Source organism: Apodemus sylvaticus, chromosome 7, assembly GCF_947179515.1.
Source record: "Apodemus sylvaticus chromosome 7, mApoSyl1.1, whole genome shotgun sequence".
In the NCBI taxonomy this organism is placed as follows: domain Eukaryota; kingdom Metazoa; phylum Chordata; class Mammalia; order Rodentia; family Muridae; genus Apodemus; species Apodemus sylvaticus.
Window position 1 is genome coordinate 62,232,850 of NC_067478.1, and position 576,716 is coordinate 62,809,565.

Genomic DNA, 576,716 nt, shown 5'->3' on the forward strand with positions numbered 1-576,716 from the left:
CCGAACTCCGCCCAGCAGGCCGCTTTTACAGACCGTGGAGCGGCTCAGGCCCCAACTCTCGAGTTCTGCCTTGTCCCGTGTGACTAGAGGCCCCCGAGGTCATGCATGCCAAGCCCGCTCTGCCGTCCGCTCGGACAGGCTATGGAACTCTTCGAGGACCGGTCTCCCGAAGCTCCCTCGGTTACCTCTTAGACTAGGGCACCGAAGGCTCCGCCTCTCGAGCGCCGCCCCGCCCTCGGCTCCTACAGGCTTTGGAGCATCTCCAGGCCCCGCCTCACGAGCTCCGCCTCCTCCGCTGCATTGACAGCACGAGCCTCGCAGCCCAGCCCCGCCCCGTATCCCCGGACCGGCTGTCCACGGGGCACTGCAGGGACTTCGGGCCCCCGGGACTGGCTTCTGCGGTCGTCATGACGGCTGCTGTGTTCTTTGGTTGCGCTTTCATCGCCTTCGGGCCCGCGCTCGCTCTTTACATCTTCACCATCGCCACCGACCCTTTGCGCGTCATCTTCCTCATCGCCGGGTGAGGCTGCGCTGTGTCCCGGACACCGCGGGTCCCTCCCATTCCTGAGTTCCCACGACCCCGGGATCCCCATCTCCCAGTGGCTCCAGCTTGTGGGACAGTCCAGGACGGAGAGGACCGGAGGCTCTTCTGTTCCTGGGAGGGTCTGAAACGAGCAGGCCCGTAGGCTAAGCAGGTGCCCCTTGACTTCAGTGGACTACTTGGGAACACATAGATACAATTGTGTATGAAGCCTTTGTCTTTCTGTAGGGATCTCTCATTTCACCCAGTGCTCAGTGGCATCGATGAGTCGTTCTCACTCTCTGCCATTAAATCACCTGAGGATCAGATACTTATTCCCTGCCCCCTACCCCCACATCTGAGCATGCTATTCAGGCTCAGATTTTCTTTGTAGGCGTCTGGCTAATGGTTAGGGGTGCAGTTAAGGAGAAAAGGAGAAAACACAGTAACACCTGACCAGGTATATCCTCCTGGGAGCTTGGTAAATACTGAACTCTGCTAGTGAATGTGGTCTCGGTCTCTGCACTTGCCAGAAGTTTGCAGCGTCTGAACTTTCCATGATATTAATGCAGGCTTTAGGTATTTGTTTTCTTTCAGAAAAAGACACTTAACAATATCTAACCATTAAATTTATATTTTCTGGTGAATTTTGAGGATATGAAATTTGCAACCGTTACTGGTTGTATATTTCTATGGCACACAAAACATCTCTTAGGAAAAATAGTCTGCAGCCAAGTTCCTCTTGTCAGTCCTTGACAGATCATGTCCTAGTGTGCAGAGGACAGGGTCACTGAATCAGTCTTGTTAAGCACATCTGACATTGCTCTTGGACTACTTGTCTCACTGGAGAAGAAATTCTGATCTAAAACACCACTTATGAGGATTGTAGTAAAAGTGGTCTGTAACTCAAGCAGGTTTTGATTTAGTCATGATTAAGCCTGTGCTTCTGTTAACTTGGGAGTTTTTTCTTCTACGTTCCAGTGCTTTCTTCTGGTTGGTGTCTCTTCTGCTTTCATCCGTTTTTTGGTTCCTAGTGAGAGTCCTTACTGACAACAGAGATGGACCAGTACAGAATTACCTGCTCATCTTCGGAGTGTTGCTCTCTGTCTGTATCCAAGAGCTGTTCAGGTTCGCATATTATAGGCTGTTAAAGTAAGTTAAGTGTTTGCTTTATTTCCCAGTTAGACTTGAATTATAATTTGGTGATTGCTACATGTTTAGCCTGAAACTATCGAGTATTTCATTTTATAATCTGGCTTGCTTGCATGCCCTCCTGATCCTCCTTATCTTCCTTTCTCATTCCTCCTAAAAGTGTTTCTTGAGAATTTTCCCAATGCCAGACACTTTGTGAAAGCTGAGGTACAAAGGTGGTTAAGAGACGAAGCTCTGGCCTGGTGGAGCTTAGAATGGGAGGAAACAGGCAAGATATGAATGAACAAAAAATCCTCTATTGAAGAAAAATAACCCAGGGAAATAATTACTGAAACAATAAGGAGCCTTTCCATTTGAACTTCCTGCTTCCCTCCTACTGCCTCAAGAAAATTATTCTTATGGAAATTATGCCTTCCATTATTTTGACTATTGTGAGAAACAGAAGCACATTTAAAAATATATTCTATAGTTTCAAGTCTGCAAATGAAAAATACATTTAAAAAAAGCCTGAGCCATGAGCTCTCCTTTTGGGGTTAGGGTGTAGTGAATATATTTAAATTGATTTCTTATGCTATACTTTATTTATTTATGCATTTATTTATTTATTTGACTAAAACACAACTGTCATTGCCTAACATTTATCTTCTATAACTGCTGTGCTGTCTAAAACTGCTGAATGACACCTGAAATATATGGATAGTTTTGCAACCTAATTCAGTTTTTATATAACATTGGCACAATAACTATTTTGTGATAAAAGGCTAAGATAATCACTGCTACAGGGTTTTTGTTTGTTTGTTTTACCCCCGCCCCACCACACCAGCTTCTCCATGGAAGCTAGGGGAGAGTTCTACCACTGACCTACACCCTCAGCCCTACTATGGGGTGTTTGTTTTTGTTTAAAGAAGAGTTTCTCTGTTTTTAAAATATTCTGAAATGGTGCATTTAGGGGGCTAGAGATGTAGCCTTTGGTTCATAGCTTCATAGTGATTTTGAAGCTAGCCTAGTTACATAAACCATCTCAAAAACCCAAACAAGAAGAAAAAAAAACAAATATCTTAAATGCATAATTTCAAGAATTGAGAAAACTTGCCTCATGTTACAGAGTTCCTGAGGAAATGTTGCGGCACTGACAGTTCCCTGTTAATATTAGGAAGTGAGAAAGCACGAAACAATGAGTTTCTGTGTTCCAATGAACAGAGTAGATGACTGACTGTGCAGGATGTCTCATTCTGTCTTCTGAAATTCCCTTGTTATATTTGTTTCCAGATTCTAAGAACAAAACTTAAAAGTTCCAAGTATTAAGCCTTCTAAAACTACTTATAAATCACTTTCTTATCTATCATCTATCTATCTATCTATCTATCTATCTATCTATCTATCTATCTATTTATCTAGCACTGTCCTAGAACTTGGTCTCAAACTCTAATTTAGAGATGGACCTGCCCTGCTTCTTCTTCTTCTTCTTCTTCTTCTTTTTTTTTTTTTTTTTCTGATTTGGTTTTATCGAGACAGGGTTTCTCTGTGTAGCCCTGGCTGTCCTGGAACTCACTCTGTAGACCAGGCTGGCCTCAAACTCAGAAATCTGCCTGCCTCTGCCTCCCAAGTGCTGGGATTATAGGTGTGCGCCACCACCACCCAGCTCACTGCTTCTTAAATGCTGGGATTGAAGGCATGCACTGTCACATCTGACTTATAACATATATATGTATATGTATATATGTTATATATATGTATATGTGTAATATATATATGTATATGTGTAATATATAAGTATGTGTGTAAGTATATATATATATATATGGAGATTAAAAATATATTCACTGGGCAATGGTGGTGCATGCCTTTAATCCCAGCACCTGGGAGGCAGAAGCAGGCAGATTTCTAAGTTCGAGGCCAGCCTAGTCTACAGAGTGAGTTCCAGGACAGCCAGGGCTACACAGAGAAACCCTGTCTCAAAAAAAAAAAACAAAAAAAAAAGAAAGAAAGAAAATATATTCAATATTTATATATATGGCATATTATCAAGGGATCTCTATACAAAATAAACACAAATTTTTAGTTTTACAGTTATTGTTATTTTGTTATTGTTTGCTTTATTTCAAAACATGATCTCTCATAGCCCTAAATGGCTTCCAAATCAGTATGGATCTGAGAATGACCTTGAATTTCTGACCATCTTGCCTCCACCTCACAAGTGTTAGGATTTCAGTCACTGGCCACCATGCCTAGGAACTTAATATATTCCTGATTGCAAGAAAGATGTGACCCAGATATTAGTGTGGCTCTCTTTATATTTCTCTGGAGCAGCAACCAACTACACTGTCCAATTTTTCCCAATAAAACAAATCTACCTACTAGAGGAATGCTGTTAATGATGAATTCATCCCTATGAGTTATATTTAATGCTAATAATCTATATCAACAAACATATAATTTAATCATTAAATTGGGGAATATTCTGTGCTTTCAAATAGGCAACACTGAAATAGCTGTTCTTATAGTTCATCTCACCTGCTTTTGTTTCAACAATGACTGATAACAAAGTGCTTTAGTAAACATACTGTACAGTAAATATAATTTAAGTATCCTTTCAGGGTTTCTCTGTGTAGCCCTGGCTATCTTTTAAATGGATGCAGAAGTTTTGGGCAGTAGGTTTTACTAACAAGAGACAGTAATATAACAAGCCCCACATAGCGTTCCTAATATATGTCTGTAGCATGATGGTTGGGGACGGAGGCAGATTCTTGGTACATTTGTGACCTGGCAGTAACTGAAGTGTGGATATGATCACTCTGAATTGATTTCGTATATTCTAATGACAACATTTTATCATATAGAATATTATAAAAATATTCTGCTTTCCATCCTGAGTCATATTTGGGAATATGAAACAGAAATATAAAATATTTTTAAATCAGAAAACTATATGATTAAGAAGCAACATGAAAATTTGACCTCTCAGTATATCTATCATCTTGCTGCTTTAAGAAATTTTATGGGAGTAGGAGGGGGGCAGCCTATCGGTGTCACTCAGTGACACATGTCACTTGTGCTTGCATGTTTAAGATGTGCTTGCATGTTCCTGAATCTAAAGAAAAAATATGTTACTAGAGGGGTGAGAACACTCTTGGTTCTTCATGAGAAAGAGGGAAGGAGGAATGAGAGTAAGGACAGTGCAGAGGAAACTGTGACAGAATGCCAGTACAGTGGAGAGCAAGACTGAAGACTCTGGGAAGTACAAAAGTCAAAGAGGTAGATCCCTCAGGATGATGAAATAAATACTCCTTGGGCTCAGAAATTAGATCATTGATCTTATTCCTATGAACTCAATCCATATTGGCTTGCCTCTATTATTTTTAATTTTTTCCTTTTATGGAAACATCAGCTAGATGGAGTTGGCAGAAATCTCACTTGACTTCAGTCATTAAAAATGTCCTGGATCAGGTTTGGAGGAACTCACTTTTAATCCCAGTCTTTGGGAGGCAGAGGAAGGCAGACCTTTGTGAGTTTGAGGCCAGCCTGGTCTACATATTGTGTTTTGGGACATCCAGGCCTATGTAGAGAGACCCAGTCTCAAACAAACAAAAAACCCAAAACAAACAACAACAATAACAAAGGAATATTGGGCTTGACTAAAATGGACCCTGGACTGAGCAGCCTGATGTAAAACTTTGTTGATATCTAGTTTTGAAGAGTCCTGTGACCTCCTTCATATACTGCCTTTTAAAAAGTAAAAACAACAAAATATTTGTATGTTTCTTTTAGAAAAGCCAATGAGGGTTTGAAAAGCATAAACCCTGAGGAGACAGCTCCATCGATGCGACTGTTGGCCTATGGTAAGTTAGACCCTGTGATGTCATGAAGAAAAATCATAGAAGTGCTGGAGAATGTCTCAGCAGTTAAGAGCACCTACTGCTCTTGCAGAGGACTTGAGTTCAGTTCCCAGCACCCACATAGTAGCTCACAACCACCTCTAACTCTAGCTGTAGGGCATCCAACACTTGCAGAACCTACATATGGTGCATAAACTCAAGCATGCCTAAACACACACACACACACACACACACACACACACACACACACACACACACACGCACGCACGCACGCACGCACGCACGCACGCACACACACACACACTAGATCTAGGTCTCTATGTAGATTTAGCTCAGTCTGGTCTGGGCATCTCCCCTTGCAGCAAGTTACTCCCTCACAGTTTGGCTACAATAAACCAAGGCCAGGGCCTTCAGCACACAGCCCTCCTCTTCCTCTGCTCCCCTGTGCCCCTCCCTTGTTCATTTATCCACTCATCCTGCTCTGCACTTCCTTACTCCTCCACTTTCTCCCAGCCTTCCAGAGCTGGCTGGCCGCTGCTTCAGCAACAGCAGGTTTGTTTCCTTCCCTTCTTCCTTCCAGGCCAAAGAACCAAACCCTCCTCACCCTTGCAGCAACACTTTCTCTTCTGCTGTAGTAACTAAGCCATGCCTTACACATGCTGAGAACGCTGACCCTGCCCTGCAGTGAAACAGTATTCCCCAGTCCTTGCGAATGAGATTTGAAGGATCTCATAACAGGAAAAGGCTTACCGGTGTTTTTCTTCCTCTTTAGTTTCTGGCTTGGGCTTTGGAATCATGAGTGGAGTGTTTTCCTTTGTGAACACCCTGTCTAACTCCTTGGGGCCAGGCACAGTGGGCATTCATGGTGATTCTCCTCAGTTCTTTCTTAATTCAGGTATGTGTCGTAGCTGTGCATGTGCAGGGTTCTGCTCTAAAGGGCCATCTGTATTACATTCAATGCTTCAGAATTCAAGTGAATGACATTTATGCTAAGCCTTTTCTTACAAAAAGATTTCTTTCTTTCTTTCTTTCTTTCTTTCTTTCTTTCTTTCTTTCTTTCTTTCTTTCTTTCTTTCTTTCTTTCTTTCTTTCTTTCTTTCTTTCTTTCTTTCTTTCATGTCTATGAGTACACTATTGCTTCCTACAGACTCACCAGAAGAGGGCACCGGATCCCAGATGGTTGTGAGCCACCAGGTGGTTGCTGGGAATTGAATTCAGGACCTCTGGAAGAGCAGTCATCTCTCCAGCCCTATGTTAAGCCTTTTAAAGGCAAGATATTCTTAGGCACCATAAGTGAAGGACCTGGGAGTGGGGGCGGGGCTTTGATTGGGGTCCTTTGGAATGTTACAGGAATTTTTCTTGCATAAGAATTATAAATATATTTTATAGTTGAAACATTAGCAGTTAACTTTTATGAGATATCTTCTCTTTATTTTGGGATTTTATATTTATTTTTAACATAAGCCTGTAAGCCCCTGTTTTTCTTCTTGTTTAGTGCTAGCGACTCAGTATAAGACCCCCTAGCCCTAAATTCCAATCTTTGATTTATCTATAACTTATTGCTGTTTATGATAGGCAGTATGATATGGTCTTTCAATTCAGAGTGAAAAATAGTAAGCAAATTGATCTTTCTGTGCAACAATGCAGTAAAAAAAAGGACCAACTCTTTTCACATTGCGTTTCTGTCTCTAGCTTTAAGTTATAGTACAATGATAACAAGTTTGTTTTATAATCAGAATATTAGTTAGGTTCAGATCAATAGCAGTTTTATCATTGAAATAAGGGAATTCATATACCCATATTTTTCAATTAAACCAATGTTCACACCCAGGCTAAAGCTCATTAGGGAGGTTACCATCTTTAGGGAAATACCACCAAAAAAATAGTTTTACAGTAGCTTTTAATTGAATAAAAAGGTTAGAGAAATGATCAAGTTTAAAAGCTGCAGTAGCTTAGAGCCATCTGTTGTTCATCATGCCGTCCCCGAGCAAGGTGAAGGTCCTCTACCATTCTGCTTCCTTGTTAGTTCAAATCTTAGCCTCTCCTGTGGACATCAGTGCTGTCAGTCTCTCAAGTGAATCCATTCTCTGTGTAGCCAGCAAGTTATTAATCTTCTCTGTTTGAAAAGTCTTTGACTTTCTGAGGCCTACACCATACAGTTCAGACCATTTAACTCCAGCTCTGAGTTAAGAGAAAGTATGTTAATAGGTCATACTTGATGCTGCCTCCAACAGAGCAGATTACCTTCTAAACTGGAATATTTCTGACATATAATTTAAATGGTAATAATATTACATTTTTAAAAACAATGAATGCAGTTTTTTAATGAATGCAGTTTTAATGGCTAATTCTGTTAGAATTTAATAGAAATTAGTAAGATACCTTCTGTGTTTCTTGTAAATTTTCTTATAGTTTACATTGTTGCAGGAGCCTGTTCCCTTACATCCTCTATTGCCACAGGTTTTTGTCCTCTAGATGGTGCTAATTCCCTTCAGAAAACCAACTGTTTTCAAGGCCAGCTTAAAATGAATCCCTTGGAAAAGTAGATTTGTTCCTAAAATGGTAATTAGAATAAGTAAGGAGTATGGGGTTGTTAATTAGCATCTCTGTGTGTGTCAGTTGTGTTAATAATGCACATACTATATGATACCTGTATATACATGAATGTTTATGTTGCAGACAGGCATAGTTTATGAGGTACACATATAGTGTACTTACATATAACTTACACATAAGTGTAAGTTAGTTCTTTGTTATCTGTGGTTGTGGAGCAGGACAACAGTAATTAGACTCATTGCTGTTTCTTGGAAATGTTTGGTAGAGAAGAAAGTATGGGATTATGGTCCCAAGTTCAGGTTATATCCTGTATCATTAATTTAATATTTGGGGAGAAGTTCTTTTAATTATTTAAGTATGCAGTCTACAAATAATTATTAAAAATTTCTCCATACCTTTTGACTATAAGAACAAAGACCTAACTACACAAAGCATAAAATAAATGTTACAGAGGAAGAGTAGTGTAACACACACAGACACTGTGCAGTTCTTTGCCTATGTCCTATGTATCTTTGATTAGTGTCATTAAGAAATAAGTAAAACTAAACCCAGTATTATAAAATATAGCAAGATCTCTTATCATTGAGCTATCTCTTCAGCCCCATGTTTTTCTTGATAAGAATAGAATAAAGTAAATGTTAGCAGCAGAGTGCCTGAAGGACTTTTAGGATTTTATATGTTGGGTTTAATGAGAAAGGTTTAGCAATGGAAAGGAAGAACTCTACAGATGCTGTTAACACATTTTCATTTCTAGCTGGAATTCATTCTATCTGTTAATAAGTGTCAAAGCAGCATGCATGGAGTGTAACTGTATGCATCAGCATAGTTTAGATATTCAGGTCTCAGTTTCTTACCAGTTGTAGATGGAATAAACACTTCACATTTTGCTGTAGTAAAATTTAGTTCATGGTCAGTATTGGAATTTTGAGACAAAAGTCCCATTTCTCAAAGTCCCAACAGCTTAGGATTGGACACTGGTCTACTATATACCCAGATGAGATGAGCAATGTGAAAAGTTTGAAAGAGCTCACGAGGGAGAGGATCAGTCATGGAGGTCCAGGGACCCCCAAGTCTATCCTGAGAGCACTGACAAGAGCCTTGGGTTTGAGGAGAAGAAGGCTTGAGATGTGAGGGCAAAGCTGTGCATAGATGAACTGTCAGTGTGTAGTCCTGATTGGTCAGGGTCTCAGTCCTGGTCCTGCAAGATGGTCTAAAGATGTCCTATGGCTTGAGGGGATAAACAAGTTCTCATGAGATACTTGCCCCTGATTCAGGAGAGCACGGGAATCTCCCCAGTCTGGGGCGTGCTCTCGCCAGTCAGCTCTTCTATTTCTAGAATCCCAGATGAGTGCATGCTTAGGATGATGACTGGAGACGGTTTGGTCCTTTGGGGTCTGCAACAGGACACGAAAAAGCAGAAAGTAACTTGCCTCAGTTACTCTTATCTTTACCTTGAAGAGGAATCTCCAGTTTTTAAGACAGACTCTCCTTGAATGATTATCATGCCTACTACAGAGGTAAACAGGTATCCAGCAAGAAAGGAAACACACAAAAATAAAGGCAGCCATGCCATGCTACTGCCTGCATTCAGTTATCTGAGTAAGGAATCAGTATTTTTTAGCAAAAAAACAATTTCTCACTGTCTGTTATATGGTGATATCAAAGCCAGCCAGAATGTAGGGATGTTAGTAACATTAGTAACTAATATGCAGAAAGCTGAAGGTGGAGTAGCTTCTTGGAGAGTGTTCCTAACATTGAAAGAGCCTCAGGGCTCAGACTAGTGTCTCACCCATGTGAAAAGGGCACTGAGAAAATCCTTGTTGGATAATGAAGGACCAAAGGAAGAAAATCAATGTGATAATAAGATAGGGTCAGAGGAAGGAAAAATCTACAAGAGTCGAGGAATGGGTTTTATTCCATAGCCAAATACTCAGGAATCTTGGATAAACATGGTGACCCATGTTTACTTTTTCACCTGACACTCTACCTAAGGACCCGAGTCTGTAGAGCGGAGTGGGCTATTTTAGAAATGAAGGAGGTAGAGGCCCAGAGAGTTAAACAACTTGTATAAATTCACTCACATGGGATTCTAATTCAGAATTGCCTGACTTTAAAGGTACATACCCAGAATAGTCGTACATGGCTGCCTCCATACTCAGCAGATGTGTATCAAGTGTAATGGAATTGGAGGCCAGATGAGTGGTTTATACCTGTAATTCCCATACTTGGGAGACTGGGGCAAGCAGGATGCCAGTTGGTCTAGGGAACAGGACTCTCAACAACAAATTTATGGAAACTATGGAGAAGAAAATGTATCAGAGCAATACTTACTGAAAAAGTGACATTGTGCTGGGTTTATGTGTGTGTGTGTGCATGTATGGATGTTTGAGGACAACTTATGAAAATTAGTTCTTTCCTTTAAAAAAGTATACCTAGGTATTAAACATATATCATTAGATTTGGCAGCAAATACCTTTACCTGTTGAGTCATATTCTTGGCCCTATGTTTTGTCTTAAAACAAGAAGTAGGTGTGGTAGAATGGGGAGGGATGAATATTCAGGCAAAAAGGACAATCTGTATACATATATGTATGTGTGTATGTATACATATGTATGTGTGCACACATACATACACACACATACATAGAGGGAAAGGAAGGAGATGGAAGGATAGGGGGAAGGAAGGAGAGGAAAATGTTCTGTTTTTTGTTTGTTTGTTTGTTTTTGAGGGTGTCGTGTATCCCAGGCTAGTCTCGAACTTAATACGAACCTAAGGATGACTTTAAATGTCTGAGGCCCCTACTTCTGGCTCTACTCCCCCAGTTGCCGCACAATTATCCCTGGCTAGAGTTCTGTGATTCTGACATGAGGATGCAGTTGAAGATTTGTAGAGAATCTGCTTGGTCTTTTTGACCCAGGTATATTAAAGACCTAAACTTAGCCTCTGGGCATCTTAAGTAGCCTCAGTGTCACACCATTGGCATCTGTCCTTAGGAACTGTCCTCTTCAGACTGATGGCTGGACCTGAACTGAATCCTTCTAGTGTGGTCTGTCAGAGCCTGACATGAAGACATTGTCACAGAGATGTGACAGCTTACTGTCCTGAAGCTACACAGTTATACCTTTAAATATTGTTTTGAGGGTTTCTTACTTCATGTGAATAACACGCATGTTCACAGTATGTTTGTTCTCAGTCAGCACCATGGTCTTGAGATGGTCCATGTGGTGGGTCGGTCATATACAGCAGCTCACTTTGTGAATAAATTGTATTTTACTTCTCCATTTGTGGTAAGGGTGGGCATTCTTTTTTTGGGGGGGGTGTCATAATGAAGCCCTTTCTTTTTCTTTTTTTGGGGGAGTGTCATAATGAAGCCCTTTCTTTTTCTTTTTTTCTTCTTGTTTTTTTTTTTAATATTTTTATTAAAAAAACCCGCCGGGGCCTGCTGGACTCACCAGAGCACACTGGCTCCTCCAAGACGGCCTCCCAGGTGCCCCTCTGGCCTCTTGCAGGACCTGGAGATGTGGTGTTGTAGCCCAGGCTGTTCTGGATCCCGAAACGGATATCTGAAGGCTCCCTCCAGAGGCCTCAGGATCAAAACTAAATCAGGATCAAATAGATCATCTAAACAGTCCCATAACACCTGAAGAAATAAAAAGGGTCATAGAAAGTCTCCCAACCTAAAAAAGCACGGGACCAGATGGCTTCAGTGCAGAATTCTATCAGACCTTCATAGAAGACCTACCACCAATACTCTTCAAACTATTCCACAAAATAGAAACAGAAGGAACTCTACCCAACTCGTTCTATGAAGCCACAATTACGCTGATACCAAAACCACACAAAGATCCAACAAAGAAAGAGAACTTCAGGGCAATTTCTCTTATGAATATTGATGCAAAAATACTTAATAAAATTCTTGCTAACCGAATCCAAGAACACATCAAAATGATCATCCACCATGATCAAGTAGGCTTCATCCCAGGGATGCAGGGATGGTTCAATATAAGGAAATCCATCAATGCTATCCACTACATAAACAAACTCAAAGAAAAAAACCATATGATCATCTCATTAGATGCAGAAAAAGCATTTGACAAAATTCAGCATCCTTTTATGCTAAAAGTCTTGGAAAGAACAGGAATTCAAGGCCCATACCTAAACATCGTTAAAGCAATATACAGCAAACCGGTAGCCAACATCAAACTAAACAGAGAGAAACTTGAAGCAATCCCACTAAAATCAGGACTAGACAAGGCTGTCCTCTCTCTTCATATCTTTTCAATATATGTTCTATATTGAAAGTTCTAGCTAGAGCAATTAGACAACATAAGGAGGTCAAGGGGATACAAATTGGAAAGGAAGAAGTCAAATTATCACTATTTGCAGATGACATGATAGTCTACTTAAGTGACCCGAAAACCTCCACCAGAGAACTCCTACAGCTGATAAACAACTTCAGCAAAGTGGCTGGTTATAAAATCAACTCAAGCAAATTAGTTGCCTTCCTATACTCAAAGGATAAGCAGGCTGAGAAAGAAGTTAGGGAAATGACACCCTTCACAATAGCCACAAACAATACAAAGTATCTTGGTGTGACTCTAACCAAACAAGTGAAAGATCTATATGACAAGAACTTCAGGTCTCTGAAGAAGGAAATCGAAGGGTGGGCATTCTTTGTTTTTGCAGCAGTGCTGGTATAAATATTCTTGTATCTCCTTGTGCACATTTATAAGAATGCCTGCTTGCCAGGATTCTGAAACTTGACCATTCATCAATTATCTCGGAAGGCTGTTGAAACTGGCTTCTGCCCCCTGCTTCTGATTCATGGGTGAGATGGGCACCAGTAAGTTGCACTGATAACAAGTCCCCAGGCTCGTGATGCCTTGATCTGAGAACTAACTGGGTTGGGGTATAGACTGAGTACGTACTGTAGCTTAAATTTCTTGCTGGATTGACATAGACACAACTATTCTCCTTTGCTTGGCAATGCCAGGTGATTTTTCCTTCAATCAGGGTAGAATGGAACTCTAGCCTGGTGTTTTTCTGTCTGGTGGGTTAAAGTTCTTGGTCTCTTTATTATGTGGCAGGAAAAGGAAATCTATGTGCCCTTTTCATGTTAAAGTCAACAGAATATATAGGGCTTGCCTGATTTAAAGAAAAAAAGAATGTTATTTCAGGACACAAGACACAGGGCACAAGAAGAATCTTAGATAATTATAGTGATTTCTAATTGTACTCTTTTTAAATTTTTTATTACATTATTTTCTAAAAAGTTCTAAAGAAAATGCCCCCTTCAGTGCAGAGGTGTTTTTAGATAGGAGATGTTTTGTTCAGTTGAGAAAATTCTGTTTTCATGGGGCTGCAGGCTAGTTCAAAATAAGCTGTGTTGGAGCTGGAGATAGAGCTCAGGGGTTAAGAGTACTTGCTGTTCTTCTGGAGGACCCAGGTTCAATTCCCAGGACCCACAAAGTAGCTCACAACTGTCTTTAATTCCATTCCCAGGAGATCCTGTGCCTTCTTCAGACCTCTTCCATCACTAGGCATATTTGCAGACATATCTGCAAGCAAACCACCTATGCATATAAAAATGAATGTGTTTTAAGCAAATAGTTGTATAGATTTTATACTAATCTCATTGCATACCTCGGAGAACCTTTTTTGAAAGCCAAATCCAAGTTGGGATTTGTCAACCAGGCCCATGTTCTAGAGGAATAGCTGCTACAAAGGCTGGACTCCACTTCCAGGAAGATATGCTTCTTCAACAGTCAACTCAGAGTTCCCCTCAAAGCCAGTTCTGGGCACTGGTGGTCAGGTTCTGGGACTGCAGCCAGGGGACCCTCAGAGCTGGTGGACAGTCATGGGGTCTACTGGATTTGGTGTCTGTTGTCTGCAGGCCCGGCCACTAACTGCTGCCTTGTCTTTCAGCTTTCATGACGCTGGTTATCATAATGCTGCACGTGTTCTGGGGCGTGGTGTTTTTTGATGGCTGTGAGAAGAATAAGTGGTACATCCTCCTCACAGTTCTCCTGACGCATCTGGTGGTGTCCACCCAGGTGAGTGCTGGCCCTGTGCTCTTGGTGCTTGTGGAGCTCAGGTGCAGACATCTGAGTGGTGGATTCCACCCCAGATGAGGGACAGGCTCATGGGGACATGAGTTCAAGCTAGGGAAGCCCTGTAAGTGGACATGGGTCCTGCCATTCTTAGTAGAGTGACAGTCACTGTCAATATGGGGTCTGTCTCAGAAGAGATCTTTCCCATATGGTAGCTGCATTGTGCTTGTGTTATGAAGCGTATTGTGTCTGAAGCAATTTTCCTTCATTACAAATCCCTTAGGATGCACATTTTAGTAAGTTTAAATCGCTACATGAAAATTACTTTCATCTGACTGGTTAATCACTTCCCTTTGTTGTTGTCTGGCTGTTGTCAAGCTTTCTTAACCGTTTATGTGCATGGAACTTTTACCCTGTGTTTAAGTTTTGAGGCAGGGAACTGTGAAGTCAATTGGTGTGAGTATTTTGAGGGCTTGACACAGATTGCTGAAGCATGCTCTGTAAGCTGGTGACCCCTTCACTTTCTGACCAGTCGCAGAAGTGTTGGATCTGCTCCTTACTGACATTGTAACAGTGCCAGTTCACAAAGTAAAGTGTAAGACACTTGTCAGATTTATTTTTAGAGCAGTGTGCAATGATTTGGATTTAACTGGTAAATTGTCATTCAAATACACGACAATTATCAAAATGACCCTGCCATGGCCCTGGCTAGATGCTTTCCACATTTTACACACAATACTGAAAAGGTTTCTCCTGTGCCAGGGAGGTGGATCAGCAAGTAGAAGAAGGGCTGTCTAAGCAAGCTTGATGACTCGAGTTTGAGCCACAGAGTCCATTATGGAAAGACAGAACCAACTTCCACAAGTTGTCCTCTGATCTCCACAGCTGCATCTTGACCTGTGCATTACACATATACACAAATGATAATAATAATAATAAAATGATATTTTAAAATGTCTCTACTGATGGAACCTTCCTTCTGATTATTTAGAGCTTGTATTATATTTTCTCCCCTGGGCTTCTTGCCCTTTAATCCAACTAAAATGCAATTTTTTTTTTTGCCTCTTACATGGTTAATCAGGTAGTATCTGTGGATACTAAAGTCATCTTTAATGTGATGGCATCTTTGTAAAGCCAAACAAGGATTTGTGTTTCTAGCCGAGTCTGGGCTACAGAGTAAGATCCTATCTTAAAATATAAAAAGAGGGAAAAGTTATGTGTGTGGGGGGTATTCTGACACACACCTGGAAAGGACTGCTTTGACCCACTGCCCTAAGAGCAGCCTAGCTGGGAGAGGTCACCTCAGTAAGAGAAAGGCAGGGAGGACTGGGATGAAAAGCAGTGAGGCATGAGGAATGGCTGGGTTCAGGAATCAGGTGCCAACAGTGGAGCCAGGAGTGCCTCCTCAGAGCAGATGAGATGTGACAGGAAGAGGAGCCAAGACACAGTGTGTTCAAGGCTTTTGGCCTGGACAACTGAGAGGATAGAGTTGTCACCAACTGAGACGGAGGGCTTGAGAAGGGCGTTCACGGGTTCTGTCCGGAGCGATTACTGTGGAGGTGTTAACTATCCAAGAGCAGGTAAAAGACGGGAAAAGATTAACCTTCGGGGATGAGTTTGGTTGAGAAAAGGTAATTCAAAGGATTTTGGATAAACAGATGCTCAAACCTGAGTCCCGTGATCTCCATCATTGAGATTAGGCTACAGAGGAGGGACCAACAAAGAAGTGCAGGGAGTAACTGAAAACTGGGGGGACATGGGGAAACCCAGGGAGCTGGGTGTCCTCAGTGAGGAGGGGAGACCGGCTTGAGAAGCTTCAGAGGAGAGCCCAAAGTCTTGTTTGCTGTAAAGTGGACTCTTACTCCTAATTATGGCATCTTTGGATCTGACGTGTACCATTCACAGTAAGTTTGTTCCTGCCCACTGCTACCAGTCTCTTTCCAAGGCTGGTGCTTTTCAAGCATTCACCTACCATCAAGCCAGAAATACAAGAGCCAGTCTTGGCATCTTCCTCACATTGAGTCCATCAGTGAGCCCTGTGAGCTTACCTTATCCACTTTCTGTGTGCACCATACCTCCCTAAATCACCACACCATACTCTCCTCACCAGTGCAGTCTCATCTCCTGACTCACCAGTCCCTCTAATCCATTTCATGGAGGCTAACAATCAAAACCAGTCATTATCATCCCAATCCAAACCTTCTATAGACCATGCATCACACAGAGGAACATTCATATCACTTAGCCTTCACAGTTGCCTGACCTCATCTGCTCCTCCATTCCTAAACTGTATTCCTACTGCTCTAGTTCTCATCTGTATCCAGCTCTGTTCTCACCTTTGCTCCTCCCATGCCAGCCAGCACAGGGCTAGTTCATTCCTCTTCTTTTCTGTCTCAGGTTAAGTGCCACTTTCTCAGCACCTCCAGAAGCCCTTAGCGTAGATTACCTTGTTCTCATCCTAGCATTTGTCACATCTGTGCTATTCTATCTTTTTTTTTTGTGTTTCCTTTTTTTCTTGGTTATTAGAGACAGGGTTTCTCTGTATAGCCCTGGCTGTCTTGGAACTTACTCTGTAGACCAGGCTAGCCTCGAACTCAGAAACCTGCCTGCCTCTGCCTCCCAAGTGCTGGGATTAAAGGCGTGCGCCACCACTGCCCAGCGTCACTATTCTATCTTAACATCAATCACAATTTCTAATTCATTTGTTTCTTCATTATCTGATACTTATTAGTCTAAAAGTTCCATCAGGATGAAGTCTTGTCCTTAGTAATGTCAAAGCACCTTTTAGCCCTCTGTATCATGCTTTGGTGTTGGGGATTGAATCCAAGGCTTCATGCATAATAAACAAGTGCTCTGCCGTTGAGTTATGTTGCTGTTAGTGTTTTATAATGAATAAACTTTTGGAATCCATAGAAATTGCACAGCCAAAAACTAACTCCGTTTCCTCATGTTATTTTGAATACTAATGGTTCATATTAAAGTAATCTAGATGTACCTGACTTCCTTGTAAATTCTTAAAGCCAACTTAACACAGAAATGGGTATAAATTAGGCATATGCTCCGTGTGTTTTCTGTTAAGTATCACGTTAGGTCCGGATTGCCATTTGAGTCGAGCAAAGTTCAAGTTCACAGACCACTGTCTGCTGAGGGGATTATTCTCTGTGCCTTCCAGACACAGATATGACATTCATCTCATGTATGTGAGACAGTCCACCTGTTGGAAGCATTGTGTATTTTCCCCTATCTCTATTCTGCATGTTTAATAAGTTTGTGCTTTTACCCAAACTGATTTATTTTTCCCTTGCAGACCTTCCTAAGTCCTCACTATGAAGTGAATCTGGTGGCAGCATATATAATCATGGTGCTCATGGGCATCTGGGCATTTTATGTTGCTGGAGGAAGCTGCCGGAGCTTGAAGCTCTGCCTGCTCTGCCAAGACAAGGACTTTCTTCTTTACAACCAACGCTCCAGATAACCTCTGACAGTTGGCACCTCCAAACAGCAGCCTGCGTCTTTAGAGGAAGCACAACTGAGCCCTGTTCTAAAAAGCTCCTTCGTCTTGGAACTTTGAAGCAGCAGAACTGTCTAGCCTGGAACTGTCCTGTGCTTTCACACAGCAGCCTCTGGAAGAGCTGCAGTGTGGCCTGCAGCCTGGCTGCACATCTGAGGCATCTGGGAAAACAAAGACTGATGCTTCTGGGCTTCTCCTCCAGACTCGATTATCCTGGATGTGTGGTACAGCTGAGAGTCACTGGAGTCCAATGGAAAGTCCCAGAGAACACCCAAAGGTTGTTCAGTATTGGTCTCCTGAGCCAACTTCAGCTGAGCAAGTAAATTTCTGAATGTGGTAACCTGGGTGGCCCTTGTCTTTTTATGTACTGATGCCACAGACTACAGGGCTGTTCTGTCTGTGGATGGGTTTGCTAGCCTTCAGCAGCACCATAGGCTGTGCCTTTAAATGTAGTAGCCCACACTGACATTATATCTTAGCCAAGGTGAGGTCTATACATAACCTGTATTTTTCTCGTTATTTCTTCCATTTTAAGTTATTCTTCCTCAGGCACTAAATTATTTATTTGAGTATAAATCCAGGTTCTTTAGGATTAATTATAAGCTGACTTATTAATTATAAGACTTGGTAGAGTCTAAAATTATATTCCTTGAAAGAAATCGGCAGTACAATTTGTGTGGATTCCAAAAGTTTATTCATTATAAAATACTAACAGCAACCATAGATTCCTCAGTTGACAGCTGCTGTGTGTGCTGTTTGAAGGTGGGCTTTTCAAGGTAAAGGTCACCATTTTTATCACTGAGAATCTGGGCAGGGAGATGAACAACGTACTATTAGCAGATCTTCTCTGGATTTTGGGAGAAACCAAAACTGTAGCTAAACCACAAAGTAGTGTGACATTGGAACTTCTCATTTGCTACTGTGACACCAAACAGCGCCATCACCCTAATGGTACAGGGTAAAATTGGAGATAGACATGAAGCTGCCAGATTTCAAGCTGGCGTGTCACTTTTCATCTTCAGCAGTTTGCCTGGGTTCTGGCTACTGTGACATAAACAGCAGTCCTTTTATAGGACTTCCCAGGGGCTTCCTTAGCCTGCCAGACAAGTCCTCTGCGTCCTCTGGAAATGCTACTGCACTGTGAGTCTACCGTGGAAACTGTTCCCAGTCCAAGTCTTTTAGGAGCTTAGGTTGTAAAGTAGAAATGACCTCTTCATGTAAGTGATGCCTTGGTGAACCCAGCATACATGTGCACTATCTGTAAGAACCAGGGACAGCACCGAGAGGGCTTGACAGTGACATTGAAGATGAGCATGATAGCACCATGGCGACAAGAAGAATGGACAAGTTTGAAACAAAGATGCAGCCAGTGTTTCGAGATCACTAGAATCTTACCCAGGAACTAAACCTTAATTGATGAACTCCCACCACACTTAAAATATTTGAGTGTCTGTGTAGAGATGCAAGAGTTATAAAGCTTCTAGCAAGACTACGTGACTATACACCATTTTTATCTCCTGAAAGGTTACTTCAGCTCTAAGTCATGTGGGTGCCTCTGCTGGACTTTGTTGGTTTATACATTCATATAAGATTTTCCCTGGACTAGAAAGACAAAGGCATAGAAAACAAACATCAAACTTGACTTTACAGAGCCAAGAACAAGAAGCCCTCAGGACTGGGATGTGTTCCTCGCTGCACATGTTATTCCTGCTGTCTTATGCACCTTGTATGTAGATAGTTTGATAAAATGTTTCTTGTTTGAGGCATGGAGAACCTGAGGATTTGACTGTCATTATACTTGAGCTCTAAGCAAGTTCTCTAAGTTTACCATGTTATTAGAAATGAGCAATTAAAAAATCTCAATTAATAAAAATTCAGATGCTGACCTCCAGTTGAACCAGCACTACTTGTTGAAAAGGCTATCTTTTTTCCACTGGATGGTTATAGCTCCTTTGTCAAAGATAAAAGTAGCCATAGGTGTGTGGGTTCATTTCTGGGTCTTCAGTTCTATTCCATTGATCTACCTGCCTGTCACTGTACCAATACCATGCAGTTTTTAATACTATTGCTCTATAGTACTGCTTGAGGTCAGGGAAACTGATTCCCCCAGAAGTTCTTTTACTGTTGAGAATAGTTTTAGCTATCCTGGGTTTTTTGTTATTCCAGATGAATTGGAGAATTTCTCTTTCTAACTCTATGAAGAATTGAGTTGGGATTTTTGATGGGGATTGCATTGAATCTGTATATTGCTTTTGGCAAGGTGGCCATTTTTACTATATTAATCCTGCCAATCCAAGAGCATGGTCGATTTTTCCATCTTCTGAGGTCTTCTTTGATTTCTTTCTTCAAAGACTTAAAGTTCCTGTCATATAGATCTTTCACTTGTTTGGTTAGAGCCACACTAAGATACTTTATATTGTTTGTGGCTATTGTGAAGAGTGTCATTTCCCTAATTTCTTTCTCAGCCTGTTTGTCCTTTGAGTATAGGAAGGCTACTGATTTGCTTGAGTTAATTTTATATCCAGCCACTTTGCTGAAGGTATTTATCAGCTGTAGGAGTTCTCTGGTGGAGTTTTTTGGATCGCTTAAGTATAGTATCATATCATTTGCAAATAGTGATAATTTGACTTCTTCCTTTCCAATTTGTATTCCTTTGACCTCCTTTTGTTGCCTAATTGCTCTAGCTAGAACTTCAAGTACTATATTGAATAAATATGGGGAGAGAGGGTAGCCTTGTCTAGTCCCTGATTTCAGTGGGATTGCTTCAAGTTTCTCTCCATTTAGTTTGATGTTGGCTACTGGTTTGCTGTATACTGCTTTTATTATGTTTAGGTATGGGCCTTGAATTCTTGTTCTTTCCAAGACCTTTAACATGAAAGGATGCTGAATTTTGTCAAATGTGTTTTCAGCATCTAATGAAATGACCATGTGGTTTTATTCTTTGAGTTTGTTTATGTAGTGGATTACATTGGAGATCAGCATGCAGAAGAATGCAAATCGATCCATTCTTATCTCCTTGTGTTAAGCTCAAACCCAAGTGGATCAAGGACCTACACATAAAACCAGACACACTGAAACTAATAGAAAAGAAACTGGGGAAGAGCCTTGAGCACATGGGAACAGGGGAAAAGTTCCTGAACAGAACACCAATAGCTTATGCTCTGAGATCAAGAATTGACAAATGGGACCTCATAAAATTACAAAATTTCTGTAAGGCAAAGGACACTGTCAAAAGGACAAAACATCAACCAACAAATTGGGAAAAGATCTTTACCAATCCTACATCCAACAGAGGGCTAATATCCAAGATATATAAAGAACTCAAGAAGGTAGACTCCAGAGAGCCAAATAACCCTATTAAAAATGGGGTACAGAGCTAAAGAATTTTCACCTCAGGAATATCGAATGGCTGAGAAGCACCTAAAGAAATGTTCAACATCCTTAGTCATCAGGGAACTGCAAATTAAAACAACCCTGAGATTTCACCTCACACCAGTCAGAGTGGCTAAGATCAAAAACTCAGGAGAAAACAGGTGCTGGCGAGGATGTGGAAAAGAGGAACACTCTTCCACTGCTGGTGGGGTTGCAAGCTGGTACAACCATTCTGGAAATCAGTCTGGCAATTCCTCAGAAAACTGGGCATGATACTACCGAAGGACCCTACTATACCACTCCTGGGTATATACCCAGAGGACTCCCCAGCATGTAATAAGGACACATGCTAGACTCCCTAGCATGTAATAAGGACACATGCTCTACTATGTTCATAGTAGCCCTATTTATAATAGCCAGAAGCTGGAAAGAACTCAGATGTTCCTCAACAGAGGAATGGATACAGAAAATATGGTATATTTACGCTATGGAATACTACTCAGCTATTAAAAACAATGAATTCATGAAATTCTTAGGCAAGTGGGTGGAACTGGAGAATGTCATCCTGAATGAGGTGACCCAATCACAAGAGAACACACATGGTATACACTCACTGATAAGCGGATATTAGTCCAGAAGCTCGGAATACCCAAGAAACAATTCACATGTCAAATGATGCCCAAGAAGAAGGAAGGAGAGACCCCTGGTCCTGGAGAGGCTCAGTGCAGCAGTGTAGGGGTATACCAGGACAGGGAAGCAGGAAGGGGCGGATTGGGGAACAGGGGGAGGGAAGAGGGCTTATGGGACTTTTGGGGAGGGGGCAATCCTGGAAAGAGGAAATAATTTGAAATGTAAATAAAGAATATATCCAATAAAAAAAGAAAAAAATGCAAAAAATCAACAACAACAACAACAAAAACCCTCAGATGAATGGCTGGGAAGATGGCTCACTGGTTAAGCACACATACTGTTCTTTCACACGACCCAAGTTCAGTTCCCAGACCTCCTTTGAGCAGCTCACAACCACTTCTAACTACAGCTCCAGGAGGTCCAAGGCATCTGGCCTTCAACTACAGCTGTAGACGTATGTCCACCCAGGCAGGAACATACATATTCAACAACAGAACCAACACACATAAGAAGGAAATTTGCCTAGCACAACTTAGTTGGATTATTGAATAGTCCTTGGTTGTCTGTGGTTGTTCTTATACTGTGAGTGTTGCTGTAGCTCAGGCAGAACTGTCTCAAGAGCCTGCTTTGCACCTTCCCTAGGAAGCCTGAGGCGGGTCGAGCCTTACATACACATTGAAATGCTGCTCTTCTTAGTAATTAAAAAGGGGTAGCCTGGATGTTGTGCACTGTGTTTCACACAGGTTTTCTGTGAAGAGAGAAAAGTGCGTATAAAATTGACCTTGGATTTTTGAATATTGTTTTAGTGCTTGAGTAACAGATTCATTGGCCATGTGACTAGCAGGGATAGATTCAGTTGCGGTCTAATATAAGCCACGTTTATCTTTAGTTTGTTTGAACCAGTGCTCTTTACTGGAGGTGTGTGCCACCTGTCTGTTCTAGCCTGTTCATGCCTGACTAGCATGGAAGTAGCAGTGACCTCTTCAGAGCGTCCTGATGAAATGTGCTCAGAGGAAGTGAGGACAATGTCTTCAGACTGCTCAGAAGATAGCGTTTGTTCCCAGTAAACATTAATACTGCGAGAGAGGTTTTTCTATACCTAATTCTTGTTTCATTAGCTTCAGCCCTGTATCAAAACAGGTGTTAACAGTAGATGTGAGCACTGAAGCCTTGCTGGGGATCATAGGCATGTGCCACCAGGCCTAGCTGAAGGATCTCATTATGATTACAGTATTTATCTTTTTAGTTTAATAATAGGCTTACTTTAGTCTTTTCAAATGCTTAGGGGAAATGGACAGTATCTCTCTAATCATCTATAACATTTTTATATGTTAAACCTTTATGACCTTTATTCTGTAGCAGCAGACTTTCCAGGCCTTTGTTTTTTCCAATGAACAGTAAAAACATCATTTAACATTTCATTCTCTATATCTCCCTCATTTGGAGTAGTCCATCCTTCAGCATCTGTTACTATAGTTTTTGCCTTGTTTGAAACTTGGCTGTACATTCTGTTGTTTGTTACTGATTAGTTATGAGCCTTTCAAAGTGAAGTTCATTAGCAAATTTGCAACTCACAAAGCATGTCTCATTTCTCCGTATTCAGAATCATTTTGGCACAGAGATGTTCCTTGAGACTTCTTAAGCCAAGTAGAGAAAAATCCTCAAAGATCTTGGAGCTTTAAACCTCAAAGAGCTTGGACTTTGAGAAATCTCTAAGCAATTGTGAAAGAGTAAACTTACAAAACCTCACAGAGCAGTAGCTGAAGTCAGAGGCAGGTGAAAACAAGCAAGCTTTAGCTTCTACTTGGCAGCTTCTAATAGCTTGGTCTTGTCACTTCTCCCGCTGTCCCCTAGTGAGGCCATGAAGCAGCTGAGAGGTTGTGTATGGCCTCTACCCTCAGTCAGGAGGTTAGAAAACTGGAGGACCTCTCATTGGAATCCATCTGGTGGCAGATGACTCTGTTTGAAATGAGGCTGTTTCAGGTTCATAGGATCATCTTCCTGGATGATCCAGCCTCAGGCCCAATAGCTCTGAGCTACTAGCTTGTAATATAGGTGAGGAGGTACTCATTCCTCAGGTCATCCCAGGGTTGGCTACAGTTTCATTGGCCCTTTCTCAAGAAAGTCGTGAGTCTTGCTAGATGTCATTTATTTGGGGATTAGTTCGAATGGAGATTTCCTGATGACTACCCTCAGATGTAAGAATCCTCTATTAGAAAAATATAAAATCCCAGCACTCTTGGAGGGAGAGGCAGGTGGATTTCAGAGTTCGAGGCCAGCCTGGTCTACCGAGTGAGTTCCAGGACAGCCAGGGCTATACAGAGAAACCCTGTCTCGAAAAAAACAAATCCAAGAAACCAAAAAAAAAAAAAAAAAAAAAAAAAAAAGAAAAAGAAAAATATAAATATTTTGTCTTCAATTCATCAAAAATTAGAATAGAACTGCTAAGCTGGTTAACGGTCCACATTTGAGGAGAACACTTGTATTCCATTCAACAGAGATTTTAACATGTGAGTCTCAAGACTTTAAGGCTTAGTGACTTGTATATGATATTTGTTATTTAAGTGTAAATCATGGTAAATCTTGTAAAACTAGACTTTAAAAAACTATTTGGATAAAATAAAAAGGGGAGCACATAGTGCTTTCTTGGGGGTTGCCTTTCACACAGACTGTTTAGACAGGTTTAAAGGATGGAAGAAACAATATACCACAAAGGCTTTTGTCACTAGAGAACTTAGTTAACCACATAGATTAACCATAGTTTTAACCAGTCATAAAACTCAGACCTGTAATCCCAGGGCCTATGATGGTGAGTCACTTCAAACAAGCTTGAGCTACAGTGAGACCCTGCCTCAAAAATCAGTAACTATTGTTAAGGAAATTATAACATAGGCTACTAATTATGAGTAATATAAAAGGCTTGAATACATACGGTTTTAGATTTTAGAAGGATGACGGGCACTGGGCAGTTTATATAGATACAAAATAACAGGTGCTGGCTGAGAACCATGGGTCAGGAACCCACGGGAGAGCTGGAAAGGGGAGGAGTTAGGAGGGAGGGAAGGATGGAGGGAGGGAGGAGGAAACCCCATGGAGGGTGGTATGCTGGGAACAAGAGCAGAAGCTGACAAATACTGCTGACTGATGAGTAAGCAGAGCAGGAGTGGATGGCAATGTGAAGAGGTGAAACTTGCTCATGACCTTTATGGAAACAATTTCATTGTGGAGAAAATGCTGATCACTTAAATGGAGTGGGTTCTAGAGAATGAGGACATGCCAGTCTCCTGGGTACAGTATTGTAGAGGGTGGGAGGAGAGTCTGGGGAGGGCAAGGAGCCACAGAGGCTGTAGCTATGTTAGAAATGTATTATGATGGGAATGAGTCAGTAGAAAGAAAAAAAAAGTTGATGTAGAAGTGAGGAAAACAGTTACCACATCCAAGTCCCCGGGACTTGCGAGAGAGGGATATATTTAGCATCAAAGGCTTATTAGATAAATACAGATGTTCACAATCAAAAATTAGGAAAAGCTAAAGCTAAAGGAAGACAAAACAACATAGCTAAGAACAAAAATGAAAATGGAGCATTACCAGAGATCTCATATTAATAAGAAGGGAATACTGAGGTCAACTTAATGTCAGTAAATTAAATTTTTAGTTGAGGGGCTGTCTAGAGATGGCTCCGCCATTAAGAACAGTGTACTGTTCTTCCAAAGGGACTAAGTTTTGTCCCCAGCAACTACATCTGGCAGCTCAGAGTCAGATGGAACTCCAACTTCAAAGGGATCCAGCCTTGCTGGCCTCCATGGGCATCTGTGCTCACATGCGTATGTAGCTCACATACTACATATAGGCATATATGCATGTGCATAACTACAAATAATATTTTTAAATTTTAGATTAAATGAATTAGGTTTAAGAAATACTCATAAAGCTTATTAAAAAAAACGGAAAATCTGGGTTTGGAGATGTGGCTTATTGTTTAAAAGCACCTGCTCTCTTGCAGAGGACACAGGTGCAGTTCCCAGCATCCACATATCGGCTCACAATTTTCTGTGACTCCAATTCCAGGGGTTCTGACACCCTCTTCTTTCTTCTGAATTCATGTGGTACACATACATATATGCAAGCAAGCACTCATACATATTGAATTAATATATATATTATAATATATAATATATATTTAAAAAAAGAAAAACATAAAAATCCATGTCTTTTTAGACAGATTTTTTTGCCTCTTTTTCTATTTCCATGTGTGTGTTTGGTAGGCTCATGTATTTCTGTGTGTGCACATGCTCGCATATTTGTATGTGAGACTCATCCATGTGAATGCTGAAGTTGATGTCAGGAATTAGCCTTGGTTAGGTTGTTCTTCCATCTGACTTATTGAGACAAGGTCTCTCGATCAACCCAATATTTGCTAATATGGCAACTCTTCCTATCCAGCTTGCTGTGGGAGTCCCCTGTCTGCCTCCTGACGCTGGAATTACAAGCAGGCCACCATGTCCACCCAGCATTTACATGAGTTCTGGGAATCTGAACACCTGTCCCCACTCTTAGTCACCTCTATCTTGCTTCTTAATATTACTTTTCATTTTCTGTCAAGAGCTAGAGTCACCTAGTAAGTAAGACAACTCTCAGGATGAATTTCATGTTAAACTGCATTGGATTAGTCTATGTCAATGTTTTCTGGTTATTTGTAGAAACAGGGTTCCTTAGGTTTGTTGTCTGTTTGAGCCAGAAACTTGGGGTCCTTTTGGGGTACTCTTGTTTTCTTGTCCCCTGACTAAGACCTCCCTTAGTACTTATTTTAGAGACTGTCTTACACCTTCTTCTGCAACACACCAATACTGGAGTTCTGTTGTTGCAGCAATATGGGGGTCATATCTTATAACAGTGGTTTTCAATCTTCCTAATGCTTTGACAGTTCTTCATGTTGTGGTGACTTCCAATCATACAATTATCTAATTGCTGCTTCATAACTGTAATTTAGTTACTGTTATGAATCATATCTGATATGCAGGTGATATGCAACCTCCCAACAAGGGGTCAGGATCCATATGTTAAGAACCACTGTCCCATAATCTTAAAATTATCAGCTTTTCACTGAAATTCATCTTGGGCTTTCTCTTAGTTTTTCCTTAGTGGATAAGACAGGAAGACTTACAGAGGCAATTGGAGAAAGCCCCTTATATTTAGGTAATATGAGACTCTGAGAAACATTTTTTTCCTAAAATCAGTAATGAGGACAGAAGTATACACTTGTTCTACTCTTACATAATATAGTACTTGAAGTTGAGCTTCTTTATCTTAGCCATTCTGATGGGTATAAGATGGAACCTCAGAGTTGTTTGATCTGCATTTCCCTGATGACTAAGGACTTTGAGTATTCCTTATACTGTTCACTCGTAGCCACAGAAGCTGCATGACACTGGCATCAGAACAGACATGCGCACTAATAGAGTAGAAGAAAGAGCACCAAGAAAGAAGCCCAGAGCTGAGCCAGTTAATTTCTGACAAAGATGTTTTGAAAAACAAACACTGGAGAAAAGAAGCCCCTTCAAATAAAGCTGAGAAAACACAGTATCCACATACAGAAGGGAATCAGGATATCTCACTCTATAAAAATCAGTTCAAAGTGAGTCAAAGACCTGCTCTCCATTCTTGTATTCCAACTACATCCTTGGGACTTCCTTTAGCTAGTTGTACCATGAATGCCTCTGCATTTTTATTTTTTTTTTAGCTTCAACTGGGAAGCATCTGACTTCAAGGTCTTTCTCAAGTATCCTTTCCTGTGTGAAGCCTTACCTGACTTTATTAGATTTAGTAAGGTAAGTAAGTGGCTTTCTCCACTACAATCCCTCACATGGTTTATTCTTAAATTGGGACATAATTTACAGTCAATAAAATGATTTGTGATGGAATATATACATGTTGGCCCCTGTGTACTCTTATACTCCTCTCCTGCCAAGACATAGAACATATCCTTTCCCTAATGGTTGTTCTTCTTCCTTCAAGCCCCTCCACACAGACACAACTCGTGGCTCTCATGTCTATCAACAGAGATAAATTGTGCTTGTTTGGGGCCATCAAGATGGCTCAGTGGATGGAGGTGCTTGCCGCACAAACATGGCAACTTGGATTCAGTCCCTGGAACCCATGTCAAAAAGTAGGAGAAGTGACTCCACAGACTTGTTCTCCGAACTCCATGCGCACACCATGCCTTATGTACCTCTTCCCCATATACACTCAAATATATATAATTTTTTAATTTTCAAAAATGTCCTGTTCTTTTTAAACTTTATATAACTAGAATAACATGAACTATTTTACTTCTGGATTCTTTTGCCCAACGATTTCCCAGGATTCATTTGTTCTAGTGAATATCAATATTTGCAACTTTTTATTGCTGAATAGAATTTAGTTTTGTGTATATGCCATTATTTGGTTAGTCATTCTTCTGTTAATGGACAACATAGCATTTTGTTCTGGTTACTATATGTTATCGTCAGTGGCCTTTGTCTTATGCTGGAATCCTCACCACTTATTCAACACTTAGCAGACAATTCATTAAAGCTTTGCTTTCAAACGAGATGGTATGTGAGTTAGTCAGTTGAAAACCGCTTTCTTTAGTTGATAGGAGGAATACTATCTTCAATTTACTGGTGGTTAAAGGGAGTGTTCAGCTCCGGAACTGTGTTTGTTAATGGCTCCATGGCCCTCCAAGGAAAGGATTCAAATGGTTCTATGTTAGTCACAAGAAGAAACACTAAGACATGTGAGACCTGGTTTAATCAGATAAGCTACCTGGTTGTGTTATATGTTTCACTAGAAAAGTCTTTGCTTCTCCAAGTTGGTTATGTCATCACTGAGCTGCTGTAGGGGCGTCAGCATGCCCTTGAGCCCAGGAATCCTATGTTTGTGGTGCACATTGTGGGCCATTAAAAGAGTTAATGTTTGAAAGGGGTGAACTCAAGTGGAAATGATGAGTTTGACTTACAGTCTTGGGAGGTCATAGCTGGCCACGTGAAGAGAGAGCTCATTCCTTCCCATAGTGGGAGGCTAAGGGAAGGTGATACAGCCCTGGCCAAGCCTCTCCTACTTGGTGGCCAAGAGGAGATAAGATGGCTTGCCCTCTGTGGGTCCCCTTTCCCCCATATTTATTGAATTATATATAATTGCTATAATAAGGCTTCTATTTAAAGTGTAAAATGTGTGCATTCTTGACATGCATGGAGAAACCAAGATAATGAGCATGTTCACTAGGTCAGCCACTTCTCATATACTTGTGTAATCCTTACACACACACACACACACACACACACACACACCATTCTGCCTCCCCAGGCTACCATCGACCTATTGTCTGTCACTATGTTTATATTCTTTAGAATTCTCTCATATGAAATGATATCCAAGTATTGACGGGGAAGCACACACTCACACTATATGTGTTTACTGTTTTTCTCTAGACTAGGAAAAGAGACAGGCCAATAAACACGGCCTTGGGAATTTAGTTTTACTTAAATAAGAGGTCAAGAAAATACCCTAGGAGCTGAGTCAGCTCCTCTGCCCACTGCCGCTGGTAATGCTGGCTCAGACTGTACCTGAGTAGAAGTCAAAGTTTAATGCCACCAAACACACTGGAGGCAGGAAGTTGTTACCTTTCTAGAAATCATTTAGTGCCTCCAATCTCTGGGATCATTGCATGATTGAGGCAAGGATGATGAGTTCTATTACAAAAAAGTACTTCTAGACCATAAAGACAAATCCGGGTAAAAGTACCTGCTGGTGAGCCTGAAGGCCTAAGTTGGACCAACTGGATTAACATGGTTCGAAGGAGAAAACTGACTCGTGCAAGTTGTCCTCTGATATCCGCATGTGCTCTATGTCAACTTTCTGAGCACACATGTACACACGCCCTCACATACATACATGTATACATACACAATACATACATATATACATGCATGCTTGCATACATAATACAGACAGACAGACAGACAGAGGCAGAGACATAGAGCCATGGAAACAGAGTCAGAGAGGTAGAGACAAAGACAAAGATAGCCTGAGGAGGGACCCCTAGTTCTGCTGATGGAGACCGCGATGGTCTATAGCTAGCCAGATACTTGTTTCCCACTTAGGAGATGGAAGCAGTGCTTAAGGTTTCCCTGGGTGATTGCATCACGGAGTGAAAGCACACAGAAACAGTCAAGGCTGTTTAAGGCACTACCAAACTGCTGGTTGACCTACAGTCATACTGACACAATACAGTCAAATGCATGACATACAATCATATGTATGTCACCTGGTGGCAAACATTTTTACGGTGAATCATTCAGTGCAGCCAGGAATTTGGCCCTTGTTTGTGCCGAGTCATTAAGTAATGAAGAAGCGTAAGTGGAGCAGGAGGTTCTCCTCATGGCACCTTGCCTCATATCTCCCTGAAACCTTGTGCAACAGTCAAATCTGAGCCGCCAAAGCACTAGGAACCCCTGGCTGGGTGACCTTCATAGAGGATGGCAGCTCAGTGTGGCCAGACCCAGATAGACCCTGCAGACGGTGATAAGGACTGTACCTCTGCTTCTTGCAGATGTCCCGGAGGTCTCTCTTCCTCGTGGGAGTGAACCTCGTGGGGTTTGTGACACCCTAAAAGAACACCACTCTCTAACGTAGGGTGGATCCACAGTGAACACTGCAATCCACAGAGCTCGTGTGTGCATCACTCTGCTAGAACCTAGCCTCTCCAGCTGCCTGGCACCTAGAAATACCTTGTAGGAGAGAGGGCCCAACAACTTTAAAGAAAAGGGAGGAGTGATGGAGGGAGGGAGGGAAGAAGAAAGAGACACTGTGTTCTATTGAGGATAATTAGGTACCATCTACAGTAGAAGGCAGGAGGAAGCACTGGGGCACCCCAGGTCCAAGTCACTCCACAACACCTGAACCCTCCAGGCAGTGTCCAGGGTCAGGAGGGCTGTGAAGCTGCTGATGTTACAGGGAAGAAATAGGAGGAGAGGAGGAACCAAGTCCAGGCTTCCTAACCTGCTCACCTTGGCTTGGTTTTCCTCTTCCTGTCTCCTTCCCTCTATGATGGCCTCTAAAATCTGTCTCCCATTTCCATCCTTCTAACCCCAGGTTGATCCTCTAGACCTAATGCCCCCTGTGCAATAAATATGGCACACATGTAAAATATACAACAGATTTTTAAGTCATATGATGGTATAATTGAAATATCTCATTACAAATGCTGATTACATAGTAAGATGACACTATCTTAGGTCCTTTGGATTATAGATTATTATTAAAATGTCACTGGTTTCTTTATCCCCCTTTTTGTATGGATACTACAAAGATTACAGCAGTGATTCTTAACCTTCCTAATATTAAGACCCTAAACTTCAGTTCCATATGTTGTACTGACCCCAAACACAAATTATTTTGTTACTACTTCATAACTAATTTTGCTGTTAGGAATTATAATGTAAATATCTGATAATACAAATCCCAAGTGGGGTCACAACCTATATGTTAAAAACCAGTGGCAATTATATAAATCGTGCTGTGTAGCAATTATATTTTATCTCCATTGGACGGTATACTCAATACATTCATAGTCTTTCTTCTCCATCTGTTCAAATCCTTTTTTTTTTTTTTTGAAGACCGGGTCTCACTATGTAGATGAGACTGGTCTTGAACTCTTGATCCTCCTTACCTCAGCCTCCCCAGGTCTGGGAACACAAGTATCCTGTGACTTTTTCTTCAAGGCGCAGCTTAGGTCGTTTTAACTGTATTTAAATGAGGGCATGATCAAGATGAGGGCTTGAAGGCATGCTGGCATAGGTAGCTTCCACCTGAATGCTTTCCTGGCTTAACCTAGGTGAGTCTTGATTTTACAGAATGTGGATAAAGGCTGCAGAGAGAGGAGATACTGCCTGATTCAGGAAGTGTCCTCAGCCTCCTGCCTAGAGGGATAGGAGCAAGTCCAAAGCATGGACGTTTCAGGAAGCTCTGCCTCACTCCCAACCTCTTTGCATCCCTGAAAATGCCATGACACCCAAAGGATGCCAAAGCTTGGGTTCTTGGTAAAGCAACTGTCAACATTTCTAGTCCAAAGCTGGGGCAGCTGCTGTGTCACCTCCAAGAGCATACTACCCATGGGTAGTTCTCTAAATAACTCAAAAAAAAAAAAAAAAGGTGGGACCTACTATAACCCGAATGGTATGCCTCATCAGCAAAGTAGTATGTGAAATCTGGATTTAGGCAAAAGGCTATTTGGGGATGATAGTATGTTTTGCAAAGAATCCAAATAATGAAATAGGCAGCCAAGAGAGGCTATCTACCTACTGCATATAGTATTGTCAGGGGTAAGAAGAGACAGGCCTGTTTCCTATAGTTATAACCCTTTGGTTTAAGCTACTTCCTCTTTTCCCATTCATCTCTCCAAATCTGGTGTGGGTATGGGTAAGAGGGTGTTGATTCACCTGGAACTGGAGTCACAGGTGATTGTGAGTTGCTGGACATGGCCGGTGGTAACCAAACCAGCTCTCTGCAAGAGCACCTGATGCTTGGCCTCCTGATGCTTCTGTCTCAGACTTGCAACTCCTAGGCAATCTGTGTCTTGTTCTTCAAGACTCTGTTTATACTGTTTCCCTCCTAAACTCTCCCCTAATTACCCTGGCTTCCCCAGCCTCACTAATAAACAGCAATATGACTCAGAGATGTGCACATCATATACCTCCATACTCCTCCATCCTAAGTGATTAAGTCCATCTGTGTTTTCGTTTGGAGCCAGATTCAAAGAGCTGGGTGCAGATGACAAGCCCCACTGCTCTCACTAGATACTCATCCCCAGTGGTAATGCTTCATCCATTCTTGCCTCAGAAAAAAATCAGTCTGATGTGAAAAATGTTTTTATTATAATCTCTTTAACTTTCAGTGTATGTTTTTATTACAATCATTGGTACAATAAATATGAAAATGCTAAACAGACAATTATTACAGTGGCCTATGGGCTAAGGGACAGGGACCCAGGGATATTGTTACCCTGGGTACTTCCTCAGGGCCAATCAGGAGGTCTTCAACAAGTATTGAGAGGGAGAGGAATAGAAATATTATTTAGACTGTCAGTGCAGCAAATTTTAGAATGCCTATTAAAGCCGTGGAAACAGAATTTACTCTAATACTAAAAAGGAAGAGAGAGACTCAGGTTCTCCTGTTAGGACTAGAGGAAAGATTGCAGAAGCCAGTGCCTTCCTTGGGTCCCCAGTGCGTGCCCCCATCCACCCATGCATTGTGCTGGTCATCTCCACGTGCCATGTGCCCAGCCCTGTGCCCAGCCAGGCTCTCCTAGGCACCCACCTTGCACCTCGCACAGCAGAGTTAAGGAGCGCAAGGCAAGCTGTGCCTCATATACCACAGCACCACTTTCCCTCCGTGGTGGCCAGGTGTCCACAGAATGATTCTGAATTTGAAGAAAGCTCCATCTTCAAGAGTTAAAGGTTGACAGCGCTGATCCTTGGAGCGCTCTTTCTGCCTCCATGGCTTTGTCTCATCTCAGCCATGAGGATTGAGCGAGGACTGAATGACTGGACCATGCTGAAGGGGAAGAGGGAAGGAGAAATGCCACTGTTTTCACCTCCTAGCATTTCTCCTTTAATGACCTGTCCTCATGCCAGCTATGACGACCACGCTGCACTCTCACATAACTTGTCAGTGTATACTTCTTTAAGACAGTCTTGCTGCCCTGGACTGCTTTATGAGAGCTTCTGGCTGACAATCCTGGACCAAGGTCAGGAAGCCACCTAAATTGTGTTGCTTCTTATTGAGGTTTGTCCTTACTGTGGTGATACCATCAGACATGTTGGCCCCAAGGCTAGGGCGGCACTAGACTCCAAGGCTGTCAGAGGTTTTGTGTGCATGCACATATACTACACACACAGCTGAACCCCCATCCAATCACCTGTAACCTTGCCCAGTGAATTATGCTACAAAGACACAGGGCTGCCACTGTGAAACATTGTGATAGCAGAAAATATTTTTATCAAGTCAGGAGGGAGGGATAGAAGAAGAAGAAATATATATATATATATCTTGTTCTTTAAGAGGACATTCCATGCTGTCAAAATGAGACTAAATCAGAGAACTCCCTATGAACTACAAGGAACTACCAATTAGGGCCTGGTGACTTCTTTTGAGCCCTGGCACTGACTGCTCTCCATAGGGTTCTCACCTCTATGGAAAGAACATGAAGAAGGGATTAAGCATTCCCAGAAACCATGGCACTGAGGGGGGAAGAACAGGGAGATTCTTAGAAACATTCTTTTGGTTTCAGTACTTAAATACCAGGACCTGGTTTAGCTCTACACAGATGGCTTCCTGCTTTGATAGTATGAAAATACATTTTACCTAGACATTATTTAGACTTCTTCACAGCCAGTGGAGTAGACAGTCCTGACAATGAGTAGGCAGTAGGAAGATCAGACAAGGTAGAACTGACATTTGAGCAAAGGAAGCAAAGCTGTCCAGTAGTCTGCTTCTGTCTGTTTCTCAAGGGTTCAAAACAGGACTCACATCTACTACAGGACAGAGGAACTAATTCATTTTCAAGTAATGGAGTGGAATCTGAAGGGTAATTGTCCTCCCGAGACTAAGTAAGTGATAATGTAGATACCCCCCATACACACACACAGACACACACACACACACACACATTGTGTCTTGATTCCAGTTCTGAGTACAAAGGAAGACTCCTGGACAAACAACCTACGCCTTCCTGCTCTCTGTTTCCCCTCTTTGTTTGTCTCCCTTTCATCCCCACCAAGGAATAAAACTTGAGCCTGCCTTGCTGTGAGGCTCGGTCAATGTCTGTAACCCAAAAGATGGGACTATAAAAATGCCGCAGTATATTATAGTTTTCCTTTCTTTCTGATAATCTGATTCTTCCTGTCTCAGTTCTTCCCCATAGCTGTGAGGTCAGGCTTGGGGGCAGTCTGTCAGAGCATAAGGAAATCCAAGGAAGACAAACTGCTCCCTGAGGAACGAAGCTGAGTTTCAAAAGTGTCACCTAAGCAAAGGTTATAGTCTGGAAGATTGGAGAATAGCTAGAATGTTCAGGGCCCTGGAAATGGACCAGGAAGAACCCAAGATGGAAGTGTTTTCCAAACCATAATGGCCTACCAGCAGGTTAGGTTTGTGACCCAGAATTCAGAATCATTAGCCATCTCACACAGCTGGAAAATCCACTCAAAACTCCTGCCCCCTAGTTCAGTTCATCCCACTCACTGGCCACCCCGGGGTGGTCGTAACAGCAGAGCAGGGGAGGCCCAGCTGGAACCTCCAAGAGTCTGGGGGAAGGGGATACAGGTGAGCTCAAGAGAACACCTTGAGGTATTTCAAGTGTCCAGAGAGCCAAAGTATGTAGTGTCCAAAGCAAAGTCCTTCCTTGGATGTCTGAGACTGCCAGGGACCTCAGGCGTGGACCTCAGCCTCCTTCTTGATGGCTGGTTTATAAATGACTCCCTTGTTGTCACTTTTTTTGCTATAGGAACAATAAGAACACAAGTCTTGTTAGTCAAAAGAGAGCACGCACCAGAGAGCAGCCTGGCTCAGGTGTAAGATGAAGGAGTTTTAGAAGTCTGGATTCCTCTCTTGAGGACTTTTTCCAGGTCCTTTGGTCTTAAGAGAGAATGGTATCATGCTAAGCATTAACTAAACCTGAACCTATTTGTTTTCTGTTTTCAAGGCCTGGTCATACTAGATCTGCATTCCAAAGAAGGTCTCATTATTACCCCCACTCCACTTCAAAGTTCTGATGCCATAATTCCTAGAAACCTTATTTTCCGTACCAGAAGAAATAAAGTATGTCTTAGGAAAATACAAGCACGGCAATAAAACTATGGACAAAAGACATGTATAGCTGGTATGAGTGAGAGAGCAGGGCTTTCTTCATTTTTCTTTATTGATTCATAGAAGAAAACCCACATGTACAGATATTAGTGCAAAGACAAATACAAACTTGCCTAAGGTCACATGGCTAGTTAGGAATAGAGGCTAATTAGGCAGGGTCACCTTCACACCTGAGCACAATAACCCTCAAATGACCAACAGTGTTTGGAGAGCAACACTCCTAGGATAGTGTCGGGTTACACAACAGGGGCTTGCTCTTCTGCCAAGTTGTCTTGCCAGATAGATCAATCATCACGGACACATAAGACATACATTCAGAATGGGGAGTCTGAATCCAAGCCAACTCACCTCTTCTTCCTTTTGAAGAGCCAAATAGACACTGCCAGAACAATGGAGATCCCAAGAACGCCAGCCAGGACCACGGAAAGGATGATGCCTGGGGAAGAGGCAGGAGCATGTCACCCTCCTCCCGTTGCCTCATCTCATCTTCATCAGAGCACTCGGATGGGAAACTATGTCCTAGCTACATGGTTGTCCTCAAAACATTATCATCTCCTCACCTCTGTTCTCAGAGTCTAGCCTCTGGTTCGGTGGCTTAAAGGGCCACTGGCTGCTGTACTTAAAGTATCTTATGCAAATTGCATGGTTTCTAGCAGGGGTTCTCAAACTTGCCCAAGGATCATGTTCACAATGTAGAGTTTCCAAAAGGTCATCCCTCAGAGACGTGGTTTGAGCTACTGGACCTGGAACTCAGGAATCTGCATTTTATTTTCAACTATCTCCAGCTGATGCTGATGTTGATGCTTGTGGTCTGTGAACCACACTGTGAGAAACTCTGTGCTACAAAGTAAGATCTGTGTTTGTTTCCTGGCTGTAAGTTCCCTTGGAATGACTCTGTCACTGTTGTCCCCAATTTCCATTGCAGTCCTAAACAACCAACCCCACGGTGAAGGTCATGTGGCCAGCCACCTGACCTTAACACTGGCCTTGGGTATGTTTTTACACAGTGCCTTCCAATGTTAACCAACAGACTGACTTTAAGTGGAATTTTTGCATACACATTACAGTGTGATTGGTCTTTCATTAGAGAAGCATTTGATTGGCATGTTCATTTTTTTAATTAGAGCAGCTTGAGGGGCACCAGAAGCCAAAGCGACAGCAGAGAAGCAGAGAAGATGGGCTGAAAGTTGCACAGGCCCAGATCACACTGAAAATCATGGGGTCACCCAGTTGTAGCATGCACACTCAGGAAGCCACATACCCAAACTCAGTCTTGTGTCGGTAAGCAGTCCTACTTAAAAGGGGGAGAGAAGATTGGAAGTTAATCTAGAGCCAGACCATGATGGATCTGACCAGTGCATAGCAAAAAAACTCTACCTTTTAATTTTGGTTGGTATTCCAGAACTTATTCATATTAGCGGATGGTTATCTTGGGCTTAGGTTGATGGGGGAGGGGAACTTCCCACCTAGGGATCCATACTTTTTCCTTTCCATCCTGTATTCCTTTACCATGGTCACTTTCTTTGCTAGGACAAGACTTCAGTTTTTAATCATGGTGGCCAAAGAGGAAAAGTAAAGATGCGTAAGAACCAACCTTCCTTGGCAGGTTGTTGCCTGCTTCTCTGGTACTTGAATTAATTCCCCAGTGTAGAACCTGCCATGAGCCTTCTACTCCCACCTACTCTATCATCATGGTGTGGCTCTTTCTTTTCCATTTCTGCTTGGTCCTACTGGACAAACGCCTCCACATACCAACCTATCTTCTCTACTTCAAGAGACTGGAGTATTACAACTTCCCCCAAGGGATCACTGTTAGGAATAAGTAGGGTGAATTTAGAGTTCTGAGTGGGGCCAGCCATTGAAGGTAAAATCTCACAGCATAGTAGGGATCTCAGAAGACATAGTCCCCTGTAACTGCATCTTCTGAATAAATGGGAGAACCTAGTCACAACAACTTTCCCGGGAAGCCCGGAGTCTGCCTCCTACAGGTTCTCACTACTCTTCCTCTTTCTCTCAGCCAGGACTTTCATCTAAAGAAGTCTCTGTTTACAGACATCCTCTTTTCTCCTGGTTTTCTGAAACTTATAGAGCGAGTGTGTGTTCACCCCTGCTTGCTTCCATGCCTCTCTGCCTTTGTGGTGTTTGTTCTAACACTAGAATCCTGAGTGTGACAACACAGTGGTAACTCAGTCTGACACCCAGAGATAGCCTACACCAGTAAAGTACAGCATAAAGACCAAGACTCTAGGTGAGCACTAGTGTGAGGTGCCAGCAGAGGTAAGAAGAATTCACCCTTGAGGCTTTCAAACTACCGAAGCTTTCACAAGACCAGAGGCCGCAAGGTGAGGATTCACTTACTTGCCTTCTCCTATCCTGTGGCCGGGGCCTGACTGACTCAACAGGAGCTAGGATACCTTTATCTCTTCTCCACCACTCTACAATTTCACACCAAGCCTGCCAAGCCTCAGAGATGAGCCTGACCTGGAGATTCCTTGGTTACTATCAGAGTAACCTGAGTCATAAGGAGAGTGCCCCAAGGATAGGTGGACTGTTTCTGTTCTGGCTGGCAACCACCAGTCGTTAGTTCTTAAGTAGCTCCCCTGTTCGGATAGCCTGCTGGGGCCTCCCTGGTAAACTGAACATGGGTAGCAATGTATGGCATGATATGTACAGAGGGCAGGTTCCCTGGGAGGCGGGGGAGAATCTTCTACAGCACCTACTGTGTGCTCCCCCTAGCCTGAAGGTCAAGCACAGTACAACTTAGTATTTGAGTTTTCTGGGGTTTGTTTTTCTCATAGCACCTAGAGACCTTGTTCATGTCTATCTTAAGCTCTAGCTGTTTCTTCTCTAGCCCTGTGATGAAACACTTTTGTTCCTCAAGCTCCAGAAGCTAGTGCTGGTCCAGCCACATAAGACTCACCAGCAACCCACCTCACTAGGTTGTTCAAGCTAGACCATCTATTTCATAGTCACCATAAACATGTGAAAGCCACACAGACCCTAAGAGCTGAATGCTCCTACTACATGGCTGAAGGAGGTACCTGTGTGCTGTGGTCTTGGGTTGCTAAGCAAAGCCTGTGGAGAGCTAGGCCCTAGAGTGGAACTTTCCTCCAGAGTGGCCAAGCTTGGTGGACTCTCTGCAGCCACAGTTCACCTTTGCTTGCTCTGGCGTATTTTGACAATGGCATAATTTAGCCCAGTACTCCAGCCCATGTCTCACTCCTGGGTGGCCTCTTGTCAGGGACTAAATTGCCTCTCCTTGGAAACAATGATGTAACCTTAAAGAGCGATGAAGACAAAGAAAGTTCCAGAGACTGGGATAGGTGAATTTTCAGCTAAGACCTTTATGTTGCAAAAAACAAAGAAGCTTGGCCATGCAGGCAGAGAACCTAAGTGTCAAGGAAGAAAAACTCAGGTAGCAGTGTCACCCTAACAATTCTACTTCCCATGATGCCCAAGACAGAAAGATGTGCTTAGAACGCCGTCCTACCAATTTAGGCAGGACCAACCAAGGTCTACGGAGAAAGATCTTTCTTAGTGGGTTTGAGGTCCACCAAAGATAGAGCCAAAGCACCTGCTAGTTAAGAGTCAGGGGTTAGCAATTTCGGGGAGAAATGCTGAGATGACAAGAACTAGAGCCAGAGAGAGAAGACAAGGTGTTTCTCAGCAGAGGCTCAGCCAGGTGAGGCCAACCTGTGGCTAAGTACAGTACAGGTATCAAAGATGGTGTGGGATAGACAGAGCTAGAGAAGGTCATGTTCCGCTTAACAACGAAACGGGTTGTTTCCAAACAGTCCCTAAAGAAGAACAAGGAGTCAGATGGGGAAAACAGAGAGGCTTGCTCTCAGAGGTGGCCCCTAAGAGCCAGCTGCTGAGAACCTAGCAGGAAAGACTCTGAGATAGTTTCTAAGAGGATTGATTCATGCTGAGAATATAAGGGAGTGCTGCCTGCCCGGGGCCTCCACTGAGCACTGGGGCATCCAGCCAGAGTGAGCAGAGACAGGGCAATATGACACACAAAAGGAAACAGCACACAGATACGGACAGCTGCATTGTCCAGGACACCTGGAGAAGGTTGGGAACAGCTTGACACAAAGGCCTTGCTACCTGGACTGGCTGGCTCAGGAGCTGCATCTTCCGCTGGCATCTGGCTGCACCGAGGATGCTGGTTAACTGCTTTTGAGGTGTTCTGAAGCCTCAAGTACAAACACAGACAAGTCCAGCCCGAAGAGCAAGTGCTCATTTACACATCTTGGCGTACCTGGAAGAACAGTCTAGTATTTTCTAGCTTTAAAAAAAAATCTTTTGGATTGCAGGATGCAATCTCTTCTTATTTCAAAGTCCAGTCAAAGCATGGACTGTTTTCATGGACAGCATGATATGTAGGGATGATAAATACATAAACCAGTCTTCAGTGGTCTCCAGTCTTATGAGATAAGCCAGGAGAGTTTAGGTTTACCAGGGGTTCAAATACTTAAGAACATGACATTGGCTTAGAATGGTAACAGGTGACTCTTACTGAATGATGTTGTAAGCCACAAGTCAAGTGACTGCCTTGGTAGCATTCCCTTCAAATTGTACTTGACTAAGGAAAATGCCCTCGGTAGCCAAGCACACATTACTGTCTTTGAAGGGTGTATCTAACTGGGAACTATTTTTTAATCAACCATATACAATCTAGTCAGAGAATAACGTCTACAAAGAAATCTGCTCAGAAGGCATCAGCAGACAGATCATGCAGTGGCTGGGTTATAGAACTGGGATAGGAATGGAGGACTTGGCCTCCCAGTTTGCAAGCATGCATGCTGCACTGCTCTGAGCCAGGTGTCGTGCCAGCTCTTGTACTACGAGCGGGATCCAGTGGCCCCGGCTGTCAGCGCTTAAGTGGTGATGGATAATAGGATGGGGAGCTTATATCCCTGTCATTACAGAGCAACAAAAAGTATGACATCAGTTGGCAACTTCCTCTAGGCCTTTAAACGTTGATTGCAAGTTCTAGTCTTGAATTTCCTTTACACGTGGTTTTAATATTGTTGGCAGATTGAGAATAGAGCGAAGTTAAGACTTGAAATTCAACAACTGGCTTGGTTTATGTGTAAGCCATTTTAGAAAGAAGATATACTGGGGAGGAAAGAGGAAAGGAAATGGTCAGTTATATTCATTCAGCAAGCTTATAACATGCACCGGGCACGGTGCCAGGAATAAAGAATGAATGAGCCAACAGGCAGCCTTTCCTTAAGGAGTCCATCAGGTTATAAAATATTCTCGCTCTCTGGTTTTTACTGTAGTGTAATAGGTAACTATTCAGTTATATGCCACCTACTTCAACAGAGATGAATAAATCAGACGAAAGCGGCTGATAAGCCACCTCCAGGGCAGTGAGCAGTGCTTCTGAGAAGGTATGATTAAAACTTGGTCTTAAAAGAACTTTGAGAATGAGGGAGTCAGCTCAGACAGGAGAAATTGTGTATGCACCTGTCCTGCTTTAGGAGGCCCTGCAGTTTGGGGATACTGAGGCTGAGAGGACAGGGATGGGGGCTCCAGAAAGCCAACATGGAGGATCAGCCAGGGTCCTTTCCCAGCTATTGTTCCTGAACTATGCCCGCTCTGTGTCAGGGACAGGGTGGAAAGCTCAATGGGTTTGTTTTGTTCTGTTTTGTTTTGTTCCTGATTCCACCACAGTTCACAACTCAGGCTGTACTAGGGAAACCCTGGGTGTGCTGGGAGGACCAGCTGGGGCTTCACTTCTGAGCACATCTGATGATTGCTGCTGACAGTTCGGACCCCTGATCCAGGTCTTAGGAATCTGAAGGTAGGAACATCTCTGATTTTTCACTGAATACCTTGGAAGAATCGATGATACTTTTACATCTAATACCTTTTATTTATAAATAGAAACTTGAAGAAACAGAAGGTCAATAACCATATCACACAACGTCTAGTCTCCAAAAAAATTAATTAGCCATCTTTGCTGGGTATGATTTCTCTCTTTTGAAAGTTTTTCTAAAACTATGCAGGTCTCTCTAGGTCAAGCAAATTCTAATCAAGTTACTCTGCAAATGGCCATTGGTTAGGACCCTCCCCTAGGTGTCCAGCCAGCTCGATAGCTCAGTACACTCACCCCCCTAAATGCCCCTCCGCTGGCTCTAGATCCCTAGTGAGTGGCATGCAGTTCCTCAGAGCAGGCCTACTAAAGACATGATTATAGAAACTTTGGCCTCCTTTTGTGTCTCCAGTTTCCTTGCCCTTAACATGCTTAAAAATGAGCTAGACAATATTAGTATTTGGGTCTCTTACTATCTATCACCACTTGGATTCAGAGTTGGTGTCACTGACCAGGAAGAAATTAGCCCACGTCTGGGTCCTGGCCTGTGCTCTTTCCTGCACCCTCACTTAGGGTACCTGGCTCTCAGAAACCTGAAGAGGCTTCAGGCGAGTCTTCTCTCTAGCACTCACCTTGAGGGCAAGCACAAGTCTTCCTTGGAAGAGGTGATTTTCCAGAGCTAATTAACAGTCCCATGGCAGGGTCTGCTGCTTCCCATCTAGAATAGGGACTTTAAGAAGTCAAGAGAACCACCAGGCAAGAAAGCCTCATACAAATGGGAAAGAGACAAGGTGCCGAGGGTCCTGCAGAAAGGTGCAGGTGAAGGGGCCTGTGGATTTCCCAAAGGAAGACCAGTTCTCCTTCTTGCCACTTCCAGCCTTACCCAACTATATAAGAAGGATATTTACCTATGGGAGCAAGGCTTCTCTTGGGTTGGTTTGTCCAGGACTATCATCCAATACTCAGGTTTTCATGACATAATGCACTAGAGACTAGAGATGGCTCTATAGTTGATCTTCCAGGAGTTGCATTTCCAATACCCACACAGTGGCCCACAACCATCTGTAATTATAGTTCCATGGACTCCAACACCCTACTCTCATCTCCTGGAGCACAAGGCATGTACATAGTACACAAACACACATGCCAGGCAAAATACCCATATAATATAAAATAAAAATAAAATTTAATTAAAAATAAATAAATATCAGAGCATATGATAGTCAACTTAAGAATCCTATACTAATAGGGAGAAATCCAGTCCTAAACCTACAAAGTCATTGACCAATTCCTGGGAGATAGTGTTTCTCAATGGGGCCATTTTGCTCCATCTCCCCTAGAGAACCGGACAATGTCTAGAGATTTTTTTTATTTAATCTCACAAATGGGAATATGCCCCTGGCATCTAGTAGGGGGCACAGGGAGGCACCCACTATAAGAATTATCCTGTCCTGTGTATCAATAGTGCCAGGGTTCAGAAACCCCACCCTAGAGCTGTATTATAGCTACAGTACAAGCCCCTTGCAGAGTCTAGGCTTTTTTTTATAAGCATATTCTAGGAAAATAGCAGGGGTGAGTTAAATGGGCCAGTCCTATTTGTTTCAATTTGATTAAATCTCAGAAAACACACACACACACACACACACACACACTTTCCTAGAGATTTTCTTTACATTGCTTTCCTGGGAAAATGTTTGGATTCCTTAGCTCTCATTAACTTCCAAAGGAAATTCTGAATCTAATAGACACTAGTTGTGAACAGCCTACATGGAAAAGTCTGCAAGGATTGAACCCAAATCACTGTCATGTGCTTACACAGGTTCACACTAGAAACTAGAAACTGCATGCTAGGCAGACCTGTCCTGGTTGGTTGTGAGAGGCCCTGTGAATCCAGGCACCCGTGGGCAGAGGGCCGGGAGGGGAGCCTCCCAGGGGCTGCTTCTTTGTCTAGCCTCAGGAAGTAACCTTGGCTGCCTATGTTTTGGAGGATGAGCTCGGGGAGCATTTTGGCCAAGTTTCTATAACCAGTGTCTAAGTGAACAAGTCTGCCTTGAACAGCCACAGATTCTCTAAGGAGAAAGCTGAGTCTAACCTCACAGAAGCAGCAGCTCTGGCCAAGCCGTGCGCTAGGGTCTGTGGCAAAGCTGCGTTTGGGCTTTGATCTTGATGTCTGAAGCCAGGAGTTAGTTTTCAAGCTTCTGTCTAGAGCCTTCTCAATCTATGCCAGCCAGATCTTGCAGGATACCAAAGCACTCAGCTACAAAACTGCCTGTATGGTCCAGTCTACAAGCAGCTACTTAGACCTGAGCCCATCTAGGAAGATGGCTAATTAGCTCCAATGCCACAGTCCGTTGATACAAGTAGGGATTACTTATAGTTGTCATAATCAAATTCCTGCACGGTTTCTTCTGATCCTCTGTAACCGCCCCCAAACTCTGACCCTGCAATGTAAAGTTAGGATTGGCAGTTATTAGTTTCCATATTTAGTATCTTGGTACTAAAAGGATGTCAGAGCAAGTCTCCAGCCCAGCATCCTGTGACCGAGGAAGGGTATGTTTTGTTCACATCATACAGTCAGGAGAAGAAAAAGCAAGTCCTTAAATGGAGGTCTCCTGACTTCAGGGAAAGCATATATTACCCCTTTTCTAAGAATATATACAGACTACCTCAGAAAACAGCTCTTACAGCCCTTTAGCCACAAGCAAAATCTCACCTGGTCTGTGTGGACAATGGTCATCATCTCCAGGCTATTAAAGTTAAGAACTGAAGTAGTTTCATACCAGGTATGGTGCCTCGTGACTGAAACTGCAGCCTCTTGAGAGGCTGAGGCAAGAGAACCACAAGGCCAAGGCCAGCCTGGACTTTCACATCGAGTTGGGAGGCAGCCTGAGATACACAAGACCTTGTCTCAAGAATACAGAGAACTGAAGTAGGTTTTGTTCAACCCTAAGTATTACATACTCCACTAAGAAGAATGGGAAAGGAGAATGTTGTGCCCAGAATGGAGAGCAAATGAAAACACCCCAGGCATCTAAGTCATTCCTTAGGAAACAAGAGGGTTGTCACTGTCTTATGCATACTCAGGTTATAGGAAGGGCCACCCTATTACCAGATTGTGTTTCAGACTCAGGAACTGGAGAAAAGGGAGTGACCTGAAGCAAGTGGTATCTGGAGAGGAGAACATGAGGCACAAATCTTAGGGCATGAGGGTAACCCACAGACACAGCCTACAGACACAATGCTGGCCGTATCGATGGGTCAGTTCAGAAGGGCAGATTTCTAATACCTTCTGGCAAGGGCTTTGAAACAGTCTTCACTGGTTCGTGTCTAAACTGATCAGGCAACAGTTATAATCTCACATAGTAAAGCAATAATAATAAGCATCAGGTGAGGTGAGGGTGTGGCTCCTCTCACAGGTGAGCCCATGGGTTGCTTTAAAATACTAACATCTGGCCCTAGTGACCATGAGGAGATAATGGGGCGCTTCTACAGACTTGCACTGCTTCTGACCATCCAAGATGCCCAAATTTGGTGAAGCTCAGGAAGGCGTGGCGAGAAAGTGACCTCAGAGGTTTGAAGATGGGTGTGGACAGCAACAGCTCTCCTCATCCCCACCCCCACCCCGCGCTTTCAGTGTTCTGATGGAAGCTCTGAGCAAGTGAAATGTTCATTTTCTCCTAATAGCTACAGTTACAGACTTAGGAGGAATAATGAGTCCCTAGCAGTTGAAATAAATGAAACTATTAAGCTTTATTCAACTTGGAATGTGTGTGTTAATGCAAGCTCAAGATTAGATTTAAAAAAAAAATGCTGTGAAGCAGAGCGCTTGCTTGCCTAATGCTACATTAGATTTTGAGGTGCTGTGGCCGTGAATACGGCTCATATCCTTGATCTTATAAAGGAGCATATATGGATGTGTATAGTGTAGTATGTAATCACTTTGCTAGGCTGAGGGCAGATTGTGTGTAGCCCTTGATGCAACAGAATCTAGGATGGGAAATTAGAAGTCTCTCCTCAGACAAAGGATTCCATGTATCTTAGGATAAGGAATTGTTCTTAGAGCAGAGAAATCCCCCAAACATCTCATCTTCACCTGTGGGTGACTCCCAGACTTAATAAGGGCTCTGGTCCATGTACCTCAAGGTCATGGTCTGAACTCTCCAAAGTCTTGAGGACTTGGAAAACACTGAAGAGAAACTACAATAACTATACACCAAAGCTCTTGGATGTGTTCTGGTTCCTTGGCAGCCAGGGGACTCAGCCAGTCTCCAAAAGACACTGCTTCCTTGGAAGGAAACAGACATCTGGTAGCCCACTGCCTCCCCCTTCCCCCAGCACCTTCCTCACCTTGTCGGAAGGAGATGTATACCAGCCTCTCATCGAACTTCTGGACCTGCCGGAAGTTGTTGACCATTTCTCTGGGGGTAGGATCATCCATGTGTGTGAAATACAGAGCTGTCTCCAAAGCCAGCAGCTGAGGGGGAAGTGGAAACAGGTCCTCATGAGCACATGATGCTCACTGGACTGGCCTACTGGAGAAAGAACTTGGGGGAACCCTCTGGAATCAGCCCTTGAGGTGCTTGGCAGAAAGTATTTGAAAACAAAGGGAAAGCCAGAGAAGTACTTCTCCATCCTGAGGGTCTCACTAGGGACTGCTGGGTTGGGCTGGGTACTTCCCTGCTGTCAAGGTTCCTAATGACCCCAGAATGACCCCAGGGAAAGAGAAGGGGGCTCCTTAGCGTCCCACAAGACCACATCCCTTTTATGACGCTGAATTGGAACCTAACTCTTAAAGCAGTTGGGAGGTGGGAGGGCTTGTTTTTATCGTCAAATCAGAAGAAAACGGCAGAGGAAAGAGGTCCTAGTGATCCGGCTGCTGGCTCCCTGGCATTTTCACACCCCCGTGAATATGATACAATCTGTTTCTATGGCAGCCCCTGGGTTGGCTATTGCTGCTTCCCCGCACATTTCACCTCTGATTCAGCTCATCTCCTCTCCTGTCCACCCACTGGCTGCCATTTACCGAGGTTTAGCAGCTCAGAAGTTCACAGTAAAGAGGAGATGTTTGACAGTGAGGGCTGGCTAGGAAGGCTCGGGTGGGTGATGACTCTGCAGCACCGTCCACCTCCTCTACGCTCTTTGTCTTGCTTTCAAGCTGTGGGGTAGCAGGATGAGCCGTGACTCAGCTCGGAAGTCAGGTGATCCTGAGACCTTCTAACCCTGCCTTCCAACATGAGCAGCTTAGAGATGGTAGCTAATGGCCTGGCTCCCTGGCTTGCATGGCTAGATTGTGAGCCTAAAGACAGTGAGCCTCTTACCACTGCAACCCATGTGTAAGCCCACATGTGAGTCTGCTATGGTCTCTGTTCTGCCCCACAAAAGGAGCCAGGCTCTCTCCTACGAGGACAGCAAATGCCGTCCAGCCACCGAGAGGTATATTAGCAAACACAGCCTCGCAACTCTCTTTAAAAAGCTGTGGAAAGTGTGCTCATTTTCCTAGCTCAATGTTTGGCTCCTCTTACAGCATAGTCTGTAATTTCTACAGCATTTCAGTAGCGGGTCCAATCTGGAGAGCTTCTGAGGAGCTGCTAATGGAACTCTGAGGAAATCAAGTCTTTGATTAGAACAGCTTATGGCAGGGAACAAGATGCCATACACATTCTGGCTGGTTACCTGTTCCTGGGAAATCTGCACAGGGTTTCGGAAAACTGTCCAGAGCACGGTAGGGTAACAAGGAGGTGTAGTCAGGGACCCCTCATAGCGGTAATATTCACCAGGGCTCTCGGGCAGAAGTTCTTCAATGTTGAAGCCTGGGATGAGCACTTGTTGGCCTGGAGAGACATACTGGGTGTGAGCACGTCAGCCTAACTCCTAATAGGAGAAGCATAGCTAGGCACAGTAACCGAGCATAAGCATTCAGAGTAGGGGCAGTGAATGTGCTCTCTTCAGGACCACCTGACCCAGTGTCACATTGCCCAGCAACTTGCTGTTCTCCATGTGGTGAACTCAGACAGCACCTACCCCTTTTCTGTTATTCTTAAGGTGACCCAGGTATGATCACATTCTGTAACAGTGAATGAATAGTAGCCAAGTGCCCCTCACCTTTATACTTGACGTGTTGAAGGTGACTGAAGATCTTGTCATATGATGGATTGACGGAGCCTATCTGCAACAGAGATCAGGCCGGTTGAGCTGGGACCAAATAAGATAGGCTCAGCCCGCATTGACAGTTGCCATCAGATGGCTGGGCTGCACACCTTCCCTGAGGATCTGCTTTACAAAGAGAATCTGACCCATCACCAGATTGTTGAAAGTTAATATAATGTTCTTGACCTTTGGCATCAAATGATAGCTAGTTTTAGCCTAAGACACCAGGCTTGAGCGTCCCAGTATATAAGGTGCGTTCCCAGTTATCTGATATGTACCTGGAAGACTACAACTGTCCATTTAACCTGAAACTCAGAAGCACTCTGAGTTAACAAAAGCCAAGCCAAATAAACAAGCACGTAGGGAAATGGGAACACATTGCCTCTTTGGGGGAAAACAAAGCAAGCTGATTAAAAGTCATTCCTTTCTCAACTCCCCACCCCCACCAAATTTTTGAGATGTAGCCCATGCTGACCCCAAATTCTCAGCCATCGGCCTGCCTTGACCTCTAACCTGCTGGGACTACAGGCATGCATCACCATGCCAGGTTCAACTCTTGTCTTCCGAGATTAAATAATTCATTCCCGAATGGAGTTTGGATGCTAGGTGTTGTATCTGTATAAATAGATACATCTGATGGTGCAGAATGACTCCCTATACCCACAGGCCCTCCCCAGCTGGTGGCCCCATACAACGCAACAGGACTAGAGACGGGGGCTCATATTTCTAATGTCACCAAAAACATGTCTTCTTCAGCTGCATAGATACAGAAAAAGTTTCCTTTGAGAAAAGAGAGAAGAAGCCTTATGAGGAATATACCCTGCTCCACAGGCAACACAGGGCCATCCAGGAGCAGCTTACTGCAGACAGATGTGCACAGAGCACATGCCTAGTCCTGATACCGTCTCTGCTACAGATTTTATGTAAGAAGCCTTTAAAACACATCATACCTCAATAAGAACAGCAAGGACAGCGAGGCCTTCTGACTTGTCACTGGCAGTGCTGAAGTCAGGGTACAGGTCTGAGTTATAATGAACAATGTGCAGCTGCAATAGGAGAGAAGGTACCCGTGAGGGAACAAGTGACTCACAGGAACCTTTTGTTTCTGCAGAAGACGTGAACCAACCAGAAAGATGAACATCTGTCTCTCTTATCCCCCAAAAGAACTGATCCCCTCCCCTTACCATCCCTTCCCAGTTTTCTCTTTTCCCCCAGTCCTCTCTAACCTGCAAACCAGGGCACATCCTAGCTTATTCACTGGACCCCTCTTGTTTGATAAGGCCCCTGGAAAGTAGCAGAAGTACAGTAGGCATGAATGGGTGGATGGATGGATGGAAGGATGGATCTTTATATTACTGTGAAAACGCTTGGGTACTTTGGAACTCTTCTCCCCTCAGGTTTTTTTTTTTTTTTAATCCTGGGGCCAAGTGGTCTCCTATATAATTTGGTATTTCTGTAGTTGATCTGGAAGCAGTAGGGGTGGGGAAGGAAACCAGTTGCCAGTTACACCTTAATCATAATTAATAATACACAAACACTGGTGTTTATCCCTCAGGCACACGAAATCATAACATGGCCATTTACCAACTTAGGTTTGTTTGTTTGTTTGCTTGCTTGCTTGTTTTTGTTTTTTGAGACAAGGTTTCCCTGTGTAGCTTTGACTGTCCTGGAACTCACTTTGTAGATCAGGCTAGCCTCCAACTTGAAGAGATCTGCCTGTCTCTGCCTCCAGAGTGCTGGGAGTAAAGGGGTTCAGGGGTTAGCCACAATTGCTTGGCCTTATCAGCCAGATTTTAAGACCCTTTTTTTCAATCTTCTCAAAATAAAATTCTAAACATTGGCATTTTTAATCAGATTAGAGTCTAATTACTAAGGTGAAGAGAAGTCCTAGATTTAGAAAACCTAAGCACATATTATAACCATTATTATAAATTCTGGTGATGTTTAAATCTGACTTTTAATCCTGAAGATAGTATCACCTAGCCTTCAGAAGATTCTTGCTTCACTATCTTTCCATACAAAGGATGGCCTATCACACAGCCCACACCAGTTTGGAATGCATTGGAGAAACAATTTATTTGCATTTATTTGTCTAAATTATCCAAGATTCATTCTTTCTTTCTTTCTTTCTTTCTTTCTTTCTTTCTTTCTTTCTTTCTTTCTTTCTTTCTTTCTTTCTTTCTTTCTTTCTTTCTTTCTTTCTTTCTTTATGTTGTTTTTGGTTTTTTTCAAGACAGGGTTTCTCTGTATAGCCCTGGCTGTCCTGGAACTCACTCTGTAGACCAGGCTAGCCTCGAACTCAGAAATCGACCTGCCTCTGCCTCCCAGAGTGCTGGGATTACAGGCGTGTGCCAACACCGCCCGGCTATTATAGCTTGACTTTTGACCCTGTGGTCTGCATCTATTTTTAATATATTCAGACGAAATAAAAAAGAGGTAAAAACAAATCCAGGACTGTGGGAGTTCTCTGGTGAGATGCTTCAGAAAGATTCTTCTGTATTCCCCAGGCCTTAGAACCACTACTTCAAAGAGATCCCATATACAAAATATGCCAGTTAGGAGCACCCTGATGCCTTTTCTTGAGTATTAGCAATCATGACCATCAGCCTTGGTCTGATGGTTGTCTGTAAGAGCAGTACACTCTCTTGATTTCTGAGCCATCTCTCCAGCACCCTGGAAATAGTTTTAAATGCACAAACTCTCCAAGCCTGCATCCTAGCTGCCACTTTGTTCTCCCAGGGGAAAGCAGAAGCCTCAACGTTGCAATTAACTTGCAAGAAATTGCAGTTCTTGAGCTCCAAGGAAGGAAGGGTCTGCTCCGAAATGCGTGTGCCTCCAGTCATACCATCCTACTGGGCCAGAATCACAGCCCCTCCACACTTGTAACAGACCTATAATTAGCTTGAGACGTTAAGCAGCTCAGCAGTTGGGAATGGAGGAGAGAAGAATTGTATCGTTCGTTACTTACCATGGGATCTGCTGGCTGATCAGCAGCGCTCATCTCTTCCTATTCATTTCCCTGTATGCACTCAGAGCCACACCCCCAACTCAGACCTTGAGGTGGAAGAACTCAGGACTCACCATCCCACCCTGTCACCTGCCATCGAGAACATTCTGCCTCTCATTCTCTTTTGGCATTTTAGGTTAGAATCTCACGGTGACACTGTGCTGCGTGCACAGCCCAAACCATTTTCAGAGAATCTCTAATCATCATGATATTCTCCACAGTTTAATGCCAGTCACCCCTTAACCTATGGCAAACTGCAAGAGTGGTCCCGGTTCAGTGCAGGGTCCTCGTGTTCCCAAGTCCAATGATGTGGGAAAGGCTTTTGTAAGCAAGCATGACGTGTGAAGACTGAGAAACATGGAGAAGCAGATGTGATTAAACAGTGAGCTGTGGCAGCCAGGCAAGCTGTGAGGCCTTCATCTGCACAAAGCAGGGGGCTGTCTAGATGCATCCCACCATGCCATCTGCAAGGCCAGCCTTTGCAGCAGCATCATACTATAAAGGAGACCGGCAAACTCAGCATGGTCCAGCAAAGGAAGGGACAAGGACCTGGGTAAGTGCAGGGTGGCGAGACCTTCTTGTGCTGTGGACAGAATAGCGGAGACAAAGACTATGATGACTTCGCCATCCCAGTGGCCGTGGAAGGGGACTCAGTGCCAGGTCCTCTCTATTATATTGGTCACTCACTCACCTCAGCAGCAAAGTGCTTCCCACTCACGGTGTGTTCGGAGCCATGGGGGTTGTTGCGGTTCCCCCAGTGCAGATGCAGCTGCTCCGCTCTGTATTGGTGAGGCTGGAGGCCCTGGATGTACATGTCCGAGTTCAGATTCAGTCTCACTGTGAGGAATGGAGAAGCAGCCTTCAGAGCCCTGACCAGATGAACTCTGCCAGAAAGCAGGCCTGCAGGAAGCCACTGCACAGGTACAGGTGGCTGCAGGAACATGGAGCAGACCAGAGCAGTGACGCCTGCAGGTGAGGCACCTGGCCTCTTTCCCTACTGCAACTCTAGTGGCACCAACACCTTCATGGGTCTCCCTACAAAGCACCAACTCTAAGCCAGTGATGGATGTTCCTTTCCTTATCAGTGTATCAGGCTTCTATCTATGATACTAGAACCTTCAGTGAAGAACTTTTCAAATTGGAGAATTACAATGGCAATTGCTATTTAAGAAGCACTTACTGTACAACAGATGCTAAGATACTCAATCTGTAGATTGGGTATATCAATAGGCCCCTCTTCCAAATGACAACTCAAGGTAGCTAAAAGTCATACCCAGTCTAATAACTCGTTAGTATCTGTGATGGCTAATCTTGATTGTTAACTACATCTGGAATCAACTAAAGTGGGAGCAACTGAGCACTCTCATGAGGATATTCTTGGCTGGATTATTAGATTGGAAAGACTTCACCCTAAACCTGGGACGTGTGTGTGTGTGTGTGTGTGTGTGTGTGTGTGTGTGTGTGTAGCCAATTCATGATTCAACTCCACTCTATCTGACTCTCAGCAACTGAATTGCTGGTGCCTTGAATAGTTTGTGATAACCCAGAATTCACCCTAGAAACTTAGCCAATGAGCTATTAGGATCAGACCTATCTGCTCCCTCTCCCTCCCACAAGAGATGTGGTTTTGAGATGTGCTGCCCACAAAGAATCACTAGAGCCACAGCTTCCAACAAACTCCCCCGTCTCTCCGTCCCACCCCTTAGTATCTAGTAGGCCAGGCATGCCTTACAGCCTCTTCCTTGCCCCTTCTCCTGGGTGCTTCAGATGAGCCCCTCCTAGCCAGATGTCCAGGGAGTCAAAGGAGACTCAGAACTGCCTCTCCCTTACCTGAATGACCATCATTGGTCAGGTTCAACAGCTTTTCAACAGACACATTGTAACCTTGGAACTGGAGGGGTGTGAGGCTGGCATCATATTGAAGGATGTCGCTGTGTAGGTCTATTGGGGACTGCAGGAGGCCCCCACACGATGGGTACTTCTTGGACCAGTTCTTTTCCCCAGCAGGACCTAGAAGAGACTCAAGTTCAGTTTTCCATAAGGAATTTTCCTCATCTTCTAATGGTTGGACTATTAGATTGGAAAGATTTCCCCCTAAACCTGGGCTGTGTGTGTGTGTGTGTGTGTTCCTTATTATTCTGTTTGCACAATGGTTCCTTACTACTTCTCTCCTTTATCTTGCCATAGACAACTGCATCATTCTCTAAGAGGCACAGTACCTGTACTGCCCGTGGCATCCTTGTGGATCTCATTTAAGAGTGGTGAGAGTCTTAAGAAATAATACCTTTGCTCATTGTAACCACTATGAGAAAGAATGGTCAGTCCTAGTATTAGAGAGAAACTATTCAAGACCTGGAGATAGCAGCCTACAGAATCAGGTCTAGCAAACATCTCAAAATCATCTGCCATTAAAGTGCTGTGGAGCTCTGGAAATCAGTTTAGCGATTCCTCAGAAAATTAGACATAGTACTACCTGAGGACCCAGCTATACCACTCCTGGGCATGAAGGTGCTCCTACATGTAATAAGGACACATGCTCCACTATGCTCATAGCTGTCTTATTTATAATAGCCAGAAGCTGGAAAGAACCTAGATGTCCTTCAACAGAGGAATGGATAAAGAAACTGTGGTGTATATATACACAATGGAGTACTATTCAGCTATTAAAAACAATTAATTTATGAAATTCTTAGGCAAATGGATGGAACTAGAAAGTGTCATCCTGAGCGAGGTAACCCAATCACAAAAGAACATACATGCACTCACTAATAAGTGGATGTTAGCCCAAAAGCTCAAAATAAACAAGTTACAATTCACCCAGTACAGGAAGCTCAAGAAGAAGGAGGACTTAAGTGAGGGTGCTTTGGTTCCTCTGAGAAAGGGAACAAAATACTCACAGGAGCAATAAGGGAGAAAATGTGTGGAACAGAGACTGAGATAAAGGCCACCCAGAGACTGCCCTACCTGGCGATTCATCCTATAAACAGTCATCAAACCCTAACACTACTATGGACGACAAGAAGTATATACCAAAAGGAGCATGCCATGGTTGTCTCCAGAGGGGCCCTGCCAGAGCCTTACAAATACAGAGGCAGATACTAGTAGTCAATCATTGGAGCTGGAGCGGGCATGGGGTCCCCAATGGAGGATCTGGAGGGTGGTCTGGAGGAGCTGAAGGGGTTTACAGCCCCATGGAAAAGAACAATGATCTTGGCCACCCAGAAGCCCCAGGATGCCCAGGGACTAAACCTTCAACCAAGAGGTATGCATGGTTCCAGCCAAAAATGTGGCAGAGGAATGCCTTGTTGGGCATCAGTGAAAGGAGTGGTCCTTGGCTCAATAGAAGTCCCAACAAAGGGAAATCAAGGAGGGGAGAGGTGGAAGTGGGTCAGGTGGAGGGGCATATAGGTGGAGGCAGGGGGTGGGAGGAGGGGTTGGGGTCTTTGGGGAGGGGAGGAAATCGGGAAAGGTTTTACCACTGGCAATGTAAATGAAGATGATATTCAATAAAAAAAAAAGAAAAAAGAAAGTGCTGTGGAAGATGAAAGACTAGAATAGCTTAGCACAGAAACTCGAGCCCCCACCCAACCTCCACTTTCTTCCCATGTTGACACAATACACATCCTCCCTACATGAAAACTAGTGGCGTCTAACAATACACCATCTGATTGTTGAACATCTATTATGATCCAGGAATTACTCTAGGTCTTGAGGCCCCAGGTTGAACACTAAAGGGACATTATCCTAGTGGGGAAAATTTGATGAATTTGATGAAAATCTGATGAACCTGATGGGCCAGATTGGTGAAATTGGTATCTGACTGACCATAGCTCTTGTAGGTCTTTGAGGCTGATCGATTCACAGTGTGAGGTTCCTGAGAGGGAACCCTGTAGATACAGACTCCTGATATCTACATCTAGAGTACAGGATGCAATCCCAAAGGGATCATTGAAAGTCATTGAGTAATTATAGGCCTGAGACCACAGAGCCAAACACAGCAAGGTTTTTACTGCAGGGAAGCCTGATAATACTACAATCGAATTATTGTAATAACATTGACAAGTTCTCAGTGAGGAGAAACAGGCTTAAAACTAAAAAGCATCAAGGCTCATGCTCCTTGCTAAATATGGGCTAGAAGTTGCTCCTCTGTGAATGGAAACAAACATTCCATAGTCAGATAAACCAGTGGTTCTCAACCTATGGGACAAGACACCTTTAGGATCACCTAAGACCATCAGAAAATAAATATTTACATTACTATTCATACCAGTAGCAAAATTACAGTTATGAAGTAGCAATGAAACCAATTTTATGGTTGGGGTCACCACAACATGAGGAACTCTACTAAGGGATCTCAGCATTAGGAAGGTTGAGAACCACTGAAAACTGCTGCTCCCACAGGGAAAAATCTTGAAAGAATGTAAATCTGTGTTTAAAAGATTATCTCCCATGGAAATTAAATGGATTTTCAGTCTACTGGCAGACATTTCCCTACAAGAACTGAGGTCCTGGGAGGCTATAAGGAGGAAATTGTCTAAACTGTGTCCCATGTAGACCCTATTAAAAGTTAATACCCAAGCCACATTGGGTATTTGAGGGCAAGAAAAGTAATTATGTCAAAGAGAGCAGGGCCAGTGTGGACAAAGCCTTCAGGGAAAACTGAAGTGAGAACACTGGACCAGGAAGGCCCAGAGAGCAAGACTGTAGTACCAAGTGTCTCACTGCCTTGGCGAGTGGCCCCAGCCAGGTCACGTTCCCTACTGGAGCTGCCACCCACCTAGGTAGGAATGGCAGTGTTGGACACTGCATTCTGGAAGGTCCCTTCTGGCTCCTGAGATCCGAGATGTAAGCACCTTCCCCCTCTGCACCAGGCAAGTTGGAGGGGCTCACTGAGGCTGTGTCCAAGCAGCTCCGATGCATCTGCTAAGATGCCCAGTGGGAGCCAGCTTCAGAAGTGAAGGCACAGGCCGCTGGTGTCCCTGGGCTGGCTGGGGTGTAGACAGCACCTGCCGCAGTCCTGGCCTCTGTCGGTGTCACCAGCCACAGGCCCGTATGGCAGCAGGGTCTAAAAGAACCCTCTCCATCACCCTCCCCCCATTCTTCCAGCAGCAGCAGCATGGTTTGCTCCTTTTAGTAGTTTTGATCCTTTTAAAATCTATATTGTTGACACAGCCAAGGGAGAAGATGAAGGTATCTTGTAGATGAAATGCTGAGATGAATGACGTGCCCCAGGGTAGACTAAGGCTTAGCATCAGTTACCTGCTGTGGATCGAGAGGCTTTGGTGTCCTCTCTCTGGCGTTTCTCTGGGAGGTTTTGTGCATCTGTTTCCTCCTCTTCTCCCCCACATTGTCCTTGCAGGCAAGGAGTGCCTCACTCATCCCCACATTTCCTACGGTGCCTGGCACATGGCAGGTCCTCACATGTTCACTAATTCTCCCACCTGTTTCCGGCTTATTTTTCTCTAAGGGCACTTGATTACTCGTTTGAAGTCTCCACATGCTGTTTATCCTTCAAAGAGGATTTAGAGCCAGTTATGCTGGTACATATCCAGATCCTTGGTGCTGCTTCGTATTTCCTCCTCCTCTGCTGTGTGCGTGTGCGCACACGCACATGTGCAGGTGCAAACATACTCTAGGCTAGCTGGTCTGTGAGCTTCTGGGGGGGATCTCCTTCCTCTGCCTTCCATCTCAGGATAGGAGGGCTGGGATTACAGATGTGTGCCACCATATCATGCTTTTTACATGGGTCCCAGGATGTGAACTTGGGTCCTCAGGCTTTCAGAGTTAACACATTTACCCACTGGGCCATTTTGCTGGTCCTCTGCGATTCTAGTACTTGTAAGGTAGATGCAAGAGGATCAGAAACTCAAAGCCAGTCCTGGCTACAGAGTGGGTTGGCCCTAGACACATCGGCAGCAGAGGATGATCTTGTTGGATACCAAATGGGGGAGAGGTGCTTGGTCCTGGAAAGACTTGATACCGTAGTGTAGAGGAATACCAGGTGAGGAAAGCAGGGTGGGGGGGATGAGAAGTGGGGGGGTGGGGTAGTGGAGGGGTGGTGGGGGTGGGTTGATTGGGGAAGGGGAGATGGCTTATGGGATTTTCAGGGGAAGGGGGGGATCCAGGAAAGGGGACAACACTTGAAGTGTAAATAAAGACTAACTTGGCTAATGAGATCCTGTCTTTAAAAAGAAAAAAAAAGAACATTTGAAAATGAGCTCACATGTTCAGGTTCAGAATCTCTCTTCTTAGCTTTCAAGTTCACCTGCATGGGGATTGGTTCTGGATGGCTGGGACTTCTTGCTAAAAAGGAGACCTGCTTTCCATCCTATCCTGCGGGACGTGGCCTGGTAACTGTGATGTCATAGAGTCCATAGACAGCACCACCGCCGCACTGCACAGCTGGGGACACTGTCACACAGCCTCATGACTCTCCAGCTTAAGAGAGAGGTACATGGCTAGGTAGCTACCCAACCAATATCAAATATGACAGTAAAGACTCTGTCATTGTCCTCCAGTTTCTGTCCAGCCCATGTGACCTGCAGCCACAGTAATCCTGGGAGGGTCACTGAAGGCTATAATTTCTCAACCGAGTTTCAGCTTTCACAATCTTTTCTTTTTTTTCTTTTTAAACCTGAGACAATGTCTCATGTGTCTCAGGATGACCTTGTACCTCAGGTCCTCTGCCCCCATCTCTCCAGTGCTGGGATTACAGGCGTGCTCCATCATGCCTAGTTTATGTGGTACTGTGGATCAACCATTCTACCGACTGAGCTACACACCCAGCACGAGCTTCTAGACTCTTGCCAAGTGCTCTCTGCCAGAGAGCCTGTGTCCTACAAAGCAGCTCCTCTGAACACTTTGCTTTAGGTTTCCATGGTTCCTCTTCCCTGGGTGGGACTTCCATCCCCATCCCCCACCCCATGATCACGAAGGAGACATATATAACCCAAAGATCATTTTCCCAAGTAAAAGCAAGGCATTGTTTCTTTCTAGTTCATGAATTTCCTTCCCTACTGGTGGCAAAAGAGTGGACAGATCTTTGTCTTGAAATATAACATGGCACAGCTCAAAATGTTTCTTATGACTTCTGACTGGGAATTTTGAGGCCCAGGGTCCAGGACCCACATTATCTGAGGGTGTAGGGAAATTTTCAAATATATCCAACAGGAGAGAGCGATAAGCAAGGTGAACTCCACATCACCCAGCTGTGAAGCTGTGACAGTTTATGAGTTACAGCCAGTCCGGTTTCATCTTCACCATCTGCCTGGATAACTCCGAAACAAACCAGATTGAGCTCATCTGCACATGTCTTTGTAAGCTTTCCTAAACCATGAGAGCTCAAAGCAGAAGCTCAATACCACTGTCGCTCCTGCAGGGTTAAGTTAGAATTTCATATTACCAAACCCAGTCAGCATTCAGTTTTACAACCAGATCATTACTTTCTTTTTTCAAGAAAGTAAAGTTGGGATTTATGAAGAAATGGTGCTAACAGATTTATGTGTGGGTGTTAGGGGACAGAGAAGGGCACTTGGGAAAAGAACCTGGAAGTCTACAGGTGCAGACTTCCAGAGTGACTTGTATTTAACTGTCTTAACATCAGCCCCAGATACCTCATTGGTGGCTTCTGAAGTTACATTGTTTAAAGGGTTTCTAAGAGATTTTTCTTTCTTTTAGTAAATGTGATCATTGAGTGAGTATTATAAACTGATAGGATGAAACACAGAGGTCATAAGGGACTATGGAATCTTTCCTAGGTCTAAGCAACAAAGAAGTCCAGACATGGCTTCACTATAGGCAGGGTTCACACTCGTGCTTGTAAGAGTCTTATGAGAAAGCTTATAAGGAAGTTACAGCTGGGAAGGGTAAAGCCAAAGGTCACGAACCCGTGAGTTGGCTCTGTGGGGAAAGAGCTTGATGCAAGTCTGATGCCCCGAGTTTGATTCCTGGAACTCACATAAAAATGGAAGCAGAGAACTGATTCTACAGTTTCCCATAGAATCACACACACACACACACACACACACACACATCATACAACATGATATTTTTTTAAATCCAAAGGTCGTATATGCTTAGGCTTTAAGGGTAATTTATTGCTTTTTAAGTATTATACATCATACATGTATGTACACCTGCTTGTGCATATGTGCATGAACACGTGCACACCACTGAGTGCATGTGGAGTCAGTTCTCTCCTTCCACCATGTGGGTCCCAGGGACTGCACTCAGGTCAGTAGGCTTGTTAGCAAGTGCCTTTACCCACTGAGCCATCTCACAAGTTCTTCATTGCTTCTTAGCAGCCTCTTAAATTATTATTATTTGCAGTACTGGTGATTAAACCTGTGGCCACGTGCATGCAGGTCAAGTTCACTTACGACGGAGCTATTCACTTAAGACTTTGCTGGGTTTTTTTACATTTTTAAAATGCCCCAGCCTGTCAAGGTCTTCAAAGCCAATGCCTTTTCCAGGGACACACTTCTTTCTCCTGTATGCAATCTTCCTTCCCCCATCTCTCTTACCACCTGCATGGAAGTATATTCAAGTCTCCCCAGTAAGGAGCAGAACACCTTGCTTGTAACCACTCTTCTTTTGGGCTGAATTTCTAAAATGAGCTTGAGAGACTGTTCACTATATCTATGATTTGTAACTACCATTACACACGCATTCATAGGAAATGGCCTTCAAAGGTCTGAGACTGTGGAGAGAACTGTAGTCTGGAGATAGCCTCGGGCTACTCAGGTGCAGAAAGGATTGAGTCACTGCCCTTATGGGAACCTCTAAGCTGGCTGAGTTGTTCAGCCATGGAAAGGCAGACACTAGCTTGGGCAAACTTTGAACTGGGCTTTGAAACACTGATAGGCTTTGAAAGGGTAAGGATTTCCAGCACAGGACATTTGTGATGTCTGTGGGTGCAGCATTTTCAGAAGTTGGAAAAGAAGACCTGACTGGGAGTCAGAAAGGGGGGCAGGGCAAGCTCCAGCCTGTAAGATCAGAGTTCATCCTGAGCTGCAGAAGGCATCCACTGGGAGATTGCTGAATGCTGCAGACCAGAACACAGCAGCCTGGGAAAGGCACCTAGATAATGAAAACCCCGACCAGATATTCTGAGATTCTGTAGCTGCAAAGATGATGGGAGAGGAGGATCAGCTATTAGAAACAACAGCCTGAATGTCTAGTGCTCTGAGAGGGACCCAGCCAGAGCAAGCCAGCCATCCTAAAAACAAAGATGATTTCTAACCCTGTACTCCCCCCTAACTATTAAAAAAAAACACACACACACACACACACAGACATTGTATCTTTGCTTTCCCCTCCTTTGTTTAGTTTTGTTTGTTTTATTTGAGACAGGGTTTCACTAACCTTGGCTGGCCTGGAACTCAAAATTTCCACCAGGCTGGTCTCAAACTTGGGGTAGGCCTCCAGTGTCTGACTCCATTGCTGGTTTACACGCCATGCATAACCACATTCAACTCACGTGTCTTATTTTGAATTTTAATTACAGAAAACTTTAAGCATTAACACAGTATGGACTGGAGATGAAGCAATATAGGAGATGGTTTGGCTCAGTCCTCAGCACTGCATAGACCCAGGCATAAACACATGCCTGTAATATTAGGACTCAGGAAGTAAAGCAAGAGTTCAAGGCCAGCCTAAGTCACACGAAGCTGTTTGTGTGTGTGTGTGTGAGAGAGAGAGAGAGAGAGGAAGGGGGTATATAGTGTAAAGTAAAAAGATCATGACTTTAGTCTTTAAAGTCCTCATCTTTAATGATACATAAATATCAGCCATGTTTTAGTCAAATTGTCTATTTCTGTGATAAAATACTGTAACTAAAAAGCACTTGGAGAGGAAAGGGTTTGCTTCAGCTTAGAACTCCCAGGTTATACTCCGCCACTGAGGGAATCGGGGCCAGAACTCAAGACAGGAACCACTGGCAGGAACTGACAAAGAGGTCATGGTATTCCACTTGCTGGTTTGCTCCCCAATGGCTTGTTCTGCCTACTTTCTTATACAAATCAGGACCACCATTGACCTTGGGTGGCACCACCCAAGTAAGCCAGACAGGCCCTCCCATATCAGTCAATAATCAAGAAAGTGCCCCACAGGTCAATCTGGTGGGAGCATTTTCTCTCTTGAAGGTCCCTCTTCCCAAAGGACTGTAGCTTCTGTCAAGTTGACACAAAAGTAACCAGGATTCATAGATTCCCGTCTGTAGTCAGGGGAAGAAATGGAGGAAGTTGGGTACAGATCAAACTATTGAAGTCACGGAAAGTCTTTAGTTTCTGCCAGTGGTTCCTGTCTTGAGTTCTGGCCCTGATTCCCTCAGTGGCAGAGTGATAAGGATTCTTTAAACCATAAGCTCATTTCCATGTAAAACCTGTTTATAATTCATTAGTATAACTAAACACCTGGCAAATTTTCAGCTTCCCCTGTTCATCTCAGAGTGGTATTAAGAGATTTTTTTTGTAGCCTCAGTGCTCACAGGCGTCTAGGCACATAGTGTGTAGATGCACCATTGCTCCAGGCAAATAATTCATGCAAGGGATTGAAGGATAATTTTATAACCTGTTTGCAGACATGATGTCTGGGTAAAAAAAATGTCTGGGCTAAGTAATTTCTTATGTTTATATACCTGATAGATCCACATTATAGCATATATCATAATAATAAAAGCATGAACCTTGTAATTAACCATAAGGCTTGTTTATGGTTTCTCACTGGCTGTCCTATGTGCTCAAGATTAATAACAATTTTTTTATGATTTTTAATTGTGTGTCTGTGCGTGGGGGTGTGGGTATGTACATGTGAGTGCAGTGCCCACAGAGACCAGAGGAAGACCCTAGATCCCTTGGCACTGGAGCTAAAGGCTATTGTGAGATATGTGTCCTGGTTGCTGGGAATCAAACTAGAATACCCTGTAAGGGCCTCTAACCACGTATCCAATCCCCAAGCCCCACAGGTTTAAAGGAAATATATTTTGTTTGTGACCTGACAGGACCTAATGGAGTTTGGATTGACAACAATGATAAAAAATAAAAGATATATTCATTGTCTCTAATTTGGAGGATGGTCTCTGGGGTCTTTTGTTAAAAATTGATTTTTTTTTTTCAGTTTTGCCTTCTGTCTCCGATTTTTGGTCACACTATCTGAGGTCAATGCCCTGTGTGCCAGTGTGAATGCTTAAGGCAGGCAGCTGCCTGGCAACTGGCTCCCAGCCATGTTTCTTCATAAAAAAACAGATCAGAACTTGCCTATGTGGCAAAGTTGATGTTCTAGATGTTGGTGAGACGTTTGCCAACCAACAGTCATATCTCCCGCACAGCGGAATGTGCGGGTTTGGTTAGTCCCTCAAGGCTTTGGCTAGTTTGTTGCATCTGGTGATCTAGGGAGAATAAAACTGTGCCCAGTACTAGTACAGACATGTGCGTGCAAATGACCAGCGACTGTGGACCCACCACAAATTTACAGATTGTGGTGACAATTAAAAAGAGAGGACTCGGACACTGGGATGGAAGCTCACTTGGTAAAGCGCTTGTCTGCAAGCGTGAGGACGTGAGTTTGATCCTCAGCACCCACGTAAATAGCTAGAGAGGCTGAGACAGGAAGACCCCTAGGGCACATTAGCCAACTAGCCTCGCCTTAAACTGGCGAGTCCTGGGTCCTAGTGATATAAGATGAACAGCTCTTGAGGAACATCACTCAAGGTCAACCTCTGGCCTACACACACACACACACACACACACACATGCGTGCACACAAGTGCGCAGATACATACACATGCACACCTGAGTAGCCATACTCAATGAAGGAGAAATTTCACATACTGAATGAAGGAGAAAAATCTCTAATTAATATCCTTTTGAACTGCTATTTAATTTTGAAGTTAATTTGTTATTTCTTCACAAAGATGCCTTCCGTGTGCCAGGCACTGTACCCAGTGTTGATGTGAAAGCAGGTCTACATTCTGTCCTTGTAGAGTTACATTCCAGGGATCAAGACCAATAATAAGTCACAAATAAGCAACCTCTACACAGGTCAGATCTCCACAGTCTGCAGTTGGTGCTGTGAAGGAACTGTGAGGGAGGAAATTGAGAGACCTCACTCCATTTCTGGTACAGGCATACTTCCTGAAGGAGATGCCATCAAAGTTGAGACTTAAAAGATGAGATAAAATGACCCATAAACAAAGATGGAGGAACAAAATTCAAGATGGGGAGCCCGAGGCTCCTATAGGCCTGCTAAAGCTGATGTACAGGAGACCTGCACTCAGAGAGAACCTGGGCCCACTAGACTTCTTGCCAAGGAAGAAGCTGCTCTGTGGTGAGGCTGAGCAGGAGTTATTTGACACCAACTAGTATGTGGTCCTTCACAGGTTGAAGAAGCCTTCCCCTCGGGCAGCTGGTACCCACCTCTATATGTAGAGGCGATCCATTACTCCCAAGTCTGTGGCTGGAACCACAGAAAATGCAGCTAAGCCCCCAGAATCTTATTCAGAAAGGAAGAATCCCTCTAAAACCAACTCAAAACCACATATCTCCAGGATGTAGTTTGAATATAGAAGCACATTTTAAAAATATATTTAAAGTACATTTCAGTTTCTGGAGTTCACTTCAGAAGTTATTAAGAAAATATGGCTTCTCGCAACAAATCTAGGAACACCTTGGCTGGCTTGGCCTGCTTCCCTGTCTATCAAGTGGTCAGACACAAGCAGAAAGGCAAGACCCAGCAGAGGGAAGGAAGCTGCCAGGAACACAGTTAATGATTGATGACTGAGGCCTTCTGGTTGGGTTATTTACTAACAGAGGTCAAGGAATCACACTGGCCTGGAAACTTTCCCTTTGTTAATGTTACAGATGAATCAGGCCTTGGCTGGGACAGAGAGCAAAGGCTGGAGGGCCAGGGTGGCTCCTGACTTCTAAATGTTGAAGGGAGCTACCCCAACAGGCCACTCTTTCCCTTGCGGTTTTACATTATAGACCAATCAAAATAGACAGAATTTTCTAAAGATGCCTAAGTATCATCCTTAGTATCAAGATGTTATCTTTATTGTGTCAGTCTTAAGAGGCAGACTTAAGAGGCAGAATCAGCCTGAACCTTGTAAACTGCGCTGCAGGCCTTTCTGCCATCAGTTCTGTTCCTACCATGGTGGGAGGGGATGATGGTGCAGAGTGGGAGGGTGAGGCTGGGGTTGTCAATCAACTCTGCTAGCCACTGCAAGCCTCTTCCTCCTGCTCTTCCCCCACCCTCCCACCCACCTATAATCCTCTCCAAAATTCCCTTCCAGTATTGCTAGGGTACAGGACAAAGGGCTCCATAATACTCACACTCTGACCTTAAGGCTCTTGTCAGGTTCTTTCTGGAAGGAAGCGCCTTCTAGTGAGGAGGGTAGGGTTTCCAAGATGCCAAAGGTAAATTATCCATTTGCCTTTGCTTCTCTGTCTTAGCCACCTCTTAGCAGGCCCTCAGGAGCTGCTGTCTTAAAGTCTTTTGATCACAGAGAAGCCACAGCAACTCCCTGCTCTTACCTTTCCTTCTTATTCCAGCGGGCTAAACTTCTTGTCCCTCCCCAAAACATCTACTCACTCACACTCTAAGGCTGCCCTCCTCTGTGCTAAGCAGGGCCCTCTGTACTGGTCATTCCTGCAGCAACTATACTTAGCAAAAGAATGCTGGTCTTTCTACCCCAATAGTCAAGTGGTACTTAAATCATTCCTCAGAGAAACATCATCTTCTTCAAGGTGACTGTCATCATCGTTATTGCAACCACCACCACCATCATCATCATCATCATCATCATCATCTCCCTAGAGCTCCTTCAAAAATGTATATTCTAACTGGGGATGTAGCGCAGTTGGCAGAGCAGTTGCCTAGCATGCAATATTCCATTCTCAGCACCAAATAAAGTATAGCAGAGCATATTAGTAATTCCAGTTCTTAGGAGGTAGAGACAAGAAGATCTAAAGTTCAAGGTCACCTTGAGCTAAAAGGCAAGGATACAAGAAAAGCAAGCAAACGATGCAGGCTCTCAGGCCCCATGCTAGACATACTGAGCCAGACTCTGGAGGTGGGCTTAGGGCCTGTACTCCCCAAATGATCCTGGTGCTTGCCAAGGACTAAGACAAGCTTCACTAGGTGGCAGCTAGCTTTACGCATGTAATGTGTGATTCCTGCAAAAGAGCCCGGACATTCTGAAGTGTTCAAATAGTTCTTGAGTATAGAAACTACAGTAACTACAAACTAGTGCAAGTTGCTAATATGGCACAAGCCTAGCCTGATAATGAAAACCAGCAGCTGCCTGTGCAAGCCCAATGCACGATGTTCTTGCTGGTTTTCTTTGACTCACTGACATGGGAACTGTACTATGAGGGAAACTGCTGAATCCACAGCAGACTGTGGCCACCAGCCTGACCAGACAACAATATTATTCATAAAACCAAAGGATGGAAATAACCCATATCTATCAACAGAGACATGAATAAGCAAAACAGAGGCATAGACATACAATGGAATATTACCCAGCCATAAAAGACCCATCTTATTCCAAGAACCTAACCCACAGGATGCCCGAGGGCTTGGGTATGCCTCTGTCTTTTCACAATAGCTATCACAGAGCCAAACACACAACAGAGGCTTCTAGACTTTTACTCAAAGACTGAAGAAAGTGCTTTCTGAAACTCAGTGTTTTTGATACTGTAGTTTAGAGATGGAACCGTGAACTCTGCATGTCCAACACATCCCCCTGAAGTGCTGATGTTGCTGGGCTGGGACCCACATCTGCCAACCACTGGCCTGAAGCAGTGTTTCACAACCTTTGCCACACACAGGAACCTCTGTGAGCTTACAATCTTGCCTGGTCCTGGCTGTGAGGTGTTGCCTAACTGGTCTTGAGCTGCCCCCGTGATGCTAATATTTAGGATATTTAATAAAGTTGAGAAGAGCTTGGTAGAGGTCCTCAACTGACCAAAGGCCCTGTGGTTGGAGCCAGGGCTGTGTTTTTTTTTTTTTTTTTAACCTTTGGTCAAGGCAAGTTTGCTGTTCTGTTTTGTAGCAACAACCAAAAAATTTTTGAGACAAGGTCTTATATAGCCCAGGCTTGCTTCAAACTCCCATGAAGTTTAAGAATGACCTCGAGGGCTGGAGAGATGGCTCAGCCGTTGAGAGCACTGGACTCAGATTGAATTCCCAGCACCCACGTGGCAGTTCACTGCTGTCTGTAACTCCAACTCTAGAGAATCCAACACCCCCATGCAGGCAAAACACCAAGGCAATAAAAATAAATAAAGTAAAAAAAAAATGACCTTGAATTTCTGGATCAGAGTCCACAGTGCTCACAGTCACATAGAACCCATTGACTTTGAACTGATGATTCTGCCTTTGCCTCCAGAGTGCTGGATTATAGACACATAAAACTACATTGGGTTTCAAGTGATGCTGGGGATTGAACCCAGGACTTCATGCTTGCTAGGCAAGCACTCCACCAAGCGCCCCCCCCCTTTAAACATTCTTAACATTACATTTACTAATTTGCTTGTGTGTTGGGGGAGTCAGAGCACAACTTGCAAGAATCAGTTCTCTCCTGCTTGGTGTGGTCAGGCTTGCTGGCAAGCACCTTTGTCTGCTGGCCCGTCTCACCAGCCCCCTCAGCCCCACTTTGTAACTATTCTTTTTTAGTGTGGCATAATGGACAAAGAACAAAATATTCACAGAGGTGTGAAACCAGTCACAGTTTTCCAGAACATTTTGCTCATCCCCCAAGAAGGCCTCCTAGTTGCTACCCATCCTCCCTCCTTCCAGCCACTGGTGACCACGAATCTACTTTCTCTGCGGAGTTGCCTGTTCTGTGTTTAAAGTAAATACAGTCACACGGTCGACGGTCCCGGAGTGGCTCCTTTCACCTAGCACCATGCTTTCAAGGCTTGTCCCTGAGCATGCATTCACTCTGTATTCCTTTTTACAGCTGAGTGCTACGTCACTCTGTGTACACGCTACAGTTTACTTATCCCTTCATAAGGTTGATCTTACTGTAATCTAAGTATTTGACTCCAGTTAAGTTGCTTTTGCCCTTTCATGTGAAGTAGTTGTTGGCTAAAGGGAAACCTCGTGGTTTCTCCCTCTTGCATTTCAGGAGACAAGCTGTGAATGGACCTGGAAACGGTTCGTAGGAGAAGGCTAGGGGGTCAAGAAGGCTATTATTCACAACAAGCTCCTGGGTAGAAAGAGAAAACCTGAAATATCAGGAGCTACAAGAGGATCTAACAATGTTCCTGGCACAGAGAGGAGACCCGTGGGAGAGTAAACACAGGGAGGAGCAGCCTCCCTGGCAGGCTGCGTCCCTGGCAGAGAGACACTTGTAAATGTCGCAGGTGCTTCTCTTCAGTGGTGCAGCTGCCTGCCTGCTGACTGTTCTCCCTCCCTCTCATTTTCCCCCTTCTCGGGGCTCATCTGTTATATACCAGAGGCTGGGGGTGGGGCCACAGCTTGACTGGCATTAGACAGGAGTTCAAGGAAAGTTGGACTATCTACATTGATTGTCACTCTGGACTGGTGACTAGTTGCGGGTTTTCCATGTCTGTCCACTGGGTGAATGCCTCACCCTTGCTCTGCTCTGAACGTGTTACAGGAATCGCCCACCCACTGCCTTCTGCATCTTCCCCCGCTGTTCATCCCTTGGATGCCCACTCTGCCCAGTCCCATGTTCACGGACCACTGAATGCAAATGCCATTTTCTTAATGAGCACTTGGGTGGCTTTTTCCTTGGCTTTTCTTCTTATGCTCCTCTCTGAGATGACCTAGACTCTTCTTATACCATGTTTCTCCCGGGGATCAAATTCAGGCTGAGACATCTTGCTGCAATATCCGTTTCCATGTCTACTTCTCCTTAACTATCAACACACTTTGGGCAAGGCTCTGGCTCTGATCCCCCCTATATGCCATCAAATGGTCAGCTACTCCCCCCACCAAGCAAATTGGTAACAGTTGGGGGAAGAATAAATGAGTCAGTGAACATACACATATCCAAATACTCCCTCTGAAGCGGAGTTGGGTATGAAAATGAAGAAGCTGACAAGCTGGCACAGGGTGTTGATTCGTAAGCATGTTCATGTCCTAGGGCAGCCTAGGTATGGTATTATGGGAGGGGGACCTTTTGAAAACCCTTCTGGGCTAGGGCATTGGCTCAACCAGCAAAGTGCTGGCCATTTGATCATAAGGACCTGAGTTCAGATCCCTAAGGCCAACATAAATGTCAGGCTCACTGATGCCCCAGTCCTGAGTTGGGGCAGACAGGCAGCACCCTGGAACTCCTTGGCCAGCCAGGCTAGCTGAATCTATGAGCTCCAAGTTTAGTAAGAGATTCTGTCTTAGATAGATAGATAGATAGTAGATAGATAAATAGATAGATAGATTACATAGATAGATGGATGAATGGATACATACATACATATATACATAGAAAGTGATGGAGGAAAACACCTAGTGTTAACCTCTGACTTCTACACATGCATACTCATACAGGTAGGTCAACACACACACGCTAAACTCTTCTCTTAGCTAAAGCTGTAGCTCATGAAAGAATGCTTATATAGGATACACAAGGCATTGAGGCCAATCCCTTGCCTAAGAGAAGAGAAGGAAGGAAAGAGGAAGGAAAGGAAGGGGGAGAAGCATTTTAGTAACACAGGGCAGAAGCTATCCAGGTTCTCCGGCAATGTGCAGCACCTGCTGTAGAGTCCAGCCGAGCCCGAGTACTCTATTGAATGAAGCAACAGGACCGATCAGACACACGCACAGTGTCTACGTGCCCTTGCACAGAACCCTGCTTTCCTAAACATGAACTTAATCTGCTCTGGGCCCAGTTTTGTTGCCTTACCTGTGGAGTTGTTTTAGACTAAGCCAAGTGATTTTCAGTTGGAGCAATTTGCCCCTCAGGGAACATTTGGCAATGTGTAGAGATATTGTTGGCTAACACAAGTAGGGGCATGCTGTCAGCATCTGCTGGACAGAAGCCAGGCGTGCTGGGAAGCATCCTGCAAGGCACAGGACCACTCCATGACAGAACTATCCCACCGCAAAGCTCAGTCATGCAGAATCTCAGAAGCCCTGGTCTAGAGGATTGTTCTTGTCCCATCAGGGGACAGGGAAGAAGGGACCAAATAACACCCACAGAGAACATTTTCTTGAAGGGAGTGGTTGCTCTCACTGTCAGTCATCATGGGCAGAAATGTGGAATAGGGGCCTGGCTTCAAGGATGGGAGGACATAGACACAGGGACTACAGCCCACGAAGGCAAGGCCAATACTTATAAGAGGATGACACTGTCCCTGCCATCTGAAAAGACAGGACACAGTGGTCATCCTCAGGGAACACGGACAACGTGTGTCTATTCTGGATTCCCCTCCACACCTTTTCTTTTGAGCGAGAGCGAGATCACATATATGCATACCATAGTTTGAGTAGGGATATCAGAAACAATTTGCAGGAGTTAGTTTTCTATTTAAATTTTCTTAAACTCCAAGATCTACTGGGTTTAGAGTTCTTTCAACAAGCCATGATTCACTGAGCACTGACTATGCCCCAGGCAACTCTTTGATAAGGCATTGACTAAGTCTTCCTACAAAAAAAAGCTAGATCAGAAGGATTTCCAGCTTTACGGGTTACACAGTCTCTGTCGAAACTCAGTTCTGCTGCTGTGGCATAAAAGTAACTGCGGGGAATATTCAGGCAAAAGGCCAAGGCACACTCTTGTGCAACTTAATTCACAAGAATAGTGGAGGGCTGGATCACAGTTCTGAGTTACTTATTTGCATAGCTACCCTATGACATAAGTACCATGCTCTCATTTAGTAGACAAGGTAAATGAGCTCAGAAAGATGAATAGCGTGGTTTGCTGGATAGTTTTATGTCAAGACGACCCAAGCTAAAGTCATTTAGAGTAGAGAACTTCCATCAAGAAGATTCTGTAAGACCCAGCTGTATGGCATTTTCTTAATTACTGATTAGTGGGAGAGGGTGGTGTCATTGCTGGACTGCTGGTTCTGGGAGTTATAAAAAAGAAGACAGAGCAAGCCATGAGAAGCAAGACAGTGTAGAGAGAAAGCCCCCTGACTTTCTTCAATGGTAAACAGTAGTATGGAAGTGTAAGCCAAAGAAACCCTTTCCTCCCCAGCTTGCTTTTGGGTGATGATGTTTCACCCCAGCAATAAGGCCTTAACTGAGACATATGGCTACTCACATGGCCAGTTACTAGCCAAGGCTGAGCTGGGAACTGTGGAAGCCCTTGTTATCACCATAGCAACCTCTCAACACATGGCACAGTGGCTAGGAGGTAAAGCCTATGGGAATCGGTGAAAGCAGGAGTGGAGGGGGGTGTGACATCATAAAACATCCCCTTAAGCAGTCCCTGGGGAACCCAGAAGTGAGAAGAAGTGGAGATTGCATCAGAAGACATCAGCTTGGGCTGGGATGCAGCTAGGTTAGTAGAGTGCTATCTAACTCACAGGAAGCTCTGAGTTCAGTCCCCAGCACCACAGAAAACCAGATGTAATGCCACACACCTGTGATTTCAAGACTTAGGAAGTCAAGACAGGAGGATCAGGAGTTCAAGGTCATCCTTGACAGCTTAGCATGTTAGAGGACCTGGACTACTACTTCAGACCCTATCTCAAACAAACAAACAAAAACAAACACAGAGAACTTTCTGCCCATCCCTAGAGTGGAATTGGAGCTAAGGTGAAGTTGGATTGGCCTCTGAATGCTGATCCAGAGCTTAGTAGCTTTCACAATAAGAAAGTCCTTTCTGGCCGGACGGTGGTGGCGCATGCCTGTAATCCCAGCACTCTGGGAGGCAGAGGCAGGTGGATTTCTGAGTTTGAGGCCAGCCTGGTCTACAGAGTGAGTTCCAGGATAGCCAGGGCTATACAGAGAAACCCTGTCTCGAAAAAACCAAAATCCAAAAATCCAAAAAAAAAAAAAAAAAAAGGAAAAGAAAAAAGAAAAAAAAAAAACAACAAAGTCCTTTCTGATAGATAACCTATGTGGGAGTGTGTGTGTGTGTGTGTGTGTGTGTGTGTGTGTAACTACTCCCTCCATTTTCCCTTTATGGAAAAAAAATGGCATTTTGCCAGTTCTCATCCTTAGTAATGCTCCTTTATAGACTACTTCTAACAGTCTCTTCAAAAGGTGGAAATGCATGGAGGAAACCAAAGGCTTTGAAACCATCTCCCCAAGCTGTGAGGCCTTGGGTTTCTCCTCCCCCATGGGGGCTGCTCCAGAGGTGGGAATTCAGGAATCATCCATCTATGGACACAGCTCTGAGATTCAGAAAAGGCACTAAGGAGGCCATGACACTTGATCGAGGGTGGTAGGGTTACAAAGGAGACATCAGTCTGAGTGAAACACAACACCACTGTGCACTCAGCATAAAACAAGACGTGTTTTAGGTGAAGTAAAAGCGAGAAGCTACTGCAAAAGGATGGAAAGCAGGCCCTAAATCTGGGAGGAACTGAGCTGCTTCAGCTCTGAATGACCTGAGTTCCTGAGCTCACCTTGTTTAGACCGTCCAGAAATGACACCATCGCCTCCCAGCTGCCCTGAGAGATGGCCGCTGCCCCCTGCATCCTGCAAGTGAAGCTCTGAGAATCAAAGCAAGGTACCCAAGGTCTCAGAGCTACTACGGCTGTGAGTGGCCGCTCCGGGAGATGTTTCAGGAAGCAGGGACCTGTGCCTCCTGAGGCACTGAGGTACAAGGACCATGCTCAACCCCTGTGCTTCTCAAGTCTTCTACCAGATATCCATTTAGAAATGAGACCCTTCTCTGCCTCCTCCTTGCTAATGAACCCATTACACCATCACGTCTCTCAAAAGTGGGGAACTCTCAGGAAACTTGCTGTGGAGGAGTGGCTTCAAGACAGGGCCAAGCAATATGTGAAGGCACAAACACGCAACTCAGTCACAACCTGCGAGGCCCCCTCTGAGGAGACGAAGGTGGCAGGAGAGGGGCATATCTAGGAGCAGAGGACATGTGTGCCGAGTCCCTCTTCCCACCTTTCTGCATGAAGTTCTTCTCACGTCCTGCAGGACCTGCTCCTCCATCCCTTTCGAGGCCCACAGGCCAGTCCCGGCCCTGGCTGCCTCCTTCACTCAAGCACATCCTCCGCTCTGCGCTCGACCGGGCCACAGTATTCTTACCACCATCTGTGGCCGTCTTAAGACCTCAGAAAAGGGCCCTGGCTCCGGATGGCTCCTAGGGAAAGCTGCATCTCTCATCTCTTCCTCAGATGCTGAGAGTGACAGTGGTGGTGACTTAGAGGCCGCCAAATTCTCCTCCGAGCAATCACACCAGTCTGACCCGCGTTTCCCATGAGCATGCCGCAATGAGCTCTAACTAATGTTTGTTTATATCAACAGGCATTAGTCTATTGTGTTTCCCTTCACCACCAAGCCTTTAATCCCGTGGAGGGGAGGAAAAGCAAGCTAATTTGGCGTGATGTGTCTCTGACACGTCTACACTGTCTACTTTATTCTTTCTTTCAGTCCCCACGTTTCCTCTATGGCATGATGTGTCACGTCGGAGCACAATCTCTGGCATAAAGCAAGCGTTGCCAGATGCCTGGGGAAGTGTTTCAGGAGAGTCAGGAGGCCCAGGCCTTTTGCTCTGCTTACCCGCTTGCCAACTCTGTTTCCTTGGCCTTGTTTGTTGTAAGTGGGGATGAGGCGTGGATGGCTCCACCCACACCCCCTCTTCCCCCGTTACCTTAGGGCCCCTCCAGGCAACAGTGACAGTCAGCCTGCCTGAGTACTCAGTGGAGCTGAGCTGAGCAGGCAGTGCCCACAGGCAGGCTCCACTGTGAGCTGTCCTGGAAGGTCTAAACCATTCCAGCCGCTCCATGGCCCTGTCGCCGGCCCTTGATCTGGAACCACTCCAGTTCCTCATATCCTCAGCTCTCCCTTCCCAGTGTTTCCCACCCAATCCATTCTCCCCTCAGCCAAGATGATCCTCCTCAAAGCTTCCCCTCACATGAGTCTTCTCCTCAGAGCATTCTGGTAGCAGCTTCCTGCTGCCTCCCTACAGGCTGAAGGCTCCTCTCTCTCCAAGTTCCTTCTTTCCTCACTGAGGTTCTGGGACGTTTTCATAACAAACCAGCCTCCTAGCTGACCATCGTGCAGGTTGTCTCTCTGTCCCCCATGCCCTTCCCCGGCTCTTACACGACCTTCAGGTCTCAGCTCCTGCTGCCTCAATGGGCTGCCCCTAACTCAGTGGTTCTCAACTTGGTGGGTCATGACCCCTGGGGCGGGATCAAATGACCCATTCACAGGAGTCACATATCAGATATTCTGCATATCAGATATCTACATCATGATTCGTAACAGTAGAAAAACTACAGTTATAAAGTAGCAGGTCATTTTATGGTTGGGAGTCACCATAACAGGAGGAACTGTACTAAAGGATTTCTGCATTAGCAAGGTTGGGAACCACTGCCTCAGTCCTTCCCTCAAGACTCAGAGTGGGAGCTTTCTGCTCCGTACTTTGAGAACCAGTTACTTGCTGAATCTCCAGACTGCCAGTCCCATAATGGAGCTCAGCCCCAATGCCTGTTTCCTCAGCCCGATGTTTGGCATTTACCATTCACTCAGTAAATATTTGTGGTATGATGTAAACAGATCCTCTGGTCTCTGATTATGACATGGTAGCCAGCTATTTAATGTAGTAATTTCTTAAAACCAAGCAAAAATTGGCTGGGGGCATAGCTCAACTGCTCTCTTCTTGGCTTTAGCTACCAGGAAGACCAGTAGACAACCTGCATGATGGTCAGCTAGGAGGCTGGTTTGTTATGAAAATGTCCCAGAACTGCTCAGTGCTCACCCAGCATGAATGGAGTCCTAGGTTCAATCCCCAGTACTGTGTAAAACTAGGCGTGGTGGCACACACCTGTGATCCCAGCACTTGGAAGGCGGAAACAAGAAGATCAGAAGTTCAAGGTCATTCTCAAGTATAAAGTGAATTTAAGGCTAGCCTGGGATATTAGTCCCTATCTCAAATAAAATAAAATAAAATAAAATAAAATAAAATAAAATAAAATAAAATAAAATAAAATAAAATAAAATAAAATAAGGGCCGGAGAAATGGCTCAGCAGTTAAGAACACTTCTTAACTTGGACTGCTCTTCCAAAGGTCCTGAGTTCAAATCCCAGCAACCACATGGTGGCTCACAACCATCCGTAATGAGATCTGACCCCCTCTTCTGGAGTGTCTGAAGACAGCTACAGTGTACTTACATATAATAATAAATAAATCTTTTAAAAAAATAAAATAAAAATAGACATTTATTCAAGTTGGAGCTACTGGTCTTCCTGGTAGCTAAAGCCAAGAAGAGAAACAGTGACTTACATAACTGCTTCAGATCTGCCACAAAACATCTCTGTCACACAAGCTTAAGTATCACCTCTTTCTTTCTCCAGTTCTGGTGCAGTTTCCAAGGAGGGGCTACTCCAAGAGAGCACTGGAACTCATTGGTTAATGCATGAGTACCCTTGGGTACAATAATCAAAGCCCACTCTCATTATGACCGAGGCACCTCTGCAGGCCCGTCTTGTATGGAATCTGCACGTGTCCCTACGAGAACTGCATGGGTCTTCCCCATTCCACCCAGAGGTCCCCCAGCAGACTGAGTCATTCGTTAAGGATTGCAAAAGCATTGTAAAAGGTAAGGCGAGCTAAACAGAACCATCTGACCTAGAGTTATGCCAATCCTGAGTCAACCTTTATAGACTCAAGGAGGTGACAGCCAAGATTTGTTCCTTCCTGGTTGGCACAAATCAAGTAACTGGCAGGGACTCAGAAGGCTTGCTCTGTAAAGGGATACTTCTGTAAACTAAAAGGACACATGAGTTATATTGCTAAAACTTTTCCTTACTCACCCAGCACTGCCTGAGCGTGTGAACTATGAATGGATGGAAAACTGGGTAGAGCTATATCAAAACTGAATGATTCCCTTCCTTCCTAGATGCTGGAGCAGAACATGCACAGCCATTGCTTTTCCCATCCTATGACTCCCCTGCCCCTTGCTTTCACCACTTATTGAAACTAATCATTTCTTCCCCTTTCTCCATGTTCCTGGCATCCAGAGCATGGTCTCTCGGTGAAGCTTTGTGCAACAGCTACCATCCTTTCAGAGTTCTAGATGTCACTGGTGACGGGAGCTTTTTTTACCAGAGGCTCACTGGGTTGTGCAAGCCTCTCAGTCCAGCACTCAGCAGGCTGAAGCAGAAGACCTACACACTTCCAGATAATCTGGGACACAAAGTGTGACTTTTGTCTCAAAGAGATCTATCTACCTTGGTTTCAGAAAGGCAAAGATGTGGGGAAGGTAGATGGTGAGGAAACAAATAAAATTGGGTCTTTGACCATGGCAGGCGCACCAACACTTCTGCATCCCACAATGCTGCCCTGGAAAGACCTGGCTGCTTGGCTCCTTCACTGCAGGGTGACCTGGCAGAGGAAGGTTAGCAAATGATCAGGAGAGGCCTGTCTCCTTCAGGGCCTGTCTGTTTCCCTAAAGCCTTCTGTGAACCATTTTCTTCAGCACTCTTGTGCTCTGGATTTGACATGTCTCCCAAAGACTCTGTGTCTTGAAGGGCTGGTCCCAGTTGCTATGTGTTGCTATGGAGAAGTGATTGGCTCACAAGGACAATAATTTCATAAATCCAGGAATCCCTGAGGGTGTTCATAGCTTAATGGGCCATCAGGAGGTGGGAATGACTGGTGGAAGAAGGCTACTAGGGAAGGGTCTGTGAAGGAGCTGTGTGGATGTTCCTGCCTCTCTGCTCCCTGGCTGCAATGAGTTGAGTGGCCCTGCCTCAGCCCACCCTCCCTACCATGTTACCTTGATGACCAGAGCAATGAAGACAGCTGGTGAAAGCTGTGTAACCGTGAGGGGGAAAAAACCCACTCTTCTCCTTACCAGGTTTAGTACTATGTGCCCTTAACCTTAATGCTCAAGAGGAAGAAGCAAGGGTATCCTTAGGAGCCCAAGACCAGCCTGGTCTAAATAGAAAATTCAATGCCAACCAGGGAGACCCTTTCTTTTAAAAAATTTTTTTCTTAGGCATTTTGTCATAGTGACACACATCATATGAACCAGACCTACTAGTGCCTTCCAGGAGCTAGCTCTCACACACACACACACACACACACACACACACACAGAGAGAGAGAGAGAGAGAGAGAGAGAGAGAGAGACATACACACAGACACACACAAACATACACACACACACACACACAAAGCTTTGAATTCAGCTTGTTTGCCTGTTTTGGTCTTTTTTGGTCAAGAGCACAGAGAATCATACACGTTCCCTAGCCATGAAAGTCCCGCACGGATCTAGCCATATGCAGCTCAGAGTCCCAGCAGCCCAATGCCAAGTTCACTTTCCTTCTTAGGCTGAGGCTTCCACAACAGGCCTGATTCCTGGGAAATTGGTGCTTGGCTGAAGCGACCTTGGCTGTGTGGACAGATACGTGGTGTCTAAGTGCCAAGAAAGAACCAGGAAATTCGATCCACCGTCACGCTGGTCTGAAGGACAAGGCCAGAAAAAGCACCACTGGGCTGGGGGTAGGGGAGGGAACTCTTGTGTGTTTTGTCTATTTCTTCCCTTCTCAAAAAGAAATATCCTTTGTTTAATCAGAATATAAAAGGATATCTACTGGCCATAAAACCAGTTCCAAGAGAGAAACCACGTGGGGTGCATTGGCTGCTCAAGTGTCATCAAGTATTGGCACAGGCAAGGGCGTGGCTTTCAGTTTTGAGCCCTCCTCTTTCCTTGGACTATCTTCTTTGATCCTCACCACAGTCCTCTGAAGCCCAGAGTAGTTCTCAAACTTGAGTAGACTCTAGACTCATGCAAAAGGCTTGCTAAAATGATGGCTACTTAGAAGATTTCCTGATTGGTGGATAGGCAGAGGCAGGGCCAAGAATCTGCATATCTAACAGTCTCACCGATGCTAATAGTGTTGGCCCAAGGAGCATACTTTGAGACACACCAAGCTAGATGTTGTCACTCCCAGTTTTATAGTTACAGGCTGAGCAGTCAAGTTACGTCCTAACGCCAGTCATTCAGAAAGTGGCCTAGTGGGTATGCCCAATGTCTGTCAGCTTCTGGGCTCTCCATATTTCTACATCCCAGTTTTCTGCCAAACTGCCCACCCACAGTCATCACACCCAACTGTAAAAATGAATACTGCCACCTCTGTCCTCTCACTTGGCTGGTAAGGCCAGCGGTAGTCACTAAGACACAGGAATCCGGGGAGCTTCAGACCTCCAGGACACCGTTAAACCCCGCTTTTGCAGCCCAGGAAAGATGAGGACCATTGCAAGTGGGCAGACCACACCACATCCCAACAGACCCTGCATGTCACAGCTTTAATTAGCAGTAACTGGGACTGGAGCCCAGGTTTAATAAATGAGAGCGGGTCAGATTGCTGGCCCCAGGAAAATCCCCCGACACAGGGACAAGGTTCAGTTCTCTAATAGGAAAAACATGCCTGGCCTTTTCCAGCTCTCTGAAGGGTACTTTGGGCCTCTTATTCATGATCAGGATGGCAGCTGTGGGACACTGGAGAAAGACATGCACCCCCTTAATTAAATCTGCCTTGTAATTGCGTGTGCCCCCAGCTGCCTTTTTCGGCCCTTCCGTTTTGACTTCAACAGGCCTGCTTTCATTACTGCAGTTTGGTGGTGGGGCCACGTGGGTCTCCATCTCTGCTTTAGGGTAGAAAGTAACATTGGCTTCCCAGCCTCTTTTCCTGTGTTCTGTTTCTGGGTTTTAAAGTCTAAGAAGGGCTTAAAGAGCGTGCAGGGCTCCGGGGCATGTGTGTCAGCAGCAGCTTTGTATTTCAGCAGAGACAGGCAGAGGGCAGGTAGAGGCAGGGCCGGAAACGTGAGGGATGTGAATGTGATGTCTGCGGCTATGGAGGATCCCATGTGATTTCCTTGTGTGTGTGTGTGTGTGTGTGTGTGTGTATGTGTGTGTGTGTGTGTATGCCGTGCTCATACACATACTATACTGCATGTGTCGAGGTCTTAAGACAACTTACAGGAGTAGAGTCTCTCGTTCCACCATATGGGTCCCACCTGGGCAATGTAGGTTGTCAGACTTGGCCATAGGCACCTTTGCCCCCTGAGACATCTCTCTGGCCCACAGTGGGATTTTTGTTGTTGTTGTTTTTAACATAAGGCTAGCAAAACCTGCCTACCAGAGAAAAATGGCTCTACCAGTTAGCTGTAAGTTTTCACCTTTTGCATTGAATCTAATGTATATACAAGCAAGTGCATGTATCATAAGCCAGCAGCTTGGTGGATGTTCATCCTGGAAGCGGTACCCATGCCAAGGAACTGAGTATACCCAGTGACTCCGAGGCCACTTTCCGGTCACCCTCCTCTCTGCCCACAGGACACCCACTCTTTTGACTTGCAGCCCCAGATCTGCTTTAGCAGGCTGGAGTTTGTCCCCTGCTCACATGACAGCCTGACTTGTAGGTCAGTCACTCAGCAGTTGAGCAGGTAAAGTACCCAGCTTGACTGGGCAGTGGCTTAAAGTGGAGGTGGGCAGGGGCTCCATCACCTTTCCTCTCTCATGAAAAAAGGCTCGAAAATTCTAAAGCCATCCCAGGAACAGAGAAAGGGCAGGACCTGGGCCATCTTGGTGGAAAATGAGCCTGTGTCTGGAGATTCACCATGAGGTCAGCATGGTGGCTCAGTGCCAGAGACAGCAATAAAAGGAAAAAGCCCATACACTTCTAGAAGTTCCACCATGTGCCACAGGCAGCGGGAAACCTGGAACAAGGTGGTCGGTGTAGCTGTGTGCTGGGTTCTGGACCCTGGAGAAACCAGCACACGGCACTGGCTGGGCTTGTCATGTTCTGTTCAGCCCTTACTGCCGGGGAAACCACTTCCTTCCAATACCAGTGCTGAGCCTGCTGCCAACGTGTGTGACTCTGGGTACAGGTACCAACTGCCAGCAGCCGGCCTGGACCTGTTGCCTCCTGAGCTGTCCTCATTCTGTCCCCCAGCTCACATCTCCACTGAGGGATGACTGTGCACCCCTATTGGAAACCAGCCTTGGGCTGGGCTTGTAGCCCAGGAGTAGAGTACAAACACAAAGCCCCAGGTTTAATCCCAACAACATATAAATTGGGTGTGGTAGCACAAGCCTGTAATCCCACCTTTCAGGGGGTGGAGGCAGGAGAATCAGAATTCAAAGTCATCCTGGGCTACATAGTGAGTTTTGGGGGCCAGCCTGGGCTAAGAAGAGACCCTGTCTCAAAACACCAAAAGCAAAAACTGAGTCTAGGTTTTCCAATGTTCTCACCATGTGTCATCAGATTCGTCATCCCAGAGCCCTTCTAACTGCTCCGTGCAGACGGCAGGGGTCTGCCCAGGGCTAATGGAGGCTCAGCCCTGGGCTGGGCCTCATGGCTACTCAAAGAAGCCTTCCTGGAACAGCTGTTGTGACTGTTCCCTCTTTCCTCCTCGTTCTGCCTGAAGGCTTGGGGACCGTAGCAGAGACCCAGAGAGTCCTGTAGAGACTTGACTTGTATGTGAGATGCCAGCAGAAGTGGTGGGGGCAAGTTAACACTAACTCTCTGGAGAGAAGGATCTTGGGAAGTGTCTGCTTATGGTCCTTTCAGGGTGTGCATGAGACTCCGAAGCTTGGAGTAGAGCTCAGTAGGGAGTACTCATCTATCTTCTAGACCAGTGGCTTTCAACCTTCCTGATGCTGTGACTTTTAATACTGTTCCTCATGTTGTGGTGACCCCCAACCATAAAATTATTTTCATTGCTGCTTCCTAACTTAATTTTGCTACTGTTATGAATCTAATGCAAATATCTGATATCCACAATATCCGATATGCAACCCCTGTAAAAGTTGTTTGAACCCCCAAGGGGTTGTGTCCCACAGGCTTTGCATTAAATTCTCAGCACAGCAAAAGTACATAAATAAATAAATAAATAAATAAATAAATAAATAAATCTATACCTTGGGAAATGTTTTTGAAAATACAGGTTTCTCAGGTCTCTACATTCAGGCTGAACCCAGAAACCTGCATTTTCAGAAAGCACTTCAGAAGATTTTAATGTAGCTGATGCCAAGACACAGTCTGAGGAACTGGAGTCTATACAACTCCATCCTCAGGTTGCAGATGGGGAAATGAAGCCTGCAGGGGCCCAAATGGCTTACTGAGAGCCATAGAATTCATGTACGCATGCTCCATTGTGCTATACCCAAACACACACACACACACAGGCACACTTACGGGCACTCACAGAACCTGTCTGAGGGACTCTTCCTTTGACAGACTCTCACCCTGCCCTTTTTAAGGTAAGTGTGAAGACAGGGAACAGAGCAGAGGTTTCACAAAAGCCCAGCACTTTCCTACCTCCTTTCTATATCGGCTCAAGTGTCCTCTTCCTAAAACTCAGGTGTGCTCCCTCCCCTGCCCACCACGTGCAGAACAAGGCAGAACTTCTGGGCCTCCTCTGCTTGATGCATTCGTTCTGACCTCCAAACCCTTGACTCTTCTATAAAGCCTTCTTCCTGTACTTCCTTCTGATTCCAGTTGCTTGGCCTCCCATCTCTGCCCATGTGATGCCCTTGGCACCTGGGCCAACAGCACCTTGCCCAGTCCTCCCATTCTGTTCTTTTAAGGCCAGTGTAGAGATGCGGTTCCTTCGGGAAGTCTCTTCACCTTCCAGGTGTCTCCTCTGACAATCAGAGCACTGGGCCATTCATTTGCAATCTGCTGTTACTACCTGTTACGTTCTGCTTTGAATTATGAACTTTAGTAATTCCCAGCTACAGAGCTCAGCATACCCTTCTAATTACCCATCCACCTAGTAACGTTCCTTGCACGTAATAAGTACATAAAGGATGTTAGTAATAGTGGAGCTATGCAGTGCTGGGGGGCGGGGTGCCAAGGGCCTGGAGGCTTGGCCTGGGAGAACGTGGCTTTTGGTTCAGTGACTTTCCTATGCTTCTTGGCTACCCAAACATTCCAGATCTAATCTTCACACACCAAGGTCAGACTTCCATACAGTATGCATTTACTCTCATAGTCAACGTTATGAGACCATAGCCATTGAGTCTCCTGGCTTCAACATTGGCAGAACACCTCTGCTTTTTTCACCTGCCGGGGTCAGTGAGGTCACTTCTATGCTGTACCTTGTGCAGTGGAATCCACCTATATCAACATATCACCAACTCTCCTACACTGGCCAGAAGTCCAGGTGCCTGTCTGCCTGTCCCCACTCCAGCCCATGGTGAGGTTGCCATTTCACTGCAACAACAATGTAGCCCTGCCAACTGTCTTCCAAGCTGGCCAAAGCTCTTGACCCAGCCCCCCAGAAGCCCTGGACCACATTCCACACAGGACAAGCCTCACAGAAGGCTGACATCCACAACTCTGCATCCACAACTTGCTTATAACATGGCCACAGGAAGTTAATTTCAGAATCACTGACAGCTTAAGTTCTAGGGCCTGAGCCAAGCTTTCAAGAAAAGAGCCTTTTCTTCTCTGTTGAAGTATACATGTCCTATGAAGAGGAAGGGCTCCCTCCTGCCAGGGCCCCTGCAGCTTGAATTCTGAGAGAAATCCTTACTGGAATTTGGAAGTATTAATCCTGAGTCTCACAGTTCAAGTGCCTAGTGCAGGTTTTCTACTCAGGGAAAATTCAGAATATAACTCCCGTAAGGAGCTCTCTCTATTGATGCCTCTTCCAACAACCGCCAGCCCAGCTTCTCCCAACCACCCCATGCCCCAAATAACCTCCTTCAAGCTTCTAGTTTTCTTATTAAGACATTCATCTCCAGAGAGAGAGAGAGAGAGAGAGAGAGAGAGAGAGAGAGAGAGAAGAAGAAGAAGAAGAAGAAGAAGAAGAAGAAGAAGAAGAAGAAGAAGAAGAAAAAGAAGAAGAAGGAGGAGGAGGAGGAGGAGGAGGAGGAAGAGGAGGAAGAGAAGGAGAGGAGAGGAGAGGAGAGGAGAGAAAGAGAAAGAAAAAGAGAGAGGCCTTGTGTTAGATCCTCGGCACAGCAAAAGTACATAAATAAATAAATCTACATTTTGGGGAATGTCTTTAAAAATGTAGGTTTCTCAGGTCTCTCCTTACAATTCAGGCTGAATGAAGCCTGAATTTTCAGAAAGCATTCTAGAAGATTCTAATGTAGCTGATGCCAAGACATAGTCTGAGACATAGTCTGGAGATCTATACAACTCCATCCTTGGGTTGCAGATGGGGAAAATGAAGCCTACAGGGACCCAAAAAGCACAGAATCTGTGTACGCAGCCTCCACTGTGCTATACACAGATGCACACATGCATGCACATATAGAGAAATATTTAGAATCTCTACTTACCAACATAGGTCCACTTGGATCCTGTAAAGAACAGAGGGAAGCAGATAAGTACAGTACAACAGAGCTGAAGGAGGCGAAGAAGAAACTCCACATCTAGCTTTCAAATGGGTGAGACTGAAAAGGAAGTCAGTGCCCCAGATAAGAACTTCTGACTTAGAAACAGCACCATGTCTCCTCGGAGCTGTGCTCCACGCAGAGCTCAGGATGGGGAGTTTATGGAGGTGGTTGTGAACTGGGGCTTCTGGAATAGATGCTATCCCCAGACAGGGGATGTTAGAAAGCCAAACATTATTAACTGGACAGGGAATTCCAAGTGCAACGTGTTGGTTCAGTGGAATTTTCTCTCTCTCTCTCTCCCCCCCCCCTCTTCAGTGGGCTCCTCACAATGGACCAGACACTCGTGTGTTCTATCCCCTCCCCTGCTGGAGGCACTATTTAGCATCTTGCTTTTTTCCATTCAACAAGGTATCCTGGAGAACTTCTCACATCGGCACCCAGAGAACAGCAACGGAAGATGCTTTCCCCCAAGGGAGCTGCCGTCCTCATCTGAGTTTCAATGCCAGCCCTGGCAGGAATGTGGAGGAGAAATTCTGCCAGGAATATAACCCAAGCCACCCACCACCTCCCACTCCCACCTTCACAGCGCACAGGCCCCTCATTCCCACATCAAGGGTATTTTTAAGCAGTTGCAGGACTCTGCTCTTGCCTCCCAGCCTGCCCACCCTCACCCTCCCTCAGGAGGAACACTGAGCCCCCAAGCTGAGGGGTGTCTCCCCGTACACTGGGGGACTCCTGAGCACCTTTGTCTATTGACTCCGAGTGTCTCTGACTGGGAGGAATAGCTGGAAGAGTAAGGACCTGGCTCCCCTTTGTTTCTCAATAAAAATGTAGTGTCAAGGGCCTGGCCACTCGCCATGAGCAGGGACGTCCTACTCAAGCCAATAGTGGTTTCTAAAAACTGAAAAAGAACCTTACTTTTCCATTTCTTTCTTTCTAGTGTTGATATCAACTGTTCTCCCCCTCCATTGTTGCTATTACTGCCGTTTCATTGCTTTGCCTCTGTATTAATTTAGTTTTTAATTTTCAAAGTTAATTGATGATTTTGATAAAACGAGACATCTGGGCACAGTTTGGAGTCAGATGGCTCTGCGAAGCTCCTTGACAGACCTCGCCCCGCCCCCAGTCACTTGCCGTTTACTTACTTCTCAGGATGATTTTGGATTCTTTTAAATGATTCTTTGAGTATTTTCCCCATACCTTTTGAAAATCTATTTATATTGTCCGCCTTTGGGTCTTATAGACTCAAGCACTATTTACTGACATTCTACCTTGGAAGAAGAGTGTAGTTTTCACAGGTGATATATAGCAACCTGTCATAGATAGACCATGTGCCTGCTACAAGTCTTAGCATGGTTATCATTCATGTACCATGTTCCCACGAATTTCAGGAGTTTCCTAAGGGGGTGGAGGTCGAGCTCTTCCTAGAATAGAACCATTACCTTTTCAAAAAAAAAATGTTGAATTTGGGCAGCTCAGCCATGCCTGTTGGAACCTGCAAACCTGGTTGGCACTGGGCAGGGAGATGCCCTGAGGAAAGGCATTTAGCAAGGTTAGGCCAGGGGTCCTGCTCTGCCTGCTCCCTGCCTTGGGTACTAGCAGCTTCCAGGAGCTGATGACACCACATCCAGGCAGTGTGACCTTGCCTGGCTCTCTACTTCAGTGCAGGCAGAGCAGGCTCAACCAAGTTCACTAAACCAGCCCTCAGCCACAGCGACAAAGAACACCACGCTGTCTCCAGAACCTTCAGCTTCACCTTGTGCTCCTCCCACCCTGGACTGAGGCCTTTCTTAGGCATTTACTAATGTCAGCTTTGACAAATTTCAACCCCCAAGTATCAGGCAGAGCACACTTTGACCCCCTTACTCAGCTAACCCTCCAGCCCCAACCTTGTATTAACTGGCCTTCTGTCCACCTCAGTGAGCTTTGTTTGACTTTATATCCTGAGGCAGTCAAGAAACCTGCCCAATAAATATCAGTATAAAAGCTTAGAACTTAGGGGTAGCTGAGACTGCTCAGTGTGAGGTAAAAGTGGAGCTTCACTGCAAGCTCCCTCTAACACAGTTTGGAAAATGAGGAGGACATGAAGGGGTGGGGGTGGGGAGCAGGGGCAACAAGGAGAAGAATGGGGAGCCCCAAACTTGCAAAAAAGAGAGCAATAGAGAGTCCTTCTCTCCTTTGCATGAGGTGCTTGGTGTTAAAACGACTTCTGGTGAACTTCAGTCTCCATAGATTACTTGAGAGTTAGCAGTTAGCCAAAGTTAGCAGTTTTCAAAATTGATCCCCACTTTGTGGGACTTCTCCCACATTCTGCTTCTTCCCACCTGCATGGGGAAGGTGGCAGTAGGCAGAGCCTGGCAGCCAGTAGATGAAGATTCAGTAAGCAAGGAGTAGCTTGTTGCCCACGGACAGAATGTCGTCCTCCAAGGAGAAGGCGGCCAGGGCTCCCACTTGCTCCGCAGAAGTACTCTCTCCCTGCTGCCTAGCAGGGGGAACCATTTTTCAGCCATTGTGGTCACTCTTGTTCCCTTCTATTGCGACCCAAGAACTGTACACCCACAAGTACCACCACAGTGCGGGGGCCATTGGCACAAGCAGGACCAGTCCCCACCTCCTCCCTGAGGAAAGGAGCAGAGGGAGAGGCAGGCTAAAGCTTGCTTTCCTTTCCTTACTCCAAAGGAGTTAATTATCCAGGCTTTGGACATGAGCCCACAATTCAGGCTCCTCTTCCCACCTCAACCTGACACCCTACTCAGCACCCTTGCCCTTCGATTTCAGCCCCTTATTACAATTAGAAATAAGGCACGTGCACATACATGTAGATTCGGTGTAGCAGAGTTCTCTAAGGGAAAGACAATGATTAATGGTGGGCTATAATATCCCCTTGTCCCGGAGGTGAAGCTTATTGGTTAACTGCCTGGGGCTCTGAAGATCAGCCTGGCTCCCCTTCTTGCGGATCACAGCATGCAGGAAGACAGCCCTTTCTCAGCGCTCTGCACGCTCTGCACGTGGTTCCGGGATCCTGGCTAGCAAGTTTCCAAGCCCCATCCCCAGAGGTACTTAGTAGTGCTCAGAAAAGAGGCAAATGAGTAACTACAGCTGTGCACCAAGCACCATCAAAAAGGCAACGTGCCTCCAACTAGCCTCAGCACACAGTGCATCCCAAACGATCCCAAAGCTAGCATCCTTTCTTGAAAATGTGCTAGGCACACAGCAACTTCCCTGCTCGCTCAGTAGTGATTTTACTTTATCTTGCAAGAGCCTGGCAGAAATCGTCTGCCCGGGCAAGGCTGAGTGCACAGGGCTCTTTTTTTTTTTTTTTTTTTTTTTTTTTAAAGCAAGCAGAAACTTTACCATTGAGCGGGGCTGAGCTGGAAGGCTGCTCCTTAAGGATCACCAACAGGAGGACGACAGTCGCGCGCAGGCTGCGGTGGGGCATCTTTGTTCCAGCGACTCAAAACTGCCACTCGGCTCTGAGCTGTGAGGCGCTCAGAGCTGGCAGCCGCGCACAGGCACAGCGTGCACGTAGCCTGGGACCAAAACGTGCACGTCGGTTGTGTAGACTCGTGGCTGCCTCTAGGCTGCTTTTTATGCGGCGACTCAACCCTAAACATGATGTCATCATGCAGGAGGGCGGGGCAGAACGCCCAGCCTACCCGAGGGCAGGAGCCCCAGGTCCTAGGCGATTTGAGGTTCTGACTTAAGTGGTCCTCAGTGGCCCACAGCATTGCCTGAGTTGCCTGGGGGAGCCAGTTGTCTCAGGGAGGTATGGGAAGTCAGAGACCCATGCAGCACTCACTTTCCTAGATGTGACTGGTCTGTCACTGCCCTTACTTGAAAGCCCCAGCATAGGATGCTGTGAGCCCAAACCTCATTCGGGGCCTGAATGTTTCTGCCTGGTCTGGACCGGTTAGCCAAATAGCTGCGAAGTGCACAGCGCATCCAGGTTAAGCTTTTCTCAGAGAAACCACAAAGAGACTGGGAATGGGAAACTAAGATAAAGAGATTCACAAGAATGAGTTGGCTTTACTTGGCGATTAGCATTTTCCCTAGGAGGAAGCATGTAGACAAGGTTCGCTCCTTGTGCAAATTCACAGGATCAGTCCATCCTCTTCCGTAGGACGCGGATGGAGAAGATGCCCTCTCTGAAGCAGCGGTGAAAGAAAAGGACTTGCTTCGTTACTGAGTGTCTAAAAGCACCAGAGACCAGCCAGGCTAGGTGTCCTGTGGGTCCGTGGCCGGGCTGTTCCGCTGTTCCGTGGGTCCGTGGCCGGGCTGTTCCCAGTGCTGTTTACTACCTGTTGCTACGCCCGCCCACTTTCTCCCATCCCTGCCTGCTTCGCAGTGTGCAGCACTTATGCTCTAGACAAGAGCACGCCGTTTGATCTCTTTCGTGTCTAGCCCATGTGAAGCTCAGTCGTACCTAGTCCTGCCCCTAGTAGCCCTGCTCTCCACTGCCTACATAATGGAAGAGTACATGACCCCTAGTTTGTGACCTGGACCACCCTCCCCTTCCCTTGTCGCTTCTGACACTTAGCTTATATAGACGCAGTTGGCCTTGGTGACCAAAGAAGTCATTTGCTCTCCTACAACTTGGAGAGACTGAGCAGCCGAGAACCACCGGGAGGCAGGTGCCGCCTGTACATCAAGGGGTGTTACTGTTCTGTCCCTAACAGCTCAGCTATTGTGTGAGTAATACAGGGGTGGAAATCGCCTCAAGGAAGTTGTTACAATGACAATTTTGTCACAAGCATTTCCAGATCACAATAAAGCTTAAGAGTGACCTTTTCTCCAAGATAAATGGCCTTGAGTGAGCTCTGGGGCAGCCTAGAAGCAGTATCAAAGCTGAGGTGGACCGGGGAGCAGAAGGCCCAGAGAGACCCTGCATGAGCGGAGATGCAGATTCCGGGCCCAGTCATCGCAAAGCCTTGACGAATTTAAGGCAACTGGACCACACGCGACACCAGCTGTGCCACTCCCAGGACAGGAGCTTTTCAGCATGTCAGAAAGGGCTTAGTTCAACTTCTCCTCAAACATCCACCTTAAAAGGATGCCTAAAGATGAAGAGATGAAAGAAGGAAATGGTGGATTTAGTAAAACAGTAAGACCAGATCATAAAGAAGGAGTCACAGAGAGAAAACTTGTGCTGGTTATCACACGTCTGTCAGAGAGCTGGCTAGTTAGTAAAGAATGGCTAACAAAAGGGGGTCAAGAATAGAAGCTGAAGCCTGAAGTGGGGGGTTACACCTGAAGTCCCAGCACATGGGAAGCTGAGGCAGGGGGATCTCTGAGCCACATAGTGAGACCTCGTGTTAACAAGAAAAGGGCAGAATAACATGGGGGGAGATAAGAGATGGCTCAGCGGGTGAAGCTGCTTGCTGGGGAAACCTAATCTCCTGAGCTGACCCTTAGATCCCACAGTGAAGTTTAAGGAAGGGAAGAACTGACTCTTTCAAGTTGTCCTCTAACCTCAACATGTATGATGATGATGGTGATGATGAAGATGATGATGATGATGACGATGTTTTTAAAAAGAAAGGGCCAGGTGTGGTGGTACGTGCCTTTAATCCTTGCACTCATGAAGCAGGGGAAGGTGGATCTCTGTGAGTTTAAGCCTAGCCTTGTCTACATAGTGCGCTCCAGACCAGCCAAAGCTGAGACCCTGGAGAGCGGGGAGAGGGGGGAAGAATACTTGTAAAGCATCAGAAACGGGGGCAGTAAATTGAAGTGGGTAGAAGGCCCAGATTTCAGCAGCCAGTCCGGCTGAGCAACGCACCCCTCACCAGTCTGCAATCCCAACTCTGCGTCTCTTGTCCCTGTTTTCTGAAACTTTCCAGAGCTTTACAAGTGCAGACCAGCTTTGACATCTTGTTGCCAGCCAAAGAACAGCCCACTGCTCATCGACTTGGGGTAGAGCTTCTATGCACAGAACATGGCACCTGGCCATCAAACAGATCCAGGGAACAGTGCTTGGTTAGAATGTAGCAGCTAAACAGACACAAAGGCCAGGCTAGAGAGGGAAAGTGCCAAGGAGAGCGAGACAGCTATGGCCCACTTCAATGGTCAATCACTGGTCCTGTCTATATGAGGGGTAAGCCCTGCCCCTGGGCTCCTAACAGAACCCATATACAGCTCTAAGGAGGAGCAAGCCAGTAAAATGGGTTTTGTTCACTCATTCATTCACCCATTCATTCATTCAGTGGGAATATTTTGTCCATTCATTCTATGTGTCAGGGACTGTATTAGGTAAGTGTGGTCTTGCTCTTGAGGGCACACAGCAGAAGACAAAGACCCCACACGCATGACATGGGATTTTAATTGGAGTGGTGCCGTGGAAGGTAGGCACGTGACCCAGAGGCCTCGTTCTGTCTTGGGTGCTGACAGAAGACATCCTGGGGTGAAATCAGATCCCTTGACTTAATAAACTGGTGGAAATAACAACAACTGTCAGGGTCCTCTTGGCCAGGGCAGCTGCCACTGGGCCTTTGCCTGCTCCACACACCTTTCAGGGGGAATTGCTGGATGTTGAGCACTTTGTTTCTTCTATTAAACGTGAGCGTAGGAGTCCGAGAGGAGGATGTGCACATACATGTGCAGGTGCCCAGGGAAGTCAGAAGAGGGTGATCGAGGCTCGTGTGGGGGCTGGGACCGTCCTCCTTGAGAGCAGCACATGATTTTAACCTCTCTCCAGCCCCAAGGATCTCAGTTGCTAAGGAAGAGGTGAGCCCCATAAGCAGTGTCACTCAGTTGGGGAACTCACCTTTGTATGGACAAAGAAAGAGCTACGTGGAGGAAAACTGACATCGATTGATTGTCTGCCGTTTGTGCAAGGAGCAATGTGGTTCTTTATTCTTTAAAAAAAAATCACCTGAGGGGTGGCATTAGGTTTTAGGAATCGGAGGCTTGAAGAAGATCAGTCCTTTCTTAACACAGATTCACAAGACTATACTGTTGACCCAGATAATTCTATCTCAAGACCAAGGCAGGCTTTTCTATGGCTATTCCACCGATGCTTCAGATGGAGTTGTTTTACTTTTGGATTCCTCTGAGATGTGGATTCTCTGATTTTCTAGATGGTGCAGTTCTGTATTTTCTGATTAGAGGCAAGGTGTGTCCATTCCAACCATCCATTCTCAGTAGAGGACGAGGCTGTGTCTCCCTCCCCAAGCCCCACAGGCAGAGCTGGAGATGGGGTGCCCCTTGATGGAATCGGATGGAATGGGACCAAGGGAACTCGGGCCTCTGACTCCACTGTTCTCCAGCTGAGGAGGACATGAGCCCTCTGCACAGCGCCTTGTTCTGTTCGTGAGCTGTGCTTCAACCGGAGAAGAAGTGGGGAGGGCAGCAAAGGAGAGGGCAGGAGGGAAGAAGAAGGAAAAGAAGGACAAGCTGGGACTGGGCAGACCTCTGTGTGCAAGCTTGTGCAGGCTCATTGACATGAATGTGCAAATGCAGTGAGTGTCACAGCTTTGTTCACACCGTGCAGCGGGGGCATGGATTCATAACCTCTGTGTAAAATGTAGCTACTCTGCTCAGTTTCAGGCAGGATTGGCAAGAGGACAGTGTGACCTGGAGGAAATAGTGCCAAACTCCTGGCTCTGCCAGGAACCAGCCCTAGAACCTTCACAAACCTCTCACCCTGTGTATGCCTCAGTTTTCTGATCTCTTAGCTGCAACAAGAATATCTAATCCCATACAGGTTTGGGCCCATATGTGTGAAAGAAAAAAAGCAAATCTCTCTCTCTCTCTCTCTCTCTCTCTCCTCTCCTCTCCTCTCCTCCCTCCCTCCCTTCTTTCCCCCTCCCTCCCCCCCAGGCATCGCATCGCTCCTAAGAGCGAACTTGAAACAAAAGGAAGTTTGCAGAATCTCAGCCTTAATTTTCTAATCTCAGAAAATAAAGACTGGATTCCTGGATTCCACTGTGGAAACTCTTAGCGCATTACTGCCGCCAGTCACCATGGTGAGGCTGGCTCAGTTACTGGCCATGGAATCCTTCAGCTGCTACTTCTGTTGAATGTGAAATGATGTCTGTTAATCAGTCTTTATAAAATAACTGTATAATTAATTTAAAAACCATAAAAGTTCACAATTTTACACACAAGATAATTTATGATTTTAAGAGAATGAACCTTACCTCTTTCCAGGTAGCTAGGAAATCGTGGTTAGTTGACACGAAACCAGCTTGGGAGATGGAATTAAACCATAGTGGCTTGAGTTTCTTGCAGCCACCTCTCCCCGCACACTTGCTGGCTGGATCCACTCTCCTCTAACCTCAGGAGTCTCAGATCCTGTCCTTGGAATTGGTCCAAAGCATGTCCTCTCTTCCCAGCGCGGGGACAGCTCACGTTCCATGAAGCTCATAGTGAAACACAAATCAGACAGTCCTAATGTCAAACCTGGCAGCTCCCACTGAGTCAACAGACAGAAGGGCACAGGGAGAAAGAGCTTGGGTTTGCATCTTAACCCTATTCACTGTCCTACATGAACTTGGGTGAGCGACCTTCTATCTGAGGAGTGGGGAGAGCATCCCCGTAATCCCAGCACTCAGGAGTCTGCAGCAGGAAGAGCACACGTTCACAGCAAGTCTGGGCATTACAGAAAAACACCACTTCAAAAATTCAAAATGATAACAATAATTTAAAATATCAAAGACACAAGGGCTATAATAGAAGCCATATGAGCCACAGAGCCACAAAGAAGTAATATAATAAACTAGGCATATTTAAATGTGGCACCGGGGCATGCTTAACACTGCATAGATGTAGTTCTCTTAAAAGGTCTTGCATGGCTAAAGGAGGAAGAGGCCAGCCCTTTTGTCCCATAATTCCATACTTGGTGTGGGCAACCTCTCGAACTTCCATGGGCCCTCATGGATGAACAGGCAAAAACTTCCAGATACAGTTTCCCCCATGGTTCTACACATTGGCCCCTCCAAAAATGTAGCAGACATCATCACAGACCTAATCATCCTCCTGACATAAGATGCCTTCTAAACCAGTTGGCTCACGGGCACTGTATCACAGGAAAGTCTGATGTGGGGGAACTCAGAGCTGCTGCCACAAAGGCTCAAAAGAAGCTGGAAATTTCCTCTACGCTCTAGTGTACAAGTTCCCTCTTCCACACTAGTTGTCTACAACTTCAGGAGTTCATGATCAGCCCCCTCATTTTGGGTATTTCCAAAGAAAACTGGCAAGTAACTCCCAGTTGCCAGCATGTCTGTGTACACCCATCCCTACTAGCGGGTTGGAGGAGCATGCCTGTGATTCTTCTTCTCTTTTGACTGGAGTTCATGCAGTAAGGTGGGCCACCTCACTTAGGCACTGACCTAACAGTGCTCAGGGCTCAGAGTCTGGGCAGCAGTTTATACAGCTAGCTTTGTGGCATAGACAGTCAAAGATGAGCAGAGAGAGCTTTCCCTGGACCCATCAAATCGAGGCGCCTCTCTGGAGCCTTGCTGGATCTAATGTCCTCCCAAGCCCTGTGTTGGCTAAAGATTTGGCTGGTAGCTGGTAGGGCATCATAGTTCTCCTGTGTGAGATGTCTTGACCAGTAAACTGAGATACCTCCCAAGGAGACGTGGCATATTGAGATCATTGGGATGGCTAAACGCATCATGAAGTAACTGCTCTACACCACTCTACTTGAAGATTTGGGAGTTCTGTGGAAGTAATTAAATGACTAGAATAGGATCACTGGCTAAGCATTATGGCTTGGATCTGTAGCCTCAGTACATGAGAGAGAGAGGCAGGAGAAGTAGGAGTTCAAGGCCAGGGCTGGCTACACAGAGAACTTGAGTCCAACCTGGGCGCCACGGAATCTCGTCTCAAAGACAAACAGCAAACAGATGGCCTATTACCAATGTCTACACTGTTTTTACAGTGATGTACAAAGCATGGTTCTGATATTGTACGTCTCTGCTAACTACCCAGGATTTTGTGAGTGGCAGAAATGATGACACACTACAGCCAGAGTTCCAAAAGAATGTTAAAAGAATCAGAAATTTTGAGTCCTACAAACTTGGACTCTCTCTGCAAATTTTATTTTCTCTAGGGACTGGAGTGACCTCAATCATACCATCTTTATGATAGGGACTTAATCCCACTTAATCCCAGTGAAAATGTGTAAACATTCTTTTCTAATACTTAGGAAGGAAGACCACCATAATCCCTAATTACAAAGTTGATTGACACTTGCAACCAGGGTTGCGAGTGGAAGCCTCGGGTCTGCTTTGGGAACAAGATGGCCTTGGACCCATCTCACCTCTGAAAACCAAATTAAACCAGATTAACACAGCCCCAACTCAGGGACTAAATCAGTCAGACATAGTGAAGGATAGAAATACCAACATAATAGTTTGTTGTTTTCTTGTTGCTGTTTGCATACACAGACTGAATGAGCCTTGAGAGAATCAGTTTCCTGCTTCCTGAGTACTAGATTGCAGGCACACATCATTGTGCCCGGCTCATAACAGACTTATGTGACTCACTGGCCCTAGAAGGGAAGTGGCAGAGGAAGACAGCAGAGAGGTTGTGGAAGGAGCTACCCTCATTTGTAGCCTTGTCTAAACAAAAGAGGAGGTGCAATGAAAGGTAATTCCAGAGTCATCCACTGGAGGGGAGTGGTGAGCAACATGAGGCTGGGCAAAGTCATAGGACAGACAGGAAACAACTTTGTATGTTGACCTGCAACAATGAAATAACTCAGCCATGTGAGTTTTAGAAACAAAGTTATTTACATGTAACGTTTTAAAGGAAGAGAAAGCCCAATAATTTATCATCCTTGTTCTCTTTATTGTCCATGTCAATAAAAAACTCTCCTGATAACTTTGGGGCAAATATGTTTACATGCTGCAAGAACAAACAATGAGGAACTGGAGATGTGCTTTCAGTGGTGAAGAGCATTTACTATTCCTACAAAGTACCCATTTTGGTTCACCTCACCCACATGACTGTTCACAACTCCCTATAATTCCAGCTACAGGAGATCCAATGCACTCAAGTGCCTTCAAGGGCACTGCATGCATATGGTATACATATACCCATACCAAACACTCGTACACATAAAAATAAATATCACTTGAAAGGCAGGGGCAGTTTGGAATAGCAAAAAACCCAGGATAGCTAAAACTATTCTCAACACTAAAAGATCTTCTGGGGGAATCAGTATCCCAGACCTCAAACATTACTATAGAACAATATGTATGGTATTGGTACAGAGTCATCCCCTGGAGGTAATGGATGGTATTGGTACAGTGACAGACAAGTGGATCAATGCAATAGGATTGAAGACCCAGAAATGAACCCACACACCTATGGTCACTTGATCTTCGACAAAGGAGTAGAAAACATCCAGTGGAAAAAAGATAGCCTTTTCAACAAATGGTGCTGGTTCAACTGGAGGTCAGCAAGCAGAAGACTGAATTGATCCATTCTTATCTCCTTGTACTAAGCTCAACTCCAAGTGGATCAAGGACCTCCATGTAAAACCAGACACACTGAAACTAATAGAAAAGAAACTGGGAAAACCCTTGAGGACATGGGCACAAGGAAAAAGTTCCTGAACAGGAATAGCTTATGCTCTAAGATCGAGAATTGACAAATGGGACCTCATAAAATGACAAAGTTTCTGTAAGGCAAAGGACACTGTCAAAAGGACAAAACGTCAACCAACAGATTGGGAAAGGATCTTCACCAACCCTAAATCCAACAGAGGGCTAATATCTAATATATACAAAGAACTCAAGAAGGTAGACCCCAGAGAACCAAATAACACTATTAAAAAGTGGGGTACGGAGCTAAACAAAGAATTTTCACATCAAGAACTTCGGATGGCTGAGAAGCACCTTAAGAAATGTTCAACATCATTAGTCATTAGGGAAATGTAAATCAAAACAACCCTGAGCTTTCACCTCACACCAGTCAGAATGGCTAAGGTTAAAAACTCAGGAGACAGCAGGTGTTGGCGAGGATGTGGAGAAAGAGGAACACTCCTCCACTGCTGGTGGGATTGCAAGATGGTACAATCACTCTGGAAATCAGTCTGGTGGTTCCTCAGAAATCTGGGCATTACAGGTCCTTCCAGAGGACCCTGCTATACCACTCCTGGGCATATACCCAGAGGATTCCTCGGCATGCAATAAGGACACATGCTTCACTATGTTCATAGCAGCCCTGTTTGTAATAGCCAGAAGCTGGAAAGAACCCAGGTGTCCCTCAACAGAGGAATGGATACAAAAAAATGTGATATATTTACACAATGGAGTACTATTCAGCCATCAGAAACAATGAATTCATGCAATTCTTAGGCAAATGGATGGAGCTGGAGAACATCATACTAAGTGAGGCAACCCAGTCTCAAAAGATCAGTCATGGTATGCACTCACTGATAAGTGGATATTAGCCTAGAAACGTGGAACACATATTAAATGATGTCCAAGAGGAACAGAGGAGTGGGCCTTGGTTCTGGAAAGACTCAGTGCAGCAGTATAGGGGAAAACCAGAACAGGGAAGTGGGAAGGGGTGGATGAGGGAATAGGGGGAGGGAAGAGGGCTTATGGGACTTTCGGGGAGTGGGGAGCCAGAAAAGGGGAAATCATTTGAAATGTAAATAAAAAATATATCGAATAAAAAAAGAAAGGCAGGGGCAGGTAAATCTCTGTTAGTAGCCAGGCTGCTCAAATTCCAGGCCACCCAGGGTTTCATAGTGAGATCTCACACACACACACACACACACACACACACAGGATTCTTTAATTTGTCTGAAGTTCGTATTTGTTTATGGTGGTATTAGGAGTGAGGGATCAACTATAATTGTTCTCTGCAGTGAGCCAGTCCCTACACTATCTGTGCAGCAGCTATCCCTTCCTCTTGATTTGTTTGCTACACGTCAGTTGCATGCACACACTCCTGTGCATTTTTAGCACTTTCTGACCTTTGCTCTAAGTAAATGTTTTATTATGCAGCTGTGCCAGTTGACCCTTCATGTCCCTCTTTCTCAACTGTATGTCTGCAATCATCAATATCACGGAAAAAGTGGCTTCCTTGTTCTTTATAGTTAGCAGGGGGTGTGGATCATGGACTCACACACAATAGCACAGACCACGTGGTCTCTGGTGTTGACATGGTCTCCTGTGGCAGTACATGGACATCAGCATGACCCTCTGCGACTGCACAGGCATGGACACCATCCTAGCCCTTGACAACAGCACGGGTCAAAGCTATTAATATGGCCTCAGGTGGCAGCGCAGGATACTCACATCAACATGGCCCTCTGCAGCAGCACAGACCACAGACATCTGGACACCCAGATGTCCCTCATTGGCAGTACTGGCCACAGACATCAACACAGACCCCAGCTGCAGTAAGACTGGGGACCCAGACATGGCCCTCAGCAGTGGCATGGGCTATAGACAAAAACATGGGCTATAGACATCAACATGCCTTAGATGGTTACCTAGGCCACTTACAGTAGAATGGCCCTCAGCAGCGTCCACAAACATCATCATCTGTATGGCCTTTACTGGTAACTTGTACAAGGGACATCAGCATAGATCCTGGCTGCTGTAGCAGCACTGCCATGCCCATGAGCCTCAGGCTTTAACATTGCCAAGGGCACCAGACCACAGATACCAAGTGGCTTCCAGGGGCAGCATGTGTGGGGGGCTGAGCTGGAGTGCGAGCCCAGGCTGCTGCTCACCACCACGTTGGCCTAACTCAGCAACTCCGTGTTCCCCTGTCCACAGCAGGTTTCTCTCACACCTAGCACTTCCACCATGTCTCCATCAAAGATTCACAAATATTCATTTATCCTAGAGCATTGGAAACTGCAGTGTCACATAACTGGTTTGGTTTGGTATGGGTTTTTATTGTTTTATGGGGTTTTTTTTTTTTTTGTCTTTTGTTTTTTGTGGTTTTTTCTTTGCTTTTTGTTTGTTTGTTTGATTGTTTTGCGCAGATAGTTTTGCATGCTGTGGTAGTTTAAATATTCTCGGCACAGAGAGTGGCACTATTAGGAGGTGTGGCCTTGTTGAAGTAGGTGTGGCCATTGAAGGAAGTATGTCACTGTGGCCATGGGTTTTAAAACCCTCATCCTAGCTCCCTGGAAGCCAGTCTTCTCCTGTTTGCCTTTGGAACAGGATGCTGAACTCTCAGCTCCTCCTGCACCATGCCTGCCTGGACATGTCAGTTGCATGCACACACTCATGTGCATTTTTAGCACTTTCCCATCTTGATGATAAGGAACTGAACCTCTGAACCTTATGCCAGCCCCAATTAATGTTGTTCTTATAAGAGTTGCCTTGGTCATGATATCTGTTCACAGCAGCAAAACCCTAACTAAGGCACATGCAAATATTCAAGTCATTACACTATATCAAGGTTCCTGGTTTCTGAAGCACCATCAATATTACAGGAGCTCCAGGGAGCTGCACACCTCCCTACCAGAGGCCTCATCAGGAAGGACTTTGTTGTCTGCAGCCTGCTGACTGATAGGGGACAGCAAAGGGCATAGATTTGTCATTCTGAGTCCGGCTCTGTTCGGTTGTTTTCCTTCTAGTTTTTTGAGTCCACATTTTAAAAGCATCTTCCCATAAGACTTACTTTTTTCCCCTCTTACTTGTTCCAGAGCTAATGGAAACCACACAGACTCCTTTTCTGTCACTGTCACCCTCGGACGCAGTGTCACACATATACTCACACAGGCAACTATATAAATATAATCTTTTGGGTCCATGTTTATTGTTTGATAGGATTTCAGGTCTCTTAGACTCCTGTTTTTCTCCTTTTCTAGAACTTATTTAGTTATTTTTGATTTTATCAAGACAGGGTTTCTCTGTGTAGCCCTGGTTGTCCTGGAACTTGCTCTGTAGACCAGGCTGGCCTCTGCCTCCTGAGTGCTAGGATCAAAGGCGGTCAACACCACTGCCTGGCCTTTCTGGAATTTTTAATTGAGCTGATTTTATGTATGTTATGGTTCTGTTGCTCATGTGAAAGTTGTCTTATTTTCTGTTGTGCTTTTTTTGTTGTTGTTGTTGTTAAAGATTGCTGGTAAAGAAGAGTATAACTGATTTCGCCCTCCCATTTTTAGTTAAAATATTACTACATTACTCCCATTCTTCCTTTTCCTCCCTCCAATCCCTCCCATGCCCCATTCTCAAACTGATAGCCTCTTTTTCTTTATTATTGTTTTACACACACACACACACACACACACACACACACACTCTCTCTCTCTCTCTCTCTCACCTCATTCACAGACAATTATATAAATAGAACCTGCTGGGTCCGTTCTTCTTGTCTGATATGGGTTCTGGGCTGACCACTTTGTACTGGATAACTGTCAGGGGCTCGTGCCTGGGAGAAGTTAATACGTCTTCTCTGGGCAGCCGTCACCTGTCTGTGGCTCTTTCTCTAGGATGGGGACCCCATGAGATCTCCCCTCCTCCACATTGGCATGTCTATTGATCCTGTCTTGTTCAAGTCTTGTTTGTGCAGCTGTATCCAAGAGAGACAACCTTACAAGAGACTTCCTGCTATTCTGTCTGTTACCATCTGTCTTTCTGCCCCTTTTTCTGTGATGTTTCCAGAGCCATCGATGTAGGAGCTGTGCTACAGATGTATACATGGGCCTGGCTCCCAGACTCATGGATCTTTGCCCATGTCTAGCTGTAGTTTTCTCAGTGGTCCCGTTTGTTGTTGAGAGAAGCTGTTTCGGAGAAGAGTAATAGAGCTCTCTGGCTTTCTGTGAGCAGATCTGTTCCTGACATCCTTGTTGAACATGAATAGTCAAACATTTCCCTGTTTCTTCTGTGGTCTGCATAGTGTTCAATCTCAAACCCTGGACACATGGCTTATTGAGATGTGTCTATCAAAGCTGGCATGTTAATAGATTATTAGATTATTAGAATACCCATAAAATGAAAGTTTGTCATTTCCTTTTAAATTCATATGCCTGTTGCCTCTTTTTCTTGTTTTATAACACTGTCCAGGACCTCCAGTGCTACACTGAATAGAATCAGTTTCCACTTCTCTAGTGGTTCCAAAGTCATGTGACCCAGCCAGGAGACCACTTTATGCTGAGCCAGCTGCACACTTGAACCTTTATTTCTTTATTGCTCAGGTCCCCTTGTTGAGGTTTGGGCTGCTGCTATCTATACCAGAAAGTCTAGGCCAACGAGTGACTTCTCCTGTTTATAAGCTTTTGTTGTGCAAACCTTGTTCCTTGATTTAAAACTATTGATTAAATAAAATTGGCTCCAGCCAATTACTGGAGGGATTAGAGGCAGGTAGGGTTGGAGTCACCTGGTTGGGGGAGAGAGAGGAGGAGGAGAAGAAGAAGAAAGTGGAGAGGGGAAACCACCATGAAGGGGGGCAGACGCGTGCACATGGCCAGGAGAAACAGCAAGTATCTGGGGGACACCGCTAGGGAGGCGGCCAGGCCGGCAGTTAGAAGAGTAGATAGGGGTGACCCCAGTAACTGTCAAGGCCAAATAAAATAGCCATACTCTGAATCTCATTTATTTGTTAGCTAGTTGGGGATAAGCTTAAAGTGGTTATGCTATATCCCCTCCCTTGGGAATTTTTCCCTTTTAAGTTTTATTTTTAGGTTTATGACATTTTGCTTATATGTATGTCTGTATGTTTACCACATGTGTACCTGGTACTTCCAGAGGTCACACCAAGCATGTTAGATCCCCTGGAACTGGAGTTTCAGATGGTTGTGAGCCATCATGTGGGTGCTGGGAACCAAACCAAGGTTTTCTGCAAGAGCTCTTAACAGGCCGTCTGCCCAACCCCCAACATTTCATTGTTTCAGATGTTTTATTTAAGACAGGGTCTCAGTATGTAGCCCCAATTGGCCTAGAACTCTCCACGGAAACCAGTTCGGCCTCAAACTCACAGAGACCCACAAGCCTCTGCCTTCCAAGCACTTTGTCACCTTGTGCTCGACCCTATGGTGTTTTCCTTCCCTCTATTCACCAACTCATCTTCAAGCTCAGAGCTATGACGCCTCCTCAGACTCATCTGCCTCTCAGAGCCCAGACCTGTCAGGTCTCCTTATTGTCTGCTGTTAACTGTTTATCTGGCCAGTCACATGGCAACCTCCAGAAGAGCAAACACTGCTTGATTAGTGTCTCTAATCTCTACTTCAGTTAACATATAATAGTTGCTCAATAAATGTTTGCTCATCACAGAAAATGGTAAAGCTCGCCAATCATGAGAAAAAGAAGTTACAAGTAAAGATAAATTCATCCCTGGGCTAATCCTGGTTTCAGGATGACTGAGTGGAATTTATAAAACCGGTGTTCCAGTTAACATTTAGCAATACACGCAATCAGGAGTGAGAACACACACTGAACCTCTCTAATCACTCTTATCTGATTAGGTTCTTCAGCTGCCATGGCAACAGCCGTTTAGCTGGGGCAACACAGAACAATGTTGTCAGTAATGCATCTGAGTAGTCTGACACACAGGTGCAGTTATTAGAAGTTAGCCAGCAGCCAGACACGCCTGGGCCTCTAGTCTTAAATATCTTTCTGAGCTACACCCTTAGTGTCTTCGCACACGGCCCACCTGGTGAAAAACTGTGAAACAAATGGACATGCCTTTTGAAATTCTTACCTTTAATTTGTTTTTCCATGTTTTGTGGGGGTGGAGGCCTGCATGTGCCAAGCATGCATTTTGTGGGCTTGGAGACCTGCGTATGGTGGCCAGAGGTCAGCTTTCAGAGGCTATTCATCCCCTTTCACCGTGTGGGTCCTGAGTATCAGGTCTTCATGCTTGGTGGCAAGTGCTTTTATCCACTAAGTCATCTTGCCTCTCCAGCCTGAATCAAAACTGTTAATGAAAGCCACTGGGCCACAGGCTGGTTTGTTACACAGTGAGACCTAACTGGCATTTTCCATCCCCTCAGGAAACCTAGTCGAGTCTGACTCTAGGATCCTGGTCCCCAAGTTCTTGCAGTTACTGTCCTTTGCCCCTCTTCAAAGGTCAGATTTAGATATGCAAAATTTAAGGCTAGTACTTTGGATTTTAGATCTGCTCAAACAACACCTTGAATTTCTCAGGGGCAAAGATGTCAACAAGAATTCCTGGAAGGAAGCTGGGTAGACTAGCTGATTAGAACTGCAGGAATGTGGCAGGGTTGGAATGTTACAGATGGGGGGGGGGGGCAATTACCCTTATCTCTGCAGAGATTACCAGAGTGAACAGCCTTTCCTTCCCTACCTCTGGGTCAGAGCTAGCATCCTAGGGCTGATAGATTGAAAGAAGAACCTTTGGAGTCTTTTAACTTAGCAGACCCCTAGCTTCCACTGCCAAGAATGCCATCAGATAGTATCTAGGGCTAAGGAGAGCTTCCCGTCTTGCCCTGAATAGCTTTCGGATGTTCCCACCCACATATTTTTAAATTGTCTAGATTTATGACTCTCTTCGTTCTGCTACTGTAAAACTTCATGAACCTGCTTCCAAGTTGAGAACACAGAACCTGGGGCAGCCTGTCTCCATGGTTCTGGGTCTTGGTCACTCAGATTTAGTTCCAGAATAAACTATTTTTACTCGCTTTCAGGTGAAAAGCTGTGTTTTGTTTTTGTTTTTTGGGGTTTTTTTTTTGTTTGGTTTTCTTTTGTTTGTTTGTTTGTTTTTGTTTGTTTGTTTTGTTTGTGCGTTGTCCAATGTCATGACTTAATTTTTCTAGCTAGCCAAGTAAATTGCTTTTTATTTTTAGATTTATGCTCAGTGAGGGTTATTTTCTGAAAAGAACTAAAATGTAGTGTTTCTTACAAAAATGGAAGGGAAACGTACACTGTGGTCTATGAACCTCTCAAAAAGAGTATAGGGCAAGGGTATTCCTAGTCAGAAGGTTTTAGACAAACAAACTTTCCCAAGAGAGGGAGCACAGCAGGCCGGAATGTAGCTCGGTTGGTAGAGTGCTTCCTAGCCTGCCTGAAGCCGCCGAGGCCAGCCAGCACCCCTTAAACTGGGCATGCTGGCTCATGCCAGTCATCCCAAGGCACCGGTACAGGTAGGCTAGTGCAGGAGCAAATAAGGCAAATGAAGCAGAGGGGAGAGAAGGAGGAAGAGGAGGGAGGGGGGGAGAGAGAGAAAGAGAGAGAGGGAGAGGGAGAGAGAGAGGAAGAGAGAGAGATGGGAGAGAGAGAGAAAGAGAAAGAGAGAGATGGGAGGAGGGAGAAACAGAGAGAGAAAGAGAGAGAGGGGAGGAGGGAGAGAGAGAGAGAGAAGATGGACTGTACTTTAAGCTTTGGCCCCCAATCCCAGAGCCTTGCAGAGTTATCCAGGAGCTGTGCTTGCAGGTATATCAGTCACACAGAGGTTCATGTGATCAGGGGCCTCCTGCAGTTGTGCAATGTGTAACTCCTGCACTCTGGGTGTGGCCAGGGCCTGGCCCATGGTAGGCAGTTAATAATGAATGAGTGTATGTGTCTGAACCAGCAGAGTTCTAACTGGAAACAACCGCATGAAGCAAACTCTACTGTCTCCATGGAGTGGGCTCCTAGAGCACAAACCACCTTGCTTTCAATGAGACAAAATGAGAAAAATACCTCAAGTCAGTATTTAGATGAAACAACCAACTCAAAGAGATCCTCACCATGTTTTGCAAGCAAAAAAGCAATACAAATAAATTAAATTAAATAAATAAATAAATACTCGTTTTGGTTAATGGTGACACCTAGTGGTATGTAACACTGTGGGGTTTCCTTGCCGTAAATGATTTTTTTTTACATGTTAAGCACAGGTGTGTTTTGTTTCAGTGATGGGTGCTGCTCCCATAACAGGATTGGTAGTTGAGGCCAGAGACCGTTGAGGCTCAGGAGGAACCTGAGGAAGAGCCCAGCATAGTACTACAGGCAGAAGCCCTTCCCTGCCAGTGATACCTGGATCACCCGAAATAGATGCTCTTGGTCGTCAACATTGTCTCACCACACACACACACACACACACACACACACACACACACTCCTTTCCTTTCCCATTCTCACATCCTCCTCCTCTGCTTGTGTTCACGATGCTTCCTCAGAGAACGTGGCAAGCACACAACTGCACTACCCAGCATGGGAACCACTATCGCACACACAGCTAGATAAAAATTAGAAATAAGTTTAGCGGATAAGATGTAGAAATAATTTAAGCTGGTAAGATGTAGAACCCAGTCCCTCGGCCTCGTTAGGCAGACCTCAGGTTCACATGTAATAGCACACACCCTTGGAGTGCAGACAGGACGGCCGTGTCTGGCAGGTCCTCACTGTACTAGCTCCCCTGGGAAGCACCATCTCCTGATCTCTTCCTTCACAGCTCTTGTCCTCTTCAGTCCGCCTGACTCCTCCACGCCTTCCCTGCCTGCCTGCCTGCTCTTCTCTCCAGTTTATTGAGTAGTTTTCTCCTTGCTGTATATTATTATGTAAACTCATTAAGGTGACCTTGCCACCGCGGGCACAAACTGTATAATCATATTGGACGGTTTATCCAGGACTGTGATTCACAGCATCTTGTTTTCCAAGCATCAGAACACATCAAAATATTTTTAAACTCAACACATCAACACAGCATTTAAAACAATTATACCACAGACTTTTTCTTTCTTTCTTTCTTTCTTTCTTTTTTTTTTTTTTTTTTTTTTTTTTGGTTTTTTCGAGACAGGGTTTCTCTGTGTAGCCCTGGCTGTCCTGGAACTCATTCTGTAGACCACGCTGGCCTCGAACTCAGAAATCCACCTGCCTCTGCCTCCCAGAGTGCTAGGATTACAGGCGTGCACCACCACCGCCCGGCCAGACTTTTTCTTTTTAATCCATAGGTTTCTGCCATTTTATGTTGTCTTGCACTAAAGTAACTTTAAGAATGAGACAATACCCCTTTTTGTTTAAAAGGTCTGAAATAGTTTCATAGTTTAGCTACAGAATAGCTTTGAAATGATACATGAAAACCCATAAGAGATTAGTGTATAACTAGAACAGATAGTCATTTGGGGTTTTTGTTGAGCAACTTTTAATAGTATTTGAGTTTGTACTGGATGTGAGTAACTTCTTTTTTTAAAACAAGATTTATTTGTTTATTTATTTATCATGTATACAGTATTCTGTCTGCCTGCATGTCTTGCAGAAGAGGGCATTGAATCTCATTACAGATGGTGGTGAGCCATGTGGTTGCTGGGAATTGAACTCAGGACCTCCAGAAAAACAGCCTGTGCTCTCAACCTCTGAGTCATCTCTCCAGCCCAAATGTGTATAACTTCTTAAATTAAAATAAATTATAAATTAATTTCAAATTTAAGAGGAATACATGAAAATTAAACTCACAACTCTGAAAGGATCAAACAAAAAAAAATTCTAGGAAGTTGAACTCTCGTGGGGAAGGTGTTTTTTTTTTTTTGCATTTGCTTCTTGTTTGTTTGTTTGTTTGTTTGTTTGTTTTGGAATCTTACTTATATTGCCCAGTCTAGCATCCAGCTCTGGTACTCAGTGAGATATCCCATTTCAACTCCAAACAACTGCAAGTGCAGAGGAGTCTGCTTATTGTGGGAGGTGATGTCTTAAGATACACAGGGACGTGTGGCACCACACGAACTTTACCTGTGATTCTGATGACATTTGCCAAGGATGAAAAACCTGGAATAGCCCCACCTGACTGTTCATAGAAAGTGTGTTAGGAAGAGAGCCTACCTGTGAGCCCCTCAAAGATGGTCCTCACTTCTGACAGGGCCTTGGAAGACAACAAGAGCTCAGTAGATCTTCCCTTTGAAGGACATACAAAGCCCCCTCTCTTTGGACAAGGACTTAAGGAACAAAACTTTTCCTAAGTGCTCCAGTTATGCCTCAAGAATCTTCAGGGATCTGGGCATCAGCGGCACACATCTTTGCTCACAGCACTAGAGAGGTAGAGGTAGGAGCATCTCTGAGGTCAAGGACAGCCTGGTCTACAGAGCAAGTTCTAGGACAGTCAAAGCTGCACAGAAAAGCCCTGTCTCAGAGAAAAAAGGAAAGGAAAGAACAGGGAAGAGAAAAAAGGAAAAGGAAAAGAAATGAAAAGAAAAGAAAGAAAAGAAAGAAAAGAAAAGGAAGGAAAAGAAAAGAAAAGAAAAAAGAAAAGAAAGAAGAGAAGAGAAAAGAGAAATAAATTCAGAGATAACAATAGAACAAACTGGAACCTTTTGGAGTTCATATCAGTTCAAAGGCACTTAAACTTTTGAATTATATATTCCTAGAAGTATTTAAGAAGGGTTTGGGGCCTGGATAGAATCATCATATAAGGGAAGTACTAGTTGTCCTGCTGGATTGATGAAAAGAGAAACTGAGTCAGGGAACAATAAATTTTGTGTGGTCTAGCATTTACTGACAGTGTTCCTGACTTCTCGTAAGGCTGCATGGCATGAAAACCATATAATCATATGTCCAGACCAAACTGTAGCATCTCTGTGTGGATTCATCTAAATAAAGAGCTGCCTGGACCGTGCAGGGAGTTGGCTTGTGGTTCTTCCCACTGTGGACTTCAATGGTGCCAGTCTGGCCTTGGGTGGAATTCTGCTCCTCCTCAAAGAACAAAGAAAAGTTTACACTCAGTCTCCTTGGACTACATAGGAGTCAGCTCCTAATGAAAGGCTCTCTGGAGTTCTATGTTGGGAAGGCAAACAGTAGTTCATTCCTTGACAAGGCACCAGCCATTGTCCTTGATCCCAAAGGAGTCTGGCCCTGGATGATGGAGCAGTCAGTACTGTTAGTACTGTAAGGGTTCTTAAAATATATGTAGCCAACATGTACCAGACTCACTGTAGTAGATGTGTCTGCTGGGAAGGGAAACCGGATGTACATATTCCTCTAGCCTCAGAAGAATAAGAAGACCTCACAATGTTTGCTTATCAATTTGGTGATGGGTTTGCCAATGACTGTTCTGCATGTGGCTTTAAATTGTAGCTGCTTGTTGCAGGTGGCTACTGAGCTCTTGAAATAGGGATAATTCAAATTAACTTGTGCTGTAACTGTAAAATGTACATCTAATGTTGAATACATCACATGAAAAACTTTATACCAATTATATATTAAACCTACAAGTATATATGAATAGCAGTATAGACATGCCTAGGTTAAGAGAAACATATTATTAAATTTAATTTATCTAAAGTTGGGCATAATAACACACATCAGCACTCTGGAGGCTAAGGCGGGAAGGTCTCAAGTTTGAGGCCCATCTGGGCTGTAAAATGAATTCTGTCTCAACAAACAAATTCCCTTTTGTCTGTCTTTTTTTTTTTTTAATGTGACTAGTATAGCATTTAATATGACCGGTATTGAATGGTAAGAGTAGATCCTGCCTTCAGATTTTAAGTCTCCAACATTAATGAAACTGATGCCATGCCTACTGTGCTAAAGAGGCTCCTGGAAACATTAGTAAAGCCAAGTCATAGGTACACATTAAGAGTTAAGGTATCAGCAGAGCAGGCGAGTTTGTTCTGCCCTGGGTAAAGACACAGTGGCTTTGCTGTCCGTTCAGTTGTCCTGACATAGCCAAGGCTAACGTTGGACTCACTGTGTGCCAGGGATGACCTGACTTCTGATCCTCCTCCCTTTGTCTTCTGAGGGCCACCATGGCCTGATTTACACTGTGCTGTGATAGAACCCAGGGCTCCATTCCTGTTAGGCAAGCACTCCAGCAGCAGGGCTTCATTCCCAACCCAACGTTTCCCTCTTCAGAGAGTTCATTCTTCTTCCACCTCTGGTACAGTGAGTAAACCTCAAAGATCTGATATTAAATAAAGAAAGCAAATCATTGATACAGGCAGTGACTCTCTTCATATCACTGTAAAACTGCATAGCCAGATGTGCATGGGAGTGAGGAATGATATGTTGGGCAGTGGCTCCCTTGGGGGAGGGAGGGAGGAGCAAGTGAGGTAGATGGGGGAGGGGTAGCCACAGTCCTCCTTTGCCTAGGTAGGGTATGCTATTTGATATTCATTTGCTCTTTTGTGTATCCTAGATATGTTTCATAATAAAAGTGATTTAGATATATTGTGTCATATGCTGATTAGGAACCAAAAGAGGCCACGTACACTTTTGGCATTGGAATTTTACTTGCAACTTCCTAGACTGACTGTGTGCTATTTGTTCGGTGTCTTACCACACATTGACCTGTCATTTCTCCTAAGGCAGTGGCTGCCTGACAGTGGCGGTCCTGTTGGTCTCCCGTGGATGCACCCTCTGCTGCTTTCCTCTGGAGCTCAGCTGAGCTGGCAGTTTGTGCTGAGTGTCTGCTGGACCAACTTGATTCCTGTCTCACTCTCCCTCCCATGGGCGTCCTTCTATTTAGTCTGCAGACAGCATTCCATCGGAACAAAGGCAGGGTCAGCCATATATCATCATGGGTCAAAGCAAGCTAACGCTAATATAGATTCAAAGGGCAGGAAAGCAGATTACGCCTTTTGGTGAAATGGACTGTTAAAAACAAACAAACAAACATAAAATACCCATGATCATATATAACAGGCATACATTAAAATAGTCATTTAATGTTTTAAAATATGTACAATACACAGCAAACTCAGAAAAGGCACTCTCAAGTTCCACAATTTCCCCACAAATAGTTGAAAAAATGTGAGGTAGATAAAATGGCCTAGTGTGAAAGGATCTGCACCTAAGCCTAAGGACCAGAGTCTGAGACTGGGACCTCAAAGCTGAGGGGAAGAACCACTCCTCTCCCACCAAGCTGTTCTCTGAGCTTCACACACATATGCCGTGGCATGTTCATGCCCACACACTTGTATGGAAAGAAAGAAAGAGGGGAGGGGAGGGAGGAAGGAAGGAAAATGTAATTCTTAAGAATAGATATATCACTAAGATCTATCACAAAACTATTCTCCCCTCCCAGAATTTTAAATTCTATTTAAGCCTAGATAAAATTTCTTTTTTGTGTGTGCAAAATAAAAGAGGGAGAAAAATGGTGTCAATTAGAAGGAATAATGAGACATGGCCTAGAAACAGAGTCCCCACCGGGGAGACTTGGATACCACTTAATGTATAAGCTCCAGACAAGAAAGATGTGGGATTCTGTAGCCGAAGCAGCAACTGTTTCCTAAATGAACTGTGAATAGATGTGAAGTTCGTTTTTAGGAAGGCAACTTAAAGGTCATGAGTAAAACTGAAGTACCAGAAATGAGAGGCCCCTTCAGCAGGGCAGCAGATGGCAGTGTAGCTGGAGGTTAATTAGATACTACTGTCATGGAAGAAAGGGGGGCATGGGGGTCTGAATAAGAGTGGCCCCTGTAGGCTCCTGTATTTGAGACAGTTGGGAGAGCTTACCCCAGGGTTATGAAAGGAGTGAGCTGCCTCCCAGAGGTCGTAGCACTCCAGAGAGCAGGTCCTGCACCTTACCTGGGCTGCACAGTAGTATTGGCCCTGGTTGAGGAGGAGTGGGCGAGACAGTCCTGAGGACAGCAGAGGGAGAGCTGGCTCCACAACCCCTCTGCTGTGGATGGTGTGGGTGAGGGGGTGATGCCTTCCTCACCTCCCTTGTCCCCACTACAGATGGTAGTCGGGAGAACTGGTGCTGGGATCATGCAAATGGATGAGCTGGCCTTACCCCTCAAGGGTTGCAGGACTCAGGAGAGCAGGCCCTGTTCCTCCCCTGACCTGGTGACAAAGGCATGGGTGAGCCAGCCCAGGGTATGAGAGCAGGAGAGCTGGCCCAGCCCCTCACAGGCAGCAGCACTTGCAGAGTAGACCCAGTGCCTTGACGGGGCAGCACAGTGGAGCTGGCTCTGGAGGCATGGGTGACGGTGAGTCTGCCCTGAAGGTATGAGAGCAGAGAGCTGACCCTGCCTCCTGCAGATGGTGGCATTGGGTGCCCAAGCTGGAGCAGTGCACGAGAGCTTGCCCTAGCAGGGCGGATAAGGAAGAGCCAGCAGCTGACTAGCTCAGCTCCACCCAGGCCCAGATCCAGGGCTCTGAATTGGCCTACCCCAAAATCTCTATCATTTGCTAAAGGTTGAGATGCAGGGAAGGGCCAGTCCTGCTGTTGCAAAGCTGCATGATCTCCATGACACAGGGTAACAACAGGATGACCGGGAGGAGTCCTGATGAGGTCCAACATTGATGATGTCACAGAAACCAGAGATGTCCAACCAGACCAATGACTCACTGCAATGAACCTTTGCAAGTGAAGATGTGTAGACAAAGGGATTACTATGGGACATGGTGTGACACACCACAGCTTCCACAAGAAAGTGTTCTGTGCTTTGTTTTTTGTTGTTTGTGTGTATGGTTGTTTTTGGAAGGTGGGAGGCTGCAAGAGTTGAGCAGATATGAGGGAACAGGGAGATGAGTAGGATTAGGGAGCACGAGGTGACACTCACACCAAATCAATAACAAGTTAAAACAGAGCCAGGCATGGTGGCACACGCCTGTAATCCCAGCACTTGGGAGGCAGAGGCAGGCGGATTTCTGCGTTCGAGACCAGTCTGGTCTACAAAGTGAATTCCAGGACAGCCAGGGCTACACAGAGAAACCCTGTCTCAAAAAACCAAAAAATACAAACAAACAAAAAGTTAAAACAGACAACGTACAGTCTGTGGGAAAGTTTCACTTCTAAGGAAAACTTAGCATACTTTTAGAAGAAAAGTCTCTTTTGGTCCCCATCATGGCCATTCATGGTGCTGTGACCAAGAGAACACCATAGCATGTAAAAGAATAAAAACGTGTTTTTTTACAGTTCATGAGTCTACAAGTGCAATCAGTCTGGTTCCAAGATGGTGACTTAAATAGTACATCCTCCAAGGGGGAAGAAAGCAGAGCCTCCTGCGATAGAAAATGGACAAAAGGAATCCCTGGGTCAGGTGCTCTTATATGTTGTCAATAAGAAGGCAGACTACCTGGCTGACTGGAACTGGAGGGGTGTGAGAAGGGTGGGACACTGCAGACTCACCAGCTTCGGTCAACCCGGAAGCCAAAGATGTCACAGAGAGCATGTGCGGGCTTCATGGCTTCATGGAGTGCTCCCCCGTCTCGCTATAACTGCCTTTCTCCTGCTCCCACCATGGTATTTTTAAATTGCCTTGATTTATGACTTTGTTCTGTTACTATAAAAACTTCATGGAACTGCTTCCACGTCGGAATGTGGAATTTGGGACAACCTAAGTCTGTGTTCCTGGGCCATGGTCATTCAAATTTGGCTCTAGAGTAAACTGTCTCTTATTCACTTTAAGGTGAGGACTGTGTTTTTGTGGTGGTGGTGGTGGTGTGCATGCGTGCGTGCGTGCGTGCGTGCGTGCGTGCGTGCGTGTGTGTGTGTGTGTGTGTGTGTGTGTGTGTGTGTGTGTGTGTTTGTGTGTGTATTTTGCTTTGACAAATCTCCTACCCTGAAGCTTTCTTTGACAAAGTTCCCCAACCCTGCTGGCCAGAGCAGAGCCTTCCTTACTCAGTCTTTAAAGTCCTTAGCCGTGCTCTCACGTTGGCACTGCTCGGAGTTTGGAGGGAACACATACAAGGTGCGGCAATCCAGGCCTGATCCTCACAGCCGAGGAGGCCATTTTCAGTTAAAGAGAACCTGCCCTGGTCTAGATCTGTACTCCGGGATCTCAGAAATGGCTGCAGGTGAAAGGGGTTAGTGGAAGTGAACCTAAAGATCATTGAATAAAGTCATGAGCTTGGTGGTCCAGGCTGAAAACAAGAGGGGGCTCGAACCAGGGCCAGGTGGAGTTAAGGAAGGGCTCAAGACTTCATTCTCCTGAACCAACAGGCCTCTTGGCAGTGAGGCCTAAGAACCCAGGGCTGCCTTGCATCCTGCCCTGCCCTCCGCAGCTAGCTGACCTTGAGTGAGTCACAGCCTCTCTTTGAATTTTGAGTTCTCCTCTGTAAAGCAGGAGCATGGGTTAGTACGCGTAGTAAGGCCTCCATGCTAAAATCAGAATTTGGCATTGTGTTTGGGCGGCACAAGGGGCATTATCATATTTCTTGGCTCCTCAAATCCCTGACATTTGAGCCCATAAAAGCGCAGGCCCTGACTTAGGAAACATCAGATTTGGGCTGCCAGTCAGAGTGGTGGCAAAGACCCAGTTAGTCTGAGTGACAAACAGTAGCCTGACTTTAATTTTTGAGCATTTTACTGTCTTAGAGGATAAACAAACAAACAAACAAACCCGAGGGCCTCAGCCAACTCCGAGAGCTCCTGCAGTATGCATCTGGGTTTCATTTAGATGGAAACCGCCAGCTTTCTTAATGTGATTTTTTTTCCCTCCGTGAAAGCCTTTAAAGATCCTTTTGATATTCGTTTATGTGAGTGTCTTTGCCAGGAGATAAGAGAGTCCAGACAATAATCCATTGAGTTTTATTTTTAGGTGCAACGCGATCCTCAGCAGTGGTTAGCTCACCTACAGGCAACCTCCAAATATGCTCCGTGTCCCGGGCAAATCTAAGGGCTGGGTTGAGACAAAGGAAGATAAAACATAGTCCTCGCTCTTGAAGAGGTATGGTCCAAAGGAGGCTCAAACTGATATACAAGGCGTTATGAAGGGCAATGTCACAAGGCTGTAGGCCAGGCAGGGACAAGGTGAGTCAGAGACTCAAAAGAACATATAGACACAAAAAATAAAAATCTAAAAGTATTTAAAATAAAACACCCCAGTAAGTCATCTGTTTCCTTTCTCTGAGCTTTCTTAAAACAACCTGTACCTTTATGTGATTTTACAGTACCGTCACAGTAAAGCATGTGTTCTCCTAAACGCTGTGTTTTAAGCAGGTGCTTCAGCTAAATACTTCCCACCACCATCATTTCCATGTGCTGGTGTCATTTCTCTTAGGGCCCCCATTGTGAAGCTGCTAAGCTATTTCTAGTTCCTTCACAGTTGTGATGTAAGAGGACTCTGTATGTCTATAGCTTGGAGGGGTTCTTTTTTTTCTTCACTTTGTTTAGCACTGCTCTGCAAATACAGTTGTTGAGATCAAAGAACATTTTTATTTTGAAAGAAATATATTATTCCACTCTTCCTCCTAAAAATTGGGTCTGTGTACTATGCAGGGTTCACCACACAGACCAACAGAATATAGGCAGGTGGATAGAAAAAATGCTTATTATTATGAGGACCTGAGTATCTGGAAGCTAAGAATTTCCACCATCATTCATCTACAATCTAGAGGCCCAGGAAAACTTGTTATAGTTACAGTGCAAGCTGTTAGTCCGGCGTGTCAAAGGACTGGTGACTGTGAACAGATGATGGCCCTGCTCAAGCAGAGGGCAAGCCCACCTTCTTCTGTCTCTCTCACCGATGTGGGCCCTGGACAGAATGGGCCATGCTCCTCTGCGGCAGTAAGAAGGGTCCTTCTCACACAGGCTATCCGTTCAAAGGTTATTTCTCTGGGAAGCAGAAGCGCCCGAAATATATGTATATTTTCTCAGTTATCTAGGAATCTCTTGGCCATGTCAAGCCAATGCATAAAATTATCCATACAGGACCATTTATAATGTCACCAGCAAAAAACATTCATGTTCCACCAGAAGACTGAGCACAGGTTAGTGGGTTTCCTCTTAACTTGCTGTAATGTCACAGTTGGGCCACGATACCCATTGTTATTTGAACTCAGTTTCTCTACTGAATTTCCATACCCTTACCACCTAGGTAACTTTGCTGTTCATGAGAGTTGAGTGAGATTCCCACTGATAGAGTGTTGGCATCTTGGAGCAGCAAATGACCTTTTCTGGCATAGAGATAGGTAACAAGTTCAAGGAAACACAAGGGGATTTGGCTAGGGTGTGGGTAAGACAGCTCAATCAGTAAAGTGCTTGTCCTGCAAGCATGGAGACCTGAGTTTGATCCCAGAACCTATGTATAAATGCCAGGAATGGTGTGACATATCTGTCATTATACTAGAGAGGCAGAGACAGGCTGTCCCATAGGCTCTCTGGACAGCCAGCCTAACTTAAATTGTGGGTTCTAGGCCAAGTGAGAAATCTTGTCTCAAAAAATACAAGATGATAGCTGAGGAATGACTTCTAACTTCTATTTGTATAGTCATACATAGGCACATGTGTACACACACATACATATATGCACACCTGTACACACGCACTCAAAGAGAACTGACAGCTCTCTGCCAAAAAGGGAGATGATGGCACTGGATGGGGGAATTCCTTTCAATCCTAGAGGGTGTCTTATTGTTTAGTTTTTGTTTGTTTTTGCAATATTATTATGGACCATTAGGGTAGCCTGTCTGTCTCTTTTGACTCTGATGACTTTATGGAGCCCGCAATCGGGAAGGGTCAACTCCATATGTCCTTGTCACATCTAGTCAAAGTCCTGAGACCTGAGTCCCATGGCTTGCTGGCTCCTGCCCACCTGCTCTTTTACCTGTCACTGCACATCCCTGAAACCCTATCCCCGGGTGTCAACTGACACTCACTCTCCACTGATGTGTATTCTGCCCACCAGGGGACCTCCGGTTCTGCAGTCATCAGCATCCTGTCTCTCTTGGGTAGTTATCACCAGGCCTGAGAAGGAAGCTTTCTCTTCTCCTCTCTCAGGAAAGACAATGTGCAGCCTGAAACAAGCCACCAAGGAGAGGAAAGTGGCACTCCTGAGACATGTCCCCCAGCTCACAGGTCTACTAGCCAGGCAGTCCCTGATCCACAGTGCTGATAGATTCTTTTGGAGAATCTTTCTTCTAGCTTTTCCCTAGCCAGAGGCCCATGGCTGCTGACACAGCACTTCTCCTTCCCCATGGTTGAGGGCACCTGGCTCTGAACTCTCAGGAGTACATACCCCTGCGCTCTATCTACGCAGATCTACAGACCAGCGATCCTTTCAGACATCTGTGGCTCAAATGACAAGTCTCCTAATGCCCACCCGCATGAGCAACTGCTTTTCTATAGCACTCAGAGAACAGGAAACCCCTAATTCATGGAGTACAAGCACACCACAGTCTTCCCATTAGCAGGGTCATAGTGGGAAGGGCCTCACCCAAGGGGCTCAGGGGTGGAGGGTGAGCTGGTCAGATTTAACTTCCCTGAAGCACCTGTGGCTTCCACCTGGTTAGAGGTCTTTCTAGGGCAGCATCACTGAACTCTACTAGCCACTGATGAGCTGCTTCCTGACGACACAGTGCTCTGCCCAAGCCACAGAGCCAATATCATTCTCTCTAAAGAATAGGAGTTGGGGATATGTGGAGGTGTCTCTAGGGAAGGATGGTGTGAAATCACGTCTGTGGCAGCCCTATGTAAAGTGCTACCCAAGGGTAAAGGCTGATGACTGTGATTCCCAACACCAGCCACATCCCTTAGGCCTGACTGGCATGGAAAGACCCCGCAGAGAGAGTGTTTTGACCTGGGCAGATTGCCTGGCTCATTGAGGTGGTTTTACAACCCTTTCTTACTTTTCAGACAAGGCTTGGTTAAATCACATCCTCACAAAACCGGGCCTGACATGGGCTGTGACCATGACATCATTCAGATTCTGAGCTTGTCCACACACTGACCTGGTACACACCCTTAAGAGAATTTTGGCAGTACCAAAAAGTGAGAAACAACTGGCTTTGATCCTGGACTATCAAGCTTGCTCTCAAATCATAAGAGAACAATTATTAACTTGTCTTAACTTGGCATTTAAAAGCACCTTAGTGTCTGCTTGTTATTGAGTTTCTTTAATTAATTCTATCACACCAGAAAGTTTAGGTTAAATGAAGAAAAAAAAAAAAAAGAAATGCTTTGAAATTTAGGGACAAGCTAAGAATACAAGAACAGGACAATCCCATTAGCATGTATGGACCTTGCCTCCATTGGGGACCGAGGAATAGCATGCAGTCCTCACAGTAATGTAGGTACTATTTTTTTTAAAGTGTTATTGTTATTGAGATAATCAATACATTGTCTGAATTTTAAAACAAAAATAAACTAAACTTTATGTCCAGGTTCATCAGTGTGACCATTTGAGGAACACCTCTCACCCCAAATAGGAAATCTCTAGATTGTGTTGTTTCCCAGGCCATTTCTCATCAGATTTTCCCAGGGCAGACTCAGCCTTAACATCTGCAGGATCGAGCTAAGAGTTGTTATTTTATCTGTGTGTAGGTGTGTTTGGGCAGAGGGTACACATGTGTGTGCCAATGTGTGTGAGGAGACCCAAGGTAAACCTCAGGCCTCATTTCCTAGGAGATGCTTACCTTGTTTTTTGAGGCAAGGTCTCTCCTGGCTCTCCCTTATCTGTCTACCCATGTTGGGGTTACAAGTGTATGCCGCCATGTCTGCCTTTATTACATGGGTGCTGGGGATCAAACTTGGTCCTCACGCTTGCACACCCAACTATACCAACGGAGATGTCTTCCAGGCCTCCTCCCCTGGGAGTTTAAATAGGGTTTTCTGGGTTCACAGCTCATGCTCTCTCTCTGTAGGTATCTCTAGTTCTCATCTTTACTCCTGAGGACATTGCATTGATATGTGCAGATAACACTCTCCAAGCTTTATCTATGTGCTTAACCAGCAAAGGACTTGCTCACCATGACCACCTCTTGGGCACATTACATCATATGTACTGTTTACCTTTTGGGGGGTAGCTTTAAGGGAAAGTTCATCAAATGCCCTGACAGAGAATTTGCAATTGATTGTTTCAGCCGAGAGTTCCATGCTCCCAGGTACCCAAAGGTCTGGCTCCCCTTGCTGCTGCTTCACACTTCAGTGGAGAGGCCCCGCTAGAGGAAGGCCTTGTAAGAGAGTCTTGTAAAGGAAGGCCATCAACTTCCCTGGCCTGAAGTGCTGCCTTCGTATTTAGTCTTGTTTGCCAATGCTAGCCCATGTAGACTGAGGAACCAAAGGCAGAAGGCCTGGTTATCTGAAACTTAGGGAACCAGTCAAGACACCCATGGGCCCAATAAAGGAAGGGCGTTAGTAGGAACTCAAAAAACCTGAGGGCCTTCTCTATCTCAAAATTCTTCCTCCAATACTGTCAAGGGTCCCCATAGACTCATCTATTTGCTACTTGGTCCCTAGTTGGTGAACCATTTAGGAAGGATCAAGAGGTATGGCCTTGTTGGGCGAGGTGTGCCACATTGGGTGGACTTTAAGGTATCAAATCCCGTGACATTCCTAGTGCACACTACCTCTTACTAGCCAGTCAGCATCTAACCCCTCAGCTACTCTCCAGTGCAGTGTCTGCCTGCCTGCTGCCATGCTCCCTGCCGTGATAGTCATGGACTCACTGAAACTGTGAGCCCCCATTGACTGGTTCTGGTGTCCCTTCACAGCAATTAAAAAGAAAACAGATCTGATCAAAATCTGATCTGTTCTACATCTGCTTAAGGGGGAGGGGGACTTCCCTAAAACTGAAGTGCCTCCATTTTAAGTTCACAGCAATCATCTGGAAAATATCAAAATCTCAAACTTGGAACAATGTCACAAAAAGACAACTTGGCAAGAAGAGGGACTCTACCAGCACAGGAGCTGGGGACTCTCCCAGGAAAGAAATGCTGAGCCTTTAATCCCAGGACTTGGAAGGACAAGGCAAGGGTCATCTGTGTGTTCAAAGCCAGATCTACATAGTGATCATCCCTGTTTCATAAATACATACATACATACATACATACATACATACATACATAAATCTTCACTCGAGTAGAAGGCTCTAGAGCAGTGGTTCTCAATCTATGGGTCATGACCCCTTACGGTTGAAAGACTCTTTCATAGGGGTCACATATCAGATATTTACATTACAATTCATAACCCCGGAATTGGCTATGTAGACCAGGCTGGCCTCCAACTCACAGAACTCTGCCTGCCTCTCCAACTGGAGTGCTGGGATTAAAGGCACACATCACCATACTGCTATCAAATCTCTTTTTTTTAATAATTAAGTGGCTGGAAGATGGCTCATCAAGTCTAATAACCTGAATTTAATCCCCATGACATACAAGGTAGGAGAACCTACAATCACACAAGGGGAAGGAGGAGGAAGAAAGGGGAGGAATGGGAAGGAGGGACACACTATGTGACAGTAGGGACAGTGAAAATCATGATGCCTCAAGAATGGTACCACTAGAAAAGCAGAAAAAAAATAAAGGTCTTCCCTGAGAAGCCAGTAAGGAAGAAGCCTAGCCCTTTGAGCTTAGACTTCTGGTTACTTCATTGTCTGTATTAGTTACGTTTTTGTGGCTGGACCAAACACCGTGACCAAATTTAAGAAAGAAAGCAGCTCACAGTTCCAAAAGGAGAGCCTATAATGGTGAGACAGCTTGTCAACAGGCAGGCATGGTGGCCAAAACAGGAACCTGAGTGGTCGCCTCTTAACCACACACAGGAACCAGAGAGAGCAAGCAGAAGCGGCAAGGCTATACACCCTCAAAGTCCAGGCCAGTGACTTACTTCCTCTAGCAAGGCTATGCCTCCTAAAGGGTTTGCAATCACCCCATGCAGTCAGTAACAGACTGGGGAGCGAGTGTCTAAACACATGAGCCCTTGGGGAGCATTTCTCATTCAAACCACCACAGCCTTTCCTTTCCTTTCCTCTCCTCCTCTTCCCCTCTCCTCCCTTCCCCTCTTCCTCTCCTCTCTTTTCCTTTCCTCCCCTCTCCTCCCCTCTCCTCCACTATCTCCTTTGAGAACACATTCTCAAACACAAAGGGCTGCCCACTAAGATCCTCTTCTTCAAGGTTCTTAGAACCTCCAGGGGACCAAATCTATACCAGGGAACACTCAGGGTGGGAGGGTATCTAAGCTGTAGTTCTAGGAGGCACTGGGGCTCTAAGAAGGGGCAGGATTGGGTAGAGGAACTTGGGTAGATGTAGACTTATGACAAGAGGCTTAGTAAGGGATGTGAATATTCTAGAAAATGCCAGCCTATTGCAGACCAAAGCCTAGCCTAGATGAGTTAGATTTCAGGAAATAAAAAGGGCCAGTGTCTGATGTGCTGGCGGTCCTTTAACAGCCACAAAACAGGCTCCTGGAGAAGATGCTGCCTCAGGGGAGACCAAAACTGGAACTGACAAATATATTCAAGTAACTGAATTTGCAATGAATTATTTCCTTTTAGTTGTTGTTGTTGTTGTTGTTTTTAATCTAACCAGGAATCAAAAGGCATCTTAGGATGGTGTTGAAGGGGTCCCTGCAGGTATAGGACAGGGAAGCAAACCTCACCAAGAGATGAGAATGAAAACTGAGTGCAGATTGACATCACCTGGATCAGGCTTTGGGGAGTCTAAAGCCAGGGGATTCATTTGTCAGCATATTTAAAACACAGTGCAATCTGAGAGAAGGTTTCCGAGCAACAGTCATTCCAATTCTAGATGTACAATAAAGCTTATGGTGTGACTACATACGGTCTGTTCTACAGCTAAAAGGCCTAGAATCTAGTATGGTCTGTCTCTGACCAATAGCATAGAGGTCAGCAAGCCATAAAGTATATCTGACATTTCTAAGGATGGATAATGTTCTAGGAAGGGAAGAGTCTGGGATAATTCTTCTGGGGAATTTGGGTGTGGTCTGCCTCTAGAGTAAAAGGTGGGTTGAGGTCTCTCTCCACAGACAGCCAAAATGTCACCAGGTCATAAGCAAAATCTACTCTCAGCTTTCTGGTTGGAATTCGGGCATTTGATTTTTTTATCTCCTCCCTTGAGGAGACATCCCAGTGTGATTGACATTACTGGTTCTCTTGGTGCTTCGCTGTGAGTACAAGGACCTCTGTGCCCACAACAGTGTACAACAAATTGTAGAAAAAATAAATTCAGACTTTTCAGGGAATCTCCAAGGTTGTATGTAGCCTGAGGACATCTGGCAATTGGTTTAGTCCTCTCTGCCACCCTCCTGTATAGAGTTGGCAGATGGGAAAACCACTATGGGGGAATCCTGGTAACTTACTGTAGATCATCTAATGTCTAAGCATTCGAGCTGAGGTTTGCATGTAGGTGTCTAGCCTCAACGCCTGTGTTCTCCTAAGAACCCCACGTTGCCTGTGAACCAGGTTCACTCCAGCATTTCTAGAGAGGTCCACACATCTATCATCCAAGAAGCTAACAGTTCCTCAAGACCACACCATGCTCTGGGGCTGGAGATAGGAGAGAGCAAAAGAAGAGAAATGGGAGAAACAGGGAAGGAGTGAACTCCCACCCCGACCCGTTTCTGCTTCCTGATTAGAAGGGCCTCTTGTCTAGCTTGCTCAGGTTCCCTGCCACACAATCTGGTTCATATGTATCTCCCTCTCTGCCCAAATTCCTGTTTAGATGCCTTGGCTGGGACTATTGTCAGAGCCAAACTGTCACCAGCTTCATGAGTTCAGCTGTGCCTGCTAAGAGATCATCTCTCAAGAGCTGGGCTTGCTGGCTTCTTTTTGTTATAGAAGTGTGTGTGTGGGGGGGGGGAGGTCACAGGGTCCTCACTTGAGTAAGCAGCCACTCTTCCAACTAGTTGTGTGCAACTCTTCCATAAGTGGTCTCGGGGAGGGGCTGTATAGTCCAGAAAGGGCTAGGGGAGGGGCTCCGTCTGCAGCCCCGAGGAAGTGGTTCTTTCTGCTGGGAGCTGGCCTTTCAGCTCAGCTGCTTTAGAGTCAGCCATGCCCCATACACAACCCTGAAAACTCACCGCTTCCTCAGGATGAACTTTGATGGAACCAAACTATGGTTTGTCACTGAGACTCTCAAGGTATATTTTGCCCTGTTCCTCCCCGCCTCAGGGTGAACATTCTCACGACAGGGTTCCCGATTTGAAATGGCTTGAGAAGACAGGGAAGGGGAGAGATAACTAGAGAGCCCTTGCCATGCACGTGTGAGATGTGTGAGGCCCTAGATTCAACCTCAGAGAGTGGTTGTGTACAATAGAGGTGGGAAGAGAGAGAAAGGGGTCAGGGATGGGGTTGCACAATGAAATGCCTATTATCACCAGGGTATCCAGGAGAATCATTAGATGGAGGGTTCCTGGATGGAACTGTCCCTGAAGGCCAAGTAAGGATGGGGTCTTAGTTACTTCATGGCGTGTCACATCATTTCCTTACAAGACAGACTTTTATGCTCAGTCACTCAGAAGATCAAGAATTGGATCAAGCCAGTCTCCTCTCCATTGTAAACTGCTCTCTGCTTGACTGTAGAATCCCAAAGGGATTCTCTGTGAAACTAAGGAGCAGCAATGCCCTGTGGTGATTGATGTGTGGATTGTTTATACAAAAACAAAAAGGAGCCAGAGTTTGTGGACCTGAAAATCCTTTGACTTGACTACAGTTGGTAATGGGAGAGCTTCGTGTTTACCAAACACTTGGGTTTCCTTGGCCAGAGTTACTGTGCTCATCTCCTCTCTGCTTTTGCGTTTGGGCCCAGGGACTGCTCCTCTGGGCCCCTCACCCGTTCCTGCACTTCTTTCCCACTAAACCATTTGGTCTGGTTCTCTGTCTTTTTGTTCTGTCAGTTCTTGAGAGGTAGAATTTTAAATTACAAATGATAATTGTAGGGTTTTTTTTAACTACTATGGTCCTCTTGGCTTTCACTTCACATAATTTTAAGGCCTGTCATGACACATAGAAATGCCTAGAATTATTATGTTATCTTTATGATTGGCTCCCTTGTTATTAACTTACTCTCTTGATTTCTAGAAATATCTTTTGTCCTTTAGTCAATTATTTCTTAAAGACACTTAGCTAAGGGAAGCATCCCTATATAGTTATCATTCCTTTGTGTAAGAATATGCATGTGTAGTGTATGTGCATGTGTGTGCATGTGCATATTGAGGCCAAAAGTTGACAGCTATCTTTCTCTCTCGAGTTCTATCTTATTTTTTGAGACAGTACTTCTCCACTGAACTAAAGCTGACAGGTTGACTAGACTGCTTGTCAGGCTAGCAAACTTGAGGGATCTGCATGGCTCCGTCCCCCCTCCCCTCTAGCACTAGCATTACAGATGTGCACAACCACACCGAGCTGCCCTGTGGTTGCCAGGAACCAAAACTTAGGTCTTCACTTAATGGTTATGTAGCAGGCACTTTACCAACTGAGCCATCTCCTCAGCCCCGGGACTCTCATTTCTTATATTTTTAATAACGTAGTTTTGTTCATCTTTTGAGAATTCCATATGGTGTGTTTTGATTATATTCATCCCCTCCCCCAGTTCTTCCCATATCCTCCCTACCACCCTATTTCATGTTCATTCTCTCTCTCTCTCTCCCCTCCCGTGTGTGTGTGTGTGTGTGTGTGTGTGTATGTATAGCCTCAAGTCCAATTTGTGTTGGCCAATTAGTGCAGGGCATGCCCTCTGATTGGTCTACCAGGCGTCACTACTTTGAACTGACTTTCCCTCTTCCAGCTGAATTGCTAATAGCCCCTCAGAGAGGAGTGGGACTTCATCTCCACTCCCCTTCCACCACTACCCCCACTTCATCTTGAGATTTTTGTCTGGTTTGAATTTGTGAAGGTCTTGCACACACTGTGAGAGTTCTGTGGGTGTATATGCACATTTGTCCCATGGACTGGAAAACACTGTTTCCTTGAGGTCATCTACCACCTCTCACTCTTACAATCTTCCCACTCCCCTTCTGCATGGATCCTCTGAGCCTTGAGGAGAAAGGTGTGGACATAGATGTTCCACTTAGGGCTGAGCAGCCTCTGAACACTGACCAGTTGTATCCATTGTGTTAAATGCTATCTATTGTGAGAAAAAGCTTCTCTGATTAGGGTTGAACAATGCATTGGTCTATGAACATAGCTGTGTGGTTTGAATAGGATTGACCCCCATAGATTCATGTGTTTGAATGCTGGGCCATAGGGAGTGGCACTATTAGGAAGTGTGGCCTTATTGGATGAGGTATGACCTTTTAGAGGAAGTATGTCACTGTGGAGGTGGGGCTTTGAGGTCATGTATGCTCAAGATATACCACTGTAGCACACAGTCTCCTGCTGCCTGCAGATTAAGATGTAGAACTCTCAAACTCCTACTCTAGCACCATGTCTGCCTGCATGCCACGATGCTTCCTCCCATGACAATGATGGACTAAATCTCTGAAACTGTAAGCCAGCCCCAATTAAATGTTTTCCTTTATAGAGTTGCCTTGGTCATGGTATCTCTTCACAGCAATAAAACCCTAACTAAGACAATAGCAATAGGTCATTGGAGTCATTTTAACACTATATCCATTTAGCAGAATAGTAGTAATAAGTTTTCCCCTACAGCCCATGACATGTCTAGTCACAGGTTCTTGTCCTCACTGATAGGGACTCAGTGGTAAGCCCTTGACTTGCCTGGCATGGATTTGATCCCCTCACCACCCCGACCTACAAAGTAAAGCCATTCAACTGTCTTTTAACATATTTTGCCTCTGTCTTAGCTAGTTTTTTTTTTTTTTTGTCATCCCAATATAAGCTAGAATCATCTAGAAAGAGGAATCTCAATTGAGAAAATGCTTCCCTCAGATTGCCCTGTAGGCAAGTCTGTGGAACATTTTCTTGATTAATGATTGATGTGAAAGGGCCCAGCCACTGTGAATAGTGTCACCCTGGGCAGATGGTCCTGGGAATATAAGAAAAATTGCTGATGACTGTGAGCCTAAAGAGCAAGCTAGTAAGCAGCACTCCCCATACCTTCTGCTTTGGTTTCTGACTCCATTTCCTGCCCTGAGTTCCTGCCCTGACTTCTCTTCATGATGGAAATCCCTTATAAGATAAAACAAACCCTTTCCTCTCCAAGTGGCTTTTGCTCATGGTGTTTTGTCACAGCAATAGAAAGCAAATGGAGACAACTTCCAGTAAGAGGCCTTCCATCAGCTGGAAGAAGGTGGCACACCAATGTAATCTCAGCACTTGGGAGGTTGGGGCAGAAGGGTCAAGAGTTCAAGACTAGCCTCAACCACATATACATTGACTTTGAAGTTGGCCTGGGATACATACCACCCTGTTAGGAGGGAGGGAAGTAGGAAAGGAGGGAGGGAAAATAGAAGAAAAGAAAGAAGGAAGGAAATTAGAGAAAGCATGGGAGAAAAGAGGAAGTAGGGAATCCCTACCAGCCTGTCTTTGCTTCTCTGTGCATATCACGTCTGTTTCCACAACTTGCTATTGATTTTCTCTCTTTGGCTTTACACAGTTTGATTGTGCCAGGCCTTGGTGCTGTTTGCTTGATGTTCCTGTATGTGAGAGTTTTTGGGATTACTAAATTCTGTTTGGCTTATAGTTTGGGGCAGGTTTAGAGACTTTGGGCCATTTCCTGACATCATTCTTGTCCCAGTGGCCTGGGACCCCAGCCTCTAATCACAGGTGCCTCAGGCCACCGAAAGCTTCCATATAGTCACCGTGCTCCTCATTTCTCCCGTCTTTTCCCTTCTGATCACCTCTAACAGCCTTATTCTACCCTCCTCCTGCCATGGAGAATCTCTCATAAACCCTTCCAGGTGTCAGACCCTGGAGCTGTCCCCTCTGACGGCCCTCTTGGCTCTGTATGCAGTCCTGGCGTGTCCACTTCTCAAGTTTAGCATCCTCCGGCTTCTCGGCGTGTCACCTGGCTGTGCTCCTTTATACCACAGGGTCATTTCTATTATTTCTTAGTGTTGAAGATTTTCCTGCTCACGCTTGATTATATTCTCTTTCCTTTTGAGTGTCTGGTCCTTATTGTCTGAATGTCAAACACTGTCGATTATGCCATGTTGAGTGTTGAAAACTTTCTTATTCATAGAAATACTCTTCGTTCTCTTAAAGGATACACTCCAGATACCTGAGAAGCATCTCAAACCCCCACCCCAAGAAGAAGAAGAGGCGGAGGAGGAGGAAGTTGTCCTAGGTCTTTTTGTCTTAATGTACAAATATTTCCTAACCAGACACCTCCAGAGTTGGTGCAGTTAAGAAACATAGTTAAAAACAAATTAGGAAACACAGAAATTCAGGTTCCACAGGACACCTGTGGGCCCATAAGCTAAAATCAAGAAGATCCCTTGTGGGCACAGTAAAGTGGGAAAGCTCTGCTCTGGAGCATAGGTTCGGATGGCTAGGCCATGGTGGGCTCCGTCCGGCATAAGTCCCTCCTCCGCCTGAGGCTGCCTCCACAGCAGATCCAGACACTTGGTCATAAGCCCAGCCACCAAGCCTCCTCTCAACCCTGACTTGAAAAGCCAGCTTGTTGTATTAATGGCAGAGAGGACCAGGCAGAGCCAGGAAACAGAAGTAGATCTCAGCGAGGCTGGAAGGATGTGCTATGCAGGAACAAACCTGGTCTAATATGCTTCTTGTCCCCCAAGCCCTCTGAGGATTGTTTAGTCTGCTTTCTATAAGGCCACTGTCTTGAGACTGAAGAGACAAAGGAGAAAACAGTATTTGTCACAAAGAGCCAGAAGCATCATCAAACAGAGCTTCCCTGGGCTTCACACCCGTTCACCTGCCACAGACCCATGTAAGTCTAGGGGAGAGGGCTGGGGAGAGAGCTGAGGTGGTGAGTGTTTGCCTAAATGCATGAGGCTCTGAAGTGTTTCCTCTACAGAACTGGAAGGAGGCAAAAAGGGAGAAAGACAGGAAGTACAGAAGGACATTCCCCAAAGAGTGTGTTGGAATAAACTTTCTGTGAGTGAGCTGCCTATCACATGATGCATCCTTTGTTGTGGCTACTGTTGAGTACAGTTAGCCAACAAGGAAACACTCTAGCTGAGATACCATCTTACTGCATGACTGGCAGGTGACCAGGAGATCTGGAACATGCCAGTCTCCATCAAGAGATAAGAGACTGACTAGTATCAGTTCCCAGTATGACATTAACACAAGCGTGTGTATCTTTCAGTAAATATTTATGGTATGTCTATTGCCTCAACACTAGGAGTAAAAGGCCCAGACACTGCTCTCAAGGAATTCTGTGTATTGAGATGACAGACAATTACACAGAACTTCTGTGTGTGTGTGTGTGTGTATGTGTGTATGTATAGTATAGTATAGTATAGTATAGTATAGTATAGTATAGTATAGGTGTGTATGTGTGTATGTGTGTGCTGTGTTGATGTGGTATGTGTGGTATATATGTGTGTGTATATGGTATATTTGAGTAGTATATGTGTACATATGTGTGTAGTATATGTGTGGTGTTTGTATGTATGCAGTGTATGTATATGTATATGTATATGTATATGTATATGTATATGTATATGTATATGTATATGTATATGTATATGTATATGTGTGGAGTGTGGGTGTGTGGCATGTGTATGTATGGTATATGTCTGTGTATGTTGTATATGGTGTGTGTGTGGTGTGTGTATAAGGGGGATTACAAGGTCCTGACAGAAGCTCCTTCCAGGGAGAAGTAATTATGGAAAAGGAGGGAGGTGGCTTTTGCCTTTCATTCTGTATTCATATTACTTATAGGTTTTAAAGATGTATTTTATTATTTGCTATTATGTGTGTGTCTATGTGTGGGTATATGCATGTGATATAGGTACCTTCAGAGGCCAGAAGATGGTGTCAGATTACCCTGAAACTGTAGAACTGTAGCTATGGTGATTGGGAGACACCCAATGTGGATTCTGGAACCCAAACTCAGGTTCTCTGAAAGAGCAGAAAGTGCTTTTAGCCACTGAGCTATCTCTCCAGGCATACACACACACACACACACACACACACCCTGATGGGAGGCCGTGGAGGATAACTGGGTAGTAGTAAGCAGTTTATGTTAGTTCAAGCAGGAAACTATGAAGGTCTGAATTGGGGTAAGGGAACTCATCGTGCAGAGAACTTAGACACAACATAAGTCCTTCCACTTCAGTTTTAGACTTGCCAGTTCTAAGAAAGTCCACCCTGCCTTTTCTTCTAACTTGAATTTTTCCAACTTGCCTAGCTTTCCCATATCCTTCCCTATTTTCTTCTCTGCTGTTTCTCCTGGCCCAGATGCTCACTATGCCCATTGCAGTGCCTTTTAGATTTATTTTACTGTCCAGTTGCTACCTTCCCCAGTGAGCCTATCAAAATATTCCCTTAGGAACTGGAGAACTGTCACTGCTGTTAAGAATGCTTCTTGCTCTTAGAGACCCAAGTTCAGCTTCCAGAATCTATGTTGGGCAACTCACAACCACCTGCAACTCCAGCTCAAATCTGAGATGCCCCCTTTTGGTGTCCGTGGATACAAGTGTACAAGAGTGCATGAGTACATGTTTTCTCTCTCTCTCTCTCTTTCTCTCTGTGTGTGTGTGTGTGTGTGTCTTTTTCTCTGTCTCTGTCTGTCTGTCTGTCTGTCTCTCTCTCTCTCTCTCTCTCACACACACACACACACACACAAACAATACTAATGTAGGATTGTTAGCCTAGAGATATTAAACTGGGCTGTTCCTAGTCTGAACATACAGTGGGGATTATCTTGTCAGCTTGTGCTTGCAGTATTAGTCTCCTACTGCTACTGTAACAAATCAACCCTGTCTTGGTGACTTAAAACAACAAGTTTGAGCCGGGCGGTGGTGGTGGCGGCGAATGCCTGTAATCCCAGCACTCTAGGAGGCAGAGGTGGGTGGATTTCTGAGTTCAAGGCCAGCCTGGTCTACAAAGTGAGCTCCAGGACAGCCAGGGCTATACAGAGAAAACCTGTCTCGAAAAAACCAAAAATCCAAACAAACAAACAAACAAACAAACAAAACAAAACAAAACAAAAACAAGCTCATTTAATCTAAAATCAGAGAATCCACAAGGCTATTCCTCTGGGACCCCGGGGGTAATCTGTTTCCTTCCTTTCTAGAGATTGACTTGTCTCATGTTCCCTTTCTTCATATATAAGAGCAGTGACAAGGATCTCTCTCTCTCTCTCTCTCTCTCTCTCTCTCTCTCTCTCCTTTTCTTCGGTCTCTGCCACATCACTTTCTTTGTTCTTACAAAGACTTCTATGGTTCCATTGGTCCTCCCAGCAAAATCAAGGATAACCTCCCATCTCATTGTGCTTAGCTTAATCATGTGTGTGAAGTCCCTTTGGCCTTGTAGGAGAACCTATTTGCAAGTCTAGACTTTAGGGCACAGCTGTGCTCTATAAAGCCAACAAGATGACACAGCCTATTAGCTGTTTTCTTTCTTTCTTTCTTTCTTTCTTTCTTTCTTTCTTTCTTTCTTTCTTTCTTTCTTTCTTTCTTTCTTTCTTTCTTTTGGTGGTTTTATTCATCACAGCACTAAGGAAATCTTTTGAACAGCAAATGGTGCTCCTCTCCTGTGGTACACGCCATCAGGGAGAGATAGTGATTCCTTCGGACTGTGTACCGTTGAGTGCTCATGCATGTCCATGACAGCAAGCAATCACTGTGGAGACTGATTTGACAACATCTGGTAAAACTGGAGACATCTGTATCCTGTAACCCAAGAACTCTGTTCTAAGAATTGGCTTTTAAAACCCCAAGAATGTGTCTAAAGAATTTGGCTTAGTGGATGAGAATGCTTGCTGTCCAAGTATGAGGACCTGAGTTGCAATCCCTGGCATCCGTGTAAAAAGCCAGGTGTGGCCTCACACACCTGTAATACCAGCACTGTTAGCGTGGAAATAAGAGTTGTCAGGGGTCTTCAGACTGCCAACCTAGCTCCATGTTCAGTGAGAGACCCTGTCTCAAGGGAATAAGGTAGAAAGAAATGGATCAGGACACCTGACATCCTTCCCTGGCCTTTAGACATGTATACCTGCCCACACATACACCACACAGATATGCATATAAGCACATACACTTACAAACACACATGCATACACACAGAGAGACTCTACTACACCCACATGCATATATACACATGCATACACACATGCACACATACATGCACCTACAGACTCTAGTATATACACATGAAGACATACACATACATATAGACATATGCACACACACACACACAAAGAAACCAGCCACCCAGGTACTGGAAATTTCCATAAGAAGTTACACTACAGAATATTTGTAGCACAAAAACTTGGCGAAAGTCTAGGTGTCTGGTAATGGGTGAGTAGAAAAATAAATTGAGGAAAGATCTGCTGTCTTAGTCGGAGTCCCCCACATGGATGCTGAGATAAAGCTTTATCTGAGTGCTTTAAATCCAAGTGGTAGGAAATCATGTCTGCAGATGAAGAAGCTGACAGAATGTGTCCTTGTGGTGGACATGCCCACCCGTCAGGCCTTGCTGCCCAACGGCAGGTGGGGGGTCCATGGATAGTCTCCTTCAATGCCTGTTGAAGAAAGGGAGAAAGAGCAACCTTGCCTTGGGCCAGGCACTGAGCATGGTGTGGTGTGGTATCGTGTACTGACTCACTCTTGGGGCCACTCAGTCCTCAGCCCCTGAGGGCTGGCTGTGGCTTCCTAGACCTGCATCAAGATTCCTAACCCTACATCCGAAGCTTCCTCAGATCTGCATGTCTGTTCTGCCTCTCCTTCTACCCGGGCTTTTTCTGTCCTTCCTCTGCAAGCCGTAGTTCCTAATAAAATACCTTCTACCAGACACTACCTCAGCATCTGTTCAAGACAGGATAGCGAGATGGTTGTCATGGGAGTTAGCACTGTGGTGGCTCTCTGTAGCTTCTCCCCACTGGAAGGCTCTCAGAGGCAGTGCAGTGCTGTGCCTCAGTCATCCTTCCAGAGAAGGCCGCAGGGGAGTTTAGTCGCCAGCTCCCTTCAGCTGCTGAGGGCTGTTGAGGCGTGGGCCTGCCTCGTGTAGCCCTGGAAGTTTTCCAGCTGTCACTGTCAGTGTCAGTCCCCAGGACCCATGATGTCTCACAATTGCCTATAACTACAGTTCAGGGGAGTGAGGACCCTTCACCCTCTCTGACCACTTGCACTCACATACATACACCTAAACACACATGCTATCTATCTATCTATCTATCTATCTATCTATCTATCTATCAATCATCTATCTATCTATCTATCTATCTCTCATAATTAAAAAGAATAAAAATGGCTTGGGGTTTGAGGCCAGCTTGGGCTACAAAGAAAGACTCTTATCTTATAAAAGAATGTCTTCAATCATCAGTTTCCAATCTTCCTCATGCAACGCCACTTTTCTATTGCTTATGTCATTTACACATTTGATTCTTGTGTGTGTGTGTGTGTGTGTGTCTGTGTGTGTGTGTGTTTTGTCCGCATGTATTTCTATGCACCATGTTCGCGTAATGCCTACAGAAGTCAAAAGAGGAACCCCTGGAACTGGAATTACAGACAGTTGTGAGCCTCCGTGCAGGTTCTAAGAAAGGAATCCTGAGCTGCCTCTCCCGCCCGATACCCTGGTTTTTTTTTGTTTGTTTGTTTGTTTGTTTGTTTTTACATGTACTCACATGTATGTCCTTAAATGTTTCTCTGTGTCTCCATAGTCCCCACAACCATCATTTTTATGGCTACCTAATATTCTTTACAGTTGTCCACCAACCATTTCCTTCTTTGGGACATTCATGCTGCTTCTAAGCTTTAGATATTCAAATAACTTTACAGTAAATATACTTGTGGAGGCTTTGTTTACGTTAAATACAGCCTTAGAGAAATTGCAGGGGTACAATTACTCAGTTGGAGGGTATGACTGTCTCTATAGCCCTCACTGTGTAACACAGAGAACTCGCCTTTTGACTGGGGCTGTTTACTTAAAGCCCCAATGTCTCATGAATGCCTAGGAATCTTCATTCTAAAATAAACTTACTTTGGGCTTGTATTTGTTTTGCTAGGTTTCCCTGAGAGTAAAGAAGACTGCTAAGAACAGATTGGAAAATTCCAGTTTTCCCAACAAGATTTCTTGTCCCCTTCCCCCAAGGCACATAAAGAAGTTAGGAGCCAGGCTGACCTGATTTCTAATCCCAACTTGTGCACCAGTGAACTGTGTAGCCTTAGGAACATGGCTGGCTCTGGCTAAGATGGTTTCCCCATTCTCAGTGTGTCTTCCTCCAGGGCTAGCTCCAAGGATAAAGTGAGAATATTCAGACCCAGCACTGGGTGGGACAAGCTCAGCAGACAGGGGATTCCTTAAGTCAGCAGGAAGTTTCACACAGATAGCACATGCTAGGTAAAACTTAGAGCCTCAGCCCAGGGAGGGGAAGACCCAGGCATGCAGCTTCCTGGAGCAAAGTAGACGCTTAAGATGGAGGGCAAGCAGTAAAAATATTTGAAGAAGCCAAATATGGTGGCACATGCCTTTAATCCCAGTGCTTGGGTAGAGACAAGCAGATCTCTGAGTCTGGGGCCATCCTGGTCTTCCTAGTGAGCTCCAGGACAGCCAGGACTGCGTAGTAAAATCCTGTCTAAAAATAAAAATAAATTTAAAAGAAAAGATTCGAAAGAAAGCAGAAGAGAGAAAGAATTGAAAGATTTCCGCTTTAGTCAGGAAACTGTTTCTTGAGCACCTCTTAGGTCTCAGGTGTGTCCTTGCTTTCACTACCTAGAGAGAATGTTAGGGGTTAAGATTAGACCTACAGGACAGGGACCTCAAAGCTCATTTTCTGAATCACTGGTGTTTGAATCCCAGACCTGCTACTTACCTAGCTGGGGCCTGCTTGAAGTCTTGATCTGTAAGGTGAACGTGGTTATCTTCCTGGGGAGGAATCATTTGTGTGAGTCTACCTGGCTCAGGGCAGGGACCTGATGTGGCAGTAGGTGGTCACGTGTGTAGAAAGTGGCAGAACCATGTCTTTTACTTCCAAAGTCTTCTTTCTTCCAGCCACATTATACTTTATGTCCACCCGAATGCCTGTGACAGCTGTAACACAAACAGGTATGAAATACATTTACCATGATTGCAGTAAGGGATTCCCCTGGGCCTTTGTGTTCCAGGGTATGATCATTCAACTTGTCACTGCAGTGACTTCTGGAAGCTTCCCCTTCTATTTAGGAGTAGCCTCAAAATATAGACAAGATTTGCTGCAGAGGAAATTTGCTTAGAGAAATTGCAGGGGTACGAGAAAGGGTAACAGAAATCCTAATACCCTTGACTGGAACTCTCCACTCCTTAAAAAGAAATTGTTTCTTATTTCATGTATACATTTATTTATTGTCACAATGAGGGGCACACACCAGAACAGGTGTGTAAAGGTCAGAGAACAAGTTAATGGAGTTGGTTCTCTCCTTACAACATGGGTCCTGGGGATTAAACTCAGATCATCAGTGTTGGTGGCAAGCACTTTTCCCTCCTGAGACATCTCAATGACCCCTGTACTCCTTGTCTCATATCCTCCCCAGGGATTGCTGGGCATCTGCACACGATGAAGCAAATTTGGGAACAAGCAAAGGGTCGTTTTGGAGCTGCAGGGATGTCCATAGCTCATCGAACCCATTCAGTTAACAGAGAAGGAAACTGAGGCCCAGTCAGTCAAGTTGGTCACAACTGTTCTCGCCGTCATCTATGTCTGAGACAAAATTACCAGGCACCCTTGTGTTTCTGGTAAACAGTGTTTGAGGTTTCATGTCAATGTGAGAGCATCGTATATGAGAACATCTCTGGCTATGCAGGGAAATTACCACCTTGCTGGAATGATCGCTGCCCGGAGTGCACTGTGGCTGAGCAGGTCAGCTCCCCACTGAAGGAGATGGCCAAGGCCCTGGAGGCACGCAAAGGTCCGACCTGGGAGAAAGTCATTTCTCTCACCAGCAGGGGAGGAACCTCACACACCAGCTTCTTGCTGGGCCAGTTGTAATTCGGGGCTTGACTCCCGTGTACCTCTTCTTGCAATGTCTCTAGGTGAGGAGTCTGCCCTGCCACTGGTGACTTCAGGCCTGGGAAGAGCACAGCATCACTACCAGCAGTGCCCAGCATGCTGCGCCTCGATGTTCCATGCCAGTCTTTAGCTCGACATGGGAGCAGCTATATCTCCACACCAGTCCCACGGCTTCCAACACAGTATGTAAACCAATGCTTACAAAACTCTCCAGCCTCAGTCCCTTCCCAGAGCCTAGATTCATACATTTGGCCATCTGTTGAACCTGGCCTCAGTTCTCAGGGCTGCTGCTTGCTGAGTGACATGGGACTAGTTATTGGTTACAGGTGCCTACTTCTTGTCAGGGGCTCTGTGGCAATGCTTTCTTTCCAGAGCTGTAACCATTCCTCCATTTATCCCTAACCAATGCCTCAAATAGAATTCCTATCCACGTGCTCAGGTCAAAGACTCGGGGCCTCCACTCCTCCTTTCTCCCACTCCACACTTCAGCCATCAGCTAGTCCTGACAGCTTAACTTGCAAAATGCAGCCAGAATTTGATCACAATACATACATGGTTTCCATATAATTGCTAGCAACTCCAGGAGTGTGTGTTTGTGTGTGGGGGTGGGGGTGTGTGTGTGTTCCAGAACCAGTGGGCTCCTTTATCAGAATAGTGTTCTTAAGTGCATAAAATAAAATATGGAGAACTATCAAGAACACTGATCATTCTGAAATACAGAGCCCACAGTAACATAGAAAGCAAATCTATGGTCTGTGGATGGATATGCTGCATGGCTAGAGCATTAGATGAGAAGACCTGGCCGCAAGCCTACACTCCTGTAACTGGGCGATGCAGCTCGTGACCGCATTTTCAGACACCTGCAGGCACTCTCTGTAGCATCAAACCACCTGCCTAGGCACGGCGCTGCCCACAGTGGCCTGGGCCCTCTCATATCAGTTATTAATGAAGACAGTTCTCAGAGGCACGTCCACAGACCAGCCTGATAAAAACTGTGACTGAATTGAGGCTCTTGTTTCAGTTGACTCTAGACTGAGTCAAGTTAATGCTAACTAGGGCAGTGGCCTACATTTATCATTGAAGGGGATCTAAAATTAAGGTAGAGGACTGGGACCACTGCGCCGAGGTACAATGCCTGTCTGAAATTGAGGGAGCAATAAAATCAAGACACACACACACACACACACACAGTTAAGGAACTCTCTGGGTCCCGGCTGGGGACACCTGGCTGAGTCCACTCAGCTGGTGCCTCGGGCCTGGGTTTCGCCTCAGCCTCCCTCCATGCACATCCTCAGGCCTCTAAACGACCTCCCTGAGGCCATCCTCTGAGCAGCTATCCAGTGTCTGCCTTTCTATCTCAGTCACCATTCAGCTTCTAAGCCTTTAACAACAAGCCACTGACATCAGTGAAGTATAAAATCCTCCCCACAGCCAACAAGTCCCTGTGTGGTCTGAGCCCTGTCTACTGTCTGCCCCCTTCCGCCAGGCCCCCACTCACTGCATTCTGGTCTGTGCCATGGGACCTTTACCCAGTATGTGTGGCTTTTTTCCTTCCCGTAAAGCCTCGCGGCCTCCCTCTGTTCAAATGCCATCACCTCAGGAAGGGTCGCTCCTGAGTTCTCCTCCCCCACCCACCTAACAGCCCTTCCTCAGTCACTCTTGGTCCTCAGGGCCAGCTCTGTGTCCTACCTAAAATGCCCCCATGCATCTGCGCCCGTCCTGGTGGCATCTTTGCCACCAAAATCCAAAGCCTATTCACCACTACTGGACGACAACACAGAGGGGCCGCTGTACCCAGTGGCTGGGCACACCGCTGTGAGGTCTGGCCTGGTGATCCCTGGTGAAGGAAAGGGAAGCCAGGATGGGAGGAGCTGGCATGTCCTTGAGGCCTGCCAAGTCAAGTGTGTCTTCTGCTATGCCTTACTCCAGGAAGTCCTTATCACTCACAATGCCAGTAGACTCCCGCCCAGAGCCTGCGGTGAGTCCAGAAAAGAGAAGGACACTAAGCAACCCCAGTGCCTAGAAGGGACTGTATGAAGTCTCCCGCTACCCGTGGCCAGCCCAGGGGGCAAGGCCCGTGTATGGGGCCAGGCTGTCCTTTACAGATCAGAGCCAGCAGCCTTCTGCCGTACCCCACCCTAGACTTCATACATTCTTGCCTCCAAATGAGCCCTTTCCTCTCCTGTGGTCCCTGGCTACTTTCTCTCAGTAGGACTCCAGCTGCTGTCTCCTCCCTGTAGGCATCAGGCTGCCTGACCCAGAGCTTGCAGAGTCACCTGGTACGGGTCTTCAGCTTGCAGAAGAAACCAGCCCTCCACTTCCACAGCTTATCACATCTCCAATCAGACAAAAGCAAAGAGTTAGCTTCAACTCCAGCCTGATCCTTTGAATCTGGGTTCCAGTTGGGATCCCGTTGCCATCTTGGGAACCAGGATGAAGTAGCAAGACACCAAGTATTAGCAAAACACTGTGATCTGGAGTGATGAGGGACCATGGAGACTTCTATCAGGACTGGGCTGAGAGACAGATCCCAGGCCAGCACATCAGGCCTGCCCCAGCTCGGACCGGCTCTAGCATAGACAGGGGGATGAGTACAAACAGCCATTATCAAATGAAAAATAAATGTCCTGTGTTCTTACCTCGGTACATTCGCCTTCGGGATGCAGTGCCAGGTCTAGACTGAGAAGTATCACACTTCTCAAAGTCCCAAGTCTGAATGTGGCAACTGAGGAGAGTCCTCAACTATTGGTGCTCCCTGTGGGTGCTCCCCTCTCATTTTGTCTTCACTCCCAGCTCTGTCTTATATGTACATCCACTCACAGGCAGCTGTCCTGGGTACTCCAGGACCTAAGCCAAACACAGCAGCAAAGCAGTCTGGCCTTGACTAGAGAGATGGTGGGAGAGGCCCCTGAAGCCTGCTAGTGCATCAGAGACTATCTTGGCAGAAATTGAGGAGTTTCTAGAACCCCAAGTCCAGCAGGAGTACTCAACCACTTGGTCCAGGAACATCTCGACCAGGGGGACAAGGCAGGGCCGTGGGAGGAGCAGAGCAGGCCCTGGGAAGCAAACAGCCTGATAAGACCTGTTGCCCAGGTCTAGGGGTGACACCTTCACAGACAAATGTGGAGACATTGAGGGGAGCCAAGGAGCTGGCCCAAAGTACCAGGAGAGGGAACTAGAGCCCCTGTGAAAGGGGGCTGGAGATAGCTGGTAAGGGATCCCATTCTGTTTTATCTCAAAGCCTGACCTCAAAGGAAGATGGTGATGATTGTGATCATCACTACCACCACTACCACCACCACCACCATCTCAGTAATTTGTGCATTTTGCCTGGGTGTTCATCTGTGCACTGGGTGCATGCAGTGACTCTGGAGGCCAGAAGAGGGCATCCGATCCCTTAGAACTGGCTGTGAGCTGGGATGTGACGCTGAGAACTCAATCCTCTGGGAAGAACAAGTGATCTTAACCTTGAGTCTTCTCTCCAGCTCCTCAAAGGAAGACCTTTGTTCTCCTTGAGGATCTGGGACTTTGCAAGTGGTTCTGCTGCTTTCTATTGTAAAATAGAAAAGTTTGGTCAAAAATAAACTCTGTTGCTTAAAGGCTTCACCATTCACAAAATAGAGTATCCAGTTTTAGAACAAGAGCAGGGTATTTACATCCCTTTCAGTAAACACAGGTGAACCAGTCAACCCTGGCCTGTTGATTTAAACGTTTTAAAAATCCTGACCCCATTAAGGAAGAGACACACTGGGGGTGGGGTGAGAATTATAAGACAAAGCTATGGTGGAACAGACATAGAGGAAAGCAGACAGATGTCCTTATGCTGGGCATGGTGGTGCACACTTTTGATACCAGCTCTCAAAAGGCAGAGGCAGGTAGATCTCTGAGTTTAAAGCCAACTTGGTCTACAGAGTGAGTTCCAGGACAGCCAGGGCTACACAGAGAAACCCAGTCTCAAAAAACAAAACAAACAAACAAAACAAAGAAAGCTCCAAAACAAATATTCTCTTGAGTGCCTTGTGCCTTAAGGATTTTGAGAGTGTGGTGTTTTTTCCCCCACAACCGTTGGCACAGCTTATATAAAAATGTGTTGTGTGACACTCTAGAGCCATCTGGACACGAACCTCCAGCCCCGGATGATCGTCACCTGACAGCACAAGTGATCAGAACCAGGGATCTATATCTCCTGGTTGTTGTGGTTTATTATTATTATTATTTGGTTTCTTTCTTTCTTTCATCTCTATATCAATCAATCAACCATGACTAATTTTTATTTTCTTTTTCTCTATTTTATTTACTTCTTTATTCCTCAGAACTTTTTGTTTTTGTTAATTTGTTTGTTTTCTCTTCTTTGTTCTCTCTCTCTCTCTCTCTCTCTCTCTCTCTCTCTCTCTCTCTCTCTGATATGGTTTCACTTTGTATCTCAGACTGGCCACTAACTCACATCCTCCCGTCTCCCCCTTTGGGAGTATTGGGATTATAAGTATGTATTATCACACCCAGCTACATAAAAGTCAAGAACTTCTGAAGTATATTATACACACTGTTCCCAGCTGGCCCCAGCCCTATAGCCCAGGGCAATGTCCATCCCCACATACAGATAGGGAAATAGAGGAAATGAGGATGGAGCCGCTTGCCTGGGCCCTTAGTGCAAGGTACTTAGTTTGCCCTAGCACCGGGATAAGAACCTGGAAAGCTCAGGTCTGCTCCCTCACCTCAGATTGCTGTGTGGCCTCCAAAACTGGGCTCTGTTGCTGGCAGTTTTACCATGTGTAACATATTCTCTGTAGCGTTCAGCAGTGTGACTCAGGTAGTGTAGGCAACTGACAGGGAGAAGGCTTTCTGAAGGGCTCTACTGATGAGGGAAACTGAACATGACAAGCTGTGTACAACAGAGGAGAGACCAGAGAGGCAGCTAGAAGAGGACTCCGTTCTGAAAAACAGGAAAAGCGGGAACCACTGGCGTCTCAGCAGCTAAATGCATGGTCTCCAGGTGGGCTGCATTTGGAGACATAATAATAGCGTTATGTTGAGAGAGCTACATCCTTGCAGTGTCTTTTCGACAATGGCTGAAAGGAAAGAAGAGGAAACCCAAAGGGCCAGACAGCCACTGTCATCCAGGGCTGCCTAAGAGCAGGTGTATTCCTAAGTATATAAGCACAAGTAGCTCTCACATGGGTGTCCTGGAGAGTCGGAGACAAATCCTCGCTGGCTGGCTGGGCAGGTGGAAGGTCGGAAGGGCTGGAGCAGACTGAATGAAGGAGCCAGCTGTGGCTCTGTGTCCAGAGAGAGCTGGCATCTGGATGCACTTGGCTCTCTGGGTCTGGAGCTGGGCTGCAGTTTGGAAGAGTGGAGTCTGACTTTAGCCAGACTTTTGATTATTTTTAATTTGAAACAGACATTGAACCAGAGCAGCTAAACTCTGACATAGAAACTCACTTATACAGCTGGCTGGAAGAGATCAAAGAGCAGTCATTACTCAGTGGTAGAGTGTTTGCCTTGCATGTGCAAGGCCCTGGGTCCAAAGGACCAGCGCTGCAAGAACAGCAGCAGCAGCAGCAGCAGCAGCAGCAGCAGCAGCAGCAGCAGCAGGAGCAGGAGCAGCAGCAGGAGCAGCAGCAGCAGCAGCAGCAGCAGGAGCAGGAGCAGCAGCAGCAGCAGCAGCAGCAGGAGCAGGAGCAGCAGCAGGAGCAGCAGCAGGAGCAGGAGCAGCAGCAGGAGCAGCAGCAGCAGCAGCAGCAGGAGCAGGAGCAGCAGCAGCAGCAGCAGCAGGAGCAGCACATCTTATAACCACATCTGAGTCTTTGCTTGCTTGTACCCTGTCCCGGACAAAAATTTGTCGGCATTGACGTATGACTTAACTGGGATACCGTGGCTTTCAAATCTGAGGACTGATTTTGGTGGCTGGGGAGATGACCCAGTGGATAAAGCTTTTTATTCTCACAAGCTCAAAGTCCAAAATTCAGATCCCTGGAGCCAGATCCCATGTAAAAGCAGGGGAAGGTGTGATGACCTCTTGAAATCCCAATACTTGGTGGCAGAAACAGGGGGTCCACAGGAAACTTGGTTATTAGCTACACTAGTGGGAACTGGCAAACTCCAGGTTCAGTGAGGAACCTGTATCAATAGAGAGAAGAGAAGCCAGGAAAGGTACTAAGATACTCAGGACCAACCTCTGCCCCCACACCCACATTCACACATACACATGCACACACACACACACACAGAGAGAGAGAGAGAGAGAGAGAGAGATACAGACAGACAGACCAACAGACAGAGACAGAGAGAGAGACAGAGACAGAAAGAGAGAGAGAATAGAAAAGTACTTTCATCTCTGCAGCAAGAGGAAGAGAAAGGTCACTAGTCTCTGAGTCAGGAATCCTAGGCCCAGTGTTCAGGAGAGGACAGAGTCCCTCTGTATCTGAGGTCCCTTGTTGGTAAAGTGACACAGTTCTCCGCCTCCCTCAGCACATTGTAGAAACTAAGCTCATGCCAGATGGCAGGTCTGAAAATTCTTTGCAAAGATAAAGCAGTTGTGAAACCATTTAATGACTGCCTGCCCGCTTGATGCCAAACACCATTTAGAATGCTTCACGAGTCTTCGTAAGAGCGCCGTGGATGGCCATTGCTAGTATCCTCATTTCTAGACAAGGAAACTAAGTCCAGGACCATTCATCCCAGAAAAGCCCTCAGCTATGTGGCTGAGTCTGACCTCAGAGCCCATATGGTAAACACTACACACACTCTTCAGAGGATAACTGCATCTGCATTTCCTGACGGCAGCTCCATCAAGCTTGTCTGTGGTGGGGGAGATGCTATGGTGGTATGGATATTGACATGTCCATCAAAGACTTTACTGTTTGTATTTGCCTGAAGCTCTTCATAAAGGCTTTGCCTGCGGCTTTGACTGCCACAGAAAAGCAAAGTGATGCTTAGAATGATTAGGAGATTCAGATCAAGGCCACTTAGCCTTGGGTGCTAGGACAACATGGGTGCTATCTAAACCCAGGACCCCCAAACCCACACATCTATCCTGTCCCCAGGGAAGTCCTTATTTGTTATTCAGCTTAGGAGCTAAGTTCAGGCAGATGGGGTACTGAGACAAAATAGCTAATGTACCCCAAACGTGGGGAGAGGGGGGTTCTGCCCAAAAAGCTATCATGTGGTGTGGTGGTATATGACTTTAATCCCAATATGCGGGACGCAAAGGCTGGGAAGTCTCCGTGAGTCTGAGGCTAACCTGGTCTACATATAAAGTCCAGTGTCATCCAGGGCTACAGTGAAATCCTGTTTGTTTTGTTTTTTGTTTGTTTGAGGTGTTTTGTTGCTGTTATTGTTTTGCTGGGACAAGGTTTCTCTGTCTGGAGACTAGCTGTCCCGGAACTGACTCTGTTGACAGGGTGGCCTCAGACTCATGGAGATTTGCCTGCCTCTGCTTCCTGAGTGCTGGGATTAAAGCCACTAGGCTTAGTTTTTGTTTGTTTGTTGTTTGTTTTGGTTTGTTTTGGTTGTTTCTTTTGTTTTTTTAAAAACAGTCCTTCAGAGAGATGACTGTATTGGGGCGACTAAGTCTTCCCTGAAGCACGGGCTGTCTTGGAAAGACCAGGTGGCCTGGTGTCGGTCTGCAATAACTGCAGGCAGCACCAGATACCACAGGCATCTGACTCCATAAAGCATCCCAGCCAGCCTGGTGAATTTGAAATGAATGTGTCCCTCTATACATAAACCTCTCATGTGGTTCTTCCCACTAAGCAATTCATCCTGGATGCCGGCAGCACTTGTGGTTGTACCAAGTGGGCCTTGGTCTCTGGTCACCTTGGTATGATTATATGTCCCACACCTCTGCTCTGGGAAGCTAGAGACACGTGTGTCCTTGAATGGACAAGCCCACCCTATGCGCGCTATTTAAAAATAAGAGTGGACAAACTAGCAAGTCGGACTGTTGTATACCAGTGTTTTCCATCCCAGCCCAAAAAAAGCAGGGTGATGATTCCCAAAAGGTTCCTTTAGTTGCCCCAAAGTGGCATCCACCTCCCTCTATCTAAAGATGTCTCTCAGAATAGTCACAGACAGAAGCCAAAAGCATTTTGAGCAACTTGGGAGCTCAACTGAGTCACAGTCGGAGCTTTTTTTAGGTCGAGACTCTCCGTCTGAATAAGGCACAAGAGAAGCTGGTGTTTTAAGCCATTATGACAAGATGAAAATAGCTCCCGCACCCCCTTCCTTTCTACCTGCAACACCTGACTTACAGAAGCCACGGGGCTGGTGGCCAAGTACTCATAATTCAAACTGAGGCTTGAGTAACACTGGCCAACAAGGTTGTTCTGTTAGCTTTGGACCAGCCAGCAAGTCTGGGCTCCTGGCCATGGGGCTCTGGCTTGGCCCTCCCTAGCCTATACGTCTGAGACGAGATGCACAGGGGTCCAATCTCCAGCTTTCCAGGCACCAGCTGAGCAGCTATGCCACATCTGTAGCCTTGGGAAAACTTTGGTTTGGAGTCATAGGGAAAAAAGTTCTGCCTTTTAGGGGATGTGATCCTAATAGAGAGCTATACTAGAAATCCTCTTCTGAGACCAGGCCCGAAAGAGCCACCACCCTGAACAAAGGAGCAAATTAGAGGCAAAAGTGGACTCTCCCTTTGTCATATTCCACTAAACTGTGTGCGCTGTGACAGTAAGCATGTGTGTGTGCTTCACTGTGCTTCCTGATAGCCGTAACAGAGCCCGCTGTCTCCCTGAGGGCTTCCATGGATGAGGTGCAGACAATTCTGAGCTGCCATGTTGGGTGCTGGGAATTGAACCTGGGTCCTCTGGAAGAGTAATCAGTGCTCTCAATCACTGAGGCACCTCTCCACCACCATCACCACCCCACTTTTTTTCTTTTAGGAACTGAAATGTGACCACCCTGTGAGGGTGATGTTGGACCAGCATCTACTGTAGATGTAAGTGGCTAGTTGTAATCTTTACAGTCATGTGTCAGTAGTGATCAGTAGTAAAGAAGGGGGAAGTCTCTCCTGGTCACATTAAAATAGCACTGCCTGTTTAATAGAGTGCTTGCATAGCATGCACAACATCCTGGGTTCAATCCCAGCACTACATAAACTAAACTGGTGGTGCATGCCTTTCACCCCAGCACTTAAGAGGTGGAGTCAGAAGGAGTTGAGCCAAAACAAAGCAAATGAGCCATTTCAAAAGCAAACAAAACCAGGACTGACTGCTACAGAATCCTGTTTGAAGAGTCTCTCAGCTAGTCATTTGCATTATAGTGAATGACCAGTTAAGTCAATGAAATACAGCATTAACTGTCATTTGCAGTGTGCTTCACCCCCAGACAGGTACCTGGGCCCAGACAGGTGCTAGGACAGGTGTTAGCGGAGGACAGGTGCTGGGACAGGTGCTGGAATAAGTGTCAGAGCTGCTTCTATTGATGCCTTTCTGCAGAGCTATGAGGGCTCTGTTCGGGCTAGAGTTCTTCAGGAGATGTTCTCAGGGCGAATGGAAACCAGAGCACAGTCCTTTGGAAGTTCCTTGCCACTATTGCTGCCTTGGGTGGCACTGATGTGAAAGGCGTTGCCCTGTCCCATACCTCCATGTGCAGTCCTGGCCTCAGAGTGTTCCTGTCTCTGAGGCCAAGTGCTCTGCAGCAAGCATCTTACCAGGCTGTGTTTGGTGTCACGCTAGTCTAGGATTCAACTGCTTATCCCTTCTTTCGTGGGTGCCACGGATCTTGCCCAGTTCACTATATCTCTGGGTGAAGGGTCGGGTATACATTCATGTCAGGAAAAGAGTTTTATGGTAGCCACCCCTTCCCCCTTTTCTTTTCTTTTTTCTTTTTGTTTGTTTGTTTGTTTGTTTGTTTTTTCAAGACAGGGTTTCTCTGTGTAACCCTGGCTGTCCTGAAATTCACTCTGTAGACTGGGCTAGACTTGAAATCAGAGGTCTGCCTCTGCCATTCAGTGAGTACAAGCACATGACACCAAATGTCGTGTGAGTTCCAGGACCCACATGGTAGAAGGAAAGAAATGACGCCCACTCGTGGTTCCTCTGACCTCCACACGAGCACAGTGACACACACACACACACACTAAATAAATTTAGGTTTTTTAAAAAGTGAGGGAGTCTTACAATCTTTTCAAGCTTTTTAATGCTGGGATTATAAAATATGACAGATCTGGCTGAGTTGCTGGTACATGACTGTGATTCTAGCTACTCAGAAAGCCTAAGGTGGATGCATCACAAATTCCAGACCAGTCTGGTCTATATTGCAAGCCTGTTTCAAATTAAACAAACAAGCAAACAAACAAACAAACTAACTAACTAAGTGAAGTTAGTTCCTAGTCAGACCCTGAGTACTGCCTGCGGCTCACTGACTTGCTTTATAGCTTTGGGCATCCTTTCTGAGTCGATCTCACTAGTAGGAGAGAATGGTGAACGTCTTGCAGCTGGGGCTGGTAGGACACACCTCTCACCCCAGCACTTAGGAAGCTGAGGCAGGAAGGCTATTAGCTCACAGAGAGCTGAGTCTGCAGAGAAAGAGCTTGTCTCAAAAAGCAAGCAATCAAGCAAACAAAAACAGTAGCAAGAGTGCAGAGCGTAGAACAGATTTATACAACATTGGACATAAAGCACCTGGCACACAGTAGGTGGTCAGTACAAAGTGGCAGAAAGTGCCATCTGGTTATTTGAGATTCGCCCACATTGTGCGTGATCTGCCTCATCCTAACAGCCAGAGAAGCCAGGCATTTACCTTCAAGAAAACAAAGGAAGGACAGTATCCTCACGGGTCTGCCTCTTGCTTCCCCTGACACTAGGGACAAAATGGGAACATTGTTCTCCTTCTTTGGGGAGAGAGACACTAAATTACAGCCACTCAAAAAATGATCGAGCACATATATAACCTAGACATAATTCATGGTCATTGCCGTGCCCAGATTATTCAAATGTGGCCGTGCCAAGAGCCCAGTGTGGACCTGGCTGCCCGAGTGTCCACGTGGGCTCCTGGAAGCCTCTCGCTCGCTGACGGTGCAGCATGTCCCAGGATGACAAGTCTCTGTCTAACCCCAGGTTAAATGCACGATGTGCTTATTATACATTTAAGTATATTGTTGATGTTTTGAACAGGCAGCTTCGACAACATTTCAGTACATCACTATCATTAAGGAGGGTTTTGAAAACTACGCTCCTTTGTGCTTGGGGAGGAGGATGGGAAGGGAGGGAAGACTGGCATGATGCTATAATTTGACCATCTTAGCCTTCACATGATGTCACTTAGCAGTTTGGACCTAAACAAAATCAAGAAACAGGAAGCTTGGGGGGCAGGGGTATCTGAACATCTGTCTTGAGGTTATCTTCCTGGCTCCTTGTTCCCAGATGTAGGAATTAATGTCACCACTAGGTACCTTTTGAGAGGTCCTGATCCCAAAGGAAGAGAAGGAAGGGATAGCAGAAGTTAGTCTTGTCAGCTGGTTGCATGCACCTGGGAGTTTTAAATATGAGACCTGCTATCAACAACCCCTTCCCCCGTGTTAATGCAGTTAGAATTGGGAGAGGGGCTCCTGGCAGGGAGGACATTCTTAGAATCCTTTAGTAAATCTACTGGGTTTCCAGTGTTGAAATGGCTGCTGCCAGGCCCCCTCACCCTAGTACTTAACCCTCACCGTTTTCCTTGCCCTCTAGCCCTAGTTCATTCCACAAGCCTTAACTCAGCATCTGCAAATATCATCTGTGAGCTTAGGATGGGACTCAGTTGGTAGAGTTTCCTAGCATGTATAAGGCTCTGGGTTCAATACCTGGCACCACATAAGTCAGGCATAATGGCTCATGCCTGCTAACATAGCACAGCCTAGAAAACACAGCCTTTTCACCAAAGTTGCAATCCTCAGAAATGACACAACGGATACCACATGCCCATGATGTAAAGGATACTCTGTTTCTGCAGGAGTTCTCCTGAATATTCCTAAACTAAATGTGAGAGGAGTCAGATCCAAATTAAGCAGCAGGCAATGGAACAGTGGCTTCGCAAGCTTCTATGTGGTCAGCATTGATAAAGACAAGGGAAGGCTAAGAGAGGATCCAAATTAACTAAGGCACTGTGAAAAGCAGGACCAGGGCACAGCTTACAGGGCACAGGCTGGGAATATATAGACTCTGAATTAAATCCTGAAAACTACCCAAAGACAGACATGAAAAGTAAAGGAAGTGTTCCTCCTTGAATTGGACCTCTGATTACAAAACAAAACAGCAAAACAGAATATTAAGAATGCTATTGGAAGGCTGGTGAGATGGCTCAGTGGTTAAGAGCACCGACTACTCTTCCGGAGGTCATGAGTTCAAATCCAAGGAACTACATGGTGGCTCACAACCATCCATAATGAGCAGGACACAGGGCCAGCAGGAGGCAGAAGCAAGCAGGCCAGAGCAAGAGGGAGAAAGGGAAGGGGGAAGGAAAAAATGCTGTTGGAGTATGAGGTGGCAGGCTTTTAACTGTATTATTACATTACCATCAAATTCACCAGATTTGATCACCAAATTGTGGTTGTGTGAGAAAATATCCTTAGCCTTAAAATTCACAACCTAAAGTATTTAGGGCTGAAAAATCTACTCAAGTGATTGAGTAGGAAAAAAATCTATGTGTATATGTATCTAAATATAAACATATATAAGTACATACACAGAGACTGGTGGAAGATGGTGGCAGCTGGTGTAACACAATGAAGAAGCTATCTGAGCACCTGTTACATTACCTTTGTAACTGTTCTGTGCATTATGATGAAACACCGTGACCTTAGGTCACGGTGTTTCATCATAGCATCGTAGCTCTAACTAAGACACCAGGACTAAATACTGTTTAAGTAAAAATTAAAAAGGAAAATAAGTACAAGTAGCTTTTAGAAATATCAAAAAAGTTTTTATTTATTTATTTTTATATGAGTACACTGTTGCTGTCTTCAGCCCCAAGAAATGACTAATCGACCTTCTGCCTCCTTCCCTATTTTAGACAGCTCATATAAATGTCATTATGTAGTATGTGACCTTTTGTGTCTGCTTTTTAAACATGGTGTCTCTGAGATTCACCCGTGGCATAGCATGTATTAGTACCAACTTCATTTTTATACCTCAATAATATTCCATTGTGTAAATATCCTTTATTTTTCCTCTATTTTGTACATCTGAATTTCCATGCATTGGCTATAATAAAAATATGCTAGGGGCTGGAGAGATAGCTCAGCCATTGAGAGCATCTGGCTGCTCTTCCAGAGGTCCTAAGTTCAAATCCCAGCAATCACATGGTGGCTCAGAACCATCTATGATGAGATCTACACCCTCTTCTGGTGTGTCTGAAGATAGCTACAGTGTACTTATGTATAATAAATAAGTCTTTAAAAAAATGCTACCATGAGTAGTCACATGCAGAGAGAGAGAGAGAGAGAAAGAGAGAGAGAGAGAGAGAAGGGGAAATACAGTATGCCTACGGTGTGCAGATGCACTGAAGTAGTTACCAAAAGGAGCTGTCCAGTGGAAAGTCTTTGAAATAAATTTAAAATAAAAAACAGATAAATATTTGGTGTTCCTGGATGCTGTAGGCAAGCACTCCAAAACACAAAGAAATAGGACTTGGGTGTCACAGTATATTATTCTATAGACCTAGCCAATCTGCTTAGACTTTGTAATTTGGCAGGATTCATAATTTAATAGAAATAAAAATATATATTCTCTATCACTACATTTAAATAGCTACATATAGAAATGTATCTAGTCTTAATTATTGGTTACATAAAATCTCATGGGAATTTTTACCGTAGGATGTTGTCATATGCTCTATAATTTCATGCACAAGTGTTAGAAGTGAAAACTTTAGAAATATGAAGTTCCTTGAAATCATTTTCTTTATCATAAAAAGAGGATTACAAAAAATTAGGATATGGCACATTCTATTATATCACTCTTCTGAGACTCTCAAAGCCCAGAAAGCCAATGGAAGCTCCTGCCTGCTCCTTCCTGGGGCCCTCGAAACCTGTTGCAACCCATGTTCCAGATCTTCCTCCTCCCTGTAGTGATGGTTGGTTGATTGGTTGGTTCGGTTTTGTTGTTTTGTTTTAGGCAGTGCTTGAGCACAATCCCCAAGACCTTCCCCTGCTTTACCCACTGAGCCATCTCTCCAGCTCAAACCAGTTCTTTCTGGCCTGCTGAGGTGGAGTGGAGAGAAGGCCTATGCTAGTTCAGCTACTAAGAATAGAAAACCCAACTCAAAACAGATTATTCAGTAAAGAGACATATTAACAATACAGAAGAGGGGAGAAAGACCAGGGTGGCCATTTAGTTCAGGGCTACAAAGATTCATTCTCCCTCCAGTCTCTGCTTGAGATAATTCTCTCTCCTCCAGATACTACACTGAGACGCAGTCCAGCCCAACAGCAAAAGAGAAGAAGAATACTTCCATAATTAGCAAAGAAAACTGTCCCCCAGCATTCCAACTGTTAGAATAACACCAGGGATCTAAACTGGTGCCCAGAAAAAGACCAACCGGATGAGACCAAACACAACTGTTCCCCGAGCAGAGTTTGAGAAGCACAAATCAGTAAGGACAAATCAGGGCAGAGTTGGAAAGACCGCTCAGTGGTTAAGAGCTCTTGCTGCTATTCCAGAGGACCTGGGTTCAAGTTCTAACACCCACATGGAGGCTCACAACGCTCTGTGACTAGGGTTCCAGGAGATCCGTTACCCACAACTATCCTCTTCTGGCCTCCTCAGGCACCAGGTATGCTAGTGGTACACAGACACATACATTGACGCATATTTCTGTCAGCATATGCATAAAATAAAATAATCATTTAGGGGTGGGGACTCAAGACAGGGTTTCTTTATGTAGCCCAGACTATCCTGGAACCTTACTCTGTAGATTAGGATGGCCTCAAACTCAAGAAGAGGCCTCTGCCTCCTGATTGCTGGGATTAAAGGCATGAGACACCATGCCTGACAAGATTTTTTTTTCTTAAGAACAAATTAGAGCCTAATGTTTACACGGAAAATGCGGAGGATGGGGAGCTGGTGACGTGGCTCAGCAAGTGATGGTGCTGGCTGTCAAGCTAGTTTCATTCCAAGAACCCACACGGTGGAAGGAGTTCAGCTCCCACAGTTGTTCTCTTCCCACACTCAGATAAACATGTGTTAAAAAGAGAGTGGTTCTAAAGAGACACCTCGAACAGCAGCAGGTGTGGAGCTAACCCCTTCTAGGTCTTGATGCAAAGGTTAAATACGATATTGAACTGCAAAGTCTGTAAACATTGAACTTTGGATATTGAACACTGAATATCAAAAATGCAGTTATGAAGCAAGCGTGAATAGTTTTTGCACAGAGCCTGCTCCTCCTGACCTCCTGAATTGCACAGCAGGTCTGTCAAATACAATTTATTTTTCTTAAATTTGAATTTTCATTTAAAAATACTTGTTTTAAATTTGAACAAAGTGTGAGATGTGGTTATATATAAATTAATTAAATAAAATTAAAATAATAATAAATTAAAATAATGTCCAATGCTTGTCTAAAATTCAAATTTAATGTCAGGTGCATTGACATCCAGTGGGGTTGGCAGAGTCAAAAGATGGACTTCAGTTCAGTTACTAATCAACATGTATTAATGCATGCCAGGCACTGTGCTAAGCACCAGATCTACATTACTTGTATCCCCTCAGACCTTGTGAGGAAAAGGGATGCCTGGACTGAGAAGCTGAAGGAGATGCTCATGGTCTGGGCTGTGTACATGTTCCCTCTTGAACAAGCCATTTAGCTGTGTGTCCAGACTCAGCTGCACTTGTTTTTATTCATTGTAATTAAAAATTACCTCATTTCCCTCTTCCCTTTCCTTTGTCCAATCCCATGAACCACCCAACCCCCCCCACCTACCCCCTGCCCATATCATTCTCTCAAAAGGATAGTATTTTATGTTATATATAATAAAAATTAAAATAAAATTATGTATACACATATAATATATGTATAATATGTATATAAATATATGCATCATTGTTGCCTGTAGTTCTTTGTCTAGGGGTGAGAACCCATGAGATATTTGCCTTCTGCATTAGCATGACTTTTGTTCTCCTTCAGGTCTTCTTTTGGCAGCCATCTTGATGAGGTATCATGGGTGTAGCTTTCCTGTCATTTCTAAGAGACACAATATCACAGCAGATGTCCTGTGGCTCTTATAGTCTTTCCACTGCCCTTTTCCAGAATGTTTCCTGAGCCTTAGGTGCAAGGGCCATGTTGTAGACCCTTAGATGTATCACTTGGGGCTGGGCACCCTTACAATTATTTGTTCTCTGCTTTTGACCAGATGTAGTTTTCTGTAAATATCTCTGTTACAAGAAGTTTCTTTGATGAGGGGTGAGAGCTACACTTATCTGTGGGTACAAGGACAAATATTTAGAATGCAGTTAGGAATGACACTGATACAGCTTCTCCTCTACTAGCCCCAGGGAGTTGGCCAGATTTATAGTACAAGGCATGTTTTTTCTCCTGTTGAGTGAGCCTTAAGTCAAATAAGAGAACCATTGGTTACCACTAAGATTCAATGCCACTATCGCACCCCTAGGGTGATCAAGCTATGTTGGCTGTTGTGGTTCATAGGCATTGCAGCTGGGTAGAACTGGTGGGTGCTTCCCTGCGTTGAAAGCTCGCCCAGCACTTTCTGGCACTTTAGAAGCTGGTTGTCAGGGAGGAAGCTTTCAAGTCGCATTCAGCATGGGTCCTCTGGGCCTTCTGTCCAACCTGCACAACATCTTCAGCAACAGGAACTCACTTCAGTGTCTGGAAAGCAACCAAGGGCAGCAGCAATAGCCTGTCCTGCTCCAGGGTCCCTCAGACTTCCCCAAGCAACAGCTCAAAGGGGGTTCCTCATGCCTGGTATTAGGGGTATTTTTGCTAGATATTCTATGGCTCTTATGGGGAGCATTGTCAGCACGCATAATAGCTTCATTTAAACTACATGTGTATATGTATATATACATATAAATGTATTTGTACTGTATGTAATTTTAGGTATTAGATTTCTTATGTTTTTCAGATATCCTTGGCGTTATTTTATAACCCCCCCCACACTTCTGTATTGACTTCCCTCTTCCCAAGAAAAGACCCCCCATTTTACCATACCCCCCTCAATCACCCGTGTCTCACACATTTGCCTTTGTCTAGGAGAGCTGGACTTCATATGCTGTTAAATTCAAGGTGAGAATAGTCTTCACACCTGGGCAAAGTGGAAAGAGGACCCGCCTGTGGAAACAAGGTAGGAGGTGGACTCTAAATCCTTGACCTCGGTCCAGCAGCTGGCAATCCTGACTACCCACTGGAATGCCTGGAAAGTCTTGAAAACTGCCAGCCACGCCACACCAGTATGTGTAAGCCTCCTGAGGCTGAGACCTCCAGTGCTGAAAACCATAGGCGGGCATTAGACTCACGCCCAACAGACTCCCAGAACAGAAACCCAACAGGGTTTCTTTTGCCCTCGTCTTTCTACCAGAGGCCTGAGAGTTGTCAAGGGCCTCAGTCTCATGGAACATAACATGTTGTGTGAAAAGGAAATCTTCCAGGCACAATGCCTAGTGACCTTCCCCTGTTCTGTTTTCTTATAAATAAGAAGAGCAAGAAGATAGCAAATGGCTGTTTTAATCCCAAACATACTTACTTAGGGGTAGGCAAGACTGACATTTCTCAGACCTGAGTGGGGGATGGGAGGGCCATGAAAGGCAGGGTAGAAATAGTGATAGTCTTATGTCTTGTATATCTAAGGGTACACCTTGCTGGAGTTCTCTCCTCCTTATCCAAAAAGCTGCTCTCTCTACCTACAGAGGACCAGAAGGATGCTCTGAGGCTCTACTGGATCCTCTGAGGCCATAAGGAAGTGAACACAGGCCCCAGGACAGGCAGGACTGGGGTGCCAAGTGACCAGCAAAGATGGCCACACTGCCAACTCCCTAGACTTAGTCTAAGTAAATTACAGAAATATAAGAAACAATAACCATGCCTCTAATTTAATTTTAATCATTTGAAAAAAGTCTTTCTTTCTCTTTTTGTTTTGCTTTTTCAAGACAGGGTTTCTTGTCAGGTGGTGATAGGTATTTTTTGGTTTGGTTTAGTTTTTTCTTTCTTTCTCTCTTTCTTTCTTTTTTCCTTTCCTTCTTTCCTTTTTTTTTCCAAGACAGGGTTTTCTGTATAGCCCTGGCTGTCCTGGAACTCACTCTATAGACCAGGCTGGCCTCAAACTCAGAGATCTGCCTGGCTCTTCTTCCTTGAGTGCTAGGATCAAAGGCGCACACTACCACTGCCTGATGAAATCAGATCTATTAGATCAATTGAGAACCCTCACAGAAGGCCATAAATAATTTTGAGAATACATGAAAACGCTTTAATGGCCAGGTGAAATGGCTCAGTGGATTAAGGCGCTTGCTGCCACTAAGCCTGACAGTCTGAAGTCAGTCCCTGAGACCTACATGGTGGATGGAGAGAACAAAATCCCAAAAGTTGTCCCCTTCCTATGCATGCTCTGATATGCATGCACACACTATATGAGTAATAAAATTCTAAGTAACAGTCACTGGCATTATTGCAGACCCTCTCTTCACAAGGCATCTTAGTCATGAAACCTATAGTTATTTTAACACTACAGACCCTAGAATCCTATCCAAGAGTGGCTTCATTTCCAGCAGCTTAGAGTCATGCTGTTGTGGGATTTCAAGGGATTTTCCAGAAGCAGCTGTCTTCCCTCTGCATCTGTAGAGATGCAGGCTCTCCAGTTCCATCTTAGACCTGTGAGTCGTAATTGCATTACTCCCTGGAGTGATTTGGTGCAAGTCTAGTTTAATGAGCCATGGCTGGAAACTGGGGAGATGGTTCAGTCTGTAAAAGAGCTTGCTGCATGAACAGGAGGACCTGAGTTCAGATCCACAGAATCCACATAAAAGCCACGCAGAGGTGTGGTCACATCCAGGTAAGCGAACAAGCTTGGTGAGTCCAGGTTCAGTGAGAGACCCCGCGCTTGCTACATCAAATGTACAGAATCTGAGAACACAAAGAATGATCCCATGCATGCTGTTGTTTGAGGCACACTTAATTAGGAAAGATTCTACACCCGTGTGTGAGAACACAAGCACCCCAATATTGAAGGGGTGGCCCCTGAGATTAGGGAAGAAGTGAGACATGGGTGGCAAAGGCAACTGAATGCTTCCCAGTGCCCATGCCACCTTCTGTAAGACCAACTCTGTTGTGTCATTTTTTGGATGAGGAAACTGAGGTCACTTGACCGAGTCCTGTACCTGAAGCTCCAAGACTCTAGTTTGTGCCCTAGTAGCCACTTTATAAAGCAGGCCCCTTTCCACCACTCTGCTTCCGTGAGTAGAAAGTCTGCTCAGACATGTTCTCTCAGGCCCAGGAACCGCGCTGCCTTCACCCCTCCTCCAGCTTCGTGCCCCCACCTTGGGTTTTAATCAGAGACCACCCTTTGAAAAGATATAATTTACACACCTTAAAACTCACCTTTTCAAAGTATACAATTTAGTGTATTTTAGTATATGTGCAGTTATGCAATGATTACCACTATCTAATTCCAGAAGTTTCCATCGCCCAATGAAGAAACCCTCCATCCATTACCTCCCATCCCCTCCCCCCACCTCCCAGCCTCTGAAAACCACTAATCTACCTCTGCCTCCGTGAATCTGCCTACTCTGGACATTTCAGATAAGCAGAATCATGTGATGTGTGGTCTTCCTGTGATGTTGTTGATATGATGTTTTGAGATTCATCCACATTACCAGCACCAGGATTCCCTCCTGTCTCCTGCCAGGGAATATCCTGGTGGTTCAAATGTGTGCCGTCTGATTATTCACTCATGCGCTGATGGCTGTTTGGACTGCTCCCACCTTTTCCCTGCTCTGGAGAAGGAGAACAGCTTTCATGTGGACATACGTACTCATTTGAAACATTGATTTCACTCAGTCATGCAGTGACCCCACATTAAGCTTGCTGGGGGGAAATGCCGTGTTGTTTTTCAAAGAACATGCTCACCAGTGTTTCTGACCTCTTCCTGAATTTGAACAAGAACACAATCTAGTCAGAGAGATCTCGGAAGGCATGAAACAGAAAAGGTGAGAAACAGCTGCTTCCAGTGACCTTCAACCCAAACCACAGGGGCTGTCTAGGCTGGAAAGAGCAGCAGGAAGAGGAATTTGACAAGAATGCAGAGAGAGCAGGTGCAGAGAGAGCAGGTGTCTGGGGTCTGAGGCTGATGATTGCACAGAGCATAGGACTCTAAAGCTCTGAGTGCAAATCTCTTCTTGTACTGCCTCACTGGTAACCTTGGAAAGGGCCTCTCTCCCTCTGGGGTTCTGGTTTCCCACCTACGGCTCTACTATACACCCTTATTCTTCTGTGACCCACCCTTACTGCCCACCCCCACCCCGCTCTCGCTTAAGCTATTCAGGTGTCCCTGTGTGCTTTGGGAATTGCCAGAAGGGCTTCAGGGAGCTGCTAGAATTACAGGTATGCAGGAGGTGAGTGCGGGCAGATTCCCAGTTATCTACTCCAGGACAAACAAGAGCCTTGCAGCCCAGCAACAGGAATCTCAGCACTGTGACTGTCACTCAAGGCGGGTACCCAGATCCTGGTCACCACGCCAATGAGAGAAGGACACTAAACAGCAGTGACTGCCCCTGGGCCACAGCTCCATGTTCAGACTTTTCTCCCAAGAAATACCACTTGCTTTACTGCAGGAGAGGTGAGTTTATTCTTCTCCACAGTTTCCTCCTCTCAGACAAACCAGAAAACTGCCCCTTCAGCGATTACTGTTAAATGGGACTGTTTGAATTCCAAATGAGAAAACCCGGTAGCAGCAGTGGTAGGGCCTTTAAAAGATCATCAGCAAGGATCCAGCATCTTGTCTCCAAGAATGGAGTCCAAGGTGGTGAAGGCTGCATGGGTCCTCTGTCTCTACCTCCCAAGTGCAGGAATTATAGCCATCCACCCCCACACCTAACATGGCTGTGTTAAGTGAACGAAGAGCAATCTGCACCTGAAGTATGAATGGCCGGGGAAGCCTTACATGCTCTCTGAGCCGGGGAAGCCTTACATGCTCTCTGAGCCCGGGAAGCCTTACCATCTGACCCTTTACAGAAGTATCTTGCTGAACCCTGGACTATTCTATACTGACTAGCAAAGCTTCCCACAGCACACAGCCCAGGGCAAGACCTAACATCCCAGCCTTCAGAAATACAGCATTTGTGTGTGAAGCATACATAGCATATAAGGTATGTAAAGTCATAAACTCCGTGTGTGCTCTGGTCTCCTGGTGCTAAGCTAAGCTGTGCTAGGAAGCACGGGTCACATTAGCATTAAGAAAATGAGGGACTGAACAGACTGCCATAAATCTCCTGGCTCATCTGCCTACCTTCCTTGACCTGGACGCAGGCTCTGCCTCTTGACAAGAGTGGACCCCACTACTTCCAGCTTTGCCGGGGTGAACTAAGGTAGCATTGGCATGGCTCACAGAGCCTGGCACATGGCAGAGCCAGAGTGATTCCTGCAGAGTCTTCCACTCTTCCCAAGGTCATCGCCACTTTTGCTGATGACCTTGAGCCAACCCTTGGCTTCCCCAGAGGGTCCCAGCAGTGTCTGCTAACATCCCAGGATTCAGAGACTCACACAACAGAACAAACCTTGCCTGAAGGAGCCGAGTGGGGAAGATGAAGACCCTGGAGGTACAGGGCTCTCCTCTGCCCCAGAGCAGCCTTTCCAGAATGTTCTCCAGGAAACTGGAACCCGCCTCATCAGCTCAGGGCTACCATCCAGGGCCTGATCTCTCTTCTTCCTGCCTCTTTCCTCTTATTCTTGCTGAAGCCAGCCCTCAACGCACTGGATCCTACCTATCCTCGGGTCTGTTCTCTGAGAGCAAGCTGAAATTGAAAGAAAGCTAATGTCTGCTGATCCTTGTTAAGTGCCAAGCACTGTGGACCTTGATAACCCTTTCTCATCTCGTCTTACCCTTAACAACGTGTAAGACTGTGATGTTAGTCTTAAAAGAAAATGGAGGCAAGAAGCAGGAAGGCATCAAGTCAGCTGTCAGCCAATAGAGCTGGAAAGGAAAACCAAGATCAAACAAAAGGCAACGCAGCCAGGACCTTGCTCGTGTGCCTATACACCCTCTGTGGGTCCTGTGGCTTTGATCATTCGTGGAGACTGGAGCCACATCAGCTGCATGCCACAGTGGATTGGAGCATGTCTCTACCGTAGCAGTAAGTAGAGAGTTGATCTGGAGCCTCCATAAGTCAAGAAGGAATTGGGAGGGTTCCAAGAAAGGAGAGAGGTTGATGGTTATGGGAGATTTGAAAGGGCTGGAAGGACAGTTCCATCCTGCCAGGGACAAATGAGAGGACCTATGACATTAGCCTGGGTCTGCCTCTGCAGCTTGCAGTGAGGCGGGGGTGCCCCACACCAGAGCTGGACACGGAGGAGCCTGGATGCAGAGAGCTCACATGTGGTGCAAAGGTGCCCTCTAGGGGCCTGTTGGCTTTGCAGAGTCCAGGATACATGGCCCAGAATTCATTGAGCTGCTGAAAGCTTTCTGCCCAGTGGAATAAAAATAATGTAGGACTTCTAAAACCCAGGAAAGACATGCAGGAAGGCTCAGGGATCCATCCGACAGGACAATCCTAAGAAATACATTTGGTATTGTGATGTTTAGGGAAGAAAATCTAGAAGTTATCTTTAGAACTTCAGGTTTAAAAGAAAAACTCATATAAGATGCTAAAAGTGATTGAGGTCAGCAGATCTAACAAGAACTTGTATCCAACAAAACCATCACACAGCAGCTAAGAAGGCAAGCCAAAGGCTGGGCAGTGACTAACACAGCTGCTACAATTGGTGACCAGAATATGCAAAGAGTAGCCACAAATTCACAGCACAAGAATAGACAAAATATTTATAACAGGAAAGGGGGACACGTGTTGCTTTTTTAACACAATCTCAATCGTTCAATTTCACCAGTGAAGACTCGGAAGCCAGATGCTGAAGTGAAGTCCTGCTAGCTCAGAGGGGCAGAGAAAACACACAGCTGACCGTCCTCCTCAGCCAATGTCCTACTGGGAATCCTCTCTCACACAGGCTCAAAAAACTTCCTTCAGACTCAGTGTCCCTCCCTTCTCCTTCCTGTGTGTCCCTCTATCCCTCCTCCTGACTCCCTCTTTTACTTTCTATGGCTTTTTCTTAATCCCATGTTCGCTTCCTGTCAACTGGCTGCTTGCTCTACCTGAGTTCTGTAAAGCTGTCCATGTCTGTAATTCCCGGGCTTCCATGAGACAATAGGCCAGAAACAAGAGACTCCACGGACTCTTGAGCAGCGAGGCTGACACTCGTGTTGCCAATGAGGACTGTCTTGAGATGAAAGGAGAGCACTGACAGAGGCTGTACTCTGGCCTCCACACTTACTCCACAATACAGGTATGTGTACACTCAAAGCACACCTTAGTCCCAGCACTGAGGAGGCTGAGAAAGAAAAACCATGAGGTAAAGGTCAGCCTGGGTCCTTATCAATAACTAATCAATAATAAAATCGAGGGGCCTGCAGAGAGCTCAGCAGTTAGGACTGCTCACTGCTCTTGCAGAGGAGTCAGTTTCAGTGCCCAGCACCCACATGGCAACTCACAGCCCTCCATAATTTCAGTTCCAGGGAATCTAACACCTCTTTTGACCTCCCTCCAGCACCAGGCACATGCATGGTGCATATACATATATGCAGCCAAAGGCTCATACACATCAAATAAATTAATTAATTATTAATTAAATTATATAACTATAAATTAAAATTTTATTTTAAAATCAGGGAAAAGTCAAAACAGGAATTTCAACCATGCAAAAATATAAAAGTAACACAAGCCTGAGAAGATGTTCAATCCCTTAGTAACAAGAAAAAGCAAACAGAAGCCAAAATGAGATGCAGACCCACGACCACCCGACCACCCTGTTGGCAGTAGATGGAAATGGGAAACCCCAAACAAGGGCAACAAAACAGAGCAAGGAACGTTCTTGTGTGCTGTTGGGAGAGTGTGGCTAGTACAGCCACTAGCAACAGCTTGGCCTTATCTGATAAAATTAAAAGCATGCATGTCACAGGAGCTAGCGGCTTCACATCTAGATACTCTTACATGCAGCCAAAGACATGAACAACCATTATTTATAACAACCCCAAACTGGAAGTCACCAAAACCTCCCTTCTCTGTCGGAGGAAGAAGTCACAGCACATTCTCACACCCAAATACTATACTATGCAATGGGTGAACTACAGCTGTACCCAGCAATAGATGCAAGCAAGCTATGGAGGAATACTAAAATTTGATCCTTTTATTTGTTTTGTTTTTCAAGACAGGGCTTCTTTGTGTATCCTTGGCTGTGGTTGTGGTTGTTCTGGAACTCACTCTGTAGACCAGGCTAGCCTTGAACTCAGAGATCCTCCTACCTCTGATACAACTCCATCCTCTTGACAAAGCTCAAGAAGTGAACAAAATTAAACAAAGCAGTGCTTGGAGGTACTGCTGCAGTGATGCTCCCTTTAGAAGGCAAGGGGAGCTGGTGACATGGCTCAGTGGGTAAGACAGCTTGCTCTGGAAGCATGAGGACCTGAGAACCTGGGCTTGCATCCACCACACCAAGGTTAAAAGTCTTGCGCACCTGTAATCCCAGTAGTGGTCAGGCCAGACTGAGGCAGAACGCTAGTAGCTGGACAACGCAGCAAAAAACAAACAAAAAACCCTCAGCTTCAGGTTCAGTAAGAAACTCCCACCTCTACAAGTGTACAGGCATGTAGATCTGTACACTTCCAGCATTACACACACACACACACACACACACTTAAAGAAGAACTAGAAAAGGAAAGTGCAGGAAAGCACTAAGGAAAACAACAGGCACTTTATAGGCACTAGAAGTATTTTAGGAGACTGGGAGATGGCTCAGTGGACCAGACAGGCTTCTTGTTTCACAGACATGAGGACCAGAAGGATCCACATAAAACGTGAAGAATAAAATCATGTATCTGCACTTCCAGCACTGCGGGAGAGAGGAGACAGGGGGGTTGGTGGGGCTTGCCGCAGCCAGCCTGATTCAGGTTCTGCAAGAGACCCAGCTGCAGAGGAACAAGACAGAAAATGAGAGAGCAAGACACCTGCATCCTTCTCTGGCCTCTGTGCATGCTCCTGGGCGCGCATATCTGCACCCATGTGTGCATAGACCACACACACACTCAGAAACTTTTTTAAGGTGGGGGTGTAGTTGGCAGAGTATTTGTCTAAAGTCACAAAGCCCTGGGTTCAATCCCTAGTACTATGTAATCTAGGTGCATGCCTGTAATCTCTGTACTTAGAAGATAGAGGGAGGAGGATCAGGAATTCAGAACTCATCTTCAGCTACATAAGGGAGTTTATGGATGGCCTGGAATACCTGAGACAGCATCCTATCTCAAAAAAAAATTTTTTTCTGCCAGGCAGTGGCAGAGTGGTGGCACATGCTTTTAAATCTCAATGCTAGTGAAGCAGAAGCAAGCAGATATCTGTGAATTCAGGGCCAGTCTGGTCTGCAGAGTGAGTTCTAGGACAGACAGGGATATCCAGAGAAACCCTGTCTCAAAAAATTTTTGAAGTTTAGTGTGTGGTGTGGGGATACATGCTTATAATATGAGCACTCTGGTCCTGGAGGAAGATCAGAAATTCATAGTCATCCTCAGCTACCTAATAAATTTGAGGCCAGCCTGAAATACATGAGACCCTGGTTTTATTATAAGATAAAATAGGCATACAAATAACTGTCTTTGGCTACCTCTCTGTAGAATTATAGGAAGTGACTGAGTTGGCACATGAGAGTGGTTTTATTATTTTAATTTTATTAATATTCCATATCTATTGAATGCCACATGTATTCTTTTGCAAGTAAATTTTTCACCAAAGGCTTTTGTTTGAAGAGCAAGATCCAGGTATTGTAACAATGCTCCTACATTCTCAACACTCCACAGACTGAGAGAGAAGAATAACAGGTCCAACAACCAGTCTAGACTACATAAGTGACCCTGTTTCAAAAAAAAAAAACCAAAAACAAAAAGAGAGCTGAGCTTCCAAAGGGTAAGCAGACTGCAATCAGATGGTGTGTGTGTGTGTGTGTGTGTGTGTGTGTGTGTGTCTGCCTGCCTGTCTGTCTCTCTGTGTGTGTGCACCTGTGTCTGTGTGTGCCTGTCTATATGTGCCTGTGTCTGTGTATGTGCCTGTGTCTGTGTTCATGTATGTGTAACTGAAACACAAATGAGATTATCTGAGGGTAGAAAACCGTTAGGAGGAGTCAGTAGGGTGGAGGCACGACTGGGAAGGGTCTCCTCTATGCCAGGTGTTGGTTTGCAGCCTCGATGGGCAGTAAATGCTGCCTTGTCAATCAGACACAGCCAAGAGAACACGCTGAGTGGGTGCAATTCTGGATGCCAGTGAATTAGAACTTACTGCTGTATCTAATAACCCCCCTGTGACATTTGCCTGGCATTTCAGTCCATAAAACCACTCTCATGTGCCAACTCAGTCACTTCCCATAATTCTACAAAGAGGTAGCCAAAGACAGTTTTTGTTTTTTGTTTTGGTTTTTTGGTTTCTCTGTATAGCCCTGGCTGTCCTGGAACTCACTCTGTAGACCAGGCTGGCCTTGAGCTCAGAAATCTGCTTGCCTCCGCCTCCCAAGTGCTGGGATTAAAGGCGTGCGCCACCACCACCCAGCTTATCTTATTTTAAAACCAGGGTCTCATGTGCTGCAGGCTGGCCTCAAACTTACTAGGCAGCTGAGGATGACCATGAATTTCTGATCCTCCTCTAGGACCAGAGCGCTCATATTATAAGCATGTATCCCCACATATCCAGTTTACGTGGTGGTAGGTCTCTGTTATGTGTGTATGCTAAGTGCTCTACCAACCAAGATACATTCCAAGCCCCTATATGATTCTTTACTCACTAAGATTATTATTTTTATCTGATATTATGTATTCTATTAATTATTAAGTTATAAATAAAATATGACATTTTATTATTTATTTAACTGCATTGTGTCTAGCTGTGCCCATGGAGGATAGAATAGGGCATATGTTAGGATACCCTAGGAGAACAGATGACAGTGTCCAATTCTCTGCTGTTGGAGTTACAGGCAGCTGTGGATACTGGAAACTGAAACTCTGGTCCTCGGCTAGAGCTGCTAACACTGAGCCATCGCTCGAGCCCCACCTGTATGACTCTTAAAGAAAAAGAAATCAAGCCACAGAAAGCTAATGATAGTCTTTTATTTGTCCCACCCAGCTCCATCTCTGGGGCACTTTCCTCCCCTTCCTGGAAACAGGTCAGCCTGCCCTGGGCTATACTCCCAGCAGGTTCCAGCTCCCTATTTCTCTTGCCTTGGTTTATACTCTCTCTGTCCTGATAAGTAGAGACTTTCTACTTCTTCTTCCTTAAGGAATTTTCCTTAGCTTTCCCACTGTCTACCTATATGTACTTGTTTTTACTTTTTGTCTTTTTGGTTTTGGTATTGTTGTGCTGCCCAGGCTATCTTTAAATTCCTGGACTCAAATAATCTTCCTGCCCCGTCTGCCAAACCAGGACGATGGGCGCATGCCGCCTTACCCAGCTCTGTGTGGACTTCCATTTCCACTATGCGTTGTCAGTGTCTTCACACTCATCTTGACTAGTGTTTGCGATGTGACAAAGGGCAGTAGCGACAGGAGGATGACAAGTTCAAGGGTCATCCTTGGCTGTATAGCAAGCTTGAGTCTAACCAGAGAAATCTGAGATAGTCACCTGTGTGCGTGTATGCAGAGAGAGAGAGAGAGAGAGAGAGAGAGAGAGAGAGAGAGATTTTAATATTTTAGCAACTGAAAAGACACTATGTGCTATATAGTACTTTGGACTACCCAAGAGTAAGGACCCAGAAGTTTTGTTGCAGGGGACACAGGCAGAGGAAACTCACCCCCAGCTCTGAGTTTGTTCTGTATCATTCAGACTTGGAGAAGTCCGAGGGTGGAGTAAGTATAGGAGGATAGGGAGAAGAGGATGTCGGAAGATAACCCCAGATTCCTTCGCGTTCGCACTGAGACTGATGGAGACTGAAGTTCTAGCCCTCGTCTAACTTGCAACATGAGCTTCAGCAAATCTCTTCTTTTGGAAGGGCCTTTCATCTGAGCTGCTCGGAGATGCACTCCCCTCCCCGCTTGGAAACAAACCAGCTCCTCAGTTAAGTGATCTTCATTTGCATTTTTTATGACCTAGGTTATAAAACTCCAACTCCCTTTCACACCCTCTGAAAAATCCTGCCCTGTCTTGTCCTGTCCATTGTTGAGTTTGAACAGGCCAAGGGGGTTCCGGGTTAGTGTTTTCACCTAGTCGTTCTGGGCAGGTTCTACACCATGATTCTTAAGACTCCAGGAAAGCTGGGCGGTGGTGGCATACGCCTGTAATCCCAGCACTCTGGGAGGCAGAGGCAGGCGGATTTCGGAGTTCAAGGCCAGCCTGGTCTACAGAGTGAGTTCCAGGATAGCCAGGGCTGTACAGAGAAACCCTGTCTCGAAAAAAACAAAATCCAAAAAAACAAAAAAAAACAAAAAAAAAAAAGAAGAAGAAGACTCCAGGAACACCCTCATAGAAGCAGTGGGAGGGAGGATGGGACAAGGGGTTCCCGGGAAGGGGCAAACCAGCAAAGATGATAACATTTGAAATGTAAATAAAGAAAATATCCAAAAAAAAAAAAAAAATTAAAAAAAATTAAAAAAGAAGAAGATTCCAGAAGGAGGTGTTAACGGAATTCATAACAACTGCCCTTCTGACTCTCTGGGTGGTAGTAAACAGTTTTCTGTTGCTCTTTTATCTAGGAAGGAGATACTCATGACAAGAACTCGTTGGCATTTTTAACCACAATATAAGCAGGGATTCCATTCATGAGCAGATTGTAAATAGCTCATGTGGAAAAAAAAATAAGAACTTACCTATTGCTAGCCAAAGAAAGATAGATTGAGGCAAAATTGAGAGCTCAGTTAAGATATGAAGTCTCAGAAATACTTTAAAGCTACAATCTTCTATACCCCAGCACTGCACAGAACAAATTCACTGATGTAATGTTGGTGACATTACATCAGCTTCTGCTGGGAGGCAATAGACAGCACACAAGCAGGACCATATTATGATTACTGAGAAGTAGGGCAATATAAAATCTGCAGTGAAACATTAACATCAGCAGCAGCTATTATAGTGAAAGGAAAAACTCACAGTTCTAGGCTTAGGAGAATTGCTGCATAGATTCTGATGACAGCCCCGCATTCGTCTCTCCCATAGCTATCAGGGTAATTAGGGAGATTAGCAACATTGAGAGATGTTTATTATGTGAAAACTATCCAGAGCTTCAGGATAACATATGTACTCTGATTGTAGTTCTGTACAAATGTCCATTCCAAAGTCCCTGGACCAGGAGGTATTAAAATAAAATCGGCTGTGGTACTTGGGAGGCAAGATGTTCCAAATTATTCTTAATTTTCTGTTTTAGATGCCACTTTGTCTTCAACTAACTAGAGAAAACAAAGCACAACAGTTTAAAAAGGAATTAATCTTTCCGCCAAATCCCCCACTAGACAATCAGAAAGGCAGGACTCCTGCTTAGCTCACTCAATAAGATTTGCCAAAGCGTGTGGCTGGCACAGGGCACAGTGTTCTGTGAGCATCCGTGGGATAGTCACTGGGGCTCCTAGCCTCTCTAAAGGATTGGGTAAATCGCCGAGGAAGGCCTCCTGCTTTTCTAAGATGTCTTTGCCAACCCCCATGACTCTCCTCTCTAGAACCTAACACATTTTCTTTTACAATCAGCTTCTAGAAAGCCAACGTCTTTCCATCTCCCACAGTTTGATCAGCAAAGGGAAGATGTGATCTCAAAGGTGATCTCTGGGGCCAGCCAGGAAGAGGGGAACCTTCCCCATTCCCCAATTTCTCTGGCACAGAGGCTTGACCTTGGGCCAGAATGATCCCCAGTCACCTGGAAACTAAGGCTTCACACCAGAAGGGGGCGGGTCTGTGTCCCTCCTTCCTGTGCAGGACCAGTACATCCTATAATATCTGCAAAACACTTTGATAGTGAACTGTTCAAATCCTCACAGCCAGTCCATCTATTACAGTTATGTAGGTTTGGCCTGATGTAAGATATGACACACACCTCCCCAACACACACACACACACACACACACACACACACACACACACACGCACGCATGCATGTTTCAACTGGGGAAATCAATTTCAAATAGGCCAAGAGAATGTCAGTGGCCAGTTCTTCAAAGAGTAGCCCGTACAGAAGGGCAGCTGCCAGAAGGAGCCCAGCTCACTTTGCTAATGCCCTCCATGATCTTTCCACTGCCTCCAGGCAGCTGAGGTTACAGGAGTCTCTGAAAAAGCAAGCAGGGTGGTTTTTTTCTAAACCCAGAATAAAAATGCATTCTACATTACCGTGCCAAATTACAAAATTGATCGGGCCTGTGACCTTTGGATACACTTTAGAGAATGAAACACATAAAAATAGGAATTACATCTGTAAGTATTTATAAATCCAGGGATGGAGTTCAGTGGGCAGTGTGCTTGCCTAGCATAAAGCATGCATGAGGGCTGGATCTTCAACACATCTGTAATCCCAGCACTCTTATGAGATGGAAGCAGGAAGATCAGAATTTCAAGGTCATTTTCAGCTGTAGCTAAGTTTAAACCAGCCTGGAACATGTGAGACCCTGAGACCCTGTCTCAAATAAATATGAGAGAGAGAGAGAGACAGAGAAAGAGAGAGAGAGAGACAGACAGACAGCTAGACAGAGACAGAGAGACAGAGAAACTGAGAGAGGCAGAGAAACAGAGAGAGAGACACACACACACAGAGACAGACAGACAGATACAGAGAGAGAGACAGACAGAGAGACAGAAAAACAGAGAGAGGCAGAGAAACAGAGAGAGAGATACACACAGAGAGACAGACAGACAGATACAGAGAGAGACAGACAGACAGAGACAGAGAGACAGAAAAACAGAGAGAGGCAGAGAAACAGAGAGAGAGAGACACACGCACACACACAGAGACAGACAGACAGAAAGAGAAAGAGAGAGAGAGATGTAAAACAAAGATACACACAGAGATGTTCAGAATTTAGAACCGTGCTCACAGTTGCAGTTAAAGCATGAGGCAGTCCAAGTGACCTACTATGGGGCAGAAGCTGAGGAAACTGTGCTGTGGTCATATTGACACTGGACATGGTCAGACATGGTCAGAATGAAGAGCAGAGCTGGTGTCCAGTCTGTCGGATGAATAATGTTATGTTTGATGTTAAGTCAAATATTCCCTGGCCTTTGGGTCAGGTTCTCTAGAAAGACAGCAGCTGGGCAGCAGCCTCCAAGTGAAAGGCTTACTTACCAAGTGACACCACAGGTCTGGCCTACAGCACTGACTTTCTCCCATTACCCAGAGACTCAGAACAGAGCAAGGAAGTGTAATTTACATAAGCCCCAGGGAGAAGCCAACTGAAGACATCACAGTATGCTTGGTATTTCCACCTGGGATCTCGACCAGCCTCCTGCATCTGTTGCAGATCCTGGAGGTGACTCCCAGAGTCCTTTGGCTAAAGAGAGTGTGACTAAGCACTTTTTGGTATTTGTGACTAGAGAAAAGAATGGAGTGCCCGCATTGAGCTGAATGAGTCCACACCTTAGTGACAGCTTTGAGAACAAGACCCAGGAGGCTAGGGACACCAGGATGAGGCCATGTGCATAGAACTAAGCCAAGGCACCACCCTGGAATATAACTTTCCCACACTTACAGACTCTGGTGACACTCAGGAAGGACTTCTGGTTCCTCCCATAAAAACTGAAGACAAGAAAACCCGCTCAACCCTCGGCACTTCAGAAAGCAAATGGGGCACTTCCACCTTGGAAATAATAACTAGATATTGTATAACTCAGGCATCTCTGTATTTCTGCAAAAGTCAAGGCCTACAAGGATCCAGGCCAGTGCCCAAGACTTAATCCCAGCTGCTACAGATGCTGAGACAAGAGGATCTCAAATTCACAGCCTGCAGAGGTTACAGAGTGAGTTCAAGGCTACCTGGGCAATTCAATAAGACTCTCTGTCAAAGTAAAACCTTAAAAGAGCTGGGTTCAGTGGTAGGACACTTGCCTGGCATGTCAGAATGGCCCGAGGTTCATTCTTTAGTGAGACACACCCACCCACCCACATGCACACATGTGTATATGCACACAGGCACATACACATACCTGTCTAGGACTTCTTGAACACGACCACGGTCTTTTTTACTTTCACAGTTCAGCCACCACAAGGGAAAAGAGTAATTAAGAATTCCTTCTCAATCTTTGCCACCAAAACATCTGTCTCATCTCAAAACAAAATGAGTAAAAGAAATCCTTCCTGTTGATGCTTGGGCAGGCCAGGTCCTTCCTCAGCCTCTTCTGCTTTCTCCTCCAACCCTCCAGGGCGTTCCCTGATCTAGCAAGGACATGGCAAGTGCTGGCCAAGCAGCCGCTAGAATCCCACTTGGCCAGTCATTAAATATTTTTAAGCCTCAACTGACAAAGATCCTGAAGCCACATAAAAAGAGACCAGATGTTGGAATGAGACAAAAGATGGAAGGAGAGATTCTAAGGTTTAACAGAAAAAAACGGGGCAGAGCTTGAAGTAGTAACTATAAGGTACAGCAATGGGGAAAGCTTGTGTTTGTATAAACAAAGAGTTCCTGAGAGTTCAGAGATGGGAAATTGGACCCTATGGCCAGCCACCTGCTCGTAGCCATTTCTCCTCTCTCTTACAGGAAAGTAGCAGTTTCAGTCACTCTCCTGCTCTTCCAGTAACGGAATGCTTTGGGGAAGGCTGAGCCCAGGGTTGTCTGCTGGACAGGGTGTGAATGTAGATTCCTAAAACCCAGTGGGGAGGGTAAGGAGCTCCCTTCTTGCCACTCAGGACTGTATCATCTGTGAGGTGGAAGGGGAGGTCAGCTGGGAGGATCATAACAGCATTCTGTTTGTTCATAGAAAGGGACACTGGTGGGACTGGAGAGGCAGTTCTGAGAGTAAGAACACTTGCTCTTGCAGGAGACCAGGGTTCAATTGACAGCATCCATGTGGTAGTTCACAACCATATATCACTCCAATTCCAGGAAATCCATCACATTCTTCTGGTTTTCACGGGTACTGTGTGCATATGGTACATGGACATTGATGAAGTCAAAACACCCAAACATAAAATAAAAATAAAGAAGCAAGGAATAATGGCAGAAATGTCTCTGTTTTCTTTGAAGAAATGTCTGGTCCTAAACTAAAACAAACCAAAACTGATGGTGGCAAACACCTTTAATTCCAGCACTGGGGAGGCAGACACAGGAAGACCCCTGAATTTGAAGCCAATGTGGTCTACATAATGAATTGCAGATCAGCAAGGGCTGTGTAGTAGTCCCTATCTCAACAAACAAACAAACAAACAAACAAACTAAACCAAACATTTATTTTAGCCGAGAAAGAAAAGCTAAGAGAATCTCAAAGAACTCAAACCTTAGTCATGCCCTCTTGGTCACCAACTTGACCATCCTTGGATGGCCCTGCCATAGGTCAGCTCATCGCTGCTTTACCCCCTTCCATAAGATCTTCTGGGCTCTGCCCAGTCCCACCAACACAAGCTGCACACAAGGCCATGGTTCGGTAACACTGGCAAATGGCACATAAGTGTTTGCAGAAGGGATGTCTGAATGGCAAACAACCTTGCTGTTATAAGAGGGTACTAAGATTTTGGGTGTGAGCGTTTTCTGTTGATTTTTTTTTAAACAACCACTCAAAGCAATAAATGGTGTTCAGGTGGTATGGCTCCAAGGCATTAATGTCATGAGAAGTAGCAGTCAGATTTGGGTTTGTTTCTGGCTCTGTTACTGGTCAGGTGAGGGCCCAGAGGCAAATTACACACCTTCACTGAACATACCTGTAAAATGAGTCTATCAACCACTAAATAATAGGGTTGCCATAAAGCTTAAATGAGAAACCACAGAACCCAGCACAGGCAGGGTCCAGTCAGTCCTCAGTCCTCACCTCTTCAAATCCCTCCAACACTGGAGTTACAGATGGCTGTGAGCTGCCAGAAGAAATCTGACTGAGAAGAGTCTCCTCGGGCCAGGGGAGGACTCAGATATGTCAACAAATCAATCCAGCATCCAGCGTTAACATCACCAGAGATGAGACATATGGGCATCAAATGCCTCCCAGTGCTATGATGTACCAGACGAACATAGCATCATCCTGGGACGCTCCTGCCAAATTGCTACAACATGAACTTGTTGTGAGGAAACATCAAACAAAACCCAGACGAGGCTTCCTATAAAACAACTAGCCCAGATCATCTGAGAAATGTCGGTTGTCAGGAAAAACAAGAAAATAAAGACCAAGAAACTCTTCCACATTAAAGAGCATGAAACACATAGCTGCTAACTGTGACGCATGGCCTAGGGCTTTCTCTTGCTATAAAGGACTTTATTAGGACAGTTTATGAAATCTGGTAAGAGCTGTATCTAGGTGGTATCAAAGTTAATTTTCTAGTTTTGGCAGTTATCTGTAATTACATTCGAAAATATTTTTGAAGGGTGAGGAGGCTGTGAGCCTGGTTTAGCCAGTACAGTGTCTCCTCTGCAAACATGGGGACTTGAATACAAGTTTTAGAGACCTGCTGCTGAGGGGACAGAGGCAAGCAGGTCCCTAAGGCTTGATAGCAGACCAGTGAGCCCCAGGCCTCACTGAGAATGCCAAGGAGACATGGCTTGTGAGTTAGAGTTCTGATGCTCTCACAGACGACCTGAGCTCAGTTCCTGTCACCTGCGTGGCAGCTCACACAGCCATCTGTAACTCCAGGTCCAAGAGATCCAACTCCCTCTCTTGGCCTCCTCCAGCACGAGGCGCACACATGTGGAACACGCACAATACATACAAGCACTCATTCACAGTAAAAGTAAATACATCTTAGCCAGGTGGTGGTGGCACACGCCTTTAATCCCAGCACTTGGGAGGCAGAGGCAAGTGGATTTCTGAGTTCGAGGCCAGCCTGATCTACAAAGTGAGTTCCAGGACAGCCAGAGCTATACAGAAAAAACCTGTCTCAAAAAACAAAACAAAACAAAACAACAAAAAGAACAAGTAAATACGTCTTAAAAAATGAAATGTACAATGAACAGCTGCTTCGAAACCACACTTGAGGCTGACCCTTGTCTTCTGCACATGTAAACATACAAGTCCACCTGCCCATGGGCACATATACACATAAAGGAGGAAAAAGGAATTGTCTTTGGATTTAGAAAACAAATAGATTAAATGAATACAGACAGGAAAGTCTAGAAATCACAGTATAAACAACTCAGAAAAAATAAAGTTATATCTTTAGTGATGCAGATAGATGGATACAAGACTAAGTGAACTTGTGTTTGTAATCAAAATACTTGGGAGGCAGGGGCAGGGAGGTAAAGAGTTGGGGGCCAGGCTAGGCTATATGGCCACTTATAGGTCAGTGATAGCTGTGTGTTAAGAGAATAGCTCAAAAATTAATAACAATACTTGGAGAATCTAGGTGAGAGGTATCTTGGGGTTCTTTGTACTATTCTTACCATTTTAAATCTGGGATTATTTTAAAGGAGAACAATTCAAAGAGGAAAGTAAAGTCAAGTCCTCAAGCAGAGTGGGAATCTGGGGTAGAGGAGTGAAGACATTCATTCAAGATGGAGAGAAGCCTTCAGGAAGCCACTGGGTGCTGGCAAACCTGTTCTTTTCAGTGTACCACATTTGAGAGGGTTCTAGACAGAGGTGTCACCATCCCCCAGGCAGACTACAGAGAAGGACCCTCGGGGTGGTTGCTGGGAATTATGAATGAACAGGTCAAGGAGGGGCAGGAGTCAAACGAAGCCTCTGCAGGCTGTGGGCAGCAAGGATGGACACGTGGGTGGGGTCCAGTTACAAAAGACCTTGAATGCCTGCCAGTGCTGTGGGACTTTATCCTATACGCTGAGGGTAGGGAGGGTGACTTAATGAGAAACAGGTCAGAAAATGAATGGAGAACAGCTGGCTAGGGGCCAGGAAGGCCCACAGGTGCTGACTACCAGCAGAGACAGACTCTAAACAAAGCCAAGAGTTTGAGTTAGTGAATGTCTTTTGGCCAGAACTACACAGGAAGCGCCCAAGGAGGCAAAGGGACAGGCCATTTTGGGTCCTCTGATTCCAATTTGCTCTGCCTGCACTGCAGAGGCCAAGGAACAACTAGCCAATCTGAAAATAACCATAGGATGATTTTAGAAGGTAGAGAAGTGGGCATATGTAGCCAGAGGCGGAGACACACACCTGAAATCTCTGCACTGGGAATGGTTGAGGGTCTCAAGTATGAGGCCAACCTGAACTATGTAGCAAGACCCTGTCTCTTATTATAAGTTCAGAAAACCTGCATGTTAACTATCCTGCCAACTTGGTCTCTTGCCACCCCCATCCCCCAAGCCTTAGTTCCAAAAATTTGGATGTGTCAGCCACATGGGGGCTACTGGCCAGGCCTTTGTGACTTCTTCCCCTAGTTGGGGGTGGGGGTACCTAAGGCCTGCTCATCGGGCTGTTTGGATTACACAACAGTAGGGCATTATAAAGCAAATAGAGCCAATCCATTCATTGGACGCTCAGCAAATATTTGGCTGCTGCAACTGTGTGCTTAAGAGACTTGAGTGAAAGGGAAAGAGAAGGGGGAGGGGAGGGGAGGGTGGGAGGCAGGGAGCTCACATCGTGAGGAGAGAGGCTTTTCTCAATGGGCGGGGAGCTAGGGAGGGGGATGTCTCACATTTCACATCCAAATGACAGAGGGATGTACTTCTTGTCCAATTTGGTATCTTTATATCTTCCTAGCCTAGCGAGGACATACTCAGGGCTCAGAGTAGCGTTCTGAGCAGCCTCTGAAATGTCCATAAGGCAAACCGATCCCCACTTGGATGGGTGACTTTCCTGGAATGTTCCCGCAGGGTTTTTTCTCTACAGTCGTGGAGGCGACAATGATAATACTGAGATTCATACCTATTATGTGTCAGCTGGCCAGAGAAATGTTTTCCTCACATAACCTCACATAACCCTCCTCAGCTCCTCACCTAACCACAAGCCTGCAAGGTAGATTTCTTGTGCTCAGAGAGATTGCTGGCTTGTCCATAGCTCTGCAGCCACAGAGGGGCAGAGTCAGAATCTGAATTCAGATCTTTCTGTCTATGCAAGTTGTAGCCACGCCTGTGTGGTGGCAGCCAGGAAGGAAGGCCTGGTTAAATCAGCAAAAAGCATCTGCCATGTTGACAAGTTTCAACACGAAGGGTGAGCGGGACTCACTCTCTGCGGACCTCATGAAAACCCCAGGCCACATTTCTCATTCCTTCATCAGGGGTGAGATGAGGCTCCCACATCTGCATCACTGGCGATGGAGCTGATGCTGTTGGTCCTGGAACCTCAGGCCGTACACAGTTGGTGTTCTCTGCTCTTTCTATTAGGTTTTGCATTTCTAAAATCCCAGGTCTTTCAGCTTTCTGAAGAAGGACCCAGTGCAGCAGCTACCCACTCCGTTTGCCTTCCCTTGGCTGTGAAGCCTGTGGGGAGTCCAGGGTGGAGATGCTGGCCCCTCCCCTCACAGAGCTGCCTGCCTGTCTCTTCCTGGTTCCTTACAGACTTGCCTCTCTTAGGCACTGCTGTCCCTTTGGGGCTGTGGGCCATCTCAAGGCTTTGAGTTTCAGTCACTAGGACTTCTGAGACTTTCATACTTAAGTGTGGCCTGTGAGCTCTCGTAGCCTTCAGATTTTGGACAGGGAAGGAGAAAGAAAGCTCTGTTCTGGGGAAATGTGTGAGCAGAGATTGTCCCTGCTCCCTAGGGATCCCAGTTCCTCTCGGAAAGATAAGCTTTCTAAAGTTTGTTGACTTTTCCCCAGTTACATTTGACAAGGGAGCATGTGTTTCAAAGACACATGGGTACTAGTACTTAGATGAGGTCTATGCAGAAGAAAAGGAAGGGAGAGACACTGGCATTGAGATCATGCATGTCTGCCACATGTGAGGCATGCATACATGTCTGCCACATGTGAGGCATGCACATAATGACTGATCGTCATTATTGACTCGTCTCTATAACGCACTGTTGTTGCTTTAGCTGAGATTTGAAGCTCAGTGATTACAGCCATGATCATATAGCTACTTAGAGGCTGAGCCAGGATTCGAACAAGGGTCTGTTCATGCTGCTTCTTCCACCACAGGCCTGTCAGATCACAGGGCTGACATTCTAAGTATAAATCCAACATCCAGTTGTTGAACTTTGGATGGAACACTAGACCTACCCCATGGTGTAACAGTACAATCTGTTGGTCATCACATGGTGGTGAGTGATGGGCAAGGCTACTTAGGGAATCTGGTAATGAGAACCAGGAAGGACGGAAGAAAGGAATCACTATCAAGTACTAGGTGAGCAGCTGAGAGGTATCAGAAATCTCCTGATTGGTGGTCAGAGTTACTAAAAGGCAGACCAAAGTGGTCAGAATCACAGGAGTCTCTGCGGGAGTGGGCGTGCGCGTGGGCGTGGGCGTGGGAGGGGACATGGTGAGACCAAGGGACCATAACTCAGGCAAAGCCAGCGGGGACATGTTCTCAAGAGCCAGCTGCTCCGGCTTAACCTGTGTGAAGAAGTCCCCTGCCTTTCATGTCTGTCTGGTGTCTGCTTGGTACCCAGCATTGTGCTAGCTGTTGACACTACTTTTTTTCAATTAATTCATTAAAGCACCCTTCAGAGAACTCAAAGCTCTGGTGCTAAGCAACTAAGCATTTAAAAAAAAACAACACAGTTCTTTATAACTCAGAACACCAATTCACAGATAAGCCCAGCATCCAATGTGTGCATGTATTGCAACAGGAAAGAGAGGACACAGTGATGAGTAAGCTTTCTGACCTTCTACTCAGAACACGAGGAGGGGTGGGAGACTTCTGGAGGCCCAGAGAGGAGGTCTTCACACAGAAAGTGAGAAGGGATGGCACTGTAAGCATGGCAGAGACTGTCGCTTTAGTCTTGTATCTCTTAGATATATCTCAGAGAAAGTCCTTGAAACCTTTCCTACTCCAGTCTACCAAGTACTACCTCTCATATCTACCTCCTGTGACAAATATCTCCAGAAAAGCCAGACAGCCCAAAGTGCTGGCACCTCAGGGTCTGATGGGTGCCAAGGGCTAGATTTGCAGACAAAGATCTCCTATGCCCTCCATTTTTTCTCTTTTTGTTGTTGGTTGGTTTTTGTTTTTGTTTTTTTGTTTTTTTGTTGTTGTTGTTTTGTTTTTTAAGACAGGGCTTCTCTGTGTAGCCCTGGCTGCCCTAGAACTTCTCTTGTAGACCAAACTTGCCTCGAATTCAGAGATCCACCTGCCTTTGTCACCTGAGTGATGGAATTAAAAGCATGTGTCACCATTGCCCAGCTGCCCTCCAGTTTTTGTTTTTGTTTTTGTTTGTTTTGTTTTGTTTTGGTTTGGTTTGGTTTGGTTTTGGTTTTTTGGTTTTTTTGGATTTGTTTTTTTGGGTTTTTTTTGTTTTGTTTTTGTTTTTGTTTTTGTTTTTGTTTTTTTTGAGACAGGGTTTCTCTGTGTAGCCCTGGCTGTCCTGGACTCACTCTGTAGACCAGACTGGCCTCGAACTCAAAAATCCACCTGCCTCTGCCTCCCAGAGTGCTGGGATTTTAGGCATGCACCACCACTGCCCGGCTGCCCTCCAGTTTTTTAAAAGTTTTTTTTTTCTTAATGTGTATGTGTGTTTGTGTGGTGGTGTGTATGTGTGTGTCTCTGTGTGGGGGTCTGTGTGTATCTGTGTGTGTGTCTGTGTGTGTGTGCCATATGTATGAGGGTGGATTAGAGTCCAGAAGAGGTTATTAATTTCCTTCAGGCGAGAGTTAAAAGTGTTTGTTAGCTGCCTGATATGGGTGCTGGAAACTGAACTAGAGTCTTCTGGAAGGGCAGCAACTGCTCTTAACTGCCATGTCTCCAGCCCCTCTCCATCTTTCCCCCTAAATGACTATTTTCCTAGAGCTTCAGTCACATGACAACCACAAGAGATGACAGACAAGTGAAGGCAGAACTATAACCCACAGAGTATCTTTCCTCATTGCATAGGGAGTTAGGCTGGAGTCCATGAAAACTTGAGCAAGCAGAGGGAAGGGAAGAGCTCAGGGTGACCCTTTACTCCTGGTAAGAGCAGGAAGCACTGTTCTGAATTAGAAAGTCGAAAGGTTTTTACCCTTGGAGGACTAGGAGCAGGAAGGGCAGGGAAGGATCCTGAAAGGAAACTTGGCTATCAGCTGGGTGATATTAGCTGGGTAATAGTGTGTTGGGGTGAGAACCTTTGGGCTGCCTGGTCCCCCTACTCCGCACCCCCCTTAACACCAACATATCTAGGCCCCTCCTTCCCAGCAGGTCCAGGACAATTCCTGCCTAAGGAAATTTGTACAATACCCATAAGGAGTCAGTCCCATCTCCAGCAGTACAGGGATGAGGCCCTGGCCAGGAGAAGGGGATAGCACAGGTAGTAGACGCTGTGGGGAGTGACTGTGAGAACATAACTTCCTCTGCCCTCGGCATCATTTGCCCTCCTCACCCTGCTCCTGTTCACCTGAGCACAAGCCCACTCTCCGCTGAGTAGCCAGGACCAAGACGAGGAGGGGCAATGACATCACAGACTGTACAACAGCTGGGATTGTAGCAAGCGACAGCACTACAAGCCTGGAAAACCTTAGAGGGAATCATGCTAAGTCGTCATTAGCTGAGAGCCTGTGGGGCCAGCCAAGCCAAGAAGAGTTAATGCCACCGGGGGAATGACACTAATTTCACATTGGCCCACATCAGCATCATGATTCAGACAAACCCACTAGACTGGATTAATCTGCAAGACAACTCTTGGGGTGGTTTGGTTTTTCAAATGTGGTATAATTCACATAGCAATAGGGTCAGCTGTTTTAAAACATAGGGTTTAGTGGCATTTAGAACATTCCCAATGCTTTAACCACCATCTCTACCAAGTTCTAGAACATCTTTACCCTCTGCTGCTGCAAGTTGAATTTATGTGAGTGAGTTTCAGGAGAGAGATGTGACTGATCCCAGTGCACTGTGGTAAATCAGGACTTGAACCCAGACCTTCTAATTGCTGTGAGAGAAAAGGAGAACATTTGTCTTCGGACTTGAGGCCGCCCAGTTCTGAGGCTGACTTCTTGCCACCCGTACCCTGACCCTGGCCAGAGTATCTTGCACAGAAATAGGTATAGCAAGATTCTGCCAGGTTCCTTTCCCTCCTCGGTCCAGGCTCCAGTGGGTCCTCAGTAGTGTCCAGAGAAAGCCCCAGCTCTTGATATGTAACATAAATCAATGATATCCTCACCAGGCAACTTGCTCTGAGCATGCAGACAACATAAAGTGCTCTTCCGACCCTCAGTAGAAGTGCATCTCAGATCACACTCTCTCTTATTCACTACCTTACATGTCTGCAAGGCATGAGGACTGGAGTTTGATCTCCAGGCCCTGTGTTCAAAAACAAGCAATGTCATCATCAACAACAAAACAAACAAAAACAACAACAACCACAAAACAAACAAACCCCCCTGGACGTGCTGGCACTCACCTGTAACCCCAGAGCTGGGGAGCAGAGGTAGGTTTGAGGAGAGATAGATCCTTGAGGCTCAGCCACTGACCAGCCAGACAGCCTTGCCTATTTGGTTAATTCCAGGCCAAAAAAATAAAAATAATAATAATAATAAGGGGAAGGGGCAGAAGCTGAAGAACAATAATAGTGCAGATTGTCCTCTGGTCTCCACATGCAGGCACACACATACACACATACACACACATACACACACAAACACACAAGACTCCATGCACGTGCACATACACACACACACACACACACACACACACACATACAAACACGGCTGAAAAAATACTACAGATATAACATGTCATCACCACAATGATTCACGGTTATGATTTGGACTGTTGTCATTAACTTTTTTCCTTTTTTACGTTTGCATATATGCTAAGCTTCTTTGTATACCAACATGTCCTATGTAAGAAAAAGAATGGTGACGAGGGAGAATGGTGACGAGCTTTGTTTCCTCCACTCTAACTCAGAGCGCGATTGTGTATCTGCACGCCTGTTCTCCTCTGGCCTTAAGGACCTGTTCATTCTGCCTTCTCCCTGACCTCTCCACGATGTACTTGGAAATTAACTGTCCAGCAGAGTGGATTCCACTCCGCTCTCTCTGATCCTCTTCCTAGTGTAAGTCCCCGTGCCCATCCCCCTCCACCCTGGGGCTTCCCAGCCAGAGGTCTGGGCTCTCTCCTGCCAGGCAGGATATCAGAGAGTAACTTAGGCTGGCCCCAGGCTTTCCCAACTATCTAATCTGTTTCCTCCACTCACAGGGCCAGTGTCTGGGCTAGAGGCCTAGAAACCTTCTTGTGGGTCTCAGCCTGATATGATTTCATTACTGCTAAGCAGATGTGTAATTACCAGGGCAACCAGGAGCAGAGTATTACTCAGCAACCTCCACTTGGACGTCTGCTCTATTTTGTTAACTGCTCACCAGGCTCTGAGTTCACACAGCATTTGTGGTTGTAGGAATGTAAACATTCTTCAGTTCTGGGTTTTTCCTCCCCATCTTATTTTGCCTCTCTTTGGAAGGTCTAGATGACACGTCCAGCCTCTCCTGCAACTGCCCAGCATCTTGTTTTATTTCTACCAGTTCACCTTGATCCTTGTCTCGTCCCTACTGTCTTTGGATGAGAATTGTTCACTGAGAATAGATGGCTTTTTTTTTTCTTCAGTGTATTAAAACCTAACCAGGATGTCAAACTTGGAAATTTCCATTAGAAAGAACGTTTAAGAGGGCAGCCTTAACTATGTTTATTTTCCCTCCTTGATTTGTGCCCCCTCCCCCTGCTTGATTTCCTGTTCTAGCTCCATGGCTGCACACAGACATACAGACATACAGACACCACACACACACAAACACACACACACACACACATACACATACAGAGTCACAAGCACATACTCAAGTACATACACACATACATAGGTACACAAGCACACACAGGCACAAGCACACACACAGGCATACACATATACACATTTATACACACAGGCACACGACAGAGGCACAGGCACATACGAGCACACACACAAAACTATAAGCATACACATGCTCAAGAACACACACACACACACACACACACACACACACAGAGGAGGGGGTACTCCCCAACTTCCCTGGGAGCAACTGCCAATAGCCCAGCCTGTCTGGTGTGACTTCTCTTTCTCCTGTGACTCTCAGAGGTCTCATCATGAGGGCCAGGGAGGCGGTCCCCTCCCTCAGTACCAACCAGCATCACACAGTCCAAAGTGCTCTTTCATCTCAGCCGCTGCCCTGGTTGATTTTTCTTTTAATCTTTTCTCTCTGGAGTACTAAGGACAGAAGGTAAGGGTCTGCACATGGGTTCCCTTCTTAACTCTTAACTTTTTTTGTTTTGTTTTTCAAGTCAGGGTTTCTCTGTGTAGCCGTGGCTGTCCTGGAATTCCCTCTGTAGACCAGGCTGGCCTCAAACTCATAGAGATCCGCCTGCCTCTGCTTCCAGAGTGCTGGGATTAAAGGTGTGCACCACCACCAACCTGGCTAACTTTTGTAACTCTTGTTCTGTGGACCCTTGTTGGCTTCTCACAGACATGGTCTTGTTTACGTGTGTTAAATACTCATCAACTGTTCTGTTTTCTAAAAATAGGAAATAGTCTCTGCCCTCAAAATGTTCCCATCTGCTAAGAGTGAATGGTCACGACGTTTTTCTTGCCTCTGATGCTGGACCAATGAAGAAACTGATCCAGGAACCCAATAAACTTTAAGTATCAGTTCATTATTCTCCAAGCTGGACGGAAGGACGTGGGGTCCAGATGCTCTCTCCCCCTTTCCTACCTAACACAGCTGTTCTATGCAAAGCAGGGGGTCCCCAGAGACCTTGCCCGGAAGTGATAAAGCCAAACTAATGGAGGAGAGGAAGAGGGAAACTGCTGAAGGAGACTCAGAAAGCTGGGACATTCCTTCTTGGGGAGTGGAGGAAAAGTCCCCTGAATGAGGCACACCCTGAATGAGGCACACCCCACCTGGCCTGCTGGGACTCAGGAGTCCCAGAACAAGACAGTGGCATACAGCACATATTGTACTGAAGTGTGATGGAAGAGACACATAAACCTCCCTGTGGGTCAGGGTGTGTGCATGCGTGTGCGTGTGCGCGTGTGTGTGCGTGTGTGTGTGTGTGTGTGCGCGTGTGCATGTGCGTGTGCATGTGCATATGTGTGTGCATGCGTGTGTGTGTGTGCGCGTGTGCACGTGCGTGTGCATGTGCATATGTGTGTGCATGCGTGTGTGTGTGCGCGCGCGCGTGCGTGTGTGCATGTGTGCGTGTGTGCGTGTGCGTGTGTGCATGTGTGCATGCATGCTCGTGTGTGCGTGTGTGCGTGTGTGTGTATGTGTGTGTAGTGGATGTAGAGCATGGGCCAGCTGTCAGTACAACCAACAGGAGGCAAAACTGAGTCAGGGCTTCTCTGAGTACCACATGGGTGTGTTACCCAGATGTGAGTGTTTGGAGAGGCATCACCAGATACCGTGAGTGAGGCATTGAAGGTGAAGCATTTGCAAGGGATTAGGACTGGCTAGGAGCGTGGAGATCACTGTTTTAAGGGCTGGGGAGTCTATGGTCTCTCCCAAGGCAGAAGTTCAGGCTACTGACACCTGGCCCAGGGATCCTGCTATTTCACCCCTGAGAGGACTAGACTGAGCTGTATGACCTTTGGATGATGCTTGGGTGCTTGATGTAGGGCCAGGAATAAGAAATCACATTCTGCTTACGCCTACCTGTATCAGGCACCTAACCTTCATAGTCCTGTGCCGTGGGCATCATGATGTCCAATTCACAGACGAGGAACTTGAGGGTCAGGAGGATAAGCTGTTACCCCACGTTATGCTAATATTAGGGGCTGTTGCTGTTGATATCTAGAACTCAGTTCTGCACCTGGGGCTGTAGGTCAGTTGGCAAAATGCTTGCCTAACACACAGGAAGACCTGGTCCGGTCTTGGGACTGCATAATACTGTATGTGGTATGCGCACCTGTAATCCTAGCACTCAGGAGGTAGAGCGAGGAGACCCAGGAGTTCAAAGGTCATCTTTGGCTGCATAGTAAGGATATATGAAACTCCTATCACATAATACATACATACATACATACATATGCATAAACAAACAAACAAATAAATAAATAAGATTTCCTTCACAGAATAGTATTATACTGCCTTCTGGGCCTCAGTTTACCCTTCTGTGATACTGGTGTAATATCTGTGCCATTGATTGATCTTCAATAACTAATCGTAGTGGTTGATTTTTCTTGCTCCTTCTCTTGCTGTGTTCCTAGAATACCCATATGTATCTCTCTGGGTGAGGCTGCTCTCAGGTACCTCTCAGGACAGGGACCCACTCACCGAGGACACAACAGTGACTTATAATATGTCCCACATCAGACAGCCCAGTTCAGATCATTAACTGTCTCCCACATAACTGACAGTTATGTGTCTGCGTCCTCTGAAAACCTGCAGAGACCTCTCATCTCTCTGTCACTGGAACACACAGTCACAGTAAGTTTGAAGATATGATCTGACTTTTAATTGTGATTTTAATTGTGATCCAGGCAACACCTCATTCTAACTCAAACACAACAAATGTTCCCTTAAGGGGGCAGAGGCTGGCTTCTAGACAAGAAAGAGCTGCAGGGCAGAAAAGGGAACTGGGGATGGGGAGAGACATTGCCCTTTGAAAGTCACCTTCCCTATGAAGGTTATGGCCAGGGGACTTATCATGGAGGCTACCCTGCTCCTTGGGGAGGGACCTCTGTGCCCCAATTTCTGAAAATGCACTAGTAACATTGTACAAGTACCTTTGGCATAAGTGACACTGTTTGGGTTTGGTTTGTTGGGCCTAGAAGAGCACAACTCAAACCAATGATTTTTGAAAACTTTAACATACAATAATATTTTAGGAATTAAAAATGGATAACTGCTGAGAAGGCTCTGTATGTCGGTGTTTGATTCTCAGAAGAATCTGTTTAAAAAATCGAGCATGGTGGGATGAAGTGGAATCAATTCTGCAGAGACGGGTGGGCCTCCTGGAGCTGCTGGCCAGGCAGCTTAGGCTATAGCACAAGTTCCAGGCCAGTGAGAGACCCTGTCTCAAGAAGATGGGGGTGTGGGGAAAGATGGCTCAGTGGGAAAAGACACTTACTTGCCCTGATGACTCGAGTTCAATCCCTGGAATCCATCATGAAAGAGAGCTGATTCCCAAAAGTTGTTCTGTGACTTCCATGTGTGGATATGGCACATTCATGGCTGCACTTTCACACACACACACACACACACACACACACACACACACACACACACACACACACTTAGAAAGAGCATCTGTAAGACAGCACTCAGGTAGGGGTGCTTGAGTTTGATCCCCAGGACACATGCGGCGGGAATAAAGAGGGAGTCAATGCAGTCTGTCCTGCAGAAGACAAACTGCAGGACAAACTCCTGCATAATACATACATACATAAACCATGGCCTGTGGATGCCTACACAGATGGACACATGCATTTAATAAAGAAAAAAGAAGAAAGAAGAAAGAAGAAAGGAATGCATTGCTTTTCTCCAGCCTTTGACTCAGCGCAAGGACAGTATCTATTTTTACCAGTTTAATAAATATAATTAATTTTTTTAAGTGATGGTGCTTGAGGAATAACAACTGAAGATGAATGCTTGCACACACATGAGCAAAAGCACACACACACTCACACACACTCACACACACACACACACGAGAGAGAGAGAGAGAGAGAGAGAGAGAGAGAGAGAGAGAGAGAGAGAGAGAGAGAGAACTGGAGACAATAGCCAATACAAAAATATTTCCACAATATACTTTATGAAAAACAATTCTACTTCCTAAGTTTAGGGAAAGGAATGATGCCATCTTGCATTTCACAGATTTCTTTTGTCTGGGACTGGAGCAGGATGTGGTTAGAGCACATACTGCTTTTGCAGCGGTCCTGAGTTCTGTTCCTAGCAAATAAGTCAGACAACTTACAAACTGCTGGTAACTCCAGCTCCAGGAAATGTTATGGCTCTTGCCTCCTTAAGCACTTGAAGTCAGACACACACACACACACACACACACAACCACCACCACCACCATAAATAAAAATAAATCTTTTAAAATAATCTCTGTTATCTGGCTTCTACAGTATGCTTTGGCTGGAGTGCACAGGGAAGAGCTAGCTTCCCACAGAGCTGTAACCCAGGAGGATTATTTTACTAGCCCCCTCAGGTAACTGTGGCCCTGTCATTCAGCCTCCACAGCACACTGACGAGTGAGTGCAAAGTATTGTGAAAATAGTCTTAACCACTTAGACTGCCTGACAGGGCCTGGGGCCCTGCTGTTCCCTGGATCACACTTTTCAGAACTACCATCATGGCAAACTTATTACACACGCAAAGAATGTATGTAATGGGAAGAAAGGAAAGCAGCCGGCCCACCGGTTGTCATCTGTGGGAAGCGGGGCCGTGCACAAAGCAGGTGTTTAAGAAATGGATGTGCCTGCCTAAGCGCCCTGACTGGAGAGGCAGAGCAGAGTCACCCAGCTTCCTGCTGTGACTTGTGTCTCATCAAACCTTCCTCCAGCCAGAGCCTCTTCATTTTCTGAAACACTTGACTTCAGACCAAAGATTAAAAGCCTGCTTCCTGTTTTGAAGTAATGTTTGTACTGCTTGCAAAATACCCCACCAACAGAGGACTCCATAAACACGGGCTTCGGAGGATCTGGCAAATAAAACGATTGTCCCCTAAGAGATTTAGAAGCACAAATCTAAAAAAAAAAAAAAAAAAAAAGAAGAAGCACAAATCTAAAGTGTGTTTTATGTTTAAAGCTGGGCCTTTTTACTGGAATAAAAATCTTTCAGGGCAAAAAATAACTACATAAATAAATAAAAAGTAAAATAAAAAAAAAAATCACCATCCTTCTGATCTCCAGTTACAAACTAAAAACAGTGAAGAACTTTCTAGAAGCCAACTAGGCCACTGAGATTATCCTCATCAATACATAACCCTATGGGTTATAGGGAAGTAGACCAAGAGTCCTGTGAGTGGAACTGTTTCCCTATGGGCTCCACCCTCCACTCCCACCAGCCCCACCCCGCCCCACCCCACCCCCACACGCCCACTCACAAGGCTTCTCATATGGGAACAAGTGGACAAAGAGATCCGAGCTGGAGCCTGATGAGATGGCTCAGCAATTAAGAGCACCAGCTACTCTTTTGGAGGTCCCTGATTCAACTCCCAGCATCTACACGGTGGCTCAACACTGTCTGTAACTCCTGTTCCAAGGGATTAGCACACTCTCTGGCCTCCATGGGCACTGTCACACACACACACACACACACACACACACACACACACACACACCACAGTGCACATACACATGTAGGCAAAACATTCTTACACATAAAACATAAATAAATTTGAAGCAAAAAGTCTGAACTAAGAAGAGAATATCAAAGGTCACACATGATCCCTGTTCTTACAATACACACCCACACTGCATTAACCAATACAGCGGGGCCTCGTGGACCCAGGCTCTTTCCTGGCCTAGTTTTCTTTACTAGTTTCCCATCTAGATTGTTCATGTGCTAGTTTTAAAAGCATTTTTGAGATGTCAAATAACAGGGAATTTTCCTCCAGGTGTTCCTATTGTGTGATGTCCCTGTGTCTTCAGCACCACCCCTCAAACTCGCACTCCCTCACTAGTTTAGCTTCTAAGGTCCAGATAACCAGATATGAACCTCCCGGGTCAGGAACTGGTGGTTTCTGATCAGAAGAAACTCACCCAAAGGAAAGGTCTAGAGAGAGATGCTTGATCAGCCACCTCATATGCAGCTGAGGGATTTTTGCCTAGTTATTTAGAGGTTTTTTTAATCAGTAGCTCTGCATCCATTTGTCCTCCCTCTCGGTCTCTCTAATTTTTCCAAACTGTTTAGGGTATGACCCTCAATTTCTAGCACTGGAAAAAAAATATATATGTATACTATTTTTGGGATGTGTGTGTGTAAATATGCATGTATAAACACAACTGCTCCTAGCTCAAGCATGTGCTTTAGCTCTATAATAAAACTTCTTGATTTTTTCAAGTTCTATAATAAAACTTCCTGATTTCTTTTAAAGAAATGGATGATTGCTCTAAGTAACTGTAAGGACGAAAGGAAAGGGGAGCATGGATTATTAAGGAGGAGGAGAGGAGCAAAGTCCTTCAACAGTGCCTAACCTAAACCTACATATGCACACACTCATAGGTGCAGAAGTCTCCGAAGGCCCGAGAACAAAGCTAATATTTAGTTTGGCTTTCAGGGAGGAGACGCGGAGAAAGTAGAACATTTTGTTGTGGTAAAAATACACAAAGCATAAAATGTATGCTGTTGTAACTGTTTTACAATACATAACACAGTGACTTTTAGTACATTCATAACACAGTGTGACCTCCACTGCAGTCTAACTTCAGGACATTGCCTCATCCCAGAGAAGCCCCCACATTCATGAGAAACCATTTCTTGCTCCCTGCTACCCCCTAGCCCCTGGCTACCACAAACTAACCTTGCTATACATCTCTATCAATTTGCATCTTCATATTTCATAGGATATGATATAAAGTGGCCTTTTAAGCTGGGCAGTGGTGGCTCACACCTCTAATCCCAGCACTACGGAGGCAGAGCCAGGCAGATCTCTGAGTTCAAGGTCAGTCTGATCTACAAAGCAAGTTCCAGGACAGCCAGAGATATACAGAGATCCCTGTTTTGAAGAACAAAAAACAAACAAGCAAACAAACATTTGGCCTTTTATGCCTGGCTTCTGTGGTGGTTTGAATATGGCCCCCACAGATTTATGTGTTTGAATGCTTGGCCCCTAGGGAATGGCACTATTGGGAAGTGTGGCCTTGTTGGAGGAAGTGTGTCACTGTGGGGGTGGACTTTGAGGTGTTCTATGCTCAAGCTATGCCCAGTGTAGCACAGTCTCCTCCTGATGTGAATCAAGAATTCTCAGCTCCTTCTCTAGCACCATGTCTACCTGCAGGGCGCCACGTTCCCTCCCATGATGATAATGGACTAAACCTCTGAAACTGTAAGCCAGTCCCAAATTAAATGTTTTCATTTATAAGTGTTGCCAAGTCATGGTGTCTCTTCACAGCAATAAAACCCTCAGACAGCTTCCTTCATTTGGCACACTGCATTGTGGGATGTTGTTTATGGTTAAGAGGTGATTCTGGTGTCACTATGTTCAGAGGATAGCCCTCAGGAGTCAGGGATGGGCTTGGGTGGTCCGGCTGGGCAGCAAGTCCCTTTCCTTGCTGAGCCATCTGATCTGTATAGCCACTCACCAGTGATGACGCTTGGGCCATTTCCAACTTCAGTTATTGTGATTAGCTCTATGAACAGTGTGTACAGCCGAAAACCCTTTAGTGATGTTTCAGTCTTGTATCTGTGTGGCATGTTTTACCTAACAACCCAAAAGATTGTTTTAATAAAACAACTAGAGACGAATACACTACTTTATAACTGAGACTTGTCAGCTCCTTAAGATCATTACTGGATCAACAAATGGGTCTCCTAGGACCTAAGAGAAACCGAGGGGTGGGGAGTTTAAAATAGAATCCAATTTTAAAATAATCCAGTGGCTTTTCAGGCTGCAATTGTTCCCATCACTGTTCCAGAAGCCTTGCTCTGGCAAGCGTGGGAAGGGCTGTGAGAATGTGTACTTGATCCCTGTTTTTCAAAAAGGGAAAGCGGTAATTAAAGTTGGCTTTACCATGTGATTATGTTGACTTGGACTGAAGGCACAGATTCTCCCCGGGAATCAGGCCCATGCAGCGCCACAGATGTCCTCTAGGGGGCGAGCCCAGGAGACGCTACGTCCCCTGGAGAGCCAGGGGAACCGGGCCAGGGGAGCCTTTGCACAGGCAAGAGGAGAAAACACCGTGACGAAGCATCCAGTGCTGGGAGGACACTTGGGAGACTCAAGCACTTTATTTTTATAAACAGGGAGATGGAGAGCCAGAAGAGCTGCTGCTGTCACAAACACTGGAGGCAAGAAGTCTGGGACTGTCTGTTATGATGCAACATGCAGCACAGGGACAGCGGCTTTCCGTAGCCGAGAGTGGGGAGTTTTGAATGTCTCTTCCCTAGTCCACACCTTCCTACTTCCCATCCCACCAGTTACATGTGTGACCTAGGGCAGGTAATTGAGTCTTTCTACGTCATGTCAGTATCTGTTTACCAGGTCTACCATCTCCAGACGACAGAGGTATAACCTGAAGTCCGTGTGTATCAGACCTCTTTAGTGCTGTGTATGCAGATTCTCAACACGTGTTTAGTTGATGAGCTATAGAGACCTTTCAAAGGCCATGGTTCTATTGGATAAATGAACGAGTGAATGAATCTCTCACCCCTCTTGTCTCATTACATACCTCCAACTGGCCTGAAATCCATGAACCTCCTGCCTTAGTCTTCTGGATTCTGGAATTTACTGCTGCGTAGCACCCCACCTGCCCCAAATAAATCTTGAACTTTTATTTTCTATGTCATCATCATCATCATCATCATCATCATCATCATCATCATCACCACCACCATCATGGGATGTTCATATGTCACAGTACTGAACCTGCAGCTAATAGATGACAACTTCAGTCAGTTCTCCTTCCACCATGTGGATTCCAGGGACCTCAGGTGATCAACTTATCTTTGTTGATGACATCTTCTCATATGTAGAAGGTTTACCCTGCATGGGGAAAAGAATAAGAGTTTTGAGTATAAGCACCATGGTTAGGGTCAAAAGCTCCTCTGTGAAGCTCATCCCGTGTATGTTCTGCTGTCTGCCAACCAGGGCATCCTTAGAGCCTTTCCAAGGCCAAATGGGCTATATCCTCCTGCTTCCCCGTCCTGCATTTGGACAGAGCTGGGCTTGGCTGTTTCAGTTATCACTGATCCTTCTTCCCCATGGGTATCACATGCACAGGTTCAACCAACCATGTCTGGGAATGTCCTCTTGGATTCGTCTGCTTGTTTTCATTGTTTCATTGTATCAAATTATTCCAGAATAATTTGGAAATCGTACAACTCTAGGGTCAGAGCACACATCTGTGGTGCTAGGGTAGGAGAGGAGTGGATTCTTTTTGTTGTTGTTGTCATTGTCTGAGACAAGGTTTCTCTACATAGCCCTGGCTGTCCTGAAACTCACTATATAGACCAGGCTTGTCAAACTCACAGAGATCTGGCTGTCTCTGCCTCTCCATTAAAAGAATGCACCACATGCCAGCTGGGAGGGGCTCCTTAAGAAGAGGAATGTGTGCTGTCTTTGCTGTCAGAGCTACCCAGTGTCTGTTGAGTCACAATTCATAAACACATGTAAGAAGGGACCGGGGTTTATTGTATGCGGGAGACGACGGCTTGCTGGCTGAGTCTTCCCGACCAGCACAGAGGAAGCAAAGGGGTAATAAGCTGAAGCTTTTAAAGTTGGTCTTAACAAACCGAGTACTCTCTCAGATACAGACTTTTCCCTCTAATATTTAAAAAATAATTTTTTTATTTGGGGGACTGGAGAGATGGCTCAGCGGTTAAGAGCGCTTATAGCTCTTGTGGAGGAGCTAAGTGTAGTTCCCAGAACCCATATTGGGGGAGAGCAGCTTTCCATCTCCAGTAACTCTAGCTCTGGGTATTGCATGCGGTCTTCTGGTCTCAGCAGACCCTTGCACACACGTGTATATGTATATACGTTCAGGCCTTCCCACATTCATGCAGTTTTTTATTTAAGATTTTATTTTATTTTTAATTATGTGTGTGCATGTGTTCAGGAGCCCACAGAAGCCAGAAACATTGGATAACCTTGGAGCTAGAGTTTCAGGAGATTGTGAGTCATTCTCCTGCCATGATGCATCCAGAATCGTGGGTGCTGGGAACGGAACTGAGGTCCTGCGCAAGGGCACTATATGCTCTCAACTGCTGAGCCATCTCTCTAGCCCCAAACGTAGGGGTTTTTGTTTGATTTGGGGGCTTGTTTTTAGTTCTTAGGATTGAACCTAGGGCCTCCTGTGCGCTCAGCAAACACCACGAAGCCACAGGCCCAGCTTTCTTACCGTCTAAGTTTTGCATGAGTATAGTTACGGGGATTGGATGTGTATACAGATCATAAAACTAGAAAGGGGCCACTTTTAAGGAAGAAGGGTGGGGGGGCATTGGGTCACATGACAGGGAAGTAGCAAAGTGAATCTGGAGTCAGAGGAGGCAAGCAGATGGAGAACTACGAAGGATTAATCAAAGCAAACATATGAAAATTTAGTAAGGAAACCTGATACTTTGTATGCCCGTTTTTGGTTTTTTAGAGATGGGGAACTAGGCCTGTTGGCTCTCTTAATCCCAGCACTCAGGAGGCAGAGGCAGACATCTCTGTGAGTTTAGAGACCATAGTTCCAGGACAGCCAAGGCTACCAAGAAAAACCCTGTCTGGGGGTTGAGGGGCGTGTGTGGAAAGGGAGACAGGGCCGCTGTGCCAGTGTGTGATTCGGTCAGGTCCAGCATTAAGTTCCAGGTTAGGGAACGAGTCTGAACTGAGCATGCAAAGGTTTGTCTCCTGTCCTTATGCTATCCTGTAACAGGATATGCCCAGAACATAGCATTTATATCGTTTTAGCACCATAAATAATCCAAGGTCCAAGAAAACCATGTAGGTCATATGCAAGTATTTCATATACATATTCCCTGAGAGAGTTTAGCCTCTGTGGATTTTTTACTGGAGGGTTTCTGGAACCAACCTGTGTGTGAGGAATGACTTACTACCAACCAAAGTGTTTAATGAGAACTGTCATTCATGCCTAGCTATTCAACAGTTACGTAGATTGTCAAACATAGCTGCATAATGCAGTTAAGTAAATTTATTTTATTTCTTATCATAATAAAAGTTAAGCTATCTTCTCTAAGTCTTCATAATTTATACCTACTATGTAACAAGAGTTAAAAATTAGATTATAAGTTTTTTTTAAGATTTATTTATTTATTATATGTAAGTATGCTGGAGCTGTCTTCAGACACCCCAGAAGAGGGCATCAGATCTTGTTATGGATGGTTGTGAGCCACCATGTGGTTGCTGGGATTTGAACTCAAGACCTGCAGAAGAGCAGTCAGTGCTCTTAACTGCTGAGCCATTTCTCTAGACCCACAGATTATAAGTCTTAATTCTTGCAGTTCTCTTACTCAAAGTAGAATGGTGTGGTGTCAAATCATACAATGTTCGTCATTAAATAAAATGAAGCAGAGCTAGAGTATGGCTGGATAGATAGAGTGCTTGCTGGGCAGACACGAGGACCTTAGGTCGGAGTCCCAGCACCTGCAAAAGCTGGTTGTGGCAACGTGCTTTTGTAACTCCAGTGTCTGGGACCCAGTGACAGCCACATCCCAGGAACTCATTGGCCAGCCAATCTGACCAACACGGTGAACTTCAGGTATAAGCAGCACATTCTGTCTGTAAATAACAAGGTGGAGGAGCCGGGAGAGATGGCTCGGTGGTTTAGACACTTGCTGCTCTTGTGCTCAGAAGACCTGAGTTTTCTTCCCAGCACTCACATCAGTCAGCTTACAACCACCTGTAACTCTAGTTCCAGGGGATCTAACACCCTCTTCTGGCCTCTAAGGATACTTGTGTACATGTGGTGCACAGACAAGCCTGGCATGAACACATATACATACATACATACATACATACATACATACATACATACATACATACATACAGTAGGAAAGAGGATCATGATGAAGACACCTGGATTTGACCTCAGGCTTCAACAGGTACCAGGGCAAGTGTGCCGTCTTGCACCATGCATGCCCACACAAATAAAACAAACCAATGTGGCTCTTAAGAAAAAGTGCTGCCATCGTTTACAAAATGAGGGGAAAGAAATAGAGAAAAGAATGGGAACTTTCTCACAATCCCATCACCCAAGGACCATTAGTGTTTCGGTTTGGGTTTCTTTGCTGTTGTTGTTGTTGGTGGTGGTGGTGGTGGTTTTGTTTTTGTTTTCTTGTTTGTTTTGTGGCAGACTTTAAAATATCTTAAATGTATCATTTTACAAAGTTGAGATCATGACATTTCTTTTTAAAAATGTACTTCTCTGCTGCACAATGATGACACTTGTTCCTCCATCCAATGTGTCTTAAGTGCTTAGGACACATTTAACACGGGCGCAGAGATGAATCAGATGGCATGTTGGGCCTTTTCCCCTTCGTATCAGCTCAGCTTCATCAGTTCAGAGGAAGAGGGCATCCAGAGCTGACAGGTAAAGGCTGGAGCAGGACAGACCTGAGAGGAGAAGGAGAAGCAGGGAGCCTGGGGAGGCTGAGGAGTCTGGGCAAACGAGAGGATCCAGGTAGTGCTTGCCAGGCCAGGGAATTGTGGCCGGCGTCAGCTGTCAGATTTCATCTCTCCTTAATCCCTTTTGCCAATATTTTTTTAAATCACTATATATCTATATCTATATCTATATCTATATCTATATCTATATCTATATCTATATCTATATCTATATCTATATCTATATCTATATCTATATCTATATCTATATATCTAGAGATAGAGATAGAGATAGAGAGATAGAGATAGATAGAGATAGAGAGATTGAGAGATAGAGAGGTGGAGATAGAGATAGAGATAGAGATAGATTTTCTTGTAATAGGTGGCCAATTTTTGAAGATCTCATTCTGCCCGACGTCCTTGAACTTCGCTTTCCGGTCCGCTGAGAATGTACCCCTGACTCTAAGCTTTCTTCCTGAGTCCCAGGCAGGAATTTAGGACCCTTCCTTCCTTCCTTGTCTGATTTCCTTGATACAGTTAAGTGTTCATTTTGAGATCATGTGACTGAGAGAATGGCCTTCCTCCTGGGAATTTCACCATCCCTTTCTTCCTCTGCCTTCCTTAACCTCAGTCGCAGCCATGCCAGGCTCATTGATTCCTGTCATTTTCCTTGAGTCCCCTTGAGTTACCTTCAGGTTTCCTCCACTCAGTCTGTTCCTTTTCCTGGCTGGGTGCCAGGTACTGCCTCCCAAACCTGTTTCAATGCACACCAACCTCCTTTGGTCTCAAAGAGGCAGTTAGCTCTGGGAAAGGAGGAAGAGGATGTCTACAGACCTGGCCAGAACCCAGGGAAGCAGGCTGATCAAGTCAGAGCCCTTCATACCTTGGACCTGCCCCAGCTCCACCCTATAGAAGAGTCTATCAGTGTGTAAATCTGGAAACTTTGCACAAGTCTTCCTTCTGCCTACCGGTTTCCCCAGAAAGAAGCTACAGGCCAGGCAAGATTCCAGGGTAAAGCTCCAATCTGACGTTAGGCAAGCAGGACTCACACTTTCTAGTCAAAGCTGGACTTATTTGCATAGCTGCACCTGCATCACACTACAGAAAGATGTCTTTGTGAGACTGTGACAGAAAACAGGATAAAAATCCTGGCACGGAATGAGTATCTCTGGGCTGTTGGCCTCTAGACTTGAGTACTTTGGGTCTCAGTTTCCTTACTGGTAACAGAGTGAATTGAACTACATAGTCTCCATGTGCCTCATGTGCCAAGGTCCTGGTCCTGGATCCTGTCTCCAGGGAGAATGCCACCACTACAGGACATTTGATTTTTCCCATGGTGACTACTCTGGCCCCTCACATGAGCTAGATATAGGATGGGTTGCAGGATGGAGTGTAAAATCAAATGGATCAGTTTATTCAAAGGAACCTAACTCTTAGAAACGCCCACATTCTCAGTGGACCAAAACGACTAAAATGGCCACCTGGGGAGTTGCTCAAGATTCACAGTTACCAAGAAGAGTCCATGCTGTAAGTCCACTGGAATTTTCCATCCCCACTGCCCTTCCCTACCTCCAAAAATGCTGCTCCTGGAAGCTAAGGTGAGGTTGTTTGGACTGGAGAGCGTCTCATAAAAAAGAGGTGCTCTCTGACCTTTAAACCCTAATCCCTAAGCTTCTATCTCCCTCACCCCCAGAACCAGAGAGACTTAGCCAAGTTCCTGGGGGGAGGGGAGGATTCATTTCTTGGTGGTTCAAGCTTCTGGCTCTCAGCAAGCTCAGCCTTCTTTTACATCTGGTGAAGCCCCTAGGGAGGGCCTCTAGCAAGTACTAATCTGTAGCCTGTCTTCATGGAGGTCAGAGGGAAGGATTTCTTAGGCAGTATCTGACCTCTTTAGTCGGGAAGAAAGTGTTCACCACTTTCAGAGCATGAAACCGCCCAACTCTTCAGAATAATTTTAGTCTTTATTATATCATGGCTCTGTGAGGGGCGGGGTGGGGCGGGGAGGGGGGAGGAGTTGGGGAACAAACCCAAGGTCTTGTGCGTTCTGAGCTTGCGCTCTATCACTAAGCTATCTATGCCTTGGCTACAATTTTATCTTCCGGTTTGGATATACCGGCAATCTTCTCTCCAAATGACCCATTCTAAGGAGACTAGGTCAAAAGATAAAGTTTCAAAACATGTGGGTGAAGCTGGCAACTCTTGCTTATCAGGGACCCACTGTGTAAGTGGCGACTGGTGCATTCCTTAATACCCGATGGGGAGGGATGATTGTGACCCTCGATTTTATAGGTTTGGGATCTCAGAGGCTCAAAGTTAGTAAGACCCTTATCCAAGGTCACTTTGTTAGTAGGAGGCCAAGGGACACACGGACTCAGTTCTGACCATCGAGCTGCTATACTCAAACGTCAAACATTTACTAAGAACAGACTCCAGGGATCAATGGCTGGGTCAGTGGGAGGATATCTGTTGTATTCTGTTGCAGTGAGAAAACATTGATCAAAAGCAACTTATGGGAGGAAAGGATTTATCTGGTTTCTACTTCCAGGTCACAGTCCTTCGCTGGGGAAGCCAGGAAAACAGGCAAGAACTTGAAACAGAAACCATGGAAGAACAGTGTTTCCTGGCTGGCTCCTAGCTTCATTCTTAACTCCCAGGACCTCTCACACAGTAAACAGTGCCACCCACAGTGGACTGGGTCCTCCCACATTAATAATCAAGACAAACCCCACAGACATGCCTACAGGCCAATTCCTCAACTGAGACTCTAGAATGGTATGCATACACATGCATGAAGAAAGAGCAACTCATGCACTCCAGGGTGCAGTGTCTGAATGGATGTGTTCTGAGCATGAAGAACTCCAACAGAGATAGAAACAAGAGCTATCTCAGTCAGGCAGCCATGTGCTGTGGAGTGGAGACGTGTTCTAAGAAATAGTCATTTGATGATTTCATTGTTGTATATACATCAAAGAGAGAGCTTGTCCAAACCTAGATGATATATCTTGGACCACACCTAGCTATATGGTATGGAGCCTGTTGCTCCTGGGACCATTAACAAAACACAAGATTACATCAAACACAAGAGACAATGATGCAATCCTAAGGTGTAGTAACCTCCAGATGTGTGCAAGGTGGCTGCCAGTACGACGTATCATTCCACAATAAACGTTGTTTATAAGTAGGACTATACTCTAAAACGCCAATAAGAAGCCTAATAAAATAAAGACATAAGCCTGCAACAGTCATTTATTACCAAGCACTTGCTGTACATTGTTACATGTGTCCCTCTCTGGTACAGCTGTAGGTTTGTTTACATCAGCAGCACTACAAACACAGTAATGTGCTGTATTTCTGCCTTTACGGAACTACATTGTCATAAGACAGTGGGGATCTTAACTCCACTGCAGTGTTACAGGACTACAGTGACTGCCACTGGTAACTAAGGCTCACAACTACATAGGCAGGGTGTCATGGGAAAGTGATGGAGAAGAAGAAGAAGAAGAAGAAGAAGAAGAAGAAGAAGAAGAAGAAGAGGAGGAGGAGGAGGAGGAGGAGGAGGAGGAGGAGGAGGAGGAGGAGGAGGAGGAGGAGGAGGAAGAGGAAGAGGAAGAGGAAGCATCGAAGGAGCAGTGGGAAGAGGAGTAGGCAGGAAGGGAGGAAGAAAGGGAGGAGGGAGGGAGGAACATGAAGTGAGATGGCTGAGATGCTTTCGTGGACAATGGGCTTTATGACTGGGCCTGAGTATGTGGGAGAACTTCTCCCACATGGGTTTTAGGGCACGAAGAAGAATGACCTTAGCCAGAAAACAGGGTGAAGGAAGACCTTCAGGGTCTGCTTGGCAATCAGACCCACAAAGGTGTAGGGTGGGGATAAGAGAGGCTGGCTGGCCAGCTGAGATCAAGTGCAGGGAAGGCCCTGTGCCAGGGAGGGGCCCCGAGCTTGCTTCTCGGAGCAGTGGGAGCTGATGGGAACCTTTGATGGTGCACAGGCAGAAAGAAGCCATATGAGCTGGAAAGAGACAGGAAGCTGTGAAGTGCCTGCTTCTTTGGGCAACCTCAGATGCCAGGTGGGGAAGGGGTTTGGTCCCAGTGCTGGGAACTCCATTCCCATGGAATATGGGCTGAGCATGAGGCCTGAGTGAGGGTCTTTCAGTGAAGTGTAACCTGATGAGACTATAGGAAGCAGGGAGGGTCCTGTGGCAGATCAGGGGAGGCAGTGGAGAGGGAAAGAAAAGGCCTTGTTCTGAGCTATGCGCTCAACCAAAGGAAGATGTCCTTGGTCTTCAGAAACCCAGGCTTACTTATTTTTGGGGGGGTGGGGAGGTTGGATTTGGTTTTTTCGAGACAGGGTTTCTCTTTATAGCCCTGGCTGTCCTGGAACTCACTCTGTAGTTCCAGGCTGGCCTCGAACTCAGAAATCTGCCTGCCTTTGCCTCCCAGAGTGCTGGGATTACAGGTGTGCGCCAGTGCCACCACCGCCCTGGCTCCCAGGCTTACTTCTAACTGCGAAATTCTTTTGAGGGGAAGGGAGAATGAAGATGGAGGGGCGTTTGAGATAGGATCTTGCTAAGTAGCCCGGCTCTCTCTCTCTTTTATTTTTTAAAGGAAATGAAGACAAAACTTTTCCCTAATTGCAATAAAAGCTACAATGAAACTATGAAGCAGTTGTCAGAGGCATTCAGTTCTCTGTGAGTTTTCTGATTTAGTTATAAGAAAAAGAGACAAATGTTCACAGCTAAGTTAATGCCATCAGGTTGTCAAACACTAAAGTGTCTACCATTAATAACATCATACACAGTGATGTAAACTCAGGCAGTAAGTCTGGGGTCCATCGGCAGAGTATGGGAAAAACCCTGAGTTTTCTCAATCCAATTTATGTTTTTAGAGACCCCTGAAGAGCTCATAATATTCCTCAGTATATGATTTTAAAATCCTAAAAATAGCCCCGATTAATGTCTCTGTCCTATTGTAGGGCAAATATTGCTGGGTAAGGAATGACATTTAATTTTAATTTGTAAATTATTCAGTGTGTGTGTGTGTGTGTGTGTGTGTGTGTGTGTGTGTATACACATGCCACAAAACATGTGTAGAGGTCAGAGGATACCTTGAAGGGGCTGGGTCTCTCCTTCCACTATAGGGATGCTGCGGATTGAATTCAGATTCAATTTTACCTGCTGAGTCATCTCTCCAAAACTCAAAAGAAATAAACAGGTATCTAGCAAAAAGCAATCTTCCTTCCTCTTCTCTCTCTTCTCACCAAGGCTCCTTCTGCTGAGCCAGCAGCTGTTGTATTTCGTCTTGGTCTTACTTCTGCTCTTCTGGGGCCAGTTTTATGGTAAACTTTTTAACATGGATGCACATTTAGTTGCAGAGTAATGTAATTCCTTGGTGCCCCCTATATGCCAGGCCTTTTATCCTGGGCTACCCTACCTTCAGCAGGCTCATTGTTTTGAGCCTAGAGGCTGTGTTCTGTGCTTTTCCTTCTATTCGCATTTAGCTAATAGAAATAGGTGTATATTAGGCACCAACTGCATGCTCTGCTTCTCATTCCAGGTGGTGAGAAAAACCTAAGCTCCCTCTCTCTCTCTCTCTCTCTCTCTCTCTCTCTCTCTCTCTCTCTCTCTCTCTCTCTTTAACACCGGGTATAATTGTTATTGATTTTTTTTTCTGGTCTAACCTTGCATTCCAGTAGAAGCAGTATGCACATTCTGTACATAGAGAAAAGTCAAGCCAAGTGCACCAAACCCTTTAGTGTAGCTCTTTGCAGAACCCAGCAGCCAAAGGCTGAGATAACAGCAGGAGCTGCCCACAATACTGGGCCTCTGTGTCTTCCCGGACTGTTTCTTTCTCTGAAACTCTGGAGCCTGTTAGCTCTCTAATGGCTCTGCCCAAAGGGTGCTTAGTCATCTCCCATGAAGCCCTGCTGCTTCTGATCTCTAGCTTGAAAACTCCAATTACTCAACAGGGAACTGAGAATGGCCAAAGAGCTCTAAGGTCCCTTCCTGCTTTTCCAACATCGGTCTTTGGAAGGTCTAATGTTAAATAACCATCTCAGATGCTGCCAGAAAATACTGATAACCAGGCCGGTGACCAAACAGCATTCTTATGATGTGGTTACAAAATAAGCTTATAACCTTATTTTACTTATTACCAAAAAGTAAATTATGGATGTTAACACCTTTAGAAAAACAGTCCTGGCCAGAACTGTGATCCCCTGCTCTTTCTTTCCAAACATTAAGAATTTGTCTAAAGGGAGCAGAGCAAGGTCACCCTCATTTAGAAGCAGCTGTTATTACTATCCTGTAGATGGAGGCTCAAGAGAGGTGGGCCCACAGCCTACTGGAACCCACAGTGTTGCTTCTCCCTAGTGCAGCAGAGCTCAACCTATGGTCACAATCCCTTTGGGGATCAAATGACCCTTCTGCAGAAGTTGCATAAGTCCATCAGAAAAACACAGATATTTATATTAAGGTTCATAACAGTGGCAAAATTACAGTTGTGAAGTAACAACGAAAATAATTTTATGGTTGAGTTCACCCCAACTTGAGGAACTGAATTAAAGTGTTGTTAGGAAGTTTGAAAACCACTAGTCCAGTGCAGCATGGATTTCACTGACTGGTCTAGAACTATAAAATCTGTGCTCTAAGTAATTGAGAAATCTGTTTTTGGGTTAGCTGAATATTCTGATGGGTGAACTTCTGAATTAGATTAAGGCTAGGGAAGAAGATGGGGAGGCAGAGATAGAGTTCTCTAAACCTAGGATTCTCTTCCCGCTTAGTGGGCTCTGAGCTCTTAGGGGATCACAATTGTGGTCAAACAGGGCGTGGTACAGAGGGTCCTGACTGCACTCTCAGCTTTGCTTGCCTCAGGCCACTCTGCCCTGTGCTTTTAATTTGCATTTCCCAGATGATTAATGTACTTGAACATCTTATAGATGTCTAATCGTTGCTAGTTTCTTTCATCTTCCTGCATCTTTGTCCCTTACCCCAAATCCAGGACCAGGGGAAGTACCACCTAGAAAGATACCAGAGTCCCTGAGGATCTAGACTTCTCAAGACCTTCTCTATCTCCTCTGCCTGTCTTGCCAATCTCCTGACTCAGACTGATAGACCTCAGCTTCTTTCTTCTACCTCTTGAACCTTTACTGAGACTGTTCCCTCTCTGCCCTGGGGCACTAGACCCTCTTCTTCTCTCAACTGAGCACTTTTTACCTGAATAGCCAACATATCCAGCCAGTTCAGGAGCACTGTTTCTTTCAGGAGGCCTCAGTTAACACCCCTTCCCCCACTCACCAGTCTGGGTGAGCTGTCCCTTGTTTGTGGCTTAGCAACATCCTGTGCTTCCCCTCCTAGTTCAGTCGGTCGCTGGCTGTTGCAATTGCCTGTGTGCTAGCCTGCTGCTCTTATGCCTTCCCTCCTGATCACAGATAGGACGGTGTGAGCACACTTTTATAGCACAAAGCTTAGGGCAATGTTGATATTTGTTTAATGATCTGGTCCAGATCCCTTTAAAAGAATAATTTAAAAAAAAAAATCTATAAAACCAGGCATGGTGGTACACACCTCTCACCCCAGCACTCTGGAGGTAGAGGTGGGAAGATCAAAAGCTCAAGGTCATTCTCAGCTACAGAGTGAGTTTGAGTCTAGCTTCAGATAGATAATATCCTGTCTCAAAAAAGGAAAAAAGGATGAGACTCTCTCAAAGGTGGGGGGGAGGGGGAATGGGAGTGCTGAAGAGATGGCTCAATGGCTAAGAGCACAGGCTGCTTTTCCAGAGAATGTAGGCTTGATTCCTAGCACTCACATGGCAACTGCAGTCCCAGGGAATCCAACTCCTTCTGGCCTGCAAAGGCACTGCATGCATGTGCTATATAAACATACATGCAAGCAAAACACCCATACAATAAAACAAAAAGTAAATGAACTAAAGGACAAAAATAAAAGTCTTCTAACCTTTTCTGCTAGTTATAATTAAACTAATGATTTCAGGCCACTGTCCCTACCTTCCACATCAGTCCTCCTGACAAGGCCTGCAGAAAACAGACTTCTACACCACACATCATGTCAGGTCCATGTCACATCACCGTTAGGAGTTTAAAGTTCTCAGCATAGCTGGCACTGTGAAACTCAGGGGCTCCCCTGTGCAGTTAGGCAGTTAATAAGTGAGTTGGGGACGGAGGTAGAGTTGAGGGGTAGGTCATCTTTACAGTGGTAGAGTGACGTCAGAAGCCCATATAGAACTACAGTCTGCCTCTCTTTGGTGCATGAAAGACAGCATGCATTAGACTCATTTGTTGAAGGGAGGGACTGTTTACTAGGGAAGACAAAAAGGGCAGCATGAAAACTGCTTTGGGTATTTGTTGCACCCTATCTCCTATCTGATAGACCTCACTGGACAATGAAGTATTTGTGTCATGAGCAGCTGTGCACAGGGCCAGGTACAGCTGATGGCTGCCACTTCCACTTAAATTCCATAGATAAAAAAAATGGCCAAACTTCAGCATGGGGAAAAACTGGACATTTTCTATGCATGAACAGAGAGACAGATTAGGAGTAAAAAATTAGTACTCACTGTTAGAGTGGACAAGAGTGCCTCAAAGGGCCCTCAGTGGCTGTGCACTATCACAGATGGGCAGAGGGGCCTTGAGTGGTCATTTGCTCAATGTACCAATTTTATAAATGAAAAGACTGTTGGAGCCCTGCAGTGATTACTCTTGCCTTTAATCCCAGTGCTTGTGAGACAGAGGCAGGTAGATCTCTGAGTTGGAGGCTAACCTAGTCTACAGATCAAGTTACAGGACTGCCAGGGCTACATAGAGAAACCCAGTCCAAAAAAAAAAAAAAAAAAAAAAAAAGACAAAGAAAACAGAGAAGAAAAAGAAAAAGAAAACTCCAAGCCTGCAGGGCGCTGGAACCCCACGGGGCGCTGGAACCCCAAGGCTCTGCTTTCTCAGTCAGCACTTTTATTTGCAAAGCAGGGCTTTAATAAGAAAATTTTTTCACCAGCTTCAAAAAAGGAGCTCTCAGGGATAAAGAAAAAAGGGATTATCCAGTTTGGGGGGGGGGAGGGGAAGGGAAGCTGAGGTCAGAGGATCAAGAGTTCAAGGCTAGCCTTGGTTATATTGTGAGATTCTGTCTAAACAATCAAATAACAACAGAAACTACGAGGTGGATGATAACTAATTATGACACTGGCTCTGTGAATGAGTAATTTTCTAGCTACAAAGAAACCCTCCATGGTGGCTTCTCATCAGAAAGAACATCAGGTTCTCCAAACAGTACTGCAAAAATCATTTAAGCAATCTTGCGTGGGAGGGGTGAGACTGCCTTCTTTGACAATTGAGCTCTTACTGTGTAAATCTGTGCCATTATTTAACCTTTAAGTTTATCTTGAAGACAGTGCAGATGGTAACGTGTACTCTGGAGGAAGAAATGAAAACTCTCCACATAGTCTCTGGCACTTACTTGGGACGCAATAAAAGTAGGTTTCTGTTCTTAAGTGGCCCAGGTCCTCTTTCTGACTACCTATGGGACCATTACATATAACTGTTGATGTAATCATTCTCAAAGGGGGATATGTCTATCAGCATTCCATCAGCAGATATAATCAGTTTTAATATCTGCTATTGCTAACTTGAAGAGGAGATTCCACACATGAAAAGAAATACACTTACTCCCTAGGGAGACTGAACTGTGAACCGAAAATAACAGTACCATGTGACAAGCTGCAGGGGCAGGATGGGGGTGGTGGGAGTGGGGAGAACCGCTGGGCGTCTGCTTGGGTAAGTGATGGAGGGCAGCCCTGAGGAGGCCCTAGGAGCTCGAGGAGGAGGAGGAGGAGGAGGAGGAGGAGGAGGAGGAGGAGGAGGAGGAGGTGGTGGCGGCAGGTGGGAAAGGATGAGATGGGGGAGGACACAGGAGTGAAGGAACACATTTTGTATAATGAGGGACTATATTTGGAACTGTTGGGACAATTAAAAAAATAAAAGAGATTACGGGAAAGGGAAGAGGCCAGGTGACGACGCTGACAAACAAGTTAGGACTTTAACTCCATCAGACATGGCAGCCAGTGAAATGTGATAGAGAAGGGATGAATGGAAAGAAGTGGAGAGAGGGACCCCATTAGCCTTGCCTAGTGGTGAAGCGGGTGGGGTAGGCAAACCAGAGCCTCGGGGTACCCAGCCCAGCCCAGTCCAGCCCAGCTCGCTCTATTTTGGGAAGTCTCACGGGGGATTGAACCCAGGGACATACACATGCAGAATCTACCTGGTATCAGTCTATCTCCGCCCCCCACCTGCCCGCCCCCCCCCCCCCCCCCCGCCGCCACCATTCTTCCTTTAGTCAGTCATTTAACAGAGTTATGGAGGGCCTGCTGTGTACGTAGGGAGGGTCAGCGGTATTCCAAGAATTAGGCACGGGCAACACACAAGGACTGGGCAAAGTCTGCTCTCAAGAAAGGAGAGGATGATAGACAAGCAAGGCCATCCAGATAAAGGGCCAGGAAAACGAGGCTCCGTGTTTAAGAATCCTCAAGTGGCTGCCCTTCCTTAACTGAACAATACTTGCTAGTTTTCAGTGGTCTAACTTTAGTTTTCCTAAAAAGAGCTTTGGCTTCTAGAAACACTACTATGGTAAATAATTAAACCAGTATGTTGTGTATTTCCAGGGAGCCTTGCCTGAGCAGGGATAGTTAAACTTTCCCCCAGGACCTAATCAATCTTGGTAATTGCTACTTGAGGGCCACAGACCTAAGATGTTACAATTTTTTTTTTAAAAAAAAGATTTGTTTATTTTTATTTATATGAGTACACTGTAGTTTTCTTCAGACACACTAGAAGAGTGAATCTGACATCATTACAGATGGTTGTGAGCCACCATGTGGTTGCTGGGAATCGAACTCAGGACCTCTGGAAGAGCAGTCAGTGCTCTTAACCACTGAGCCATCTCTCCAGCCCAAGATGTCACAAATCTAATGTTTTAGAAGGGTTTCAGTAACCTCAAGATGTTTTCCTCATATAGTTTCTATGTGATTAGAAACCCCCTTTTCCTCCCTTCCCAAATGCACAGAAAGATAGTACTGGCAGAATTGTGCATGGCTCCCTTGTGCAATGTGCACATTTTAAAAACAGGTCCACCACTTCTTGTAGGTTTTAAGCTGAAACTCTGCTTCTAATGCACCTTTTCAGGCAGCTGGGCAGTATATCCCCTGCAGCTGCCAAGCGTAGCCGAGTGGGGGTGGGGTGCTGGCGGCTTGCACATCACCTTCAGGGGTGCTGGTATGTAAGCCTTTGGTGTTCTTTGGTGCCAAAGGGATGCCAGCCAAGAAGAAGCAAGCATTGTATTAAAAGCAGCTGCAGAAGCTAGGGGCTTGAGAAGGCAGATTTCCCAGTGTACCCTGTGGTCTTCCCACATTTGACACATTTACTCGCTGCGGTTTTATTTTAGTTTTCTGTGATAACTTTCAAAGACAGGAAAATTCAGTTTTAGGGTTAGAAGTGAAAGACCCTCTGACCCAGTTTCTTTGGATTACCTGTTAGAATTTGTTTTCTGAGGGACAACTGTCATCAGGGGTGATTAAATGAGACTTTAGCTCCAATTTAAAACAAAAAACAAATACAAAAAACCCTTGAAAGAAAACACTAATTAAAATTGTAACATTGTTTCTTTAGCAGTTTACGCCTTACAAGGTACTTTTCACGGTCCTTTTAAAATTATCAACTCAGAACTGAATGCTAATTTAGTTATCATTTCTGAGATTCTGGATCTGTGCTCTACACTGATTACGCCCACTTCTTAAGAACACATCTCTACTCATTCATCCACTGAATGGACGGATGTTCTCCAGGTTCTACATATTTTTGTTAGAAATAAAGCAGGAAACCAGGCAGACTTGTTTGCTACCTTATGGCCCTCCAAGGGGAAGACAGACATTAAACAAATAATTACATACATACAAGAAAAACGCTTTTAAAAGGCCCTGTGGGGGCAGGGGCAAGGCAGGGACTCCCTGGGAGGTAACCTGGGGCTGAAGTAGGTCAGGAAAGCCTCTGGTAGGAGGTAGGAAGTGATGTTTAAACTTAGGTCTAGGGGATTAGAAAAGGTTTCTCAGAGGTTGAAAAGAACGTGGCATTACACACTAGTATGGAAGATGTCGTGGGTCAGGCATAAGCTTCGTACTGAATGAGGGGCTGTGTGTGCACTGAATTAGGTCAGTGTCCAGAATGACACTGAGAAGTTGCTTGAGCAAGACTTGTAAAACAAAGAGGTGGATGATGAGACTGATTGGGGTTCAGATATTGTTTATTCTCCCCTCTCTCCCCAAGGAAGCAGCTGTCACCTACTGTTTTTTAAAAATAAAAAACTGTATCTGTTAATTACTACAGGGTAGGAATTTGCACAGATGAGTATTGTTTTTCCAGTGGATAGGCAAGGAAAAAAGACTCAAGAGGACTAGCTAAGGTTTGCCATTAAGTAGCCGGCAGAGCTAATCTGAATACACATTAGGCAGCAAACTTTCCACAATTTCTCACCGGTCCAAGCCTTGTTTTGACAGCAATCATATACAATTTGGGGAAGTGGTAGAGTTGCTTGGCCTGAGGAATCTGAAATACCACCGTGGGCAGAGATGTCCTAGGTGGGTGGACACTATCAGACAGAAGGCTACAGGGTGGAGTAGTGGGGCACGGAAGTGGCTTAAGGGGTGCTAGAGGCATGCACTTCTGGGAGGTGCCCTGTGCTAACTAACCACTATCCGGCCCAGCCGGTTAATCATTTCCTGGCCTTTTCTTTCCTGCCTCAAGCATTGCCACATCTTTCTTCCCTCTCCCCCTGCTTGCCAGGAGATGAAGGAAAGGAGCCCCTTCACCAGAATAAATAAAACAAACAAACAAAGCCCAACTTTGGAGGCTAGATTTGTGGGAACCCTAGATATCCTCAAGGCAGAGACTGAGGTTGCAGGCTCTAGACGTTTGTCCTCTCCACCTCTTTCTAGAGAGAGATTTGAAGCGGAGGAGAGGGGAGAGGGGAGAGCACGTCCAATCTTCCCAAAGCAAATTATACTCTCTGTTTCACTGGCTATAAAAAAAGGGGACCGTAGCAGCAGCTTGAGAGGGTGTTTTGAGGATTAAACGAGGTGTGGTATGCAAAGTGCCTGGCTGGGAGCCAGGTGGGCTTCTAACAAATGTTACACTGCCTCTTTTTATTACCTAGCACCCCGATCTTGCACAGCACACCGGATTTCTATTTCATTCAACTTCAAGAGGTATAGATATGAAAATACCCACAGTGGGCAGGAGATAACAGTGAGTCATAATGGTATGGCGTGGACCGGGAACACAGGCGGTCCGGTGGGCCAGCCGAGCAGTATCCAGGTGACACACTCAAGCCAGAGTTCAGAACTCAAAACAGTTCGGGACCGCCCCAGCTACTGGGAGAACATGAAAGTCAGGACTGTTCTAGGCTCTTTGCAGCCGACTGGGCCATCGAGGGCCACGCCCCAAAAGTCTGTCTCTTCCTGTGTAAAATGGGGCTTCAATGCATGTCGGTGTGAGTGGTTTTTATTTTCCGCACTCTTTGCGGTGTGGCCACATTTTCTACCTCGCCGCTCTGCCCCGGATGAGTACCCACACTCGTCGGGGTCCCAAGAATCGGCTGCCGCGTCCGGAGGCAGTCAAGAGTTCGGAAAGTCACTTCACATCCCTGTAGGACATTAGCAGCAAGCAGTGGGTGAGCGCCAAGGCCCCGCCCACCGGCTAGCGTGAGGGCGGGGCGGGGCCAGGCCTGGGGGCGTAACCAGCAGGGTGGGCGGGGCAGTCCGATTAGGCGGAAGCCTACTGTCTTTGGGCGGCGGCAGAACCAGGAGTCCGGATTTCCACGTTCTCTGGAGCGGGGCGCCGGGAGGCGGCGGATGGCAAAACCCGGCGCCCGGAAACCCTTGCTTTCTTTGACGCAAAGGCTCGGGACCCAGAAGCCGCCGTCTGCCCAGCGCCGGGTCAGAAGCGACCCCAGACGGAGCCTCCGAAGTCCCTCCGCCCCAGAGCCTCGGCCGTCCCCGCCGCCGTCCTCGTGGCCATGGAGTGTCCGCACCTCAGCTCCAGCGTCTGCATCGCCCCGGACTCAGCCAAGTTCCCCAACGGCTCCCCGTCGTCCTGGTGCTGCAGCGGTGAGTGCGGCTCTGGGGCTGGCCGGCCGCGCACCCGAGGTCCCGGCTCTGGCCCGGGCCTTGCCGTCGAAGGGCCGCGGGTGCGAGGCAGCGCGCGGCCTCGGGGGAGGCTGAGGGGAGCGGGCCCGGCGCGCGGGGCGAGGGGACACGACGCGGCGCGGCGCGGCGGGCGCGGCGGCGGCTCCTTTGTTTCGCGCGGCCCGACGGCCGGGCCGGCTGAGGAGAGGCCCGCGGGGGCCTGAGGCGAGCGCGCAGCAGCGGGATGACGCGGCGGCTCGCACCCCAAGGCTCGGCGAACAGAAGGGCCGGCCCCGCGTGCGGCCGCACGTGTGGCGGGGTCGGGCTCGCGGTCCCCCGTGGGCCGGACAGGCAAAGCGCCGCTGTGCGGGCGCAGCTTTGTCTGGACTGCCGGCGCGCGAGCCCCTTTAGGCAGCGTTTCCCTGGGTTCCCACAGGCTCCTGCCCCCCCCCGCAGCCCCTGAGCGGACTGCGCTGGGGGCTGCTCGGCTCGGAGTCTTGCCTCCGCCTGTGAGGGTGAAGTTTGAAAACAGGCTGCGGGCTCCGAAAGCCCCGGAGAAGGCAGCCGACAGCTGCTTTGGAGGGGCGGCTCGAGTTTTTTTCCGCCTTTCGAAGATTGTTCCGAGACAGTCTTTCGGGTTGGCCGGGATTTCGTTGGGATTTCCCGAGTGCGTGTAAGACACTTCGTAGGTTTGTGTTGTGCTGTTGGGTCGCTTAAGCGTTAACTCCTTCTGAAGCCCCGGTGCCCTCTCATTGTCTGCCCGGACTTAAGGTCGGACGGGCCACCCGGCTTTGATTACTTCCTGGTAGGGCCCGGGTGCCGACGCTGGTCTTTGTTTATGAGCTTTAAGATTATCACTGGCAGCTTGGGCTGTAGTGTAAAATGGGAATCGCGTGCATCAGAAATCAAGTTAATTTGTAAAGCCAAAAGACGGTGGTACGTTTCAGCAGAGTGGTTTTTTCATTCTGGGTTGGATTGGAGCTACGAAGGTAGTTTAGGGACTTCTTTAATACTTTTGACACATTACTTCTTCAAAGGTGATTATTCTTGAAGCAAAATGTGTGTGGTAACACAAAGAAAACTGTCCTCCAGGATAAGGAATAGAAGTAATTGCAGTTTTCTTGAGCTCCAAGACTTGGTGTCTTGCTTACCTTTGTAAAGTCAGGTGTCTTTTTCTGTTCTGCATAAAGCCTTTAAAAATTAGTAAGTTAATTGGTTTCACAGGACAGTATTGCAGTTCTTTCGGTTTGTGAGACCGGGCCTCTATAATAGCCCAGGGTGACCTAGAATTCATAATTTTCCTGTCTCAGCCCTTGGAGTGCTGGGATTATAGGCATGTACTACCCTACTGTGCTAGTATTGCAGTTCTTTGTGGGAGTGCAGAACTTGTGTGAATGGGCCTTAGCTGTAAATATATCTTCAACAGTGAGTCTTGAGCTTGAAACATAACAACAACTAACAGACCATGTGGTCTGTTAGTTAATTAGCTATAGCAGTGGGGCTATAGTTGAATTTTTCAAGAGCGAGTTGTCACACACACACACTCCCTCCCTCCCTCCCTCCCACTAGGAAAAGCTTACACCTCACAAGGAATGAGGTACTTCTTATTCATCTGTAGTCAACTACAGGGATTCTGAGGTGGGTGCATCAGCACAAGCCTAATTTTTTTTTCTATGTAAAATCACATCAAACTTAGAAATCACTTCATTGTGCATATGCATCTGGATAAGGACAAGAATTATGCAAGTAGCAGATAACCTGTTGTGAGTCAGTCTTGCCTTCAACAGTTAGGGAGTCTACTTTGGCTGGGGAAAAGAGACACAGCAAATGAAGCCCCTCTTGAGGAATTCAGCACATTAAAATGGAGCATAACTGGGAGTCTTGTGCTAAAAGCAAGAACAAATTAGTAATAGAAGGGTGATTTCTTTACAACGTGCAGCAAATGGTTGCCTCTGACCCTGCTTTGGAAGGATGGGTCTAATCACTTGCGTTTGTAGGACCAATAAAGCTAGTTTCACAACTCTGTGGGTGTTTCTTTTCTGTCTCAGGCTCATTTCATAATGGCCTCCCATTTTAACCTGTTGGCATCCCTTCATTGTTACAAGCAAATGTTATTGTATTAAGCTTGATCTTGTTCTTGCTTGTCTGTAGTTTCAGTGAAATGATTGGTAAATCTCTGATCCCTTAACTAACTAACTCATCATCTTGGAGTGTTATGTATTCTGGCTTTTATTTTTCTTCAACACTCCAGTATTTATTTATTTATTTATTTATTTATTTATTTATTTATTTATTTATTATTTTTGGTAGAGTAGAAGGGTAGCCAGTGTGTTGAAATAATGCTCTGACTGGTATTGAGTCTCATATACTCTTATTGGGGAGGGAGAAAATCCCTGTTTTGGCACCTAGACAATAAAAGTAATGCCTCTGCCTTATTTTCATTGGGAGTATGCAATTATATCCTAGTGAGACAGCCAGGCAGATTGCAAAAGACCAACAGCACAGACTCTAGCAGGCACCACCTCCTTGGACCAGCACTCCTGTTTCCTTGAGTGTGAGTTTCATTATGTCATCTGGAAAAAGAACAGTGCTTTGCATTTACTTCACAAGTCTCTTTTAAGATGAACAAGATTGTGTGTGAAAGTTTGAGAAACTACTGCTTTCTGGTGTCTTAAGTAATTTAATGGTATCACAGACTAGTACATTTTTATAAATAGGACTCTGAAAATTAAGTGTCTAAGCCCATTAAATGGAGCCCAAATGCATTGGCTTTATGATGAATTGTTTTACAAGGAGATACAGAACTCAGCAAGATTAGGGGGTAAGAGTAATGATATTTCAGAACTAACTAGAGCTACTTAGCTATGGAGGACACTGTGTTGTATGCTACAGACTTAATACAACTTTTGTTTCTAAGACCTCTTTATAATCTGAACATTTTTCAGAATCCTGGTTATTTGTTTTATCTAATACTATATTAAAAGTTAAAACTAAATATTTACTGATTTAATCGTGAATAACAATAATAAATCTAATACTTATAAACAGAAATTATGTGAAAAATTTTCAAAATTTATTGGGTAGAGTAGCTTTTTTTTTTTTTGGTTTTTTGGTTTTTTGGTTTTTTGAGACAGGGTTTCTCTGTGTAGTCCTGGCTGTCATGGAACTCACTCTGTAGACCAGGCTGGCCTCGAACTCAGAAATCCGCCTGCCTCTGCCTCCCAAGTGCTGGGATTACAGGCATGAGCCACCACGCCCGGCCGTAGAGTAGCTTTTTAAGTTTATATGTTTTTGTAAATGTTTTTTCTAGTGTGGCCTTGGTTGTCCTAGAACTCACTATGTAGACCAGGCTGGTCTTGAACTCTCAGAGATTCACCTGTCTCAACTTCCTGAGTTCTGGGATTAAAGGTGTTTGCCACCACCACTACCCAGTTATGTTTTTGTAAAGCCATCTGGATATCACATCTGCTTCTCATTGCAGTCTCTTCAGATATCAAACTTCACATATTATGTAGAAAACTCCACTTTGTGCTCTTGAGAGATGGAAAGGAAACATTCAAATAAAATAGAGCTGGTATTGGCAAATGCCGTTAGTCCCAGCATTTGGGAGTCAGAGGTGAATCACTCTGGAATTGGAGGCTGGTCTGGTCTACAGAGCAAGTTCCAGGGCTATACAGTGAAACCCTGTCTTGAAAACAAAAAACAAAACAGAACAACAACAACAAAACCAAAACAAAGTAATAATATCTTTTTCTTTCTGTCTTAATATCATTTATGGAAATACCTTTGACCTTCTGGATCCACTGAAAGGGGACCCCTGAAGTCTTAAGGTTAAAGATTCTACTTTGAGATCTCACAGGCAGAATGGTTAGACACCAGCTCTTATCACACTCACATTACAAAATTAGAGAAATTCATGAAGCTGGCAATAGGTATTCATTTGTAAATACTTGAAGTTTGAAACACATTAGCTGAGAAACAGATCATGGGGTATAGTGGTCCCTTACTCTCAAAGAAGTAGGTCTATTCTAGTTGGAGAGTCAGGAAACTCCTGTTTAGAAGATAAATCCATTTAGTAGTTTAAGGTAAATGTTGAAAATAGGAATCTCCTAATAAGGTAAAAGCTGATTTATGCCTGCCTAATTGTGGCTTAGAGCATTCTAGTTTTAAATTACAGAAGTTTAAATGAAAACTGGGCCAGTCTCTCAAGCCTTGTGTGCTATGCACACACCAGATGTTATTTTCAGGGCTGGAGGCTTGGGCATTTTTTGTAGGTGGAAAGTTTAGTGACAAAAGACAGGGATAAAACATGAAGTGCTTAAAAATTATATCCTAAACAGTTCTGTTTTTAAACTAAGGAAAGCCAAGTACCTGGAGTTTAGGGGTTTAAAGTGCTGTTGATTTGGTGCTATATTATAGTTGGGAAGTCATGAGAATTTCTCCCTGATTAATTTTTTAAAGAGTTGAGGGAGCCTCTAAATTTCCAGTATACTCACCCCTAAATCACTCTATTCAAGAAAAAGGAATGATTGGATTGATCTGCAGTTTGTGTTTGGAGGAGCTATTAGAGATAAACCTATTTTATTTTTTTAAAGATTCTTTTAGTAGGATGAGGTGCTGCTGACTGGTTCTTTTATCCATGGTAATAAATTTATAATGCACTGATCAGTTTGCGATAAAGGTAAGAGGTCACTTTGATGGAGTGATGGGTTATTTTGTATCCTATTTCTCTCAGCCTACATTTAAAGAAGACTAGTCTTCTTTAGTCCTTTGGACTAAATTTTCTAAATAGGACCAGTTATTTAGTTTACTGTGGTTGAATGCATTAATTGCTTTTAAGTAACATTTTGTGTTGTGTTTACTAAATATCCATTGAAGTGCTGTATTCAGTAAATGAAGTTAATGAAGTTTTTTCACATAGATTATGAAATAATGTGACTTTATTTTGAGAATAAATGAAGATGAAGTGAGTTTATTCCCCAGAATGTTTTTCCTAGCCTCCCCTTCGCAGCCTGTTAGCCAGAAAGCTGGATTGTAAGCAGGTGACCATTCATGACCTTGTTAGTATAGAATTTGTAGTCTTTAGGCAGTGTAGACATATAGATGGGCAGATGGAAAATTAGTTGTCAGTGAGTAGGGTCATTTAAGTCAATGGGTAGGTGATATTCATATTGATTTGAAGATTAGTATTTGAACTTTGTTATATTTGTGTACTTTCTGAAGAATTTGAACTATCTCTTAGTATTATTGATAAAGCCTAAGTCAGTGGAGTTGTCTTTCTAGTCATGCTGGCAGTGTTCTCCATCCCAACCCTAAGCAGCCTCAGCCTGTCCTACAGCCTCTAAGTGATGGGTTGTGGATTTGAAAGCCCTGGAACTGTCCAGGTGCTCTGTGTGACATGGCTGAAGCTGCAGGGTTCAGCCAGGTCTGTTTTCTTTTGTGATCAGATGTTATTTTCTAAACAATATACCTAGTATAGAAAGAAAATCCTGCATGGCCTAAGCAGAAGGAAAGGTTGGGCTGAGGGAGAAATTAGAACTCATTGTTTTCCTGGAACTCACGTACCCTCAAGACAATTATAACCATTCTCTACATTGATATCATTATCAGTAAGATTTTATAACATTCTGCTTTTCCTCATTGAAATTTATTCAATTTTTAAAGTGTGTGTGTGTGTGTGTTTGAAGCACTATCGATTAGAAGATAATTTAAAGTAATTGGCCTCTTCCTTTCCACGTCAGACTTGGTGGCATATATCTTTGCCTGCTGAACCAATTGCAGGCCTCCTTATTGGAATTTATGCAATTTTCTTCTGCACTGAAACATGAAAGATTTGCTCATGCTCTTTCAAACTAGATGTAGAGATGCTGAAAACATTATAGTATTTGTAGGCAGTAAGCAAAATAAAGTGTAGTTAGTAACAAGTAATTTAAATTCCTATCTTAAAATTTGAGTCCTATTCTGTTGGAATAATTTACATGTGAATTTTTTCTTTTTTTTTTTTTTTTCTTTTTGAGCACTTCCTTCTGGTCTAACATCTCTGTTGGGGAGAAAAACAGTCTTTGATTAAGCTGTAGTTTCAAACTTACTTCTATAAATGTTTTGTGTTCAGCCCAGGCTTGAGAAGGGATTTAATAGGAAGCTTTGCAGTAGAGAATGTGTGCTGTACAGTCTGTCAGTGTTGAGTTTATTCATATCCTTTTAGATAGGAGAGCAAATGCTCTAGGTGTTTTCATAGAGTTTTTCTGGACAGATGGCTGAGGAGGAAGTACTTTGATAGATTCTCAGTGGGGGCTGGTACTTGGAGGGTGTGCTTGTGATGATTGACAGTTGAGAATGCTGAGAATAGTATCAACTACAGTAACAGCTTGTTCATCTTACCTGGATTTGTCTTGTGCCAAGATCTCTCAAGATGCTCTGAGATTTTTATATAACAGTCTGTTTTGGGACTGTAGGTAAGATTAGATATCATTGAGACTCAAAAGGTATTCACCAAAATACTGTTCATTGCAGTCTTACCTTGAAATCAATGGCAATTGTTGAATGAACTTTGGCTTAGAAACTTGTAAACATAAACCATCTTTTATAACTACTATGCGTCTGCAGATGCTATTATCTGTTGTAATTCCAGATGTTTTCTTATCTATTAGTTTTACTGAGTAGGAGGAAAACTAAGAACAATATAAAGTAACTTCAAAGCAGTTTGCTAACATTTAATCCTAATTTAATTAACTACCTATCTTTGTAGTTTTTCCTGATTTATAGATTGTGAAACTGAGACGGGGTTAGGAGTTGCTTAAGATGTTCTGGGGTATTAAAAGATAGCCCAAAGCTTAAACTCAACCACTCAGACTTTTAACTCACCTTTTTGAGAGTAAGGTCTTTATTTTGTCAGTTAGGAACTTAATGCTTTATAATTTAAGGGACCTAAAGGGCTTGGAAGCATGCTTGAAATGAGTTCCTTGGAATATTTTTGTTATGAGAATATGTTTTTAATTCCACATCTTAATCACTCATTTTAAAATGTGGTATTTGATGTCCATCATCCAATTTATTGATTAAAGTGCTAGCAAATGGGCTCAAAGAATTGTCTATATAAGTGGGAAGAAAATAGCCTTGAAAGTCAGCTTCATTATGCTCAGCTGTATGTATGTATGCATGTATGTATGTATGTATGTATGTATGTATTTATTGATTGATTGTAGACTGAAATTCACCATGTAGATATAACAACCCTTCAATATAGGTATAGAAAAATGCAGTAAGCTTATGGTTGTTGAAAAACATGTCCTTCAATTGAGTTCTCATCCCCTTGCTGGTTTCATTTTATTTCTAGTATTGGAGATTTTTGGTGGTAGGGGTTTGTGTTCTGTAGAAAAGGGAGAGATTTCTGAAGCTATGGAATTTTACTTTTGAATCCAGTAATTTAGAGGTAATCTGAAATCTGCTTTAGGTAGCATGCTTATTATATTTAGCTATATTCTAAGATTTTCCAGGTGTATTTCCTATAAAAAGTTAATTACAGTTTTTGGATCGCAGGTCTTAAGACAGATTCTGTGTGTGTGTGTGTGTGTGTGTGTGAGAGAGAGAGAGAGAGAGAGAGAGAGAAAGAGAGAGAGAGAGAGAGAGGGAGAAGGGAGGGAGGGAGAAGGGAGGGAGGGAATGTGTTTGGAGATTGGTAAAACTCACATGAGCTCAGGAAAGCAGTTTTAGATTTTGAAAACTACTGTTGAAATTAAACTTGGGCTGCGTGGTAGTGGCACATGCCTTTTAATCCAGCACTTAGGAAGCTGGTTGCTTTGAGTTCCAGGACAGCCAGGGCTACATAAAGAAAGTCTGTCTTAAAAAAAGAAAGGAGGAAAAAGGGGAAAGAAAAGAAAATTAAACTTGGGCATTACAAAATAAATTTGCACTTGCCTTTAGTTGTGTTAGCTGAATATGTCACAATAAATTATAACTAACTTAATTTTGCAATTCCCTTTGAGTAGGCAATTGGGTGATAAACCAGTGCATATCTTTTAAAAGATAGTATTTCAAATTGGATTTTATCTGCTTTAGATAATTGAGTAGCTATATCAGTGCTGTGTTTTCAATTCTTGAATAGATACTGTGTCTTGTTGTTTTCTTTATTCTAGCTGGATTGAAGATAACCTTCCCAGTAGAAATCTGTTTGCCTTTTAATCTTTGACCTGCCCTCAAGACTAGCTTTAGGGACTGTTCTTCTACACTTTCTCTCATCCTTGAGAAGAGACTGCTATATTTTTGTAGATTTACTAGAACTAGTTGTAAGATAGTACTCTGTTTAGCTTCTTTAAGTCTTTGTCCTTGTTGACTAACTTGAGGTTTCCTTTTTGACTTATTTATTGACTTTTGAGATAGTGTCTCTGTTTGGCCTTGATCTGTGGCAGTCCTCCTGCCTCAACCTCCCAAGTAGCAAGAAAGTACAGGTGTGAGCCATTGCCATTATACCTGGCTGGGATGTTAATACTTTGATAAGTTTTTGAAGAGAAAAATTTTTTAGGAAACAAATTTCTATGATGAAATGTTTCTCTGTGGTCATAGATATGCTACAAAAATCTTGTAGTATACTAGGTGTTTATAAAAGAACTATATAGGAAGCTGCAGAGATGGCTCAGGTGAGAACATTAGCTATTCTTCCATAGGATCTTGGTTTGATTCCATCATCCACATGGCAGGTCTCAACTGTCTCTGACTCTTCCAGGGAATCTGATGCCCTCTTCTGACCTCCTCAGGCACCAGGCATGCGTATGATGCACAGATAAACAGATAGGCAAAAATACCTATACACACACGAAATAGAGATTTTTAAAAAGGTATTTTATGTGGAGACCATAGAGCAACATTACTATTGATAAAGGAATTTTAAATTTTACTTTCATGTAGTAAAATTTGGATTTAGTTGAAATTTGATTTAATTCAAGTTAAGTCTTCATGTGGGTTATTCTGGCTGCTAACAGTGAGCTATATCAGCTTTGCTATTGGTTTGGTGTGTGTGTGTGTGTGTGTGTGTGTTGTTTTTGAGACAAGGTTTCTCTATGTGGCCCTTGTTGTCCTAGAACCTGCTCTGTAAACCAGGCTGGCTTCCAACTCAGAAATCTGTCTGCCTCTGCTTTCTGGAGTGCTGGGATTAAAGGTGTGCAATAATACTACCACTGGGCCCTACATCAGCAATTCTAAGGGAATTGTAATATAACAGATCAAGCCTCACCTGTTGTGTGTGCAGTAGCTACTCAAGTTCAACATTTGTTATGAGAAATTAGTCCTACAGGCTTACATTCATTGTCCTGATTTATTGATTTTCAGTATTTTTGTTTGATTGTTTTAGAGCCTCATTAAAGATATTTCTTCAGATCTAAAAATATTTAATGGTATATATTTTGGAAGATTGCCAGATTTGAATTGTATCTTTTAAATTAAAATTAAATTTAAAAAATAAAAAGTCCAGCCTTTGGTTTTTGTTAAGTAATAATAGCTATTTTAAAAAAATAAAGTAGTTAATACATGTGGAGTTTGCAGGTGACTGTTTAATAGAATTTGGGGTACTGGGGAGATCGCTCTGAGGACCCACATGCTCTCAGCCCCATACCACAGGACTCACAGCAGCCAGAATCTCCAGCTCCAGGGGATCTGATGCCCCCTTCTGGACTCCAGAGATACCTGAATTCTCAAGAGCACCAACTCATGCAAATAATTAAAATACAAATCTTACAAAAAAGTAGAATGTTTTAAATCTCATTTGGGATTATTTTGATAAATACATGACAAATTTGTATTTTTTCTATTTTTTTATTGACAGTCTCATTAATTTTAAAAGAATAAAATTTCCCATCCTAGCTAGCAGTAAATGTTAGGAGGGGACTTTTTTCCACTTTTGTGCTTTGGTACTAACCTTTATTACAAAATCAAAAGAAACTAGAAAGAAATGTAAATGTAGGTGTTAAACTAGTTGTTCTCTGAAGAAAGTTTTACACTAAGAGATCTGTAAATCTCAGTGTCTGTATAGATAGGTCAGGTTAAGAGCACTTGTTTTTCTAGAGGAACTGTGTTTGATTCCCAAAATCTCTTTGTGGCTCACAACCATCCTAACTCCAGTTCCAAGGGATCCAATGCCTTCTGGCCTCTGCAGACACTGCGTGAATATGTTGCAGAGACATATATGCAGGCAAAAAACACCTACATACAAAACCCAAATATTTTTAAAATGAGGTCTATAAATAAAATTATTTTGTATACTTATAAAAGTAAGTGTTTCCTTAATATATACAAAATTTTTTCTTAACAATTTGTGCACTTGCTCTTGTTTTGAAAAAATAATGTATAGTGCTCATACTGCTTTATTTCATCATTACTTTTTTTTTTTTTTTTTTTGGATTTGGTTTTTTCGAGACAGGGTTTCTCTGTGTAGCCCTGGCTGTCCTGGAACTTACTCTGTAGACCAGGCTGGCCTCGAACTCAGAAATCCGCCTGCTTCTGCCTCCCAGAGTGCTGGGATTACAGGCGTGCGCCACCACTGCCCGGCTTTCATCATTACTTTTTCACTGTATATTTGCTTGCTTAGATTGTTGGCACAGGCATAGAATTTTTTTCAGATCTTGCTATAAATACATGGAAATATGTATTCATGCTAGATTTTCTTAAGTGATTCATGACTTTTGTTTTCATTCTCTATATAATCAGCTTCTAGGGGAAGTTATTTTTGAAACAATATTAAACTCTTAGTAATTTTTATGTTGCTATTTATGTCTGGTTTCCCAGACAGGAAAGTGTCCTATTTTGATTGTGATTTAATAATCTGCTGTGGCTTTAATGGTTATTGGTTTCCATTAAATAGAGACACAGTGCAGGATTTAAGTTGAAGACTGGTAAAGTAGAAACAACCTGAGAGATTTTTGTTTCCCGAAATTGGTCTGAAGAAGTCTTGAGTTTGTCAAAGAAGGAATAATAACAGGAATGTTTAGCATGTTACGGTTTTGAGATGTGGTTTCATACATTAGTTTATTTTATATGATGTTGAAAACTGGTTTTAGATGCTCTCTTAAAAATAGAGTAAAATACTTGAACCATTTGGGCATTGAGCCTTAGGGATCAGTTTGCCTTGATGCGTGGGAGTCACCAGGACCAGATGTCCTCTCTTTTACAGCTCTGTAGGTATCAGGATCTGTTAACATATAGATGATGAATTTTGGTCAGCTTTGAAATTACATTTGCTGTAGTAGAGAAGGACAAATTAGTGTAAAAGTAGTAGGAATTGAGTAGGTGACCTGGTTCCAAACGATGAACTGCTATTTAAATTTCATGTTTTGTAATAGATTTTAGTGCCCCGCCTCCAACCTCTCCCTCTAGTGGTTGGGATCTGACTCAGGCTCTTGTACATAGTAGACAAACATTCTACCCGAATCCTGACAATCTTTTTAATTAAAATATGTTTTGGGAAAGTTCATGAGTGGGTATGACTGTTTTACCCCTTAAAAATTAATTCATGGGGCTGGAGAGATGGCTCAGGGGCTAAGAGCACTGGTTGCTTTCTAGAGGTCCTGAGTTCAATTCCCAGCAACCACATGGTGGCTCATGACCATCTATAAAGGGATCTGACGCCCCTTTCTGGCATGCAGATATGCATCCAGCAGAGTACTCATACATAAAAAAAAGATCATGTTTTCAGAAAAGTAATGCGTATATACATAGTTGTTGATTAGTAAAATCAAAGGTCTTTGAATAGAAAAGCAGTTTCCTTCTATACTCTCAGGACTATAGCCATTTTCCAGATCTACCTGAGTACTTGTCAGAACACAGTTATAAATTTATCAATTTGAGGCTTTATTCCTTACCCACTTTCTATGCTAAATGACCATTATTTACCCTGCTCTTGCCTATCTTTATTTCCTAACTGTTGCTGTTAGGAACCTGATGCCTTTTTAGTTATCTTTTATGTATATCCTTTTATGTTTTGCCTTGGTATTCTTGAAAATTCAAAATGTTGTATCTTGGCATGCATGTTTTTTTTAAATTTGTGATAATGCTAAAGAGACTTTACATTTTTTATTATTACTGTGTGTATGTATGATGTGGGGGAGGTGTCTGTGTGTGGAGGTCAGAAGACACATGTGGACTCAGTGTTTTTCTTCTACCTTTATGTAGGTTTCAGGGGTAGAACTCAGTTTCCAGACTTGTGCAGGAAGTGCTTTCACCTTCTGAATCATCTTGGTGGCACTTAGCAGGCTTTAAATCTCATACCTTTAAGTTAGGTATACTTTTATACCTTATATACTCATATAGATATAAGTTAGGTGTAAATTTTCATTTCATCCTTATCTAGGCTTGCCAATTGCTAGGATTTTATCTCATTTCTATTTCCTTTATCACTTTTCCATAGGTACCCTCTGTTTATAAACTCTACCTACCCCTGAATAATTTGTATACATAATGTTCCATTATTATAGTATTTAAAAATAAGTAAAAGGTCTCTCTTTGCAGTAACCATAGGCTATTAGTCAAAATTAAGACATTTAAGAGTATAATATAAATTTTGAATCCAGATTTCTTCAGTTGTCCATATGTGTGCTTTGTTTTGCTATTTCCACTTTCTATCTGCCTTCCCATTACCCTAGATAAAATCCAGGATCATGTGTTACTTGTAGTTGTTGTAGCTATATCTCTCTTTCATATGGAATAGTTCTTTTACCCTTTTTTGAAGAACTCCAGTTACCTGTCTTATAAAATACTACTAATTTTGACCCTCTATTCTAGATAGATATAGTAGAAATACTTGCTACTGTATTTAGCAAGTAATACTTGCTCATGCTAGACTGGGACTCACCAATCTTTTTTAAAGTAAGTGTGTGTGTGTGTGTGTGTGTGTGTGTGTGTGTGTGTGTATGTAAAATTAGATTTATTCACCTGTACAAGATTAAGCCTGCCAAAATCCCAGCATGGATAGATGAGGGGCTCATAAAGACCAACCACTAGCAGGAGAGTTCTTGGCAACTAAAGACTGCTGGAGGAGGGAACTCAATTTTCTTAAGGGATGCATCCCTAGAGGGGCTATGTTTTCTCCTGTAGATAGCCTTATGCCCAAGGACATACTGGTAGCACTAACACACATGTGTGCGCACACACACTCCATAAAACATGTCTGGACTTCAGTAGATTTAGCCTTTTTACCCACTGAACCACTTTGCTGGCCCTACTCCTGGTTAAATAAATACAGAAAGAAATACAGAAAAATACAGAAAGGAATGAATAAATGAATGAATGGCGTGTGTGTGTACCAGTCCTTGGTATTATGTGTATGTGCCACGTGTCTGGCTCATTAATTGTCCTTGATTTTACTTGTTATCACTAGGATGGTCTCAAGATGGTTTTCTAACTAATACTTCTACATGTGTTGATTGGTATTCTGTGGGGAAGAGTTTTTCTTTTTCCGTTACTTGATTGTGCATTTGCCTACACATCATAGTACACAGATTTTCATTTATTTGATGATACTGTTATTTATTTTGAAACTCAACTTGTCTTTATTTGGCCACTGGGAGCCTTCTTAATCTGTAATTTTGATATGTTCTTTTGGGTCTTTTCTGTCTGCTACCACAAGATGTTCCATGCATGCTTTGTCCCCAGCTTACCCCAGCCTTGATATCAAGTCATTTCTAAAAGAAGCCCTCATTTGTTTTGGTTGGGAGTAATGTTTACAAACTAAGATCTCTTGCAGAAAGATCTAAGTAAGAAGTATGAATAGGTATGTCTACCACCATTGATGTATATGTTTGTATTGTATGACCATGAGCTCTCATTGGCATCCAAGATTTCTTTCAACACCACAGCCTGACCCTGTCTCTTCCATATTTGCTGCATACGTTCAATACTGATTATCTGGTTCTCATCGCCTATAGCGTGCATACTCCCTTGCTTAATTCTATAATCAGAGAAAGTAGTTCTGGAATTGCTAGCCCATATCATTGCAAAAGGTATTCTGGTAATTAGAGTTCAGCAGTTATTCATGGTTGATTTTTGTATGTACATGAGCAATAAATAAAACAATATGTTCAGAGTTGGAATTAGTCATCTCCTCTCCTTCCATACACTTAATTGAAATATAGCTTGGCTCATTTGTGTGTATTTGGTTTTTGTTTTAGATCTTCCACCTGATCTTTGCTGTTTTTATTTCATCTTTTGAGTACCTAGACTACTAACATTGTTTTTTTTTTTTTTTTTTTTTTTTTTGTTGTTTGGGGTTTTTTTGGGGGTATTTTTCGAGACAGGGTTTCTCTGTGTAGCCCTGGCTGTCCTGGAACTTACTCTATAGACCAGGCTGGCCTTGAACTCAGAAATCCACCTGCCTCTGCTTCCCAAGTTCTGGGATTAAAGGCGTGCGCCACCACTGCTTGGCTACTAGCATTGTTTTAAAGGTTAATTTTTTAAAAAAGATTTATTTATTTATTATATGTAAGTAGTACACTGTAGCTGTCTTCAGACCCTCCTGGAGAGGGTGTCAGATCTCATTACAGATGGTTGTGAGCTACCATGTGGTTTCTGAGGTTTGAACTCAGGATCTTCAGAAGAACAGTCAGTACTCTTAGCTGCTGAGCCATCTCTCCAGCCCTAAAGGTTAAAATTTTACAAAAAGCTATTCTAAGAATTGTTAGCCAGGTGAGCCAGCAAACTATATATACTTCCTGTGTATTTTTTTTTATCATTTAATATTGTATCTTGTATATCAGTCCATGTTTGTAGAAATATTTTTCATGTGTGTGTGTCTCTGTCTGTCTGTCTGTGCTTTTTTGTGTGTGGAGGCTAGAGGTCAATGTTTTCCTTTTAAAGGTGTTTTCTTTTAATACTTCCCACCTTATATTTTAATTACATTATTTATTATTTTTTCTGTAGGTCTCAGAATAACTTTTAGGGGTCAGTTTTCTCCTTCCACTGTGGGTTCCAGGGATTGAACTTATTAGATCATCAGATTAAACCTGCTCAACAATTTTGGCAGCCCACCATCTTATTTTGTGAGACATGATCTTTTATTGAACTTGAAGCTCAATGATTCAGCTGGACTAGCTGGCCAGTGAGTTCCAGAGACCTCCTATTTCTGCTGCCACCTCCCCAATGCCAAGATTATAAGCAAACTCCATTGTGCCCAGCTGGTGCTGCTATATATATATATTGATAGCAGTGGTTGTCCTGGAACTAGTTCTGTAGACTAGGTTGGCTTCAAACTCAAAAAATCCATCTGCCTGTGCCTTCCTAATGTTGGGATTAAAAGTGTGCACCACTACCACCTGGCCATGCCCAGCTTTGTAAAATGTGGATTCTGGTGTTAAAATTCAGATCCTTGTGCTTGAGAGGAAAGCATTTTACTGGCTGAGCCATTTCCTGGGCCTCATTCCCTATCTTCTTTGTCTGTTTTCTTCATTCCTCTATCATTCATCTGCTATGTTAATTCATCTGTCTGCCTGTCTATTAATCTATCACTTTCTAGTGTATCCATTTGTGAGTGTGTCACAGTGAATTGCAGCTGGTCTTCCATGTGTGAAAATGTAGGTTGTTTAGAGCATTTTGCAATTAGTAATAATGCTACAAACTGACATCTTTGTACACAAAGTTGTTACTATTACCGCTATTAACTGTTATTGTTAGGTACCTTGGGAGATGAATAAACATTTAACTCTTTGTGTGAGTAGTAATGGATTAAAGATTTTATAATAATATAAAGGCGTTTGCATATTCTGTTTTCATTTCTTGTGGTTCTACTAAAATAAAATAGTCAAGGCTATTGAAATGAAATGCATGGTTGAAATTATTTTTCTGGCTGGAAAGCCTTGAAATCAGTTGGAAGTTGCCTTGGAAACATACTTAGTTAAGAAATAACTACTCATATGGTTTGGGTCAAGGTTCATGTTGAGCAGTGGACTGTTCCTAATACACATTCTTATCAGTGTTGTTTCACTCCACCAGATTGCTGAGTGCCAGCTGTTTGGTGAGACTTCTTTTGTTTTTGTTTTTTGTTTTTTTTTTTTTTTTGAGACAGGGTTTCTCTGTATAGCGCTGGCTGTCCTGGAACTCACTAGGTAGACCAGGCTGGCCTCGAACTCAGAAATCCGCCTGCCTCTGCCTCCCAGAGTGCTGGGATTACAGGCGTGCGCCACCACCGCCCGGCTGAGACTTCTTTTAATTTACATTAGGTTCCTCTGTTTTGCCTGTTACCTGGTGCTTCTTCAGGATTACAGAGAGTAGTACAAGATAGTTCTGCATAGGCTTGAAATAAAGATTTCAACTTTGGAAATGATGCTGATCCTCAAAGGCATGGTGTCTTAGATTTTGAGAAATGCCCCAGTCCTCTGAGACGATTGATGACCTCAGGTCTCCTTCTGATGCAGTGAGTAGGAGGGAAACCTGCTGCATTGCTAAGAGATGGGTCACATAGCTTCTCCTGGGACTGGCATGAGTGGGCTGCATATATATGCTGAAGTAGATGATCTCAGCTTAGGGTGGCCAGAGAGCCCAAAGAAGATCACCTCTGCCTCTGAGAAGACTTCAGTTTCAATGTATGAACCATGCAGTCTTATAGTTTTCTATGTATGCACTCACGTGGGAAAGACTTGAAAGTGGGTCAAAACAGTGTCAAGAATCTAATGCCTCTAAGGAAGTCGCACTTAAAGGAGACTCGGATGATAGGTAGATAAGGGGAAACTGGACTATCTAGGGTAGAAGTTAAAAAGCTGCTGGCCCAGAAAAGTTGGTAACCATATCTTAAATCTGTGTGACTTGAAATCATTCCTATTCACATCTTTGCTAAAATTAGTTAGAAATTAAAAACATTTTGAAATGACTTGACCTATAACCCCTAATAGATGTTGAAATATAGTCCAAATCATATTAAGAAGCTGGGTATAGGGGCTGGAGAGATGGCTTAGCAGTTAAGAGCACCGACTACTCTTCCAAAGGTCCTGAGTTCAAATCCCAGCAGCCACAGTGGCTCATAAATATCTGTAATGAGATCTGATGCCCTCTTCAGACAGCTACAGCATACTTACATATAATAAATAAATCTTAAAAAAAAAAAAAGAAGCTGAGTATGGTAGCTCATGCTTCCAACTTCAGCCCATAGGAAGGCTAATGCAGGAGGTCTGAGCTAAGAGGCCTGCTGAAAGACCCTATCTCAAACAAGAAAAAAAAAACAGACTTTATCATATTTTTTAGTTTGAACTTTGAAATTTCCATTTGTTGGCATACTTGATAATGTGTATTAACAGTGCATTAAGAATAGTTACCAGGTTGGAGAGATGGCTCAGAAGATAAAGTACCTGGCATACAATCATGAGGCTCTTAAGTTCAGCACCCACATAAAAGTTGTGTGTGGCTGTGCTAATCTGAAGTTCCAGTATTGAGCTGGGGTGGGACTGAAGCAAAATAAGTCCGTGGTGCTCACCAGCTAACCTCCTTAACCAAACTGGTTAGCTCTAGGTTGAGTGGGGACCCTATATTAAAAAATAAGGTGAAAGGGCTGGAAACATGGTTCAGTGGTAAGAGTGCTTGCTGCTCTTCCAGAGAACTGGAATTTGGTTCTCAGCACTAATACTAGGAAACACTACTGTCTGTAAGTCCAGCTTGAAGCTATTAAATACCCTCTTCTGACCACTGTGGGGTCCCTCACACATGTGGGGTGTGTGTGTGCTTGCTGCACATATACATTCCTACACAAGTCTTTAAAAAAATCATAGAGACCTACATACCCAAGTGAACATGTTAGGTATACACATACCCCATATCAAAAACAGCATAGATATAAAGGTATATTTCAGTATATTAGATTGGTGAACCAAAATCTAGTGTCTCTTCCTCATGCCTCTTGAGTTTGCTGTATTTCATTCATTCTGGTTTTGAATTTCTTCCACCCTTACGTATTCATAGTATGAATGCATGTTGTATACCATATGCATGCCTGGTGCCAGAAGAGGATGTTTGATCCCTGGAACTAGAGTTAGGGATGATTATGAACCACTGTGTAGGTGCTGGGAACAAAACCTTGTCCTCTGCAAGAGCAGCACCAAGTTCTTACCAGCTGAGCCATCTCTCTAGCCTTAGTACTTAGATGTTTTATCCGATTAGCATCTTATTAAGGTGTTTAAACCTCTTTATATTATCTCTCAAAATGTGCTTCTAAGATGTATTTTAGTTTCCTAAAGTATTATGCTAGACATATCTGATTTTAATTATAATACTAAGATAGTTTTAACACTTGTGCCAATTTTGGAATAATTTATTAGTCATGTATTTTATTTAATGTGGCTTTGAATATAATTTTGTTTAAGTCAGGCATAGGGAGTCTTTTGTTGGCTAATGCTATCTATGTGTTAGAAATTTCTCTGTGAAAATATGTTTTCAGCTGCAATTTAAAAAAAAAAATTGTCTTCAAGACAGGGTTTCTCTCTGTCTATGTAGCCTTGGCTGTCCTGGAAATCATTTGTAGATCAGACTAACCTCAAACTCAGAGACCCACCTCCCTCTGCCTTCTGAGTGCTGGTATTAAAGGCATGTACCAGACTACAGCTGCAAATTTTTTAAAGAGTGTAAGCTAAAGGGAAAAAAAAATCTTTTTTCATCCCCTATACATGTGAGCATGTTCATTGCAGTGTATGTAATAGCCTTCGGCATTAACCCCTGAGGAGAAAAGGGAGTCCTGTAATTGCCTAAGGTGCTTTTTAAGAATCTTCACACACAATAGGGAGGGTATTCTAGAGGAATAGTGCTTTGAAACTTTTGAAGATTTGACCAACTATTTGTTACTGAGGGTTTTTTTTTTTGTTTTGTTTTGTTTTGTTTTGTTTTTTAATGTAATACAGGGAGACATTAGAAGTGATGTTTATACTCATGAAAGAATTACTCAGATTTAGGGCTGGGAACATACATGGATTTGAGCTTTTGAGTTCCTAATACTGCTCAGTACAGAAAGATCCCCAATGTAAATCAGCTTAGCTCAAGATAGACTGCCTTCACTGCCTTCTCTGTAGAAAGGTAGTTGAATCCCTTAAAACTCCCTTGCTCTCTTAACTAAGAGTGCCAGTAATGCTGGTGAACCGCTTGGCAGATGGGAAAATGTTTCATTTTGGGTGGTTGTCACTGTACACTAGGATTTCAAAATAACTGTGTGCTTTGAATTTACAGTTTTGTGGGTCTGAAAGGACTTGTCTAGGATTTCATCAGGTAGCATATCTGTAGTTAGAACATCTTAACTCACATGTCTCTATAAATTATTGCTTCCCTGTGCTCCTATGATGTCATTTCCTGTGATCTCTTTAGTTTAGACTTACAGTATGTTTCAGAGAAGTCAGACTCCTCACATGGTGGCTGACCACCCCTTGAGCAAGCCTTCCAAACAGTAGCAAGGAGAGAAGTGTTGAGTTTCATAAGGCTTGAATTTACATGTAATCACTTGTGTCTTGTCAGCTGCCTAGGGTGGTCACAGAGTCAGGGAATGAAAAGGGAGAACTCTTAGATGGAGCAACCACAGAGCAATTAAGCAGAAAGGGAAAACTGTTATGATGAATGCTTAACTGACTTCACCAATGGATAATTTACTCATCTAATAAATGATTCAAGAGGGGCTGATTGCCAGCCTGGAAGACGAAAAGAAGTAAAAAGAAGAGTGGAAAAGGTTTTCAAGGAGAAGAGCGAGTTGTGCTTCATAACTCTTTTCCTTGCCTCTGCCCTAAACTCCTGGTTCTGCTCTTTCCTTGAGGCTTTGTCGAGCACATCTACACACTTGGACTTTGGTATTTACATGTGGGATTTTCACTGATTTGATCTCTGCGTAGTCCTTATAGTCTTCCCTGGCTCACCCTTCGGGCCCCATCTGCCTTTTATTGCTCTGTGTAAGAACGCCATTGTTGTCTTGTTCTTTGAAAACCTAATACCTGTAGAGGATCACATGCCTTCCTCTTAGTTTCAGGGAAAGTGGGTTCATCTTATTATATTTCTACTAATATTTCTAGAACCTTTATGATGAATGGTGCCAGTCTATTCTTAAATTCCAAGAGGAAAATACTTGTACTGTTGAATCTTATGTGGAATGTATACATAAACTTTAGTATTAAATTAAAATATTTTTATTATATTTTATGCATCCATAGTTAAGGTATTTAGTTTTTGATTTAATTTAGCACTGATGTTTAAAAATTACAAGTCTGCTAGTATAAATTTATAGTGCCAATATATTTAAATTTAGACATCAAATTTAATTGTTATTATGAGAGAAGTAATGTATTTTGAAATACTTCAAACAGTGTAGTTGAAAGTAAGAGTAGGTTCATATGCCTCCATTCCCCCCTATTTTGGGGGGTGGGATGAGGTGGGGGATTGTTTTTGAGACAAGAGTTTCTCTGTGTAGTCTTGGCTGTCCTGGAACTCACTCTGTAGACAAGGTTGGTCTGGAACTCCCAGAGATCTGACTGTCTCTGCTTCCTGAAGTTCTTGGATTAAAGGTGTTTAATCTTACACCTAGCTTTCACATACTGTTCTTTCTTCATAACTGTTTTTAAAGACTTTAAAACAATTGCAAGTGCAGACACAGAAGCATTTGGTCAGGTATTTTTTAAAAACAGAAGTGAAGCCAAGTGATGTGGTACGTTGGCATATGTGATAACATGCCTGTAGCCCCAGCTATATAGGAGGTTGATGCAGGAGAATAAGCTGAGGGGTTCTAGTCTAATCTAGACAGCACAGTGAGATACTATCTACAAACACAAAACAAAGGGCCAACAAACAAAAAACAAAAAGGCCTTCCTATTATGGTGGTTTAATTTAGGTGCTTTGGAGGATGACTCAAGAGGATTGAGAGTTTGGGGCCAGCATGGGCTAAGTAAAAGTAGCATGTTTTAGACCAACCGCGTAGTGCTAGTGTGTGTCTTCAAACACCATGTGAACTTGAGTTACAGCAGTCTCTTGACAAATTAACAAAATCCTTAACTTCTCTGTGCCTCTTTTCATAATCTTTAAGACAAGCTGAATATAATTTATACTTCCTAGGACTGTAAGAGTTGAATGAAGTGTAATAGTCATGAAAGTTGTAATAGTTCCTAACATAATAACAGTGTGTGGTACAGAAATATTAACTATATAAATGAACTTTCTTTTCTTTTCTTTTTTCTTTTCTTTTCTTTTCTTTTCTTTTCTTTCTTTCTGTTCAGTAGGAAACGGCTCATTGACAGCTCAAACTTTATTTTAAAAAAGAATATTGTTTGGGGTGCTAAAACTTCAGCTTGTCACAGGTTTAAGATTGTGTGTGTGTGTGTGTGTGTGTTGGGGGGGTAGGCTCTGTTTTCCTCGGTTGCAGCAGTGTTTTCTTGTGATAGTTTGGTGATTTTAAGTACTTCTCACCGCCAAACTCTTTCTCCTGCTGTAGTGAGGCGCTGTTACTGACAGTGTAGTAGAATGTTTGCCTCTCAGGTTATGGGAGGCAGTTTCCCTTAGATTAACAATAATCTCAGCCGGGCAGTGGTGGCGCACATCTTTAATCCTAGCACTCTGGGAGGCAGAGGCAGGTGGATTTCTGAGTTCGAGGCCAGCCTAGTCTACAGAATGAGTTCCAGGACAGCCAGGGCTACACAGAGAAACCCTGTCTCAAAAAAAGCAAAAAAAAAAAAAAAAAAAAAAAAAAACCAAAAAAACCAATAATCTCTCCTTTAAAAAAAGATTTATGTTTATTTAGTGTGTTTTGCCTAAATGCTGGACACTGTGTATGCCTAGTGTTCTTGGAAGCCAGAATAGAGTGTTGGATCTCCTAGAACTGGAGTTATATGTGGCTATGAGTTGCCATGTGGGTGTTGGGAACCTAGTTCATGTCCTCTGCAAGAGCAACATGTGCTCTTACCTGCTGACGTATCTCTCCAGTCCTTGTTTAAGCTTTTTAAGAAAATTAGGTAGAAAGAACTGGAAATTTTTTATATGAGGGAGGATGATGTAAGTGTTCCCCCCCCCTAGTTATAGTCCACTTGTAGAATTTTATGATTTTAAAGGGTATATTAGTCATTACCTACTCTCCATTTTACAGTGAAGAAAAAAAGTCATGGTGGTCTCACTCTTGTCTCTGGTAATGATGGAGAGCCAGTTCTCACCTTTTTTTTTTTTTTTTTTTTTTTTGAGTTTTCTTTTTTAGTTTTTTGAGACAGGGTTTCATTGTGTAGCCTTGGCTGTCCTGGAACTAGCTCTGTAGACCATGTTGGCCTCCATCTCAGAGATTTACCTGCCTCTGCCTCTGGAGTGCTAGGGTTAAAGGCATGTAACACTGCCACCCAGCACCTTTCTGAATTCTAAGGAAAAAGCTTCTTCTAGTTCGAAGGTCTGAGTTTGATTCTCGGTAGAGGCTGGAACCTTTGTGTCCATTTGCCTTTCCCGATGTGTATTACTGCTTATAGCCTCTTGAGCCTGGCTACTTCAGGAGAACAGCAGGATTCTTCATTCTAGGACACATGAACTGTCTTCCTACTTGAGCTTGAGTTTGAGGTGAGAACAGGGGCAGAGAAAGGTTCTGTGGCTGAGGAGGCAGAGAGTGAAAGGGGCTTCCCAGTGCTGTCCTCCCCGTCAGAGTGTTAACTGAGGGCTGCGAGGACAGCTTGGGACTAGGCCTTAGAGAATACAAGGAAAATGGAGTGTTTTGTTGAAGGGGTGGGTGGATCATCATGCTACAGTTTGATGAAGCTATAATCTGAGTGGTACATAAGAATCTGATTTTTTCACATGTCACATGAGCCTGCTGTTCAGTGAGGTATAAGCATATAAGAAAACACCACATGGCTCCTTTGCCTTGACACCACCTCGAGGTGTAATTATAGGAATATTAATGGGTTCTTGTAAGTTTTCAGCTTTAACTCTTTGAATGTCCACAACACTCCAGTCTGCTCACTTTTCTTGGACACTAGCTTAATAATCCCTTTGGTCTAGTATTTTTATGTTTTTCTGAATAGACTGATTATGTGGTGTGCACATGTACACGTGCTGCAGTTTCTTCTCATAGAAGAGTCTGGAAAAAGTTCTGCTTCTATGGGAAATGTGTTCATCTTATGGACTTCCAATTTGCCAACATGTTAGGCAAATGGCTTATCACTAAGTCATAACAGCCCAACAACAGAAAAATGTAATCAACATTTTTTAAAAGTTTCCATACCTACTCTTGCCTGGTTCAGATGTAATTCTTAAAATAATTGGCCTGCTGACAGTATTATCAAGAATTTTGTGCATTTCACTTATTGTATTAGGAAATGCCTTTAGAAACTAGGATTAGTCTTAACTGTGACTTTACTTTGGGTTATACCTCTAACTTAATAAAGGAAAATTTGCTATTTACTTAACAAGAAAAAACTCCACCAAATGTTTTTTAATGGGAAACCAGTTTATTAACCTGTTGACTTCAAAAGAGAATAAGTAATAAAGGGAACACACATTCGTATGTTTAATTTATGGCTAGGCTATTTGAATTAATCAGTTAGGACACTGTGGGCATGCATTTATGTTCTTTTTGATACAGCTTTAGGTAGACAGTCATCTGTGTTAGTATTCATTAAGCACCTGTGCTGCCATGGGATTTATGATGGAATCATAAGCTATGATTAGAAATTGGGGGTAAGGGGTGGGAAATAAAATGATCCAAATGCTATGTTATATTTTTCTTTTTATTAGTATGCAGGTCCAACAAAAGCCCCTGGGTCTGCTTGACTTGTTCAAGTGTCCACTGTGGAAGGTATGTGACATATTTATTATTCATTACCTACTTGCTTTAAAAATTTGTCCCAAATTTTTATATTAAAGTGTATTTAATGCTTTTTCTTAATCATAGAATACCATACTTTTGTCAATCTTCCTTCTGTTAATCATAGCATGCCTTTCTTTGTCCTGCTGTCAGGCTGAATACTTGTCTAATAACACAACAAGGGAAACTTCAGGGGAAGTCATTTTATGCTGCTATGTAGAATTAAAATTTGGTGATTAAGACAACCTACTAGTAATATTTGATTGGGAAAATGAAACAAAACTTTTAAATCTTGAAACAAAAGTTTAGCAGCTGGCTGTTTTTAAAAAAGAACATTTTAGTAGTGGATTTAAGTCCATTTCAGAGTAGTATAGTTGAATCCTGTGTTTTCATCACTTCAGTAGTATCAGTGTGAAGCAATCTTGTCTCACTTGCTATCTGTCCTATCTATTTCCTTAACTGACTTGAATAAAAAAAAATGTAAATATTTATAGATAATGGAATTAACCTTTGAACATTACTTCTCTGTATAGTTATTTATTCTTGTCTTAGATATACCAAATATTTCATTGTTCAATTAAAATATTGTGCCTTCTGAGTCTGGGGATATGGCTTAGGTGGTAGAGTATTTCCCTGGCATGCATAAAGCCCTGGGTTCTGTTCTCAGCACTTCACAAAACTTAGTGTGGTAGTTATGCTTATGTTCCCAGCTTTCAGGAGGTAGAGGCAGGAGGACTGAAAGTTTAAAATCATCTTTGGTTATGAGTAGCCTGGGCTATAGGCCAGCCTGGCTTACATGAGACCCTGCCTCAAATCCAAACCCAACTGAAACAACAAATGTTTTGCTTTTCATGTAGATTTAGTAGCTCCTGTTTCAGTCCTCAGTCCAGTCCTCAGTAGTTCTTTCCAGTTTTTGGCTTCAAAATGCCATTACGTAGATTCGTCAATAACTAGTTCTAACATCAACTCAAGGATAGAAGTCATCAACTGTGAGAGCTGAGCATTGTGTTTTCACACCCTGAACTCTAACATGCAGGAGGAGGATTGCTGTGAGTTCAAGGCCAGCCTTTGTGAGTTCTAGGACAGCTGGACTAAAGAATAGGATCTCATAAAAACTATAGCAAACAAGACCCAATCAAAAATGGAAGGTAAAGATGTTCTACTTTGAATTTCTTTTAGTAGTCATATATTGGCTAAATTTAAGGGATTTAAGTCGATATTGTATTTATTTGGAATGTTTTCCCATTGTTACTTTAAATTCTCATTACATGAAAAAAGCATTTTTGTTGTTTAGTTACTTTGATATTGCACATTGAGTTTTGGAATTGAATATTTGTCCCATGCATACTTATGAGCACTTTTGGAAAATGCTGTGTATCTTAATTATGGCTACTGTGGTTTAAAAATCTCTAGAATCTAGGGAGCCTGAAAATACTCTGTACAGATATTTTGTTTGTTTGTTTGTTTGTTTTTGTTTTTCGAGACAGGGTTTCTCTGTGTAGCCCTGACTGTCCTGGAACTCACTCTGTAGACCAGGCTGGCTTCGAACTCAAACTCAGAAATCCGCTGGCCTTTGCCTCCCAGAGTGCTGGGATTACACGTGTGAGCCACTAACACCCGGCTCAGATAATATTTTAAAAAGACAGGTAGAAGTACTTAAATTCTAAACTGAAGAGTTAGATGCCTCTCCTAGCTTTGAGAGGTGAGACTGATAATGCAGTAGCAGTATGTGGCTCCTCCAAATGTCACAGAGTGCTTCATATCTAAGTGTTGAAGGTCATATGCCAGTGGAAAGGCCAGGACAATTCTGAGGAGAAGGAAAAAAACTAACAAACAAAACTGGGGGAGAGGAATGTTTCTGACAAATAGAAAGCAACAAACAATTCTCTGGGCTTTTGGAAAGTAAGTTGAAATTTTCTAGACTCTGAAGGTGAATTCTTTGTAATCAAGGGTAAATTCAAGTCTAGAAATTTAACAGACTTTCAGAGAACTATGATTAGGCAGATGAGACAGATAATGGAGAGAGAGCAGCATGATTTCGATTTTGGTATTTCTTATGTAATTTTGTGGCTGTTGCAAAAAATACTGATTTTTCAGTAACTTGAGACTATTTGTCTACAGGGAACTCTTAAATGAATATCTTTCTTTTCAATTTAGTGTTTCAAAAAATGGTGTATTGGCAGATCTGAGAGAACCAGTCTACTGTTTTTACAACACCATCATACTTAGTTTTTAAATTTTTGAAATTGTTATTGGAATCTGTGGCATAGGTCCTTGTGTAACAGTTAAAATAGTTAAAATTGTGCAAAGTTAAACTCTAAAACAGAGAAACATTTATTTTTTATGTAAGCTAGCTTTATACTGTTAACTTTTGACTAAAGTATTAGCTAAAACATTGCTAATGTTAATGTTATTCATCAATAATTACACTTTTATCACTGATCTTTATAGGGATTTAATTTTATTTCTTTTATCAAAATTTCAAGTTAATATATTGGGCTTTACCATGACATCTTCATACACAAGTGCCATTATCCTTTGTTCTTAGCCACACAGGAACAATTTAAATACAGAGGACATTTGGAAACTACGGTATTATAGCTGAAGATTTTTGTGTGTACTGTATAAAGATGATCAATTTCCAAAGCTCTGAGGTGGTTAGACTATTCATTATTGCTGTTGTAAAGGCACTCTTCATGCTGTGTGCTAAAAAGACAGAAGATGAAGGTAGTTACTGAGCATATGTAGGTAGCTTACCTTTTCAGTTGACTTGCAAGGGCTTCCTAACACATGGTATAAGTAGTGCTTCTGTGCCCTCCCTCTAAGCAATTGGTTTGTTATTTGGACTCTGAATAAATAGTAGTTAAATATATGGGGGAAGATGCTAATGAAATAACCATACATACTTGTTTTGGATTATTTAGTTTAATTGACCAGCAATGTGATACTTGTACTCTAACCTCAATTCACAGGTGAGAAAACTAGTACAGAAATGTTAGTAACTCATTGTACTCATACAGCTACTGTGTGAATTTGAAAGGCTAGTTTTAAGCCCTTAGGACACAAAAACATCCCAGTTCCTTTACAACAATCAGTCTGCAAAAGGCAGGAATTACTTAAAAACTGAACTGGTAAAGAAACAAATTTTGGTTCAGTAGCATCAAAATAACAGACTTAGAGCAGGAAGTTTCATCTCAAGGTGCCTTTTGCTGACTGGTTGTTTGTGTTTTGTTTGGATTGTTCTACACAAATGCATTTCAATGTGTGTTGGTGATGAGGCATTCAGAGGAAAAATCTGAAGCCATATCCAGGAGAACGCAGATTGCCCTGTTTACTGTCTGACTTTCACATTGTAAGTGCAACTTCAGCATAGGGCACTCTGGAAGGAGGTTGATTAATTTAGTGTACAGTTTTTATTTACTTATTTTTTAAATAACAACTCAAGTTGGGAATTAGTAATATGAGAAAACCCTTAAAAGAAAGAAAATATAGGGGAAACATCAGCATAGAAGATAGTATAAATAGCACTGAAACCAATTTGTGTAGGTAATGCCTTTCCTTGCTTGCCTCTAATCTAGGCCTAACTAAAATTTGACTGTAGTATTGAGTTGCAAGTTTGAATATATGTTAAGTATTTAGCTTAATATATCACCAGATGATTAACATTTTCAAGGGTTCTCATTTTAATTTGGTTAACAATTTTATCCTCCTTGACTACTTTCCAAAACAATATTTAAATTAAAATAATAATTTCACTTGGCTTTGTAAGGTATGTGAATGGCCATGCAAAAAAACATTATGAAGATGCACAGATACCCTTACTCAACCATAAGAGATCAGAAAAGCAGGAGAAAGCTCAGCATACAGTGTGTATGGATTGCAGTAGCTACAGCACATACTGGTAAGTTAATATTTTCTGGAAATGGTATTGTTTTAACAAATGTGTTGTCACAAGTTAAGCTTCTTTTTTGGAAAGATTGTTTTGATTATCTTCCTTATCTCTTTTCTACTTCCTGAGAGGTAAATGTCAAGAATTTAGTGTTTACAACTCAGCATTTCAGGCTCTTCCCTCATAAAGTATATTACCCTTTAAGAGGAGGTTGGAACGGGTGCCAGGTGGTGGTGGCACATGCCTATAATCCCAGCACTCTGGGAGGCAGAGGCAGGCAGATTTCTGAGTTCGAGGCCAGCCTGGTCTACAGAGTGAGTTCCAGGACAGCCAGGGCTATACAGAGAAACCCTGTCTTGAAAAAAAAAAAAAACAAAAACAAAAAACCCAAAGAGGAGGTTGGAGATAGCCATGCCAGGTGGTGTTCCTTGCACTGTGCAGGCCAAACAAGATTCTGAGTTAGAGGTCATCCTGGGCTGCAAAACTAGACCCTGTGTCCAAAAAAGAATAGGTTAAGAACCTTGTGGCTCCTTGCAATATAATATATGTGTCTATCTCATATAAATGGTAGTAAAGTCCTGTCTATTTTGTGATTATTTAGGAGCAAATTATTTAGGCTGCATGCAGTATTCAACATTATTTGTTACCCATGTTACTGTATATTCAGAGATGTTTATAGTTTTAACTTTTGTGTGAAGCAAATCTTTCCCTCATCATAAATTATGATGAATAACTTTTCAGTTTTACTTTCAATTCTAAGGCTTGCTGACATTGAGGGGGGGCATTTAGAAGACCTTTTAGAGTTAGTATTTGCTAAACAGTCCTTGAATTTTACATGAAGGCAATAATGAGCAGGAATGGGCATTTAAAGTCCAAATATCCCTGTTTGTTGATTTGCTTTTGGTAAGGGGTTTGAGAAAGGGTTTTGCCATTTGGCCCAAGTTGGCTCCTACTTCAGCCTCCTGAGCACTGGGCATGTGTTGCCTTGCTTGTCTTCAGGTATCCCTGAGAACCAAACTTTCTGGTTGTTGAAGGATGTGCCAGTCCTTTCCTACACTGTCTATAGGAACTTGTCCAGCCAAGGGATGAAAATTAAACCAGTGCTTTTTCAGGTCTTTCAATGTTTTACAGGTTTAGCATAGTTGACATTTAACTATTGAATAAGTCTGTAAAAGGTTTAAGTTATTCAGTCACCTACTCTTTTGGTGATCAGACCTGGAAAAGATAGAAGGGAGAGAAGGTTAGAGGTAGGTGAAGATTTTAGTAAAAATTAGTGTTTTCTGAGATTTTCACCCACAGGGCAGTGCTTGCTCACTGTTGCTTGTTATTGTAGAGTACTCCTTTATATAACAGCTAAGCATTAGCTCAATTGCTGCTGTTTCTTGAACTCTGGCCTCAAATAAGCCTTTATCCCTACTCACATTTTAGCCCTTCATTAATCCCTGCCCCATTAAACCAAGAATGGTATGCTTCTTGGTTTATAGAATCATGTGTTCTGTGTTTATAACTACTTTTGCTTTAGAGACCAAAAATTCGGGTCATTCTTGAATGCCTTTATCTTCCTAGCATAGTCATAGGCCATGCTATTCTTTATTGTGCAGGTGCTGACAGCATTCATTCTTGATTTCAGTTAGCAGTGCACAGAGGATGTTCAAAAGGGAGCTTTGTAAATACAGTTAAATCTTTATGCTATAACAAATGATTGTTGCTTTTTTTTTTTTTTTTTTTTTTTTTTTGCTATTGGTAAAATTCTAAGGGAATGGTAAGCCTTTAGGAAATTTTAAGGATCAGCTTAATGGAATGAAATTATTTTCATAGGGTGCTATAAGAACATATGCTATATATTTTAGTGGCTTTGCATTTTTGTTAACTAGACATTGGAATTTAACTTCCTTTACATTGCTATAGTGTACTAAGGTAGTAGACATCATTTCATGGACAAGTTGATTTAGGAAATCTTAGAATATACCCAGGAGTGGCTGAAGCTTCTTGGCCAATTGCCAGTCTTTTGTGTGCAGTTAAACAGAGCTGCAAGTGTGTGGATACCTAGAGCTTCTGAAATGCAGGAAGAAAGCTGTAGCTGCAAGGGTCACATTGCTGCATTTGTGGGCTTGAGAACAGAATGCCAGGGAACCACTCTGCCAAATTACACTGCAATATAAATACCCCAGAGGAACTAATGATAGCTGTGAGATCATGAAGCTTTGGTTAAAATTAGTATTTCTATTATATCTTAACTATTACAGAGAAACATTTTTCTGAGTATCGTATTGTATCATTTCCCAGTGTAATTCTAAGAATTTCTTTTTACATCAGTTTCTGATGGCTAGACTGATTGATCAGGTTTGAAGGTAAAAATGTTTGTGTCTTTGATTATTAAGCTGTCTGTATATTTAATTATTAAGCATTTTTACTTCAGCTCTTTCTCCACTTCTATCCCCTAGTAGTAGGAATCAAACCTAGTGCCCTGGACATGCTTGGCAAACACTACTAAATTATATCCCAGTCCCTTTTTGTTTTTAATTTTTTAATTTGAGACAAAGTTTGCTAAAATTTCAGGCTGGCCTTGACCTTACTCTATAGGAGCCTAAGATTTAGCCTTCCAACTGCTAGAGTTACAGCTGTGAGCCACCACACTCAACTGTGAAGCCCTCCTCACCACTTTATGGTTTGTGTTAGATATTCTGAGGCTTACATTTGTTTTGTCTGTCTGTGTTCTTGTGTGTACACATGTGTATGGAATTCATAATTGTTTGGATATCATTGCTCAGGTACCTTGTTTTTTTGAGACAGGATCTCTTGCTGTGACTTGTAATTTAGGTTAGGGCTAGCTAACTAGAGAGCTCAAGGAGTCCTTGTGTCTCTGCCTCCCCAGGTCTGGGGCTACACACACACCCTAGTTTCTTGCATGGGTATTGGGGATCACACTCAGGTCCTTGGAGTATATAATAAGTACTTTACCAGCTATACCATCTCTCCTGCCTTGCTTTCAGTTTTTTTCTTTATTTTCTTTTACTGAGAGTCTTGCTCTGCCCTTTCCTTTCTTACAAGCTATCACTGAAAATTCCCTTCTCCTAACTCCAGTTACGGGGAGTAATCTCCACTAAACTTCTAGCTTCTGGAACACTCATCATCTCCTGCTACATATCAGTAATTTGGAATCCCCTTGGAGACTACAGAAACCACCTCTTAGATCTGACTAAAGTGCTTGCCAAGTATGTGGATAGTCCTGGGGTCAATCTCTAGTACTGGGGTGGAAAAGATTTTGTTAGCTACCTTTAAAAAAGGAGAAAGGTTGCACCAAATCTTTAATATTATGTCCTTTGGTCATCATAGAGGACTGAAGCTACATGACAGAAGGCTAAATTTCTTTCCCTCTGAAGATAGGCATCCAGTAGGCAGCTCTTCTTAATTCTGAAATAAGCAGAGCCTCCAAAGAGAAAGCATATACTGTAAAAATTGTGTGTACAGGCCCTCTCCTTGAGACAGTCCAATTAGCATGAAGCAGAGATAAATGAAGATTTCAAAGTGAAAATCTTCCCAGGGTTTTCATATAGAAGGTAAGTTTCCGTTTATTGTTTGTTAAATACTGTTTCTTCCTTTCCATCCTGTTCTGTTGCCTACCAAATGGAATTACATGTGGTATATTATTGCAGTTGAAAGAAGCACAAATTAAAATTAGGAGTTTTGTATAAGCAGACATATGACGGTAATAGATTAAAAATACTAAACAAATAATTCACTGATATCTGACTTAGTTAACTCTAATCTTTGTAAACAGTAGCTGAATATAGAAATGAAGAATTAGGAAAAGAATATTAAAATTACTAGATTCCTTGTTCCCAAAGCATCTTTTCAAACTATTATGAAATATGAACTAATTCATGTTTAAAAACTGCTTATATTTCAGGTTATTTTTTATTTTTATTACCACTGACCTGCTTTATCATTTTAAGTTATGATTAAACATTAACAATAAAAAATTTATGATCAAGTAAACTCTTTAAATACAGATTTTATCCACCCCCCCTCATTTTTGTCTTTTCAAGAGGGTTTCTCTGTGCAGCCTTGGCTGTCCTGGAACTCGCTCTGTAGCCCAGGCTGGCCTCAAACTCATGCTTTCATCCTGAGTGTTGGTATTGATTACTTCTCCCCATCCTGCTTCCGTTTCCCTCCTTTTCCATTTTCTTTTCCCATGTAATGAACAGGAGTAGGGTAGGAGTAGGATTCCTCACTATGTTGCCTAGGCTGGCCTGGACTCCTGGACTCCTGCAGTCCTCATGAGTAGCTGGAACCACAGGCACAGACACAAACTGTCAGTGTGTTAAAGACTGGAAAGCAGAGATTTACTTAAAAACTGTGTTTTGAATTTTAAAAAGAAACTTTGGAATAGAGGCGACCTCAGATCATGAAAAGCTACTCTAATAAGCCAGTGAGTGCTTTTGTACTTTTAACAGAGGAAGGTATTTTATCTGAGTGTACTCTTTTCATATCCATAATTAGATATTTGAGGCCAAGACATCAGAATTTAATAAAAGAATTTAAATATACACTTGATTTCTAAAGACTTTAAAGACTTTAACTATAATAAGTTTGAAACATGAAATCAGAATGTCAGCTTGCTTTTTCTTCAGTATCTGTCATTTATAATAAAGTGGTTGGTTATATTTATAAAAGCAGAAATGCTACACATTTGAATAAAAAGAAATTTACAGTTTAAGAAATCTGGTGTCCTTTTTGTGAAGGTACTTTCTGCATCCTAGATGTTTGTTTGTTTGTTTTTTTTGTGGTATTATACATGCTTGTTATATGAAGAACTTGCTCCTTCACCATTAAGTAACAAAGTCACTTCATTTATATGATGGCTCCTTCTTATTTCAGAGGAATGAAGAATAGTTTCATTAGGTATATTTTCTTAGTTCATCAAGAATTTAATGTGAAATTGCATTAGTAACTTCTATAATACCGTTAACAAGAATGGAGGAAGAAAAACCAAATGTCTTAGAATGTTAAAGTTAAGAAAGAGATGAAGGCTTTTCTCAGTTTGGATATGATATATATGTTATTCAATATAGTAGCAGCTGTGAAGTTAAATGTCAGGAGTGTATTGAGAAACTCAATTTTTTGGTTTAATTTATTAAGAATTTAGGTAGCTTCATGTGGCTAGTATTGGATAATTTAGCCTCAGCATATTCAGCCTCAGCATAACATGGTGAGTAAATTAATTTTATGAAACTTCAAAAGGCAGAAATCTGATAGAAGCTCCAGAAAGAAGCCAATTTCAAAGCAAAAATAATTTTTGTTAATTAGAATAATTGCAAATAACTGTGCCTTAAGATCAAACCCATTAAGATATTTTAATAGTTATATATTTAGTAGTAAAGTGAATTTCACTTGTTAACCAACATTCATTATCAAAAGAACCTCCCCCATTATTTTATCTTAAAAGCAGAAGTACATTTTTTAAGTATTGAAAACAAACCCTAATTTAATACAACTACTAACAATGAAATAAAAAGAAATTTACACAATATCTCTCCACAAATCCAGCCTTACAAAGGACAATAGATGGAAAAGTCCAACACAAGGAGGGATTGATAGGATCAATATAGTAAATATGGCCATCATGCCGAAAGCAATCTACAGATTGAATGAAATCCCCATCAGAATTCCAACTCAATTTTTCATAGAGTTAGAGCAATTTGCAAATTCATTTGGAATAACAAAAATCCCAGGTTAGAGAAATCTATTCTCAACAATAAAAGAACTTCTGGGGGAATCACCATCCCTGACCTCAAGCACCAACACATTGGCTGGTTCAACTGGAGGTCAACATGCAGAAGGATGCAAATTGATCCATTCTTATTCTCCCTGTACAAAGCTCAAGTCCAAGTGGATCAAGGGCCTCCACATAAAACCAGAATCACTTAAACTAATAGAAGAGAAAGTGGGGAAGAGCCTTGAACACATGGGCACAGGGGAAAATTTCCTGAACAGAACACCAATGGCTTAAGAATCAACAAATGGGACCTTATAAAATCGTCATGCCTCTGTAAGGCAAAGGACATTGTCAATAGGATAAAACAGCAACCAACAGATTGGGAAAAGATCTTTACCAACCCTACATCCGATAGAAGGCTAATATCCAATACAGTCAAAGAACTCAAGAAGTTAGGCTCCAGAGAACCAAATAACCCTATTAAAAATGGGGTACAGAGCTAAACAAAGAATTCTCAACCGAGGAATACTGGATGGCTGAGAAGCACCTAAAGAAATGTTCAACATCCTTAGTCATCAGGGAAATGCAAATCAAAACAACCCTGAGATTCTCACACCAGTCAGAATGGCTAAGATCAAAACCTCAAGTGACAGTAGATACTGACAAGTATGTGGAGAAAGAGGAACACTCCCCCATTGTTGGTGGGATTGTAATCTGGTACAACCACTCTAGAAGTCAGTCTGGCAATTCCTCAGAAAATTGGACATAGTATTACCTGATGACCCAGCTATACCACTCTTGGGCATATACCCAGAAGATGCTCCAACATGTAATAAGGATACATGCTCCACTATGTTTATAGAAGCCTTATATATAATAGCCAGAAGCTGGAAACAACCCAGATGTCCTTCAACAGAGGAATGGATACAGAAAATGTGGTACATTTACACAATGGAGTACTACTCAGCTATTAAAAACAATGAGTTCATGAAATTCTTAGGCAAATGCTTGGAATTAGAAAATATCCTGCCGGGAAGTGGTGGTGCATGCCTTTAATCCCAGCACTTGGGAGGCAGAAGCAGGCGGATTTTTGAGTTGGAGGCCAGCCTGGTCTACAGAGTGAATTCCAGGACAGCCAGGATTATACAGAGAAACCCTGTCTTGAAAAAAAACCAAATCCAAAAAACCAAAAAACCAAAAAAAAAAAAAAAAAAAAAAAAAAACCAAAAAAACCCAAAAAACCCTGTTATATGGTTTGTTTTTTGTTTTTTGTTTTTTGTTTTTTTTTTTAACTAGAGCAAGCAGATTGTGGAATAGCAAGCTTCTACATTGCACATTTTCTAACTCAACTATATAGTAGTATAAACAACTTGTACCGTTTGTGAAAATTCTGCCTGCTACTTGATATTTGTTTTTTCAGTATGTGACAGCAAAATCATTCAGGTATATATTTTTCTTTATGGTAATGTGCATATAATACCATACTGTATTGTTTTTTGTTTTTGTTTTTTCTCTGTGTAACCCTGACTGTCCTGGAACTTGGCTCTGTAGACCAGGCTGGCCTTGAACCTTTCAATATACTGTATGTTTAACTAGGATTTTTATTAACTGTTGACTAGGTGAAGTTTAAAACTGCTGAGGAGTTTTGTTTTTGTTTTTCTTCATTGCTAAGGATTAAACTTCAAATCCTGATGCACTCTACTATAGAGGCTTAAACTAATTAGGTCTAGCTCAAGGATACATATTCGGTACTTGTTTTGTGGATTAGAAACAAAGATACCAGTGGGTTTTCCCCCAATTTCCTTATCCAGTGGCTTCAAATATTACTATACTTTCTAATTTTTCAAGTTTTATTTTTAATTCATATATATATATGTCTGTGTCTGAATGTATGCCACATGCATGTGGATGCCTGTGGAGGTCAAAAGAGGGCTTTGAATTCCCCTGGAGTTGGAGTTACAGGTGGTTTCTCACCCCACTCCCACCCCCTTAGTGGATACTAGGACTTGAACTTGGGTCCTCTGAAGAGCTGTCCTCAGGCTCCCCAAATATGCTTTATAATTTTTTTTATTGAATATAATCTCCATTTACATTTCAAATGGTAAAACCTTTCCCCGGTTTCCTCTCCCCCCAAACCCACAACCCCTCTTCCCATCCCCCCCTCCGCCTCCACATATATGCCCCTTCACCTGACCCACTCCTCCCACTCCATTTCCCTTTGTTGGGGCATCTGTTGAGCCTTCACCTGACCAAGGACCACTCCTCCCACTGATGCATGACAAGACATTCCTCTGCCACATTTTTGGCTGGAGCCATGTGTACTGCTTGGTTGATGGTTTAGTCCCTGGGAATCCTGGGGCATCTGGGTGGACATCTTTGTTCTTCCCATGGGGCTGTAAAACCCTTTAGCTCCTCTGGACCACCCTCAAACTCCTCCATTGGGGATCCCATGCCCAGATCAATGGTTGACTGCTAGCATCTGCCTCTGTATGTGTAAGACTTTGGCAGGGCCCCTCCAGAGACAACCATGGCATGCTCCTTTTGGTATGCACTTCTTGTTGTCCATAGTAGTGTCAGGGTTTGGTGATTGTTTATAGGATGAATCCCCAGGTAGGGCAGTCTCTGGGTGGCCTTTACTTCAGTCTCTGCTCCACACCTTGTCTCCTTTATTGCTCCGTGAGTATTTTGTTCCCTTTCTCAGAGGAACCAAAGCACCTTCACTTAAGTCCTCCTCCTCCTTGAGCTTCCTGTGCTGGGTGAATTGTAACTTGTTTATTTTGTGCTTTTGGGCTAACATCCACTCATCAGTGAGTGCATACCATGTGCGTTCTTTTGTGATTGGGTTACCTTGCTCAGGATGATACTTTCTAGTTCCATCCATTTGCCTAAGAATTTCATAAATTCATGTTCAATTTACCTAATATTTCTGTTTTGCTTTTTGTGTTTTGTTTTTCCCCTTTTCTATGAAATAAGTGAGCCTTTCTCCTTATCTAGAAAATAGTCTAAGTGGAGCTCAATATTTACTTGAAGAATCACTAAAAATCACTGAATAAATGCTTACATAAGTCCATGTATGCTCTTACATAAGTCCAATAAGTGCTCTTAACAGTCCAGTGATGTAGATAGTCTGTGAATGTAAAGAGATGAATTCTGGGTTTGCTTGTACAACAAGACCATCAGAATCTTGCCCAGCTTCTCAGTACAAGTCATAAAAAAGCTAGGAGAGCTTTCTAATGTATCTTTTCAGCTGGACTTTGTGGAACACTAATTTTCATGTACTAGGGCTTGTAGCCGTTAAGTCAATGATAAACACAGAGTTGAGGTAGATTAAGAGACTAGGGTGGACAGCTAGATCTCCCTAAAAAAGGGAAGTAGAATAGATAGTTATAAATGGGATAGGGGTGGGATCCAGAATAGGAAGATCAAGTGGGGAATGGGAGGAAAGAGTGAGATGAGGGAGAGAATACATGGAGAAGCTTCTAAAATAAGAGCCAGTAAAGAGTAATATGGAAATCTAATAGAGTAGAATCTTCATAAAATGTATACATATATGAAGTCAATCTAAATGAAATTTCCAAATAATGGGGAAAATGGCGTCCTAACCGCTTAACCAACCATATTTTATCATCAAATCAATCTTCTGGCACCAGGATTGGCTTACATCTAATTAAGTTGTTGTTAAAATGGAGGGGTCCCATGGAAAGTCCCAATAACCCATTTCCTTCTGTTTGTTTTGCTCAATTCTGATGTGTTAGTTTTTATTTTATTTTCCTTCAGAAGCCTGTTTATATACTGAACAAATTGTATTTATATATTTATGAATTCACACAGGCACATATGTATACATATATATGTCAACAATTAAAGTAAAACAGGCCATGAATTTGAGAGAGAACAAAGGGGCTGCATGCGAGGGGTTGGAGGGAGGAAAGAAAAATGGGGAACATTAAAGAAGTATAGTTTCAAAAAATACTATTATTAAATAAAAATGGTAGGAGATAGTGAGTTTAATGAGCACATACTTATTTATACTCTGATTATGTTTCCCTCTCTCTACTCCTCCCAGTTTTTCCCTACCTCCTGTCTTAACAGACCTGCTCCTGCAGGTGGTGGTGGTGCATGCCTTTAATCCCAGCACTTGGGAGGGAGAGGCAGGCGGATTTCTGAGTTCGAGGTCAGCCTGATCTATAGAGTGAGTTTCAGGACAGCCAGGGCTACACAGAGAAACTCTGTCTTCAAAAAACCGAAACAAACAAACAAACAAACAAAAAACCAGATCCACTCCTTTTCTGTCTCTCATTAGAAAACAGTTTTCTGAGATCCAGAAGCATTTCTTTGTAAAATTGATGTGTTAGCTTTTGAGACATAACACACCTGAATTATTATCAGTTGGGCAGTGTCTTTTTCCTTTTTAATATTTATTTATTTGTTTATTTTTGACTATGAAGACCTGGCTGACCTGAAACTCACTATGTAGACCAGACTGGGATCCAGTCTGCCTGCCTCTCCCAGATGCTGGGATTAAAGATATACACCACCACATCCAGCCTTAGTATCTCTTAATACTTTTTAGTAATAGCTTTACATTTTAAAATTATACTCCTATAATTTGCTCTATTTTTCTTTCCTCCTTCCAACCCCTCCCATGCAGCATCTGTGATCTCTTTCAGATTCATGGCCTTTTTCTTTGTTATTTCACACACACACACACACACACACACACACACACACACACACACACCGTGCGTGTGTGCGTGCGTGAGTGTGTGTGTGTGCAAATACAACTTGCTCAGTATATATACTACCTCAGGGCTGATCACTTAGTATTGAATAACCAATTGGTATTCCAAGCCCTCTGAAAGTCTGCTAATGTCTGATGTTACTGTTTGTGCCTAATTCAGTTATTTATTTTTTACTGAAAGGTAACTTTTTATGTTAAAATAATTTTTTAAGCAGTCTCTTTATGTGCTTTGTTTAATAAAAAAGTTTTTTACACAGTATTTTAAATTTTTCCATAGCAAATTGCAATTACTATTTTTTAATTTTTGCTTATTCACTTTAATCCCAATATCAGCCCTGCTCTTCCTCCTAGTACCCATCACACAGATCCTTTCCCTCTTTCACCTCCCTACCAATCCCTACCCACCCCCCTTTACCCCACCCCTTACTCCACTCTACTACATCAAGTCACTGCAGTACTAGGTGCATCATCTCCCACTGAGGCCAGACAAGGCGGCCCAGTTAGGGGAATGGGATCCGCAGGCAGGCAGCAGAGTCAGGAACAGCCTCTGCTCCAGCTGTTGGGGGACTCACGTGAAGATGAAGCTGTGTATCTGCTACATATGAGCCAGGGACCTAGGTCCAGCCCATCTTGCTTATTGGTTGGTGGTTCAGTCTTTGGGAGCACCCAAGGGCCCTTGTTAGTTGATTCTGTTGATCTTCCTGTAAATTACTGAGTCTGACAATTACTGTTCTTTAATTTGTGATATGCCTTCTTTAAAGTTATTTATTTTCTTTTTAATCTATATTTTATTTCTGTTTCAATAGTATATCTTTATTTCTTTTTTTCTTTTTTTAAATTCGATATATTTTTTATTTACATTTCAAATGACTTCCCCTTTTCTGGCCCCCCCAACTCCCCAAAAGTCACATAAGCTCCCTTCCCTCCCCCTGTTCTCCCACCCACCCCTTCCCAATTCCCTGTTCTGGTTTTGCCTTATACTGCTACACTGAGTCTTTCCAGAACCAGGGGCCACTCCTCCGTTCTTCTTGTACCTCATTTGATGTGTGGATTATGTTTTGGGTATTCCAGTTTTCCAGGCTAATATCCACTTATTAGTGAGTGCATACCATGATTGATCTTTTGAGACTGGGTTACCTCACTTAGTATGATGTTCCCCAGCTCCATCTATTTGCCTAAGAATTTCATGAATTCATTGTTTCTAATGGCTGGATAGTACTCCATTGTGTAGATATACCACATTTTTTGCATCCCTTCTTCTGTTGAGGGATACCTGGGTTCTTTCCAGCTTCTGGCTATTATAAATAAGGCTGCTATGAATATAGTGGAGCATATATCCTTATTACAACCTGGGGAATCCTCTGGGTATATGCCCAGGAGTGGTATAGCAGGATCTTTCAGAAGTGACGTGCCCAGTTTTCTGAAGAACCACTAGACTGATTTACAGAGTGGTTGTACCAATTTGCAACCCACCAGCAGTGGAGGAGTGTTCTCTTTCTCCACATCCTCCCCAACACCTGCTGTCTCCTGAATTTTTAATCTTAGCCATTCTGACTGGTGTAAGGTGAAATATCAGGGCTGTTTTGATTTGCATTTCCCTGATGACTAATGAAGTTGAGCATTTTTTAAGATGCTTCTCCGCCATCCGAAGTTCTTCAGGTGAGAATTCTTTGTTTAACTCTGTACCCCATTTTTTAATAGGGTTATTTGGTTTTCTGGGGTCTAACTTCTTGAGTTCTTTGTATATATTGGATATTAGCCCTCTATCTGATGTAGGGTTGGTGAAGATTTTTTCCCAATTTGTTGGTTGCCGATTTGTCCTTTTGATGGTGTCCTTTGCTTTACAGAAACTTTGTAATTTTATGAGATCTTTATTTGAATATTAAAATGTCTCCCCATTCTGAAAAAAAAAAAAAAAGGCTAGGCATGGTGACACGTACGTACTTTAAATCCAGTACTTGGGAGGCAGAGGCAAGCAGATCTCTGAATTCAAAGCCAACCTGTCTACAGAGTCAGTACCAAGGCAGCCAGAACTATACAGAGAAACCCTTTTCCCAAAAACCAATTTTCTCTCTATTCTTTTTGTGTGAATGGTATATGCATGCATGTTCATATATATAGTTGAACTTGCCTATGTGTACATCTAGAGGCCAGGAGTCAGTATTAGGAGCCTTCCTCTTTGTTCTGCATTTTATTTTTTTGAACCTGGAGCTTACAGTACCTAGGCTGACAACTAGCAAGCCCTCCTTAGTATTTCTTGTCTCTGTGCCCACCCCTCACGCTCCCCAGTACTAGGTTATGCTTCCATGCTGTTTTTTTTTTAAAGATTTATTTATTTTATTTATATGAGTATACTGCAGCTGTCTTCAGACACAACAGAAGAGGGCATTGGATCCCATTACAGATGGTTGTGAGCCACCATGTGGTTGCTGGGATTTGAACTCAGGTCCTCTAGAAGAGCAGACAGTGCTCTTAACCACTGAGCCATCTATCCAGCCCCTCCATGCTCATAGTGCCATGTTGTGTTTAAGTGGATGCTGGGTTTGAACTTAGGATCTCATACTTGTACATCGAATCTCTACAGTACCTCCATTCTTTTTTTTTTTTTTTTTTTTTTTTTCTTGAGACAGGGTTTCTCTGTGTAGCCCTGGCTGTCCTGGAACTCACTCTGTAGACCAGGCTGGCCTTGAACTCAGAAATCTGCCTGCCTCTGCCTCCCAAGTGCTGGGATTACAGGTGTGCATCACCACCGCCCGGAGAGTACCTCCATTCTTAATTTTCATTTTGAAAATGATTATAATTAAGTGATAATATTTCAGTTTGCTTATCAATCAATTAATTTACTTAGGTCTTCCTGTAACTGTTTTGTAAGAATGTTATTAACTGTTGACACATGATTGGTGATGTTCTGTGTAAGGCTAGAAATGATGCAAGCACCTGGCTTGTATATCACCACATCTTACATTCAAAGGATGAAAGCAAAATGCAGTCTAATAGGTTAAAGCCGTGGCTAATAGAGAAACACTTGGCATGGCATTAGTTGTGGGGTAGACACATTAATGAAACTTTGAAAGTTCAGTTCTGTTTTTGTTTAGCCATCTCAGCACATTTCTACAATTTAGAAATGAAAACGAAGTGGTTCATTTAGAGACAGGAAACAACTTGACTTGCTCCAGCCAGGCTCAGTACAGGACAAGGTTACACATACATCTACATATTTCAATATATAAAAATGTTACTTTAACCAGTGCTATTTTATATCCTACGCTGCATCCATTGAATATCAAAAGGTATACTTTAAGAAGAGAACTAGTTACTTAATTTGAAATCATTTATTTCTTTAAACAAAAGAACCATCTTTAGGGAACAGTTAGAGGTGTTAATTATGTGTGGTAGCATTTTGTGATCTGAAGTTGCTTAGACTGCATCTTCTTTTTGTTATTTTGTTTTGTGTTTTTTGTTTTTCCCAGAGCTGAGGACCCAACCCAGGGCCTTGCACTTGCTAGGCAAGTGCTCTACCACTGAGCTAAATCCCCAACCCCTAGACTGCATTTTCTAGTGTTGGCAATTGGAGAGGTTTTTGGTTTGAACTTTATCAAAACGATGTGCAATAATTTATGGAAACAATGAAAATATAATTTGTTCTTTAGGGAATGCTTAGTGTTCATTGAGGTACCAAGTACCTGGAGCTCAGATTTTCAAAGATAAAGTAGCTTTACCCCTTATTATTTATGCTGAGGAGAGATAATTAAACCTCTCCTCTTGTAGGCATCTTGATTCTAGAAGTAATGGTAGTTCCGTAGTGTGGGGTTGCTCTGGATGTTTGTGGGAAGGCTTGGAGTTAACCCTGAGAACTTGAAGACTGTCTGAGAGAAGTCCCGATTGGCAGTATGTGTTCAGTAATCATACAGGTGACATTCTAAAGTCTCTAAAGACATTTGCTTAATTTTTCATTGCTTTGAATGAATCATGCCAGAATTTTGTGTGTAATTGTTTTCTTAAATTGCTTTCCCCTGTCACTTTTATTTTTATCAACTAATTTCATATATGACACACTTTTTGGATTGTGCTCCAGAGGACCAACCCACTTATTACTAATTGCTATGATTTCAAAGTTTTGTTTTCTCAAAATGTTATTTTTATTTTTTGGTGATTAATGAACAATGGTTTTATACAAAACTGCATATTTAAAACAAAACAAGTCGGCGGTGGTCGCGCACGCCTTTAATCCCAGCACTCTGGGAGGCAGAGGCAGGTGGATTTCTGAGTTCAAGGCCAGCCTGGTCTACAGAGTGAGTTTCAGAACAGCCAGGGCTATACAGAGAAACCCTGTCTCGAAAAGAAAAAACCAAACCAAATCAAAAAACAGAACAAAACAAAACAAAACAAAATCTTAGTCCTACTTTATAAGTAGGTTTTGTTAAAATTGACATTCTTCCTGGAAAAAAAATTGAATGCTAATGCAAAAAAAAATCAAAGTTTATTTTGTTCAGTTCCTTGTATTATTCACTTACTGACTTACTACCACATAAACTATCAATTTTTAAAACCACTGTAAACATTTTTTTTCAAATGGTCGTCATTGTATTAAAAAGATGCAGCCTAGGACTGGAAGATATTCCCAACTCATCAGAATTCTTTTTTATTGTTTACTGTGCATTTTTTAGTTTTCTATGTGGCTATACCTACAGGTTAATTACATTTTCTCTACTTTTCACTTTAGTTTCTCTTCCTCCAAACTTTCCACTAGTTAGGGTGGAGAAGCATCGCTGTAAGCTGTGAGGCTTAATGCTGCTGGGAAAGAATAGTAACTTTTTGTTTCCTTTTCTGTATATTATGCGCCACTAACAAAAATATAGCTCATGTAGCAGCTTACTTTATTTTCAAAAGAAGAACTGAAGAGGTTTTAAATAAAAATGTGAAAAAACTAATGTTCATTGCATACGTGGCTTTAAGAAAAGGCTGTTAAAAACATTCCATTGTGGAATCCAAATCCTCTTGAAGCCCAGCCCAGCACAGTGGCCTGTAAAGCCAGCCCTGTGGCTGTGGCAGCAGCCAGGCCTCTCAGTGCTTCCCTGATGATGTTTTCTTCTCAAGCTCTTTATATGTACTGATTAGGATTTTCTTTGCAGTTATCGCTGTGATGATTTTGTGGTCAATGACACCAAGCTGGGCCTGGTACAGAAAGTGAGAGAACACTTACAGAACTTGGAGAAGTGAGTAGTGGGTCCTGGAAAGGGGAGGGGAGGGGACACTCAGAGTCACCAAGTGCTGTTTTTTTTGTTTGTTTTTTTTGTTGTTTTGTTTTCTTGGTTTTTGTTTTTGTTCATTTTTTGGAGAGCTTATAACCAGCATAATATGAATGCAATTGAAATGTTGATAAATGAAGCTTTGGAATTAGATATCTAAACTCTGCCCATGTTTCATTCAATATTTATTGTACACTATATCTAAGGCCCAAGAGCTTGTTTTAAAATTACTACTACCCACAAAGTTACAAGCTAATTTCAGTTCACTCACAAGGAAGAATTTGGTGGTTGCAAGGAAGCAGCATAATAGAACATTAAGATACTTATAGAAATATTTGGCATTAGAAAGTTTTTGCTGAATTGAAGATCTGATTTGAAAGACAGATTTCTGTATTATAAAGAAAAGTTAGGTTCAAGTGTCTTGAGTGTCAACTTTGCAAATAAACCACAGCGTAGGACCTCAGGTTTTCTTTCTCTTAGTAAAGACGTACATAGAACTTGAAATTACCAGGAGCTGTAGATGTGTTGTCACCTGAAAGAATTTGAAGAATTGATGTGAAGACTTATCTTGCTATAGCCAAATTGCTTGTTCGGATACAACTTCCTAGCTGCAATGGTAAATAAAAACCCACACAGCAATGCCTTTGTAGCTCCATGGCCCCTAACCATAGGCCACTTCAAGTAAAACCTGTGTAGCTCCTCACAGATCACCCACATTGTCAGGTCCATCTGATCTATTTTGGCAATTGGTTTGGTATATTCAAAGTATTGTGAAAATGTGCCATCTAGAGTATCTCTTGATGTCCTAAATGTAAATTAGTAGACCATTCCAAAATAATAGAAAGGAAAAATATCTTCTATTCCAACACTATGTGGTGTCTGTGAACTAAAGGTTTTCATGCATGTCTCACTGCCTGAATACATTATAAAACTGAAAAGGAAGGACCAACAGTCTAAGTACTTGTGTCATCCTTTGGCTGCTTGCTTTTTCAAAGTGCTTTTAGTTCCTTCATTGAAGACGAGCCACATGGGGCTATGCCTGGTGAAAGTCAGAGGCACTGAAGAGCCTCTAAGTCACTGAGAAACTGATTTTCAGTTTTAATTAAGTATAAATGGCTAGCGTGGGCCTAGAGCAGTGGTTCTCACCCTGACACCGCCACCTTTCATATATCTAGGAAGAAGCTCAGAGAGGCTGTTGAAAAAAGTCCAAAGGTATAAATCTTTCTGGAAGTCCACAAGCTTGGAAGCCAGCACACACACAAGCTCAAACTAGAAAAACAAATAGTAATTTTTTGCAGCTTTTCAAAAAATAGCAAAACACTGCGAACAACTCTAATACCTACATACCATTAAGAAATAAGTGGAGGCAACATCGGCATATTGGCTTCATGACCCCAACTGTAAAATTATTTTTGTTGATACTTCATACTGTAATTTCACTTCTGTTATGAATCGTATATCTGATATGTAGTATATCTGATATGAGACTCCTGTGAAAAGGTTTTTCAACTCCCCAGAGTCACAACCCACAGGGTGAGAACCACTGGTTTAGCAGATTGTACTATTTTGAGAATAACTGAAAATAAAATATAATAATTTATTTTAAAAACCCAAATGTCTTTTAAACTGTCTGTTTATATTTTAATAGCTCAGCTTTTACAGCTGACAGGCACAGAAAAAGAAAATTATTGGAAAACTCATCACTAAACAGCAAGTTATTAAAAGTAAATGTAAGTAATTAAAATTTATTCTTATGTCTAATCACCGTCTGTCACAGCTCTAACAAGTGCTCTTACCTGTTACAAACTTTTTAAATGCTCCTTGATTTGAAATGTTTCAAAAAATTTTGCCATTTATATAGGCCCTCCCATTCTTTTTTGGAGACATCTATGTAGCCCTGGCTATCTAAGAATTCTTTATGTAGACAAGGCTGGCCTCAAACTCAGCATTCTGCCTGCCTTTGACTCCCTGATGTGGCAGGCATGTACCACCCTGCAGTTTACTATTTTTTGCTTGTTTGTTTTGTTGTTGTTGTTGTTTGAGACAGGGTTTCACTATATAGTCCTGGCCAGCCTGGAACTTTCTATAATAGGTAGACCAGGCTGGCCTTGAACTAAAAAAATCAGCCTGCCTCTGCCTCTGAGGGCTGTGTGGCCCCACACACCCAGTTCAAGCAGTTCGCTCTTGGTGCTTATTTAGGCACCTTCTGTGGCACTCTGAGATCCTTTCTTTCATTAGGATTGTTATTGCTTTGATGAAACACCATGACCAAAGCAACTTGGAGAGGAAAGCATTTGTTTGGCTTACATCACAATTCATCATTAAAGGCAGTTAGGACAGGAACTCAAACAGGGCAGGAACCTGGAGGCAGGAGCTGATGTCTGCAGAGGCCATGGAGTGATGGATGGTACTTACTGATTTGCTTTCTATGGCTTGTTCATTGCTTATAGATCCCAGGATCAGGGGTGGTCTCATCAACCACCCATTAGGGATATTTCCTACAGGCTTGCCCACAGTCTTACTTTAAGGAAGTCATTTTCTTAATTAAAGTCGCCTCCTCTCAGATAACTGTAGCCTGTGTCAAGCTGACATAAAACTGTTATGCACAGTTCCCCAGATTCTAGTGGTCTGAGCTTCTGGTAGTTTTGCTTTTGTCTGTTTTGTTTTGTTTTGCCTCAGGGCTTCATTAATGTAATTTCATCATGAAGTATTCATCCTCATTTTGGAAACCACTCATAAATTAACAGTTTTTAAATCACTACATATTTTTAAATGACTCAGTATTTTTGCCTTGCATTTAACTCTTTGCTGTTACTGGACATGTGCTTAAGGATTTTGTAGAAGAAATAACTAATCTGAATTATAGGCTTTGGGTTGGACTGGAGAATTTGCCTCCTGGTGTAGTTTTCAGATATCTTGGGACATTTGTTGAACTAATCAGAAAACCAAGCCTCTATCTTTTAAGAAGTTCAGGTAGTGTTTTATGATTCATGCCCCACTGCTAGGAAAATATCTTTCACTTGAGTATGCTTTTCAGTTAAAAGTTGGGGTTTACATGTTTTGATTTTTTTCAATTTGTATTTTTAGTAGAATCTTGTAAATGCAATTACCTTAAAATGTATTTCCCTGTTTTTTGCATCCATGGTACTTATTGATGTTTATTTTCTCAGAGACAGATGCTAAAATATCTGTGCCCTCACATAGCCTAGAAAAATTGTCTGAAATATTCACTAGGCCTGGTGCTGAAGTTTCAAGCAGAGACCATGGCTTAGCTTAGGTGTTTGAAGTATCTAGCTGTCCTTGGCAACACTGATGGCCTCTTCTTCCATGTCACAGGGAAGTACTGCTGCCATTTGTGCCACAGGCCTTCGGAATTTGGGCAACACTTGTTTCATGAATGCTATCCTTCAGTCACTCAGGTAATGAATGCTACAGTCAGACAGTTTTGACATTACAGCTTGGGAGTAAAGGCTCAGGGTTCAGAGCCTGTTTTCTGCCTCTAACTCTAGTTTCTGTGCTTTTTTCCTCATCGGTAAAATTGAGAAGTTAACTCCTACTTCATAGTGTAGGAGGGAAGAATAAATAATGCAGTTTGTCTAAACTCCTTTAGGCATCTTTTGTTAGAAAATTATAGTGAGCTTTTGTTTATCATTGCTGCTTTTTTTTAATTGCCGCCTTTTTGTTTTTGTTTTTCTTGTTTTTAATTATCTATTTTTTATTTTTTAATTTTTATTATATCCAACACAGTATATATTTTAATATCAATCATAAAATGATGGACATGTTATTAAATGAACATAAAAAAGATAAAGTTTTATTGTTTGTTTGTTTTTTAAAAGATTTATTTATTATATGTAAGTACTCTGTAGATGTCTTCAGACACACCAGAGGGCATTGGATCTCATTACAGATGGTTGTGAGCCACCATGTGGTTGCTGGGAATTGAACTTAGGACCTTCGGAAGAGCAGTCAATGCTCTTAACCACTGAGCCATCTCTCCAGCCCCTTGTTTTGTTTTTAATAGAGCTTAAAATCTTGGCTCTTACTGTGGTACAAACCCAAAATAAGAACAATTTTTAGACATTGGAGTTCACTGTAATAAGGCTATACTTCAGTGTCCCTCATATCACCAAAGGGTTTTACCTCCTTAGTAGCTAAGCTAAGAGTTGACAGTTCTGTTGGGCCAAGGAATGAATTGTAGGCACAATTATTTGGATACAGATTTCCTGCTATGATCAAAGCTTATCATTGTTTCTTGAATGGCCACAGGAGGGTCAGGACACCTTCTCTGTGAAAGGTGAGATAGTAAACATTTTAGGCCATGTGCATACTTCTCTCCTGTTTATCCAGATCTCAGCTACTCAGGAAGCTAGGGCAGGAAGATGGACAGCTTAAACCCAGCTTGGGAAACATAGCTAAATTCAGTTAGAGAAGGAAGAGATAAAAACTATTAAGTTTTATTAAAAACTTAATAAAAAACCCTTCATTGAAAACATAGAAGTTCCTTGGCTGGGGGATATGTCTGACCCACGGGCTTTAGTCTATAGACTAAAAGTTTAGAGCTTATTTCAGCCACTGGTCATGAGAACTTTATAAAAGAGTGATAAAAAGAAAGTGGCCAATAGGACTGACCTCAGGAGGAGAAACTATTTTGAAAGCTTTTTACTTTCAGACTTTAATGAGGCATCTAAGGCTGGAATTAGTGATCTTCCCTATCCACACTCTAGATAGAGAGCAGAGCCTCACTGAATCTACCTTAAAGGCAGATTTTGCTTTTTCACTTACCTGTTCTTCTTCAGAGAAATTCTAGTCAATTTGTCCCTGTGATCTTATATAGCATATCTAAAAAATATGGTTGGTTTCATGGTTTGTTTATTTGAGGAAATTATTTTATTGAATACCTGGAAATAAGTATACTAAAAGAGAGAAGCGAAGGTCTGTGTGTAGCTAGGTTGATAGGGAGCCCACCAAGTACCCATCAGACCCTGGTGTGATCCTCAGCGCACATAGGTGTGCTAGTGCATGCCTGTAACATCAGCATTTGGGAAGTAGAAGTCTGAGGAACCATACAGGAGAGGTGGAGCCAAAAGGAGGGAAGGAGGGAAGAGAAAGGGGGAAGAGATAGGATAATCTATGATGAGGGGAATCCCCTCAGAGTTGTATTTCTGTGCTGTTTCTCAGAGTGAGGGAATAGCAGTGAAACACAACGGTATTGTGTATTGTGTAATGAGGCAAGCGACAACAGATCACATTTTGAAAATTCTTGTGTAGATTTTGTGGAACCTTTTTAACTGTCCTTTAAATTATTTTCTTTAAAAAATAATTTTCTTCACTTCCTTTTAAAATAGTAACATTGAGCAGTTTTGCTGTTATTTCAAAGAACTGCCTGCTGTGGAGTTAAGGAATGGAAAAACAGCAGGAAGGCGAACATACCACACCAGGAGCCAAGGGGACAGCAATGTGTAAGTTATCAGAAATGTCCTTTCTGGCTTTGAGCTGCAAAACAAATGAATTTCTCTCCTGATTTTTATATTTGAACTAATAGGTAGATTTTATAAAGCTCTTCCTAAATTGTATTAATCTAGTACATAATCTTAATAATTGTTTTTTTTTTTTAATTCCTGCTATTATAATGGGAGGGGTATTTTAGCACTACCCCTGAGTCTTTGCAGGCATCTGCATGTATGCATAGACTTTCAGGTGTGGACATCTATAAGTATCACTAATTTATTTTAATCTGTTGGTCTGATAGTGTTAGGGTAAGCCTATTTAGGTAGTAACATTAATAGTCAATTTGAGTTAGTATGGAGGGGTTAGAAAACAGAAGTGGTTATCAGAGACCAGTTTATATTCAGACTCACTGCAGCTTTGCCCTTCTGGAGTTCAGAGGGGTCTGCTATGTTACAGTAGAAGCATTGTACATCTTTTCCTTACCCTTACTGAAGCATAGATATGGCTTACCCATTCATATGTATGTAATTTTTTTTTTTTTGCCTGCCTGTTTTATTTCCCCACACAACCCTTTCTCACTAATTTTGAAAGGCGGACTTGTAAGACACTGCCTTGATTCAGTGACTAAGAGAGAGGGAGAAGAGGTAGAGAGTAAGAAAGAACATGTTAGAATATTGGCTAATGCAGATAGACCCCCAATATGGAAAAAGGGGTTATTTGGTGTGTGAAGGGAGTTTTGTTTGGTGGCAGCATATATAATAAATGGGAAAGTATCTGCTTCCGTTATGTCAGAGACAACAGTGAAGTAATGAGGAGAAATGTATATGTGTAAAAGTTAAAAGCGTTTGGTGTTTTGGTGTTACTTGAAATTTGGTTACAGAAATAGCCTCTGGCTGATTTGGCCAAAAATAATTTACTGAAGAATAGTTGGCAAGTCTACATTACTGGATGTGTTGAAAGTCAGAACAGAGCTAACACAATAATCATAGTCATGCAGAGCTGCCCTCCAAAGACACTGCTGCCTCTGCTGCCCCTGGTTGTGGGATGGTGCTTGCTACCTCAACCACCTCCAAAGAGGATTTGGTGTCTGCTTATTTAGTGTTACTTAACTCTGCTTCCGATTGTGTACATTGCTCCAGCTGCAAGGGAAGCTAAGCAAGTACCTTGTGGCTATTCCAGTGTCTGCTGGGAGGCACCTACTAGATTACAGGGTTGAGAAAGCAGCTATTCGGCTCTCTAAGGTAACCTTCAGTCAAGTATCCAAGAGTGGTTGGTTATACTGATAGATCTAGGAACTGAATTCAAAGTCTATCAGTTTAGCTACATGCACAGAAAATCATAATTAACTGTAACTTAAATGTCCATGGTTATATTTTCTCATGTAAATGATCTGTCAAGGACTATTTTGCAAAGTCATAAAGTTCCTTCTTGCTCATCTTTTATTTACTTAGTTCCGGAGAGTGGGATGCTACCATTACTAACATGTCCTACCTGTGAGAGAAAGAAGGGATTGATAAGGGTTATTTTTTCCCTGAGGAAATTCCTCCAGAAGGTGGCACACTCCTAGGTTTTTATTATTTTATAATTGATAAAAATGGGGGTTCTGTGACAGAAGTGAAGTATAGCTGGTTGGGGAGGGCGGGGGGGGGGGCATGGAACAGTAGAAACTGGAGAAGCTTTGCACATAGTGAATTTAAAGTGACCAAAAAGATGTGCAGTAGGAAGTTCCTGTTAAAAGTAGGAAAAAACATCATGCCTAACATGATGGGCACACCTTTAATTCCAGTAAAAGCAGAAGAGTCTGAGGCAGCCTGATCTGTATGGCAAGTTCCAAGATAGCTAGGTGTACTGTCACAAAACACCAAAAATCAAGAGAAAGGCTCTTCTAAGTTTTGGATTAAGGACCATCACCATGAGAGTTAAGCCTAGACGCAGCCTTGTGACTACTTACACTGTTGTAGGCAGAGATGAACAGATAAGTCTGGAAGTGCCTTATGAGGCAAAGAAGGAAACATGCAGGAGATGGGGGAGGATGTTTTGTTGTTTGCTGACAGTTTTTAATTGAACATGCTTAAGTACTTTGCTTGTAAATGATCCACTGCTTTACTGTTTTATGTGTTTTCTTTAAATTCTGTGAACAAAATGATTGTATCATGACAAACTCAAATATAACTATATAGTTAAAAATTAGTTTGTCAACAATGCTGTGTTTATATGGGTTTTTGAAATGCTCTTACATACTTATTAGGCTTAGTTCAGAAGACTAAGCCCTCAGAATTTTTCATTTTTTATTATGTATTTTATATAGTTGAACTGTATGTGTTGAACTAGTGGCATTTGGAAGATGTTAAGGTTGCCATCTCTCCCTCTATTCCAGGTCTTTGGTAGAAGAGTTTAGAAAGACACTGTGTGCTTTATGGCAAGGCAGCCAGACTGCATTTAGTCCTGAGTCCTTGTTTTATGTTGTCTGGAAGATAATGCCTAACTTTAGGTGAGTATTGAAGAAGGGCGCTGAAGATGTCTGAGTTCTCTCTGCTGCTTCTCAGCACTTACAAAGCTGGTAGTACTTCCGGTGCTCTAAGCAGAGCTTTTGTTAGGTGAGCAGAGGGGCTGAGTAAACACTGGCTTATTTAAAATCCCCAAGTGAGTAAGTAGCGCATGTGTGCTAGGAATATGTAGTGGACGATTAAAGTTTCTTGATTCTTTCAAGTCTTTTTTTTTTTAACTTTATTTTTATGTTCATTGGTGTTTTGCCTGCATGTATCTCTATGTGAGGATGTCATAAGCCCTGGAACTGGAGTTACACACAGGTGTGAGCTGACATGTGGGTGCTGGGAATTGAACTTGAGTTCTCTGAAAGAGTAACCAGTGTTCCTTATCGCTGAGCCATCTCTCCAGCCCTGATTCTTTCAAGTCCTACAGAGAAATGATTGTCACTGTGTACTGTCTTATTATTACAACCTAAAGAATGAAGTGAAAGCTGGGGCTCAGCAGTAGAGCACTAGCCTGGTCTGTATGAGAGCACAGGTTCAACCTAATACTACCACACAGAGAGAAGTAAGATGAAACCAGTGGAAATGTACAGTGTCAGGCACTGTGCTGCCCAGGTTCTAAAGCTCTAGAATGAATAGTCTATGTTCACTAGGAGTCATGCTTTGGGAGGGCCAGTCCTATTTAGTCACCTGTCCTCTCTCTCTGGTAGCTTGTTCTACCTCTCTTGGTTGCCATCCCTGTGAGAATTCAGGTCTGTAATATTGTATGGTACTGTAGTGTTTGCCATGTTTGGCTGATTTAATTCTTTCATTGAAGCAAGTTATAGCTCTTAGAGTCATGATTTGGCATCTTGCATTTGGCCTTCTTTGTTTAAAAAACACATAGTGAAACTTAATAATAATATATTTTGTACTTTTTATCATAGAGAAATATGCTTAAAAGGTTAAAAAATCAAAGTCCTGTAACTTATTAGCTTACCTAATGAGTTCAGCCTTTGACTTAACTACTGATAACCCTGGTCTTTTTTTTTTTTTTTCCCCAAGGAACTTTATGTATCTTTTTTAAAAATTTCTCAGAAGAGACTCCAAGAATTTTAGGATTTCCTGACTCAAAGTGGGAAAAACAGAAGTGAGGGTTCAGATAGTCCTTGCCAGGCCTGAACTTAACACATAACAGTAGTTCCCAAATGTTGGATGTCTGCTATGTGGCAAGCCTCAAGTACCTTGTCCTTTCTAAAATCCAAGCCACAAAGCATTTTGGCCAAGGCTAACTCTAAGTTTAGAGGGGTCAAAACAGAAACAACTTGTTCAGTCTGACACATCTCCTTGGAGACCACTAAGGTCAGATGGGACCAAGATGAGAAGTGTTTAGGAGCTGTCCACAGCAGATGTGCCTTACCCTCACACGGGGATCTCATACCCTCACACAGACATAAATGTAGGCAAAACATCAATGCACTTAAAATAAAAATAAATCATAGAAATCAAATCAGGTCATGGGATTCACTTGCATTTTGTATCTACTTGCTATTTCTGCATCCATGTACAACCTGATATGCTTTGAATTCTTAAACTGTAACTTTCTGAGTTAAAAAATATTTTAAATATGAATAGAACTTAAGATCCCACCAGGTAGGCAAACAGTATAATAATAAGTCACTTAGTGAAGAGCCATTTATGGGCCAGGTATGATGACACACATTTACAACCCTAGCTCTCAGTACTGAGCCAGGAGGGTTGCAGGTTTGAGGTGGGTAGCACACAGCAAAATCTTGTTCTATCCCCCATATTCAAAGAAAAATAAAACTCTAATATGTTTTAAATATTTTAGAGGCTATTTATCCTAGAATGATAGACTTTGTAGAATATGTGTTAATTCTTTTTGTTTTTCTTTTTCTTTTTTGCTTTGAGACAGGGCTTCTCAGTGTAGCCCTGGCTGTGTCAGAACTCACTCTGTAGACCAGGCTGGCCTCAACTCAAGAGATCCACCTGCCTCTGTCTGTGGAGTGCTAGGATTACAGGCATGCGCTGTCCCTGACTATGTTACTCCTTTCTTATGTGTGGTGTTAGGGATTGGACTTGTGTTCTCTACCACTGAGCTATCCTCAGTCCTTTTCAGTTTGACACAGAGTCTTGTTAGGTTGCCCAGGTTGGCCTTGAACTTAAGATTCTCATACTTTTGTCTACAAAGTAGCTTGGTGGAGCACAGATTCCACTTGTGTAAAATAATTTTGATTTTTTTTTTCCCCTTTGAGATTAAGTCATATTCAGTTGTCTAGGCAGGTTTAGAACTTGGTGATCTTCCTGTCTCTGCCTAATGGATGCTAGGATTACAGGCATCCACACCACACCCAACAATGCTTATACTATGATTCCACATTGGTCTTAGCCATCTTGTTTAGGCAGTACCAGTACATATGCCAAGAAGTGCTTGCTGACAGCAGCCTGATATGGCTGCCTACTGAGAGGCTCTGCCAGAGCCTGACAAATACAGAGGCGGATGGATGCTCATAGCCAACCATTGGACTGCTCATGGGGTCCTCAATGGAGGAGTTAGAGAAATGACTGAAGGAGCTGAAGGGGTTTGCAACCCCATAAGAAGAACAATAATATCAACCAACCAGATCCCCCAGAGCTCCCAGGGACTAAACCAACAATCAAAGAGTAAACCTGGAGGAAGCCATGGCTCCAGTCCCATATGTAGCAGAGGATGGCCTTTTTGGGCATCATGGAAGGGGAGGCCCTTGGTCCTGTGAAGGCTATGCTCAGCGTAGGGAAATGCCAGGACAGGGAGGTGGGAGTGTGTGGGTTGGTGGGGGAACATCCTCCTAGAAGCAATGGGAGGGGGGATGGGATTAGGAGGTTTGGGGGGCACTGGGAAAGGAGATAACATTTGAAAAGTAAATAAATAAAATATCCAACAAAAAACAAACAAACAAACAAACAAACAAAAAAAACAAAGGAAGAGAAACCTAGGTAGCTATAAAGGATTCTGAAACCTGGATTGTGTAAATGGGAAACAGTTGAAAATAAATACTAAAGAATAATTAAAAGACTCATTGACTTATCTGAAAGTCTTTAAAATGGAAATATTTATAGGGTGCTGGAGAGATGGCTCATTGGTTGAGGTGACTTGTTTTTGTAGAAGAGCTAAGTTTAAATCCTAGCACTCAGATGGTAGCTCCAGGGGAATCTGTCAACTAATGCCTTCCAGTAGGCATCAGACATTTGTATGATAAACAGATATGCATGTGAATATTCATATACACAATATAAAGTCTTTTTACTTATTTTTACTTTGATATTGGTCTTTCTGTGTAGCCCTGGCTGTCCTAGAACTTGAAATGTAGACCAGACTATCTTTGAACTCAGTTGCCTGCCTCTGTCTCTCTAGAAATTAAAGATATGCATCACCATACCCAGCCAAAATGAAAATCTTTTTAAAAATGAAATTATAAAGAACACATTTTATTTTATTGAAGTGCTGTTATAATTCTAAAATTAAAAAGTCAAATAAGATGAATCAATCTATATACCTTTATATTATCTCCCTCCTTCTTTTTTGGTTTGAGACAGGGTATCACTATGTGGCTATGGCTGTCTTAAAACTCACTATGTAGAATAGACTGTCTTTGAACTCAAAAGAGATCTTCCTGCCTCTGTCTTCCAAGTGCTGAGATATTTAGGACTATGCATTTTGACAGGTTCTTGTTTGTTTAGTTTTGGTTTTTTGTTACTGTTCTTCAAGATAGGGTTTCTCTGTGTAGCTCTGGCTGTCCTAGAAATCACTATGTATAGCAAGCATCTTTGAATTCGGAGAGATTTGCCTGCCACCCAAGCACTGGGATCAGAGGCATGCGCTGTGTCATCACTTCCCAGCTGCACTTTGGACAGCTATATTCTTACTAACTTTAGAAGTATTTGAACATATATTGATAGTTGCTAATTTTATATTTTACATTTAAGATTACCTATAGTAAATAAGGTGACTTCTGCTTTTTTAACTAAAATTTATTATTATTATTATTATTATTATTATTATTATTATAGTTTACAATCCAGTCATTGCCCCCCTTTCTAGTCCCCATTCCCACAGTTCCTCATCCCATTCTTCCTTCCCCCCAGTCTCCGAGAAGATGCTCTCCTCGCCCTCACCAGGCCTCCTCACTCCCTAGGGCCCCAAGTTTCTCAAGGATTAGTTGCATCTCCCTTCCACCCTGGTTCCTCCTTCCCTCTGCTTCCTGTGATTATTTTTTCCCCTCTTCTAAGTGGGATTGAAGCATCCTCACTTGGGCCTTTCTTCTTGTTAAACTTCTTAAGATTGGTGGGTTATATCCTAGCTATTCTGTACTTTTTGGCTAATAATGTACTTATTAGTGATTATATAACATGCACGTCCTTTTGGATCTGGATTACCTCACTCAGGATATTTTCTAGTTCCATCTATTTGCCTGTAAAACTCATGATGCCCTCATTCTTAATAGCTGAATAGTACTCTATTGTGTAAACGAACCACATTTTCGGTATTCATTCTTCGTTTGAGGGATGTCTGGGTTGTTTCTAGCTTCTGGCTATTACAAATAAGGCTACTATGAACATAGTGGAGCACATGTCCCTGTGATATGGTGGGGCATCTTCTGGGTATATGGCCAAGAGTGGTAGAGCTGGGTCTTCAGGTAGATATAGTTCCAATTTTCTAAGAAACCTCCAGATTGATTTCCAGAGTAGTTGTATCAGTTTGCAATCCTACCAGCAAAGGAGGAGTGTTCTTCTTTCTCCAAATCCTTGCCAGCATGTGCTGTCACCTGAGTTTTTTATCTTAGCCATACTGATTGGTATAAAGTGGAATCTCCAAGTTGTTTTGCTTTGAATTTCTCTGATGACTAAGGACTTTGAACATTTCTTTGAGTGTTTTTAGGCCATTTGAGATTCCTCTGTTGTGACTTCTGCTTTTTAAGTTCCATTAATTTGGGAGACTTTATAATTTGTACTCTCTAGAAAAGGGTAAAAATATATATTAAGAGAAACTATTACTGAAAGAAATTTGTTTGTGGAACCTTCTCTGAAAGAGTGATTCTTAAAAGTCATCAGAACCATTTACCAATTAAAGAGAACCTTAATTGTAAAATGTATATAGGATTCTTTTTTAGTATAGTTTTCAAATACATTTTATACCACTGTTTCTTTTTTGGATCTCTTAATTGTTGTTCACTAGTCATTGATCTTGATTAGTTTAGGAATTTCATGAAGTTTCTTATAAATGTAACTTCTATCTACCAGATGTAATTTGTATTGGAGGCTTACTGCTGAATAAACTTAGCGTTTCTAGCTCTTTCTGAACTGTGGGTGGTTGGTTCAACTCAGCTGTTCTGGCCCAAACTCCTCTCTCCAATGACTGATTTAAACTGGCTTCTGACTGAATTGCTCTGCTTTGGCCTCAGATTAACTCTGGTAATCTGTTCTAAGCTTCTTGCTCCTTCTCATTCTCTGACTTGTTCTGTCTTCACCTCAACCTGTCTCTGTAAAACTGTCCTGGTAAACGTTCACACACACACACAGCTCCCCCAGTTGCCTCTCTTTCCTGTCTTGTTCTTTCTTTTGCTGTTCTTTTAAGAGTTGGGCATATCTTTTCGGATTCATTATGTCAAATCTTCCTCTGATTTGTTTGTCACTTGGCCCCTCAGTTCGGCATCTCTTTGAAACATGGTTGCTTCCTTCTCCAAACAACATTGTGTGTACTCAGTGCATGTCCTTATTCCAGCCAGAGATATTAAAGTTGTGTCATTCCAACCAGATCATACCGTACTAGAAGGTCTTTGAATCTGATCCCTTCGTAGAAGAGCCATGTTGCTAGATTAAAATTCCTTTAGTTTCCTCTCCTAAATATAATGTGAGAAGTATTATAAGAATATGTTATTATATATATTCAAGTTTAGGATGGTGCATAATTGTGTATGAGTCAATGCATTTTTAAAGAGCTTAAGTCTCTGGCCCAAGATGGAAGTACAAAATATTACATATTTTTAACTCTGTGTGTGTGTGTCTGTGTCCATGCACACTTATAGAGATCAAGGGTTGACATCTGGTGTTTCAACTCCTCCTCCTCCTCCTTTTTTATTTGTGAATTTTGAGACAAGGTTTCTCTGTGTAGTCATGGCTGTTTTGGAACTCATTCTGTAGACTGGGCTGGTCTTGAACTCAGAGATCTGCCTTCCAAGTGTTGGGATTGTGCACCACCACCACCTGGCTTGTTGTTTCTTAATTTTTTAAATTAGTTAAAATTTTGAAAATTGACTATTTTTTAAAATTAACTTCCTTCCTTCCTTTTTCTGTTTGAGATGGGATCCTCATTGAACTAGGAGCTTCCCAGTTCAGCTTGGCTGGTTGACCAGTTGGCCTTTGAACCCTAGGGGTCCTTATGTTTTTTGGGTTTATTTTCCCTCAGCAGGGCAGGGTCAGCAGACCTGTGTTGTGTGGTGCTGTGTCCAGCTGACTGCTCTCAGGTCTGCATGTTTACAAAGCAAGCATTTTATCATCTGAGCCATCTCCCTATTGGGCCCAGACAGCTTTAATTCTTAGATGGAAGAATGAGTTTTTAAACATGTATAAGTGCTCTAAATTTCTTAGAGCTTTTAGTGTTGGCTTAGACGTAGTTTTCAGGTTAGATTAAGTTTTAAAATGTAAAGATTTAGGTCTTTTCTAGGGAGGACTTATAGGAGAGAGGGATATTTCAGAGTCTATTTAAAAGATGCAAATTTGTATGCTGTCTCTATGACCCTTCTAGGATTTTAGGTAAGTCACATGCTACCACCCCCATTTGTCCCCTAATTTATCTCTAAAGTAAATTGATCAATGAAAGTCACAACAAACCCAATTAGCTCTAATATTCCATGGTTTTTGAAATTAAGAGAAATAGGAGTCACATATGGAAGTTGTGAGGCAAAGGGTGTGGGTACTAGGGCATGCTTGTGAGCATGGGGCTTGTGAGCATGGGGCTTCATGGTATGTAATGGACAGGCAGGCAGAATACCCTCACTCACTGGTTTTGCTTACTTCAAGGGGTTATCAGCAGCAGGATGCCCATGAATTCATGCGCTACCTTTTGGATCATCTACATTTGGAACTTCAGGGTGGCTTCAATGGTGTTTCCCGTTCAGCAATTCTACAGGAGAATTCTACACTGTCTGCAAATAACAAATGCTGCATGTAAGACTTACTTTATTTTTACTTTTGGAACCTTCAGAAATGTCTGCTGGTATTGCTGTATGTAATTTTTTTTCTTGTCTCTTACTATGAACAAATCTTTTGTCTTGGTTTCCTTTATATTAACAGCCTGAAACATATGCTGATATGTATTTGTTTTGCTGAGAAAGAAATTATTTCAGTCTGGATTCTAATTTATTTATTTTTCTTTACTTTTTTTTACTGCTTTACTGTCTAGCCCTTGGCTAGCCTGGAACTCACAGAGTATGCCTGCCTCTTGCATATTGGCACCATGCTCAGCCTTTTTCTGTTGCTAATATTGTCTATGTAGGATTCTTTAGCTAGGAAAGGGATTGATAAGACACATTCCTCAAAGAAAGAAAGGAGTAAGTGGGGTTAACTAGAACTTTCCAAATCCTGCAGTGTCACAGAAAAGTAACAGGTATGAATTGCCAGGTTCCTCCAGGAACTTAGTTCCAGTCAGAGTTCAGTGTAGAAAGGGAAGGCTTAAGATCCAATCAAGCTGTTTGTCCTTCTAGCATCAATTTAAAACTAGTGTTAAATAAATTTGTTTATATATTATCATGGCATATTCATATATAAAAAAAATACTAAACTAGCCTCTATCAAAGATAGCCTCTATGAAATGAGAGAATATTATTATCTTATGATGCCATGGGCATTCCAATGGAATTGTATTATATAATCTTCATAGAATATTCTTTTAGGACCAATTTCAGTATTACTGTATTTGAAGACTAGTAATTTTAGCTGGGCAGTGGTGTTGCAGAGGCAGACAAATCTCTGAGCTGGAGGACAGCCTGGTCTATAGGAAAAAGCTATCATCAAATACTAAAATCAAGCTTTCATTTCCTTTATTTCACAGGAGGAAAGGGTTTATTCAGCTTACACTTCCACATTGCTATTCATCACCAAAGGAAGTCAGGACTGGAACTCAAGCAGGTCAAGAATTAGCTGATGCAGAGGCCATGGAGGGGTGTTACTTACTAGCTTGCTTCCCCTGCCTTGCTCAGCTTGCTTTCTTATAGAACCCAAGACTACCAGCCCAGGATGGCACTACCCACAATGGGCCCTCCCCCTTTAATCACTAATTGAGAAAATGCCTTACACCTGGATCTCATGGAGGCATTTCCTCAAGGGAGGCTCCTTTCTCTGTGATAACTCTATCTTGTGTCAGATTGACATACAAAACCAGCCAGTACAGAGGTATTTCATGATCTAGTGATATTTGTTAAAAGCATTTCTTGTAGGGAGGAATTGGTGGTGATGAGATATAAATGTAATACAATAGAACAGTGAGCACTTTGGAAATTATTTAAGAATCTTAATGCTATACCCATCAGATGGCTGAAACTTGCTTTCTTCCAGGAAGTGATTATGGGGAATGAATTTTAGTGTACTATTTTAATGAAGCAGTTTTCATTTCAGCTAAAGGCAAGTGTGCATATGTACATGACATGAAAGGGTTGGTTGTCCTTTATGTTCGGTATATTTTAAGTTTTCTTTGGTTATGACACAGTATACATGGAAAACCTGAAATGGTTATTATGTCTTATAGTTCCTAATGTCCCTTCATCCTTTTAAAATCTATTTCTTTTGTATGGGGTGGAGAAGTTACTCGGATAGGTTTTTGTCTGCATCATGAAAGTAGCTTTAAAGATCTTTTCCCAGTTTCTTGGTTGCAGTTTTGTCCTATTGACCGTATCCTTTGTTTTACAGAAACTTTGTAATTTTATGAGGTCCCATTTGTCAATTCTTGATCTTAGGGCATAGGCTATTGGAGTTTCTGTTCAGGAAATTTCTCCCTGTGCCTATGTATTCAAGGCTCTTCCCCAGTTTTGTTTTTTTTTTTGTTTTTTTTTTTTCCCTATTAGTTGCAGTGTATCTGGTTTTATGTGGAGGTTCTTGATCCACTAGCTTGAGTTTAGTACAGGGAGATAGGAATGGATCAATTTGCATTCTTCTGCATGCTAGCTGCCAGTTGAGCCAGCACCATTTGTTGAAGAGGTCCCCCCCACCCTCCCACCCCCCACTGGATGAAATTAGCTCCTTTGTCAAAGATCAGGTGACCATAGGTGCATGGGTTCATTTCTGGGTCTTCAGTTCTATTCCACTGATCTACCTGCCTGTCACTGTACCAATACCATGCAGTTTTTAACACTATTCTGTGTTGTACAGAAAGTGCTGTTCAGTCTAAGAGAAACTAGTTGCTGCAGGCAAAACAGGGTTTATTTTCTGGTTCAAGTAATAATGTTGTTGTAACACTCATCTTCTTCATCATCATTATAGACAGGGTCACACTGTGCATTCACTACACTTGCTATGTAAATCATACTGGTCTTGAACGCTTGGAGATCTGCCTGCCACAGACTCCTGAGTGCTGGGATTAAAAATGTATGTGGCCTGCCACTTGACCATCATAGCACTATTAATGAGAGCAGATACTTAGCCACCTACCTCACTACACATTGATAGTGTCTTGGTTAAATAAAAAGCTTAATGTGAAGAATAGCTGCACAACCTGAGTCCTGACTCTCTGTCTCAGCCTCTGAGTCCGAAAAGCAGAAACAGCAGAATGTATGCTCACTTCGAAAACAGGGATGCTCAGTATGGGGTGCATATACAGGACACTCGCTGTTCCAGATGCCCTTTCTGGTTCCTGAGCCTGCAGATGAGATACCAGCAAGAGGAGATGTTGCTTGACTTTTTTTTCCTCTCTCTCTCCCTCCCTTCCTCTCTCCCTTCCTTTTTAGGACTATTTATTTATTTATTTATTTATGTATGTGAGCACACTGTAGCTGTCATCATATCCCATTACAGAAGGTTGTGAGTCACCCTGTGGTTGCTGGGAATTGAACTCAGTACCTCTGGAAGAGCAATCAGCGCTCTTAATCTCTGAGCCATCTCTCCAGCCCCCAGTTGCCTTTTTACTGATAAAATAATGGTGAACACTTGGAACTGCTGTTTGGTATAAGGATTTCTTCAATAGCAAGTTTTGGAGTCAGGTGTTCTTCCCTTCCTTTTGCGTCTGTGTTAATGGAGCTGGAGCAGAGACAGCTGTTAGTGGGGCACTAGGGTTGTTAAGCTTCTCTTTGTCTCATAAGGAACTGCTTACAAATACACAACTCCTTTTCTTACTCGATCTGTATTAACTGTCTTGACTTCTTTAGGTTGAGGATCAAATAGCTTGGAACATTTTGTGTCCTCAGCAAGGCCTTGCATAAGTGGAAGATTAAAATGTAAGGCAGTTGCTTCTTTTTTGAGGGTGTATTAGGGATGATGAAGCTGTCGTCTGGTCTCATCCAGTCATATGTAAGATCTATTGGCCCAGTGTTAATGTTTTAAGAATATAAAGAGCATTTTATCAAGCTGTTTTCCATGTGGTGTTGTCTTTAGAAATGGAGCATCAACTGTTGTCACAGCAATATTCGGAGGAATTCTCCAGAACGAGGTCAACTGCCTCATATGTGGGACAGAGTCGAGGAAGTTTGATCCATTCCTAGGTAAGACATATTGTCCAGGGTATATGCTGCTGTGTTCTTCAGGAAACCTGTAGTGAAGTCACATGCCTTTAACAACTCTGGTTATCTCCTTTTAAGATCTCTCCTTAGATATTCCAAGTCAGTTCAGAAGCAAGCGTTCTAAGAATCAGGAAAATGGGCCGGTTTGCTCCTTACGAGGTAAGTGCATTTAATGTTGAGTGTTCCTGTTAGAGCTCACAGTCTGTTCACAATTGTGCTTTTCTTATTCCCCAGATCCTATTTCATAAGGTATCTCAGTGAAAGGTAAAATACTTAGATTTATCCCTTTTTTTCTGTCTTTTTAATATTGACTTTTTTCTAGCCAAATGAAACAGGGTTTAGTTTATCCTACACATATCTTCAAATAAAGGAAAGAATACTTACTGGAGTTTCATCAGTTTCAGCAATAGTTGCAGAAACTGGTGCCAGAACAGCAGTGTTATTACTGCTGTCCCCTTGGAAAACCGAGGAGGTTGCAACTACAGATTCAGAAACTGATGCCTGGCATCGGTTGGACTTAGCATGTAGGAACTCATGCTACAGTTCTCATCTACAGTTTTAGTTTCTAGTGTTAACCCAGAATTGTCCTTGAGATCAGAACAGTAGTCATCCATGTCCTAGAGTTCCAGAACTGCAGACAAAGCCACATGCTCTGGTACTAGCCATTATTGACCTGCATATACTATGGGTGAACATAGAACAAGAAACTGTATGAAGTGAGTGTGGGTTTGCAAAAGCCCCATAAATAGGACTTACTCCAAAGAGTAAAGGAAGGTGAAAGGCACTGAGAACCTGCCACATCCTCAGAGAGACTGGATGCCCACTCATACGACACTCAGAGCATCCAAGTTCAACAGAAAAGACAGTCACCAGAGGGGTGTTACAGTGAGCATGTCAGAAGGACACAATAATTCCAAAGACAGTAAGAGAGAAGTAACTTGGAGAATACTCATTATATTTATAGTAGTTCTTACAACAGAAACCTAATAGGCCAAAATGGAGTTATATATTCAAACAATAGTAGTTATCATAAAAAACACATGAATGTTCAGAAACATTTACATGACAGAAAACTTTACCTATCAGTAGTAATCTTATATGTAAATAGTTTAAGTTAGCCAGCCCAGAGAAAACATGCAAAGTAGTCTAAAAAATTAACTCACAAAGATAGCACACAGCTGTTTTAAGCAAGCCACTCAAACACTTGCTCAGTTTCCAGTCCTATCCATTTCAGTAAACTTCTGTATAGTTAGAAAGCCCATGGAGCTTTACTTAGAGGTTAAAATGCCACCGTCAATTACATTACTTACTTATTTTTAATGGTTTTGATACCCAGGCATTTGAAGTCATGTATTCACCATGAAAGGAATAAAAACAAACCTCCTACAAACTATGACACAGTTGAAATGTATCTGTGTGTGTGTGTGTGTGTGGGTGGGTGCTTTGTAACCTCCTTATGACTAATATGTCTTTTTGTCTACTTTGCAATGCAGAATTTTTAAAGTTCTAACCTTGCTGCTTACAAGTTAATACACTTCACTAGTAAAGGTTCACCTAGATCCAAAGTTAAATGTTGGAAAAAGGACACAAGTCCATTATGTATTAAGAAATGACTCAATTTAGAAGGTTTAACATTATATATATACCTCACATGGAACTACCCAAATATAAAGCAAATATTATTTCTGTACACTAGAGCATCCTATAAAACTAGAGCATTTTGAATTTTATTTATTATGTAGAGATGGAAATGCATGATTAGCCTGTAAGTCTTGTACATGCTTCAAGTTCACTGCAGAGCTAGGATGTCCTTTTGAGTATTTACTAGAGGCTTGAATCTTGTCCTGTATCCAAGCCTTTTCCTTTCAAATGAACTTGTATGTTTATGTCCTGGAGACCTCACTAGGTGAGGTCTTGCACTCAGGTTACCAATTCTACTGTCCCAACACAAAGTATAAACCTTTAAATTGTATTACAGTTGTGTATGTAGAGATCAGAGGACAGTTTGGAGGAGTCTGTTCTCCTCCCACCTCATGCGTCCTAGAGATCAGATCTGGAAGCAGATGCCTTACCCACTAAGTCATCCGTCTCACTGGCTCTAGATTGTAAGAGTTATCTTTAACAGTACAAATCTTTTTAACAACATAGATTTGTTCAAGCTACTTCATCCAGTTTCAACTACTCACATCTCTTGTAACCCGTCCCGCGGGTCAGTTATTCCAGGGTTCCGAAGGGGTGCTACCTGCGGGTCAAAAGGGGTGGGGAGGGAGACGGAGGCCAAGCGCCAAGAAAGACAGAGTCAATCTGGGTTTTGTCAAAGCCTCGTTTAATGTTCTGGGGTACCCACGTTTTAAGGTTTCCAGGAGGGGCGTACCCCAAGGTAGGGACAAAGGAAGGAAGGGCAATTAGCAGTTTCAGCAGGAGGAGATAAGGGTCCTCCGGTGGAGACAACAGGTGTTTGCACAGGCCGGAGCCTGCCGCAGTTATCTCAGGACTTCCTTCCACCGCAATTACCGGAGTCGGTGGGTGATGGTGCAGGCAGGATCATTCTGTAGTTATCTTCGAGACAATGACTAAACCAATGCCCACGGGAGAGGCTCTAGTTAATTGTTCTTATATTTTAGCAGCCACCACCTTAGGGCCATGAGTAAGCAATAGTCCGAATAGCTCAGGATGGCTTCCCACAACTCCTCCTTTTTTCTTTCTTAAGTTGAGGGGTGGCTATGGAAAGAGGGTCGGTGGAGAGCCTGTCTTAGGCTATGTGGTTTTGCCCCCACGTCCAGCACCGCAGTAACTAGGCCTTTTTAGATCCTAGTAGGGCAGGGCCTCTGCCTTAGGCTATGTAAGTTGCATCCACTCCTGGCATCACATCCCACTCCAATGGCTTAATCAGGCCCTTGGTGGGTGTGACGGGCATCCAGGTAGCGGACTCACAATAATCCCGTCATGGAGTCACCCTGCAGCCAATAGGCGGTGTGCATCTGGCTTGTGGCACCACAATATTTCCTGTCATTGGCTACTCCACAGCTTATGGCCCTCAGCCACTATTAGGAGCTGGAGGTCATCCTCTCTGGGATTGACGTTTCTACTGCTTAGGAACCAAGAAAGCTCTTTGCCTGCAGCAAGGGTAGAAAACTGAAGGCCTTGCTACCTCCACGTCTGTCAAGGCAGAATCAATCTGTGATTTAATAAAACTGGTTAATCTGTTAAAGGTCCAGGGGCCAAATGACAAAAGAAACAAAAGACCCAGGAGGGGCCCCAAAAGGCTGGAGAGCAAGGTGGAAAGTCAGGGTGAAATCTCAGCATCAGCATATTCTGGCAGCTAGCATGTTCCTTCAGCATCCTGTAGAAAAAACACAAACATACCTCTTCTCTACACTTAGAGTTCCCTGGCATTAAAATTTAAAATTTTTTATGGTATATAGAGATGTTATTCTCCCCTCTTTTATTATAAAAATATTGCAAAGTTATTTTTATTATAAAAATATTGCAAAGTTCTATGGGCTTGTTCTATAATATCTTGTCTTTGCGAATTATGAGGAATCTCAGTAATATGACTAATATCAAATTGTTAATAAGACATCTTAAATGACTGGTTATAATAATCAGTTATAATATTTGTCTTAATCTGATTTGGAACATTTAGTATAAAAAATAACATATGTAATGACTAATTTTATTTTTGTTTCTTATGTTAAAACAGTTATAACTAGAAAGCCTGAAAAGCTGTCAATAGTCGTATGTATATTTTTGATTAATTTTTTGAATTGTATTTGTACAAACAATTGTAAAAGTTAAGAATTAGTATCATTAAAAGGAAACAACTTTAAGCAATTGCAAGCCATGAGCTATATATGTATATTATTAATATAAAAATCAAGTTTGATTTTTAACATTTTAAAACAAAATTGTATCTTTTAGATAACAATTATTAATTTTGTCAAAAAGGCTTGTCATGTAATAGATTAACAATTAATAATAATCAATTTGATTGTTGTTTAAAATAAGGAACAAACATTTTATCATGCTCTTAAAACATTCTTTTTAAAATATTTTTTTTTTTTTTATTTTGTAACATTTTATTATTATATCAAATCTTTATTGGAGGATGTCAAAACCTTATTTGGAAAGATTTTATATTAATGTTCTCTTTGTTAAGGAATGGAAGTAAGCATATATCACAAACTGTTGCCAAATACTTATGGTAGCTTTCTCCAAGTTATGTCTCTCAATATTTATTTTGTATCTATCTTGAGAATAGCAGAGGCTTAAATGATAAACTTAAAGCAGTGTCTTAAGCAAAATATTTATCTTAACATCTTTTGAAAATCATTTTCTTAAAAAATTTAAAAGCCCAATGTTAAGAGCAAGCCATTTCTTGAGAAATAACTTTCTAATGAAAATCTTAAATCTATAACAATTTTGTATGTAGTAGGCAGGCCAAATTTTAGATCTAAGTTTGAACTTCATTTTGAACCACATCTGTATGAATCTGTTAAAAATGTTCTTTTGGCCAGAAACTCTCTAAGTGAGGCCTGCAAGACAAAACTGCATCTCTCAATCCTCTGCAGCTTTGAGCAGCTTTGAGGCAGCTCTGAGCTTTGTATTAACTCAAATGCAAATCTCCTGATCTGAGTTTGTTATCTCTAAGGCCAGACCTACACCCACCGGTCCTGTAAAGAGTAACCAGACCCCATTGTATGAAGGTCAAATAACAAAAGGAACCTGTAATATCAAAGCATAACTACAATTTGTTGAAAGCAAAACCCAGTTTTAAATAATCTTTTCTCCTTAAAATTAATGGCAAATATATTTTTATATTGTAAAGTTTGTCCATCATCTTGTGTTTGAATGTATGACTTTGTAACTTATTGAAGAGAAATTATTTTAAATCATATTTCTTATAAGTCCAATCTCCAGGCCAAGATTTACACAAAACACCATGTCAATTTAGAAGCATCTTAGAGGCCTGTATTTCCTGGGTTGCGTCATGCCACGTGTAGCTAGTCAAGATGGCTCCGACACTGAATCAGCGGTTTTAAACTAACCCTTTTTTAAAATAACATTATACCTTTTAAATCATAACCAATTAATTTATAACTCTATAGTCAAGATATGTAAAACATTTATACCTTTAAGACTAATTAGAAATAAAAATGAAGCGATCATACAAATCTCATAAATTTAAACCAAATATATATTTTTTTCTAGCTGTAACTTCAGAGGAATAAAGCACTTTGAACCCAATCATCATCATGATAGAAATTTTTCTAGGAGAATTAACCATTTCCGCTTGTCCGGCACCTGGCCCTTTAAGAAGCAGCTTTTTTTTTCCCAGATGTCTTTGACTCCTACCTTAGAATGTGAGGCACCTCAAATTAGCCTCTTCTGTGTAAACCACAATTGGCAGGACTGCCAGCAAGGTAACGCCTTTTTACCATTTTTTTTTTTTTTTACATAAAACATAAAAAACAACCAATCATTCAGCCAAACAAAACAATAGACAACATGAATTGACACACATATAGACAAGTTTTGGTGCACCAAAGACGTACAATAGACAACGAGGGAACTTCATGTCCCAAAAGATCCAAATATCTTAACCTGAACTAAGGAGATCTCCAGTAGGTTTCAGAGAGAAAACAGGACGTCTCCCGTTTTCTTCTCCTTTCCAGGAGAGTTTTGAAATAGCTTCTAACCATTATTTATTTATTTATTTATTTATTTATTTATTTATTTATTTATTTATTTATTTATTTATTTATGATACCGTATCCTACACATGGAAAAACTGCTTTTCTGTAACCTGCTTTTTCTCTTGTTTAAGATTTAACAAGGGGGAAGGAGGATGCCTAGTCGAACACACACACCTGTGGAGAGGGGTGGGAGGAGAGCCCAGGAATTTCTCTGCAGTCCAGGTCTTACATGCTGCCCATGAGCAGTTTTTCTCTGGCCGCCTCAGCAGCAGTCTCTGACTTCTACCTGCATGGGTCTCCCCTGTCCATTTTTGCCTAGTCCCTGTCCAGGGAGATAGCCCTGGGAGAGCATTTGTTGAGCAATAACCTCATTGGGACCACACATAAGGACTTTCATTTGAGAGTGAATGTCTCTTCCCCAGAGGTTAACAGGCAGACCAGGAACCACGAAGGGCTGAGTAGAGCCAGTATTTCCCTCTGTCCTCCCAAGTCAGCAACTGTGAGCTCTAGGAGAGTATTTTTTTGATTGTCCAATCCCCTGCAGAAGGGTCAGAGAGGCTTGCAAAAGCCAAGCAGGGGCCAAGCACATTGCGAGATCACAGTAGAATCGGCACCTGAGTCTAAGATGCCCTCAAAGCTTTTACCATTTATTTTAAGGCTGAGTATAGGACGATCTCTGGTGATTGCCTGGACCCAGTTAAGGTCTGAGGGACTTGGCTGAGAGGAGCCACGCTGCATGCCTATCGCCGGGTATAGGGTGGTGGGCCACGTGGAGGGGCTTGTTTTGGCTCTGGCTTTTTCTAGGCATTTGACTTTGAAATAAATCTTGAAGTTAGAATGACCATTTGTCCCTCGTAGCTCCTTTAAGAGGACTGCTTGCTCTCTGCAACTTTTCTCCTCTAAGTTGGCTTTCTCCCCGGGGGTCTCTTAACTTAATGACATATCAGCAAGGAATGGGTCCCTCAGGAGCGGAGGATAAAGAGAAGTTACAGGAGCGGATGGTGGGGACTCAGACCTGTCTATAACGACCAAGGAAGGTTTTGGAGAGTTCTTTTTAGGGGAAAGTGAGGTCACAGAAGCTGCCTGCGACAAAGGGCAGAGGCAATATTCAGCAGGGTCCTCGTTCGCACTCTGAATGAGCCTCCAGTAACTAAAGAATGTATCAGACATTGGTTCACCTGTACCTGTTTTTAAAATCTTATTAATTTCTTTACCAACCTTATCTCAAGTTAGCGGGTGAATATCAGGTCCACTTAAAATTAACCAAGGACATTTCTCATGACAAAACAAAAGAACTTAATTAAATCTTTTTTCTTAACTCTTACTCCTCTCTCCCTGAATGATTGCTTGATCTCTCCTATGAATCAAGCCTCTTTAGCCTCTTTTTTTTTTTTCCCCAATGACAATCGGACGACAATGTTTGGCCACTCACCTGCCCCTCCAGCGACGCACGAGCGATGCGGTCTGTGGGGTCCTTGATTCCTTTTCCCGGGATTTCTCCTCCGTCGTCCAGTAGTTGACCGTACTTCGGGTCCCTGTTCAGGCGCCACTGTAACCCGTCCCGCGGGTCAGTTATTCCAGGGTTCCGAAGGGGTGCTACCTGCGGGTCAAAAGGGGTGGGGAGGGAGACGGAGGCCAAGCGCCAAGAAAGACAGAGTCAATCTGGGTTTTGTCAAAGCCTCGTTTAATGTTCTGGGGTACCCACGTTTTAAGGTTTCCAGGAGGGGCGTACCCCAAGGTAGGGACAAAGGAAGGAAGGGCAATTAGCAGTTTCAGCAGGAGGAGATAAGGGTCCTCCGGTGGAGACAACAGGTGTTTGCACAGGCCGGAGCCTGCCGCAGTTATCTCAGGACTTCCTTCCACCGCAATTACCGGAGTCGGTGGGTGATGGTGCAGGCAGGATCATTCTGTAGTTATCTTCGAGACAATGACTAAACCAATGCCCACGGGAGAGGCTCTAGTTAATTGTTCTTATATTTTAGCAGCCACCACCTTAGGGCCATGAGTAAGCAATAGTCCGAATAGCTCAGGATGGCTTCCCACAATCTCTCTTCACAATTACATGTGTTCTTGATGCTTTCTCTACTTCTGTGTAAATCTGGGGGAAAAAAATCAGTGAGCTGTAGCCATGATACAATCTGTGTATTATACTGTCTTAAAAATTTCTCCAGCTGGGTGGTGGTGGTACACGCCTGTGATCCCAGCACTCTGGGAGGCAGAGGCAGGCGGATTTCTGAGTTTGAGGCCAGCCTGGTCTACAGAGTGAGTTCCAGGACAGCCAGGGCTATACAGAAAAACCCTGTCTCAAAAAAAACAAAAAAAAAATTTTTTTTTCTCCACCAAATAAGTCCATAACATAGCTCAGCTTTACAGGGTAGCAGGACACAGACAGATATTACAGACTGTAGCCTGTATGCCAGTTCCCAAAAGTCCTTCAACCCTTAGTAGGTCACTCTGCTGTCTGCATCTCTGTTGGGGTTCTGATTGTTTTACACTCATGCCAGAAAGCCTTCTCAGCCTACAGAATTCTAGGGCACCTCTACCTTATTGCTCCAAACTTTTGTATATTCTTTCTATAGACCAGTTCTAAAGGCCCACAGATCATAAAGTCAGATTTATGACAACACAGATTCCACTTCTTTGTTTTTGTTGTTGTTTCCGAGACAGGGTTTCTCTGTAGCCCTGGCTGTCCTGGAACTTACTCTGTAGACCAGGCTGGCCTCAAACTCAGAAATCCACTTGCCTCTGCCTTCCAAGTGCTGGGATTAAAGGAGTGTGCCACCATTGCCCGGATTTTTATTTTTTATTATTATTATTTTATATGGATGCACTGTCTGTCACTGTCTTCAGACACACCAGAAGAGGGCATCAGATCCCATTACAGATGGTTGTGAGCCACCATGTGGTTTCTGGGAATTGAACTCAGGACTTTTGGAAGAGCAGTCAGTGCTCTTAACCGCTGAGCCCAGATTCCATTTCTTGATACCACTTCTCTGTGTTACTTTTCTAACAAAGAATACAGAGATAGCAACATAGAGGAGAAAGGGTTTATGGTGTAAGAGGTCACAGGTCCACTGTGATGGAAAGGGCATGGAAGCAGGGTTCTCTCTTTGGCAGTGGGAGCTTGTGGTATAACTTAACACCTTATGGCCTGGGAAGCACAGAGTTCATTCATAGCAGATCCAAGTCTTAGGTATCACCTGCAAGGCTTATTCCTTGGTGGCCCCCTCCTTCAGCCAGGCTCCACCTCTTAAGATTACACAGCCTGTCTAAGCAGTGCATAGTTCCTTGGGGACCAGGTGTTCAAATACATGTGCTATGGCAGGGAATTTCCCCTTCACCTCTGCTACTGAATGTGGTCACTTCACCCTCTTCTAGAGGAAGAGGCCAGCAGGCAAACTGAATAACCCACTGAAGAGGAAGGAGCAAACGGTCAGCAATAGCAGATTGGATTGATTAATCATCTAAAACATTTAATCTCTCTCTCTCTCTCCCCCCACTCTTGTGTCTGTTTTACACACAGAACCAAATGCCTTACACATGCTAAATGTGCACTTGACCTCTGAGCTACATCCAGAGCTTTCCCTTCAGCTTCAGTAGTGAGGGCTGAACCCAGAGCCTCAGGCATGTTAGGCAAGCTATACTCTCTGCCACCGAGCTATACATCCCAGCTTCACTCATTCTTCAGTAAAAAAAAAAATCATGGTACACAAACAGTTCTTTGATTAATTCTAAACACAGAGAAGCTTAGTCAGTTGGTCACATAGGAAATAGAGGAAGGGTCTGGAGAGATGGTTCAGAATTAAAAGCATGGGCTGTTTTTTCAAAGGACCTGGGTTTGATCCCAGGAACACACATGGTAGCTCACAACTGTGGGCCAATCAGTGCCCTCTTCTGCCTTCTTGGGGTACTGTAAAGACATGGTATATGAACATACATGTAGACAAACACCTATACACAAAATAGAATAAAAAAATAAAAAAACAAGAAAATAGAGGGAAAGCAATTCATTTTGGACACAGCAAAAGACTATCATAGTAGCAGCAAAAACAAGTATTCAATAATAAACTTAAAAATATGCAAAACCACTGGGCATAGTAAAGAATACCTGATATGTTGGGCAGTGGTGGCACACGTCTTTAATCCCAACACTTGGGAGGCAGAGGCAGGAGGATTTCTGAGTTCGAGGCCAGCTTGGTCTACAGAGTGAGTTCCAGGACAGCCAGGGCTACACAGAGAAACCCTGTCTCAAAAACAAACAAACAAAAAAACAAAAAACCAAGAAAACAAAAACAAACAAAAAGAATACCTGATAATCCCAGCACTTGTAGCCAGAACTGAGGATTTTGAGTTTGATGGTAGCCTGAGCTACATAAAAGGAACAAATAATCTAGAGGAAGAAAGTAATAAATAAAAACCTCAACCATGTCATGTATGTGAAGACCCAGCATTGAAGCAGCACAGTTTTCTTCAAAATTACTCCCTAAATTTGTTCAAAAATTTCTCTGTAGGTAGACATTGTTTAACTAAATCAAGTGGAGGTGAGATAGAAGTTAGGTAGGAATGTTCTAAAAGGTTAAAACAGTACTTTTAGTGCTTAAAGTACTTTAGTACTAAAAGTACTTTAGTAGAATTGTTGATACAAAAATATGTACATATTACATGACAAATAAAAATTTCAAACTGGAGCAAGACCAAATCAAATCAGACAGTGGACACAGTTTCTAGTAGCATTATTATCCTAGAGCCTAGCACTGGTTTTGGCCTGGGAGTTGCCTGGCTCTAGACCTTGCTGGAGCAGTTCCATCACATTCAGGGCTGTGATTCCCAGTCAAGTAACAATTCTTACTTCATGCTGTAGGTGGGAGGTGGCTCTTGAGAAGGTCTGCCCACATTGTCTTGGTAGGTGTCCAGTGCTTCTCTTTTAAAGCACTGCTTAGTGTCAGAGACTGGAATCAAAACTGAATAGATTCAACCCCCAGTGACCTCCAATAAATAGGTCAGGGTTGAATAGATTTGTTATGTGATTAGAAAGATAACATTAATAGCTGCATCACTAGTCATATATATTATTTACATATGTATATAATATATATGACTAGTGATGAAATAAATTTAGGTAAGATAAAAAATGTGTGCTTTCATTTTTCATGGGTAGAACTATATTGAACCCAGGTTCACCCTGGAGCTTGCACAGAGCTAGGCAGGCACACTACTGAGCTGTGTGCAAAGCTTTCAGTATCTTTTATTTGAGGACAGGGTTATTTAAGTACCCACTTCATCTGTAAGCTCACTCTGTAGCCCAAGAAGACCTAAGCTTGTAATCCTCCTGCCTTAGTCTCCTAAGCAGCTGGGTTAAAGCCTGCACAATTAGGCACAATTCATGTGCATTACAGTTTTAAAGAACTTTTCCAATGAAAGTGTGATCCAGGAAGAATTGTAACTATAACTTTTTTCTCTCTTTTAAACATAATTATATAATTTTAAAGGCAATAAAATATGTATGTTTTCTAACTACAGGTTCACTAAGTTATTCATTGCAGAGTTCAAAAGGTGATCTAATGACTAAAACAAACTGGTTTTGCTTCCTTCTTTCCGTGGAGATGCTTTTTGAACAGTTTCTTTCATGTGGAAAACTGCCAGTTGTGAAATAGAGGCTCTCAAATGTGAGAATCTTGAGTTTCAAGAAGTGGCGTTATTTCTCCCTAGAAATGTACTGAAAATAATAATGTACTGTCAGCACACCCTTCCTCATACCCTCAACAATAGATGAGCAGGGATCAAGGAAGCTTTGGCAAGCTGAGGGTGCTGATAGTAGAGTGTGTGTCAACAATGCAGTGTGTTTCAAATATGGGCTTATACAGAACAACCACACACCAGTACATTCTGGGCCCACTCTGACAGTGCTCACTTCTGTGAATATTAAAGATAAGCTCTCTCTGGGTAGGCAGCCTCTTTAAAGAAAAAAAAAAAAGCAGTGTCTGTGTGTGTGTTTAAAAAGGCCTTCCTTAGTATAGAAAAGCATGTTCTAGCTGGCAGGGTAATTTAGCTGGCAAAGCAAAAGGCTGTGAAGTACTTGCTTCCAAGGTAGAAATCAGAACTTGTAAAAATGCCAGGCATGCTTGTGATCTCTACACTGGGGAGGAAGACAGAGGAGGGGTCTCTAGAATTTGGTGGCCAGGTAGTCAGGTTAGTGAGCTCCAGGCCAAAGAGTAAACTTTCTCCAACGAGGTGGGTGACATGCCTGAGAATGACAACTCAGGCGGTACTCTTGCCTCTGCGCACACACACAGGAGTACATACATAAACTGGCAGGCATGCAGGCGCGCGCGCGCACACACACATCTTTTTTGTTTTTTGTTTTTCTAAGAAACCTGGTAAGTCTAGAATTTGGGGAAAACTGGCCAAACAAAACCTCAGAAGAATGCAAGCATCCTTTAGCCTGTAACTAGATTTTACTACAGTTAGAGATTTAGCTATTTAACACTGTGACTTGAAAATGGTTTACAAATTAGGTGTGATAAGTATACAGCTGCACACCTAACATTTAAAAGGTGGAAGCATGGTGGCGCACGCCTGTGATCCCAGCACTCTGGGAGGCAGAGGCAGGCGGATTTCTGAGTTTGAGGCCAGCCTGGTCTACAGAGTGAGTTCCAGGACAGCCAGGGCTACACAGAGAAACCCTGTCTCAAAAAAACCAAATCCAAAAAACCAGAGGGGGTGGGGGGGAGAAGGAGGGAGGGAGGGAGAGGGAGGGAGGGAGGGAGGGAGGGAGGGAGAGAGAGAGAGAGAGAGAGAGAGAGAGAGAGAGAGAGAGAGAGAGAGAGAGAGAGCACGAACCCCGTTTATAAAAATAAGCAAAGAGATTAACACAGCAGCCAGGGGCCACAATCAGGAAGAAGCTGAGGAAGTGAATATCCTGGATCTAGCGAAACATCTGCACAGGTTTTCACTCCACAGCTCTACCAGACATGGTGTAGACTCAGGCTTCTTAAGTGTTAGAGTCACTTTCATGTTTTGAGAGTTGGGTACAGAGACATTTGTATTTTTCCACACAGGATACATAGCTTTTATAGACAGATTCTAAGTTTCTAACCATAGCAGGAGTCCAGAAATATTTCCTGTACAGGCCCAGCGAGCACAGAGACCTTCTCAAGAGTCTTCTCTTGCAGCCAGATCATGTATGAACAGAGCCTCATCCACAGAGCTAGGTGGCTGGCCAGTTTACTAAACCCCAGATTAATCGATTAAAATCTTTAAAAGAAATATAGTATCTCTGCCTTATCTAGGGTGCTTGAAATAAACAGTCTGGACAAAGGCTTTAGATTAGCTGTTTACACTATGTGTTCATTTTAAAATTGACTTTAATAAATGTAATTAAAATGTAATTTTGATTTTATCTGCTTGGGTCACAATTGAGCACATAGCTACTGAGATGTTGATTTAATCTGGAATCATCTTCATTTGCATTGACATGAGAAGTGTAAAAGCTAGGTGTTTCCAGCAAACATTTCTGGTCTTCAGCTTGCTTTGAGGGTGGTTGGCTTTTTTAAAGTTACAAGCTGAAACACACAAGCTTGAAACCTGGGTCATTTTGCTTCAAAGTAGTCTTTTCCCCATAGTGCACTGCCCTATAAAAGCCACCTCATGATAAAGCTGTCAAACCCAATCTTTTCACAGATTGTCTTCGCAGCTTCACCGACCTTGAGGAACTTGACGAGACGGAGCTGTATATGTGCCATAAGTGCAAAAAGAAACAGAAGTCTACAAAAAAGTTTTGGATTCAAAAACTTCCCAAGGTCAGTGATGCGTTTCAGTTGTTTATTCTCAAGTAAACTACGTGAACAGTTCTGGATTGGTTTGTAAGGTTTCAGTCAAAGCTGAAACCTCTGATGGTTTATAAGGTACACAGGAAGAGAGCAAGAGAGCAGTGCGAGCATCAGAAGGAAAACAGGGGCACCTGATGTACTGAGCCTGAAGGGCTGGGTGGCACTAAAAGGTGAGGTAACTTGGAGTTGGTTCTCAGTCTCCACCCTGCTGTCTCCAGGCGCTGTGCTTGCACCTGAAAAGATTTCACTGGACAGCATATTTAAGAAACAAAGTCGATACATATGTTCAATTCCCACTGAGAGGCCTGGACATGAAGTGCTACCTACTAGAGGTAAGGTGGCACGGGGAGGAAGTCTTCACAGGGAAGTAGGCACTGGGTTGCCCTTGACAACTGCTCCTAACTGAGCCCTTGGGGTGCCCTCTCTTTTTTTCTGTAGCCGGAGAACAGTGGCCCAGACAGTTGCCTGTATGACCTCGCTGCTGTGGTTGTACACCATGGCTCTGGGTGAGTTGTCAGCTTATTGGAGTTGGGAGGACTTGGTAGCCAAAGAAATAGCGTACAATTTCTATTTACTCACCAATTGTCCCAGAGCTCCTTAAAAATGGGTTCTGGGTCATTATAGGGGTGCAGAGTGTTTCTCTGTGTGGGGCATCCCTGTGAGGATGCCATCAAGCATGAGGGGCACCTGGAAGGAGGCTCAGGAGCGCTCCGTCTTCTACTCCACAACACTGCAAATCTACGCCAGTTCACACTGAAGAAGTGCTAATATCTGAAATAACCTACCATGTCTTCTACTTTTAAAGATTAATTTTAGTTTTGCTGAATAACATCTGATGTTTTTTCATCCTGGAAATTAGGGTTGTACTTTGGGTGTACCTTTTTCATTTCTGGTCCGATAAATAGTTATTTTACTTTAAATTTGGTCAAGCCACAACCCAGATCACTTTGTTCCCTCACTGCAGACGTGGCTCTGTTACCTTGTCAAAACTGAGTTTGTCTGGCAGGAGGCCGAGCCCCTGCTCCTTCAGAAGCATCCTTCTAAGTGTGTAGGATTTTCATGAACATAAGAAAAATTGAGTATATTCCACATTAGTAGTTAACAAGGACACTCTTAGTACCTTTACTAATGGAAATATTTTTCTATTCTGCCTTACTTTTTATTCCTGGAATCCCTGCTAAAGATAAGAGAATTTGCTGAGTCGTCTTCCAGTTTGATCCTTCCTGCCAGTCAGCTGGCAACTTCGTATTTGGCAGTGATTATCCTTTTCCCCAACATCCTACTCTTGTCTTAATGGCTGGGGTGTTACAGCGTCTTCCTCACACTGTGGGCACTGGACGGCTTTGCATCCTCTCTGCATGGAGTCCACGTGACTCCCTCATGTAGCACACACCCCCCCCCCATCTCTAATGCCTTTTTCTTTCCCAGTGAATGGGAGACCAAAACTGTGCAAAGGGCCTTTGTAGCAGCTGTAGAGCTCTCGAGACCACCTGCTCCTCTCTCACCAGGCAGCGCTGACAGGCCAAGCCCTTTGTGACCAAACCACAGGGCAGCTTTCCTCAGGGCAGACAGATTCTCTGGTATCAGCTTTGCTTGTGTCCAGAGGCTTCCGCTTATGCTTACATGGCTGTCTGCAGCCCTCTAGCTTCCATACTGGCTCGGTGCCATCTTCTTTGTTCTAGAAATTCATTTTTGTGGTCAGTTGGTGTATTATTTACCTTCCTCTAAACCCACAGACAAGGAATATATTGACAAAGTAGATCTCAAAGTAGAGATCTCTAGTAAAATCGATGACCTTTAACATTGCTCAGCTGTAAAGGTCCTTTTGTGACTTCTGTGGCCATTTCTTATTATCATTTGAGACAGGGTCTCACTATGAAGCCCTAGAACTTACTTGTAGAGCAGGCTGCCCTCAAACTCAAAGAGATCCATCTGTCTCTGTCTCCCAAGTGCTGGGATTAAAGGCATGCAATATCCAGCCCTTTTAATATTTACTATTTTACTTCTATAGGCTTTTTTTTTTTTGTTTAACTTTTTTTTTTTTTTAATTTTTGCCTTTTTTTAACAGGGTTGGTTCTGGACATTACACAGCATATGCAGTTCACGAAGGCCGCTGGTTCCATTTCAATGACAGCACTGTGACAGTGACTGATGAGGAGACCGTTGGGAAGGCAAAGGCCTACATTCTATTTTATGTGGAGCGTCAGGCCAGAGCTGGAGCAGATAAACTGTAATACCTCCTGACCATGATTCATCAACTATACCGGACAACATTTCCATTTTCCATAAATACTTGATCCAAGAGTTAATATCAGTATGCACTTTTCAATTTCCAGTTTGGGGTTTAGTTTGGTCAGTGGTAGTGACTTACCCAATATGGGCACCAACTAATTTTTGTTGTTGTTCTACCAGAAAACCTCAGCAGGCATTTTGATTGGCTGCTTTAGTTGTAATTCAATTTTTATATGTAGTTTCCAGAACTTAGTTCTGTTTGACTTTTTATATTAATGTTTTCAGTTCTCACCGAGGCACATTTGCATGCTGAGAGCCACCCTGACTGCTGTCTTCATAGCAGCCAGGTCAGCGACTCCATCGTGAGGACCGTGTGCGCAGGTTGGTAGCACACCGGTTTCACAGTGACTCCTCAGGAATCCCTTCTGACTGTAGGCAGTAGTAGCTGAAGGCCAGGAGACCAGGCTGTCACCACTGCCGGTGTCTCAGGGTTGCTGCTTCTCAGCATTAAATAAATCTGTCAGTTCCGTTGCATCCGTGCTAAAGTTCCAGAATTGCTCTATTTCTTGTTTCTGTTTTTCTGTTAATATTTCTTGGGGGTAGACAGGCTAGGAACACTGACAAGTGCAAATAAGCATTTAAAAGCCCTGTGATTGAGCTGCATGGAGGAGGTATGCCCTGTGGGCGGATTCTGTTTGACCATCAGAGGTGAGGTCTTACCCTCCAGACATGACTTCTAGGCAGAAGTGGGGTCATCTAAGTTCTGGGTTTTAATTCACACTCTGCCTGAAGAAGAACCAGGTGAAAGTCTCTGAACAAGAATAGTTTCTATTAAATTCAGTAGCTTAAAAAATACTGTTCACAGAAATAGGTTAGAAGCACTATTTGGATTCAACCCAAGTTGAAATTTGGTCCATTTAAAGCTAGTGGCAGATGCTGGAGGCCAGTGATTGAGTTTACAGGTATTGCAGCCTGCAAGTCAGAGTGTAGAACTCCATCCAACACAGCCTGTTCCACATCCACCTCTTCAAGGGACAAAATGCACTTCATGCAGACTTTTTAGTAATCTTATTTTTCTGTTAAAAGTTTGGTAGCTTTCCTTGGCCAGTGAGGTTGATGGAGGAGACGTGGCCCAATTCCATTTTAATATTAGCTAGAGAAGTCTTGCATTCCCTCAGAAATTATATATTGGATCAGCACCTTAACACAATAACTTGAATCCGTCGGTACAATGGCCACATGTGGTTAAATTGAAAACTCAGTCCTCAGTCACACTCGTTATGCCAGGGCTGGATACAGGACAGTGCAGGTCTAGTACATTTCCATAGAATATGGGGTCGAAATTTTATGCAGAAAAACAAAGTTGTAACCTCATGTTTAAGCACTACAACTTAGATTTAGTGCAGGAAGAAATTGAGGAACTGTGCTAAGTTACATGAGGTAGAGGCATACACAGTTCTATTCGTCTACTGGTTTGATCCACAGATCGAGGATCACATGATTTGCTCTAATACATCAGAACCTTGATAACATCACAACTAAGCCTAAATGAATCTCATCTAACCTTGCACACAGCTCCTGCTAATCCAGGTTCCTCCAGCATTTATATCTTGGCCTCTGACTAGGCGACTGTAATGACTTACACAATACTCAGAGCTGACATTGTCACACCAGATAGAACAGCAGCAGCAGACTAGACTGCTGTGTGGGGAGAGGTCATCAGGCAACACGGTTGGCATGCAAGGGAATCAGTCATCTCTGGGAATTTTTGTAGCAACTTTATTGCTTGTTTTACTTAAGCAATGATGGCTGCGTGGTGCCATGACTATTCTTGGAGAAAGTGACTGCACCCATTGCAGTGCCCAGCTGAATGCCCACGATGTACATGTGCCTATTTGTTATAAATCTGTAGCCTTACTGCACCTGTTACAGGCTTGTCTCTCTGTACTGTCTAGGGCTTTTCTCACATGTGTTCTAACCCGCATGCAACTTTTTGCTCAGAGCTTATGCTGAGGCAGGACCTCATGCATATCCTGTCCCATCAGCCTGGCAACAGGAAACTCAAGTCCTCCCACACAGGTGGGGATAGAAACAGTTTGTGGCAACACAAGTCTCTCTCCATGGTGGAGAAACCTATGCTTATCCACTGTATTCTACTCAGTGTGTAGTCACAGATAATGTAATTAAACCAGTCACATGCGCTGGCCCTGGTTGAGTGTCATGTGTCACACCTGTGGAACCTGCTCAGATTTATTTCACTTCTTTGGTGTATTGTATATTTAACCCATTGTAACCTCCCAAGTCCCCTAAACTCTCTCATGTTCCTCCAACTGCTGAAGTCACCTCTTGCCCAGGCTTTGGAAAGGCTCAGGTAAGAAGGAGGAGGCACATGTGTGTGACTGTCACCATTGGGCAGTAGCCCTCAAGCAAGTGGTGGCCATGCCAAGATCACTGGCATGATGCTGAGGACGCACTGTGCACATGACTCACTCTTTCTGCTACAGTCACATCCTAGTCCGTCTCAGCAGCTGGGCTTCTCTGTGGGAAGGGGCAGTAAAGGTCTCTTCCTTCCTGTTACTCCTGGATTGTTTCCAGTACAGCTAAGGAATGACAGAGCAACAGCCAGCAGGGTGGCCCTGTAGCCGCATGGCGTGTCATGAGTTCTGTGCGCTGCAGGGGCCTCGTCTCCACTGAGTTGTATGTACTAACAGATCTGCAGCATGGCACTGCCTTCCCTCACCTGTGCCGAACACTTTTCAGCACTGGCACGTGTGCCGCTCCTAAAAAGCAGGCCAGCTTTCGACACAAGCTTCGAAACCCATCAGCCTTGCAGTTCACTTCCAGCCATTACTCTTCAATTAAGTGTTCAAAAATAGAAACTGAGAAAGAGCTGCCTCTGCCCATCCTCATTTTGCTAAATACTATCTAGGACAGATAATGAACTATGCAAATTACCCCTAAGAAAGAACACATTCACAAGTCTCTCTGTCTCTGTCTGTCTCTCTCTCTCTAACTCACACACACACACACTTTTAAAACATTTCATTTAGATGAATCTTATGACAATTCAGGGTAAAAATGGAGCCATTTGGGCTAAGGAAATCCTTTGCCGTTGGTGTTTGAAGATAAGCTCATCCTTGCATGGTAGTCACCAGTGTCCTGTAACATGCATGGTCCTCAGATGCCGCTCACAGCTGGGGCAGGTCGCCTCCCTTAGCTCAGTAGATCGGCCTCTTCCTAGCAAGGGTGAGCAGAGGAGCCACACTGACACTGCCGCTTAAAGCTAATATTCACTCTTCCTGCTAGAAGGAAGGGCTGCGAGCCCAGGAAGGGCTGCTGTAGCTAAACTACCTCCAATGAAAACACCTTGGGAAAAGCCAAGAGCGCTGTGCTCGACGCTATCAGCTCAGAGGAAAAGAAATCCCTTTTAAGGAAAACTTGTAACTTCAATGGGCTGCTCTTCTGCCAGAACCTTCAGGCCCTCTGAATGTAAGCCTAACCACAGATGGCTTCGAGTAAGTCTGGATCCTAACACCCGCCCTCCCCACCCCGAGCTTCAGCACCAGTTGTTGGCCAAAAATAAACACCATTCCTCAACCATATATGTCCACCAGTCCTGGTCTGGGGAGGAAGCAGGAGGCAGGTCAGACCCTTGCTGGGCACTCACGGCAGGCCACCACTTACCATGCACATAACCCAGCTCAATCGGGAGTGTCTGCTGTGCCTCTTTTCCTTCCTGGACAAGGACAGCCGGAAGAGCCTCTCCAGGACTTGCTCCCAGCTCCGAGATGTGTTTGAGGACCCCACCCTCTGGCCTCTGCTGCACTTCCACTCCCTCGCAGAGCTCAAGAAAGACAACTTCCGGCTGAGTCCTGCGCTGCGCAGCCTGTCCATCTGTTGGCATTCCAGCCGTGTGCAGGTGTGCAGCATCGAGGACTGGCTCAAGAGCGCCCTCCAGAGGAGCATCTGCAGCCAGCACGAGAGCCTGGTTAATGATTTCCTCCTGCAGGTGTGCAACAGGTAGGCCACCTTGCCCCTGAGCAGTGTGGCTTTGCTGGCCTGGCTCCAGGGGGACTGGGAAGCACATGCTCCAAGAGCAATATGGCTCAGACTGAGACCAAGGCAGACAACCAGTGTCCAAGAGTTTGGATAAATCGGCTCCATCTCAGTTCCTAAGATGCTTCTGTGCAAAGGAAGTTGTGAGTTCAGCTGGCCCTGTCCCTGGAGCAGCTGTCTTCACTGGCAGCCATTAAAACCTGGTTGGGTTCAGCTGAGCCCGGGTTTTCAAGGTCAGGCCCTGGAAAAGGCTCCCAAAGACATCAGTTGGCTCAGGCCTGTAATTTGGCCAAAAATAAATGCTATTCCTCAAACAGGAATGCAGTCACTGAGGCCCTAGAACTGCTGATGAGGAAGGAGAGCCAGGGTGCTCAGGTGAGCTGAAGCAAAATCTATTGCAAAGTAGCAGTGAGCGGCTCCTCTAAGGAACACACTCATCTTGCACAGTACCCAGGGGGAGTATTTCAATTGTCAGGGCAAAGGGATGCTCTGAGATACAGTGTGGTGTGCCCAGTGTAGGACTGCCAGGTGTTAGCAAATAAGACACACACCACCCAGTTAAATTTGAATTTGAGATAAAAAAATGATACAAGAATACCCTGAAAACACCCCCTGTTTGATCTTCTGACACCCTTCCCCCACCCCCAGTCTCTTGCACAGGCTGAGCCACAAAATGGTTTGGTGGCACTGTCCTGTGCAGGGCAGCAATGGCCAGCACGGATGTTCCAGCTGCTGAGGAGAAAGAGCTAAGAAGCTTGGGTGGCTGCCAGCCACCATCTAATTACAGTCGCCTGCTTTCACTTGTTCTCTTCTCCCCAAGTTGGATTTGGGCTGGGCTTTGACCAGACCAGGCCAGGCCATTTTGACTGACTGGGTCTCACTAGGCTAAAAAAAAAAAAAGAAAAATCAGACTGCAAGGTTATGGGTGGAGGGGGTGGGTGTCACAATCCCATATTGGATTCTTGCTGGAAGATAATCCGGTTTAATCCCTGAAACCAGCAAGATTCGATTTTACAAGATCTGCCAAGCACCTGTTCCCCAGTGTCAGAGAAAGTGCAAAGGGCACTGAGGTTCCAGTTCTGATACTGTACAACTGACCTCTGACCAAATGCTTAAACGCCCACCTCATACCTTTCTCTGTATCACAGGGCGACTGGATGAAGTGACAGTAATTTGAGAAAGGTAAAATGAGCTGGGTGTATAAGAGAGTCAGCTGTTCTGGATTCTTCTGCCTTAGTCTGTTTCAGTCTAAACCTTAATGCCAGATCAGGCAATATGCTGAGGGCTTAAATGCACCTTCATAACCATTATGAGTAACTTGCCAAGTCACGTGAGCCAGTCTCATTTACAAAACTGGGGTAGTAGGTGTAGTGTGCGTGATGAGGGAGGCATGGGCTCGGCATGTGAAATGGTACCAAGCCCAGCACATTTTAAATTATTTTTATCTTCCCAGGCACAAGGGAGATGAGCTGCCCCAGCTAGGAGCAGGCAAGGCACTAAGGGGAGGGTGGTGTGGAAAGGAACCGGATCCTCCAATCCAGATTCAGCTCCATGACCACAGGCCAGTGGAGGCTCCTCCCGAGGAGGAAGCCATGTGACCATCCTGGGCTAGGGAAGTGGGTTGTCTGCTCTGTTCATCCAAACCTCCGTCCTCACAAGTGCTTGGGTACACACTTCTACCACACAGAAGTAAACTTTGGTTCAGTGACAGTCGGGTCACATTACGAATAAGTCCTAGACTATACTCACTTCAGGGCCTGGCTCTAGCAGCCCTGGGTTTCAGGCTGCTGACCCAAACGCTGAAGTTACTGTTGCAGGCAACCGAGCTGAAAGTTTGACCCAACACTATGGGTCTTAGTCACTAGCCATTACCCCAGGAGACCTTTCCTCCCACAGAGCCCCTGTCACTCACGGATCCCAGCCTCAGGGAGGATCAAAGGCACACAGATGTCCCTTTCAAAGACCCATGATAATGGACCCCATAGATGAAGGGACCCGGGGCCCCCTGGCTGCAGCCCTAGCCCCTCGGACTCGCTACAGTCTCCTGTAAAGGAGTTCGAGTTCTGCTGCGCCTCGGCCCCGTGTCATTGCGCTCTCCCCGCAGGTGCCCTAACCTGACGTCTGTCACACTTTCGGGCTGCGGCCACGTCACGGACGACTGCCTGGCGCACTTGCTGCTCAGCTGCCCGCGCCTGCGTACGCTGCGCCTCGAGAACTGCGCGCGCGTTACCAACCGCACGCTGGCGGCCGTGGCCGCGCACGGGCGCGCGCTGCAGACACTGCACGTGGACTTTTGCCGCAACGTGAGCGCCGCCGGCCTGCTCCGCCTACGCGCCGCTTGTCCAAACCTGATCCTGAGCGCCGAACACAGCGCGGCCATGATTCCCGATCAGCCGCCGCGCGCGCGCGTGTGCGCTGCCTCAGTTTTCTCGGCTGCACCGGGGAGACAAAGCGTGCGTCACCCCACGGGTTCCTATTGAGGATGCGGGCGCTATTAAATGAGGATGCGTGTAAAACACTCTGTGTTTCTCTTTAAACGTCTGCCACGCCCCCCGCGGCTCCTGTCGCGCGCGCTTACTGGCCCTAGCGGCGGGGCTGCGCACTAGACTGGCGAGGAACCTCCGAATAGCTGGAGGAAGGACCTGAAGCGAGCGCCTCCCTAGCGGCCAGACCGTGCAAGATGCACAAGCCATTCTGGAAAACTCACTTTTCCAGGAAAAAAAATGCATCACTTTTAGAAAGCCAGTATTTAAAGATAAAAGTAGTAGCCCTAGTTAAAAGTGCTTACATTGCCGGACACTTAGATTGTGGCGCACGCCTTTAATCCCAACACTTGGGAGGCAGAGGCAGGCGGATTTCTGAGTTCGAGGCCAGCCTAATCTACAGAGTGAGTTCCAGGACAGCCAGGGCTACACAGAGAAACCCTGTCTCGAGGGGAAAAAAAAGTTCTTAGATATGGAACCATTACTAGTTGATTTAAAAAAAATGAGACTAGGTTTTCTGGCCATGAGTCTGGACTTCCAGGCCAACTTCACTTTAGTGGTCGAGTCCCTGTGGACAGGGCCCTCTCTTCACCCAGCGGCCTCCCTCTCTAGACAGGGGAGGGGGAGGGGCAAGCTGGCTAAATGAATACAGGGTGGGCAAGCTCAGCAGGGCTTCTCCAGCTGTCGGCTGTAATCAAGACTCCATTTATCTGCAGCCAGGTTTTTTCAGTTTTCTGTGAAATGGTTTCCCGATCCCTACTCACAGGTTCCTTAATTTATTGCCCAAATGGAAAACAAGGGAAAGCCAAATTCTGTTCTGTTCCCATGGAGCCTCTATTCTAGGGTGACAGTAATTAGTACAAATGAAAGCTTGTGGGGTGGGTGGGATGACTACGGGATTGATGGCAACCCTGGGGGTGGGGAGGCACTCAGAAGAGGTTGACCAAACTAAATCTCATGGAGAAAAAGGTTGATTGACACTTGAGCCATGAAACGAGCCTGGGAGCCAAGCAGGCCATATGGCAAGTGTTACAGTCCAAGAGACTGCAGGGTTTCTACAGGAAGCATGCCAGGAGTGCAACAGCAATGACATCAGCATGGCTGAAGCAGAGTGGAGACCAGGAACGGGATGGAGGGAACCGTGAAGTACAGCTTATGGGGAGGATAAAATGAACCGTTGGAGGTCGCCGCATGCCGGCTGGAGCCAGACCACCAAGCACAGGGAGAGTGGGTGAAGGTCCACTGAACAACATTCAGGCACATGTGGCAGACACTGCTCCAAGCCCCTGGAGACTGCTGAGGGGTTTCCTGCTGCTGCCAGGATCTGAGCAGTGCCTAGCCCAGAATCGGGGGTACACGCAAGTCGTGGTCTGAGAATCTTTGGAACAGCCAGTGGATCACCCAGTGTTCCAGCTGTGATGATGTTCCCATTGGTAGGCACAGCTCAGCAAGCACATGATGCCTTCAGGGAAGGTGGGTGAGCCACTAACCCTGCACTGACAGCAAAACTAGAGAAAACTGGCCTCTAATTTCCCATCTGTCACTGAATGAAAGAACCCTTCAATGTGGCTCCCTGCTTATACTAGGAAGCTGAATGCACAGCCTCTGCACTAGTCAGGCCTCTTTCTTGGCTGGAGATTGCTATAAGACCATATCAGGCTGGAGCCAACAGAGACCACGGGAGGAGTGCTTAGGTAGTGGGCTCCAGAGTCCTCAGGAAAGTCTGAGGTGGGGCTCAGGCACGTGTTTTGCAGGGACACACACCACGCTCTGCAACAGCTGAGCCTCTTGGATTCATTCTACTATGGCACTGCTGACCCGTGACGTAGTTCTTTTCCCAGATCTGTAAAGGGAAGACCAAATGGCCCTAAAACCCTCTTGCTTGCTCTCCCAATCAATGTCCAATACATGCTTTTCTGCTAAATACTGAGCTTGCCAGACACAGAGCTTCAACTAGCAAAGGCCACATGTTCATGGACATCTGGGAAAAGCTTGGTTTTTAAAGGTAGAAGGTTTATGTTTTCTTGAGATTAAGGACAGAAATCTGCAAGCATTTGTTAACTGAATGAGGCCAGCAATTAAGGAAATACACAAGTCTCTACAGGAGTGAATGCGACTAAGGCAACCCAAATCCCTGCCCTGAGACCCAATGGCTGCTCTACAGATAAGGAACACTAGTCTTCAAGAATCAAGAGGAGGAAAACAAAAAAACAAAAACATCAACAAAAACCCTAAAGCAAGCAAGCCAGCAGGCAGGCAGGCAGGCAGGCAGGCAGGCAGGCTTCCAGCCAAGAGGCAGCATAGTGTAAAGGTCCATCTCCACCTCCGCCACCCTGAGACAAACCCTGAGACAAGTCAGTGTGTCTGGCACCATCTTACTAGAGTGTTCCCACACTCTCCAGGCAGAGTAAATCTGGTGTCACAGGCCCGAATCCATAGGGTTAAGGCATTATTTTCAATGACAATAAACTGAAGCCTGCAGACAGCATACTCTCAGCTCAGTAAGAAGGAAAACACTGCTTGTCACTAGGACAAGGCCCAGAGGAGTCAAAGGGACCATAACCTCACTGCACAGAGCCTTATTCTCTTAGTGAAACTCTCTTGGCCCAGAGACACAAGCAGGGCTTTCATTAAGGACATGTCTTTATTTAGAAGTCCCTGATGCTCCCCCGGAACTTGAATCTTTCTCTAGGGAAGCTATTCCATATGAAAACTTCAATAAAATGATGCCTGGATTCTCGGCTTTGTCAGGGATTTTTTTTCTCAGATTTGGAAAGACAAACACCTGTCTTTCCACTTCTCTGCCTGGTACCTCACTTGAACAGACTGTCAGCAACAGCCTTTCCCTTGAGTCCACGGAAGCAGCCTGTGACCCAGGTTAGGTGGGAGGAAACGAGATATGCTGCGGGCTGACCTCCGACTCTTTCTGGTAGACTGCAGCAGGCGCCTCCCAGCTGAGCCAGTACTCAGCTGACAGTTTGCACAGATGAGTGACTGCCAGTGACCACAAGGGCCGGGCTAAGCACCAAGTGGGACCTCCTCCTCAGTCTCCCATCCACACACTATCTCTTACATGAATGTGCACAGTTGGCCTCTTACTGATGCGCACTGAATCCCTGCATGTGCACAGCTGTCCCTTCTGGACCACTGTCCCCTTCGCTGTCCTCTGGTGCCATTGTGGCATTGGTACAGAGGTGCTGCCTCACACCAGATATACTGAGGCTTTGCAGGAGGGGTGGTGCTAGAAGGCTCTGCTCAGGGTGAGGGAACAAATCGAGAGAGTCAGAGAGCAGGGATGCCAGCAGAACAGAGGGAAGGAGGTGCGAAAGCCCTGGCTTCTCCAACCACGTGATCCTCTGTAGGTAGGTGTCTTATCTCTTTGGATGAAATCTGTCCTCAGTTTCTGAATGGCCCAAAGAGCAAAGTGACACTGGCAGACAGGAAAGCTCATTCTGTCTGAGCTCATGTCTGCTTCAAGTCCTAGCCCGAAGGACCCCTGGGTCAACAGCAGCAGCCCCACTCTGATTCCTGAATCTGCTTTATTTCTCTGCATAAGGAACCCTGCACAGGCGAACCAAACTAAAACAAAATAAATATATGAATATTCATGTAAAACTGTCCTTTCTAATGAACAATTATACACAATGTACAATTTCATGTTCACTGAGTGGGTTTACAAAAATGTATCATTCTCAACTAAAAATACACCAAAATGGCTCCATGCAAACTTATCCACAGTGACCAAAAATACAGAGGAAAAACTGACTGAGCAGTTTCTGCTTTTTGTTTTGTACAATCACAGAAAAATAAAACCATCTAATTTCTTTGTTTCATTTGAATTAACTATATGTGGCCACTGTTTATGTCAGCTTATGTTCCTAAAACATCTATGTAGTTACCATAAAAGTCTATCAACGTCAAATGGGAAGTGAGCATTATTGAGAAAGGTGGGCGACAGCACCCTCATCAGTCAGTAGTCAGTGTCAGAGCCCTCTGCATTGTCCACATTTCTTGAGAGCATGTAGTTGTCCATGTCAATTGAACGGCAGTTGTTGATGGCATATCGCAGGCGCTCAGCCATGACCAGCTGGCTGGAGTAGGGAGGCAGCCGAAGCTGGAAGAAGCAGGTCTGTGAGGTCGGCAGGCTGTCATAGGGCTGTGGAGACAGATCAAGAGCTGTTACCAAGTGCACAGCCACCCAGGGAGTGAGGGGTTACTCACTACCACCGCCCCCAGGCGTGAGAGCTTCTCCCTGACTTCTGGCTGATTTGCATGGAAGCAGAGAGAAGGTCTTGGCGGAAAGCACACAGGACCCACTGTCCTGGCCCAAGACACTTTGCGTGGGGTTCCACCCTCCGGCCCACTTCCTCCGAGGGTGAGTCCTGACTAGGCCACCTGGGAGAGCTGCACCTGCTGGAAGGTGATCTCACACTGAGAGCTCCCTCCTGTCCGCTCAGAGGGCAGACCTGAGGTCAGTGAAGTGGAAGGGGCTGGGGCACCGCACCCCTTCTCAGCTGCAGTGTGGTCTAAAGCACCGCGCTGTGGCTCACAGCTGGTGAGGAAAAGCAGTGAAACCCAGGGTGTGCACTTAACTGATCATCACCAGGAATATGTTTAGAAAGCTGGGTTTTTGTGATTTTTTTTCTTCTTTTTTGGTTTTTCAAGACAGAGTTTTTCTGTATAGCTTACTCTGTAGACCAGGCTGGCCTCAAACTCACAGAGATCCACCTTCCTCTGGTCTCTTGAATGCAGGGATTAAAGGTATATCCCACCACTGACCCGCTTGGAAAGATGGTTTTATAAATGTTAGCTTAAAAGTCCCCTTTAAACACATGGTCTCACTATATAACTCTGGCTGGCTCAGCATGCAGACTAGGCAGGCCTTGAACCACAAGGTGTACCTGCCTCTGCCTCCTAAGTACTGCAAGTATACCACTATGTTGGCTTTAAAGAAGAATTTTAAAAGCACACAATTGAAAATGGCTTCTTTAGCCGGACAGTGGTGGCGCACGCCTTTAATCCCAGCACTTGAGAGGTAGAGGCAGAGGCAGGCGGATTTCTAAGTTGAGGCCAGCCTGGTCTACAGAGTGAGTTCCAGGATAGCCAGGGCTACACACAGAAAACCTGTCTTAAAAATCCAAAAAAAAAAAAAAAAAAAAAAAAAAGAAAAGAAAAAGAAAAAGAAAAGACAGGAAAATGGCTTCTTTTAGAGAGCAGGTTCTATATCTTCTCTGACTCTCCCTGCTAACAACCATTTTCCAAACTATTTGCAAGGACAGTAATAATAAATATTTTTTTTTATTTTTTAGACAGTGTGGTGATTTGAATATGCTTGGCCTAGGGAGTGGCACTATTAGGAGGTGTGGCCTTGGAGTAGATGTGGCCTTGTTAGAGGAAGTGTGTCACTGTGGGGGTGGTCAATTAGACTCTCCTCCTAACCAGTTGGTAGCCAGTATTCTGTTAGCATCATTCAGATGAAGATGTAGAACTCTCAGCTCCCCCTGCACCGTGCTTGCCTGGATGCTGCCATACTCCTGCCTTGATGATAAAGGACTGACCCTCTGAATCTGTAAGCCAGCCCCAATTAAATGCTGTCCTTATAAAGAGTTGCCTTGGTCATGGTGCCTGTTCACAGCAGTAGAACCCCAACTAAGACAGACAGGATGTGTTATGTAGTAGCTCAGGCTGGCCCTAACTTGAACTCCTCCTTAGGTACCAGGATCACAGTGTGTATGTACCACAGCTGGCTACACAGTACTTAACAGTAAATGTCTCTCCTTGGGTTGTGAGTGCCAGGAAAGCACTCCCTGCTGGCTACATTCTTAGCCCCACCCTCCTTCCCTAGGTTGGCTTTCTTTGAATCAGTGCTCTTCCTCAGAGCTCCCTGAAAACTGGGCTGCATTTCAGTGGTGGGATCTGCATCCTCCACATGTGACAAAGAGGCTCATCAGCCTCCACATGAGAGCCACTGTTGATAGAGATGTGGGCAGAGAAGCTGAGGACATCAGATGGCTCAGATGTCTAAATGTGATGCTAGAGAAGTGCTCTACGAGCCACAAAGGAGGACACATCCATGGTCAGTTTACTGAGGAAGGAGATAGTAGCAGATTAACTCCTGGGGTGACTGGGCATCCTGGGGTACCTGAGCAGCCTAGGGCATATTCAAGGCAAGGATCATTTAAGACTAAATAGAAGGGAGCTATTACCCACTTCCCACCTCACCGTGCAACAACAAACAGACTGACAGCTTACAGTCTCTGTCTAGTCATGCAGCAAATGCATGGAAAGGCTCTTCTCATAGCTTCCCAGAGCACAGCAGTCCCAGGGAACCCAGGCCCTGGCCAGGAGCAGGGCTTCAGCTACAGGCTGCAGGAGGCAAAGCTGTCTCCAGGAGCAGTTCTCAACTGTGAGGCTCGACCTCTTAGATCAAATGACCTTTTCATAGCGGTAGCATATCAAATATCCTATATATCTGATATTTACATTATGATTCATAATGGTAGCAAAATTACAGTTATGAAGTAGTGACAAAATCATTTTATGGGAGGGGGTCATCATAGCATGAAGAACTGTATTAAAGGTCCGCAGCATTAGGAGGGTTGAGAACCACTGGTTTATAGCAACCTCCAGGAGCAGCAAGAACTGAAGAACACAAGACAGACACTGAAACCGAACAAAGTGCTGGGTGTAACATCTTATTTCCCTTACCATTTCCTTAGCAAACACCACAACCTGCTAGGAGTGCCCACACACAGGAAGGGGAGGGGCTATGGGTGAGGAAAGAGGAGGACAGAGATACTCTAAGTGTTGTGCCAGAGAATAGAGGCCCATCCTAAGAGAGAGAGAGCACAGCACCAGCACTGTCCTTCACTGATGGAAAGGGCACGAAGAAGAACTCACTATCGAAGGGCTCCAAAGCAAAAGAACATGGTGTGCTGGAGAGATGGGCAGAAGCCCGTTATGACCAGAACACAGGGGTAGCGCAGAAGCCTGACTGTGGAGAGGGCTAGCAGCATTTACCCTAGGGTCTGTCCAGGATCCCTCAGGTCTACAAGGGAAGAGTCACAGCTGGTAGAGTACTTAGGAGGAAGGGCTCTGGACTGGGCTTCAGAGTCTAAGCTTGATTCCTTGGGGCTCTGCAGCTGAGGCCTCCACCCTGTGCACTCCTCCTACAGTAACACACACTTGACCACATCTCCAGGTTTCTGCACACCAGGTGTGCACCAAACAAGACTGGACCCTGGCACAGGAACACATGGAAAAGGCACAGGGCCTGGAAGGCAGGGGAAGCATGAAGACCCTCCTGCCTGCCCGCTCAGCTCAGCTCAAACCCAGGATGGGGAGGGAGGGAGGGAGGGAGGGGAAAGGAGGGGAGGGCAGTGCAGAGGAGGGCAGGGGAGGGAGGGAGGGTGCCAGTGGCAACACGCTCTCCACATCCGCTCAGGCTTTTCTCTCCACACCTAAGTGAAGTTCAAGTTTTATGCTTGAGGTTTTTAGATTTGGATAATCTAAAAGCTAAAGGCTGAATAGGCAGACCTGGAGGATTAAATCTTGGTTTCCCTAGCAGGCAAAGAACAGAGAAGGGGGGAAAAAAGAAGTACATTTTAACCAAGGAAGGAAAACTGCCCCTACTTACCCTATCGACCTTCATGATTTGAAACCTCTGAGAAATGTCGGCGGTGTTGGCTGGCAGGCGGGAGCGCCCGGACACGAAGCGCATGAAGAGCACGCGCTCCTCGTTGGAGAACTCTTCCAGCGTGCGCCAGAGCCACTGCACCAGCTGCTGCTGCTCGTCTACCTCACGGTAGCGCACCACCTTCTTGAGGACATCCACACAGATCTCAGGCATCCCACACACCATCTGTTCTAGTTGTTTGGCCGTGAGGAGGGACAGCAATGGTACCGGGACAATCCAGGACATCCCTTCTCGAACCGCAGCCACCTATACCCATTAAAGGTTGTTTGTTTTAACACACACTTGGTGTAGTAGACAGACACTCATCATGACCACAGGTTGTCCGTTCTAGGCCTGAGGTCTGTGGCCAGGGCCACCCTGCTCTGGTACTCTTAAACTCTTAATCTCAATTCAAAGTCAACATAGGAGCCTTTCTTCTCTCCCGCAGAGTTTTAGTGCCTGGGCCTCTTCAGTGGCCACCCCCTATGTATCTAGTCACATATACAATAGAAAGTCAATAAAGGCAAAGAATTTAGTCAGAACATATGGGACCCACCCCTTATGATCATGTTAATTTTTCACATGAAAAATGAAGAGCCATTGTTCACAGTGAGTAATGACAAGGTGATCTGCCTGGTGTCTCCATGACCCAAAGTCAACCCCGCTTCTCTTCTCAAAGCACAGGGAAGCTGGGCAGCTGGAGAACAGAGGAAAAGGCTTCAACCCTCTGCTTCTGTGGCGCCTACTTCAAATGCTTCTCTCTAGGCCAACTTAAAACCATCTGATAAATAAAACTATAAGCCTCAGAACAGAAGCAACACCCTAGAAAGGCCCTGAGGTTGTAACTGTTGCTCTGATGACTGTGCCTGGGCTGAGGGACTGCCTATAGCATTCCTAAGGTACCAAGGGGCACAGCCATGCTACAGAGTGTCAAAACCAACCCACCAAGGCCCAAAAAATAGAAAACAAAAAATGGAAGCAGTACAATGCTGAGGTGTAAGGCTGGCAGCTTTGAGGTAGCGAGGAGATGATGGGACAGTCACAGGAAGAACACTCAGTTCTACAAGATGAGGTGGAACTGAAAACAAAGGGACAGTTCACTGAGAAAGGAACGAGGTACAGGAGTCAGAGCTCAGAGGAATGGTCAGCAGAACCAGCCTGCAGCGAACGAAGCCTGGCTCTGGCTCTTAGGTCTGTGTTAGGTACATTCTTATCTTCTCTAGGTTCTGTGTGAGTGGCTGACAATAACCCTTATTTCCCAGAGCACCCAAGGGAGAAACCTGTACACAGTGAGGCCCGGCACTTGGCAGGACCACTGCACTTTGAAGATTGTCAATTTTCATCAAGGCTCAGTGATATACAACTTGTCTTGCACGGCATAATCTTAATCCTCAGCAGCACACACATACATTCTCCCTCTCTATCTTCACTCCATCACGAACTGGAGACAAACCTTAAATCCTGGCCCTGTAAACACTGTCACTGACTAAACATACCTTTGCTAAACTAAAGAAACTTTAGTTTAATAACTGAGCTGATCCCAAACTCAAAGAAGGAACCAGGAGTGAGGGACATGGAACTTGAAATAACAGAATTTAGATACCCTCAGAGCCTGGATCAAGAGCTAAAAAGGACCCAATATAACCTAAAAATACTGAAACTAGTAATGGTTTTATGAAAAGAACCAACTTTGGACACATCTGTTCCTAGGGTCACTTATTCTTACCCCATCATTAGCTCAGTGCTTACTCAGGCTGTGCACCAAGAGAACACAACTGAAAAAGAAGATACCCCTCATGGTTGCCTTTCAAGCTGACTGAAGACACCAGACCTAAATGTCCTCAGGCCACCACATAGACGATAAGAGACAAAGGGAGTGATTTCAGAGTGAAGCAGGACTATGAAGGAGGTACACTCCTAGTTGTGGCTTGAGGGCCTGCATCAGGAGCAGGGAAGAGGCTCTTGTGAGGCTGTAAGATGGTGTTTAGGGCTAAGTGATCCAGCTGGTGTGGGCACTGTGTGGGGAAGCAGTTAAGAGATGTAGGCCAGAGAGATTTCCGAGGAGGAGTAAGGAGACAGCCTCATACAACAACAGTCAATCTGGAGCTGATTTCAGGACGTGGGTAGTAAGACATGGCCTAAGAAGTCTAATGAGGTTTGAAATAGAGATATAAGTGGATCTATGCATGCATGGTAAATAATGCCCAGATCTGGCAGTAATAAGTGAGCTCTTGTCTAGAAAAATTAAAGCATTCTAGGCCACTTCCTACACCATGATATTTCATCTTACCTGCCGGTCCATCTCATGAAGTCGATACTCAATGGCCCTCTCCACGTATTCCTTCCTATTGGAAAATGTGAGTGGGATACTATTTCCTCCAGGGATTATGGGAACCATTTTACCATCGGCACTCTGGCCAACAAAAGAATCAAGAGGAATCATCTGAGAAAAGAAAAATAAGAAATTTTAGTACATGGTAAAGAAGATTACAAAAGGCATGTCTCTACACAAAACAATAATGAAGTCAAGACTTCAGTTCTATAAAGAAGGCAGACTAGGCAGGTCTGACTGCTCAAGACCATGCTGACCCTTCTGCTACAGGTAAAAAGAGGCACATCTTTGTCCCAAACCAGGTCTGTTATGTTCTGGCTACCTAGGCCTCCCTCTCCACTTGGTGCCCCTGGATGTCCACATGATGGGCAGAAAAGCTGTTAAGGTATAAGAAGCAGAAGTTGGGGCTGGAGCCAGCTCTACATATTAGTAGCTCCTTGGACCACTGAGACTGAGCAGACACACTAAGGTCAGACCAACACAAAGAGGTAGACGACACCTGACTTTACACAGAAAACTTCTGATCAGAGAACACAGTGCCAGGTTTACCTCATGGAAACTCTCTTCGGTGATGCCACTGTCCTCAATGTGAAGGATGCTGTTAAGGGTCTGCACATAAAGCAGATCTACTTCCTCCAGGTCCTCCAGGGTGAGTGGGACACAGCACAGCTGTTTCCAGACCAGAGGGGCCAGATGAAGGTCCAGAGGCTTCTTTGTACGAATGGCAACCCCCATTAAAATTCCTAAGAACTTAAACTGCATTAAATGTTCATCAAGGCAGGCAGAAGGATTAAAAAGGAACCTGTGAAAGAAAAGTAAATCTTTCAGCTAAAGATTCCTCCCATTACAAGCAATTTCCCACAGCTAGAATATTAGATTAGACCTGTGCCGTGGAACCCAGCACTCATTAAATACATGCGGCTATTTAATTAAAGTCTGACACCTCACCTTGATGCCCCTTTTTTAGTTTCAAGGGCTGGAACCCTAAGCATGTACTGTCAGACCAATCTCAAGTTTAGCTCATTAGTTACTCTAATCACATTTGAGTGTTTACCATGACTATGTTTTGTACAGCAAAGGGACAACATTCTGAATCAATCTGCCCACCCCAACCCACCCACTCCCCTCACAGACATACTCCCCCCAATCTGTATGTGTTTATACGTGTAAGACAGAGATCAAAAGCATGTGCACAGGTGTGAGAGAGAAAACGTGCATGCATGTGTGTGCTTGTGTATGTGGGAGGTTTATGAATATGTAAAGGCCAGAGGAGGATGGTGAGTATCTCTCTACCCTTATATTTTTGAGACAAGTCTAACTTTTACTGCTGGTTGAGCAGAAACTATGTAAACAAACCTGTCTTTAGACTCACAGAGATCAGCCTGCCTCTGCCTCTTGAGTGCTACAAGTAAAGGTGTGTGCCACAACACCTGTTTTCTACCTTACTTTTTGGGACTAAATTTCTCATTAAATGGGAGGCTCACCTGGTTTGGCTAGGTTAGCCAGCCAATGAGCTCTCAGGATCTGCCTATCTCAGTTCCAGGCACAGAGAGCCACACCCAGGTCTTATGCGCAGGGGACTAGGATGCAGGCTCTCTTGTTTCCAAGTGCTCTCACTGAGTCATCTCCACGGTTCCTATTTTGTTTCTGTTTTGTAAGATAGAACCTTACTACAAAGCTCAGGCTAATGTCAGATTCATGATCCTCTTATCTCGACTTCTCAGGCTGGGGTTATGGGCATGTGCCCTATAACACACCCAACTTACACTTAGAAAAACAGTAAGAGCAAGTAAATGGCTGACTAGTGCTCAAGAATAACCCACATTCTGCAATCACTTCACTTATAACTTCTAAGTCTTAAGAGCAAGGTGAAAACAAATTTAAATTGCAAATACAAGGACACCGGTGGACTGTGAATAACTAATTTCATGACACAGCATTCAGCACAGCACCCTAAATGAATTATGGTACAAGAAAACTCCAAAGCCTAGAGAAACATAAAGCTCATAAGCAACTCTGAGTTTCCACTTCCCTCTGGATTATCATCAATCTATCCCTTAGTACTGAGTGAGGACGGCAATGGCTGCTTCTCACCATGATAGAGGCTGATGGGGGATAATGAGGATTCAGTGGGGAATGTGTATGAAGCACTGAGAACAGGAAGCACTCAGTAGGTGACTGTCATTACTGAGACACGTGAGAAGCATGCCTGTCTTACCTGTCTCTATTGTAACCGACTTCTGCTGTAGCATTAGGAGAGGGTATGAGAAGGTCAACTATACCAGTCTCAAGTTCCTGCAGAAAAAGTGTTTTGTTGAGAGATGACAATCAAATGCATCAAGAGAGCAAACTATATTTAAAATAATACTGGAAAGGGGATATCTTGAGGAATTTATAATACTATACTTCAATAACTTCAAGTTTATTTTTGTGATTTCATGTTAAAGTGAAATATGAAGTCCTCTGTGTGAGAAATCTGACGAACGAAGAGGCAGCATACAGGGACAGCAGTGAGCAGCTGGGAGCTATGCACTGTGTGTGCTGAAATGCCAAACTGACTTAGCAGTGACAGCCATTTTATTCAAGCCACAGGGTTTATCAGACAAAGTAGAAGGAACAAAACTAACCTCCAAGCATCTGCCAGTGTGGCTTCTAAAATCAGAAACGGTCCAAACTCTTTTCTTCTTCTTCTTTTTTTTTTTATTGGTTTTTTGAGACAGGGTTTCTCTGTATAGCCCTGGTTGTCCTGAAACTCACTCTGTAGACCAGCTGGCCTTGAACTCAGAAATCCACCTGCTTCTGCCTCCCAAGTGCCGGGATTAAAGGCATGCGCCACCACTGCCTGGTGGTCCAAACTCTTTTTAAAAACATAATTTTAACTTCAAAAAAATTATTTACTTGTATAGATATTCTGTCTGTATTTTGTCTATGCACTGCCTATGAGCAGTGTCCTCAAAAACCAGATGACGGCCTTGAATCCTCTGAGCTGAGAGTGGGTGCTGAGAACCTAACCTGGGTCCTGTGGAAGAGCACCAGTGCTTCTAATCACTGCAGTATCTCTCCAGCCCGGTTTAAACTCCTTAACACTCATGTTTCTATTCTTCTGGAGCCTGGTGGACCCACTGTGCTCTAGAGTACACAGTGGTCCTGTATCTGTCTCTCCTTGAATGTGTTCATGTGTCACTGTTTCTTCTAGTGCATCATAATTAATAATAATCAATGACACCCAAGTCACTGATCTTGATGTGCTAAAGTATCTCCACAAAACATTTCCCAAACCCACTACAACTCACTCCATTGCACTAGCAGCATATCTGCAAGACTCAGAGATGTACCCATGCTATAGTGACAAGCACTGGCAACAGTCAAAACACCATTCACAGAGCTCAGAAGTGACACCACACACAGGTACCTGGCACATCTCTGTGATAGTGTCATCAAACACTCCTCCAGCATCATCAGCTCCTTCTCCAACCAGCTTAACCTTCCATGCTCGGGAGGGCAGACGGAGGTCTGATGCATTTAGCTTTACCACTTGTCTTGCTATTTGAACAAAGATGGGCTTACACTTCCGCCCTCTAAAAAAAAAAGAAGAAGAAAAGAAAACCACCATCAACAACAAAAACCGTAAAGAGTACCTCCATAGATCCCCACAAAGGTCCTTGGTGTCATTTTCCTATCAGTGAACAGACATGGGGACCAGTGTGAGTGCTTTCACTACCATTTATAAGGGTACACAGAAGCTAAGGCACACAGAGATATGTTAGCAGTAATATTCTCAACAATCCTAGCTACTTAGTAAAACATACATGACCTACCTGGTTGATATTCTCTTCACAGTAATCTGAGGCCCATAATTTTTGCCTTGAACCATGGTTTTCCCTATGGAGCGCACCATGGGCAGTGTGTAGACTCTTGGAGCTAACAAAGGCCGAAGTTGTCCCTGTACAATGCCCCATGTTCCAGCATTGTAATGAGATGCGCTGTTCTGTAGACAACATAAGGAGATCAAAGATGGCATAATATAAGACTTAAAAGAAATAGTATGCTAAGATATAATTTCTTTCTGAACCATCCTTTAAAAGCATAGAACTGAATATCAGTTGCAATTAGTAACTTAAAAATCATACTGATAAAATGTGGTTACTATTTTTTAAGTCTTAGAAAATACAGAAAAAAGGAGAAATACAGAGATGGTATCCAATGAACCATAACCCACCCACACAGAGATGACCCCACTGATAGCACGTATTGCATTTCAGTTTGGGTATGTACACATAAATTTTCAAAACAGGGAAAATGTACTATTTAGATATTTCTCAGCTACTTTTCTCACATGGCTTTGTATCAGATAGTTCTCAATTAACTAGAACCAGTTTGCTGACAGTATAACCAAGCATTCTCCTGCCTGTCTGATGCCTGCTTCTAAGAGATGTCAGATCTATTCTGTCCTCTCATAAATGGTGATCCAAAGGTTCTGACTGAGAGTTTTACAAATGGGTATACATTCTGGCAGACATGCTTCCTTATTAAATAACCACTTTCTTCTTAAATGTGGGACATTCTATAAAGACATACATTCTTTATAAAGTCAGACAAAACAGCCAAATGTATTTCCTTTAGTAGAATGAGAGTTCTCCTTTGTGGGGGAGAAAGAGGTCTTATAAACATCTCAGCTGACTTGATTCTTTAGCATCCTGCTCTATAATCCTACAAGCACTGTGTACTTAAGATTCCCCCACCCCCACCCCTTTCTTTTTCCATGACTAGGGATGAGACCCAGGTGCCTTGCGTAGGCCAGGAATCCTCTCCCAGGCCAGGAATCCTCTCCCATCTGGCTGCACGCATCCTCTTAACATCATATATCAAACTGGGCAGGAGCTATGACCTGCTCAGTCACCTACGCTTCATTCAGTTCTGAACAAATCAAGACACTTTCTGATCACATGTTCTCAAATCAGCAATAAAATGGAATGACAACTGGTGACCTCTCCATAACACATTAGCCATGAGAGAGCTTTTTAAAGGTAGAAAGGCTCTGGGACCTGGCAAATACACCCTGGGTACCACTTTCCCGGCCAGCACTTTACCTGGTTGTTGGGGCTGAGATTCAGCAGCCTCCACGAGGAGTACATGAGGTCGGAGAAGTGGTAAAGCAGCCGGAGCCTGGCCCGCACAGTGTGGATGCTCACCTCTCTCAGCGCCCCATACTGTGGGGGCACTGCGTCGGGCAGGCCCAGCTGGAGAGGCACTGACACACCTGCCCAAAGCACAGAGGCACTTGTCAAGGAAAACACAATCCTTCAATTCTGACTAGTTTGAAAATTCTCAAATAGTGAACACAAGATAATCACTCACTGGACACCCAATCTAACCACTTACATTTTATACTTAATATTTTGCTACATATACTGGTTCGACATAGATATCTATTCCTCTTCCTAATTAATCTCATTTATTTATTTATTTATTTATTTATTTATTTATTTATTTATTTATTTATTGATTGATTGATTGATGCTTTAGTACTTGTGATGGTTTAAATGAGAATGACCCCCAAAGGCTCAGAGATTTGATTGAATATCTGGTCACCAGGGTGTGGCACTACTTGAAAGGATTAGTAGGGAGAAACTGTCACTGGGGGGTGGGCTTTGAGGTTTCACAAAGTCCATTGTAAGCCCAGAGTCTCCCTTTTCTTGCTGCCTGTGGATCCAAATGTAGAATTCTCAGCTACTCCTTCCAGTATCATGACTGCCTGTGTGCCATCATGATAATGAACTAAACCTCTGAAACAATAAGCCACAATTAAAGTTCTCTTTTATAAAGAATGCCATGATCATGGTGTCTTTTCATATCAATAAAATACTAGTTTTTACAGAGAGTACTGGTCTTTAAAACTTAAAAGAACAAATATCACAAGCCTAGCAATGGCACTGTAGGCCTATAACTCCTGCAGGAGTTCACGACTATCCTAGGCGCATGCTAAGTTTATGACCAGCCTGGATTATATAAGACCATCCTAAAAATCCAAAACAATGACACAAAACAAACACACACAAAATTAAAACAAAACAAAAAGCCCTCCTTCCCCGCAAACAAAAGCACATGAAACCTGGTCTTTCTTCCTTTAATTATTTCTATTTGAATAAAGAGACAAAAACAGTTGGGGCAGGAGGCAAATTCTTCCTTTCCTATTCAATCCCATATCAATGCATGAAACAAATGAGAACGGGCATTCATCTCCTTCATAACAGTTAGTCCTTAAGAAAAAATATCTCTGAGGAAGTCTTCCCCAAGGACTTGCTGTGAAGCAGGGAGGTAAGAAAAACAGAAGGGACCTCTAAGCACTCAGTCACACATGCTTCAGAAAGTCTCGGACCTTAGACCTCAGAGGCTATCAAGTAAAAGATGAGGGCTTGAACAAGCAGTAACACAAACATGGGAATGCTACAATTAAGGAAATGGCTACAGTTCAGGAAATGAAAGAGCTAATCGGAGGGTCTTATTAAGGGAGACAATTATGCATATATTTTGGTGTATGCATGTATGTATAATTAAAGGTCATTTCTCAGGATGTCCATCCACCTTGCTTTTGGAGATAGGGTCTTCTTCCAATGGCTTGTTGATTAGGCCAGGCTGGCTAGCCAGTGAGCCCCAGGGTTTGCCTGTCTCTGTCTCCTCAGCACTGGGATTACAAATTTGTGCCAACACTTTTGGCTCCTTTGTGGATGTCTGGACTCAAATACTGGTCCTTATGCTTGTGTGGTAAGTATTTTGCTGACTAAATTCTTTCGTCAGCTCTGCCTTATATTTTCAAGTCTTTTTTTTTTTTTCTTTTTTTTTTTGGATTTGGTTTTTTTGAGACAGGGTTTCTCTGTGTAGCCCTGGCTGTCCTGGAACTCACTCTGCAGACCAGGCTGGCCTTGAACTCAGAAATCTGCCTGCCTCTGACTCCCAGAGTGCTGGGATCACAGGCGTGCACCACCACCGCCCAGCTTCAAGTCTTTTTTTAAATGACTATAATGATTTTGTAATATTTTTTAAAAAATCTTAAAACTAGAAGCAGCCACTATTCATATTTTATGGTGGAATAAACTGGCAGTAACTAGGCTTGTACTGAGTCACTGAATAAACATCCTGTTTTGAATGGCTACTGGAGTGAGGAAAATGACACCTCAGAGCTTTTACTTTATTTCAGTAGTTTTTCAACACAGAGTTTTCCTAGGTAGCCATGGCTGCTCTAGAACTTGCTTTGTAACTAGGCTGACCTCAACTCTGTCTCCCGAGTGCTGGGATTAAAGATGTGAAGCACATCCACCCAGCTCTCCTTAGTATCTTTGTAATAGTAAGCCTTATAAAGCAACTGCCATCTTTTTGTTGGTGGTTTTTGAGACAGGGTTTTCCTACCACCCCTAGCTGTCCTGGAACTTTCTATGTAGATGAGGCTGGGCTGGAATTCACACAGATCCCTTTGCCTCGACCTTCCAAGTGCTGGGATTAAAGGCGGGTCATAATGGTCAGTTTTATTTGCTACCTTTTATCTCTACAAGTATATTTATACTTACTTATATAAGTATATTTATACTTAGTAGATGCTCTAATTTAATGAATTTTTGTTTGCCTAAAAAACATGCTGATTTCTTTGGGGACTCAAGAGAAAGAGGGAGGGCATGAAGCTTGGCTATACACTGAAGTCTGCAGAAGAAATGCCCCATATGAAATATTTATGGTGCTTGTAGCAAAAAGAGTACTCCAGAAGCCTTGACAGTTTTTAGACATGCTGGATGCGGTCAGAACTACAAGCCAATAGTGCATCATGGCACTATTATTGAAAGTAGAAGAGCAGCTGACAGAGCACAAATGGTCTGTCCCTCACCTGGTGCTCTTGGTGGGACTGGTGGAGCTGTCCATGCAGCACTGTGGCAACGGCCCGCTGAAATCTGACGGATGTTTTTCCCTTGCAGAACTGTTACCAGGGTTGGTTCTCGAACATGGTTGGTGTGACCGAGGCCAAGCTAAGAATAAAAAAGCAAATGCTCAGAGACTGAGGAGGAAGCAGGCAAGCCAATGAAATCTATTAACATCTGAGTCATGTACCAACATCAATAATGAATAAATTCTGGGTTCTCTACCACAGTAGTCCTTGTAACTTTGGTCCCTGTGTAGAGAGCCTTACTGAGGTACCGTGCCACCTGGCAGGAGCATGATATTGGCCAAAGAAGAACAAGACTTCAGGCAGGAAGTAGCTCAGGCAGGAATCTGACTTTAGGGCATGATAGCAAAGTTTAGGCAAGAATCTGATGTTAGGCTGTAATAGGGAAGTAGGTTAAGGCAGGAATTTTAATCTTAGGGTGGACCGAAAGGAGCAGGCTTTAGGCAAAATTTTGGGCTTGGACAAGGAAGTAGGCTCAGGGATTTTGATCATTCAGACAAGCCCTTGGAAACAACTGTCACAAGACTTTGCTTATTGCCTTGACTATTTGGTGTTGACTGTCTTGCTTGTTCCTCATTGTACTACTATAGATCTTAATACCTGCATGTAATTAAAATGGTGTAAAAGTAAATTGGAAATTATTAAACCCGCCTTCAATCTCAGAACTGACAGAGGCCCTGCTGCAGTTTTGTCTCTTTCTTTTCAATTCTCGCTCCTGCGCTGGAGGACCTGTTGACTGGCTGAGTGGGCTTGGTTACCCCTGAAAGGACCAGTCAATTTACGGATTTGTCTTAACAACTGATCACACTCTTGAATTCTTGGAAGTGGTATCTTGGAAAGGGTAAGGAGTTCTTGTTAAGTGAAAAAAGAAGGCTCTCCTGCGCTCTTACTTAAAACATACTGGTTTCTGGGTAACAATACACAAATATAAAATATACATGTACTCCAATTCTCTGTTCTTAGCAGCAGCAGTTAAGTATTCAACATCAAGGAAGATCTTGTCAAAACCTAACCAGGGAATTCCCCAAAGCCTCTTTACCATTAATTCTCCTTTCATCAAGATTATTGTAACCACAACTTCCTGGTCTGCTAATACAGGTATAAGGAGAATGTAAGTGCTCACTAAAGCTACTATGAATAACAGACCCTAAACATCAGGGTCTCTGATTATATGGGCAATCAGATCTGAGCTTACGGGAGGGGGAGAAGATGGCTCTGCTTGTGGCCTGAAAACCACTGTAGAAGTATCAGTCTAAGACATCTCCTACCAAAGTCTTTCTCTTCCATACACAGATAAAAGGACTAAGCACACAGACCTGAAGTCTTTTCTCATTCTCTTCTTTCATTCCTGCCCTTACTCCTGTGACTACAAGGTATGACAAGATTTCTTACACAAGCAAAGGATTCTCTAAACACTATATTATAAAATACAAAGACATTCTTATAAATAAACAACACTGTCAAATTTCTAGAGTATGCAAGAGCAGCAAATATGACACTTACCTGCCCTTCTGAGTTGCTACCCCAGGCATAGACATCTCCAGTTGATGCCAAAGCAAGTGTGTGCTCAGCTCCAACTGCCACATCTTCAATGACCACTCCAGCCAGAACAGGGATTTGTTGGGGTCGATTATGATTACGAGCACGCCCCTCAGGCAAGCCTATCAATCGGTCTGAAGAATAGCAAGAGGAAGGGTTACAGATGGCACCCTAAAGTTTGTGTTTTGTAAGATACTTCTACAAGAATTAACTTCTTGCTTTAGAATGACAATTATGCACATAACATAGTGCAAAACCTGCTATTCCAGCAAAATACACTAGATTTTAAGTAACAAGTCTGAGGCTATTCCTGTATGAAATGTTAGTCTTTTTATTTATAAAAAAAAATTAAAACTAAAGTCAGTAACTCAAGCCAAGAGGTTTTTCAACACTCTCATATTAAAGGACTGACAAATGTTCAATGCAGCCTTCAAGTTTCTTGTGTTCTTCAAAAGAATGACATTCAACCTGTTTTAGCCTCAAATTTCTACCCCATCTCTCTCTTTACCCCTGTTGCTCAATAACCTCCAAGCCCATTAGGCATGGCATCTGACATCTGACCTGAACTTGTACAGCTGCCCTAAAATTTCTTGCCAAAACCTTGAGTTAACTCCTGTCTGGCTGCTGTGGTGGGCTCTCAGATTCTGGCCCCTTGGAATGACACATAATTGTCTGATAATATGGCCTGAGCTTCCCCAGTTCCCTGGAGACTCTTCACTATTCTCACTAATATTCTATTCAAAATCTTCTGCCCTAACATTCCCTAGAATTCTACTCTATTCTTCCCTCTACATATTCTCTGGGATTCTTAAATCAATGACTAAAGTTCAATCTATTACCACTATGTAATCAGTGTCCTAACCTAGATATACATACCGAATCCCTCTGGAGTCCCAGATACAAACTCCCAATAGCCTGTTGGATATCTCCATACATATATCTAGACCAGAAGTCCCTATATGGCGGTCATGATTTGGACATAAAAGCTTATGTGTTGAAGCTATGGACCCAAACTGATAGTGCTTCTGAGAGGATGCTAACTTCATCAATGGATTCTTCCACAGCTGAATGCTTACTACAAGGTGGGACCTGGTTGGAGGAAGTAGTAATTGGAGGAATATCATTCTTTTTTTCTTATATTTATTTAAAAACATTTTTTTATTTTCATTTTATATACATGTTTGAGTGCCTGCAAGTATGCCTAGTGCCCATGGAGACTAAAGGAGGGTGTTGAATGCCCTGGAATCAGAGTTAGAGATGTTTGTGAACCACATGGGGTGCATGCTTGGAGCTAAAGTCAGGCCCAAGTGCTATTATCCACTGAGTCATCTTTCCAGCCTTTATTTGCTGCTGCCTCTTCATCTCCTCCTTTCTCTTCCTCTTGTGTGTTTATGCACATACAAGCCATACTGTATAGGTAAAGGTTAGAATTCTTTTTTTTCCACATGTGAATTGTGCAATGGAGCTCAGGTCTTATGCTTGGCAGCAAGTGTCTTTATACATGGACCCATCTTGCCAGCCTGGAGGCATGTGTCTGAAGAATGTATCTGGTCTCCAACCTTTTCCTCTCTATCTACCTCTTATCTACCACAAGGTGACTAGCTTTGTTCAGCCATTCTCTTCTCTCTAGAGAATCTGTTTCTTCATGAACCCAGGAGCAATGGAATCAAAACTACACATGGATACCTCCTCTGTATCCATGAAACAGAACAATCTTTCTTACGTTATATCAGGTACTTTTTCATCTGAAGAAAAAGCAAATTCACACAATGACTACAGCAAGCTCCTTCCCTCCTGAGCCAGCTCATTCCTTATTTAAAGGACTCCGTGAGCTCCCAAGACAGAAACTCTAGTCATAGTTTACTCCCTATCTCACACCACCCTCACACATCTCTCAGTCTCTACACCCTGACAGCAGCAGAAAGGAGGAGGTAGAGCTCTCAGGAGCGATTCTTTAAGCAAGAGTGAAGGCTCTCACTTGAAACTTAATGGAGGGGAGTTTGTCCTTGAAAACAAATTCATCAAATAGGAGCAGAGTAGCAAGAGAATAAGGGTAACAAGAGAATGAGGGTAACAAGAGAATGAGGACATTCTCTACAAACCTAGAAGGCAAACATTTTTATAATATACAAGTATAGAAAGTAATGTAGGCTTGAAGATAACATTACCTTGACCAAAAGTATACACATGACCATCTTTAGTCAAAGCCACAGAAAACTGGGTTCCACAAGCAACCTTTTTAATTCCAATTCCACAGAGGACATCAACTTTCTGTGAAATAAAAGTATAAAGTATATGTTTGTAAGGAAAAAAAACAAACCAACAAACAAGGAAAAACCTCTTAAACTTTCCTATTGGTATTTATAACATCAAATATCTTCAATAAAAAGGCCAATTGTTACTGACTTGTTTTACCCAAATCATATTCCTAGAGATTATTTTCTCCTACTGCTCTGGGTGGTAACAGTGTGTAGGAAAGAGTGCAGAGGCTCTGGAAGTCTAGCTAACATTCTCGGTAGCCCATGAAGTGGAAGCATTACACTGAGTAACAGAAACCAAAGAAAACCATGACCTTTTAAACAACATTGCAAGATTTTGTGAGACCACAAGCAGCTTCCTGTCAGTTTGCTTTCCTTTTAGCTTTCTCAGGTGGTAACATCTGTCTTCTACATTCCCCTCAAATGAAGCTGTCTGCTTTTTTGCACCCCTATTGAATATTCATCAAAGCAACTATTAACATGTCACAGACTATATATGATAGCAAACTGAAGTTGAAAACAAAGTTATAAATCATGTCCTGCTCTTTAAATATGTAAGGAAAGCCCACTCAGCAAAGCTGCACAGGTGGTCTGCAGAACCAGGAAACCTGAAATGCAAACGGCAGCTCCTAGTTAATTTTATAAGCACTTATTTTTCTATATACTTTGAAAGATGCACAATCCACTGATAATATGCTGAAAGAGTAGCTGCAGGCAGAGTTGTAAAACTCAGTCCATGGATCCCTCCATAAGGATCTGGGAGGTGCCTATTCTTTACAAGGGATGTAGTCACACAGCACTTAGCTCATCTGCAGAGACATTAGCTTAACCTTGTGGAATAATTACATCCATTTAACCTTAGTAATTGTTTTTTAAAAGTCATGATCTAGAATATTGGATATTCGAGAATAAGCAACTGAAGGCCTTAAGCCTTCATTGTAAATTATAAAAATGTTCAAGCTAAAGTACTTCCAATGTAAAAGAGGTACTGAGATAAGCAAAACCTAATTTCTGTTGTATAAAAACCGAGAGTCAAGGCAGTAACCAACCTGAGGAGAAGATTTTGCAGTGGAATTTCCTAGGCCCAGTTTACCATAGTCTCCATCTCCAAATGCCCAGACCATGGAGCCATCTGTGGACACTGCCAAGGTGTGGTTCAGCCCACAGGCCACCTGTAGACACAATGGAGTACTCAGTGAGCAGATCCTCTAACCTGAACACAAATGTTTCCAGAACTTTTCTCTGTTCTTGACTGAAAATCTTCACGTGTTGTTTCCCAAGATTCTTACTAGTTTTGGTAACTGCTTCAAAAGTTAACCCAAACACATCAGTTAGAATTCCCAATATAGTTCTTTTTTTAAAGTAAAATCCTTCAAGCATCTATAGCTAACTAAGAACATAAAAGTAGAAAAGGAAGAAAAAAAGTATATATACCTCAGAAATATTCATTTATTACAGAGGCTGTCTCAGCAATGACATAGAGAAAGTTAAGACATCTTACCCATTATTGAGAGACACTTTCAATGTCTTTATGCAGAAGGAAAAATCCAGCTTGCCAACTCAACACTGACACACAGGAACAACAAAAACGTTGTACTGTGTAAAGGCAGCTTTGTGTTGTTGCTGCTGCTGCTTCTGTCTGCTTGCTTCTTTGAGATGTGATGCTAAGCCTGAACTCTATCTAGATCTGCCTGCTTTGGCCTTTCAAATGCTGGGATTACAGGTGTGTGCCACCACATCCAGCTTTTAAAAAAACTTTATATAGCAAGTTGTTGGTAGTACTTTATGGATTATTTTTTTTAAATAGTCACATCCAAAATTAGGGGCCAAAATGTCAATTTTTCACATTGGTAAAGAGTCATGAAATTATGAAGTATGTCAACAAAAGGTACAAAGGTTAAATGCAACTAGTAATTCTGGTCTTTCTGACTGACAGAAGAATATTTAAGTGGAAACAGAAAAGGTAAGAAATTACTATCAACTAAAGTATCGTATTGACTTATGCCATGCCTGTCCAATCTGATATCCCTCCAGTGCAGTCACTCTCTCTGGAAGTTTTTTGTTGGAGGTATTTCCAAGACCCAGACGACCATAGTCACCATTCCCAAAGGTGAAGAGTTTGCCATCTGATGTTACCACTGCTGAATGCTTGAAGCCACAAGACATCTAGGACAGAATCAAATAGAAAAAAGTTTGTAAAAAGATAGACTAGGAAAGAAGCCATTTACTTTTGATTATGAATGTAGCAATATAATTGGCTGACAAGTGAGGAACAGGTGGTCTACTGTTCACATAGCCCTCCTAATCTGCCCAGCAGGTCAGAGAAAACCAACAGACTCTGGAATAACTGTCATCACTCTTTTGGCTGTGTGCACTGATGTGGACTAAAGGAAATAAATGAGTGGAAAATTTACAGTAAACTCTGGGGTGCGATGTGATTTTACAATATTATCTTAGATCACTAGCTGATCTAACAGACATGCACATCCCTTTGCAACAAAAAGGAAGGAGTTAAATGAAAACTTCCCCAGTACCTTCCAAGAACTGCAAGGTAAGACCTAATCAAGTGGAGTTTTTTCCAAGAATATGCAGCATCCTACCCTGGACCAAGTCTGCTTGCTTGGAAAAGTTAAGTCCATTTTAATATTAAAATCTATTTAATTTCTGAAAAGTGAGCCTACATAACCAAAAATAGTGGACTCTTATACTGCCCATGGATTCTGTTTTTATACTATTCCTGCTGGCTAAACTTGAGAATGTTATTTAATAATACTATATTTAGACTCAAAGGCAAACTTATGAATGCTGTGCCTGACCTGTACCACTTCTTCTCCTTGTAAGGCCTCAATCTGCCTCGGTCGCCGCTGTCTGTCGCTGTTTCCATGGCCAAGTTTGCCATAGTCCCCATCTCCCCAGCTAAAAACTTCACCACTTTCTGTCAGGGCCATTGAGTGTCCATCTGAGCCACAGGAAGTCACCAGCTGGGTCACCACAAAGCCTAGAAGACAGCAGGAACACAAGAGGTCTCGAATGGTAAACTGTCACTCCTGCAGCTGCTAGAGAATGTCCTAAGTTCTGAGAAACATCAAGATAGTACTATAGAATAACAAACGTTTTAGAATTTTGAATCAAATTTATAGATATAACCTTGCATATCTGAAAGCAATCATTCAAAACGATGAAGACAAGGAGGATACAAACAGCCATGACAGCCACTGAGGCCAATATTCTCAGTGAGCTGAGCCACTCCTACAAATGCTTAATCAGGATTGTCTCATTTCTCCTTTCACACAGATCTAATGGCAAACATTCCCATTTTCTACTGCAGCAGAGACTAAATTGAAAAGTGGTGTGGTGGTTGTGCAAGGTTCCAGACCCAGGGGCTGGAGAGAAGGGGGGAACCCCGCCTGTGATTGCCCCCTATACTGCAGCATACTCTGACCCAGTTCTGCACAAATCTCCTGTGAACTTACTGGTAAGCCTTAGTAGAAGCATTTACATTCATGAACAAGCATGCTCACCTTGCAGCCTGTAGGCCAAATACATCTGAAGATAGCTATGGGTGTGGCCTAACAATCTGCAGATGATATCATGTTACAGTGTTCAAAGGTTGAATATCCCTTATTGTAAGCTTTGGGATCCAAGAGACCCCATAGCAGTTTTTATTGCTTCTTCCTCAAGGGACACAGAAATCTGCCAGATGCCCTTTAAACTCTTCAGCATAGCTGGAGATTTTCATTTGAACTATTTTTTATGTTAAGTGAAACACACACTTACACACACATATAACTACCTAATTATGGTTTAACAATTTTTTAAAAATCTGTTTATAATTTTAAAACATTTGGTTTTCCTTTTATCTCAAATACATATATGCTGCCAGATTCTAGCACTCCTACTTGGTATATAGCTTAAAATGTGGAAATTAAGGCTGTATACATTACTTAATTAGAACCCGTGCATAAGCAAACTCCACAGGTTCCCTGAGTTGGGAATCCTTCCAGCGAATGCACACACTCCTATAGTCAGGTCACAGTTTCTAACCTTTCTAAATTTAGGGCAGCCTCACCTTGTAGGGCTGAAATAACAGTCAGCACATGAAGGTCATCTGAATTTCCTTGCCCTAATCTGCCATAACTTCCTTCCCCACAAGCCAACACTGTGCCATTGGCCTGGATGACAAAGGTACAGTTCTGACCACATATAACCTAGTATAAAAGACAAAATTAAAAACATTATCCTTATTTGAGTCAGACACAATCAGGATACACTGTTCACATGCATGAAATTATTTAAGACTAAATAAAAACATTACTACCCCATTATTGTTTATCTCTAACATACAGACATTTTAGGTGATCCCATGCACCTGAGGGTATCTCTACCAGTTCTTTATTTCCTTTGTACCAAAGCAGAAAAACTGGCCTACCTGTGGCTTTCCTATAACCTTTGATTACTATACTTTTGATTACAATTAAGGCACATATGAGTCCCATCTGACTGAAATAATTCAGAACCATGAGATTTTAGCTAACTGTGCACAGTTAAACAACAGGATAAGAGAAGAAATAGGAAAGGATATAGAAAACTACTAATGCTTGGTAGAGAAAGAGGCAGAAATTGGAGGGGACACACACAGGGAAGAGCAATAAACTCTGGGACAGCTTTAGTTAGAAGAGAACCCAAGTGAAATAAGTGGCTTCAAGGGTGGTTTGGGAGTACAGTACTATGACAATTAGATGAAGGGAGGTGTACAATGAAGTCTGGTTAAAGATCCTGCGTAGATCATGATTCCCAAAGAGCACAGTGATTAAGATTAGTTCAGCCTCGAGGGGCACAGGGCAAGCAAGGGGGGGTGGGGAGGATTAGCTCAGCTTCCATAAATATACACAGCACTGGCCTAATATATTGTGACATTAATTCACTATACTTGGAAGCAAGAAAGGTTTAGAAACTTCTTAATAAAATGCCTATGTACAATAAAAGCTTAGGAAGGTTTTATTTGGAGGCCACATATAAAATGAAGTTCTTTAATGATTCACCACAATAGACTACAAAACTGACAAGATTCAACCCTAAATAAGTTACTGATAGCAACTAGAATTCTCACATTTCTTCTCTGCTCTTCACTGTGCTATTACCTGTTGGGCTTGTGAGAATGAAGGTGCTGTAGCTGGTACCATCACATTTCTTCCAGCTTCGGCCAGCTGTCCATGCCTGCCAGCACCCCATAAGTAGACATCACATTTACCTCCCAGGTGCCAGTCCTAAAAAACCCACAGGCACCTAAAGTTAGGTTCATCCAGTTGCTCAAACAAATACATACTGAGCACAAGCATGTGACAACCTCTACAGAAAACAGAAGGACACAGAAACACATGCATTTATAATCAAGAGACTGAATGAAACCCGCCATATAGTAATCTTATCTTTACTGACCTCAGGTCTGGAAGTTGCCCAAGACATAATTTGTTCATCCATGCCATTGATCCACTTGCTGTTATCCTGTAAGACAGAGCACATATCAGAAACAATGATGCTTTGTCAGGACTTGTCTGCTCTGTTAGTGGTAACATTTCCTTTCTAAAGGACATGGTGATATGACAAGTCAAGAGGAGTTATTCTGATTTTCTTGTTTGTTTTAAAAATACGGGGTCTTGCTATGTTGCTCACATCAGCTGCTTTGGGGTCAAAATTCTCTTGTTTTTTCCTTCTAGGAAGTTGAGGTTAGAGGCATGTGCCATCCCACCCAGCAACTTCAGTATCATAATTTCAAACATGCTTTTTGCTTTCTAATATGTACTTTTATTATACATACTTTCATTATCATTGTAGCCTAGCTTCAAAGTTAACAAACCATTCATGTTTACTAAGCACCAAGGGGCGCAAAGGCCAAGTACAAAATCTACTGCATCCCTAGATTCTTTGTCTAGTTTAGTGGGCAGGTCTTGTCATTGTTTTGGGCTTTTGTTTCATATTAGGCCCAAATGGGATTCAAAAAGAGCTGTTGTACTCTGCTCTGTTCTATTCTATGTTACTGAATACACTCCTCTATAGTCTATTATTTGTATATGGTGCTGGTGACCAAATTTAGGGCCCGGTGGAAGACTATGGAAGACATTTCTTGATTAAAAATTATGTATCCAGATGATTTTCTTTAATTCATTTATCTGTTTTATGTTGTTATTGACATTTTTATGTTCAAATATTTTCATATATAAGCCTTAACTAAAGTTAGGTCAGCCTTAACTAAAGTTAGGTCATTTACCTAATGTCAGTTAGGTATTGGCATTTTATGGTCATCACCATTTCTACGGCTAAACACTATCAACTACAGTAAAAAGAAATGACACACTGAATGCTCTTCTGTATTCTCACTTGATGCTGATTACTGTATTAAGTGTGGACTAAATTAGAATTTCTATGTGACACCAATCTCACAAAATGACCAGAGGAAAACTAAAAATGTGTATGATTAAGGTACTTAACAAGTACCTACAGACAACGAAAACAGAAAAGTATGTAACTATGTATGGAGTCTGCAGATTCAGAAAGGCTCTGTCACCAGGGACTGGAACAGCCATCCAATTGAAAAGTATATTCAGTTTATCTAAGGGCATGTTGCTAGTTAGTCAAGCCAGCAAAGGATCACTGGCACACCGAGCAGCCACGATGCAATCTCACTACAAACAGCAGCAGCTCCCGATGGACTTACCATGAGGAGCACAAGCTCATCCTCAGGAACAGGCTCTAGATCTGGGACAGTAAATGACTCTGGAAACTGCGCTCCATTGGTCAGAGCTTCTGCAGCCTTGATAGTGGTTGAGAAGCATTCTAACCAGGCCCATTCATTGGGATTCCATGATGTAGGGTCAGGGAGACAGTTCTGATGGTGTGGTGGCACTGGAGGGCTACACAACAGCTGATCTAGATGAAGTCCCACAGCAAGGGAAGCCAGACATTGCATGTAGGGACTGTGAACAAGCTGGTCACCACAAACTACATGAGGCTAAAAAAAAAAAAAAAAAAAACAAAAGAATGCCACGTTGAGGAGGAGCCTATGTCAGATATTCTGAATAAACTTATGTTGTGAAAGCTTATGGAACTGGTAAAGAGAATTGCACATATTCTTTACTCAATTTTCTCTAACATCATATATATTATATATAAACAAAACCTTATATAATCATATAGCATTGACAAACACTAAGAAACGTATTCTGGTAGAACATTAGCTAAACTAGAGCTTTATTTGGTCTTATCACTGATACCCTTTTTTTGTTCCAGAATCCAATATTGGATCATATTAAACTGTGTCTTGTGTATTTTTTCTTGATTATGAACAAGGTAGATAACAACTAAATCTTAACATTTCTTCCTTTACCAAGAAAACCTTGGTAGTCATCAAAGGTAAATCTCCTTTTACAGCAGTTTTTAATCATGGCAGAACAAATCTATCACAAAGATCATAACATTAAATCCAGGCATATTATTCAGTTAAATTAACTGGATATAGAGTGAATAAATTATATGAAAAGGAATGTATCAACACTAAAAATTATGGGGTTACAGTTTCATTTTGCTAGAGTGAAAAAAGGAATATATTTAAGATTACTAACAACCGCTTAGGTACAATGACTTCATTTCTGTACAGATAGCTGCATGCATTTCCCTCAAACGTCATGTCCTTGTGTGGTTTGTGGAAGAGATTCAAAGTCCAAAGCACTAAGCACTATGGGAGTGAGAGCCATGAGTTACCTTTTCATAGGCATATTGCTCTTGAAGCATCACGGGTAGCCGTTCCAGAAATGCTCTCATGCAGGGAGCCATGTTTAATCCCAGGACGCCCTGCTGTTTCAGGGCTGTCCTACAGGTTGCTAAAATGTGATTGGCAGAAGCCCATTCTGCTGTGCAATTCACAACCAAAACATCCTGGTGGAAAATAATGTCATATGGTTAATTTGTTTATATAAAAGATTAAAAATCACGCCATAACCACTGAACCTGAGAAATTCTCTCTAGTAATTGGATTGAATACTTGACTTTTTACATATTTTAAAATGTTTACAGAAATTTTAAAACATCCTAATTTTTGTCTAAGTAAAATGAGTGGATAAAGAATAATTTTAAAAAAGTGTGAACTACCTTAACAAATTGTCTGACACGACTATAGGGATACTAGCAGAAGTAAAAATAGTTGCTTCCTCAGGAACACAATGACAAGATTTCAGAACTGCCCTACTCTATGCAGGTTTGATGGCTATATGCTACACTGCTAATTTTAGAAAGAACCTAGGATTGGGTAGTTTTTATTTGTACTATTAGTAGGACTATTCATACATGATTATAGCTTTTTCTTCCTGTTTTTTTTTTTTTTTTTTTTTTTTTCTAGACAGGGTTTCTCTGTATAGCCTTGGCTGTCCTGGAACTAACTCAGTTGACCAGATTGGCCTTGAATTCAGAAATCCGCCTGTCTCTGCCTCCCAAGTGCTGGGATTACAGGCACCACCACCACCCAGCGATTATAGCTTCTTTTAACACTATGTAAGTACATAAAATATAAATCAAACAGCACACTGATCTTGATATTTAAATATCACAGCAGACTGGCTAGCATTTTATTAGAATCTTAAATTTCAAAGCCATGATATACTTTGGATATTTAAATGTCTTTGATTTTTTTCCATAGAAAATCCTTTTGAGACAGTTTAATGGTGTCAAAAAAATCATGTGAGAAAATCAGAATCTACTTGTGTCTTTCAAAGGAAATAAAAAAGAAATAATCAGTCACTTTCATCAAAGCCCAAGTATAACAGAAAGGATATTAGATAAGAAATGAGCATCCCTGGGTTTTAACTCCCTTCTACTATTAAATAGTTGCATTATCTTGGGCAAATAATAATCTTTTAGATAGCAGTCATTCTTCAGAAAACCGGGTTTGTAGGGGGGCTTATACTGCAATTTCTAAAACTTTTCTAGGCTCATAGTCTATGGTTTGATGTATCTGTAATGTTACCTTTGATCTATTTGAACAGGCAGCTACCCCAACTTCTGGAATCCATACTGTGGTCTGAATAGCTCCAGAGCCTATCACAACAGTTTGCAAGACAGAGCCATCCTAAAATGAAATATATTTATCAAAACTCATTTCTTGTCTTTAGGCACTACTGCCACAATATCAGTTATCTTACATTCACAAAATATACATTAAAAACTATGACTGAGCTGAATTCAACAGCATTCAATTTGTAACCTGTACCCACTTTTCACTTTAAACATACTTATCAGAAAGAGACCCAAAGGAGAGAAGATTGGTTCTTTTACTGTAAATGATTCTACAAGAGCATCTTTAGTATCCAATGAAATATTCTTAGCGTTGGTTAATTTTTATTATATATGACCCAAACTAATGTAAAATATATTTTTTAAATAAAAAAGAACCCGTGTCCTTACCCTTAAAGACCAAATGTTCATAAGCCCTCCAAGTCCACCAGACACCAAGGCCAAGCCATCAGAACTGAAGGCCACAGTCCGAACGGGTGTGATGTGTCCTCGCAGCTGATAAACACACTTGGCTCCTGCTGATTTCCTATAGCCATCCTATAATTCATTGTTTTAATATATATTAGTTTAAAAATAATTTACAGGCTCAAGATTCACAGCTCACTCTTGGAAATTTTACATTTGAGTAGTATGAAGCTAGAGATTGAAGTAGAGATACTTTTTCCTATAAAGTTACTTAACTTGATGAATAACAGTGAAGCAGCAACCTGGCTGTTTTGATACTTTTTAAAACTAATTTTCTGTTCTTTAAACAAGCAGAAATTAATGTATTTCAAAGTTCCAATATCTGAGACAAAAAAAAAATCATGACTTTGCTTGTGAACAATAGTTTTATTTAAATAAATGTAACTTCATGTATTTTTATTTTCTCACCTAACACATGAACTGCATGTGTTCACTCTATGCCTATGGTTCTGTCTGATAACATCATGCCTGTTGATCTAAGAATGGAGTTGTGAAATGGGAATTCTGAATGCTTGAGAGAAAACTCCAGAAAAATAAGACAAGAGGGTTGTAACCTCAGTTTCTTCAAAACACAAAATTGTTCTTGGAATGTGTTTTCATGTTTTTCCCAGGTGTAGCAGATGGGAGTGAGTTTACTTCAGATTACTCATTACAGTTGGCTATTGTTACCTATTTATATGCTTCAATGGGAAAATACATTTTGCCATGTGTAGTTTATACAAATATACTCAGGTGACTCTTCTTAACCCTTGGAGGATAAATTATCTGATACTCTGAATAAAATTGGTTATTGCATGAGACTTCAGTCTGTCTCACTTTTTAGGCTCTATTCTCCCAGGTTCCACCACATTCAGAGCAGTTAAACAATGTGCAATCGATATATTTGCTCTGCCAGGTTTTGAAGTGAAAAAGCAAGTGCACAAGGCAACTCACTTGGACAAGGAGTAAGCCATATTTACCCTTACTGATCTCATTTCTACTTCCTCCTGTCATTTAGCTGACTACTCCTACCCTTAAGACAGATCACAGTACCAGATACACTTATCTCCCCAGAGGTACTAAAGAGAACTTCTTGAAAGGATGTATCAGTTTAATCAGACACTCAGTTTTGTTCTGTTTTTTAAAAATTGTAAAATGCCAATATTAGTATCTAATTATTTGGTGTTTTTACTTAGTATGTGGTTTGGCTTCTATTTAAAACTATTTAAAGCTACTTTGTTACCAAGAGGCTTAATTCTAGGGAGGTGACAATCAGCTGTGGCAGCAGCTGAGCACTTTATATCCACACTTTGTTAATGGGGTTAGTAACTGAACTCTGAGGCTCTGAAACATCTGGCAACAGTAAAAGGTTTCTGAATACATCATGACCCAAAATAAAACCGAGCACATTGGGAGCCAAGGTGTCTCTGGCGGCAATGTGTGCATCGCATGACCCGAATGCAGTCTTGGTTCTGACCTGATCCTGTGTATGTTGTCACACCTGTCCTGTGCACTGTGTAACACCTATGAGGGTACTGTGAAACATCTTGTTTAAAATTTGAGATTACATGTTATCAATTGTAGTGATTATTACACACAAAGTTTTCTGTATGTACAGAAATGCAATGGTTTATTTATGAAAAAACAAAGTCTTTTTATATTTTCCTATTGCCATTCCTTAGCAAATATCAAACTAGTGTATCTTTAGGATGTATTGTGTTTGAGTATTTGATTTTAAAATTTGCAGTTTAAGTCACTGAGCAAATTTTCATTAAAAAAAATCTTTTGGCTAAGAATTAGCATAGAATTTCCAAAAAATTTGAAATGGTTCTAAATGTATTTATGCAAAAATATTTTTAGTATTGACAATGATAAAATTGAAAATTGATCAAATCTAAGAAACCACTGAAGACACTCTATATCATTCACTATCAAAAACTCAACTGAGATGTAATTCTCTAATATAAAAACAATATACCCATAAGTATGAAAATTTGCTTTCCTCTAATAAATGAAAATATCAGATGTATACCAAAGAATCTAAATAAATTTCATTATGTTTTGGTTTTTTGGATTTTTTTTTTTTTTTTCGAGACAGGATTTCTCTGTATAGCCCTGGCTGTCCTGGAGCTCACTCTGTAGACCAGGTTGGCCTCGAACTCAGAAATCTGCCTGCCTCTGCCTCCCAGAGTGCAGGGATTACAGGCTTGCGCCACCACCGCCCGGCTCATCATGGTTTTTTAATTGATGAATGTTTGCTGTGCTCACCTACTTTATTTACCAGGCTGTGTAAAAGTTTCTTAGAGAAAGAGGTTGAGAGTGAGAAAAGTTTAAGAAGTCTGATTTGAGATGAATCCCATGTGCATCATGGGGTTTTTATCTATGCTGTTTCTACTCCATACTTCCCGACTCCCAGATTCATGAGTTTATATGTCTTGTCTAGATGCTTTTGTAAGTATCAAGCTTGTGATTTTTCTTTCAAACTAATCATTTTGTGTAGGTGAAATTCTGACACTGGTAGCAGACACTCTAGATGAGAACTCCCAGTGTCACTCCACTGTACCAGACTTCACTCACGATTAGTATATCCACAACATCCATTTTATTCATCACCAACATCACCACTCAATATGCATTAAACACCTTACTGTAACCAAAATGACATGAAATTAGAGAGCATACAATTATAACAATTATTTACATTTCCCTAATGATCATGACCTTCAAGTATAGGACTAAATACTTCAGTGAGCAATTATTGTACTATATTTTCAGATAAAGTCTTAAACAGTCACACATTACCTGACAATTTGATTCTTGGTCCCACCATCCTTCTGAGCTGGTCATACAGGTCTGTGTGGTATCTTGAGGAATACGCCAAACACACACTAAGCCATTTTGACAGCCACTTAAAAGAAAGGAGAACACACCAGATGAAAATCTAAAAAATTTGTTCTTTGTTTCCCTTAGGTAATTTTATGACATTAAACATTATAAAACTAGCAATAGACACTAAATCAAGATTATTGTAAAGTCTTACTATTGCCAAGTTACAGGCTATACTACCATAAAAATCAACACACACACACAAATTTAGAACATACGTGGCCATCAGTAACTGCATCTTGGATCCTTTCCCTGGAAGGCTGCACCAGGCAATGCCATTTACAGTGGATGGATGGCAGAGTGAATGCAGACATCGCCAGCATCCTGAAACAGGCCCCCAGAGTTTCACATTTTCTTCTTTGGCACATGTCATAAGAATATGGCCTGTTGGGTCCCATTTCATACTAACAAGAGTTTCCTTAAAATTATAGGGAAAAAAATCAGAGTAATACTCACTTCATAGTACAAACTTTATATTCACTAGTTTGTGGATGGTGCTTCTATAACTCAATTGCATTAAAATTAAGATTTTTATATGAATAAGATAGTTCCATATCATTCCTAATCTTAATCAACTTGACCTTAAATACAATCTATATTATATGTGTTACAGTAAAGCTAAATAAATGTTAAATAAATTACGAAAATAAAGCTTTGAAAAGATATAGTACCTTTCTTTTGCATGTGTATGTACTGAATCATTTTATTGACTGGTACGCATTACAATGTGAAAAAGATGGAAACACAAAAGGGGAAAAAAAGGAACCCTCACTCCAAATTAGTAACAATGTTTATGAGAGCTTAGGGCATGTTTTATGTTTACATGTTTTGATAACTGTACTTTCCCACTTTTAATTTTTTATAATTTTAATTTATATGTATGAGTATTTTGCCTGCATGCATGTCTGTGCACGATGTGTATGCCTGGTGCCTGTAGAGGCCAGAAAAGGGCACAAGAATTCCTGGAACTGAAGTTACAGATGGCTGTCAACTGCCATATTAAATACTGGGAATTGAATCTGGGTCCTAAGGGAATCTAGCCAGTGCTCTTAAGCTTTGAATCGTCTGTCTAGCCCTCTGTGGTTTTTTTTATAACCTTCCTTCCACATCTTCCCAAGTCCTGGTTTGTGTTACTCGCCTGGGTGGCCCTGTAAACACCAGGACTGAAAACCTGTGAGGAAACACCTTTGCATCAGTGGGCATGCTAGCATTAATGGGGACACGGGGCTGGAGATATTCCCGGGGCACCCCAGTTTCACTCTTCTGGTTTCATTTCTTATATAGCTTTTTTAAAATGAAAAACATTTTTTCATGTGAAAACATGGCCACAAAGACTTTGTGTAGTGATAGAATTTTAAATCATGAGCAATGCAAAATACTGTTGAAGATACTACTTCCAATCCACAATTGAAACACACACACACACACACACACACACACACACACACAGAAAAGCAACCATGAAGAAGATGGTCTTTACCTTATGTGCATCAATAAGAACAATGCCTCCTTTCTCAAGTGGTTCTTTTGTTCCCATTAACAACTTTCCATCAAAATATCCTACTGCAAATGGTCTGTCTTCACTGAACCAAGCAATGCAGGTGACAGATACTATATCGTGATAAGAACACAAGGATGGGTTTGTCACTATCTAAGACACCTAAGCAGATGCTTTGAAAACAAACAAACAAAAAAAAAAGTGCTTTGACCACCACAGCAGGAAACCTTCTACACAGCTAACCAATTAGAGCCTGCAGCACAGAGCTGATGTAACCCACTTTGAGAATGTTAGTTATGAGTGAAAGAAATGACCTCACTTCTAACATTTCATTCTTTCCCAGGAAGCTGCTAAAAAAAAAAAAAAAGGTCATACCAATTTGGTTGGTATTAAGGCACTGTGCTATGTTCTTCTTCTGGGAAAGGATCTACTATGAACCTGAGAAGTGACGAAGTCTAAGACATAGAAAACCATCTTGCTGCCTCCTTCTAATGTCACAGTATTCCTAGGCTCTCAAGACTGTCTACCCTAGCCTCTAATCACTACTGCTTTTCTGTATACTGCAAGGCTGAGAAGAGGACAATAGTACCTAGAGGGTAGGATGGGGGTTGAGAGTAGCAGACGGTAAGATTTTTCTTCTATGCCCTTTATATATTTTTTTTTTAACTTTTGAACTCTGTTCAGTTATTATCAAATTTTTAAAAGTGGATTTTTAAAAAACCCAAACCTAAAACATGACAAACAATTCTCTTGTCAAACAGAGTACCATACAAGTCAGTACTGTGACCTCTGAATTACTTGTTTCTCTCAAATAACTAATAAAAACTGCTAGTAAGACATGCATTTACTCAAAGGTACTCAGTAAGAAAAACACAGGCAAACTTTGTGTCATCTGCTGAGTCCAAGGACCTTCCTTCTCCATCTTTCCCTATTTCTTTAATTTACTCAGGTGTCAACAACTTTTTTCTATCAATGATTCCTCCTATTCCATAGCTCTAACTTTTAAGAGGTTTGCATCTTGTTATAAATGTTCAATCATTCATATAAAGGATGAAAGATTAATATGGTGTAACAAAATGAAATTTCCCTTTGACAGAGAGACAAAGTAAGGGGTAGAGAAACAGATTTCAATTCAATTACTAATTAAAATCAAATACCTAGTGGAAAAGTTAGAAAACAAACCCCAAATAACACTCATTTATATTCAACCAAAACCCTTGTCTATTTGTCTATTTTCTTGACTAGTAAAATGTCTTACCATCCTTTCTATAGCAGTGTTCCAGTTCTTGGCGGTGCATAGTGGACACATCAACAACTTCAATAAGTCCTAGAGATCCGTCCATCCGTCCCACCAGCAATAACTCTGGAGATTCTCCTGACCAGGCTGTAGCTGGACCTTCTTCTGGCCAAGCCAGGGCAGATACCCAGTGAGGCTGAATATCTACTAATCCTTTTCCTCCTACAGGGGGAGAAATGTCAACCCATTTTACTCTTAAAAAAAGAACATGGGCCAGATGTTTAGACACACATCTTTAATTCCAGAAATCAAGAGCCAGAGGCAGGTGGATTTCTGTAAGTTCAAGGCCACTCTAGTCTACACATGCCATATAGATAAAGATTATATAAAGACAGACAGACAGACAGACAGATCCTTGGCTGGCATTGGGATTCAGTAAGGGACAGATATATTTCTTTATATATATATATATATACACACACACACATATATATATATATGTGTAGATATACATATATATACATATATATATCCAAAAATAAATAGAAATAGAAATTTCAAAAAAGTACAAGAAAAAATATTAGCTAATAGCTAATGAATTCTCCAATTCACAATAGCCTATGAATCTGAAGATCTGTGAAAACAAAATCTTATTCATGTCTTGTATATCATTTAAGTCAACTGTAACTACTTACAGAACAAAGAACTTCTGCAGATGAAAGAATAAAGGAATAAATTTAGTAGCAAATGGCACATATTTAAGTGCTTTCCTATTGCTGGCAAATTGGCACGTTTCATTCTCAGGACACTGGGAGAAGGCTGAAGGCAACATCACTAAGGCACTTCTGCATTTAGTTTACTTGTTTTTGACACAAGCATCACATTGTAGTCCAGTCTGATCTCCAACTTCCAGCAATCCTCCTGCCTCCACCCCCAAGTATTGAAATTTCATGGGCCATTACGCTCAGTGGCTTGTAATAATTATTGAAATCCCACTTGATATGAATAATTTACCTATAACTAAGTCTAGCTGGGCACTCCTCTACTATGTGAATGACAACTGCCATTTCTTAAATATGTAAAAATAAACAAATACTAGTAAGTCTACAATTACAACAGTATTTTCTATCCCCTAAAGAGATACAATAAAATTTGATTAAGGGCGACTGAGGTGGCTTTGTGGGTAAAGGCACTTGCTGCTAAGTCTAATGACCTAAGTTCAATCCCTAGGATCCACATGGTAGGAGGAGAAAACCAACCTCTATACATGCACCCAGCAGATGTACACACATACACACACACACACACACACACACACACACACACAGAGACAGAGAAGGGGAGAGACAGAGAGACACAGAGAGACAGAGGGGGGAGAGAGAGACAGGGGGAAGGGAGGACTAAAAAAAAGTGTAAAACACCTAATAAAATTTTTATCTATGAAGGAAACATAAATGATAGAACTACTTCAACTGACTGAAAATTATATAGCTTAAAAAGCCTACTTACAAAAAAAAAAAAAAAAAGGAGGGGGGTTGGGGATTTAGCTCAGTGATAGAGCACTTGCACAAGGCCCCGGGTTTGTTCCTCAGCTCTGGTTTGTTTTGTTTTGTTTTGTTTTGTTTTTTAAAAAGCCTACTTACTGCTGTATTGAGAGAAGTTTGGCTAACAGAAGTAGGTAACTGAAACTTCCAGTAAGAGCACCCTGTGCAGTATTTTCATAGAACAGTCCATGATTTCCAGGTAAAGGGAAGCCAGTGCTTCCAAGACTAAGTGAAAGGGAGGCTGAGTTGCACCCACTGCACTTTCAAGACTCTTACCATTAACTTGCCAGATGTTCACCATCTTCTCCAAAGCCCCAGCAAGGTATTTGCCACTGATACTCCAGGAAACGGGTGAGAAGCTTGGGTCACTGGGTGATCCAAGGCTTTCTTCAGCATCCCCTTCCCTAAAATGCAACAGATGAGTATTCAATTTTCATCCCCACTTCTAAACTTAGTAAGTTATATTTCAAACCTTGAAGCAAAGGGTCCATGCAGACTATTATCACAGGATATTCTTAGTCAACAGTATTTGTCACCACAGAGAAAATATCAACTATGAAAGAATGATGCTTTAACTACTCATTATTAGGACAGAATCTGTCAGCAAAGACCTTCAGAATTGATACTGGTTATAGGCAGTTACTATTCAGAGTATACTGATCTCTGTATGCCAAATTTATACAAAACATCTTAGAAAACAAATGCCAGTGGAGAGAAACTTTACCAAATTTACTGTTAGTAGTAATGTAAATTAATCAGCCATTGTGGAAATTAGTTTGGGGAATTCTCAAAAATTAAAAACATAACTATCATATGGCCCAGCTACCTCACTCCTGGGCATATACACTGAGAACTCCATATTCTGCTACTAGGATATCTATACTTACATATTTACAGCCTCTTTTTTTTTTTCTCATTTTACTGCAACAAAGAATTGAAAACAACCTAGTTATCAACAAATGAATGGGTAATAAAAATCTGGTATGTATATAAAATGGAATAATACTCAGGTCTAAATAATAATGTATCATAAAATTTGTAAGAAAATGGATGGACTTAGAATGTATAATATCAAGTGAGGTCAAAGAACCTCCTAAAGGGAGGGGGGGGAACCACATGATTTTCCTCATAAGTGGAATCTAGCCAATATGCACACAAATGTATGTATGGGTAGTATACTCTATAGAAAATAGAGCAACAAGATTAAATATTATGCGATGAGGAAGGACTAAATGTGGGTAATGGCATGAGTTATATAGGAAGATACAAAGCCAATTATGTTTTAGTTCTAACTCTGTTGTGGAGTTCCCATTTGGGGGTTGGTAAGCACATAAAAATATATTCAGCAGTGCTAGTATAAAATCTAGTGCAAAGCGTCACAGCTGCTTGGTTAATTTTAATGTGTGATTTTTTTGATTTGAAAGTTTTTATAATAAAATTTATTAAATCATTTTTTTAAAAAAAGAAATACCTACAGTTAGCTACAGTTCTGTAAAGATGCAACATGTTGACACAAAAGCAACTACTCTAATTCCCAAATAACCACTGAAGACTAATGAAAATTAGTATACTGCTTAATATAACTAAACATGTATTTCCTAGTAGCTCTGTTCTAAATAGAATTTTAAGTTTTATTTCCTGAATTACTACCATGGAAAGTTAAATATACATTCTAGAGATTTAGAAATATTATTCTAAAAGAAAAACCTTAAAGGTTTTAATGAAAATGGACTACATTAACATAACCAAGGTGAGGCATGCTAAAGATTGCCCCAGTTTTACACCAGTGGAACAAGCACTTACAGTCTATTGAACACACAGGTCTGCTGTAGTGAGTACTGCTTCTTGGTAACATTCCACACCCGAATAGTGCCATCATTGCCACTGGTAGCCAACAGGCCTTTTTTATTACACCAAACACATGTCATTACCTAGAAAAAATAAGAGAGATAAGCCAAGCCAAATTTTGATTTAAACTTCAAAACATCATTTGAAATTCTATTTTAAAAAAAAATCCATGTTATTCAATATATGTAGTTTCATTTCCTAAATGTTTTGTAAAATACGTATTTGAAGTATAGCTTTACAGTACTAGGCTCAATCTCCCTCAAATTACTTAAGACATATTAAAGTCTTTTTTATAAACTTTTATTTTATTTTCATCTCTATAGGGGAGAACACACGCCACAGTGAACATGTTACAGTCACAACTAAGGGAGTCAGTTCTCCCCTCTATTATGGTTCCCCTTGAATCACATCAGGCTTGGTGTTAAGTACTTTTACCCAATGAGCCACCTTACCTGGCTCCCTACTAAAATTTTGTCTAAATATTTAATTCAGTAAAGATAAACATTCAACATGCTGTAAAGGAATGACTCCAAGAGACAGAGCAAGCTGCCACACACATTCTCAAATCTCTTCCAGATGGCACTCATGTCAGTGTGGACTTTTTAAGGGACTGAAGATGGCTCAGTGGCTACAAGGCCTATATTGCTTTTGTAGAGGACCCAAGTTTAGATCCCAGCACCAACACTAGACAGCTCACAATCACCTGGAATTCTAGTTCTGGGGGTATTAGAAAACTCTAGCCTCCATGGGTTCTGCACTCACATGTACAAACCCCTTCTACCCTTCTACACACATTAAAAAAATAAATCTAAAAAAATTTAAGTATATATTCTAAAAGTAATACAGACTATGTACTGATTTTTAAATTGATTAATTCATTTCAGTACTTGCTTCCTAAAAATTCAGGGCCTACTAATTAACTAGAATATATCAGGTACTTGTTGCATAGATAAGCCTTTATCTTTTAGGAACTGATTTCTTTCTATTAACTAACACACACACACACACACTAGAAATAACAACTACTAGGCAAATCTTGGTAATCATGTATATGTGTGTGAGAAAAAGAAAGAGATACAGAAACAGATACAGAGACTCTGAGCAGTCAGACAGGTAATTAAAACACTTGATTTCAAAATACATACTCTGTTTTGGTGAGCCTCCAACTTGATAAAAGAGCATTTTCTGAGATCTCCTCCCATATCAGCGAGTGTTTGTGGAGCAGTTTGGTTGTCACGGTCATGTGCAGCAAGAGTGCGCACAAGTTGCTGAGCAGCCCATTGCCTATGCTGTGAGGATAGCCTAGAGGAGAGGCAGCAGGCTGCCAGGGCATTAGCCAGCTCCAGAGGGCCTACAGCAGAAGGATCATAGGAAGGATGGGCATACAATTGGGCAATAAAACCTGCTTAAACAAAACAATGAAATGATGCCCAGGTGAGAGTTGGTGGTGATGAACAAACAAAAATGGGTTAACCCATTTCTTTTATAAATTAGCTCTTTTATAAGCAATTATTTTACTAAGATATGCATATAAGATATAAAGTATTTCATATCAAATTCTATAATAAATCTGATTCATTGCAAACTAATATTTTATTATACACCAATAAACAGTCCTTGATCTAAGGACTTAGACTGGAAATACAGCAAACTTAATATTCTGGCCCATGCAAGGGCAATAGGCCCTTAAGAATAGCAATCTAGTATTTGCTGCTTAAAAAACAAAAACAAACAAACAAACAAAAAAACAGCTTAGCAGGGACATTACCAGATTACAACTCAGTGACAGAGTACATGCTCAGAACTCACTAGGCCTTGGGTATTCCAATACTCAGCACCAAATACATAAATAAATAATTTTAAAAACTGAATCTTAACATCTAGTAAAGGAACTAGATCAATCAATCCCAAAGCCTAACAATAACACGTAAAATGTACTTGACTGGAGTCAAGGTTAAACAGTAATTTAAGTAGTTCTTTCGAAGTATCATCTTCTATACTATTTCTAGTTAAATAGAAATTACTAGTTTTCTGTATTAAAGAACCCTATCATGTATGTTAATTCAAGCCATTATCTGTAACTACACTAATTGGAACATTTTCTAATACTCACTTCAATGTCTGTGCAAACTTGTAATCCCAGCACTCAAGAAGCACAGGAGGATTGATGATGTGAGGCTAACCTGGGACTACATAATTATACCCTATCTCAAAAACAAACTAACAAACAAACAAACACAAAAGCCCCAAAGCTATCTCTGTTAACTTTTTATATTCCAAACTTAAGTAATGTCCTTTACTACATACAATAATGCAAAACCACACCTCTGAAGACATGATTTTAATCTACAGATGATTGCACTCAAACAGTATGAAACCTACCTTTCTTTTCTATTTCTGTCTTATCATAGTTAGGTCTCAGTTTGGCCCCTTTGTCTGCCAATAATGCCACAAGGGCTTGAGTTACAACAAAGTTTGGGGAGGTTACAAGTTTATTCTCTTCAGCAATCCCACGGAGAAAGCTGGGTAGAAACTTCCGCTGAATTGGATCATCCACTGTGGTGAGATTGACACCTGTTGCAGCAGAAATCAAGTTCTGAAGAGCAATCAGGACAAATGGTTTAATTTTTATATGTTTAGAAACAAAAAGATTTAATTTCAAAATGTTATAAGAATCCTTGGGAAAAACAAGGCAGGAGTTCCTGAAGCTACCGTACCTGTGTACACAGCTGTACCAGCAACTTTGCAGCACTTGGAGTATTTGATGCCAGGCATCCCACTGCTGTGCTCAGGTAGGCCAGACAAGAAATGGGCTTGCTGGCCTTGCTGTGTCCACCTCGTGAACGTTCTGAGGTACTGGCTATGGCAGAAGGGCTGGTGGAAAGGCCAGCTCTCCCTGCTGCAGCTAAGCACATTAACCGAACCAGTGTACGGATATCTGTTAACCCCAGAGACTCAAGACCAGCAGCCAGGCTACAACTGGAACCACTGTCAGAAAAATACAGCACTTCAGACAGACAAAACAGATTTCTGAAGGGGCAGTTTTGAACCCCACATATATAACCATCCTCTTCATCAAAAACCCAAATCAAATAAAAGCTGAATCATTATATATGTCCATATATCAAAACATGATGTAAAATTGAAATGATTATCTACACTTTTTGTTTTTAATGAGTATTGTATGCACAGAGTTATCACTAACTCACTGGACTATGACATTAGGGATGTTCAAAGAACATAAACTTTCATCTGGAAATATCCATGTAGTCATCCTCTAAGTCAAGAAACAGAACTCTAGCAGCACCTCAGAAGCTTGCTGAGGGCTCCTCACAGCCACTGTATCTTCAGAAGTAACTACTGTCTATTGTCTAAAGCTATACATTAGTTTTTATCTATTTTTATTCTTTATATGAGCTCTGCAGAAACACTAGTTCACTCTCTTTAATTTCTACCTAGTACCAACTAAACGGCTTAATTTCCATTTTCTAGAACAACAAAGATATGCAGTTGACTGTTGCTAAATTGGCATTATTTCAACTCTAAAAAAGCCAAGTTATTAACTAAATAAATACCAATAATGACTATGACTAACCTAAATGTATTCAACAACATATTTTCAAGTTTTAAAAACTCTCTCATATGCCCTACCAGACTCCTGTTTGAAATATATCAGAAGCTAACTGCATCACTTGACACAATAATACTCACCTGACTGAGAGAAGAGAGAGTGCTCGCATGACCATGGTCCTGGCCAGAAGAACTTGAGCGGCAGCAGTCACCCTCCTTAAAGCCACTACTCGGTCATGAGGATTTGCAAGGGCTGCTGCCTGCTCTCCCAATGTTACTCTCCCAGAGGAACTCTTTTCCACAGACCCATGGCAACCTGAAAGCAGGATTTTGTTCAGTTTCCAACAAAGATAAAGTATCTGGACTACTAAATTTTTCTCCCTTGTTTTATGTAGGTTCTAGTCTGCAAAGAAATACAGCAAGACAATGTTTGCTCACCTAGAACTAGTAAAAATTCCTTAAGATATTAAACTTGCCAGGCAATGGTGGCACACACCTGTAATCCCAGCAATTGGAAGGCCGAGGCAGGCAGATTTCTGAGTTCGAGGCCAGCCTGGTCTACAGAGTGAGTTCCAGGATAGCCAAGGCTATACAGAGAAACCCTGTCTCGGAAAAAAAAGTAAAAAAAAAAAAAAAAAAAAAAAAAGATATTAAACTTAAGAGATTTCTGAGTTAATAGAAGAGACTTTCCATTAAATACATGCTTTTTCTTTATTCTTTTTAATAGGAAAGGCATAGTTTTTAAAAAGTTTGTTTTTATTTTATTTACATAGATAAGTATTTTGCCTATGTGTATGTATCTGCACCACGTGTATAGTGCCAAAAGAAGACAGAAGAGGGTATCAAATCTCTTGGAACTGGAGTTATAGTCATTAGAAGCAGCCATGTAGGAGCTGGGAACAGAACCCAGGATCTTCTTACAAGAGCAACAATGCTCTTAACCACTGATGCAGCTCTCCAGCACCAGGAAAGATAGAAATAAAATATGCTTTGATTACAAATAAAGAACTAAGCCATTGATAAAAGATAGAAATAAAATATGCTTTGATTACAAATAAAGAACTAAGTCATTGATAGTGCCACATTTTAAAATTTTGGTGTATGGGAATGGGGTGGGGGGGAAAGAGATATCGCAGTACACATGTGAACTTGGCCAGTCTAGCCAAATCAATGAACTCCTATTTGGTTCAGTGAAAGAACCTGTCTCAAAAAATAAGGTGGGAAAGAATAGAGGAAAAAAAGAAAAAAACTCATGTCAAACCTCTGACCTATATTCAGTATTCCTTCCCTAACAAATGGCCAAAAAGACTTATTGGTATGAGGCAGGGCTAAACCATTATTTTTACTATTTACATAAGAAAAATATTAACATAAAAATTTAATGATAATCAGCCTTTCAACTTACCAATTTGCATCAGAGTCTCTTCCATACTGTTGGTGGCTGTGACCATTGCTACCGATGCTCCCAGTGGGTCACTGTCAGGGAACTGAACTGGCTCTGGCACAATGCGCCGGTCATTTAAACCAAGTGGACCAGCAAGCAATTCAAATTCTTCTTCACCTGTTAGTTTTTCATCTTCATCAACATCTAACATGTCCCAGTCTTCTGGAATTTAAATAAATATATGGCATGTGAATATAAACATAGCATAGTTCTGCTAAGAGTGATTATTTTAAGATAAATCTAAAATCATCTAGAAAGTTGAAGGAGGCCAAAATGAACCCAGCACCATCTCCTGGAGCTCTGAGCAAGGTGCATTCTTGAGGCCAGAGAAGGGGAGTGGGTAAGATCCACTGAAAGAAACAGCAAGTGTTATAACTGATCATAGAGGCCTCAGCTAATATATATTCAAGCAAATGAATGCTCTAGAAAACAAATTATACTTATCTCAAAGTTTTCCCACATTTCCACTCATTTTTTTTCCACAATTAGGATAGAAACACTTTAAAATGTTATATATTTTTTCCTATTCTGGGGGAAAAAAAAATCCTCCAAACAAATTACCTATGGTAAAGCTGACATTTGAGTTTGGGTTCTTTCTTTCTCTTATAACTCTAAAAGTGTGGAATGCTGTTATCAAGCAACCTCAGATCCGCTTAGAAAAAGCACTAGTTAATATGTACATAAACACAAACACACATGATGGTAAGTTTAGTAGCAGATGTTAAGCAAGAAGTATACATAAAAATACACATAAAACAAGGAAGCTCTCAAAACAGCAACTACCTTCGTACACACTGTCTTGCTTGCCAATTAGATCTGGAGCTTGTCCCTTGTACCTGCACCAAACATGAAGAATATTGTGTTTTTATATAAAAGTTAGTACCCAAATGCAAATTAAGTCATTAGAATATTGTAAGAGTTCATTAATAAAGCAGCAAAAAGTAAAAGTGTCTTGTGTTATGGGAAAATGCAGTAAAAACTATTGTTTGATTACACATTTACAGATCAATAGCTCTTTTACCAAAACAAACAAAACAAACCAAAAAAACAAAACAAAACAACAACAACAACAAAAAACCCTAGGGACATTTCTGGTTACCTTCAATAACTCTTTTAATCAAACTCTGTCCTACAAAGCACCAAAGGTTTAACATTTGTAGAACTAGAGGGTAAGTATATAAAGAAAGTTTCTTTTATTCCCCTACAGAAGCTCATTTAAACAGAACAATACATTTTTTTTTTGTCAAGAAAAACATTCTAGTTAAGGCAACAGATATGTTGAAAAACATCCATTTGAAAACTTGATTCTATACCTCTGAGAATTAAAACGAGGACCCTGATCACAACCTGCCGAGATGCTAGTGGCTGACAGAGTGAAACAGGACCTGCTGCCATGTCACTATGCCTGGGGTACCAAAAGAACAAAAATGGTTCCCAAATCTCCTGAGAATGGAATTCATTGACCTCCACAAGCTCTGCCCCCAGTCATAGTTATTTCTTTACATGGGGGCAGGGGGAAGGGAGAAATGCAGTTACTATATTTTAACAGAATGAGATGTTTCCATCCAAGGAAGCTGGTTATCTGTAACACAATTTCAAGGTACCTCTCAGAATTTGTAGTCTTGGTCTTGGTCTTCAGGGCTAAGTACTTCTCCCTGCAGCTGCCACAGAGCAGGTAGTATGGATTTCCACTCCCACATTCACCACCAAACCAGCCATCTACATAGGAGCCATTGCTGCGATACCCCTGGCGGTTTGCACTGCGCCCACATCCAGGGTGGTTTCTCTTCATGTGCTGGTTGAAGCTGACGACATTGCATTCACAAAGTTCACATACGACCACTTCTTCCCTGTCTTCAGATTCACAAACATGCTGTACAAAATAATTTTATACCAAATTATAGTCAATTTAGGGTAAGAGTAGATTCTTTATGATGTAAAACTAACTACTTTTTTATATCCTACAATAGATCAATGATGTTCATTAGTGCTACATAATTTTCTTTTAAATCAGAATTCAGACCACATAATCTGAAGGTGTTCTTTGCTCTTTTCTATTTGCTTAAGTTATAAATTAAGATTATTCTGCTGAAACAAAAAAGAAATTCAATAATTTAAGTCTATTTCAAACCATTAAAAATTCTTTAGTGAAAACATCTTCTACCTGACCATAAAATAAGACCTATTTTCTGAATTTCTAAGATGCCATCCATTATTATTCATTTATGTTATTAACCTAATCAAGCAGACAAAAGTTCACATCTATGAGCTTTAAAGCTTTCCCTATATAAATAGTATATACACATAAAACTACATGAACTCTGCCCCTAATTCAGTGGTATTATAAGACCAGGGTAGGCATTTGCTCCCACATGAGCCTTGCACTGACTAAACAGAAACTATGAAGGACAAGAGCATGCATGAAGACAGGAATGTGATTAAAGCAATCATGTTATACAACCCAGCAACGTAGTAGGGCCTAATGTCAAGTTTTGAAATTTTTCTTCAACATCACAATGAAGTATGCCACAGTATGCCTCTAGTCATCTAGTCTGGGGAGAGAAGCAATAAATCACACAGAGAAAGCAACAAGAGAGACTTTATCAGTTTGTAGGTATCAAGAAAATGCTTAAGCACTAAATCCCCAAACCTCAGGATGAGATGTAAGACTCTTTCAACTCTAGGCAAGGCTGCTGTTAGTAAGCTGTATGAACAGGAGGGCAGGAAAGTAAGTCAGAGCAGCCCCCGCTGCAGTCACACACACCCAGGTAGGCCAATCCAGTACCTCTGGGATCCACATTCCCAGAATATCATTGTCACTGGTCAGGTCTTGTCCAAACATAGCTTCCATTGCTTCATCATCAAGATCGATTTCCAATTCCTCATCTAAATTAAAGTCATATAACGCCCCTGGGTCTTGCTGCAAAGATATTCCATCTCTCCGAATTTGATTCCTGTGAGCCTGCACAGAGCGGTATAACCCCGCTCAGAACGAAACAAAAAAGGCATTTTATTTGCATGAATGAAATAATTCTATTTCACCAGTTAATTGCCACATACGTAGAAGAGAACCTACCTCAGCTACTTCTTTGGATTCCAAACTATAAATCTCAAATTGCAACTATCATATAAGGTATACTATTTCTCAGACTACTGCTAAGTTTAAACAAGTTACTACATATAAAAAAATTTAAGATGCTATATTTTTATTTAAGGTATAAATACTATTTATGTTATAAATGTCACCTATTATTCCTCTTCCAGGTTCAATTTTTTAAAATTCAGCCTCTCTTCATTTTATGGTAAATGGCTGGCCTATATTTTTTAAGCAAGTCTCAAATTTCTTTCTCATGGTTCCCATAAATAACTGAATTCTCACTTACATTTGATATTTTAATAATCAAATTCTTTTAACTGGATAATATGATTTCCAGCTTGGGAAATATATTTTGTGGCTAGAATATAGCTTAGTGGTAGAATACTTGCCTAACATGCATAAGGCCCTGGGCGTGATCCCTAGCATTGTGGTGGTGGTTGTGGTGATGGTGATACAATAATGGAATAAAGATATATCTCTGTGGTGAAGTGCTTACTTAGAATGTGCAAGGCTCTGGTTTCAATTGCCAGGATAATAAAAAAAATGCCAAACAAAAAGAAAATATATTCCCATGCTCTCAAGCCAATCCTAGAATTTACTAATGTATTAAGAGAATTAATTCTTGCTTCCTTAGGGCCTAGTGGTAAGGTTCTAAATCTAGAGTATAGCAGAAAAACCAGTGCCTACTTCTGTGTGGTATAGAGCACCTTCTGGAACCTACTGACCACTGATGTTAAGCATTATGCAGCATCACTTCTCAAATTATAACTGACTAAAGGCAGAGAGCAGATACAAAATCTTTCAAAATCTGCAAGTGGCCACCACAGCCTCCAATACCTAGAGGAAATCTTATGTATGAATGCATGCTATGATTAGTTAAATTATACAGAATTCAAAATTATATGAAAACTGCTGTTCCACTAAATAGTAGCATCACTAGTTCATGTCATTCTTTAGTTTGTATCTTCTTTAGTCCTGTTTCTATAACAATTTTTAAGAGAGATCTTTCACCAAGAGAGGCATGTGAAAATAATTACCTGCTCTTGCAAGCAGTGTGCGAGCTGCTAAGTCGAATTTGTGCCTTCTTGTTACTGTTGAGCGACCTCTAGTTGGTGGTCCACTTCCAGAAGCTGCATTCTCTGTATGATCCAGATTATCAGGGCTATAAAAGCAAGTGTGAAGGCAACAAGAAGTTTTTAAAGCTCTCACAAAAAGAGAGCTTGTTTGTGGTATTACCCTCTTCTCCAAATATCACTGAGAATAAAATAGTTTGTATATGATCCTGCATGTGTCTCTGTGTGCTGTGTGTATGCTTATGTATGTGTGGGTATAGGGGAATGTGTGTGGAGGCTAGCAGGACAATCTGGTGTTGTTTCTTAGCTACTGTTTTTGGGTTTTTCCCCTCTGAGATGGGTTCTCTTACTGCCCTGGAATTAACCAAGGACGCTAGACCAGCTGGCTGGCTAGTGAATCCTGGGAATCCACTCATCTGTACCTATCCAGATGATGGTGGGGTGATGGTGGTGGTAGTGGTGGTGGTGGTGGTGGTAGTGGTGGTGGTGTGTGTGTGTGTGCACATTTAAATAAATGTGCACACTTATGTATGTATTTTGAAAAAGGGTCTCATTAGACCAGGCTAGACTTAAACTCAGAGATCTGTCTCCTTCTGTGGGGATTAAAGGTGTGTACCACTACTCCCAGCTATGCCTAGGTTTTTAAAAAGGATTCTGGGAATTAAACTCAGGTTGCAAGTACTTTACTTGCTATCACTCCTTAAACAGTTTTTTAAAAATAATTTATTTATTTATTATATGGAAGTACACTGTACTTGTCTTTAGACACCCCAGAAGAGGGAGTCAGATCTCATTATGGATTGTTGTGAGCCACTATGTGGTTGCTGGGATTTGAATTCAGGACCTTCGGAAGAGCAGTCAGTGCTCTTAACCACTGAGCCATCTCTCCAGCTCCTTAAACAGGTTTTAAAGCTTAAAACTTTTTAAATTAAAATTAAGACATTTTATAGAATACCATGTTTAGAACTGTTTTTCTTGTTTGTTTGCTTTGTCATTCTCAGTGCCTTTGGCTATAAAAACATCTCTTTAAAAAAAAATACTTGACAGTATCAAAAAAGGAAATGGACATGATTTGCATAATATTTTTGGTGGAGGAGAGTTTCTGGCAATTAAACCTAGTGTCTCCAGCATACTATAAGCATCTACAGCTTTATCTATCCTGTTAGCCCATGACAAAACTTTCAAACATTTTTCATCATCCCTTGTGAAACTCTACTTTTAGGTGTGTCATACACTGCTTCTTAGGCATTAATATTATCTGATTTTGAATTCTTCCAAAGGTAAAATGATACTTAATTCATCTCCAAAATCAAACAGGATCAGAAGTGGGGTAAGTGGCTTGTAGAGATCTCTGTCTAGAGAGCCTGGAATATCATCCAAACGCCACAGCAAAAGAAAAAATAACTTCAAACTAAACCCTAAATGATTAAATACTTAACACCTGAAATGACAGAATCTGTGTCGAGGAGAAACAGATTATGTCAAATTAAATTTTGAAAATATTCATGGAACTTATAAAAAGTTTTCATGTTGCATAAGACATGAGCCTTAATAACCTACCCTTTTCTGGCTTCTTATAGGTAACTGGCTAGAATGTGGTACATAAACACATATGAAGGCAAAATACTTATACATGTAAAAATTTTAAAAGAAAAGGAAAATAGTCATAAGAATTGTAAAACAAAAGTGATTTTAAGAGAAAAATTTAAGATATCTTATTATATCTCATTATAGGATATATATACTGCAGAACTCTTTTCACAGATTTAAAAAAAGGAATATGTAATACTAGATAGTAAAAACTATAGGATTTGGGAATATATCTATATATCTCAGTGTTAGAATACTCGCCTAACATGTATAACTTTGGTTTAACGAAGAAAACATTAAAATAAATAGACATACGAATTTATCTAAAATGAGACAAGAAAAATCTATTCCTATCAAATTTAGTAATTAAATACGTTTTTTATTTTTTTAAAGCAGTGCTAAGGACTGAACTCAGACCCTAGACAGGGTTTCTCTCTGTACCCTGGGCTATCCTGGAACTTGTTCTGTAGACATGACTGGCCTCAAACTCTCAAGAGATCCACCTGCCTCTGTCTCCCAAGTGCTGGGACTAAAGACGTGCGCCAACACCACCTGGCATAATCATTTCTTATTTTTATTAAATTTATAAAGCAGTAGAAGCATTTATGATGGGAAAGAAATGGAGTTTTAGAGGTAACAGTCAGGACACAAGAGACAGAAATAAAGAAACTAGAATTTTACCTTTCATTGAAGCCTTCCTCCATTTCAGCAGCATCAGCTGATGGTATGTCTCCTGGTGACTGCAAATAACAGGGATCATTTGACTTTCCACCACTTCCCAGAACTGTTGTGCCATGTCTGGATTCTGCTGTGCTGCTTGGCTGGGGCTCCTCCTCATCCTCATGCCCAGGGTGTTCTATCATCCACATAGCAAGAACAGTGATATTCTGGGCATCAGCCTCTCCTCGAGCACCTACATAAGCAGAAATGTTGTCTGACACTGAATTTGGATAAAAAAATCAATGTCTTATGTTATTAGTTTCTAAGTGTTTGTTCTGATGATTTTATAATAGATTTGCTGTTTAAAATCTTAAAAAGAGAGTCTCGTAAAAGACTAAGCAGTTAAAAGCACTTGCTGCTATTGCAGAGATACAAGTTCCATTCCTAATACCGATGTCAGGTATCTGACAGCCAACTCTAACCCCAGGTCCAGGGGACCCAATGCCTCTTTCAGGTCTCCACAGGCATCTGCATTCACATGCGTGTTCTCTCTCTCTCTCTCTCTCTCTCTCTCTCTCTCTCTCTCTCTCTCTCTCTCTCTCTCTAATAAAAATGTCTTTTAGAAAATCTTAAGATTTATGACCTCTTTAAAAAATTCTTCCTCCAATAACATTTAAGACTTCTTGTGTCTATAAATACTGCAGTTTTAAAAATATCTTACCTGTAGCTTCCATGGCTTTGGCAATCTGTCGAAGAGAGAAGCCCATTTCCAGCAGAGGGACTGCAATTGCTGGGGGAGGAGGGGATGTTGAAAGTCTGCTGCTTGGGTCTGACAATGCTGAAGCAGAAGAAAGAACAAGTGGGTCTAAATACTAGACACCACAAGCAAACTATACACATAGTAACTGTGATACTTCAATTTCCCAGAATTATTCAAACTCAATACAAATTTACTGTTAAAATGTTATTAACAAAAACTGGGTATGGAGTTACTTGTCAGGAATCCTAGCACTCATGGGGCTAAGGCAGAAGGATGATTTTGAGGCAAGCCCAAGAGTGAGGGTTTTAAAATTGATTGTCTGTTTGTTTGTTTAAAACCATAAATGAAGCCAAACTTCTCAATAGCAAATATAGGGCTGTTGTACAGATAAGTAAATCTGCTCATAATAAAAATTAAAATACACAAAAACTTTCAAGAAGAGCAATAGAAATCTTTTTCTTCTGATCTACTGTAGAATTAACAGCAAAACAGATGCTTTAACTTCTCTGAATATTAATAGGCAATTCATACAAACACAGCCAGAATTTGGAGAGTAACAATATTATCATTTAACCCAGCTCCCAGTCTAGTTTCACCACATATACTGATAATGTTCTTTATAGCAAAAGATCTAGGATCATCTGTGCATTTTACCTGGTTATGAAGTCTCTTTGGTCTCCTTAAGCAACTTGGTTTGCCTCTGCTAGTACTGGGGATTTGAACTTAGGAGCTTGAACATAGTAGGCAAGCATGCTCTCACTCTATTTTTACTTTTTATTTTGAGACAAGGACTCATTAAGTTGTTCAGGATGATCCTGAATGCGTGATCCTTCTGCCTCACATTCCTGAGTTGCTGGTCAATTACTGTGATCCATGACAAATCACGACCTACTTATTTTGTACGAAGCCCCTTCATTTGGGTTTCCACTGATGTTTCCTTTTAATACATTACAATTGTATGTTATGATTAAAGCTACACTTAGAAAGACATTTTTAGCACTGAACATTGGCTTATTAAGAATAGGAGGAGCCGGGCAGTGGTGGCGCACACCTTTAATCCCAGCACTTGGAAGGCAGAGGCAGGCGGATTTCTGAGTTCGAGGCCAGCCTGGTCTACAGAGTGAGTTCCAGGGCAGCCAGGGCTACACAGAGAAACCCTGTCTCGAAAATCTAAACAACCAAAAAAAAAAAAAAAAAAAAAAAAAAAAAAAAAAAAAAAAAGAATAGGAGGGCATGTGTGATTAATATGTGTGTTACTTCTCTCCAAATGGCTATAATTCAATCTACAATTCAAAACATAGAAAGCACTCAGTTTAAAAATATAGTTCACTTTCATTAGGTACCTTTTAATCTTCAATTAAGAAAAGACATAATGATTATATAACAAAGTCCATATATCTAGAATGCAAAGAGGCTTGGGAACTATACTTCATGACAGCAAGTTCACCTGTGCGATTAGCTGGCCTTGTAGATTGGGAATCTGGAGAAGTTAAACTCTGCCTTCTTCCCACTTCATCAGAAGGAGAGGCTGGTAATGATGATATTGGAGGAGTCTGTGCACGACGTGTAGGAAGTACAGTGGTGGTTGGATAACTAGAAAACATTTGCCTTTAAGAAAATAACAATGATTAGGAAAAAAACCCAACTGGGAAAGAACAGACATACTAAAATATTTGTTTGTTTGTTTAATGTATGTGAGTACACTGTCACTCTCTTCAGACACACCAGAAGGTATTGAATTCCATTATAGATGGTTGTGAGCCACCATGTGGTTGCTGGAAACTGAACTCAGAAGCTCTGGAAGAGCAGTCGGTGCTCTTAACCACTGAGCTATCTCTCCAGCCCCCATTACAAATCTTCTTACACAACAAATTACAACCTGAAAGTCAGCACAAGCTTGTTATAATTTAATACAAAGTGGTGCGAGATTCTTCAGTATTAAAAGTAATTATTTCATAGGTTATTCTTAACTATAAAAGTATAGTTTTCTCAAAAAATATATCAGCAATATATTGGGAAGTAATACAGAAATCACAAAAATAAATTCACAACTCTTGGGGCTGGAGAGACGCTCAGCGGTTAAGAACACTGATTGCTCTTCCAGAGCTCCTGAGTTTAATTCACAGCAATCACATGGTGGCTCACAACCATCTGTAATGGGGATCCAATGCCCTCTTTCTGGTGTGTCTAAAGACAGTGACAGTGTACTCACATAATGAAATAAATAAATAAATCTTTAAAAGAAAATTAACAACCCTTGTCTTTATGGCGTTTTTCTTCTACTGTAATATTAAGGTGACAGGGGTATTTTGGTATAAATATAGTAGTCAAGAAACTACAGAAGAATTTTAAGGACAAGAAACTTGGACTAGAGATGTAGCTCATATGGTAGTAGTATTTGCACAAAACCCTGAGTTCAATCTCCAGTTTGTATATAACTTAGTGTGGTAGCATATACTATAATCCTAGCAATTAAGAGGTAGAGAAATGAGTTCAAGGTCATGTCTGGCCTTTTAGGGAATTCTAGGGTAGCCTAGGATACAAGAGACCCTGTCTCGAAAACAAAAAAACAGAAAACTTTACTTTAAATATTAAATTCACTAGCTATAAAATTAACATTGATGTCAAGTATTAACTTATAGGAAAATTAAAGAAAGAATAAGTGTACAGTTACGCACAATTCAAAAATTGTATGTATGTGTGATATGCCAGATGGAGTTAACATGTACTTGCTATGGGGGTGTGAACAGTACGTGTATGAGCAGTACAGAAGAGAGAGGCACTCCCTCTCACACTGAGGAGGACACTGATGATGAAGCGAGTCTAGATCCGTCCCTTCACACAAGGACATTTTCTGTAAGGCTGGGGACTGAACATAGAGCCACTTGCTAGGCAAGTGCTCTACTCCTACCCAGCTTTATATTCAGCAATCAAAGAGGTTTCTAGCTTCAGAAGAGCACTGTTTACCCAATAAACCATGGCACACAGAGGGAGCAATAGGCTTACCTCTAACCAATTCCAAGTCAGTAGCAAAGAAACAAAGATTAAGAAGAAAGGAAGAAAGATTCTAGGGGTGTAACTTTGAGTTTAGTTTCTACTACTAAAGAGAAATAGAAGAAGCATGTAGTGAGCACCTATGGCCACAAAGGAGAATGATTCTATCCTTTAATCCTATGCCCACTCTAGTCAGAGACTCAAAGGAGACAAGAGGTCACAGATTCTCCATGAACATTTTTAAATTCTGAAACTGCAGGAGGCATTAAAACCACAAGAATATTCTATTAGCATCTTCTAGAATTATGACTCAAATGAGAGAGCTAATAAACAAGTAGGCGTCAGTGTACCCCCATAAAAACAATTGGCTCTATAGACCCCCTAAATCTAACTTACTGGAACACATGGGGCCTATAGACATTCTAAATCTAACTTACTGGGGCATGTACTCCCAGAACTTTCAAAAAGCTCCTATGTGGGGAGACTGCCCACCAAAACTTGATATCACTAAGGACAGAGATGAGCTCCCCTTCTACTATCCTTCTACTAAGAATGATGATGATCTATCTAAGAGGAAGAACAGAAAAAGAGGAGAAGGAAACCAGTTTGATTTCCTTCCTTCACTTAAGACACAATAAAGAGATTGCAACAGTCTTTCCATGAAGGTCTCTCTAAAGCCTCACCAGTGTGTATATAAGTTGCAAACTAAGCAAAGCAGAATTTAAGTAAGTAAACATTGTATAGAAGTCACAAGCTTATTACATACAGATGGCAGGAGAAGCACCGTGAAAACACATTCTTTTCATTTGAAAAGTAGACCTGTGTGGTCATAGAGTAAAAATCAAAGTATAGAGCTGTTTGACATGGCTCCCAAGAGAACCAGATTACAAAAGACACGAAGAGCTGAGTTCAATCCCTACAACCTATGCAAGGTGGAGAGAAGCAACTCCCCACGCTGTCCTATGAACTCCACAAGTGTACTATAGCAGGTGTGCTCTCATGGTTCATAAATCTTAAAAAAAAAAAATGTTCAAAAGGAAAAAACCTGAGAAAAAATTATTTCAGGCAGATGATTTATTTTTCTTTAGACTTGAGTACTCAAAACTCAAGTACTAGACTAGGGATATTGTTCAGCAGTGGAACATTTGTCTAGCATATACTAATCTTCAGAAGCAGCACCAACCCTCCTGCACCCACCAGAAACAAAACCCCCTCCCCGAAACAAAACCTCAGGAATTTGTTTCTAAAAAGAACAAATCTTTAAAAGCTTAGCCAAGTCACTTATGATAGTGTACACTCACGCTCTCAGAAGCCAAGTATGGTGGTAGTGCACACATACACCTGCCTCCACCACCAATGCTTAGAAGCCAAGTATGGTGGTACATAATTATACTCTTACTAAGACAGGTTTTTACTATATGGTCCAGGTTCTTTCCAGTTCTAGAATACCTGGATTTAACTTGGCACACTCTATATAAGAGAAAAAAATGTGCTTTGAGAAGCACAGGCATATACTAGTGTGATAAACATTAAAGGCCAACTTGTCTACCTGAGAAGACTAAGTGGCATCACTCCTGGGGACTCAGATGCAGGCACCGTTTCTGTGTCGGTGACAGGCGTGGTGGCAGTTGTGGTGTCCTCAAGGGAGCTGCTCATAAAGGAAGTCGTGCTCGATGCTGATGGGCTGGTGGTAACTGGTGTCTGTGCTTGCTGTGTTTGGTCACTTTCTTCAGTTTGCTGATCAATCTCTGTAAATCAAAGGTTAAGAAAATAGTAAGGATTTTTTTTTTTTTTTAAAAAAAGCAAGAGTCAAAAATGGAAAAGTTTAATTAAGTTTCTAAAGGTAGGTTTGGTTATGTACACCTATAATCCCAGCACTTAGGAGGCTGACACAAGAAGATTCTCTACCCTGGGCTATGTAGCAAGGCCAGCCAAGACTGCATGGTAAAGCCTTCCTCCAAAACAAACAAACAAACAAAAACAAAAAAAAGAAGGGAAGGAAGGAAGGAAGGAAGGAAGGAAGGAAGGAAGGAAGGAAGGAAGGAAGGAAGGAAGGAAGGAAGGAAAGAGAGAGGGGGAGAAAGAAAGTTTCTAAATATTTTCAGAAGGAATTCAGAAAAACATTCTTACACACACACACACACACAATATTGTACTTATTCTAGATTCTATAGGTCCTTGAAATTAGTTCTGATTTTATTTGTTGTTGTTGTTGTTGTTGTTTGTTTTTGTTTTCCGAAGACATGGTTTCTCTGTATAGCCCTGGCTGTCCTGGAACTCACTGTGTAGACCAGGCTGGCTTCGAACTCAGAAATCTGCCTGCCTCTGCCTCCCAGAGTGCTGGGATTACAGGCATGTGCCACCACTACCACCACCACCACTCCCCCACCCCCCCACCACCTCTTAACCCCTGGCCCTAGTTCTGATTTTAGAAAATACTCTTACAAAAACATTAAAAGTGGGATGTGGTAACACCTTCCTTTAATCCAAACATTAAACTATTTGCTGAGCATTTATATTTTAGGCATACCTCTTGTGTTGGTAAAAGCATACAAATAGAAGAATAAAAACTTTGACAAAAATTACATGCTATGACTTAATGGCATGTGTCTGCCAAAAGTGTAGAGCATATTTATAGTTTTCATTCTTCAGTAAGGGAAAAACAAAGTAGCAGTTACTACAAAAACAGCTAACTCTAGAGCTAGTAAGATGGCTCAGTAGTTAGAAGAACTGTCTTCCGGACACTTGAATTATCAGCACTCACAAGTCACAACCATCTGTAACTCTAGTTCCAGGGGATCCAATGTTGCCTTCTGGCCTCTGAAGGGACCAAGCACACAGTGATACACAGTCGCACATGCAAGGCAAAACACCCATACATATGAAATAAAAATATTTATAAAAACATAGAACATTACAGGTTTACTAAATGGCCACATACCATAATAATCAACTTAGACCATGCCTACTTACATGCACCATATACTCTCTAAACTAAGATGGAACAAGAATGAAGGCAAAGAAGCAGCAGAAGTGATAAAAACCCAGCCCTCTTTTTCCTTTCTCTTTCCCTTCTTTATTTTTTTCCCCTTTCTTGTCTGTGTCCCTTTAGGTATTGTCTCATGTATCTAAGCCAGGCCTTAAAAATGATTTGATTTGTAGCCAAGTATGTCCTTGAACTTCTGATTCTCACCTCTCCTTTCCAAATGCTGGGGTTCCAGGCCTATGCCATCTTTCCTAGTACAGCACAAGCTTCTTGAAGGCAAGGGAGACCACTTCTAGGTTCTAGAGAACTTTTCTAGGTTCTAGGGAGGTAGCATTAGGCATTTAACAAATATCTTCTAAATGAATCTCACTTTTATTCAAAAACTTATACCATTACCCAAAGCAAGGATAAAGATAAGCAAAGTCAGGGTCTTTTTACGCACAATACACTGTCTATGAAATAGCACATTATAAAAACATCTCAGAAGTTTTAAGAATATATTTTTAATCAGATCAATAAACAGTTGAATACCTTTAGAAGAACGAACTATAAGTCAACTGCTTTTGTTTGTTTCTTTTCTTTTTTCTAAGACAGGGTCTCACTTTTTAACTTTAGCAGTCCTAGAACTCACTATGTAGATCAGGCTGACCTTGAACCCACAGAGATCATCCTGCCTCTGTCTCCTTAGTGCTGGAATTAAGAGTGTGCACTACCAGACCTGTTTTATTTTCAGCTTTCCAAAAGTTATCAAATTCTAATGTTTATGTAGATTTAAAATAGAAAATTACAGGCAGACAATAGTTACCAAGATACAAGTAACAAAAGGAACCATTCATCTTAGAAAGGAAGGATATGCAAATTTCTTTGACCAAAAAAACCATACTATTACAAATCACTATAGAATAATATTACTTTTGACAGTTATGCGTACAATTTCATCAGATAACATACCTTGCTTAATTTTGCCCCCAAACTGGTCTTCCAAAAGACCATGGACCACCAGTTTGTAAATCATAGCTTGAGCCCGTTCCAGATCAGCTAACCCCAATGCTCGCTTTATGGGTGACCGCATGACTGCTCGCTTCACCATGTGCCGCATCAGGAACTGTAGAGCAGCACGCATCTCCACATCCTCGTGAACAACTGGAGAACTTGCACAGTCTGAGTTGTGGCCATTTTCAGCAAGAACTTTTGGGATCAGCAAGAGCTCAGCATATTTACTACAGCCAAGAAGAGCACTAAGTGACTTCATAGCACCGAGGTAGAGATAGGAAAGTTGGACTGCTCTGATTTCTGACTGGGCTATGTCATGGGTTTTAGATATGTGTTCGTGATTTTTTCTCTTTCCTTCTGTCATTTGATGTTGGGATTCCACACCTGGAAGAGGTGGTTCTAAAGAAAATGAAGCTATTTCATTTTCTGATTTGGAGCTTGTGGTACCCTGACTTTTGACATCATCAGACATTAACCCTGTTCGCACATCTAAAATGGATTCACTCTCAGGTTTCTGCTCAATGTCCCCCTTGTCCTCAGACTCATGACGGTGTTTCTTTTCATGTCGCTTGATGCTCTGTTTCCCCACATCTTCATGAATGCCTGTCAGATATGTTAGGTCCAGCAGCACAGAAGCTGTCAGGCCTCGGAATCGCGCCACATCAAACAGCAGTGGTTCACAGGGTTCCAGGTTATACAATGGAGTATCACTAGGCGACCAAAAAGTTGGGAAGCTTTAATAAAGATCAGAATGACACAGGAAAAAGCAAGTGAGGGAAAGACGGGAGGAAGGTACAGAAAATAATGTAGACAAAACAAAACACATTATGAACACAATGTTGAGAATAATTTATACAAACTGACATCATTACAAAATAAAAAAATGGCATTATGAGGAACTAGAGATGTGATACTAAATACAACAATAATGCAATGCACCTGAGCTTTCAAATGAGAATATTTACCACTATGCACTGTAAAGCAGAGTGAACAAATGTCCCATAAGGACTTAGGTCTGAATCTGAATATCTTAGAGCTTTGGGGGCATGCAGGTTCTGTTGCTATCACTCAACCCTGCCAGGATAGTACCAAAGCAACCACTGATACACTAAGCAAGAGAATATGGTTATGTAAGCTGACTTACAAAATAGGAGGTAAGGTAGATGTAGTTTCATGTAAGCTAGGGGAAAATTAGGTAATAATCTAGTTTGTTGAAGATGTAGCAGATCTCTATAACCTCCTTCATAGGAAACTTTGTCTCATTAAAATTTTTACTTTGCAGTCTTCAACTAATACTCATAACTTTATAAGCAACAATATGATTACATATCCCTGATGTATGCATAAAATTCCTGAAGTTTCAGAGTCACATTAATTGGGGGCTGGAGAGATGGCTCAGTGGTTAAGAGCATTGACTGCTCTTCCGAAGGTCCTGAGTTCAAATCCCAACAACCACATGGTGGCTCACAACCATCCGTAATGAAATCTAACATCCTTTTCTGGTGTGTCTGGAGACAGCTACAGTGTACTTACATATAATAAATAATTTTTAAAAAAAGTCACATTAATTACAAAAATATAATAAAAAGCCCAACAAGTATCTGAAGTTTTGTTGTTATCACCCACTTCTTGGCTCTATCTTCCTAGTCTTATTTTCCCTTTGCCACATTTTTCTTTTTCATGTATTAATTTACATATTTTATTATATTGCGTACATATTAGCAGATAATGAACATTCTCTGAAACAAAGAAAGACTAAAAGTAAATGTGGACACTTTTATGTGATTTTGTAAGCTATCAACTGGGTTTCTTAGCTTATTGTGAAGAGAGAAGTCCATTAACACCTGGAATTATGTATAAACTTTACATATGTGTGTTTTTCAACTAAGTCTCACATTTATTTAGTTTTAAAATAGTACTACTTTCACTAACTACTATGGATCACTCTTTTTTACATAATGTCATATTAATATATAAGAATTTTATTAGGTAATAAAATCAGTAGTTACATAATAATTATTATCAATAAATCCTTATTTCCAAGTGATAAAATTATGTACCCAGCTAGGTGAAATCCTTTATGAATGGAAATATTAAACATTATTCTGAATATATGAAATTTATGAAGTTTATATTTCAAACTATATATATGTATATATACACACAAATACACTTAAATGCTTTCAAGCATCTTAGTTGTGTCAAATAAATGTAATTCTCATAGCTATTCAAAATGATGTACATTTAGAGACTAGAATGTTCTGTTTTAAAAAGTAAGGTTGGGAGTGATGGCATACAACTGGACTCCTAGCTCTTGGAAGGCTAATACAAGGTAAGCATGAATTTGAGGTCTACTTGGGCTGCTTAGTGTGTTCCAGGTCAGTTTAAGCTACAATATTTGGTCTCAAAAACGGGTTGGAGGGGGCCCATCATGGGACTAAAGGATGACTCTGTGGTTAAGAGCACTGGATGTTCTTTCAGGGGACCAGGGTTCAGTTCTCAGCCCACACATGTTGGCTCACAACTGTCTGCAGCTCCAATTCCAGGGTATGCAATGTCCTCTTCTGGCCTCTGCAGGCATAAGGCACACAGGGGGTACACAGATATATATGCAGGCAAAACATCCACACAAATAAAAAAATAAAATTTTAATTAAAAAAGAGGCAGATCTTGTACATTCATTAATCACTTAGATGTTCCTACCACAGGGCTTTCTGAACTTTAAATCTGGTCAATAGATTAGCCAACTGGCTTTTAAATGTTCACGTGTATAATGGATACACTCAAAAGGCAAGAAACAGGTGGGGCATAGTTCAGTGATAGATCTTTTATCTAGCATGCAGAAGTCCAAGTGTGATCTCTGGCACACATACCTCCCCACACCAAGAAGCAGGAACATAAATAAAAAATAACAAGCCTAGTGAACTTATCAGTTCATTACCAAACAAATTAAAATCACTTGCATTTTAGTAAATCAAAATAGTATTATGTATCCACATAAAAATCATTTTAAAAAGTTAACTAGCAGTTCACCTACAATACATTATATTACTCACTGTCCATGGGCAACTGCCCATTTCACCAACAAATACTTATCTGCTAAAAGCATAACTCAATACATCATACCTGATGGTAATTTCTGCTTCATCCCACTGGACCTTGGCAGATGTGCTGCCTTCTTTGACCACTCCCAGCAGCGTGGCATGGCGCCCAGTTTGCTTGTGAACACACCGACCTCCAACTCTAAGACCAGCATCAACTCCTCCTATTACTGCTAGCACGGGCCACACCTCTATGCAAAGAGTCCTCAGCTGCAGTTCTGAGAGGTCAGCAAGACCATGCCTATTATGTTTACCTTTTTCTTCTTCTTTGTTCTCTTTCTCCTCTCTCACTTCATTTTCCTCTCGGCTCTGAACCGAGCGGCTTTTCTTTAGCTTCTGACCTGACTCTTTAATACATATCTTAATCTTATGGAGCCTGTCCATCATCTTTTTATTAATACAGTGAGTCCAACGGTCCGTCCGGTGAAGGACACGGATAAGCTGAATAGTGGCTTCAGCTAGCACTGCTGCGACTGGACTACAAATAGGGTCTCCTGGGAGTAAATCCCGTGGTGTGCCACGCATCTGCATATCACAAATTTTCACCTATATAAAAGAAAAGAAAGTGGGATACATGTGACATTAGAAGGTCTTCTTAACAATTTGTCAATATATGTTCTAGCAAATGGAGTCATACTGAACTAGTACTAGTATATTATATCAGGTGAAACCCCAATAGGCACTAAAGTGGTTAGCAATATGGCCCTTTAAAATGTCCTGCCATTTGAACATTATATAGCCCACAAGTTACAAAGCAATTACAACCACCCAAAGAATGGATATGTGTGGCTAACTCAATTTAGTTCAAATAAATGTCTGAAAGAAATAGTAACTACCATCTTCAAATCTTAAATATTAAGATTTGAAGATAATATTGAATCTTGAAACTATTTTATATTGTCCCAAGGGCAGGAATGTAAAATTGTAACCCTATACAGCTGGGATAATCCTACTATGACCATACACTACAAGTGGGACACAGAAATGGGACAGAAGCTAGTGTGGTGCCACATGCCTGTGGTCCCAGCACCTGGAAGACATTGAGTTAGAAGCCATTCTTTCCCTGATAGTATACTTGAACCCTGGAAATATCTGTAGTACAAAGTAGGTTCTGATGTGATCTGCTTCAAATCATGGTTTGGCACTTTCCAACAACAGTAAACCTTGGAGAATTTACCCAGTCTTAGGATTCACTGTGAATAGTTAATGCTAACTTTTTTTTCCTCAAAGAATATTACCCAAGTTCAAGAATACAACTGGGGCAAAGGATGATATTAGGCACTCTACTTTACCTGCATTTTACTGGCTACTGTTCAAGAAGTTCTTTGTCTTATGACCAGCTTACCTTAGATAATTCCTTGAAACTATGTATGTATGTATGTGTATGTATATGTGTGTATATATATGTATATATATATACACATATATTTATATAATTTATATGTCAGCACATATAAAATACATAAATATAATTAATTTATATACATTACATACATATAACTGATCTTTATAATGTATATGTAAAGTTTATATAAATTCATTTATATTATATGTAAATATATAATATATGTAACTTTCAGGATTAGTGTCTACTAAGTCTAATATGTTCATTAGAAAAAAATTATATATGACTTAAACATTTTTTAGAATGAAATTCCACTAGAAATTCTTAACAACAGACCTAAGTTACACTGCACCCTCCAGTGAAAAGATAAGAAAGGGAAAAAATACCACCACTAGCCACTAACACAGGGAGACCAAAGAGAAGCTTATTTGTGTTTTTTAGACAAAGGGAACGAAAAGGTTTCAGTGAAACTGCATGCCCTTAATACATTCAAATCTGTAGCATCTACAAGGTTTGAGACCTCTTACACATGAGCAAAAGTTAGTTTTCCCACCATAACTTCCATTATTCAGCTAATGGTGTCTTATTATACTTGAGTATTTCTAGATTTCTTCTCATATCCATAACTACCAATGAACCATATTGCTGCTAATATAGTACCTGTTATCTCTCACAGTGCCATTGTCTGCAAGTTGGTTTGCTATACAGCTATAGTGTCTTAATACAGAAGAAAAGACAATTCCTAAAATTATCTACCCTTTTATAAAAATAACTTCCATGGGCCAAGTACTTTTAATGGTAGAAAGGTCTTACTATTTTATGACTTCTGTATCATACTAACATAACACTAAGTTAAAATAACCAGTATTCCTTATGCCCAAGTACAGGTTGGGACTGTTACCTTCTCACCCGGGTTGCTGCTATAGAACATTACACATGGGTACAATTCTGCTGCATCCACATCTTCGAAGGCTAATTTGGGTTCCTAGAGTGTGACAGAAGAGAAGCAAAGGAAACTAAAGTTGCTTTTAAATTGATACTATGTAGCCACATTAAAATTAAAAGGTTCTGAGATAAAACAAAAGTTACCAGAGTCATCCATGTATGTATGTATGTCTGTATGTGTGTGTGTGTGTGTGTGTGTGTATATATATATATATATATATATATATATATATATATATATATATATATATATATATATATATATATCAATATATCAACTGTCTTCTGTCCAAGGCAATGCTACATAGAATATAATATCCTAAACTGTTTGCTTGTTACAGAAATATTACTTGATCTTTACCACTTTTCTGTAAGGTTGGAACTGATAAAGAATTTTAAAAACCAGAAAAGTATCAAAAAAAAAAAAAAAGGAAGAGGAAAGTAAATAAATAATCTATACACTGAATAACCAGTACTTGATAACTTGAGTGGAATTTAAATTTGGGGAAGAAAAAAAATAATGTTTGTGAACAGGTTTCATTACCTCTCCATTTTTCCCAAAGGAAATGGTCCTGGCTTCCATGTCTAACACACAGGTAATGAAATCTCCTTGAGTAAAACTGGACAACGTCAGAGTCTGTTCTCCATTGTGATAGAGGTTACCACTGTAAGCCCTATAGAGCCACATGTCTGAGGTAGTGCGGTGATTAAAATCATGTACTGGCCAGCGAGAAACTCCAACACATGTACCCTCATTACCTCTATTTTCCTTCACAATATAAAACTAAAAAACAGAAAAAGAAAAACACAATTCATAATGTTCATTAATACTGAAAAACTATGTGCTATTACTACATTAATTGAGATTTATAAATATGTTTATAAATAATATTTACACATTTATGGGAACATATTAACTTTCTTCTCAAAGAAGAACTAACAAAAATGAAATAATTTCATCAGTTTATAAATACTTTATAAGGCAAATTTACTCATAAATGTAAATAATAATCTTTGGTACCTATAACATTAAAAGCAAACAATTTTAGCTTACAATTTAATTATAATGCTGAGGGAATATTATAGAAAACTATTTGTGGAAAGCTTCAATTTCTTATACACAGATTTTTTTTTAATTTACTTTTTTACTCTTTTTTACTCATAAAGGACGAGAAACTACTGGGGCTAACACCCTCCCTCCACTCTTTAAGGGACTAACTCAACTTCCTGTGTTCATTCAGTTTAGGTATGATTAACTTAGTTCTATAACCCTGGCCTTTCTCCTGACACACAGCTATATCCAAAAGACTGGTATTTCTAAGGCTATTTGTTGGATAATCAGGGTAAAGAGGTTATGTTTTATATTGTATATGAATGTATTACCACATGTATGCAGGAGCCTACAAAGGTCAAAAGAAGAATTATATTCCCCCCAAACTGAAGTTACAAATACTGATAAGCTGCCATGTTGGTGCTAGAAATTGAACCAGAGTCCTCTGAACAACCAGTGCTCTTAACTCCTGAACCATCTCTCCACCCCCACCAGGTAGGTTTTTAAATCTTATTTGGGGGGCTGGGTGTGTGTGTGTGTGTGTGTGTGTGTGGATTTGTCCTGACCAACTCCTAAAGTTTCTGTTTAATTCTTTACAAAAAAAATTTGTATGGAAATTGTTCATCCTCCTTTTAGTTGACTCTTCTGTACAAAAGATCTACATAAAAAATTTTAATATGTTCAAGACTGAAAAAACTTCAAGTTATAATTACTATATAGGTATACCAGGTTCCTTATAACACAGAAAACAAAAGTCCAAGGTCTAGGGAGGTGTGAAGAGGGCATCAAACATTAAAACTGTTCCTAACTGAAAGCTGCCATGATCACCTGAAACTCAAATTGATTGCTAAACTTCCCACAAACTCCATAGCAGACAGCTAGGATAGGCTCCTACTTATGACTTTCTCACAAAACACCTTGACAGTCTAGACACAGACAAAATAAAGTCAAAGATAACAAAATTCTAAAACTGACTACTTGAGACAGTTCCTCTGAAACAAGGAACTCAATTAAATCATTTAGAATAAAATAGAAAGAGCTAGGAGAGAGAAAGGCTTCATAATGACAGGCCACACTGGGAAGATAGTACCATTACTACCTGTTGTGAGTAGAGATGCCCTAGCAATTATAGATGATTGACTTGCAGTATACTAACATATGCTCTATTGGACTATATTTTGTGTATGTACAGCAGCTCATAATGAAAGCAGCTCAACCCTAGAGTGATCAGAATTGTGTTATGTTAAACTAATACCTAAGCCAGACTTTAAAGGTTAATGCAAGTCTATCCTGAAGGCACATGCCCATCATGGAAGCATTTTGAAAAACTAAGACAGGACTTCTGAACTACACAGAGAGACACTGTCTGTCTGTATGGTGGCACATCCCAGCACTTGAGCAGCAGAGGTGGGAGGATCTCTGAATTCAGGCCAGCCAGGGCTAGATAGTGAGACCCTGTCTCAAAAACAAAATAAAAAAGAAACTTAACCGGACCAATATGGATGGAGACACTCACAACCAACCATTGGACTGAATCCTAGGACCCCAATGGAAGAGCTAGGGGGAAGGACTGAAGGAGGTGAAGGCGATTGCAACCCCCTAGGAAGAACAATATCAGCTAACTGGACCACTCAGAGCTCCCAAGGACTAAACCACCAACCAAAGAGTATATACATGGAGAGAGCCATGGCTCCAGATACACATGTAGCAGATACACATGATGTAGCCTTATCTGACATCAGTAGGAGGGAAGGCCCTTGGTCCTGTGGAGGCTCGATGCCCTAGCATGGAGGGGGACGCTATGGCAATGAGGTGGAAATGGGTAAGTAGGTGGATGAGCACCCTCATAGAGGCAAAGGGGAGGGAAGGAAAGGGGATCAGGATGGGGAGGGTTTGGGAGGGGTAACCACCAAGGGGTATATCATTTGAAATGTAAATGGATAAAATGATTAAGGAAAAAAAACCCACCAAGAATGAAGTCACATGAAATTTAAGTAACTAAGTCCAACATACCTAAATGGCACAAGCTAAGTTAATATTACAGTTTGGTCTCACTTAGTTGCATGGGGTCCTGTTATAGTTTTACTGTAATGCATAATGGCCAAGAATCAAGGAAGTGGATTGAGTACAAAAAGGGAGTTAAGACAGCAGAGAAAGTCCTGCTTGTAAAAGTTGACTGACTGGCACTGGATAGATAACTTGACCAATACACTATTCCTTCCATCGATTTGAAAACAAACAAACAAACAAACACCAGCAATCTTCCTTAACCTGTAGCACTGGCTTTGCTGTGTCTACCTTGTTTTTCTAATTAATAAGACTAGTATCATTTATACACTTTCCTTTTGGGAACCTAAACTATGAGCACCTGCCATGCAAAAGCCAATACCTAGTAAAAACCTTTGATGCTGCATCTCTAACATATTTTTCAGGCAAAAATATGACACATCTGATTGTATATTCTCACTAATGAGGGGCACAGTGTTACTAATTTTAGGCTAGTATTACATAAACAGTAGAATTCATGTGTCTACTTCCCACTCTTCACTTTCAATGCCATGACAGAGCACCATCATTTACACAAAACATATGCCTTGCTCGTTTTTTAATTAAAGAACAAAGAAATAAGACCAAAAATCTTGTAAAAATATTTTTTGGGATTATAGTCGCATCATCCCGACACCCCCCCCCCCAAAAAAGCTATCTGATACCCTCTCTTGCTCTCTTTTAAATTCATGGCTTCTTAGCTGGGCAGTAGTGGTGCCTGCCTTTTAACCCCTTTAACCCCAGCACTTGGGAGGCAGAGGCAGGCAGATTTCTGAACACAGAGTGAGTTCCAGAACAGCCAGGGCTACACAGAGAACCAAACCCTATAGGGGGGGAGGGTGCGGGGGGGGGGGGGGGGGGGGATTCATGGCTTCTTTTTCTTTGTTGTTGCATGCATGTATGCATGCACGTATGTTTACCTAAATATAAATACAACCTATTCAGTCTTTATAATGTTACTTCTACGCAAGTTGTCAGGGATAACTGGTATTCTTGGTATTACCCAATAACCAACTGGTACGTTCTTCCTGAGAGAATACAATTTCTCTTGTTCTCAGCATTTCTTAGTTGTCTGTAGTTCTCTGTCTAGGATTAAGGCCTCATGAGCTTTCCCCCATTAACAGCCTTTATTAAAAACTAAAAGTACAAAACAACAATAAAACAACTATTAATAATTCTCCTTACCTTCCACTGATAGCACCCAGAAGTGACCCCAGTTGATGCTAATCCATACCCCTTTCCTCCACTGCCATGAGTTAAAATCTGTCCATTTTCCACAATGCAACACTGAGCTTTCTCTGGATCGAAAGAGACTTCTTGTATGGGAAGATTTTCATCCTCTTCCTCCAACTCTCCTTGCTTCTAGTAGAAAGGAGGGTGGGTCAATATTTGGGAGTAAACAGATTTCTAATACATTCCTTGCTTTTATCTCACAGCTATTATCACAGCTATTATATTTCTATCAGTTTTTAGTTACTGTGCAAGACAGTAGGAATACAGTGCTTGTAAAAAGTTTATTATTCCTTTAGGGTACATGGAGACTAATCAAGTCAGTTACACAGTGAGACAAAAATCCAGGGTGGTAATCCCAAGGTTTTTCTCTTCAGTAATAATTAGAAGGTAGGGAAGAAACAGAATGCAATGGAGCTAAGGATGTTTATACTTAGTGTTTAACACACTAAGTATAAGCTGTCTGTTAGGTTGTCATTCAAGTGGTGAGTTAATGGAAGATAACATATAAATTTTAGGTATCAATGATATAGAGAGCCAAATAAGCTTTCTTTAAATATGGAAAAGGGGAGAGGTATGATAGTTGGGGGGGGGGGGGTTGGGGATGGGGATTATGACTAGGTTACACAATAATCCAACATTTAGAGAAAGAAAAACCTAGAAGAATTACAGGTAGAAGGGAAATCAGAAAAACCGTGAAATCAGAAAAAACTAAGCAAGTTTTTGTATGTGTATGAAGTCTCATGGCCACAAGGATAGGTACACAAGAGAACAACAGTAAGAGATGGACAAAAATGCAAGCCGTGGGTTCTCTACATCCCAGGCTATATATCCATTCAACAAACCACAGACTGGAAATATATTTTTTAAAAAACCAACTGAATTGGAACTGAACATGCATAGACTCTTCTCACTAAATAGAAAATATGGTATCACAACTCTTTACAAGAATTTACACTGTAAGATGTATTGGAAAACCTAGAAATAATTCAAAGTTTATAGGAGAATTGCGTAAGTCATATATAAATACCATACCATTTTCTATATGAGACTTGAACATCAACTAATCTGGGCAGGCATAGATGGTCCTAGAATCAATTCCTATAGATTAAAGAACTATAAATGGAATAATAATACTTTATGGAATTCTGGCATCTTGCTGGATGATAAGCAATTAGACTGAAGAAACAGAAAAAAGTAGCTGAAGTGTAATTTACTGTAAGGTATATAGGGCCATTACTGGACAGGCTTAAGAACTGGAAAGGTTGAATAAGCTCAAACCCCAGGAATCTCATAATTGAGAACAGCAGGAGTGAAGCCATTCCTTACCCGCTTCTGTACACACATAACCATGACACCTGACTAAAGACCATGGACCTTCAGTCAAGTAGCATAACACCCAGAGTTCTTCTCGATGTTAATGAGATATATAAATAGCCTTGAGCCTTCAGCAAAATTGGCTGAATTCCTGCAATTTTAAAATTCCTTCCTGAAGAGGTATATAATCTCTGGCTCACCCTGAATAAAGTGTATACATTCACATCAAGTAAAGCAATAAGATCACCAAGGAGCATCTCAGAAAGCTGATTTCTTAAGGACAATCATGGGATAGAAAACTCCAGAGAGAGGCTTTCTCTCTTCCAGCCCCTCTAGTAGCCTCAGCCCTCATTCCCAATCAGACCAGATTCTGCTCCTCCTGGACTCTGCCTCCCCTTCTTGGCCTGGTATGCAGTCGCTGAGGGGAAAGGTAGATCTCAGAGCCCCAGTTTTTGACTCCCTCTGGTGGTACATCTGCTGTGCCAGAAAGGAGACCTAGAACCAATGTGCACTCTCTATTCCAAACTTTGCCAGAAGAGAGGCAGAATATTGTACAAAAGTTTACTCCTTTGAGAAGCATAGTAGCAAGGACAAGAGGGACAGTTAAGAAAGCTTCATAGAAAAAAATATGATTTGAGAGGTGAGAATGAGAGAAGAGAGATAAAACACGCAAAGAGCATGTGGAACAATTCTACAGCAAGGCTCCTCAGAGTAGGACCTTACAACCAGAGACAGAGCTGGGTACTATGGTAGCTACTTCTGAGGCTTAAAAACACCTTTTGAGGGAAGAACTGATTACCTGCAATTTTATTTCTTGTTCTTTTTCCTTTACTTGAATAGCATGTTTGGCCTGAGCAATGGGAGTCTCCCACATACAATCCGACAGAAGGGAAAATAAGCGTTCAACAACCTGGTATATTGAACGGAAAGAATAAAATTTATAAAGAGAAATGTTACATATGTTTATGAGGTATCACATACTGTAATATTCAATGGGACATGAAGATTGATTATACTAATATCCAAAATTTATGTCTGGTAGTTGTATATGGAATACTTTTATTTTAAAAAGATCATCAGCTCACTACAAAATGGTTTTATATCTCGTTTCTAGATACAGACATTTTTCAGTTTTATTGTCCCACACATTTTTCTCTCTGGAGGCCCAATCTAAGAAACTGATTGCCCTCCCTTTTGACTTTACATGAGGACAGGCTGTATACCTCACATACTTCTATACCTCACAATTTTTTTGCTTCCCCTTCCTTAAGACTGAAGGATAAAGAAAGCAGTCTGGGAAGTAGAGACTATGCTATTGAAGATAGACACATTTACAACTCGAAACTTTAGTAACTCTCAGTTTTGGGTGAAATCACACTACAGATGTAAAAAGTATTTTCCAGCAATTTAAAAAACCCAAACCTGAGCCATTTGGTCATCTTCTACACCAGATTCACAAGCTGGCAGCACAGCCTCAAGGACATGAAGAGCAAGGAGCCTCGTTCTTAAGTTACCAACTAGAGGAATACCTGGGGACACAGCAAATAAGTCTTTTGTTTATCAATGTGACTGGCATCCAGAGTTAAAATTAACTTCAAATAAAATTTTTCTAAGACTACAAAGCAGTTTATAAAAGAAACAGGCCTGTATTTTAACCTATCGTCACATAAAGTCTGGACCCAATCTATGCCTGTTAGTATATATACATACTTCGTGTACATGTTCAACGTACTGCAACATTGAGTCAAAAGTCAAGTATGTATTTCATCTACATTTATCCTAAATTCAGAGTCTGAATTATAACTGAGTTTAATGAGCCAAGAGAGGCTCATAATTTCTCCAGCAACAGTTGGCATTATTAATTCTTTACCAATTGCTATCCCAGAAATTGGCATTTTAAAATTGGCACCAAATAAATAATCAAAAGTCAAAGAAGAAAAATTCTTGAAATCAAGATCAAGTGCCCAGTTTTGTTAAAATTCTAGCATTACCTTAATAAAATGCATGCAACACACAAAAATACTCTAAACAAAGGCAGCAGACATACCTGAAGAACACTTCTGAGATGCTATGTTTAGAAGCACTTCTGTCCATTTGGGGGAAGCCATTTTTGATTGAATTGCTTTTGAAGACACAACTCTGCGAAGAAAAACTAAAAAATCCCCTAGATGGAGTTCGGCTGCATGTTGTTTCCTAAGAGCAGCTAAAAAGTAAAGAGATAAGTTTATATTTTAATTGGAAGGCAGCAGGCTAAGGTTTACCTTATCCAGCTTACACTTTAGTTATATTAAGTACAAATCTAATTCCAAGTCTAAGTTTTCAATAGGATACCAATTTTTGAAAACTAGAGAATGGGAAAAGGTAAAAATGTAAATGAATCTCAAATGAAACATCTTTATATGCATGGATGAAAAGCATAAGCATGCTGGAACAGCACACATACACACACATCCTTTGTTATAATTCCCTTTTCACAGTTACTTATCATGGGACAGTCCCCTGCAGAGAACTAGAAGTATGCTAGTAAGGCAACAAGATAGAATGCCAGTCCTAAGAAAGAACATATGACTGCAACAATCTGGAGACAAGTATCTACAGCACTACTTTCAGAGAGATTCTGTAATGTTCCATTAAGGAATACAAGCAAAAACTCGTGTGAGAGAGAAGAGTCCTCTGGAAAAGGACAAGCTACATTGACAACAGACAGCAGGTAAACAAGCTTCACAGGGAGGGGCATCCAGCATAGAAAGATTTCTATCTGCTGTGATGGGTGAATAAGACTACGACAGAACTAAACCGCTGGGGACAACTAGAGAAAAACAAAGAACTATTTTACATCTCCTCCAAACAGTCCTCCTTGTCTCATTATTTAATAAAAAATATTTTTTTATATTATTAATCCAAAGAACACAGAAGTATCAGCCTGTCCTATATACCTCTGTCTCTCACTCTAAACTTGTCCCTGTACACCTTTTCAAGAGTCGGTTCCTCTTCTAGGAAGCCTTCTTTTATCCTTTACATAATGTCCCCAGCAAGTAGTTCTAGAATAAATTAGAGCCAATATGGAAGTGCATATCTGTACTCCTGGCACTCAGTAGAAAAAGAGGCAGGAGGATCATAAACTCATGGATTCTTTGGGCCTGAAGACCCTGGTATAAAGTAAGTTTATGCAATACTTTGAAATAAAGATTACACCTTCCTTTTAATTATGTATTTTAGAAGGATCACAGGTTCTTCATACTTAAGCAGCCCGATTCTGAATGACTGGCCATTGATGATTTTAGAGTTAACTCTCCTTCCTAGCCATTTTCCAAATAGGGCCCTCTCTCTGGGACAACTAGAGGGGAATGGACATGTACTTCATCTATTGTCACATATACGAAGACCCAGTCATGGGAAAACTGTGTCTTTCTTTACTAGATATTAAAAGATCCCAATTTTTGTTGTTTTCTTAGATGGGGCACTGCTGGCCTGTAATTCATGTTCTTCTCTGACCTGACCTCTCTGGTGGGAATTCTAGGCATCTGCCAGCACATCTAGCTAAGGATACAATTATCTTGGGGGCTTTATAGGCTAAAAGTAACTCTATAGCTTGTTATAGAGTAGCCGACAAAATGCTGACTTTATTTGGCATCTCATAGGAATAAAGGTAAAACCAGATTAAATTAAGTATCTGTTTTTCTGCCTGATATATTTAAAACTGATTGTCACTAGGATATCATTGCCAAAAACAATTGAAAGTAATTTATTAGAAAAATTAAAGGAAGATAATTGTCTCCAAAATGCATATATCTCTTGGAATGCATATGAGTTAATAATTAGTTCTTTTGTTGTTGTTGTTGTTCTCATGTGTTTTGGTTTTTCTAAAAAGTCTTATAGAATTCCAGAAACATTGCCTGTTGTCTGTATGTGTGGTAGCACAGACTGGTGAGAACTTGGTACCTTAATAGCTCTTTATACCCCAGTGCATCTCAGAAAAGCAGAAAGAGGCAGGGACACTTTGTTTTTATTAACCATTTTGTGAGTCTGCCTAAGTTCTCTGAGTAAAGATAACACTATACACAACAAAGGGAGGGAAAAAAAAGCCCCCAAAACAAGAAACATACCACTGGCTTAGGCTAAGAAACTAGAAGGCTAGTTCTTAATCAGAACCATACTCCTGCATTCTGACATAAGTGATTCAGATAATTCTTCTGATTTCTTGTACTGTACTATATCTGCTCACAACTTTGGCTCTACCATGACCCTATGCCAATGACAACAAAGACAATACTTTATCATTTTGCATCTGTTTAGTATATTCTATCTTCTTGCATATAAGTCAGCAATATTAATATGGTCTAAATATTACTTAATTACAAATATTATCTATTAAAATATTAAATATTAACAATCATTAAATTTTTAGTATGTGGCAGATAATGTTCTAGGCTTATATATATCAAGTTATTTAGTACTCAAAACAATCTTCACAAAGTTGGCTCTGTAAATTAACTTTATTTTACAGATGGCAGAACAGGAACAAAGAATGGTGAAGTAGCTTAGTTTCTTCTATCTATCAATCAAACCCAGAAGGGACTTTTAAAGGTCACTGTGAGAACGAGACATAGTAACTCACAATCCTTTTGAAATAATGAGCAATTTTAGACCTTTAGTCTCATAATTACATTGAAGACACAGGCAGTAGTTCTACTGCTTCAGACATAAATTAGACTGGAAACAACTACCTTAGTTTTATTTCCTATGGCTGTGATAAGATACCCTGACAAAAATGTAAGGTAGTGTTCTCTGTTCTTGAAGTTCCTGTTACTGTGAGTTTTTAGATTTCATGGACTGTACCTGAAATGATGAAACAAATAAAACCTTTCTCCTCTAAGTTGCTTTTGTCAAAATATTTAACTGCAACTGAAAACAAAACTATAATACCATGTTCACTATATAACAAATGAGGTATCAGTAACTAAACATTATATTGGCCAAGTGTAAAGAAGAATTCTGTTAGTTCAGTTCTTCAGATTATAATCCAGTTCCCAGTTACCAAAGCCCCTACTCTCAGATCAGGATTATGGTTAGAGGTTTGTCAGAATTAAATAACTCAAAAGACATCTTAGTCTCTCCCTAGATAGTCTGGAGAAATTAATTGGTCACCTAAAATCTAGGTCCTTAGAGTCGAGGCAGCCAAAAGAGGCTGAACCGTGAGAAGGAGCAGTAGTAGCTCTGAGCACCATCAGAGTGAACAGAGCACAGGAGGCTCAGTCAGAAGCTCATCTACACCTATGAATGTATAGAGCAAGGGGGTTCTAAGCAATCAAGAATCCTTCCACATCACAACAGAGAAAGCCAGTATTCTTACCATATGCACACTATGGAGAGTATCTGCACATAATGAAAAAAAAAGAGCTTATACTACCTCTGAAATCTCTCTTCTCAGTTTCTCCACTGGAGTCAACTTTTTTTTCTTCTTCTTCACTCTCTTCTCCATCTCCAAAAGAGGCCATAAATAGTACACCAGTTTGGGACAATAAATTCTTCAGTTGACTACAGAGTAGATCCAACAAGGACTGAACTACTTTGGGGCTCAGTTTATCAGCATAGGTTCTATGTGAAATAAAAGGAAAAATTAAGAATGAGAATACGAAGAGACAAACACTGTAGGAAAAACAGGCCCCACCTCATTCTCTCAAGACCTTTGTAATATTTACCCAGTAGTGATGGCTAGAATCTGGAGCAACCTTGTACTGGCCACTTTCAAAGCTGTGCTAAGCTGAGAAACACCAGTCTTTGGCAACAATTGCAGGGGCTGTCCTAACATGGTGTCTGTGCCACATAACTGTGACAATACATTCAGCAGACCAGTGGAAATTGCCAAAGAAACATCAACGGGCTGGTAATGAACGCTGAGGGCAAAAACTGTAACCAAAAGAAGACGTTGCTGGGCTTCTAAAAAAAAAAAAAAAAAAAAAAAAAAGACAGCTGAGAATATCTTTTAAATTAAATATTTACTAAAATAAACTTCTCCAAACTATAAATGATAATATAAAGCAGTATTTCATTTTCAAGTATTATATTGGTCTACTAATATTAAACATAAAGACAATTCTCTACCGTAACCTCAGGCCACAATGTATACCCTTCATCTTTGCAGAAACATTTACTCACCAATGTGATGCTTATTTGCTTGAAGGGCTCTCTCTAGAGTAGCAGACAATTGTTGATAAATCTTATGAACAGCCACCTGGATTTCAACCTGAATATTTCTTTTAGCTGCTCTGATCCCATCCTAAATTACACAGAGTTACTTTTAAAATCGACACAATAATATAATCACTCACCAAATCCCAAATGTATGATTCACAAACTTATACAAATAATGATAGATCTTTAGAAATAATTTAAAAGCTTTTAGAATTTTAACCTCAGTCATATACATCACCAAGTTCCAGACAGTTCACCCGGCTCTGTAAGAAGATAAAGAACTACATACAGAACAAGATGTCACTCATGTCACTTACTTGATAGTGATGCAATCGGCCACTCTCTCCTTTGACTCCTGTGTGTCCAACAGTGCCTAATCCGAAACATCCTGCTAGAAACTGCAGTCTCACAGACGTGAGCAGCGTGGATGACTGAAAGCCTGAACCTGATCTGTTTCCTGTCAGCAAGATGTTACCCTTTTCTTCCATCCCAGACAATAGAGTGAGGATCTGGTGAAGTGCCTCCAAACGAAGCTTGAAGAAAAAACATTTGAGACTGTGTCACTAATTCAAACATAAAGAATTCTGTATGCCACAGGTAATATGTTATCTAGGACAAAGAAAGTCTGAACATATTCTAAGACTCTGTTAAGCATGTTATTATTACTGGTTATCAAATCAAAATGCATCTAGAGCCTCTTTGAGGATATTTTAATATAAAAGAGGCCACACATATACTGGGAAGAGTAGGTTTGGGTTGGTTGGTACTGAGGACTAAACTGAGGTTTTAAAGTGCTCCACTTCTAAATAATATACCCCTAGTTCCTAAAGTAGTAAATGTAAAGTTTGTTAGTCCAGATGAATCTGAGAATTGCTCTATCTCTGAAAATCTGAGTGGAATTTTGATGGGTAATGCAATGAATCTGTAGATGTAAGATGGCCATTTTCACTATGTTATTCCTGTTAATCCATGAGCATAGAAGACTTTTCCATCTTCTGAGGTCTTCTTTGATTTCTTCAGAGACTTGAAGTTCTTGTCTTACAAATCTTTTACTTGCTTGGCTAAAGTCACACCAATATTATATTATTTGTGACTACTGTGAAGGGTGTTGTATCCCTAATTTCTTTACCAGCCTGTTTATCCTTAGATTAGAAGAAGGCTACTGATTTGTTTGTGCTAATTTTATATCCAACCACTTCGTGGAAGTTGTTTATGAGCTATAGGCGTTCTCTAGTATAAATGTTGGGGTCACTTATGTATACTATCATTTCATCCGCAAATGGTGATATCTTGACTTCTTCCTTTTGTATTTGTATCCCTTTGACCTCCTTTTGTTGTCTAATTGTTTTGGCTAAACTGAATAAACAGGGAGAGAGTGGGCAACCTTGTCTTGTCCCTGATATTAGTGGGATTGCTTCAAGTTTCTCTCCATTTAATTTGATGTTGGCTATTGGTTTGCTGTATATTGCTTTTATTATGTATAGGTATGTGCCTTCAATTCCTGATCTTTCCAAGACTTTTAACATGAAGGGGTGTTGTATTTTACCAAAAGCTCTTTCAGCATCTAAATGAGAAGATCATGTGGTTTTTTCCTTTGAATTTGTTTATACAGTGGATTACATTGATGGATTTTCATATACTGAATCATCCCTGCATTCCTAGAATGAAGCCTACTTGATCATGGTGAATGATTGTTTTGATGTGTTCTTGGATTTGGTTTTCGAGAATTTTATTGAGTATTTTTAAATCAATGTTCATATGGGAAATTGGTCTGAAGTTCTCAAATTCATCTCGAATAACAAAATACCTAGGATACCGAAAACAATTCTCAACAGTATAAAAAGTTCTGGGAAATCACCATCCCTGACCTCAAGCTCTACCTTAGAGCAATACGGATATTGTACAAAGGCAGACAGGAAGATCAATGGAATAAAATTGAAGACCCAGAAATAAACCCACACAACTATGGTCACTTGATCTTTGACACAGAAGCCAAAAAATATCCAGTGGAAAAAAGACAGCATTTTCAACAACGGTACTGGTCTAAATGGCAGTCTGCATGTAGAAGAATGGAAATTGTTACATTTTTATCTCCAAGTATAAAGCTCAAGTCCAAGTGATCAAGGACCTCTACATAAAACTAGATATATAAAATCCAATAGAAAAATAATGGGAAAGAGCCTTGACTACATACATCAGCACAGGGGGTAATTTCCTAAACTAATGGCCCAGGCCCTAAGATCAAAAATTGACAAACAGGACCTCACAAAATTGAAAAGCTTCTATAAAGCAAAGGACACTGTCAATAGGACAAAACAGCAACCTACAGATTGGGAAAAGGTCTTTACCAACTCTACATCCAATAGAGGGCTAATATCCAAAATACATAAAAAATTCAAGAAGTTAAGACTCCAGAGAACCAAATGACCCTATTAAAAAATGGGGTACAAAACTAAACAAAGAATTTTCAACTGAGGAATCTTGAATGACCAAGATGTACCTCAAAAAATGTTCAACATCCTTAGTCACCAGGAAAATGCAAATCAAAAGAGCCCTGAGACTCCATTTCACACCAGTCAGAATGGCTAAGATCAAAAACTCAGGTGACAGCAGATGCTGGTGAGGATGTGGAAAAAGAGGAACACTTCTCCATTGCTGGTGGGATTGCAAGGTGGTATAACCACTTTGGAAAACAATCTGGTGGTTTCTCAGAAAATTATAAATAGTTCTACCTCAGGACCACTCCTGGGCATATACTCAAAAGATGCTCCAATATATAACAAGAAAAGATGCTCCAATACATAACAAGAAAACGTGTTCCACTGTGTTCATAGCAGCCTTATTTATAATAGCCAAAAGCTAAAAACAACCCAGATGTCCCTCAACATTAGAACAGATACAGAAAATGTGGTATATTTACACAATGGAGTACTACTTGGCTGTTAAAAACAATGACTTCATGGAACTTGCAGACAAATGGATGGAACTAGATAATATCATCCTGAGTGAGGTAACCCAGACCCAAAAGGACATTCATGGTATGTACTTACTGATAAATGGATATTAGCCCAAAAGCTCAGAATACCCATGATACAAATCACAGACCATATGAAGCTTAACACGAAGAAAGACCAAAGTGTAGATCCTTCAATCCTACTTAGAAAGGTGAACAAAAAATTCATGAGAGGTAGAGGAAGGGAGAGAGGAAGAGGAGGGGAAAAAGGGGGCAGGACCAGGTATGGGAAGAGACAAGAAGTCCAGAGTCAGAAAAATGAATAGAAATATGTGGCAGTTGGAGGTAACTAGTGGAACCACTAGAAAGTCCCAGACACCAGGAAAACATGAGGTTCCCAGAACCCACCAGGGATGACATTAGCCAAAATAGCCAACAGAGGGGGGATAGAACCTATAGGAACCACCTCCAGTAGATAGGTACAGCCTCCAGTTGAGGGATGGGGCCACCTACCCATCTCAAAATTTTTAACCCAGAATTGTTCCTGTCTAAAGGAAACACAGGAACAAAAATTGGAACAGAGTCTGAAAGAAAGGCCATCCAGAGACTGCCTGCAAACTGTCCGACATGGAGATTCATCCCATATGCAGACACCAAACCCAGTCACCATTGCAGATGCCAAGAAGTACTTGCTGACAAAAGCCTGGTATAGCTATTCTAACACACATGGTATAGCTATTCTCTGAGAGGCTCTGCCAGCACCTGACTAACACACATACAGATATTCAGAGTCAATCATCAAATTGAGCCTGGGGACTCCAATGGAAGACTTAGGGGAAGGACTGAATCCCCCTAAAGGGGATTGCAACCCCATAGGAAGAACAACAATATCAACTAACCAGACCCAGAAAAGATCCCAGGGACTAAACCACCAACCAAACAGTATAATGGATGGGTCCATGGCTCCAGCGACATATGTAGCAGAGGATTACCTTCTCTGGCATCAGTGGGAGGGGAGGCCCTTGGTCCTGTGGAGGCTTATTACCCCAGCATAGAGGGATGCTAGAGGGGTGAGGCAGGAGTAGGTGGTGGGTAGGGGAGCAACTTCTTAGAGGCAATGGGGAGAAGGGATAGAATGGGAGGTTTGTGGAGGGGAGACCAGGTAGAGGGACAACACTTGAAATGTAAATAAATAAAATAACCAATTAAAAAAAATGTAAAGTTTGGAGACAAGATGTCAAGGCCACACTCTTTTGTGGCACTCTTTTGGGCATTCTTAGGAAAGTCAATGAACTTTGAGTCCCAGTTTCCTCAAATACAAATCAAGACTAATAGTTTGGTGTCTAACCTATTCAAAGAGCTACTATGAAGCACACAGATACATGTGAAGAGTTCAAAGCTACACACCTTTAAAGTACAAGTAGTAAAATTATGTAGAATGAATATATTTTAGCTCCAGAATCAGAAGTACTTCTCCATGGTCTGTCCAGGGCTCATTTGTGTTTCTGATTCTACCTTCTCTACCCACTACTAGACTACCCATAACTACAGTGGCTCAGCCTGCTCTTCTTTGAAAAATAAAAAAAATTAATTTCTACTTTAAAAGTTTAGATTTACAGAAAGTTGTAAACCATTTTTACGTGAAGCAGTGATCTCACCAGTAATGATCATGATCACAAAATCACAGCACTGATTATCTGCTCTGAAAAACACTGAGGATGTTCTACGTCAATAGCAGCAATAGCAACTACTCAGTCAAGATTAATTCTCTCTCTATGTTTAGCTGAGTTTTAAAACTTATTTTACTATATGCATATGTGTGTATGCCCGAGTGTATATATGTGCACCCTGTACATGCAGGTACCCATAGAGTCCATAAGAAGATATCTGATTCCCTTGAACTGGAGTTATAGGTAATTTAGAGCCACCTGAAAAGAGTACTGGCAACAGAACATAGGTCCTCTCTGGCATAATGCCCTTAATCACTAAGCCATCTCTCTAGTTACAGATTAGATCAGGCCAGCCTGAACTATACAGGGAGACTCTTTCTCAAGAGGAAATAGGGGAGGAGTGAAAATGAAGAAAAAAAGAACAAAAGACTAGATCTCAATTTTGATTAGATTCCCATAGTAATGATTACTACATAATGATGAGCAAAACTTGGATTAAAAAGTAAACCCCAAAACTAGGATAATGGTATGGTAGGCAAGAGTGTTTGCTCTGCAAGCATGATGAGGTGAGTTTTAATCCCCAGCACCAATGTAAAAAGCAGGCCTTGCTGCATGAGTCTGTAACCCTAACACTGGGAAGTCAGGAACAGGTAAATCCTAAGAGCTCACTTTAGCTAGCATTCCCAGAGGACAGGTACAATGGGCAATAAAGCAGAGAGCATTAAACAACAATACCTGACATCTTCTTTGGGTCTCCACATCTGCATGACTGGGCTCACATAGTCACACACAGGCATCTCATTAGTATACATACTTTCTTTTCTCTTTAACAAGTGATACAAAAAGTTGTTCTAAAATTTCTTTAGCATTTCTCAGTAAATGATTTGCATATCTATTTTTTATAGCTACATACTGAGGACTGAATAAAAGTTTTTCTCAGGCAAAAAAAGGATCATTAATGGAAATTACTCAAGAAGCCCTGAGATAGGACTGCATTAGTCTGTAATACTATATAGTCTTAATTTTTCATGATCATGACATTTTGGAAGTAGTCTTTGCTCCTTATAAGGAAGTAACTTATAGGAAGTTCCTAAATTTGGCTTTGTTCCCCCATCCCCTTCTCATAATTACACTAGAGCTAGAGATTTAGAAAAGACAGCTACAAAGTTCAGTATTGCCATATTATGTCAAGGATACATGATAACCACATGAGTTATTAATAGTAATATTCATCTGATTGCTTAAAGCTCTATCTGCCAGATTTCTAATGGCATTCCTTTCCCCCCCTCCTTCTCATACCCTCTTAAAAAGCAAGTTATTAAGTAACCCATTAACAAGGGTGAAAAATTTAACTTCTATTAGAGGAAGAAATATCAAAGGATCTGTAGTCAGGTTAAAAGTCATTAATATTTGGGGCTTATTCTGTGACTATGCAAACCTCCTGGGTACCCTAGTTTTCTCATGGATGTATCTATTCATCAGTGGGTCTTTACTGCAGCAATCATAATCGTGGGTATTTAATGACTAGTGTTTTGTTTCTACCTTCTTTTCTTTACCTTGCTTTTGTGATAGGGTTTCTCCTATACAGCCCTAGCTGGCCTGACACTGATTATATAGCCTAGCCTAGCGTCAAACTCACCTCACAACAATTCCTGTGGCATCCTTCTAATGCACAGATAAACAGCACAGAATGGAGGTTATGAGAGGGTGCCAATTTCAACCCCACTTCTAGCAGAGGGAGGACTGATGATACTTTGTTTTAAGAGATAAAAACTTTAAAATGTACTTTTTATCTGGTTCAAATACTGTTGTACTGATGTCATTAAGAAAATGTCAAGTTGGGTGTACACCTTTAATCCCAGCACTCGGGGAGACAGAGGCAGGTGAATCTCTGAGTTTAAGGCCAGCCTGGTCTATAGAGTGAGCTCTAGGAGAGGCAGGATTAAACCAAGACAAACCCCATCTCTAAAAAACAAAACCAAAGAAACAATTAAAAACACAAAGAAAGAAAAGAATGCTAAAAGCTCAAGTAGGGGGAAAGGAGACAGCCCAGAAGGTAAAATACTTATTGCACAAGCACAAAGACCTGAATTTGGATTCCCAATACCTATATAAAAGCTAAGCCTGGCAGCATCTTTGTAATCCCAGTGCTGGGGGGCGGGGGGGTGGAAGTGAGGCAGAAAGCCTACATAGAACCCAGATCCACAAGGTATCTTGCCTCTAATAATAATAACAACAACAGCAACAATAATAATAACAACAATAATAACAACAAAGATGGACCAACAAGATGGTTCAGTAGATTAAGGTATTTGCTGCTGAGACTGAAAGCCAGAGTTCGATCACTAGAACCCATGTGGTAGAAGGTGAGAACAAACTCCTACAAGATGCCTCAGAACTCTGTGGCACATAAACTGTAAAGGAGGACCCCCAATATAAGCTCTAGACTCCACACATCTACACACATTGCATCATGCGCGCGTGCACACACGCACTCATGCACTCACTCACACACACACACACACACACACACACACACACACACACACACACACACACGGGGGGGGGGGAAGGGTATCAAAGAGAAGGGCAAAGCTTTTCACAGCATTATACATTCAGTGGTTCACTTTTGGTTTCCAGAGTTGCTTATGAGGAGTAAATACCCACAACTTACCTCTGCCCTTAGCTGTTGCTGCTCCATTGCAATGATGGAGGCCTGGGGACTTGTAGACATACTTTCTTCCGGCTCCTTGAAACCTGGAGCATTCCCCACATCTCCACTCACAAAACTTACAATATTTTCAATCAATGTGTGAACTCCCAAAGACTTAGTAAGGTCAAAATCAGACTCGAAGGAGTAAGAGGAGTTGTAGAACCAATCTCTGGTATGTTTCAGGCGAGTCCAAGAGTCACTAAGAGATTCTAATTGACTATGCATAGGACCTACATGAAAACAGGAGTTAAAAAAAATCATACATCAACAGCAATCAAGTAGAAAACACATTCTCAAACTACTTCAAAATGAAGGCTGAGCACTACTATCATACCAACTGGTGAGAAATGGGTACTCATGTTTGAACACATGCATGCATTAAGTGAATCTGGGCAAAATGCTTTGGTTTAAAAAAAAATAAAGAACAAATGAACAAAAATTAAGAGCAATGTAAGAAACTAAAGAGAAAGCCTTGTTGATGTATCAATGTCCATGTAACTGTTTTAGCAACACACGACCACAAGAAAATAAAGGCAGAAGCTGTTATTCGGAGTGCTTAATCAAAAAGGCTCTGAAGTATTACAATACATCATTACTCAGAAGCAACAGTAAATTGAGCACTTAGAACTCTATTGGTAAACTCCAATCAAAAAAGGATTTCATCTGACTAAACATTATCACTGCAAAGGGAAGTCACAACTGCACAAAATGTCTACATATCTTCAATGAAACATTAGAAAAAATGACTATACAAGGGCAAATAAACTTACAAAAAGGAGACATAAACACCACTTTTGAGTTTAGCATAAGGAACTCTCACACTACCTATCATGTGCATATTTACCTCAGGTTGTTAAGCTCCTATAAAAAGGAAGCAAAATTTCACAAAGTTTGCTATTTAAAATAGTATCTATTTAAAATAGTAATGGTATTATCAGCAGTTTGTATTAGCAGCAGTAATAGCTAAGTATTATTAGCTTGCTGATAAGTATATTTAGGTTAAACCTTTAAACATCAAATCCTACCATGTTAGAATACAAAAATAACTTTAAGTTACAAGCCAAGTTTAGCTTTAAATAAAGTATATCCGTATCTAATTTACATACTTTTTCTTTAAAAATTATTAGGGAACTAAGTTTGCTTAATTATACTTTTGGATCATAATAAACCCTCTCATCATTGTTCTATGTTTGGCCTGCTTTTGTACTTACATAATTATGTTATTATTGAATATAAATATATAATTGACAAAAACTTGCATCAATTTGTTTTCTGCTTAATTTTTACTAGTCTAAAGCTTATGCTCATTATTCTTTTCCTTTTACTGATATTGAATTCTGTCTTACATTAACTCTAAAAATGGATAATGTTTAACAGTGGTTATTATTTTGTATAGGCATGTATTGTGCATGTGTGTGGGGATATAAACACCTGTGTGTTTTTAGATGCTCATGAATGTTTATGCACCTGAATAAGGTTTGACTTAGGGTGTCTTCCTGGATTATTCTCCACTAACATGTTGTTGCAGAGTCTTGCAATGAACCTACCACTCACTGTTTTGGCTAGTTAGCCATCCAGCTTGCTCTAAGGAATCCCCTATCTCTGCCTCCCTTGTGATGGGGTTATAGGTGGGCTACTAAACCCAACTAGTCTTCAGGTAGTTCTGGGGATCCAAACGACAGTCCTTACACTTGCATAGCAAGAACTCTGATTCATCCACATAGCCCCAGTTTTAGTCATTTTTTACATTCTAAAGAAAGTATTATTTATGTAATCATTTTAGATACATTCTTTTTATACAATATAATATTGCCAACATAAATCTAAATTACTATATGTAGCCAGGATTCATTTGTTTGGCTACTATATGATATTCTATCACATAAACATACCAACTTTCTGTATTAGGAATTAATTTTAAGGTACCCAACAAAAATACATATGGAAAAAAACTGTACTTGTTAAATTATACCAGACAGAAAAGACTGGAAAGATTACTACTTACACAGTAGTGGCCACAGAGGAAGAAACTCTACTACAATATTGAGCATATAGTCTTCCCCTTTTTTACTATTATACTGGTGCGAGTTAAATCTCGTGGGAATTCTTAAAAGGGAACTAATACTATGAATTATTAAATATCCCAATAAAAATAATTCATATACCAAAGAATTATTACCTTTTAAGTACCTTTTCTATTTTCATGAAATATTCTTTTCTCAAACACTTCTGGGGGTAGCAGTAGTATAGTGTGTGTGTGTGTGTCTGTCTGTCTGTCTGCCTCCTGCCTGCCTGCCTGTCTGCCTGTCTGTCTGTCTGTTGGGGAGATAGTAATGGGCATGTAATATACATGAAGGAATGAGTGCAGGCTAGGACAACCTTGGATATCTGTCTCTTGCCCTCAACTTTAAGATAAGGTATCTTGGCTTTTGCTGTTGTGTATACCAGATCAGCTGGCCCATAAGCTTTGAGCTATTCCCATCTTCCCTTCCTTCTTGCCATAAAGGGATTATAAGCATACAAATACTTCAGCTTTATATGGGTTCTCAGGACCTGACCTCAGGTTTTCACATGTACTTTATCCACTGAACCCTAAGAATGCTTTCTAATAAAAGCTCCAGGACTAGAGATATAGTTCTACAGTAGAAAACTTGCCTATTATGCACATAAAATTCTGAACTCCATCTCTAACTCAGAGGGGAAATTTTTTTAATTTTCAGTTTTATGGAGATGAATAATAATATGAAATTTTTCCTAGTTGTATGTATAGCTTTTATATAATATAGAAAAAAGTAATATCCATGGGTAAATATTATGTTGAAATATTCTTTTAAAATAAGAAAGAAATGTAAACAAAGATACCCATTTCCCATTTTCTTAAGCTGTCCAAATTGAAGGGCTATATATGACTTGCCCAACAAAAGTCAGGTTGTAGTTCATTGAACTGAGCTTATTTTACTTAATAGCAAAATTCCAGAATCAACGGTCTTTTTCTTTTAACACATACAAGTTACATTTCAGAACAAGTCCCTCATATGTACTATCCAGTATTAGAACCATAGAAATGAAAGAGACCTATCTACTTCAGTTTCCTCAACTGAGGACAGAGAGACTCAGAAAGATGAATGTCCCAAATTAGCAATACTGGCTCCTTAATTCTGGGTGAAATGGGTTCACAAATTCCTGTTATTTAATGACTCAAAGCTCACAGATCCATGGAAATTTCAATTGCTTGGTTAATTATATAAAGGCTCAATCACTAATCTATTAATAGTGAACTGCCTTTATATACAGAGAAATATCCCATGGGATTACTGGACATGCCCAAACTAAATCCCTCTGAAAGCAGGAGTCAGCAAACATTTTCTGTCCTGTGTCACATAGTAAACAGTCCAGTGGTTCATAAGGTCTCAGCCACAATTGCTCAATCCTGCTATTGTAATAAGAAAACAGATAGATAGTCGATAAACAAATGAGTACAGCTTTGTTTCAATTTACAAAAATAGTGAAAGGTCAGACATGGCTACTAGATGTAGTTTGAAAAATCTTAAAGGATAAAATTAGTGGGTATATGATTCAAATAAACATCTTACGAATAAAACATAAAATCAGGAAAAAAGAAGAGGCATGGTGCACACCTTTAATCTCAGCACTCAGGAAGCAGAGAAAGGAGGGTCTCTGTCAGTTCAAGGCCAGCCTGGTCTACATGTGATCCAGGCTAGTCACATAGAGTAGTCTCAAAACACAAAGCAACACAACAAAACAGTGGAGGTCAAAAACTTAGACATAGAAAAATGAAGGACAGAATTTTACTTAAAAAAATAAAACTATTAGCTTTAGATTGTTCCGTGTTTTTTAATCTCAAAATAAAAAAGCAAGCTAAATAGGGAAGGCTTCTACACCTCAATAGAAATGAAGATCAATGCTTATCACTTACTAACTCAGAAGTGACAACTAAAGGAACAGTTCAGCAAGACTTTGTGACTGTTTACTTGTCCTTACAAACTCTGGCTCTTAAATGGAATTTTCAAAATGAACATGGCTGAGCTGCAATACATACTTTATAAACCATAAAATATGTAGGCAAGCTAAAAGGGGAAAAAATGTAAACATGCCATCATGTACTTGCTTGAAGCTCTTCTTTTTTCTGGGGCTCAACTGGTCAAAAAGGAGTAAATACCCTACCACACGAGAGTCAGAAGACAAAAGCAGAGATTTGATACAGGAGATAACATTTACATTCTTTATGTAACTTGAAATGGACAGATAAAATAGCATTTTACCCAATTTGTTACATCATAAAACGAACATTGATAAATGTATCCAGCATTAATTCAGCAATAAAATGCTAACAACATTGAGGAAGGCCTGAGTGATGAGACTCAAACTACACTTTAACCAATAAAGTTTACCTAATAAGGCTTCTGCTACTGCTTCTTAAATTGCTGAGATTCAACCTAACACTTTCACCATAGCAGCCTCAACTTACACAGGAAATAGCAAGCACTGGTCAAAGGTATTATCATTCTGTAAATAATTAGTTCAATCTGCACAAACACAGTAAATCTTTTAAATATGTGTCAAAATATGAAAATGTTAACAGTTTTTGATGTTTTTTTAAGAATTTGATAAATTTATGATTAAATGAGTTCATATTTATGAAGCACTTAAAATAGTGCTTACTTTTGGAATTTAGCTTTTTTGTTTTGTTTTGCTCCCCAGTCAGGTCTTGCTATGACACCCATGTTGTCTGCAACTCTTGGAGTCAATCAACGCTTCCTGCACCACCACCACCACCCCTCCAGGCCCTACCACACAGCTGTTACTACAGAAACTTCCAGCCTAGAATTTAAATTTAACATTAACATCTCTGAAAAGATGAACAAGGTAGTCTAGCTAAAGATTATATACTCCCATTGCTTTGCACCTTCCACACTTGCTTAGATCACAGTGAAATTTTAGCAAGAAGTAAGGGTTTTATAAAGAACAATCATGTTTCATCAGCATGAATCTTAATATACCTAATGTCAAATAATGAGTGAAGTACAAGTGATAAACCCTTTCAAGAAACTTTTTAAAAGAAATGTTGAATATGCACTAACGACTAATTATCATTTATTCACACATTTAATTTTAATAAACAAGGTATAATTAAAACTATTGTTTCTCTTGTTCCTCTGATTTGACTTTCACTAAGACCAACAAATGGAAAAAGAGAAAATTTTTGTATTTCTTCCTCAAATTCTAGAAATGAATACACATATAAAAAGAATTCTCTTTGGCTAGACATTTGTTTATTCTTCAGAGTACAGGTCACAGTTTCACAATAAACAGTTTGGTCAAAATAGTTCTCATACTTAGAAGGTTCAATTGTCCCAGACAAGATATTCATTTTAAAGCCTAAGGAATCTGATTCAGTTTGACAAGTGAATAGGAATAAGAAATACTATACTACCATTTAAAAGCAAAACAAAATAAACACTTCCTCTAGTGTGTGGTCCAAGGATAATCATTAAATATATAAGATTTGTAGAAAATTTAGAACATGTATCAAATGTTTTTTATATTTTTTAGTATTTCAAAGTATGTGTTTATCCGGGTGAGATCTGAACACATGAATACCAGTGATTATTCTGTTGTTGTTGTTGTTTGTTAGTTTGTTTATTTGTGACTCTCTACACAAATTCACTCATGAAACAAGTACTCTATGAGAGCATGCAATCCTGTGGACCTGAAGTTACAGGCTGTGAGCAACCTGAGATGGATGAAGGAACTGAACTGTAGTCTTCTCCAAGAGCGGTAAGTGCTAAACCCCTGAGCCATCCCTCCAGACCCTCTTAAACTGTACTTTCAGTGTTTTTGAAGAAAAGTTTCTATTACAATAAGTAAAATAAAATCTACAAAGTATGCAATTTTATTATGTATTAAAGTCTAGGATTCTGAGACAGAAAAGTAACTATTTTGGATTACATTCCTAAAATAGTGACTCTTCTTCTTTCTAGTTATTTTACTGTAATTCCTAGGAATAGAATAAAGAGTAAATTTATTCCCTGGGAACAATAAAACAGAAAAATTGACACAATAAATTGGTACCACATTAAGTGATTTGATAAAACTTCAAATGATCACTTTGCCTCCATATTATAATTTCCCAAATGAATAGTTACAAAAAAATTCCTTAAAGGTCTCTATATTCTTTTCTGATTTAAAAACAAGAAAGACAAATTTCAACAAGAAAATAGGGGGGCACTAGTACTATCTTAAGATTTTTAAGGCAGACAGTTTGTCCATACATCAAGTTACATTAATGGCTTGATTAATTTATATCTATTTAGAGCTAAAGCTAAAGGAGATTTACACATAGTTTTAGGACAAAAGTTTTGAAAAAAATATAGACAACAATTCTAGGTTATAATTTTAATACATTAATTCGTAATTCAAATATGAACTACTCCATACTATTTGAAGATAAACATACTACTCTTCCTTTATTTAAGAGATACTTCTTTGTTTCACACTGGCATAATTAGAGATTAAATAGCAAATGCATACTTCAAGCGCCATTATAAAAAGTTGTAAAAAACAAACAAACAAACAAGAAAAAGTAACTACAGCCAATGGACTATCACTTATAAATACAGCTACACTAGAATGTCACATTAGCAAGGTCTCAAACTATAAGTTAGCTTCCCTCTGCTCCTCAGCCAGTATAGAGCTGCTCACTCCCTGGCACAATAAGCACATAGTGCTTTAACGCTCTTAGTACCACTGCTGAGTGTGGGATAACAGGCATGCACCATCATGCTCAAATTTAAATGAACATCTAACAATATTCACCTTAGCTAAACAAGCCAAAAAAGTAAGTTATATCCCAAAAACTTGACTGTCAAATCAAATGAACTGTCAGTTTCCAAAGTATATAACATAAATGGAATGTATATTGTATGACAAAATAATATGTTTTATAATAATTTTATTATTTTATAAATGTAAACCATAAAATATAATTATAATAGAATATATTTATAATAAATAAAATACCTTTATAATATTGAATTTTCTTTTATATCACAAATAACTTGGTTTTGTTTTTCTTTTGAAGGAAAAACAAAGTATCAAAATATATCAAAAACTTTGATAAATTTTAATTTCAAGATCTTTCAATAAAGAAAGTATCAGTTCTGGGTCTTAATAGTCTTAATATTGCAGTAAATTTTATTCTGCAGGAGTATCATTATTTTCTGTGTGTGTGGTGTGTGTGTGTGTGTGTGTGTGTGTGTGTGTGTGTGAGAGAGAGAGAGTGATTTTTAAAAATCATATGACCTATGATGCTCCTTTCCCACATTCCTTATCTTCTATTCTTTTTATGGGGTTTTGGTTGGTTTTGGTTCTTTTTACATATGTGGAAAAGCTAAAACACGAAGAAAGGGTTTTATGTTGAAAAATAGAAATTTGATTATCACAGAAACAAATTTTCCTCACACGCTTTTAGCAAACAGCCACCAATGGAAATTCTTAACATTTTATATTTTTATAAAAATATTATATACAGGGTTTTAAATGAAAGTATTAGTTAATAAGAGAATATTAATATTTAAGAGTGTTTTCAGTTATCCTTGGACTTATATTATCTAAAGCCACTGCTCCTTTTCTCCATTTGCCTATGTGTTAACTGATACCCATTAAGATAGAGCTACCAAGAAAAGACTATACTATAAAATACTATAAAATTGCATGCCATATAATAAAAGAACAAACAGGAAGGCAATGTAGAAACTTTTATTTAAGGGTATATGTATATATGTATTAGGCAACTCCATTAGTGAGCCAGAGCATAGAAAGCTACACATATAACCTCCCAGAAAAGACAGGCAACATTTCTAGAATTCTATAATATTTTTTAAAAGTACTTTTAAAGCAAAACACAGGAAAAAACAGAACTAAATATTAACTCATATGCATTTCCAGATTTTAAATATATGTGCATTGTGGAGAAGATTACCTTCCTTTTACTTTTTCTAATAAAATCCTCTCAATTGCTTTGGCAATGATATCCCAGTGACAATTAGGCTTAAATATATCAGACAGAAAAACAGCTACTTAATTTAAGCTGGTTTTTACCTCTCTTTCTATGAGATGATGCCAAATCAAAGTCAACATTTCGCCGGCCACTCTATAACAAGTCAAAAAAAAAAAAGTTTAGGTGTTAAAAGTTTTTTTATTAACATTTAATAAAGCATTAAAATGACCCATACAGTTATAGTAATGTCCTATTTTAACACCAATAAAGTCAGATCAACAACACACCCACTGAAAACTATAGAAGTGCATACACACAAAACTTCACAGATGCTAACTCCAGGATCTGTGCAAGCAAAACTCAAGGATCTCAAGCAAAAACATATGCATTAATTACCACAAGGAGTAGTTGGTTGTATTTGCTGCTGCTACCCTTCTCTTATCTTTATGTTCATCTTCCAGTTACAGAATGACAATAATATTTTAAATACCTACAGCCATTGCAATATTATCCTAGTTCCCAAAATTACTACTTCTTTTTCTTCTTTATTTTCCTTTTTTTTTTTTTTTCAAACGTTGCACTAGCCTTGACTGGAAATTTACAGATCAACTGGTAAATATTATAACAAAGAAAGTTACACAGTGCTAAGATTCTACTGGCATTCCAAAATACTTTTATTAAATCTATTAAAATTGAGAAATCCCAACTGATCAAACTGCAGATAGCTTAACAGAGTAAATGCTTTCAGAAAAACAGAAGTTTATTCTCTGTGTATCAGATGGTAGAGGGTATAAACTGTCTACTCTCATTTGTCCATGCACAACTAATTATCCATAAGCCATACTAAGTTAACTAAAGTTCATATATTTAACATTATGACAATTTCAGTTGTACTTTGACACTGTTTCACACAAACAAAAGAATGTGACAAATAAGACTATGAAAGAGGATCATTTGATAAATACTGCAGAAGGTCTTTACCTATTCCACATAAAAACACATTCAAAAATACCCACGTGTAAGTAAATATATATTGTCTTATCTGTCCATACATAACACATCAATCGAAAGTGCCAGATCTCAGGCCATTTTATGCTGAATAAACCAAATCACCCAACCAGTCTCCCAAAGACTATGTTATAAAATGTTTTCATCACATGTACCTTTGTGTAAGAAGAAATTAATCTCACCTCAAAACCAGAAATAGTTATTTCTTTTTAACAGGGTTGTCTTTATCTTTTAGACACTGAATTATACAATACAGTTTTCTGCATGGTGGCTCCTTTTAGAAAATTCCTTGCAATGCATAAATCTTACTTGGGGATTTATCTTTTTGTCTAGTCTTTTGTCAGTATTCATTCATTCATGTAGATTACCCTTTTGTAAAGTATTTGCTATATGCTAAATCGTTATAGTTCTGAAGAAGCTAGGTAACAGCTAGTTAAAAGGCACAAAATGTTGATAAGAATGACAAGTCTGAATTCAAATGATTCAATGAATGTCAATCAAATAGAGTTCAGTATTTTTGGCTCACTAAGACAGAGTAAATAATTCATTATAGAATATATATTACAAAAAAGGCTCAAAGAAAGATTTACCACTGAACTAGTTACCTTTATTTGAAAAAACTTATATTTTATTCACTAACACTACTAGACATATAAGAATAATGGGTTAACACCTAACAGAGTACAAGAGAAGAAATTATGAGAAAGAAGAAACCACTATTACACGAGCTAAGATTGAGGCAGACTCATCCAGTAGTCTTAGCAAGAGATAAATGTATGAATCAGGACCTCAGGAATAAGTCAGGACTGAAGATCAAAACTGTTGGCAAGTTTAATATAACAATATTGTTTCTATTATAAATCTTTCAAGTTTATATATGCCTAAAATAAGTATAAACAACTCAACCCAAAAGCTTTATATATCTGTAGCTAGAAATCAAGATACTTCTTTAGCTATACATACCAGTGCATAACCCTCTTCATCTGATTCAGGCTGAGACAAATCAGATTCACTCCTTGATTTGATCAGTCTGTAACTTGGACTTGCATGAACTAGGCGGCTCTCAGCAGTGAGACTTTCACTCCTGTCTCACACACACAAAGAAAAGGATTTTGGTTGGGGACTGTTAGTAAACATAAAATTGAATGGAACTAGCAACATAAAGAAGATAAAGCAAAGTGAAATCATTATGTCTGCCCATAGAAACCCTTTAGAATTATATTACAGAAAGATATGAGTACTTTTTGGATGTTTGTTAACTGTGGTTATTTATACACATATAAAACTTCCTCCTCATGGAACCAAAAATTCACATTCCAGGCTAAACCAACACTACTGTTTATTTTCAATTCATTCTAGTCAACTTGTATTTCTTCCTCTGTCATTGAAACTACCAAACAGAAGCTCACTGTAAGAAGTACCACAGGGAAGAGAACAGCATTTTCAGTTTCCAATCAGGCCTACCTAGTCATAAGTCCAGTGCCTTCAGAGGCACTCACAGGGGGCTGCTGCAACTGCCCTTCTTCCCTTCGCTTCTGAAGCTCATCAATCACAGGACTTACTCCTAGTATTAGGAGCGCACAGCGGTGGATCACAGAGTTGCAGGCAGCAGTGTACACATCCTGCCCCTCAGGAAGATCTGTGCTGACCCGTCGTTCTGGCTGAGACTGTGGAGGTGGGTCATCAGCTCGGACCCCAGACCCTGCCCCACTGTTTATTCTATCTCGATCTCGGCTACGAGCTACTTCTCGGGCTGAGAGGAAACACTGAAAGATTTCTGTAACATGCAACACAAAAACAAGGTCTTAACACATGGGGGGAGAAAAGCAAAGAAAATAACAATGAAAATAGTCAAAAAGTTTGAACCAAAACTTACTGAAACAGGGAAAAATCAGTTTTTAGACAAGAAATATAGCATAGTAAGAAAGTTACAGCAAATGTCATACTTTTCATAAAAATTGCAATATACGTCACAGAATTTGGATTTGGATGGTTCTACCTCGTACCATCTTAAAATATGTCAAAATGGTAAACTGACTTAAGGTATAATCACGAGATCTGTGACTTTGGAAAGGGCCATTTGGCCTGTCTTTTCGTCCATGAAATAAGTCATGTAGACTCTTTTGAAAGGAGACATCTTTTGAGGATCTCAGCTAGAAAATAGCCTCAGTTACCAAAGACTGCTAATGAGGCTGCCAAGTCAGGCTAAGGAAACTCTCTAATGTGACCACCTGCCCAGTTTCCCAGATTTCCTTAGAACATCCTTGGAATTTTCCCCTATTCTGGGTATCCACCTGTCCTGTCATTTCTTAAATTAATCATTCTTTATTGGCAAAATATAAAAGCATCAAGCTTTAGTCATTTCTTTTCAAATTCACTTTCTTGTGAGTATCCCCATATACACACAAACATAATGAAAATTTTATGCTTTTGTTAATCAGTTCTTGTATTAATGAGATTCCTACATCTAGTCAAAAAGGTCACTTAAGAATTAAAGAATGACAAAGTGGGTCCCCTTCTCCAGGATTTCAAATCTTACTAGTGAGTAAGGTATCAGACCACCAGCAGCTATAGCTATATTTGTACAACTGTGCAAATGCAAATATCAGATCCACCCAAACTTTCTGAATCAGAAGCTCTATAAATGGAGCTCAGCAATGTTTTAACAAATCCTCCAGCAGGTTCTAAAGATCAATATAAGGCTCTAGGGCAGTGGTTCCCAACTTTCTTAATGCTGTGACCCTGATACTGTGACACAACACTACCTCATATTGTAGTGACCCCCAACCATAAAATAATTTTCAATGCTACCTTATAACTGTAATTTTACTATTGTCAAAAATCATAATATAAATACAGAATATGTAAGATGATTTTAGAAGACCCCTATGTTTGACAAAACCCAAAAGGGATCACAATACATAGGTTAAGAATCACTGTTTTCTAGGTTACATTTTAAAAACAAAAAAACTTGCTTATTTCTGAAATGGTCAATACCTTGGTATGGAAAAAAAAAAGTCAGGTTACAAGGAAAACAGACAAATTTAAGCTTATGAATAAAAAGCTTCTTCCTATCTGAGTTTATATAATTTCTAACAACTGAATTTGACTGTATCTTAAACACATTAAAAAGGAACAACCACTGATGTCATTGCTGAAACTAAAACTGTTTATGATGGGCAAGATTGCCTCCACAGTTAAAACACCATCATCATGAAGAGTCCTTTTGACACAGCCCATGGTGCTCACAAGTATAAAATGCTGGTGAGTCAGCAAGGTTCTGAGGCTACTATTATAGTAGTGAATATTTTATAATAGCTAAATAATTTTTTGTTCAAATTTGGAGTACAAGTGGTATACTTAATGGGAAATTCAGGGGGGAAAGTTGGCAAAACACTAGATTCATCCGTTAACATAGAAATTACAATTTAAAGGTGTGTACAACTTTATTTCTTTACATTTATTTTATTTATGTATTTGGGGAGACAGACATATATGTAGATCAGAAGCCATATGCAGCAGTTGGTTCTCTCCTTCCAACATGTGGATTCTAGGGATCAAACTCAGGTTGCCAGGCTTAGCAGAATGACCTTTACCCACTGACCATGCTGTCCTTTAAACTCATACTGTACCTTTACATTTAGAGAATATGATATTTTTCGTTATGCTATAAAATGTTCCTTACTTCTGAAAAATTAAAGCAAGAAATTCTCAAGAGTCCGGAGGTAGAAGGCAGTTAAAAGTCATCCACCTAACAGATACTGGAATTTCCAGAACTGGTTCTAATTCAAGCTATTACTAACTGTGACTTTAGATACATAATTCTGCCTCCTTAAGCCTCAATTCACCTATCTTTACAATGAAACATTATTAGAACTTTAAGACTACTGTAAGAATTATGAATCACTCTACTTGAAACCCCAGATACCATCCATGCCCAATGCATCACAGATGCTCACATGTTATAGCAAGTTTATACATTACCATTTCCCAAATGACTATTATGTTTTGTTTTGTTTTGTTTAATTGTAAGGGAAAGCTAATACTATGTTGTCCTCTCTGACCTCTTTTCCAGAAATTTTTGAACTAATTTTTTATTTAGCTATGGAAGTTCTCAGTTTAGCTTGGAAAATTCTACTAGTTAATCTCCCTATCTGTGAATTCCTTTATTCCACCATATCTTTTCATTGTTGTTTAAATTCTTTTTAGTTTTTTCTGAGACATCTCAAAATAATTTTTAAAAGTACAAAGAAATCAGTTAAATGTGTAATAAAGCTAGGGCATATAGATCAATGGTGCAGTGCTTCCTTATTTCTAAGAGCCTAAAATTAATCCTAGTGCCACCTCCTTGTAAATTGAACATATACACATATGATGTCAAAACATCATTTGATGTACAGCCTGCCATGGGATTGTAGACTACAAATTAAATATGCATGTTAATGTAAAATATCCAAATCACTTAAGATATTGATAAACACTTGAAAAGCTTTGATAATTCTCTTTAAACATATAAATAACTATTTTCCTAAATTTACCTGGAGGTTTAGAATATAAAATATAAAAAGTTTTATCCCCACCCAAAGTTATTCTCATATCATTGTTCTACCATTGCTTTTATTTCTTATACCTACCGAAATAAAATATAGTTGAAACTTAGAATTTTAAAAGCTCTCTCTATAAAACACAATTTGGACCTCCTAAATGGCATAGCAAGGGGTTATTTCCCCACAAAGAAGTCTCCAGGTTGATGAAAACTGACATGCTTTGAGGGCTTTTCAAGTCAGAACATGTAATACAAGAGCATTAGAACAACACTACCCTGGTTTCACAAGTCCCCTGTAATGTCTAATGCAAACGTAAATCCCTGATACACTGTCAGATGCTTTTAGAAGAAATACACAGACACTCGTGCTCTGCCTTCCTACATACAAAATGTCATGATCTTGCGTCTCAAGTGAGAAGAATGGACTTACTGCCAGCTGTCATTACTTCATGCTCCCGTTCTTCGTCCTCATCTTCAGGCTCTGGATGGCCGTCCTCCCTGTCTCTCTCAGCCAGCTCTTCCATTTCAGCTTCTTCATCAATGGTCCGGGTAAAAGAATGCTCTTGAGGATCAACATCTGTAGAATCTTGGTTGTCTGAGATCTTAAAAAAATAATAGGAAACTACACTGACTATATTCTTTTCAAAGCTTTAAAAAATTTTCAAGAAACCTAAATTTTTATGTTTTGGAAAATACTGCTGATATCAATAATAACACATAAACTTTACAAATGATACACTGGTAATTTGCAAAGATTACATAGACTACATGCACATATATACAAACAGACATGTTCTTTCTTGCCTGGTATTTTCACTGAAATATCATGCTATAAATTAATTCATGTTTACTTTGTGTTTGGCTATACACTACAAAGCTGCAATGTAAGTTACAACATGATACAAGCACAAAAAGTGATTTTTGTTACTTGGTTTTGGGTTTTCTGTTATTCTTTGATTGGTGGGTTGGTTGGTGGGTTGGTTTGAGATAGGGTCTCTCTATTCATCCCTGGCTGTGCTGGAACTCACTATGTATGCCAGGCTAGTCTTTAACTCAGAGAACCACTTGCCTCTGCCTCTGAATGCTGGAATTAAAGACATGTGCCATCATGGCCAGCACTGACTCTACTGTTCTCTTCAAGTTCTCTATGCTATTACTCTGTACAAATAAATGCTTGCAGGAACAGTACTGAAGTTCAAACTCAAAGCCTTACATATGCTTAATATGTATTCTACCATATAAGTTTAAGTCCAAATCACCAATAATTCTAAATTAAAGGTAATGCTTTTTAAAATTTAACTTTGCCCTCCTTCCCACCCACAAAAATCCAAAACTTCAAAATCTAGTAAGAACAATGTTAATGTAGTTTCCCATAATGGTCATGCTACCCAACAGTTACCTATACTTAGAAAAGTATCAAATATCGTAACTTAATAATTCACCTTATAAATTTCAATACAAAGTACAAATGACAACTTTCAATTACAATCATAATAGAGGATATCTGTGATTCATGACCAGTGAATAACTTAGAAACTTCACAATATAAAAATACTTAGAAATTTCACCATGTACAATACTTAGCAATAAGGCTCATATGTCACATATTTACTTTCATATACATGAGTTTCAAGTTAGAACCTTGAGAAATGATAAATTAATATTTCTTCTGAACATTTAAGGTCACTCTCAAATATCTATATCTATAAATACTAAGCCAGTGCATGCTGAAATCTTGTCTGTTGTTTATACTTAGGAACTAAATCACAAAGAACAAAGGTGCTGATGTGTCCTAGTTTTAAGTAAGTATTGTGAAGAGGATGCTCTTAGGCTTGTTTCTATAATTACAGGGTTGTGCTGTCAGAATCACCAAGCTCTTTCAAAATCATCTATTTGTTCCCATATTTACTCCTGGATCCTCCTCAATTAGTGGCCTCGATCTTAACTTTCACAATATACATCTATAACTACAGTACTGCTGCACTGCTTATAACCTTGGCCTTTTTTCACCTTTTTTGTACACTGAGAATTTTTAATAATTTTCAGTTCTTGTATCCTTGCTGCATTTTTTAATCAATCTGAAGTATCTGGTAATATCCCTGATAATTTCTGGCATTTTAAGTTAAAGAGGGTAATTCCAATGTAACTTAATCAATAAAAAAAAAGGAGACTATCATCCATGATTTGAACAAGCTAGTTTGTAACTATCATCTATGCAGGCCATTACCTAGCAGACCTAATACATTTGATAAAAATGAGGTAAATAAACCCCAACGCTTTTATTCTGCTAATATTTTCCACTAGAAAACATGCTAGCATGTTTTGAACATTCATATCAATCAAGGCATGTTTTTCACAAATTGTGGGGCCATCTCTGACAAGCTTGCAAGAAAACATAGAAATTAATTGATTTCCAACTTTACCCATCTGTCTCGTGATGATGACCTGGTTTGAATAAGTTCAAGGTTCTTGCAAGCAAGTAAACGACTTCGAACTTTGTATACACAACGATACACTTCTGATAAGCTTTTACCAGGTTGGTATCTAAATAAAGAACCAAAATAGAAAAGTTACCTAATTTCTAACATCATGAGAGCAAATATTTGTTGAGGATAGTTTTTAAGTTACTTGCCGGCTTTCTCCACATGCTTGACTGAGTAAGCTTGTGTGTTTGAGGAGTGCTGCAAGAACAAATCTAGACACCGTGTCCAAGAGTGACTCATTACTTAAAGTTGCACTGTCCCAATCTGAAAAATAAAATGATACAATGACATTTAAAAGGACCCAGAAAATAGTTCTGAGGTCCTTATATATCGATAGCTTTTGTTCCCCAACACCTGAGTTTCACTGACATTTTGAACAACTACTTGACAAACACACAAATACTGTTTCAGGTGCTATGAATACAGTTTTGGGGTTTTTTTGTTTGTTTGTTTTTTGGTTTTTTGGATTTGGACAGGGATTCTCTGTATAGCCCTGGCTGTCCTGGAACTCACTCTGTAGACCAGGCTGGCCTCGAACTCAGAAATCCACCTGCCTCTGCTTCCCAGAGTGCTGGGATTACAGGTGTGCGCCACTACCGCCCGGCTATGAATATAGTTTTGAACCATGACTCTGGTCTCATGGAATTTGAATCTTGGTGTGGGGTATGGAGATGCAAAAGATATAATTGAATATGACAGGCAAGGGCTAAGAAGAAAAACAACATAAGGCAAGAACTGGGGAACTATGCTGTATAATTACTATTTCATACAGGGTGTTCTGATCAGTTTTCTGATTTGAATCGAGATCCAAATCAAGCAAGGAAGGAAACCTCATGGATACAGAATATTATTAATATAACCAGGTTCAAGAGGTCAGAATTGCTGGAGCAAAGGTACATGCACAAGAATGGTAGGAGATGACATTAGATAGCTGATGGGGAATTAGACTATAACTAGTCTTGGAAACCAGAACAAAACCTTTAGATTTGACTTTCTTTTTGTTAAATGGAGATCAGCATAGAGAGCTTTGAACATGGAAATGGCATGATCTGACTTATAATTTAAGCTCTACCTCTTAGATGGAGAACCTATTATACAGATAGTAAAAGCAGAACTCATTATAGTGGTCAAACTAGGGTAGGAACAATTCAAGTACTGAAAAGTTGTCAGAGTCTGCATAAATTCTGAAAGTACTGTTAAAATTTAAAGCCAACAAGAATTTAAATGTATTAGTTAGAGAATAGTGAGATTGGAAGACCATACAAGTTTTGTGGGAAAAGAACTGGAATCAAAGTCTATATTTGAACACTTTCCATTAAGCAGCCTAAAAACTGAATACACAATAGTATATTCTATTCACTTAGGTACACACACATATGAAACTATGTATATGACATATGTATATGATATATATTATTTTAATCCATAGAAGTAGATCCTGTGAGAGTTCAAGAACATCTGGGCAATTAAAAATATCTAACAAGAAATGAATATATGTAATTGAAAACTCAAACCACAGCATTAAATAAAGAAAACTAGTCATGTGGGTACTCTGCCCCCCCCCCCGATGGAGTATATTATACTAGATGGAGCATATACTCTTAAAATAAAGAAAATTCAGTAGATTCAATGGGTGAGGGGGTTTCTGTCCTCCCTGTTCTTAGAGCGAATTCTTCACTGCTCATCTGACAGATCTACTGAATAATGATTGTACTCCAATGCAAAACCAAACAAAAAGTATCCTTGGAAAATATTAAGACCCAATTTAGTTTTACTTGTTCTTAACTATTTATTCTTAAAGCTCCTTCCCCAAAAGACAAAATGCTACATATTAAATTTTCACTTTATTTCCATGTATATATTAAAAATATAAATCCAGACTTAACTAATTTATAGGCTAAAAAACTGACAATGCAAATATGCCTAACTTTATATAAAATTTTATAATCCACAGAGACACTTGTAACAACCATGCACACTGTATATATGCATCTGAATTTATCTACATCAGGTTCTTGAGGAGTTGCCTATACCACAGACCTGGTTACTGTCTGAAAACTGTTATAACTAAACAGGGAAGAGGGAAGGAAGGGAAGGAGGGAAGAAAGGGGAGAGAGAGAAGGGGATGGAAGGGGAAGAAAAGAGAGGGAAGGGGAGAAGAAGGGAGGAGAGGAGAGTACACCATGGAGTATGAGTGCCATGACATGTATGAAGGGCAAAGGGCAAACTGCAGTTCTCATGTGGGTCCCTGGGACTGAACTCAGGTCATCACACTTGGCACAAGTGACCATGAGCCATATCACTAGTTAGCAAGCTATCTTTCCACCGGTGTTTAAAATAACTGATTTAGGAATGGTAGTACATCTAATAATTTCAGTACTCAGGAGGCTGAGGCAAGAGGATTAAGAGTTTAATGCCAGACTTGAGCTTAAAACTCTGTCTTTAAAAAAGAGAGATGTATATAATATATACCTCGGTTCATTTTATTTATAAAAGATGAAAGCCATCAAAAAGTGACAACATAATTACTTTTACGATCTTTTAAACCTGAGAATTCCAAGATTCAGAAGAAAACTAAGGATAGGATAAGAAAGAAACAACACGGAAAAAAACAGAGACTACAGATGTAACTCTCAACAATATGGGTAACTGTGTTTGTCTGGTTGGGGTACTTATTTTGAGATAGGGTTACATGTATCCCAGATTAGCCTCAAACTCACTGAATAGTGAAGCTGGCCTTACACTGACCTTCCTGCTCACATCCACAGAGTGCTAGAATTACAGGCATGCACCACTATGCCCGGCTTTAATATGTGGTTCACTGTCAAACATGGGAGCTAAGAATAAATCAAGGATATTGTCTAAAATTTACACATAAAATTAATTCTACTAAATAAAAAATATCAGAAATCGAAATATTATCATATATTTGTGTACTATTTCACTATTACATTTCATGGCATATTGTATCTCAAATGGGTATTATTAGCACTCTGAATAGGCAAAAATTTTTATACAAAAATATTCTGTAGGCCTACAGCCTAGACATCTAAATATACATCCTTTAATATAATGTTTCACTGAATACTTTTATAAAATGGTTTATTACACAGAGTCCAATTTTAACACAATCTATTTTCTTTAAATGAGATATAGGTGAATACAACAAATAACCTTATGCAATGATGTATTTTCCACAAACAGAAAAACAATTGTTTTAAACTGTTAGTAATATGAAATCATTTTCCTCAAAAAAAAAAAAAAATCAATAGGATGGCTCCTATTATTTTTTTTATCTATACAAATACCTGAACTAGTTAGGTAAGTTAACTATGTATTTGCCTACTTCCTTCTCTTTATCTTACCTTTACTAACAGCATAATCCTGCATGCTGATCCAAAGGCTTCTGGCAGGCTCTTTAGAACAACCCAATGCCAAGTCTACATAGACAGCAATTTCAGGCCGCAATTTGTAATCAAAAGGCTTCTGTTCTTCATTTCCTGAAAGAGCTACTTCTAATAGGCAGCTCATACATTTATCTATTAAAAAGAATTTTTAATTAATAATTCTATTTATTCATTTCTCTCTCCCATCATCCCTATGTATGAGTGTGCATTCGTCCGTGCCTGTGTGTGTGTACACTATAGCATATGGGAGATCAGAAGACTACTTGTAGGAGTCACTTTTCTCCTTCCACCAAGTAGGTTGTACTGATCAAGCTCAGTTATCAGTTCTAGCAGCAAACACTTTACACCTTGAGCCATCAGTCCTCAAGTTCTCTTTGTTTGGTGTTAGGGATTTGAGACAGGGTTTCTCTGTGTAGCCCTGCCTGTCCTGGAACTCATAATAGTGATCTACAGGCAAGCCTACAGGGTTTTTTCTTAGTGATAAATATGGTAGGGCCCAGTTCATTGTGGGAGAGTTTGCTCCAGAGCTGATGATCCTGGTTTCTATGAGAAAGCAGGTTGAGCAAGTCATGGGGAGCAAGCCTTCAAGTAAGCAGCATTCTTCCTGGCTCCAGGTTCCTGTTATCTTCCGACTTCTTGTTCAGACTTTGATGAACAATGAGGTAGAGGTATAAGCCAAATAAACTCAAGGTGCTTTTGATCATGGTGTTCCATCACAGCAATTGCAACCCTAACATTGTGTCTAAAAATTGGACATTGCTCAGTTCTGATAGGTACTCTTCCAGTGCATTCTACTCAAGGAAGTGGTTTGCCAACCCCAAGCTTTAGAACACAATCAAATATTTTTTCTACGACTTGATCAAAATGAGTGAAAAGTGTAACAGAATAGGGCCAAACCTGTATTTCCAGCTTTTTTGAAATGAGGGTCTCCCATTATAACCTAATCAAGTCTGGAACTTATTGCATAGCTTAGACTGGATCTTGCAGCAATTCTCCTGACTCAGCCTCTTAAGTACTGGGATTACAGGGCTGGGCTACCATAGTTGGCTCTGGACCAGTGGTTCACAAAATATTGGTTTTAACCCCCTTGCGGATGGCATATCACATATCCTGAATATCTGATTACTTACATTATCATTCATAACAGTAGAAAAATTACAAAGTAGCAATGAAATAATTTTATGGCTAGGTGTCAGCACATTATGAAAAACTCTTATTAAAGGTTTGCAGCATTCCAAAGGTTGAGAACCACTGCTCAGCATTTCCCTAGATCCACATACCCTACACTAATGGTTCAAGACCATGCTGCAGAACTTAGCTGTTTTTCTGTGAACAGTACAATTTTAGATCCTTTTGTAAACTAATGTGGAAAATGCATGAGGTCTGTACTCAACACTCAGGTAAGAGATCTCCAAGAAGAAACAAGAAGTACATGTTTTAGTGCTTTAGAGAAGCGTATTACCCAGCTGAGGGGTGTCCATTTCCACACCATCACTGAAAAGTGGTGTTTTCATCCAATATGCAGTATCCTGCTCCTCTGGAGACACAGGAGAGCCTTGAAGCATGCCACCAAGACACCGCCCGATGAGGAGAGCAATTGTTCTTTCCAGATCCACAAGCCACACCCAGGACTGAGCTGGCTGAGGTAATGGCACTCCAGCTGGGTCAATTACTTCTGGTCCCCCTAAAAAGAAAAATCAGTACTAATTGGGTTTTTATTTGTTATTTTTAAATTTTACAAGATTTCTCATTGTCTCTAGCCTATTAAACATATTGAAAGAGATATTTTCTTAAGAACACATAGTATTTTCTGTATACAAGTTACCTGGTCTATTAGATTAATTTAAAATTTACTCAGACATGTAAGGCTATCAAATAAGTTTTCCTTTGTAAAGTTACTACTTTTGAGATAAATCAGCACATACAAACTTATCTTAATAGATTCTATCATACTATTTAGATTAAATTTTACCATTTTTACTCTTTGAGACTTTTCCTCCAAAACCAAACAAGAATTCATTAAAGTAACACTATTGCTTAATGCTCTTCTGGCTTGAACTCAGAACTCTTTTATACTAAGATCCAGACCCAGGCTTTCTTATTGGATTCTTATTCTAAAAGTTCTTCACATGCACATGCACATGATGGCTGTGAAGATAGCAGAAGTCAGAAATCAGTGATGGTTAAAAAAAAAAAAAAAAGCATTCCAAAAGGCAGGTATTTGAAAAAAACATTAATGGACAAGTATTATAAAAACTTGTAAAGAAAAACAGACTCCATATATTTTAAAAATGGAGATAAAAAGAATATATAGGGAAGTGGGAAGGGGTGGATGAAGGAACGGGGGGGGGGGGGGAGGGAAGAGGGCTTATGGGACTTTCGGGGAGTGGGGAGCCAGAAAAGGGGAAATCATTTGAAATGTAAATAAAAAATATATCGAATAAAAAAAAAGAATATATAGCAATGCTTACATAGGAAATTTTTTAAACCACAAATGAATGCAATCACTTTTACACCAATAAACTTGAAAGCCAACAAATTAACATTTTGTGAAAAATAACAATTTCTAAAATAGACTAGAAAAAAAGTCCCACAATCCATACACATACACAGTAAAAATATAATAAACCACAAGGGCCAGGTAATTTCATAGAAAAATTCCTCTAGCACTCCAATAAAAGATAATCTTTACCTTACAAAAATTACTTCTGAAAACAGGGAAAAAAGAATTATCATTCCAAATTCATACTATACAAATATAGTTCTAATTTGGCAAACCAGGCAAAAACATCATGAAAAAGAGAAACCTTTTAAAAATAATCAATTATGAACCCAAAGAAATTCAGAACAAAAGAATACCTAGCTCATCCAACACAAGTTAGTTTTAAGACACTTTAAAGCAAAAGTAACCCCAAAACTATCCACATCAAGCCAAATCACATGCTGATACCAGCATAGTCATGAATTTGATATTTTGACCATTTCAATGCAATACTCAACAGAACCAACCACTGTTCTGGTAAGAAAGCTTCAATGTTATCCTGTCGAAGTTCAATGCTTTCCAGAAAAAACAAACAAACAAACAAACAAACACTCTAAGCACTGAATAAGTGACTGTCTCAAAGTTAGACAAGAAGTTACTAGCAGAGACAAAAAAAAAAAAAAGACAATTCACTAACTGTGAAAAATCTTATATTTCAATGGTGAAGTCTGACAGCCTTAACACAAAGACTCTAATAGGTAACAATAATACTCTTGCTAACATAAGCTATTGTCAACTGTCTAGAATTACCAGCATTATATAAACCAAGAATGAATTAGAATGCCATGTTTAAAATCAAATGCACTAAAGATACTTTCTCAATCTCTATTTTAAAATTCAATCAGTTGTCTGTATAGCCAACCAAAATAAGAAATATGTTGCTGCCGGGCGGTGGTGGTGCACGCCTGTAATCCTAGCACTCTGGGAGGCAGAGGCAGGTGGATTTCTGAGTTCAAGGCCAGCCTGGTCTACAGAGTGAGCTCCAGGACAGCCAGAGCTATACGGAGAAACCCTGTCTCGAAAAAAACAAATCCAAACTCCCCCCCCCAAAAAAATATGTTGCTATCAAATAGTATTTAAAATTATAATATTTATAACATAAAATGCTTACATCAAATATAATGATCCACAGATTATAAATGTATTATTTTAAATACCTCAAAGGAAAAAGTAATGCTGACTAAAGTATAACACAATTTTGCTACTGTTCTAAGACACATCTTAATTTCAATCATGTCAAACTCTGAAGAACAAAAAGCCTTACCACTGGCTATAAAGATGCTTTTCGTGATGTTCAATAACAACTTTCTTAGCTACTGCATGTCAGTTGCCCACTTCAGACTATTGACTCTTAGAAGATATCACATCTTTTTGATATCTTTTTGATCACATGAAATACCCATATTGTCGGGTGTGGTTTTAATTGAGATATGAAAGAAGAGCAACCTTTCTCAAGAGCATTATTTAACTTTTTACTGCCTATACCAACCATGAAGAGGCCATTGTAATTCTTGGTCTTCTAAAAGAGCAGCAGCTGGCAGGAGTCTATTAAGGCAATCAAGAGGAGGCAAGAGGTCGAGAAGGTAACTCAGTAAAGGACGAGCCACTGACACCGGCAGTAACAGCAGGGAGTTAACAATCTGGCAGAGCATACTGCCTGCAGCTGACACATAGATCACATCTAGGAAGAGCAGGAACACAATGGAAATCCGTTACCTCAAACAAACTTAAAACAAAAATCTAAATACTTCTTCAATTTGGATAGAGAGTAAACAAATTCAACAAACTCTTTGTTCAATACCTATCTGATAGTTTGTCATGTTAGTATTTACTATCAAAATAAAACCTACAAAAGACACTGTGTAGAAAAGCAAACTTACCTTGCATGCCAACAAACTCAAAATACAGAAACTGCTTTCTTAAGATACATTATAATATCACATCCATTAATTTATCCCGTTTAAATTGAGAGTACCTACAACAGACTAAATGCTATTCTAGGTGCAGACACAGCCATGACCAAAGCAGCCAAAACTCCCCATCTTGCTAAGATGTTGACATTCTAATAAGGCAAGTTTTTTCTATTGTTCTAAATTAAAATAAATTTAAAATTAAGATCATCATAAAAAATCTGCCTTTAATTATGGGCATCACTTTTCAATCTCATTTGTTCCATTATTGCACTGTACTCAAGAAAAGGAGGAACATTTAGAAGTGAGCTGAGTCTGAATGAACAATAAATTTACATTGCATACATAACAAATGGCACTAATAAATAATAGTCTTGGTTTCTCAGCTGATTTCTTTCTTTTTTGTTTTGCTTTTTTTTTTTTTTTTTTTTTTTTTGGTATAGGAGAAAAACTTCAGAGATCAACAGCCAAGAAAATATTCAGTAAGCAACTAGAGCGCCTCGGTGCCCAGGAGAGTCCTCAGTGAGGTGAAAACATAGGAACACATGCATAGTGGTTAAAGACACGTAGACTAGATGAGCCCATTCAGAATGGAAAGAGGATTAAAAGCAAAATTTAGGGGATCCCAATACAGAAGGACATATCCAAAGTAAGAGAGGGCAAATCCTTCAGGAAGTCCCAGAAAACCATTGGTTGAGATGGGTAAGAAAAAGCAGGACTATGTTACAAAAAAGAAAGGCCATGGAAGAAGGAACTTCAAGAAGAAAACTGGACAGGGTGTGGTAATAACCCCACCACCTTTGGTGGAAGACTGAGTCAGAAGGATTGCTTTGAGATTGAGAACAGCATATTCTACAGCAGAAGACACTGTCTTGAAAAAAAGCAAGGCAGAATACTGCCAAAATATGCGGTAGATAAAAATGTTACTTTATATCATAAATTAACTGTTTATATCACCTAATGCCTTTAAATTATATCTACTGAGATAATTAGAATCCTATAAGATCAATAACTGTTATATCACCTCTAAACCAAGATAAAAGGAATCAACAAGTACAAATGAAACTCAGGATCATTTCTCCTCCACACAGAGGTTATCAGACCCTCTTGAAGTTTTGGAAAAGTTCAATGACTCATGCTTTATAACCATTGGTTAAATGTGAAAGCCATCATCAAACTCACCTCTCAATTTTTCTCCAACACTGCCATTCCAAGGACTTTCTTTAAGCAAATTTGCAGAACGTGAATAAATGTCTGTGGCATGAGGCAGCAAAAGCTGAAGATGTTTATGAAGCAATGCCACACTGCTTGAGTTCTGCAAAGAAAAACAATCCCTAAATTACTACTCTGAAAGATCCAAAGTAAAAAAATGACATCCCTAACTCTCTGAGTTGTATATTCCTAGCAGAGCGTCATGAAAAGCATAGAATGCATACCTCAGTGACATTATTAATGTGGCAAAAAGCAAGCAGTTGTTTCTGTAATGAACACAGTAATTCATGAAGATGAGCAGGCTGACTGTTCTCTGAAGATGATGTTCCAAGAAGGTATTTATCACTATTCTTTTCTAGCTCTCCAAATGCTTGATCCTAAAATGACACATAATGAAGATTATATTTTAAGTATGTTTTAAAAACTATTTTTATGTTTATTCTTCTTTATTACATGAGAAACACTTGATAAAATTTTAACATGTCATTTTAGAATTTTAAGTTACATATTACTTGGCCACCACAGTATTTCAATCTGACATGTTTCTATCTTTGGAGAAGGAAATCTAAAATTTATTTATATTGTATAAATGTTACAATACTTTGACCTAAAAAGATCCTTACCCCTTTATTCTTTTCTTAATATAGTGAAAAAGCAAGGTACCGTATAAAACCCTAAATTTCTTAAGAGAGTCTTCATTAAAATTTCGGCCAGATGAGTGTCTGGATGGCAGGTCTGAGGACCATATGGCTGATCTGTCAGGTTTCCATATCCCATGCACACAGTCGAAAGGTCAGCAGCATCGGAAGGTGAGCTATAGCCAAGAAGGGAGGCTACATGGGTATGATCTTGTAAACTTGTCAGAATTATATCCAGTTGCATTCTCTAAGCAACAATGAAAAAGAAACATATAACTAGGATAACATGCATTACAAGAGAAAAAAAAAACTCAGGACAAAAACTATACTAACAATATTAATCCACGTGCTTGCTTGATAGATATTGTTCAAGAAGTATATAAACATTCTATTTATTTATATGAGAACACTGTAGCTGTCTTCAGACACACAGAAGAGGGCATCAGATCCCATTACAGATGGTTGTGAGCCACCATGCGGTTGCTGGGAATTGAACTAAGGACCTCTGGAAGAGCAGTCAGTGCTCTTAACCACCATCTCTCCAGCACAGGGAGTATATAATTATATATAAAAACTATTCAGTTAGTATCATTTGGAAAAATGTAACAAGTTTTTAATCTCATCTTTTATGGTGAACAGCTAAAATTCAAGCTAAAATAATGTACGTAATAATTCAAGCACACTATAAGACAGAAGTAGAAAATTCTAATAGATAAATTATACTCATGTTATTCTATAAAATTACTGATGACAACTGCTTACTCTAATGTTTAAAAGAAATCACTTGTAATCTAAACCATGCAAAATATTTACTGGAAAGCATCTGTGGACATTATATTGCCAGTAAACACCATGTTTCCCCTCAAATCTATAGCTCTATAATTAACTCTTCTACTTAGTTCAGCAAAGCATTTATTTTCTTTGTTTTTTGTTTTTTTTGTTTGTTTGTTTGGTTGGTTTTTGGGTTTTTTTTGGAGACAGGGTTTCTCTGTATAGCCCTGGCTGTCCTAGAACTCACTCTGTATACCAGGCTGGCCTCGAACTCAGAAATCCGCCTGCCTCTGCCTCCCAGAGTGCTGGGATTACAGGCGTGCGCCACCACCGCCCGGCTAAAGCATTTATTTTCATGTACTTAAAACAATAAAAATTAAAAACAGGCATACTCACACCACAAATACTTTTTGCTAATGACCTTTTCCTTTTCACATAAGCAGCTCTAGGCATGGGAGTAACAGCAGTAACATAAGAATGATTTCAACTCAGCACTTACAGTAAAAGAAGGGTATCTCGCTTGACACCATAATCAACACTAGAAAAATGATCATGACTCTAAGAACAGCCTCCAAGTAACCTAGTAAATCATCATGTGCATCATTTCAGGTCATTAGACATCCAACAATTCTTCCAACATACAGCATGAAATAATCAGGATGGACTGCAACTATCAAACATATTTGTGAAAAGATGGCACTTAATTTGCTTTATTTTCTCCTCAGTCCGATTTCCTGTGCTGTGAATGGTTTGTCTACATGCAAAGGCTTACCTGCCCTTTGGATAAGCTTTCCCATCTATCAGGTCCTTGGGGTAAAAGAGAATGAAGTAATTCCATCCGTTCTCGTAATGGAGGTAATAGCATGGTCGCTCCAACTGAGAGTGTTTCAATTACCACCTAATATTCAAAAGCAAAACAAAAGAGAAAAGGGGGAGGAAGAGGAAGAGGAAGAGAAAAAAGAAAATGGGAAAGATCAGCCCATATCTTGTCATTCTAATAGCAACATATGAAAAGTGAAAGCACTAACTTCTAGGATTTATACAAGTCTAAAGGTGCCATGTGAGAACTGAAAGCATGTAAATCTTTTTTTAGTTTAGATGGTTTAAGAACACCTTTAATCCAGCACTTGGTATGGAGAATCAGCTGGATCTCAGGCTAGCCTGGTCTAAACAGTTCCAGGACAGCCAGAGCTACACAGAAAAAACCTGTAATCGATAGTATCTAGCGTACTGCTAAGTATCATCTAGCTATGGCTTCAGGCCACAGATTCTCTTCTCTTACCTCTTGGATTTCATCTGGGACAGTTGAATCCATCAGTCTGAAAAGCAAATTTCGAAGTGGACCTGCCTGTCTCCCAAGAATACTGGTAGCTACCCCTCCTGCCAGGGCCAGAGCAAGGTGATTTGAAAGCAACTTCAGACATAGCTTAAGAAAATTATGGTGTTCCCTGAAACAAAACAAGCTGGTGTGAATTTTTGAAGCATAAAAGTAAATATAATATACAGTTTAAGGAACATTTTTTTCCTTTTTAAAAATTGTCAAGTGATAACCAATGATAAATGTTAAAACATCATTTATGAAATTATATATAATTTTTAAATATCACAAAGTTATTAATAAAATTTAGTTCTTTTCTAGCTTACAAAGAAGACTCATGTAATTTGGAGAAAAACAAAAAGGAATAAATAAAAGTTTAAAAAGAGTATTTAATACATATGAATGCATAAGTATCTATAACATACCTTGATGAAGGGAAAGGTAGTGGGGGAATCTCACTGTTTATTTTATCACAGTATCTCTCAAGAAAAGATCGCAGATGTGAGAAGGTACTCTCTTCAAGGTCTACACAATAAGGCCTGTGCCATGCAACAACTTGTCTAGAAGGAAGCATAATAAAAGTATCCAATAGCCTTATAATGCAACTTCTACACATAATCAAAAACAGAAGACAAGACCTAGTGGGGAAGAACAAAACAAAACAGCTTCCTTGATTTAAAGGTATAGCAACGGGGTTTTCGGGAGTTTTTTGTTTTGTTTTGTTTTTGCTTTGTTTTGTTATTTTTGAGTAATTTGTTTTGTTTTACAAAGAAATCCAACCAACCAAAGGGCAAAGAAGTTTAACAAATGTTTTAAATCAATAAAAGCTGAGTTTTGAGTTTAGTTCATGTCCTCTTGATATGGAGACATTAAACTGTGTATGTGATATTACACATGTGTTCACACATGTGCATGTGCATGCTGGGGTATGGGTCTACATGTATGTGGAGAGCAGACAGTGATGACCAGTGTCTTCCTCAGTTGCCCTCTACCTTATTTTTGGAGACAAGGTCTCTCACTGAACCTAGAGCTCATAAATTTGGCAAAACAGGCCAGACAGTGAATTCCCGATATCAATCCTTGCCCCCTACCACAACCTCAGCACCAACATCAAAGACATGCACTGCAACACCTGGCTTTTACATGAGACTAGAGACTGAATTCAGGTCCTTATACTTGCCAGGCAAACAATTTACTTACTCAGCCATCTCCTGAGCTTAGTACTTAACTTTTAAATCATTCTCTAAAGATAGAGAATTCAAAATAAGAAGACAAGTATTTGAAATACAATTTCTTCATTTTGAAGTATGTATAACTTCAATATACATGAAAAGAGATCTAAATGTTTGAGGTCTTTGATAAGAGAGTCAATACTAGAAATTATTTACACTTTAAATAGCATATATATTAATTAATCTCAAAAATCACATTAACTTTTATTCCAAATTTAGTAACACTACTGTTATATACTCTTGCAGGGTTGCATACGAACTGTTCTTCCAACAGACTCGTGTGTTGAAGGCTTGGTCTAAGCTAATAAATACATTTTGAAATGAGGTGGGTTGTTCTGCTGTGCTATAATGTTCTAGCTGACTTCAGGCCAAGGCAATGAAGCCAGAGATGATAGACTGATACATGTAAACCAAAGTAAATGCTTTCCCCTTTTAAGGCATTTATATAACTTGTTAAAGTAGACAAAGATATTAACACAATTACCTATATGAAAATAATATTTTGATACAACTCTAAATGGCTTTAAATTGAGTATGTATACATGAAAGCTTTGTCTGTGAAGAGCCACTGTTTACTTTTCACATGTATAATTTTACAAAAGAAAGAAATCTTAAGATAAAGCCAATATCCACTCCCAATAACCTTGACATACACATGGTATGTTATCAACAACAGCAGTAGAGTAGTAGAATGTACCTTGTTCTTATTGTAGAGATCTGTATGTGTTATCCTGTTAAACATGAGACCAATATACTTACTATCAAAATCTGTGCTATTTATAAATTAATTTTAATATGTTATCATGATTATTACTAATATTAAATTTAATTATTTACCTTCTGAAGTACATTGTGTAATACTCGATTTTAGGACATCAAAGTCCTAAATATAGGAAAGTTGTTTTGTTTTGTTTTTGAATTCACAGGCATATTTAAGCATACAGCACTTACCTGTCCCTAGGGAGAGCAGTCCATGCCAAACTATGTGATGTTCCAGCTGAGATCTGCTGAATAGCTATGCCATCTAAGCCACTCACTTTCTTTGGTTTAGTAATAGGACCTGTTGAATTTCCCTGGCCACATTGTCCCATGGAGTTATTGCCCCAGGCATAAACTTCATTATCTAAAAATAAGACATAAAGTATAAAAATTAATTTAAATGTAACACATTTATGAAAGACAATAATTGATTATATTTTTTTAAAAAAATTAATAATGTAGAACACTTATAATCCCTGCACTAAGGAGGCTAAGATAGGAGGATTTAAAGTTTGTACTTAGGCTATAAAGATGCTACTTAAAATACTAAAACAAACAAACATGACTTTACCATGAGAAAGAGACAAACAATGACTATCTCCTATAGAAATATCAACTATTCTTGTGGCAGCCAGTTCTTCAATGAGCTTGGGTCTCAAAGCAGTAGCTTCTGAAGAACCACAACCTAGACAAGCTCCACATCCCCAGGCATAAACCTGAAAAGACAGAAATACAAAACATATAAATTCCTAAAATAAGTAGACTATTAACTAAAATTATCAAGTTGTGGTACCTTTCTGAAATTAAAATGATTATTTAGTGTTTTAATCATTTAAACATGATAATCAGGAGATTAATCAACAAGACAGCTGAAAAGCAAAAATATCAGAGGTTAGCTGCCTCATATGATTATCCCCACCCCTCATCTCCAATTATCTCTAAAATACACAGACATAAAAAATAGAAATATTAAACCATTAGAACTCCCAAGAAAATTAATAGTAATTATTTCTTAGACAATTATCTACATGTTGTTTGCTTCATTAAAAAAAGATTAGCCAGGCTATGGTTGTGCACACCTTTAATCCTAGCTCACATAAGGCAGAGGAAAGCAGTTCTCTGTAAGTTCAAGGCCAGTCTGGTCTACAGAGTTCCAAACCATGTCTGGAGCATTCTCCCCAGGTACCCCCAAAGAAAAAAGGTCACTGTCATTTATTCTACTATCTTTAAACACCCAGTGTATAAACAGATGAGCAAGTGGGATGAAAATAAACTGGTCATAGGAAAAATGAAAGACAGGAGAGTCTCTGCTAAAGTTACCACTAACTAAGCAATTATGGAAATAATACCTTAAAACTTCTAGTTATTGCCAGATGGTGGTGGCGCAAGCCTTTAATCCCAGCACTCGAGAGGCAGAGGAAGGCAGATCTCTGAGGCTGAAGTCAGCCTGGTCTGATAATTTAAAATTGATAACATGAATCATAAAACTGATCTTAATTATCACATTCAAAGAATATGTGAATCACAAGTCAAGATAGCTCCCTTGAACATCTGTATTTGTTACTTATAACAAAATGACTAGTGGTTGACTTAGCTGTCCAGGACAAGATGCCTGAAGAAAAGAGGAAGATGAAAGGAGAAATGGAGGATTCAGAAGGCGGCAGCAGCAGCAGCAACAGCAGCAGCAGCAACAGCAGCAGCGGCTGGTCCAGAGGAAGGGCCATCAGCAGTGGAACCAAGCTGACAGGGTCCAGGCAGACCCTGCGCCCACGACCACTGGCCATCGCTGCCCAGCCAGGCTACAAGCAGCGTCGGATTTACGGTGCCTTTCACCATGATGAAGCCACTTCAGAACTCTGCCTCCCGCCAGTCAGTTATGAGAGACTGGCCTCCATCTTGGTTCTCGGACGCCAGAGAGATCAGACAGACTGAGGTACGCAAATACAACCCAAGACCAACATCGAGGGGGTCTAAGCCCAACAGGAGTTGGCCTGCACCCAGGCCCTAGGCTGGTCGAGGGGCCACCGGTGTGCAAACCCGGCCAGGAGGTGGTTTGCCCAGGCCGGCAATTTCCCTTATGAACATCGATGCAAAAACACTCAATAAAATTCTTGACAACCGAATCCAAGAACACATCAAAACGATCACCCACCATGATCAAGTAGGTTTTATCCCAGGGATGCAGGGTTGGTACATAAACAAACTCAAAGAAAAAAACCACATGGTCATTTCATTGGATGCTGAAAAAGCATTTGACAAAATTCAGCATCCTTTCATGCTTAAAGTCTTGGAAAGAACAGGAACTCAAGGCCCATACCTAAACACAGTCAAAGCAATATACAGCAAACCGGTAGCCAGCATCAAACTAAATAGAGAGAAACTTGAAGCAATCCCACTAAAATCAGGGACTAGACAGGGCTGCCCCCTTTCTCCTTATCTTTTCAATATTGTACTTGAGGTACTAGCTCGGGCAATTCGACAACATGAGGTCAAAGGGATACAAATTGGAAAGGAAGAAGTCAAACTATCATTATTTGCAGATGACATGATAGTCTACCTAAGTGGCCCAAAAAACTCCACTAGAGAACTCCTACAGCTGATAAACAACTTCAGCAAAGTGGCAGGTTATAAAATCAACTCAAGCAAATCAGTGGCGTTCCTATACTCAAAGGATAAGCAGGCTGAGAAAGAAATTAGGGAAATGACCCCCTTCACAATAGCCACAAACAGTATAAAGTACCTTGGGGTGACTCTTACCAAACATGTGAAAGATCTGTATGACAAGAACTTCAAGACTCTGAAGAAGGAAATGGAAGAAGACCTCAAAAAAATGGGAAAACCTCCCATGCTCATGGATCGGCAGGATCAATATAGTTAAAATGGCCATTTTGCCAAAAGCAATATACAGACTCAATGCAATACCCATCAAAATCCCAACTCAATTCTTCACAGAGTTAGAAAGAGCAATTATCAAATTCATCTGGAATAACAAAAAACCCAGGATAGCTAAAGCTATTCTCAGCAACAAAAGAAAATCTGGGGGAATCAGTATCCCTGACCTCAAGCAATACTACAGAGCAATAGTGTTAAAAACTGCATGGTATTGGTACAGTGACCGGCAGGCAGATCAATGGAACAGGATTGAAGATCCAGAAATGAACCCACACACCTATAGCCACTTGATCCTCGACAAAGGGGCTGAAAACATCCAATGGAAAAAAGATAGCCTTTTCAACAAATGGTGCTGGTTCAACTGGAGGTCAGCATGCAGAAGAATGCAAATTGATCCATCCTTGTCTCCTTGTACTAAGCTCAAATCCAAATGGATCAAAGACCTCCACATAAAGCCAGACACTCTAAAGCTAATAGAAAAGAAACTGGGGAAGACCCTTGAGGACATCGGTACTGAGAGAAAGTTTCTGAACAGAACACCAATAGCGTATGCTCTAAGAGCAAGAATTGACAAATGGGACCTCATAAAATTACAAAGTTTCTGTAAGGCAAAGGACACCATCAAAAGGATAAATCGGCAACCAACAAATTGGGAAAAGATCTTCACCAATCCTACATCAGATAGAGGGCTAATATCCAATATATATAAAGAACTCAAGAAGTTAGACTCCAGAAAACCAAACAACCCTATTAAAAAAATGGGGTACAGAGTTAAACAAAGAATTCTCACCTGAAGAACTTCGGATGGCGGAGAAGCATCTTAAAAAATGATCAACTTCATTAGTCATTAGGGAAATGCAAATCAAAACAACCCTGAGATTTCACCTTACACCAGTCAGAATGGCTAAGATTAAAAATTCAGGAGACAGCAGGTGTTGGCAAGGATTTGGAGAAAGAGGAACACTCCTCCACTGCTGGTGGGGTTGCAAATGTACAACCACTCTGGAAATCAGTCTGGCGGTTCCTTCGAAAACTGGGCACCTCACTTCCAGAAGATCCTGCTATACCACTCCTGGGCATATACCCAGAAGATTCCCCAGCATGTAATAAGGATACATGTTCCACTATGTTCATAGCAGCCCTATTTATAATTGCCAGAAGCTGGAACGAACCCAGGTATCCCTCAACAGAAGAGTGAATGCAAAAAATGTGGTATATATACACAATGGAGTACTATTCAGCCATTAGAAACAATGAATTCATGAAATTCTTAGGCAAATGGATGGACCCGGAGAACATCATACTAAGTGAGGTAACCCAGACTCAAAAGATGAATCATGGTATGCACTCACTAATAAGTGGATATTAACCTAGAAAACTGGAATACCCAAAACATAATCCACACATCAAATGAGATACAAGAAGAACGGAGGAGTGGCCCCTTGTTCTGGAAAGACTCAGTGAAGCAGTATTCGGCAAAACCAGAACAGGGAAGTGGGAAGGGGTGGGTGGGAGGACGGGGGAGAGAAGGGGGCTTATGGGACTTTCGGGGAGTGGGGGGCTAGAAAAGGGGAAATCATTTGAAATGTAAATAAAAATATATCGAATTAAAAAAAAAAGAAAAAAAAAGAAAGGAGAAATGCCTGCCAATAAGGCAATCCACCAAATCAGCAAAGGGAACAACTTCCTCTTTCTGTTGAGTTTGGTAAAATTCTATTCACTTTTCTTTATGCTATAAAAACGTTTTTATGGTTATTATTTTTGTTTTATCTCCAAATTATTTTAGGTAAGACTAGTAAGGTCAGGTTAGATTTCTTCTTCAAAAGGAAACAAACTTAAGTACAGAGTGTATAAGAACTCCAGCACAGCAAAGGCCTATTCAAAGAATAGGAACTAAACACCCTACTAGGACTCTAAATGACTCTGTGGTGATCTAACTAGATATAGGGCCCATAGACTCATGTGTTGAAAGCTTTCTTGGCCCATGGGGAACGGCACTATTAGGAGGTGTGGCCTTGGAGTAGTTGTGGTCTTGTTGAAGGAGGTTCAAGTTCACAGCCTCCTTCTGCTGCCTTTGGACCAAGGTGTACAACTTTCAGATTCTTCTCTAGCAACATGTCTGCCAGGAGTTACCATGCTCCCCACCATGATGATAATGGACTACACCTCTGAAACTGTAAGTCAGCTCCAATTAAATGTTTTCTTATATAAGAGTTCCTTGGTCATGGTGTCTCCTCAGAGCAGTGGAAACCCAAACTAAGACAAACTCAAAAGTCCAATACAGTACTAGCATCAATAAGGTCCTTGGTGTTTTCTTCCAAATATTCTTTTGGCTGAGCACTAGATTAAGAACATTTGTACCTCGGTTGATGCAGAACTTGCTTAGCATCCAAAAATCCTAGTTTTGATCCCTAGAACTATAACGTGCACACACACACACACACACACACACTTACTTGTCTTGAATTTTAGGCATTATATCATGCCATATAAAAATAAATTACCTTCCTTTAAACTTAAGAGTTACATTTAGTGGAAAAGTGGCACTAAGTAGGCCTAAAAGAACTGAGACAAATGGACTGAAAAGCTCCACAGGTATAACAGTAAACAGAATGGCTCATCAAAGTATTTCTTCCATTTTATTTCTGTAAACACACACAGTAAAATGGCCATGATACACAATTTCCTTTGGAATATAACAGATTTACTGTTTAGTATCTATCAACAGTTAAACATAAAATCTTTAAATTCAAACAATTATCATATAAGCCTCTGGTACACAAAGCAGAAATTATTTCCTCTCTTATAAAATGGAAGCATATGACAATGAAGGAGGTCTGAGATTTGCTTGTGGATATAATCGAGTGAGCACTTGCTGATTACAATCCATGGATTCTTACTACAAAACCTACTAGGAGAAACACATGAAAGATCATGTATTTATACCAGAGTAGTAAAGTATGCAATTGACTCTACAATAAAATAAAATTAATAGTTTGTATTAGATTTTTCAGCATATGGAATACAAGTCTTTCAAAAAATAACTAAATTAAATGTGAATTTCAGCTTTGCTGGTCATCTACATTAGCCTAGCATACAATGGACTCCTACATTCAAGCCCAAAGTGGCTGATAAACATGAGGAAAAAAACATTATCACTATTCTTCACTGTGCCTGGTCCTCTTTGGTACCACCACTTTCCAACCGAAAGTGTTCTCTTTACCTTCTTCTTTTTTTTTTTTTTTTTCCGTTTTTCCAGACAGGGTTTCTCTGTGTAGTCCTGGATGTCCTAGAACTCACTCTGTAGACCAGGCTGGACTTGAACTCAGAAAACCGCCTGACTCTGCCTCCCAAGTGCTGGGATTAAAGGTGTGCACCACCACCGCCCGGCTCTCTTTACCTTCTTTTTCAACATCTCGCTTTTTTAGTTCCTATCACTGTCCCCTCAAATTTTTGTTTTGTGCCCCTTCTATTCTTTAACAGGAAGGAGCCTCTGAGGATCCTTGATGATTTGGGTAAGAGGATTTGAGGGTTCTAAGCACTAAATGAATTTATTTTATCAACTTACTTCAAAGAGCAGGGTGCTAAAAGAAAATGTGTCCAGATCACACAAGCAGATAAGAAACTCTGGCTCGTTTTTATTATATTTGAAACAAAATTAAGTAATTTTTTCTCAATATGTTGTCTTAAAATCTTTTTCTTAGCTGAGCAGTGGTAGCACACAGCTTTTATCACAGTCCCTAGGAGGTACTGGTAAGAAGATCTCTGTGAATTCCAGGCGAGCCTAGTCTATAGAGTGAGTTCCAAGATAGTCAAGGCTAAAAAGTTTTGGTTTTACCTAATCCATTGAAATATTCTTATGTATGTTTATTCCTTAGTCTTACCTGCCCTGTTGATGTCAAAGCAAGTGAAGACTGGCTCCCAGCACAAACTTTGCGAATAAACATTCCTTGTAAAGCTTCAATAACTTTAGGTTTATATACTCTGTTGGTATCACCATGGCCAAGTTTGCCTATATACATTAAAAAAACAAAAAAAGAAAAAATGCTCAAGTTAGGCAAATTACGTCCATTTGTCTTTTTTAAGTACTGAATTTAATAAAGTACTTTAATTTTTATAGCAATGACCTGACAGACTCAGAAGTCTATAAGTCCCTGATAGCAGAAGACATTAATGAATGAACATGTCTATTTCAAAAAATAACTAATCAATAACTAATAGCCTTTTGTTTCTTATTCTCACTCAATAAAAGCTATTTTAAAGACATAAAATAATTTTCTCTCTTTGTTCCCCTTTAAGCCATATTTCTAACTTTTTCCTTTTGCAGAATTAAAAAATCTTTTTAAAGATTTTTGTGCATGCATGCGCCTGTGTGTGTGTGTGTGTGTGTGTGTGTGTGTGTGTGTATTTTAAAGAGTCAGAAAAAGAGCTGTAAATCTAATGTTACACAGCTAGACCCTGTCTAAGAAGGAAGGGAGGGAGGAAGGGAGGAAAGGGGTGGAGGAAGGAAGGGAGGGAGGGAGGGAGGAAAGAAGCCAGCCACTATAATCCCAGAGTTTTGTGGGGATAAATGGATTATTAAAGACTTTGAGGCCAAGCCGGGTGGTGGTGGCGCCGCCTGTAATCCCAGCACTCTGGGAGGCAGAGAAGGGCGGATTTCTGAGTTTGAGGCCAGCCTGGTCTACAGAGTGAGTTCCAGGACAGCCAGGGCTATACAGAGAAACCCTGTCTCGAAAAAAACAAATCCAAAAAAAAAAAAAAAAAGAAAAGAAAAGAGTTTGAGGCCAAGCCAGGAGTAGTGATACAAGGCTAAAAGCCCACCATTTGAAAAGCAGAGGCAGGTGGATCTCTGTGAGTTTAGGGCCAGTCGGGTCTACACACAGAGTCCCAATTAATCAATCAATCAACCAATCAATAGAAAGATATGTAAAAGTTTGAGGGCAGCATGGTCTACACAGAAAGGAATACATAGTAATACCTTGATTCAAAAAAAGAAAAAAGTGCAGACAGTTCACATAATTTTTAAAGAGTTAAAGATTTATAACAGTTCATGAAACAGAAAATGTGGAAAATTACTGAAAGAGAAGGAAAATGGCTAACATATCAATGCAACCCCACCAGAAATCAATAAAATGTAAATTAAATTATATTGCTTTTATTACATAAATTATTTTTTAAGTTATCATTTTTTGTTTGGTTTAGTTTTTCTTTTTTGAGACAAGTTCCTGATACCCTATAACTTTCAAACCCTCTTGCCTGAGCCTTGGAAATCTAGGAACAACAAGAGAGCACTATCACACCTGGCTAAAATTATCTTATTTTTAATACCTAGTATTGTTGATCTCTGTGTACACTGTTAACAGAATAACAAAGTGGGCAAAGTTCTGCTCACTCATGAGGTTGGTTTCTTTTGTTTTGTCTATTTTACTGACAGCCTTACTGTATTCCCACATGGTTGGGGCAGAGAGAAAAAAACACTGATTTTAATATTTGGGGGAAATAAAAAACTACTAGAGGACATCTTGTTACTCAACAATAAGATATTTATAAATCATCCTACAGATAAATATAATAGTGTTCTGTGTCTTTTAAAACTTAGTATAATAATCGATATCCATAAAATATTGCTCTATTACAGCTTACAAATCATAAAAATAAGCCGGGCAGTGGTGAGGCAAGCCTGTAATCCCAGCACTCTGGGAGGCAGAGGCAGGCAGATTTCTGAGTTCGAGGCCAGTCTGGTCTACAGAGGGAGTACCAGGACAACCAGGGCTACACAGAGAAACCCTGTCTTGAAAAAAATCAAATCCAAAAAACAAAAAACAAAAAACAAAACAAACAAACAAACAAAAATACATGAGCTATACAGGCCTACTTTGGCTTTGAAAAGCCATAAATGCACATATATTTAGAAACCTGTCTACCGATATATCAAAAATAGTTGAAGAACTATTGAAACAATGAAAGAAATAATTTTTTATGTCTGTTCATCTACATTTGAGTTTTTCTATACTAGGTATACATACTTGAAAAGGTTATTCTTTCTTCAATTTTAAGGAAAAAAAGCCCAAAGCTACCAATAGATTTGTTTTGTTTTTTTGTTTTTTGTTTTTGTTTTTTGTTTTTTTTTTTTACATACCATTGTCTCCTCCTCCAAAAGACCACACAGTTCTTCCATCTTTGGACAAAGCAATTGTATGTGAACTTCCACAAGAAACCTCTCCTACATTGCTAATGTCTTTTACTAACGTTGGAATGTTACGGCTGTTACTGTCACCGTGACCTTAGATAAAACACAGAAATAATGTTAACTCCTTTTCTCTAGGTCACAATTTTACCAAAGTAATATGCTACCAGTTATTTTTAAATGCAATTAAGTACAAAAAAGTGAATCATCTCTACCTGCTTTACCAGTTTCCTAGGCTGCTCCCAACCTGGGGCCACAGGCACATTGACGACTTAGAACATTCTAGGTGTCTTTCATAGTACTTACCTTAATGTGTCTAATAACCCATCTGTGTCAACTTGTTTTCACTGACCAGTAGTACATTCAAGTTCATAATGTTATGTTTCTTAGGTCTGAAATTCTACAGAGGCTGGTTATAATTCTTGATTACATCTTAGATAATACATCAAAATCTAAACAAAATTATCTATAGAACTGTATCTTATTTTGAGTTTAAATGGCCTATGAACTTTATGCTCACTGGTTCTTAGAAAGAGATCACTTTTGCTCTGTGGGAATAATTCTAAATTTTAAAAACTCTTACCTAATCTTCCGAAATCTCCTTCACCCCATGTATATAATTCACCATCCTCCGTGACAGCAGCACTATGTCTGTACCCAGCTGATACACAAACAACTACCTGAAATGCACATAAGTAAATCTGATAAGCATACCGATGCTAAAACACGTACACACAGGGACTTCAGGGGCATTATTACCCAAAACTCATATAGAAGTTGTCAGGAGGACCAAGGGTACTGACTAAGCAATCACTCATGCCCATGTTCTGCTTCCTGAGCCCTGAACCCTGGCTTTTACCCAAAGAAGAGAACAAGTTTTCTCAATTCAAAATGAAACATTGTAATTTCTAGCAAAGACATCAGTCTGAGCACTAGCAGGAATGCTACAGCATCAATCGAATCTTTACTGAAGGAGTTGGAGAGAGTACAGGAACAATGGCAACTTTTTAAATCTAAGATTAACATAAAAACCTCTGGCCTTTACTGACCAAATAAAGCTTATTACCTAGTAAGTAACTTAAAAAATACTGGCTATTACTAATATAATTGGAATATAAATTCACATTAAACTTCTCACAGCCTTTTTTTCATCAAGAAATCATCTTTGGTTAGTACAGTTGTTCTCAAACTTCTTAATGCTTTGACCTTTATACAGTTTCTCATGTTGTAGTAATCTCCAAACATAAAATTAATTTCATTGCTATTTCATAACTAATGTATGAATTAGTTATGAATTATAATGAAAATATGTTTCTCCAATTGTCTTAGGCAAACCCTGTGAAAGCATCATGACAGCCCAACAAAGGGCTGCTACCCACAGCTGAGAACCACTGGATTAGTATAATCAAAGCAGTAAGGACATATTACATCATACCTTAGGGACCACTTATACCTTCTAACACTGATCAATATTATCAGGTACTTATACAAAAGCATACAGAAAAAGTCAGCACTAATAACTCCCTATCTTTTAAACCTCCAAAAATGAGAATTCACAGAGAAATTTAAATGTGAAACTTCATTTTTAAAATCTGAACACCTAATATAGTTTAAACACTGAAAAATTCTATGATTTTCATTTGTAAATTATTTCAGAACATTGTTATTTTTCCACCATGATATTTACACTATACTGTTATAGAAAGGGGATATTGAAAAAGATGTAAGTAAAGCAAAAGAATTAAGAAATATTAAAAGAACCAGAAAATCACAATTATTAAGAATATTTAGCAGAAATATCTTAAGAGTTCCATAGTCAATATCTTATCAGTTACTGAGGCCTGCCTCACTATGCTCACTGCCCTCAAACTAACAATCCTTAACTATCTTTATCTGGAATTACAGTTGTGTGCTATTACACCCAACACACTCTGTACCTAATCAAATACTTGCTGGTGTTTATGAAGTGGAATATTATAAAACCCATTGCTTTAGGTCTTATAACTTCAATAAGTAAGTTAAAGTACGATAATTCGTGGCTGTGTAGAGTTTATTTGATAGCCATTTGGAAAAATGTCTAATGATAGAAAAAAATTATTATATGTGCTCTGTTATAAGATTTCAAGTCTTAAAACATAAGAGACTCACATAAGTCTTTCTTCTGAAAAGAAAAGTCAAACAAATATAAAAACAAGTTCTATTTCTAATGGCACCGATTATTTAAATAAGACTTTTGACAATCACGTGACCACTCTAAATTCCCCCATCATAAAGGACTAGAGAGATGACTCAATCCATAAAGTGTTTGTATGCAAACATGAGAACCAAGGTTCGGTTACCAGAACTTCATGTAAAAAGCCAGAAGTGGTAGAACATGTTCATAATCTCACAGCTAGAACTGCAGAGACAAGAAGATCCTGAGGCTCAATGGGCAGCCAGCTTAGCTTAATCAGTGACACCCTGTCTCAAAAATAAAATAAAATAAAATAAAATAAAATAAAATAAAATAAAATAAAATAAAATAAAAGGGTAGGAGAACTGGAGAGATGGCTGGGCTTTAAGTTTTCTGTTCTTGCAGAGGACCTACATTTGTTTTCTAACACCTCCATGATTCTGAGCAATCTGACACCCTCTGTCAGCCTCCTCAGGTATCAGGTGTGCATGCACAGATGTGTGTGTGGACACACACAAAGTACACAGTACACAATACACAAAAATGCATGTAGACATAACATGCATAAAATAACATTTTTAAAAAAAGATTTATTATATGTAAGTACACTGTAGCTGCCTTCAGACACACCAGAAGAGGGTATCAGATCTCTTTATGGATGGTTTTGAGCCACCATGTCGATGCTGGGATTTGAACTTAGGACCTTTGGAAAAATAGTCAGTGTTCTTAACCGCTGAGCCATCTCTCCAGCCCTTTTTTTCTTTTCTTTTCTTTGTTTCTTTCTTTCTTTGTTTCTTTTTAAGGCCATGGTTTCTCAGTGTAGCTCTGGCTATCCTTGAACCCACTCTGTAGATCAGGCTGGACTTGAACTAAGAGATACACCTGCCTTTGCCTCCCAAGTTCTGGAATTACAGGCAAGCACTATTTCACCCAGCAAAATAATAAAAATAGATTATTTTTATTTTAATTAGGGGGGGGCATGCATGTGTGAATGCAGGTGCCTACTAAAGCCAGAGACACTGATCCCCTGTGAGTTGGTGTTTCAAGGTAGTTATGAGCCACCTGATGTGGATGTTGGGAATAAAACATGGGTCCTCTAAAAAGCAGTATGCATGTTTAAGTACTGTGCCATCTCTCCACCCCCCCAAATTAATCTTAAAAAGTGGAATACTGTCCTAGAAACAACACACAAGATTGACCTCACTCACATGTTCCCTCACACATGTAAAAAACTTAAGTTGAAATAAAAAGAACTAAAATTGAATAATGCATGTCAAAGTATACTATAATCTTAAAATATACACAAAAAGATAAGACAAAGAGTGGTAGGCAAGAGGTAATTCAGAAAAGAATATATCAAAACCTGATGAATATTGCCAATTACTAGACCACTGTATGTATTTTTAAACCCAGAGCACATACCTTTCCCTGTAGTGGGCCCTGGATAAGCTTGGGGTATTTCTGGGTTGAACTATTCCCGTGTCCTAGTTTCCCATAGTCGCCATCGCCCCAGCTGAAGACTTCACCTTCTGTAGTAAAAGCTAAAGTGTGACCATCAGAGCCTTTAGATGATGAAACTTTCTTAATAGACCGGTGAGGCTCAAAAGTTAACTTTTTTAAGGTAGACTGATTATTGGAATCTCCGAGGCCCAGTCTCCCATAGCTGCCTTTACCACAAGCTCTGACAGAGCCATCTGTAGAAATGACAAAAGTGCAATACTGTCCAGCTTCAATCTATAAAAGAACACCAGAATCTTAAATTAGAAAATGCTTTGAGAGAGTCAAAATATAAAACTTCAAGTCAGGTTCATCAAAAGGCAGAAAGGAAATCATTAAGAGCAGAAAATGTCATGATCCTCCATAGAAAACAGTAAGCAGAAAATATCAATGACATCTTCAGAGTAACCCCATGCTGAGTGTAAATTCATGTATCCTTTAAGGTTATCTACCCAAGCATGACAAAAATGAAACAATGGAGCTGGGGTTACGAGCCCTGGGTTTGATTCCCAACATCCTCATGGGAGATCACAACTGCCTTTAACTTCAGCTCCAGGGAATCCAACATCCTCTTTTGATTTCCACAGGCACTGTACTTACATGATACATAGACACTTGTGTATGCAGATAAAACATCCATACACATAAAATTAAATAAACAAAATCTCAAAAAAAATCTAAAAAAATAAAACAAATATCCTTCTCAAAATTGGAGAAGGAAAAAGATTTCTATAAATTCCTTAGGTCCATTAAAGCAAGAATCATTAAGATAAAAAATACATAAACACATACTCATGATGAAAAATACAATTTAATGAAAATAAAATATAAAGCTTTACCTTGGACTACAAATATAAAAAGATGGGAAAGAAGAAAAAGAATTTGATCATATAAAAATGAAATGCCATTCTGAAACGTCCCTTTTATTAATGATCACCTGTGTGGAATACAGACTAAAATCTGCTACCACTCATTAAGCTTTCTACATTTTCATTTATATATTTTCAGTTTTTGGTATTCTGAAACAGTGTCTCATTTTGTAGTGCTGGTTGGGCTGCCTCTGCCTCCTGAGTACTGACATTAAAGATGTTTACCATTATATGCTATTTCATTAGACTTTTTAAAAATTTAGGTCCTTGTATGAGCAGTGTGATTTATTGTTTTTTTTTTTTTTTAACCAAGTACCTCCTCAGTAATTTATAATGGCTTTGCAGTAATGTATATCAAATAAGACTGGAAAACCGATCTTCTCTTGGGTGATATGCATGTTTCAATGTGGCACTGAAAGCTGCACTGATGGATATGCAGTAATAAACATATCTGTTATTAATATGCTAATGTGTCTGTGCTCATTTAATGAGAAATAAAATAATTTATGGATAGATACTTTTAATATTGACTACTAGGGTATTTTCTCATGGCTGGAATGAATAGACAGCATACTAAAAATTATTCAGTAATTGTATACAAATGTTTGCTAAATTTTTTGAATAGGTTAAAATTATTTTTAAAAAAAATAAAAAACTTTAGGTCCTAATATAATATTTTGAATATAGAAATGGTATCAAAGATATGACAGACCAAAAGTGCATTTTCTGTTAAAATAAAGAACTGATGTGACATAAAAATATCATAGATAAGAAATGTCAATCAATAATTTTTACTCACTGAAAAATAATACTCAACATAACTTAAAGGCACAAAAATGTATATAAATACCCCATTATCTAACAGTTCACAAAGAATACAGAGAACTTACAGTCTGAGCATCAGAGAAACTAGGAGCCAGTTTGGGTTGTAGAATTTTCTCCTGTGTGCCTTCTACCAACTGATGGCTGCTGTTGCTGCCCCAAACATATACTTCACAGGTTTCAGAAACAATGGGAGCATCACCAGTCTGAATGCTATCTGGGCTAGCACATGTTCTTGAGTAGTCAGAAGCCATTCTACAAACCTATTAAAAATTTAAATACATACACAAAAAAAATAACCAATGGATTTAGTCTAGTTTTACATATTCTCTGAAATTACTGTCGTAACTTCTAATACTCTAAGCTATTCACATCTAGCTTTAAATACGGATAGCTAAAATACTTATTAGCTCAGAGTAAATAACTAAGATGGGAAGAAGGACATAATCAAGCCTCTTTAAAATGTTTTCACATACAAACTTCACAGAAAATCAAAATCCATAAAGACAAAGTAGGAAGAAAACATCACTAATAATCTTGTCACCTTTACATAATAAATGTTATCTTTTTTCATATGTACGTTCTTTAAGTCATTAAGAACTGACAAATGATACACTAAATAAGAACTGACACAAGACAATAATGCAAAATTTTCTGCCTACTCTTCATGCTTAAATAGACAATATCCAATATAATGTTAAAACCACAATTAACTACTTTTTTCAAATAAATATTTAAGTCCTATATCTTGTTATACAGACCAGTTACTGACCAGGCATGGTAGTGTACCCCTTTAATCCCAGCACTTGGGAGTCAGAAGTAGGTAGTCTACATAATGAGTTCCAGAACAGCCAGGGCTACACATTGAGATCTTGTCTCAAAATTATATACATGTTACTATATTTTGTCCCAAAGCAGAGGAACCAAGATGACCCTCTAACTGCTTGAACCAAGGAATGGATCTATAGCAGAGTATTAGTCTCACTGCAAATAAACTAACACTTAATATTAAGGTTTAAAGTACTTTACAAATTGATGTTGCAGGAAAGAGGAATGCCATTTTAACTTCACATCTTCTATCAATAGAGCTAAAATTAATCTTTGTATTTGCTTTCCATATTTTCTGCTATCAACTAAGTTTTACTCAACTTTCTTTTTTTTTCCACACAAAAACTCAATACAATCAACAATTAAAACTATGACTGTAATTATTGTCAATTTGTTGTTTAAAGGTTTTTTACATAAGTAAAGCAGAAAATTCTTAAAGAGCTAATATGTTTTTGTCAGCATATTAATCAGGAAGGGATAGAAGAGTTTTACTCAGAACCTTTAACTATAATGGAAAGTCATAGAGTAAGCATGTCTGACAAGGTTTTTCTAGTAAGCATGAGGACACAGAACTACCTGTCAAAGAACCTGGAATTTCACTGAAGATAAAAGGAGGATAGTGTAGCAAGAGAGTGGAATGTATCATTTGTAGACCTAGCGCTGTAACCAGGTCCTTCCTCTTTTCTCAAAAAAAGAAAAAAAGGGGAAAAGAAAAAAATACTAATGAGATTTAAAAGCACACTTTTAAAGTACAAGTAAAGCTGGAGAGTGGTTGCTCAGCAGGTATCCGTGAAAACCAGATGGCAGAACCAGCAGCAACGTGATTCTCTACACTCCAGATCTGCAGAGAAAGACTCGAGCTCCTCTTTAACATTCATAACAAACTATGTGTAGCTCCAAGAAGCACACAGTAGGTGATCACAGTGCAGCACCAATACAGACACAGCATTACCATCTGTACAGCAGAAAGCAATGAAGGGCCTGGCAGACAGCAGAACAAGAGAATCCTACAACAGCCAGTTGGGTACTCATTAGAAAGAATAGGCCAACCTAAGAAAACTAGTTAAACCTTGGAAGAGTTGTGCCCTTTCCCACAACAAACAAGACAAAGGGCTCCAGGACAATAAATAAGTTTTAAATGTTGTGGGTTATCTACCTCCTGTAATTTAAAAGAAAAAAAAAAAACCTAACCAGCCAAAATTCCCTCCCAGGAAGGAGCCCAGTGCATAGGACAAACTACTACAGAAGATTCAAAAGTGCATGGGATAGGAACAGTGGAGAAAAGAGATGGAGAAAGAAGATAAATGTGAGAAGAAAAGGCTGGGGAAGAACTATTGCTTCAAATATCATACAAGAATAGTAGAAAAGAAATCTAAAGGAAAAAAAAGAAACCACACAACATACTATCTTGAAACCCAATCCATTCTGAAGTTCAGAAAAACTAATTTCACAGAAAAGTTAATAAGAAAGTACTGGTGAACTTGAATACTTGATCATAATGATGCCTGACTAATTCCAATGCTCAAGACACAGAGGCAGAAGGATAGTAAGGTTAAAGTCAGCCTGAGTGATAGACCATGAAAAAGGAAAAGAAAAAAGAAAAACACAGGTGAGAAGAGTGGGAAAAGAGAGAAGAGAGCACAGAGAAGAGGAGGGGGGAGACAGGAAGAAACGGTGGAGGGACAAAGATGAGTAAAGAGGAGAGAAAGAATACCATCCCTATAATAAAAACATGACAGAAAAATGTACCCTCCCATGGTAAACTGTGATCTATTCAAGCCAAAAAAGATTAAGAAAATCAAACAATATGTGAAAGAAAAGAACAAATCTGAATCAGAAATGCTAGCTCTAAATGGAGCCAACACATCACGCCTCTCCAGCCAAGGCTTGGGTTTTCTCACTACAAAAGAGGCAGGAAGAATGTAAGGACCAGAGGTGCTGGATAACTTCAAGACAGGGCAGTTACACATATGAACTCACAGGGATTATGACAGTATGCATAAGACCTGCCCAACACAAACTAGATAAAAATCCCAACATGAAGGGGAATGGGTAGGCAGGAAATTCCATCTCTAGCTGAGGAACTAATGGCATTTTTTAACTGCTGGGAGAGGGAGTCAATTTTCTTTAATGGTGTCAACTATTAAATAGGTCAAAAAACTCCAAAGCAAGCCCCACTTCCAACAGTAGCTGGGCAACACAAAACATAATTTGTGGACTAAAATAAAGAGAAAACTGAAAAATGGGTTGATTAGGGAAGTGAGGGTATAGAGGGCAGACCTAAAAGGAGTTGGGAAGGAGAGAAATATCAAAATACACTATATGATATTCTCAAAGAATTAATTAAAATGTTTTAAAAAAATTTAAAGGAGTAAAGTAGAAATTTTAAACATGAAGTGTTTAAATGAAGACCAAAGTAGAAGAACAAGAATAAATAAAATTAGTATGGGGCTAGAGGAATGCTTGGTAGTTAAGAGTACTTTCTGGGGGCTGAAGAGATAGTTTAGCTGTTAAGAGCACTGACTACTCTTCCGAAGGTCGTGAGTTCAAATCCCAGCAACCACATGGTGGCTCACAACCATCCATAATGAGATCTGATGCCCTCTTCTGGGGTGTTTGAAGACAGCTGCAGTGTACTTACATATAAAAATAAATAAATTTTTAAAAAAAAAGAGTACTTGTTTGGTTTTCAGTACCCACACTGGACCACCTGTAGCTGCAGCTCCAGGGGATCAGATGCCCTCCTCAGGTCTCTACAGGTATCACATACATGGCATATGTTCACACACAGCAAATACATACATAAGTAAATAAAAATAAAAAGTCTTTTTAAAGTTAACAAGCAATGCCCTGTAACAAAAATTAAAGACATTGTAGAAATGAAAAATAAACTAAAAGTATTTTTTAACTTCAATAAAAGATGACAATGCAAAGCAAGACACTAACATACAAATAAGACTTCCTCCCAAAAAAAGAACCAAATACATTGGTGTGCAGTGGTAGCACGTCTCTGAAGGCAGAGGCAAGCAGGTCTCTCTGAGTTCCAGGCCAGCCTGGTCTACAGAGTTAGTTCTAGGACAGCCAAAACTACACAAAGATACCCTGTCTCAAAAAAAACCAAAAACAAAGAAACAAACAAACAAAAAAAAAAAAAAAAAACCAAATAGAGAGGGAGGGAAGGAGGGAAGGAATGAAGATAGTATGAAAATCTATAATTTAGAAATATTTTTCCGAAATAAAAGACATCTGAAACCACATACTGAATTCTCAGATATCTAAAATTATTACCCCAGGAAAAAATGACATCACAATGTATACTAATAAAATTACTGATATTTAAAGGGAAAAATGGGGCTAGAGGAATGCTTGGTAGTTAAGAGTACTTTCTGAAAAAAATTCAAAAAAAAAAAAAAAGAGTACTTTCTGGGGGCTGAAGAGATAGTTTAGCTGTTAAGAGCACTGACTACTCTTCCGAAGGTCGTGAGTTCAAATCCCAGCAACCACATGGTGGCTCACAACCATCCATAATGAGATCTGATGCTTTCTTTCAATTGCTTCTCATCAAAATGAGCATGTGACACATACCTTAAAAAGTGATCTTCAGACTTTGGCAATGTTTATGCCAAAAGACAACAGAGTAGCAGATTTAAGAAAAGATACTGTGAAGCAATGATTGATCAAAAGCAGATTTAAAGAATAAAAAGCACAGTAGTTATCAGCATGCAAGAACTCAAGGGGAGGATCTTCTTATTCCTCTGTGCTGTCATTGAGAATCTAGACAATAGGCTTCCAAGTCAAAAAGAAGAGGTTTGTAAAACTAATCGTAAATGAGGGTGAAAGGCAGAGACTTAGGAATGGTTCAACTCCAAAAATGAGTTAAACTAGAAAAATGGTTTTCAGTAACCACATAGCAGCTGCTGTTATTTTAAACTTGCTCTGTGTGTGCTCACACATGTGTGTGACATGTGTAACATGATTAAAACAAAAAAGGATATTCTACTTCTGTGATCCCTATATTCTTGAGAATCAGTAGACTCCATTTGAAGGAAAAAAGACATAAATGTAATGTAGGAGAGGTTAGGTGAGCAGTCAATAGCTCAGAAAGCATTTTGACTTAAATCAATGTGTCAATCACTAGCTCCCATACATACATATACACCTACACACTCTTCTTCATAGCTATGTCCACTACAAAATGCCTAGAATGATCAAATCAATAGTGAGTAAGCATCTGTAACACCCTGATTATGGCTATGAAAATCAACTTTCTCAATAAAAGAAAGAAGCAAATTTGGGGGCATCAGCTAGTTGACTGACTAGTACAAAAAGTGTATGAACATAAGCCAGAAACAACAAATAAGACAGCAAGAAAGCTACCAAAGATTAGTAGCCTCATGTCAGAAAAAGAGTTACAACCAACCCTAAAGGGACTACCACCTTGAAGAGTCTATTGCCCAAAATGAAGCAATATGGTATATAAGAACTTCACAGACTGAAACTCAAAGAAATTCAAACCTAAGTATTTAAATAAAATTAACTGGTCAAATTTGGAGGATGATTAAAGTAGTAATTTATTTAACTAAAAACTAGTCAATAAACAGTAAATGGGGAGCCTCGCATGGCAGTGCATGCCTTTAATCCCAGTGCTTGGAGGTAGGGGCAGGTGGATCTCTGAATTCCAGGCATCCTGTTCTACAATGTGAACAGGACATCCAGAGCTGTTACACAGAGAAACTCTGTCTAGAAACTCCCTCCACCCCTGAAAAAAAAAAAAATCAAGCAATTATTCTACCTTTCCTATATAAACTAGTAGAATAATTCCTTGATAAAAGAAGCAATTATCAAAAAATTATTCCAACTAATTAACAAATGGAGAAAAATAACAGAATTAGAATATCATAAAACTACCACCAACCCCAAAAAAGGGAATATGAACACATAGATTAAGAGATTTTGTTATATGCTGGAGCATCTTTTGGGTATATACCTAGGAATGGTATAGCTGGGTCCTCAGGTAGAACTATTTCCAATTTTCTGAGGAACCACCAGACTGATTTCCAGAGTGGTTGTACCAGCTTGCAATCCACCAGCAATGGAAGAGTGTTCCTCTTTCTCTACATCATCACCAGCATTTGCTGTCACCTAAGTTTTTGATCTTAGCCATTCTGACTGGTATGAGGTGGAATCTCAGGGTCTTTTTGATTTGTATTTCCCTGATGACTAAGAATGGGAAACATTTCTTTAAATGCTTCTCAGACATTCAAGATTCCTAGGTTGAGAATTTTTTGTTTAGCTCTGTACCCCATTTTTAAATGGGTTATTTGGTTCTCTGGAGTCTCCACTATGTTCATAGCAGCCTTATCAGGGAAACAACCCAGATGTCCCTCAACAGAAGAATGGATACAGAAAATATGGGACATTTACATAATGGAATACTACCTAGCTATTAAAAACAGTAACTTCATGAAATTCACAGACAAATGGAGGGAACTAGAAAATATCATCCAGAGTGAGGTAAACCAGTCACAAAAGAATACACATGGCATGTACTACTAATAAGTGGATATTAGCCAAAAAAAAAAAAAAAAAAAAAAAAAAAAAAACCTCAGAATACACAGGATACAACTCACAGACCACATGAAACCCAAGAAGGAGGAAAATCAAAGTGTGGATGCTTCAGTCCTACTCAGACAGGGAAAGAAAATAATCATGGGAGGTAAAGGGGGGTAGGGATCTGAGAGAGAGTGGGGAGAGGGAAAACGGAGCAGGGGGGACAGGATCAGGTGTGGGAGGAGACAGGGGAGAAGTACAGAGGGTCAAGAATCTGAACAGAAGTGTGTAGCAGTAGGGGAGGGGAAACTGGGGGTAGCCACTAAAAAGTCCCAGATGCCAGGGACCCAAGAGGTTCCCAGGACCCAACAGGAATGACATAAGCTGAAATACCAAACAAAGGGAAGAGAGAATTTGTAGATACCTTATCTAGTAGATAGGCCTGGCCCTGGTTAAGGGATAGGGCCACTCTCCTAACTCAAAAGGATTAATCAAGAATTGCTCCTGTCAAAAGGAAATGCAGGGACAAAAAGTGGAGCAGAGCCTGGAGGAAAGACCACCCAGAGACTACCCCACCTAGGGATCCATCCTATCTGAAGACACCAAACCGAGACACTATTGCTGATGCCAAGAAGCACTTGCTGACAGGAGCCCAGTATAGCTATCCCCTGAGAGGCTATGCCAGAGACTGGCATGGCAGTTGCCAGATGTGGATGCACACAGCCAACTATCGAACTGAGTGTGGGGACCCCAATGGAGGAGTTAGAAGGACTGAAGGAGCTGAAGGGGTTTGTAACCCCATATGAAGAACAACAATATCAACCAATCAGACCCCCCAGGGACTAAACCACCAACCAAAGAGTACACATGGATGGACCCATGGCCCCAGTTGCACATACAATAGAGGGATGCCTTATCTGGAGTCCATGGTCCTGTGGAGTCTCAATGACCCAGCAAAAGGGAATGCTAGGGTGCTGAGGCATGAGTGGGTGAGTGGGTAAGGGAGCACCCTCATAGAAACAGGGGCACAGGGGAGAGGATAACTTGGGGAGGGGAAACTGAGAAAGGGGATAACATTTGAAATGTAAATAAAATAACCAATTTTTTAAAAAAGGGATTTTTAAAAACATTTTTAAAAAGATTTTTCTATTATTATGTATAAGAACACTATAGCTGTCTTCAGACATACCAGAAGAGGGCATCAGATCCCATTACAGATGGTTGTGAGCCACCATGTAGTTGCTAGGATTTGAACTCAGGATCTCTGGAAGAGCACTCCTGCTCTTAACCACTGAGCCATCTCTCCAGCCCTTAAAAACATTTTTTAAGTGGGAAAAAAAAAATTGAACTAGAGTCCAGGCACACGCAAGTAAAAATGGCAAGGAAATTAGTTTAAAAGTCAAGACAGTGGTTCTGTCATGGAGTAGGGAAAAGAGAATGAGCAGAATGTGAACGGCCTTCTGCAGTGGGTAGCAGATTCTATTTGCTTTTCTATGTGTGTGTGCATACTTGAGAAAGTCCGTTTTCTCCTTCTACCATGTGGTACCTGGCAATTATAATCAAGTTGTCAGGTTTGATGGCAATCTTTTTTTTTTCTTTAAGCTTGGGTTTTGATTAGAAGAATATTTATTTTTACAACAATGTGTTAAGGTATATAATTACTTATAATTCTTTCTGAATTTGTTTTACTCAATAACTTTTTTCAACAAAAGTTACCAATATATGATCCAAAAGTTAAAATAACTGAAAGGAGACACACTTAAAAGTATCTCTTTCCAAGCCCTGACAACTAAACACTGAATTCCAATCTCCAGAGACAACCACTGGTACTATTTTCTTTTAGATACTTTCTAGAGACAAATATATGCTGCAACATTTTATAACAGTCATTTTTAATGCAAAGCTATAAAGATTACATACCTCTTCAAAAAGACATAATGCTGCCTCATAGAGCGAACATAAGCCTTCAGATGTTCTAGTAGGTTCTCTCCACTGACTTCGATCAGCAGATGAACCCTGTAATTAAATATTGTGGGATACAATATAGAAAGGAAACAGACATATAAGTTAAAAAAAATCTACATTAAAAACTGTTTATAAGATTAGATGTACTACCAAATCCTATTAGGATGTGAAACCAACTAAAAATGTTACAAAAATCTATTGAGTCAAATGATCAATTAAGCACCAATTGCTTTATAACTGCTTCCTTAAATAGTGAGAAAGCCATACTAAATAAAACACAAGAGTCTTCATCAGGGCAAATGCAGAATCTTGAAGACAGCAGTCTACTTCTCAGTGTATCTTTGACTCACTAAGAAGCATATATGACAAGGTATATGGCCTTGGATGGAGGAAGGGTGATTTCTGACTAGGTACACCTGTTATTTGTCCAGGAATAACAGGACAAATAGACAAAAACTAGAAAGCCAGCAATAAAATCATTCTTCTGTCACATTTTATAGCTACTATAAGATAATCATTTCTGGAAAAGGTTAACCAATTTAACAAAAGCAAGTAAACTGTATATAATATAATAAGAAAAATATGGATTTCAAAGGTAAATTCAAGGTTATAAGAATTACTTCACACAGTATGTGTGACCCAGGAATCTGTGTTATGATACTCAATAGATATATAAATCCAGACTAACACAGTTGCTGAACACTTTCAAGATCAAGGTAAATAATATCTTACCTCACAAATTATGAAATTATCTCACATGATAATTGAAAAAATATGCAAAGCACCTGATAGAAAATAGGCACTAAAATTAGTTTATTTTCTCCTCATTCCAAATAGTGAGGAGCAATGAATCAAAGAAGCTGAAAAGGCAGGGCGTGTAGAATGTTATTAAATAAAGAATAAAAAACATATACAAAGTCATATATATTAATATATATACATACATACACTAAGGATTTCTTGAGCTTATACAGTCAACTTAAATATCAAGTAAATATGTGACTATACAAGCAAGCTTATGCTAGAAGATGCTAAAATGCTGTAAGATAGAGGGGTGTGTAAAGTGCTTGCCTAGCACATTAGATTCTGGGGTAATCCTAAACACAGGCTGTGGGAATAGAAGGATGAGACAATAAATGGCAACAGTGGTATTATAGATCCTCTAGCTCCATCTCTCTTTTCCATAAAAACCAAGCACTCCTGCAGCCTCTTCCCAGGTGCCTGGTAGTTCTATGACTCCCATTTGCAGTTTTAAGTAAGATTAATCCCCTCTACACATACACACCTAAATATGCAAGGAAACATTATGGTCCCACACAGTATATGACTCTTTGGCTTACAGACTAAGCCAGACTAAATCATGTGGTATAGAACTTGCCTTCCCAACTAGAAATTTGAAAGTTAGAAACCCATGTTACACAGTCTCAAGACACTCCTATATTCATTCATTCTATCTATCTATCTATCTATCTATCTATCTATCTATCTCTCTCTCTCTCTCTCATCAGCTTCCTTCCTGAACCTGCTGTAGCTGACATGCATTTCTTTATAACAAATAGATACTGTGGAAATCAGTCAAGTCCTGGGGTACTCCTTTCCTTCTAAAGGAAAGGTGACGAGGAAGCCTCTTACTAATTTTGTTCTAGAAGAAAATACCCATGGTAAACATATAATCATATAGCCATGGTATCTAATATCTTTTTCCTCACTTTGTTTTAAAAAAAGCAATATAAAATGCATAGCTAATAAGAGGAATTAAATGACTTTTTACAGGAATATTAACTTGAGTAGATACCCAGCATTTCAAATTTGAAAGGAACAAAATCTGAAAGTATGAAAGAAGCAAAAAAATAGAATGAGGGAAAAAAAAAAAGATGTTCAAGTAACATTACTTTTTAAATAAAAATTTTAAAAAAGAAAATTAGCCAGGCAGTTGTGGCACACACCTTTAATCCAAGCACTCAGGAGGCAGAGATAGGAAGATCTCTGTGAGTTCAAGACCACCCTGGTGTACAGAGCTAGTTCCAGGATAGCTAGGACTACATGGAGAAAAGCACACACAGAAGGAAGGAAAGAAGGAAAGGAAGAAGGGAGGAAGGGAAGGAGGGAGGGAGGGAGGGAGGGAGGTAAAGGGGAAGGGGAAGGGGAAGGAAGGAAGATAAAGTGACCAAACATTTATAGTTCAGTTCACAAATACAAAACATATACCAGATAAAAAGTTAAATGCTTCTGCTTTGGAAGTATTTTTAATGAAATATTTTTATTAATCAAAAGCTTTGCATTTCACTTGGTGATGGAGAGAAGGTTTGAAATATGTAAATACAGCAAGTGGCATTTTGGGGATTTTAAAATACATTTGTTAGGTTATATTGGGCAATAAAAGGTACATGAACTCACTCACTCACTCTCCCCCCTTCTTCCCCCCTTACACACACACACACACATACACACACCTGGAAGGACATGACGGCACATACCTTTAAGTGGATCTCTGTGAATTCAAGGCCAGCCTGGCCAATTCAGGGAGTTCCAGGGCAGCCAGGAATACACAGTGATGCCATTTAAAACACACACACACACACACACACACCAAAGACAAACAACAAAAATCTGATCAATTTAACTGAACTTATACCTAAGTCAGTTTATAAGTATTTGAGGCTTAATATTTTAAAATTCAAACTTTTATTCTTGAATTTCAAAGTTATTACAGTTCAGTCTTTCAAATTCTCAAAATTTATCATATATATGTTTATTCTTTAATATAATATTCAAGATTATGATGGTGAAGGGATTCACTTCTACTGACAACAAACTCTTCACAGACTTCTGCTTAACTTACTATTCCTGTTTATTCAGGTCTCTGTTCAAATGTGACAACTCAGAGTCCCAACCTGACCATCTTAACTAAAACAGCATACCTTATAATTTTCAAACTATCATTCTCTTCTTTCCTCTTAAAATGTCTCACCTGAAATTATGATTTATTTTTTACTTATTTCTATGTGTACAGGTATTTTGCCTACATGTATATCTGAGCACCACGTGTATGCAGTAACCACAGAGGCCAGAAGAGGGTACTGGATCTCATGGAACTGAAGTTACAGATGGTTGTAAGCCTCCATGTGGGTGCAGGGACCTGAACCTGGGTCCTCCCCAAGAGCAACAAGCTCTTAAATACTGAGCCATTTCTCTAGTCCCCTAAATTTATGAATTTCTTCCCTGATCATCCTAGCAAGATGTGAACTCAGTAAGAGCAGAAACTTTATCTCTAGGGCTGCATCCTCAGGTCCTAAAATAATACTTAAAACATAGTACATAATATTTGAAAACTAGAAAAAGGCCTGCTATGATGGTGTGCACACTTGTAATTGCAGCACTTGGGAGGCAGAAGCAGAAGGATCAGGAATTCAAGGCCAGTCACAGCTACATAGTAAGTTTAAGGCCAGACTGGGAAAAAAAAAAAATGGAAAGGATGAAATTGAAGATGCTTTTAAAAGAAAAACTGCAATATTCACTAGCCAAGGCCTCTCATTTTACACATGAATGTAAAGTTCGGTTAAGTCTCCAAATCCACTAAAATAAACTAACACTTAAACTATAAACTCAGCTTCTGATCTAGGAGCCTTCACTGTAATAACTATCCTATCCTTATAGATCAATATGTGTAAATTTCCCCCCACAGCACAAAAAATATTTAACCAACTTAACATACCAAAAGAACCCTCAAATGTCTTACAAAACCACAAAATTATTAAAAGCAGGGTTGACTAGCTATCAATTTTTCAAAGTTGACAATTGGGATACATGGTACATACCAAAGAACGCCTCATCTGCATTAATATAGCCATAAAGCAGTCAAAGCTGATCATTCCTTCCTGGCTTGATAGTAGTTTGTTTTTCTCCATAGTATATACAACTGCTGAAGCCCCCAAAGCCATTTCTATCCATTCAAGAAGATATCTCAAAGAGCCTCTCTGAGCTGCTAAACCAAGCAGCAACTCAGAAGCTAATCGACGACCTAAAGTATCTGCTCCAGAATTGGGAATAGTTACTCCTTTAAGAAATGTTGTGACTTGTGATAAGCAGTCCAAGCCCATAGGAGGAATCTTGCTTTCGTTTGCCAAAGACAATGGAGGCAAAGAGCTTACAACTTCAATTGCAGTATGAATAACATCGTTGCAGAGACTGAGACCAGGTCCCGACACAGGCATCATCCAACTCTGTCTCAGAAGTGCAAATAACAAACTTAGACCAGTTCGGACACCCATTTCTATAAGTGCATCAGTGCTTGACCGGGGGCGTTCACTGACAGAATGGACATCTGCTGAACCAGAGTTGCTCTCTGGAGAATGCTGCTGCTGTTTCACTTTGCCTTTGTCATGGTACTTATTAGAAAGTGCATAAAAGACACGCTGGAGTACAAGCAGTCGTTTTCGTAGAGCCCCAGCAAATGGAGAATCTGAACATACCATCTTTGCTAGTGCTAGCTGGCTGCTAAGAAGGGCATCCAAATAATGGTCCTGCTCATCACTTGAAAGAGACTCACGTTCAAAATCAGGCAACTGTGGTCCTTTGAGGCATAAAACCTGTTGAGGCAAAGGTACTACTTCCTTATTGCTGACCAGTTTAGAATACAAAACGGTAACTCCCTCTCTTGTAGCAATAGATTCGCTGTCCTCTGTGATCCAGGAGCTATTCAGATGTTCAAGCCATTTCAGTTTCACTGGTGGAACCATAGTCGCCATGTTGATTTATTCTTCAGCCATTAGTTCTACAGAGAAAGAAAAGGTAAATGAAAAAACTAGAACAGATGACTCCCAAAATGTTTCTGAACGTACATATAATATTACATTCAGTGATTTCAAAACTAGTAAAATGTAAATGAAGCCTAAGGTTTTGCTCATAGTATATGCAATGGTTATATTTTAGCTTTGATAAATGTATCATGATTATATAAGACATTAAATAAGACAGAAATGTGTAAAGGTTTATGGAACTAAAACTTGCAAAATTTTAAAAAGTTAGTTTTGAAAATGGCATTTCATTCTTTCATTTTAAGACAGAGTGAGGGGTATGTTCAATGGCAGAGTAATTATATACTGTAATATGAAGCCCCATGTTTGATCCCAAGTCTAGAAGGAAAAGAGGGTCTACAAACAAAATCTGACACTTATTATGATGATTTAAAAAAAAGGGGGGGAAGAAGAACAAGAAGAGTTTTCTAATGTTCTATACTTATCATTCTTAAATTTGTTTCAAGAAAATGAAAAGCAATTTCAAAACATAAAGTGCAAACTGCTGGGTGTAGTAGAGGATCCTTTAATCCTAGCACTTAGGAGGCAGAAACAGGTGACTTTGGGAACAGTCTGGTCTACATAGCAAGTTCAGACCAGCCAGGGCTACAAGTGAGACCTTGTCTCAAAAGAAAAGAAAGAAAAAAGAAAAAAAGTAAGAGGATTTTAATATATCTCCAAGTTCAGAAACCAGTACTATTTCACTGCTCCATATCCTTCCCTGGGAAAAAGGAATTCTAAGTACAGTATAAGGAATTCTAAATTCTATATGAGGAAGGAACAAGTGTTAGAGCCTGTCAAAATATAAATGACCCTACTCACCAAAGTGCTTCTTTGAGAAGTGTACCAGCTCCTGCCTGATTCCTCTCCCTAGAACTCTTTCTTTAAGGTGATGATCCCTCTTTACTGGCTAATGTAGCTTACATATTAAACTTCTAGACCACAGGTTCTCCTCATCTCCAACTCAGTACAAACACAAACCAGAGTTGACATGCTTAAAGTCTCAATCGGCTGATCTGAGGTTCAACAACTAACTTCTTAGAATCAGAAATCAAAGATCTTCCACTTGTCTTCCTCCCTGTCTCATTTATTCTTTTCATATCTGAAAGTTTTTAATAATGAACCTTTCAAAAAGCCCTTGAGAAAACTGCTTCTAATAACTTAATAAAATCCTTTCTAGCCTTTCTTCAACTTTTACTTCAAAAAACTTATAGGGCTTTTCAGTTACTAGTGCATTCTAATTTTCTAACAAAATACCTCAAAATAGACTTCGAACTATAATTATGGAGGATTTTTAAATCACCTAATAGGTAACACAGACCTCAACATCAAAACCCCGTTTCACTCAATTTTAACTCCCTAGCATGCAACCTAAATCATCACCACAAAGTTTGCTAAATTACTAATTAATTACAATTACTTTCCTCAATATTAAATCATTCGGGTAACCAAAAACGTACATGATAGGGTTATTACTATACTATCATTTAGTAGTTAGGTACTATTCTTACTTCATTAAAAGTATAAATAAAACATTTTGCCACTAGACTTTGGGAGGGAGGTCCAATTCCAAATGCAATGTCAAGCAAGGGGTCACAAATAGCTGAGCATAGTGACCTGTAATCCCAGCACTCCAGAAACAGAAACAGGAGAACCATATGTGTGACACCACCTTGGACTACATATGACTTTCAGGACCAGTCTAAAGTAGATAGAGAGAACTTGTCTCAAAAAAGGTTATCTGAGCCAATGGAGATGGTGCATACCTATAGTCCTGGCACTCAGGAGGCAGAGGCAGAGCCAGAGGCAGGTGGATCTCTGAGTCTGAGGGTAGCCTGGTCTACAGAGTGAGTTCCTACACAGAAAAACCCTGTCTCATACAAAAGAGGGGAGGGGAGGGGAGGGGAGGGGAGGGGGAGGGGGAGGGGAGGGGAGGGGGGGGAGGGGAGGGGAGGGGAGGGGGAGGGGAGGGGAGGGGAGGAGAGGGGAGGGGGAGGGGAGGGGAGGAGAGGGAAAGGGGGAAAAAAGGAAAGGGGGGAGGAAAAAAGGAAATGAGGAAAAAAGGGGAGGGGAGGGGAAAGGGAAGGGGGAGGGGAGGGGGAGGGGGAAGGGGAAAAGGGAAGGAGGGGAGGGGAGGGGGAGGGGAAGGGGGAGAGGAGGGGAAAGGGAAAAAGGGGGGAAAAGGGAAAAAGGGGAAAGGGGGAAAAGGGGGAAAAGGGAAAAGGGGAAAAGGGGGGAAAAGGGAAAAGGGGGGAAAGGAGGAAAAAAGGGGGGAACAGGGGAAAAGGGGGGAAAGGGGAAAGGAAAGGAAAGGAAAGGGGGAAAAGGGGGGAAAGGAAAGGAAAGGAGAAAGGGAAAGGAAAGAGGAAAATGGAAAGAAAAGGAAAAAAGGAAAAAGGAAAGGAAAGGAAAATGGAAAGAAAAGGAAAAAGGAAGGAAAGGAAAAAGGAAAGGAAAAAGGAAAGGAAAGGAAAAAGGAAAGGAAAAAGGAAAGGAAAGGAAAGGAAAGGAAAAAGGAAAGGAAAGGAAAAAGGAAAGGAAAGAGGAAAGGAAAAAGGAAAAAGGAAAAAGGAAAAAGGAAAAGGAAAGGAAAGGAAAAAAGGAAAGGAAAGGAAAGGAAAAAGGAAAGGAAAGGAAAAAGGAAAGGAAAAAAGAAAGGAAAGGAAAGGAAAAAGGAAAGGAAAGGAAAAAGGAAAGGAAAGGAAAGGGAAAAGGGGAGAGGAAAGAAGAATGATTTGGTTGATAAAAATCTATGTGACATGGAATAAGAATTTTTTTAAAACTTAGAATCTGGACTCTCTCAAGAAGCCTGCACCCATATCTTGGCTGTATGCTAGCCTTTCTTTGGCATTTCTCTCCCTTAATGCCTGTGTTTAACAAATTCTGTTGATTTCATGAAGAATAAAATAAGGAAGTTTTTTGACAATTTACTATAGAAACCAAAATTCTGTGGTGAAAACAGCCAAGAACTGATCTCTTCCCCCCTCCCATCCCCTTTCATGGCTGTACCTGCAATATTCTGATTCCTGGAAAGAGTCCCTCCGTAAATCATTTGCATATGCAGTTCCTTCTACTTAAGAACCTGCCCTCACCCAGTCAATATCTAGTGCAAGATCTCAGTTTAAACAGCTCAACACCAGAAACTTATTACTCTGGACTCAGTAAATTAACTTAATCATAAATTATCACTTCCTCGGGGAGATCTATCCTTAATTGTACCCACATGAGAACAAGCCCATCTTTTAAAATACACAGCAACCACTTCTTTAAATCCATAACACCTTTCACAGTTTGCAATTATGTACTATTTATCTAGTTATCCGCTTAATGTGTATTTTCAACAAAGTGAAAAGTATACTGTTTAGTTTTTATCCCTGTTTCCTGATAGTTTCTAAGACCCTAGAAATGTCCTACAGGGATGAGGGGGATTTTTTTTTGATATTCACAAGCAAGTGCCATTCTAACATATCTGAATGTATGCTCAGGTGACTGGGGCTCCTAGTGAGCTCCATTCTGAAGGAAACAGGTATCAAAGAAGCCAACCAAGTGAGTAAAGGATTAGAGCTTCTATGCCTACCTCCAGGCAAAGCTACTCACTTCTCCGAGCTCAGGAAGAGAGCCAATTTCCAAAGTTCTGCAGCTTTACTTCCAACATGTGCTGCAGCAGGTTCATTGCACTCCAACTCCAGGCACCAGCTGATTTGTTTGGATTCTTTTACTCAGATAAATTGTTAAACAAAACTGTACAAGAGGAGACATTCTTGGGCTGAGCACCTGCATAAAGTTTTGCAACCCAAAACATATAACCATCAACAAGCTATCACTAAGTCATTATCTCATCTACATAAAGAGCAGGAAACAGCCACATAAAGAGCCAGTCTTAGGCATATGACAGAAACCCTTTGCTGTATCACACACATGCAAAGGAGATTTAAAGGACCAGTTTAATTTGTTCCTTATTTCTGCTTGCTTCAGCCCTTTTCTGTCCATAAGGCTGATCTTCTCTGCTCAGCTCACTGGAACACTCAGTCTAGTAACAGAATGAGATGTTGCCTGATTCAGGAATCACATATAAAACCAAATTAAATCTGTAACTCAATTTCTTCTTACTTTGTCTTCTGATAAAATTATCAATGTTTAATCGCACAAAATCAACAATGTTTGTGATTATCACTATTTAAAAGAAAATGCACAAACAGGGAAAAGACTCACTCCATTTGCTACAAACTGTTTTACTACATCAGTAAGAACTAGTCAACAAAGCAAAAAGTTAATGTGCTTATTAAGCACATAAACAACTATAGACAAAACAGAACCAAATTAATTCTATTATAGAACCACTAATTCATGATCCTGATGAAACAGCTAAATCCTGGCAAACTGCTGTTACTTTGTTTTTAAATCTATAATGATGATTTATCCTACTAATAGTGCATTTGTCTTTTTCTTTCTTCCTGATACAATGCACAAATTCAAAATTATCAAAATCACCAATAATAACACTATCAATATTTTCCTGAAACCAAAAAAAAAAAAAGGCTAAAAGACTTGTGAAGAGAGTTAAGCAAGTCCTTAAAATGGTTCCTTCGTGTGAATTTACCAAATTCTGAAGCTTTTATACACTCTCCAGATAAACAAAGCAATGACAGCTGTCATTATTTATTGAACAATTTCTACAAGGCAGGAACTATTACTAGATGGTGAAGACAACTCTATGAAGCAAGTGCTCAAATTACCCCCACTTGCCAGCAAAGGAAATAGAAGCACAGAGAGGTTAAAGAGTATGCCAAGGTCCAGTACATTCTTACTACAGCTAAGTAAGAATTCAAAGACAACAGTTTGACATCTGACCTTTCAAGCAGTAAGTCACAGTTTCTGACTGTATCAGAGGTAGTTTAACCGGTTCTATATCACTCTAAATTTTTTAATTAAAAAAACCTCAAAATGTTTCAAAGAATCAAATGTAAATTCATCTCATTCTAAAAGGTCTATTGTTATGATTTAAAATATGTTCTTCCTAACCACATACTCAAGATTATTAAGAGATGTCAGGGCTGAAAGAGAGGTAGGGTGGTATCAAATCAGACGACAACCAAAGATTTTTCCCAATCCTATTCTGAATGTTGCAGGACAGATATGCAACAGCTTGGGAGACCAAGACAAGAGATACTTGAGCTTAGGAGTATAAGGCCAAGGGCTGGGAGTAACAGCAAGATTCTATCTCCAAAAAAACGAAGAGGTCAAAGTGAAAGAGAGAAGAAGGAAGAAGAGAAATGAAAAAGATAGAGCGGAAAGAGGAAGAAAGCATTGGGAATGGAAGGGGGGGGGCCTGGGGAGATAACTCAGTCAGTACAGAGCTTGCTGCACACACATGAGGACCTGAGTTCAGAAGTCCAACACCCAAGTAAAAATAGAAAACCACGGCACACCTCTGTAACCTGAGCACTGGGAAGTTAGAGAGGCTTACTGTCCAGCTGGATCTAGCCAATCAGTGAGCTTCAGTCAGTCCAAAAACAAAGTAGAGAGCCATCAAGGAAGACCTCTGACCTCCACACAAGCATAGACACACACACACACATACACACAGAGTTGTATAAATGTACCTCCCAACACACACACACACACATACACACACACAAAACTAGAAATCAAATTTATTGAATTAGAGATCATAAAGCTGGCCAGGCAGTGGTGGCCCACGCCTGTAATCCCAGCACTTGGGAGGCAGAGGCAGGTGGATTTCTGAGTTCAAGGCCAACCTGGTCTACAGAGTGAGTTCCAGGACAGCCAGAGCTATACAGAGGAAAACCCTGTCTCGAAAAAAACCAAATCCGAGAGAGAGAGAGAGAGATATTATAAAGCTAAATAATCAAGGTTTGTGATACTGGCATCAAGATAAGTCAACAGAACTTAATGGAGAATACATAAGGCGACTCAGGTAAACCAACTGTCTTTTTTTTTTTTTATTCGATATAATTTATTTACATTTCAAATGATTTCCCTTTAAACCAACTGTCTTTTAACTGACATACTAAGGCAGTTTCGTTTCTTTTTCAACAAAAGGCACTCAAACAACTGATTATACATAAAGGAGTAAAATGAAGCTTACCATACACAAAGTCAATTCAAATTTGCTTAATGAACCAAAATGTCAGAGCTAAGCCTGACATCCTTTTAAATCCTCAAAAGAAAAATAAAGGCTATACATGGTGATTGCATACTTACAATTCCAGCACTCAAGAAGATGCCAAATGTGAGACCAGTTTGGGCCACATAACAAGTAATGAAAAAACAAACAAACAAACAAACAAACAAACAGAAAATGCCAGCAAACTTAGACCTGATTAAGATAAGAAAAACCATAACTTGGGACAAATCACACTTAAAACTTTCCAAAGTTTTTTTTTTTTTTTTTGGTTTTTTGAGACAGGGTTTCTCTGTGGCTGCCTGGAACTCACTCTGTAGACCAGACTGGCCTCAAACACAGAAATCCGCCTGCCTCTGCCTCCCAAGTGCTGGAATTACAGGCGTGCACCACCACGCCCGGCTTCTTTCCAATGTTATTATTAAAACTATATATAGATTGCAGAGATGGCTCAGCAGTTAAGAGCATTTGCTAGTCTTGCAAAAGACCTAGGTTCTGTGGTGCTGGAGAGATGGCTGACCTAGGTTCAGTGGTTAAGAGCACTGACTGCTCTTCCAGATGTCCTGAGTTCAAATCCCAGCAACCATTGAAAGGATAGAAAATAATACAGCCTAATTCTAATGACCCCAAGAAGTCAGAAGTTTAAAATGCTATCTCGCTTTGTTAGAAACTAAAAGGTCACATTCCAGAGCCTGCCCTTTGTTTAGACCTAGCAAAAAGGCCTTGAATAGGTGATCCTGGCCCCATAAGGTAACTGGAAATGGGCTAAGCTTATCTTACTGCTTACACCATTACCCCTATGCAGGAGTTCACGCAGCTATAGACATTCAAGAAAATAGGAAACTAATTGGTCCACTGAGAGCGGCTTTGTTGTAAACTTATAAAAGCTGTCGCAATTCGGCACTCGTGGTCCTCAGTCCTCACGGTGTATGGCTGTGGAACCCATAATTCTGTAATAAAGAAATCCTCATGCTATTGCATAGAGACCATTTCTCGCGAGTGATTTGGGTGTCGCCTTCTGAGGTGTGGGGTGCTGGGGCACCCTCGGTTTTGGGGGGTCTTACACCATCTGTAATGGAAATCTGATGCCCTTTTCTAGTGTGTCTGAAGACAGCCACAGTGTACTTACATAAATCAAATAAATATATCATTAAAAAAAAAAAAGACCTAGGTTCTGTTCTCCACACCCACATAGAGGCTTACAACTGTAACTCCAGTTCCAGTTCCAATACCCTCTTCTGGCCCCCACGGGCGCCATGCAAGCATGTAGTGCACAGACATGCACACATGCAAAACACTCATATACATAAAATAAAACTATCTTTTTAAAGCAAAGAAAAACAAACAAAAATATAGAAAATTAAAAGTCAGGTCAGCAAGCAGTTATGCAGGTAAAACAAAGCATTTGCTGTGCAAGCCTGGCAGCCTGGTTCCAATTCCCAAATCACATGGTGAAAGGAGAGAACCAACTTTTTAAAGTTGTCCTCTGACTTCTACACACATCCAGTGACGCACGCACGCACGCACGCACGCACGCACACACACACACACACACACCAAAACATATACACACATTTTTTTAAATCTTTAATAAAAAAATTATCAAGCTAAACTGAAAAAAAACTATTTGCAAACCATGTATCCAATAAAAGATTTATAACAAGAATATATTTTTGTCAGGTGTGGTGGCGCACATCTTTAATCCTAGCACTCAGGAGACAGAGACAGATGGATCTCTATAAGTTTCATCCAGGCCAACCTGATCTACAAAGTGAGTTTTGGGCCAGCCTGGGCTATTACACAGAGAAACCTGTCTTTAAAATAAAAAAATAAATTTAAAAAAAAAAGGAATCCTAGAAGAGAGATGCAATGGCACACAGGTACAGTCATAAGTACTCAGGAGGCTGAGGAAAGAGGATCACTGAATCCAAGAGTTAAAGATTAATGTGGCCAACATAGTAAGATACCCTCCCTCAGCTCAAAAGCCAAACAATAAAAAGAATCTTTACAACTCAATAATAGAATACCTCCACTTTTAATTGGGCAAGATATTTAAATAAAAATGTCACCAAGATACATAGTCAAATAGTCATAGAAAATGATACCCAACATCATTAGTCCTTAATGAAATGCAAATTAAAATCACAATAAGCTCACTAACCTCAACAAAATTTAAAAACACAACCAATACCGAGTATCTGTGAGGACACAGAGCATGCAGAAGAGTCACACATTGCTAACAGAAATGTAAAATGAAAAACTACTTGACAATTTAGTATAAAGTTCATTAAAAACAGACATTGTACTTTCATAATACACTATTCCTTAGGTATTCACTATATATTTACACATGACCTCACAGCAGCATCAGTCATAACAGCTAAAACCTGAAAACTCAAAAGTCCTTCAATAGAAGAATGTGGGTTGAAGAGAAGGCATAGTAGTTAAGAATGTACACTGCTCTTTCAGAAGACCTGAGTCCAATTCCCAGCACCCACATCAGGCAATCACAACTACCTGTAACTTCAACTCCAAGAAATCTGATCTTTAACCTATGAAAGCACTAGCACTTGTGAGCACATACCCTCATGCACACACATAATTACAAATTATAAGAATAAATCTTTGTGGCAGGTTATAAAATCAACTCAAGCAAATCAGTAGCCTTCCTATACTCAAAGGATAAGCAGGCTGAGAAAGAAATTAGGGAAATGACCCCCTTCACAATAGCCACTAATAGTATAAAGTATCTTGGGGTGACTCTTACCAAACATGTGAAAGATCTGTATGACAAGAACTTCAAGACTCTGAAGAAGGAAATGGAAGAAGACCTCAAAAAATGGGAAAACCTCCCATGCTCATGGATCGGTAGAATCAATATAGTTAAAATGGCCATTTTGCCAAAAGCAATATACAGATTCAATGCAATACCCATCAAAATCCCGACTCAATTCTTCACAGAGTTAGAAAGAGCAATTATCAAATTCATCTGGAATAACAAAAAACCCAGGATAGCTAAAACTATTCTCAGCAACAAAAGAAATTCTGGGGGAATCAGTAGCCCTGACCTCAAGCAATACTACAGAGCAATAGTGTTAAAAACTGCATGGTATTGGTACAGTGACAGGCAGGAGGATCAATGGAACAGGATTGAAGATCCAGAAATGAACCCACACACCTATGGCCACTTGATCCTTGACAAAGAGGCTGAAAACATCCAATGGAAAAAAGATAGCCTTTTCAACAAATGGTGCTGGTTCAACTGGAGGTCAGCATGCAGAAGAATGCAAATTGATCCATCCTTGTCTCCTTGTACTAAGCTCAAATCCAAATGGATCAAGGACCTCCACATAAAGCCAGACACTCTGAAGTTAATAGAAAAGAAACTGGGGAAGACCCTCGAGGACATCGGTACAGGGAGAAAGTTTCTGAACAGAACACCAATAGCGTATGCTCTAAGAGCAAGAATTGACAAATGGGACCTCATAAAATTACAAAGTTTCTGTAAGGCAAAGGACACCATCAAGAGGACAAATCGGCAACCAACAAATTGGGAGAAGATCTTCACCAATCCTACATCAGATAGAGGGCTAATATCCAATATATATAAAGAACTCAAGAAGTTAGACTCCAGAAAACCAAACAACCCTATTAAAAAATGGGGTACAGAGTTAAACAAAGAATTCTCACCTGAAGAACTTCAGATGGCGGAGAAGCATCTTAAAACATGCTCAACTTCATTGGTCATTAGGGAAATGCAAATCAAAACAACCCTGAGATTTCACCTTACACCAGTAAGAATGGCTAAGATTAAAAATTCCGGAGATAGCAGGTGTTGGAGAGGGTGCGGAGAAAGAGGAACACTCCTCCACTGCTGGTGGGGTTGCAAATTGGTACAACCACTCTGGAAATCAGTCTGGCGGTTCCTCCGAAAACTGGGCACCTCACTTCCAGAAGATCCTGCTATACCACTCCTGGGCATATACCCAGAGGATTCCCCACCATGTAATAAGGATACATGCTCTACTATGTTCATAGCAGCCCTATTTATAATTGCCAGGTGCTGGAAGGAACCCAGGTATCCCTCAACAGAAGAGTGGATGCAAAAAATGTGGTATATCTACACAATGGAGTACTATTCAGCCATTAGAAACAATGAATTCATGAAATTCTTAGGCAAATGGATGGAGCTAGAGAACATCATACTAAGTGAGGTAACCCAGACTCAAAAGATGAATCATGGTATGCACTCACTAATAAGTGGATATTAACCTAGAAACCTGGATTACCCAAAACATAATCTACACATCAAATGAGGTACAAGAAGAAAGGAAGAATGGCCCCTGGTTCTGGAAAGACTCAATGAAGCAGTATTCAGCAAAACCAGAACAGGGAAGTGGGAAGGGGTGGGTGGGAGGACAGAGGGAGAGAAGGGGGCTTACGGGACTTTTTGGGAGTGGGGGGGCTAGGAAAGGGGAAATCATTTGAAATGTAAATAAAAAATATACCAAATAAAAAAAATTTAAAAAAAGAGAAAAAATAAATAAATAAATAAATAAATAAATAAATAAAACCTTTTTAAAGAGATGGATGTAAGTTACAGTCTATCTACAATTGCATACTACTCAGTAACTGTTTAAAACATAAGTTGATAAGAACAACATGAATGAATCTGAACAGCATTATGTTGAATAAAGTAAGCAATACTGGGAAGCAATATTAGAAACATCACAAAGTTGAGGCCAACCTGGACTACATAACAAAATCTGTCTCATAAAAGAAAAACACAGCATAACTAATTTCCCATATGTACGTGCATATATATGTATGTATTATGTATGTATTAAATTCTTGACAATGTAAAACCAATGTGATAAAAAGTAGACCACTGCTTACCACTGCCTAGGGAACAGATAAAGAACAGTTAACAGCAAAGAGTACAAGGAAACATTTGAAGAATGAAATGGGTTGAATGTGACAGTTAAATCACTTTAAATATTTGTCAAATCCTATCAAATAGTTATGATAAATTTTACTGTATCTTAAGTTTGCTCCAAAAGCAGTGAAAAATAAAGGAAAACCCCCAGTGATTTATAGGCCCTTTCCTCTTGTCCATTTGAGGCTGGTAGTTCCAAAACCCCTTCCTTGGTCAGCATCTCTGCAGAACAGCAGTTTTACATTTTATAATGCCTAAGTCACTGTCTCTTATCCCCATTTCACTATATCCAAAATTAGTCCCAGCATCTCTTCCTTTAACTTCTTGGTAGTGGCATGGCAACTTCTTACATATTGCTACTGGCCCAGCCTTGTAACGCCTTTCATAATCTGCTCTGGAAAGTACCTGAAGAGTCCTAAAGATTCTTGTCTACTTCTGCCAGATTAATCTGAAACTCTTGTTTGTCTGTTTGTTTAGTTGCTTGCTTTTTCGGACAGGGTTTCTATGTAGCTGTGGCTTTCCTTGAACTCCCTTTGTAGACCAGGCTAGCCTTGAACTCATCTGCCTCCCAAGTGCTGGGATTAAAGGCATGTGTCATTATCCCAGCTCTAAAACTCATTTCTAACATTCAACTCTATCACTGCCGATATATTACAAAGTGAAAGCTCTGTTTCCTAAGCCATTATTATGCAGATAGTCTATTCAAAAGCAGGCTGGTTCCCAAAACTCCAGTTCAAATAACTGTACCCCTAATCTATTATTTTATTTATTTAATTTTGTATGTATGAGTGTTCTGCCTGCATGGCACCATGCACCTGCCTGCCTGGTGCCTGAAAGCCAGAAGAGAATGTCAGAACCCCTGGAATTAAGAGTTAGGGGAATTCTAAGCCATTGTGTGGGTTCTTGGAACCAAACCCAGGTCCTCTGCAAGACCAAGTGCCTTTCACTACTAAATCATCTCTCCAGTCCTTTTCCCCAACTTTTAATAAACCTAATGCTCCACTTCTGTGCCTTTGCTCACACTACTCTGTATGATTAAGGGTCCTCACTTAACTAATCTATTCCTATCAAAATTCATACATCAAAGGCCTATTGAGAAATGTCTCTCTTCAAAAGCCTCTACACTGCAATCACCCTATGTCCACCGATACAGACTGGATCAAATCTTCCTTGTTTATCTTTGTTCAGACAGATAAGACATATCCTATTTTACCTGGCTTTTTGTTCTTATTTATGTGTTGTTTTTACATTCTGGCCCTTCCTACTCCACAACTAGTTATGACTTTCAAGACTGGTACTCTCCTAATGTTTTGTCCTATCAGCTACTGGCACCCACCTTTCTCAGGAAGAACTCTGTAGAGGATGAATTAATTTTGGCTTCATAATTAATCTACAATGAAATATTAAAACTAGCCACACTGAGGCTATTAAAAATAAATCAGGTAACAGGGTGCCTTCATCCTTTTTATTTTAAGTTGGAATAGTGTACCAGATGTTGCATTTTTGTTTCTATGAAAATGCAAAAGCTTTAAAGCAAGTCATTTCCTAGAGCATTTTCATAATACTCCCCCATCTTTTGTTGTTATTTTGGTTTTTGTTTTTCAAGACCAGGTTTCTCTTATGTAGCCTTGGCTGTCCTAGAACTCACTCTGTAGACCAGGCTGGTCTCAAACTCAGAGATCCACCTGCCTCTAATCCTCCAGTGCTAGGATTTAAAGGCAAGAGCCACCACCACCCAGCAATCCCCCCACCTTTTAAACTTATTATATTAGAATAAAGAAGGGCACTGGTAAAGTGGGAGATGTAAAAGAAATTACGACCTTTATTTCTCAAGTCCTTCCCACCCCACAAAACTTTTTCCTCTAAGGCTACCAGTCCTAACCAATACACTGGCATCCATTTGTCCAGCTCTGGTTCCCAAGGTCTTCATGCTTCCTCAAGTTTACAGGTATTGATAGCTTCTCAAAAGTGCTGTCTTAGGAATGTCACAATTCTGTTCCTTTTCTTAAGCCAAAATATCAACTTATCCATTTATTTCTTGCCAGGACTGCAATGATCAAGCTCCATACAAGAACCCCTCAGTCTACTTAGGATCGATCACAAACACTACCTTCCTTCCACAGCCTACCAAATACTGACCATGCCATGTACTTCTGCCATCTCTGCTTTAGTCAGACAGTCATTCCTGTCAAGCCGTATTATCACTCAATGAATTCTCTGTCACCTCTTGCCTCTTGAAATATCTAACTCTTTGCCCTAACAACTCCTGTACTTCCTTCAGGTCTAATAACTCAGAGCCGACCTTCACCTCCTGTATCTTTTACATGGAACCATGAAAATAAATATTTGAGTGTTGCTTTCTATACTCCCTATTTGTTAACCACATATCTAATAAAGATAGTAACAAAAGCTATTTTAAGTTACCTGTGTATTCTTTCATAGAACATGTGAAGTTTAGTAACCAAGTGGCCCTCTTGATGAAGTAGTCAGACAGCCAGTTTTATAATCTGAAATACAGTATCTTTTTTTATACTTTAACAATAATAAACATGTATTTATTTTAAAACTATCCTTTGCTGTGCATATAACCTTATCATTTATTAAAGGCAAAGGCAAATTTACACAGTAATGAGGTGGCTATTCTTGTTTTTAAATAATGAACTAAATCTTGGCTGAATATTTGATACAACAGGAAATAAAGCATGCTCAATATTTCTCATATTCGATTAGTGTGGAGGTTTTTTCAACATTTTTTATTCGATATAATTTATTTACATTTCAAATGATTTCCCCTTTTCTAGCCCCCCATTCCCCGAAAGTCCCACATATCTAATAAAGAGCCCCTTTCTCTCCCCCTGTCCTCCCACCCACCCCTTCCCACTTCCCCGTTCTGGTTTTGCCGAATACTGCTTCACTGAGTCTTTCCAGAACCAGGGGCCACTCCTCCTTTCTTCTTGTACCTCATTTGATGTGTGGATTATGTTTTGGGTATTCCAGTTTTCTGGGTTAATATCCACTTATTAGTGAGTGCATACCATGATTCACCTTTTGAGTCTGGGTTACCTCACTTAGTATGATGTTCTCTAGCTCCATCCATTTGCCTAAGAATTTCATGAATTCATTGTTTCTAATGGCTGAATAGTACTCCATTGTGTAGATATACCACATTTTTTGCATCCACTCTTCTGTTGAGGGATACCTGGGTTCTTTCCAGCATCTGGCAATTATAAATAGGGCTGCTATGAACATAGTAGAGCATGTATCCTTATTACATGGTGGGGAATCCTCTGGGTATATGCCCAGGAGTGGTATAGCAGGATCTTCTGGAAGTGAGGTGCCCAGTTTTCAGAGGAACCGCCAGACTGATTTCCAGAGTGGTTGTACCAATTTGCAACCCCACCAGCAGTGGAGGAGTGTTCCTCTTTCTCCGCACCCTCTCCAGCACCTGCTGTCTCCTGAATTTTTAATCTTAGCCATTCTGACTGGTGTAAGATGAAATCTCAGGGTTGTTTTGATTTGCATTTCCCTAATGACTAATGAAGTTGAGCATTTTTTAAGATGCTTCTCCGCCATCTGAAGTTCTTCAGGTGAGAATTCTTTGTTTAACTCTGTACCCCATTTTTTAATAGGGTTGTTTGGTTTTCTGGAGTCTAACTTCTTGAGTTCTTTATATATATTGGATATTAGCCCTCTATCTGATGTAGGATTGGTGAAGATCTTTTCCCAATTTGTTGGTTACCGATTTGTCCTCTTGATGGTGTCCTTTGCCTTACAGAAACTTTGTAATTTTATGAGGTCCCATTTGTCAATTCTTGCTCTTAGAGCATACGCTATTGGTGTTCTGTTCAGAAACTTTCTCCCTGTACCGATGTCCTCAAGGGTCTTCCCCAGTTTCTTTTCTATTAGCTTCAGAGTGTCTGGCTTTATGTGGAGGTCCTTGATCCATTTGGATTTGAGCTTAGTACAAGGAGACAAGGATGGATCAATTTGCATTCTTCTGCATGCTGACCTCCAGTTGAACCAGCACCATTTGTTGAAAAGGCTATCTTTTTTCCATTGGATGTTTTCAGCCTCTTTGTCGAGGATCAAGTGGCCATAGGTGTGTGGGTTCATTTCTGGATCTTCAATCCTGTTCCACTGATCCTCCTGCCTGTCACTGTACCAATACCATGCAGTTTTTAACACTATTGCTCTGTAGTATTGCTTGAGGTCAGGGATACTGATTCCCCCAGATTTTCTTTGTTGCTGAGAATAGTTTTAGCTATCCTGGGTTTTTTGTTGTTCCAGATGAATTTGATAATTGCTCTTTCTAACTCTGTGAAGAATTGAGTTGGGATTTTGATGGGTATTGCATTGAATCTGTATATTGCTTTTGGCAAAATGGTCATTTCATTGGATGCTGAAAAAGCATTTGACAAAATTCAGCATCCTTTCATGCTTAAAGTCTTGGAGAGAACAGGAATTCAAGGCCCATACCCAAACATAGTAAAAGCAATATACAGCAAACCGGTAGCCAGCATCAAACTAAATGGAGAGAAACTTAAAGCAATCCCACTGAAATCAGGGACCAGACAAGGCTGCCCCCTTTCTCCTTATCTTTTCAATATTGTACTTGAGGTACTAGCTCGGGCAATTTGACAACATAAAGAGGTCGAAGGGATACAAATTGGAAAGGAAGAAGTCAAACTATCATTATTTGCAGACGACATGATAGTCTACCTAAGTGACCCAAAAAACTCCACTAGAGAGCTCCTACAACTGATAAACAACTTCAGCAAAGTGGCAGGTTATAAAATCAACACAAGCAAATCAGTGGCCTTCCTATACTCAAAGGATAAGCAGGCTGAGAAAGAAATTAGGGAAATGACCCCCTTCACAATAGCCACAAACAGTATAAAGTATCTTGGGGTGACTCTTACCAAACATGTGAAAGATCTGTATGACAAGAACTTTTCAACATTTTTTTAAAAATCTGTATTTATGTTATTTATCTGTGTGGGTGCCTCTTTGTACAGATATGCAACTTGTGTGAACCTGGTGTCCATGGAGGTCAGAAAAAGGCATCAGATCCCCTTGAACTGTTGTTACAGATGGCTGGCTGTAAGCTGTCATATAGGTGCTGGCAACTGAACTTAGGTCCTCTCAAAGAGCAGCAGTAAGTGCTATTAACTATTTAAAATTACTTTTAATTTAACCATGGCAAAGAAGAAAGAAGCAGAATACACTAAATTAAATATAGATTCAAACCAGAGATACGAAATAAAGTTAACTCTTGTTGACAAAAAGTCAAAGCAAAACATAGTTACAATGTTTTAGTACCAAGTTTATGACATATAGCTATTTTTAGTCCTACTGTTTTGGGACAGGAGGGTGGCTCAGTGGCTTAAGGCACTGGATACCAATCCTGATGACCTGAGATCAATTTCCAAGATCCATGATATGACAGAAAAAGAGAACTGACTCCTACAAATTGTCCTCTGACTTCTACATACATACCTTGGTACAAGGGCTTTCCCCCAAACACACATATATGTGTAATAAATATAATTTAATTTTTTCCCAAGTAATAAAATATTACTATTTTTAATAAAACTTTTTTAATGTAATGATTCCAAACAATGGCTGCAGTCAAACATGAAAGTTTTCTTTCATTTTTTTTTTTTAATGTATGAGTACACTGTAGCTGTCTTCAGGCACAGGAGAAGAGGGCATCGGGATCCCATTACAGATGGTTGTGAACCACCATGTGGTTGCTGGGATTTGAACTCAGCAGTGCACTGGAAGAGCAGTCAGCGCTCGTAACTTCTGAGCCATCTCTCCAGCCCACATGTAAGTTTTCTAAACTATCAACGCACATGTTGTGTTTTTGTTGGGCTATTTTGTCTTTCCTTGTGAGAGACATCATTTTGTTCATTTTTAGCTGAATGAACAGATTCTGGGAGCCAGCCACAATTGCTGGGCTACAGAATAGTAACTGTCGATACACTTCTAATGAAAGAACCTTTGAAAACAAAAGAATAAATTACACAAGTCAAGTTAAACAATCTGTTACTCTAACAGGTGAGATTAATCCAGGATGCAAACAAACTACCAACATCTGCAGTTCACCTTAATTTGAAGTTGGGCTTTGGCCAGGACCCACAGGCTACAAAAGTAGATTTTATAAAACTGTTGGTCTGGACCCCATGGGTTCGCATAACTGAATGAGCAGGTTTCTGGATGTTTATCTACAAACATTTAATTCAAAATCAAACACATAATCAATCCAAGGTGTCTCTAGCAGTACTCGCTCATGCTGTAACACATGACCTCACTGCAGCCCTGGTTGTAAACACACAATATGTGTACTTTACAATGTGCAGAGTCATGACACAACATCAACCAAAGCTGCCTGAAATACCTGCTCAGATTCCAGACTAAGGTACAATTGCAATGATATTTATTGAACATATCAAGTTTTCTGCTATGTGGAAACATAATAGTTTAATTATGGAGAGGAAAAAAAGGGTTTTATGAGTTTCCTAAATGTAGCATGTAAGTATAAAATTAGTGTATCTTAGGATTATATAGTACTAGAATATTTCATTTTAAAAATTGCTGTTTAGTCAGGCAGTGGTGGTGCATGCCTTTAATCCCAGCACTTGTGAGGCAGAGAGGCAGGCGGATTTCTGAGTTCAAGACCAGCCTGGTCTACAGAGTTCCAGGACAGCCAGGGCTACACAGAGCCTGTCTCGGGGGGGGGGGGGGGGGGGGGGGGCTGTTTAAGTGCTGGCTTCGGCAGCACAAACTTAAACGATACAGAGAAGATTAGCATGGCCACTGCCCAAGGATGACATGCAAATTCGCGAAGCATTCCATATTTTGAGGGACAAAAATGGTGACACCTGGGTGGTGATGCTTCGAAAAAATGCCTAGGTATTATCCTACCGAAGATGTGCCTCAGAAGCTGCTGAGCTGTGGCAAAAAGCCCTTCAGCCAGCACGTGAGAAGGCTGGGCACCAGCATCACTCCAGGACTGTCCTGATCATCCTCACTGAGTGCCACAGGGGTAAGAGAGTAGTTTTCCTGAAGCAGTCAGGCAGTGGCTTGCTACTTGTGACTGGACCTCTTGCTCTCAACAGAGTTCCTCTGCACAGAACACACCAGAAGTCTGTCATCGCCACCTCTATAAAAGTTGATTATTAGCGAGATTAAAATCCCCAAACACCTGACTGATGCTTACTTACTTCAAGAAGCAGCAACTGCATCAGGAGGGCGAGATCTTTGACACAGAGAAGGAGAAACTCGAGATTATAGAGCATTGAGAGGCTGACCAGAAAACTGTGGACTCAAAGATTAAAGGTAGCCCTCATCTCCAGGGCTACCTGCAATCTCAGTTCTCCCTGACAAATGGGATATATCCTCACAAACTGGTGTTCTAAATTGCTAACAACCTAATGAAACAGCTTCGTATGAAAAAAAAATTGCTGTTTAAGTTTCTGACTTGAGTTTCACAAATAAATAATGAATTAATTTTGGTCTGAAATTAGGACAGAATTTCCCACAAGTTCTGAAATAGCCTTAAAGATATTTCTGCCATTTTGAACATGTTAATATGAAGATAAATGTTGAAGATTTTCTATACCTTCAGTAGCTATATTCAGCCAAGTTTTATATCCACAAGTTCTGAAATAACCTTAAAGATGTTTCTGCCATTTTGAACATGTTAATGTAAAGATAAACCTTGAAGATTTTCTATACCTTCAATAGCTATATTCAGCCAAGTTTTATATCTACCTTATAGTACACAAATTTATTTTCATTTTTAGTAAGACCTATGTATACCAAAAAACTGTTTTATAATACATTTATGAAATTTTATCAGTAAATGATCTGTATGTTTTATATAGCCATGTATCAGATCATGTAAAAATTTCTCAGGAGGGCTAGTAAGATGACTTATTAGGCCTGACCACTTTTATTTTTATTTACTAAAACAACATTCACAGAAAAGACAGTGTAGATTTGCAAGCAACATTGCCATCACTGTTACTTTCTAGTAATATGGGCTTCTAGAATTTATTATCAGCAGGTTTACTGCGTAAGCACTCTAGTACACTTAGTGCCTAAGCAGGATTAGTTTTATCTTGTGTACAAAAAAAACAAGTCCTGCCTACTCACTCTGAAATAAGGAACCAAAAGATGGCAAAGAAAAGGGAGATGGCAATTAGAATGTTGTAAAACAAAACAAAAAATAACTTTGAAAGAAGAGAAAGGCATCTTAAATAATAGTTTAAGAATGCAAAATATGCTGGGCAGTGGTGTCCCACGACTTTGATCCCAGCGCTTCAGAGGCAGAGGCAGGCAGATTTATGAGTTCGAGGCCAGCCTCAAAGAGAGTGAGTTCCAGGACAGCCAGAGCTATACAGAAAAACCCTGTCTCTAAAAAAAACAAAAAAACAAAACAAAACAAAACAAAAAAAAAAAAAACCAAAATACTCTGCAGTTAAAATTTTGGAAAACAAAGTCACATTTTGTTAGTAATCAAATTACATTAAAGCTAAGTGATTCTGTGCAATTCAAAGCTCACTTTCTCTATTTAGTATACCTATTCTTACTATCTCAGAACAATTTTGATGTAGCCAAAACATTTGAAATTGTTTCAAAATGGGTAAGGGAAACAGAGCACACCAACATTTATGATATGTCACTACTGCTGTACCTTACATCTGACCACTCAGAAGCTTCTAGACTATCTTTACCAAACTTCCAAAAGGGTAGGAAAGTAAGGCAGGGGAAAAGAGGGAACGAGGAAAGGAAAAAATAGCGCAGTAAAGAAAGCAAATATGGACAGATGGCTCACTCCTATAACCTAGCATTCAGGAGCCTGAGACTAATTTTGTGGCTTGCCCAAGTTACACAGTGACACTATCTCAAAAAAAAATGAACTAAGGAAATGCCTCAGCCAATGCAAGTGCTTGCAACACATACTTGCAACATGAGCTCCAACATGTGCACCATGTAAAAAGCCCAATGCCATGGCACACATCTCCAAGCCCAGAACTTGTACGTACATATATATACACACACACACATTTTATAACTATGTGAAATAGGTATTTTTAAATTGTTTATTTAATATCATTTCACTAAAAATATACAGTATACCTTAAATTTATACAATAAACCTGAAATGAGAGAGAGGGAGGGGATGTAATTCCAGGTTATCTACATAGCCTGAGCAAAACCTTGGGTTCAACCCACATACAGCAAATTGATTAATAAATTAGCTGATTAAGAGACCACAAATTGTGGGGCAGTGGTGGTGCACGCCTTTAATCCCAGCACTTGGAAGGCAGAGGCAGGTGGATTTCTGAGTTTGAGGCCAGCCTGATCTACAGAGTGAGTTCCAGGACAACCAGGGCTACACAGAGAAACCCCTGTCTTTGGGGGGGGGGGGGAAGAACCACAAATTGATAAACACGTTCAAGCTCCAGAAATCAAGTGTTACTTGAGGTCTGTATTAGCTTCAAAAACATTCTAAGACTGCACAGACCTCTACTGGTTCTATTTACAATCAAGCACCTACCATGTTTTCCTTAGAACCATTAATTATCCAGCCAATAAAATATAGTCTCCTTAAACGCAAGAATGTATCAGCTTGTTTGTCAGTACTGGGAATCACACCCAGTACCTAGCATATGACTGATTTTTAATTTGCATGTTCCTAACACCTGGGCAATGATATATCAAATACTTCTTTTGTTTGTTTTTGTTTTTGTTTTTTCAAGACAGGGTTTCTCTGTATAGCCCTGGCTGTCCTGGAACTCACTCTGTAGACCAAGCTGGCCTCAAACTCAGAAACCCACCTGCCTCTGCCTCTGCCTCCACCTCCCAAGTGCTGGGATTAAAGGTGTGCATCACCCCTGCCAGGCACCAAATACTTCTGATAATAAAAAATAGATATACACATGGTCACTTCCAGAAACATTGGTTATAACTACAAAATACAGAAAACAATCTAAGTGTCATACACAGATGTAGCTATATCTATGCAACTTTTTTTTTAAAAAATGAAATACTCTGGAGGCAGAAGTAGGCAGATTTCCAGCACAGCCTACAGAGTAAAACCCTATCTTTTAAAATAAGAATTAAAAAAAAAGAAAAGGAAGAAGAATCAAGAGTATGAAAATAATGTAACTTCAAAAGAATGCACCAATCTGTATCATTTCCAGGATACATTACTGATAAGCAAAAAAAGATGCAAGATTATGATAAACTCTTCATGTAAGAAAGGAACACACACACACACACACACACAGAGAGAGAGAGAGGCATGTGCACACAAAGAGGTAATAGGAAAGCAGGTAGCTGTCCCACAAAAAAGTAAACATAAGATGACAAACCCCAATACTACCACCAAAAAAAAAAAAAAAAAAAAAAAAAAAAAGCTCTACCTGGAATAATTGAATGACCCAGAAATTGCCTCCTAAGCATATACTTTAGAAAGTAAAAAATATATATGCCTATACACACAAAAATGTATATGGACATTCAAAGTAACATTATTCCCAGTAGCTGAGAGGTTTAAAAAACCCAAAATCCATCAACAGACACATGGATGAATAAAATGTGTTATATAGACATCATTCAGGCAGGGGAACAAAAACCTGAAGTGCTCATACATGCTGCAGCACAAATGAACTCTGAAAAAAATTACACTAATCTAAAGAAATCAGGAACAAAAGACCACATATTATACAGTTCCATCTACATAAAATACTTAGAATAAACAAACCCACATAGAAAGTAGAACAGAACACAGACAAGGGAAATGACTGCTAATGATCACAAGGTTTCTTTTGGGGGTAATGTTCTAGAATTAGACAGAGGTGATAAGTGGTACAGCATTGTGAATATACTTTTAAATAAAAACAAAAATAAAATAAAAAACTATAACAGCCAAGTCCTGTAACCCTGTACTTAGAAGGAGCCAGGAGAACCTAAAGTTTTAGGCAAAGGGAGACCTATCTGAAAAGAAAGGAAGCAAGCAAACAAACCTGGCTAGTAAACTTTAAAGGAAGAGTTTTGATAAGGCAAAGTGGTATAGCCTTTGAATAAAGGCAGTTGAATTTGAATAGAGGCGGTTGAATAGAGGCAGTCTGAACTTGAGGCCAGGAATCTGAGGCCAGCCTGAGCAACATATTAAGAGTTTGTCTCAAAAATTATGTATGAGTTTTATGCTATGTGGTTTGTGTGTCAGTTAAAAATTATTTAAGAGAAATAATAGAAAATGTAGTGGCTGGTGAGAGGGCTAAGCAAGTAAAGGTGCTTATCATTAAGCCTGATGACCTAAGTTTGATCCCTGAGACACACGTAAGCAAAAAGCAATTCCAAGTTGTCCTCTGACCTCCATATTTGTACCATGGGCTGCAAACACAGGTTTAATGTTTTTAAATGCATATAATCTGTTCATTTTGGTGAAATAATTGAGAAAGAGATAAATAGGAAACTAAATTTAAACTCTGGATTCCGTAATGAACATGGGAAAGAGGTAGAAACAAAGATACAGAGGAATGTGACAGTAGGATAGAGGGACACTTCTGAGTAATCATTTTAAATAGTAAAGTCAAACAGCAGTGGCATTCAGTAACTGTACTGTTTCACAAACCAAAACTAACAATAATGCCACATAGAATGATACAAGCCTATAAGTGTTGATTATCCCAACACTTAGGTTGGAGCAGGAGAATACCAAGTTTGAGCCCAGTGTGAAATACTTGGGAGATTCTATCTGAAGTCACCACCATCATCATCCATAACAATAATTAGTTAACATCAACCAGGACTGAGATCAATCAAAAGAGAAAACAAAGAAGCAACAAAGGAACTGAACTGCACTGCCCTGCACTAAAGTAATACAGCCACACTAAAGAGAACAGAGAATAAACTAGCCTAAATAGCTAAAGCTAAAGCTAAAAACTACACACAGATAATCTTGTGAATATGTTTCTTAAGTTAGCAAGTAACTATCTAATGGATACTCTACAAGTTAGCAAATATGATACTGAGATCCAGGCTTCTGTCACAGAAAGAAAATACAAATAAGGAGTGACAGGTCAGAGCAACCTTGTAGTGTTGTAGAGAAAGGTATTGATATAAACTCATGGTCATTAACACATAGAGGAATAAATATAGTTGTCCTTCAGTACCTTCAGAGGATAGGTTGACAAAAGGAAATCATGAGTAGAAAAGGGTTAAAAAATCCTGCATTGTATTTGTTTATAACCTACCCATAACATAGCAGATTATGTCTTATATTTAATAGACTATAAACAATTATTTTACTGGAGTAGGTGAGATGGTCAGTAGCTAATGGTGCTTGTCATCAAGGCTCTCAATCTGAGTTGGGTCCCCAAGATCCACATGGTGGAAGAAAAGAATCAACTCCTACAAGCTGTCTTTTAATCAACACACATACACACACACACACACACACACACACAGTGGCCAAAGCTGAAGCAATGTGACCAACATAATACTATCATATTGGACAACAGTCTGTAGAATCAAATGAATACCCACATTACCATAATGATATAAAGAACTAAATTAACAAATGTTCTTTGACAGATGAAGTCCAATTCATACATATAAGAATAAGGAAACTACAAATACCATAACTGTGTATGCTACAATACAAACAAGGGAGAAAGTTTGAGAGAAACAGTCTACAGTTTTGAAGAACCTCCTACAAGATATAATATATCAAAGAGACTACAAAGGGACAAATAGCACCCTCACTTAAAATATCTCAATAGAAACCACCAGAACAAATGATCAAGGTTAAAACATCAATAACCGGGCTGGTGAGATGGCTCAGTGGTTAAGAGCATTGGCTGCTCTTCCGAAGGTCCCAAGTTCAAATCCCAGCAACCACATGGTGGCTCACAACCATCCTAAGAAGATCTGATGCCCTTTTCTGGAGTGTCTGAAGACAGCTTCAGTGTATATAACAATAAATAAAATAAATAAATCTTTAAAAAAATATAATCAATAACCAGACACATCAATACCAATATATGCATTGATACAGATCATTATAATCAAAACATACAAAACTTCAATCTAATCATGAAAAAATGTCAAATGAGCCAAAAATGAGAGTATTTCTACAAAAAGTAAAAAATAAATAAACAAACAATACTCAAAAAGTCATGAGAAACTTAGAAACTGGCCAGGAGTAATGACTCTTTGACCCAAGACAGTCAGATCTCTTTGAGTTCAAGATCAGCCTGATCTACAAAGTAGGGTCCCATCTCAAAAACACAACAAAATCCCAAACAAGCCAGTATGGCATTACTGTATCCTCGGTATTCTCAGTACTTAGAGGGAGAAGCAGGAGGGTCAGGAGCTCATGACCAGTCTCAGGTAGAGTCAAAATCAGCCTAAGCTGTACAAGCTCCTGTATCAAAAAGAAAAAATAAGAATAAACCTAATCATCATCTGATTTAGGCATCACATTTATTTGCTGGTAGATCTCCTCTGGAATATTCCCATTAATTTATAAGGGCCAGTAGGAAAAAGTAAAATGAGAAGGGCATCTATTAAGTACCTATGTTGTGCTTCTTTTAGTTTAAAAAAAAAAAAAAAACCTAGCTGAAGTGACTTTACTGACTTTACAATATCCTTTTAAATGACTCAGCCAATATTTTCTGTTCAGGATCTTGATAATATTTAGAAAGTATCCCTAACAACCTGTTTTGTGGGTACATTAAGGCAAAAGTTTTATATACAGTGAAAAATAATTGTTTGTTGCTTTTATGGTTACCTACAAAATTTCAAGGGCTTGTTCACATGTTATTAGCCAAGACTTCCCTGAAAATCTTGATCATTCTGCCTCCACCTAAAGCTCAAGTTTTGTTTCACAAGTACCCTTTTTACACAATTTTCTGCTTTATCCCAAACATAGCATCAACCTCATTTACATTCTAAAAGTCCACTTTAAAATCAGCTGCCCACGGAACCCAGGCATTTGCTCACAGCACTAAGACTTCTCACTATTACAAACATCATCTACTAACCAGTCCAACTCAAAAAACAGCACATTCTCCTTTAATGTGTTATCCATTTAAATGTGAGATCCATTTGAATAAAACGGTATTTTCACATGTTTACATTAATGAGATTAAGTGATGCATTTGCCTTCTCCTCCATGTACCGCCAGCACAAGTGCACAGAGAAAATACATGACCAGCAAATCAAGTGATCAGTGTTAAAAGTATATGGCAAGACCAGAAATTTAAGAAGTGATAAGAACCCTAGGGAAAGCAAAATTCATAAAAGTTGCTGATCCAAGAGTCCTTAAAAGGCCATCCATTTCAATGTCAACTGATAATCTATCCTACTTTTGAAAGACGCCATATTTCCAACCTTCCTAGATATTTCTGCCATACAATCCTATCATGTGATTTGGGAAAAACATAACTGTTCTTTGTCCTACATTATGCTGTTTTTTTCCTCAAATAACATAACAAAATATTTTAGCTTATTTCTAAAATATACAAATATACAAGTGCAGAGGACAAGCATGCATCACATATGTGCATTTATGCATAATACAGGCACTCAGGACATTCACTTTTGCCTGTATAAACACACAGGTATGTAAACATATAATCAAAGGTATATCACCATCAATTTTTTTAAAACTTTGAAGCTTACTTTCTCCTCATCATAATTTTTCTTTGCTTTACATAAACACTGTCCCAATTTAGAGGGCTTAACACAAACAAAACTATATCTAAAAAGAACAATGTTAAAGCTACTGGAGCAACAATCATTTTGGAAGAAGGCACAATAAAATATGGTGACAGCGGGGAACAGCCAGTGATAATGAACAAGAAACCGGGTTTAATCAAGTGGGCCAAAGGAATGACTCAAATAAAACAAATCATTATGGGAACATACATAAACTAAGGTATCATTCAAGGACAAGCCAGGTACTATTAAAAAACAAAACATAAAGGGTCTGTTAGAAATATATCAAGCTATTAACAGCGAAATGGAGATGGGTTATTAATTCGTTGGAATTCACTCTTATTTGATTACCTATATACACCTTTAAAGTATTACACACATTTTTAAAACTAACGTAAATGGAGGTTCTGTCCCTGTGCTTCACAGCTAACATATACATGCATGCATACATATATGCATTTATACATGCATACATACATATATCACGTCTTTACATCATCTCCTGGGAGAGGTAAGTACAAGGCTTCTGTCCTCTTGTCTCCCGGGAAGGAACCTGCCACCCATCACTGTTCCCAGGGTTAGCTCCTGTCATCATCACCATCCTCCTCTCACCCTGGAGACTACACAACTGTCACCTGTCTCCGCTCCAGGCAGCAAGGGCTTTAGAAATTGTTGTTTTATCCGATGAGAGATTTAGAGAAAGGTTTACCGAAACGGTGAGCAGCCCCCACCCAAAAGCACAGACAACGAGAAAGACACATGGTCTCAACCTCCACCCCTCCGAAGTCGGCCGTGGAAGCAGCGGAGTCGCGACTCTCCTCCAGATAAAGAGCGCGGAGAGCCGCTCCCCAGTCCCGGTCCCGGTCCCAGCGGTGGGAGCGGCGCTCGTTAGCGGATAAAGGGGAGAAGGTCACAGACGTGGCCCCTGAGGAGCTGAGGGACGCAGACTGCAAGCTTATTCAGGGGCGGGTCCCTCGGCCCTCCGGCAGGTGGCACGGCTTCTAACAGGCTTCCAAGGGACCAGGGGTTCCTCAGGCCTCCGCCCGCTGTCCACCGGGAGCCGGCAGCCTCGCTCGGCAGGCGGCCCCGGAACGGCCCCGAGCGGCTCGGCCGGGCCAGCCAAGCACACATTCGGGAGGTCGAGATAGCGAAAGAGGAAGGGTTACCTACCGTACGCGGGTCGAGAGCTGGCGGCGGTGGGGTGCGGGTGCGGCTCCGGCACTCGGCACCGGGCACCCGGCTGGCTAGCGGCTGCGCTAGCCGCGTCCTTTATATTTTTGCTGCAGCGGCGGCGACTTGTCAAAGGGAAAGACGTAAGAGGCGGCGGCGGCGGCAGCGGCGGCGGCAGGCGAGTCTCGCGGGACTCGTGGGGAACTCTCGCGAGATCAGGAGCGCTGGTCCAGCCTCCTCCGGGCCTCGCGCGGGAGGTGGGAGGCAACCTGAGAGGAAAAGGGAGAGAAGATGCCAGCTTAGGCGCTGAGGGGGAAGCGATGAGAACCTTGGGGGCCGGAAGATCCTCCCTGCGAGGACTCTGGGGACACTACCGCCCCGTGCCTCTTACCGCTGAGTCCTCGCGGAGTCACGTGTGCCCGTAGGGAACTAACAATTGGGGACATTTCACAAAGGACACTGAAGGATCAGGCGAGCATGGATGTGCTCAGGATGGGCACGGGTCAAAACGCTAGAAGATCCGGGGCCGAGTGCTGCGGAGGAACGTGAGGAAAAATTGGGGCCCGGCCACACCCCTTTATCTCGGCTGCGCGCCAGGCGCCCTACTCCTTTATCTCGCATCACAGTCTGCCCTTAAACCTTCTGGCTGGTTAAGTTTACGCCCAAGCAAGTGTTTAGGCTGACCAATTTCTGCCCTATCTGAGGATTGACCTTTAGTGGAGGCCTTGACCCTGACCCAGAGTGATGCACTCTGAGGACAATGACTAACTTGGTCATCTATCGCAACGTCTAGCATAGATGTAGGTGCTCAAATTGTTGAATGTCTCAGTACTTAGGACTCCCAATTTCACCATCGTAGCTACCTTCGGTAAAAGGTTTTTCTGGAGAGAGATCTCAGCGATTAAGAAGGCTTGTGCTTACAGAGGACTTGGCTTCCTTCCCTTCTCTGCACCCACAACCACTTGTAACTTCCAACAATCTTTTTAAAAAATAGTTTTTGCTTAAACACATATACACGGTATAAGCAGCTGGGTGGGGTGGCAATCTCTGTGAATTTGAGGTCAGTTTGGTCCACATATTGAGTTCCCCTTTGGTTCAATTGGAAATGTGTATCTTACAAATTTAGCCCAAGACAAAAGCTATAATTCTGGGCTCTCAACTTTGTGACTTTGAACGACTTGCTTGATTGGCTTCCCTGGACCTCAGTTCCTAATCTGTTCATTTTAAATATTAGTTATTATTACAGGGTTCCTCTAAGGAGTAAGGAAATTGCAATGTTTAAGATAGTTATGAGATAATCACTAAGTGGAACTTCTAATAGTGCATATAAAGTTCTGTGTATAAGATGTGTATTCTAGTCTAGGTATGAGAGGCAGATTAGCATGGAGTGATGTCACTGTTGCTAATGCTTTTTATAGTCTCAGATACTTGGTTTTGGACCTGGGGATAAGGGACCGAGGTGCATATTTTTCATAACAAAGCAGACCTGAGCCGGGCAGTGGTGGCCCACGCCTTTAATCCCAGCACTTGGGAGGCAGAAGCAGGTGGATTTCTGAGTTCCAGGCCAGCCTGGTCTACAGAGTGAGATCAGGACAACCAGGGCTACACAGAGAAACCCTGTCTCGAAAAAAACAAAAAAATAAAAAAGCAGACCTGGCCTCCAGATTCCACCAGCTCCCCTCAGTTCCTACCTGTCATACCCTGCCCCCAAATATGAGCTTTCCAGCCCAGGGGCTGGGTTGCCCTTCCCCCAGAGGCTCCTCCCTATATAATCCAGACATTTTGTACTCTCATGCTCTCCCCACCTTCTCTCTCCCCCTCTCTCCCTCCTCCTCCTCCTCCTCCTCCTCCTCCTCCTTCTTCTTCTTCTTCTTCTCCTCCTCTTCTTCCTCCTCCTCCTCCTTCTCCTCGTCCTCCTCTCTCTTTCTCTCTCCCTCTTCCTCTCTCCCTCTCTCCCTCTCTCCCCTTTTCTCTCCCTCCCTCCCACTCTCCCACTCACTGCCTTGTAGACTTGAGTTCTGTTCCCAGCAAGAGTCTCCCAACTGGCTAGAACTCCAGCACCAGAGATCTGACACCTCTGACCTTAGCAAGCAGCCTCATTCACATGTCTGTGCCCCCATACAAATATGTGCATAGACACAATAGATGTAATTAGAAAAATAATCATTTTTAAAAAGAAGTTTCCTCCTCCGTAGGAGACATGCAAAGAACTAGATACAATTGAGTCCAACAGCACACAATTACTTTTTAAATTTTCACTTATTTTTATCTTTTGTGTAAAGTGTTTTGCCTGTATACGTGTCTGTGTGCCACCTGCATGCAATGTCCACAATGGCCAAAAGATGGATCCCCTGGGACCTAGCATTACCCGCCACTGTATGGGCCACAACGTAGGTGCTGGGAATCAAACCTGGGTCCTCTAAAAGAACAGCCAGTGGCTTAACAGCTGAGCCATTTCTCCACCTCAGATACAATTATGAATCAGTGTCGGCAAGGAAACTCTACTTTTCACCATTACTTTGACCATACCACTTTTTCCAAACACAAGAACCCAAATCAACACTTGTTAAAGCCTGATCATCAGCCTCCTGCCTCTACCACATCATTCCACATAGATCTCCCCTAGAAAAATAGAAACATGTTCTCAAGGCCAAGGCCTCCCTGTCATAATGGATCCTTGTCCTGTTAGCTCTCTGAGCTGTACACCATGGCCACACCAGAAAGGCCACTCTCCCACCTCGCACATGCTGCCAGTGCCCTCCCATGGTCCACTGTGACTCCTGCGCCACAGTCAGGAACTGCAAAGCCAGAAGAATGTGTCATTCCCATCTACCTATAAGATATGTTTAGCTCTTAAACAAAAACTATAGCTAAGTTGGAAGCAAAATCAGAAGAGTAAAAATAGGGGAGGAAAGGGAAAAGCTAAAAGGATTCAGAGAATATGTTGAGCCATGACTCTGAAAACAGAAACTTGTCAATGCAAGAGTCCACAGACAGGAGTCCTGCTGTCTCATGAAATCTCAACCTGCCTTGCCCTTTCCACAGCCTGTGCGTAATGGGCTTTCTCCTAATTCAAGAGTATGAAAGTCAAAAAGCCAAATGTGGTGGTACACACTGTTAATCATAGCACTGGAGAGGCAAAGGCAGGCAGATTTCTGTGTGTTCAAGACCAGCTTGATCTACATAGAGAACTCCAGACCAGCAAAAGGGACAGTAAGACTCTCAAAAGGAAAAAAAAAAAAAAAAAAGAAAGAAAGAAAGAAAGAAAAGAAAAAAGAGTTAAAGAATGTAGGAAATTATCTGAGACATTTTCATTTATTCACTTAGCATGTCTCCACTAAGGGACAGTTATTAGTCAGACACAGTATATGAGGCTCTAAACAGACTGTTGACAAGCTTTAACACCTACCCTCAAGGAGGTTTTGGTCTAATGGAGATAACAGGAAGAGAATAGGTCACTACAGTAACCAGCAGGGCACCGTACAAATAGGAAAGGTGCAGGGGAGGAAGCCAGTGAGAGAAAAGGCAAAGGGAGCTAAGAGGCTGATGAATCTGTAAGTCAGCTCCAGAATGACTTCAGCAAATCACTCTGTTGTGGGTTATGAATTCTGCTTTGTTTTAATAAAGTACACAGCTCCTAAACCATTGGATATGGGTCTTTGATGTGGAGTCATTACACACACCTATTAGCTTTGAAGAAAGATAGGATTAATGGAGGAAAAAAATCATAATTAAATGTTGGGAACCAGCGAGTTTGGCTCAACATCCCCAGCTGAGCTGTTTGCACAGGTTTCTTGAGAGCAAAACATCCCATGGCTTAGCTTGATTCCTGCCTTCCCACCCAGTGTGATACAGACTTCCCAGGTGCCTGACCTATGGCTATAATTGTTTTCTCCTGTTCCCTTCCCTGGCCTCTAGTATATATATTGCTGGTCTCTCAGTAAAGCTTTGGCATTCTCCTTACAGAATGACCATGTCTGTGTTTTCTGTTAATCCCCCAGGTCTATGCCTGATACTTGGTACCATGGCAGTGCGAGCGCTGTCAATTAAAAACATTTTGTTCTTACAGCTTGTGTTTAATCACGTAAAGAGAGAACACATTCCACTTTACATGCTTGGTCCCTTAGGCCAGTCTTCCTAATCCAGGTAATACTGCAACAAAGAGCCCAAGAGACATTTCCAAAACATGACAACAATACCTACACTTAGCTTATGGTCTATTTATACTTACTTATAGATGTCTTTGGTTCTTGGTTTGTTTTTTGGTTTTGTGTTTGTTTTTGGAAAGAATTTGGTCGTGTATCTTACTTAGTCTGACCTCAAACTTAGAATCCTCCTGCTTCAGATTGCCAGGTGCTGGGATTACAGGTGAGTGCCGTCATATCCAGCTGTTTTGTTGTTTGTGGTATTTGTGATCTAACTCAGAATTCTCGCCTCTACTCAGCAAGGTTATAGGGGAGGAAACCTATATAGGTTTGCCTTACTGTGTCGGCTTACTTATTTTCACAGTGCTTGGGATGGTTCCAGGGCCTCATGAACTCAAAGCAAGTACTCTGCAACTGAGCTACATCCCTAACCCAAGACAGCTGTTAACACTTTGTTTGTGATCATAACGCCACCAAAAAATTTTAAAAAAAGAAAAGAAAAATAAAGAAAAACCTCTAAAAGTAATTATTGCAACTATTAAACATTTATTATTAACCATACGTTATGCTAGAAATGTAGGTGTTCAAATCATGTACATAAAAAAAAAAAAACTAAACAGTCAAAACTGGAGCCTATCCCTCTATCTGCGTCATAAGTTGTCAGTGAAGAGGCAGGAGGATCTGCTGAAGGTTTGAGGCCAGCCTGGTCTACATCATTTCAGGGTGGTCAGGCCTATAGCAAGATCCTATCTTTAAGAAGACAAAAAAGAAAGGAAGGAAGGAAAGAAGGAAAGGAAGGAAGGAAAGGAAAAGCTGGACTGCAAGGGTGGGTGCCTAACTGAAACTTGTTGCTCCTACAGTACTGCCCCTCCAGGGAAAGGATGTCTGCAAGGGCTGCATGTTTATTGTGCCTTGATATTCATGGACCTTTAATAGCTAACTTAGTAGGTTCTCTCCTAAGAACCTACTTAGGAGAGATGTGCCTATCATTCTCGGGAAAAGTAAAATTTGGAATTGACTAATTCTACAGGCCAATTAAAATTAATTTTAAAAAAGCAGAGTGTAGCAGAGTGTAGCAGAGCTGCATAGCAAGGTCAAGACTGTATCAATTTGGTATGTATTTTTAAGAGCCAAAGACCTGCATGGAAAATAGCCATCATGACAAAGTAACACAATACAAACCAAAAGATGGCTAAAGGTGAACAATATTCGCACAACATAGGAGATCTGCTGAACACGGAATTTTGTCTAGGTGCTAGAGTTAGAGAAGAGAGCTCACAGCTATATATAAAATTTACACATTCTCATAATAACTCATTCTCAGAAAAAAATCTCCAAGCCAAAAAGTTTCCTAGAATTTTTGTTAACTACATCTACAGATGAGAACACACTCATTACCTCTTTTTTTTTTTTTTTTCACTAACAGGTAATTGACCTACCAAAGAGGTTTGAAAAGAAGTGGAGATACAAAAATAGGACCCAAGATTGGCAAGTGCTTCTTTTAGAAATAAAATTCCTTCTACCAAATGCAAAACATACACGGTTCCCACTTGAACTCTACATCCTCAGCAAAATATCACTTGTGTCAGGACATAAATAGTATTAGAAACTTCCTTTATGTGCTGGAGAGATCTCTCAGTGGTTAAGAGCACTGACTGCTTTTCCAGAGGTCCTGAGTTAAATTCCCAGAAACCACATGGTGGCTCACAACCATCTGTAACAGGATCTGACACCTTCTTTTGGTGTGTCTGAAGATACCTACAGTGTACTCACATACATAAAATAAATAATTCTTTAAAAAAAAAGAGAGAGAGAAGAAACTTCCTTTACAAGACAATGCCTAAGTCTGGAATACAGTAATCATTTCTACTGTCTGATTTTGGGTTGTTTTTTTTTTGTTGTTGTTGTTGTTGTTGTTGTTTTGGTTTGGTTTGGTTTTGGTTTTGTTTTTTTTTTTTTTTTTGGTTTTTTTGGATTTGGTTTTTTTCAAGACAGGGTTTCTCTGTATAGCCCTGGCTGTCCTGGAACTCACTCTATAGACCAGGCTGGCCTCAAACTCAGAAATCCACCTGCCTCCCAGAGTACTGGGATTACAGGCGTGCGCCACCACTGCCCAGCTCTATTTTCTGATTTTAAAAAATGATTTCATTGTTTCTTTTGGCTTTGGAAGAAGGGCAGGATTTCCTAGCCCAGGCTAGCTTGGAACTTGCTATGTAATTGGGGCTGGCCTTGAACTCCTGATCTTTTTGTCTCTCCTTCCAAAGTACTTGGATTAGAGGTGAATGCTACCACTTTTGCTTGGGGATGTTACTGTTTTTAAGATAGGATCTTCTAAGCCTGTTGTAGCTGGCCTAAACTCACACTTCCCATACTAGCCTCAAACTCCTTATCTTCCTTCCCATCATACTTGATAATAATAACTTTTATTATTTTAATTAAATGTGTGTGTGTGTGTGTGTGTGTGTGTGTGTGTAGTGGAGTCCTACATAAGAACAAGGAACATTTGGGGCACAAGGAACAGCATAAACCAAAGTATCCCCAGGATCCACAGGCAGTGTAATTCAGTTATAGCCATCTGGTGCCAACACTATCCAGGTCTAGAACACTGAGTAGCAAAGGACAGAAACTCAAGCAGAACTTTCCTAGGTAACAATGAAGGATATTTAGCACAAGGGAATCAGACAAAAAGAGCTGTCCAGTGAGAGTGGGGCAGGAACCCACCCCCATAAAACTAGCATTTATGACAGAGTGCAGCCGACCCGATGGGTCTAGAGAGGAGTCAAATGTTGTGATGCTGTGCTTGGGGGATGCATACAAACTGAAATACGTGCAAGCACAGCTGTGGGGCAGGAAAATGCGTCACTCCAAAACTGTGCTTTCATTTGTTAGATGGTCGGCTTATACCATAGGGTTTCAATGTTCACAACAGAATTCTCAATTGATTAATATGTTAATCAATCAATAAATGTCACCTCAATCAAGATGTTGTGGAACACAGCGGAGCTCTAACATAGGCTAAAGAATGGTTACCCAAGATCCTTTGACATTCTAACCCCATGGCTTCTAATAAGTAACTCAACCAATCTCTGCCTCTACTTCCTGTTTCCTTTACAAAAAGTTATAGCAGCAATGACAGCTGATATTTTTTATTGATATTCCAGTCCCCCACTTGTTCTCTGCCCCCTCCCTCCTCTTCCTCCTTTTTTTTCTTGGTGCTGGGGACTGAACCTGTGCCCTCTTGTACATCTGATCTGTGAAGCCTCTCGAAACATTTTACAAACATTTCATTTTAAAATAAACATATACAACTCCATAAATCTGAGATAATCCCTGCTTACAGGGTTATTGTAAAGATTAAAGAATCTAGGTATGATTCATAGCCTCATTGCTTGGCCCACAGCCAACACTCCGTAGGTCATTATTTCTAATTATCTGTTGCCTGAAGAAAGAAAGGCCTTTCATTTCATGAGTGCCTGTGGCACCAGACACTTTGAGAAATCAAAACAACAGCAAAGGTAGGGAATCTTTATCTCTGATGACACCATGACCTACATCTCTGACAGAGAATCGATAGTTGGGGTATAGTTTAGAAGTTACTAAATAAAGTAAGTTGTGAAAAGAAATGAGAAGTGTGATTGAGGAATGTAAAATGAAAGGCGAGTCCTATGGCTCTGACATGGAATGTCCTCCTAAAGGGCTCATGTGTAGAAGGCGTGGTCCCCTGCTGGAGGAGTCAGCAAGTGGATCTGGAGACCTCTGATTTAATTGATGGCTGGATCTCTTGATGAATTCACAATACAGCATTATTAAGAGGTGGGACCTTGTTGGAAGAAATGCCTAAAAGATTTACCTTATCCCTGGCATCTTCTTCCTCTTTCTGCTGAGATCTCTGCCTTGCCATGGCCCAGGCACAACAGGGAGAGGGAACATGGACAGAGAGCTCTGAGCTGTGAGCTAGAATCAATCCTTCCTCCCTCCAGTCGATTTTGTGGGTACTTTATCACAGAGATTAAAGCTAACACACTTGGTTAGGTCTTTAGTTCCTAAAGGAATTGCCTTCCCACACAGTCTACCTATAAAATTCATATAAAGGAGCAGCCGAAGTTTCTCTTCTCTTTAACTTGAGTGATTTGAACTTTGTTAAACCACTGAGATTATCCAACAATGTGCTGGGCTGTGTGCTGAGCCATTCATACAATTAATCTTTACTTCCCCTATGGCCTGCAAGGTGAACTGTCTCCTGAGCTATAATTTAGAATGTACTGAAATAAACCAGTAAGGAAAATAATGCAAAATACGTGGAAAGTGGGAAATTGAGACATATAATTATGGACTGGCAAATGAAATTCGAGCCTTATGATTTTAATATGCGATGTCCCCCAAAAGGTACATATACATACATAGATACATAGATATACACATATACACACACACAAAGGTGCATATACATACATAGATACATAGATATACACATATACACACACACAAAGGTGCATATACATACATAGATACATAGATATACACATATACACACACACAAAGGTGCATATACATACATAGATACATAGATATACACATATATACACACACAAAGGTGCATATACATACATAGATACATAGATATACACATATACACACACACAAAGGTGCATATACATACATAGATACATAGATATACACATACACACACACACACACACATATATATATATATATAAAGAGAGAGAGAGAGAGAGCAAGCAGCATAGGCTAATGGTTACCCCAGGTCCTTCAACATTCTAGCCCAGTGACTTTAAATGAGTTAAATGAGTAACTCAACCAATCTTTACTGTGTGTTTGTGTGTGTGTGTGTGTAAACACACGCATGAATATGAAAAATGAACCTGGGTTTTGGAAAGGACTCTGTGAAAGTCACCAACTAATAAATAGCAAGACTTGGATTTAAGCACAGCTCTGTCACCCCTCAAAGGCTAAAATACAAACTAAGTCCTACTCTCTTTTTTTCTTAAGACTTTTTTAGTCATTTTATGTGAATACACTGTAGCTGTCTTCAGACACTCCGGAAGAGGTCATCAGATCTCATTGCAGAGTGGTTGTGAGCCACTATGTGGTTTCTGGGATTTGAACTAAGGACCTTCAGAAGAGCAGTCCATGCTCTTAACCTCTGAGCCATCTCTCCAGCCCAAATCCTACTTTCTTATCCATGAGAGCTAGTCAAAATATATGAATAACCAAGCTCTAAGAAACGGGTAAAATAATAGACATGGTCAACTTCCCTGCTCCCTACCTTTCTCCCATGTTCGGTCAGCTCTTGGACCTCAGACACCACCTCCAGGCTGCACAGGGTTATAATCTTCTCACTGCCCACTCCAAAAACAAACAAACACCAAAAATCCCCAAACGAAAACCTTTTCATCAAGATGTATCTGTCCTCCTCTACAGCGACATTTCCTTCGAAAAGGCTGAGTACCCCTCCTTCTCACTACTACATTTTTTATATTTTGAGTTGCGCTTCCTTAGCTGCTAAGCCAGTTGGAACAGACCTGTCTTCCTAACATTCAGGAGGTAGAGGAAGGAGGATTGTAAGTTCAAGGCCAATCTGAGCTATGTAATGAGTTCTAGTCCAGTTTGGACTACATGGGGCGAAGGTGTCTCACAAACCTAAAAGGATAGAGAGAGGAATTTCAGGGGCTAAGGTTAAGAGATACATCAGTGAAAACTGCAGGCCCTAGAAGAGAGGAAGAAATGAAAGAAATAGGCCTCTGCAAGTTCCCAGCTCCCACCTCCTCTCACGCCCCCAAGCCCCAATCCCTTATGATAGCTCAGGATGCTATCTATATAAGCTCAAAGTCTGGCCCTTCTTTGAACATCATATAATGTAAATAAAAATTTCCCTTGTTAATCTGTCTTATCTCAACTTAATTTTAAGTCTAATTAAAGAATCTAAGGGGGCTGGAGAAATGGCTCAGCAGTTATGAGCAGTGGCTGTTCTTCTGAGAAGTCTTGAGTTCAATTCCCAGCAACCATATGGGATCTGAACTATCTCTAATGGGATCTGAAGCCTTCTTCTGGTGTGTCTAAAGACAGTGACAGTCTTTATTTATGTATGAGTCTTTACTCATATACATAAAATAAAAATATTTAAAAAAAAAAAAGAACCTAGAAATTATTGTGAAATGCAATTCTAAAAATACCCAACAACCACACCTCTAGTAAGCATTTTACAAGGCAGCTTGATAGGTTACAACTTCATTGATTCCAGAAAGCAGAAAGGTCACAGATCTGGAGAACAGTTGTCTTGTACTAGCTTATTCTATTTAGGAGCTATTTACTTTCATTATGTGTATCTCACCTGATATCCTTATAATGAGCAGAAAAACCATGGTGTACCCCTATCCTCGGGGTACCTTAAAGGGGAGGATGCCATAGGAAGCACAGAGGATTGGGGGCACAGAACTCTGCCCCAGTGTAGACAGTGTTCCATTGGGCACTGTTGAAACCTGAAGCTTGTAGTTAAGGTTTCCTAGTTCTGCTGTAGTCTACCTACCTAATGCCTGAATCAATTTCTTGGGTAATCATGTTGATTTATGAGCTTCTTTGTGCTTTTAAGGAAATTAGAAAATAGTTTATTCTGAGCCAGATACAAATAATCATGGGTCAAGAACAAGCCCAATTTTTAGTTTCCTGAAAGCTGAGACTAAGCCAGCCCTGCTTGTTCAGAACTCAAGAAATTTGTGAGGAAGGAGTGAATGACATCTGAAACTCACAGCTGCCCCATTCATTCAACCCGAGCCCTAGACAAATCCACCAAATAAGATTTTCATCTGTCTCTAGCAAACTCAAAACACTTGTTATTCCCAAGCTAACTGAACTCTGCTGAGTCCAACAATAAGGTCAGAAAGAGTCAAGTCCAATGAGCAGCTCTGAACATAGATTCCCTCTCCCTTTCCTTCACCCCCCTCCCCCCTCCCCCTCCTTCTCCCTCTCCCTCCCCTTCCCCCTCCCCCTTCTCCTCCCTCCCTAACTCTCCCTCTCCTTCCCCTCCCCTCCCTCCCCCTCTCTCCCTCTCCCTCTCCTTCCCCCTCCCCCCTCTCCTTCTCCTTTCCCCTCCCCCTCCTCTTCCCTCCCCTCCCCCTCCTTTTCCCCTCCCCCTCTTCTTCCCCCTCCCTTTCCCTCTCTCCCTCTCTCTCCCCTTCTTCCTCTCTCCCTCTCTCCCTCTCCCTCTCTCCCTCCTCCTTCACCTCTCCTCCTCTCCCTCTCTCTCTCTCTCTCTCTCCCCCTCCCCTTCCCCACCCCCTCCCTCCCTCTCCCCCTCTTCTCCCTCCTCTCACTGTTTTAAGAATAAAACTTTCAAGGCCACTGCAAAAACAAGGGTAAATGGGTTTGCTTGGGACACAGTGATGCACTAACTACAGACAGACAGTGAAGGATGTTATCAAACTTTGAGCAGAGCCAGCAGTCCACAGAGAACTACTCACTGGCCTCTTGACCTCTAGAGATGGGAACAGACTCTTGGGTTTGCAAACCAAAGCCATTAAAGTAACTTTAACGCTTCGTGTAGCTAAATATTCCATGTCTGTATCAAGCTTCATACACGGACAGAGGGAGTAAACAAGCTCATTGTAGACTTCCTGTCTCACACTGTAAAGTCTCCTCTAAGACACTCCATGCCCGAGCGCTCTCTACATGTAGGAGTCTGCCCGTGAAGAAGCCCGGAACACACATTGTTCTTTTGTGTTTATCTCTTTAGAAACAATGCCCCACTCTGAACTTCAGGCTCACCTCAAATTCCCCATCCTTCAATCTCAGTATTCTAAATGTAAGATTACTGGTGGGACCACCATGCTCAGCCTAAAACTGCTTTTCTTCAGTGTTGGGAATCAAAGTCAGAACTCGGATCTTGTCAGAGAAGTGTTCCATCGACGAGCTATCATCTCCAGTCTGCCTTTTATTTTTTATTTTGAGATAAAGGCTCAAAGACTTGTCTGAGTCGACCTTCACCTCTCCCTGTAGCCCCAGCAGGCCTTGAATTTTTGATCCTCTTCCCTCCGTCCTCCGAGTAGAAGGATTACAGGCCTATGCCATCTGGCTTAAAACTTTTTTAAAATATTAAAAAGTAATCAATTGGGCAGAGGGGCACACACTTGTTATCCCAGAATTCAGGAGCCTGAGGCAGAAGGATTGCCTTGAGCTCAAGCCTAGCATAGGCTACTATGGCAAGACCTCATCTCAAAAAACAAAACAAAACAAAAGACCCAATAACTGAAAACTTACAAGACAAAACACAGCTATAGTAAACACCACACATTCAAATACACATCTCAGTTTAAGGTGGACATTCTTGTCAAGAATTAGATTATTGAGCTATGCACTGACCTAGCATAGTCTTTAATTCCAGCACTTGGGAGGCAGAAACAGGTAAATCTCTGTGAGTTCTAAGCCAGCCTGATCTAGAATAACCAAAATAAAACTCTGTGTCCCATTCCTCAAGAAAAAGAAAGAAAGAAAATGGGGGGGAAGGAAGGAAGGAAGGAAGGAAGGAAGGAAGGAAGGAAGGAAGGAAGGAAGGAAGGAAGAAAGGACAGAGGGAGGGAAGGAGGGAGGGAGGGAGGGAAGGAGGGAGGGAGGGAGGGAGGGAGGGAGGGAGGGAAGGAGGGAGGGAGGGAGGGAAGGAGGGAGGGAGGGAGGGAGGGAAGAACTGGAATCTTGCAACCCTCCCCAGATCCTAATTTATAATAATCACATCAGTATGTATATCCCTACTCTGGGCTTTAGTCCTTCTCATCCTGCAAGCTCATATGTCTCTAAGTTTCTTTAAATCCATATTTCCATTTATTTTATCTGATCTGTTCAATAATCCTTTGACTTGTATGTGTATCTGCGGTCTAGATTTTCTTTGATCGCTGATTGCTTGGTACAGTTCAACCTGTATCTCTTCCCCATGCATTTCCTGAAAATCTGCAGAGACTGGATTAGACATGTTTTGGTCCTTTGATGAGAGAATAAGCAGGGCTTGGCAAGACCATAGGACACATACAAAATTGGTTTTCTCCTTTTTATATAAAACTTATAGCCACTGAAGCCTACTACTCAACTCTACAACATTATTGAGAGGTGTTAAAGATAAAATTCTAATTTAAGGTTGGCCAACTATAGCCTATAGACCAAATCAGTCAAACTTTGTCTATTTCTAGACATAAAAATCTTTTTTTTTTTTCAGGAAGAAATTCTGGAGCATAAAACACCAAACGCTAAGGTCAAGATTCCAGGCTATTGCTGGCTCTTAGGACTACCCAGGTTAGGTTACAGGCCCTAAGAGTCACAAAGTCTACAGATTTCTACTCCCTATAGTCAAGGGCTCTCAATTCACATTCTCATTGTTTCTGACTGCCCTACCCAAGGATACTTAACCTCTCCCTGCCTGCCCCCCACCCCCAAATCCCTAAGGACCTCAGACTTTTGGCAACCTTCCCCAGGACTGCCACAGGGTAACTAACCTCTTCTTTCAGCCTTGCAGTAGTTTCTCTGTCAAAAGCCCATCAGCTTTCCTAGGTAAGGGAGAGAGAAACGGCTGGACAGGATGGCTCATGCTTGTACCCCACTTGACTTGAGAGATAGAGGCAGCAGGTGGATCAAGAGTTCAAGATCCTTGGTTACAAGAAACTTTGATGACATCTAAGGCTACATGAGGCACAGTGTTTGCTCAGCATGCACAAGACCCTGGGTTCAATACCCAACACTTCAAAAAATAATAATCCAGCTATGGCGATGGCTCTGGGTAAGACTACTTGCTGTGACAGCAAGAGGATTTGAATTCAAATCCCCAGGACCCTGTCAAAGCCTGTAAACCAGCACTCAGGGAATGGGATAGGAAGATTCCTGGAAACATTGGTCAACCAGCTTGGCACATATGTATCCACATGTGTGGATACATATATATCCACACATAATACACAAATCTAAATACATTGATTAAATTTAAAACAACAACCACAACAGCAACAAAGAATCCAATAGATATTCTCTAGAATTTATGAGGGCCAAAATTTCCAGATGAACAAGTCATGAGGTCCCAGACATCCCTTCATTCACTAACAGTTATATGGTTACACGTAGCTGTAAGGGAGACTGGGTTACATGGTTATATGGTCTCTAAATGGGTGATCCTCCACTCTGTAGTAATAGGACCTGCCTCTAAAAGGAAAAATATTAAAATGACTTCTGGCGTCAGCTTGCTCAGCATCCTTGATTAAGGGAAGTATTGGCATGTCCTAGAAATAAAGCCAAAGATGCAAGAGGCCTGTAACTTATAAAAATGAAGGAACTGACTGCAACAGAAGACAACTCTTCCTTCCCCTCCCTCTCCTCCTTCCTCTCTCCCTTCCTCTCCCTCTGCCCCTCCTTCCCCACCTCTCCCACCCCTTCTTTCCCCTCCTCCTCTTCCTCCTCCTCCTTCTTTTTCTTCTTCTTGCTTTTCCAAGGCAGGGTGTTCCTGTCCTGGAACTTTCTTTGTAGACCACTCTAGCCTTGAATTTAGATATCATCCTGTTTCTGCCTCTACTGAGATTAAAGGTGTTTGCCAAGATGCCTGGCTTTGATTGTCTTTTCATAGGATAGATTCAATAAAATGGGTTTTTTCAGAAGTTATGTATACTTTAATTTTAAAAATATATACACAGACCACATTTCTATAAGGTTGTAATTCCCATTCCTATCAGCTGGTGTAAGAGTACCTGTTACCTTAGCATTAACAAGTGTTGTGTGTTATGAGTAGGGTATTGTTTTAGCTTTATTTTAGACAAGATCTCATTGTATATCAGGGGCTGGCCTTGAACTTGCGACCCTCCTCCACAGTTTCCTAAGTGCTTGGATTGCAGACATGCCCCACCAAGCCTGGGTATTGTTTTTTGTTTTGTTTTGTTTTTTTAATCAACCTGAAGGGTGAAAAGGGGTATATTGCTGTTCTGTCATATATTTTCCTAGCCCAACGCATTTGCATTTTATCTCTGTGCACATATGTATTGTTTCTTCTTTGGGTTTATTTTGGAGGAGGGTGTCATGTTTTGAGGCAGGGTCTCACTGTACAATCCTGGCTAACCTAGAATTTATTATGTGCCCAGGCCTACCTCAAAGTTGGAAGAACTCTGTTTCTTGACTGCTGGATGACATGGTGTGCCTTATCAGTTTTATATATTTTTCATTTGTGCTGTGATAATGGCTAAAGGACATGCCAATTTGTAGTAGCCCTTCAGCGGTGTCATTTTGCAAGTCCTGACAATACAGTTCCCCCTTCCCTTGGCAGTTTCCCTGTGCCCAGGATACTAGCAGAGCCCTTCTAAAAACAATTTGCAGAATGAGTCATCGTTCTCACCTTTAACCCAGTAAACTCTCTTCTGGAAATCCACCTTGCATAAAAAATCTAAACTATAGAGGAAACCACACATAAAGGGACAAATTGAAAGTTCCTCTTTTCTCCTAAAGATTTACTGGAATGAACATTAGACATTTCAATTGATTTTTTTAAAAATTAGTTTTGTTTCATTGGTTTATTAAGACAAGGTCTCATGTGACTCAAGCTGGCCTTGAACTCACCTTGAAGCCGTGGATGACCTTGATCCTCCTGCCTCCACTTCCTAAGTACTGGGGTTACAAGAGAGTACCACCATGTCCTGCTCTACAATATTTAAGATTGTTTAGTCAAATCATATATGATGCAATGCTGAAGCCATTAAAATGGTAATTATGAAGAATGAAGAGAAATAAATACAAGTTACTCATATATGAATTAGATACATGTGGCAATGTGCTAGAGTCCAGCTCCAGGGGGGTTCACGTCCCAAAGAAGAGGTGTGGTGTCAGCGAGGGAAGGAGACAGACATGATCTGAGGGTGAATCAGGATAACTGTGTGTATTGAAAAAAAAAAAAGGTTACACCTATCTACTTTGTTTGCATAGTAGCTTTAATCACAGGCAATGTAGAAAGCAGGTATGATTCCAAGATGTGTATGATCTTTTCGCAGATTGTTTTTTAACCTATTTAGCCCTAGTTTTCAACATCCAGATGAGAGAAATAATCGACTTTATTACAGTATTTTTCTTTGAAGCCAAAGCAGTAAGTTTAATAAGCACCCAAATCCTTGTGGTTTTCTAAGGTTCAGCAACCTCACTAGGTGCCCCTTATCATCTCCTAAATGCTCTCAGCCTTTGTGGTCGGGAGGTGCCAGGCATTGAGTCCTGAGAAACAAATCCATAAGAGCAGTTTTCCTCCTTCAAGGGGCATGATGCAGTGTTTATACCTGGTAGCATAACAAGCACTGAGCTGTTTGCTAATTGCATTCTTACGTGCCTCAGTCTTAAGTTATGGGTCTGCTCTCCTCATAGGCTCTCAAAGGGAAGGTCCTGATGTCTTACTCTTTCTCCACTATGTTATACCATCCTAATTCCTTCAATATAAGCTCCTGTCTATGGCAGAGGGGAATCAGCCAGAATAACTTTGTAACAGAATCTGCTTTTTGTGGGGTGTACCAGATCTTGCCATTTATCTTGTAAGTCATGTACCCAGGGAATCAATCGTGGGCATTATTGTACACTTATTAACTGAACTCTTGCCCTCAGCTAGGACAAAGTATGTTAACCCAGCTCTGGGCCTGGGTCCACTGTTTCTCTCTATTGTGTGCTTTCATCCTTGCAGCTAGGTGTAAGTGCCTAGGAATTCCTGGAACCATCTTACAATTAATAAATCTTTAACTTCTCTATTCTTGGTGCAAACAGAGGAGCACAACAAGGATTCCTGTGTAGAAGTAGGCAGTTATCACTCTGTGTGGTTCCACAATGGCGGAGAGACTTTTTTTCCAAAGAATTATTTTGTTTAGAGAGACTGCCATTGTATACATTCACATTGTCTACCAAAGCCCATACAGAGTTCCCCAAAGGAAAAAGCATAAGGTGGAGGGGCAAATACCCGAAGGCAGGGGGTGGGAGGAGGGGTTGGGAGTTTTCCCAGGAGGGGGGAACCGGGCAAGATTTTAGCATTTGAAATGTAAATAAGGTTATATTCAATAAAAAAAGAAAGAAAAGACATAAGGAAATTCCCATAATACATAGTGAAGATCATCAAGGATGAAAGTAAAAGGATGCTGGAGAATTGTGGTCTGAGTTGTCAATATGCTGGAACTTTGTCAAGCAGCAGTGACCATGAAGTCCATGCCAGTAATGCAGATGCTAATTTAGCTATTCAACAACCCATTTCAAATATCAAACTGTACAGGATAACTACTTATTATTTTCAATCTTTTTTCTAGATTCCACTATGTCAAAATAATGGTTTCATTATGGCATTTTCATACCTGCATATAACTTTATATCTGAAATGATCATTTTTGAAAAACAGAAATAAAATATGCATATGTGCTGATTCCTATTTTTGGTCTATTCGTGGTCTACACCTACTTTAAAGGCACAGCAACTTCTCTGGCTGTCAGTCATACTGTCCTGTCCTGTCCCTGCCATGAGTATTTGCGTGACACAGGCCTAGACTACTGCTACCTTTATCTAAAATTCAATACCTGTTTATCTCACATGGGCATGTGACCCACTTAGGTGGCTGAGGACAACATATACATAATATTTATATCATGCTTTTTCTGCCTCTGGCATTGAGGACCACAGAAGTCTCAGCAAACTGTTGTTGTCCCTTCTTCCTCCCACGTGGACAGACCAAATAATGAAGCCATATAGAGGAAAGGAAGGCCAAGGCACAGAGAGACCCATGGCCTTAGCAATATTTTGTATATATCATTTGAATATAGCCACTCCAAAAGTTAGTGTATTTTATTAGTTATTAAACTAATTCATTTTAAAGTTATGCTATTTTGAATCAATTTTTGGATATTTACAATGAAGAGTCCTAATTAACACAAAATGTATTAAAAAAAAAAAAACAACTCACAGTGTGTGGTAGTGAATGTATATGACTCCAGAACATGGGAGGCTATGATCTAGAGTTTGAGACTAGCCTGGGCTACATAACAAGACTGTCTTGGAAAAAAGACAGAGACAGAGGCAGACAGACAGAGACAGAGAGACAGAGAGAGACAGACACACACAGAGAGAAAGGAGATAGGAAAGGTAAAAGATGGGAAAGGAAGGGAAGGGAAGGGAAGGGAAAGAAAGGGAAGAGAAGGAAAGGGAAGGGAAGGGAAGGGAAGGGAAGGGAAAGGCTCAGGGATGGTGTTACACACATGTAATCCCAGCACTTGGGAAGCATAGGAAAAGAGAATAATTTCCACTCTACAAGGGCATTCTCAGTAACACAGCAAGTTCAAGACCAACCTGGGCTACATAAGACCATGTTTTAAGGTCTCAAAACAGCAAACAAACAAAAACTGGAAGGCAATGTAGAAAAGAATTGCTACATGGAGGTAAAGAAATTATGGAAATTTCTCTTTCTCCTTTTTTAAATTTTGCTTATAATGTCACAAGTTTCAGAAAAATTGATTTAAAGAAAAATGGTCCATACGAAAAGCCATATGACTCCTTTTCAGGGTTTATATGTATGTAGATCTGGAGATTAGAGATTTTATAAATAACAACTAAGGGGCTGAACTACAAATTCAGATCTGCCTCCTATAAACTCAGTGATATAAATCCTCATTCAAAGGGGAAAAAGTCTTGATTTTAAGTATAAATAAGGTGTACAATCAGCCTGCAGATTTTATTCTTAAGCCATAGTAACAAGCTCTAGGGATCAGGCCATTAGTTTACTGGCCACACAGTTCATACTGAATTACAAAGTTCAAAGCTCAGAACAAAGCCAATAGGGTACTCAACAAGAGGCTCGTAGCCAAGCCCAGTGACCTAAATTCCATCCCTGGGACCCACATGAAGGAAGAGGATTGACTCCTGCATTCTGTCTCCTGACCTCACACATAAATGGTGGACCATATATGCCCACACACATATACACATACATATAAAAAATAAACAAAAATGTAGTAAAGCATTTTTAACTCAAAACATGTACCAAAACATTACCCACAATTCCTCTGTCACTCCAATACACTCACTAATATGTCTTAATTTTAGTTCTTCATACAACTATTAGATGTTAGTATTTCCTAATTTTCTCTCCTTACAGTTTGTCACATATCTAAAAGTATGCCATTTTGTATCTAATTGTTTACTCATTATATTTAGAACACCTTCCTAGAGCTGCCACAAAACCCATGTGTGGCTGTGTAATATTCTACTAGTAGACTTGTTATTGTTGACTTGATCAGCTTCCTGTTGGTAAACCTTTGAGTTGTCATTGAGGAAGTTTCATATTACACATAATTAGGCAATCAATGAACATATGTCAACAGTGCTTTCTAATTGAGATTATTTCCTCAGGTTAGATTCTCAGAGGTGGGATTACAGAGCTGAAAGGAATACTTTGATTTGGACTGGCAAACAATGACTTGGGTATCACATGTGGTGCCAGAGGGTGCTGAGTGCCCTACGGCCGCCAATTACTGTCACTCCAGGTGGGAGCACTCAAAGACCTTGCAAATGTCATCTGACTCATTCTCCAAGTCTTGTTTCTATCTGGGGAATCTTTTTGGGCTTTTGTTTGTTCATTTGTTTTGTAATATGCCCCAACCCAGAGCTCTTTGCGTCCTAAGCCTGTGTTCACCATCAAATGTCACCTAACACTCCTACTCCAGTACTCTGGGAAATCTTACATTTAGTTGCCAAGTTTGAAATAACCCTGAACTGTCATGATTTCTCAGAGATATTCTAATCAGTCATAACTGAGTTGGCCAATCAACAAATTCAATGTTTTTGCTCAAAGTTATATAAAGTTAGAAATCGTCTTTCTAGCAATGACTTTTCTTTTTCCTTATTTTTAACAGTTTATTAATTACTTTATTTGTGTGTGTGTGTGTGTGCCAGCATGATTTTATGTGTACCACAAGGCATACAAATGCCCATAGAGGCTAAAAGAGGACCCCCCTGATCCCCTGGAACTGAAGTTACGAGTGTTCCTGAGCCACCTAATATCTATGCTGGGAACTGAACCTGTGTCCTCTGCAAAAGCAGTAAGGGCTATTAACTCCTGAGGCATTTTTCCAACTAATTTCCTTTTTATCAGACAGGATCGTATGCAACCCAGGCTGGCTTCCACATCACTAAGTAACTGAAGAGAGCCTCGAACGCCTGATCTGACTCCCAAGTGCTGGGTATGAGGATATGCACCTCCATATCTGGTTTAATTTTTAATTTATTATTTGTACAGGTGTGTGGGACAGAGAGCCCCAATACTGTTAACAAATACTGTGGAGTACTTCCGAGTACATCTGAGTAATTCCTTGTCAATTACAGCCATGGTTAGCTGACTCTACCAAGAAGATGCTCAAACTGTCCACTGTCCTGACTTCAGGAGGAAAGGGGACCTGACTATCCAGGCCTTATCAAGTATGCTGTCTGTGGCTGCTGTGATTACAAGGAGAGGCAAAGCCAAGCTGACATCAAGACTTGTGGCTGTGTCTGGTCCAAATCTATGTTCCAAAAAAGGGGCTGACATCACAATGATAGCATGCTAGTTACCTTTGTGTCTCTGTGCTATAATAGTTGTGATATAACAATTTAAGGATATATTTGTCTTGGCTCATGGTTGCATCAGGGTGGGGAGAGGGTGGCAAAGAAGAGGAGCTTATATCATGGCCTCCAGGAAGTAGAGTAAAAAGAAATATAGGAAGAGACTAGGACAATACACATCTCTGTGATCCTCCACCTTCTTCTTCAGTCACAGCCCATCTCCTAAACTTTCTAGGCAGAGGCAGGTAGGTCTTTGTGAGTTCAAGACCAGCCTTGTTTATATAGCAAATTCCAGAACTTCGAGGGTCATGTAGTGAGATCATGTTATTGTTGTTGTTGTTTGTTTGTTTGTTTTGGTCTTTTGAGACAGGGTTTCTCTGTATATCCCTGGCTGTGCTCCAACTTGCTTTGTAGACCAGGCTGGGCTCCAACTCACTGGGATCTCCTGGCCTCTGCCTCCCGAGTATTGAGATTAGAGACATGTGCCACTACAGTCTGGCAAGATTATATCTTAAAAATAAATATTTAAATACATAAATAAAAAGGGATTGAGATTCTTAAATACGTTGTCCAATGCCATGCATCTAAAAGAAGCAAACCCAGACTGTGCACCCACCCAGTGCAACGGCAAATGCCTGTAGTACTTGGAGGGCTGAGACAGGATGCTAGAGCGCAGCCACAGAAGGGAGCTACACCATGTAGTAAGGCCCTGTGTGAAATAAACTAGGACTGAATGCTAGAATCTGTCTGACTCCAGATGAGGATTCTGTTGGGGATTCCCCACCCCCCAATGCTAGGGATTGAACCCATGACCTCAGGGGGGAGGAGTGAAATGGCTCAACAGGTAGAGGCCCATAACACTAAGCATGAAAACCTTAGTTCCAAGCCAGGACCCACATAGCCAAGGAGAGAACTGACTCTGGCAAATTACTATCTGATGTTACACCATGAAGATGTACACTATGGAGTATTTGTGTGCTCCCACACCTGTTGGGGGATGGGTTTGTGCACTGTATATTCAGATACTGATTTCTATGCCTAGACATCTGGTTGCAGTCGGACGATCGCACAGTCGAACATCTCTCTTGTCTCTGTGTTATATAAAAAATTATTTTCCGTTACCTCTGACTGGTTGTTAAAGAGTTGATCAGCCAGTTAGCTGGGCAGGAGAGAATAGGGCAGGACTTCTGATTCCAGTCAGGAGTTCCCAGAGAGATGAGAGTAGAGAAGAAGAGGGAGAAGAGGTGGAGAGACCATATAGAGACACCAGAGTCACCGTGAGCTCTCAATGGGAAAACAGACCTGAGGACATACTTGGACCAGAGTGAGCCAAGGCAAGACTTAGCTGCAGGTACAGAATCATTTGGCTGGGTTGTAGCAGCCTAGTCAGGTTAGAATAGATCAGAATATGCCCAGCTATTAGTGCTTGCAGCTTGTTAATAGGTCTCTATGTCTTAATGCGGGAGCTAAAATGGGCTAGAACAGGTATAGAAATGCCCTGCAGTTATTTGGTAGCAAAAGTGGCATAGAAACCCCTAAGAATTACATTTACACACATACTCCCACACACATGTAAATGTAGTCGGACGATGTAGTGTATGTAAATGTAAGTGGACATACACCCACCCTTCCACCCATCCCACATACACAGAGGATAAAAATTCTTCCTTGTGAATGCAAGGAAGAATTCTACTATTGAGCTATATCACCATATCCCTACCCCTCTCTTATCATTATTTCTTTTCATTTTGAGACATGATCTGACTAAATTGCCCAGCCTGGTCTTGAACTTGTGATCCTCCTGCTTCCTACCAGTACCCTGGTAGCTGAGACGACAAGCTGGTACCACCAGTCCTGGCTCAGAGGATGATTCATAACCACAATATTACTCAGTATTTCATGCTAAAAATACCTACAACGTATTATCTTAGTGTGTTACTCGTCAAGGCTTGGTGTTTTAGGGAAAAGCAATCTGGAACCTTTTTATACATTGGAAGAAAAGGAGGCTCCTGGACAATAATGGAGCCTTGGGAGGAATCACAGAAAGGAGGTGGCTGTCCCTTGCCCACACATTCTTCTGCTCTGTGGTTTACTTTCTCAACTGGAAAATGCCACAAGAAAATGGCTGTAATTAGATTCTGGGTCCCGGTTTATCCTCCCCTCCCCCATGCCAGTACAGGACCAGCACCTTGAATCCTGGGCTCTTGCCATGTCTCTGCATTTGCTTAGTAATGCCCTAGCTGGAATCCAGGCCTGGCCCAATGGCTCAAGGCCAGACAGGGAAGCGCAGATGGAGCCCTTGGCTGCGGATTTGGCATTATTGTCAGCCAGGAGGCTACAGCCCCAGCCACAGACATCCTAGTAGAGGTGTGAGCAGGTAGGTGCAGATAGCAATTTTCTCAGACCCAGAGGTCTTCAGGTTAAGAGATAAGTCCCAGGAAAACAGCTGGTAGGTGTGACTTCCACTTGTGACCCTTTCTGATGCTATCTTCCCTCATCGCTTAGGCTGTTTCTGTCAGTCCTTCCCAGGCTGCATACTCAGCCTACAACGCTGCTGCGAAGCGGTGAGAGCAGCAGTCGCCACAGTATCATAGGAAAAGTGTGGGAGGGGCGGAAGAGCAATAGCAATAAAAATAACTGGTGTAACGATCTGTAGAGCCCTTCCTAATTTTTCAGGTGCTATATCTGGTTTCTAGACCGCTGGGTTTGCCTTGCTTTCCTTATTGTAGTGGTGGGGCTCAAACTATGGATGGGTACCACAGAGCTAAACCCTCAACCCTCACCTGAATTATCTTAATATTCACAATCTCCCTAGGCAAGGTAGGTATACCTCCAGAGATCTTGGAGTGAAGCTCAGATGGGATTTGGGTCAGGTCTGTCTTCAAGGCACATGCTTTTTTTTTTTTTTTTTTTTTTAAATTACATTTACTTATTTATTTTATGAATAGTTGGGGGCCAAACAATTTATATGTCTTGGTTCTTTTTCCACTATGTGGGTCCCTGAGATCAAACTTGGGCCTTCAGGTTCAGCAGCAAGCGCCTTTAACAGCAGCCTTCTCACAGTCCAAAGCACATGCATGTAACTGCCATCTTCACTTTTTTCTTCTTTCCAATTACCAAGTTGTTGGTTGTCTTAAGAACTGATTGTAAGTCACCCTATTTTCTTTTTTTTTTCTTTCTTCCTCCTTCCCCCTTTCTCCCTCTTGCTCTGGCCCCCACTCGCTCCAGCCTGCTCACTCCGGCCCATTTGCTCTGGCCCATAGGTTCTTTGTTTCTCATTAAGGATGGTTGTGAGCCACCTTGTGGTTGCTGGGATTTGAACTCATGACCTCCAGAACAGCAGTTGGTGCTCTTAACTGCTGAGCCATCTCACCAACCCTTGTTTTCTATTTTGGTGACAAATTACCATGACTTGAGTTGACTTAAAATAACACAAAGTTTTCACATCCTGGAGTCAGAATCACGGTCTTTGCTACTTTGTGGGTTTTTTTTTTCCATTTTCCTACCCTTCATCTCCCCACCCCCTGATTCACCCCATCACTAGATAGGAGTAAAAGAAAGAGGAGAGAGAGAACCCTGAGTCTAATGTCTTTCCTTTTGTTTCTTCTTTGAACCCAACTATTAACAAAGTGCAAACAACCCCCCTGAACAACAAGCAACAACTTCACCTATTAGGGCTCTAAGCATTTATACACCCTCTGAAAATTTTCCAGAATTCCAAACATCACACTATCCCAGAAACTATCTGCAGCTGGCAAACTGTGCCTCTGCTAGAGCACGAGGCAAATCATAGTCAGCTGTTGCAAAGCAGACTCATATCCCCACACCTGGGAGTAAAACGAAAACACATTCTTAAAATATTTCTGTATTTTTAATAAAAGATTTCAGAATTCTCACCACACACACACACACACACACCTCCTTACCTTAGTGGAAGAGGAGAGAGAGAAGTGACATGTGACACTGTAGGCTAATGTCAAAGACTCTCAAGGGTGACGGGTAGGTTTTGAATAAATGAACCCAAACTGGCTCACAGGTTTAAAAAATCATGCTGGCTGCTGAATTATCATCAATAGAGGGACTGAAGGTTCCGCCTAAGCCACAGAGCACAGCACTGGTAAAAACTGAAGCAAAGATGCCCATATGAACAACTCAGAAGGCTAGAGGACTATCAGGATGCCTTGGACCAGACTGGACATGGTAGAGTGGTCTTCAGAGATCGGATACCAAACATTTTACAGGAAGAATTAGCAGACCTACTGATAATAAGGAAGATGACTTGTGTTATTAAATTTAGGGACCTAGGAGAATGTAATTGTCCTTTATTACTCTGGGAAAGACTTTAGAGAGGGACTTGGAGAGGGAAGAACACAACTTTGGTTTGGGGAACTGTGGAAATGAAAATGCTTGTCAGCCAATTGTGTGGATGTATCAAGCATACAGACAGGAGTTTCTGGAACAGACGGAAAGATCTGGGCTAAAGATGTAAGGAAAGGAGGGTTTTCAGAGAACAAACAGTATTAAAGTCATGAGACTGGATGAGGTCATCTAGGTAACAAGTAGAAAAAAGAGCAGAAAACATCTAAGGACTTGTATCCTGTGTTAAAGATCCAGAAAATATGGAGTTTTCTAGGAGAGGGACTGGAAAAAACTCTGTCTCTATCTCTGTTTCTGTGTGTGTGTGTGTGTACCACCAAAAGAAGCCACATGGGCTTTGAGTGTACAAAGTTGTAGACGTGTGGTAGTTTGAATATGCTTGGCCCAGACAGTGGCACTATTAGGAGGTGTGGTCTTGTTGGAGTGGGTGTGGCCTTATTGGAGGAAGTGTGTCACTGTGGGCATGGGCTTTAAGACCCTTGTCCTAGCTGCCTGGAAGCCAATCTTCTCCTAACTGCTTTCAGAACAAGGTGAAACTCGAAGCTCTTTCAGCCCCATGTCTGCCTTGATGATGATGGACTAACCCTCTGAACCTATCAGCCAGCCCCAGTTACATCTTGTTCTTTATAAGAGCTGCCTTGGTCATGGTATCTGTTCACAGCAGTAAAACACTAAATAAGACAGCATGCAATAACAGTTCAGTGACATCCCTAAGATGTGTCCCTAAGTTGAGTTCATTGGTTTCTGTGAGAAGACCCTGTAACTTGAGTTCAGTGTTGTCTCTATGAATATCCAGTTAGATCTAAGTTTAGCAGCCTCACTGGACATTCCCACAATCAGTAAAAACATCTTCCAAAAGTCCCTCTGCCTGAATTCAGTGAATCCTGTAGGAGCCCTTATAGGCTAAATTTAGCCATTTCCCAAAAGGATCCCTTGGTTTCAGTTCAGCAACTTCACTGAACTCAGCTTCACAGTTCAAGATGTCACTGAAGCTGGCTTCTGAACATTTCTCAAGGGCCCTGCCACCTGAGTTCAAAGTCTTCCAGAAAGACCTTCTGCCTGAATTCCCTTTACGCTGTCCTTAGGAGACCTCTGTGCCCCATTTTCACCACTCTAGGCTCTAAGTTACTAAGATTTTCAAGCCTAATGAGGCGACTGATGCCAAGGCTTTTCCCTCTTTGAAAGCAGGTAGCCGAGTCTTCTCCCTCGATTCCTGAAGAAGAACTCTGCCCCATGCTGGACATCTGGGGCATCCACTTAATGGAGCCCTTAGGAGACAGTCAGTGGTGGCCATAGGCAGAGCGTGCTGGGGACTCAGGGTGCTAGGAAAGCGAGATACCAAGGGAGAGGCCTGAAGATCCTTGTCAGCTTCCTCTCGCTCCTGCTCTTTTCTCTTCAAGCTCTGTAGAACAGCTGGAAGCTACACCCAGCCCTTGCTCCCTGATGAGCTCCAGAGTGAGTGGGAGGAACAAGCAGAGAGAACAGGAGGCCAGGAGGGCACTAACCAGCCAGCATCCTTGAAAAGGAGCTGGCAGAACATCTGAGGTTAGAGAATTCCACATCCATCATCTCCTAAGCAGGCTCTGTGTTACAGAGGTCCTCAACACCATCCTCTGTTGCCTTCAGTGGTCAGAGAAGCATTTATTAAAAATGAAGCCAGGTGTGCTGGCACACATATACAAGCCCGGCACTCTGGAGATCAAGTCAGCTTGCTCTACATTCTGGGCCAATCTAGGCTGAATAGCAAGATTCAGCTCTGGCAGGGGTGGGAGTGGGAGTGGGTGAAACCTACATTAATAATAATGACTGTGGAAAAAAGAAAACCCTATACTAGGATGCATCTCATTGGTAGGATGCTTGCCTAGTATTCTCAAGGCCTTGGGGTCAATCCCCAGCATTGAAAAAAAACAATAAACAAAACAAACAACAAACCTGTAATCCCTCAATATAATCTCCCTCAATGCCAAGAAGTATTTCCTGATAGCACCAGGGGATCTTTGAGGGGCTCTTAATCAGTTAAAGGAGAGACCACATGGAGGTTTTAAAACAATTTCTGGTTAGTGTTCTAGAGAATATGAGATGAGGAGCAGAGAGACCAGGAAGGGGGAGGTGGCCCTTGTCCAGGCAGAAGATGGGTCAGACTAGGGAAGCAGAGAGCTTTTGGAGGCAGAGATGCATGTGAGAGAATGTCTTAGGGGAAGAACAGACCGGTATTAGAGATGGTTTTAGCACAGAGGAAGGGAGCAGGGACTAGTCAGATTCTCATTACAATTGGTACCCATCATAGGATCTACTATAGCCAGGTAATGTTATGGATGCTTGGGATAGTCAAGAACAAATGAGTCCCTGTCCTGGCAGTGTTTACAGTCTAGGGGGTGACACCTAAGATCTGATCTTAGTCACTGAAATAGAGAAGAGAGTCTGGTTTCAAAGGGAGACACTAAATCTTAATAGATGAGCTTGAAGTTCTACTGTGATGACTAGGAACGGTGGCCAGGCAGGATTAAGGAGTTAAAATGAGAGTCCGGCCTGACAGAGAGCTGCGCTCTGCATGTCTTGACTCCAAGGGTGGTGGAGAGGCTATCTTGGGCAAGGGAGCCCAGCACCAAGAGATCCTGAACTCTCAAGAAACCAAGTACATAAGGGCAGGGGAGAGGAAGGGAGGCAGAAAAGAGGGCAACATCGAGAGACCCAGAGAATGGGTGACCACAGAAGCCACGGGAAAATCCCCAGAGCCACCAAGAGAATCATTTCTATTAATGGCTTTTCTTGTTCCTGTGACAGAATACTTGATGAAAACTACTTTAGGGAGAAAGGGTTCCATTTAGCTCAGAGTCTGAGGATATAGTTCATCTCAGCAGGGAAGTGTGGTAACAGGAGCAGGAGGCAGCTGGTCACGCTGCCTCTGCAGTCAGTAGACAGGAGATGGAGGCTGGTGCTCACCCTGCCTTCTGATTTCCAGCCCAGGGAACTGTGCCTCCTATGTTTATGGCTCTTCCTACCTCAGTTAGCCCATTTAGAAATTTACCTCACAGACATGCCCAGAGATTTGTCTACTTGGTGATTTAGTAATCTGTCGAATTGACAGCTCACACTAACCATCACAGCATATGATGGATTTGGTTGCAGAGACCACTTCACAGTGGTAACTGGGGAAGCTGGGAGTATCAGGGGAATGAGGGAAACAGACCTCAGTAAGCTGAAGTAACCGGAAATAAGAAGCAGAGAGGGGGGAGGGGGGGTCCATACTTTGATTCCTTCTTACACTGTGGCCAGGATTAGGAGGAGGAACACCTGTTGATACTTTCAAGGGAGACCAGGTAACAGGTAGAGGGAAGCACAAAGAGCTATGGAGGCCAGAAGAAAGTGCTTCTGACCACTGAGCTATCTCTCCACACCCCCACTGCACCACCGCGCACGCGCGTACGTGTGTGTGTGTGTGTGTGTGTGTGTGTGTGTGTGTGTAAGTGTATGTGTTTTAAAGTCAAAACGAGCAGGAAAGCAAGAACCCCCAGCACATACACAAAATAGGCAAATTGCTTAAAACAGCCATTGTTAGCAGAGTGTTGTTTAAAAGTTATACCAACTTACTTCCAAAGTTACTCTGTGTGTCTCCGTGGACATGGTACTGAGATTAAGCTAGGGGCCTCACTACGCTAGATAAGTACTCTTCCAAAAGCCCTTGGTGTGTGCTATGTTTTGCAAGAGACTCACTGTTGTCCAGACTAGTCATGACCTTCAGATATCCCTACTCAGCCTCTGAAAAAAACATCATTCTTGATCAGATTTATTTACTTATTTATTATTTACTTATTTGCTTATTTTTTTGGGACAACCCTCACTATATAGCCTCGGCTAGTCTCAGAATCATGAAAAATATCCTCCCCTGCCTCAGTTTCTCAAGTGTTTAAATTACTAGTATGTGCTGTCAAATACCTAGCTACTGCCAAATTACACGTCGGTATGGGCTAACTTTTATTTATATGGCTCATACTTCAGTTCTCACTACTAAGTGTTATAAAGGCTTCAGGGCTGAACATTGAGCTTGGGCCTTATGGGTGCTAGGCGAGCATCTACCACTGAGCTGCACAGCCAGCTGTGAAGGCATAGTTAAAGGAACCAAGATCTCCAGGCTCTTTCAGACAGAGCCACAAACAGTGCCTTGCTGGAGTTTCTTAGATCCCTGAGTTCAGCACTCATCTTCAGATTGCAAATCCATCTGCAAAGCTCACTGTGGTTAGCTGAGTTCTGGGAATCCAGGCCTCAGTGCAGACTCTTAGGAGACTCTTAAGAGATAAACAGGAAGCTCTGCTGATTCCTTTACCAAAAGGGACACCAGGCAATCCTGGGGCAGGGCACTCCCGGTCCCTGGGCACCTGGCAAGCAGAGCGGAAGAACACAGGGTGCTCAGCTGCCTCTTCCCGATGAAAACAATGACTTTGCCTTTCATTGGCCTGGACCAGTTTTATTATGGAATAAAATTCAATACCTCAGAATAGATCGTAAATGAGGAACATTAAAAAATAATGAATCAGGCATGTTGGATCGTGGGTTTTTTGTCTTCCAGAGTCCAATTATCCTAAAAGCTGATAGGAAAAACAAGGTAGAGCTACAACCATCTACTTTCGATTCCTCTCTCTCTCTCTCTCTCTCTCTCTCTCTCTCTCTCTCTCTCTCTCCCTCCCTCCCTCCCTCTCTCTCCTTACCTCCCTCCCCCTTTTTGGTTAGAAAACAAATTATTAAAGTCCTTCCTGAGATCCCCAAATTCCAGGCTGCTCTAGTAAAAACATAAGCCCTGTATAAACTGTAAAACATATACTCTGTATAAACTGCATGTGATTTGTTTATATCATGCACAGATTACAAACCCCACCCCTCTACTTTATACTTCTCTCGTTTTTAAAACTCTTTTAATTCTGTTTTTATTTTTAGCCAGAGTCCAATTGGATCCCAAAATAGTCCCAAACTAGATGCATGGCCAAGGCCGCTCCTGAGCTCCTGCGTCCTCCTAGCTCCTGCGTCCTCCTAGCTCCTGTTCCCAGATCCTGCCATGGCAGATGTGCAGCACACGCCCGGTTTTAGCATTTTTTAAACTTTTTTGAAAGATTTATTTATTTTATGTATACGAGTACACTGTAGCTGTACAGATGGTTTTGAGCCTTCTTGGGGTTACTGGGAACTGAATTTAGGACTTCTGCTCAGTCTGGTTAACCCCACTTGCTCTGATTAACCTTGCTCGCTCCAGCCCAAAGACTATTTATTTATTTATTTATCTATTTATTTATTATTTATTATATGTAAGTACACTGTAGCTGTCTTAAGACACTCCAGAAGAGGGCGTCAGATCTCATTACAGATGGTTATGAGCCATCCTGTGGTTGCTGGGATTTGAACACAGGACCTTCACTTTTGCACAGGTGTTCCCCAGTCCCCAGCCTTGAATGCCTTCAACATCTCCGCTGAAATTGCCCTCATTGACTGACAACGCCTCACGTTCTCCAGCTTTCTCTGTGAGTTTGATTGTTCTAGAGGCTTCATGTGAATGGAACCACACAACATTTTCCATCTGCATCCGGCTTATTTTCTTCACATATTGTTTGTAGGAATTATCCATGTTGCAGTGTGCACTGGGGACTTATTCCTCTGCACCATGACATGAAGATACATTGTATATATCCCCTGATCCAGGGCTGCACACAATTGTTTCCACCTTCTGGCGCCTGTGAATGGCACTACTGTGAACACCAGTGTGCAGATGTCCCCTCTGCTTACAATTCCTTTGTGGATGTATCTATAAATAGATTGCTGGTTTATATGATAATTTTATGCTTACATTTTGAAGAATTTGTTGCCTTTTATGTTATCTTAATGAAAGAGATAAGACAACTTTTAGGGCAACTGTTTCCATCAATGAGATAGGATTCTTTGTAGATCATTAAAGCTTGTTAGGAGGGTGGAACAGGGATTTGAACCTGGGTCATGTGGCTCTAAATAAACCTGCTTTCTCTCTATCACCGACTCCCTTTCTGCATTGGCCTTTTTAGCCTGTAGCACCTGATTAGGGCTATCAAAAGAAACTCATTTTCCTCCTGAGCATGTAGAAGACCCTTCATCTATGCAGACCACCAATGTCCGTTTGCATTCTTCACTGGTGTTTGTCATTGGTACATGACTGATCTATTACAGTTCTCAAATTAGAGTTCATAATACCTACATTTAACTAACTTCATGATGCACTGTGGTAGTGTCATTAGGTACACTTCTTCCCATCTGTCTTTCTCAGGCCTTCTCCTACAAGACCTTCTACCAAGTCCCTGCATTCTTATAATAATAATAATAATAATAATAATAATAATAATAATAATAATGTATTATTATTAGGTATAAGACCACTAGGTATAAGACCTTGGTCCTCTCCAACGATGCTACTAACTGTGTGCCATCTAACCAGCACCTGGTTCCAACATGATTAACCTGTAAGCCATCTCTTTAGCTCTTGATTCTACCGATGCTATTAACCTGTGAGGCATCTCACAAGTACCTGGTTCCTAGAGTTTTGGTAGCTAACTTTGGTTTGGTTTTGAGACAGGATACTTATGCTGCCCAGGTTTCCTGGAACTTGCCATCCAGATGAGTATGATCTTGAAATCGGACCCTCCTACCCCCATCTTTCAAGTTCTAGGAATACAGGCATATGCCACCATAGCTCGTTTATGTGGTGTTGGGGATTGAATCAAAGCACTCTGCCAAATGAGCTCCAGCCCATACCCCTGGGTCCTAGATATTTCTAATTAAACAAATTCTGTCTTCAGCATAGGAGTGGTGAGGAGATACTTGGTCCTCATAGATCTTGACATAAAAGGTAACCATGATCTTTATGTCTCTGGGCTAAAATCAAGCAAATATCTGTTTAGCCAGTTCTCATCATTTTATGTTGAACTAATGAATGAAAAATAACTGAAAATGGGTATTCTACCTGGACAGATGAATCTCACCTACCAAACCACAACACTGCAGTGTCCTGCGCTAACAACATTGGGAATAAGTCCAAAATAGTGGCCCATGCTTGGAATTCTGGCATTCAGGAGGCAGAGGCAGGAGGATCACAGCAACTTCAAGGCTTATTTAGTTCATATGGTGAGTTTCAGGTCAGTCAGGAAAGCATAGTGAGAACCTACCACAAACAAACAAACAAAAACAGAGACAAATGCTAGCAATGAGAATGGCATAGGCCTATGGGGCAGCAGGAGAGGTGACAGTAATCCAGTCTGATATGGTCAAAAGTATAATGTTGTCTAGTAAGTCAAGAGCAGAGTAATACCTCTGTTCCTGACGGTGGCTACAGTGTGACCAGCTGCCTGTATTCCTATTACAACTTCCCAGAAATGATAGACTGAGACTTGGAATTGTAAGATGAATAAACCCCTTCCTCCCCTAAGTTGCTTTTTGTTGGGGTATTTTATCATAGTAACAGGAATGAAACTAGAACACACCAGATAGAAAGGAGACTAAAGCGCCAAATAGAAACCCCACTTTAGTCACTTTCTTTGAGACCTTGGGATGGACACTTAACTTATCCAAGTCATATTTTTCTCATTTTTGAAAAGGGAAATATAATCCCTGCCTCATTGGGGGTGGTTAGTGGGTTTAGTGTATGAAAGCCCGTGTGCAGGTCTAGTTCACAGGAGACACTAAACACCTGATGGACAAGCCAACGAGTCAGCAGCCTATGCTGCAAAACATACAGCTTAGAATCTGGTTAAAGAAATAAAATGTTAACATCTCCATGCATTTTCTGTTATCTTTTACAGCTCTACATGGAACCAGGAATAAAAGCGAAGTATGTCAATGAACAAGTATGACTCATGGTGGAAATGTCTAAGAATCAGTTACTGGTTCCAACATCAAAGAAACAGTGAAAGATGTAAAAATATCCCCTAGCTTAAGACGTGCTGTGTGGGGTCGAATTCTTAACTGATAATAAGATTCTGAACATTCACATTTGAAACAAAACAAAAATAAGACAAACTTCCCATAAGATCAAGTGATCCCAGGCATAATATCATATATCTGGAATCTGGAATCTGGAATTCAGGAGGTAGAGGCAGGAGGATCAGAAATGCAAGGTCATCCCTGCTATGTAGTGAGTTTGAAGCCAGCCTTGACTATGCAAGACCCTGACTCAATGCAAAGAGCAAATAAAGGTATGATCTAAATGATTCTAGGATCATGGCCCTATACGTGGGAGGCTGACACCAAAAGCTGCTGTCTCTAAGCTCTTCTGCTAAGGTACCAGAGCCTGACCAGATGCTCCCCCGACACTTGGAGGTTCTCGGAACCTCGATGCTCTTGAGGCCTACCTCTCCAAGGTGGTGCTTGCCTTGCTTACACCACCTTGGAGCTTGCTGGTCAAGCCCACCAGCCTGCCCGTTCTCTGCTGCTGCCTCTGCCTAGGGTGCTGTCCAGATGCTAAGAGTCCGCAGCCGCAGGCTGTTGACCCTGAGTAGGAGCTGTCCAGCTCAGGAAACTTGCAACTGGAGTGGAGCATGGAGGAAAGACCTTGAAGTTCAGCTGATGCTTAAAGAGTCTAGGCCTCACAGCCTCTGACTCAAGCCAGTTTAGTCAGCAGAGCCTCAGAGGCCACGCCCTACTGTACAAAGGAAACAGCTGAAGCTCAGATAGGACAAGGATGGGCTGAGATCGTGTCGGATCCATGGTTTCTCACGTCTGTGTACTGTGAGCTCCTACTACATAGAATTAAACTTATTCACCGGTGTCTATTGGGGCTGCAGGGATGCCAAGATCATGGCTCCTGTTGTATACTCCTTTTATCACTACTATACTGCCTAATTTGTATCACTACATGGTGATTAGCCATGGTAGCGCTATTATCAGTACAGACCCTCTTTTTTCCAGACATAAGAGGCAGGCACAGAGACACATGACATGACAAACCTAAGGGACTGGAACCAGTAGTGAGAGAAGGGTGCCTAGGGAGGGAATATCTAAGATGGACAGGAAAAAGGCATTCATAGGAGGGAGAGTTGGGGAGACGACACCATTGGGAGAGGAACCCGGGGAATAAACACAGCAGGTACACGTGACTCGTGGAGAGCCCCAGAAGGCTGGATGGAAACAGTGAGTAAGGTAGGGTGGTCCTACTCAGCCCATGTAGAAACAGAACTTGACTGAGAGTCTTCCCTGAGCATACTCCCAAGGGGTATGACCCAGCTCTCCAACTGTGCTGTAGTTTCTTTCCAAGTGAGAGTGCTGACTGTCTCTTCCCACCTCAGCACTCCAGAGCTTTATAGCAGAGGCTGTTACGAAGATTGAATCGCTGGCTGCCAAAACACAAACCCTGCAGCCATGACCATTAGAGTGCTCATATCTGCCTCCTTGAGTATTTGGTTGAGGGTCGGGAGGAAGTATGGTTAAAGAGGGCTGAGGAGAGTTCCTGTGCAGAACTTACCTCAGGATGGGGCCTGACAAGGATGTAAAGGGAATTTGCATTCATCATCTTGCTGGGTAAATATACTCCATTCCAAACATTTTTGGAATTTAGGTGGTATTGTCTGGCTTTAGAGACAGGATCTCAAAGCAATCCTCCTGTCTCAGATTCCCAAGGGCTCGAATGATAGGTTTGAGTCACCCCACTTGATGCCACATGTGCTATCTTATTCTATCTTCCTAACAACCTTCATGTTACAGTTGTGGAAACTGAGGCAGATGCATAAGATAACCTGACATTCTTCCCCCAGTGAGGACACTAAAGCAGACTGGAACTCAGGGTAGTCCTCTGCTCAGGAACTTTTCCTTCCTCCCATGATCTTGCCTGACTTTCTCAGCATAGCATGAAAAACTAACCTTCCTTCCCTCCATCTCTTCTGTAGGGGCAGATCTACAAGGAGGTCTGAGATCTCCGCAGCCCTCCCTGCAACACAGACACTGCTTGCAGGCATTTGCCTAATAGCCCTCTGTTCCTCTACCTCCTGTTCCAATGTCTGTTTCTTGGAAGACCTGGGCTGACACAGCTGCACAGCCGGGGGTGGCCGGCTGGGCACAGACCGCCCGCTACTCTGTCCTCCTCGTGCCGTGCCATCTTCCATGGCACAGTGGGATGTAGCTGGAGCTCATCCTGGAGTGCCTGCCTGGTTTTCCTTCAGCTTGCACTTGACAGAGCTCTCAGCTTTCCTCCCTTCAGCAGCTCACGCCTCCTTCCAGAAGGAGTAGCTGGCTCTGGAACCGCAGAGAAGAAAGAACTGCGTGTACCTGTCGCTTCTTGCTTTTCCCCTGGTCTTCAGATGGAGGAAGGAATCTGTGTGGGTGTATTTCCCCCCTTAGAATGGGTCTTCACGCCTGTTTTACATCTGCCTTTCAGTTTCGGTTTTAAATTGCACCTCGGGGCTGAACAATTCCCTCTACAGTGATAATGTTCAAAATCTCCTGAGCTCCCACAGTCCCTATAACCTGAAAACAAATGAAACAGGAAATAATCCCACAGATGGTGCAGACGCCCCCAGATGGGGAGGGGAGCTCTATTCCTAAAAGCCTGCATAAACAGACTCTTTCTGCAAACTACAGCAAGCTTTATAAACACATCTTGAATATACAACTTAATGTTCCTTTTGTTCGCTAGAAACAGAGTGGTACCAGACAAATATTTTCAATGTGAAAAAATGATTATCTTTAATGGAGTCATTTTGTGAGATCAGAGTTCCTCATGATTGGTTTCTGGAAAGCCAAATATATTATTAGCCATAAAATCGTATTAAAAAAATGATGTTATTCCCCTCACTTTCACAAGTCTATAAAGGGACCACTGAGTTCATACCTTGGAAATAATGACTTCCAAATAGCCATAGCTGTTCCAGGCAGAGGGGATGACTGTGACCATTTTTAGATTCAGGAGGGAGATGGGAAGTCACCTGAATTTAAAATGTGCTTGTTCAGCACTGGGGGGGAAGCTGGTTAGTACATACATGCAGTTACATACATGCAGTTAGTACATACATGCAGTTAGTACATACATGCAGTGCATGCTTGAAGACCTGCTTTTGAAACCCTAGCACCCACATACAGGTGTGGCAGCACAAACTGTAACCTTAGGGCTGTGCAGGGAGGAGACTGGCAGATCCCTGGAGTTCACTGTCCAACCAGTTCAGCTAAGTCTATGGGCTCAATCAGGCTCAGAAAGAGACCCTGCCTCAAAAAACTAAGAAGGAGAGTGGAAAAGACAGGTACCTGATATCAGCCTCTGACATCCAAATACATATGAATCAGCATAATACCTGTGCACACACATAACTATTCACATACACATACATGCATACATATGCTGCCTTTGTACATCCCAATACCAACCACCACAGTTTATATGTCCTGGTCTAGCCAGTGATCACAAGTACTGCTCCACGCTGACCTCAGCGAGCTGTGTCAGATCCAAATAGGCAAAGGATGAGCTGTCAAGGAAGTCAGCTGTATCTCAGAAGGAATGGGCATCATGAAGCAACTGGTTGTAACAAGAATGGCCAGAAAGAAAGGCTCCTAAAGGCACAGATGTCCCCCAACTGCAGCAATGTGAGAAAGCAAGGCTCTGGAAAAGCTGTATAAACAGTCACCACACCTGGAACCAAACATCATAAAAAGAACCTTAAACCTATGATTTATCCCCAATTTTTGTTCCCTAGACCCAGATAATATACACTGAGGACCGGGGAAATGTTTTTACTGTGAAAGACTGACTAATAGAGTCATGCAGTATAATCTTGGATGTTTATATGACTGATTTCTGAGAAGCAGAAAATACTATGGAAACAGCCTAAGTAATTCAGACCTGGAACAAGAGCCTGGAGTTCCATCACAAACACCCGAGGCCCAGGCCCTTGTCTCTCCTCCCAAATGTTCTTTTGCTTGTTTTTTCCTAACCCAAGTCTACTAGCAACCTTCTTCTGCCTATTGTTTTCATAGACTAGTATTTGTAGTTTTATTGAAAGTGAATGATAAAATCCCTTCTGTAATCCAACTACTTCTGCACCAAAAGAAAGCAGTCACAGACTACAGCAACAACCATCCTTGTCCCTGGAACCTATCTCCTTCCTTAAACAAGGCAGCCAACCCCAGACACAACCAAACCAGTATATTCCAGTTTGAACCTCAGGGAGTCAGTCCTTTCCTTCTACCAGGTGGATCCTGGTGAAGAATATGGATCACTGGGTTTTATGGCAATCAGTTTTGCACACTGAGCCATCTCACAGATTATCCCGTTCTGCAGGACCTAGTTATTCGGGGAGCCGAGGAGGACCCAACCTGTAAGAGAGAAATGGGTGGGAAGGACAGGGCGAAACCAAGCAGCAGGAGTTTGTGTCAAGGTCTGTTTATTATCGGGAAGAAAGTCTAGTTTTAAGCACACCGTAAAAAAAAAGATAAGGAGGGGCTGGAGTAGAATGATTTAGGGCACAGAAGAAAGGGAGGACATCTGGTGTGGATGCTGGTGACAGGCTGGCGGCAGCTTGAGGCATCTTATGGCTTTTCTGGAATGCTGGTTCTTCTCTAACAACCTCAGGTGTTTATCTAAGATAAGGACCAGTTGGTTCCCACAATCATCCTTGTAAAAGAGGCTTCTAACGAGGGGTCAGCAAAAGGGGATTCTCAAAGTGGGGGCTGTTGAAGGTCTGGTTTCCCACAGTTTGGTCTCCCACAACAGATAAAGGCATATCGAAGGAGGGATGGAGAGGTGGCTCAGTACTGCTCTTCTAGAGGACCCAGTTCAATTCCCAGATTCTCAGTTCCTACATGGTGGCTCATAAACATCTGTGTCTCCATTTCCAAGGGTTCCAATGGCCTCTTCTAGCCTCTGTAAATATAAGACATGCATGTAGTACACCCATACACATAAAATAAATCATGTTTTTAAAACATATCAAGGCTGAGCGAGGTATATAAGTTGGTAAGGTATTTGCTGTGAAAGCATGAGGACTGGAATATAATTCTCAGAATCCAAGTTAAAACCCTAATCTAATCCTTGATCATGTGTGCGCGCGCGCGCGCGTGCACACACACACACACACACACACACACACACACACACACGCCTACTGAAACAGAGACCATAGCAAGCAACTCCAGAAGATCAGCGTTTGCCTGGAGAGTTGCACACGTACCAGAAACCTGGCAAGCCTCATAAATGCTCAGCTCACCACCAGGAAGGAGCAGAATGCAAACACCAGCCAACATGCTAATTCTATAATTAACCTTGTTAAGGACATCATGTGAAACATACCTCTGTGAGATCAAGTCCCCTTATTGAATTTTTAAATAGTTGAGAAGCTATATACCATATCACATGTGAACAGGACTGAGATACATGAAGTCTATCTGATCTAGTGAGTTCACTGTTAAGTATTTCAGCCATCTGGTGGCAATTTCTAAACCAGCAAGTTGGAATTGAGATGAAGTTCTAAATCTCATACTTCTGCCTAGGATAGTTTTCATTGTCTATGTGTAGCTTATTAAAGAACAGATAGGTTCTTTAATAAGGTTCTTGAGGTAATATACTTGTCCCAAGGCCTTATAAAGTATTTAAGGACAGATGTATACTACCAACTGGGATACCATGATGGATCCCAGAAGATCCAAATGATCAGAGTGTGAGTTGATGCTTGACCAAGAAGCACGCAGGTGAAATACACCCTCTCATATCTCATGTTGAACTTATAGTCAGCCAGTATTAAACCAACTGTATAACCACCCTCCATGGCAGATTAAAATAAACCAGGACTGCAGGTCATTAGGAGTTCTGACTTCTGGTATGATGTAACCAACTGAGTCCATGTGTGTTTGCTGGGTCACCATATTAACAGCTGAGTCATTGATGACAGACACTAGTTCAGCTGATTATATGGTACTCAGTGAGAGATTCTCACCTTGTTGTTTTGGTAGGTAAACTACTTCTGCAGCAAAATCCAATCACTGGATCTTAGGGGACCATTAGTAAACTGCTGCTAGTAATGAATAGCATTATCTCAGTATTTCTGGATTGTAATGTTTAGTGGTTGCTTGTAAATCTTTTCCCTGTACTGATTGGGTTACAGAACCTAGCCAATCTTTGGATTGTCTCATTTCTCTGGGAAGGTGGCTGAAGAGAAAGTATACCTCTTCTGATACAGGGTCTGGCTGATAAAGTATCACATGAAGAAAAGTCTAAAGTAGTGTTACCAGATAACTACCATTATTCTTCCTAATTCAATACCCCCAGGACCAGAATGTCTACAACCATGCCAGCTTTCCTGACTTCATAAGTTCTGCTATTCATCTCTTGGAAGATTGAAAAGATTTCCATCAGTCAAGGTGTTAGCCAACCCGAAAACACTCCTGTTAAGTCTAGTATGATGTAACTGTTAGGGTTCTGTGTAAGCTCCACCCCACAATTACCTGGCAATAGCCAGGTATGTTCCTCCCCACAGTTGCCTGGCAACAGCCAAGTAGGCCTGGCCTATAAAAGAGGGTGCTAGGCCCCTCCTCTCCCTCTTATCTCTTACTCCTCTCTTCACCTCTCTCCTCTCTTCCCTCTTGGGCTCTCCTCCCCTACCCCTCTCTCCACATGGTCATGGCCGGCCTCCACTTCTCTGCTCTCTCTTCCTCTCTCTGCCTTTCTCTGCCTCCACTACCCCATTAACTCCCATCCTCTGCCCTGAATGAACTCTATACTATGTATGTGTCTGGTCCCTCTGGGGAAGGGATGCCTGGGGATGAGCCTGCCTAGGCACCCCCTTCCCTCACACTGCCAATACCAGAGTCTCTAAAATCCCTTTCTCTTTTTATGAACATAACAGTAACTGTTTACCAAAGAGTTCTGGGTGAGCAGTCCTATATTCTAATGTCCAAAACCATTCATCTTCTTTGGTGGTGGTTGTGACTTAACTGAGAAATTTCTTCCATAGGATCATCTGGTCCCCGTCTGCGGAGGGCATTGTTTGGGAGACTACAGAACTGTAGGAGGATGTATGTCACGGTGGGTGGGCTTTGAGATTTATAGCCTCGCCCTGCTTCCTGCTCGATCACTCATGCCTCCCACCCTCATGTGCTAACAAAATGTTATCAACCAGCTTCCTGTTCCTGCTAACAAGCCTTCCCTGCCACGATGGACTCCAGCATTCTGGGAGTACAAGGCAAATCAACTATGTCCTCCTTAAGTTGTGGCGTTTTATCACAGACACAGAGAAGTAATACAATGGTCTGCTAGGAAAGACATTGTTTTTTGTTTGTTTTGTTTTTTCAAGACAGGGTTTCTCTGTGTAGCCCTGGCTGTCCTGGAACTCACTCTGTAGACCAGGCTGGCCTCAAACTCAGAAATCCACCTGCCTCTGCCTCGCAAGTGCTGGGATTAAAGGCGTGCACCACCACCGCCCGGCTGAAAGACATTGTTGAAGTCAGAATCCACCTCTATCTTCTCCAGGCACATGTCATTGAAATCATATCATGAAGAGTTCTGGGCACTCTCAACATTTCAGGACATGCATGGTAACTATATGAGCTGGACAACCAGATTTGATGAGGACTGCTGGCCATTATCCAGGTTTTGATGGGTGTCCCTTGATGAATTCAAAGAAGACATTGAGGAGTGTTTTTCCCTAAGTTTCAAGTGCTGGTGATGATACAGCATCAGCTTGCACCTTGTGAGACTTTTCTGTCCTTCCGATTTTAGTGTCTATTTGGGAGAAGCACCCTGACGTTTATACCACAATTGGTCCTAGTGCAGCGAGCCTCATGGGCCTGGAACTTCAGGTAGGCTAAGCTAGGTGGCCAGCAAGCTTCCCGGGAACGGCTGTCTCCACCTCCCATCTCACCGCTGCTGGCATTTTAATTGCATCACCGTTCCTGGCCTTTTGCATAGGTTCTGGAGACTCTAAGGCCTGGTCAACTGAACCATTTCTTCAGCCATGTTTGTTTTTTGTTTTGTTTTGTTTTTTGTCTTAAGATAGGGTCTAGCTATGCAGCCTAGGTTGGTCTCAAAGTCACAACCCTCTTACTTCAGTCCCCCAAGTGTTTGTTCCACTAATGGCTAGCTCTTCTGAGTCATCACTGGTGTGTGTGTATGTGTGTGTGTGTGTACATGCATATGCATGCATGTTGTATTCGTATACAGGTGCATTAGCCTATTCTACCCATGGTAGAGACTAAAAGGTGTCTTCCTCCCCTTTCCACCTTATTTTTTCCCACAAGTTCTCTTGCTAAACTAGAGCTCACAGACTGACCATCCCCAGAGCCTGCTGTGCATGTGATGCCATGCCCGGCTTTTATGTAAGTGCTGGGATCTGAACTCGGGTCCTCACACTTGCTCTGTAATCACTGAGCCATCTGCCCAGCCACTCCACTGAGTCTTTGAGCTGGTTGGTAATACAGCAATCAATATGTGTTAATAACTAATAAATATGTGATGTGTACTTAGCAGTAGACAAAAACAGAAACTACAGGTGTTGTGTTTTATAAAAAGAGGCCAGGATATGTTTTGTAGAATGTGGTACGGTGAGGTGGGAGGGGTGCCTTGGCAGGCCCGTGCTGAGGCATCCCTTCCCTCTGAGGGACCAGACACACAACAGCTATGGCAGAGAACAGAGTTTATTTAGGGCATGGGAAGGGGAGTTGAGGAGAGAGGATGGAGAGAGACAGGCAGAAACCCAGAGAGACACACAGAGAGAAGACAGGCCAGGAGAAAGGGTCAGAGAGAGAAGAGGCAGAGAGAACAGGAAAGTAAGAGTGTAGCCAGGCAGTGGTGGCGCAAGCCAGCACTTGGGAGGCAGAGGCAGGCAGATTTCTGAATTCTGAGTTCAAAGTCAGCCTGATCTACAGAGTGGGTTCCAGGCCAGCCAGGGCTCCACAGAGAAAGAGAGAGAGAGAGAGAGAGAGAGAGAGAGAGAGAGAGAGAGAGAGAGAGAGAGAGAGAGTAAGAGAGAGAGGAGGGTCAAGCAGCCTCTTTTATAGGAAGCCAGGCTTACCTGACTGTTGCCAGGTAGCTGTTGGGTAGAGCCTAGAAGTAATGCTAACAACAGGTTTTCAAAAGAGAAAAAGAGAACAAATGAAGACCCACCACCTAGGATGAGCACTGCTAGCACTGTGGTGGATGACTCCTGGCTGTTTCTATATCCCACGGTAAAGGGGCCTGTTACATAGACCTCTTAGAATTTCATTTTCATACCAACACACTATAAAAGCATCTTTCTAAGCCTGTCTTTTCAACATTGCCTTCTCAGCCCTCCTGACAACCCCATAAAGCAGGTTCAGAGAGGCAACCTGATTGGATCAAGGTCACACCTCTGGGGACCCACAGAGCCCTGTGTGACTCTGAGCTTAGCACTCTTTCGGTGGAGCCAGCTCTCTCCAGGGCCTCATTAGCATTCCGGTCATCTGCCACAGCCTGCTCTTGCTCAACAAGAACAAAGCAGAACCTTCATCTTATCTGAAGGAGAGCACCAGGGTTCAGTTTCCTCTGTTCACTTGATGCTGAGAAGCACCTCACTCCAGGGCGCTGCACCAGCTTCTGCTGTTAAGTGACAGAAGATCTGGCTTCTGCCAGGAGTGGAGGAGGGCAAGAGATAAACAGCTTCCCAACACTCTGTCTTTGTCTGTCTGTCTTTCTCTGTTTTTCTCTTTGTCTCTGTATCTCTCCTCTCTCCCTTCTCTCTCACACCCCTCCTTCCTCTTTCTCTCTCTCCCCTCCCCTCCCTCTTCTCTCTGGTTTCTCCATGTGTTTCTTTCCCCCCTCCATCTTTCTCCGAGTCTATGTCTCCCCTCCCTTTAACCTTCCTGTCTCTCTCCCCTCCTCCTCTTTCTCCCCCTCCTCTCCCCCATCATCCCCCCCCCCCCCGAGACAGGGTTTCTCTGTGTAGCCCTGCGTAGCCCTGCAGACTGCTTGCTAGGCAAGTGCTCTCTACCGCTTAGCTATCCCCCAGCCTGGGATGCATTTTCTGAAGCCCAGATGTTTCCAGAGCTGTCAGAGCACATCCTTGTCAGCAGGAACGGCTCACACAGAAATTTCCATTCCTGTGGAAAACCTAGCCTAGAAGCTTCTAGCAGTAACCCGAGCCGCCTGGGGATGCAGGCTGCATTCCCAGCTGCAAGCGGCCCTGCAAAATGACTCCATGGAGGTTGGAGAAAGGAGCGCACTACGACCAGATTAGCAACTGTGGTTATTCACCTGAGCGAAGGCCAGGATTCAGGGGCAGATGACCTCTGCCTTCCAGTAGTCAGGACACGATGGTTTTCTCATTTGTGGGATGGGATGCCCGTTAAGCCCTCTCTTCTCTCACAACATAGGACTGCTGTGAGGATGGTGATGAAGTAAACAGGCAAGGCCAGCAGAGTGAGGAAAGGTTGATATGTTTTGTAATGCAGCAGCATGATGCGGCAGGACAGGCTTCAGTGGGCCCATTCTGAGGCACCTCCACCCCCTGTAAAGTATCAGTCATAGTAGAGTATAAAATGAAGCTTATTTGGGACCTGGAAAGGGGACCTGAGGAAGGGAGTAGAGACAGAAAAAGAAAGGATCAGAGAAGGGTAGAGAGAAGAGAGAAAGAAGGAAAGAGGCTGACTGGGAACATGTTGGGAGAGAAATGATGGAGGGAGAAGGGAGAGTGAGGAGAAAGAAGATGGAGGGTCCTTTATGTGTAAACCAGGCTCCTACCTGGCTGTTGCTAAGAAACTGTTGGGTGGAGCGGAGAGGAAATGCTAACACAGGTAACTCCCAGAATCCCTGTGAGCTGTGTCTTCTTCGAGAAGCTGAGGAGCCAGGACATGTTAATCCTCATCTGACGAGCCAAAAGGTAGCAATGAGGTGAAGCAGTCTGACTGTGGAAAGCACTCGATGGGGAGACTGACAGGAGGAGCTCAAGACGTTCCTTAGGCCGTCCAAGGTCACATGACTGGGATGGGGGGGGTGCTTTTGCTGTGAGCAGGTACTCCCTTGCCTTTGCAGCCTCTGTCTCGGGATTGCCTTCCGCTTTCTTTCCCTGTACATAGGCTGGGCGTGATACAAGAATGAGGCAGGAAGACAGTCCTTCCACTAGACAAGCCTAACTGCATCCTAACACAAAGGCTTACTATTTCCTCCGTCAGAGCCTAAGAGGTTTACACTGAATGCCCTGTTGCGTGATCTTGGGGCGTTTGAGACTTCTCTGGGCCTTGATTGTTTTCTCAGTTAAAGGAAACCTTTCTAAAAGCTCATGGGGCCTGGGGAGACAGCACAGCATGAGGACCTGAGATCACATAAAAGCCAGGTTGGGTAGCACAAGCTTGTCCGCTCAGCCCTGGGGAGGCAGGGACTGGTGGGTCCTTCGGTTTGCCTGCCAGCAAGGCTAGTCAAGTCAGCAAGCTTCAAGTCCGTGAAGTGGCCCTGCCTCATAAAACAAGGTGGATGGCACTGAGGAAGGACATCTCAGGTTGACCTCTGATCTCTGACCCCACATAAGCCACACATGCACACGCTCACGTAAAAGTAAAGATGTTTGCCGTGCCTCACAGACAGTAGGGAACAAGCATCCCCAACTTGGCCACAGAATTAGTGACCCATTTTTCCGGACTCCACACCCAGTCCCACGCTTCTAATGTTCTCATTGGAACCATGGAGTCGTTGGTGACTTAACTAATCCTAGTCACTGAGGACAGCTACAGGTTGAGTCCATGGGGAACTTCCAGGCAGAGCCTTCCTCCCTTACGGTTCCAGTTGCCAAGGCTGCTTCTCCGAGACCAGAAGAGGGTAGGTCTGTTCTTCCTGGGGCTAGAAGCAGTGTTCTGCTGACAAGGATGGCCCTAAGAGCTAACACTCCCACCAGGCACATAGGAGAGCTATGGGGAATATGCCACTCAAAGCCTGGCCTAGAAACTGCTCCCTAATCCTAGCGACCTAGAGCTCCACAGCTCTGCCCCTGGAGTCAGCAGAGCAGAAGGGTCTTCAGCAAGCTTCCCAGAGAGGCTGATCCTCCAGCGCAGACCTGGGGACTCCAGGCTTTAGAAGAATTTGAGAGGACACAGGAGAACCCAAGTTAGAACATGGAAGGATCTACTGCCTACAGGGAAACCTCATCTTAGCTTTTATCCGCCTACATAGAAAGCTTTTATCTCCAAATACCATGCGCAGAGAAATGTATGCTTCCGATTTCATCTCTCAGCTCCATCATGATTTCTTCAACACAATCACAAGTACCTGGTAGAGAGCCAGCTGCAAGGCATTTAGTAAACGTGCTTTGAGTTAAGAAGAAAGGAGCTCAGTGGATCCTCTGGGTGTTGTCAGATATATGTGAGAGTTCTGTGTCAGACTTTTCAGTGCTGTCACAAATACCTCATCAATATATCGTAAAAGGAGCAAAGATTTGTTTCAGTTCACAGTTTCCCAGGTTTCCACTTACTGTTATTATTATAAGACCTGCTGATTCCATTGCTTTCAGGGCCGTGCAAAGCAGAGCATGGGGAAGCAGAGAAATGCCTCAAGCTGTGCCAGCTGAGCAGCAGAGGAAGGAGAACAGGAAGGGACCAGGCCAAGCTATAAGGCCACGCCCCCACGGAGCTGCTTCCTCTAACCAGGCCTCACTTCCTGCCTTTCCTCGCTGCCAAATAATGCTGCCATATTGTGACTCCTTCAGGAGTTAATCCATTGATTGAGTCAGAATCCCCGGGATCCAGTCACTTCCCCAAAGTCCCTAGTCACTTTTCTGTTGCTGAGATGAAACACCCTGATCCAGGCAACTTATAAAAGAAGACATTTTGCTTAGTTTCAGAGAATGAGAGTCCATGATGGAGGAGCAAACGCATGGCAGCAGAAGAGCTGAGAATTCAAATCCTGATCCACAAGCAGGAGGCAGAAAGCGCACCGAAACCTCAACGCCCACCCCAGCAACGCCCACCTCAGCAACGCTCCTCCCACGAACCCATCCCTCTTGATCCGTCCCTGACTGCTCTGCCAAGGAGGGACCAAGGATTCAAACATATGTGTCCATGATGGCCGTTCTCATCCAAACCTCCACAGCCTCTCATGCTGAAGCCAGGTTCGAGAACATAAACCTGGGGGAGACATTTTGGACTGAAATGGTAACAAGTTCACAGGAGTAAAACGAGCAGGGGAAGGTTGAGAGCCATTTGAACTGTTTATCCTGCGGTCTACCTGCCAAGACAATAATACAGGGTTTAGTACTTTAAAGACAAAGCCTGGGCTGGCAGTGTAGCTCACCTGGTAAAGTGATTGCCCAGCATGCAAGAGGCCCTGGGTTCCAGTCTCAGCCCCACATTAACAGGGCATCATGGTGTACAAGCCTTAGTTGTCTTTACTGGCTGAGCCATCTCGCTGGTCAGGCTTCTAATATTTTAGATGAGGAACACTGTCTGTACACATGTATTGTGTGTTTTCTATTAAATCATAACACATATGTCATGTAATTTTAAAATATAGAGTAATATATAAACTAACTATACATAGAATCTACAAATTATATAACAATACAAAGAATGTATAAGTTATATATCAATATCTTTTTTTGGGGGGGGGACAGGGTTTCTCTATGTGGCCCTGGCTATCCTGGAACTCACTCTGTAGACCAGGCTGGCCTTGAACTCAGAAATCTGCCTATCTCTGCCTCGAGAGTGCTGGGATTAAAGGCATGTGCCACCACTGTCTGGCATATACCAATAATATCTTTATATATATACATATGTGTGTGTGTGTGTGTGTGTGTGCATGTGTATTACAGTGCTAAATATTGACCCAAGGGCCCTATGCTATGTCATATCTCACAGAGTCATGCCATGGGCTACACCCTCAGTTGGAAATGACATCTCTCAGCCATCCTGGCACTTTTATTAACACCATGGCTACTAAACATCATGGCAATTAGAATCCAAGTCCCTTTCAGATGCAAACCTCAGACCCTTAGAGGCGAGATACAATTGTGGCTTGGCTCAGAAATCAGGGAGTGTGAGAAGGGGCATTCCTTGTTAGTTCTGCACTGGGCTAAAGGCAGCTCTGTGTGTGTGTGTGTGTGTGTATGTCTGTGTGTGTGTGTGTGTCTGTGTGTGTGTGTCTGTGTGTCTGTGTGTGTGTGTGTGTGTGTGTGTGTTCCCCTCTTCTCAGCCCAAACTCGTGGCAATGAACTTTCTCCACACGCTGTGCTCTGGGAAGACACTGGCCACTCTTGAAGTTGCCAGCCTTTTCAGTTGATTGGCTCTCTCAGTACTCGGAACTGTCCAATTTTTAAGATCATGTTCTATTCTACAATTAGAAGCCAGGACTCAGATGAAGTTATATCCCTCAAACCACTCAGTGGTAGAGCGGGGATTCATTCCCAGTCTCTCAGAATCCAAAGCCTGAATTTCTCCTCTCTCCTTAAGCCCGGAGCTTATGAGAGTCCATTGCGACAGTCCCTGGAAGCACCCCAGCTCTTTCCTTTTTTTATTTTCTCTGTTGAGACAAGGCATCATGGAATCCAGGTTGGCTGGGTTCCAGACCCAACATGTAGGAAAAGACAACCTGGAACTTCTAATCCTCCTGCCTTTCCGAGGGTGTGGAGGTTCTGGGTGTGTGCTACTGTTCCCTGTTCATGTAGTGCTGGGCATGCGACGCAGGGCCGCACGCGCACTAGGTAAGCACGGTGAGGTTTGGGCATGGGAGGGAGGGCAGCTAGGTTCCAGTGCTCCCCTGCCATGGCCTGGCATTGACCTCTAGTCTGGCCTAGAGCCAAACAGGAAGGAGCATAGGGAAGCAGGCACCTAGGACTTTTCCAGTGAGATTTAAAGGGAAAAGCCTAAACCTTAGGAGAAATTTCCAAAAGAAATAATTTAATTATATTTCCTCCTATGGCATTGGTCATCCCAGGCCATCCCAAGACATCTCAGGCTGTGTGTGAAGCAGGAAGAAGTCAGACTTGAACTCATATCTTGGAGATTTTTAACTTCTATTATTTAATTTGAAATTTTGTGTGAAAGAGTTACCCTATGTACGCATTTTTTTTTAAGTTTTTAAACTTAAAAAAACTTATTTTATTTATGTGTATGGGTGTTTTGCCTGCATGTATATTTGTGTACCACTTGCCTGCCTGATGCCTGTGGAGGCCAAAAGAGGACACTGGATCCCCTAGGACTTGAATTATAATTATGAGTCGCCACATGCTATAAATTGAGCCTTAGTCCTCTGGAAGACCAGCCAGTACTCTTAACCTCTAAGACCTCTCTCCGAGTTTCCCCCTGTGCATTTTTCTAGAAAATAAGGTAGGATTCTAAAGCTCAAAGACCTTGAGCCAATGAGTGGGTGCCCATCTGGGAAGCTGAGAGAGCAGGGAGATTCAAGCCCAGATTTTCTTACAAGTGAGCTGAGTGATTCTCTGGGCCTTATTTCATTATCCCCAAGGTGGGGATAATAAATCCAAGTCAGTAAGATGACGGATGGAGATGCTTAGTGCGCATTGAATGCCTAGTCACTGACTGAGGGGACACACTGGGTACCACCCACCCCTACAGCAGAACAGAAAAGCAATGCAGTGAATTCACTGCAAGTTTCATGTGATGTCAGAATCATCGCACATGAGGACCCAAGACCTGGGAGAATGCTCGGGTTTTCTTCTTAGGCTCAGTGGAGAATGGGCTAGCACGTAGAAATGGAATTAAACAGAATTGTCAAGCCTTAGTGGTAACAAACAAGGTATCCATCGAAGCCTGCTTGTTCAGATTCTTACTCTCTCTGCACCATTCCTTCCTGTTCATGCAGGTCAGACATCTCCTTTCTTCTTTGGGGAAGAAAGTTAAGTGTGGCCTTTCTAGGTTTTTCTCTTCCCTTCCTTCCTTCCTTCTTTCCTTCCTTCCTTCCTTCCTTCCTTCCTTCCTTCTTTCCTTCCTTCCTTCCTTCCTTCCTTCCTTCCTTTCTTCTTTCCTTCCTTATTTCTCTTTCTTTCTTTTCTCTCTCTTCTTTTTCTTTCTCCTTTTTTTCTTTTTCCTGTTTTTCTCTTTCTTTCTTTCTTTCTTCTTTCTATTTTTCTTTCTTTCTTGTTTTCAAGACAGTTTCTTTGTGTAGACTAGGCTGGTCTTAAACTCATAGAGATCTGCCCGCCTTTGCTTCCCAAGTACTGAGATTTAAAGGCATGTGTGCCACTACCGCCCAGTGGACTATCTATGTTGTACGGCTTGCTTATTTCAGTGATTTCCTGGGGAGAAATGAAGAAAAGAGAAAGGAAGGTGGGAACACTTCCAATATCTCTCACTCGCAGTACTTAGCATGCCAAAGCTGAGCATGGGGATGTTGTATCCCAGTGCCCACATTTCATTTGCCTCCACCCTGGGGGTCTGACAGGGCATGGTTTGAATGGTCAGCAGCTGTGATTGCCAAAGGAGACTTGTGCAAGAGTGGGCACACTAATTTTCTAACACTGGGAGAAGGTATCATGGGCCTGGCCTCTTCCCAAGGATTACTGACAGTTAACAGTCACTAGGGAGAGAGACTATTTTTCTTCAGTGGCATAGTTGCCCATGGTCTCATAAGTAAGCCCAATTAAACTCACTGGCTCACCAAGCTACACAGGGATAAAATCATGTCTTGTTTGTGTCATTGGAACCCTATCTGGATTGAGTAGATGCTTGGTTACTATGTAGATGAAGACTCCACCCACCCCTTCCTTCTGTGAGGGAATAGCAACACTTGATCTTGAGAGTCTCTTTTGAGGTGTCACAAAAGCCTGGATTCTATGGCAATGATCATTATGCATGCCTTTTACATAGTGACCCAAAGTTTATACAGAGTTCTTTCTGGCCACCTCCCTTCCTTACCCCTTTTCTTTATCATGGAGGGTGCTGTTCTTGTCAGAGCTGGCCCACGGCAAGGCCTGGTCAGCAGTCTCAGTGTACCTAGAGGCCCAGACAGCATTGTGGGTGCCTTAACCAAGACCACAGCTGGAGCCTGGGTCAGAGCACGCACTCGCACTCGCTTGTCTGGGACTGGCTTGAGCAAACAATGACAACATTTTAACCATCTTTGCCAAGTGGGGCTTGAATTTGAGGGCAGTGACCTGAAATAGATGGGACAGAGGTCTTCACCTGACTATGTTCAGGGATTAGCAGCTAGCACTCTGCTCTGGGCCCTGCTTCATAGCTCAAGCAATATCCCTTCCTCAGGAAGGCAGAGAAATCTCAACTAATATTAGAAAAAGCCTTCGAGGCTCAGATCATATAAATGAAACTTTGTTGGGCATTTTTTTTGAAGGTTACTTTTTTTTATTCGATATATTTTTTATTTACATTTCAAATGATTTCCCCTTTCCTGGCTCCCCACTCCCTGAAAGTCCCATAAGCCCTCTTCCCTCCCCCTGTTCCCCCATCCACCCCTTCCCACTTCCCTGTTCTGGTTTTCCCCTATACTGCTGCACTGAGCCTTTCTAGAACCAGGGGCCACTCCTCCATTCTTCTTGAACATCATTTAATGTGTGGATTATGACTTGGGTATTCCAAGTTTCTAGGCTAATATCCACTTATCAGTGAGTGCATACCATGATTGATCTTTTGAGACTGGGTTACCTCACTTAGTATGATATTCTCCAGCTCTATCCATTTGTCTAAGAATTTCATGAATTCATTGTTTCTAATGGCTGAATAGTACTCCATTGTGTATAAATACCACATTTTTTTTATCCATTCCTCCGTTGAGGGACATCTGGATTTTTTCCAGCTTCTGGCTATTATAAACAGGGCTGCTATGAACATAGTGGAGCATGTATCCTTATTACATGCTGGGGAATCCTCTGGGTATATGCCCAGGAGTGGTTTAGCAGGGTCCTCCAGAAGTGACGTGCCCAGTTTTCTGAGGAACTGCTAGACTGATTTCCAGAGTGGTTGTACCAATTTACAGCCCCACCAGCAATGGAGGAGTGTTCCTCTTTCTCCACATCCTCGCCAGCACTTGTTGGGCATTAACTTGGTGTTGCTTTAACTTTTTTTTTAAAAAGGGCTTATTTATTTATTATATGTAAGTACACTGTAGCTGTCTTCAGACACGCCAGAAGAGGACATCAGATCTCATTATGGGTAGTTGTAAGCCACCATGTGGTTGCTGGGATTTGAACTCAGGACCTTTGAAAGAGCTGTCAATGCTCTTAACCACTGAGCCATCCTCCAGCCCTGCTTTAACTTTTTTTTAAAATAGAGATTTTTAAATTTAGTTTTAGTTGTGTGTATGAGAGAGAAAGAGAGTGTGTATGTTCTATATGTGTGTGCCAGTGCCTACAAAGCTCAGAAGAGGGGGATGGATCCCTTGGAGTTAGAATTACAAGCATTTGTGAGCCTCCTGGCCTGGGTATTACGATTTGAACTCTGAGGTTCATGATTGACCAATAAGTGCTCTTGGCTTCAGAGCCATCTTTCCTACCCTACTGGGGGGCTATGTGAACAAATATATGCTCCTTCCAGATAGGATACAAATGACAGACCAAAGTGACCATTCCAGCAAGGTCAAGTCTGGTGAACCATGAGTTTGTTGGGCTTCCTTACAGGAGCATGGGTGAGGAGTTACTGGAGTGTGAGTGATCTCAAAGCCACCAACAGCATCACCGAAAAGTCCCAGTCCAGCAGGATGGTGATTCCCACAGCTGGATAGATGGAGTCCCTGCTTCAGATAGCCTTCTGTACTTCATAAACTCTAGCATTTCCAGGGACCATGAGGCCATGTGCTTCTGGGGAGTTGCATACAGTTGGCAAGGAAGAAATATAGCCTAGCACCTCCGTGTTTCGCCTCCCCAGAAAGCGGTGTTCTGGCACCCCAGTGGTGAGGCAAAAAAACAGAACTACAGTCCCCCTCTCCCATCTACCATTCCCCCCATCACTGGTCTATAGCTGTAACTACCCAATATCTCACTACGTATTCCGGGGACAGGAAGGTAGCAGACAACGCTAAAAAGAAATGAGAAACTGGGGTGTAGGGGTGCAAGACAATCAGAAACTACGAACATCCTTCTACTCAGAGCTTTCCCAGGCAGTTGGGATGGTGGGTATCCAAATGCATAAAAAGGCAAAGTATAAATGAGCACTTACTAAAAGAATTTACAATTGCCATTAAATACCTAAACATACGCTCAGCCTTGCTAAAAAATCACATTAGTGAAAATTATAGTGAGGTTTTGTCATTATACTATATGCTCATTTTGTAGAAGCTAATAAGTGTGTATTTCTGTATTTTAAAACATACACACTCACCGGGCAGTGGTGGCACATGCCTTTAATCCCAGCACTTGGGAGGCAGAGGCAGGCAGATTTCTGAGTTTGAGGCCAGCCTGGTCTACAGAGTGAGTTCCAGGACAGCCAGGGCTACACAGAGAAATGCTGTCTTGAAAAACAAACAAACAAACAGACAGACAGACAGACAAACAAACTCTAAACTTTTCCAAACAGTTAAGTGTGAGTAGTGAAATTATGAGAACTTGGAGGATTTTGTTTATTTTTCTTTTTTTCCATTTTTTCTTTACTAAATGACATCTCTCCCTGATCCGTGGCCAATCAACCTTTGAACAAAAACTTGGCAGGAGCTTAGTGGTAATGCTCACCGAGTGCACACCAGATCCTGCGTTCAATCCGGAATCTCTTTGAAGCCTTTCATACAGTGTCCCATGCCTGGACTTCTGGTACTCAGAAGGCTAAGGCAGGAAGATGACATGAATCCAAGACCAGTCTAGGCAACATAGTGATACCCTGTCCATCAAAAAGACCGAAAAAGTAAAATCATCTTCAAGGAACACTCGTAGATTCTGTGTGCGGGCATGTGTGCATGTAGATGTGCATTTGTGTGAGTGCACACATGTATGCACAGGCCAGAAGTCACCCTCAAGTCTGATTCCCCAGGAGCTGTCCACTGTGTCTTTTAAGGTAGGGTCTATCAGTGGCCAGAAGCTCACCAAGTAGACCAGGCTGGCCAGCCAGCCAGCCCTGGGAGTCCTTCTACCCACAACCTTAACCCTGGGTTTCTAAGCGTGCTAGCAAACCTGGATTTTTTAAATAAAATTTGGAGATTGGACTCAGATTCTCAGCAAGCACTTTACCAACTGAGCAATCTCTTCTGCCCCAGATTTTTTTTTAAAAAAAAAAATCTTGTCATTATTCTTTAAACAAAATGGTGTAACAACTGTTTGCATAACATTTGCATCATATTAGGCATTATAAGTAATCTAGAGTTGCTGGAAATACCCAGAAGGATGTGCAGAGGCTATATGCAAATGTTGCACCATTTTTAAAATAAGAGCCTTGCATATCTGAGTAGCTCAGAAAGCCCTTTCTGTCTCTTATGTCCCTTCCCAGCTCCCTTACCTCTGGGTGTTTTGGGGGTGCATGTTCTTTCTCTTGTGCTACAGAGGTTTGGTCTTGGGAGTGGACTCTCCTAAATTTATTCCATCTTATTCCCTGTAACTGAGACAATTCGTCTAAACATTTAAGGAACCATCAAAAAGGATAATTTCTTTCTTTCTTTCTTTCTTTCTTTCTTTCTTTCTTTCTTTCTTTCTTTCTTTCTTTCTTTCTTTTTTGGTAAGCTCATGATGAACATTCTTTTTTGTTTGTTTGTTTCTTTTTTTAGTTTTTTTATTAGATATTTGCTTTATTTACATTTCAAATGTTATACCCTTTCCTCATTTTCCCTCTGAAAACCCCCTATTCCATCTCCTCTCCCCCTACTAATCAGCCCCCCCCTTTCCTGACCTGGCATTCCCCAACACTGGGGCATCAAGCCTTCACAGAACCAGTGACCTCTCCTCTCATTGATGTCTGAAAAAGCCATCCTCTGCTACATATGTAGCTTGAGCCATGGGTCCCTCCATGTGTACTTTTTGGTTGGTGGTTTCCTCCCTGGAAGCTCTGGGGGTACTGGTTGGTACATGTTATTGTTCCTCCTATGGAGCTGCAAACCTCTTCAGCTCCTTGGGTCCTTTCTTTTACCCCCCCATTGGGGACCCTGTGCTCAGTCCACTGTTTGGCTATGAGCCATGGGTATTTTGATCCACCTTCTAAGAAGGGCCAAAGTATCCACACTTTGATCTTCCAAAGAGGATAATTTCTAACTCAGAGTACAGATGTCACCAAACAGGACCAGAGTGGCTTAGGATGAGTACTATGCTTATGAAGCTCTGTGTCAGGGCAAGAGGCCCTAGGCAGAAGAGTAAACCATGCATTGTGAGGAAACCCTACATCATCATCATCAACAACAACAACAACACACATACACACACACACAATCCCACAAGTAATTTGGCTTTGAACAAACAGTGCCAACATGCCAGCTGTAAAACCGGCTGTTCAAATTTGAAGCCTAGAAAAACTTTGGCAGTCCCTCTAGAGCAGACAACCCACAGGATTGGCTTGCCCTCATGACACAGCACTTATGCCTGTGTCTCCCACTCTCTGTTGTAGCTTCCTCTGAAACGAAGCTGCTGTAATCTCCGTCCGTGTCTGATGTAGTTAAGAAGGGCCCTTCTTAAAAAAAGCTGTCCCCTTGTCACACTTTGCATGCCACCTAGCCACATTCATTCCCTACACAGAACAAGTCACTTTTTGAGGGTTGTCTGAGAGAACAGACATCTATTACATTTGGACTTCTTTATTTCAATTGATTAATTATTTGTTGAGATGGGGTCTCACATAGCCCAGGCTGGTTTTAGATTATACAACTCGCATAAATCATAAGACTTGCATGTGGTGGATAGAGGAACTGTAGGCATGTACCAGCACGGCTGATTTATGTGGTACTGAGGATGAAAATGAGGGTTTTGTGTTTGCTAAGCAAACACCCGTCTGACTGAGCTCCATCCCCAGACTTCCCCCTTCATCCTTTCTCTCCAACCCCACTGCCCCCCAACCCCAACTCCATGCTGTACTGGGTTTAAACCCAGGACCTCATACATGCTAAGTACGTGCTCAACACCCAGTTCCAAAGTCTGTTTTTAAAAAGACTTTTTCCTTTTAAAATAAAAACTAAAATCTTCATTGAAAAGAAAACAGTCACTTCTATAGTAAAGCAACCACAGAGGTCTGTTTGTAACTCATGGACAATTTCATGCGGTTGGTTAATGGCATGTTTGGTTCTTCCTCGCCTGCTAGAGTAAACCTCTCAAGGGCCAGGAGTAAGGCCAGCTTGGCACAGGTCAGCTAGCTCCCAACAACTGCCAAGTAATGTTTGTTGAATTGAAATGGAAATAAGGTTCTAGAAGGCTGCTACCGGTCCCCATCACATGCTACAAAAGGAAAGTGTGGTAAGTTCAAATAGAATAATAGATGCACCAACTTACACGAGAGTGTGAACAGCATGCTCAGCTCGGCAGACTCACTGAGAGAAAAGTTTGGCAATACCTAGTGAGCTGAAAAAATTCGTACCCAGGAGCCTTAAGCTCTACTTGTAGAGGAACTTTCACACTTGGGCAGGATGGTGATGTTTATAACAAAAAGTGTCCATCGGCATGGAAGAGGTCAAGCTGTAGCTCAGTTATCAGAATGCTACCACAGACAGACAGACACACACACACACACACACACACACACACATACACACACACACACACACACACACACACACATGAACAAACTAGAGCCACATGTATCAATAGGTTTTTTGGCTCAAAACTATAATATTAAGTAAAAAATTACATATCATGAAGCATAAATAAGCGTTAAAAACTTGCAAAATGATACCATGTCATCTTTATGAATATGGAAGCATGGAAGCAAAGGTGCAAAACTCTGTATGGTAAACGCTAAACTCATAGAATTGGTTCCTGATAAGAGGGTGGGAGACTGAGGAATGGGCTGTTGTTGGGTCCATCAAAGGTCTTGACTAAAACTGTGCTTTTCCTTTTGTTGTGTTTACTTATTAAGATTAACATTTTTATTTATTTTATTTCATGTACATGGGGGTTTTTTTTTGCTTGCTTGTATGTATGTATGTATACCATGAACATGCCTGGTACCTGAGGAGGCAAGAAAGGGCATCAGGAGGCAGGAGGATTTCTGAGTTCGAGGCCAGTCTGGTCTACAAAGTGAGTTCCAGGACAGCCAGGGCTACACAGAGAAACCCTGTCTCGAAAAAAAAAAACCAAAAAGAAGAAGGAGGAGGAGGAGGAGGAAGAAGAAAAGAAGAAGGAGGAAGAGGAGGAGGAGGAAGAAGAAGAAGAGAAGAAGAAGGAGGAAGAGGAGGAGGAAGAAGAAGAGAAGGAAGAGGAGGAGGAGGAGGAGGAGGAGGAGGAGGAGGAGAAGGAGAAGAAGAAGAGGAGGAGGAGGAGGAGGAGGAGGAGGAGGAGGAGGAGGAGGAGAAGAAGAAGAGGAGGAGGAGGAGGAGGAGGAGGAGGAGGAGGAGGAGGAGGAGGAGGAGAAGAAGAAGAAGAAGAAGAAGAAGAAGAAGAAGAAGAAGAAGAAGAAGAAGAAGAAGAAGAAGAAGAAGAAGAAGAAGAAGAAGACATCAGATCCCCTAGACTAGAACTGGAGTAACAGGTGGCCTTGAGCCACCATATGGGTATGGAGAATTGAACCTGGGTCTTCTAGAAGAACAGCAAGTACTCTTAACCACTGAGCTATCTCTCCAGCCCCTAACCTTTAAAACAAGGCAATTAGGTGTAAGTGTGTTTGTTGCTGTATATCTGAGCATGTGAGTCCAGGTGCCTGCTGAAGTCAGAGACCTTGGCGTGCCGAGAGCGGGCATTACAAGCAGTTGTGAGCCCCTCAGCATGGATTAGGTCCTTCACAAGAGCAGAGCTCATGCCTCTATGAATCTGAAGGAAGTATGTACACTACCCAGGGATGGGGAGGATGTCTCAGTCTGTAATGTGGTTTGTACCTGAGTCTGAGGACCTGACTCAGGTCCCCAGCACCCTTAAAAGACCTCATGGGGCTAAGTACTCTTGTACTCCTACTGCTGGTAAACCCAAGATAGGAAGACCTTGGGGCTGTCCAGCCAAACTGATCAACTTCAGATTCAGTGAGCTACCACATCTTAAAACAATACAATGAAGGGCAATAGTGAAGTCACCTGACACTGACCTCTGGCTTGCACACACACACACACACACACACACACACACACATATACACACACTATAGAGTCAGGTATGTTGTTACACACCTGTAATTCCAGAACTCTGGAGGTTGAAGCAAGAGGACTGTGAGTTCCAGGCAACTCAGGAAAGACCCTGTCTCAAAACACAAACCCCAAAACATATCCCTATAATAAAACAATATATGGTTATAATAAAGAATGAGATTGAAGTCATGGGTCTTGGAGGAGAACCAACAACTACCACCTCACAGGTTTGTTCTCAACTTTCATAAGGAAACTTTTCTTTACAACAGACAGAGACCATTACAGAAAACCACAACCAATCAACATGCAGAGTTGTGGAGCCCAGTCCCCTGGTCCATCTACAGTACAGCACCTGCACTTATAGCCCAGAGACCATTATAGAAGAGAGGGCAGAAAGACTGTAAGAACCAGAGGAACAGAGAGTTTGCCATGAGATGTGATTCCTAGAAATGTCAGAAGCTTCACCATGAAGTCTTCTCATCATGGGTATCCCAACATGACCTTAGCAAGGGTGACACTAAGGGTCATGCTAATGTGATAGGGAAAGCCTGCAAGGCCTCAGGTCTGGACAAAGAACTACAGGCAGCTAAGGGATGCCAAGAGATAGAGGAGTCTTTTCCAGAGAAGAGGATAGCAATTCGTTACACAGTACCAAATGGTCAGCCTTAAAAACATATCCAAAAGCTAGACAGTGGTGGTGCATGCCTTTAATCCCAGCCTTTCTGAAACAGAGGCACACAGGTCTCTGTGAGTTCAAGGCTAGCCTGGTCTACAGAGTGAGTTATAAAACAACCAGGGCTACACAGAGAACAAACAAACAAACAAATAATAAAAACATCTATACACAAGTAAATCTTATATGAATTTAGCCGATCAGATTGTATTTATGTATTTAGGAATATTTGAACACACACACAAACACACACATACTACCAATACCAATAACAAAGAAAAAGAGGCCATAATTTTGAAAAAGTGTGTGTGTGTGTGTGTGTGTTAGAGAAAGGAGAATAAAAGTGAATGGGGAAATAATATAATTGTGTTATAATCCACAAAAGAATGAGGAGCTTTTTACAAACTGATAAAAATCTCTATATTGTTCAGTGAAAGAAGCAAGGTATGACCCGGTGTGTGCACCATGTAGCAACATTATTCTACCCCAGGGCAAACGGGCCTCTGAGATCTGGGGCTAAGCCTGTAGGTCACTGTGACTGCGGAACAGTAGCTGTCATGCCTGCGTCCCCGGGGGATTAGAAAATGTGCAGCCGCAGTTTGGCATCTCAGATAACAGGAGGTTATGGGCTCTGTTCCCAAAGTCCACTAAAGGTCAAAGTGCTGAGAAACATCTGGAAAGAATCCACAGTAATTATCACAGACAGCGTGCAATTGTAATTTCTGATAAGTCACATGAGCAACGCCACTTGAAAGCTGATCGGGGGCAGCATAATGACTGAAGGTGTCTGACATTCTGAGAAAACGAGAGTCAAGAAAACTGTCTGAGAGCTTACCATCAGCTGAGGCATGACAGTCTGAGAGAGCCAATGAGACAGATTACAAAACATGTACCAATCAAACACTCAGGCAAGGGCTAGCAAGCAGCCAGCAGGTAAACACACACACACACACACACACACACACACACTCACACACACTCACACACACACACACACTCACACACACACACACACTCACACTCACACACACTCACACACACACACTCACACACACACACACACTCACACACACACACACTCACACACACACACTCACACACACACTCACACACACACTCACACACACACACACACACACTAATAATAAATGTAATTTTAAAAATGTAAATCAAGCAAGCTGGAAGTTAAACTCAGTTGGTAGAGTGCTTGCCTAGCATACACAAAGGCCTGGATCTGATCTCCAGCACCCTGTAAACTGGATACAGTGGTGCACACCTTTAATCTCAACACTTGGGAGCTGGAGGCAAGAAGACCAAAGTTCAAGATCAGCTTTGGCCATATATCAAGTTCAAAGCCAGCCTAGGGTACATGAAACCCTGTCTTAAAAAACAAAAACAAATCAATTTTAAAAGGATTACAGCCAAGATAGTTCATAAAACCAACGTCTGTTACTTGTTAACATTTTTACTTGTTTCGTCTTTGTTTTAGTTGGAAAGCAAAAATGTATGACTTGTTCCTATTTTACTTTAAAATGTGTTTGCTTCGCATCTTTTTTAATGTGTACATTTCTCGTATTTGTAAATTACAAATGAAGTATGGCCACCATCACCGACTTTTCTTCTTTAAATGGCAGGGAGTCTTCATGAATGGAAGACTGTGGTGGATCTTTTTCTCCCTTGAAGGAAGGAAACACACATGCACACGCATGTGTCAGGCAGCATGTGTGGAGGTCAGAGGACAACCTGCTGGAGTCAAGTCATCTTCTTCCACCATTTTGGTTTGTTTTTGAGACAGGTCTCACTATGCAGCCTTAGTTGGCCTGTAACTCACCCTCTAGAATACTAGAATTAAAAGCAGGTACCACCATGCCTGGCTAGATTCCTTGCATCAGGCTTGGAAGCAAGTGTCTTTTTTCTATGAGCCATTTTAATAGTCCCCCAAAAGCAAGTTTTTTTTTAAGCAACCATCTGTTTTAAAAGAAGGAATATATATATATATATGGCTTTATATATACACATTGCTATGTAAAATATATATTCATATGTAATCTTATACAGAGATGATTATCATGTTTACATGTGTAATATTTAGAAGTATTCACAAATAACTAATAGCAGTAAATATAAGAGTAGATTTTTTTCTACATACTTTTTATACGGTGTGTGTGTATGTGTGTGTGTGTGTGTGTGTGTGTGTGTGTGTACTGGAGACTGAACTCAGAGTTGTGTGCACATAAAGCAGGTACTCTACCACTAAGCTGCAACCCCAGCTCCTGTTTTATACTTGAAAATTCTTGAACTCTGTAGATGGCATTAGACTGACTCTGGAAATTAAAACTTTCAAAAAATCTTGGCAGATTTCCACAAAGCCTATGCAAAACATTAAGGAAGACTCTCAAAGGTTTGGCCCGTGGTTGACTGGCTTGCTTGTTTCCCTAGAACCTGTTTTAGGAACTGGGTAGATCTTACTGGCTTTCAGATCTGGGAACAAAGATCTCAGCCCTTGCAGTGCCACCTGGTGGCCATGGCCTCGAAAGGTTCCAAGCTTTTTCTCTCAATAATCTTTGGGAGTGCCTATGACCTTGACAGGGGGCAACTAGGCACTGTGCCCATAAACTGGCTGAGGGTGGCACACAATGAATGTCCAGGACCATCTTGTGTGGGTGGAATTCCATACAAGTCCTGAAGTTTCACCACCTCTGTCTCTGAGGAGCTCCCTCAAAGGCAGCCTATAGTAAATCAAAGTCCAGCGCCAAAGCCCGCTCCACGACCTGCCAGCCTTGTCTTATACAGTATAACTTCTAAGGCACCCCACTTCCTCATCTGCAAGGGTGGCAGCTACAAGTCAGGGAAAGTACACACAAGAGATTAGAACAACGCCTTCGGATAACAGGGTCTCCATAAACATGAGCTCTCTTCCCGAGGTTGAGTAGTGATAAATAGGTCTCCACTGGCACTAGAGAAGGCAGCGCGGTCGCTATGGAGGCTCAAGCCTTGGAAATGTTGAGGAAGAAGAAATGTACTTAATGCTTGTGTATGTGTGCATTCATGTGTGTGTTCATGTGTGCACGTTACAGCAGATGTGTGGAGGTTAGAGGGCAAGTCACAAAGGTTATTTCTTTCCTTCCACCATTTGGATCCTGGGGATGAAACTGAGCACATCAAGTTCGGCAGAAGGCACCTTTGCCCACTGATCACTGCCTGCTCCCCCCTTTTTTTTCTTCAGCTGCCAAGGAAGAAATTAAAAGCCTGGCTATAACAGCTGGGTGGGCGGTAGTGGCGCACGCCTGTAATCCCAGCACTCTGGGAGACAGAGGCAGGCAGATTTCTGAGTTCGAGGCCAGCCTGGTCTACAAAGTGAGTTCCAGGACAGCCAGGGCTACACAGAGAAACCCTGTCTCGAAAAAAGAAAAACAAAAACAAACAACAAAACAAACAACAAAACAAAACAAAACAACAAAAAAAGAGCTGGCTATAGGGAAGAAGGAGTTCAAAAGCTGCTGCAGCCCCAAAGGAGGGTCAGGCACCCCTAGTGCTGCCCAGGGGTGCTCCATCCCAAGGCTGCCCAGGGGTGCTCCATCCCAAGGCTGCCCAGGGGTGCTCCATCCCAAGGCTGCCCAGGGGTGCTCCACCGAGCAAGGCTGCCCCTGGAGAGCAAAGCTCACTCCCTGTTCCCCTGCCCCTGTCCCCACTCCCTGAATGAGAACTAAATAGATAAGAAATTACAAAGAATAGGCCAGAAATCGGGGGCACTCAGAAAAACAAACGATGAAGTCAGCCATCTGCCCTTGAAAAAGAGTAACCATGAGCCTATTAGTCTCTCGTCCCTCACATCAGAGTAGCCTCTTCCATTTTAAATCTTTTCAAGGATGCAGAACTCGGGTTAGAAAGATGGCTCAGTGGTTAACAGAACTGACTGTTTTTCCAGAGAACAAGGGTTCAATTTCCAGCATCCTTGCTACAGTCTGTAAGTCTAGGTGATCTGATGCCCTCTTCTGGCTTCCGTGGAAACTGCATGCACATGGTGAACACTTAGGTGCAGACAAAACAGCCATACACATTCGGGGATCGGGGAGATGCAGAACGCTAGGGAATGTGTTAGTTGTTTTCTTTTGTTTTAAAACAGAAAGTAACATAGTTCAACCTAAAGTCACTATGTAGTAAAAGATAACCTGAATATCTGGTCCTCTTGCTTCTAGCTCCAGTGTCCAGATTGCAAGCATGCACCGGCATGTATATGGTTTATACAGTGCTGGGGCCTTCAAAAATCCTCAGGCTACCAACTTTCCATTGCTGTGACAGAATGACTAAGATACTCAACAGAAAAGGAAGAAAGGGTTATTTGGGCTCACAGTTTGGGAAGTTTAGGTCTATAGTTGCTTGCTTCTGATGTCTTGGGGTCTGTGGTGAGACCGCACATCATGACAGAAAGCTGCTCACTATATGACATCTAGAAAGCAAAAAGACAGAAATATTTGGGCATGATACACACCTGGGATCCCAGCTCAGGGGAGACCGAGGCAGGAGGGTGGCAAGCTCAAGGCCAGCCTGGGCTATATCGTGAGCCCTTGTCTCAGAATGCAAACAAAATGAATGCCATCCCCCTCGAAGCCTTAGTTTCTGAGCCATAAGACAGAGCTTTCTCAGCACTGCTGTGTGAACTAAAGTCAAGGAAGACCTGGTGTGAGGCAGACGCTTCTAGAACCTAGAACGCAAACCGCCGGGCGGGAGTTGGGGGTGGGGAGGAGGGACGGGGCAGCACAGGCAGGCGAGCGATTAGACAGCAGCAGCTGCAGCTCTCTAGCAAGGCTCCTTTGCATTTGCCTGAAGGGGCCAGACAGGTGGGAAGCGAAGGCGAAGGCGCCTTGCAGCTGGGCAGTGGAGGTTTCTTAATCAACCACAGCTCACACAAGGTTCAGGATGTGGGCCTGCCCCCAGCATGCACTGGGGAAAACCAAAGGATGTAAAGCAAGAGGCATGTCACGTCAAGGGCCCTGCTTATCAGACATTAGCAGGCACCAGAGTGGTTGGCAGAGGCAGCATCACTGTGGGAATTCCGTCCTCTTCTTCCATTTGTTCCAGCTCACTCACAAATTTGTTTTACGGTTGTCCATAAAGCACAGTTGTTAGGGCAGAAGCGACGTTCCGAGTGCAATACTAAAAGCCGGCATGCATTAGCTAATCCAATTGAATAGTCATATAGAATTCAATAGAATAAGCCCTGCGGGGAAGACATTGGCATGCCCCCAATTTACAAGTGGGAACACTGAGGCTCAATGACTTGGTAAAAAAAAAAAAAAAATCACCTAGCCAAGAAGATACTAGAACTGTCATCCAAATTCTGAGACTAGCCTGACTCTCAGGCTAGGATTTTCAGATCAGTACCACAGGCCTTGGCTGGGAGACATTTTCTTATTTTCTTTTTCTTTTCTTGAAACCAGGTCTATGTGGCTTTTGCCAGAACATACTATATAGACCAGGCAGGTCTTGAACTCACAGAGATCACCCTGCTCCTGCCTCCTAAGTACTGACATTAGAGACACAAGCCAGCACATCCTGCTGAAAGACACGGTTTAGGAACAGAGGTAAGCACCTTCAGGCTTCGGAGGAGCAGAGAAGCCCACCTCCTGGGCGAGTGTCCAGTGAGGAGGGGGGCATGGACAGAGGTATCTCAACCCTCTGCTGATTTCCCTTCTCTCAGCGAAGACCTCAGCTGCCTCCTAGCTGTTCTGGGGAAAACTGTTTGTGCCCTAGGCTCTAAGTCACTAGGCTTTGGATCTAAACAATCACGATTTATCCTGGTCCCTCTATTCTTGACCTAGGGACGAGCTTGCAGACCAAGAAAGGCTTTGCGGTGGTTTCAGAATGTCTGTGCTCACTCACTTCCTGTAAAGGCATATGCAAATTACTTTTCTCATCGCTGAGACCTAGCATCTGACCAGGCATGGTGGCTCACCCCTCAAAGCAGGCAGATCTCTGTGAGTTTGGGGTCAGCTTGGTCTACATTGTGAATACCAGACCTGCCTTCCAGGGCTACCTAGTGAGATCCTGTCTCAAAAGAAAAAAGAAAAAGGGATGAGGAGGAGGAGGAGGAGGAGGAGGAGGAGGAGGAGGAGGAGGAGGAAAGGGGTAGGGAAGGTGAGGGGAGAGAGAGAGAAGGAAAAAGGGGAAAGGAGGAAGGGGGAGGAAGGGGAGGGGGAGACAGAGGAAGGGGAGGGGAAGAGGAGGGAGAGGGGGGAGGGGGAGGGGAAGGGGAAGGAAGAAGAGGGGGAGGGGAAGAAATAGAAGAAGGTTTATTTTGACTTACAGGTGGAAGGGATACAGTCCATCATGGCAAAGACATACAAGCAGGAGTATGAAGTGGCTGGTCACCTTGTGTCTGCTGTGTGGAAGCAGAGACAGACAGATACTGGGGTCCAACTAGATCTCTGTTTGTTATGTAGTCCAGAATCCTGGCCCCATGAGTAGCATCCACCGCTATGGTGGGACTTTCCACCTTAGTTAACCTAAACTAGAATCTCCCTCACCAACACACCCAGATATTTTGTCTGGAGGTGATTCTGGATCCTGTCAACTTGGCAACTTTAACTATCGCAGTATCTATGGGTAGCCTTTCTGTCTGGTGCTCTCAGCTGAGTAAACAGAGTAAAGTCATTGTGCCTCCTCTGGGCATGTGTTAGGATAAGGAACAAAAGAAAATGCCTGGTCTGTTTAAAATACTCAACTTGTTGGAAAGGTGAGAGGTGTGTGTCCTGCCATTCCTCCACCGAGGCCTGGGCTCAAGTACCAAGAGCCCTGTGGAGACATCACAGCTACTCCTGGCCCAGAGGAGCCACCCAGGCGTCAGGCCAGTGCGCTGGGTATTTTCAGCTTTCAGCAGCATCAGCAAGGTCTGAGGGCCATGAGCCTTATTGTATTTCTGGTGACCTAGGCACCCGGCCAGCAGCACAGTCAGGGGTGCTGTCTTTATGCCCTTGCCTGGGCCTTTCTTCTCTTCTGCCAATCTGCATAACCAGGCCATGGAGAGGGTAGAAGAAAGAGCATCTGCTAAGCTCAACTGTCACCAGAAATGGGTGGTAAGAGAGACAGGCAACCTCAGATGCCTCTAAAATGCTTGAGAATCAATCAGCTTGGGACCCCTCAAGAACTCCATCCTTCACCTGGTCCTCCATAAACACCCTAACAAATGCTTCTTTCCAAACAGCATGTCATGGGGTGAGGTGACTAAATGACCAGCCGTGCATTGGACATCCCTAGATTTGCCACTGTTGAGAGCAGTTCTTCTCTGGGGAATGTAAACATCTCTTCCCTCTTCATAAGGCTCCAAAGGCGAGCCACAGCACAGTCCCAACCATGTTCACTCTGGTGAGCAAATGAGTTTGTTGGACTTTATCACAGAGCACAGAATAGTGGGTGATCTTGAAGCAGGTGCACTGCAAAGTCTTCACCAAGCTTAGGTGATGACTTCCCATAGTCACCTCAATGGTCAATCTTCCTCAGCTTATATACTACGGAGAACTTCAGGCCTCACGCAATTAGGGGAGAATTGCAGACAACTGGCTGGGAGGTGCAGCTGGTATTCAGGTGACGTCCAGTGAGCCTACCTCTCCTCTCCTATGAGGTAATATCAGCAGTCAACAAGCCTAATCTTGGGGAGCAGGGGCAGTGGATCCACTGAAGTTGAAACCACTCTGGTTCAGGCAAACTTAAGACAGTTGTTCTCTCTCCTTGAGAGCATTGCTGGTGACATCTCCCACTGTTCCCTACATCCATCCTCCAGCCCTGATTCTTTTTTTGACTGAAGTCAAAAGGACTGGTAACTGAGGCCCATCTGTCTTGTCCATGTCTGGGTAGCTAATAGGTAAAGTAGCAGAGGAACCCAACCTGTCTGGGTCCTTGCGCTCCCTCCCTAGGTCAGGTCCCTGTCTATCCCATTTAGATTATCCCAATAGTCTGAATTCTCCTCCACAGGCTGCCCCGCCCAATCTGATGTATGCAGGTCCAAGTGTGGTCTGGAGATCAACCTTCAGGGTCATTCCTCAGAAGCCTTTTTCTTTCTTTGTTTTGTTTTGTTTGAGACTGGGTCTCTCACTGGGACCTGGGGCTTAGCAATTAGGCTAAGCTGGTTGTCAAGTGAGCCCCATGGATCCTGGTGTTTCTGCCTTCCCAGTGCCGGGATTAATGCATACGTATTGCCTTATCTGTGTTTTTGCATGGACTCTGGAAGTTGAGCTTGGATTGTCATGCTTATATAGCAAGCACTTTGCAAACCCAGCCATCTCCCTGACCTCACGGGTGGTTTTTCTAAAGTATAGTAGCAGAAACTCCTAAGCAACTTGTTCAGCACTCCCAGGGCTTCTAATACAGGAAAGGTGGAGTGGGCTAGAGAATGTGTACTTAGGAGTTTCTGGTTGCTGGCCAGAGACCACACTAAGAGGTGCTGATCTAAACCACAGGCCTAAAGAAGAGTCCTCTCCCTATCCCCCGGGAGGCTCAAGCCTACATTCAAAGCCATTTTCTTGACCAACACCATCAGCTCCACGGTGTTTTCTTCCTGAACACACTCCACCAGACCACTCCACATCCTCAGGAGGTGTACGTTCCTCCCACCTCCGGGTCTCTGCTCAGGTGGGACCTGTACTGCAGACTTTGTAGACCCATTGCAAACCCAAGGCCCCCAGTCCTTTAAGCACATCTCAAAAGCTCCCCTGGGGCCTTATCTGTCAGCACAAAGGCTCCTTCCTCAGCTCCTGGCTTAGTTCCTATTTCATCCTGTCATTAAACTGTGGGTTCTGGAGGACCTGTCATGTTCCTATTTTTTTTTTTTGTCTATACATTTGTTAAATGCATGTGACTGCAGAAGACAGAACAGGGGTGATGGGTGGATCTTTGGCAAATAGATTTGGGCCCAATCAGAGAAAGAACCTGTCAAATGTAAATACGCCAGTAGCTCTTCCCCCACTCCCTCCAAGACAGAGTTTTTCTCTGTAAAAGTCCTGGCTGTCCTGGAACTGTCTCTGTAGACCAGGCTGGCCTCAAACTTGCCACCTGCCTCTGCTTGATTCCAGCTTTTGAGGGAGGGTTTTGCCAATTCCAGTACCTTCCATAGCACACCATAAATCAGACAAGCTTGCAAGACTCACCTGATTACTTGATTGGCTAAGCAATGTGCAAATAAGAGCCTTATTTGTTGCCTGACTGAGGAGAGAAGGGAGAATTTTCCAGAATATGATCTCTTAAAGCTTGGAGGGGCTTTCCAGGGTTAGTGCTGAGTGAAGGCATTTGATGAGATCTGCAGTTATGCCGTTCAGGAAAGTCGGCCCTGTTTCCTCCCCAACCAGGAAATGCACCCTTAGGTCCAAAGCCCACAGGTCTGAGAAAGCTGTGACCCAGGGCCCAGCTGGGGAGCTCCAATGTCTGTTTGACCCCTGTCAGCCTGTAGGTCTCAGGAGCTTTCCTGTTTCCGCTCCTTCCCGGGTTAACTAAGGTCACAACCTTCTGGAAGAACACAGGGTCAGCCAGCCCGTCTGCAATTTCCTCTCCCTGTGTGTGAAAGGAGATATGTCCAACTGTGACTACACAGAGCCCACAGCCTTGTGACTCAGCAGACTCAGTGTCCTCAGTTCCATCCCCTGGAATGTCACACAGACAGCTGCAGGGGTTTGATGTGGTTGCCACAGAGGCTGCTGAGCCTGGACTCACAGGTATCTCTCCCTTAGTCTCTCTCCAGCCATTCCTATAACCATCTATACCAAGGGAACAGAACCCAGGGCTTTGCACAAGTGAAGAGAGCACTCTGCCACTGACCTTTGTCCCTAGCCCATGTTTAAGGAATTTTTAGAGAGTGAATTGTTTTTTCTTCCTCCTAAACCCATATATGGAACTCTTAAAGTGACTATAGTTAAAGATAGGGCCTTTATAGGTATAGATAGATAATATGAAGATATATTATGGACACTAATCCAGCATGACTGGTGGCCTTGGTTTTGTTTATGTTTTTTTTTTTTTTAAAGGACACAGATGTCTACAGAGAGAAGACCAGGATGTGACAAACTAAGGAGAGAGGCCTCAGACAGAGCCAATGCTACTAACACCTTGCAGCATCTAAAGCTGAGAAAGTAAATTTCCAGTGCGTGTAAGTCACCCAGACCCGAGTATTTTGTTATGACATTTTTTTCACTAATGCAATACTACCAATAAAAACAAGGAAACGAAGTAGGGGAAATTCACGGAATCCTGGCAACAGGGATAGGGCCATGGTTCAGTGGTTGAATGCTTGTCTAGTACATTCAAGGCTTGGGGCTTAATCTTCAGTATGGCAAAAACAAAACCAAACAAGACACCAGTCACTGTCCACCTTGCCTCCCCCACTGTAGCTGCCCCGGAGTGCTTTAGCTGGGATTTTTTTTTTACTGAAGTCGTCTCTGCTTCTAGAACACAATGTTATTACGTATAGATTTTGCATTTAAAAAAAAAAAGGATTATTCTGCATGTGATTCTCCAAGATTCTCTTTTTTCTTTTCCTTTTCTTCATTTTTTTACTTCCCCCCCCCCCATGCCACACACCCACCCACCCAGGAAAAGTAGAATGTGAATCCAGGGCAGGCAAATCTGGGCTGGAATCCAGATCCCAGGAGCTCCAGCTGGGAGAAGGCAGGCACAGTTCTTAACTTTGCTGAAGTTGCCTTCATCATCGTTAAAAAGGAGCTCATTTCCCTTACAAGGTTGTGCGCAGGGCTGCAGAGACTGCCTCAGTGACGCACAGGTCCCTCAAAATCACCGCCTCCCTTGTTTCTGCTATTGTTTTCTCAACTTGAGGATTGAATAGAAGATCTTACAATATCATTTTGCCCCTAGATAACATAATCAACTGTTTTCTAGATTAAGAGCTAGGGTTGTGGATTCTCCTCAGTGAAAAAAAAAAAAGACTTAGGAATCTGTGTTCCGCTATCCATTAAAAACTGCGTTGCCCAATGGAGGGAGAGACACTCAAGCCAAGAAAAACTTGAAGGAAGCTCACCAACTGTGCCCGTGCCTTTGAGACAGCAATTAACCACTGTTGGAAGCTTTTCTGCTGTTAGAGTCCCTAAGCCTGTGAAGGTTTGCTGAGAACGGGACCTTCTTAACAGATGCCAAGTGTGATATTTTGGGGGTTGCAGCAACTGTGAATAGAACCGCATGGGGCTGACATCAAACCGGGAGCCGAGGGGGTGGGGCTGATGGAAAGAAAGTTCTCTAAGCCCAAGATAGTTGCTGTGCCTTTCAACAGCCCCATTTTCACATGTACTTGCTTTGATTACCCGTGGAGCACAGGGCTTGGAGTTTCTTTCTAGAGATCTCATGGTTCACTTACTTATTTAAATGTGACCTTCTCCTGCTTTCAAAATATGCTGGGAGTTTTTGTTTGCTTTGTTTTATTGTCAAATAAATGTACGAATGGAAAAGACAAATGGAATCTAAGATCTGGAATCAAGGAAGACTGTGAAGTAAAGATTACAACACAGTGCATGCTAAAATATTTATATGTGTGTTTGTGGGATATTACTGTGCATCCAGTAAGCACGCAGGCAGACACTTGGGATAGGCACCTCACAGCCCTTCAAAGAACTTCTCTCACAGAATGTGGTTTTCATCTCTGGTCTTTCATTTTCTTCAAAGAAAGCTGTGATCTCTCTCCGCCTTGAGGTCCCAGCTTGTCAAGGCCTCCCCCCTCAGAGCCACAACACACCTGAGTCCCCTGGGCTTGTTGTTCCACGCCTGCATCCGTCCTCCAACAGGGAGAGGCCACAGGGACTCAGCAGTGGGGGGGACTCAGCAGTGGGGGGGGGGGGGCAGTGAGGCCTCCATTTGCTGTGAGCCTTTCTGGAACTAGAATCTTTCTCTTCTTTGGGGACAATTTTGCTCTGGATGCATCTATAGCATGAAGGAAGCTTGGCTAGTCTCACACAGTATGATTGAGACTTACTGTTCACCTAGAGGATGACCGTGCATACCTGTAATGCCAGCATTCAGGAAATAGAGGCAGGAGGAACAGAACAAGAATTCAAGGGCAGACTGGGCTACAGGAGATCCTATTTCAAAACAAAACAAGGACTGGCTAGAGGGCTCAGCAGATAAGGGTGCCTGCTGCCAAGCCAGCTGGACAACTTGACATCACCTGAAATGGATCCTCAGGACCCACACAGTAGAACTGATTCTTGCAAGTTGTCCTCTCTCTGAGTTCCACATGCATGCCATAGGTCATGTGCACCCCCATACACATGACACATGATCATCAATCAATCAATGTAAAAAATTATACAAACAACAAAAGCCCTTACTGTCAACAAAAGGAATTAATGCAGTACTCACCCATGTTCTTTCCTTTCATCCCCCCTTCCCCTCTTCTCTTTCTCTTTGAGTAGCTGGTATTTAAGAAACAGACTAGCTAAGAGGAGTTCTATTCCTATGATGTAGTCAGGAAACAAAAATAAAGTGTTTTACACACACACACACACATACACACACACACCCTCTACTTCCTGACTCAAATCTTTAACCTTCCAGCCTTCCAGCCTTGCTTTTTTTCTTTCCAACACACTTGCCCTTAGACTGGCCACTCTTCTGGCCGGGAAAGCATGGCTTGGGTTTGTATGCAGTAAATTTCCTTACTGGCCTCACTCATCTTTCTCTTCCTGTTTTTCCCTGTGGGTGCTTCTTTGCCCTCCTCCATCTAGATTGTTAAAAATTCCCCTGCCTCCCGTGTCTGTGATTGGCAGCTATGTGGTTTGCTAGCACTGCCATAACAAAGTGCCAGAGACTAAATAGCTTAAACAACAGAAGTTTATTGTCTCACAATGAAGGCTGGCTATCTGAGATCCAGCATGGGCTGATTATTGGCCTCCAACCCCACCCTTTGGCTTTTTGAGATAGGGTCTTGCTATATAGCTCTGCCTAGCCTGGAACTCAATGTGTAGACCAGGGTGGCCTCAAATTTGTAGCATGATTCTTCTTCTGTCTCTGCCTCCCAAGTGTTAGGATTATAGGCATCCAGCATAGCACACAGCAGCTGGCTTTGTTTTATTTATTTATTTGAGGCCTTTCTCACTAGCTTATAGATGCCAATAAAGATGCAGTATCTTCATGTGTTCTTTCTTTTGTATCTCCTCCTCTTTCTGTTCCCTCTGCTCTTCCTTGTTGCCCAGCCTGTTCCTAACTCCTGGGTTCAAGTAATCCCTCTACCTCCGTGTCCCAAGTAGTTAGGACTTAAAGGTATACAGCTCCATATATGGTAACCTCCCCCTCTCCCATATCCCAGTCTGGACTTGAACTCATGTCAATCCTGCCTTAGCCTTCTGAGTGCTAGAATTACAGAGATGAGCTACCATGCCCAGAAAACTCCCCTTATTGTTGTTTTTAATTTTATGTGTATGTATGGATGTCTGTATGGATGTACAAGCACCATGTGCCTGGCAGCCCTTGTGGGTGCTGGCACTGAAAACTGGGTCCTCTGCAAAAGCAGAAATTGCTCTTAACCAGTGGGCCATCCCTCTATCCCAGTTCTTCCCGTTTCATAAGGATATTAATCATATGACAGTAGGGTTTACTCTGATGGTTAATGAGCCCCTTATCACTCCATCTCTAGTGACAGTGACGGTCAACACTGAGGACTAGGACTCCAACTTATGAAGTTGGGGGAGTTATAAGTCAACCCCTAACAGGAGGGCTGACAGCAGTGGTAGTGGGTGATGGGTCACAGCCTTCTGTGATGGGGACACTTTCAAGGGAGGACACAGGAGGGCCACATCTTATCAGTAAAAGAAGACTGCTCAGATCACCTCTTGAGGTGCTGTCCACTTAGCAGCCAATCCTAGTGTTCCCCAAGCCACAGGGTCTTAGGCTATAGGGAACCAGATGGAGACAACTTCTAAAACAGCCAAGCATTAGATAAACAAGAAGTTTAATAATAAAAACGAGAAAAAAACCCCTACAACACAGTGGGCTGGCAAGAGGCTGGCAGACACAGTCTGACGTTAGACAGCCTGACTCTTACGGATTCTGGTAAGTCACAGGATTGGTCCCTCGCCCTAGAGAGTCTTCACTCACAAGCCTGATAGGGTAGGCTTTGTGCGGAAAGCTGCCTAAATCTGACCTTTAACCTGTGGTAAAAATGATACTCCTTGAGATCCACTTCCTCGGTCCACATCGGTCTGCACCGATCCCAGCTTCTGAGGTTAGCAGACAGATGAAAGCCAGTTTTCTGGAGAACTAAGAGCCTGAAGAATCCTATAGGCTCCACACCAGAAGATAGCCACAACTCCCAGGGTCTCCTGAAAGTTCTGAATCCTGCAGACTCCTCTCTCTTGCAAAGTGCTCAGGAACACAGAATGTCTGAATCCTGGTGTCAAGCAGGGTCCAAGAGCTTGCACAGCAGGGACAGAGGAACTTGGACCTCCCTGGCAGCCACTGCAAGCCGGGCAGTTAGGAGGTGCTGCTCCTCCTCCGGGGGTGAAGGGCTTTCCTCCTGGCGATGTTCTCCTCTGTGTCACTCTCACAGTTCCTCTGGGGAGGAGAAAAAGAGGCCCAGGGCAGGGGCATCATCAGATGACATGAACGCAGCCACACTGTACACAAGTCACAAAAGGGGCCGGTAAGTTGGAGAAGGAGAAGTGAGGTGATGTCAAAGGAAGCCTTTAACTCCATCCAGAGGCCTCTGACATACAGGAACAGGAAGGGGACTTGAAATGGGGCCAAACTAGCTGCCTTGAGGCCTCCTTCTTGGAGCATCCCCGGGAAAACAGGTGCCAGGAGGGGCCCAGTTATAGCAGTAAAAATCCCATCTGGCACCATTTGTATCTGTCAATAGTCAAGGCCTCTTGGAAAGGTAGTTTGTGGGACTCTGGGTCCCCTGAGCTTGGCCTATGGGGAAGGTCAGCTGGCCATCACTTCAGGCTCTTGGCCTCAGCTGGTCTCCACCAAGCCTTCAGCAAGCTTCACCTCAACGTGGTCTGAAGGGAAAAACTTCTGAGTTCCACTTTCATGAAAGTGGAACAAAATGTAACCTGTCAGCTTCCACACAGCTAAGGCAAGATGGAACAACCACCTGGATGTATAATGTCTTTCCAGTTGGGCCCCACCAAGTTAACTAAGTATTAAAATTGTTATTATTATATGAAAGTGTTTTGTTGTTATAAGGTTTTATTTTTTGGTTGTCTGCCTAAGTGAATGTATATGTATATGCATATATATATTCACATATATACATGTATATACACATATATATACACATATACATATATTTACATACATATATACATACATGTGTATACACATACACACACACACACACATATATATATATATGTATATATATATACACACACTATGCATGCAGATGCCCACAGAGGCCAGAAGAGGGAGTTGGTTATAGGAGGGAGTTACAGGTTATTGTGAGTCACCCTGTAGGTGGTAGGAACCAAGCCTGGGTCTTCTGTAAGAGGAGGAAGCGCTCAACTACTGAGCCATCTCTCTAGTTGCAGTTAATTTAAACTATTAAAAGAATAAATTGAATTTAAACAAGACTAAAAATGTTTAATTTCTATGCTTTCTAAACAGAAGTTCATATCATCTTTCTAAAACCATTATTTTAAGGACGGTTCAATAGGAAAAACTATATAACGTGTCTGAGTAAAAAAAAAAAAAAAAAGAAAACCAAAAATAACAATAAAAAATGTTTTGCACCATGAAAAAGTTAGAAATTTAAATTCTTTTATATTCTTTTCTTCAACTTTATCACATCAAATCAAAAGGTCCAAGACCTACGTCCATCCTGCTGCCTGTTGTACAGCCCTCCAGGCAAGCCCAAGCCAGAGGGAAATCTGAGGTCAAGATCAACTTAGCTAATACATCCTGGACCAAGTCTGACTAGGGCAACAAAAATAACTCAAGCTTTGCTGAACAGCAACTTTTTAGAATGAGTCAGAGCCAAACAATAAAAGAGTAAGCCGGGTAAGCTCGCCGGTGACAAACAGGGATCCTCAGAGCCAGCCACGGCAGCTCCCTTCATAGTCCATGAGGCTGGTGGCCAGAAGAGGGACTCAGCCACAAAGGCCTCTCGAGCTACCAAAGTCCTGGCAAGAACAGGAATAAACAAGAGCTCAGTCTATGGAAAAAAGACCCCTGAGGATGTGTTTCGGCTCTGGGGAGTGCAGGGATATTCTGGGAGCTGGGGTGCAGGCCCAGGGCCAAGCATCTTCAGTTTACACAGGGCAACTACCAGGCATTTGCCTTCCAGCCCCTAGGTGAGCTAGGAATACATGAACTCATTTACACCTTCTGGGCACTCCTGTTCTCTCACTCAGTCAGGAGGGAGAGACTATCCCAGGGAACCCCTACCAAATGAAAATTAATGCTGATGCCCATTTCAAGAACTACAGGAGGATTTTAAGAAGGATTAACAAGTGCAAATGCACACTGAGACTTGCCCACCAGGCATTAGGGACAGGTCTTCATTTATGCTTAATCACTACCCAGCAATGTAACAAGTATTATTACCCCCGTTTTACAAATAATGACATTTTGGAACTGACAAATTAAGTAACTGCTTCATGGTCACACATGGGAAATGGCTGATCTGGATTCTGGAAGACTGGCTCTAGAAGCCGCCCTCTTGATGAGTCTATTCCATTGTAAGGCTCTTGTTTTAAACATACACTAAAGGGCCAGGGTGCAGCTCAATGGTATAGCATTTGGCTAGCATATTAAAGACCCTTGGTTCAATCCTTAGTACTATTAAAAAATAAATAAAGAAACAAAAAACTATAAGTATAATATATCATCAAATGTTATTGATCCAGGCAGTCTAAGACAAAATAGGGAAATTGGAAAGGGTGTAACAAAGTACCCACTGTATAGAGGTGTTGTGGTCATCAGAATTGGACTTTTGGAGGTGGCATGGTTTGCAATAGGGTCTCACGTCACCTGTATCCTCTTGCCTTCACCTCCTAAGTGCTGGGATTATAGGTGTGCACTATTATACTTGGCCAGAATAAATTTTGGGTGGTCTATGGGACCCATTTCCATAGTTCTTAGGGGGCTACTGGTCCTCAGGTAGGGGCAGGGGGTGGGGTGGAGTGGCAGCTCTTAGGGAGCCCATAGGAAAGGGTTCCTAACGATCCCTCAAACATATCCCTCTGCTGGCCACACTTCAGTCTTCAGGGCAGAAGAGGACAGGCCTGCAGAACAAGCTAGAAATAGTTAATACCCTCCCCCCTCTCCACGCCTCCAATCCAGGAGCTGTGCCCAAGCAAAGGGCTCTACTTACCAGGTCCTCGCTTGTCCTCAAGTGTACCTTCTTCATCAGGGAGCGAGTGAGGTGGTTGCACAAGGAGACGATGCTGAAGGACAGCTGAGGGAAGAGAAAAGGGGACTGCTGGCTGAAACAGATCTGGAGAGAAGCAGGGAACCCCGCTAGGCCCCCGCCCTTCGCCCCGGGCTCTGACGCACCTTCCACCGCCTGCGGACATACTGCTTCTTAAAGTTCTCCAGGTTGACCACGGACTCTCTGCGCACCATGGCTTGCTGGTTGTCCACCGGCTGAGAGATAAGACAGCGTGACGGTGTCAACTGGCTTCGAATGGCAGCTACCTACCTCCCCACCTCCCCACAGAATCCTGGACCACGCACTGTCCTCAGCCTGCCACTGACCTCCTTCCCAGCAAGGCATGCAGTGGAATCTCGCAGTGAGGGTGAGGTTACAAATGTCTCACTGCCCAGAAGGTACCCTGAGTGTCCCTGAGCTATTATTACCACAATGTAGTACATGCATATACAGAGAGAGGGAAGGAAAGAGGGAGGCAGGCAGGCAGGCAGGCAGGCAGGGATGGACAGACGGACATTCACACATACACAGACTCAGAGAGAGAGAGAGAGAGAGAGAGATGCTTGCATGACTACCATCTCTAACTGAGAAAAGCTAGAAGCAGTAGCCATCAGTATCACTCTGGGGGGGGGTTCATTTTAAGGCAGGGAACACTGGGCTGACTCTGGCTTTGGTGAAATGCATGCCTATTAGCAGGTGGGGCACTGGTACTCCTCTACTATTAGAAATGGGAGGAAATAGGGGCCTTGATGGGGCAGGGGTGGTTTGGGAGACAGACACGGTTGTCATTCACTGCCTGGCAGTCAAAATGCGTACTTCTTTTCCAAAGGACCTGAGTTTGGTTCTCAGCCCCCATACTGGGCAGCTCACCATTGCCTGTAACTCCCTGTAGCTTCAAGGGGACCTAACACCCTAGGTGGGTTCTGGGAATAGGACACGGGTCCTCAGGAAAAGCAGAAGCAAGTACTATTAACTACTGAGTTACCTTTCTAGCCCCAAGAATGTTTTCCTTCTGGGTTAATGAAAATGTTCTGAGATTAGAAAGTGACCATGATGATACAATCTTGTAAAACAAAACAAAACAAACAAACAAACAAACAAACAAAAGAGCCACTGAATTACACAGTTTATGATCTAGTAATTATGGAAGTAAAATTAAGTGTGTGGTGTGTGTTCAGGCAAGCAACCAGTTCCAAGGACAGTTGATGGCGTCCGTCCGTGGATTCTCAAAGGGCCCTGTGACCCAAGGACAACTGTCCAGGATTATCCCTCAGGCTGGTGCAGCTGCTCCTCTTGTTTTGACAGCCTGTGATGTGTCATAGGTAAGCACTAAGGGAGGCCACCCACAGCTCTTCAGAGCTGGTCCTACCTAACCACATTCAGAGCACAGCTCCACTCTCGCTTTCCCTCATGGTACTGGGCACCGGAAGGAAGCCAGTGTACACTACCATCCACACAGTGTTGAAATGGCCTCTGGCAGGAGGCCCACACCAGGTACCTCACCTCATATGCCCAAATATTTCAAATCCTAATTTATACATCCATATTGCTGATCTGATATCACTAGAGCCTCAAATGTTTCTTTGCTATGTGTGGAACACATTGATGTCAGCTTGGCCTCCCACAGCTGGGAAGCAACCTGTGGACACTGGAATTTGCTTCTGTCTTTGACTATACCACCAGACCATTCTCCCCTCCTCCCAGAGCCAATAATACTCCTGTTTACTAGTTGTTTGGTTGAGCTGAATCCCTGAGCTACTGACAAGATCAACTAAAATGAAATCCCAGGACCTGGGCCAACAGTATGACTCAGTGGGTAAAGGCGCTTGCTGCCAAGCCTGATGACCTGAGTTCAATCCTAGGTTTCACATGACAAAAAAATCATCATCTGATCTCTACACACGGGGCACTTGTATGCTCATGTATACACACACACACACACACACACACACACACACACACACACACTGCAAACAAATATAATAAAGAAATCCTAAACCTGGACCTGCTCACACCCACCAATAAGGGTACTTTGATCAGCAATCATAATACCATTTGAAGGTGCAATTCAGTCAGCTATCAATGACCTTTGAACCTATTCTGGTATGGTGTATTTGCTTTTCATAAGGAAATTTGAAGCAGTAGACTCAGGGAGAAAAAGAGCTTATTCTTATGCACTTATTGATGGGTAGATGAGAAATGGCCGACTCCCAACCCCTACCCCCAACCCCCATAGCTGGAGAAACCACATGCAGAAAAAAGGAAATCCTATTAAGGAAAACACCACTTCCTTCTGGTTCAACAGTGTCGTTCCTGACCCAGAGAGGGCCAGATGAAATGTCACAAGTGGCTGCCCCCAGGGCCATCAACAGGAGGTGACAATTACTTCTAGGGCCTCTCTATATGCTACACATAACCACATGAGTTCTGAGGAAAAGGCCACCTAAGCTATGAATCTGTCAGGTTGACCTTTCCTCATTACGGGGCTCCCTGGTTGCTAAGAGTCTCTCAAAAGGCTGATGTCGTCATCTCAGCCTGGAAAGTCAGTGAAAGAGAGTCTGCAGTGAGACCTGCTCCCACAAGGCATGCGGCATTGTTTTGGTTGAACGGACTATGTCAGTGTCCAGCTTGTCCCTCTTCAAGAGGGCAGTGAGTGTCATCCCCCAGCCTATGGTCTGTCTCTGACCAGGGAGCCCAGGTAGCTCTGACCAGGCTCCCAAGGAGGTTTGGTGTCTTGAAAACATGGAAAAGGGAGGTTAAGAAAACTAAAAGCTGTGGCTGGGGTCAGACTTTGTTTACACAGATGCAAATGTCTCTGAAACAGCCCCAGGGTGTGTCCTCGGTGTGAAGTGTCACCACAGATGGAGAGGAAGCAGCTGCAGCAGCAGCCATCCTCAAGATGTGAGAAAGGAACTGTGGGCTTTAGAAGAGCCACCCCCTCCAGTGACTTTTCTCTCAATTCCAGGCTTTCCATAGGAACTGCAAATAGACTGCAGGTTTCAGGCCTCCATCTGTGCCACCCCAAAAGCCACATACTCCACAGAACGCCAGGAACACCCACTTCTCTCTCCTGTCACTCAGGACCTGGGAGACTTCTTTCTCTCAGTTCAGTCTTCCTCCAGAGGCACCTCTTCCCTTCCTTTTGCTGGCTGGGCCTTGGCCCCTGCTGGCAAACACCTACTTTCCCAGGAAGATGCTGGTGAACATGTTGTGAGTGTATCCATCCCCTCCAGCCTGCGTGCTCGGGAGCTGATCCTGTGGCCACCAACCACTGGGAGAAGCGAAACTGTTCCTCTCCATGCTTGGCCTAGCCTCGTTTGTCTGGTAGTTTCGGGACAGATATATGGATATTGTTAATCCTCTTTAACAGGCCTTTCTGTTTTCTGAGCACGATTTTGTCTCTAAGAAAAACTTCCCCAAACTCTCCCTCCTCCTCTTCCCTTAAGAGAATGTAAAGGCTTCAACTGAATGCCACGTGTGAACTGTGGTTGGGTCCTGCTATGAACAAGCCAAGTGGATGTAACAGACACCCTTGCCACATGGGGGTGGAGCAGGCTTATGAAGGAGACAAGAAATCGCTGATTTCCTCAGGTGTAATGATGACACGATGCTTACACACAAAAGACGACTCAGTCAGTGACGTGCCTGCCTCACAGGTATGAGGAATTGAGTTCAACCCTGAACCCATGGAAAATTATGGGTACTTGTAGTCACAGAGACATGGGAGGAGGAGACTGGTGGATTCCTGGGAAGCACAATGGGCTAGCCTGGCCTTCTTGGTGAGAATCCAGGAGAAAGGAGCCTATCTCAAACAAAAGCCAAAGGCGCCTGAGAAAGGTCTCGCAGGCTTCGGGGCACACACCCATAATCACAGCACTTGGCGGCTAAGGAGAAGAATTGTGAATCTGAGGCAGGAATGAACTATACAGCAAGATGTCTGGAAAGTGTGGGGGAGGGCTATGAGGAAGCTAGAGTAGAAGACCAGTGAGGTGCAGGCCTTGGACGGCTCCCTGCTGGAGCAGGGTGTAACACACAGAGCTCACCAGCCCATTCCTCCATACTTCCTGTACGGTCTGAGAATTTTCCTTTTAAAAAGTCACAGACTCCTTTTAATCTCTGTACCCTTCCTTTTTCACCTACCACTCAATTCCAAGCTTCTGACCCAATCTGGGTACAGACCTCCAGAGTCTACCCAGAACCGTCCTCCAGGACACAGGAGGAGGCAGGTGTCTCTGTGAGGAGGCAGCTGCCCCAGATCTCCTCAAACCCTGCTGTCCTTCATGCACTTCCTCAACCAGCAAACATTTCAACTGGGTTATATACCTCTCACTCAGCTGTTCTTAACCTGTGGGTTGTGACCCCTTTGGGGTCAAATGGCCTTTCCACAGGGGTCACCTAAGACCATTGGAAAACACATATACTTACAATTTATAACAGTAGCAAAATTACAGTTATGAAATAGCAAAAAAAATAATTTTATGGTAGAGGGTTCACAACACGAGGAATTATATTAAAGAGCCACCGCATTAGGAAGACTGAGAACTGCTGGTCTAACTGGTAACTTACCCAGCCTTTCCCACCTCCCAGTTGATTGGATCCCATTGGTCTGATACTGAATCTGTTTTCTACTTTGAGGTATTTTTTAAAAAATGTTTTTATTAGTAGATATTAACTATACTTAATAAAGTATAGTTTATTATGACATTTTCAGACATGGACATAATGTATTTCAATCATATTCACACCCATTAATCCTTCTCCACTCTTTTACTAATCCCTTTCCTCTTTTCAACTAATGCCTCTTATGTGTGTGTGTATGTGTGTGTGTCTGTGTGTTTGTGTATGTGTGTGTGTGTCCCAGTGAGATTCATGAGGGTTGTTTACACGAGCCTGGGTGGGTTTACCAGTAACTACATCATTGAAGAAATCTCTCTCCTATCAACTGTGAGCTAAGTATACTGCACCTCTTATTCAGGGTCACCATGACCTTGTCCATCACCTCCCCCCTAGAACCAGAACACAACGGGTGTTTGTTCAACTGAACTGGCCCCTCTGCAACTCCAATATGCCCACTGCTAGTTTTAGTCTCCAGGGCCAAGAATCTTCCCCATAGGCCAAGAACATCAAAAGGGAGAAAAGCTCTACAGACATTTCTAGAAGGCTTGACAGTGATTAGGTGGTTATGTCTGGGCACGCAGACACTTCTGACTGTGCTATGAGAAGGGAAAGCTACCACTGTCATTGTCACCTCAGGAGGGGACCCTGAGGAAGAGTCTCTGGTTCTTCCTATTATGATCACTCTCTCTGCTCTGCTCCAACTCTTTCTAATCAGCCTTCAGAATCTGCAAAACCATCCCCTGCCAAGTGTGGCTGCCCTGCAAGGCTGTACCTGCCTCTGGATAGGACAACTTCCTGCCCAACTTCCTCAGAAACTGCCTTTCGGGGATATCACATACTCTCCCTGCTCTCCTGATAACCTGGATGATGTTTGAACTGAGCACGAAGTCAAGCTTTAAAGTCTGGTAAATTAAAAATCCTTCATGAGGGTCCGGAAGGCGTCTAAGTCAGCAAAGTCAGTGGTGTGTACTTGTATTCCCAGTGCCTTAGAGGCCAAAAGAGGCTGATCCCTGGGTCTCAGTGGCCAGCCAGCCTGATCTAAGTGGTCCCAATGCGAGACCCAGTCTCAAAAATCAAGGTGGATGACCTAAGTGTGGGCACAGGCCTTTGATCCCAACACAGAGGAGGCAGAACTCTGTTAGAGGCCAGCCTGGTCTGCATAGTGAGTTTCAGGTCTGCCAGTGCTATACAGCCAGAGACTCTCTCTTGAAAATATGGAGACGGAAGACAGCTCCAAAGGAAGGAATGACAACCAAAGTTGACCACTGGCTTCCACAGGCATATATATATATATATATATATATATATATATATATATGCATAAAATGTACCCCATATGTGAGTATACTGTCCCTAAATGCAGAAGATCCCATGGTGGCAGAGGCTCATAGGCCGTATGCTGTCCCCTTCCTCTAGGTCCTGGTGAGGTTCTCCCCATCCTGCCATCACAGTCCTGTGCTCCAGGTGGGTATTAAATACCAGCTGTGCACCTATGAGGAGCAAGCAGGCTCACTGGCCGCATTCCTTTCAAGGGTCTCCTCAGACACCCCTGTGCATCAGGGATGAAAGGAGAAAGGAGTTTGTGTGTCAGGCAACATAGGAAGGTCACAGTCTTCTCTAAGTTCCCTGAAAGCCTTTGGGCACTTTTCTCAGTTAACTTTGTCTTTGACCAGTTAAGGGTCTGGTCACACTTATGACTGGCCCTGAACACAGAGGACAATTTCACTGCAAGGAAGGAAATCCACTATGGCTCTGTGCCAGCCTAGAGGCTGACCAGCTGTGTGACCTTGGATGAGTACCGCCCCATAAACTGCTATAGAGGGAGAGTACTGGAAAGTTTCCCTCTGAGGACCCTTTCAGCATGAACAGAGTAGAGGATTCCACCAACCCAAGAGCACCAGCTCCCCCTCCCTTCTCCATCCCCCCAATCAAATCATGGCCATCAGTTAATCTTCTTGCATTTACTCTGGCCTTCAAAGAAGGTTCACCCAGCATGTCTGCATTGATGGCCTTTCACTTTTTAGGAAACCCAACATGAACGTCAAGGTCTGCTGGTGCGTCCAAAGGAAGCTTTAATATTCGTGGTGTCTTGTACCCAACAAGTATGTGACATCCCATGACAGGGCACACAGGACTGTAGAGTCCTTTGTCTTTAGCGTAAAGCACAGGGTTCTGCAGTCTTTCCTTCATCCCAGGATGTGCAACGTCAAACTGCAGACATCATCAGCATCTCCCAGTCAATGCAGCATCTCATCACTGTGGGCCTGGAGTGAGGCAGGTCATCTGGAGAAAAGACTGCATGGCTTCAGTGAGTCAGATGCGGTCACCCAGCCTTCGACTGTGGGCCACAGCAGTCCATGCTCGAAGTTCTTCAGGCTCATACCAATGTGGTCCAAACCCAAAGAGCAATGTTGCAAAGGTAGCCAGGCCTCCTGCTCCAAGGTTTTCCATCTCTTCCTAGGGTCAAAGTTGAGCCAGGAGTGTTTGCCACCCTCTTCTGTGTGGTGGTGCTGTCTCTCATTCACCCTCTCCCCGTGCCTCTCCTAGAAGACTGCCCATGATAGGATTTTTTTCTGTCTTAATTTTCCATAAAATAATCATGCATCTTAAAATTGTGGTTTCTTATATTTGACTAAAATGGTTTCTATTACAGTTACTATATATGATACTTTAAATGATCCAGCTTGCTAATTAAAAAAAAAACAATAGGATTCTAGAGAATGACTTTATTAGGTCAAAATCTAGTCTGTGCGAATTTCTCCTTCAACACTAGCCCAGGACCCATTAATGGCGTCTGGTGACCCTGAGAACAAAGGCAGAACTCAACATGCCAAAGTCCTGCTGGCTCTGCATTTTCTCAGCCTGCTCTCTACTGAACATACCCTGTTCTCTACAGTATACACACCTGCTCTCTACACTATACACACCTGCTCTCTACACTACACACACCTGCTCTCCACACTACACACACCTGCTCTCTACACTACACACGCCTGCTCTCCACACTACACACGCCTGCTCTCTACACTACACACACCTGCTCTCCACACTACACACACCTGCTCTCCACACTACACACACCTGCTCTCTACACTACACACACCTGCTCTCTACACTACACACCTGCTCTCTATACAACACAAACCTGCTCTCTATACAACACAAACCTGCTCTCTACATCACACACCTGCTCTCTACACTACACACACCTGCTCTTTACATTACACACACCTGCTCTCTACACTATACACATCTGCTTTCTACACTATACACATCTGCTTTCTACACTATACATATCTGTTCTCTACACTACACAGATCAGCTCGCTACCCTATACATACCTGTTCTCTACAGTATACATGCCTGCTCTCTACACTATACACACCCCATTCTTTCTCCTTTGGCTTTCCTTCCATTTCCTTCTCATCACAGAACCTTGGCATGACAGCCTACAGGGGACAACTCTCTCTCATGGTTTACTTAGCTGACCACAGTCCCAGTGTCCTCCATATATGGTTGCCTGAACAGAGCAATTCTCTATCTCCATCTACATCCCTCCCTTCCTCCCTCCCTCCGTCTCTCCAGGCCTTACAATGTTGCCCCCTTCTCTTTTACAGCGTAGGAACCAGCTAGAGTTCTGCATTTGTATAATTCGTAAGTAATTCTAGAATCTGTCACTCAACTGAGAACTCTAGGGAAGTAGAAAAACCAGCTTGATATTACATAACACTGCATCCCCAGACTCAAGTCATCTTTTTGGAAACGGGCAGGTGCGTACTAACTATGTCTGAATGGATGGGTGAACTGGGTACCACCCACCTCCTCAAACACAAAGTGAGTTCCTAAAGTCCAAGCAGTTAAAGGAATCAGAAAGAGTGACAGACTCATCAGAAGGCTCCCACTGTTATCACTAATGCGACACAGGACATGTCACATTCTTTCTTGGCTTTCTCCCTAACCTGGGAATAATATTTAATATTAATATCTAATGGATATTTTGTGAGGCTATGGAGGTGAAACATTACAGTGTGCCCCTAGTTTCTAGTACCATGTGGGGTCCAGGGTCCATAGTGTACATGCTATCTGCATGAATATATTGATTGGTCTTCCTCCTAGGATGGGGAGATGACATCACACTATTCCCATGATGCTCAAAGTTTTAGAGCTAGAATTGACCAGTAAGCTTTGTGCTCCCCAAAGCCCTCTGGGGTTTCCCAGACTTCAGGGCCCACTGGCCTAGTATACAAGAACAAATGCCTCCTTGTTGTGTGTCTCCTGTCTTTATTATCCATGTAAAGTCCCTTAGCCTCTGGGATCTGAACTCTAATATCAAGATGGATATTTACAGCTAAGCCTCACTGAACTTCTTCCTCCACACCTCACATCAAAGATGAACACCCTGGGTTGGCAACTGGCTGTGAACACTCCTATGCCAGTTCTTTCTCTGCATCAACTTCTTCATCGGTTACAGGGAAATCAATAGTAACAATACTGTCCTTACTCTCATCTCACAGACCCCTGCCCCGCAGAGATAGGGTCCCATATAGACCAGGCTGGCCTTCAACTCAAACTCAATATGTAGCGAGAGATGGCTCTGAACTCCCAATCCTTCTGATTCCTCTTAAATCTCAGGAATAGAGGTGTGTACTACTACCAAGCCCACTTTATGCTGTGCTGGGCACCAAACCCAGGGCTTTGTGGACACTAGGCAAGTACTCTAGAAATTGACCTATATCCCAGCCCTTATCTCACAGAGTTCTTTAAGCATCCAGTAAGACCACAGACATAAAGACCTGATGAGTGCGAAGACAATTTAAAAGAAAGTTAATATTTTCTCTGTGTATTTTAAAGCCCTGACTCTGTAACAGGAAAGTGCTCCATTGAGCAAGTTATTCTTAGCTATGTCCGTCATTACCCAAGATCTTCACTCATATGGCACACACATGGAATGTGAGAGGTGAGCCAACCCATCATCATTACCCAGCTATAAAGTATCTCCTGGGGGCCAGAAGACACCCCCAGAGAAGGGCATGCTGAGGGGATACATTTTCTAATTGTTTCTAATTGTTTCTACGGCTCGGCTGCTTTGCCAGTGCCCTCTCAACAAACCAGGCTGGGGATGGAGGTGCAGAGGTCCACTCACTAGGGAACTCTAGAGGGAGTGGAAGGCTGCAAACACACACCCGCCGGACTCTTTCAGCTGGATGCCCCGGCAGAGGGGAAGACACCATGCTTCTACAAAACCCTGAGAATGCACTACTGACAAGATCCTGGTGCTCAGAGACTCAAGCCGGCCAGGATTCCCTCCATATGAGATCTGCTGAGCAGCTCTGACAGGGACTCACTGATGCCCCGGTAGAGCGTGGAGCCTGGGCTGTGGCCGTCAGTGTTCCCACTCTCCAGCTGGAATATGCCCACCAGTTCCTGCATCCGCTGGATTTCTGCTGAGAGCTGCTGCCTCAGCGTCTCAAACTGCACGTGCAGATGGTCTAGCTTCCTGGCCACGCCGCCAAGGCTGGCCCCTGTGGCCTGGATGTCTTCTCTCAGGAGCTTCTTCAGGGACTCCACTTTGCGGAACTCATACTTGAGCTGGGACAGGTCGTGGCGGGCATTCTCATTCTCCTCTCGGTACCAAGCCTCCTTCTCATTGTAGATAGAGACCAAGGACTCCACGTCATCCTGCAGGGTGTCATGGGCTCCTGCTAGGGCACGGCACCCCTCGTCTACCCGCGCCACATCCTCTACCACGTGAGCAAAACGCTCAAAGTTGACGTAAGTGTTGTTGGGGGGCATGCTTGAGTGGCATTTGAGGGTATACTCTCTTAGGCGTTTGGTCTTCAGCTGGGCAGGTTGTGTCTTCCACTGTTCAGGGGCTCTGTCTTCTCCTTTTGACTAGTAGGTGTTCAGACAGAAGAACCAGAATGTTAACATACTATGTGTTCCACGGGGCAGTCCAAGCTGCAGGCAGAAGACACACACATGGCCTCTTTGGCATTCACTGCTTGCGTCAAGGCATGGTAGAAGAGCCAGGGTGAGGCTAGCACCGTCCCTTACACATGGCAAGACCGTAAGAAACATCAAGGAATGTAGGAGTACTGCCTGCATGCTCACGTCAGGTCCGAGAACTCTATGACCGACCATTAGAGAGGGCCAACACACACATAGAATTTAATAGTAGGTCACAAAGACAAGCAAAGGCTCTGCAAACATCTACTCAAGGGCTGGAACATGCAGGCTGCGGCGGGCAGAGGAAGGCTGAGGATTTCAGCATGCTCAGTAGAAGAGAGTCTAAGAGGCTCTCTAGCTTTGGGCTACAAGCACATACCAACCTGGAAGATTATTGCCCCTCCCTATCCTCCAGGGAGCAAATGAACTTGAATTATCATCCATAGGACTCTACCCTTCACAACTGCACTGAAATCATGCCAATGGGCCTTCCCAGGGAACAGTGAAAGTAGTCTAATCAGCCCCTAGAACCAGGGCTGGGGCCTTGCTCTGAGTCCCCACCGCCACTCCCAATGTGCTCCCCACACCAGACTCCAAGATTCTGAAGACCAATGGGCCCTTCGTTACAAGCAGAGTTACATGGGAATTCACTTTCTGCTCCAACCCTCCAACAGGGGACAGAATTGTCCTAACAGAGGTTTGGCTTCCCTTTCGTAAAAGATCTCTGTCTCAGGACCAAATTCCTGAGGCCACACAGAACCAATAAAAGCTATGTGCCTGATTTCATCCTGTCGTGAGAGCCTGGTAGTCAGAAAAAGAAATGTACCTGATTACAAAGTCAAGGTTTTAGTGGCCCGAGATCTGCCTACCACACGATTTCTGCAGTGAAAAGGGACAGAGAGATGACTCCCAACAAATTACACTTTATAAGAAAAAGCATCTTAGCTGATGTCTGCGATGGTGCACTGCTCTCTAAACCCATGATATGCAAACTTACAGCAGCATAACCCTATTTTATTTGTTTTTGTCTGTTTGTTGTTGTGGTGCTCTAGATGTTGTGGTGCACGGCCTCATGCAAGCGAGGCAAGCACTCTAGTATGGAGCCAGCATAACCCCGTTTGAACAAGCACAGGCCTTCCGAGGACCTTTGACCAATGCCCGAGATCAAGCCAAGGCCTCTTAACAGCTGTTTGTATCTGACTGCCACAGCCAGTCCTGGTGGCAGAAGACGGACCTCCTGCTCCCTGGTGCACATTACCATGCCCTTACCGTGATCCAGGGATGTCTGAGGGCCTCTTGGATGGTAAGCCGTTTCCTGAAATGAGGACGAGGAAACAAATGACCATGAGGACACGCCAGGAGCAGCAGTCAGAGTCCCACCTCTCTGACATCCTTTGGCTGTGCCCTCAAAGCAGTACAGGTGCAGAGGTGGCTGAAAACTGGCTGCATTTCCAATATTCTTGGGGAAAGGATCCAGGCAGAAACCTTATTACCCAAGCCCTAAGCTTCAGTTCCCACCTTGAAGGATGTAATTACCACCCTCTACTGAGTTTCTAGACTCCCCCTGAAAGCCAGCTCTCCTGGGCCAAGTCTTTGGTGTCTATTTTGGTGTTTTCCTTCCAGGTCTCTCTCTGTCCTCTACTGCTCAACATTCAGGTAGGTACCCCAACCCTAGCACTGACCTAAATAGGGAAATCAGGGCTTCTGCATGTCCAAGGACCCCACTATGGTTCTCTCTGAAGACTGTGAAAACCAGAGGACACAGCCCTGGTCTTTGGACCTGTCCCCTACCCACCCAGGCCCCTCTCTGATGCTCACACAGGTAAGTCATAGCTTAGTACACAGATTCTTGCACATCCCCCTTCTTTGGCCATACAGCGTCATGGCTCAACCTGGGCCTTGAAGCAGAGGTAGGATCAGTCTGTCTCCTCTTACCCACTATTCTGACCTCTCTGGGCCTGCCAGCCTCCACTCTCAACTTGAACAGGCTTCAAAAATGTTCATAGTTTACCTTCCCAGCCAGAGTCCTGCATATGTTTAGGAAAGACTCTACACTGATATTCAAATACACATGCATGCGATTGTATAAATGTTCATGCTCACGTAGACAGAAGCATTTGTATTCTGGCAGGAGATGAAGGCACAAAACCAAACGACAGGATGAGCACCTAGTCACGGCCACAGACTCTTCTCAGCACCTGACCAGACTGGGCTACATGACCCAGACGGCAAAGCGAGAGCAGACTGGCACATCTTTGAAAGGCCACAGGAAAGAACGAGCACCTGAGAAACCAGACTGTGTCCTCTTACCGGGTCTCTTTCACCAGAAGCTTCCGGATGAAGTCCTTGGCCAGCTCGCTTGTCTGGCTGAAGAATTCCTCATCAAAGTCGTAGCTCACGGCAGTGATATTTGCCAGGGTTTCTTGCTTTGTGTCTCCCAGGAAGGGGGATGCTCCACTTAGACTGAGCACAACAGAGAAAGAACCGTGCAACTGAGGGACAGAGGGATAAACCGGAGGAAAGGCCTTGGGAACCCGCGGCCTGCTCTCTCCAGACAACCAAACAACAGACTTTTCAGCGCAGTCTAACCCAGTTCACTTTCTGAACCTCCGACAGAGTACCTGACTCAGGGAGACTGTTTAATGGACTCAGAAGCTAAAAGAAGAGAAACAGCCCTTGGCAGAACAAAGTCAAATACAATAAGGAGCCCGAGAAATAACTTGGGGAACAGAGGGAAATGGGGGCCGTGCAGCTTTCATGGGGTGGCTGAAGTCTGCACTGACTCTACTCTTAAAGAATGAATAGGCTGCCAGCAGCCAGCGTGTCTCCAGGAAGAACTTCCGGACAAAGGCAGCAAAGCTTGAGAGGCACAGAAGCTGTGCAACATTTCATCCCCATGGGACTAGACGAGGGTGTACCATACAATAACCTCTGGAAGCACCAGCTCTTGATTTGAATTCCCCTTGAGCACTGGGTACCTCTACCAGATATGCCCTTGAGATGCACACACAACCCCACCCATGCACTGCCCACCTCGATTAAGCACAGCATCTTACCCATTAGCTGTGCTGGGAAGAGCAGTCACCTTGGACTTTATTTCTGTCCCCTTACCACATTCTCACTCGGCTGAAACACTTGCTGTTTCTATTTACCAGATAGCTCTTGGAAGCCATTCCTATCCCTGTTGCTGCTTTCTTGGCATGGGGAACAGAAAGGTGCACTGGAAAACTCTGAGACTCTGAGTTTGAAGCCACCACTGCCACTCATTAACTGTGTCAACAGAGGAAAGTTCTCGACCTTTATGAGATGTCATCTCCTCATTTAAAATGAAGACAGTAACAGCTCCCATCTCACATGATTGACGTGAAGAACTAATGTATGCAAAGCACATTGGGCAGGTAGCCATGGCAGTAAATGCCTGATATCCCAGCACTTGGGAAACAGAGGCAGGAAGAAGAGACTTTAAGGCCAGCCTGAGCTACATAGAGTCTGTCTCAAAAGATCAAGGGAAGGTTGGGCAGAATGGTGTACACTTTTAATTCTACACTCACTCAGAAAGCAGAGGCAGGAATGTAAAACTAGTGTGGTCTACATAGAAAGTCCTAGGCTAGCCAAAATTACATAGCGAGATCCTATCTCGATAGAAAGATATAGACAGACAGACAGACAGACAATGAATATGGATGTATCTCAGTGGTAGAGCACTTGCCTAGCATGTATAAGGTCTTTGGGGTCAATCCAGATCACCACAAGAAATAGGTAAGATGCTTTGTATAACCCTGGTCCCATACTAGCAGTTCTAGATAGAAATGAATCATTATTTCTGGCATGGCTAAAACATAATAACCCTCTATGAGTCCCAAGTCTCCAGTTTCCATAAGACCAGAAGTTGGTCTGTGTCAAGTGTGCTGTGTCCACACTCACCTCTTCTCTCCTATCTGGAGAAATGAGTCCATTCTATAGCTCCTAGTTCAAATATGTCTACCTTTCTGTCCATCTCCCTCTGTGTTCCACAGAGTATTCATACCTCCAGTGTAGCCCTGCTCTCACAGGGTGGTATCTCCCACAGACACAGAGCCCAGGGCAAGCAAGTTCAGCTCTCCTTCATGTCTGTATCCTGAGTGCCTGGCGTAGTACTTCTGACAGAACAGGTTTTCTTTCTTTTTTGTTTGTTTGTTTTGTTTTTGTTTTGTTTTTAGAGACAGGGTTTCTCTGTATAGCTCTGGCTATCCTGGAACTATCCCTGTAGAATAGGCTGGCCTCAAACTCAAGGAGATCAACTTGCTTCTGCCTCCTGAATGCTGGGATTAAAGGCATGGACCACCACTGTCTGGGTGATAGACACCAGGTCTATAATCCCAGCTTGTAGGAAGACTGAAGCAGAAATATCACAAGCCCAAGGCCAGCCTGGGCAATTTGGTGAGTCTCTGTCATTGATAAAACAATAAGAACCCTCGATGAGTCCCAAATCTCCAAGAAGAAGGAGGAGGAGGAGGAAAAAGAGGAGGAGAAGAAGGAGAAAAATGAGAAGGAGGAAGATGAAGAAAAGAGAAAAAATTAAGGGGTTCCAGGGATATAATTCAGCAGTAGCACATTTGCCTGGCTTATGTTCAATTACTCTAGTTTCAATTTCTAGTACCATAAAAATAAATAATTAAAGCCAGAGATGCACAATAAAACAAAACAAAGAAAAAGAAAAGTAATATAAAATAAAAATAGATCTCATCAAGGTCAAGGAGTCTTAAGAAGACTGTGTGTGCTGTAGCATTCCTTAATAGCTCAATATGGAAACTAGAATTTCAAAGAAACAGATTTAAAGAGATTTAAGAAGAAACAGGTGTCAAATTCTCTGGCTCTGGAATCATAGAGAAATGGTTGTTTACCTTGAACCAGATCCAGCTAGGCAGTTAACAAACACTGAGGCTGTGGCCCTACCCTAGTGATTCTAACTTAATGGATGTGGGTGGGGTCTGGGCCATGCTGGGTAGTAAAAGACCTACAAGGTCGAGGCCCTCAGCTGTACTGCAGGAGTCACAGTAGCTCCCAGCCTGTGCTGCTAAGAGCAAACCCCAGCTGCTGAATGCTAGCCCTGGCTATGGGCTGACTTTTACCCTGAAAATGCTGTGAAAATGGCATTCTCCACATGAGCAGCCAAGAGCAACCTCTGGGAAGCACCAGGGGCTGGGTGTCTACCAACCTGCCCTGTGTGCCAAAGCAGAGCCTAGCAAACGTGTACAAGGTGGCTTATTCCCACCCTACTTCCTATGGCAGGAAGTCTGTAGTTCCTATTTTTTCTGATAAGAAATACAGGTCCAAAAGTTAAATACCTGTCCATGGTCACAGAGACTAGTATCCTGCCCCAGATGAGGCCCAGTCCAACAAACAAACAAACAAACAAACACCAATGCAGTAAATCTTGGCTTAAGCCATTGGATGCAAGGGGACAAGAAGGGAAAAGAAAGGAGTGGGAAAGAGACTGTGAGAGGGAGGGAGGGAAAGTGGCCTGGAGAGGAGAAGAGAGGAGAGAGGGCTGTCACAGGGCTTCTGGTAACAGTCTCACAGTGAATAAGTGTGGTCAGCAGAGCTGAGCAGAGCAGCCCTAGCTTACCACAAACACATTTAGACATGACCTGTGTTGGAGAGAGGGCAGCTTTCCCAGGCTAAGCTGCTCAAGTGTAGGAAGTGGAGCCCGGAGCACTCCGCCTCAGGTGCTGTGTGGATGTAACACACCTACTGATGCCTCCCCGCCCCCTCTCCCTCCTCCTAAGCTAAGCAGGGCCGCAGCCCAAAGCTGGAGATACTCACAGGATGTAGGTGATGACTCCGATGCTCCTGGAAGGGAGAGTGCTGTCAGCTGTGTGATTTCAACCTCAAACCCTCCAGGGAGTTACCATGCAGATACAAGAAGTCCCTTGCTTCCCCCCAGGTGGCCCCTGAATGCCATCTAAGCCCCACTCCTCCCTACCCCAACTCTGCAGCAGACAAGGATACAACTGAAACCAGGACCCAAACCCAGGGTCTGACGTCTGTATTTGCAGATGCTGTCGTCGGGGCATGTCCCTTAACCACTGAGCCCACCCTCCTTATATAATGAGAATAAGAATAGGAACAACCTCACAGGACTGTGGGCAGGGTCTTTAAAAGCTGAGTCATGAGCTACATCAACTATAAAGGAGTGGTCAAATAAAGTAAGTAAAGAATTGATCACAGCAGAATCACTAGGCCACACATGCCTAGGACACAGGATGCTCCTGTGTAACAGTTGATGGATGAACCAATGGCACTAACTTAACTGCTGTCTAGGCCCCAGCTGAGGCTGAGCCAGGATAAGGCTGCACTGGCCTCAGCCCCTCCCTGCTGACAGAGCTCTCACTGGCTGAGATTCTAAGCCTCATTACCTCCCGCTGGCTGCATGGCTACAGCTCCTGGAAACTAAAGGTTTACACACTAAAGGACATGCCATGAAACAGGGGCCTTCTGCCCCTGGAAGCATCCGGGTCCACCACTTACCACATGTCGGCCTCCAGTCCCAGTGGCTCATAGTTCACGATTTCTGGAGCTGAAAGAAGTCATGTTCAGGAGTCAAGAGAAGGTAGAGATGAGAGGAGGTGGTTCTAGGGAATTCTACAGCATTTGGTGCCAAATGTCTCCATCTTGAGTCTCCAGTAGTGGGGAAGGAAGAGTAGAACAGTAGGATGGCAATAATACGGATGTAAGAATGCGGAGAGAACAGGTTGCTGAGGACTGTGTGGGTTTCTACAGAAAGTGTAAGTTGAAATCTAATTCTTGGGCAATGGTATAAAAAAAGGGGTGGGGGGCTTACAGGAGATTAGTTCATGAGAATAAGCCTTCAGGAATAAAGTGAGGCCCTTATAAAAGGCTCCGGGGAGCATGTTCCCACATGAGAATAGAGGAAGATGCTGGTATCTGTGAAAAGGTCCTTCTCCAGACACCAGCCCCTCTGGCACCATCATCTGGGACTCACAACTGCTGTAACTGTGGTCAATATGCTTCCGTTTATTATATATACTCTATCCAGTCTAAGGTATTTTGTTACAGTAGCCCAGACAGGTTAAGATATGAGTTTCTTGCTAACCTGGGACAAACCACCATGAATAAGCCTCGCTGAGGAGGGAAAAGGGAAGTACAAAGGAAGAGGATTTTGGGAAGAAGGAGGTTTAGGAAGAAGATATGAAGGCCTAGCGATGACCTGCTATGGGCAGCTCTGGTGGACAGAGCCTCCAGGCAGACCCATGCTGAGAGGTGATGGAGAAGAAGACAGCCAAGGGCTTCATTTTCCTCTCAGTCCGGCCTGACAGGTGACTTCATCGGAGGACGTCTTTGGAGGGTCACTGAAGTAAGACTATAAGCATGAGAGCATGCAAAACCATGTCAGAAGGGAGCCGCTACAGGAGAGGGGAGGGAGCCAAGCATCACATTGGAAGCCATTAATACACAAGTGGAAGTAGGAGCTGGGTCAAAGATACAGTGAGTGACCAAGAGACGGTCTAAGTGTGAGGGAAGATCCCACGGAAGAGACAAGAGGACTGTGAGCTGCCCAGAGAGCGCAGAGGCCCCGGAAGCCATGCTGAGCCCCACACTCACTTTGTCTGTGACTTTAAAGAACACGGAGGTAGAGTGATGCTAGAATGATGAGAGAGGGAGGGAGCCTTGATAACTGCTAAGACAGGAGAGGGAGCATGGCAAAGACTGAAGATTTTGTATCCAGAATAATATCTAAACCACAGCATCTATAGGCTGCCTGCTGTCCCCTCCCCTACACAGCTTCCTTCGACAGGCAGACACCAGTATACTGGCTTTGATTTTTTCCCTAGCTTTTTAAAAAAAAATGGTGCCAGGATATATTTGAAATCATGTCTCTTGATGGCTTTTGCTTGCTTCCTGCATGGACTTCCGTTTTCTCCATTGTGTAATAGCCCGTCTGTCTGTCTGTCTGTCTGTCTGCAGCTAGTCACTGACTCGGAAAGCACTTGAATGGTTTCTGTTTCTCATGACCGGTACTTTTTGTTTTCATTTTCACTGATAGACACATGAAAGTGTGTGTGGTTTTTTTTTTTTTTTAATGATATTCAAATTAGGTGTGGACTTCAAGTAATCTATGAACTGGTCCAATAACAGGGGTGCAGAATTTGAGAGTATATATTTAAAGAATTGTGGCCGGGGGCAGGATGAGTTAGGGTTTCTCTGTGAGGCCTCAGTTGTCCTGAAACTTGCTCTGAAGAACAGGCTGGCCTTGAACTCAGAATGCCTGCCTCTGCTTCCTGAGTGCTGGGATTAAAGGTCTGAGCCACCCCCATCCAGCCAGGAATCTTTTTTTTTTTTTTTTTTTTTTTAAGTTGGAGAGCCAAGATCTGACCAAACATCTCAAGCTGGCCTCCAACTCACAATCTTCTGGTCTCAAATTACTGAGTTAGAGAAACATCTATTTGTTTGTCAGACAAGATCTTATGCAGTGCAGGCTGGACTCAAACTCCCTGTGTAGCTTCTCATGGTCTTAAACTCCAGATCCTCCTGCCTCCACCTCCCAGTTACTGATATTATAGGTGTGGACCAGCATGCCCAACTCCAGGTTATTCTCACACGGCAACTTGACATCACTTTGACATCCGAACTATGATCATTTCTCTAGGAATTTCTCCCCCAATCTCTCTCTCTCTCTCTCTCTCTCTCTCTCTCTCTCTCTCTCTCTCTCTCTCTCTCTGTGTGTGTGTGTGTGTGTGTGTGTGTGTGTGTGTGTGTGCATCTCTTGTTCACCCCTTGGCCCATTGCCTCCTGGGACCTTTCCTGTCTGCTTCTCATCTTGCTATAGAAACTCTGCGATTATAGACACACAGTACCACAGCTGGCTCTCGTGGGTTCTGGGGATTCAAACTGAGATCACACAGGTGTGGCAAGAGCTTTACTCCTTGCCATCTCCTCTGCCCTAGAAAATTAATTTCATTGCATCTTTCTAAAATGAGGGCTGTTGCACGCAACAATACACTCAATTTCTCTTTTAGAGTTTGTTTTTATTTCTATTTTTGTACAGATGTGTGTGTCCATGTGTGGGTATGTGTGTGCATGTGAGTGTAGGTGCCCACAGAGGCCAGAAGAGGGTTTTGGATACTCTAGAGCTAGAGTTACAGAAGATCTTGAGCCATCTACCATGGGTGCTAGGATCTGAATTTGGGTCCTCTGCAAGAGTATGCACTTTTAGCCACTGAGCCACCTCTCCAGCCCTAAAGTTCTCATATTTTGTCTGTTTTGGTGGAGGGGTAATTGTTTGTTTTTTGAGACAGGGTTTGGCCTGGAACAAGGTACTCGATGGAGAAAATAATTGAAGCTGCCTTTTGAAGAGGCCACACCCTCCATCTCTGAAACACTCCAAGTCCCATAAGAGATAAATGATTGTTTGGTTCTCAACGCTCATTCCTTTCCTCTCTGCAGAGATATTTTCTTGTGAGCCCCAAACCTCTGGACCAGTCCCCTGAGGAATATCTAGAAAAGGCTAGGGCAACGGGTGGGGTGAGAGGAACAGAGGGGAGAGTGCAAGGCCGGGCCTCGGCTGGAGCTGGCTGCTCCACTGTATGAGTGAAGGCCAGGCCCTTGGGAGAGGCCGGCGGTGAGCCTGGTACCTGGTCAATGATAACAGCTTCTTTCCTTTCCAGAAATCAAAAGCTACTTCAGAGAGAGGATTCGTGAGGGGAACCAGGTCAGGGAAGTGATTTTAAATCTGAACAACGAACTCGTCCAAAAGAGTAAAGGTCTGAGCCACTGCCACCAAAAGTAAAAGGTGGGGCCAGTTCTGGGGAAGTTTAACTCTTCAAAGGCCTCTAGCCCCGCCTGGCTACTCTCTGGGTGCCAATGGGCACTCAAAGCCAAGCCCACCACTGTCTCCTCACCCAGGGTCTACCAAGGCTATTCCTTCTCAACCCTTCAGTTTCTTGCAAGTATGCCAAGGCATGGGATACCTCAGCCCAGACATGAAGAAGGATTGTTCCTAAGATTTCTGTCCCTCCTTCTCTATCTCTGTCTCTCTGTCTGTCTCTGTCTCTGTCTCTGTCTCTCTCTCTCTCTCTCTCTGTGTGTGTGTGTGTGTGAATGTGTGTAAATGTGTGTGCCTGCAGGGCACAGGACAACCTTGGCTATGGCTTCTTCAGTACAATCCACCTTATTTTTTGAAATTGTGTCTTTCATCAGCCCAGGACCTGCCAAGTAGGCTCAGCTGTCGAGCCACTGAGCCCAGGGCCTGCCTGTATCTGCCTCCCTAGATCTGGGATTACAAGCATGCTACTTGAATCTGGGATCACAACTACTCTTGACTTCCTTATACAAATTCTGGGACTCAAACTCAGGTCTGAACTCCCTCCCCAGTCTCAATGCCAGATTGAGATTTTTCTCACAATCCCAAAACTCACCAACAAACTCAGGTGTCCCAAAAATGTTTTTAAATTCAACTCCATCTTCTATTTCGTGGGCCAGGCCGAAGTCAATGAGCTTGATATGTGGACCGGGGATATCCTTGTCTAACAACATAATGTTTTCCGGCTGGGGAACAAAACAGAAAGACGGCAAGGCAGTAACTAAAGTGCTGTTTCGTGTTTTCCTGTTGGGCTAGGGTGGGGTTCAAGCTTTCTTGGCAGGAGCTCAGGAAGGGACTAAAACAGCAGAGTTCTTATTTTTGTGTCCTAGGTCTTCTGGGAGCTCAAGCCCAGCACCAAGGGTCAAGGATCAGTTTTTACTAACCCTGTACTGACAGCAAAACTGGCCCACGTGTCTCTGAGTGGAAGAACCCTGCATGAGGTTTCGTCTTCCTCAGGTCAGACGGGATCAATCAGACACCTGTAGCCTTTCCTACAAGCTAAGCCACCTCCCTGTGATGTGATGGGCTTCCCCTGGGTTTATCCAAGGCTCACTAGCCTTGATTGACTCTCTGACCTCCCTCTTGTCCTCTGGCCAGCCAGCTTCCTGTTGACTCTCTCTGAGACTGACCAACTTCTCTCTGGGTGTTTAACTAATTTTGGTTTTTGGCAGGACGAAGGAAAAAATGCACCTGATTTCCAGGGAAAATACCAGCTGCCCAAGCTATTTCCGGCCCTGAAACAGCTGCTGGCCCAACGCAACAAAGACAGGCTTGGCGGAGAGAAAGGAGACCCACTAGACCCTCACAGTCCACCCTGCTGTCCCTCTCCCAGCTCCCAGGGCATCTGGCGCAGGGTCCTGAGGTCTGTCTCCTTCATTCCCATCCAACCTCCGAGACGAGACAGGAAATGGACAGGCCTAATGGCTTAGCCATCTCTACTTCAGCCCACAACTGTCTTAGATTCCATTTAAATCGAACTGTCCTGAAAACTTCACCCACACAAAACCTTATATATAACATTCACGACAGTATCCCCACAAGAGCCAGAAGGCAGAAAATGGCCATTAACTGATAAAGAGATACACAAAGTATACACACACCACATACGATATTCACATAGGAATTCATTTTTTTCCAGGCTGGGAACTGAACCCAGGACCTTACTTGTGTGAGATAAATATTCTTACTGCCCAAAGAATACTATTTGATGATAAAGAGGAATGAAACAAATAAAAAGGTAAAAGAAGGGGCTGGAGAGATGGCTCAGAGGTTAAGAGCACTGACTGCTCTTCCAAAGGTCCTGAGTTTGAATCCCAGCAACCACATGGTGCCTCATAACTATCCATAATAAGATCTGACACCCTCTTCTGGTGTGTCTGAGACAGCTATAGCATACTTACATATAACAATAAATAAATCTTTTAAAAAATGGTAAAAGGGGGATGAACTATTGATCTATGTTACAATGTAGCTAAGCCTTGAAAATGTTACACTAGAGCAGGTGTAAGGTTGCTCGTCCAAAACCCGAGTACCTGGGATAATAAAGAGGAAGATGGAAGTGCATTTGAGGTCAGCCTGGGCTACTCTCAAGTCTCTTTCAACAGGAGGAGGAGGAGGAGGAGGAGGAGGAGGAGGAGGAGGAGGAGGAGGAGGAAACATATACAAAATGGCACATAATACAGGATTCTGTTTGTAAGAAATACACATAAAGTCTAGGCAAATATATATGGACAGAAAGATTAGTAGTTGAATAAGACTTGGGGAACAGGGCCAGCGAGGTGGCTCAGCATGGAAAGCAAGGGTTCTCAACCCTCCTAATGCTGCGATCCTTTAATACAGCTCCTCTCTTCCTATTGTGGTGACCCCCCCCCAACCATACAATTATTCCATTGCTACTTTATAACTGCAATTTTGCTACTGTTGTGAATCGTAATGTAAATATCTGCTTTGCAGGATATCTGAAATGTGACACATGCCCCCAAAGGGGTTGAGACCCACAGGTTGAGAACCACTGATGAAACAAAATTTGCTGCCAAGCCTGTTGATGTGAGTTCAATCCTTGAGCCCCACATGGTAGAAAGGAGAGATCTAACTGCAGCAAGCTGATCTCTGGCCTCCAAATGTGCACGGTTGCATGTATATGTGCACAAATACACATAAAAATATAATAAATTAAAGATAAAAAAGACTGGAGATCCAGGCATTGATGGCACATGTCTTTAATCTCAGCATTCAGGAGGCAGAGGCAGGCAGCTCTCTGGGAATTCCAGGCCAGCCTGGTCTACAGATGGACTTCTAGGACATCCAGGGCTACATAGAGAAACCCTGTTTTACAACAAGAAGACTGGGGAGTAGGCAGAGACTGCTAATAATGTGTGATCTCTTTAAGGGGGTAATAAAAATATCCTAAAATTAATTCTAACTGGGAATGGTTGTACTTTTGATTATAAAATCTATCATTTACACACAGCAAGCAGTGGATTGTGTCACATGTGGAGTAAAGTCCAGGAAGGCTGTTAACCAAGTAAACACATTTAGAATCAGAAGCCACCATTCTCAAAAGAACTGAAGAGGAGTTCCCACCTTGTGCCTTTGCTTACACCACTGTGGGTACCCAGAGAGCTTCTGGTCCACCCACTCCCACCATAATCCTGGTTGGGTTTACAAGCCTTGCTCAAACTCTCTCTTCCTAGAAGACATTCCTAAGAGCCCCAGCCAGGCCCTACCTGACTGTAAGCAGACCTTGGTCACCCCTGGGCCTCTGCTGGTTCAGATCTTCTTGTTAGGACATCTGGCTGCTGTCTCCAGTCCAGCAGCCCCTCCCATCCTTCCTGACCCTCTGGCAGAGCTACCCTCACCTGGATGGAGAGCTGGGACCTGGCAATACCCTCCCACCCCACACTCTGTGTGGATCTCTCATGGTCACACACTGAACCAGACCCTAACTCAGCTAAACTCACACTTAATCTGGTCTGGTCACCCCACAACACATACAGGAGGTGTCTCTCTGTCTTCCTGAAATCTCTGTGCCCTCTGGTCATTGGTGCTAGAGACATTAACTCAAGGGAACTGAGGCCTTCAAGTTTTTTCTTTTTTCCTTTTGTTTGGGGGGGGGGTTGTTTAAATAACACGTTTTCTTCTGCATTTAAAAACTTGTTTATTTTTCTTGCCCTCTGGAGATTACCCTCAACTTTATTTTGAACATGTGTCAAAGTCCCTCCCCAAAGCAGATCAGATTTTTAGCCTCTGCTAAAGGAAGTATGAGGGTAGAGGAGGTCAGGAGACAAGATCCAGGCAGGCAGCCCATTCCAGTGTCCGTGGCTCAGCACTCTGGTGGCTGCCCCAGGAATACTGCTGCTGTTCCCTGCACTGAGATACACCCTCCCCACTCTCCACTACCTCCCTACCAGGCAGCATCGCTTCTAGTCTACCCACATCATTGGCCACCTTGTTAGGAACTTCTCTAGGAACGAGGCCCTGAGACCAGGCCCTACACTATCCTGGCCCCCTCAGCTCAGAACCTAACTCAGCACAATGAATGCAATGAACCAGCCACAGAGATGGACAGATGGACACCCCAGACCTGGATGTTCAGGACTACAGAGCAGCAGAGATGAGGCATCAAAGAGCTGAGGCTGGCATCTCTAGGGCAGAGCCACCCTGAGAGGAGAGGCAGCCTTGGATCTACTCACATCTGTAGCTCACACAGGAAATGGCCTCTCCACTGGCTTGGAGGGATGGCAGACTACATTTTCTTACCAGAGACCTATCTGTTTCCAGGTTCTTAGAAGAGCACTTTCCCCTGCCCTGCCCCCTCCCCGGAGCTGGTGCTGCCCATTCACATTTCAGTCAAGATAGACAATCTCCTCCAAAAGGCCTGTCCACCCCTCCTTCCCAGCTCCCAAACACTCTGCGCTTCCTCATTTTAACACTTCCTTAGCTCCAACGCTAGAGCTAGTGCACCTCTGGTTACTTATCTATCTCCCTCCAATGGGCTTCAAGCTTCCTGAGTGTTCTAGCATCTCTCCAGAGCTTAAGATAGAGCCTGACAGCCACCAAGTACTCAGTGGGCGCTCCCTGAGAGAAATCAAGTATCATTTATTAAGCCGATGCAATATGCAGGACCTAGCACCAGCCAAACACATGGTATAGTTTACATCTCACCCAACTGCCTGGAGCAGAGGGTGTTATCATTGCTTTCTTGCTGAAAAAGAAGCCAAAATATCAGCCAAGGGACACAGAGGTTTAAGCATCTATCTGTCATATCCAAAGCTCTTGCCCCACCCTCTAGACTAAAATGATCCCTTTCCCTGCTTGAGCTGGCCAACCCATGAAGCTTGGTGTCTGGAGCAGGTATGCGCCTACCACCACAGGATGCCTGCCCTCCCTTCTGGAGCAGGCATGTGCCTACCACACAGGATGCCCTTCCTCTCTTCTGCGGATGCTTTCATGCAAATGAGCATCTTCAATCCTCCAGGCTTTCAAGAGCTAGCTGCTCTCATCTCAGAGAAGAGAACTGAGTAGCAGGGAGGGGTGCTTGGAGAGCTTAAGAGCTTCCAGAGGACCAGAGCTGAAATCTCAGCACCCATGTCAAGCTGGTCACAATAACCTGTGACTCCAGCTTAAAGGGATCTGACACCCTCTTCTTTCTTTCAAAGATGCTTGCATATATGTGCTATTACATACAGAGGCATATAATAAATAAAAATAGGAAATGGGAGTTCTAGGAGGAGAGGACCCAAGTTAGGTATATGCAAAGAAGCATGGCCTAAGGCATTCAACCAGGCAGGTGGCCTCTAAGTGATGAAGACTGGGATTCTTGTTCCCACCTCACCAGCTACTCATCGGGCTGCTTGGATTATTAGTTGGCCCTATATACTCAGACTGGGTGCAGACAGGCCATTGGCTCCCTGCCACCCTATGATATTGCTACTTCCAGGCCACCAAGGGATTCTAGGCTAGCCAGCGAGCACAGGCCCCCTTATCTGCAGTTTTTACAAGGCTTCTTTCTGCTGTCCCAGCCTCCATTAACAGCCTGACCATTTCCAGGGACCAGAGACCCATTCGGGTGCTCCCTACGATCCTGGCAGCCACCCTGAGAGGTAGGCGCTACTACTATTACCATTTCACAGATGCAGGAAACTGAGGCCCAGAGAACTAAAAGACTTGCCCAAGGCCCATCAGCTCACGATGGCAGGGGCGTTTCCCTGGCAATCCAGCTCCTAATCTTACCCCATCAACCAATCTTGTTAAACATCCCAGTGGTCCCGGTAACCATCAAAAGCTCATTCTGAGGACTGAGGCACTCAGATCCCTGGACTATCGCCAGCGACAACCCCAGTTACCTTTCTAGCCTTCTGGTGGATCTCACATCTAGACCTGCTTTCATTCCCCACAGGGTGAGTGCCCCCATCTCAGGCATCTCAGGTCACCTCTGGATGCAGTGCTACTTGCCTAGTGGGTGGCCTTCTCTCTAGGTGAATTCAATTCAATTCAAGGTTCCTGATGTTGCCTCTGCTCTCTTGCCTGCTGCACATTAATATTCATGTAAATGCAGTGAAAGAATTGCAGCCAGGCTTTCTTCCTTTGCCTAGTTGGTATAAGCCACTAGGAGTGCCAGAGAGCCCTCCTGGCCAGAGAGCTGTTAAGAGGGCTAAAATATGATCTGAAAGGCAGCCTGAGACCCAGCAAACTAAACTGGCAGTTCCCCAGGATGGCATGAGTGGTCTCTTATTCCACCTCCCTGAATAGAAAAGGATCCCAAGCCCGGGGCTGGGAAACAGTTTCAGGTCTCCGAGCAAAGGTGCAGAGCTTTAAAAACAGACCACTTCCATTTTTTTTTGGGTCCAGTTCTTCACTCAGTAGATGTCATCTAAAGTTCCTTTAGCAGTTTTGATGTGACACATGATTCCAAGCTAGCTAGGCAAACATCTGCTGCTCTGAGCCCCAAGGCGAGACGTGAAAAGGATCCCGTGCCTCTGCCTCAGGTCAGGAAAGAAGACCAGGCCGAGCAGGAGGCTGGGCCCCAGCCAGACTGCCCTGTGGCTAGCACAATCCTGTCCATCCTCCTTGCCCCAGTCATCCTCAGCCAACGCGTTCTCTGTGACCAGGTACTTAACCCACGCAGCTGACATCACCTGCAAAGCATGCTGGGGGAGGCACCGCATTCTTCAGGTGCTGCTGCCCAGCCCAGAACACAGAGAGCTGCCACTGGGGGAAGTGGTGGGGTAGAACTGCCACACCTGTCAAAACAAACATGCCTGGCTTGGCCTGCCAGTCAGGCAGGCACCTTGGGAAAAGCCAACATGCCTGTTGGAGATGCCTGCTGTGGTACCAACTGGAAGCTGGTTCTCCAGGGGGAGGGGGGAGGGGCATGTTCTGTGGGACCAGCACAGCATGCCCAATGGTTGGAACAGGATGGAGGCAACCTTGGGGACTATGCGGTCAAGGGCTTGGCATCAGGCAGGTCTGAGTTCTCTGCTCACCTCTGCCACTGAAAATATGAAATGGGCAAATGTGTTGGGCTCCTTGGGGACCTCTCTTTCCTATCTACAAAGTGGGGACATGTCTTGTAGGTCACAGCGTGGTTCTGAGGGTTCAGAGAGACGGTTCACACACGAAGGAGATGTAGCTCACTATGCTAAGCTGCCCATAGTAGCTCAGAATCCTCTCTGGGAGCGGTACCTGACACCCTCAATCACCTGAGTTCATGAAGAACATGCCCTCGGACATCTTTCCCATCTCCCACCTCCTGTTTCCCTTCCCCGCACCATTTTATCCTCCAGCCTCGCAATGCTCAGATCTCAGATGTCAGTCAGTCAGTCATGCCACAGGGAGGCCCAGGGAAGTCAAGAAGCTGCGAAGAGGCAGAGAGCTCAGGTGCACTGAGCCACAGGGGCCTCACACAGCCTGCCTGCTGCCAGGTGAGTCTGAGGCCCGGCTGGGCTTGTGCTATGGGGACAAAAAACCTCCTGGGCAATCTTAGCCCAACCCCAGGTTGGTCAGGCACCTCTGGGCAACCTGAGAAAGCAAAACTGACCAATCCTAAACAACCCTGACCCACAAGCCTCCAGTGTAGCCAGTGCCCAGTCCCCCATTATGTCTGCTGTTCAAAGACTTCCAGGCCCCTTGGCCCCTACTGCCAGCTCAGTACCTACCTCACCTCCACTTCCTCCACCACAACTGCCCCAACCAGCAGTTTATTCTGTCAGATAACCCCCATCCTAATAGTTCCTCTCCTGCCTCATCACTGCACAGACTCCACACCCACACAGGAATGTCTGTGACCCATCCCTCCAACACACTAACGGTTCCCACCTCAGGGCCTCTGTCATCACTACACAGCCTCCGGCAGAACACCACCAGCATGATAATCACTTCCTTACGTGTCCTGCCTACATTACCCCATTGGAAGTCAGCATCCTTGTCTCTTATTGCTATCTCTAAGCATCCAAGAGCGGCCAACCTTGTACTAGCTGTTCAGTTACTGCAACAGAACAAGCAAGCAAACGAGCAAACCAACACATGTCTCACACATCCTGTTTCCAGGGGAAAACCTAGCATGGATAATGGTTAACAGCACAGGCCTTGGGATCTGGGCTCATCCCTCACGTTGTCATGAATAGCCAAGCTACCTAACTTTTCTTCCTACAAATAAGGGGTAATAACATAAGCTACCCCTAGAGCAGTGGTCCTCAAGCTTCCTAATGCTGCAGCCCTTTAATGCAGTTCCTCATGTTGTGGTGGCCCCCAACCATAAATTTTCTTTGTTGCTAATTCATAAGTACAGTGTTACTACCATAATGAACTGTAATGTAAATATCTGTGTTTTCTGACGGTCTTAGGTGACCCCTGTGAAACGGCCATTCAACCCCCTAATTGAGAACCACTGCTCTAGACACTTACTAGGAGGGTTAAACATGACTTACAAAGTGGACCATAGGCCTCTACACTGTGACTATCCCATTGAGTCTTTCCCTCTCAGAATGAGAACCTGTTCATCTGCCATTCTTTCAGGCACCGCACGAATCCTGTCTTTCCCAGGAGCTATCAGCTAAACCTGCAGTCCAGCCTTTCTCTTCCCCAGCATCTTGGAAAGCTAGCTCTACCTATAGGGCTTCTGTGCCAAACATTCTGGGGATAAGTCTTCTGTTGTTTGGTTTTATCTTTTGAGATAGGGTCTCACTCTGTAGCACAGGTTAGCCTAGAACACATGGTGATCCTGCCTCAGTCTGCTGAGCACTTAGAATGACAGGGATGGACCACCATGCTTGGATCTCTGGAAATGAGTTTTGCTTTCCCCACTGCATTAATAATAATAAAAAAATAATATCGCTTTCCAACATTCCTCACAGCATCTAGCTAGCAAGTCATGTAGAATGTACAGTAAAACTTGTAGCACTTTACAGTTTATAAGGTCCTCATCTCTTTTGATTTCCACTTCATGAGGCCAGTTCTGTCAGGATTCAGGCCACACAGATGAAGAAACCAAGGCAAGAGGTCAAGAGTTCTCAAAGGCGTCTCAGCCAACAACAGTAGGGGCCTGAGCTGAGCGTACGTCCTAGTCCTTGGATGCCTCTCTCCATCTAATTGATGCAGCCATGCCCTTGGGATCACCCAGCCTGCTGGCACAGTAGGCATCTCACCATGGCGCTGTGCCTCAGTTGGTATGTCTCCCCAGCTCCCTGCTTTTCCTAGAAAAGCCACAGCTGTGGCTTAGGGAAGGGCCGAACTCAGCTGCCCTTAGATTTGTCAAACCACAGCCTCCACCCAGTTGCCAGCAGAGGGACCACTGTGTGGCTCTGACCTCTTGCCCTTGCCTTTGTTGGAAAAAACAGGAAAGGAAATCACTGCCTATTCCTTCTCTGTTCTTCTGGGGAGGAAGAGAAGTAAAGATGCACTGTTAGAAGAAGAAGAGGAGGAGGAGGAAGAGGAGGAGGAGGAAGAGGAGGAGGAGGAAGAGGAGGAGGAGAAGAAGAAAAGAAATTAGATATCCCAACAAGCTTGTCCCAAGGAACTAGAGGCCTCTAATTAGCAGGAAGTAGTTAATGATAACATTGGCCCCTTTCCCCTTTATTCTTTTTTCTCTCCCATCCAGTGTTAGGAGGTTGAAGAGGTGAGAGGAAAGGGGTGAAGAAGAGTAGAAGAAAGAAGAACCCACAAATTAGCCAAAGACAGCTACAGGGCAGCAGTTTTGGTTTAGTTTGCTCAATTTAAAAAAATGGCGAACATGTTTGCCGAAGGAAGGAAGGAAGGAAGGAAGGAAGGAAGGAAGGAAGGAAGGAAGAAAGGAAGGAAAGAGGAGGAGGAGGAAAGGAAAGAAAAAGAAAAGAAAAACACCAGACCCCAGGTACAAGCTTGTCTCTCGGGAGGCATAGCCGGAGGACCAGGTGTCCACTCTCCTTTGGCTATGGCAAGTTTGAAGCCAGCCTAGCCTGCATGAGACCTTGTCTCAGAAAACCAAAACAAAATGTATAGCCCAGCCCAGACCTTGGATTAGCTGTATGAATAACAAGTGCCGAGTTGTCATCTGATACTTGTGTGATCCTGAGCATGTTACTTAATCTCTTTGAATCCCAAGTATTTGGTTTGTAAAAATATGACATCACCTTCTGCTGCCATGAGGATCAAATGAGGAAACAGAGGTGTAAGCATGCTGGATTCTAGAGAGTTCTGTGTCTTTAACGTGTCACCATGACCACTCTTAAGAAGGCTTGCCCCACAGTCTCTAGCACACCATGACCGTAGGTCAGCACTGAGGATGATTCTGGGCATAAAGGAGCTTGGAAGCTTAGGCTTTTGGGGGATTCCTTGCTCTGGAATTTACCCTCTTACTAGTTAGTGTTCATAAAAACTAAAAGGCTCCTTAGAGTTTTGAGCTTCTGGATTACATATAATTTTAATCATTTCTCATGATTTATTAATTTTGTTTTAATATACCATCAGTCCTGGAGACCACCTTCTATTTCAGAGTTCTCAGGTTTGATTTGATTGGTACAGAGAGGAAAGGATACATCCTGACTCAGAGGAGAAACTCTGTAAGATAAACATGTATACTACTCTCTAAAATAAGTCTTGTATACAAGACTGTACACAAACACCCTCCATAAACCTCTATTTGTACTGAGACCATGTGCAAAGGTGAGGTTTCTGAGTACTTCTGAGGCCTATTTCCCCATGGGCATCTTGTCTGATGGTCCCTGATACCAACAGGCAGGCAGGCAGTCCATGTCCCTCCCAACAGGGTAACAACACTTTTCTTCTACCCTAACCGACTCAAATCTGTGTCCAGTTCTATAACACACATGGAAGGCCACTCTGCCTGAGGCTGAGAGCTCTCTCCTTGAAGATGGACATGGTTAGTGAGGACCTATTAGGTTTTATTTCATATGGCCTCCTCACTAAGTTTCATTATATCCATCTCCCTGAAGACATTAGACTCCTGAAAGGTAGGGCTTGCATCACATTATTTAAGTGCTTTCCCCTAGATTATAGTAGGTCTTCAATAAATGTGCACACTCCTGTGCTAACTGCGCCCTGCCTATAACCCCTTTTGCACTTTCATGGAAAGATGCTGAGTTCTATGGCATCCAAGGGTCTGCCTGTTTGTCATTAAGGTGTGTGTTCATGTGCTCATTCATTCACTCATTGACTCATCCTATGTCAGGTACTGTGGAACAGAAAGTGATTCCTAGGGCTGCAGAAATGGTTCAGCAGTTAAGAGCACTGACTGCTCTTCCAGAGGTCCTGAGTTCAAATCCCAGCAACCACACGGTGGTTCACAACCATCTGTAATGGGATCTGATGCCCTCTTCTGGTGTGTCTGAAGACAGCTACAGTGTACTTACATATAATAAACAAATAAATCTTTAAAAAACACAAATTTAAAAAAAAGTGATTGCTAAAGATCAGCAGCACTCCCAGCAGAAGTGTGCACAGAGGGTAACAGACACAAAGGCCTTGGTTAATTCTTAGTTATACTTTTGGCAGATAGCAGAGGCTTTCCAGAGAAAAGGACAGTTCTGTTGGGTCTTAGAGAATGGGCAGGAAGGCCCTGGGAAGAGAAAGGGAAGAGTAGAGAGGTTGCAACACACACCCTTGGTCTACAGAATTACCCAGAAGATGGACCTCTGGGCCTGCACGTGGAGGGTTATCTTCATGTTAATGGATGTGGGAAGACCTGCATTTATTGTGAGTGGGACCCTTCATGCAGCTAAGCATGAGCATGCATTTTTCCCTCTGTTTCTTGACTATATGCAATGCCTACCTTCTTCAGGCCCCTGCTGCTGTGCGACTCCATGATGGACTGTTCCCTTGAACTGTGAGCTGAGATAGAAACCCTTTCTCCCTGGAGTTGCCTTTGTCATGGTAACTAAGACAGCTTCCCAGGAGGCCATTTATCTCACAATGGCAGACCAGACGGCTAACCCTCCTCAGTCATAGCTCCTTCAAGAGGGAAAGAGGACCCAGAGAAGAGGTAATAGCCAGGGCATGGAGATGGCATGGTACCTCTGTCTTAGGGAAACCAGGCTTTCTTGTGGAGGAGTAACAGAACACAAGCAAGCAGGGGGAAACAGAAGCTCATCCCAGATGAGGTAATCTAACAAGAACAAGTAGATTTCAGATGGTAGGAAGCAACCTGGAACCAAGAAACCTCCTCTAGGCGACCAGTTGACTGTCTCCCCCAAAGCTAGTGGAAACTTCCAGTACAACAGTACTCAAAGCTACCTTCTGGGTATCAGAGGCATCTCCTAGCCATGAGAAAATCCATCTGTGGTCCCACTACTCATCATTTCCCAAAGTTGCCTATCTGGGCCTAGGGCAAGTCTATATGCCCGGAGGCCATGGATGGGCTTAGCTGCATCTACATGTACCAGGGTAAATTCAGACTGTCTCTAGGTCATGGAAAATGTCCAGACTACGTGTGAGAGCTAGAAATAGCCCCATCAGCCACCCTACCACACAGCAAGTCTCAGCCCTCTGCATTACCAGAGTTTGTTTTCCTAGTCTAACAGAGCCCAAAACACTGTAATAAGAGTTGTGTTTTCTTTTCCACTCTTCTGGGAAGGGAGGTAACAATGACAGCCACAACACGTGCTCTGTGTGCGCCTCTGAGCGCTGCTCCCCTCAAGTGTCAGCTCTGCCAGGTAGGTGGTGGTGGTAGCTTCAACAGGGCTGAAAAACCAAGGTTCAGGTGTCTTCAGGTACATGGCAGAATCAAGCTTAAAGCCCAACACAGCTGAGTCCAACCCAGGCCCCCCTTCACTAGAGCAAACCCTTCCTTCTGTATCAGTCACTAGAGAAAAGACAAAGGGAGGCAGTTTCCAGGAGCCAGTAAAGACCCAAGAAAACAAGTTAATTCCCTGCAGTATTATTAGGAAGGAGACACAGATGCAATCCAGTTAGACCATTACCTGCCTGATGTACCACCATCCAACTACCCGAAAGTTTGTCCAGACCCAGCCTCCCCTGGGACCCCCAACTTTTATTTTGTGACCCCTGAGAGGGTTCTGGAAGCCATCTTCAGTAGAAATCATTTAAAAAGCCTGTGGTAACTGGTATCAGGAAGAGGATCGTGCTAGGATAAAAGCTAGGACAGGGATTCAAGTGTGGGAACTGAGCCCACACCCTTGATGTGGGTGCTGTGAGACCGTGGGCACTCACAGCATGTTCTCTCTTGATCAGTCCCCCAAACCAAAACGTGATGTCATTGTGGATGCTACCTCCGCCTTACCTTCACATGAAATTAAGCACCTAAGCAACTCTGAGTTTGACCTCCGTCGCCCCTTACCTAGATTACCGCATACGTCTTTTGGCTGGGCTCCCAGCTGCCTGGCTGTCCCCTTTATATTCCTCTTCCCCACCAGAGGGATCAAGCGGAAATATGTGTTTGCTACCCTGGCCCCTGAATCTCTCAGGGTAAAGGGCCTCCTTGGCTCAGCCTTAGTGTCTCTCAATTGTTCCCACCCTCTTCCTAACCTCTGCCCCAGTCATGCACACACATCCTTTCTCAGTACTTCACTGAATGCTTGTGTTGTTACTGTGATCATAAACACAGTATATAAGTCTTCCTCAGATGGTCCTCTCCCTCTGCAAATCCCTGTAGATTCTTTAGAAAAACCCAAACAACTCTCTCTGATAACTTCAGGATGAGTCAAAGGTCTGTCCTTTGGGCTCACCAGCTCCTCCTCTTCCTCACCACCACCACCACCACCACCACCACCACCACCACCACCACCACCCAACCCTCCAGTGCTTCCCTCTGTCACAACTCTTAGAATAACTGATCTTTCTTTTCTGTCTCCTGCACAAATCTCCTTAGAAAAAACTAGCCAGGTGGGTGGTGGAGCACACCTTTAATCCCCAGCACTCTGGAGGCAGAGACAGGTAACTCTCTCTGAGTTTGGAGCAGCGTAGTCTACAGAGGGAGTTCCAGGACATTCAGAGCTGCACAAAGAAACCCTGTCTCCAAAAACAAAAACAAAAACAAAAAGAAAGAAGAAAAAAGAAAAGAAAAGAGCTAAGCCCAGAAAAAATACTGAGCACAGTGCACAAAACAGCACTGGGGTTTCTGCAGAGAAGACTGGACAGACAGACACAGACAGACAGGTGTGGCAGTACACACCTATAAGCCTGGCATGTGGGAAGCAGAGGCAAGAGAATCAAGAATTCAAAGCCAACAAGTTTGAGGTCAGCCTGAGGTACATAAAAGTGTGACTCAAAAGCAAAATAAAGAAGCAATAGCAACCAATAGTGTGTGGGCATCTCCCTGTGAACACCAATAGTATGTGGGCATCTCCCTGTGAACACCAATAGTGTGTGGGCATCTCCCTGTGAACACCAATAGTGTGTGGACATCCCCCAATGAACAGGGATCTATCCGTAAGGTGAAAGGACCTCAATGAGTCGGCTACGCAAAGGCCCCTCAGTCTCTGTGCCTGAGCTCAGTTACTGAGGGAGCCAATCCTTCTGCCGTGACCACAGCATACATGCAGTTAAACATGGTCACAATGAACTTTCTCAACCCTGAACACCAGTTACCACAAATGATCAGTGGGCCCTGGAAGCAGCCTTGTGGCTCTGGTTTGGGGTGAGGGAGGAGCAGGCAGCCAATGGTCCTTGGGCTCTGTGATCTATCATCTCCGATGAGGAGACACAGAAGCCCACACTGTGCTGGGTCTAGAGTATCAGCCAAGCTCAGCAATTCTGCAAATTCTGCTAGTTCTGCCCCTCTCATGATTTAGCTCTCCCTCGTCAGTAAGTTACTTCTTGTGAAATGAATTCTGTTTCAAGTTTCTTGTTGTTGCTTTTTTTTCTTTTTTAAGTATGCCTCACCTACTCCCTGGAAGACATAACGTGTTCAAAGAGCTTCTTGCAGTCAGTCCCATGCGAGGAAGACCTGATAGAAGTGAAACTGAGGTGGATACATGCAGCAGGTCATTCCTTGTGCTGAGGTCGGGTTTGGGTTGCAGATGCACAGAGTGGGCCCGTGGGCACTACACCCTTCCCATCTATGGCAAGGGAACAGGTCCCTTCTTCCTAAACACGGCTTGCCCTTTATCCCCCTTACTAACCTTGAGATCGAAGTGAGCAATTTTCTTTGTATGAAGGTAATTCACCCCATCCAGGATCTGCTTAATGAAGCTGGTGGCTTCTTCCTCACTTAACGACTCCTTCTGGGCCAGGAAATCAAACAGTTCTCCTCCGGACACTCTGGAAGACACCGGTGGGGTGGGCCAAGCCCAGTTAGTTGTATTTGTCCTGAGGCCTGGCTCATGGGTGCAGGTCTTACACCTGACCTGACTCTCACATTGTCTGGAAGGAAGGATCTCCCTTGCCCTGCCTGCCTAGAGCTTGGTCTAACCGGTACCTAACGCTGGCTTTGCTTCCATATTCTTTCTGTTGGAGCTCTGAGTAAAGAATCACTACAAGGGTGTTCCCAGAAAGGCCTCTGTTCATGCTCTAGGCCCAGCGTATCCCTTGTTATGCTGAATATTACCCTTTTTTCCATAAAAAGCAGGCTGTGCCCCATTGCGAGTCACATTTCAGATACAGCAGCAGTATGAATGCTATGGCACAATGGCCTAGCACCTAGCTAGCTAGTTGGTGACGATGGGGCACACATGCCCATGGCAGAAGTCAGAGGACAACTTCCTGGAGTCAGTTCTCGCCTTCCAACCATGTATGATTCAGGGATTGAACTCAGGTGTCAGGCTTGGGGCAGCAAGTGCCCTCAGCTCTTAAGCCATCTCCCCAGACCCTGACTTGGCATCTTGTTTATACACATGAGCAAGTGCTAGCTGTCCTGCACATCCAGAAGGCAGGGAATGATAAGTGAAATTTTGCATTAATAAAAAAATGATCTCTTGAGAATTTGTTGCAGCTACCAGACCAATGAATAACAACAATCCCCTCATACACGATTCATGAAAGTAGAAACCACAGACTACAGCGAGGCACACCGGGCCATGTAGATCACCAGGTAACAAAGTCCTAACTGTCCTGGATTCAACTAAGAATGATTTTCCCTGCTCTTGGTACTGCCCACTTGGAAGCTCTCTGAACCCAACGTCCGATCCCATGAAGTATTCTGCATTTGTACTGACCCTCACTCTGCATGCACATTCATTCGTGCACACATGCACGTAGAAGCAAGACATCAAGTCAAATGTCTGTCTCAAGTGCTCTCTGCCATATATTTTAAGACAAGATCTCTCACTGAACCTAGAACTCTGGATTCTGCTAAGCTGGATGCCTGCAAGCTCTTCCTGTCCTCTCTCCCCTAGTGCAGAAATCAGAGATGCATAGCTTCATTGCGAGAGCTAGGGACTTGGACCTAGGTCTTTATGCTTATGCAGCGAGTGCTTTACCAATGGAGCCATGCCCATCGTCTTCTGCATCACCTTTTAAAGTCCTACAGTTTATCCAGGCTTGGTGGTATGTGCTTTTAATTGCAAATGTTAGGAGATGGGGACAGGAAGACCTTGGTGAGTTCCAGGATGGCCAGAGCTACACAGAAGGATCCTATATATCATATATAAATTATATATATATATATATATATATATGGTTTCTTTAGCTTTGCTTAGTTCTTCTGTAACTTACAAATAATTGCATGAAATATGGTGTGTATAAAATTAAAATTACACAAGTATAGTTTCAAGCACTTGGACTCGTGAAAAAAAGCAGAAGGATTGTCACAGATTCGAGGCCAGCCCAGTGCATCCAGCCACTTCCAGGACAACCTGAGATATAGAGCAAGACCCTAACTCAAACAGGACAAAACCCAAAGTGAAACAAAGGCAAACTGGGACAAAATAAAGGACTTGCTATTGCTGACGCCATGACTGGTAGGCTTGGGATACCCAGCCACTCAGCCTGTCTCTGTCTCTACCCTCACAGGGGCTGTGAAAGAAATAGCAGGCGCCCTGCCAGGGCTGGCTATGAGCTAGAATCCTCGCCACTCCAAGGGGAGCTTTATAAACACCCTAAGTAATCAGGGGCTTCAGGGAGCCTAGCCCATATGATAGACACACATATTAATTAAGGACCAAAACTTTCCCCTTCCCCTATCACCAGGGAATCAGAGACAGCCAGATTCCAAGAATGTACTATGGGCTACTTGTCAACCACATAGCACGGCATCACTCTATCTTCTCTGAAACCTACAAAAGAGATTACTTAGCACCATGGGTCTAAACTCTCTTTAAAACCCTTGCAATGCCTATTTTTATGTTTATCTACAGCACTAATAATTCTTCTAATAAGTCTCTTACCCAGAAGGACGATCTGCCTCCATGGTCTGGTGAACCCCAAACAGAAACCTTTCAGTTATACAGGAAGACCACTATCTATAAAGCAAGTTCCTCCTAGACAAGTCTCCTGGTGCCTTGGTCTTGAATTTCCCAGCCTTGAGAAGTGTAAGAAATAAATACCAGCTTGTGGTATTTTGTTATATAGCTGCTTGACGAACCCAACGTAGGATGTCTGTATTGAGTGAGGTGATGCTGTGATCAGAAAACCCAACAAACAAAAAGCTAAAACCATGGGAGTGGCTTCAGAAGTAGATATGGTGCTGAGGCAGATGAGTCGTGAAATGCATGCTGGGATTAGTCTTCAGAGTCCTAAGTGAGCCACAGAGGACGGTTCTGGGGAGGGGAGTCTCAACACCCTGAAAGTATTTAAGTGGTTCTGAATAGAACTTGGGGAGAAACACAGATGGTGACCCGCCATTCTGATGAGGTTTGCAGACAGAATGGAGGAATGTGGCTTCGGTCAGTAGAAGTATTTTATTACCATTCTTGTAATGAGATAGCAGAGAAATGTCACTGAATTTTGTTCATGTGCTAGTGTCTTACGAAAGGTCAAACTTGTGAGTGATGAGTCTGGGATATCTAGCTAAGAAAATGTTTAAGTAAAATGCTGATAAAGAAGTCTGTTCCTCTCAACACAGTAAAATGTAAATGTGTATGTCTCTGTCTGTCTGTCTGTCTCTCTCTGTGTGTGTGTGTGTGTGTGTGTGTGTGTGTGTGTGTGTAGACAGCTTGCAGGAGTCAGTTCTCTCCTCCCACCATATGGATCCCAGGGATCAAACTCAGGCTTGGGGACAGGCACCCTTAGTCACTGAACAATTTCACTGGCCCAAAGAGAAATATTTTAAAATAAAATAAAAAATAAAGAAAATGTAAAAGTTTTAAGTTTTTCCAGCCTATTCCTACTGGGAAGAAAACCATGAGAAACTCTGTGGCGGAGTGAACACAGGTGGGGCTGAGATTTGCTTGATAAGGAGACTTACAGGGATCAGCTGTCCCAAAGAAAGCCAGGTGTTATTCATCAAGGTGATTAGTCAACTGTATAAAGAGCCTATTGTCCAAGACAATGAGATAATGGTTTCAAGTCACCTCAGACTTCATATAGGGAAAGAGCTCCACTCCTGTCACAGGGCCACACAGAGGTCTTGGAGGACAGGACCCTATCAGAGGAAGAGCCCCCACTGCCCAGCACCGGCTGGTGTTGAGCCTGTTGCTTCCTGAACTCCAGCACTCAGCTCATCAGTCACCCCCACCCCCACCCCCACCCCCCACTCCCCACCCCCCACCTCACCCTCCACCCCACCCCCACACAGCTCCACTGTTTCCTACAGTGATTGCTCTGTGCCACACAAAGCTGTGTGGGTGTGGCTATTTCCACTTGGATTTCAAAGGATGCCTCAGAGCCTGGTGGGCCCTGGAGGGAGAACTGTGTGTGTGTGTGGGGGGGGGGGGGGGGTGGAGGCCAAGGTGAAGAGCACCTACTGCAGCAGGCAGGCAATCGGTCACCTGGAGACTCCAGACCAGTGGACCCACAGGTGTACATACCATTCTTGTCAGGAAGAGCCACAGCCAGCCAACTCCAACCTGTGAGGGTTATGGTGTAGACTACTCAGAGCAAAGTCAAGAGGGCAGGGTCACCCAAAGCTGTTATGCAGGAACTGTGCCCTGGTGGGGCTGAAGGGCAAAATATTGAGCCCAAAGTGGCCTTAGACTCAAGACCGCCACTCATTTCTTCTTTCTCACTTCGCTCCTTTGGAATAGAGAGGTCTACACTACTCCTACCACACACGGGACTTTAAGCCCACAGTGCTTGTCGGTTGCTCCCATTTCAGCTGAAGTATAGTTTGCTCAGGATCGATCCCCTTGGCTCTCATCCATAACTGACCTGGACGCGCTCCCCTAAGATGCTGGCTTCTGTCTGTTGTCTGTTTTGCTTTGTAAGACAGGGTCTTTGCAGCTCTAGCTGGCCTAGAACTCTCTCTGTAGACCGGGCTGGTTTCAAACTCACAGAGATCTGCCTGTCTCTGCCTCCCAAGCGCTGGGATTGAAGGCGTGTGTCACCAGGTCTGACTTGCCACCAATGTTTAAATTCTGATGCTGAAATCAGTTCAGACTCTTAAGACACATGAATTTTGGGAAGAGGAGAATGGGGTGCCACAGTCTGAAAGGACTATGACAGACAACAAAGAGGAGCAAATGCTAGACCTGACTGGCTATGACCTGGTGACTCATTCCCCTGCTTTAGGAAAGCCGTGATTTTCCCACCTGAAAAAGAACAGATTGGGCAAGATGGTCCCTAGAGCTTCCTCTCCTTAGTTTTATAAAATATGGCCTCTTCATGGACTCAGGATAATCTACATATGGTCCCCAACTTACACATAAATCCTCATACAATAATCTCTAGAAAACTACAGGATTTGCCCTTCCCAACATTTTCTGCGCCTCCATAATGGTGCACATGAGTGTCCTGGCCTGTGCGCACGCCTGTGTGCTGAAGCCCTCTCTGTCTAGTCTGTTCAGCAGTATTTAGCCACTAAATGTGTGTGGCTACTGAGCACTTAGAATATGGCCAATGTGACGAAGAAACTCAATTTTTAAATTTCATCTAATTTTATTACAAAAACTGATGAAGTATAAAATTTCTTCATTAGATACAAGTTTACTGTTTAAATAGAACTGTTGTTTACTTTAACCGGGACATTGAAGTCAGTATATGTTAGAGTCAATAAAATTATCTTTAACATCAGGTCACCTATTTCTTTTTACTTTTTCAGTGTGGCTGCTAGAAAATTTAGAATTGCATTTGGTCAATATTCAATTTTATTGGACTGAATAAAGAGAGCCCGTGAGCTATGCATTAGCAGTCGCCATCTCTGGCTTGTGACTGTGGCTGCCACATGACCAACAGCCTTTCCTGCTGTGATGAACTGCACCCTCACAGTGTGAGTCAAAGTAAACTCCTCCTCTCTGGAGTTGTTTTTGCTGGGACATTTTTCATCTCAGCAAGAGGGCTGGTGTTTATTTTAGGTTGGGGGAAGGAGGACACAGGTGGGACAAGCCTGCTGTCTGTTAAATTTCAAAGCTGGGACAGTTTAGGTACTTATTTAACATACTGAAATGGACAAGGCCTCCAGGTTCTTCCACCGTGCCACAGTCCCTACCAGTAACAGGGTGTGGTTGGCATACTGCACCTTCTGCCCTCAACTTTCCAGCCCAAGGGCTGGGTTGCTCTTCTCCCAGAGGCTCTTCTCTATATAGTCCAGACACTTTGGTTGCCCGTCCTCTTTTGTATCTTTTTGTACCTTTGGCCTGCTGGCTGTTATACTTGGTTCCTCTCTCCCTCTCCTCACACGGTTCAGGGACGTGACCATCCTCGACTCTCCCAGACATGTCTGCTTATTGCGTGCTCTCCTGCACATCTAGAATAAACATTTTCCTCCACCATACCCAGGAGCAGTCATGTCCTTTCCTTTTTTGATTTCTTTTGTTCATTCACTGTTCATGCTGCTGGACCTCTCTGCTGGGCGTGGCCCATAGGGGCTGAATGGATGTTGGAGATCAGTCTAGCACAGCATTTTCTGTGTCTCACGGTGACATCATCCAGCATCCTGTCCCCACCATGACTTGTGGAACCTCACAGTTGCTACAAGGGACACCTTGAGTCTTGTCCCAGGAAGGATTAGGGTGGAAGTCCAGTCCTTCCACAACCTTAACCTCAGGATGGGCTGTACGCAAGTTCTTGGATGTCAGCTTTTCTTCGTGAAACAAGAGTAAGACTTCTTGGCCACCTTCAGGTGGGGAGGATCTCTGATACAAGGCTGACTCAGAGCTGGGAGACCTTCACAAGTCCTTGCTAAGTCCTAGGTACAGTGTCACTGCAGGGGTGCAGTGCTGGAAGAGGTCTCAAATAAAGTTTTATTTAAAGTTCACCATTCCTTCAATATGCCTTGTGGAATATTCTCTCACTTGACCCTCACATCCACCTGGAGGAATGCAGGTTTCTTCTCTCTCCCCTATTTAGAATGAAACTGAGGGCCAAAGAGAGCAAGTGGCTCCCCCACCCCCAACACACACACACAACTAATGAGTGACAGAACCAGGACTAAAGCCACATCACCTGACTACAAGTCCTCCATGGGCTCCTTTATTCCTGCCCTCTCCACTTCATGTAGCCCAAGTGTCTCAAAATGAGGACACGTCAAAGCCACCCAGACACTGACCCTGACACGCCTGTGCAGACAGCCTCCATCACATCAGGCTATATCTCTCTCCACATAGACTAGTTTGCTTCTGAAACACCTCGTGTGCAAAAGCCATTCAGCAGAAGTTTGGTGACTCAACTAGTACAATGCTTGCCTAGCATACAGAAAGCATAGGTTTGATTCTGTTTCATAAACTCCATGTGGGGGCACACATTTGTAATTCCAGGACTCAGGAGGTAGAGGTAGGAAGATCAGTAGATCATGGCCAACCTTGTCTACATGGAGAGTTTAAGAGCTGACAAGGCTACAAGACGCCCTGTGTCAAAACAAAACAAATCAAACAAAAACATTTTAAAATGGAAATAAATTAAAACACTGATGGGGGGCTGGAGAGACAGCTCATCAATTAATAATAAAAAAAAAGTGGCTGTTCTTCAAAAGGACATGAGCTTGTTTCCCGGGACTCATATGGCAGACCACAACTGTCTATGCCTCCAGTTCCCGGGGATCTGAAGCCCTCTTCCAGCCTCTGTGGGTACTGCATGCATATGACAGATGTACATCCGGAAAGAGAATAGAATTACACATAAAGAGAATAGAAGTCAAAGGTAGCCGCTTGCCATGGCGTCTCTACAAGCCTGCAGACAGTTCTTACCGAGAGCCTCTCATTTCTAAGACCTTTGTCCTGGGGCATTTTCCATCTCCTTCCAGGCTTCATTTAGCCCACAGCTCAGATCAAATCCCTCTGCCAAAGGCTAAGTAAGGGTCTGGTCTCTTCTCTTCTGTAATAGTGTTCTCAGGGTCAACCCCTTCTCCCTTGCAGGTTAGTACACCTGGTGAAATGCTTTCCAGAGTTCCTCTGGTAGTGTGTATAGAAATAACCTGCACTGCCGGGGCGGTGGTGGTGTACACCTTTAATCCTAGCACTTGGGAGGCAGAGGCAGGTGGATTTCCGAGTTCAAGGCTAGCCTGGTCTACACAGTGAGTTCCAGGACAGCCAGAGCTACACAGGGAAACCCTGTCTTGAAAAAACAAACAAACAAACAAACAATAAATAAATAAATAAATAACCTGCACAGGCAATGATGGAACAGTAATGTTGCCACAGCTCTGAGCCCAGGAAACTGCAGCACCACCTAGGAGCTCCTGCCAGGGCATTGCTGGATGCAACCCTGGAATCTAGGAGGCCCCCAGGGCATTTAGAGCTACAAAGGGGCATTCTGCACATATGACATGAGTTCAGCTATTATGATTTTGAATATAGTCCTAGAGCTATATGGAAATCAACTTACACAGACAGCAAAATCTTTCCTGATCCCCCCTTTAATCGCCATGACCAGAAACAGGTGCTCCTAAGAGATGGGAAAAAGACAGCTGAAAGGAGCAGGAGTCGGGGCATGGCATGTCTTCTGATACTGGCCTCTTAGGCAGAAATTAACAGTAGCACCAAACCAGACAACAGCTGCTAAAGAGGTCACTGCGACCAGAGTCAATTGACCCATCAAAACTGCAAGTGATGGGCTGGGGAGATGGCTCAGTGGGTAAGAGCAATTGTTCTGTAAACATGAGGACCCAAGTTCAAATCCTCAGCACCCATGTGAAAAGCCATGTGTGGCCATGCACACCAGTAAGCCTAGCACTGTGGGAGGCAGGAATGGGAGCATCAGCAGGATCTGCTGGCTGCTGGTCCAGCTCCAGATTCAGGGAGAGACCCTATCTCAGGGAAATAAGGCAGAGAATTGCAGGGCACTGGATGTCCTCCTCTGGCCTCCACACACACGTGCACATACTGAACACAGATATGTGCATGCACACATTATATACATATGGTGACACACATCTATAAACTCATACATCTGTCATCCCAGCACTGAATAGGCTGAGCTGGGAGTGTCACATGGTCTAGAGCAGCCTGGACTACATCAGTGTGATGCTGTCTGAGAAAAATGCCAACAAATAAACAGGTAAATTCTGAAAATGAATGAGTGGACACTAACACACAATCTCTAACCACTGGGCAAACCTGCTGCCCAGAGAGGATTCAAATGCCAAGAACTTCTGATGAGCCCAACAAGAGTCACCAAGTCCAAGAAAAACCTTCTGAATTACTCCCTTAGGAAGCCCTACCCAGGAAGTCCTTCTATTGGAAATTCTCCTCTTCCCCCAGAAGTCTTCCTCTCCTGGAAAGTCTTCATATGCCCCAAGAAGTCTCCTCCCCTGAGAAGTCCTCCCCTGGGAAGTCCTTAGAGCCAGCAAGCATGGTCTGAGCATCGTCTTTACAAAGTTGTCTCTTTTCTAATTTCATAAACCCTTAGTATTCCTCAGCCAGATAGCCCAAGCACAATGAGGCAACCTGGAAGCAAAGGAGACAGAAACTGTGGACAGCTGGAATTCAACAAGCACAGTAAGTCCTGGGAACACCTGTATGGGGACTGATATTACCCATGGTGCACCTGCACTTACAAGATGACAGTACAGGCTAGTTATGAGCCCTGCTGGGAGAACTGGAGACAAAGCAGAAGCATCTCACACCCCAAATGCTAGGGTACCACAAACAGGGGGAAATGGGATATTTTCCCAGAAGTTAAAGAAATGCCAATTAGGAGCCAGAGGCAGGCAGATTTCTGAGTTCGAGGCCAGCCTGGTCTACAGAGTGAGTTCCAGGACATCCAGAGTTATACAGAGAAACCCTGTCTCGAACCAAACTCAAACAAACAAACGCCAATTAAAATGACAAGATACTGATTGGGAACTATAAAGATGAATAAAGAAAGACACGAGTTTTAACCAGATGTCCCACAGATGCTGAAGGCAAATAGAAACACTGTCCTGTCGCGGCATCCTTTGGAAGTCAAGTCACCGAGAACCTACACCTGCCTACCTTTAACTTCATCCTCCAGTCCTGGAGTGTCAGCTGAAATAACTAATTCAGAAGAAAAGGGGCAGACCATTGGGAAGAAAGAGTTTGACAAGTAAAGTCTGGAAAGGATACAAGCTGGAAAATTGTTAGCAAATGCCCAGCAATCGAGAAAAGCTGATGTGTAATTTAATGAAACACGATACAGTTATTTAAATGGAAAAAGGGCTATATATGGAATTTTGTTAGTTGGAGGAAAAAGTGGAACAGGAAATTGCAAAATTATATACAAAGTGATAAAGATTGAGAGGAACCACAGAGAAACACAGTAGCTGTGTTTGTGCTGGAGAGTTACAGATGCCTTTCCTGGTAGCTCCTGTGGGGTTCTGGTATTTTGTTTGTGTTTTTTTGTTTGTTTTTTGTTTGTTTGTTTGTTTGTTTGTTTTGGCGGGAGGGGGGATGATAATAGATAGTTAAAGAAGTGACTCTGGACTTCCCAGGAAGATTGGCTTGTCACTATCTGCTGGGAATCAGGATGCTAATTAGTGTCCCTTAGCCTTAGAGCACACCATGTGGAGCGTACACAAGACTTACCATCCCTGGGGAAGAGGAAGGCTTTCATCGGACTCCTGTCTGGGTCAGGGAGACACAGACAGTAACTAGTTCATTTTGTAAAGGGGTCCATAGAAGAAACGAGAGGAAATTGGGATTATTGGCAATTCTATGCACTTAAACGCAGAGGTTGATAAAGCAAGAATCAAATTCGAGAGGATGCAAATTCTCTAAATTAACTAGTTATATCTTCCAAGGTATAGGTAAGTCTTAAACGTCAGATAGCCCATTCAATCTGGGGGCAGGTAAAGGACACTTCCTGGTTCACGGGTGACTTTCCCACAGTCACAAAATCAAGAAATACTGAGACAAACACCCCACTCCTCTGTGGATTGAGGATGTTTACTAGATGTTACGAGGCTCAGAACATTCTTGTCCTGGGGTCTTGCTGATTAGCAGGCTGGATGAGGCTATGGTGACTTGTGCCACAGCCTGACTCAGACCCTACTACCCACTGGCTCCACTAGCTCAGGGACGTCAGAGTGGCCAACCAAGCTGGAGTCTTGGCATCACTAAATTCCACCAGCCACTGTGAAGTCCTCAGCCATCCCAAGGCTTCACCAGGTATGTGTCTGTGTAGATGGCAGTCTCAGCCTTGCTACTTCCCAGCTATGGGATGTTGACCTTCTTGGTGTTCTCATCTGTAAAATGGGTATGCTAAGAGTCTCTGGAACTGTATCCCTATGAGGGTGAAATAAGGTGAACTGAGAGCATAAATACTCTCTCTGGGTTAGTGAGACTCCTTTAAGCAGGACTGAGCAAGATGATACACACCTTGCAAATGCAGGAGTACAGCTAGGCTCTTTATTTTTTTATTTTTTTATTTTTTGGGTTTTTTTTTTTTTTGGGGTTTTTCGAGACAGGGTTTCTCTGTATAGCCCTGGCTGTCTTGGAGCTCACTCTGTAGACCAGGCTGGCCTCAAACTCAGATATCCGCCTGCCTCTGCCTCCCAAGTGCTGGGATTAAAGGCATGCACCACCACCGCCTGGCTAAGCTAGGCTCTTTAAATAGTAGCTATGGACCGGTAAGATGGTCCAGTGGGTAAATAATAGCTATCACTGTAATATCACAAGTATTAAACACAGTGCCAGTGTAGCGGAGTTTCCCCAGAGGAGGACTAAAGAAGGGTTTTGTAGAGTTGGAAGGATGTTCATTCCTCCTCTCTTCGAGACAGATCCCTCTCTGACAGCCTCTGCTACCCATGGTACCCTCTGCTCCTGCTCTCCCTCACGAATGCCCTTCTGGCAGAGAAATAAACCAGAATCACTGGTTTCTTCTCTTTGATCTCCAAACTCTAGTGAAAGCAAGATTAGGTCATTATTTGTTACCCTGGCTACTTAGCAAGCTCACCCCCTGCGATGGCTTCATTTTAGAAGAAGGCCGAGGATAAGGGAGGCAGAAGGAAACCTTCTACAGCTAACTGCATCTTCTCTGGGCTGAGCTGCGTTCTGGCTGCCCATCCCACTTCCCACGCCATGGGTCCCGGCGCCCCACTCACAGCTCAAGGATGAGCACCACGTCGGTGCGGTTCTCATAGACGTCGTGCAGCGTGATGATGTTGGGGTGCAGCACCTGCCGCAGGATGCTCACCTCCCGCTCGATCTCCTCCCGGCACACGCCCCGACGGCTGGCCCGGCTCTGCCTCTTCTTGATGAACTTGGCTGCGTACTCCAGCCCCGTGCTCTTCTCCCGGCACTTCTTCACGATGGCAAACTGGCCACTGAGGGGATGCAGACACAAACAAGTAAGGTGTAGACACTGGAGAAGTGGCCCCCGTGGTCAACCACCGAGACAATCAGCAGGTCATTTTACCAAGACAGAAAAGTGTGTCACTGGCCAGTGGCCCTGCCAGGCTGACATGTAGTGACTCAGGTAGAGCAGGGAACTGAATTCCCTTCTATTCCTACAGGATCTTTACATTTTACTAAGAGGAATGTTAATGTTGTTGTTTCCAGCATACAAAAGTAAACACTAAGGCCCTGGGAAGTACTAAGTTGGTTAGGGTGACATGCCCTTGTCCTTGCAAAGCCTCATCTAGAACCCAGGTCTATACTACCAGTTAAACTCACAACATCCATAAAAACAGGCTGGGTTGGTGAGGATCCTGATTGGGATGGGGGCGGGGGAAAGGCCACTTGCCAAGTTAATCATCATCAATCATGGCGTGAACAAGGAGTTGTAAAATTTGGAAACTAGGGCACAAGGAGAGGTGAAGTGACTCATAGAAGAGTTAGCGACAGAACTGGACATCAAAGCCAGCTGCCCACAAAGTGTCTCAGGTAGTTACTGGAGACATGACCTGGCTCAGGCTCTTGGAGACAAGGACCATGAACTGGTGATCATACCAGAGACCCAGACAGCCCTGAGTCAGCTCCCCTAAATGCTCTGAGGGCAGCCTGTGGCTCTCCATCTCAATTTAGGCCTTGAGCTGGGACAGACATAAATCCCTAGTGACTGCTAGTGTCCCCTTCTTACCCTCTGAGGTCCTTCCTCTCAGCCTCCCCATGTTGTTCCACCTCCCCCCCCCCCAATGCCTGAGTTGCTCAAAAAGATTTATTGTTCTGATGATGGCCTAATAAGGGGCCCAATGGATCAAGAGCCCTGATGCACTTTCTTAGTGGCTCTGGTGTAAAAGTTACAGTTGTGAGAAACTCTGGGCAAATGCCCAACCTTGGAAAATGGCATTGCATTTAAAGCATCCTATTTTTAGAATGTCCTTTAAAGAGACGATCTTCTAAATGAACTGGCTGACACAAATAAAATGGAGCTAAACAAGCCGTTAGCCAACAGCTAAACAGCCTGTCACAGCAAGCACTTGAGAGATGTCACCAAAAGCAAATTCATTCATCTCTCCACCTTTGCCCTTCACTCAACACCGTCTGAGCATGTGCCCTGTGCTGGCTGGTAAATAACAGGGAACAAAGGCAGCGACAACAGGTGCAGAGGGGGCCCCCACCCCCAAGGGGGGAGGTCCCTAGGAGCTAGGCTTGGGGTCAAATTTATATTACGTGGACCGCTAACTCTAAAGTTTCAGCAATCCGGGCTCCATGTATTGGCTCTGAGCTGTCCACACA

At 42.5% G+C, this 576,716-nt stretch overlaps 6 protein-coding genes and 2 pseudogenes across 22 annotated transcripts in view; 5 read left to right on the forward strand and 3 right to left on the reverse strand.

Annotated features, from left to right (window-relative positions):
* The first annotated feature begins 321 nt into the window (after window positions 1-321).
* LOC127688874 (gamma-secretase subunit APH-1B) lies at window positions 322-17,966 on the forward strand. Of its 3 annotated transcripts, XM_052187958.1 has the most exons (6): window positions 322-520; window positions 1,502-1,672; window positions 5,441-5,511; window positions 6,281-6,403; window positions 13,991-14,118; window positions 17,423-17,966. In XM_052187958.1, exons 1-6 carry the CDS (start codon window positions 408-410, stop codon window positions 17,588-17,590), a joined length of 774 nt encoding a protein of 257 aa, XP_052043918.1. In that variant the 5' UTR covers window positions 322-407; the 3' UTR covers window positions 17,591-17,966. The 3 variants fall into 3 exon arrangements, with proteins under 3 accessions (XP_052043918.1, XP_052043919.1, XP_052043920.1); XM_052187959.1 differs by lacking the exon at window positions 6,281-6,403 and having other exon boundaries at window positions 323-520; XM_052187960.1 differs by lacking the exon at window positions 1,502-1,672 and having other exon boundaries at window positions 324-520.
* Window positions 17,967-32,519: 14,553 nt separating this feature from the next.
* Ca12 (carbonic anhydrase 12) lies at window positions 32,520-85,510 on the reverse strand. Its single transcript, XM_052187961.1, has 10 exons — window positions 85,329-85,510; window positions 81,918-81,938; window positions 52,339-52,518; window positions 51,200-51,345; window positions 48,452-48,547; window positions 47,457-47,520; window positions 47,028-47,185; window positions 45,702-45,828; window positions 35,879-35,966; window positions 32,520-35,162 (listed from the first exon to the last, which is right to left on the reverse strand). Exons 1-10 carry the CDS (start codon window positions 85,411-85,413, stop codon window positions 35,093-35,095), a joined length of 1,035 nt encoding a protein of 344 aa, XP_052043921.1. The 5' UTR covers window positions 85,414-85,510; the 3' UTR covers window positions 32,520-35,092.
* Window positions 85,511-200,088: 114,578 nt separating this feature from the next.
* Window positions 200,089-278,631, forward strand: Usp3 (ubiquitin specific peptidase 3). 2 transcript variants are annotated; one of them, XM_052187962.1, is made up of 15 exons: window positions 200,089-200,273; window positions 223,980-224,040; window positions 227,819-227,950; window positions 243,531-243,614; window positions 245,296-245,377; window positions 246,984-247,066; window positions 248,996-249,109; window positions 251,476-251,589; window positions 258,650-258,796; window positions 262,211-262,317; window positions 262,414-262,494; window positions 275,712-275,830; window positions 276,079-276,192; window positions 276,299-276,366; window positions 277,929-278,631. In XM_052187962.1, exons 1-15 carry the CDS (start codon window positions 200,183-200,185, stop codon window positions 278,092-278,094), a joined length of 1,563 nt encoding a protein of 520 aa, XP_052043922.1. In that variant the 5' UTR covers window positions 200,089-200,182; the 3' UTR covers window positions 278,095-278,631. The 2 variants fall into 2 exon arrangements, with proteins under 2 accessions (XP_052043922.1, XP_052043923.1); XM_052187963.1 differs by lacking the exon at window positions 248,996-249,109.
* A 1,764-nt stretch (window positions 278,632-280,395) lies between these two features.
* Window positions 280,396-285,499, forward strand: Fbxl22 (F-box and leucine rich repeat protein 22). Its single transcript, XM_052187965.1, has 2 exons — window positions 280,396-282,112; window positions 284,253-285,499. The coding sequence occupies exons 1-2, from the start codon at window positions 281,778-281,780 to the stop codon at window positions 284,626-284,628; spliced, it is 711 nt and encodes a 236-aa protein (XP_052043925.1). The 5' UTR covers window positions 280,396-281,777; the 3' UTR covers window positions 284,629-285,499.
* A 2,652-nt stretch (window positions 285,500-288,151) lies between these two features.
* Window positions 288,152-453,226, reverse strand: Herc1 (HECT and RLD domain containing E3 ubiquitin protein ligase family member 1). Of its 5 annotated transcripts, none has more exons than XM_052187967.1 (78): window positions 453,037-453,226; window positions 425,069-426,024; window positions 421,206-421,301; window positions 412,976-413,170; window positions 411,142-411,453; window positions 408,130-408,226; window positions 407,499-407,642; window positions 405,244-405,371; window positions 399,039-399,183; window positions 398,660-398,831; window positions 396,902-397,036; window positions 396,441-396,606; window positions 395,931-396,056; window positions 394,413-394,634; window positions 393,974-394,126; window positions 393,720-393,852; window positions 392,117-392,308; window positions 389,548-389,769; window positions 388,044-388,217; window positions 384,828-384,942; window positions 384,619-384,739; window positions 382,626-382,797; window positions 379,114-379,426; window positions 378,613-378,733; window positions 376,743-376,794; window positions 368,583-368,851; window positions 361,603-361,818; window positions 361,250-361,370; window positions 360,793-361,030; window positions 360,501-360,688; window positions 357,138-357,293; window positions 356,513-356,619; window positions 355,890-356,000; window positions 353,729-353,902; window positions 349,991-350,230; window positions 349,403-349,486; window positions 347,182-347,702; window positions 344,014-344,789; window positions 341,626-341,824; window positions 338,530-338,690; window positions 337,044-337,160; window positions 336,344-336,575; window positions 334,037-334,161; window positions 332,667-332,887; window positions 331,503-331,775; window positions 330,686-330,734; window positions 329,864-330,064; window positions 328,600-328,774; window positions 327,606-327,876; window positions 327,271-327,484; window positions 326,034-326,290; window positions 324,844-324,971; window positions 323,317-323,444; window positions 321,518-321,718; window positions 320,242-320,372; window positions 318,980-319,179; window positions 318,678-318,783; window positions 315,822-315,968; window positions 315,385-315,486; window positions 314,127-314,300; window positions 313,084-313,377; window positions 311,808-311,873; window positions 311,510-311,635; window positions 310,438-310,576; window positions 309,185-309,366; window positions 308,379-308,534; window positions 307,418-307,540; window positions 306,279-306,381; window positions 304,075-304,244; window positions 302,515-302,653; window positions 299,729-299,898; window positions 298,457-298,626; window positions 298,051-298,216; window positions 296,857-296,933; window positions 295,188-295,440; window positions 294,597-294,749; window positions 292,268-292,573; window positions 288,152-288,787 (listed from the first exon to the last, which is right to left on the reverse strand). In XM_052187967.1, exons 2-78 carry the CDS (start codon window positions 425,996-425,998, stop codon window positions 288,602-288,604), a joined length of 14,628 nt encoding a protein of 4,875 aa, XP_052043927.1. In that variant the 5' UTR covers window positions 425,999-426,024; window positions 453,037-453,226; the 3' UTR covers window positions 288,152-288,601. The 5 variants fall into 5 exon arrangements, with proteins under 5 accessions (XP_052043927.1, XP_052043929.1, XP_052043928.1 ...); XM_052187969.1 differs by having other exon boundaries at window positions 344,014-344,765; window positions 353,729-353,905; XM_052187968.1 differs by having other exon boundaries at window positions 332,688-332,887; window positions 353,729-353,905.
* LOC127690252 (uncharacterized) lies at window positions 443,895-443,991 on the forward strand (annotated as a pseudogene).
* Window positions 444,001-444,548, forward strand: LOC127688879 (60S ribosomal protein L6-like; annotated as a pseudogene).
* A 72,001-nt stretch (window positions 453,227-525,227) lies between the features above and the next one.
* Dapk2 (death associated protein kinase 2) overlaps window positions 525,228-576,716 on the reverse strand; it is a 113,915-nt gene continuing 62,426 nt past the window's right edge. Inside the window, exons 3-12 of one of the 10 annotated variants that reach the window (XM_052187971.1) lie at window positions 575,141-575,362; window positions 563,733-563,871; window positions 549,215-549,344; window positions 545,307-545,355; window positions 544,602-544,628; window positions 541,107-541,259; window positions 540,066-540,111; window positions 528,359-528,448; window positions 528,177-528,260; window positions 525,228-525,415 (exon numbers count right to left, since the gene is read on the reverse strand). In XM_052187971.1, the coding sequence (XP_052043931.1) occupies window positions 525,335-525,415; window positions 528,177-528,260; window positions 528,359-528,448; window positions 540,066-540,111; window positions 541,107-541,259; window positions 544,602-544,628; window positions 545,307-545,355; window positions 549,215-549,344; window positions 563,733-563,871; window positions 575,141-575,362 (1,021 nt within the window). In that variant the 3' untranslated portion in view covers window positions 525,228-525,334. Of the gene's footprint in view, window positions 525,416-528,176; window positions 528,261-528,358; window positions 528,449-534,902; window positions 535,954-535,995; window positions 538,743-540,065; window positions 540,112-541,106; window positions 541,260-544,601; window positions 544,629-545,306; window positions 545,356-549,214; window positions 549,345-563,732; window positions 563,872-575,140; window positions 575,363-576,716 lie in introns of those variants that run through there. The other 9 variants (XR_007978782.1, XR_007978781.1, XR_007978780.1 and 6 more) reach the window with 9 other exon arrangements.

Coding starts and splice junctions, on each gene's coding strand:
- Fbxl22 (XM_052187965.1), top strand. CDS start 281,778: ATGCACATAACCCAGCTCAATCGGGAGTGTCTGCTGTGCCTCTTTTCC. Junction 282,113..284,252: donor CTCCTGCAGGTGTGCAACAG/GTAGGCCACCTT, acceptor CTCTCCCCGCAG/GTGCCCTAACCTGACGTCTG.
- Usp3 (XM_052187962.1), top strand. CDS start 200,183: ATGGAGTGTCCGCACCTCAGCTCCAGCGTCTGCATCGCCCCGGACTCA. Junction 200,274..223,979: donor GTCGTCCTGGTGCTGCAGCG/GTGAGTGCGGCT, acceptor TCTTTTTATTAG/TATGCAGGTCCAACAAAAGC. Junction 276,193..276,298: donor TGAAGTGCTACCTACTAGAG/GTAAGGTGGCAC, acceptor TTTTTTCTGTAG/CCGGAGAACAGTGGCCCAGA.
- Ca12 (XM_052187961.1), bottom strand. CDS start 85,413: ATGCCCCACCGCAGCCTGCGCGCGACTGTCGTCCTCCTGTTGGTGATC. Junction 51,346..52,338: donor GACCAATGATGGTCATTCAG/GTAAGGGAGAGG, acceptor CATTCCTCACAG/TGAGACTGAATCTGAACTCG. Junction 35,967..45,701: donor ATACATCTCCTTCCGACAAG/GTGAGGAAGGTG, acceptor CCTCTTCCCCAG/GCATCATCCTTTCCGTGGTC.
- Herc1 (XM_052187966.1), bottom strand. CDS start 425,998: ATGGCGACTATGGTTCCACCAGTGAAACTGAAATGGCTTGAACATCTG. Junction 331,776..332,666: donor TACTGGATTGGCCTACCTGG/GTGTGTGTGACT, acceptor TATTTTGTACAG/CATGTTTGTGAATCTGAAGA. Junction 318,784..318,979: donor ATGCAGTTACTGATGGCCAC/GTATGTTCTAAA, acceptor CTTTCTTTTAAG/TGGCTGTCAAAATGGCTTAG.
- LOC127688874 (XM_052187958.1), top strand. CDS start 408: ATGACGGCTGCTGTGTTCTTTGGTTGCGCTTTCATCGCCTTCGGGCCC. Junction 6,404..13,990: donor TCAGTTCTTTCTTAATTCAG/GTATGTGTCGTA, acceptor CTTGTCTTTCAG/CTTTCATGACGCTGGTTATC. Junction 14,119..17,422: donor ATCTGGTGGTGTCCACCCAG/GTGAGTGCTGGC, acceptor TTTCCCTTGCAG/ACCTTCCTAAGTCCTCACTA.